Below are 515,437 nucleotides of genomic sequence, written 5' to 3'. Positions count from 1 at the left end.
AAGGTTAGGGGTTAATTTTGTCGTTTGGGTTTGGTGTGGTTACCTGTCAATCAGTTTGATTTGTGATGACAAAATTTGTGATTACTAAATTGCTGGTCTAGACATTCGGTGATGTCCCTTCCTCCCTGATACTGCAGTCATAGACCTGTGGTGACATATGGTACTTGTGGCTCTGCAGGTCGATACATCTAGAATAAGAAAACCCAAGAATGGTCGACTGACTAGAAAAGTGCATTTTAAATTGGATGTTCAAAATATCCCAAGCCTTATCTATACCAACTGTGACAATTTAATTTCCAGTACAGCCATGTTTTGCCTGTGATACAAAGTACTACTGAAATGGAGCTGTTAAAAGCGAGGATAAAAAAGTCAGGTGGCTTTGACTGGAATAAGAGGTTTAAGAAAGGGAGTGAAGATCAGAACAACGACTCCAGAAGTGGTTTATACATCTTCACAATGCCCCAAGCCATGATACAGCATTGTTATTTAGTTGTTGAGCTCACATTTCATTTCAGTCCGCAAGTCTTTACAGTTTTGCTTCTACTGTTTCACCAAGTTGTCAGTATAAACAAATGTAGGTTAAGAGTGGACATTAATTGTGTTTAAAATTATTATTTATTATTAGGGGTGGGGGTTGATTTTTTTCAATCCTATTTTTGTAAAAATTAATCTATATGTATGGATTGTTGTATGATTAGAACAGAATCAATAAAATTATTAAAAAAAAATTCTGATTGGAATAAGTTCTGTGGGTCTCAGCTGTTATCTTAAAATAAGCTCTACAACAAGTACATGGGGGCACTTAAGGGTAGAGTTCAAGAAAATGTTTTAAAGTTTCTTTTCACACTAAGAACCATAGACACATGGAATAAATAAGCAATGTGGAAAACAATAAGACTTTAGGTACCCTCATAATTTGATTTATTTTATTTAGGACAAATTAAGTGAAACAGATTGACAAGCTTTGCTAAACCGAATAGCCTGTCCTCCTCAAAATTGTTCCAGTGTTATTAAAAAGGAAAAAAAGTCTCTTTACTTTGTTGAGAGTTGCCACTTTAATTTTCCCCATGATGTAATAGGAAAAGACTGGAGATCATCTGGAACTGTTTCATAGATCATAGGAAAAGTGTTGACTTCAGTGTGTTAACAAGTAAAGAAGATGCAAGAATGGTTGACTGACTAAAAAAGTGCATTAGATGACTCAGGCACCACCGCGAATGGCAGCCTTTCCAGCACCTCCATGTACGACTTTATTTTTCTACCTTTTTCTCTGTTTTACTGATCACTCTTATCACTTTCTTTATGTGGACTTGTTCCCTGGACACTTTTTACTACTTGGACATGGATTATTACACGCAGAGACTCGTCCGTTCAAGTTGTCAACTTCAAGTGCTGAGAACAAATGCCCATGCTGGTGTGGTTCCCTATTTAACTGACGAGGTAAGAAGGTCGTATCGTGGCAGCAGAGCCAGAGCTAAGCTAAAAGCCAAGCGACTAGCGAGAAAGTGGCGATACAAGCCTTCGGTGCCTTCTGTGATTCTGGGAAATGTGAACTCACTACCAAATAAGATCGACGAACTGGCTGCGCCGGAGAAAAATGTCAGGACCTACAGAGAATGCAGTTTGTTGTGTTTTTGTGAAACGTGGCTAACAACTAACATCCCAGGTGCTTGTGCTAATTGCTGGAGACGTTAACCATGTTATGCTGGACAAAACATTACCTGCCTTCTCCCAGTATGTGGATTGTAACACCCGGGGAAATAGGTCTATTGACCTACTGTATGCAAATATTAAAGAAACTGTGGCATGCGGCCGGGTACCACCCAGGAGGACCAGAGGAGGGCTTGCGCCTCCTCCAGACCACAAGGGGGTAACCGCCCTGGCTGCTTTGGGGACCATGGGTAGAGAGCATTGAAGCTCAGCCCTGTAGAGGTATGTGGTCACCACCGGGGGCCGCCCCAATGCCTGGAGAGCCCTGGACCTCAGCACTTCTGCCACACCTGGAAGTGCTGGTGGGAAGAGGAGCAGGGACACCCAGAGTGCTTCCGGGGATGCAGCCGGCATTTCCGCCACACTGGGGCATGTCGGTGGAAGATTGCCAGGAAACACCTGGAGCACGTCCGGGTGATGATAAAAGGGGCCGCCTCCTCTCATACAATGGCTAGAGTCAGGTGGAAGACGGATGAGGTCGCTGGAGGAGGCAAGGAGGTGGCCTGAAGAGTGAGAAGGCGTTGTTGAGGGCCTGGACTTTTGAGACGGGTAAGCCCACCGTCGGCTGACTTTCTGTCCTTGCTTGTGGCCCTGCGCGAACTGGAGGAGTGCCTTCAGTCCACAGTCCTTACGCTCTGTGCCCGCGGTGGTCTCGTATCGTTCTACAGGGATGCAGACGGGACGGAGTCTCTTTTTATGTCATAAGGAGACTCAGACAGTCCTGGCATTCCAGAGTAAAGAGAGGAATCGAGGGGAGAATGCTGGTTTCTCCGATAGGAAGGGATGATGTGATGCTGGGTGGTCACGTCCAGAGAAGGGCCGACCTCTGCGGAGGCAGAGGGAAACCCCACAGCTGGCTGAGGTAACGGGGGCGTGTGCGGTCCCGTCCGATGTCCCAACATGTGGGGCACGGAGGTCTCGAAAGGGGGGCCAAGATGTCAAACCCCGGGGTGCCAGTCAGAGGGGGGAGCATTGCCCACGTACAAAACGAGGATTCGCCGATTGGCGGCGTAAGGGCAACTTCTCCACCCCTTGTTCTGATTTATATTTTGCAGGACCGGGCCCTAGAGTGGAGTATGTCGGCTTCCCGCCGTGGAAGACCTGCCCTCGTGGGACGGACCACTGGCCCCTAGGAGTCTCAGCTTGTGGTGGGGTACTGCGGCATGTGGCTGGGGGTGGTACCCAGCTAGGACACCCAGGAGGACCAGAGAAGGGCTTGTGTCTCTTCAAGACCATGAGCGGGCAACCGCCCTGGCTGCTTTGGGGACCACGGGTAGAGAGCATTGAAGCTCATGCCTGGAGAGCCCTGGACCGCAGCACTTCTGCCACACCTGGAAGTACTGGGGGGAAGAGGAGCAGGGACACCCAGAGTGCTTCCGGGGATGCAGCCGGCACTTGTGCCACACTGGGGCGTGTCGGTGGAAGATTGCCAGGAAATACCTGGAGCACGTCCAGGTGATTATAAAAGGGTCCGCCTCCCTTCATACAATGGCTAGAGTCTGAAGGAAGACGGATGAGGTCTCTGGAGCAGGCAAGGAGGCGGCCTGAAGAGTAAGAAGGCATTGTTGAGGGCCTGGACTTTTGAGGGTGATTGGAGCTGCGGCTCTGGGGTGTGTGTGCGTGACCATTGTGTATATAGTGTAAATAAACGTGTGGTGGTGCAATCAAAGATGTCTACCTGTCTGTGTCTGGGCTGTTCACCACAAAGCGTACAGTGCCAACCCACTGCCTGCGCTTGGGAAAGCAAATCATAACCTGGTTCTGCTTCAGCCTCACTACAAACCAAGAGTGAGGGAGCTACCTACAACCACAAGCTCATTCAGGAAGTGGTCCCCTGAGGCAGAGCAGTCTCTGAGAGACTGCTTTGGAACTACGGACTGGGATATCCTGCAGGGGTCATATAGTGAGAACATTGAGGAGGTTGTTGACTGCACTACTGACTACATCAACCTCTGTATGGACATTATAGTTCCAGTAGGAACAGTATGCTGCTATGCTAACAACAAGCCATGGATTACAAGTGACATCAATGGCCTTTTGAACCAGAAGAAAAGGGTTTTTAAAGGCGGTTTAAAGGCATAGCATGAAGGAAGTGTGGGATGGGATGAAGATCATCACTGGGGTGCCACCATCAAGAGAGACGTGGATAAAGCAAACCAAATGAACAGCTTCTTTAACAGGTTTGACCAACCTAACCCATTCTCACCTCGGAGTACTGCACCCTCCACCAATCCTTCTGATACCAGCATAGGAGAGACATCCCCACCCACAATTACAGCAGCCCAGGTGAGCAGAGAGCTGCAAGCAAAGCAGTGGGTCCAGATGGAGTATCGCCACGACTGCTAAAGGCCTGTGCACTGGAGCTGGGGAGTCCTGTACAGTGCATCTTCAACCTGAGCCTGGAACAGGGGAGAGTCCCGAGGCTTTGGAAAACATCTTGCATCACCCCAGTACCAAAGGTATCACATCCTAGTGAGCTGAATGACTTCCGGCCTGTCGTTCTGACATCACATGTGATGAAGACCATGGAGTGGCTGCTGATTCACCACCTGAGGACACAGGTCCGCCACACCCTCGATCCTCTGCAGTTCGCATACTAGGAGAAGGTGGGAGCGGAGGATGCCGTCATCTGTATGCTACACCGATCCCTATCCCACTTGGACAGAGGCAGTGGTGCTGTAAGAATTATGTTTCTGGATTTCTCTAGCGCCTTCAACACCATCCAACCTCTGCTCCTTATATCGCGCTTCGACTTTCGCGGCTTCACTCTATCGGCGATTTTAAATGTAAGCACATCTAAATATATATCATGGATTTTTCGCTGGTTCGCCGCTTTCTGTGGACAATGGGTCTTTTAATTTAGGTTACATGCTTTCTCAGTTTGATTGCCCAGTTGATTTCATACAAGGGATGCTATTGGCGGATGTCTTAGAAGCTACCCAATCAGAGCATGTATTACATATTAACTAAAACTCCTCAATGATATAAGATATGCTTCCCGCGCCTTGCTTGTTTGCTTCTCTCTATCTTTCTCACTCTCTCTGCCTGACGGAGGGGGTGTGAGCAGAGGGGCTGTTTGCACAGAGGACACGGAGGCTCCTCTACAAAATGCGGTGCTTCTGTATATTTAAAAGCATGTATTGAATTTTTAATTGTTTGCTTTTCTTTGCGAGCGCTCTCTCTGACATTCTCTGCTCCTGACGGCGCTCTTTTGAAGATAAGATATGTTTGCATTCTTTTAATTGTGAGAAAGAACTGTCATCTCTGTCTTGTCATGGAGCACAGTTTAAACATTTGGCTAAAGGGTTTTATTTCATGTCTAGAGGGCTCTAATAATGTTAACAGGGTGGGAGAGTTTATAAGGGCTTAAAATATATAAAAATAACCATACAAACATATGGTTTCTACTTCACGGATTTTCACCTATCGCGGGGTTCTGGAACGCAACCCCCGCGATCAAGGAGGGATTACTGTAGTTTCATACCTGGTGGTATGGATCGTGGACTGTCTTACAGACAGACCTCAATATGTGCATCTTGGGAACTGCAGGTCTGACATTGTGGTCAGCAACACAGGAGCGCCGCAGGGGACTGTACTTCCTCCGGTCCTGTTCAGCCTATATACATCGAACTTCCAATACAACTCAGAGTCCTGCCACGTACAAAAGTTCGCTGACGACACTGCTATCGTGGGCTGCATCAGGAGTGGACAGGAGGAGGTGTATAGGAACCTAATCAAGGACTTTGTTAAATGGTGCAACTCAAACCACTTACACCTGAACACCAGAAAAAACAAGGAGCTGGTGGTGGATTTTAGGAGACCCAGATCCCTCCAGGACCCTGTGATTATCGGTGGAGACTGTGAGCAGAGGCTACAGACCTATAAATACCTGGGAGTGCAGCTGGATGATAAATTGGACTGGACTGCCAATACTGATGCTCTGTGCAAGAGAGGACAGAGCCGACTATACTTCCTTAGAAGACTGGCGTCCTTCAACATCTGCAATAAGATGCTGCAGATATTCTATCAGACGGTTGTGGCGAGTGACCTCTTCTATGTGGTGGTGTGCTGGGGAGGCAGCATAAAGAAGAAAGATGTCTCACGCCTGGACAAACTGGTGAGGAAGGCAGGCTCTATTGTAGGCATGGAGCTGGACAGTTTAACATCCATGGCAGAACGAATCCACTGCATCCACTGAACAGTATTATCTCCAGACAGAGGAGCAGTTTCAGCGACAGACTGCTGTCACTGTCCTGCTCCACTGACAGACTGAGGAGATCGTTCCTCCCCCACACTATGCGACTCTTCAATTCCCCATGGGGGGGTAAAGGTTAACATTATACAAAGTTACTGTCTGTTATACCTGCATTTTTATCACTCTCTAATGTTTTTTTTATCAGTATGCTGGTGCTGGAGTATGTGAATTTCCCCTTGGGATTAATAAAGTATCTATCTATCTATTTTACATGGGGTGATCAAAATTCCTGAAGCCTTACCTATATGAGGTATAACAATCTAATTCTTGGAATGGCTGTTTAGTGCTACTGAAACTTTGGAGCTGTTAAAAGCTGCATATGGTGAGGATGCTATGGAAAAAGTCAAGTGGTTCTAAGTGCCACCAGAGGTTCAAGAAGGGGAGAGAAGATGTGAGTAACAGCACCAGAAGTGGTTTACCTATTGTGAAAATGTCCCAAGTCATGATGTGTTCTGTGTTCGCCACTTCCTTGCTAAGAAATCAGTTACCAAATTGGATCATCCACCCTATTCACCTGACTTGTGAACAGTCCCTTGTGATTTCTGGATCTTCCCAAAAATAAAATTACCAAGAAAGGATGAAGATTTCTAGACATTTGACATTCAATGTAACGAGGCAAAGGAACTTGGAGGTATTTCAGAAACAGAGTTCCGTGTATGTTTATAACAATGCCAGTGTTGTGTAATTAAATGCATACCTGCGGAAGGAGATTACTTTGAAGGTTGCAGTAGTTGCTAGTGCACAGATATGCAAATTCTTTTTTTAATTTTATGAATTTTATTGTAATCATTCCATACAAATAGAGCAATTTTTACAAAAAATAGGACTGAAAACAAATCGAACCCCACCCCTGAGAAAGAGAGCATTGCCAACGGAGTAATACTTAAAGCTTGTAAGCATACCTAAATTGATGAGTTTAATAGGGTAATAGAGATGAATGTAGAAGAAAAAGAAATGCAGAGAGAATTACTCCTTCTTATTCTAAAATATTATTGATTAGATCCTGTGAGGTTTTAAAAAAGTTCTGTACTCCTCAACATTGGGTGCATGCACATTTATCAAAATCCATTTTACAGTTACGTGATTGTCATGGGCAACTTACTTATCTCCCTTCAGGATCAGATACTACATCTGATGCTACAAATGAGACTGTTCTATGTATGAGAATTCCCACACTTCTAGTTTTATTTGTAAAGCTAGAATGAAATATTTGGCCAGTCCAGTCTTTTTGCAGCTGGAACTGATCCTTGCTTAGTAAGTGGGTCTCCTGTAAAAATACAATTTTAGCATTTAAGCCTGTTAGGTGAGAGAATACTTTCTTTCTCTTTAATTCGTGATTCAGGCCTTTAACATTCCAGCTCACAAAATTAACTGTCCTATCACGGAGACATTGATTCTGAATTTTTGATGTCATTTTATAGTCTTAACTATAAGTTAGACAGCTTTAACCTTAATTTCCAATTTCCCCACAAGTTATTGCCATGCAGCCTATTGTTACATTGGCAATTATAAGAATTAAAAGGATAGAATTAAATATAGCCTGCACTCTTTCTCTCTCCCCTTACCCCCCACCCCCCATTTTGCCTCTCCATGTGAGGCTGGACCCCACTTCACAAAGTCCCAGTCCTCTGACATACCTAGAGACAGAGCACGTCCAAACCAAAACAAGCCCCCCCGCAGCGACATTTGAGGATTAAAAAATAGAGATATCTATTGCTGATTAAGTCTAAATACTACTGTATATGCCTAAAATATAATCACTAACAGACTATAAGCTTAAAATATAATCTTCAGCAATCTTAAAGTATTAAGATAATAAAATAATAAACCCAGGGAATGGTGTTAAAAAGTGGTCCAGGATAAGCATAGTAAATCCTAATGCAATAATAACAATAACAATAAACCAATGGTGTGATGTTAAACAGTCTCCTTTAGAGTAGTAAAAAAAAACCCTACTTTCTTTCACACACACGTCTATAACTGTAATTAAAACATAAACAAAAAACGTCTGAGTAGAGAAAAGGATGTATAATTATAATACCCGTATCATTACAAGTGGATCAGACAGATATCATCTTGCCATGCCATGACAGGATGCGACTCACTATTGTGTTTCAAAAAAGTGTCGGGATCAGCTTCCTTAATTCCTTTTCTGCTTCCTCTTTGCTGGACAAGACGTAGTATTGGCCTTGAACATCCACTTTCAGTTTGGCAGGATACAAGAGGCTGTATTTGATATTGGCTTTCCTTAACCGCTGTTTAATGTTGTAGAAGGTTGCACATTTAGCAGCTGTTGAGGGTGAGAAGTCAGGGAAAATGCAAATGTGGTTATTTTCAAATATAATCTCTAGCTTGTGTCTGAGAAGTGCCATCACATCAAGCTTGCATAGTAATCTCTCGAAGCAGACAATAAAAGACCTAGGTTTAAAGGTATTTGATCCACATATGCAATAAGCTGCTGCTATCTCGGTATCTGATTTAAAGTCCTCTCCAATTATTTTTGAGAATAGTTCATATTATTCCTTCTGCATCCATCATCCAGAGCTGCAAGTCTGTCTCCGAGTTTTTTACCTTTGGAATTCGCAGCTGTAGCTTTTCCATCAGCATTAGATGCCAATTGTTCCGCAGTTTCAATTTGAGCCGTGAATGCCTGCTTAATGTCATCCAGCTGATCTGCAAGTTTTCTCAGTTTAGACATGTTTTCTTGAATGTGTTCCTCAATTTTCCCCAGCATACCTTTAAAGGTCGCATCAAAACAATTATATAGACGCATTTCCAGGTCTTTATTATCCTGTCACAGCTCCAGCCACAGCTTCTCGTTTGTCTTAAGCAAGTCACTTCTTTCTTTCTTCATATTTCTATGAATATCTATCTTAAGCTCACTTATGGCCGTGGCCGTGGCCAGTGTTGTGATCATTTCCTTCTGTTCGGATAGATCGTTTCGGCTTTCGTGCTCAACAGGTGAAGTGGCAACCCCGGTTATAGCTGATGCTTCAGGCTCTCAAGGAGTAGATGAAAGCATGGACTGCAAGGCCATTTCTAGTTTCAAGTGATCTTCTGGAACTGGCGAGCTATCGTGACCTGCATCACTTGCACCTTCACTCTCATTTTCGCTCTGGACTGGAGATGATGCAGTGGAGTGGGGTCCTGGGAAGTCTGTGCAATCGCCTGCCTGTTCCAGGTCAGTCTCTGAGAGGCCGTACCTCGCACTTAGGCTTGACGTCTGTCTAGACTTGGATGTAGCTTTAAGTTTCCTTTCCGGTTCTTTCTGACCCCCTTTCTTGTTAATCATGTTTATATACTGTAGTGAAAACTCCTTGGGTTGGGTAAATACAGGATACCTCAATATAATAAGAAATAAGTGAAAAAATAAAGCCACTGCTAACGGAGCTCTGCTTCAGACGTCAATCTCCCGTAATGGACGAGACCAACTCCCGCAAACATTTTTTTCTGCAGGTTAATTCCATTAATTAAATTGTCACAGTTCATACATCTTACTTATACACCTCCTCTCTAGGCATTGTCATCATGTCCCATTGTTTTTCTTGTCAGTGTTATATCGTTGATGTTGTGTTTTTGTTTGGAGACTTTCTAATAGGTACTGTTTTTTATTGGTTAGTTTTTAGTATTTTCTGCAAATTTTTGTAGTTAGTAATTTTTAAATTATATTCCTTTTCTTTATTCCATTTCTTTCTTTAATTTCATGTTCATTGGGTTTAGGTTTGGGGTTAGAGTGGGATTGAACTTTAGTGTTCAGATAGTTAATTTAAACTTTTGTTCAAAAAATGGATTAATTGAAATATTATGCTGTGCAAAAATTGTAGTATATACAAGTATTTTTTCTTCTACTAAGAGTATATGATTCTATATGAAATGTGAGACAAGGCCTCTTTAAATGTTAACATCCAGAGATAAAAAAGACAGAGCTGAAGGTCAAATACAAAAAGCTTTTCTATCACCAAAATCCATAATATTCTGGTTAAAGTTAGAAGGATAGGGAAAGAGGGTAGCTGTTCTGTTCAAGCCAGGGTCTCAACGCTGGCTTATTTTTAAATGTCCTTTTTATGTTCTTTAATTTTTGGTCTATTGGTTATTATCATCAATGTTAATGTTATTATTTATGTTTATTATTTGTATAGTTATTCATTTTTATTGAATTCTATGTATTAATGCTTGTTTTGCCATGTCCCTTGTATTTTGTGGGTAGTTCCCCAAGAGAAAGGGCTACCTATCAGACTCTGTTGATGGACTGCTCCCAGCCCTGTGGGAATTGCAGTCACTGTGCTGTACATTTCCTTTTTTTGCTTATTCTTTGTATTTACTGGCTTTTTGACTCTTTGCTTCTGATTTTGGGTTTTGCTCTTTGAAATTTTTGTTTATAAACTCCACTTTTATAAACTTTTTTTTTTGTTGTCTTACTGTGCTGGACCAGGGGGTTGATGGTGATGCCGTCTCAATTGGGACATTTTGAATATATTTTGGGACATTTTAAAGTATTGTTTTGAACTTTAAGAGTTAAAGCGCATTTTATTCAGATGTTGACCAAAGCCAGCCACTGAGTGGAAGCTACAGTACATCCAACAGAATTATTTCAACTGGAATGGCACATACTTGAGGACACAAGTGGAAATTAAGGAGGAGGACTGTAGCCAGAAAGTACTTCTTTACATAAAGAGTTGTGGAAATTTGGAATAAACTATTGAGTCATGTAGTTGAAGCAGAAACCTTGACAATCTCTAAGAAGAATCGGAATGAGATATCGGGGTAGCGTAGTTATTTGCTAAACAAATGAGCATGATGGAATGAATGGTCTACCCTTGCTTGTCAAGTTTCTTATGTTCTTTACATTCTAACACTAAAGAGATATTCAGCCTGTTTTCTGCTGCAGGTAGCAAAAAATAATCGGTACTTCCAGAGGGTGTCATTGTTGTACTTGCTGACTTAATTAAATAAGTCTTAAATCAGCTCTCCCTAAATTTCAGCAGGAGATGAGAGAACTTGTGTTGTTCTGATGTGATGAAAAATGAATTTCGGTGATTTTAGCACAATGCTGCAACATAGCAAAATATGATAAAAGTGAATAGCTGTAACAACCAACAGCTTTATGAATGTAAACATGTAACAAGACATCATCTTTCAAGGCAATATCTTTATCTTAGTTAATTTAATAATAAAGAAAAGAGAAATTAATAAAAGAGAATAATTTAAATTGAGTGTTAGTAGCAAAATATGCACAGCATATTATCGTCATATGGTGAACAACAGGGTTTGTTTTTTATTTTTTGGCTACAACTACTAGTCTGTGGACTGTCACTGACTTTGGGGTGCTCTGTGACAGGATACTACTTTGTCACTTGTGCTTAAAACACAGTGAGGGAGAGGTGGGGGACAGGCACCATTTGGCCAGAAGCCTCATTTTCATAAAGGATGATTTATGGATCCTCCACTAAGGTGGGTGATATAGCCAAAACTACTTAACATGAGAAAATACAATTTTGTAAATTAGTAATAATTATTTCAATATACATTAAATAATGGTGTATGTACTCTACAATAGAAAGATGAATTTCTAATTAGAATGCAATGTAAGAAAATGAACAGAGAATCGGGACAATCGATCATGGCCTGTATTTTATTTAAAAAATGGAAACGAATACACAATATGAAAAAAATAAATTGAATGAAAAAGTGTTATGATATTCACTCACTTGCATTTTTATTCTTAACAGTATTTTACCTAACACTCTCAGTAAATAGTGAAAGCAGTGAGATCTATAAAATGCCATTATTAAAATATACTACACCATATGTATTATATAAAAATATCTTAAAATAAAGTTTTCATTACTCTCATTTTCAAAGTGGCTAATCTTGTTAAAAAGGTAGAATGTGAATTTGTCATGCCAGAAAGCTGAGAAGATCAACAGAGTGATTCAAGCACCATTTATTCCATGTACATACTGTTAACTACATTGTCAATAGATAACATATGTGCTTTTGAAGCTGGGTCAGTCCCTTACAGAACTTATATAGTTATAGAAAATATGAGTGAAGAGCACTTGTCTTAGTTTACAGTACATGTAGAAACCAATGATATCAAACTTGGTGGTTAGTCTTTAGCAAGGAAGAGGCACAGACTGCACAGAGATAAGAGGAAGCAAATCTTGCAGATAGATTTTAACAATAATTTAAAAGTTAAAAGTAAAACCATTATGCATACATTTCCCTGACTACCAGCTTTTCCATATGGTAACCCATATCAGGTGCAACCCATAAACGTACATTTATCCCACAATTAGCATGATTGTCCATTACCTGATACACTATAGCACTTAACCTTCACTTCTTTTATATTGCTAGCTAGTGTCACGCACGAGTGCTTGGGGAACAGCTGGTTGACCCGGTTTGCTTCGTAAAACGCTCCGCAGGGGGACAACGGCAGTGTACTAATCTTTCTTTCTTTACTTCCTTAGAAAGGCCGAGATGTCGCAGCCGTAAAGAACGCCTGGGCGGCTATAGAAAGCGCACACTTCCGGGTCTATTTCTTTCCTCTGCTGACCCGTGATGATATCATGCTCCCAGAATCCACCACAACTGTCCTAGTATTCCTCACCTTAATATCCGGTCCACCACCATAAAATCTCCGTCCTCCCTCCCGTCAATGTCTTTTGAGTTTTGTGAAGAAAACAATTAATGATTTTGCTTTACAGTACGGGGCTAAAACCACCAAACCTTGATTATTGTCGTGTCTTTATTACACTAGTTAGTCAATGCGACTACATGCAGTACACTGTAGTAGCCTTTCACTTGTTTGGCTTTTGGTTTTCACTAGAATTTTTTTCAGCCAGCTGTCGGTGCACGTACACTGAAGTAGAGATGTGCCTTCTCAACATGAGGCATAGAAGATTAAGGAATAATATTTGAGATTAAGGCAACTCAAGTATTATTTCCCATTTAATGCATATGTGATAAACTTTGTTTTAAACTACAGCGTGTTGTTTTGGGTGAACTGTGCCAACACTTTAGCCAAGGAGAAAGAAGACAGCAGGGAATGCTGGAATCAGTAACTTGATTTGACAGAAGTCAGCATTGCCAAAGGTATGTTTAAAAAGTGGTGATAATGTTGATAAACCTCTCAAAATTAAAACTTTAGCTACATTAAAATAAAAGCAAAATCTGAGAATAATTACCAATAGTTTTTGACAAGTGATTTTCAAGTTTTAGTATGCAATAAACTGCAAGTAAACTACATAAGTTGCACACTTCTATAAATAAACAAACTAAGCTTGACATTCACAATAAACACAAAACATCCATCCATTTTCCTAACCAACTTAACCTGGAAAGGGTAGTGGGGCAGCTGCAGTCTACCCCAGCAGTCATTGGGTGCCAGACAGAAACAACACCTGGAGATGGTGGGCATGATTTAAGCACATTTTTATTGGTTTTTATAGATTTTTATTTGTCAGGATATTTGACCATATTATAACTGTTTCTGAAAAGGCATTTTACTGAATTTAAGCAGCACTTGATATACATTTAGATGAATTTATCCCAGCTGATATCCCATGGATCATGCATAACTTGCCTCAGTGCTTCACACAGTAAGAAGCAATTTTGGTGCTGCAGATGAGACTTTAAGTGGGTGGGACAAAATCTTTACATCAAATGTGGAAGTTGGTTAAAAAACAATCCTATACAACCCTCTAAACTCAAAACAATGGCCCATTGCACAATTATTGTTCTTGAGTAGTTTACAATATTCAATAATGCCATTATTGTATTATCACCCAGTTCTCACAGATAGTGTAGTTAGGTAAAGGATTTTTATAGTAACCATTATAATCTTTTTTTTCACTTTTTTAATTGATGGTTTTCAGCTCACATTCTGATTTTGGTTGTTGGTTTTCAATCTCTTTTTTGGCTGAGACCTACATTTTTTGACAACACTTTTGTTCATTCCTTTTGATTATCTCCCAGGTTTCACTTTTTTGTCTTTTTTTGGACTCTCCTGTTTTTGCCATCTTCCATTCATAGTAACAATCTGCTATTTTCTGTGCCATCAGGCAAGTGATATTCTTGCATGCAATGCCTTACCAGCCGACTTGTCAACAGTTTTTACCACCAGGCTATTATATTATTAACTAGCAAAATACCCGCGCTTCGCAGCGGCGAAGTACTGCCTTAAAATTTTTATTAAGAAGAAAATTAAACCTTTTTAAACTGAGGGAAAATATACCAATAATTATTTGTTAAGGATCTCTTTGTATGCCACATTGTCAGTTCGGCCCTCCGGTTGTAATATGACCAAGCTGTGCACTGAGCTTACTCTTGAGCATGCAACGTACAGTTGGCCATGTGAACAGTAATCTTGTTTCAAATCTCACAGCTTGGATTGCTGCTGTCATAATCGGTTTCAGTTTCATGGTTTATTTCAATTACGACAGTATTTGTAGGACTTGTGTTGAAGAGACATTCAGCATCTGTCAAGTGTTGTAAGTATACAACCGGTTTCATCGATAACTTCACATCCAGCTTTTGAGAGTTTAAACATTCATAAACATCAAAGTGTCCACTACTGAAATTGTCACCTGTGAATCTAAGATGTTTAAGAGGCATTGGCGGTTGTCGAAAGGTGTAAAATATTTGGCCATTTTGGTACACTTGAAAGCGACAACCGAACAATTCAGCCCCAGCCATCAACTCACATGCAGAACCATAGGTGAAGGGCTTAAGCATTTCACTCTTATAGTGCTCCTGTGTAGTATAATTATCTCCTGTACCATCATCAGTCCACACCTTGAACCTGTCCCAGTCATTCAATACATAAGACCCAATTTTCCTCCGGATATCAAGAGTGAGCCTGATATGGCCGTGCAATATGTAACAAAGAGAATGGAAATGGATCGATAGTCATCATCTCGATTGTAATAAACGAACAATAAAACAGCGGAGAAGCCATGGATTAAACAAAAAGGCTGTAGTTATCAGTAGGGAGATGTGAATCCCGTGGCGAAGCAAGGAAGGGAATGAAGAGACTGGAGCGACGGACGGCCTTATATAGGCAGGCAGCCAACAACGTGGGAGGCGTTGGGATGGGGACCCAACGCCGCCTCACACGGTGACCGAGCTGCAGGCTATGGACGTATATATGTACGTAAATAGGATTCAGTTAGCGTTGGGAACCCGTGTACCAAATTTCTTGAAGATGGGCCCATAAGTAACAAAGACTGTTGAAAAGTTCAATATGGCGGCCGACAGTGGCATCATACCACCGAAATAAGTACGTACATTGGTTTTGGTTAGTGCAGGGAAGCCGCCTACCAAATTTTGAGAAGATGGGGCCATAAATAAGAAAGTTCAACATGGCGGACGTTGTTGACCGTTATGACCATTACGCGTAGAATTTCGAAATGAAACCTGCTTAACTTTTGTAAGTAAGCTGTAAGGAATGAGCCTGCCAAATTTCAGCCTTCTACCTATACGGGAAGTTGGAGAATTAGTGATGTTGGAAAATTCAATATGGAGGCCGACAGTGGTGTCATTCCAACGAAATAAGTACGGACATCGGTTTCCGTTAAAAGTTCAATATGGCGGCCGACAGTGGCATCATACCACCGAAATAAGTACCAAATTTCAGCCTTCTACCTACACGGGAAGTTAGAGAATTAGTGACGTTGGAAAGTTCAATATGGCGGCTGACAGTGGCGTCATATCACCGAAATAAGTATGTACATTGGTTTTGATTAGCTCAGGGAAGCTGCCTACCAAATTTCGAGAAGATGGGGCCATAAATAAGAAAGTTCAATATGGCGGACGTTGTTGACCGTTATGACCATTACGCGTAGAATTTCGAAATGAAACCTGCTTAACTTTTGTAAGTAAGCTGTAAGGAATGAGCCTGCCAAATTTCAGCCTTCTACCTATACGGGAAGTTGGAGAATTAGTGATGTTGGAAAATTCAATATGGAGGCCGACAGTGGTGTCATACCAACGAAATAAGTACGGACATCGGTTTCCGTTAAAAGTTCAATATGGCGGCCGACAGTGGCATCATACCACCGAAATAAGTACCAAATTTCAGCCTTCTACCTACACGGGAAGTTGGAGAATTAGTGACGTTGGAAAGTTCAATATGGCGGCTGACAGTGGCGTCATACCACCGAAATAAGTATGTACATTTGTTTCGGTTAGCTCAGGGAAGCCGCCTACCAAATTTCGTAAAGATGGGGTCATGAATAAGAAAGTTCAATATGGCGGACGTTGTTGATCGTTATGACCGTTACGCGTAAAATTTCGAAATGAAACCTGCTTAACTTTTGTAAGTAGGCTGTAAGGAATGGGCCTGCCAAATTTCAGCTTTCTACCTACATGGGAAGCTGGAGAATTAGTGACATTTGGAAAATTCAATATGGCGGCCGACAGTGGCGTCATACCAGCGAAATAAGTACGTACATCGGTTTTGGTTAGCACAGGGAAGCCACCTACCAAATTTCATGAAGATGGGGTCAGCCTTCTATCTACACGGGAAGTTTGAAAATTGGTGACGTTGGAAAGTTCAATATGGCGGCCGACAGTGGCGTCATACCATCGAAATAAGTAAGTACATCGGTTTCGGTTAGCGCAGGGAAGCCGCCTACCAAATTTTGTGAAGATGGGGCCATAAATAAGAAAGTTCAACATGGCAGACGTTGTCGACCGTTATGACCGTTACGTGTAGAATTTCGAAATGAAACCTGTTTAGCTTTTGTAAGTAAGCTGTAAGGAATAAGTCTGCCAAATTTCAGCTTTCTACCTACATGGGAATTTGGAGAATTAGTGATCAGTCAGTCAGTCAGTGAGGGCTTTGCCTTTTATTATTATAGATTATTTATTACTATAATATAATAAAAGCATACATTTGATTTGAGTCTGTAACACCTGGTGTAAATTTTGGCTACTTGTAAACGTTAGCGCTTGTTTTTTTGTTCACTTTTATTCTCACAGTGATGTTCACGTGGTACAATGAACTTGCCTCTTCCTCTCTGAGTTGATGGCATTTATCTCCATTCTTTTCACAAGAGCAGTGCTGTGGCTGATGCTTGCTCAGAACTGTTTGTTGTACTGGCAATCAAAGATACAATTTCCTGTGACCACTATCAGACTAGACAAAGGCAGGACCGTAACAATAGACAGCTTCTTCACAGCGCTTTCGCTGACTAATAGTCTGCTGTACTCTGCTTGGCACTATAAAGTAAAATGGGACTTCCACCTGCAGCTAAAGTCACTTCAGTATGCAAGCAATTTGCCACGCTGCTATTTAGATCTGGCAGTGCCATGTTAATCAGAAATTTTTATCTACATATATTATTTGTCTCCCTTTCAGTGCTAAAATCCTTGGCAACTCAATGGCACAAGTTTTAATGTCAGTATTTTTATTTTCATTTTTACTTGTCTTTTGTTTGTCACACGTCCATTAATCTTAAAAATGCCTATTTATAAGGTTTTTATTATCCATTTAATTTAGCTTCATTTGCAAATGTTATTAACTTATTAGTTACAGTTTTATATAAATGATGTATGTAGATTAAAAGCAGTGAAAGCATTTGCAGAGATAATTGTGTGGCACAACTTTGACCTAAAATAACTTGAAATAGTTTATTACACTGTGCCATAATATGCTATTGTGTATAAGTAATCCAATTCAATACCAATCTGCACACTCTTCAATGCCTAGTTTGATTAACAGCCTGTAATGATCTATGGTATCAAAAGTTTCTTGAAAATGACAGTAAATAGTATGTCGTGCTCTACTGCTATCAAATATTTTATTTGTTATTCATAAAACTGTGGCATATTATATCTATCTTCAAACCCAAGTTTATTGTCTGCTAACAAATGCTTACTGTGTGACAACTTTCTGTCTTGTGTTTTGTAGTTGTCTACAATTATTTTCCAGGGGGATACAAGTTATACCTGACCTTCATTTACCAGGATCAATGTACTGTATTCCTTATTTCAGGTGCATTTTCATCAAATGCCAAATACCTATTGTTAAACTGTGAAACAGATCCTCAGTAGAAGTTATTAAAACAGTAGCAGGCTTCCACATGTGGTGAAAACCCATTGTCAGAGCAGTGGCTTTGGTTGAGTTTCGGCCACACCATGTCACTATAAAGGCTGCTTGCAGCTGTACCAGGTAAGTTGAAATGAACTTTTATGGCAAGCCGAATTAATATTTACAGATATCTCAAAATGAATTTCAGACATTTTAAAATGTAATTTACTTTTTAAGATATCTGAAACTCGCTTTGAGATATCTTAAAATAATTTCCTTCACATCTTAAGATATCTGCAAAACATGTGACTCGTGTGTGTGATGCGTGCACGCCTGTGTGTGTGTGTGTGTGTGTGTGTGTGTGTGTGTGTGTGTGTGTGTGTGTGTGTGTGTGTGTGTGTGTGTGTGTGTGTGTGTGTGTGTGTGTGTGTGTGTGTGTGTGTGACTCGCGCGTGCCTGTGTGTGTGTCTGTCTCTCTATCTGCACAGGGAATGCACAGGAAGAGACTGAACACGTGCTGTGTGGCCCCGTGCATGAGCACTTCTCCAGAAGACACACACACATGGACACCGCACGCCTGTGTCTTAAGATATCTGCAAAACATTTTGAAATATCTCAAATGCATTTCAAGTTATCAAAAATACATTTTCAAATATCTCAAAATAATTGTGTCTGCATTTCAAGATATCTCAAATGAATTTTCAGATATCTTAAATTGACCTTTCGTACATTTTAAGATATCTTAAATCCATTTTAAGATATCTCAAAATCATTTCCAGTAAAATTGCCTATTATTTCAATGGAACTTCTTGTTTATTATAAGATATCTTAAAATGTATTTGAGATATCTTGAAATGAGCAGGAAGTGATGTTGAGATATCTGAAAATGTATTTGAGATATCTGAAAATGGAAAGGAAGCTGTTTTGAGATTTCTAGAAATGTAAGTCTCTGCATATGCATATAGTGAATAAACAAGTAGTCAGTATTTAGAGTGTTATGGTGAAAACCACTTTATAGCAGCATTATTTGCACATTATAATGATTATTTCAGTATTTCAGTATGTGAAGATGCAGCTCCCTTCACAACAGTTTAGTTTTATATGTGCCCTCACCAGCTTTCTGTGAGGCAGTATAGTTTGTCCTGGTGGTATCATGCTGATTATAATTAACTGTGGCCTGTTAGTCCTCAGTATTAGAAATAAAGATCAGAGAAATGGCATGTACCTGCACCCTTTCAGGTTTACATGAAGTGGTGTAGGACAGTGTCAGCGACAAAAGGATGATGCATTTTCTGAAAGATTGTGCACAGCATTGTGTCCATCTCTTTTCAAAGGGTCCATGGAGGGTTGTATTAACTGCCACCTGTCCATTTCTTTTGGAGTTGCTTACTTGCCGTTGTGGTTTGCATGCAGCAAGATGTGAAAGTGCAGGAATGTTTTAAAAACTACATTTTTTGCAGCTTTGTTGCCAGCTGGGCATAAGAAGCAAGGCACAGGAGTCAAGAGGTGTGCATGAACACAAATCAGCATCATCTCATGAACTGGTGAGCACACATGCATGGTTAACTCACTTGTTTAAAGGGGCACGGTACATGTGACAGGAATGGGTGAGCAGGTCACTTGTCAGCTGATGGCGGGAGAAGCCTATAAAAGCCTGGCGGGTATGTAGACAGGGAAAAGAGAAAAGAGCCAAGTGAATTGGAGATCATCTGTGGTTGTTTATAGATGTAAGCTGGTTTTTGCTGGATGAGATGGGCTGGAATTCTGTTGTGACAGAAAGATTAGCGAACCTCTGAGCTTTAGTGAGAAGGGTGGCAAAATGCAACTCAAAGCTGAATTAAAAGAAAGTTCATTGAGACTGAATGTGCTTGGAGGTGAAGTGCCCAGAAGGGAAGAAAATTTAGGTGTGTGCAATTTTCACAATTTTATTTTTTGAGTTTGTTTAATAGGACTAGGTATTAAAATCCCTGACGATTCAGCATGGCATTTGCGTTGAATGGGGTTGGAGATGCTTTCTTTATTGGAATTACATTGATGATGACCATTTTTCCTATCCAATTCCACCCTCATAGGGTGTTTTGGCCTTTACCACAAAATTTTTATTGTTCATTTTTATAGCACATTTTAACTATTATTATTAATAGGTATTATCATTATTTAAGTAACATTTTTGTAAAAAATTTTTCAAACTGTTTTTATTTATCTATTTTTTTTTAAACGGCACCTCTGTGTCCACCTCTCTTACTGTTCCATTGGCCTTGGTCATTCTATCAAGAACCTGGGGTCTGCAAGATTTACTGGTTAAGGACCTGACACAAAGACACTAAGTTATTGGCAAACTGCCACAATAGTGTTATATCCATCATAGGCCATTGCAGTCTTGGGCTGCCCCAAGTTTAGCTTGAGAATTTAATACAGAATTTACTTCTCCATCAAATGCTTAAAATTAAAAAAACATGTATGTTAAAAAAATATGAACTAAAATAAGAACCAACATCTCCATAACCAAGAACTAACAATAGTACAAAAATGCTGTTTCTAGATAAATTGAATATAGCATTACGAAAGCTACTTCCACCACCACACCATGAGCCTAGTCAGGTCTTGTTTTTAAATACATGACATTGTTAAACAGATTACTATTACAAACACATATCTATATATATATATAATTCACTAAGGCAAGACGACCATGGAAAGCACGCCGGAAGGGGCGTGGATTCACTAAGCCGACAAGTGAGACACCTATGGCGCACGCAGGAAGGTGCCACGCCCACCAACTCCAAGACCATTGGATATGATGACAACTCGCAGAGCCACGCCCACCAACTCAGACGCGACGACACAGAAAAAATGGCGTCATTTATATTCGTCTGTCGAGGCAACATGCAGCTCCGACCCACGCTGACTGTTCATAGAGGCATGTTTTTCGCGGAGGTGAATCGCCATATGCAGCGTGTAAAACGGTTTGCGAGGGGTATCCCATGGGATCCTTAAAACATTCCTTTACAACTGAGGTTAGAACACAATGAAGTAAGCAGTCTTTAAAAAACAAGTTTTCGGTTATGACGCACGACCGCGTGACCATAGAAAACTGTTTTACACGCTACATACAGCAATTCGCATCCGCGACAAACATGCGTCTTCTTAGATGCTCCTGCACTGTACACACCCCCCTCGCTACTACCGTGGTCGGGTGTCTTGGTGGATTATATATAGAAAGGCAGCCAAAACCGCACAGAGCAATAAAAAGTCTACGTGAGTCACAGGTGCATCTGAACTGTACAAAGATGACAACGACTCGAGTGACGAATTGAGGAAGCAGTCTTTAGAAACCAATAAGCCCTGTGCCTCTGTTTCATTACCGTCTCACCTGCTTCACCAATGCAGGCCCCGCAACAGGGCAGCCAACCGGGTAACCAAAGTCTTTGGGTTCAGGGGGGAGTATAGTTACAAAGCTGAAACTTAAAGGAATTGACGGAAGGGCACCACCAGGTGTGAAGCCTTTCGCTTCATTTGACTCAACACAGGAAACCTCACCCAGCCCGGACACGGAGAGGATTGACAGATTGATAGCTCTTTCTTGATTCTGTGGGTGGTGGTGCATGGCAGTTCTTAGTTGGTGGAGCGATTTGGCTGGTTATTTCCGGAAAAGAACGAGACTCCCACCTGCCAAATAGTTACACAACCCAACAGCGGTCGGCGTCCAAATTCTTAGAGGGACAAGTGGCTTTCAGCCACGTGAGATTGAGCATTAACAGGTCTGTGATGCACTTATATGTCCGGTACTGCACGCGCGCTACACTGAATGGATCAACGTGTGTCTACCCGGCGTGGGTAAGCCGTTGAACCCCATTCGTGATTCGTGGCTTGCAATTGTTCCCCACGAACGAGAAATTCCCAGTACGTGCGGGTCATATGCTCGAAATGATTATGTCCCTTTTGACATAATCCCTTTTGATTATGACCCTTTGTAAACCACCCCCCCCCTCGTGTGACTTTGTGGATTATATATAAAAAAGCAGCCAAAACCGCAAAGAACAATGAAAAATCAACGTGGAAACCGACTGAGGCGGTGTTTGGAAAATTAACAGTCAACGTGACTTACAGGTGCGTGTGGACTGTACACAGACGAAAGCGACTCAGGTAGGGACTTGGGGACGGGCACATAAGCAGGCAGTGCGTACTGAACGAGCGCCATTCAACCCCGTCTTTCGCTTTGGAAAGAGAAGGCGCGACTGCGCTCCTCCGGTTTTCAGTCACGGACAATTGTATGTTGGTTCGTAGCGTGCATTGTTGCAATGTTACTTTTCTTGGTGGTTTATTAAATTACGGATTTTTCAAATGTTTATTTTTTCCTCTGTGCTTAAAAATCATTTAAAAAGCGGCCTGATTATGCGGCGTATTTTACTAATTAATGTAATTACATTCTATTATCACAGTTATTTATGGAAATTAGTCATTGTTACAGAAATATTGAATAAAAAAGTAATGCAGTAAATAAACAAAAATCAAAAAAATCTGTCAAAACAGTTAAGTTCCCAAATGCATATGAATATTACATCATGTGAATATTTTATAACTTGTTACAGTTTGCAATAGTGCTGTGAATCAGCTAGTTAATAAAAGACTCATTAGTTGCAAACTACAGTTTTGTTCGCTTCCTGAACTTAATTGCTTAATTTTTTAATTGTATCATTCTGTTGCGATTCATCCATTTTGTAGTTTGCACTTTTGCTGCACCCACAGTCCTGTTCCTTTGCATTGTTCAAGTTCTTTGGCTTCTTGGTAGTCTATGACATTATTAAAATCTACTATATCGTGGCAATGGAAGGATTTAACATCTCCAGATGCTCTGCTGCATTACATGGAACACTAAACATTTAATTATGATTTCATTAATATTTTGTGTTATAATGGGTCCACAGCTTCCGTCAAAGGGCCACTTTTAAATAATCACCACGCTCGTGGCTTAGCGAGGGGGCGTGGTAGTGTGGCTGAAGCGGTTCTCGGAGTGATTCGCGGTGTGCGTGTTTCTCACCTAAGTGCACAGGTGAGAGACTGTCCACATCCGTGATTGTTCCTGGGGACGCTGATTTGCCACAGCTGCCATGCCCTCTTAATATATAGAAGCGCGAGCCGGCTAAGAAGAGGAAAAAAAAAAAGAAAGAACGGACGGGAGGTTGTAGGAGGAAAAGCAGGAAGTAGTGAGGAGAGAGAGAAAGTTGGTGCGAGAGAACAAACGAGCGAGAGCAGGCTCGCGGCAGCTGAACAGGGAGCTTGGGTGTTAGGCCGACACCCAAGGAGTAGCAGTAGTGGTCACTACCGCAGAGTTTACTTTGAAGGGCGGGAGTGATCGGAAGGCGGGGATGACTCTCCGCGGAAGGCAGCGGGAGTCGGGACTTGGGACGTGGTGTACCCAGCGTGAGAGCCTTGGTCGTTGGTGAATCCCAAGTCACTGTTCAGTGGTGAATACCGGAGACAGGGATCGGAAAGGTGACTGAACAGTTAGGAGCAGAGAGAAGGCAAGCTGCAGGTAGAGCGACTCCCCTATTGAGAAGCCCAGACAGGGGAAGCAGGGGAGTCACTGGTAAAAAGGCACCGGACTTGTTATTTTTAAAAGAATGCTTCCTGTGCTATTTTAACCTTGTTGTTTTTAAGAAGACTTTTTCTAATTGATTTAACCTCCACATGTCACATCTGCTTTTATGGATTATTTATTTATTGACTGTTTTAAAGGCACTGCACTTTAATTTGACTATTGTTTTTTTGTTAATTGTTTTAATAAAAACACTTGACACTTTTGCACCATCCCCATGCTTTGTTGTTGCCTCACTGCTAAGCTCATCGGTAGCATTACCGACGGTGACGGGCTCAAGGTCTCCCGGACAGCAGATGGGAGCATGTAGCAAACCCGCATCGTCACATGTTTACTTTTAAACGTTTTATGCATTACTTAGTACTCTTTTGCTAATGAGAGTATTCTATTGAAATGTGGGTGTTGGGTTTATTTACCACCACTAACTGATGGTGGCTGGTGTATGTGTCATGCTATTGGGACTAAAGTGAGGCTTAATTTGAATATTGTTGCTGGTAGTAATTGTTTGTATTAGCTGCATGTACAACCCTACTAGTATAAAGGAAACAAATAAAATTGTTTTTCTTGATAATTGACTGTTTCTATTTGTCATAATGGTTTGAGGAGCAAGACACAGTGATATCTAATTGGACAACTCAAGCAAAAAAGCATAATATTCAAGAGAGAGAGACAAGAAGAAAAGATCGCCAAGGCAAAAAGAAGGCTGGATATGAAGCAGCAGGCTGTAGAACAAAAAAGTGTGACACTCTGCTTCATTTAGTTTCAGCTAGCAGCCCTCCCCAGTGAATGGAATTCTGAAGAAGTGGAAGTACTTCTTACTTTGGCACTGGATGATCATCCTTGCGGAGTGCTGGTAGAGCACAGTCCTGTAGAATGTGGAAACCTTGACCACTTCATCTCTACTCTACAGCAGGACTTCAGGTGCTGCTCCTCCAGTGAAGAGATACGAGATAGGCTAGCAACTCATAGATGCACGGACGGAGAGACCATTAGGGCATTCCAAGCAGATATTTGGTATTATGCCTGCTTAGGCTACTCATCTTATCCTGTCTCAGCCCAAGAAGAAGTGCTTTCCTGCATACCTTGTTGCCTAACCACCTTCAAGTATTTCTCTATGCACCATGCTCTCTCATTGAGACCGTCTCTGGAGCTGAGCTGGAGAAAGACATTTGGCAAACAAGTGCTAGAAAGCCAGTTCACAGCTTTCCAGTTGACATTACATTGCAGTGCAAGAAGTGTGTAGTCAAGGAAGTATCTGACACACCAGATGCCTCTGTTCAAACTGCAGCACCCAAATGAGATAAAGACTGCATATGCATAACAGATGCTGCTGCTATGTGTCTGCTGGAACATGACAGAGATGAGTGCTGTAATATCAGGAAATCTCCAACAGATGGTGTAATGGGAGAACACCATCTCTGTCAGATAGTCCACTCACTATACACTTGGTACGGTGTTTCAGAGACATGCTTGGGCTTTATCTTTCTTGCTACCTGGAAGGTAAAAAAGCAATGCATTTATGAATACAGATTGGCATTTCTCTGTGCACCCTGTGTGATGATTCACACAGAATTCATTCAGCCTGGTGGATCAAGGCCAACAAATGTCAGCATGTGCACACACCAAACCATTGATGACAATTAGAGGGAAGGGACTCATTGCTTTATGCTGCCAGTGGATTAGAGTAGAGCAGAAGGTTTGGCTTGCTGTCATTCAAGATTATTGGATTGTGACAGATAGGGGGCGGTGTCTTCCCCTTGAACCCTCAGACCAGACAGCAGACACCAGATAAAAGTCCAAACAATTAATTTATTTGTACAATATAGTGCACAAAGCATCTTCACCTCCACTATACTCACAACAAACACAATAATCACAACAATAATTTCTCCACACCTTCCAACAGCTCAGTTACCCTTCCTCCCAGCTCAGCTCACTGCTGGGATCTCCCACAGTCCTTTTAAGGTCTTTGACCTGGAATTGTTTCTTTCTCTCTGTCCATGTGACTTTGCAACACTTCTGGGTTTTTCTTCAACCCGGAAGTACATCATTTCTTCTGTCCCTGTGACTGGGACATACTTCCGGGCTGTAGGGAAAATATACCTTGAGCCTCCCTGCGGCGTCCTCTGGCCATGGATTCCCAGCTGGAATTCGGGGCACCTCCATACTACAGGGAGGGCTCCATTTGGCGGCCTGGGGGTATTGGCCGGGATAAACTGCAAGCCATATACCACAGTTCTTCCCCCTCAGCGAAGCCCAGTGGGGTGAAGCGTCAGTCCCGCGAGGGTCGTCTTCCTTCAGGAGGAGCCTCTGGCTGTGGCCAGTCCTTGGCTTTGTCCTATAAAATAATCCTGGGATTATTAAGCATCTTGGAAATTCTGGCTCCGCCCCTATATCCTCTGAGGAGGGTTCCACAGCCGCACCTGAGCTCTCAGCTCCCTTCTCTACTTTATCAGGAGACCCCCATTTCTCTTTTGGGATCTCCTTTTTAATCTGGGACTTATCAACAGTCTCATTCTCTCTATGTGTATGAAAGAGCCCCTTTACTGTTTGTACCCCTTTTGATTTACAACTGACTGGTGTCGGTGTCTTTAGGATCGCATCGTTTCAGAAGACAGCACAATTCAGCTGCTCCGGTTCGACTGATCCTTCCACTGGGCACTCAGTCATTGTTCCTGACTCTTTTGTAGGGCTCGCAGCTACCTGGCACCCGCTATTTATTAATCGTGGCCCATATCGCTCTGCATCCCTCTATTATGTACGGTACCGGTAACACTTACCTATACCACCGAATAAATTAATACAGGAGGCTCTCGAACAAACCGCTGCAGGTACTCATTCACCGTTTTTAAAGGCGCTTCGGCCGCTGCTCCTAGCTCCTCCACGATCTTCTTAATTGTCGTCGCAATCTGTAAAAAATCATGTACTGGCTGGAGTAGCTTTTCCAGCTCCTGCATGTCCATTATATTAGTTAAATCGGCCGGAGGTGGGCTCAAGCCATCATCTGCCTTATCCCCCGGCCGGGAGCCAATGAGCACGTCCGCTTCAGGCACATGCTCGTTTGGGTTTCGCAAAGGCTCGTCTCCCCCTTCCCCTTCGGAAAGACCAAGTCCGTCTGATCTTGGATGAAGCCATATGCAGCAGGACGCGGACCTTCTTCTTCCCACAATCCTTCGGGGTAGATCACGTGTCCCTTGACGGCACCCGACATGCCTAAGTCCTTCTGGCTCTTCTGCTCGAGCGAGAGCGCACCATCACCTTCGGGATTTTCTCCTGCCTCCTGCAGAGCCTCTGGATGAACTTCTCTGAGGTATGAGCACAGGACAAAATGTGTTATTTTAAAGATTTTTTCAATTACAACCCCGGCACATACCTCATTGTAGTCGTCCTCATCTGGTAGCCTCTCCCAACCCATGTAGCCCCTCCGTAGCTCCTCCTGAGCGTCGGCATTGACGAGTGCGGGACATCCACTTGGGCTGCCGCTCTGCTAGGTCTTCTTCTTCCCCATGACGGACTTGGTAATCATGGGTTTCTGTGATTTTTTTCTCTGCGTGTCATGATGTTGTCTTCTTGGGGTTTTTGTTCACAGAAAATTTTTCCAGGTCCTTTGCCAAACCGACGGCCAAAGAATCCTGCCGGCTACGCCACTGTGACAGATAGGGGGCGCTGTTGTCCCCTTGAACCCTCAGACCAGACGCCAGACACCAGATAAAAGTCCAAACAATTAATTTATTTGTACAATATAGTGTACAAAGCACCTTCACCTGCACTATACTCTCAATAAACACAATAATCACAACAATAATTCCTCCACACCTCCCAGCAGCTCAGTTACCCTTCCTCCCAACTCGGGTCACTGCTCAGTTCTCCCACAGTCCTTTTAAAGTCCTTGACCCGGAAGTGTTTTACTCTCTCCGTCCATGTGACTTTGCAACACTTCCGGGGCGGATGAAAACTCCTTTTTCTTCAACCCGGAAGTACATCATTTCTTCTGTCCCCGTGACTGGGACGTACTTCCGGGCTGTAGGGAAAATATTCCTTGAGCCTCCCTGCAGCATCCTCTGGCGGCCCCCATGGTATCCAGCAGGGCTGTGAATAAAGTCTCCATTGTCCATGATTGCCTGCAGGAATTTGGGGTACCTCCATGCTGCAGGGAGGGCTCCATGTGGCGGCCTGGGGGTATTTGCCGGGATAAACTGCCGGCCGTATACCACAGCATGCTAGAATTGAACTTTCTTATTGTAAGCCATCAAACACAAGTGCCAACCCAGTCCAGACCACCTTTTTATTAAGAACCAGCCCCCCTCTCATAGCTTCTACCCAGCCATTGTAGAACTCTGTAGTCACGACATAGCTGGACTAGAGCTTGGCCAACAGCAAGTAGTTGATGAGCTTCTCCATGAATTTGCTAGTACCTTTACTGCAGAGAACAAATAATGTGGCCACACCGACCTGGTTCAGCAAATGATTGACATAGGTTATGCGGCACCAGTCATGCTTTGCCCTCATCACCTTCCCATTGCCAAAGGTGAAGCTGCAGCAAAGAAACTACATGAAATTGTTAATGCTGGCATTGTTGAACCATCTGTCTGTCCTTGGGCAGCACCAGCTGTATTAGCCCAGCAAAAAGACAATAGTTGGCACTTTTGTGTAGACTATCGGCAAGAAAAGATTCCTATCCAATTCCATGCATTGACTAAGCACTTGACCACATAGCCGCTTTGTGGTGGTTCTGCTTACTGGACCTGAGAAGTGGGTACCGACAAGTGGAACTGGCACCAGAGTCTAGACTGAAGACAGAGTTATCCTTGGTTGAGGGTCTGTGGCATTTCAAAATAATGCCATTGTGCTTGTATAATTCTCCTCCACTTTTAAGCACTTAATGGAAAGTATCCAAGCTGCCATTCCTCGAAGCAAGTGCATTGTTTAACTGGATAATCTACTTATCCTTTGGCACTCTTTCAAGGAACCTGAGAGTGGTATTCCTGGCCATCTGAAAACCTGGCTTGCAGCTACACCCACCAATGAAATGAGAAGCTTTCTGGGTCATGTCTAATGCTATTTGCTTTTTGTTTCAGACTGTGCTACCATTACGGCACCCCTGTACTGTTTTTCCTAAAAGACCAGCCCATCCAGTAGGACAATGAATCTGCCACTGTCTTTGAGGCTTTGAAACAAGCTCTTGTAAGTGCTCTAGTCCTGGGTTACCCAGATCAAAACCAGCCCTTCATTATGAACACTGATGCTAGCAATGTTGGAATCAGCTTAGTATTGTCCCAGGCTGGCACTCAGGGTGAGTGTGTTATAGCTTACTATAGCCAGGTGTTATCTGCATCTGAGCGCAACTACTGTGTAATGAGAAGGGAACTCCCGGAATTAGTCAGTGCACTAAAAAAATTCCATCTATATTTGTATGGCACAAGGTTTCTATTGTGCACTGACCATTCTCCTTCAACCAGGCTTCTGAGCTTTAAGGAGCCAAATGGCTTGATGTCCAGGTGGTTTGAGAGGCTCTAAGGGTTTAATTTTCAAGATCTGGGAGCCAGCATGCCAGTGCTGATGCACTATCATACTTCCCTTTTGAAGCAAATGACTGAACCACCTCCAGCCTTTGCTTCCTATCTCTATCCTAATGAAGGAGCCACACTGTTAGATCTGGGCCCAGCTGAGGTAAGCCAAACACAATTTTTAGATCCAGTCCTTCCAAAGGTTCGACAGTGAGTTGAGTCTGGTAGCACCCCAGTTCATGGAGAACTGGTCCCAAAGCAAAGGCCTACTGGTCTCAGCTCAACATCCATGCATTTCACAACAACCTATACTGCAAATGATTGGAGTCTTCCCAGGGAGCAAGGCTCTTGTAGTTCATTGTCCCTCCTGCACTCCAGAAGACAGCACTCCAGTCCATGGCCTGGTGGGGGCTGCACACTGGAATTTTGAAGACCTTGCAATGATTATTTTATTGAGCTGGCTGCTGAAAGAAGGTAGAGTTGTATGTGGGGACTTGCACCACCTGTACTGCTTACAAGGGGTTTATAGATTGCTCCTATGTGATGGCACCCATGGAGAGGATTGTTGTAGATATTCTTGGTCGTTTCCCATGCAGAGAGGATGGTAACCACTTTGTGCTTGTTTCCATGCACTTCAGCATTTGGCTGGAGGGTTTTTCTGTCTTGGACAGACTGTCTGGGGTATATATAGGATCAGGATGCTTGGAAAGAACAAATTAATGGTGCTTTATCAGGACCACATGGCACACTTCAGAAAATAGCACCAGAAAACGCAGACTTCCGTCAGTCCTTTTGGCAACTCCAGAGTCTCAAATACTGAGCCTTCCAGTAGACCATAGTCCCTAAGACATCTTCTGTGTTAGCAGCAGGATTTTTTTGGTGGACTTCAGGGGTGACAAGGACACCTGATCTATTTGTTGGGGCGTTATGTAGCGACAAAAGTATTTGACATTTCAGGAAGGTCTAGGCTTTTAAGTTCTAGTTTCTTTGATGTTCAGTTTTAAACAGTTTGTTGTGTTGTTTTGTAATTTTTGGTAATAAGAATGTTTGTACTGAAATTTTGGGTTTTGTGTAGTACCACTAACTTGTGCTGTCTGGTATCAGGACTAAATAGAAAGGCCTAATTTGAATATTGAAGCTGGCAGTAATTGTTTGCATTAGATGCATGTACAACGCTATCAGTATAAAGGAAACATGTAAAAGCATATTTCTTGATAATTGAGTGTGTCTGTTTATCATAATACTATTTTATGCATACTAATACATCACTCATTACATGTTTTATATAGCCTGAATATTCCATGTAGCTGGAAATTAGCATGTTACTTGGCTTGTCATATGTATTTGTGTAAAACACACATTAAGGGCATTGACTGCCTTCTGAGTTTTTAAATAAAATTCACTGTTACAGTTGTACTTAGTAATCCATAACCATTATCTAATTGCTAAAATACTAAAGAATATACATATCTCTCTGCAATAAATCATACTGATTCTCACTGTAATGTACTGAAATTAAAAGGGAAAATCAAACAAAAGTTATCAAAGAAGAGCGGTTTACAGAATTACATTTCTGAGAACAGATCAATACAAGACTTGAGAAATACAATGGCCCAGTTCCAGGCCAATGTTTTAATATTTGAAAGTTTGTCTGTAAGAATTCAGAAACAACATTTTATATATTTCGATTCAAAGTAAGCTTCCTTGTAGAAAATGTAAGTTTTTCCAGTTAACCATTAGTTCCATTAGATGGCAGGCTTCTACTTTTAATATTGCAATGCATATTGACATAAGCTTGAGATAATAGTGAGTCTACAACAAATCAATTTGGTATTTTTTAGTTTTGTATCTAAGAGTTAAATGTATCTTAAATGTAACCACAGTTTAAAAATATTGTTTTTAATTAAAATGTGTAAAGCATTCTTTTTTTGCAGCCACATAAAAGATACTTGCTTTCATTTAAGTATTTTGAATGTACAAATTAAGCATTGAATATTTTCAAATGTATTAAAATGTTGTACTAGATAGAGAAACCCCAATTTCCTAAATAAAATCAAGTTTTGATAAGCCAAGTCAAAAGTAAGTGTTCCATTAGATTTGACAACTGGTTGCACCATTGTTAGTTCCATAAATTGCAATCAGACACTCCCTGCAGTTGTTGATAATTTTGAAAACTTCTTGACAAAGCGTCCACTGCCGTAAAGCATTTTTCTAGAAGACATTCAATATCATTAATTTGGGATTTAGGTATTTGCTTTATTTTGTCATTACATAACTTTGAATTACTTTTTGTTCATTGGTTCAAATGTACTGTTTGGTATTCCTCAGTATACAATTGTCTGGTTTTAATGTAATGTGGCAAGAAGTCTAAATCCTCATATGGCAAAGCATTCACAAATCATGACAATACCACATACTTCCTAAATAGTTAGTTTGAACTACTTACTGTAAATTGCAGCATTTCATTTTAATCAAAAATGATTCATGCAGCCCAAGAAAGTCCACCTGCTGAGTGATCTGTCAATATAGTTTCTGAATTTGTGAAGATCATTTATCAGTATTTTGCAACTCAACCAATGCCTTATTACTCTCCCATGTTTCCCATTTTGCAACAGCTACTCTAAGAAAGACTTACTATTGCCTGAAAAATTCTCCGTTTTTGGACATCGCCTCTGACTTTGGTTTGATGTGTCCCCTGAGCTTTAGAATTAGTTTTGTAACTACCGAATCAGAATCAACAGCACTTCTAAAATACTTTATCTCCTGATGCCTATAGAATATGTGTGGTACAAAACGTTTATGAGACATTTTAGTTTTCAGACTGATTGAGCTTGACACGGTTACTTTTTATTCCACAAAGGTACTTTACTTGTTGAATCACTTTCAACACAACATATTAAACAAACTAGCAAAGTCAAATGTCCTTGTTAACTGAAACCCTATGCTGCTCACTAGCAGTTAAATGACAGACTGACCAAATCAAATAGGTAGTTCCAGGAGATGCAATATAATACTAGAACAGAGTTTCATTAATACATGTATGTTATGTGACCTACTGTATGTATAATAGTCTCTCCCTTAGTGAATTTCCACCATGATTGCCTGCAGTATATAATTTTGTTACTGTAATTTTATTTTGCTTATAAAACACATAGAAATACTTTGCCTGGCTGTAATCAAATAGGTGTCCGAGAGCACCAGAAAAAGTGAGTGAGATTCAAGGTTATTATATAGTATGTAACGAAAACTAAAATCAAAACTGAAACTATTATTAAAAAAACATTTTCGTAAACTGAAATGAAAAACTAAAACTAAATGAAACTATTAAAGTAGCTTGAAAGACTAACTGAAATAAAATAATAATTTACTATAATAATTTTAGTTTTGTTTTTGAATGAATATTCTTGCTGTTAGATTTTAACCCTTATAACTTTTAAACTATAAAACTGAAAGTCATCCACCACGAGCATCCCGCATATATTCATCTAGTGAACGGTGGCTGGTGAAGAGGGGCGGCTGTTTACACAGCATTTGCGGTGACAGAGCAAGCTGAATACATGGGTAAAGCGTGTGGAATAGACAGTGATTTACGTACCACCTTTCTTTGCACTTGTATATCAAGATGTAATTCAAACGCCTGAAACTGGAATGTGGTGGTCAACAAAAACTTCACCGTATGGACAGAAAAATCACAATTGAGTAAGGTTTCAGTTTATTTCTCAGGCGCCTGCTTTTTGTTGACAGCAATGCACCTGCCACTTTGCATACAAAGTATAGAGAAAGTATAATCATGAAAAAAATTCGACCTCGATATTTTGATGATTCTTGACGTTTTAGTCAAGTCTAAAAATACCATTTTTTGGAATTATGTCTGTGTGTAACCATGATAACTCAAAAACGCAGCTAGATACATGGATGAATTTTGGCATGTGGTCGTTACACCAAAATTGTAGATATCTATTAACTTTCGAGCCAAATCCATCAACCGGAAGTGGTACTTTATCTGAACACATACTCAATGTTTTGTTTTTTTTTTTATTCATGCAGCTGCAGAGTCCAATTTAATCAACTTTACTTTTATAATAATTGATCAATATATTATTAATTTGATTTGATTTTTTGTTGATGGTTCTTTAATTTACATAGTATAATCATTGTCTAGTGGTTTACTCCTCAAATATCCATCCCCATATCTGAATACACGAGAAAGTCGAGGGGAGACCACTCATGATTTTTGAAAATAAAACGGCACTGATCGAGAGACTGACTAGGTCATAATACAAGATCAGCATATTGTTGCTAACCAATCACTTTTGCTTTAAAAATGTCATTTAACAATGAAGAGATGCAAACCTTGTAAAATTCCTGAGCTGGCAATGTCTCTACTGAACTACAGGTAGGTAAGAAAAGAGTCTGCCAATGATGAAAAGCTAAACATACTAATGTGTTTTTATATTTATGCTATATTTATTCATGTATCTTTTTTAGCTAATATTCAACATTATTAATAGCAGATATTGTGAAAAGAATCAAATAGCAGAATTATGTTTTAAAATATTTGTCCCCATTTTTTCAATGTTTCTCTCTCTCTCTCAAAATAGATGGTGGAAATATCATATTCTTTTTGTTCTTAACATCAGCCATATCATACATATTGCATACCAGGGATTTTTCCTGCTTTGCACCCAAACCTGCTTGGGTTGGCTCCAGGTTCCTGTGATCCTGCTCTGGATAAACAGGTTTAGATTATGTATATATTGCTCTTAATCTCAGATGCTGTCTCTGTCGTTTTATGCCTGTCCATACTCTTATTACCTGCTCTTGCTCTGCTTATTATGGGTTTACTGTTTTTATGGTGGGCTATTCAAGTCTCACTGCCCCTAACCTTGACACTACATGCTTTTTTTTCTTTGTTTCCCTCAATATAGCTAGGTGGGGCCTGCAAACTGATTCAAGCCTAAGAGCCTTGTCCTAAGCCCCGGTGATTTTCATGGTCACACCTGTCACAACACAGTAGATTCTGTTTTCTGATTTTTGATCTTCTCAGATGTGCATGGTGGCAAAATTCTGTCAATAAATTGTTTGTGCCTGAGATAAAATCAGAAATCGAAATGGCTGGTAGAAAATAACAAAGCCCAGTATTTGAGATTTTTGAATGCAATATTAAAGACATTCATTATAAACACATTGTCGTTGAAACGGGATATGTTGTGTGCTGTAGACATTTAGAGTAAAAAACCCTCACACATTAAAATTCACCTAAATTTCATTACAAATTGGCCCATTCTGGGCAATAAAAGGAAAAGAAAAAAGTGCCAAAAGTCAGAGCAGATTTGTTCAGCACAAATGGCATAGAAAATATTTTAAAAATTATAAAATAGTGTGAAATTGTTCATATTCAGTATCTGGTTTTGATTATGCTTGTTTTTATCAGACAAAAACAAAAACAAATAGTAAACTGTGTCATGTAGTGTAGTAAGCCACTAACATTAAACTCCTATTATATCCAAACTTGTTAAGTGCACAGTTCTGTCTCATTGTGACACAAAAACTAAACTCCATAGTAGCTCTTTAACCATACTATAATTACTAAAACTGAAACTAGTATATATAAAAATAAAATAGAAATGTCTTTGTAAAATGAAAAGTAAACTAAAACTAAAAATGCACGATGAAGGAAAACTAAAACTAAACTGAATTTCCAAGTAAGGTGAGAAAAAATATAGAAATGAAAACTAATATAAAAAGGCAAAACTATAATAACCTTGGTGAGATTATGAGGATTTGCTAGGTCGATTTCACTGCTTCCTGAAGCCAGAAGATGTCAGCAGAGGAGACCCATATGTTATAGGTGGGACCTTGCTGCCAATACAGTCCAAAATCATCTTTGCCCATCACAAAGCCCCAAATTACTTTAAGTACTCTTCTCTGTTTAATCAAGAAAGTGCCTTCAGGATTCCATGGACTTACTTACATAGGACACTGAGAACTCTTGCAGCATGTTCTTGACCTCATAAGTTATACCAGGAATGGCTTCACTAATTAAACCTGACAACTCATTTTATGTTGTTTTCCAAAGTTAAATCTTTCCTCCTGGGCTGATGAAAAGAACAGGCAAAAAAAAAAAATTATGAAAAATATTAAAAAGGCACTGCACAAACCCCAAGTGGCAAGTAAACTCAACTTTTTAGGCTAACATCCTTCAGACTGAATAAAACATGTGTAATATAAAAGGGTGTCTTATTAACCAAATAAAAACATGGTGAAGGGGTAAACACAAGAAGGTAAAAAGTAGCAAATAAATAGAGAAAAACAGTAATCCTACCTGCCCCATCTAACATAGGTTTGGACCCCCTGTCTAACTGGCAGGTTTCCTATTGCACTTTCCCAACTAATAAACAAGTGAAACCCTCCTGTATCACCACTTTCCTACATTTCTATGGCCTTTTTTCTTCCTACATTTGAAACGTTTGTCTTCACTCACCATTCATCTGAAAGTTTGAAGACCATATAGCTGGAAGGGGCTTTTAAGTCCCAACCAAAAACTACTTCCAGGAAACACCTAAGAACAACTTCTGGGGTCAAGAATGTCTCAGAAAATGTTTGAGATCATCACACAAGTATTCTTCTAGTAACCCAAGGTGTTCTTACAAACCTAGATACTAAAATCCTCCTGAACTGTTCAGTCTGACCAAAGTCCACTTGTCTATTATACAGCACCTCTTATTAGCTGAAGGAAGTCTCAACACATTTTCTGTCATTGGCTACATGCCAAGTAATTAGCTTTCCTGTTGTTGGTCTTGTTTCACTGGTAATAGCCTTATCACTAGTGTGCAGCTTACTGGCACATCTTTTGCTCCAACCTACCAGTTGAACTGGGGTTGCAGCCTCAGCTCTGGTCCACTGTAAAACACTGTATATGGAGAGAGAAAACATGAGTGACTTCTTCCTGATCACAGGAGTAAATACTAGCCATCTGCAACTTCCCAACTTCCACATAGCGAGCACCAGTGACATGAACCCCAGTCACCTAGTTGCATGACAGCAGCGCTATCACTGTACTCCCTGCCACCCTTGAAGTAAATGCCATTTATCCATTTTATTACATTGTTGCAGGCAGCCAGTTGTGATAGCATTGAGCATGCAGAACAACTTTGGCATATTTAGTGTGTAACTAGAGAAAATGAGCAGGAATACTGGACAGGCAGTGACTAAACTGGGATTTGACCCCAGGTCCTTGTAGTTGTGATGTAGCATTACTAATTACTACTGTATATTACCATGTTGCTGGCAAGTGAATTAAACATCTTTAAAAAAATAATAAGGAGTTGCTGGAGCAGCACCACTGTGCTCTGCTTAGTGATTACTATCCTTATCCTCAATGCTACTCCATCACTTCCTATACTCTAGTTGCTTTTGCTTTCTGCCTGTCAGCTCTCTTCTTTCCAACCACAAGCTTATCTTCTTTTGGCAGAAGGCTTCTATTTAAACTTCCAGATCCTAGAAATCCAACAGCCACAAGTGTAGACTGTAATTTTAATCCTTGGTTTCTGGTTCTCTGCATTCTGCACTCTGTGTGTTTCTGCAGTGAGGACTGGTTTACAGTGGTTCAATTGGTGACCTCTAAATGCATTACTGTGCACACGCTTTGCTTGACAAATTTTCATGGAAGAAGATCAATACTGAAATGGCAGCTTCAGTATTTTCTTTAAAGGGCCTTGTCCACATAATTTTTTAGGTCTTTGTATAAGCTGATAACAGTTTTAATAACCACAGGCAGTTGTTTAAGATAACAGTTAAAATAATTCTCTATTAGATTAACTTTTAGGAGAGCAATACTAATGAATCAGGTTTGCATATAACTAGGCATTGTTTGCCCAGCTAGGTTGATGACATATTCTCCTATTTTTGATCATTTTTGTCACACTTTTCCCTGCTCGCAACATATTTTAATTTATGTATCCCAATTGGTGAGATCCCTTGAATTGATGTCAAAACAACCCAAACTTTTAGTTTGTTAGTGCAATGCAGACAAAATGCCTCTGAAATCCAAAAAGGATTCACCCAGAATTAAACTTGGACCTCAGACCAGTCCTGATTTACAGGATGCTGTAGAACACCAGCTGCAAAGGCCATGGTGCAATTTGACCTGTATTCCAGGAATGCTGGGAGAAGAGAACTTTCTGCATCCAGCCACCCATCCATTTAAGATTTAAGCTTATCAATTTAAGAGCTTTGAATATTACTTACTTTTGCAGAAAATATTAATATTGAGTTAACATCATTATAATTTACAGTACATTGCATGTGCACTTTTAATATATGCAAGGTGGTAGTAGCAGTGATTTACACGCTCAGATAGTCACATACTGACTGTAACTGCTGTGTCACAGTCAGGAAGGTGCCCATGCAACATAACATTAACAATTCAGGGATGCAGAGCCTATCCAGCAGTGAATTATTTAACCAGTATTGTTATATTCTCCATGTTTGCAGTACTCATGATAGTGTTATTTTAAATTATTTCCAGTATTGTTAAAAATATATTTTCTTTGAATTGTCTCCTTTCACTGTCTTGTATATTTATATTGTGTTCTCCTAGGTGATCATACAGGTTACCATTGCATACATGGAGTTTGACATGAGGCAATGTTGTCACTTAACACTAGAATCCCTGAAGCCTACGAAAAAACTTGTAATCCCGGGCCACCTTCAATTCCTTCACACCTCTCAGCTGTCAGCATCTTTTGTTTTGCAAATGTGTCGATCAACACAAACAGCAAGCATCCTGCTGTCCCAAATTCACAGAGCTCAACTCGGGCAAAAAGTTCTCCCAGCTCAAGTCTGTTTATGTGAGGTGCCTTGATTTGTATAGTCAAATAATAAATTGTTATTAGGAACCCTTGCATTTTATGTTTGTTCTGTGCCTACAATGATCTGGGTAAATGTAGGATGACAGGAAATGCGAGGCAAGACATGATGAACACAAACTTTTTTCATGTCATAGTAATAATGACACAATTTTGACAGGAAGCATATAATCTGTCAAGACTGAAGTCCAAATATCAAATAAATACTTTCAAGAAAGGTACAAGTATAACAAAACACGTGTGCTATTCTTCAAGAATATAACTGAAGAAAAAAAAAATCGGTTTAGGGCAGTGGTTCTCAACCTGTGGGGCTGGCCCCCCAGGGGGGCGCGAAGTAACAAAAAGGGGGGCGTGAAGATGTGAAAAAAAGAAAACAAAAATCAAAATTATGAACAAAACATCTGTTGAAACCAAAACAAATTAACTTAATCTACATTCTGATACTAGAACAATAAATATAGAGTTACATAAATGTCAATAAAAGTCAAGTAAGTATAATAAAATATGCATCTACATTTCAAAAAAATGTTAGGAGGAGCGCGATTAAAACTGTTATGAAAACTCAGGTTGCAAATACTTAAAGGTTGAGAAACACTGGTTTAGGGTAAGACACTGATGTGACAGTTTGGGTGGTGCAGTGGTAAGAACTGCTGACTCATAATCAAGAGGTTGTGGGTTCAATTCCAGGCTATTTCCAGAATTACCGTTTTGAGTAGTGAACTGCTCTTATTATTACTGTTATAGAATAAAAACATATTTCATTTGATTTGATTCTGTAACAGCCAATGTAAATTTATGGTACTTGTAAAGGTTAGCATTTTTTTTTTTATTCAGTCTTTTTCTCTCACTCACATTCACGCTCCCCCGATCTGACACTGCTGTTTACAGATAAAGACATGCTATAACAGAGGTGAACTTGGTTAGTTAGGCGCCACTGTGAGTGACAGCCTTTCCAGCAGCTACGTGTATGACTTTATCTTCTTTATCTTTCTACCTTTTTCTGTATCTTTCTGATCACTCCTACCACTTTCTTTTATGTGGACTCGTTTCCTGGACACTTTTTACTACTTGGACATGGATTTTTACATGCCGAGACTTGTCTATTCAAGTAAATGTAAATTTCCCCTTGTGGATTAATAAAGTATCTATCTATGTAACTCAGATGAGGGTTCTATATTGGAGAAAGAGAACAGAAGCCCTCCCCTCAAGAAACGTACAGTCGCATATAAGAACAATGCAGCTGCACTAGGCGTAAAGGCAAAAGATGGCACTGTTTGGATGCAGCAATAGGTTAGGCGTCTTCTTGCCAGTCAATATGCCACATGCATGTCCTTCAACGAAAGAGCAAAGCTTACGGAGCTCACCAAGGTATCGTGCAAAGTTCCATATGTGATTATGTTTTGTGATGGTCTTTATATGAAAACATTTATATGTTACTTATATAAAAAACCACATCAAATGTTATTCACTTATATTTATTTGCTTATCTTCCTACAGCATAGTCATAGTAGACTGAAGAGCTTCCTGTGTTTGATCGACATAGGCATACTGACAAAGTGCATGTGCAATGCTACTCCTTATTCAGGAAGAGATCCCAGTTGTCCCATGGGAGAAAGTCTTTCCCAGACTAAGGTCATAAAGCTTATGGAGCTGTTTCTGCACGAAGGCAGAATCGTAACAACAGTCGCGTAAAGTGCGATAGGAGCTTCCATCTGCAGGTAAAGTCATTTGCGTACTGAAATAGCATTGCACATGTACCTTGTCAGCATTCCCGTGTCGATCAAACACAGGAACTTATGACTTTACGCTGAAGGAAGATAAGTAAATAAATCAAGGTAAATAACATTTTTTTATATAAAGACCATTACAAAACATAATCACAAACAGAACTTTGCTTCGCTGACAAAGTACATGAGCAATCGTCAAAGGACAGGCATTATATGTCAAAATTGTGTCATTAGTACAATAGCATGAAAAACGTTTCTGTTTTAGGTATGTATTCAACATTTCTTGCCTCGCATTTCCTGTCTTCCTACTGTTCATTTACATAAAATTGTTGTAGACATGGAAGACAAATGAAATGCATGTGTTCCAAATAACAATATATTATTTACCCTATACAAGTTCAGGCACCTCACACTGAGATAAACAGACTTGAGCTGGGAGAACTTTTCGCCTGAGTTGAGCTGTGGCAGTGGGTGGATGGGATAGCAGGCTGCTTGCTGCTTGTGCTGATCGACAAATTTACAAAACAAAAGATGTTGATGGAGAGGTGCGAAGGAATTTAAGGTGGGCCGGGATTACAAGTTTTTTCATAGGCTCCAGGGTTTCTAGTGTTAACTGACACCATCTTAAAAGGAAGAGAGTCAGATTTCAATATCAGTGTCATGTCTTGTTTACTTCTGACACTCCAGACAACGTTTTACCAAATATGAAGTCACAAATGCAGCACCTTTCACTGCAAGCTCCATGTAATCAAAGAAACTAAAAATACAACACAATGAGCAGTATTTGTAGAATTACAATGGACAACTGGTTTTCCCAGTATAAAAGTGTTGTATGAGCTGCATGTACCTCTTGATAATTTGTGATCAAAACTATGTCAATCCAACTCTGAAGGGACTTCTTTGATCCTTCTCATCAAGTATCACTAAAAAGAGGAAACTAACTAATAAATGTTACATCATAGGTGAATATGGTTGCATCAGCACATAGTGCAGGAGAGCTACAGCACATAAGGCTTTACTTATTTATGGGAACAGTAGACAACAACTCAATGTTTTTAAACATGGAAGTCTTCAATGGCATTTTAATCAGTCAATTGGTTCCTTAGCTCATTTGTATAAGATCATTTCATGCAAAGCTATGCAGACTCTGGATGCTTTTTTATATAAGAACTGTTATTTTGTATGCTGCACAGATTACCAGCTCATACTGTGTTTCCCTAGCAAACCAAGTAAAGCTTTGTCTCTCTTGTTGTTTCAGAAGAATGGATAAAGAATTTTAAAAAGCTACCAAAGCAGGTTTTATTTCTAGGTGTTACGTACTCTTTGTTTAAGTGCTTGTGTTTGACAAAAACAAGTATATACATAAAATGACATTTTACATAAGAAAATTGACCTCTGTTAGAAAAAAAAAAACATTTTTTTGTGTATCGTAGGTAGGCTTTGCTGATTTGACTGTGTTGGATGCTATTCACCAAAGAATCCCCTCAGTTGGAATGAAGAGCCACAGATAACAGATGCCCTAAACTGTCCACGAATATAAACGCTGCTTCTGCTGAACAGTTTAGTGCACAATACATGAAATAGCTAAGACATGGCTAGGTTTATTTTTACTGAACAGTGACAAAAAGTTTAAAAAGACTGCCATGGCCAAAAAAGAAAAACAGAATTAGCCATTTCTCAACCCTTAAATGAGTGCAAACAGTTTCCTCAGTAGCAAAAGACTTTCATTTGGGAACTTGTGGGAACTGGTTGACATGCCATGACTAAAAGACTAATATCACCCCTCCCCCTATTTCCCTCATGTTCACACACAACCACTCCTAAGAATGACCACATCTCTCTCAATTTGAAATAGGTTGATGAGATGCTTGCCGCTGGGTGGAAATTGGAGCTTTGCATAAAAGAATGCTGTGCATTTGAAGCAACGGGCTCATTTGGATGGAAGCCAAAATCTGGGCAGTATCTGCAGTGCACTAACAAATGTCCTGGTATGTGTGCTAGCAGCTGGGGGCGTCTGGAGAAGAGAAGACCCAGACACAGAGCTTCAGTGCATTAAAATGCCTGACTTAGCACAAGAATGAGAGAAGAAGGGCAGACGCGCATCCTAAGGCCTAGGAGCGATTAAGGATGGCTGAAGGTAAATGGGTCCTTAAGGGACCATGACAGGTAGGGTTAAAGGCAGGCTGTTTGACAAGTAGCCGGAGCAAAAATATTAAATGTCCCTGCATTTTGAAGGCTTTCAGTTGATTATTTAACTGAACCCATTGCTTTTGCTAATTAGCCTATCATTAGGGAGGTGGCAAGGTATTGCGGTGTGTTAGCACTGCTTCTACACAGATCATAGATGGGAATCATGCTGTCTTTGTGTGAGGTTTGCGTGTTCTGAATGCCATTCCCACTGGGTTTTTTCCACATCCCCAAATACGTGCAATTTAGGTTACTTGACCAGTCTAAATTGGATGTGAGTGGATGTGTGCTGGATTTGGCCCTGTGAGGAACTGGTTCAAAGTTCAAAGCTGTCTCCTGCATTACAACCAGTGTTGCCATTTTTGGCTCTGGCCACTTGCAACCCTAAACTTTAATGAAATATTTTGTCAATATTATGTTATGTAATCCTTTCCACATTTAAAAAGGAAATGCAGTTAGTTGCTGAGATTTTTTTTTTGTCTAATTCAGCTTGAGGCTTATGGAAGACAGCCAGCATCTCCCTATATTCAAAGAACATGTGGCTGGTCCATCTGGTCCTACTTCATGAGAGGACAAATGGCTTTCGGCAGAATGCTACTTACTTAGACAACAAAGAATTTTATGGCATTGACTTTTTTTCCTAGAACTGTTTGGTGATGCTTAACATTTTCAGGTCAATTGAAAGCATCGCCTTTTCAAATTAATTACATCCAGTGCAGCATTGAGGGGTTATCTATGGCCTACCCTGCCAGCTTTGGATGGAAGGCAGGCACTTATCTTTAATGGGGCATTAGTCCATCACAACACCCCCTTCTCGCACATACACACTTACATGCAGAGATGGGTAGAGTAGGCAAAAATTGTACTCAGGTAAGAGTAGCGTTATTTCAAAATAATATTACTCAAGTAGAGGTAAAAAGTAGTTATCCAAAAAAATTACTCAAATAAGAGTAAAAAGGTATTTGGTAAAAAGACTATCATAATAAATAATTTATTTTATAGAAATGTTGTAATAATGACAGACAAAAATATAAAATAATGTGCAAATTCTGCTATTTACAAATATATAAAAAATGAGTAAAATAAATAACATCTTTACAAAATAAAGATGCACAAATAACACAAAATTCCAAATCTCAGTTTTTCACAACAAAGCTTTTGAAGCCAATACCTACAGTAGGTAACATGTATGTTTGAACAGTGCAAGCCACTTACAGTGACAAGATATATTGTACACTGACAGTATAATACTGCATATTCACTTGCCCTCCAAATAGCACAGCTGATAGAAAATAACATTAGAACAAGGCAGCTTGTGCACGTACAAAAAGTCTCACTTTACCATGACTGTCTGTGATTGTCTGTGACTGTCTGTGTCGGTGCATGTTTGATTAAAACGTGCTTGTTCTTCAATCAGTGAAGTGATGGTTAAGCTTCAGCAGGAGTTGGCTCTCATTTTTCATGTATTCTTTCTTTCCCTGTCCGCTCTGTTTGTGTGGTCATGTGACTGCATGGCTACTTCCAATTGGTGAAACGGAGTCTTGTGATTATTGTTGCTACTTCTGATTGGTGAAACGGAGTCTTGTGATTATTGTTGCTACATCTGATTGGTGAAACAGAGTCTTGTGATTATTGTTGCTAAGTCTGATTGGTGAAACAGTCATGCAGTAGATCCACTGGTGGCTTCTCTCTGGCAAGAATATAGCATATCTAATGGAAAAAAAGTAATGATTCACAAATTTACTCAAGTAAAAGTAAAAAGTAGGGTGTAGTAAAACTACTCTTAGAAGTACAATTTTTTTTAAAAAAGTTACTCAAGTAAATGTAACGGAGTAAATGTAAACTCGTTACTACCCACCTCTGCTTACATGGGACCAATTTAGAATTGCCAATGAATCTAACACACATGCCTTTGGAATGTGGGTGGAAAACTGCAGCGCCTAGTTTCTGAAATCCACTACTTTTCTAAGCAGCTTTTCCTAGACAGATTCCCAATGTTGTCCTATTTACAGCTATGCGTCTGAATTGTTATTTTACTACTTATGTTATTACATTCATGTGATTCATTTTAGTCTCATGAGTGTCTTTGGGAAAGGGTTTTTAAAAATGAATCATAGGTAAGTAAAGACTTATCCATAAAGTGATTGGACGGCACACATCCATCGAAACATCCATTTTTTAGATCCTGCCTTATCCAGTATAATGTGGGAGCCAAACCTATACCTGCAGCATCAAGTGCAAAACACATCCACAAATATTGACATTCAAAAACACTGTGCCAGTCAGTCTAGGGCTGACTAATACATACTGGGCATACCCTAGCCGTAAAGCCACACCATACTGTAATTCTGGCAACACTTTAGCAAGATCTTAACAAACATTTCTTTATTTTCTTCATAACACTTACAAAGCAGCAGTAAAGTGTTTCTTCATCTCTGCAATGTGACCAACTAACAAGACTTCACTTTGGAGTGGCCTGAGGTGACTTAACTGATACATATTTTTCTTGATATTACATATTTAATATAAGACCTGTGAATTTTTCATATTAACAAGTCATTTTACCATCATGACAATATACCACACTGCACAGAGATGAATAACCTATCTACTGATGTGTTTTTAGCATTATATAGACCAAAGGAAGCCTTTGTTAAATGAAGCCTTTGTTAAGGTCTTGATACATATGAATAAATGAGCAATAGATGCATTTTTTGCAGGTCCTAAACTAAAGTGTTACCATTGTTTTCACATTCATTCTCAACATTTATGAGTAACTTTCTTTAAAAATGTGCTCATCCCCTGTGTTAAACGATTCATTGCACGGATGAGTAACTGTTTCTTTAAAAATTTCCTCCTCCCCTTTGTTAAACAATTCATTGCATACCCTCTTCCGATCCTGTGTCCCCTGCTATACACCAAAGTAAATAGTTTTTTTTTTTTTTTTTTTAATTATTTCTTTCATAGTGCTTCTTGAAGCAGGGCTATTCATACTAAACTTAGGTTATCAAAGTCTAAGCAGTGTTCATCAAGTGGCCACTAACTTGTTCAAATCTGTGATTTGAAATAACGTTTATCAGATTTAGAACCTCACTTCAGAGCACAAATACTTCATGTATTTTAAAAGCAGAATATCTGTCCTTCTTATACTTAGAACATTAAAGTACAATTATCCATTGGTGTCTTGAGCTACCACTGGCACATTTTTTTAATGTTTTGTTATGAAAGTAACATCACCTTCCTGTTCTCTGCTGCGGATGTGATTTGGCACATTGATGTGGTGAACTTACCTTCTTATCACCCTGTAAATCAAAACGCTTTCCATTTTTAGCTGCTCATACTTGCATTTAAATGGTTTTGAGCAGGGTGACAGCCTCTGTGTACACATTTGAGAAAAGAGCTGCAAATAAAGTCTGAAGCATCAAAATAAGGCTTTCAGAATGAAAAAACAAATTTTAGTTTATTATTTTTGTTCACCTTGAATATGACAAAATAGATGTGAAACTACTTTGGCCTATCCGTTACTATAAGCAGGTAACCAGGTAGCAATTAAAAGCGCTAAATATTTAAATGGTAATCCAGTAAGATATTTATCATGATTTTAGATGACCAAGTAATTGAGTAAGATATTTAAAATGTGAATTAGATAAGCACAGTGACCCTAGACCTGGCCCTATTGGGTTGCATCTCTATACTATGATCATTTTCTTAATCATAGTGTTACATTAAACTTCAAGTTTACTCGACTTATTGTTTACTTGTTTCTGTACTTCCTGTGCCAGGAGAAGCCCAAATTCACCATATTAAACACAGATTTGCTTTACTTTTTACTTAATTTTACTTTTTATTGTATCCCCTTTTATTCTGTTATAGAAGAAGGAGCAAAATTTAGTTCCTACACAACATTTCTGCAAAATAAAGAAAGAACAACAGGGGCCGAAACAAAGGACAAATACTGTGCAAGATCCACACCTAACATAGTAACACAAACATTACAAGTCATAATAATTAATTACATGATAGTGATAATACAACAGTTGGTGATAATTCTGTGTACTTCTCAGAATTCAGTAATCTAGCTGCCGGTGGGTAAAAGCTATTCCTGAGTCTGGAAGTTTTTGTTCAGACACACCACTTGTTGTATATATTCTGGACAATTCACCAGGCTAATATAGTGGAGCACTTTTAAAAACTGCTGAAAACACATTACTTTAACATGGCTTTCTCATAGCTTCATCTTAGTTAAATCCTGAAGCTCTGTATATTCAATTAATTATCATTATTATTCATGGTGGCTCCAAAATCCATACTAACCCCTACTTTCTCTTCTGTTCTTTTTCCGGTTTTCTGGGGTGGCGACCTGTGCCACCACCACCTGATCAAAGTACTGTGATGTCCCTACATTGATGGATTAAAGGCCAGAAGTCCATATGACTGTCATCATCAAGTTCTTCCATGAGAACCCTAAATATCATGAGGATTGATTGAGGTTATTTATGTTAGGTAGAATGCCTACAGGGGGCTGGGCGGTCTCGTGGCCTGGAACCCCAGCAGATTTTATTTTTTCTCCAGCTGGTTGGAGTTTTTTTTTTTTGTTTGTTTTTTCTGTCCTCCCTGGCCATTGGACCTTACTTTTATTCTATGTTAATTAGTTCTCCCTAATTTTAATCATTTATTTTGTCTTTTTTCTCTTTCTTCATCATATAAAGCACTTTGAGCTACATTGTTTGTATGAAAATGTGCTATATAAATAAATGTTGTTGTTGTTGGACAGTGAGCAGTGAAATGTTGATGATGGACTGAGTTCTCTTCAGCCACACACTGCTCAACTACCCGGTCAGAGACAGTACAGTTCCCATACCAGATGGTAATGCAGCATGTCAGGATGCTGTCAGCACCATAGGTATAGAACAGGGGTGGGCAAAGTCATTGCTGGAGGGCCGCAGTGGCTGCAGGTTTTTGTTCCAACCCAGTTGCTTAATAAGAAGCACTTACTGCTCAAGTAACACTTCTGCTTCACTTTAGTGATTTTGAGCCCTTATTGCTTAATTTTGTCTTAAACAGCTATTTTAATTGCTGCTTATTATCAATAACATGCAAATGACAAGAGAGAGCAGCATTTCTCCATTTAGCTTATTTACATTTACACCTGTGTGTATTTATCTGCACTATTGGGTTTAATTAAATACTTGGAAGAAAAATGAAGAGAAAAAAGTGAAAGATTGAGTATTACTCATCCATTTTAGCCTTCAAATCATTTGGATAATTTCCTTACAAAGGGGAAGAACATCTATGATATGAGAATGGCCTGATATGGCAGAGTTAAAGCACTAACAAGCCATGAAATTAAATTATTTGCAAGGATTGTTTTCTAATTAATCAGCTAGGTTGGAGCAAAAACCTTCAGCCTCTGTGGCCCTTCAGGACTGACTTTGCCCACCCCTGGTATAGAAAGTGATAATAATGGAATGTTGTTGTTGATGTATTGTGGGTTTAAGAGAGAGCTTCAGAAATGTGAACACTCAGAAACTTGAAGGATATGTTTGGTAATTTTTAAGTCAAAGTTATTTGTTGACAACCATGGGGTTATGGTACAGATGTTGTAAAGTTCTATTCTTCAAAGTGTAACAATATATTGTTTTCTTTATTATTTCACTGAAGTTAAGGTTGAAAGCATATCAGTATGGGTAAAATACAGTACAGGCCAAACGTTTGGACACACCTCCTCATTCAGTGTGTTTTTTTTATTTTCATGACCATTTACATTGGTAGATTCTCACTGAAGGCATCAGAACTATGAATGAACACATGTGGAGTTATGTACTTAACAAAAAAAGGTGAAATAACTGAAAACCTATTTTATATTCTAGTTTCTTCAAAATAGCCACCCTTTGCTCTGATTACTGCTTTGCACACTCTTGGCATTCTCTCGATGAGCTTCAACAGGTAGTCACCTGAAATGGTTTTCACTTCACAGGTGTGCCTTATCAGGGTTATTTAGTGGAATTTCTTGCTTTATCCATGGGGTTGGGACCAGCAGTTGTGTTGTGCAGAAGTCAGGTTAGTTGGACGATCATTTATTTTCCAACAGGACAATGACCCCAAACACACCTCCAGGCTGTGTAAGGGCTATTTGACCAAGAAGGAGAGTGATGGAGTGCTGTAAATGGTCATGAAAATAAAGAAAACACATTGAATGAGGAGGTGTGTCCAAACTTTTGGCCTGTACTGTGTGTGTCAAAACAAATTGTTAATTTATCCCATTTAAATCTTTCTTAAATGTGAAATTGGATTTCAGGTTTCTCAAAAATCTCCCCATTAAGACTCAGTTAATGTACATAAAATACATCATTTTTAGACATACTATTGCCTAAATTTTGTTTTAGATATTGCTTAATGAGGTGAACCCTTACTACATTATTAAACAACACAGGGGCCAGAGCTGATCCTGGCAGCATGGGGTTCAAGGTAAAAACCAACCCTGGACAGGGTGCCATCAGAGGATCTAAACAGATATTTGCCCATACTCACACAGGGCTAATTTGAAATTGTCAATTAACATATATAGGCACCTTCCAACCCGAGGAACTTTTTTCAGGAACCAGGGAGTTATTCGAAACTCAAACGTGTTTGTAGCCTTCCCACCACAGGAACTCAGGCCATTTGCAGTGTAGTTTCTGGTACTTTTTTTAGCTCCTACTCCTGGGTATGTACTTTTTCATTCAACCAGGAACTGTTGTGGGTGCAGCTTGGACAACGAATTGTGCTGATTGGTTGAGAACAAGCACTGGCACCATCTTACAAATCTATTAGTAGTTTGGACTTTGGAGAGTTATCGGTGAAGATTAAGCACTGCCGTTTGTGCAGAATCTCTCTTCATGGCTGCCTCTGTGGTGCGTCACACCATGCACTGCATCAAAGCAGTGATCACCCCAATAAAGTTGAAATCATTTTGAAGCAATAAGGTGGAAGAGTACCTGTGTACTCTCGATTGTGCCACACTTTGCACCCTATTAGTCCTTATAGCTGTTTTCCTGGGTATGCCAAGTCATACTCTGCATCTTAGAGTATGCTGTGAACTCACAGACATGCCTTATTTCACATTACGTGATTCTTCTTTCTACGTCCCATATTTTGCATAAAGGTTACAGTTCCTGTTATGCAGTGGGAACACAACACACGAAAGTGGCCAGAGATTACAAGTGGTTCAGGGCCTTCATTGCACAGGAGCTCACTGGTTTCTAAAAACAAAGTTCCTGTGGTGGGAAAATGCCTTATGTCTTTAGGCATGTGGGAGGAATACTAGCTTACTAGAAAAAAAGCCCATTCAGACACAGGAAGAAAGTGTAAATACAGTATAGACACTGACCACACATGGTATTCCAACCAAGGATGCTAGATCTGTGAGGCAGCAGAGCTAATCCCTGCACCCTGCTGTATTTATAGAAATATAATTAATTTAAAATGTCATTCCCTGACTCTTATCATTTTCCCTCCTAAATTAAAATAGACACAACATTTTAAATTGACAAAGTTGCTGACTGTCAGAACCCATAAATCTGAAATGTTGTGTTAATAAAATAAGCAGCTTCTTTAAAAATAGACAAAAGACTGAGCTTAACAGGCTGGTAATCATACTTTCTGTCAAAATTACACATGGCAGATATGAAAAGTGGACATTAAGCAAATAATCTGAAATTCTACAGTTGGCCTTAAGGATGTTTGCATAGACAAGCTAAACACATTTATGTGGATCTGGCCTAGCTAATGATTGCTTTGTTGCACTGAAACAGATTTTTCCTGAAAAACTGAAAGAAGGCCAGATGAGGGATACATACAGAGTCTTTATTGTCATCAGGACACCACAAGGTCTAAAAGTGATATGCCTTGGGATGAAATACTGCATACAAGTTTAAAGGAGGAAAGTTACAGAAACGTCAGTATTCTGTTTGATGCAATTGTTATAGTAGGCTGTTAGGTTGATTAGTGACTTTTAATGACCATGGGTGTTTGCTTGAGCGTACCCAGTAATTTACCAGTGAAGGGATGGGTGTAGCCTGATACAATTATAAGTTACCATCAGGTGGTTGTTTTTTGATTTTGCTCTTTTGCAATAGAGTTTTCCTTGTACTCGCCTCCCTTTGTTCCCACAGTCAGATTTTTTTTGTATTGTATTATGAAGAGAAGTATACAACATTTTTCAATTTTCAAGACTTTTCAGGTAACCTACCCGGGATGAGGATCTAGTCACATACTGTACAATGTATCAGGCTAAGCAACATTAAAAAGTCTGAAAGAACTTTTTCTTGCAATTACTTTGTGAAAAAAAAAACACAGAGGTTTTGATTAACCCTGAATAAAGAATATGCAGAATTTATGAGGATCTATGTATATTTTGCCACATAAAATCACATCATTATAGACAACCCACAATATCTCAGTTTCTGCCCCATGAATTCTTCATGAATAGGTACCCCTTGACCAAAACAATAGTATTAAGTGGGTGAGGTAAATGGTTGGATGGACAGATTGATGGATGGTTATTTTTGTGTCTTGTGATGGACTGTTGTACCCATCAGGGATTGATTTCTGACTCACACTGATGCTGCTTGTATAAATTTTGTCGTCCTAAAACCTTATCATTAGATCAAGCCTATTCAGATTCAGCCTTATTTGGATGCCATGCAAAGGACAGACATACCATTCAGGGCTGATTCTTGATTCATGCCAGCATAGATTCTGTCTCTCTGCAACACTAAAATTGAATTAATAAGGTCTAGTAAATAAAGGAATGTGTAATTATTTAGATGCATTACAATCTGCAGAGATCCTATTCATGGTTAGTTTCTGCTAGGCATCTAATGATATCTGGGTAGGGTCTGGCTCTGCATAACAATGATTTTAAACGATTAATAATTATTTTGATGCCCTATGATGGACTGGTGCACCATCCAAGATTGGTTCCTCATTGAAGATTGATATTTTAAAGACAGCCAACCTGCACCTCAAATGTTGATGAAAGAAGCTTAGTAAATGAATGAAAGAATGTTTACTTAGATAGCTAGCAATGGTTAATTTGCTTTCTTTTTTGTTACAAGGACTACTAGTCAAATGTGGACCTTGCCTTAACACCTTCTATGTAAAATTAGATTTAGAAAGCTACTTCAACTTGCTGCTGGACTGGACCTCAGCTTCTTGTGATCTTGAAAATGGGTTATACCGGTTGAGTGAATGGATGGGTAATTATTTATGCATTGTGATGTTCAATTCAACTAAGCTAATGTTATGTCCTCACAATAGTAATTGTCATACGAATGGTTACATAAATTAATAAATGTATTTTAAGCTTTTTGTTTATTCATCTAAGTGCTATAAAATTATTAAATTATTATTTATTTGTGACATAAATGTGTGTACACTACTCCTTCTAAATTATTAATGCAATGATTCATTATCTGACCAATCTAGTCTAGAAATAAAAATAAAAAGCTATTTAACTTTCTTTGTTCTTAGCTTTATATTTTCTTTCTACACACTGAAAAAAACCCTTATAAAGCATTGGGCCACATTCTCATGTGTCTATTAAGTTAAAATAAAAGAGAAAACAACTCTAGTGTCACTTGAGGAATTTGAGCAGCTAATTGAATGGCATGTTCCAGGCGAAGTCAGCGATCATCTGGACACTGCGCAGGCATTCGTCAGTGGTTAGGAAACAAAGAGACTATTGTTTAAACATGCATCTCAGAATGTTCATTGCATGATGTGATTCATTAGTGCTGCTAATTGTGGACATTTTTCCCCCCACTCTCTGACCCCACTCCTTCCCCCATCAACCCCTGTATGTTTCTTGTGTTCTCTGTCAAGACAATATTAAGTTACATATGGAAGCACTGGATTTTTAGAAACCATCAAGTTGGAAATGTACATGTGCTCAGCCTTATTGTAGCCACTAGAAGCTGTAAACTGCTATACTTATCAGTGTTAAAGCAGACGTTCTTTTGGCTTGTTTTTTTGCCTACATCCATCATTTCCTGTAAAATGATATCAGTTTAAACAAAGCAAAGAAAAAAAGTAGAAAAAATAATGTGGTTCTTTTTACTTCCCCTGGTTTCCTTTCTCCAGGGCCATAGAGCATGATGACTAATGAATAAAGCACAAAAGCCATCTGACACTGAGAAATGCAGTAAAGATTGCATTTCAAGAGGTTTCTGCTCTGTATTATATAGCAGCTGAGGTTATGGTGTTCTAAAAATGTGAACAAATGGCTTTCAATTGAATTCAGGGATAATTAAGACTCATTTTGAAGGCCATCATAAATAACTTTTTGTTTATACAAGTATTTTTCTTTTGTAATTCAAACTGCAAACTGTATACTTTGAAGAATGATTAACCCTGTCTGGGCTTTCCTCACTTTGGACAGTTGATGTCTCCATAAAGGATGGAAATTATAGATCTTTTAGAAGTGAGCATACTTTTTGCATTTTCTAAAGACCACAGCTGGTTGCATCCAACTAACTCCAGTGAAAAAAAGGATTAGGTTTAGAGACATTTTGTCCATTGGGCCAAATGTTAATGTGATGGGTTGCCAGATTGAAAAGAGTGGACAGGATCAGGTGTCAGTAGTGCCATGAAATACAGGTTGAGAAAGAGAACTACACACATCAGTAGTGATAACTCCTGTTTTACATAGTGTACATGGCTGATGGGCACTGGGTATGTACACTTCTGGGGCAGCAGTGAAGGAGATAATTTGACTTGGGTGGAAGTTGTCAAAGCTCCTTTAGTAATTCCAGCAATTTCTGGATATGACTTACCTTATACCTAAAGCAGTAGAAGTGTCTGGAAGATATGTCACAAGCAAAGTACTGTATATTTCCATTCTCACAGAAGACAGTACAAGATTCCAGGCTGAGAGAACTGGGGCCATGCTGTCCTTTGCAGCATTAGCAGTGGAATAAGAAGCACCCCCACATTCAAAGGTGGCAGCACAGGAGTCACAAATGGCATATGTAGCACCCAGCTGAGTAAAATAGAAAGAGCATTACTGTATACTCTTTAAGGGTAGACTTATGATTTCTGTTGCAGAGGTCTCAGTGGCTGACAGTGGTAATGTAGTTTGTTGACTGCAATATTTTTTAGACACAACTCCTTATTATGCAAATGACTTCTAATGATGTTTGGAAGTAGGTCTTTGGAAGGATTCAAAGGCCATTCCTTGTCACTGAGATACAGAGTCAAAATTTTGGAACTGAGTTAAGGCAAAAGGTCACTACTAGAAAGAAAGTGAGGCCACTTTGGCGCCAGAAGTTAGGAAAATAGACAGATATGGCAAATACCATGTAGTCTTGGTAAGTGGGGCTGAATGGTTTCATTTTGCCTGTATTTTTTCCAATATTGTTTGTTCTGCTTTTGTCCATCCCTCCACACCTTTCTTGGTAATTTAAATAAAGCATACATTTTAATAGCCTTGGTGATTTGTGGAACTTACTGTCATGAAAGTGGGTTTTAGTGTTCTAAAGTACAGTCTGTTTCATTTTTAAACTGTTTGCATTTTTTTAGTTATGTATATTTTTTCTCATTACTCTAGTGATACCCTTTTGTGTTCTGTTTTTGGTTGTATTGTGACAATTTTGGTCTCTGCAATATTGTTTTCTGTTGCTATGCATCCCTTCAACTGAGTTACTATTGCAGGTCACATGACACGGAGATCGCCTGATGAACTGTGCCATTGTGCCCTACTTATATAAGATGGTGGCGCATAGCTTCTGACATCCAAACTTAGAGATCCACAATAAAATCAAATTATTTTGTTTAGAAATAAAAACAAATTAATTTTAGAACCTACATAATGTATTACTGGCTTTTGGTTCTGGTGTTTTTTTTCCTGGTTTAGGTGATTGTTGCAGTCTTACTGTCTTGTGAACCTGACCCCTCCCTGTATTATTATTTTATGCTGTCGTCTTTGCTACTTAAATTCCCTGCTCATTTTTCTGTCTTTCAGTTTTCTTATATATACTGTACAGGCTTGCAAGGAGTTCATAACAGTTATTCCAGGATGGAGTTTTCATCAAGTGATGCTCCACTGTTACAATGTACAGTTACTGGGCCATAAATTTAAAAGGCAAAGGGTGTTTAGGAGCTGCAGAAGTTCAGTTTATTTCTGGTATTTATTATGATTTCCTTTTATCAGAACAAGGACATGGGTGTCATGTCTCAGCCAGGAATCCTTCCCGGACTTATTTTCAAATCCATGTTTTAAATCCATTGTTAATTATTGATTATTTGATTTATGTTGATTATGTTGATGTTACTTTTGTTGATTATGTTAATTATTCTTTGTTTTTGATTTTGTTTATGTATGTAAGCTGCTTGTTTTATGTTCCATGTGTTTTGTGGGTGTTCTCCCAAGAGGCATGGCCACCTGCCAGTCTCCCTATAAATCTGGAGGGTCTCCCATAGTTCCTGCTGGTTCATTTCAAACATGCCTTGAAGTGATTAGCTTACTTGTATTTATTTGATTTATTAGATTTCTAGGTTTTCAACCTTCTGCTCTGCGTTTTGACAATTCTTTGAATATCTGTATTGCGACTTCTTTGCTTTGGATTGCCTTTGGTATTACAGGCAACTCCTTTTTTACCTTTTGTGATTCTATGGAATTTCATTCTTGTTACAAGCAGTTTTGTGAAAAATAATGTCAGTCACTATGTCATTTTCTAACCCGCTTATTCCTGAACAAGGTTGTCGGGGGTCTACTGGAGCCTATCCCAGATAGCATAGTGCGCAAGGCAAGAACAAACCCAGTCCATCGCAGGGCAAACACACACACACACACTCCAACCACACACTAGGGCTAATTTAGGATCGCCAGTTCACCTATCCTACATGTCTTTGGACTGTGGGAGGAAAAAGGGGCAACCAGAGGAAACCCACGCAGACACAGGGAGGACATGCAAGCTCGACAGCAGCACGACTTTGTCTTTTTTGGGGAATGAATTCATCCATAGGTAGGGTTAGTAAAAAGACCCGACCCCAACCCCCAGTACCTCCTTACATTCTGTCCCTGTAGGCATGCGTTGATGTGTGCTTTTCTAGTAATATGTATAACAAACAACAGTAAACTTTGGAACTACTCCAGACTCTGTTTTGCTGCTTCTCTTTCTGTAGTTCCCTTCAATTCTAATAATAATAATCTCACTACTTTTATGTTCTTCATACAACAACATAGCTTCTGTATGTCTGACTCTTATCTGTCTTTTATTATACTCCAGTTCCTCCTCGCTGTTTTCCATTTGGTAGAGCTTTCCTAGGTAAACATTCTCTACACATCTAGCTCTGTAGTTTACTAAGGGTAATCATATCTGACATGCAACTCATTTGCTTTAGGTCAGGGGTGGGCAATGTCGGTCCTGGAGAGCTGCAGTAGCTACAGATTTTTGTTCCAACCTAATTGCTTAATTAGAAACCAATCCTTGCCAGTCTCAGACCTCAGGTTCTTTATATAGTAGATTTTTTTCCTTTCCAAGGATATCGTCCAAATGATTTGAAGTCTAAAATGGATAATTTTCAGTCTGTCACATTTTTCTATTAAGTTTTTGTTAAATCAAACAGTGGATGATGAACGCACACAGATGTAAATGGAAATACTCTAGATGGAGAAATGCTGGCTGCTTTGTCATTTACTGTACATCTTATTGCTAATAAGGAGCCATCAAAACACTGAATACAGCCGTGTAAGATTGAAATAAGCAATTACGGGTGGGGGACATTAACAAACAAGACCACTAAAACGAAGCATCAAAATGTCACTTAAGCAATAAGTACTTCATCAGCAATAATTGATTGAGAAACCAGGTTGGAACAAAAATCTGCAGCCACTGCAGCTCTCCAGGACTGACATTCCGTTCCCCCACTCTAGGTATAAAAAGAAAAATTTCCATGGGGTCTTAGATCTTGTCATGAACATCACTAGTGCTTCCTGCACTATCCCTTCAACTGAAGTTACAAGAAGACCAGATTTTGATTATGAGCTCATAATTAAAATGATAATCCTCTACGGAAAACTTTTTAAAATTATGTTAATGGTAAAAATAGTCATGTATTCCCTGCCTATCAGGAAAGCCACAGCACATTACCTTTTTCCATATCTTCGTGTCCTCTGCATCTCGCTCTGCATCACCACATCCATAAACATCCTCTTTGGCCTTCCTCTTTTCCTGTTGCCTGGCATCTCCATCCCTAGCTAGCACCCTTTTCTCAATATACCCAGCATCTCTCCTCTACACACGTCCGAACCAATGCAAGCTCACCTCCCTAACTTTGTCTCAAAACCATTCAACCTGAGCTGACCCTGTAATGTACTTGTTCCTAATCCTGTCCATTCTTGTCACACCCAATGCAAATCTTAACATCTTTAACTCTGCTACCTCCATCTCTGTCTCCTGTCTTTTTGTCAGTGCTTCCATCTCCATCCCATACAACATAGCTGGTCTCACTATTGTCTTGTTGACCTTCCCTTTCTCTCTTGTTCACACTTTTCTCTACCCACTCTACCCTGCATGTACACTCTTTTTCACCTCTCTTCGACACTCCTCATTACTCTGTACTGTTGATTCCAAGTATTTAAACTCATCCACCTTCGCCAACTCCTCTGACCTCTCTCTCATTTACACATATATTCTGTCTTGGTCCTACTGACCTTCATTCCTGTCCTATCTAGAGCATATCTCCATCCTTCCAGGGTCTCCTCAACCTCCTTCTCCCTACTCTTATTATAGAACACAATGTCATCTGGAAACATCATAGTCCATGGGGACTCCAGTCTAATCTCCCTTGTCAACCTGTCCATTACCATTGCAAATAAGAAAGGGCTCAGAGCAGATCTCTGATGTAATCCCTCCTCCACATTGAATGCATTTGTTACTCCTACCTCAGACCTCATCACTGTCTTGTACATATCCTGTACCACCCTTACATACCCTTACATACATTCTGCCACTCCTAACTTCTTCATACAATAACACAACTTTTCTCTAGGCACCCTATCATATGCTTTCTCTAGGTCCACAAAGACACAATAAATCTCCTTTTGACCTTCTCTGTACTACTCCATCAACACCCTCAGAGTAAACATCGCATCAGTAGTGCTCTTTCTCGACCTAAAACCATGCTGCTGCTCATTAATCCTTACCTCCCTTCTTCACCAGCTTCAACTACTCTTTCCTTTATTTAATGCTGTGGCTGATCAATTTTATCTCTCTGTATTTACTACTGTTATGCACGTCACCCTTATTTTTAAAAATCAATACTTGTACACTTCTTCTCCACTCCAAAGGGATCCTGTCACTTTCCCAGATTGCATCAAAATTCTGGTTAAAAACCGCCATCTCTCCTAAATACCTCCATGCTTTCACGGGTATGTCATCTGGACAAACAGCCTTACCATTCTTCATCCTCTTCATAGCTGTCCTTACTTCCTTTTTGATAATCTGTTGCATTTCCTGGTTCACTTTATCCACATCATCCAACCTTCTCTCTCTGTCATTCTCTTCATTCATCAACCTCTCAAAGTACTATTTCCATCTGTTCAATGCACTCCCGTCACTTGTATGTTTCCATTATTATCCTTTATCACCTTAACCTGCTGCGCATCTTTCCCAAATTGGTCCTTCTGTCTAGCTAATCAATACAGGTTCTTTTCTTCCTCCTTAGTGTCGACCTTCTCATACAACTCATCAAATGCCTTATCTTTACCCTTCGCCACCTCTCGCTTCACCTTACACCTTATCTCCTTGTACTCCTGTCTACTTTCTTCATCTCTCGACTATCCCATTTCTTCTTCTCCAACCTATTCCTCTGGATAATCTCCTGTACTTCCTCATTCCACCACCAGGCTTCTTTGTCCTCCCTATTCTGTCCAGATATTACACCAAGTACCCTTTTAGCTATCTGTCTTACCACTTCTGCTGTAGATGCCCAGCTATCTGGCACCTCTACACTGCCAACCACTGGCTGTCTTACTTCCACCTTGAACTCCACCTTACAGTCTTCCTTTTTCAATTTCCACCATTTGATCTTTGACTCTGTCCTTATTCTCCTCCTCTTTTTGATATCCAACATCATCCTACAGACCACCATCCTATGCTGCTTAACTGCGCTTTCCCCTGCCAACACTTTGTAGTCTCCAATCTCCTTCAAACCGATTCTCCTGCATAGGATATAATCCATCTGTGTGCATCTTCCTCCACTCTTGTACATCACCCTGTGTTCCTCCCTTTTCTTAAAATATGTATTCACCACAGCCATTCTTTTCACAAAAGCCACTACCATGTGACCTTCTGCATTTCTCTCCTTGACACCATACCTACCCATCATCTCCTCATTCCCTCTGAGTACTTCACCAACACATACATTGAAATCTGTTCCAATCACTACTCTCTCTCTACTACTTCATTCAACTTACTATAGAAATATTCTTTCTCATCCATCACCCAACTTGAGGGGAATATGCTCTAATAACATTCATCATCACACCTTCAACTTTCAGCTTTAATCAACACTCAGTCTGACACACTTAACATACTGTTCCTTCAGGATAATCCCTACCCCGTTTCTCCTCCCATCCACACCATGGTAGAACAATTTGAACCCACCTCTGATACACCTGCCTTACTCCCCTTCCGCTTCCATCTGGTCTCTTGCACACACAATATATCAACCTTCCTTCTCTCCTCATATCAGCTAACTCTCTCCTGTTTTCCAGTCATACTGCCAACATATAAAGTTCCTACCCTCACGTCCACTCTCTTAACCTTCCTCTTCTCCTCCTGCCTCCAGACACACCTTTTTCGTCTTCTTCTCTTTTGGCCAACAGCAGACCAATTTCCCCCAGCACTCTGTTGGTTAACAGTACTAGTGGCAGCTGTTGTTAATCAGGAGCTTGACTAATCCAGTATGGAAATTTGTATTGTTGTCCGTATATTGATTTGGCAAAATTTTACACCGGATGCCCTTACTGACGTAACCCTCCCCATTTATCCGGGCTTGGAACCAGCATACCAGTGCATCCCTGTGGCTGGGCTGGAAAGCCCCCACCTATTTTCCCAAAAATATCAAAACACTTTTAAGCATCTTTCACGTGTACACACCAAAAGGTCATCTTCCAGGTTTTCTTAAAGTAAGTAATACCACTCCAGGCTGATGGGGGCACTGTTGTTAACAGTCTTCTCTCATTCTTCTGTAATAGCCTCGAGAAACCACTCCTTGAGGTCACCAAGATGTAGGCAGCTAAAGGTTCTCAGCATATAAATGGAGACTGGATGGTGTCTCATTTTGATGTTGACCTGGCTTCTGTGCTAATCCAAGCCAGAAATTACACCCCTGTAAAAATATCCAATTGAAAGGACTTATCTTTGATATGAAACACACATTGAGTGCTTGAATTTCATTATTTTTTTGCTTTTGTTGAGATTAAATGTTTTTTTTTCCCAGTTGGCACCACAAGCAGCCTTCTTTTGTCCTGCATCATCATATTGCCCCACTACACAATAAAATGTCCATTAATCTTTGCTTTCTCCTTGATATAAAGCAGTTTATTCATCAATTATCAAATTAGGAAACTGTTTAATAAGAATATTTCTACGAATTGCCTGTGTTGAAATGTGATAGGGAACCTGAACAAAGGCTCACCTCTCAGCACAATGGACTAATTTTACAGCAAAATAATGTTTATGGTAAAAAAAAAAAAGAAAGAAATTGCTGTGCATTTCCAGTTTTTATTTTTTGCTTCCTTTTTGGAGAATTTTTCCAGATCGCATAGATACTTATAAATGCAACCACTTAAGAAGAGTGTCGTGCCGAAGAGAACAAAGACCAAGACTAGCAGGAGGCAGCTCAGGTGCACAGACACTAACAGCATGATTTTCAGAATTGTTTTCAGATGAGTATTGGATAAAAGGTACCTTATAGCAGCAAGAAAAAGTCAAGATACCAAATTTGTGGCATTTAAAAAAAGGGCAATTGTTGCAAAAAATCAGATAAATCAAACCTGTCAAAGCTAAGATAAAAGGATTGACTATATTAGATTTATTATCATATACTATATTGAACCCAGCCATAGGGGATGCACAAGCCAGTGTGTTTCTTCGTGCCATTCCCAAGCCCGGATAAATGGGAAGGGTTATGTCAGTAAAGGCATCCGGTGTATAATTTCAGCAAATCAATATGCGGACAACAATACAAATTTCCATACCAGATTGGTCGAGCCCCGGGTTAACAACAATCAGTACTGTTAGCCAACAGGGTGCTGGCGGAAATTGGGCTACTGTTGGCCGAAGAAGGAGAAGAAGAGGGGGGGAGACGTTTCCGGAGGCAGGAGGAGAGGAGGAAGGTAAAGAGAGTGGAACTAAGGGTAGGAACTTTGAATGTTGGCGGTGTGACTGGTAAGGGGAAAGAGTTAGCAGATATGATGGAGAAAAGGAAGGTTGATATATTGTGCATGCAAGAGACTAAATGGAAGGGGAGTAAGGGAACAAAGGATACGAGGAGGTGATGAGTAGGTATGGTGTCAAGGAGAGTAATGAAAAAGGTCAGATGATAGTGGATTTTGCCAAAACAATGGACATGGCTGTGGTGAATACGTATTTTAAGAAGAGGGAGGAACATAGGGTGACCTACAAGAGTGGAAGAAGATGCATACAGGTGGATTACATCCTATGCAGAAGAGTCAATCTGAAGGAGATTGAAGACTGCAAAGTGGTGTCTAGGGAAAGTGTAGTTAAGCAGCATAGGATGGTGGTCTGTAGGATGACATTGGAGATCAAGAAGTGGAAGAGAGTGAGGGCAGAGCCAAGGATCAAATGTTGGAAGTTGAAAAAGGAAGACTGTAAGGTTGAGTTTAGGTAGGAGGAGAGACAGGCACTGGGTGGCAGTGAAGAGTTACCAGACAGTTGAGCAACTAGATGTAGTAAGGATGACAGCAAGAAGGCTGCTTGGCGTGACGTCTGGACAGAGAAAGGAGGAAAAGGAAACCTGGTGGTTGAAAGGGGAAGTACAGGAGAGTATACAGAAGAAGAGTATGGTGAAGAAGAAGTGGAATAGTCAGAGAGATGCAGAAAGTAGACAAGAGTACAAAGAGATAAGACGCAAGGTGAAGCAAGAGGTGGTGAAGGCTAAAGAAAAGGCATATGATGAGTTGTATGAGAGGTTGGACACTAAGGAGGGAAAAAAAAGACCTGTGCCGAGTGGCTAGACAGAGGGACCGCGCTGGAAAAGATGTGTGCAGCAGGTTAGGGTGATAAAGGATAAAGATAGAATCGTACTTACAAGCTAGGAGAGTGTGTTGAGCAGATGGAAAGAGTACTTTGAGAGGCTGATGAATGAAGAGAATGAGAGAGGAGAAGGTTGGATGATGTGGAGATAGTGAATCAGGAAGTGCAACGGATTACCAAGGAGGAAGTAAGGACAGCTATGAAGAGGATAGAAAATGGAAAGGCAGTTGGTGCAGATGACATACCTGTGGAAGCATGGAAGTGTTATAGGGAGATGGCAGTGGCATTTTTAACCAGATTGTTTAATGGAATCTGGGAAAGTGAGAGGATGCCTGAAGAGTGGTGGAGAAATGTATTGGTGCCGATATTTAAGAATAAGGGGGATGTTCAGGAGTGTAGTAACTACAGGGGGATAAAATTGATGAGCCACAGCATGAAATTATGGGAAAGAGTAGTGGAAGGTAGATTAAGAAGTGAGGTGATGATTAGTGAGCAGCAGTATGGTTTCCTGCCAAGAAAGAGCACCACAAATACGATGTTCGCTCTGAGGATGTTGATGGATAAGAATAGAGAAGGCCAGAAGGAGTTGTATTGTGTCTTTGTGGGCCTGGAGAAAGCATATGACAGGTTGCCCCAAGAGGAGCTGTGGTATTGTTTGAGGAAGTTGGGAGTGGCAGAGAAGTATGTAAGAGTTGTACAGGATATGTACAAGGGAAGTGTGACAGTGGTGAGGTCTGTGGTAGGAGTGACAGATGCATTCAAGCTGGAGGTGGGATTACATCAGGGATTGGCTCTAAGCCCTTTCTTATTTGCAATGGTGATGCACAGGTTGGCAGACGAGATTAGACAGGAGTCCCTGTGGACTATGATGTTTGCTGATGACATTGTGATCTGTAGCGATAGTAGGGAGCAGATTAAAGAGACCCTGGAGAGGTTGAGATATGCTCTGGAGAGTAGAGGAATGAAGGTCAGTAGGAACAAGACAGAATACATGTGTGTAGATGAGAAGGAGGTCAGTGGAATGGTGAGGATGCAGGGAGTAGAGTTGATGAAGGCGGATGAGTTTAAATACTTGGGATCAACAATACAGAGCAATGGGAATTGTGGAAGAGAAGTGAAGAAGAGAGTGGAATGGGTGGAAAATGTGTCAGGAGTAATTTGTGACAGACAGGTATCATCAAGAGTGAAAGGGACGGTCTACAGGACAGTAGTGAAACCAGCTATGTTTATATGGGTTGGAGACGGTGGCACTGACCAGAAAGCAGGAGACAGAGCTGGAGGTGGCAGAATTAAAGATGCTAAAATTTGCACTGGGTGTGACGAGAATGGACAGGATTAGAAATGAATACATTAGAGGATCAGCTCAAGTTGGACGGTTGCATTGAGGCAAGGTTGTATTGGTTTGGTCATGTGCAGAGGAGTGATGCTGAGTATATTGGGAAGAGGATGTTAAGGATAGAGCTGCCAGGGAAGAGGAAAAGAGGAAGGCCTAAGAGGAGGTTTGTGGATATGGTGAGAGAGGACATGCTGGTGATGGTTGTAATAGAAAAAGATGATCCACTGTGGCAACTCCTAACAGGAGCAGCCAGAAGAAGAAGATCACATACTACTGTATATTGAAATTTAAAGTGCAATTAGCTCTCATGTTAATGAAAATCTTTCACATCAATATATAATTACATTTGATGTGTTTTAACAATTGTTCACTTTTTCTTTTAAAGGGAACATTGCAGAACCTATACAATTGTTATGATTAGAACACTGAGCAATAGGAAAAAGACTATTAACCCTTTAAACCAGCAGTACTTAACCTTGCCCTACTCAGGAACTACATTGACAAAAATATATTTTTTGCAAAAGTCGCAATCCAAAAACGCCCCTTTCCTCCCTGAAACCATTATGGATTTGAGAATAAGGATAATATACTGTATGATTTTAAGGGATGGAAAGCACAATGTAATAACTGTAATTTATTATCACTGCAACCACAAATTTCAACATTACTGGCAGTGTTTCACATTATCATTATTAAATGATGCTGTTATGGACTTTGTGATCTGTGTCTACAAATTCAGGTATGGGGACAAACTGTAAAGCTCTGTCTTTGGATAGCGACAATCTGTTTAGATTGAGTTTTCTCATTGAAAGAAATTAATGCAAACTAAGTACCTTGTTGTACTTACTGGAAGCTCGATATAAAGGTACACAGCAATGTTCAGCTGTAGAGCTATCTTTGTGCTGAAACGTAAACTTCTTTTTCTCTGACATTCTTACCACTAAACAAAAACCACAACTTAAGTATGGACAAATAAAGTGACTAATGTGCACAAATGAGAATGAAATAAATTTTTGTTTTTTAAAATTATTTTTTAAAGTTTTTTTTTTCTTAAGTAAGACTTAAAAAAGCCATAACTGGTCTTTGAGAGCCACAGGTTGAGTACCACTGCTTTAAAGGTTTAACACTTGTATAAATTTATTTTTAATATTCATTTATTGAGACTAATATCAATTAAGCATGCAGGTGCCAAGGAAAATGTAAAAAATAAGCAAAAATTAAGCTACTATTTAACAGAATAAAATGTAAACTAAGATATTCATTTACAGTAAAGAAATTAGCAAAACCCAAAAAAGAAGAAAGCAAAAAAAAAAAAACTAGTAAAACTAATGTACCTTAACAAAGTCAATTTGAATCCATATTCATTGGAAAGAAGCTACCAAAAGCTAACTCCAAAGGAGGGAAAGGACCTCCACAAGCCAAGAAGTCTAAATTGAAACAATAATAACAAATCTGAAGTGGAACTTAACAATGGGCAAAGCTATTGCTGAAGTTTCGTACAAATGTGACACAGAACAACAGACATTGAGAGAAGATTGATCAATGCTCCAATGCTAAGATGAGGCCAGCAAAACTCTTAAATAGGGCAGCCTCAAGCGACTGCTCTAACAATTAGCTTACCTGAGCAATTGGGTGGATCTAAAAAGCCAACTATAGGAAAGGAGGAGGACAGGGAATTAACATAACATCAGTTATCTAATGAAAGGAAACTTGAAGGAATCACTTAGCAAAAAGAAATTCATTAACACAATAAAAAAAGGACAACATACTTTGCAAAGAAAAAGAAAACAAATCGAAAACTAAACTAAAGCCAGGGACTGAACCCCAGCAACAACTGAAAAATAATAACAGCCTTTGAGGTTTTAGTGATGTTTTTATGTGCCAATGTACTGGCACTGTCCAGCTTCTTCCCATTTTTCATGCATCTCTTTAAGAATAAACGAGACAATGTACTCTATGAATGTATTTTGAGTTTTGTAGTAAAGTAAGGTAGGTAGGTAGTAAATATTTTTGAAGGTATATTTTTGCTGTCGCAGCACTGCTATTTTATGTATAGGGTGGTCCAGATCTAATTATGCAATTTTCATTACGCTATAACTTATTAAGTGTATTACATAGAAAAACAACCAAGAAATCCCAGACCACCGAGAAGTGTGCGAACTGACAAAACGAACAATTATCTTCGCGCCGAACTGGAATCCTCACCACATAAATCAAAGTCATCCAGACGATCTGGATCTGCACAATTAGATCTGGACCACCCTGTATAGGAGAGCTTGTTGTTGTTATCGATGACCCATGGATGCTATCGTGTGCCAACGATATGTTGGATGGTGCAACATGTGATGTCATTGCCACAATATTATAAAAATAAGCATTGCAGATTTCCTGTGTCAAAGATTCTAGATATTATGTAAAATCTATGCCAGTGTCATTTAGTGAATTCTTTTGACAAGCATTGTTGGTTTACATATTGGAATCTGGAATGGCGATTAATGATTTCCTAGCAATGACCTCTGTAAGTATTTGGCAATAATTTTTTTTCACTCTCCATTTCTTGGTCAGTTTTTACTTTATCCCTGCCATTTTTTCAACTCTGGCAGAAGAGTAGGCTTCTATAGTAGATCTATTACTATTGTGTCTGGTATTGTCAGGGCCTCATTCCTTGCTCCATGATTCATACATTATTTATTTTTCCCTCGGTCATTTTTTTTATTAAATATTGTCAATTCTGAGCTGTGCCTAAGTGGGGCAGAGCTCCATTTAAAGTTATTGTCCTCAGGTCCTGCAGTCATTAGGACCTCAGTCATTTGAGAGAAATAAAAAGTCACTTGTTTTGCTGCAAACTGTGTTCACAGCCTCAATTATAAGAGCTAATTTCTTGGCACCATTAGTATTGTAGTAGCTTGGATTGCTTCAGATTTAGCTTATTTTTCTTTGGCTTGGAATTAGGTCTTAGGATGAGGATAAATAGTGATAGTTTGCTCCCCTCTTGCAGATTTTTGTTTCCTTAGTTATTTAGCTTTTCGCTTGTAGTTACATATAAGGCCTGGTTTGTTAAGAGCTCCTCTGGGCAGAGGTTTGGTTCCTATTGCCTTCTTGTCTTAGATCATTCTTGATAATTTGCTGTTGCCTGTTTATTATCTTTTTTCTGCTCTTCTGTTCTCTACTAATTATTAAAATCTTTGTGACAAGAGTGACAAACTAACTTAACATGTACGTCTTTGTCTTGGTACCTGGAGTACACAAAATAAAATTCAGGCAGACACAGGGGGACCTCCACACTGCTTTTGACTAGGCATTAGATTTGAACAAAGGACGCTATTATATCTGTGAGGCAGAAGCACTAGCCTCTGTGCCTCCAAGCTGTCAATACACAGGGCTTATGATGGAGATAATTTCTATTAATAAAAGAAGTCTGCCAGCAGGACAAATAGACTAACCTTGTCAGAAAGGTAAATAATGAAAATAGTTACCATTGATTTTAAATTCTAATGTATTTTAGATGATTGGAGATACTCATTGGTATTTAAAAAATGTTTCCTATTTTTGATTAGCAAGGAAAGATTTTTTTTTTTAATTCATTCAACATATTTATTTTTTATATTGAAACAAAACTTGGTAGTGATTCAACCCAAAGAGAAGTGAATTGGGTGGTGCTAACTGTCTCTTTCCATAGTTTTTGAATCAAATTTCTACCTTTATATCCTGGATAGTGCTGACAAGTACTACAATACAATGCTTCTGAAAATAAGGAGAACCCATTTACTGGGCCACAACCATTACTATACATTATCAAGCTATTAGTTCATCCCCGTCACCTATAATGTAATGGATATTTTTGGTAATTTATTATGTGCCAGTCTATGGAAAACTATGATAACTGTGACTGACAACATTATAAGGTATATATTGTCCTTAATAGTCAGATGTTTTTCCTTTTTTTTTTAAATTAGATGTCAATTAATCAGCTTTTCTGCTTTATTAACAGTAGAATCCCTGAAGCCTTCGAAAAAAGTCGCAATGCCGGCCACCTTAAATTCCTTCGCACCTCTTAATCAGCGTCTTTGTTTTGCAAATGCAAAAATGCCATTGAAGACTTCCATGTTTAAAAACATTGAGCTGTTGTCTACTGTTCCCTTAAATAAGTAAGGCCTTTTGTGCTGTAGCTCTTCTGCATCATGCGCTGAGCAACCATATTCATCAATGATATAACAATTATTAGTTAGTTTCCTCTTTTCAGTAATATTTGAGAAGAAGGATCAAAGAAGTCCCTCCAGAGTTGGATTGACACAAACTAGTTTTGATCACAAATCATCAAGGTGGTACAGAGAGGTACATGCATCTCATGCAACACTTTTATACTGGGAAAACCAGTTGTCAATTGTAATTCTACAAACACTGCTCATTGTGTTATATTTTTGGTTTCTTTGGTTACATGGAGCTTGCAGTGAAAGGTGCTGCATTTGTGACTTCATATTTGGTAAAAAGCTGTCTGGAGTGATAGAGGTAAACAAGATATGACACTGATATTGAAATCTGACTCTCTTGTTTTTAGGTGTTGGTTAACACTAGAAACCCTGAAGCCTATGAAAAAACGTGATAATCCTGGGCCACCTTAAATTCCTTTGCACCTCTCCATTAGCGTGATTTGTTTTGCAAATGTGTCGATCAGCACAAGCAGTAAGCAGCCTGCTATCCCAAATCCCCCACCGACGCAGCTGAAGTTCTCTCAGCTCAAGTCTCTTTATCTGGGTATGATGTATGTTTTTTGTAGGCTTCAAGGATTCTAGTGTTAAGAAATATAATCCTGCGATTCTTCTGATGTATGATATACAAGGGATGTTCAAAATGTTTCCTCACTTTTATATTTTTGTTGGAAATGGTGAAGGCGGAAGGAGTAATAATTGGTCATTAGAAGGTTGGTAGGACTCAGGGAAAATTACATCGCAAACAAAGGTGACAATTTAGAAAAGTGCTCATAATTTGTTTAATGAATAGAGTTTAAAAAAAAGTGTGGAAACTTTATGAACGTCCCTCCTAGAAAGACTCAATCTAGGAATACAATTAACTTAAGAGTAGTTCCAGTTACAATTGGGATGTGGTCTCCAGGCTTAATTTCATGAATTGCTTTGATGACTGGTAGAAGATACATTATAAATCAACCTTTATTCATGCTTGTATTTACAAAGACCACCTTGTACCTTATGTCTTTCGACAAAAAAATCTTTTAAATTTTCCTCAATCAAATTACCTCTCATAAGTCATGTCTTGTATTTTCTGGTACCTTTATCTTTGCTTTGCTTTAACAAATTGCTCTTCTTCTAAGGTCATTTCCGATGACCCTTGATTTCTTGAGGGGTCATGAGGAAGAGAACTTGAAATAAAAAGGTCTCTTTGTGGCTTCCAGTCCCATTATTATTGTCCTCATCAACCAATGTGCAGTAGGCAGTATTACAGTTATTGTCATCATTTGAGATAATTATTTTATTCAAGTACTTGATTAAATTTCAGTGAACTCATCCTGACTTTCAACAATGTAATTATCTTGTGCCATTTTTTTTAGAAAAAGTGCCTACTTTTTAGGCCATGTTAAAAAAAATTGATAGGCTGGAGCTTGCTCACTGATAGCACTATCTCAGTACAATAGAACATTTGCTCAGTTATAAATTGGCCCACATGTCCATTTACAATATTTAGAAGAAAGGTGTTGTAACAGTGCAACTCATACTGACTAACCAATCAATGTTTCTCGTTTGATGTATTTCTTGCACTAAATGTGTTTCAGAAATTAAATCCTCATGTATAACTGTGGAAACAAGGGAAATGAAAGTTGCACATACAATGGTGTGTGTTGTGACCTTTGTCTAGTAAACAATAGGATCATGAGTGGCAGTCACTTGCTTATTTCATTTACATAAAAAATGTTTATTTACATTGTCATTATTAGCTGGCTAGAAATGGGATTACAGGCAGGAAAAGGCGGTGCAAAATAGGGGTCAGCCTCACCAAGCACCAAAGCCCTGGAAGAGATGGAGGGAGGGCATAGAGGAATCGCAGAGGAGCAAAATATCTCCTCGCTGACAGAGGTCAGCACACGTTCCTGACTCAAGTATGGGACTGTACCTCCATTTTATGTGGTCCGGAAAGAGGTCAGTTGTTTCCTTCCAGCCTATTACCTGGCAAGACACAGTCCCAGAGAGTAGGGGATAAGGACATGTATCATGGCTTAGACACTTCTGAAGTGGCCTGGTGCTTAAATGACTGTAGAAGTGTCTGGGTACAGTTGTTTTTAAGAGCCTAAGGAACTGTGGATTAGAGGCTACAAATATTTGGGCAGGAATGATGGGGTTGTGTAAAGGTCCCCTGGCTAGAAGCTCACTATGGACAGAATCAGAAGATGAGTGTAGACAAACATTCAGCTGATGGGAGAAAGACAGCTCACATTAATAACAGAGACCAGAGGTGAAAGAGGGAGAACCTGAGACATTACTTAATATAGACCAGTGGCCAGTCCACCCTAACAAGGAAGATGGGCTAAAGACCTTAAATTCATCCATCCATTCATCCACCCTCTTCCGCTTATCAGGGGTTGGGTCGTGGGGGCAGCAGTTTAAGCAGGGAGTCCCAGACTGCCCTCTCCCCGGCCACTTCTTCCAGTTCTTCCAGGAGAATCCCAAGGCGTTCCCAGGCCAGCCGGGAGACATAGTCCCTCCAGCATGTCCTGTGTCTTCCCCAGGGCCTCCTCCCGGTTTGACGTGCCCGGGACACCTCACCAGGGAGGCGTCCAGGAGGCATCCTGATCAGATGCCCGAGCCACCTCATCTTACTCCTCTCGATATGGAGGAGTAGCGGCTCTACTCTGAGTTCCTCCCGGATGAATGAGCTTCTCACCCTATCTTTAAGGGAAAACCCAGACACCCTGCGGAGGAAACTCATTTCAGCCGCTTGTCCGGTGGACGAGAGGGTGGCCTCCCTCCGCCTTTGGGTGGGGGGAAGGGTCCTGACTGTTGTTTGTGCGTATGCGCCGAACAGCAGTTTGGAGTACCCACCCTTTTTGGAGTCTCTGGAGGGGGTGCTAGAGGGCGTACCTTCTGGGGACTCCCTCGTACTGCTGGGAGACTACAATGCTCACGTGGGCAATGACAGTGAGACCTGGAAGGGTGTGATTGGGAGGAATGGCCCCCCCAATCTGAACCCACGCGGTGTTTTGTTATTGGACTTCTGTGCTTGTCACAGATTGTCCATAACGAACATCATGTTCAAGCATAGGGGTGTTCATATGTGCACTTGGCACCAGGACACCCTAGGCCTCAGTTCGATGATCAAGTTTGTGGTCGTGTTGTCGGACTTGGGCCATATGCCTTGGACAGTCGGGTGAAGAGAGGGGCGGAGCTGTCAACTGATCACCACCTGGTGGTGAGTTGGCTTTGATGGTGGGGGAAGATGCCGGTCAGGCATGGTAGGCCCAAACGTGTTGTGAGGGTCTGCTGGGAACGACTGGCAGAGTCCCCTGTCAGAAGTAGCTTCAACTCCCACCTTCGGCAGAACTTCGAACACATCCCGAGGGAGGTGGGGGACATTGAGTCCGATTGGGCCATGTTCCGTGACTCTATTGTTGAGGCGGCTGACCGGAGCTGTGGCCGTAAGGTGGTCGGTGCCTGTTGTGGTGGTAAAAAGACCTTAAATTAAATGGTTAATTTTTACTTAGCACTTTCCCTTTTTATTTTAATTATTTTGTTAATAAACAAATTTGTTTTTATACTTGGCTTACTTAGCCACATGTTTAGTAAATTAGTCTGTTGTGATTGTGTCCCCATATTTACAACATGTAAATACAGAATATAGTTGCACTCCCGCGTGTTTATAAAATGAGGTGACTCCAGCTCAGACCAAATTATATGAATATAATGGGGAAAGAAGGTTGCAAAAGTGTTGCAGTACGGGAGACTAAAGACAGAAGTGCTGCATAAGGTTCAACCTGTAATGTCCATACTGGAAAAGGAAAGTTCTTTTCCATACAAGAGAGAACAGTTAGGGCATGGTGACCCAGTGATGTACTGCAGGACATGTCTCAAAATGGAACGGGAGTCCACTTAAAGGAAGCATGAAATCATCTCTCAGCCCTTTGTGTCCTGACATTCAATTTGTGTGGGATTCAATTTGAATTTTGACTGAAATCATTTTTATGGACCCACCCATCTATGTCAGAACCCCCACCCCCTTCAAAAAAACAATATCACTCACACCTTTTAGCTGAAAAATTCCACTTTGTTTCTTAATTTCAAGCACTAATTTATTCTAGATCAGCACCGTAAATGTATACACACTCTCCATTTTAGTGCTAATAAAGGGTCACAGATTTTCAGGCATTAAAGTGTCATGTATTATACAAAGTGAAAGACACATGACATACCATTAAAATATCTAAGGGAATATTAAAGTAGGTTATCTTCATTTGAACCTTTTTATGTTATTACATAGTTCAATGCCTTAACCACTATGCAACACAGCCTACCAAAAACCTTAGCCTATGGTAAAAACCCTGCAAATACAGTATACAGAATAGTACTTATATACATAATACTTCTGATATATTTGATTAACGCATGCCATTATAACTGAGGCCTACTGTCTTATGAAACACAACTTATATCTATCTATCTATCTATCTATCTATCTATCTATCTATCTATCTATCTATCTATCTATCTATCTATTTATTTAAGCATTACAACATCAATAGCAGATCAATAAAAAAGGGATATGTTAATACAAATAATTAATCATCCAAAAATGTTACTGAAAGCTTTGGAATAGTTGAAAGATCTCAAGCTTATGAGAGGTAAATAGTGGAGGCAGCACTTGATTTTCAGTTCTGTAGCTTAGAAGTCATCAGGGTCACAGAGATAATTTGAAAGAAGCAACTAAGGGTTGCCACATTACCCTACATAAAGGAATTTGATTGTATATGGCCAAGATTGCTACTTTTTAATTTTATTAACAAGCTGTCTAGAGCAGTATGCTATGTTGTGAATAAATCTTGATCATACTCAAGAAATACAAAAGGTGAAGGGGAACAGTGTTGTGTATGGTGATAACAAGAAAAATCAAGGTCCATTACTTTTCCCATGAATTATTATATCCCCTTCTATGTCTTGGTTCAGTTATTTTATTATAATTTGACCAAAAACCATTAACTATCATCCCCCTGTTATTTTTGATGTAAAAAACAGGACATAATGGGAGAGGACCAAAAATCAAAGTTTAAACATAAGCAGGGGTCAGGAAGATCAGAAAGGACAAAATGGCCAAAACCTAAAGTGTAAGCAAAACTTTAGGCAAATAATATGTAGCAATGTTTCTGAATATTCATTCTCTTACCCCTCACTAACTCTATTGATCTGTTTTGTTTCAGAAAAAGAATCAAATGCTTAGATACCAAATGCAGAGCCACTGTCTTACATAGACTGACTCAATATGCCAAATGACTGAAAAATGGATACAGCAACCAATATATCAATGGTCATGCAGTAGTAGTCTCAGAATGGTGGTGCCCACAATAAAATAACTATCCAAAATGGCATTATAGGGACATCAATGGCGCAGTGGTAGTGCTGCTGCCTTGCAGTTAGGAGACCCGGGTTCGCTTCCCGGGTCCTCCCTGCGTGGAGTTTGCATGTTCTCCCCGTGTCTGCATGGGTTTCCTCCCACGGTCCAAAGACATGCAGGTTAGGTGGATTGACGATTCTAAATTGGTGTTTGTGTGTGTCCTGCAGTGGGTTGGCACCCTGACTGGTTCCTGCCCTGTGTTAGCTGGGATTGGCTCCAGCAGACCCCGTGACCCTGTGTTCAGATTCAGTGAGTTGGAAGATGGATGGATGGATAATTAACCATATTTCTAATGCCATAACAATGGATTCAAGCTTCCTAACTGATCAACAGGCTAGACAGCCTCTTACAAGGAGCGAAACCTGAGATGTTCACAATATCTCTGCCTTTCATTGCTGTGGTTGCTGTTTCCTTGAGTTTAATGGCAGAAGGTACTCTGATTCATAAAGTCACAATAGATATTTTAAGTGGATTAAACTGAAGAAGGGCATTTACCCTTTTATGTACAACAACACCTGGAGCTTTTGTTGGACAAGAGTGATTTGGGGTCAGGAAGCAGTTCCATCTAAGAGCATTTTTGGGAAGTGAAATATAATTTTAGCAGGAGCAGTAATTGGGAACAATGGTAACTGGAGCTCTTGAGGATGTTTTGGTCATAGAATGATCTTTGTAGCATGTTTTATGTATATAACAAAAACCTTGTGGCTTGGTTGACGGGTTAAGATGGGAGAAGGGATAAAAATAAATATCTTATATATAATAAAGATAGTTGTGTCTGTTAATACAGTATAAAGATCAATTAAAAATGGTGTTTGACAATTATTCTTTGAATATGATCAAGTATATTTTATTAGCATATACTGCTTCTGTCATTCTAGAAGGGGCCATAAACAATCAAATGGTGCTCGCTGTACACTCTGAAACTACACAAACAAGAGTCTGCACATGTCAGAGTAAACTGTAGGCAATATAATACTGCTCATTTACCTCACTAAAGATTAAATAACCAAAACTATAAATGCCTGTCCTCAACAGCTAATTGTGAGTTTTTTAATACTATGTTTAAAATGTGTTATTTTTTTTTCCTTCAGATTTTTTATTGAACAGCAGACAAGAGAACAGGAAATATATCATTACCTCAAGAAAATAATATATTGGGATAAAATTAACTATTTCCAGTTTATTTTTTTGTTACAAGCATACCTTAGAAACCCTGAAAACACATTTTCTTAAACTGAAACCTTTGTTAGTTCAAAGGCTTGTTGTTCAAGTTTGGACCCTTTGCTCCATTATAAAAAGCAAGAGCTGACTAGGTATTACTTTATCCTACACACAGTATAGAGAAAGTATAGGAATAATGAAAAAATTAAATCTCGAGATTTTAATGAATCTTGACGTTTTAGACCTTCCCGCGTCCAAAAATACCATTGTTAAAATCCTGTCTGTCTGCGTGTAAACATGATAACTCGAAAACGCTTTGACTTAGGTTAATGAGATTTTGTACACCTGCTTTATAGCAAAAATAAGGAATCCTGTCAACTTTTGGGCCACTTCCGACAACCAGAAGTGGTACTTTAATTGAATAATTTTGTATAGATATTTATAATGATAGAAAGGAAACAGATATGAAATTTGAGAAAAATTACTCAACTGGAAGTAGTATTTGGGCAGCACGGTGGCGCAGTGGGTAGTGCTGCTGCCTCGCAGTAAGGACACCTGAGTTCGCTTCCTGGTTCCTCGCTGCGTGGAGTTTGCATGTTCTCCCCGTGTCTGCGAGGGTTTCCTCCCACAGTCCAAGGACATGCAGGTTAGGTGCATTGGCGATCCTAAATTGTCCCTAGTGTGTGCTTGATGTGTGGGTGGGTAGGTGTGTGTGCGCCCTGCCTGGGTTTGTTTCCGGCCTTGCACCCTGTGTTGGCTGGGATTGGCTCCAGCAGACCCCCGTGACCCTGTAGTTAGGATATAGCGGGTTGGATAATGGATGGATGGATAAATGATTGTGTATCAATATTATCAATTAGTTATGATGAGAAACAAAGAGAAATATTGTGCAACTGGGAGTGGTTCTGGTGACCTTTTCCTCTATGTCAGTATACGAGAAAATGGAGGGGAGCACACTCCCGATTTTTTTTTTTAATTTACAAAAAATGGTATACTTTAGAATGCAGTTTCATGTGGGAAATTAATATATACCATGATTGTGAAGAATTACATCCTTTAACATTCACAGTCATTATTATATTGTTTATAACAATGGCTCCTGTTTCTAGTCACGTATAACGTCGTCACTATGTGTCATTGCACACACATGATAAAAAGATGGCCATGTCTGTACTTTGATGTATAAGTTTTGGGTAAAAATTGAAAAAAACTTTTTGTGATGTTGATAGGCTTATTTAGGGAAAGGATAACAGGCTAGGATGATAGCTTTGTATTTTTGATTATAAATTTTGGTTTAATGATCGGTTCACTTGTGCTTATTTTGACTATTGTCTGTTTTAGATAATTTATTTGTTTTTTCCCATATCATCTCTCTAAAACAGCCCTTTACAGCTCCATTTGATGGACTAACTTGTACGTGTAATAAGTGACACATATTTTCAGTGTTGTCTGAAACTTGATCATTTTGTGTCAGTAGGTTTGAGAGAGTAAAGACAAATATCATTGGGGTATAAAATAAACATCAGTGCCTTTAAGTGGTAAAAACCTAACTTCATCCCACTTTTACTCACTCAACCTAGAGGTCCTGTGTGTAGGGGGGTTACAACAAAAGAATTCTTTAACTTTATACTGTTGTGATACACTGTTCACTTTATTTCAGTTCACATGGTCTTTAGAACTTTATCTCGCAGTTTACTCTAGTGGTGCACTAATGCTGATTCCATCTTCTGTTTCAGAGATATGCTTCCCTACCAAGCTGCTTTCTTTTTACTTCCTGGCCATATGATCACAGGTTTCCAGGAATCCCCCTCCACCCGCTCTGATGATCACTCACTCAAAAAGGTTGAGAAACACTGAAATAAGTGATAGGAGAAACCGTGCACATTATAAAGTATATCCAGTTCAAAGAAGGCATTATTGATTACAATACAGTGCATCCAGAAAGTATTCACAGCGCATCACTTTTTCCACATTTTGTTATGTTACAGCCTTATTCCAAAATGGATTAAATTCATTTTTTTCCTCAGAATTCTACACACAACACCCCATAATGACAATGTGAAAAAAGTTTACTTGAGGTTTTTGCAAATTTATTAAAAATTAAAAACCTGAGAAAGCACATGTACATAAGTATTCACAGCCTTTGCTCAATACTTTGTCGATGCACCTTTGGCAGCAATTCCAGCCTCAGGTCTTTTTGAATATGATGCCACAAGCTTGGCACACCTATCCTTGGCCAGTTTCGCCCATTCCTCTTTGCAGCATCTCTCAAGCTCCGTCAGGTTGAATGGGAAGCGTCGGTGCACCGCCATTTTAAGATCTCTCCAGAGATGTTCAATCTGATTCAAGTCTGGGCTCTGGCTGGGCCACTCAAGGACGTTCACAGAGTTGTCCTGAAGCCACTCCTTTGATATTTTGCCTGTGTGCTTTGCTTAAGGTCGTTGTCCTGCTGAAAGATGAACCTTCGCCCCAGTCTGAGGTCAAGAGCGCTCTGGAGCAGGTTTTCATCCAGGATGTCTCTGTACATTGCTAAAGTCATCTTTCCCTTATCCTGACTAGTCTCCCAGTTCCTGCCACTGAAAAACATCCCCACAGCATGATGCTGCCACCACCATGCTTCACTGTAGGGATGGTATTGGTCTGGTGATGAGCGGTGCCTGGTTTCCTCCAAACGTGACGCCTGACATTCACGCCAAAGAGTTCAATCTTTGACTCAGCAGATCAGAGAATTTTGTTTCTCATGGTCTGAGATTCCTTCAGGTGCCTTTTGGCAAACTCCAGGCGGGCTGCCATGTGCCTTTTACTAAGGAGTGGCTTCCATCTGGCCACTCTACCGTACAGACCTGATAGGTGGATTGCTGCAGAGATGGTTGTCCTTCTGGCAGGTTCTCCTCTCTCCAGAGAGGACCTCTGGTGCTCTGACAGAGTGACCATCGGGTTCTTGGTCACCTCCATGATTAAGGCCCTTCTCCCCGATCGCTCAGTTTAGATGGCCGGCCAGCTCTAGGAAGAGTCCTGGTGGTTTCGAACTTCTTCCACTTATGGATGATGGAGGCCACTGTGTTCATTGGGACCTTCAAAGCAGCAGAAATTTTTCTGTAACCTTCCCCAGATGTGTGCCTTGAGACAATCCTGTCTCGGAGGTCTACAGACAATTCCTTTGACTTCATGCTTGGTTTGTGCTCTGACATGAACTGTCAACTGTGGGACCTTATATAGACAGGTGTGTGCCTTTCCAAATCATGTCCAATCAACTGAATTTTCCACAGGTGGACTCCAATTAAGCTGCAGAAACATCTCAAGGATGATCAGGGAAAACAGGATGCACCTGAGCTCAATTTTGAGCTTCATGGCAAAGGCTGTGAATACTTATGTACATGTGCTTTCTCAATTTTTTTATTTTTAATAAATTTGCGAAAACCTCAAGTAAACTTTTTTCACGTTGTCATTATGGGATGTTGTGTGTAGAATTCTGAGGAAAAAAATGAATTTAATCCATTTTGGAATAAGGCTGTAATATAACAAAATGTAGAAAAAGTGATGCACTGTGAATACTTTACGGATGCACTGTATGTTACACAGCTATTTATTCTTCTTATATTTTTAATTGTTCATTTAAATGATTTTACTCTAAGAGCAATCTGTTAATTTCTTCACTTTATCCAGCTTTCCAGGTCAAGTGAAATCAAAGTTCTTTACAGAGCACTGGCTCAGTGCAAGTTTACTGCTAAAATACAATTTAAAAAAATAGCAAATTGTATAATGTTCAGTAAAACACAGCAATTTCAAATTATGTAAGAAAAAGATATGTCTATTATTACTATAGTTAACAGCTTGCAATGGAAGAAAAATTAGACTGAAGACAGCATCATTTCTGGAGATAATAATCCTTTGTGTGGTTCATATTCAGTTTCAAACAAGGTCAAGTCAAAGTCATTCATAGTTACAATTCTGGAGACCTAAACCAACTGGCTGCCCACCCCCTCCTGAGCATTATACAGAATTATAGAAATTTGTGCTGGGTGGTGTAATAAGAAGACTTTCTTTTCATCCATGGATCTAAAGTGTATTACCAATGCCCATGAGAAACCAGTTGTCTGTACAATGGTGGCATTAAGTGGGACAATGGGATACAGAGATGATAAACATAATGTAGAAGGGACAGTAAGCATTCATAATAATTGTCAGGCTTATATTTTTCTGCAAATGACTAAGAAATAAACATATAATAAAAACATCAAATCTCAGTGTATGCCAGAGTAAAGTAATGAGTCTTCAGTCTGGATTTAAAATCTGAGATCAAAGAAGCATCTCTTACAGTATGTAAGCAGGCAGAACATTATGTTATGGAGCCCAGTAGCTAATGACTTGACCTCCCATTGTTGTTTTATTTATCCATGGAATCTTTAGCAGACCGGTGTCTTGAGATTGCAATGGGTGCTCCAATTTATGTAAAGGTACTATATATGTGTAGCAAACGTATGTGTGTGTGCTCCATTGATCAGAGTTGTGATTGATTTCTTCTAGCTGAATGTTATTTGTATCAGCTGCTGCAAAAAATTATTTCAGCAATTTATTTTGTGATCCCAATGTCTGTTTTCAGGTTTGTTTTCCACACTCTCCATTACTTTAAATAGATGCAGATCAGAGAAGCCAATTCTGCCATTTTTACAGCTTTTAGATATTTTCCTACTTTCCCTTCATATCTTGTTACTCAGTAGTAATCTTCCTGTTATTCCTGTCTGCCTATTGGGTAGTTACACAAGCTATCTGTGGAACTGCATTATCAGAATACTTCATGAGTAAGTTCTACTTAGTCCCTACTTAAGTGAATCTGACGTGTTTTAACTTGGGGCTCTGGGGGTGGGGGGTAGTATTCTTAAAAATGCAGACCACCAAGAAACAGAACAGGTGAAAATACACAGTAATACCGCACTTAGCAAAGTAGATGTGTTCCAGAACTTTAGCTCATTATAAGAAACTTCATTATTAGAGGTATATGTAACATAGAAGGAATAAGGATATTTATTATTTTGACCTGACAGGGGGAAATAGCCATTTACTTCCTCAGCTGCCATCCAGTAATACTGCTGCTTCCATGATCTTCCATGGCACCTTCCATGTAACTTCAGTGGTTCTCATCTGCTCATAAACTGACAACATATTCACACCACAAGCTACATCTCACACTGCTGACCTGGATTCAGGGACAATGCTGTCTGACTCACATTCCATGACTCCATTATTCAATCCTTGTCAGGATCTTTAAGGAGACCATCTGGTGGCTATGCACCCAATAGAATGGATTTTAGCAGCGACAAAGCACTGCCCAGCTTCTTAAAAGTACTGTAAGTGCTCTCTAAGGCACAATAACATGGAAAGAACACTCAGGTCAGGAGCTTCAACTACAACATGTCATTTGGCATAGATTTTGTTGAATTTATGCAATTCAAACAGCTGAAATTTAAAGACTTGTACTCAGGACTTTGAAACATGCATGTACTTAAAGGGTTGTTCTGTGGGGAAGTAGAATAAAACCATTGAAATACAGGCAAAGGCAGACTTTAAAAATCTGCTTTGTGAAACCCTCTGCTTTTTTGGTTTTATAGCTGTCAGGGATTAAATAATTTTGTTATTCCTATTTTTGATGTCACCACCTGCAATATTTTGGGTAGCTATTGTGGCAGATTGCCGGGGTCATTACCTGGCTGGGATGCCTGGAGGGACCAGAAAGAGACTTCTGGGTCACAAGAGGGCAACCGCCCTGGATAAAAAGAGGACCACGGGAAAGGGACAAAAAGAGTTTAACCCGTTGGGACCCGGGGCCACCACCAGGGGGCGCCGTAAGCTTCATCAGACCGGAAGAATTGTAACTTCTGCCACACCAGGCAAGATGGCGGATGAACCTGCCAGGGACGCCCGGTGTGCTTCCGGGGCAAAGGGCAGCACTTCCGCCACACCAGGAAGTGCTGCCGGAAGATTGTTTCCAGCCACCTGGAATGCATCCGGGTGGGAATAAAAGGCGCTGCCTCCTAATAGTCGAGGAGCTACAGTCGGGAGAGGGAGCAGGACGAAGCTCCCGGGAGGAGATTGGCACCCAAGGACATTGAGAGAAGCCCGAAAACAGGAGGGATTAGTGTAGAGTACACTGTGTGTGATTTGGACTGTGTTTATTTATGTTTAATAAATGTGTGACTTTTATAAAGATGTGGTTTCCGACTGGTGGTGTCCAGGCAAGTCTCACACTATTATTACGCAATATTAGAGCCCTGTTTTGACCCTGATGCTGCTGGAATAGCTTCTGGCCCCTGCAACAGTGAATTTGGTTAAGTGGGTTAGGTAAAGTTAGGCTATATATATATATATAAATTAAAGCTGTCAAATGATTAAAATTTTTAATTGTGATCAATTGCAAAGTGTCATTGGAATAATCTCAGTTAATCACTTGTGTAACCAAGGTAGTTCAGCAATGTTCAGTAGTAACTTGTGAATGACACGGCTGTACAACTTCTTAGCTGCTCAAACTACAAAGACTTGTGCCTTTCATATAAATCCTTGATAGGTGATAATGTATAAGAATTGTCAGAGCTCTCTGAATGACGTCTCTCAGCCCTGTATCTTCAATCGTTTTCAGAGGTGTGCACTCTGATGCAACTCATTTTGCGATAAATAGCAGAAGTTAATGCTTTAGATTGTGTGCCATTCATGGACATAAGTTAAGTTGTACATTCATGGATTGTAGTTTCCTGCAGATTTTGCTGCCTAATATTAGACTTTTTAACATGCATGTTTTGCTCTTAACAGATAAGCCAAGGATGTTGTACTTCTATTATATTTAAAAGTTGCCTGCACTAAGTTTATAAGTACTGACAATGTTGTCCTTAGAACTGCCAATCTGTTTCAAATCAAAAGCAAATATCATTAATTTCACCTTTCTCAGCCATCATTAATGGGATAGCTTAGATTAAAGATTCCCAAACTCTAAATTCTGTAATGCTGCAAAGTAGATCTTGGTCTTGGATCTCGGTTACTGCTAATATTTCTCACATTGCATGGTTTTGTATGATAGTAGAACCAGATCAGGGGTTTTCGGCCTTTTTTTTCCTGACATACCACCTCCAGAAATTGAAACATTTTGATGTATCACAACTTTTATTCAGCCTTAAATTGTTAAATACTGACATTTTAATTCCCACCCTCCTCCATAATATTGCTATTTAGGGATTTTAATGAGTGAATATAGTTTTTGTGTGGTTGTGTATGTGTTTTAATTTTTTATATACACAAAATGCTTTTTAAATGATTTTTTTTAATGTAAAAAGAGTAGCATGGCTTGATAAAGAAAAAAATTAGGAAGCCTGAAATTTCTACATTTTCCATCCATCCATTTTCCAGCCTGCGATATCCTAATACAGGGTCACGGGGGGTCTGCTGAAGCCAATCCCATCCAGCACAAGGCGCAAGGCAGGAACAAACCCCGGGCAGGGCGTCAGCCCACCGCAGGACACACACACACACACACACACACACCAAGCACAAACTAGGGACAATTTCAGATCGCCAATGCACCTAACCTGCATGTCTTTGGACTGTGAGAGGAAACCCACGCAGACACAGGGAGAACATGCAAACTCCAAGCAGGGAGGACCCGGGAAGAGAATCCAGGTGTCCTTACTGTGAGGCAGCAGCACCACCATGCTGCCCTATTTCCACATTTTCATTTAACAAAAATGTAAAGTTACACATGAAACCAGATCAAGAGAATTAGAAAAATAACTCAAGTTACATATGACTTCAGGTCTAAAAAGATGAAAATACCTCAATCGGTTGTGAAGGTTTAGTGTCTTTATGTTTTATAGGCTCATTATTGTTTCAGTTTTGATAATGTTAAGCACAGTTCTGCTTCTAACTTCTGTCTATTCCTGCATTTATTTTTTAAAGACAGGATGAAGGTTACCAAACATTGGGAACTCTCTATGAAACAATAGCTTTCTGATATTTATTAGTATTAGAAAACACTGAAATGTAATGTTAGCTATGTGTAATTTATTATTGATAATTGATAAAATGAGTCTTTGTTTTTCCTTGTATATTCTTCAACTTTAGTCTGCCAATTTCTAAAACTGTCTTAAAATTATGGTACAAAAAACAAGGTCACCAAACCTAAACATCTTTTAATGCGGAGCAGACCTTTGGGAGAGACAGACATCATGTGTAAACTTGCTTCTATGGATGGAGTCGGTGAGAAGGAGAGCACTCACCTATTAAGATGCTCACTTTCCCAGAAATCCATTGAGCTCAGAATGTGGTCCTTGAGTTCCATCCTGGCATGATTCATCTCAAAGAGGTGTTGGAAGTGACAGGGAGCTGTTTCTTCCGAGCTAATGAGAGCATTTAGTACTTTGATTTGGCATGAGTGATGGATGCAGAAGAGAGGAACAAGGGAGGAAGAGACAGGAGGGGAGTATCACAACAGGAATAATGATAGACTTAGTGATGAAACTGAGGTGCAGCTGAGCATGGAATCTCTAGTATGGCCGTGGTCCTTTGAACTTCCATTTTTTATTCTTTTTTTCCTATGTGTTCCACTTGACAGTTGTTGGTTTAATGCATAGGTTGAGAACCACTGCTCTTATCTGTAACTATATTGATATATGACTGCTTTTACGTAGCAACTGAAGAAAATGTTCAGTTACCTATATGCTAACTTAAAAACCATGCAATGAAAAGACAATTTTTGAAATTTGAATTCATTTTTTTATAATGTTAACCTCACGGAGGCTAGAAGCAAAGTTTGAAATCCATTGTCTTAGATAGAAAGGGGTGTTAAAAATTACATGAACTAAATGTGATTAAGGAAAAATGTGTTGAACTTTTGAAATGAATCACATCATTAATGCTTTAACTTTGACATCCTTTCTTCTTGTCAAGTAGGTGAACCAGGCTCTGCCTCAGTCACTGACGTCCAAAGTTCGATCCCTGCAAAAGGAACCAAAGGTGCGTACATCTGATGAGCTCTGATTAGGGCAAAACACGTGTCATGTATTGTTTGACTGTCAGTGCCCCCTTGCGGCACCCATGTACCTCAGCAGGGCTGTGCTACAACTCCTGGAATTCCCTGAATGGGTGCCAATACAGTGGGCTGCTGCCATCTAGCACCTGGGTGGAATAAACATACTCCAGGAACATTCCTTCACTGTTCTTCTGACATGGGCAGGGAAGGAATAAAGGCCATGTCTGGTCAGGTCTCCTGTCCATTTAATCAGGACCTCTCATCCGGGTAAGGGATCTTCTGGACTCCTGGTCAGGCTGCTCATCCATTTTGTGTGCCCCCTACTATATATATATAGTATATATATATGTATATATATATATATATGTATATATATATATATATATATATATATATATATATATATATATATATATATATATATATATATATATATATATATATATATATATAGTATATATATATATATATAGTATATATATATATATATATATACTGTATATAATATAATATAATATATACACTAGGGGGTTGTGCCCCTGCTTGCTTCGCTTGCCAGCCACTTTGCACCTCTGCCGCTCACGTTTTGAAGAGGGAGGCTGAACACACCCCAAGGAGACGCGGTCACTTCTCCAAAACCCCCTCTTAAATGGTGGTACAATGGGAAACTGCCATGCTGCGTGATTTGCATCTCATGCAGCACTTCAAACATTTAAAAGCTTGTACAGCAGCTGTCCTACGCTTTGTGTTTTATTTCCGGCCCCAGGCATGGTTAAATCTTTTGGCACAAAGTCAGAGATGAGATGTGAGTTCTTTTTAGTTTATAATTAAAAAATGGAATAAGAGTCTGGAAATCTAACAACATTGCATTAAAGTTCGACAAATTCTGAAAAGAATGATACCAAACATATATATGTAGGTTTTAAAATAAGGCCGATGTAAAGCATTACAAAAGATGGGACATTAAAAATGTCATCATTGCACTTATGTTGCACTTTTAGACTTAGGATTTTATTTATATAGAGTAGATATATATATACACACACAGTATATATATATATTGTTATGCTAACACGCTACAAGCATGTGTTGGAATCACAAGACGAAAAATAGGGGACAGATTTGAGTGAGACACACATACTAACCTTTTCTCCTGTTCTAGCCTTAGAATGTAGGAGGGGATCTTAGAGGAGCAGTGACATTGCTTTCATACCTACCTTGGAGTATCACCACTTCTGGTCACAATGGCGTTTAATAAACACAACACCCAGAAGTCACCATTCCTTTACAGACCCACCTCTGCTGGAGCTGCATTAGCCTGCAGCATCAACAAACCCTTAAAGAGAATGGAATGGACAGTCCTGTTTTTCTTGTTTTTCTTTGATTTCATTTGAAATAGCATCCATGCTATTAAACAGGGTGCCTGATGAGTTCCCAACTCTTTATGTTTGTTTCATTTTGTCTATCTATCTATCTATCTATCTATCTATCTATCTATCTATCTATCTATCTATCTATCTATCTATCTATCTCGTACCACTTCAATTAACAATACTCCTTCAACTCCATGACGTTTGTGGGTTTACAAAACTTATCTTTTTATGCCCAAACTCAACATCTCATGGGTTTTAGGGTCTGGATGTTGCTTAGGCCATTGCAAACTTTTACCACACTGATGTAATTTTGTGTCTCAGATTAATAATTTATTGCACAACTAAGCCGTCTTTCAGCACAAGCTCATGGGTGGATGGCCCGACATTTTCCTGACAGTCCTTGTACAGGGCTGAATTCATAGCTTATCTCTTGTAGTTCTATTGTATCATCAAAAATGATACTACTTTGATGCACGATTTCTACATTACATGTTGTCTTAGCCTTGTTTGTGATTTACTGGAAAATGTTACTGCAGTGGCGTAGCTCGAATTTGTGCCGCTCTGCTTCAATTTGCTCCCCTCCAACATATCTGAATATGTTAAACTATTTAAATAGAAAATTAAAATGACGTATAGAGAAAAATTAAGATACATTTTGCATAGATTTGTTCATATATAAAGAAACAGCAATAATTTTTTATATACATTTATAAGCATCAACTAGACAAGAATATAGTGTAGACGCACTGATAAGCCGTGTTCTAATTATTAGTTTAATATAATTACGCTACGAAAACCAGAACCAAAGTAATGCCGCCCCCAAAAATGTGCGGACCGCCCCCTCCGCCCCCCCCTAGCTACGCCACTGTGTTACAGCTTGCTGTTAAAGAGATTTTGTTGTATGGCCTTTCTTAGCCTAAGAAGTTTGAGAAGAACTGTCATCCTAAAGATCGTCAGATGGGCTCTGGGCTTTGCCCCGGCTTTTCCTTTATCATGCCAGTATTCAGTTGTTCCCTCCAGTCCTCGCCTTTTGCTTAGCGATGATAATCAGGCTACTGTTATGTGATGAACTGGGGAAAGAGAAATAAAGAAGGAGGTTGGGTCTGAATCTGTCTGCTCCAGAATTGTGAATTTGATATTAGGAAAGCCTTAAAAATGAGGACTTTCTGCAGTTTAGTGTTTTTGATGTGCTTGTGTTTTGGATAATTTATCTTTGCTTTTCCTACTGTTTTGTGCTCTTGACTTTTGCTTCTCTTTTTGACCATTTCTTTGATATTTAGAGTTCAATAAATATTTTTATTTCATACATGTAGCTTCCTTGTCTATTTTCTCATCCAAGTGTCCACCCCAAACTGAGGCTTTCATTGTTGTCGCTTAACAGGGCAGTGCATCGTGCTGCAGCCCCACAGCCTGGCATCTTCTTCACAGGTGCTGGTATTGAGGGACTTTGCCAAGTGCATGTTATGGGATAGCACAGGCTTGACAGACATATGGCAGTGGTTCTCTAAGCCCCTTGAACTGTTGTAGTAGCAATTTTCATTCTCCTAGACACGATTAACCTTTTCTTGAGTATTTTTGTTTGTTAACAGAATGATGCGCTATAAATCTTGAGTGCTGACAACTGCATGCTGAGAGTAAGAGCCAATGTAACATAACATGGGAGCCGTTAAAATTAGAAAAGACTATTAACCAATGTATTTAAACCACTAACGCTGAGACAGGAAATAGTTTTTTCAGACCTGAAGTCTGCACTCCAATTACTTTCTCTTCAAATAAGTAAGTGCAACACAAGTCTTTAATGTTATTTTTATTGCAATGTTTCCACCATGAAAGACTACAACCCAGGAAAAGGTCTGATCATATGTTTGGTGTGAATTACACAGCATTGCAAAAAATAAGATAGGGCAAATATGTTTTCACTGCGCAAATCAGCAAATAGTTTAAACATTTGTATTATAGTTTACGATGTACCGATCCAGGACAGTCTCCCGTCTTGTGTGCTGTGCTGCTCAGATATCTAAATATTAACTGTCCACCAGCTAAGAGCCATTGAATATGAGATCAGATGGGGATGAGAGGTTATGCTGACACTTTAAAGTGCACTTCAACATTGCAGCAGTAGGCAAAAACAGAAACAGGATTTATATAGAAAGGCTACATAAAAGTAACTTGACTGATTCCAGGACCATGGGACATGAAATACATGGAAAGATGGAAGGATTTACTGTAAATTGTGTCTTAAAAAAATCAAGACATGTTTTGATCCTGTTTTTTCCAAACCTGTCTTGGCAGACAAATGTGTAAGACAGGAACTAATCATGGATGGGATTCAGGTCAATTTAGACTTGTTAGTTAACCCGAAGTAAAATGACAAGAAGAAACCTGTGTTTATGTGAGGGGAACGTGCAAACACCTGACAGACAAAAGGTTTTTCAGTGAACAGGTAGGGGCACTGATGGAAGTTTCAAAAAATGTTAGGCAATGTTGTGTTCCATATGGCTCCAGTTAGTTTCCAGTGTATTTAGATAGATAGATAGATAGATAGATACTTTATTAATCCCAAGGGGAAATTCACATAATCCAGCAGCAGTATACTGATACAAAAAACAATATTAAATTAAAGAGTAATAAAAATGCATGTAAAAGCAGACAATAACTTTGAGTAATGTTCGCATTTACTCCACCGGATGGAACTGAAGAGTCACATAGTGTGGGGGAGGAATGATCTCCTCAGTCTGTCAGTGGAGCAAGACAGTAACAAAAGTCTATCACTGAAGCTACTCCTCTGTCTGGAGATGACACTGTTCAGTGGATGCGGTGGATTATTCATGATTGACAGGAGTTTGCTTAATGCCCGTCGCTCTGCCACAGATGTTAAACTATCCAACTTTATTCCTACAATAGAGCCTGCCTTCCTCACCAGTTTGTTCAGGCGTGAGGCGTCCTTCATCTTTATGCTGCCTCCCCAGCACACCACCGTGTAGAAGAGGGCACTCGCCACAACCGTCTGGTAGAACATCTGCAGCATCTTATTGCAGATGTTGAAGGATGCCAGTCTTCTAAGAAAGTATCGTCGGCTCTGACCTTTCTTACACAGAGCTTCAGTATTGGCAGTCCAGTCCAATTTGTCATCTAGCTGCACTCACAGATATTTATAGGTCTGCACCCTCTGCACACAATCACCTCTGATGATCACGGGGTCCATGAGGGGACTTTGAAGTACTATGTTGAAAGTATGACTATCTTGATTTCTTTGGAGTGTTTAAGTAGGGTGTATCACAATGGTTAGCACTGTTGTGCTCAATTATCCAGTTTGCTGAGTCTGACCTCCACATCCGGTTGCTGTCTCAGTGGAGTTTGCCTGTTCTTCCTGTGCTTGTATGGGTTTCCTCACTCATCCCCTGAGATGTATTTGTCAAGTTGATTTTTGATTCTAAATTGGATCTGTGTGGATGTATTCATGAGTGGACTTTGCAGTGGGCTGGCACCCGCTCCACAGCTGTGCACTAGCTCCAGATTTGCTCAAACCCCACCACCATCCTGAATTGATTGAAGCTAGTTTGAGAATATTCTGTGAAGATGGAAACTGCCAAGGTGGAAAAGTCTCTTCAAGTTCAAACCTTTTTTTTCTTTTTTTATGTATTCTTATCCAGAGACAAGGACAGATTAAGACCCCCACAGGCCCCAGGGTGACTTAGCTCCTTAACAGAGAGTTGCTTATACTTTTAACAGTGCAGCGCGTGAACATCGAGTCATTTAATGCAGCATGATATTTCTCACTCTCAATTTGCTGTGGGACTCGATCGCTTAATTGTGCTGGGAGGGGGCAACCCCTTTGGTCATTGAAGATACTTGATTGTTTCATCGAGTTGGGAGGGAGGGCCTTCCTTCCATGCTACTGCCTCACCCAAACAAAATGCCCTGAGCACATTTCTCTTCTTTTGGCTCGACTGCACCAGCTTCCCATCCAACACTGAATCTACTTCAGAACTCTTTTGCCAGCTTGTCAAGATGTTTATTCCAACACTGCACAAACTTTGTCCACTTCACCAACACAATACAAACATATTAGGAATTTGAGATCTGCCATTGGCCTTCTGACAGTTCCAACACACCACTGTTTAGATCTCCACAAGCAGTCGTTTCATATTGTGGCTCCTTCTCTCTGAAATACTCCACCAACTGTATTTATGAGGCTCTGTCAGTCTTGATGATCAGCTCCAGGTTGAAGATCTCCAGGCTTTTTACTGTGAGTTTTGGTCGTCCCTGAAACAGCAGCATCAGCACAATGTTGCATGCTATTCTTATTTAGCTTGCTGGCCCTAATATATATATATTTTTATAAATTGTATTTAAATACAAATAATAATAATATATTTTATTTATATAGCGCCTTTCCCATGCTCAAGGCACTTACAAAATATAAGAAAGAACGGCAGGGTATACAGTATATAGCATAGTACAAACCAGATAAATAAATAAAGAAGATTAAGACAGTAGAAAAACCTAACAGACAACATAATTCATGGTCTAACACACACATACTGGTTACGTGAGCATCTTGACAGAGAGGTAAACTGAGAGAAGGGTAATAGAGTCAAGTAGAACTAAAAGCCTTCCTGAACAGATGACTTTTGAGTTGTTTTTTAAAAGAATTCATGGTGTCAGCTGACCTGATTCATTTCAGTAGGTCATTCCAGAGTCTGGGCGCTATACAGCTGAAGGCCCTGTCACCAAAGAGTGGAGATTAGTGTGGGGCACAACAAGACTGCCAGAATCAGAGGACCTTAGTGAGCGGGCAGGCACATTGTGATGGAGGAGGTCACTATAGTTTGGCGCAAGGTCGTTTAAGGCTTTGTAGGTTATTAGTAGGATTTTATATTTGATTCTGTAAGACACAGGGAGCCAATGAAGGCGAAGCAGGATGGGTGTGATGTGCTAACTGTTGCTGGTTCGAGTAAGGACTCTTACAGCTGAGTTTTGAATCAACTGGAGCAGTGATATAAGATTAGAAGGGGCACCTGCCAGCAGCGAGTTACAATAATCGATGCGGGATGTGATAAAAGCATGGACAAGTTTCTCAGCGTTAGATAACGAGAGGAAGGAGCAAACACGAGATATGTTACGGAGGTGAAAGTATGAAAGTTTCTTAATGTGATTTTTGTGGACGGAATAAGGGAGGAATCAAAAATGATAATAAGATTCTTAGCAGTAAAGGCAGGTCTGATGAGATCACCACCAAGACTGACTGGGAAGGAGCTCATTTTAATTAAGTTGTACTTTAGTCCCAATTTGCAGGAGTTTAAATTGAAAGAGTTCTGCTCCATCCAGGTTTTAATTTCACTGAGGCAAGTTGTAAGCTGACAAAGCTCTGATGAAGTTCCACTTTTAACATTGAAACAGAGCAGAGTATCTTCTGTATAAAAATGATAACCTAGTCCAAAGCTATGAATAATATGGCCAAGGGGAAGCATATAAATACAGACGAGAATAGCCGATGACAGAGCCCTGAGGAACTCCTTAAGTGACTGGAGCTGAGATGGATCTGCTGTTGCCAAGACTAACAAACTCTTGCCTATATGTCAGATACAACCTGAACCACTGGAGGGCAGTGCCAGAGATACACAGCATGTTCTCCATTCTAGACAGTAGAATGCCATGGCTGACAGTGTCAAAGGCTTCACTGAGGTCTAACAGAATGAATATGTATTGAGTCTGTCTTTACTTATGTTTTGCTGGCCTGGTTTGGAAATCCTAATGTCAGCAACAAAACCAGATTAAGTCAAATTGTAAAATGAAACAGTAAAAGAACAAGATTTCAACATGTAAATATCACAGACCTGTTTAATAAGCAAGTATTACAGAAAGCAGACAGGACTCACCCACCACATTCTCAATTTCAAATTCAGGTCTCGGGTTCCAAGGATAAAAAGCAACTTAGCTGCTATTAATCTACTAATGACTTTAAATTTAAACAAACATCTACAGGTTTAAATCATAGGAAGAGCAGTTACAATTTGCATCAATGATTTGGAAAGTGTAAATGTGGTTTTAATTTTTATGTGAATTATATTTGATCTAATGTGTCACGATGAGCTCTTACTGCTATATTGTTTTTATTTGTACAAAGTTTAGTTTTGATGGCTGTGTTCTTTGTGATGCATTTTCAGTATTTTGTCATCCGTCTTGTAAGCCTGCTTTATTCTGAGCATGGTTTGTGGGAAAGCAGGAATCAAGTTAGTTTCTGGGTAGCATAGTCGAGTTTGGCACAGTGGTTAGTGGTGCTACCTTCAAACTCCAAATCTGTTGGTTGGAATCACGACCTGAGAACTATATGTGCAGAGTTTGCATGTTCTCCCTGTGTATCTGTAGGTCTGACTCCCTTTTCCCAAAGACTGCATGTTAGATGATTCTCAGTTGGTCTGGCAGGAGTGAATGAGTGTGACAGATAGAAAATACACTGACAATTAGTTTGTACAGTTGAGGTTGTACTGTAAACATAAAATCACTGCAGCCGTGCAAAACAAAGATTCAACCAGTCTCATCTTTGGAAGTGCTTTCTCATGTTTAATAATAATAATAATCATAATAATAATAAACAGAGGAGCTTCCTCAGATGAGACTGAGTAGTGTTCAGAGGTTAACTTTGAGATAAATTTAGATTCGCATTTCCTGATTCTGAAACGGCAAAACTGAAAACTTCGTATGAAGATACGTGCTGTGCCTTGTTCTTAAGCGAAACTCAAAGTATTATAGTTTTTTTTTTATTTTTTTCTTTCAGACTATTATGTGCAGACCAAACCCGCTAGGAAGCGCTCATTCGCATAACTCCAAATGTCACACGCCTTCCTCACACTGTGGAGGGGCGGGGCCAGAGAGCCACTCCGGTGTCAGTGTCCTGAGAGTTTGAACAGACTGCTTGCCTGGCAGAGTGCGCGCGTTGAAACAGAATTACAGAGAGAGAGAGAGAGAGAAGAGAGGAGACAGAGACAGAGAGAGAGTGAGAAAGACGGTGAGAGAGAGAGAGAGAGAGAGAGAGAGACAACTGCCCACAGAGAACTGCCCACGATACCAATAGGCGAACCTAACGCTGCAAAGCACCCGCCGTCCGGCCAGCACGAGACGCACAACGGGAAACATCGGGGCTGATTGTGACAATGGCCGTGGAGGAAGAGGGGCTGCGAGTTTTTCAAAGCGTCAAAATCAAAATAGGTAAGTGACGGACAGAAGAGAAACAGCTGGAGACAAATACGTGCGTTCGTCTTTAAACATCAGCAGTCATTTAGCATGCTGTAAGTGACTCTTACGCGATGTCTGATGTGGTTCGCGTGTGGGAATGTAGCGGAAAATCCAGAAGCATTTTTTTTTTCTCTTTTCGGTTTCTGCAGCGCTGTCAGAAGTTTTGCAAGGGCAGACTCGCCTTATAACACAGCGGGTGCAAATGGGATATGCATTTTATATATCTTTTAAAAAATCTGATATTGCTGCACCTCGGGCAAGAGAGACGGGCTACAGTTATGAGGGCTTTCTAAAGAGATATTGACGTAAAGATGGATGAAATGTTATTTTGTAGACAGATTACTGACATTTTGACGCCGGGCAGATCATCACCGAGATGTTGCGTACGGTTTTAAGTTTGAAAAACGAGGGATTGTTTCCTCTTGGAGAGTCTGTTCTAAAGTTCTAGCGGTGTTCAATGGAAGAGAACTTGTTCGACAAACATACCATATTCGATTGACCTATTTTTTCAACACTATCTATCTATCTATCTATCTATCTATCTATCTATCTATCTATCTATCTATCTATCTATCTATCTATCTATCTATCTAGTAAAATAGTGGCAGACGCTGTCACTGTCGGTTCTCCTGTAGCGCTGAATGAGTCATTGTGGTTTGCAATCCCTTGTTTGCTTTCGGAAAACTAATGACAAGAGACAGTTTCTGTAAATTATACAGCAAACAAATAAACAAACGTGTAAGCAAATACATAAAACAAATAGATAACAGCCAACGTTGAAGCTGTGTTAGCTTCAAGAACCTAAATGGTTGACCAGTATAGCGAAGGGTTAGGGTTAGCTGATGGGAACCATGTGTTGTGCTCTCTTTTTGTAACCCAACACCAGGGCCGCATGGAACATTTTACTGGCCTAGCGATCTGTTTGAAAGTAAGATGTAAACAACAATAATGAACGGAATAAAAATGGAAATTGGAGTAAGACTTGGTACATCACAATGCTGAACGGGAATTTAACGATCTGTGTGCTGGGAAGGCAGTTACTGCGGAAACTTTGGGGGATCAGCTGTGTAACTTTGTAGATCTATCTATCTATCTATCTATCTATCTATCTATCTATCTATCTATCTATCTATCTATCTATCTATCTATCTGTCATGTCTTTTAGATTTATCTGTCAAGCTTGCTTACCCTTTGTATTTACTGTAACAGTTTTCTGAGTATTCACCTGTTAAAGGTCAATAGGACCTCTTCTTCTACTGCTTTTCTGCATTTTCTGTTGTATTGCCATATTTACATTCACTCCCCATTTTGGCTCTCTGTATATAGTAGTCCCTTTCAAATCTGCTATATCTGCTTTAACCCGCATGTCTACCTTTTTGAGGTGGGCTTTCAGTTGCATTGTCAATTTTTTTTTTATTTTGTTATATAGTGCCTTTCACAGACAACTCATCCTATTCTCTGCACATGCAGAAAGCCTGTTTTTTTCTGTACAGACTTGCATTTAGGTGAGCTCTGTTTATGGTTATCAGATTGCACATGCTGTTTTTATCTAGCATCCTTCACTAAATCCTTTTCTTGCTTTATGCATTTACTTTGCAGCTGATTTTTGTGTACCATTGTCTAGCTTCTTTTGGTTGTTTTATAAGTTAATCTGTACATCTTCTGATGCACTGGGACACAACATCTGCAATGTGGTTATTGATAGTTTCAGGTCTCGTCCAGTTTCGTTTGTTTTAATTATATAGTACCTTTCAGAAGGAATCTCTCCATATTGTCTATCCTGCCTTGCCTTGAAGACACACATTTATACTTCTGAAGTATTTGTAGTAGATTTTTTCAGCTTTTGACCCCCTCTTTGTTTATACAGAATATTGCAAGTGAAGCCCTCTCAAAATGTTTGTAGCTGAGCTTTTGGTGATATTAGATTCTTTTTGATTTTGAAGCTCTTCTTTGTCTTATTTTATGGGCTGTTCGCTTGAGCACACTTTATTTCTGAGGGCCTCCTTTATATCTCCAAAGTCCCCTTCAGAAAACTATAATTCACTTTCTTGCTGTGATGCATAGATTAACGTTCTTCTGAACAACTTAGATGGCTAACAAGTAATGCAGAAGTAATGGAACAGCTGGCTAAACTTGAGTGTGTGTGTGCGCGACTGTAGGCTAAGCTGGGCTGACCTGACATTCTGTTCTTAACTCTTATCTTGTGCTCATTTTTGTTAATACAGACTCCAGCTGGTTAGGAGAATGCAAACATTAAAAGGGATGGATGGATTAAAGATATGCATGAAGGGTGAAAGTAAATCCATTACCTCTTCTTATTTGGTTTGTCAACACAGAGATAGCTGGTGCTTATTCTGGTAGCACTGGGCACGAGACAGGATGTCAGTCTATTGCAGGCCACATTGAAACTGATAAATTTAGTGTATCTTAATGCACATGTCTTTGAGATGTAGAGAAGCCATTTTACAAAATAAGTCCATTTAAGAGGGTAACCAATGGAGGACAATGCATTAAGAATTTAAGAAAATGCACCTTACATCATCACAAGACTAAGTCACTGAGGAAACAGAGTACACAAATAAGTCATATTAGATACGATTAGTGAAATTATCTAAGAGTTCACGCTTGAAGATCAATGGTGGAAAATGTATCACAGAAGCAAGTAATGATGCCCTGTAGGCTTGCTGTGTGTAGTCTGTGGGTTGATGCAGAGGTGCACAGTTGAGGGCTTCAGCAGAATTAGGATTCTGCTTGCCTTCTTTAGTGTTATGACTCACTTGTGGTTGCATTTGTTTTATTTCTCAGGACAGGGTGGAGGTTGTTTTGGTTTTTGTATAAAGGGAAATCAAAAACTCACCCCACCGTAAAATTAGAAAAAAAGAGACAAGAATAAAGGTGAGTGGCAAATTTGTGGTGAGATGGCACTGGTGGCATTTTGTCACATGTGCCATGTAACACTGGAATCAACCAGCCTTGCTCATTTCAAGGCTTCTGCAGCTATTACAAGGAGATATTGACCACATAATAGGAAGTTTCAAGATGGCCAGTGCTGCTTTTTGTATTGGTATTCACATTTTCACATTCATTTGCTTGTATCTGAAGTAAGGTTTTGTACTGTTGCACACTGCAAGTGCAGCAGAGTTTCTTAAAGTGTTAAAACAGTGGAAATCAAATTCATTTCAGAGGTTTTGAATTTCTTGTGTGCCTCTTAATAATGAAAGAGAGAGACATAAAATGGATATCCAAATAAACTGTTCTGTCATGGGTGCTTCACAGCTGCAGTGAAATTCTAGGATGGCCACTTCATGTGTGGAGTTAGTTCATTCTCTGTGTGTCAGCTCAGGTTTTCCTCCTATCAACCTATAAATTTTAGTTGAATTGGAAACTCTAAATTGTATGCATACGATTGTGTCCAGTGACAGATAGAGTGGGTTCTGATGATGGAGGTTTTACTTCTGTATGTAATATTTTATGCTGTCACTTGCTTTCTTGGAACCTGTTGATGTTATTCACAGGTTCCCCTGACTGTTTGCTTTAGGTATTGGTTCTGATCAATTCTGAGTATTATATGTTCTTGTAGATGAAAAGCCCAAATGTTTGCTTGGCTAAGTCGGCTGCTATTCAGTCTTTGTGTGGAGTATTTAACTCACCTTCTTGTCTTGTGGGACCAACATATGGCGAGGGTGTCAACTGTATGAAACATACCTTAGTACATTTGGATTTCACTGAGAAAGTTGAAATTTATTGAGCTTGTCATGAGAAAAGCACTCTCAGTCAGAAAGTCTCCTTTAGCGCGTCTTCTTCCCTTCCCAGTCTGAGCTGAGGACTCTAGCCTTACAAAATGGACTCTTTTGCATCGGTGATTTATCAAATCAGCAGTACAAAAAAGGCAAGTTTCGAGGAGTTGAGTGGAACAAGGCTCAGGTTAAATGAGTCCTTCTCAAAAGTTCAACTGAATAATGGGATTTATTATTCTTGTCGAAGTCAAGGCTATATATACACTGTGCCTATAAGCAAGGCGTGTTCTTAGTCACCCTCCAATCCTGCAGATGTCACTAAACATCAAAGACAGTGATAAGTGATAAACTGTGCAGCTCACTGAAGTAACCAACTGATCACTAAAATGTAATGCTTTATTTAATCAAGCAACCACAGTAACTCTCTGTATCCTTCTTCTTGTTCTTCTTCCCACCACTGTCTCTTGGTTTTATTCCGAATACTTAGTATAATTTTGTACTTGTACTGGTGGTTTTTGATGTGGAGGATTCTGATCCTTTCATTAATTGCCTGAAATTCATAATGGCTTAGATTTTGTTTTTAGTTTTGACACATCTTCAATGTATTAGGTCCTCATTTGCCACCATTTTGAAATCTTGTTTATGGGTCTGCTTTCATGCATCTCTAGGGGTGTGGCTTAATTAACATGATAGGATAAAAGGACGGCTAGGAATTAACTTCCTTATCCGATCTGCAGATACCAAAATTGTCAAAAAGCTTTGTGCAAACTCAACTTGCATGTTACTTTTGGTTTTGACATCTTGCTTGTTCTCTTTACCTTGGATTTTGTCCCTCATTTTGGCTTTGATTTCCTTTTGCTCTTGAACCCTTTTTTGATTTTCTACAAGCATTTTCCAGTTTTGCCCAAAAAGCTTATGTGCCAGTTTGCTGAGAGAATGTATCCTCTTTCTTTACCTATCCTCCATATCCTCCTCCCTCACCTCTACCAGATATCCAGCCCCAGCATTCCCATCCTCAGATGTCTGTCTATGACAGACCATCTCCATCCTTTCTCACTCATCTCTCCCTCTTTTTTCATAACCACATGTCCGTAACATCTCAGTTCAGTTTCTCTAATTTTTTTACTGGTCTTTATCACTCCTAACGTCCTCATTCCTCAGTGTCTTCATCAGCAAGATACCAAAAGTACACCTCAGCATTGTCATTTGTGTTCTTTTAAGTCTGTCTTCCTTGTTTTTCATTTTTCCCCTTGTCATACCTTTTTTTTAAGGAGCAAAAACATCACAAATTACATTACTTGGGAATTCAGTCACCCACTTTCCTTTGAGTGATCACAATGAGTGAGTTTACATGTACACACAAAGCCAGAATAAGGTGAGTAATCTACACTGTGTGCACAATTATTAGGCAAGTTGTATTTTTGAGGATTAATTTTAATATGGAACAAACACAGTGCTATCAGTCAATCCAAAATGTTAATAAACCTGAAACCTGAATGTTTCACAACGGAAATGTGAGTGTGAACATCATCAGGGGAATACATATGTGCGCACAATTATTAGGCAACTATTAGTGTGCAGATTTATTAAGCAACTAAAGGAAAAATGAAAATTTTCCCATCTCACTTGTTTATTTTCATCTGTTATAGTGAGAATAATAAACAAACACCTCAAAATTTACAAATAAACATCTCTGACATTTCAAAAAAAATCAATCAATCAATCAATGACCAATATAGCCACCCTTCTTTCCAATAACAGTCATAAGCCTTTCCATTCATGGAGTCTGTCAGTTTCTTGATCTGTTGACGATCAGCTTTTTGTGGAGCAGTGACTACAGCCTCCCAGACACTCTTCAGAGAGGTGTATTGTTTTTCTCCCCCGTAAATCTAGCGTTTAAGAAGTGCCCACAAGTTCTCGATAGGGTTTAGGTCAGATGAGGAAGGGGCCATGTCATTATTCCTTCATCTTTAAGGCCTTTACTGGCTGGCCACGCAGTGGAGAACTTCGATGCAAGTGATGGAGCATTGGCCTGCATAAAAATCATGGTCTTTTTCCTGTATCACTGTTTGAAGAAAGTGTCTTCGAAAAACTGGCAGTAGGTTTGGGAGTTGATTTTGAGTTCATCTTCAATGCAAAAGGTCCAACTAGCTCATCTTTAAAAATACCAGCTCATACCAGTACCCCACCTCCACGTTGGAGTGGAGCTCTGTGCCCATTACTGATCCACAGGTCCATCCATCTGGTCCATCAAGAGTCACTCTCATCTCATCGGTCCATAAAACCTTTGAAAAAAATCTGTCTTCAGATATTTCTTGGCCCAGTTTTGACGTTTCAACTTATGTTTCTTGTTCAGTGGTGGTTGGGTTTCAGCCCTCCTTACCTTGGCCATGTCTTTGAGCACTGAACACCTTGTACTTCTGGGCACTCCAGGTAGGTTGCAGCTCTGGAATATGAAAGTACTGGAGGATAATGGGTTCCTGGTAGCTTCACGTTTGATTCTTCTCAAATCTTTGGCAGCTAATTTGCGTCTTTTGTTCTCAACACGTTTCTTGCGACCCTGTTGACTATTTGCAACAAAATGTTTGATGGTTCTGTGATCACACACCAATATCTTAGCAATTCCAAAAGTGCTGCATCCCTCTGAAAGACTTTTTACAATTTTTGACTTCAGAGTCAGTTAAATCTCTTTTTTGGCCCATTTTGCCTGAGGAAAACTAGCTGCCTAATAATTCTGCACACCTTGATATAGGGTGTTGATCTCCTTAGGCCACACCCTCCCTCATTACACAAATACACATCACCTGACGTGCTTAAATCCAATAAGCATTCAAGTTAATACAGCTTGGAGTTGGAATATACGCATAAAAATGATGATATGGTCAAAATACTCACTTGCCTAATAATTGTGCACACAGTGTAGTTAAGACAGAAACCTTTTTTTTCTTAAAATGCCCCATTTACATTTGCATGCCCACTTAGGAAGTCCTCCTTTGGCAAAACACTCTGTTGTCATAAAACATCATCAATGGCCTCTGCGAATCCAAAAAGAAGCATGCAACCTGTTTATCCCGAGACTGTACTCCTGGACTTAGCAGTGTCTGTTGTAAAATTAAACAACCAAAAGCAGAAAAACAGTTGGGGCACCAGGAGTTGACCCCAATATATTGTAAAGGATTAATCATTTTCACAAGTAATAAATTGAAACATGAGCATTTTTATATACGTGAGTCCATCTAGAGAACCTCCTCCATGATGCAGGTGAAGGATTATAATTAGTGATGGGTCGTTCTTGAACGATCCGTTCATTTTGAATGAATCTTTAATGTGACTCGGGAAGAACGAGTCGTCTTGTGGGAGTGACTATAGGAGTGAACTTCCTATAGTTTCTGTATTGGAATTGATTTACCTGTTTCGAGTCTTCGGGTTTTTCCAGTCTTTCGTTCATCACGTGACAGCCCCATAAGCTTAACCTAGTATGCAGTCTGAGCCGGAAACAGAATTGATTAGTTCATCTCGAGTCTTCGGGTTTGAGTCGTTCGTTCATCACGTGACAGCCCCATAAGCTTAATCTATGCAGTCTGAGCGGAAAGAGAATTGAACGAAATGACTCGAAAAATGATTCGTTCATTTTGCTGAACGAGACTCAAAGGTCCGAGTCGGTAAAATGATCCGAATTTCCCATCGCTAATTGTAATTGTTTGGGGTAGGAAGAGGTGGGTCTGAGAGGTGAAACCAGAAGTGACCTCAAAGGTCCTCGACATTTTCAGCTTATAGTTGGGGATAAATAAGGGCAAGATGTGAATACCAGCACCCCCTCTCGACTTGGAGTGGAACTAACATGCCCACACAATCCCTTCAAATGCCTCCTACTTATATGTGTGTGACAACTTTCAGCTCATCAATATAAATTTAGCAGTTTCTGAAATGTTAAGGCAGATTATTTCAACCAGGAGAAGGAATAATGAGATTGCCCTAGCATGTGTCTCGGACATTTGTTTTTGTGGACTCTTCCACCCTTTTTCAACCTGTGGATGATGGATGTGTGTGTGAAGCAAAGGCATTCACAGGTTAACAGAATGAAACAGGCATGCACAGACTACAGAATCTTCAACTGCAACCCAGTTAAGGATTTACATGGCCACATAACTGGGTTACTTGTTGAGAAATCTATGTGTATCAACCTGGTTTCTCACAGACCAAAATCCTGATTTCTGTAACCATAATAAGGTTATACTGTACATGGCATTTTTGAAACTGGGTTTCTGTGAATAAAGTGCATGTAAATACACTCAATGTCCCCTACTTTGATTCTCTGGTTAGTTTTCATAGCTGCCCGCATGTAAAGAGCCCTCTGCACACTTTCCTGTAGTCACTTCACTGTTGTGAGGTTTTGCAGGTTGAGCAGCCAAGGTACAAGTTGGCATGAATAATACAGCAGCTGTTTGCTGGTCCGACTTACAAGGGTTGCCTTTCGCTCAGGATCCTCATTCATATCCCAATTTGGGCCCTGCAGTGTAAACCTCAGTACACCAACGTCAGTATTTGGCACCAGTTTTTGTATCTGGTTAAATTAGTCACCCACTGTGGTGTCTATTTCGAGACACTGGTGCTGGCTTCCATGTTGCAACCAGATTTCTTTTTTGCCTCTTTCTAATATTAGGCCGTGGTTTCCATGTCTGGTTAAAATTTGCTTTTTCTGCATTGGTTGTCAGGTCCACGTTGCACTGCTTCCTCCAATAAATTCAGTCAACTTTATATACTGGCTGCTGGCACCATGATTAACACTGCTGCTTCACCCCTTCAAGCTGAGTACACTTGTAGTGTGTGTGCAGCTTGTATGTATCTCCGCAGAGAAGAATGTTTCAGTATTTCAGCACACTTTAGACAGACCTGGTGGGAGATGCGTGCCCTGTTATGGACTGGCATCCCATCTAGTCCTGATTCTTCACTTGTACCCAGCTGCAAAAGTGAGTCCCAGAAATGGATGGAGAGATGTGTGTTTGGCCTTTGCATTTAATTTGGTGTTCTGCTTATGTTAGGCAGCAGTGGGGTTGACATGGCTGGGTGCACATGGTTTTTGGTTCTGTATTCCATTTAACATTATATGTAGTATTTGGCTCTTCTAAGAAGACTTATAATTAGTTGCTTATCTTCACCCATCCAGGCATTCTCAAATTCTTTTTATCCCAGAAGCATGCAGATATCTGCCCTGAACAGCAAACCAGGTTATCACAGAGTAGCCTTTTCTTCAGTTTCTAGTTATGTGACCAGTACAAGGTCGCTGGGAGGTGGGCATGTGTAGAGATCTTGTGCCTCACTAATATAAAGCTTTGATTTTTGTATCCGGTTTCTACTCCTCACTGCGTTTTTTTTTAAACACTCCTCAGTTCACACGGTCTTCCAACTGCAGCTTTTGGCCCAGTCACCCAGGCCTGCGTGGGCTGACTGATCTTCTGTCATCATTATCTTTGTCTTGTTTCAACTGTTTGTGTTTGTGGTCCCTCCTCTTTCTCAGTTTTTCTGCCTTCTCTCATCACCATTTGAGACATTTGGTAAAAGCCAGGTGCCCGAATGGGGAGTCCATTAAAAAAGAAGGGACCTACAAAATGCAATGCTTTCTTGTTGATCGTTTGTCTCCTTCAAGCCATCGATGTCTGATAACTCACATGTGCATTAGCGTCACTCTTGCTTGCTAGTCGTGGGTCAAAATAGGCTTCAGTGGTTTCAGGGGTGCAGAAAGTAGCCTTATTGTTCCCTGGAGGGTGGCCCATGATGTTCATTTTTATTGGTTAGTGCAAAGGTGAAGGCCACGCAGGATCCTCCTTCAGAGAAATCTTTGAAATTGGAGTCCTACCACATCCCCGTAGACTTGGAGAAAATCAGAAAGGGGAAATTTAAGAGCTTTTTAGTACACATGAAAGGATCAAATTCTGTTTGCTCTTCTTGTAGAAGTGAGAGCTGGCTTTTGGCGGGCATGAGTGTGTCAGCTGTTCATTGCATTTCACCGGTGAGTCTTCCATGCGTTTGTTTGCCTTTGGCTTTTCCGCAGCTGTCAGATTTTCTTGTTTTTTTCTTGGTTTGAACTCTGGGTCTGTACCTCCAGAAGAGTCTCCACTTGGCAGATGTTATATGTCTATAGGAAGAGGCTGCGGGTCCTGAGAGTTTCCCTTATCAAAAGAATAAAGAAATGCTGTATTGAGGTCTGACTGCAGTGGGTGAAGCATAAACACAGTGTCGGCATTAATTAGCAAAGACTGAGAGGGGACAACCTTATAGACATGTGCAAAAACACAGGATGTCTGTAGGTCACAATTTGTGATCCTCTGAAAAGTTGGAAGTCACAGTGTTTAACATTTAAGAAATGACCATGGTGTTCTCAAATGACGGCATGGTCGACTCACTTGAGTTACCTGCTACTCTTTCCTTTTTAATCCCTGCCTTCCTCCCTCTGTTTCTCAAAATGTGCCTGTGGCATTTGGCATAGTCTCAGTTTCCTTCCTTCTTCTCAAGTGTCTTGTGCCAGAGGAAGGATTACTGGGGGATGACGTTTCAGGGCCTTCTAAGACTTGCTGCCTGTTCTGTTTGGGATTCCTCTGGGGCGAGACGGAGAGGGTTAGCTGTCGGCAACATCCTGCCGTGATTCACTGACTCGGCGGAAAACAGCGCAGGCCCACGCTAACCAACAGTGCTTGAAAGTTCATTTTCATTCACAGGCCTGTAGATCTGCCATGTCCCGCCTGGCATAACTGATATTTTTTAAAGAGTTTCTTGACTAGGTGGAAAGTGCTAGAGGTCAGCATTTAGAAAACAGGTTTTCTGTGACACATCATAAAAACATGTGAGGTACTTTATTTAATGAAGCTGACCTTATGTGTGTGAATGAACTCTCCTGTGCCTTGTACCCATTATTTCCAATATAGTCTCCATGAGCCCAAATTAAAGCATGCAGTCACAATAATAGAATGGAGCCTTAAATTCTTAAATTTAATCTTACATTCATTTTCTGATTCCACTTTCTTCATTAAATGATCATAGGAAGGTGAAGAAGGTATAGCCTTGGAACTTACCTTCAGTATAATGCCAGTCCTTTGCCGGGCACACATACGTGCACAAACACATGCCAGGACCATTTAGAGCTGTATGTGTTTGAAATGTGGGAGGAAACTGGACCATCAAGAAAAATTCACTGAGAGAAGGGGAGAACACATAGAATCCACCAGGCCCATAGAGCTCTGAGGCAGCAACACAAAACACTGTGCTTTTCATTTTTAATCACTTATGATAAATGAGATGTGACAGAACAGGTGCTAAACTCTGCCATTTATGGTATGAAAATCATTTAAACATTTACATGAAAACAAATGGTGAAAGAATCTACGAAAGGCAAGTAGAACATATTAAAGAGTTTTGAACATATAAATCAGGGGTTCTTAAAATTTTTAACACTAGAATTACCAGAGCCTACAAGAAAGCTCATAAATCCAGCCCACCTTAAATCCATTCTCACCTCTCCATCAGTGTCTTTTGTCCTGTAAATGTGTCGATTAACAGCAAGCAGCCTGGTATCCCATCCCCCCACCCACTGCTGCAGTTCATTTCGCAAAGAAGTTTCTCAGTGCTCAGTGTTTATCTTCGAATGAAGTGTTGGAGCTTTATAGGGTAAAATAGTACATCCTCATTTGGAATACTACATTTCATGTGTATTCTGTGTTAGAAACAATCTATGTAAAACGTAGTTAAGACAGAAACGTTTTTCATGTTTTAGTAATAATTGAAAAAATGTAGACATGAAATGTATAATTTGTAAAGCCTGAAATACAAATATGAAATAAACACTTTCAGAAAAGGTACAAGTGTAACAAAACAAGTGCACTTTTATTCAAGAATTTAACTGAAGAAAAAAGAAAGCAGATTATGGTAGGCGGTTGATGCGACAGCTTGCTTGGGGCAATGTTAATAACTGCTGACTCCCAATCAAGAGCTTCTGGGTTTGATGCTGGCAGCTTCTCAAGTTTACCGTTTTGAGTAGAGAGCTGCTATTATTGTTAATATTATACAATAAAAACATACATTTGATTTACATCTGTAACAACCCCTGTAAATTTATAGTGCTTGTCAAAGTCAGCATTTTTTTATTCAGTTTTATTCTCTGTCGCATTCACGCTTGTCCCGATCTGACACTGATGTTTTCAAATAAAGATGCGCTATAACTGAGGTGAACTCAGATCGGAGAAAACAGAAGCCCTCCCCGCAAGAAACGTCCATTCACATATAAGAACAACACAGCTGCACCAGGCGTAAAGGCGAAAGTCCGGCATCATACTGCCAATCACCTGTCCTTCAACAGCACGGCTTACAGAGCTCACCAATGCTACACCGTCCAGATTTAAACACAAGCATGGTGTATGTGCCCAAAAAAAGTCTAACTGCATTCTTGTGCCATTGCTCGCACACTAAAGTGTCAGCAGGTATTTTTTGTGACATTAAATGTGGAATTTGTGAGCATGCCCTTGTCGATCAAACAGAGGAAGCTCTGCAGTCTACTTGTGACTTTACACTGTAGGAAAATAAGTAAATAAATCAAGATAAGTAACATTCGATCTGGCTTTTATATAAGTAACATATAAATGCTTCTTATTTAAAGACCATCACAAAACATAATCACAAACATGAGTTTGCACGAAACGTTGGCGAGCTCTCTAAGCCATGCTGTTTCTTTAAAGGACAGGTGATTGGCAGGATGATGCCGGACTTCATCCTGCATTCAAACAGTGCCATCTTTTGCTTTTACGCCTGGTGCAGCTGCGTTGTTCTTATATGTGAGTGGACGTATCTTGCGGGGAGGGCTTCTGTTCTCTTTCTTTGATCTGAGTTCACCTCTGTTATAGCGCGTCTTTATTTGAAAACAGCTATGTAGTAAATAACATTCAATCTGGCTTTTATGTAAGTAACATAGTGAAAAGATTCCAAATTGCAAGCTTTCGAGGCAACTCAGGCCCCTACTTCAGGCAAGATGTAAGTAACATATAAATGTTAAAAGTCTGACAGCATTCTCGAACCAATGCTTGCAAACTGAAGTGTCTGTGTGCACTTTTCGTGGCATTACACGTGTTTTTTGAGCATGCCCGTGTCGCTCTAACATAGGAGCTTTGCAGTGTACTTGTGACTTTCTTGTTTTCTTCGGTTATAGTCTTGAATAAAAGTGCACTTGAATTGTTATATTTGTACATCAACATTTATATGTTACTTACATAAAAGCCAGATTGAATGTTATTTATTTGGATTTATTTACTTACTTCCTACAGAGTGCAGAGCTATAGCTTGTCTTTATGTGAAAACAGCAGTGTCAGATGGGTAGGGGGGGGTAGGGTAGGGTAGGGGATCGTGAACGTGACTGAGAGAATGAAACTGAATATTAAAAAAAAAAACAAAGCTAACCTTTACAAGTATCTTACATTTACACCGGCCATTACAGAATGAAATCAAATGAATGTTTTTATTCTAAAATAGTAAGAGTAAAAGCAGCTCACTTCTCAAAGAGGTCATAGTAAATGCGTGTCAATGTCGCACCCTAACACGTGTTGTTTTTCTGCAGTTATATTTTTGAATAAAAGCGCACTTGTTTTGTTATATTTGTACCTTTTGTGAAAGTGTTTCTTTGATATTTGGACTTCAGGCTTCATACATTATAAACTTCATGTCAACATTTTGTCAATTATTACTAAAACATGAAAATCATTTCTTTTTTAACGATGTGTTTACATAGATCGTTGTAGACATGGAACACACATGAAATGCAAGTGTTCCAAATAATAATATAGTATTTATAAAAGGTGTCATTTTGCTTGACTTCTTACTGTGTACAACTCCAAGCAACTGACACGCAGGTAATGTGATAGCAGACTGCTTGCTGCTTATCAACACATTTAAAGGACAAAAGACGCTGACGGAGAGGTGAGAAGTGATTTGAGGTGGGACGGATCTCCAAATTTTTTCGTAGGCTCTGGTAATTCTAGTGTTAATCTGAGGGCTCAAATAAAAAAATTAGGAGTAGCCCAGAAGGGTAAAATGTATTGTAGTCATTGTTGAAATGGAGAGTGTATAAGCGCATGCCTGGGATGACTGTTTCAGTTTTTAACTGTTTATAAGATCAGTGGTGCCATCCATTTCATCAGACAACAGGAACATTATATGAAGAACAATTTATAGGGATAGACAGGTGGACATAGCCAGTGATTTCTGGACTGTGGAGGAAACAGAATGGAACATAACTCTACAGCCCTTCAACCTCCTTAAACTCAGTTGAATGGTCGTGGCAGTGCATACAAACATGCCATATATGATTTCAGATACTCTACATATGTATATAGCTAATTATAATGGTGACATTATGATATGATGGGATTCTGTCCGAAGGCGAGAAGAGGACCAAAAGAAGAAACATTTGTCAAACCAGGAACAACTCTAAATCATAAATCGTAAACAAGAAATCTAAGTCAGAGAGAGAAACAGTGGAATTGAAAATCAGAGAGTAGAGAAAGAATGTGCATTTCATTTGATAGAAATTTTATCCCATTCGTGGATACTGAATTAAGCTTTGTGCTGGATTTGAAGGGCTGCACAGACGACGTAAGACACTGTGTCATGCTACCTAACTTCCATGGCAATCGGGAACCACGTTTGATAACAAAATAATATCACAACTCGGTGAATAATTGTTATATTCAGGAAACATAACTGCAAAGATCCCACACAGAAGAGGAAAAGTAGCCAAAATTCCAATATAGTCTGTTGTCCTAGAAAATATGTAGTGTAAGAGAGAAAAAAAATTCTCAAAGTGCACACCTCATGACTGATGGCGATAAAATGATTGTTTAAAATGTATTTATGTAAGACTAGCTGTCCTCTGCGGCTCCGCCCGTGTAGTAGTAAAACAGGACAAACTTTTAAAATATAGCTGCCAATGAACAGGTACCCTCTAAAAGACACGTAGCTGTGATCTCTCTCTCAAAAATGTCAAACGTTACTCTTTAACAATCTCTAGATGATAATGTCTGCTGAACAAACAGGTATAATAATAATACATTTTATTTATTTGTATGCCTTTCTAAACACTCAAGGACACCGAACAATAGACAAAACACAGATTATAAACAAAAGTAAAATACAAAAGTTAAAATCAGACAGAGCAACTGCAATCAAAGAGAAAAAGCAGTCTTAAACAAATGAGTCTTAAGTTTAGATTTGAAAGTGAAAATTATTCAATATTTCTAAGCTCAGGTGGTAGTGAGTTCCAAAGCTGGGGAGCAGAGCAACTCAATGCTCTGCTTTCCATTGTGGTAAGACGGACGATGGGGACAGTCAAGTGGATGGAGGAAGAGGATCTAAGGGTACGGGAGGGAATGGCAACATGGACGAGGTCGGACAGATATGGAGGGGCAAGTTTGTGGATAGCCTCAAAAGTGATATGGTGAATAGAGGGGGTTCTAGTAATGATGCGGGCAGCTGAATTCTGGACCAATTGAAGCTTATAAAGAGATTTGCAAGAAAGACCAAAGAAAAGGGAATTGCAATAATCCAGATGAGAAGTGACAAGGCTATGAACAAGGATAGCAGTAGTGTGGGGAGTGAGGGAGGGGCGAATACGATTAATGTTACGCAAGTGGAAATATGCAGACCGGGAGATGATATTGATGTGGGACTGAAAGGATAAAGTACTGTCAAGGATGACATCTAGACTCTTAACCTGTGGGGAAGGGGAGACAGAGGAATTATCAATAACAAATCAAAAGTGATCAGTTTTCGATAATGTTGATTTTGTACCAATGGGGAGAACATCTGTTTTGTCACAATTTAATTAAAGAAAATTTGAAGAAAACCAGGATTTGATTTCTGCTATACAATCAATAAGTGACGAGGGTGGAAAGGAAGCAGTAGGTCTGCTAGTGAGATAGAGCTGGGTGTCATCAGCATAACAGTAGAAACTAATGTTATATTTACGAAAGATATTGCCAAGGGGAAGGAAGTAAATAATGAAAAGGAGGGGCCCCGGACAGAGCCCTGGGGCACACCTGAAGTAACAGCGGTGGGTTGGGATGTGAAAGTTTTAAGCTGAACAAACTGAATGTGGCCTGAGAGGTAGGATCTGAACCAATCTAGTGGAGTGTGGGTAATGCCAATCGAAGATAATCTATTGAGAAGAGTAGTGTGACAAATAGTGTCAAAGGCTGCACTCAGATCAAGAAGGATAAGAATAGTACCGTATTTACTCGTGTACCACGCAGCCTCGTGTAAGACGCGCACCCTAATTTTTACAAAGAAAATCACAAAAAAAGTTTTGCCCCATGTACATCATGCGTTGTGATTGTATAGGAAACGTTTAGAGAGAGATCGCTGTTGGGCAAGAGCGCGACCAAGAGAGAACACGAGTGCAAGAGCAAGTGAGCGAGAGAGAGAGCGTGAGTGGGTGAGCAAGCGAGTGAGAGAGGGAGCGTGAGTGGGCAAGTGAGAGAGCGCGAGTGTGCGAATGAGAGAGAGAGCGAGCGAGCCCAAGCAGAAGAAGTAAACATTACAGAATTACATTTCTGCGTGTATGACGCGCACCTGATTTTCTGATGCTAATTTTCGGGAAAAAATGTGCGCGTGGTACGTGCGTAAATACGGTAATTAAACCAGAATCAGCTGCCATAAGGAGGTCATTAGTAATTTTTATAAGTGCCGTTTCTGTACTGTGGAGGGAACGAAAACCAGACTGGATCTGTTCATACAGATTATTTTGAGATAAATGAGAATTAAGTTGAATAGCCACTATTTTTTCAAGAATTTTGGGAATGAAGGGTAGATTAGAAATAGGACGGAAATTACTGAAATTAGTCGGATCGGCACCAGGTTTTTTCAGTATTGGGGCTATTGCAGCAGTTTTAAAAGATGAATGAACAGTACCAGTAGTGAGAGAAGAGTGGATTATAGCAGAGATAAGGGGGACTAGAGAGGGGAGGCAGGCTTTGACCAGAACTGTAGGGAGTGGGTCCAGTTGACAGATGGATGGCTTAGACTTGCAGACGAGATCTGAGATTTCTGAGAAGGTAGGAAGCTGACAAGAGAAAAATAAGTGAGTTGGTGGGTGAAATTCAAATGAAGTACCTGAGAAATCCGTACAGAGAGACTGATGAATCTTCTGGATTTTTTCATCAAAAAAGGACATTAGGGAATTGCAAAATTCAGTTTAGCAAAGGTGAGAAGGTAAAGAATCCGGGGGTTGTGTGATATTGTTAAGTAGCGTAGTATCACTAGCTAAGCTGAGGCAAGGTATGCTCCAACATGTCGTGAGAGGTACAGGGACTTGAACAGAGGCTGGCGTGTGAGTGAGCCTGGCTCCCAACCCCTGACGTCCTGCATTCCCCTGCCTCGGCATGCAGCCTGTCTCTCTGATTCGCCCAAATAAATCGGTGCTGCAACTGAACTGTGATACTTAGCTTGATAAAGAAGTCGCAAAATCAACCAGAATGTTGAAGCAAATCATAGAAAAAAACCCAATCTAAATCCGTTAAGTAGTTCTCTCGTGAAAAGCGGACAGACAGACATACAGACAGACAGACATTGGTTTTTATATATATAGAGATGACTTGACAATAGAGAGTTAGACAGCAAAACTTCACTGATTTCCAATAAAAAAAATTGTCAAAGTGGCAGTGACAAACTGTTCAAAGTAATACTTGTGCATGGTTCAGTTCATATTTTAATATTTTTTAATTTTAGAAATTAATTAATTGATACCTTCCACAGACATTTAATCAAAAAACAAAGTATTGGTAAGCTTTGCATAGATAATCTGGTTGAATGTGATTTTCTATCCACATTTTGCTTTATAAAAAGGCTAAAACTGATAGGTTCTGAGCTGAAGGAGATACCATTTCAAAAGACACCATGTTGGACTCACTTTTCAAATTTTGCATCTAGAATTAAATGTCAGTGATTGATTTTTAATTCATAAATAATTCAAACCCCTCCCTGTGCAGGGTAAAAGAAGAGATGGTGAATAGAAATAGCTTACAGTCAATCACAATGGATTTGACAATTTATAAAAAAAAATAATATGAAAAGACCTGAAAAGCAGGGGCCATTTGTGACTTCAAATGTCAAAAAACATAATCTTAAAATTCATTGTAAACTTAACTACAACCAATAAAGAGAACAGGAGTTCTGTGGCTGTACCTCCTAGAGTAGTACAAGTTTTAAAGTAAACGTGCAGTAGCAATCAAATGATTTGAACAGACTGATAGGAAAGAAGTTAGGAAATCAACCCTGCGTGAAGTAGTTTTAGTAGCACAGAGTTTAGTGCTTTAGCCTCTCTGCTATGTTAGGATTGGAGCTTCATTTTGATTTTTTGTGTGTTTCCCTGAAGCTGAAATACTAATCTTGATGTAATTTTGAGGGCTTTTAATACACAAGGAATCAAATCCTGCAATTAGTATTTTGTGTAGAGCTTTGGTTTAATATTTTTTTACCATCTTTTCTGATGCAGTTTTCTATTTGAAATGGTGTTGCTATTTTGTGGGATTTGCATTGTCCATTTACATGGGGAATTCCCATGAAGCACCAATACCGCACTGCTTGTAGTGTCATCGATGAGTATGTAATAAAGATCACCCTCAAATAGTTACTAGTCTCCGAAATTGGCCCAAACTTAGCATACTACTTACTTTGAACCTTTATCACTGGTATTTTGAAACAAAGCCCTGCTTATAAAGTTCGATTTGGCTTTGAAATATCGTTCTTTTTGACTTTTGGTTTTGACCCTTGCCTTGCCCTTTGACTCCGTTCATTTTCCTGATCCTCACTCTTTAATTGTTTGAACTGACTACCCTTTTCATAGTCAGTGCACTATTAGATTCTGACTTTAAATCTTGGCCTGTTCATTGTTCCACTGGGGTTTATAAAATGGCCCACATAAGTTTTCTAAATATACTATAATAACCCGAGGTATTGCAGAGGAAGGAGTGACACACAGACAGAAGCATCTATTAAATGACCGTTTATTGTTTCTTAAGAAAGGACCCTACTCAACATTCGCTGTTAAGACTCCAGAAATGCCGCCCTTTCTTTTTAAGGGGGGGATCGCTGTCCTTACGAACCTTCATGTGACATTAGCTGTCTTCTTTCCTTTGCTGGGTCCCCTTCTGTTGCTCATGGCTCCATGCTCCCCCCAGCAGAATTTCATCTGCCTGTGGAGTTTCTCCTGCCTGTTCTCACACAGGTCGATTTGCTGCGACATTGTGGATATCATTAGACTCTCCTGTGTAACAACCCTGCCTAGATTAAAAACTCAAGAGTGGATTCTGCCATCTCCACTTTCTTCTCTTCTTCTAAAGCTTTTCCCATTTTCATGTATGGTTGCTATATCTGACCTGCCTCCTCTCTTCTCATCTGTTGTACACTTTGTCACCTGACACCCATTTTTTCTGTTAGTTCCCCCTTCACTCACTCCATTTACATTTTCTTTAGCGTTCCTCTTCTCCTCCATCCCAACACCACCAAATCCCTGGTTGTTCTCCCCACATTGCTTACCTCTCTTTTTATGACATGTCCACACTACTTTAAGCTTCTTTCCTGTATTCTCTTTGAGATTTCCACAACTACAACTGTACCTTTGATTCCCTCATTCCTGATCTTATCAAGTTTTGCCACTTCAAACATCCAACTTAACATCCTCATTTCTGTAGCTTCCAGTTTCTTTCCATGCACTTTTTTAATTGCCCAGGTTTCTGCTCCATACTGCAATGATAGTCTGACCACTGGTTTATACAGTTTACCCTTCACTCTTGCAATGATTAATTTTTCCAATTTTCACAACCAGATTGCATTCCATGGTTTATTTCTAGATCTTGATCTGCATTCTCTGTTATTGTTGATCTGAGATATTTAAACTCTCTCCCATCTCTAATTTCTAAAAGCCTCTAATTTTGTGATTCACAACACTCATCAATGTGTTTTGTAATAAGAAGTATCTAAACATCCATGTATTTAATACAGATAAGCAAACTTCATCTTTACCATTATTCTGTAATAAACTGTAAAAAGCCAATCACTGATACATGGAAATGTTATGACAGAAGGTTAAAACATGGTCAAAGATGAAACCTCAAGTTCATGGAGGGAAGTCAGGCCAACTGAAATGTAAGGCTTTTGAGCTGAACATTTTAAATATTGTCTTGCTGTTTGCGGAATCTTCACTCACTAAGTGGGAACTCGATAAAGAATAAAAGTGCTTACATATTTCTATAATTGGAACGTTAACGTTAGGGACTTCCCTAGAATGCCATAGTGAGTCAGTGGTGGGGATCGAACTTGTGGTTTGCATACCATGCCATAGGCACCAGATATTGTGGAAGCTTAGCAGATTATACTGTGCAACTCAATCATATGACAAGTTATTTATTTAAGGTTTATTGAACCGTAAATTATGTGATGATAGTAAGTCTTATAATTACAAACAGTCAACACATAATTAATATAGAATCTGTTCATAGTGAACATCATCTAAGGGTTTTTCTAAGAGTTTTATTTCCTTATTTCTGCTTCCAGAACACTAGCAGGTTAAGTGATTCACTTAGGGTCACACAGTGAGTCTTTGGGGAGACTGAAATAACTACTCTGAGTGTCCACAGCCCAGCATGTTGGCCACTACGACACATGTGAAGCCCATGTCTATGGGTGCAAAGTAGGCTACTGAAATTAAGTTAATTGTTGGGAGATTATTGACAAAATCATGCTAACCTAAACATGTTCTTTGAAGAGAAAAAATTATATTACATTATAACCATGAAGTAAGTCTAGGTATCATGTACAGAAGTCAGTTGGTTGGTGCAAAGAGAATTGTCTGCAGCTTGACATGAGCAAAACCAAGGAACTGGTTATTGACTTATGCCTCACCAAAAAGCCTTCATGTCCAGTCAAGGAGTGGATGTAGAAGTGGTCCACTCCTACAAGTACTTGGGGGTCCACATTAATGACAGGTTGGACTGGTCTCAGAACACATAAGAAGGAACTATATAAGAAAGGGCAAAGCAAGCTCTTATTCCTTAGGAGACTGCATTCCTTTAATGTGGGAAATCCCACATGTGGCATCCTTCACATCTTAATTCCATGTTGGCTAGTGTGATTTTCTATGCTGAGGTGTGTTGGGCTGGTAACATCACTTCAAGAGAGGCCCATCGAGTAATCAAGTTAATTTAAACGGCAAGCTCGGTTATGGGACACACTCTGGACCCCCTTGAGGTCAGACCGAAGGAAGGAATTAAAGCAAAACTGAGTGCCATTATGAATAATGCTGCACATCTTCTCTCTAACACACTAACACTGAGTAGTACAAAGATACATCACTTCGAATCCTTTATACCAACAGCAATACATCCACATAATGCATTACTGTGACTGTGACTGCCAAGGCAGAGGTTTTCTTTCTTTATAGTCATTCTGGTGTGTGTTCAGACCATAGTTCATGTGTAGATATATATTTATTTACCTATCTATTGATGTTTTAAGCTGTAAAAGACAAATTTCTTCCTGGGGACAAATAAAGATCTATCTATCTATCTATCTATCATATAGTGCCTTTCATATCTGTCTATCTATCTATCTATCTATCTATCTATCTATCTATCTATCTATCTATCTATCTATCATAATATGCCTTTCATATCTATCTATCTATCTATCTATCTATCTATCTATCTATCTATCTATCTATCTATCTATCTATCTATCATATAGTGCCTTTCATATCTATCTATCTATCTATCTATCTATCTATCTATCTATCTATCTATCATATAGTGCCTTCTATCTATCTATCTATCTATCTATCTATCTATCTATCTATCTATCTATCTATCTATCTATCTATCTATCTATCTATGACATGTTACCTCAAATTAACACCACCACTCACTTTAAAGTATACACAGTCCAGTTTCAATATTTAGTGACTTGAATATTTTTGTGCTAAAGTGACTTATTCCCACACCACAAGCTCTGAATTTGACATATTACCACCACCTCCACAGTGATCAATGATTTAAAACAGAAACTTAAAATCTTTCAACCATAGACAACAGTGAAATATTAAAAAATAAAAAATAAATAAAATAAAATATATTAAAAAAAAACACACAGAGCACCACCAAGGTGATGGTCAAGAGGAGATGGTCTTATGAGAAATTCAGGAGGTGGTCTACAAATTCCACTAAGGATGATTATCAGTGGCCTAGGAAATGAAACAGCTCTGCATTTTCTTTGGTTTTGTTTTTACTTAAATAAAAGTATTAAACACGAGGCTTCCTCTGTGAAGCAATTGTTTTAGGGAAGCTGAATACAGTTTGCTGTTTCCATGAGTCAAAATGTGAAAGGAAAAATTGTATAAGACTTGCAGTGGAATCGGGCTTATCTGATGGAAGTATCCCCAAAATGAGAATGTTTCTGTTTCACGTTGGAATCCCATACTTTATTATCTGGTCAAAGTGTGCAGATGCCCTGATGTTGGTATAGATTTATCAGCCGGCCTTTATTTTAAGAGGAATTGTACAATTTAAAGGTGGTAATTAAGCAGCTTTCCAGAATGGAGAATTTGTATATACTTACAGTGCTCACTGTTACACATTGAGGGAGAAGTGGGATTTGGGGTCTACTACCAGTCCATCAAATGAAGTAGAGGCATGAATGTCATGATGGTGTGGGCATTCAGTGCTATTTAATTACAAGACTAAGCTAAATTACTAGTTTTTTTTTTAGTTTTTTTTTTTTTTTATGAGCAGCCGCTTTATACTTCCCAGCTGCCAAAGCAATGAAAGAAGCTATGTCAGATTTTTTACTGCTCATTCACATCAAAGGCCACATTTTCTTGATGTTCACATTGTCCAACTTCACAACAATTAAATCAAAATAAAAAATCAAGCACATGTGATAATACAGGTTTTGGTGAACCCAAACACCTTCCTCTCAAAGTGGATACTTTTAAGGTAACTATGAGCAGCACACCCACTGGATGAGGGGGTGATGTGTTAATTGGGGAACTTGAATACGTTTCTTGAGTAGGCACAGATGAGGGGGATACCGTGGGAGAAGCAGGCCGTTTGGATATGGGTGTACAAAAGGGATTTGAATTATTTTCAGGGTTTAGTCATAATAATGTTGTGTCTGTAAGGAGGCAGTGGATGGGAATCAGCGGGTGATTCCACTTCATGTTATTTGCATGTTATGATCAAGTAAAAAAAAAATCACTGGTCTGTTTTTGTTATTTTTTTTTCTTTTTTTTTGAAATGCACAAAAGAAAACAAAAAACAGCATGCTGGAGAATAATCAAACAAAAAAAGTTGGTTTCAATGTGGTGATTTTGTTGATTTGATATGGTACATAAAAAGATAAAGACTGCATGGTATGATGGTTTAGTTGTTAGGCATGGTCCTTCACAGTTACAGTGTTGTCGGTTCAAATCTTGGCTCAGGCAGTTCCTATGTTATACCCAGTAGGCATAAAACTTCAGAGGATGACTGGAAGACAAGGATGTACTCAAAAGACTATAGCAAGGATGTGGAGCAGGTGAACAAATATCAGTAACCTAAGCCAAGAATTGAGAGACAAAATCAAAGTCAGGAGTGCAGAGAATTCAAAAGTCAGAGAAAGTTTTGAATGGTTTTGGAATCTGTGACGCACAGTGACGCATATCTCTGGATGATCTTTTATCCCATTGCATTGTGATTGAGAGGCCATGGCCTCTAAGGACACACTCATTCTGGGATGGTCCCATCAGCGAGAATCAAAAATAGCGCCTTCACAATGGTAGTGATATAACAGCCCAAATCACAAATCAAAATTAAAGCTATAACTATATTTCAGAAACAAATGAACCCAATGGCTACCTTAGGGCATAGATTCATAAACTTTGCGTCACTACAGTAGAACTCATGGGAAGGGGTCATGTGTGGTTTGCAGAGTGTCTTGCAGTGGGTTGCTGCAAGCAGATTAAGCAAATGCCTTTGCTCCGCTATGATGATGATCAGTTAGCAATTCTTCAAGGGATGATGATCAGTGGCGATTCTTGGTCTCAAAGACAGAAAAAAGGCAAAATTGTGTTGTGGAAAAAAAAGCCCCTGTCTTAGCATATAAAATCTCCCAACAGACGCAGGTGCCTGACACTATGTGACATTTGTACGTTCATCCCATGTTGGTTTTCCTCTGGGTAATCTTTTTTCATTTGAAATTCAAACGATGTGCTAGGAAGATCAACTGGTGATTTGAAATTTGAGAGTTTGTGTGAAAATGTGGACTGCAGTAGACTTGCATCCCATCCACCCTTCCAGAATTCGTTCCTGTCTTGCACAAGATGCACGTATGACAAGCTCTTGTGATCACTGCATGAGAATATAATGAATGAATGGACAGATAAGGACTGTCTGCTACCTGTGTGATGAAGCCAGTCACTGATGAGAAACGTGAGTATACGTGTAGACAGGTGAATAATTGCATGAAATGTCCCGAAAGTGTTGGGGTACCAATGGGGTCAACCCATCTCAAATCATATAACTCAACATCAGTGAATTACAATAAAGCAGCCTTACTGACTTTGTGGAAAGGTTTGGCTCTTGAGAGCAGGTCAGTCATAGGAAGCTCAGTCCTTTCGCAAAGTCCGGATCCAAATAAGATGGCGATGTTATAGCTCTACATTTAGAAGGGATGGGATATTTTCCTGCTGCAGAAGAGAAAAAAGACAAGGCTGTTAGCAACAGCGCCCCCTCTCGTGCCAACAAGTTATTGCGTACCTGTAATGATCTGGGAAGGTGTTCCTCATATGTGACAATGTGTAAAACAAGTAATGTGACAAGACTGAGGATCTTGGTTTGGCTGTTTTCATCGATAAGATGAAGTGCTGCACACAGGGACTTTGAAATAAGCTGCATTTTTTTTTTTTGATTTTGCTGCAAGCCTCAGCAATTTCATTAGTTCCAGGGAAAATGCCCAAAACCAGATGACACATTTCTCAGGAGAACTTTAAAGTGGTCCACCCAAGTAAAGAGCAGTCTCACAGTCTGCTTATGCTTCTTCCTAATCATTGGCTACTTTTAAAAATAGGTTCGCTTAGAAATCCAGTTCAGGCTATCTTAACAGGACATCTATTTTCACTTTTGCTAGCAACTTGCCAGAATAACATCTACCATGTTTTGCACTCTTCCTCTCCCTCAGCTATGCACATCCAGGTTTCAGTTGCCTGTGGTTCAGGAAATGGGATGAAAGAGGCAGTAAATCCTGGATGGTCAAGGGGAACAGGATCCTTAGTGTTACTCTCTTTTTCTCTCTGAGTGTACACAGGCGGTGCAGACTGCACATGTTTTATGTGGGCCCCAGCAGGACATTAAAGACATATGTCTCCCGCATTAATTCGACTCCTTGCCTATAAATGGGAGGTAGTATTGTGGAGTTTTCATATCTGTTTGAGTTTCTCTCTGCACTACTTCTTCAAAGCCTGTAAGCCTGGCCTGATGTGGCTCTATGGCACTGTAATGTATGCTGCTTATTGCCTCCCACCTGTCCCGATAATGGGATAAGTGAGTGCTGCTATGACAAATGACCTCCACAGCTCTGAACTGGATACAGAAGGTTAATAATGTGCAGAGAAGGGCAAAGGTTGGGTAATATTTGGAATCCTTTTCTTTTGACAGAGTCCATAGAATCCCAGAATCCTTTGGCTTCTAACTAAAACAGATACAAAATTGTAAGACTTTCACAGGTGACAGTGTACCTTGCCTGAATCCATTTTGACAGCACCAGTTGCTCAGCTCATTTTGCTTTCTTTTGTGGCTTTGTTTTGTACTGTTAGGAAAACCACAGCAGTCTTTGAATCAGAATTTAGTTTGCTAAGCTTGTTTTCGCTGAATTACGGAAAGCTTTGATACAACCCTCGAAGGAGTACCTTCAGAGAAAGCTGCAGCCCACGTGGGATTTGTGGCTTTCAACATTCATGCCAATTTCTAATTTTGAGGTGGCAATTAGCCCAGTCTGGAGGGTGGGGGTGTTAGCTGATCCCCTGAAACCTTGTTTTGATTAACTGTGACATGATGCAGTTGGCTTCCCATGTTCAGCTCTTCAATTCCCCATTGTAAAGATTCTTCTTCATGTCTAAATGTTGGTGGTTCTTATTGGAGCTTCAGTGGGACAGTGTGTCATTGAACATTTGACTTCCTTCTCAAATGTGTCCCTTTCAGGTTATGTTGTGAGGGTGAGGGATGACTCTAGGCAAGACCAAAAGTAATTGGGGTGCCAACCCGGTAAAGGAAATAAATGGAATTTCAAACAGGAGGGAGCGTTCAGTGGTACAGTAAGGATTGGCAGGTTGCAGTTGTGTGGATAGCCCCGAGGCGTTCATGTGACCTTCCTTATGACTTGTCAGGTCTGAACTGAGACACCACTTACTAGGAGCGCCCCTTCTTTACACTGGCTGGACCGGAAGGGGTGGGGGCTTCATTGTCCTCATGGAGCTGCTAGTGACAGCACCCCTCTCGTGCTGAGGTGGTACCACATACTTTAAGTGAACCCAGAAGGCGATCCTCTGATGCACATGCATGAAAACCTGATTTGTATTATTCTTATTTTTGCTCATTCTTCAATGCTGCCCCCTTTATAATTAGTGTTTTAAAAATTTAGGGCCAGTGGTTAAGCACCTATTAAAGGATCAGTCGAGATGACATTGTCTTAGTTAAGGTGGCACTGGTTTTACAAAGAGGCTAAGGAGTTTGGTGAGCGGAAGGGTTAAACATTCAAGTTTTATTTTGTATAGTGCCTTTCATGAAGTCTGCACTCAGATCTCACAGAGATGCTTGCACAAACGTGTAAAGCTGGGGTGATGGCAGACTATGTGACTTGACCTTTTAGAGGCCGTGTCACATCACCACCCCCACCATGTACCCTTGTTTTTATGTGTTTAGCACAATTCATTAAGTATGCTCACAAGAGTTTCTCCTTGAAAGGCAAATTAGCAGTTGAAGCACTCGTTTTATTGTTCACATATCAAGAGGGTGAAAAATTGCAAATGCAAGCTGATAAATCGAAGTTCAAGTTCACTGGACTCAAGCTACTTAATGTGCCATCTGAATGTAGAACTTCAGAATTAAATACATGCTGGGGTTATCTGCAAATGATCCAGAACTGTGCTTTATTAAGAAGGCAGTTTCAAAGTGAACTACTCCTTTGCCAAATTCCTTTAATTGTCTACTGATGAAATGTCTGCTTTTTGTCTCATTTCCAACGCCTTCATTACTTCAGTCATTGTGAGTGTCAGCTGGTTACACAATCGGCTTCATGATGCACTCTGGCTAAACTCAGAGGCGTGTCTGTGTTAATTTGGGATTGTCATTTCACAGGATCATCCAGACAAAGTCATCTATAAATCAGTTGTTACAGAAATCCATCACTCAGTCAGTCATTTCATTAATAGTCAATCTAATGGCATCATCTGTTACATTTGTTTTGAATCATTCTGAATTATTTTTACTGTGTTTAGTTTTCTAGAAATCTTTTGGTTTATTGCTTGCATTCTTTGTTGTCACTTGTTGATGTGCTCATTATGTGGTCATGTGTCATACCATCTTACTTGTGAGTGAGGTAACTTCTTGTTGATTCTTTACACAAAGACAAAAAATTAAAAAGACTCTCAAAGTCAAATATATTAAAGCAAATCATTCAGTCAGACCAGCTCTTGCCAGCAAACCTCTGCTATGCTTGAACAGAAATTACTAGTGACACTTTGTTATTTTTTTATTTAAAGCTACTTCAACAAGTTGGTCAAAGGGTCTTAATGGCAGCTAGTCACTCGGCCAGCTAACTGATCCATCACTTATCCAGTCAGTCAGCCAACAAATAAATCAAATGAACAGTCAGCAAGCTACCTCATCAGTAAGCCTGACATTTAAGTGATCTATTGGAATGCTGGTCACTCAATCCTTAGTCCTTCAAGAATAAGAATAGTCAGTCAGTAAATAATTGTTTTAATATATTTTATTATATTAGGCAATTAATCAATCGCCAGTCTACTAGTCTGCTAATAGATCAGTAGATCAATTAATCAATAACCATTGAGTCTATAAATACAGTCAATCAGTCTGCAAATCAGTAGGGCACTCAGTCAGTCAATATATAAATAAAGTAATCAATTAATCAAAACTTGTCTGCCAGTTAGCTAGTTAGTCTCTCAACAAGCTGGTTGGTCATTCAGTAATTAAGGCAGCTAGCCACTCATCCAACTAGTTAATCTGTCATTTAAGTCAGGCACTAGAGTTACTATCAATAAGTCAACTAATGAGTGAGTCAGACAGCCAGAAAATCACTCAGATGACTAGTCAGTCAGTAGGTTAGTTACCTAGTAAGTCAGTCAGAGATCATTCAGTCAATAAATAAATAACTATTAATTAATAGACTCTTAGTCAGTATATATAGGGTACATTTTGTTGATCAATTACTAGTCAGTCAGAAAACTGCTTTATCAATAAGTCACTCAATCAAACAGTAGTCAGTTTGTTATTTAGTCAATCTGTCGGCAAGCTGTTCACTTTGTTACTCAGTATAGTAAACAATTCATCAATTGGTTAATTGTTCAGACAATATCGATTATCAATTAATCGATAATCAGCCAGTCAGTCAGTGAGACAATAAATAAGTGTTTTGCCAGCAGGCACGAGATTTAAGGAGACGTCAGGAAGACAATGAAAAAAACAATAGTCAACATTTGAAATATCAAAATGGGGGTCAGAACCAGTAGAAAAACTCTCAGTAACTAAAGCCAAGATTCGTGAGACAAAATCGACATAAGAAGGAGTACAGAGCATTCAAAAACCAGAGAAACAAAACAAAGAAACATTTTCAAAAAGAGTTTGAAGGTTTTAGGAATTAATTTAGTCAGATAGGGAAGCATATCAATGGATGAGCTTTTATCCCGCCATGTTGTAATTAACAGGCCACACTATCTAAGGACATAAAGGGTATTAAAATTCCCACAAAAGAAGGAAATTATATTCAAAATACTAGTCTGTGACAAGAAATCAGTCTTTCAATTAATCAGTCACTCATGTATTCAGAAAATAAATTGGTCAGTCAGACAATTAGACAACTAGTTAGTTAGTTGCTAGATTAGTTATAAGTCATTTAATCAGTGACCTGTTGGTCAGTAAACAGCTAGTTACTCCATCAGTCAACAAGATAGTTTCTTTAGTCCTGCTAGTCAGGTAGTCAATCAATGCATTAGTGTGTCGCCAGCCAATCAATGACTACATTAAATGTAGAGGCTGCCACTGTTTGTATAGTTTAAACATGCGGTTACGAAGGTACCATGGTTTAGTTCCATATTTTAAAGACTGCATGCTATATTAATTGGTAAGTTGGTCTGATACAGTAAGTGCCAGTGAGTGTTCTGTGACTAGTTTCTGACATTAGCCTGTACCCCCAGGCTGCCAGGCAGAGCCCTCCCTTCAGCATGGAGGTGCCCCGCATGCCAGCAGGGAATTATGGACAATGGAGTTTTCATCCACAGCCCTGCTGGATACCACAGGAGCCGCTAGAAGCCACTACAGGGAGGAGCAACAAGTGTTTTGCCTACAACCCGGAAGTGCGTCCTAGTCACCTGGACAGAGGAAATGACGTGCTTCCGGGTTGAAGAAAAGGAGTTTTTATCTGACCAGGAAGTGTTGCCAGTCACTTTGACAGAGAGAGCGAAACACTTCCGGGTCAAGGTCTATAAAGGACTCTGGGAAATCCCAGACAAACGAGCTGAGCTGGGTGGCAGGGTGGCAACGCGTCTGGGAGAGTGGAGGTTTATTGATTATTGAGAATTGTATTGTTTATTGTTTTATATGAGTATTGTGGAGTGGAGGGTGCTTGTGCACTGTAGTATTGTCCGAATAAATAATAATTGGACTTTTACCTGGTGTCTGCCGTCTGATCAACGGGGTAATAATGTTTTAAAAATTGCTAAAACCTGCCACAGTCATAAATCTTTTGTAATTATCATTATTACTTCACAAGGTCTCATATATATTCTGACGTTTGGCGGGCCTGTTAAGGTTTGTTTAGATTGACATCACTCTATGTGGTTAAAGCATTGTCTTCCCATAACCACATTTTGCTTTCTTAAGTTTACTGATGACTGACTAACAGCAATTGCAAACTGCACCCTTGGTGAAATAAGCACAACTGGGACTCTCTGTAGGTAAAACAAGCTCACTTAGAAATGGGGAAACATATCCTGCTACACTGCTGATTGCTTAGGTGACCCATTTGTGAGTCAACAATGGCAGCACTTGATCCAGTGGCAACAATGTGGGTCACTATTCAGTGGTTGAGAAACACTGGTTAAGGTGACCTACTTGTGAACCACTCTGTAACCCACAGAGCCTCAGTTTTGCAATGACCTGTACATCATCAGGCCAAAGGGAGCCAATACGTCAGAGCATGAGTGCATTGTGATGAACTAGATCGTTTCTTGAATTGTGCCAGATACTGCTGAGATATTCAGGGATTAAGTGGGCTTGACAATGGATGATTGGACATTTGCAGTGTGTTTACTGCTACATATGGAAGCAATAATTTGTTTAATTTGTATTTGATACTTTATTTGCTTTTTGATTGTGTTTGTGATGACACTTGCTCTATCAGTGACTGTATAGACGATAAACTGTGGTTATTTAGCCTTCGCTGCTTTCAAAGCCTCTAAGGTTAATGTGCCCATTTTCTCAAAAAGCCAATTTGCTTTGATTTTTTACTCACACTTTCTAGTTTTCCTGCTGCCTGGTTTCACATTCATTCAAAATGTGGTGTTACATTTAGCCAAGAAGTGTTTTTTTCTGATGTCCATAGTGAAATGTTCTCTATACAATGGAGCTTGCTTTCTTGATATGTTTCACAGTAGTAAGAGTGGCATTACGCTCTCCAGTGTGCTGAACGTTCACCGTTGGAGTTCCAGCTTCCTGTGGAATCATACCCACTCACAGCGATAAAGGGCTGTAGCCTGCTGATAAAGTTCTGTCTAAATAGAGACCATGCTGAGTTATTTTTAGGGTATTCATTTTTTTTTTTTTTTTTAAACTTTCTCATCACCCTGTGTGCAAATAAAAGGTGGGGTCCTGGCAAAACTCCTGCCGTGTCCCGGGTTTGTTTTACTTTCTTTGCTTGCTTATGAAAATGAATCAGCTAGCTAAATGGAAGCGTCACTGTTAGTTCTGGGCTTTGCCATTGTTGAAACTCACAGTACGTTTTGCATTGCCTCATGGGAGGAAACAAGAAGGCATGTTCCCAAAAACAGGAAAAAGAAAAAAATAGCTACACATCATAATACTTTGGTTTGGGTCATCTGTGAGAACGATAAAGCACACTTCTTTTGATAGGAGCACTTAACGCTTCCCAGAAGATAGTCGACTTGTCATTTAACATAGATATAGATGTATTTATAATTATTCAGTAATGCTTCACTTTACTTTTTTTTTTGTATTCTTACATCCGATCTCCATAATGCCTAATAAGGAAATCAGCATGGCTGCATTTTAGGTACGTAACATAGGTTGTTATAAAATGAGATGCACATAGAAATAAACTAATTTGAGTGTCTTAATTTACTATGTATTAAATTTCATGCAACTGGTGTGGTTATGACAATAAATAAAATCAATGAATAAATAAGTGATTAATTATAAGTGCATCCTTCTGATTTCAAAGACACTTCGGTCACGGCAGCTGAAGCCCATCCTTGAATGGAATTCATAATGCAAACTGGACTCCTTTTGTCATGTCATGAATGTTACTTTTAGTGTGCATATTCGACTAATTTTGTCAGTATTAATCGTGCATTTTTTGTTTTCAAACTTTACCATTCTGTTTGTGATGTCATCACTGCCCAATTTTATTTTTCTTCTGATGGGCAATGCCATTTTGAAACTTCATTTTATTGCCCTGGCTAAATTGTTTACAGCAATGGTGTTGTTGTGAGCCATATGAGTGTTGTTACATGTGACGTCATTACATTGATGTTGTTCAAGATGGTGGAGTGGTTATTTAGACATCCGAGCTTTGGATTAAAGCTCTAAGAACAAATTCTGTTCAGAGGTTAGTTAGTGAAACATAACTAGACAGGTTTAGGCCTTCTTGCTTTGTTTTTATTTTTACTTGTTTAGGATTTGTATTTTTGATGATAATTTTCTTTCTTGTGTATCCTCATATTTTGAATGTAGCCATCCTCTGACTTTGGGATTGTTTGCTGCTTGAGAATCTCTGGTTCCTCTTACTCAAACTTTCAAACCTGGATATATATTTTTCATCAATGTGTTCAAAATAACTTGCTTCTGAATCACTGAGTCACACTACTGTGTCCAGCACCTATCCATTTGCAAACAGACACCAGTTATGGCAGAATGACAACATAACCTTCCTTATGTCCATGATTGGGATATATGCTCTGAAGTCCAGAATGGGTTACTTGTTCTCTTATATTGTTACTAGCCATCCCCTGTGGCTTCGCCCCCGTATTGAAACAAGACAGTGAGGAGGGCCCCGCCCAGCCCTCTACTCCTGACGTCACTCTTCCCCCACCCCTCAACCCATAGCCTCTGTTTCGGATTAGCGCGAAAATATAATTCCAGCAAGAGAACTATGATTCTTAGCGCAATGAGAGAAGTTGCAAAATCAACCGGAATGTTCAAGCAAATTATAGAAAAAAAAAATCTAAATCCGTGGAGTACTTCACTTGTTTGCTAACGAAGTGGAGTTAAGGTTACGCCCTGAGGTGGACGTGTGAGTGAGGAGGGCCCCTCCCCCTTTCCCACAGCTCGATGAGTCTCTCTCGGATTCACACTAATAAATCGGTAACACAAGCGAACTATGATACTTAGCGTGATGAGAAAGTTGCAAAATCAACGGAATGTTCAAGCAAATTATAGAAAAAAAAACATCTAAATCCATTAAGTAGTTCTCTCGTGAAAAGCAGACAGACATACAAACAGGTCTAAAAAACTATAAGAAATTTCTTGCTTGGGCCACGAAATTTTTAAAACCGTTTCTTAGCGAGCACCTATGGGCCAAGGGTAACCTACATTCCAAATTTCAAGTTCCAAGTCCCCATGGTTCGGGAGATTTCGTGATGAGTGAGTCAGTGGTATTTGGCTTTTATATATATATAGATTTGTGTCATACACATTTTTATCTTTTATTAAAAGTATAATAAGAATATTAAGAGAACTAGAGTGAGGTGGAGGTAAGATAAGGGTAGAAACAGGAAGAGATGTCCAGACAGGGCTGGAGTCCAAACAGCTTGGTGGCCCTTTCATCATACAGTATATTCCAGTCTCTTTGGGAACCTATAGTTTTTCCTCATACTGTCTTTCAATATTTTTAATAATTATATATCACTCAGTAATTTTAAACTATTTTTAAAAAGGAGAAGAGAGTGGCATCATGGGCAACCTTGCTCTGTGGGATGATTGCATATTCTACTATTGCATAAATGGCATTCTTGTAGGGTATGTTTGTCACACACAGTCCAAAGTAACCCCGTTAGGTTGATGTATTCTGCATGGATGAGTGCCACAGAAATTCATGAACAATAGAGTGCTCCATTGTCAAACACACAATAACATATGACTGTTTTATTGCATAAAGGTAGAGTTTACTGTGACATAAACAAGAGACTTTAAGCTACCATATCTGTCTTCATGTGTTTGTCACTGTCTCATCTCTGAAGAACATCTCTGAGACTTCACATTTTGATATTCAGTCTTTCACTACAGCAAGGCAGTGACTTTTGTTTGACTCATAAATGACTGCCTCGTGAATTCTAGTGATGGCTATTCAGCGAAAAATTAAAGAGTCACCTGCAAATGTGCAGTGCTATTCTAGTTTTACATTTTTTTTTTATTTTTCATTAAATTTTAATTTATAGTTTTTCTAGTTTTAACTTTTTGTTCTTTTTTTAAGTTTTTTTTTTTACTTTTAGTAATTTTCTAAATCTATTTTTTTTATTTTTTTGCCATTTTTCAATTTAATTTTTCAGTCTTATTTGGTTTTTATTAATGTGAGTTTTTCAGCAGTTAACTTTTAGCCTTTCTTACATTTTATTAGTTTTGTGTTACTCGCACACATTCAAATTATGGCAAGTATAAAAGTACAGTTCTCTTTATAGTTGACAAATTGTATGTCTTTCATGCTGCACATTTTTTCATGATAATGGCTTCCAAAATAATAAAAAAAATGCAAGAATCAAATTGGTAGTGTGCTGTGATCTCATTTGTAGCTTTAGTCTGCAATTAATTTAAGCAAATAGGTATTTAATTTTAAAAACTTTTATTTTTATTTTTGGGGTTCCCTCTGCAAGCAGTAATTTTATATTTATTTTTGATATTTCCTGATGTTGCCTGAATGTTATCTACTTATTTCCAAACTTTGAAAGTGTATTTTTATAGGGAAATCTTACTTTGGTTATTTTTTTAAATGATGTTGAAGTCAATATGTGAATTAATAACAGCAGTAAACAGAAGTGTACATTAAAGTTTTTTCCATGCATACTGTACAGTATACAGTAATGGGGCAGCACTGTGGTGCAGTGGGTAGCGCTGCTACCTTGCAGTAAGGAGACCTGGGTTCGCTTCCCAGGTCCTCCCTGCATGGAGTTTGCATGTTCTCCCCGTGTGTGCATGGGGTTTTTCCCCCACAGTCCAAACACATGCAGGTTAGGTGTATTGGCGATCCTAAATTGTCCTTAATATGTTCTTGCTGTGTGTGTGTGTGTGTGTGTCCTGTGGTGGGTTATCGCCCTGCCCGGGATTTGTGCCTGCCTTGCACCCTGTGTTGGCTGGGATTGGCTCCAGCAGACCCCTGTGATCCTGTAGTTAGAATATAGCGGGTTGAAAAATGTCTGACTGACCATTTAGTGCATTTCTACAAGTATATTATTTGCATCAGAAACTAAACATGTCTGATCATTCATTTAATAAGCACATGGGGAGAACATGCACACTCCATACAGACACTGAGCAGGCTAGCTACATCTGAACTCGTGGCACTGTGTGACTCCACACCACCCACATTAACACATCAGTACTAATAACCTGATTAAAAGTAAATGTCTACATATAGCGTTGGCTCAGTTGATAACACGGATTGTGTGCTACACATCTGCTTAATCTGTCACTGCAGTGATGCTATCAGCAAGCAAGTAGTATCTTTCCAAAATGAAGCAGGTAATTTTTCACCCCAGTAAACCTCTACAGCTCCCCACAGTACTCTGATCCACATACTAACATATACAGGGATATTTTCTTCTATCAGTTTACAAAGATTTGATAGCTAGATATTACTATGCAATATAATACATCTTATCATTTCAGAACATCAAAATTAGACTTCAAAACTTTACACTACTTTTTGCAAGTAGCAAAGCTAATGAGTAAGTACTTCTCATAATTTGTTTTCATAAACAGAAGATGCAGGTCATAGATGGCAGTTGCTGAAATTCCTACCTGCTTTGGAGTAGATATTAAAAAAATATATGCAGTAGATAACAACAAGATAATTTTTTTTTCAATTTCTAAATTCTGACTGAATTTGAAACCATGGTGGATAATTAAGTTTGACAGATCCTCTGTGGCTCTAATTTTCAAACCACATATCTGTATCTTCCAAAGGAACATGTGGTATGTTGTAAGCTCCTTGTCCTTGAAGTTTGGTGAAAGTTGACATTCGCTGACAACTACCTGGACATCTGTGACTGATGGTCAGTTTTGGCCACTTCATAGAATAATCACTGACAAGTGATGAAGCTTTGGTATTCTTTTTCGGTTCTAGAAGGGAAAGCTGATTGACAGCTGAAAATGACCAATGAAATTCACAGAATATGGCTGCTGATGTCAAAATTCCAAAGGCAGCAGCAAGGGGTTCTTGCATATGCACATCAATAAATATTCTTCTACCAGTAACGGCGCACTGCACGCTAACATGCAGTGAATACACTTAACTTGAGCATTCATAGTTTTCATTCTCTTTCTCTGTCTCTGTTTAGCATTCGTTTGCTCAGAGGTTGAAGCGCTTGCTGCTTCCTGAGCAGCTCTTCTTTTCTCCACCCTAGTGACCCGCTGCTTCTCTTCTTTTGTCGGCATCTTTTCGTGTTAAAACTGATTAAGTTAGTGTTTGTGTTGCAATTACTTAGTACGTTTTCTTTAATTTTTCACTTAAGCTGGCACTTAAGTCTTCAATCTACCTTAAGAATGATTAGCGAAGGTGGTAGGGAATGAGAACGGCACCCATACGCATACTCTGCACGGCCTCCCTGCTACGCATTGCTGAGAGTTGATTCTACAATAAAATAAAATAAAAATAAAAAGAGTAATAAAAATACTAGACATCACGTAGTATATGTGTACCAAATTTCAAGTCAATAGGTGAAACGGTTTGCGAGCTACAGGTGATTTAAAATTCTGGACAGACAAACAAACAGCCACGGTAGCGTATTATATAAGAAGATAAGATAATATTACAATGACATGGTTTTAAACACACTGGCAACTGCATGCTCAAATGTACATTATGCACAACAACTAGTTTGGTAAGAATAAAATTAAAATTACAAAAACTAGTTTTGTTTTCATTTAGTGTTACTTTTCAGACATTTCTTCATTTTTATTTTAGTTTTAGTTAACAATGATTATTTTGTTGCTAACAAGTTTCATTTTAGATTTTAGTAACGAGAGAATCATTGCTAATGTGGCACTAGATAATTTTATGTAAATCTTGTGCCTAGTTATTTGGAGGACACTGAGGGTTTAAGAGTTCAAAAACGTACATAGTATGATTTTTTGCTCATTATAAACAGCAGGCCACATCAATTATAAGTACTTACTTAATAGTTCTATTTGTGCTATTGATGAACTACACACAGGTTTTCAGGTATCAACAAACTTTAAATTGACTATCAAACTTTCTGTAAAATTCATGAATGGCTCATTGGTGGGTCCACATCATCATTTCAAAGTGATGTAACTTTAGGCATAATAAAAAATTCACAATTATTTAATTATGGGATGGACTTAAAGGAATATTTTTGGGTGGTGAGCACCTTTCAAAATATGCTAACTGCCTGGTGGCAAGTAGAAAGACAACACAGCTACATGCAACCTAGTTCTAATTTCAGGTGGATGCCATTGATTGAGTATTGGTTTATCAGTCATTCAAGCACAGTTCCAAAAGTCTTAATTGCAAAAAAAAATTCAAAGTATAATATTCACCATCATTTATCATGTACTATAAAACAGTAGATTGAACTAAAATAAGTGTTAGTATAAAAATCTGCTTTGTCCCAATTTCACAATAAGAGCTGTAAGTGCCAGAGGTAGCAAGTTAAGCTTGAGTTAGTTTTAAATGTATTCAGCACTCTTTCAATCCACTTGTGGTCTCAAGATGGTGTCTAGCACTGTGAGTGTTCCCACTTGCATTTGCTCGTCTCTCCACAATCTCCTTCCCAAACTTTGAAAAGGCCGCAGATGCCCACTTTGCTGTTTATGATTGCTTTCAGAAATGAGTTATGCAAATAGTCATATGATTTGTTGATTAAAAACAGATTTTCTGAGACGGCTTCCAATGCAAATTCCCAGAAGCTCATAGTCAGAATGTCATCACAAAGCCTCTGCTGCTGCTCCGAACGGCTTTATCAGGCCACTAAGTATGCACCGACTCATGCTTCACTTATGTGATGTCGGTTTACAGAACAGTGTCCACTTGATATTTGTTTGGCTAAGCCTTACATTCAGGTTAGGGCCACCTATAATTTGGAGAAGTTCTTCTAGGTAGCAGTTACAGTCCAGCCCATAGGAAAATTTAACTTCTCAAAGGCTGGTCTTTGATGGCTCTTGAAACTTAAAAGAGATTCTCATTTGTGTCTTTATTTCAGAATCAACTTTTTCACAGATATTTTTCTTAGAATTTCTTAGGATAATAGTTTGTGTGATGGCTTTCTAGTCTAGCCAATTGGTTACATCTCTTTTATTTTGTTAATTGGAGCACAGGCAGATGAAGTGACTTCCGCGTGGTCACGCAGTGGTGGCATTTGAACCCACAACCTCAAGGTTTGAAGTTCAAGTCTTAACCTCTACAACACAATACCTGCCTTTTCTTCCAGAATGAGTATAATCTAACTATAGCACAGCAATATAAATTAGAGCACCTAATAGAATTAATTAGAAGCAAGGACTACTGTACAATTTTGTAATCATAGTAAAGTGTTTTATTGCTACCATCCAAACATTTCACCATGTATTACTGAAGACATAATGCAAATACAAAAAAAATGCAAAAAGAAATGTCAAGACATGACTTGGAAGATCTGAGCCCATTGTATGAATTTGCTGAATAGGAGACACTTGTGAGAATATTTTTAGGAAAAGAATCTGAGAAGTGTGAGACAAAAGACAATGTCTCCATTTTATTTCTTTCAGATATTGTTGTTGTCGAGGAGAAACAAAAAAGATATTAAGGAGATCGATCTCTTTTTTGATCTTTTATTCTCTATGGGAGTAGAACATTTAAGAGCGATGCACTCTTTATTTCTGACTCAAAGCTAAAAGGCATCTTTTTATTTGCTATTACAATGAGCCTACAAGCAGGGCAATGCAGTGGCTTCCACTTCTCAAAGAGCTTGGACTGAAGTTGATTATGTGAATGCCTTCTGTGTGAGGCGAACATGTTATCCTCTGGGTTTTGTGCCCACAGGGTCTTGTGGAGACTCCAGGTCTTTCTCATTAGAAATATATAAACGAAAGATCTGTGTGTGTATAGAGCAGTCTGCACTGCTCACACTCAATCACAGCCACTAGATGGCGCCTGCATGCACATTAACTCTTTGAGGGCTGAATATTTTTTCCAAAAAACATAGTTTTCTGAAAAGCAATGGCTTCACACAGAAATATGTAACATAACACAATATAAAACATCGTTTTTGCATGCTGTGGCTGCCAGTTTGCCATGAATGTGCGGCAGGCTTGCTGCCAGGCTGTCTTCACGTGGCTGGGGCAGCAGCAGCTGACACTGTCGCGGTGCATTGCAATCTGGATTCTACCTCTTATCATTGTTAGGTGGCAGTCCTCCCAGGCGAACAGTGCCATAGAAGTTTTAGCTACTTGAACCTGTGATGGTACCACAAATAGTATGAGACCAATCAACTGAAGCCAGAAACTCACATTCAAAATCGGAGCCCAGCAAGTCATAGTCCAGTGCAGAGAGAATAGGCAAAATGTCGTAGCCGGAATATTCTGCTTTATGCATCCGCTTTGACCTCTCGCCAAGGGTCAGGGCCATTTTTGCCGATGTTTGTGCCTTGCTACTCATGGCAGTGCAGGAAATCTCAGTGAAATCCAATGAAGCTAACTTTCCTTCTACCAAAGAGACTCCAAATAAAACATAACAGTTGGTTTTGTCACAGTTTACAGTTGATTACCATCGTCAATTCCTCCTTTTGATAAAAGTCAACATCAGCCCTGAAAGAGTTAAAAAAAAATTTGCCACTTGCATGCGCCTCACTTCTCACCATGAAAGAGCTGTGTGCCGTGCAACAACAATGACTAATGCTAATGACACAGATGAAAAGACACAACATTGAAATGAAGCAATCGCCGCGGCTCAACGAACAACGTGCAAGTAAAACACCTTAGCAATAGAGGGCAAGGCTTGAAGTTTTCACTAAAAACATTGTGTATCTTAAGGTATTAAAATTAAAGCCAGTGATACAGCTTTTATATGGTACTAGGGGTTCGCCCCCTGCTCGCTTCGCTTGCCACCCCCCCGGCCTGTGCTACATGGCAGCCACTTCATGTCTCTGCCACTCATGTTGTGAAAAAGAGGGGGGCTGAATGCAACCCAAGGAGATGTGGTTGCTCCTCCGAAACCCCCTTCTAAACGGTGATACAATGGGAAACGAATACAGTTTTTTTTTACCTCTTCTTTGCTTGATCAGCTGCTGGCTTGCTGCTGCTGCCGTCCCACGTGATCTGCATCTTGTGCGGCGCTTTGAACATTTAAAAGCCTGTACAGCAGCTGTCCTACTCTTTGTCTTTTATTTCCAGCCCCTGGCGGGGTTAAGTCTCCTGGCACAAAGTCTCATCTCGTGGGACGTGAGTTCTTGGTATTTTTAAGTTTATAATTTAAAAACAGAATAAGAATCTGAAAATCTAACATCACATTAAAGTTCGATAAATTCTGAAAAAAATGATGCCAAACATATACTGTATATATAGATTTTAAAAATTAGCCTGATTTAAAGCATGACATAATAACATCACATAAAATCGTTGCACTTTTAAGCTTAGGATTTTTAATATATTGTGTAGATTGCCAGTGTCTTCTTATGAAAGCCAGTGGGGCAGCAAGCACAGGTGGGTACACTTCCACTGCCCTGAGTAATTCTTAAGAGCTAGCTGACACCTCTCCAATTTCACGAATATAGTAAAACTGCTAGGGAGTCTTCGGGCTGTTTTTTGTCTTGAAGACCACACACAGCTAGTATTCCATAAATGTAATGTCAGATTGACTGGAGATTGAAAATCTCCGCTTTTGTGCCTGCATATGAACCAACGTTCCCTTCTTGGTGGTTTCGATTGTGGCTGGTATCACTTATGGTGTGGACGTAAATTAAATTAAGTGAGGGAAGTTAATTGCATCACAAAGATCTTTTTTGTAAAATCTGATGATGACCCTCGAATGCATGTAAACAAATAAGATAGTAAGCGCCTCACATGTTGTAACGTTTCCTTTGAAAAATGTGTAATAGTTAATAAGCAGTGTGACATAGTAACTGAAGAACGGGACTCCAAAGGATAAGGTTGTTGGATTGGTTTTGAGTAAATTACTCAGCCATCCTATGCTTCAAATATACAGCATAAATACAAAGAATGGAAGTATACCACTGTACTTGTAAACTAGAGTTCATCATAGAAAGGGTGATGTTTCAAAAGCTGTTTATTTGTAACAATGTTTTCTGACACTGTCATACTATACATTTGGACAATGCTGGAGGTTTGGGAGTTCACAATAATACTATTTAATGAGCAGGTCACATGTATAACATTACCATGAATGTACAGCATATAATTAGAGTATGCTAAGGAAATACTTCTACTTTCAGTAAGGATGCATTAAAAATGTAATTATTAGGAATAAATAGAATGTCTTAAGCAGGGAGCAATCAAAGGCAATGCCCCAGACAAGGAGTGTTATTTTGATATCAGTTCCTATTTTTAAAGTTTGCAGTTGTTTACATGCAATATAACATTTTTTTTTTTTACAAAATACTGCCATGTTGTCTTGAGTTGCTCAAGGGAAACTTTTGGTTTAGAACCCACTGTCTTGCCTACATTAAAAGTACTGGAGGATGCTATGACTGGGCTACATATTATTTGCTTGTTACTGTTCTTGGCAGTTTTATTCCACTGTCAAAAGAGCTGCCAGGGGTGGGATGGTCATAGGTTGTATTTTTTTTTTTGCATTTGAAAGATCCTAGCAACTTCTGCTGTAATTTTGGCATGTGCATTGATGTTTATGTAAAGCAGATCTTAAAGGACAAATAATTAAAGCTTCATGTTTCGTTTCCCTGTTACAGTAGATGATTGGTAACCAGCAGTGAAAACAAGAATGCAGATTACTCTAATGATCAGATACTATAAAAAGCATTGAGAATGCTTGCAGTGGAGCGAAAGAGGAAGATAAAAAAATAATTTTGCTTTATCATTCTAATGTGAGCTTATGAAAATTGTACAGCCAGGTACAGCCTTGCTTTTGTCTTTCAGTCTCAGACAGCTCAAGTGATCCCCATTTGTCAGCTCTTTCACAAGCCTAAAAAGTGTGAAGCACCTCAGATATCGGAGAGCTCTGTGTGTGTGTGTGTATATGTAGTGACATTTATTAAAGTTAGCACGGGGGGAACCCCGTCATGTGTCCGGTGTTTCATTTACTCCAGCAGTGGATTACTTCATGTTTTTTTGTGTTCTCCCACTGTAGTGTGCTGCCTTTGCTCCTTTCAGTAGTTCTCCAAGTTGCTTTCTAGCTTCCTACTCCTTTTTTCTTCTGGCTTGGCTTGGCATGTGGCCAGATACTTTACAAAAACATACTTCCTTCTGCTACTCATTCAAGCATGAGGCCGGCAGCTAAAAAGAAATTCAAAGTGGAAAACAATATGCAAATCTGGTCAAAGAACTGTGCTAGAAAAAAAAAACCAAAAAAAAAACAAAACAGCACAATGCAAAGACAAAAGTTGTCTGTTTACGTTTGAGGAGATGCTGACCTAACCAAAACTGATCCTGTCAGTTGAGTTAAGATGGCTCTCACTGAACGTATCCTGGATTAGACTGGACAAAAACTGCAAAGCGAAGTGTGTAGCTGTGAGGTGCAATTATGGGATTAGAGCTGTGCGCTGCAATCTGCCATTCAGCACAATTTTAACAGTATGCTAAGAAACTGAAACATATAATATTTTCCAAGATGTTTGCTGCCAGCTTACAGGAATCACTCAAGTTGTAGTCATAAACACTGTAAAAGTAGATGGTTTATTTTGCAACCTGTGTTTAATTTTTACCAATATAGTCCGTGTGCTTATAATGCAGTGAGGAGTTGTCCTGCCATGAGTCTGCCAGGGCTGCGACTCTAAACCTGCCGGCTCAATGTCCTAGCATAAAAATTAGGGGTTGTGACCAAAACTATTGAAAAAGGAAAGTTTGGGGAGTCAGTTAGGTATAAAAAATAATCATTCTTTACATTTATATAGTGCTTTTCTCACTACTCGAAGCACTCTCCATGCAGGGAGGACCCGGGAAGCAAACCCACAATCTCCTACCACTACCACTGTGCCACTTGCGCATAGCAGGGTAAGATGAATGTTAAAAAAAGAAATAATGGCAAACTGGCCGCGACTTCTCAGTACACAGAATCATTCTTTCTGCTTCTATCTATCTTGATCTCTCTTTTGGTAGGAATTCTATCCCATCTGCCTTCTGGGCCATCATCTTGTTAAGGGAAGAGGAATGATTTTTTTTTGTACACATGAAGGGAGGAGCCAAAGTTGGGGTCAAACCTCTGGTTAGGTTTCTAAGGAGTGGGTCTTCATCCTCACAGGGGAGAGAACAGACACCTCCAGTGTAAGATTCCACCCCTTTCTTTGGTTCCTTTTCTGTAATCCCCAGGGACTCAAAACTGGTTCCTCCATTCTGTTACTGTCGTTATTACTTGTAGGTTTTTCTCTTAATTTACATACTTGTATCAAACAGTAGAGCATGCCTGGCAGAGGGTCATTTTTTATGTTTAACAGTTATTCAAAGTATTATTAACAATGGCCATCCATTTTCAATGATGTCTTTCGGGGTATTGATTGTACTACATACCTTTCAGAGAAACGAAAGGCACACAATTGTCAGTGCCAGTTCATGTGTGTTCATCCTGATATGGCTGGAGGACATTCTCTTTGAATTTCTTTATTCGTTTTATAGCTTCACTTTCCAAAACTTCAATACAAGTGAGGTTAACTATTTTTACGGTTAGAATTTCTTAATAAAGCAGAGTTTGCGGTTAAGCGTAAGATCGATTTTTATCTCAAGGAACATTGAACAAAATGCATTCACTTAAAACATTGGTACATTGTGGCCATTACAGATTCATATTTGTGGGTATACACACACCTTCACTGTGTAGCAGTCCGGTGCCACTAAGATTCACACCGTCAAAGAGACGTTGATGTATTTATTTTTTTTGGTGGAGATTCCAGGGACACACCCTGCCTTGGCCTGACCCACACACACTCACAAGCAGAGACAAAAAAAGCGACTGGTAATAAAACAGAAATTAAGGAATATATTAAACAATAATAAATGTAAACAACAATCCCTCCTCAGTTCCCCTTTATGGCGATGTACAATAAATACAAATTCGACAATAACAAACCACTAACAAAAATCACACACTATGAAGTCCGTGAAAACGACAACTGATGAAATGAAGTGATGGCAGATAGTCCAGTGATCAGCACGCTATATATGAATGTAAAGGTCAGGCCTACTGGTGTTTCCTGATGAGATGATGGCGAATGAATGGGATTAGGAGCGCTTCTTACTTCTCAAGATGACAGCAAATCTTCAGACAGTTGTCATGCAGCAGGAAGAGACCAGACAGTCCATACACTCAAAACAGGAGACGATCCAGGACAAAACAAGAATCGACAGGTATTAAAACGGAAGGCAGACAGACGAAACACAAATGACTTCTCCCTTTTTGGTAACACTAGCCCCCTTTTAAATGTCACGCCAGCCTCCTTGTATCCAACAGCCCCTGCACCCTCAGCAGATGACCAATCAGAGCCACTGCAGGGACTGCTGGGAGTTGAAGTTTCAAGCACTGCTACAACTGTACTTGATACATGTAATGATAGAACTATTACAGCATTGTCACTGTCTTAATATACCTAAACGCAGCACACAAGATCTTGGATAATTAAGTGATATTGTTCTTTTCCTTTTTTTTATTATTATCTATTTTACTTGTTAATAAGTAACACAAAGGGGTTGTTAAATCACTCAAGATTGTAAAAACAGATAATGCACAAGTGAAAGAACAAAGAGGTATATGACATTAATAAAATTGTAATACAAAACAAATAATATGCATTTGTCTAACTAAACACATAGATTCATAATAAATAATAACAGAGAGGATTAATAGTCAGCTTGTGCAGCCTTATCACAAGTACAAATGTTAGCACGGTTTCCCTGAGAGTGATCCTTTGCTCCATGTGTCTCAGTTTTTTTCAGTCTCAAAATGTCTGGCTGAGGATACTTTGATAACACAAGCTAGGCTTAACTTCTGGAAAGACCTCATAGTGACATTAGTAGTTTGGTTATAGCACTTGGCTACTTCACCTTTACTGTTACCTGTAGGATTCCCTAAGAGCCTAACAGGACTTGCTTTTCCCACTGAAAGGACATTTCTCATAGAAGAACCCCATATCCCATGTCAGGTTATCACAGGCTGTTTTGTTCTCTTGCATATCACATGCATGAATAGGAGACTGTGTTAACTGGTGACTTTTTGCTTTTCATTCTGGCAAGTGGAGTGATTCTTCTTGGACATACAGTATGCCATTCTAGTTAGATGCAGGCATTCCCATATTGACAATGCCTTAGATTTTTGTTATTGGGTACTGATATAATACTACCGTATACCCAGTCTGTTTTTGCTAAGTAGCCTATGTATGTACTGCATGTTTGGCATCTGTAGCTTATGAACATATTAAATTGTAAAATCCTTCTAGGCTGGGAGCATGCACTGATAATGCATTGCTGCACCCACCACATGACTAGGTTAACACTAACATTTCTTTCCCTAATAATTATTTCCTTCTCTGGTTTCTCTCTCACTGTCACTCAAAACAGTGTTAGAGTTAAACTTATTTCCTGGGAAGAAAAATAGACACAAAAGAGTTAGCTGGTATATTTTATCATACACATGGAAGGAAGGGTTAATATTGCTCAGAGTTTTTGGGTCCTGACATGTTCAGTAACTGAAGAAAACTAAATGTTGAGTTACTGATCTTTGAGGGAGAACTATTCCTTGAAGTTGTTTTTGGTTTGATTACTTCTTTCAAGGAACTATAGTTCTATCTAAGCCTTCTTCAGTGGTCCTGATTTTGGTTTGGTCCCTGATTCAGTTGCCAAAACTATTGTATGTTCAAGTTTATTGTCATTTGTACATAGAACGATTAAATTCTTACTAGTATTGACCTTCAAATAAGTGACAGTAAAGCAATACCAGCAACATAAAAAAATAGCAGCAGAATATAATACACTGAATGCAATATACTTACAACAACATGTATTTGACCATATGAGTAGCAGTTATGGAACTGTGGGTAAAAATTTGTGCTGTGAGTGCAAATGGTCCTGTACTTTTCTGAAGTGAGGAGGAACAAAAGTGACTGTGCAGGGTTACTGAGGTCTTTAATAACACAGTTTGACTTTCAAATGCAGCGTGTGTTATAGATGTCATGGGCAGAGGGAAGCTGTATGCCAGTATTATTCTGTGCTGCTTTTGCCACCCTCTGTAGTGCGTTATGATCTTGAGTTGAGTAGGTGTTGTACCAGGGTGCTATGTAGCCAGTGATTATGGAGTCCGTACTGTACCTGAAGAAGTTTGTCTGCATAAATGGAGACACACAGGCATTCCACAGATGTTTAAGGAAGCAACGTTGTTTGTGATCCTTCTTAAATATAGGCAAGATTTATTGTGTTCATTAATGATGGTCACTCTAAGATATATAATGCAAATGACCCATTACAAAAAATATGGACTCAACAGGGCTGGTTGCTCCTGCTCCATATTTTAGATTTCTGTGTTTCTGCTATAAATAAAAACTTACAACCATCTTACTCCCATTTCTTGCCCCAACCTATTCTTTACATTTCTGTTGAGCCTTACTGGGCCTACCAAATGGTGGCTGACCCAACAGTTGCAGACATAAGGGTATGGAGAGAAAAAGAGAGGGGTTGGGAGCATGCACACACAGTTCACCACACGGTGAACCACCCAGAGTGAGATCCGAGTGTAGCCATGCAACATGGGAAATTCAAATATCACATGCCTCCATGTGCACACCAACTAATGTGTGGCAACTTCAAATATTTTTTAAATAAATAAGCAAGACCTGATAAAAGTTAAGTTGGATTTGATCATCTGTGTTGTCGCAGAAGCCAATAATCTGTAGTAATCTCAGTCCTCAAACTGCAGAAAGGCCATTTTCCATTGACAATGTATTCCCATCTCTGTCACATAGGCCTTTGCCATTATAGTAATCATAATGTGAGGACTAAAGTTGTAACTGAGTTTCAATCTGCTTTAAATATGTAATAAGACTATAATAAGTTGGAATCCCAGGTAATATCCACTCAGCAGTGCTCCTTCATGTCTGACACAGTATATAAAATGGTATCTAACAAGAAATTCTTTGATTCATGCCTCTTTTACATAAGTAGGTTTGAAATAAAAACAACAATTGTAGCATATCACACTGAGTTTACCACAAAGGCTTACATTAAACAAAAAAGAAGCAAGTTTCCATTTTTAAAGTTTTTCACATGTTTGTGATATAAAAGACAAATGGTTGGGTAAGCAAAACTGGAAATAGCAGGTGGTGCTGAAGCAATTAAGGACATGTTTTATAGTATGTATTTTTTACTTGAGCAGGTTGGATATATGGAATGAACATATTCCTGTGCCGTGGGCTATACTCAAGAGGAACAAACTAGATCTGGTTAGATTTTGTTCACTGATGTAACTTTGATATGAGAACAAAAGAACAGGAATGTTCACAAGTTACAAAGACAGTTCTTGTAGCTAGGAATGTGCAGAATTAAACATGTACAGTATAATGTTCTTTGTGGAGGGTGAAATACTAAGCCAAAAGTTTTAGGATGAAAATGCATTTTGAGTCTCACAGTGAGAAGCTACTTAGTTTCCAGAAAGAGAAGGCATCAATTAACATGCCTCTTCATTTACAGATGAATTTTTGGCTGTTGAGAAGAAAAACAACCGACAGGACAAAGTTAATGGATCCACTCGGATGGCAGATAATCCCTAAACTTCTAATATTGATTTGTTCCATTAGGAAGTCCTGGTATCTCCACAAAGACACCCTTCAGCTATTCTCTGGCTGTTCCTTTTTAGTGTGGGTGTTGAATTCTGCAAAACTCTAGGAAAGCCTGGTGGTTTTCTGTGTGGTCGTTTACTGCAGAACACAAAAAATGAAGTAGTTTGGTGGTGTTAAAAGGAGCACCTGTTCACATTTTTATACAGTGGACGAAGTAAACAGCCAAATCTATCTATCTATCTATCTATCTATCTATCTATCTATCTATCTATCTATCTATCTATCTATCTATCTATCTGTCTGTCTGTCTGTCTGTCTGTGTATCTATCTTTCTATCCATCCATCCTAAGGATAGTGCAGAGGGCACTCATTGGGAGAGATGAATGGTCATAGAGGCAATGTTCAGATGTGAAACAGCATGTGAGGAATTATGCCCACATGTAGATGTATTCCTAGATTTATTGTATCTCAAGCTTACACAATCAGTCCAAAGTACAGTTAGTTTGTGTTTAATACATATTTTAAATACGTTTTTTTGACTATCACCATGTACTATTTAGCTTATTTTGATTCAACCTATGCAGGGTGAGCATAAGCATTTAACACAGAATTGTTAAGTAACCTAGATAATTACTTTTTAACCTTTGTGTTTGTGAGTGAGTGCATATGTATGTCGAAGAGAGCGACACTATGTAATGGAGGTTGAATTTCAGCATGTGATTGTGGGAATTATGCCTGTTACTGTGGCTTTGACATGGAATGGGTGGCAAACAGCAGTATGCATCGCAGAAACATGTAACATCTGGATTAAAAAGACCCTAGCGAGATAATGCTCCTTATGGCAAGAGAAACAGGAGAAATTCTGTGCTTCTATATACAGGGACAGCCTCCAAGCTGAGGCATGACCTGTGCTTCATGGTGACGTCAGCTGAGCTCTTGGCACAGCAATGCTTGGCCATTCCACTTGACCTCTTTACATTTCAAATCCTGCCAACTACACCAAATATTTTGTCGTGGTGTGGGTTGCACACACCACAATCTGTCCCAGTCTGCACATTTGCACTGTAGTAACTATGAATGCCAATAGGAGAAATTTCTGTGCTTCCACATGCTAGAACAGCCTCTTTACTTGGCTCACACTGTTGAGCTCAGCACAAACAGGCCATGGCTTAACATAGTAAAACAGGACAATCCTACTGTTCTTTCAATGGAATAAAATACATGATTCATTCATGCTTTTACGAGTGTGATGAGCGGCTGTGAAATGTGATCAATTTAACATCTGCTATCACATGTTTGAATGTGGAAGTTAGAAATAATAGCTTGTAAGAAAGGCACTATATAGCGCCCAACCTGACACAGATTGGACACGGGAGGCACGTGTAAAATAAATAAACTATTTATTTTTCTTCATCTGTGGGCTACATCTTCCCTGTACCCATAGACACAACACAGTCCCAAGTATTAAGCACACAAGTACAAGCACAACGCTCTGGCACCACTACTTCTCCCAGGCAACCTTTTCCTCCTCCACCCGACTCTGGCTGCTGAGTGGTGGTTGTTCGTTCCTTTTATAGTTCACCCGGAAGTGCTCCAGGTGTTTGACCACTGAGTTCCGGCTGCACTTCCGGGTGTGGTGCATATGCTGCCCACATGGGCCCAGGAGTCCCAAAAACGGCACCCCCTGGTGGTGCCTGTGGAACCCAACAGGGCTGCACCCAACTCCAATTCCCAGGGAGCCCTGTGGGAAACCGAGGCACTCCGCCACCACAGGGAAATCGGCTATCTAGCGTCCAGGGGGAGGTATTGCAGTGTCCAGGGCTGCTCCCCCTGAATATAGTTTGTAGGGGCGTCCCGGCTGGACATGGACACCAGCCGCCTGCCACAAACTATATTATTTAATTTTTACTGCAGCCCTACACATAGCGTTTATAAAGGAATGAAGGCTTGGTATTGATCCTTTGAACATAATTGACATGGCTACAGTTGTGCATCCAAACTGTCCATCAATTTTGCAACTGGCTTTACCATCTCTGGGATACTAAGGGAAATTTCTTATCCCAGTTGCACTAAGCTCAAACCTAAATCCAAAGCTGGATGGGCACCTCACTCGCACACATCCATACTTAGTCATAAGGGGCAAAATTAGACTCATCTAAATGATAATCGACTTAGTATGTCCTTGGGATGTTTGAAGAAAACTCTACAAGGTAAATTACAAATTGTGGCAGGTTTTGAAACTTCAACTAAATAAATGTTATTTTAGAATGAGCATATGGAACAACTCACTTTGCCTTCACTGTAGATTATCTGTAGGCACAGACATAAACTCTATACAAACAGAATTAGTTTTAGATCAGGAGGTGATATAAAGTAATTTTTACCAGAGGACCTCAGTAATTTTAGTCACATCCCAATTGCTCATGTTAGTAACTTTTCATAGACTGTGTGTTCACATCGCAGTAAAATAACCAGATAACTGCATGTTAAACTAGTCTCGCATGAATTGACATTTAAACTCCTTCATTTGACCAATTTAAACGGGAGTAATGTTGCAGAGGACCTTCGGTAATAATTACTATATCGAGTGCCTGAAGTGGGGAAAAGGATCTGTCAGTGACCTCCTTCTTATGCATGCTGAATAGCTGGGGGTGTTATATTCCATCAGAGGTCCATCAGCTTGCTGATATACACAATTTATATAAAAACTGGGTGCTTGTGGGGCTGTCCCCCTTGGAGGTGCAAATTGACATATTCTTCTTATAAATAAGGATTGCAGTCTGAACTGACATTATGCATACAGTACATTGACTAAAGGGACCAGTAAAATGTTGATACAAAGCATTGCCAGTAAATCACTGACTTTACACCTCCTGGTCTATAAACTAATCCCACGTGAACAGAGTTGATGTCTATGCCTATAGCTACTCGAAAGTGAAGATGAAGTATGATGCTCCATATGTTCATTCTAAAAAAAAAATTTATTTAGTTGGAGTTTCAAAACATACACATTTTTCAGCTGAAAATGCTTTGAAGCACAAGGCAAATCTAATGATAGAACATCTGAGGTATTAACGGAAAGCAAATCTAATGATAGAACATCTGAGGTATTAACGGAAACACATAATTGCAGTGACAAGCACTTGACAGGCCGACTAAAACAGAACACTTCATTGCTGAAAGTGAATCAGCAAACGCTAAATGTGTGATGTTCAAACAGTGTATATTTGAGTGGTATGGGAGTGAATGAGATGCGGCCTCCACTTACGAGTAATTAAAGCAGCTAAGGTCAGTCATGGTAAATGTACACATTAAGAATAGAAACATCCTGGATAATCTTGGTATTCACTAATTCATGTGGACCTGATATTATCATTTTTTGAATTTGTATTTTTTCATATTGCTTTTAATCACTGTTTATTTTTAAGTTAAGGCTCTGATTGGGGCTCTTGAGAGACTGAGTGAGGAGTCTCAGTGTCTGGGCTTGTGAGTGTCCTGGATAAAATCCAAGATGCAGGCCTTTAATGACCTCTTGGGCACAGCCATCAGCAGCTAGTCTGTCTGCAGAGAGAGACTCAACCTTGTCGAGAGATTTACTTAACCTAGGCAGTGACATTTAAGTCTCTGGTGACTCGTCCTAGGAAGTCAGTAAGGGTCATGAGATTGCTGGAAAGGGGTGTGTGGCTCTCATAATATCTTTGCAAAAGGATAAGAGTCCAAGTCTTTAGAGTCCTGGTGCTTCCTGCTTTTCTATATTGTTGCGAGATATGAATGCTATTTAGTGACCAGGGATGAAGACTGGACTCCTTTCGTACTGTGTCTTCTCTGAGAATCCTTGGGTACCCTTGGTCTGACTTTGTGTCAAATGAGCAGTTGCTCATGGAGTCCTGAATGAGGCACATTACCTGCATTGTGAGGGAGCATCAGTTATGTCACTATGGGCATGTGGTACGATTCCCCGAAGGTGATCCAGCTCGCAGAATCTTCATTGTTAAGGACCCAAGTGGCTGGACCAGGCCAAGAGAACGCCCACGTAACACCCGGCTATGGCAGATAGATGGTCATTTGCAGGTGGGTTGGATTGGACCACTTGTCTGTATGGGCGTTTTCCAAGCAGGATCCTGAGCTGTTTCATCATGTGGTGGGTATGGCAATGCGCTGTACCAGTACATGCTCCCCAACCTGACCTGAACCTGATATAATATGTCACTGAATAAATGTAGCGTGTGCACATGGTAAAATCTGTAAATAAGCTAGTGCATGATGGCCACATCATTCTCTATAACCCCTATATTGAAATACCACCCCAAGCATTTCAAATCCTCAAGCCAATTGTTGTTGTACTTGTGGAAATCTCCCAATGCTGAAATTCCAAACATGATGTACATATAAAATTCCATCATTTCTGCTGTTTCACATTGCATTGTTTCAGGGGTGTCTCTATACTGACAGGATAGTCAGTTAGAGCCACCTATGTTTGCATAGATCCACACTGGAAATGAATTTCTGGCTGTGCCCCTAAACTGACCCACAACAGAAAAACTTAAAAGATGGCTGTGTCACTTGGTTGTGTTAGGCTTCTCTGTTGCTAAATCTTACTTTGCAGTTTCATAATTCTCAGCTTTTTGTGGTTTCTGCAATCGGAGAGGAGGAGTGGGCACACTCAAGTGGATGTGAGCTGGCACATTGTGCAAACCTTTTTAAAGTAATCCGTCCACTGTGGGATAAAGTGGTGCAATTCCTGCTGCTACATAAGTGATGAAAGCTGCTATCATTCTTCAGCTTGATTAAACAAGACAATAAAGGGGACATGGCAGAGGGTGCAAGTTGAAGTCTTGTCCAGTGACATAATGTATGTGTTATAGCAGAATTACTGTTCAGTTAGCTGTGGCCTGAGTCGGGTTTGAATAGCTGTAACCTTTTGGAACGATCTGAGCAGCTGAGTGACAAAAGCACACGGGACACTATAAGACCTCCAGTTCTTGGTGATGTTCCCATTCTGCTGGTGTATTTAGACACAGCTGAGACTTGGCCAGATTTGGAGTGAACGTCTTCTGAGAGCTACAGCTTGAAGGACACAGTCCTAGAGTTGAGCTATTCTGTTAGTTTTGCAACCAATTAGTTAACTAAATATACTACAGCTTGCTGGACTGGGTACTACATATCTAGCCCGTGAAAATGGTCACTCATTTTTTTATACAGTATGTGGAAACGCAGCAGTATTTTTTGCTTTTTCTTTTCTTTTTTTTAGTGTTCCAGTAAGCACAATTGTTTACTCTAAAATGACCTCCGATGCAATGCTACCCTTTCAAGATTGATTCCTGCCTTGGAATCAGTGCTGCCAGGATAGGTTCTGATATCCTTTGACCTAAAATTGGAAAATGTCAGTTTGAGAATGTTATGCTCTGTACAGGACAACAACATGGTAACATGGCCAAGCCAGACAGGTTCAGAGAATACAGTCGCATGCAGATATATTTTCACAGTTAAATTAGGTGACTTACTCAGGGTCACTGGTAGTGATTGCACTGGTTAACTTGTGACTTATAGCCCAGCTCCTCAACTACTGAGCCAACTTGCTTGCCAAATGAATGGATTATCACATCCCTTTGAAAACATCATTCTTTTATGAGTAAAATTAACTTATCAGGATTTAAGTGTTTGAACAAAAGTGCAAATAAAAGCCAAAAAAAACACAAGTCACCAACCAGATTCTCCCCTCAGACCTGTGCCTCTTGCCTGCTTTGTGTCTGTTTAAGCTGGACCTGGCTGTCCATTTCTAGGCAGTCTACAAAGCTGGATTGAAACAAAGCAAATCACTGATTAAGAGAAATAAATAGACCAAGTAGATGACCTTAGTGTGATATGATCCATTCTTCTTCCAAAAAGAAGAAAATGAGCTTTACTAGCTGCCATCAAACTTTACTGTTTGTCCTATGGATGCTATACATTGAATGCTGTATAGAAGTAGTGTCCAGTGTAACTGGACTAGAGGGGCTAATTGTCTTCTTGAATCCTAATTTAAACAAAGATATTGAGTGTAAACATAGATAATCTTACTCATGAATATTATGTCATTAAGGCCCAGAGTTCACTGTAGTCCTTATTGGCATTTGTCCTTTTAGGTCTCCCCCCATGTCTTTGTGCTCTGTATTATAAAAGAGACATAGCAGCACTTGGGGGGGGGAAGTCCAGATCATAGTGAGTATACTCATCCTCGGTCTGAGAAGTATTAGCTATGAGGAAAGATTAAAGGAGATGATCCTCTTCGTCTTAAGCGAATGGAGATGAAGAAGTGGCATGATCAAAGTGTTTAGTGCATTGGATCCAGGCTGTTACTTTAAAATAAATTATGCCACATGAACACAGGGACATGGCTGGAAACTTGTAAAGGACAGATTTCGCACAAATGTTTTTCTTCATTCAAAGAACCATAGACAAATGGAATAAATTACCAAATAGTGTGGTGAGAATAGGACTTCAGGGGCCTTCAGATCTTGACTTGATGTTATTTTAGACAATCTACATGAATAGGATTGATGAACTGGCTGGACTGAATGGCCTGTTCTTGTCACAATTGTACTAATGTTGTAATGTATTTTAGTGTACACCCGTATCCCTGACATGTGCATTTTGGGTACATTGGTGAATAAACAAGTGTGATGGTGTCATCCACTGTCACCTCCTGTGTAGCAGCTAATATTGCCAGGCTAGGCTCCCATAGTTGGCCCAGAAAATGGTTGGGTGGTTAGTTTGGATCACACTTTACCTGCATTTCACTGCAGAATCAGGTGCTTTAGTATGGGACATACTAACACTAAACCTTGAACTGCATTAACTGCATTGATTACCCGTTTTAGATATCCACCATGTTAAGCTACACATCGAGGACTACTCCATATATTTTGCCACTCAAAATCTCCATCTTACCGTTTTTAAAAACTAAACCTTCATTGGCAATATTTTTGTCCTAAATGTTTTTGGAAGCCCCATGTCTTCCCTGCTTCACTCTGTTCTTTAATGAGGGATGATCAAAACATTTTGAGTTTAAATCTGAATGTTACAGTGCTGTTTTTGTAAATGACTGGAGATTATCTGTTACGTACTAAAATTTGCAGTTTAACTGTTGTGAGGTTTATATTTTTGATGTTTTCAGAACCATGTCTGAATTGACATTGAAAACTGCAAACTCAAGTATCATGCTATCTATCATTGAATTTCAAATACGTAGGAATGATACACCTTTGGGGATTCATTCTCTTCTCAAAATGTATTAAGACCAGACCCCTTTACTAGTGACAGAGGTGGGCTGCCAAAGGCAATCGAGGTACACTGTCTCTAAAGTGATCCAGAGTCTGACAGGCTTTAAACACTGATACTGACATGGAGCAAAGTGTAATGGAGAATCAGAATGATCATGATAGCAGACACTACACATAGGGATTAGGTTTGAATTAGTTGAATCCATTCTTCGTGAACATATATATGAGCAAGTCCTGTTCATGTTGGGTGTTCACTACTGTTGACTACTGAAATGAAGCATCACTGTGTCCAGAGCACCAAGAAGAGTCTTGTACTGATGAATCTGAACTGGGAGAAATTTAGGAAGTGTTGAAATTGTTCTGCCAAAGAGATATTCATAGTGGATAAACTTACATGAGTCAGAGCCAAAGAAAAATCAAACAAACCAAAATACGAAAGCCAAAACATCAAGTCAGCAATAGAAAATTGGATGTATATGCATGACAAAAATGATTTATTTAACACGGAAAACCTGTGTGAACTTTATAGCAAGTGAATCAGTGTTCATGAAGATTATGCTGAAAAGTAAAACTTGTTTGGTTTCACTGGTTTTGCTTTTAATAGAGCAGGCTGATAACTTTTTGATCACCCCCATCTATTCACACCTTCACCTTGGTTTACTCTCGTCTCTAAAACTTGAATGCCAGTTTTCCCAATAATTTAAAGAAAGTAAATCAAGAACGGCTAAGAGAATTTGGTCATGTTCAGTTTGAAGGCCCTGCATGAGGTAGATGAGCCTGTTGGAAAAGGAGAACCAATTTTAATGTGGGTCTTCAAATTGTTGAAGTGAAAACGGCCTGGCTTCTGCCCTCAGAGTGGAACATCACTTTTTTTCTATTTCTTCCGGTGTTAGTCCTTTAAACCACAGGTTTTTTGTTTAATTAAACTCAGACAGAAAGTAATATAAATGTTCAATTTCTGTTAACAACTTTAAATAAGTTCTTGGCTATACTTTCAAAGTGCCCAGTGAGTCTGGCTGCTGACGACTGGTGCTGCAGAGAAGAAATATGGAGGTACTGTATATAAAAGTATTACAGTGGGATGCAAAAGTTTGGGCAACCTTGTTAATAGTCATTATTTTCCTGTATAAATGGTTGGTTTTCACTTAAAAATGTCAGTTAAATATATCATATAGGAGACACACACAGTGATATTTGAGAAGTGAAATGAAGTTTGTAAATCCAATAAACTTCATTTCACTTCTCAAATATCAGTATGTGTCTCCTATATGATATATTTAACTGACATTTTTTATCGTAACAACCAACCATTTGCCCAAAAATTGCATCCCACTGTACATTATGGGAGCCTGTAAATGGTCTTGCCTGTCATTTAGGGGTTTTCTTTGCCTTTGTGGCCAGAGCTGCCATGATAGGACTGCACCCCCACCTCCATGACCTTAAAATTGATTAAGTAGGTCTTAAAAATAAACAGATAGATGGATTTGAATGTTAAAAAATAGACAGTCTTGTGAGTATAAGAAATGATTAGATTGATTTTGAAAGGAATGTTTAACACTTGATTACTGCTTCCGATCATTACATTTTTATCAGAGCCGCCTCACAGACGACTGCAGTGCAATCAGGAGACCTTGGCAAAAGCTTTGAACACATGGGCTACACAGCAGAGATGAGATGGTAGAGAGGTGAGGTGTTACTGAATCTATTATTTTCTTAGCAGATACAAATTAAGTGGCAAGACCAGACTGTAAATATAGTCAGAACACTAGTGAAAAAATGAAGGCATCTGTTGCTGTGGTACTTAATATTAATAAACAGTAGTAGTGTATATTTCTTTTTTAATAGTACATTTTAAAATTTTTATGGATAATTGCTCATACTAGTGAGGTTACAATCTTTATTTAAGATGACCTGCTCCTTTGGGATATGAGAACAAGGTCAAGCTGATACAGGGAAAACATGCCAACTGGGCCGGCATTTGAACCCTGGACTCTGGAGCATTGAGGCAGTAGATATTCATACTGCTACCTACAAATTACCAATCCAGGCATCCATTCACGTTCTGTGTATGCTTTTTCCAATTCAGCCTAACTTGGGTTTTTGATACAAGGCAGGAACCCACCCTGAGTGGTCCCTTTTCAATTTTCATACCCATCAGGTGAACCGGAAGTGGGATTTCAACCTGCAGCCATGTGCAGCAGTTTCTTTAAAAAGGGTGTCTCCAGTTTTATGAATGGTAGGGCTGCAACTAATGATTATTTTGGTAGTCAACAAATCGTTCACTTTATTTTTCAATTAGTCACGATTAATTCATGCCTGACTATTCTGATGCCTCCTGACCTGTGGTTGCACATCCTGTTCTGAGCTCCAGTGCATGTCTTACCTCATCTGCTCACGTCTGTCAACCTGTGAATGTCACCCTGATGTCTCTGCATTAACATGATTAAAATTAATAATAATCAAATTAAAATAACAACCAGTCAAACATATGAATTTGAAAATAATCAGATGTTTTTATATCAGTGTGACCATCACAATAAAAAAGAAATACATTAAACAATACAAACTAAAGTACACATAGTCTTTAAACAAAAAAAGTGCATTTAACTTAACCAAAAAATACATCATTAAAACTGAAACATTTTTCATATTTTAGTAATAAATGACAAAATGTAGACATAAACTATATAATGTGTAAAGCCTGAAGTGCAGAGATCAGATAAACACTTTCACAAAAGGATCAAGGACGATACAATAGCTTCCATGGTGCAGCGGTAGGAATTGCTGACTTATAATCAAGAGTCCCCCAGTTCGATCCTGACTGCCTCGTATATTTACCGATTTGAGTAGTGAGTTGCTCTTATTGTTAATATTATACAATAAACACATACATTTGATTTGTGTCTGCAACGGCCACTGTAAATGTATAGTACTTGTAAAAGTTACCGTTTTTTTTCACTTTTATTCTCTCGGTCACGATCACAATACATACTACTGCCCCCCAGGGATCTGATGCTGTTAGTTTTTATCTGAAACTGGGAATAACTGTAGATGTGAGTTGTGTTTTGAGACAATCGAACTGGAAATTCTCTGGTCTGGATGGATAAAAGCTAACACACAAATGCTGGCGAATCTGCCTTATTCGTATCTCATTGTCACTTGATTTTTTTTCATTTAATTTTATTGAGTGTTCCTGCTTAAACTGAATTAGTATGCGCCTTATGGCCCGTGATGTCAAAGCAGCACTAAAATAGGTATATATGATATTTGGAATTATTCATTTTATGACCTTATAGCACATTTTGGAAAACATTGTGGCATGGATGCAACATTATTCATACATGTATTCATTTGCGTACCTTCTTGCGGTTGTAATCAGTGACCGCTTTTTCCCCAACCCAATCTTGCCCAGTCTGCATAGGACTCCAGGACATGCAGAGGAAAGAATGAGCCATGAACGCTCTTCTTTTCTCAGTGGACCCCGTACATGCCTTGCACAGTACATGTGCTTTGATCGCTGCAAAGCAACCGGCCACCTGTGTGCTCCTGCTAACACTGAATAAGCTCATGCCTTCTGATGTAAGTGCGCAGCACCGGGAAAAAAAAAAGAAACAGACAAATATATGTGACATTTTGAAGAAATCATTGTATGACATGAATAGTACCAATCAGTCCACCGGTTATCCAAGATTGGGTCGTGGGGGCAACAGCCTAAGCAGGGAAGCCCAGACCTCCCTCTCCCCGGCCACCTCCCTCCAGTGTGTCCTGGGTCTTCTTCCAGTGGGACATTCCCGGAACACCACCCAGGAATGCGGAGGAACAGTGACTCTACTCCGAGTCTTTCCCGGATAACTGAACTTCTCACCCTATCTCTAAGGGAAAGTCCAGCCACTCTGCGGAGAAAACTCATTTTGTCCACTTGTATCCGCGATCTTGCTCTTTCGGTCACAACCCAAAGCTCGTGGCCATAGGTGTGGGTCGGAATGTAGATCGACTGGTAAATCGACAGCCTCGCCTAGTAGCTGCTTCAACTAGGCTCATATACAGAAACTTATGAATGAAGAATCAGGATGCTTGACTTTAGTAGACAGATATGTCTTTTTTGGTGTAGCATTGAAGATCTTTTTTTTCTTATCCGCTACACCAATCAGTGGAAAGATCGGTGGACTTATGGGTAAAACTTGTGAATGGCTAGTATCTAGAGTGGGGCAATGTGGTAAAAAGGCCGCATTGTGGACAAACTACTAATACGTTTGAAATTTTGAGCAGCACTTCTGTTTCATTCACATGGGAGAAATGAAGAGTCCAAATGGATGTTTAAAAAAATAATATGACAGAGAAACGACTGTACCTTTTAAGGGACATGTCGGCTCAGGAATTTGTTCAAAGTGTCACTCTCCTCCTAGCTGCTATGTTCCCTGGGATGACACTGCTTTGATACGAACATTAGTCACTGGAATAACAGTGAATTGTGCCCCTGAGCCAAACGGAGATCTCTTTTAGCACGATGGTAGAGGTTGTGACTTACATAGAGGACTAATAGACATGAGTGGGAGTGTTGCTGTGAACAAATTCCTCAGCAAAGACAAATACATAAAGAATAATTTGATGAAAGTTAATGTCAATGTAGAGAACACTGGATAAAACAGGTTTCCTGAAGTTAACCAAACTCAATTGTAGTAATTCTTCAAAAAGAGTCTAAAATATACTGTCATGATTATTTTTAGATTTTTCATGTGATTTAGTCTTTAACTGTTGTGGGACTATTCCTTTGAACTGATCGAAAGTTCAGATGTCATTTGAGGGTTCCACTGTTTTTTATAATTTTAGCGTGCTGATTTCAGTTTGACATTACCTCACGTGATGTTGAGAAATAGGCAGATTGTCCTAAAAAGGTCAGGAGACAACAACACGGAATGTACAAGAAAAAAGTTATTGTTTGTAGCAGAAGTCATTAACAACCAAAATGAAAACAAAAAAGCAATGTGTGAGGTCCCAGCCAGAAGTCTTGAGAATGAGATTGCCATTAGAATCGTGAAGTAAGGAATTATTCAAATACTTGGATGTTGACTGAACAGCACCACCATGTTTTAACATAGGGCTGTCATAACTGCACATGCCACACTGATGCAGGACATGCTTTTAGCTGCTGTAAATAAAATCCCACAAAATGGTTGTGCCCTTACAAATTCCAAATGGTGTTGCAAAAATGAAAATAATTCACAATACACAATATACAAGCCATAAATTATGTGACAGAGAAATTACTGAGGTAACGTAAAATTAATGAAGAACTATGACTGACAACTTGGCATTGCTGCTGTAATAAGTATAGCAACATCTATAAGAAAAATGGCAGCATAATGACTACAGTAAAAATGAACAACTTTGAAAACAATAATAATTATTTCAAAAAGGTAACAGAAAATGAAAAAGCAGAGTATTTAACGAGATCCTAAAAGCTTCACTATGGCAGTTGTACCCTTTAATAAATTGCTTTTCTCTCTGTGCTTTCATGCCAGCTTATCTGACTTGATTTGCCATCTGTTCTGTCTGTCCATTATTATCATCCACATCATCTTTTCACAAAATAACCTGGAGGTTTAAAAGCTTTGTGCCTTCAAGCAGTCTGCACACATTGGAGTGGAGGTGCTGATTGATGTTAGGCCCAGCTTAGCCTTTCAACAAGGCGTATGCATGGCATACTTGAATATTGCTTTATCCTTCTCCATAAGAGCTCCACTGGGGTTTTACTGTTTTACAAAACCAACAGATTCCATGTTCTCCAGTTTGTCATGATGTATGGAATTCTGTGTGAGTCATCCCACCCTGGGGAGAGTCTGCGCATCGGTGATAGCATTTAATAGTAAAGCATTTGAGGGGGATTTGGATTTATCTCTGAGGTGTTTCCAGGTGGCTAAATAATGGATTTGATACTATATGCCAAAAAAAGAAAAAATAATGTATCTAAGTGTCTGGCAGAGTTCCAGAGTCAACAAAAGTTTGACAAAGTTGTACTCTATTAGCTGTTCAAGCAGGAGACCTGCACTCAACAGCTATAAGAAGGCACCCAGGTGGATGCCAAAGTGAAATAAACAGCTCAGCGTAGCTCATTAATTTCTATTCACTTTGTGTTTCCAAAATAACTCTGAGGCCAGATATCAGGGCCCCTAAGGTGGTGCTTTCAACCGGACTACTAAATAAGGTGTTCCATGGTATGAAGAAAATGTTTCTATCATTTGCGTGAAATTTAATTTTAAGCAGCTTCCTGCTGACAGCCTTTCACATTCACTTCATCACTTCTCCATTTTCTATACGGTTCCAATCTCCCTCACAATCCGCAGTTCTGGAATTATCTAGCAGCATTTTGTGGTTCGATTATTTCAACAGTATTATTGTGTCTTGACTTTTGATTCATTTGGTGGGAAATGCATGAGTAGAATTCAGAGTTAGACAGAACAGGTCACCCTATTATCATCAACATTGTTTGGGATCTCCTGAATGTATACATATTTCCAGACTAGCATGTCCTGGATCTTCTCCCAGTGAGCTGTGACTGGGACTCTATCCCCCATGGGAGGCACCAAGAGTGCATCATTTCTTCATCCCTAAACCACCTCAGCTGATTTCTCTTGATCAGAAGCATTGGAACAACTCTGAGGAAATCTCATATTGTTACCAATGGGTAATAAGTTCAAATCTACCAAGAAAACTCTTTTCAACTCTGGATTTGCAGTCAGTATTCAGAACACAGAACCAGAAGTGAGGATATGAATGTACATTGACCGGTAGAAGCATTATGCAAGAACGCCACAGTCTAGCACAATGCCCACAACACCGCTGCAGCTACACAGATTTATTGGTCAGTTTCACTATCATCTCATTTGTAAATAAGACCCTAATTACTATAAAACCTCCTCCTGGGGTGCCCCCCCCCTCCTTACTTGAACATCACAAACCACTCTTTTCTGGGAGATGACAATGGCCTCAGATTTGGAGGTGCTAATTCTCACTCAGTCTACCTCACATTTAGATGTGAACTGTACTAGTAAATGCTGGAGATCATGTCCTGAGGAGGCTGAAAAGACATTATTTTCTTTTTATAATTTTATTCTGGATAAAGCATCACAAGTGTGTTAAATATGTTAAGGAAATTGTGTCTTAACTGTGACTTAATAAAAGAATGGTGCTATAAAATTAAGTGTCCCTTTAGCCTTTTTAGTCACTTCTGTTCACTGCAGTGAGAGGGCAGTGAAAATCACACTGGGACTCTCAAACATTTTACTTATTTTCGATATTTGGCACATTAGTGTGGTAACTACCACCAAAGTCCTCACCGTTTTGAAAATATGTCTATCCAAAATGACCACATGAGAATTTGGGAAGTTAATTTGAATGTGATAGAGCTGTTTCCTGTGTGACAGACAATAGCTGATGCCCATATTTATTTTTGGAAGCGGTGTTTGGTTAGCTATCATTATTATGCAAAAGTCCTTGGTTCCGGCATGTTGGATATTCATTGGCATGGCAGGCTTGTGATTTGTTACTCATACCCTTAGGGGCCGGTAATGTAAGTTGAAGAGAGAGTGAGTTTACTGAATTACTGTATATTTAATGTGATGAATAAAACATTTTCCTTTTATTAACCATAACTATACTGTACCTGTACCAGCAGTAGTTGCACAGTTTTCTGTCCTCTTTTTATTATGGCCGAGTAAAAAACAGGATTACAGCACACGAGATTGCCAACATGATTATAATCATACCAAGGGAAGACGTTCATACTGCATAATCACATCAGAATATTTATACATTGGCATAAGCAAAAACTTATTAAGACTTTTGGGCTTTAAGAAAAATAACAATAAGTTTGTCAGAAAATACCACAGACAGGTAGAAAGGCCAACCATAAATGATTCTGCATTCTACATCAATCACTGTGCAACTCACTTCATGTGAAACACTCCTCTTTAAATATTTTTATTAGTAAAGAACAATAAATTAACAGAACAGTGTGAAAAATGTATTGATTTAAAAGGTGTAAGATATAGATCTTTAGTAGTAGTGATGAGCGAAATTTTAAATTCACAATAAAACTTTGCAACTAGTGAAATTTGTACCATTGACTCAGTCCCTGTCTGGAAGTGTTTTCCTTCATTCATTCTGTTTGAGTTTGTCTGTCATTTAGAGTTCAAATAAAGTACCCATGTGAAAAAAATAAATGAATAAAGTAATTTTCTGTTATGTGTAGACATTTTGGCTGAACTGTGTGTGTTCCGGTTGGCCTGATATTACGATGCCCACTTTGCCAGTTATGATGACAGTCTTGGTTATCTCAATTCTAAGCATTCATTGGAGAAAAAATCATGCTTGGTATATCCCTCCACTTTGTTTGGAGCTTGTATATCCACAGTCTTATTTGCTGGAATCAAGAAACAGGAAATGGCAACTGAAAAGAAATGTGGGAGACAGGTTTTCCAGATATTATGTTTAATAGTGGATAACTCACAGAAATGTGCATAGTGTGGTGTGGTTTAGTGTGTCTTAATCAGTGACTGTAGTGGATACACATAAGGGCTAGGGCCCTGTATGAGCAGGAGCTTTTAGCTCTTCAAACCTCTAACAAAGAGTGGGATGGGGGATGGCGGTATGTCACCTTAATGTTTAAAGCAGCGTGATACAATATACGTTGATCGAGAGGCAGGGTTGGAGTCCTCCTTGGAGTTTCGAATGGCATTATACACTGACATTCATTTCAGGGGTATGTTTGAGTATGTGTAATGAGAGCGATGCTATCGAAAACACTGCTGGTACACAACTTCTAAAAATTCAGAAGCATCAGTACCCCCTACTGGTGTGTACCAGCCCACGTTAAGCCCTAGTATTAGTGCAGAAAATATGCAGCATGTCACAGTTTCACCCAATTTACTCCTTCATGGTGCTGTGAACAAGTCCCATATAATATATTTGATTTTACTGGTGTGCTGCAAATTATGTGTATTATGCAGCTGCAGAAAAAATGTAAAAAACACAGAAAAACACCTTTATCATGTTTGTAAAATCACACAGTAGATGAATTTTTGTGTCCATCACACACAAATGTATGTGAAACAAATTTTGGGTGTTTTGCTCATCTTACTATGAATGTTACACAGATGATCTTTAAAAGAAATTCTGTGGTGTGTATTATGAAACAAAACAGGCATAATAGCTTTGATGTGCGCTTAGCATCAGCAAGTGGCTCCATTGACAAATTAAACACAAGAGGGAGAGTGGACAACACTACGTAGATACCTTCTTAATAAGAAAGGGCTGAATTTGTGAGCAGTATTGTGGGTAAAGTACGACATGTGATCTCTCAAACTCTGCACCAAAACCCATCCTTACCAAAACCTGCCAAAGGAATGCCTAGTCATGTGCTCACCTTTAGATATTGAATAGGTGAAGTAGTCTGCACACTTTGGGCCTGTGAATATATAATGCCGTATATAAGTATAAGTTGGCGAGGCCAACATTTTTCTTTCAGTTGTTTTTTTGTTGTTGTTTAGAGTGGTTAGCATACAAAAAATAACGGAATAACTTTTTTCTGATTTGTTGAGGGAGAAAGAGTGGGAAGTGTGGTGTAATAAGCAGCCTAAGTTGTGCAAGCATTCAATAATCCCATATGCTCTGATAAAGTGCTATCAATCAAAACTCCTACTTTCCACCATACAGTATGTAGTCAAGAGGCAACCTAAGACTGTCCACACAACAACAAAAATCATCTCACCTCTCTCAACACAGCATCCTCATAAGAACTGATCTTATTTTGCCACTCTAGGCCACATGCCAGTTGACAACTACTAAGTATATGAAGAACTACCCAAAAGGCACTGGGCCAATTTATAACTATTTACAACATTAATGGCTTCAGCTTGAGAGAAACGTCCAGTCTCAGCTGGTCACATTTCTGACAGTTTCCTGTTCTCATGTTCTAGGTTCAGAAAATCATTTTCCTTGTAGACCTCAGTCAGCCCTAGCAGCGACTCAGTCATTGTCCTCTTATGCTTCCTCTATTAAGGCTATACTGAGACTTCATCCCTGCATTTGTTCTCCTTTATTTCTGTGAATTTTGCCCTTATTTAATATGCATGAATGTAGTTTGCTTATTCGTTTCTTTATTATTTTATAATCATTTGTTCATTATCTTTGTTAATTGTTTTTCATTTTTTTCTTTAACTACTTATTATTTGGGGGGTGGGGGGGGTGCAGCCTCCTAATGATGCATGTGTGCTGTTGTTTGGGCCACCACGTAAATGCTTTTTAAGAGTCCCATCTTAAATGAGTTCTTTCTTCCTTGTCTTACCTCCCCTTCCCTGAGTTGCCCTTTTTGTTAATTAATCTTTGCTTTTTTTAGAGGTTTGCTTTGGGAAAAGTTTGTTTTTAAAATAATGTTTTTTTTTGTTTTCCCCATTCTGGTATTTACTAATTGACACATAACAAAATATTGGTAAAGTAAATGTGTCCTGCCAGGACTGAAAACGGCAGACCACAATGAGAAAGAAGTAAGGCCATTGTATACAGTAACTGTAGCTAGCATAAACTTGTAGTGGTCAAAAGCTAGGAAGACAACATGTAACCAAAATTACTGAAACATTCACCAAAAGGCAAACTTCATGCAAAGTTATAATTCCTTAATAATCGCAACATTTTTTATCATAAATCTAAAAGCTTGGATCCTGTTTATAGCACACCACCATTGTAAATAACGTTGGGTCGATGATAATCCAGGCTTTGACTTCCGGCCATCATGTGATAGCTATGGGAGAATGTTACTAGAAACAACATGGCCACAGCCGCTTGAAAATAATCACATCACCAAAATGAAAACAAAAATACAAAATACTTGCAAAAATGAATCATATATCTTTCAAAACCTCAGAATCCTAACAAAATGTGTGCTTGTCTTCATAGTTTCCGCTTTATATACAGTAGTAGTGAAATTCAAGGAACGTTTTGATTTCTCAGAGCTTAAGTTTGCTGTTGCTGCATTGTACTAATTTCTAGTTTGTCAACTGATTTGTAAGAGCCAAATTCTTAAAGGTAATGTTAAAGGTAAATTTACCTGAGTTTTTGTTTAGTTTTAACTTGAATGGAAGATTCAGTTCCACCCACTATAAGTTAAAGCTAATTGAATGTTCTTAATGTTAGCTTTGTGTGACAATAGTATAGAATTGAAGTTAGACAGCAAGAAAGAGCCATGAACAGATAAGTTAAAGGCATATAGTTTAATGACAGTATGTGTGGTGAATGAGATAAAAACATTAAGAAATATTACTTAAATGCATACGCCTCAAGCTGAGTACCATAGATGTTTTTTTTTTTTTTTCATGTATTATCAACTTTTTTCCTTATTTTATGTGAAGTGTTTGCTTTGAGTTTAACTAAAATCTTTCAAACGAAACACTTGGACTACAGAGTTTTGTCTTGTAAAACGAGTCATTCTGTATTGCTGATGTGCCTTTCTGGTAACTGCATTTAAAGTATTTTGAACTACTTGGAAACCTTTGACCAACAGTTACATAATTATTAAACTCTTTGTTTATTGGTTTAGTTAAGAACTTTTATCTTGGTGTTAAGAGTTTTTAGAAGTTCAAGGTGTTCTACTTTTCTGTAAAATTCTAACATCCTGTCGTTTCTTCTGTTGCCTTTGTGTCCTGGTGTCTCTTGTTGCCGTCTCACAGCTAGTGTTTCTTTAAGAATCATTTCAAATACCTACATAATCTGATGGCAGTTCAGTTAATTTTACTACTCATTGTTAGTCTTCCGTATATGCTGACTTTTAAAAAGTCACACCAGTATCTGATTGTGAACATACTGAATTATGTCTAATGTAGTGTGTATGATAAGTATGCTAACAGCATATTATAAATAATAAAGCTTAGCTGAAACTCTCCCTTCATTACCATTTTAAATCAAAGATAGGAATTAGGTCTCTATTGTAGATCTACTTGGGTGTCGTGCTTATTGATTAATACAATATCATTTTACATTTTCTATTATGAAAAGATTTATATATTGCTATATAATCAAGTTATACATTCTACTTTTTAAAGATTGCAGGTAAGAAGAGAATGGAGAATCTAGTTCTGTATAAAAGCTCAATGTTAGCATAGTAGACATTTTCAAATGACTGTGACTTCTGCATGAGAAAAATGGGGGCATCCCAGCCTTTTCTACCAAGACAGAAACTCCACCAACATTCTATAGGGTGCATAGTTGGAATGTGTCTTGTGCCCATATTTCCGTTATGATGAACTTTATAACAGATTGAAAATGCTCTGCTTTAGGTTGTGTAGTAGTATTATGACGTATTTGTTCTGTACTGGTACCTTTATTTGAGTGCCCCCATATGTTTAGATTAAGATTATTCTTACATGCATACATAGCTTGCTATGCGTTTAAATGTACACCTAAATTATGTCATAATATAGGAGAATGCCTTGTGCCATTGACAGTGAAAATGATAACTTCCCTAATGTATTTCAACATCTAAGTCATCTTCATTCTCAGTGTTGACAGTGTGCCCTAATCTGTGCAGGAAGGCCATTTAAATTTAATGTGGTTTAAATGTATTTTAACATTGCAGGGTTATTAAATCACTTGCTATTGCATTATAGCAGTAATGTGTGCCTCATTAATTAAACTAAACCGAACATATAGGACTAAAACAAATTAATAATTTCATTTTCAGAAGACCGTGAACAAAGTGCAGGCACATTATTGGTTCTCTAATGTTTTCTTTTATTTCCTCTTTAAAATTCTAACCCAGTTATGGGGTTTAAAACTGTCTCTTTCAAATTTAGCAGTTGATACGTTCCTAAAATCATAAAAGTAATTCCTGTTGCTTTCTGTTGTTGGTTGCATTTTTATATTCAACCCTGTAAAGTAAAAAACCCGTAGTGTTGCTTTTGTCCATTTACTAAATCAGGGCCAAGGTGATGTCCTTGGTTTACTGTTGAATTTTATTAAACATTTAACATGACGCTGTGTTTGTTGAGTTGCAGACAGAAGAATGTCATCTGTTTGGTGTGCCAGTGTCAGTCTCACAGCTTTTTGCCATGTAGTCAACTAGAGAAGTCTTTTATTCGTAGAGACCCATTAGTGAGTAGGTGAAAGTAAATTAGGTGAACTTGTATATTTGGGGAACTCACAGAGTTTTGATTGGTGGGCAACATGCCATCTTCAAACAATGCAGCCTTGTAATTGTGTTCACTGCTGTGCACTAAAAAATAAAGTTAACGAAAAAATGTAGGCAGGCTGACCCAATGAATACTATTTGGATTGTCAGAATATTTTATTTTGAACTTGAGTGAAGTATGGTAACTTACTAACATAGATCTAGACTGGCAAAGACGATACAGACGAAAACATGCTGTCGGCTTCCCAAAGATTTTGGAATATAATAAAGTCCTAAAATATCAGAAGGACAATCTATGAGTCCAGTGGACATCTTTTTTAAAGGATAGCAGAGTGCGAGTGACAAAGGACTGGAAGGAGAGTGGAGTTATCACAGATCTTCCAGGTCAGCAGCTTTGAAGATGTAGAGAAAGCAAAAAGATACCCTGGCACCTTTTTCCATCCTCTCCTCCTGTTACCTTTATTTACTCCCAGTAAGCACATGTAAAGGAAACATGCCCGTGACAAAATATTAATTTTCTACCAACCTTACTCAAATTTACCTGAATTACCAAATCCATTTGAGCTCTCCAGGTTAAATCAGGTGTGTTCCTCAGCTAGCACCCTGTATAAACTTTGTTCCCACATCATAAACGTGTGCTAGTTAGGCTTACTGCCTTTTCTAAATTGACCTTTTAGTTTGGTGCCTTCTGATGAACTGTTGTCCTCTCCTCCCCTGTTCTCCGGTCTACCAGTATAGGCTTTGGCCTCTCAAGGCTATGTATTGAAAAACATGGTTAAGAAAAGAGATGGATGGCTGGATTTATGTTACTTAAAAGTATAAAGCTGCTAGTTAAATGTGCATGTGAGTCTTTAGATACCATTGTCATTCTCTTTTTTTTTTTTTTTTGAAAAAGTTAAAGCTTTTTTTTGAGGAAGTATTATGGGGCAATCTGTATTACATAAACATGTCCAATTAAACCTGGTACAAAAATTGACATATAAGTCGCCGTTGTCATCTTACTAGCCATCTTATTGCAAAATAATCTTATTGCAAACATTAATTTCCTAGTATAAATTATGACATATAACACTGAAATATCCTCCTATCTAAAACAAAGAATAATATGTTAAAGACAAGATAAAATGCCAGCTTCTGTGAAGGGGGCTGTTCATGAGCGCAATGGGGGGAAATATCCACAATATTTAATTAATTTGGAAAGCTGAACATGAATAGATAGTCTAAGTAGGAAGCAAGCGATCTCAAATGGCCACTGATATACAGGTGACAGGAACAGGGTGCTTCTGCAATTCTGCACATATTCTGCATTTAGCTTTTCAGAGTGAAATGGATTTCTTTACCTCCCTTTGAACCAGTGTTTCTCAAGTAGTGGTGGGTCGCAGGCTGTCTCTGGTGTGTCGTGAGTTGCTATTGTTTATAATGGTGGTGGGTTGTGCAGTGTGGTGCAGCATGCCGCTGCTCCAACATTTCTACTTAATCCTGCTCTCCATCCTCCTGTTCATGCTTGATCCCCCCTCACTGCTCCAGTAATCGTGTTTGATCCTCCTCCCCACTCTCCTGACCATGCTTGAGTCACTTTGGAAAAAAATGGGTTGCTACACAAAAAATGACAAAGAATGCTGTTTTGAGCCAGTATTGAGCAGATCAGTATTAGCAGAATAATATTTTAATGAAGAATGCTAGTCCTGTGGCCCTTCTTATATAAAACAGGGCTTTAGGGGATACTGTATATTCCTGGCTGTTTTTTTGTTATGGAGCCCAATTCCCATACATGTAATAAGACATTGAGACCCTAATCACATGTGTGTTTTAATATGGCCCTAAGCTGACATAGGGTCTGCTGGGTTCAGATGCAAACTTCCCATGCTATATATAGAGACAGCGATAGACAGGACCAAATTTAAGTGTAGCCCTGAAACTCTGAAGTTGCTTAACATATACTTATGTGGAAGCTTGTTAAGCTCAGAGCCTTCTCTCCATGTCAATAGAAGCAGTGCAGTAAGAAACAACAGCAGATGCCAGCTGTGGCTAACCTGCCGCGTAAAATACGTCATCAATTTCCTTTGGAGTTGGCAGAGAGTCTCTTCATTTTCACAGTTTGATGATTTGACATGTAAAGTCATGTTAACAGTAGAGATGGGTCTGGGCAGCTGCTGCACCTGTGAGTATGAATTCTGTCTTAACTCGCAGGCGCATTTGACCTTGGAAGTCTTTCCGTTATCAGTTTCGAGACCCCAAAGTGGATTATAATTAAGATTAGCGTAGATTGGCAGAATTTAAAAAAATATGGACTGACTATAGATATCGAATGAGGTAAGTAGCTACTGTATATGGCCTTAAAGAAACACGGCTGTTTCAAAACTGAAATGAAAATGGGAATGTGAGGGGTTTTTAAAAAAAGTACAACTAGAAGAAGGTGAGGGCCAGATGAATAGGTCTGAAATGCTCATGAGGGATTAGGTTTTGCTAGTCTTCCCAAATAGCAGCTGCCATCATTTAAATAAACATCCAGCTAATGGTAGGTCTGTGATCAGAAATAGACAGGTAGTAGTGACACATGCGAATATGACTTGTGCAGAGTAATAGACAAACCGTGATATTTTATCAGACACATGGATATCACAGTTGTACCAAGAGGCATACCAGGATGTACTACTCATCATACCTTGTCACGTTGCAAGATATGGCAGCCAGTATTATAGGTAACTCTTGCCAGCACAAATGAAGAAGGTGTTGTTGTAATTGTTAAAGGAACACTGGAGGACTGAAAAAAAATGTGTGGTTTGATGAATGACAATGACTTCTAATTCAGGAACAGCAGAAAATGGTGAAAACCCCATGAATCCATGAATCTATCTTGCTGGGTGCTGACAGTACATGCTGTTGGTAATGAGTTACTGGATTGTTCTCTGTGGCTTCCACATTCTAATTGAGTACCTTTAACTTTTTCAAGGCAGGTGTCAACAAAAGTCAACATAAAAGACAGAAGGTTGAATGTCAAGGATTTTATTTTATTTGATAGATAGCAGCAAAGGCTGCAAGATAAATTTAACCCTGCACACTTTTGGCTTTAATTTTCATTACCGTCATTCTCATCAATGTAGTACTCTGCAGACAGTGTTTGGTGTACTTGGTGATGACTTGAATGCTGCACTATCAAATAAGGATTTCGAGCTGGAAGAAGAAAGTGATAATAAGAGTGCTGCTGCAATGTTGCCAAGCGTGAATGAAAGCAAAATGTCTATCGACTATCCACAGCTTGATCACTAGGAGCCCCTTGATCATCAGATTTCAGATAACCATTTGTGGTCCTGGTAAATCCTGCTGACTATGGGCCAGCTGATAATTTAATTTTTTTTCTTCTGGAGAGTATTTTTGAACTATTGAGAAATGTAGTCAAAAGGCAAGTTCAACGAGTTCAATATTCCGAGCACCAAACTGTAAGAGGAGAAACAGAAATCAAAAGTCAAAAAGGAGAGCTTAAAGTCATTTTCAATGTCATTACCAGCAAATTTCGGATTTTGAACTGCAAGGTAGAGATGTGGCCTAATTGACAACAGTTTATCCCATCGCCTCTATGATGTTATGGGCCACGCACATCTGGGTAGTTACCCAGGTAACTCATAATAAATGGTAAGTAAGTAAACAAAATGGTGACAAAACAATAAATATAAAATCACAAAAAAAATGTTACAGAAAGTCAAAACCAAAAAAAACAAATTAACAGGTCAATTTTCTAATAGACAAAATCCCAATAAGGCTACAAAACTGCATGGAGAGGTTGATATAAATTAATATGAAACACTACTATAGGAAGAGAAACACAAATATGGAAAATATATTCAATTCTTTCTGATTTGCCCAACTATATAATTTTTTCCAGTTCCGTGAACAAAAAGTTAAAGTCATACTGTGTAGTCTGTAGCAACAGAAAAAAAAATAGCATCACTAATGAATTACCAATACATGCATCAGTTTGTATTGTATATACTCTTTGAAATGATTGTGCATAGACTTATCATGCATATCTGGTACTTGTAGTTTACTGACAATGTTGAGTGAGTTTTCCTAATCTGATTTAGATTTCAGCCTTATCAAAAACAAATTTAGCCTCAAACAAGCTACACTAAGATTAAACACAATTTTAAGAGCAGAGTTTCACCTCAAGATTAGCTTCAGCAGCTGCAGGACATGTTGGAGATGATGTGGGCTACCATCCCTAGGGTGCACCTTTGCTATCTCATTAATTCCGTTTTTCTGAAAATTCACATTGTCCTAAGTGCAAAGGAGAAACTGATTGGTTATTGATATGATATGCTTTCTTTTTAAAATTGTTTTCCTCAATATTTTGAGCCTTTTTCAAAAAACTTTGTTTTCTCTGAATTGTTAAAAGCATTTCTGAATTTCTGATTTCAACCACTTTTTAAAGTAGTTGAAAATAAATCACATGATTTCCGACTCCATTTTGTTTTCCCGTGAGCACTTCAATTTTGGTTACCATGGTGCTGCTACATGAGACGCCTGGAAATGTGCAGTGTGTGACATCACCAACATGATGTGCTGCGTACTTCCTGGTTATCCAAGATTGTGAATTCCTCAAAAAAACTTTGTGAGTCTGTCATCTTTCTGGTAAAAGGTTATTGTGCTATCTCATTTTGACTATAATCTTGCTTGCACGACTTAGTTATTTGGTGTATTTAACAAGTTGCTTTTCAGTTTTGGTATGTTATTATAACGTTTTCTGGTCCTAATGCAAATCAAAAACTGCCTTCTAGGCAATGCAGTTATTAGGCAGGTATACTGAAATGCACGGCATGAAAACATCATGCCTACAGTAATCGAATAATCCAGAATAAGCTTTCCCAGTCAGATGTGTGAGATAAGAAAATAAATCGTACTGTTATTACACTGCCTGGCACACCATTGATCATGCCCATTTTTCTACCCATTGCTAGGCAACAGTAAAACAAATTTTTGGGCACTACCAAAGCCTGTTTTTAGTTCTCTATAGAATTTAAATGGATTCAGTGCATACTATAAATTAATCAGTCATATATTTTGTTACACATGTGTCTTTTCTTCTTATGTTTTGGACCTGTGAATATCTTGCAAATTTTGTTTTGTTTTAGGCCTCTTTTTCCAGTTTTTTTTTTTCAATAATTAGTGACTACGACTAGTTTTTACTTTTTTACAAATAGGTCACTGACCTGTTTTTGCCTCATCACACATCTCCATTTTCCTGACTTCTAACTTACATGATTACCTTCAAACCTAACAGTTCTCATTGTTTGCCTAGTAAGTCCACACCATTACTAAGACCTAATGGCAGATGCCTTGTGAGAGAATGTTGAAGTAATAGTTGCAGCAGTACTGGTTGTAGTAGTTAGTTGTAGTAGTACTATATCATCATAAATACAAGCTACTGAGAAATTCCTTCCTTACTGATCCAGGTCTAGATGGCTAATGTGGCTTGTGTTCTTTAGAAACATGGCAACAGTCTTCTCATTTTGTACTGCACTGCTTACTGTATTTGAACGTCTCTATATGTTACACTTATCTTCTGTATGTACATTGTTTGCTGTGCTAAATGTTACATATATATTTTTTAGTCATACAACATGCCTTGTGACATGGTCGCTCATTGTGACAATTACAACTTCCCTAATATACTGTAAATGAACATCTAAGTCACCTCCATTCTATGTGCCTTCCAGTCTGTCCTATTCATTGCAGCAAGTTAACCCAGCTTGTCATTTTCCCGCCTATGGTATGCTTAAGTATGGACTGCTTTTATATTTTATAGCTTGAAACCATCTTATCTGAGTATCAAACATAAAATGTCACTGCAACTGAGGATTAGTAAAAATAAACAACAGGAAAACAGTAAAGCAGGAAGCCTGACCTTTGATCCATGACATCTGTTTCCATCCCACACAAAAGAGTCTTCTTGCTCTTAAATGTAGGCATGAGAAAAATGGGGGAAGGGACTGGGGTGGTGTTTGATGTCCTGAAGCTTGGAAGATGTCCACAGTGTTGATCTGTTAACCTTCCTTGAGAACATAGATAATTCTTACTTGTTTCTTTAAAAAAAATCCCTTAATACATGTAGGTTATTTTTTTTTGCCAAGACACAATGCCAGGAGATGTAGAGATACAAGGTTACATATCTAGCTCTGTGCGACTGATGGTGTGACTATCTCTTCTTCAAATAGGTGATTCCGCCTAATAATAATCCATGTTTGTCACATACTAAAATGTCATAGGAGGAACATTATCTCATCACATGGGCAAGTTCATGGAGATAAAAACACCGAGCTGTCCAAGGAAGTGTTCTGAATAGGTTACTACACCTTGTCTTCTCATATCGTCAATTCCAGGCAACATGAGTGCTTCTAAACCTTGAAGTGTTACTTTCCATTTTCAGCACAGCTGTCCGTAACCCATTATTAGAATGGAAAGAGAGAATATAATTTGCACCTGTGAAGTGGGCTTACAGATGACTTCATCACACATTTGGGGTCCTGCCAGTTATTATTAGTTGCCCAAAATTCTATCTTAGGGAAACATAGTTGTCATTTCTGGAGGTCCAAAGCAGTCTGGACAACAGTAGTTTCTCATTAAAAGACATGGGTAGTGTCATGACTAGGGAATCCATTCCCGGACGGGTTTATCCATTCCCAGGAATTCGGGAATCCCGCATTTCATTCCCTGGAATCCCGGGCTCCTGGGGATGACACAGTGCACGGGCATCTCACATGTGAACGGTTTTAGAACGACCAACACTTATTTTTAATAAAACTACTGCAATATGTTGACACAAATAAAAGACAAACCATATCTACAAGCAGTTCATGCTGTCATATAAGTACATGTATCTTTAGTTGCGGTAATAAGAGTGTAGCAAGCACAACGTACTCACAGGTGGCGCAGTGTTAGTGCTGTTGCTTTGCGGTAAGGAGACTGTGGAAGATTGTGGGTTTGCTTTCTGGTTCCTCCCTATGTGGATAGCGCTTTGAGTACTGAGAAAAGCTCTACATAAATGTAATAAATTATTATTATTAACGTGTCAAGGGTGCGGTCGTCCAGGCAAGAGCGCACCTTCGTGCAGAAGTACGCCAGCCGCTAAGAAAGCACGCTATGCCTCCACTGAAGCAGGCGGCACAATCATCAGATACTGATACACTTGTTCTAAATCAGTGTTTCCCAAACTCGGTCCTGGGGAACCCCTGTGACTGCATGTTTTTGTTTCAGCCAGCTTCTGTTTTTAATTTTACTCCTATGCTAATTGAGTGATGTGTTTATTTCCCAGGTTCTGTGTTTTGGGAACAATATAGAAATTAGAAAACTAAGTTTGCTAAAGAAAAAAATATTAAAATGTACCAAGCAGTTATATAGGATTAATGTATTTTTTTTCTTTTTAACAGTATTTTCATCCTACTTTTCAAGGTGTTCTAATTGTTTAATTAATCCATTGTTTACAAATTAGTGAGTCTGATGCTAAAGTAGTTGCAGCCTTTGATTCTTCAGTGTTGTTTGCCAGGGTGTCCGCTCTGCCCATTTTTAATTGTCACTAATAAGATACAACGAAAGTGGAAAAACTGCATAGAGAAAAGGCAAAGTATAATGAAATCAACAAAAGAGAGTTAAGCATTTAAATCTATAGCAAAAGCAGAAATATTTCTAAATGTCTTATAAATGTAAAAATCATGCACTACCAGCTAATTAAATGAGCTCAGTGTTATCAGGTGTTGTCACTGATTAGGAATCTGGTTGGAACAAAAACCTGCAGCCACAGTGGGTTCCCCAGGACCGAGTTTGAGAAACACTGTTCTAAACAACGCCTGCGCTTGCCGTTGCTGTGAAACACCGCCATTTCAGCTGTTACTGATGCATCCAGTTTCTTGTCATCATTCTGTCATGGCAAGTTTCTTGGCACAGATGATGCGGATGCAACAGACTGACGCATTGCAATTTCAAGTTGCTGTTCAAAGCTGTTGTCTGATGAAGTGCAAGATGCAGCAATGGCGCCACCTTAATTATTTTCAACTATAACTCTGTTATTTCTTGATCGATTTTTACACTTTTACACGCTATATATGCGAGCTTGGCCGTTCCCGTTTTCCCGGGAATTACAGCAGTTTCATTCCCGGGAATGCGGGAATGAAAAATGTCCCAAGGATTCCCTAGTCATGACCTATAGTCGTTTTGGAACACTTTGGGGGGTTTACAATGTTTTGTAATCTCTCAGATCATTGTATTGTTTCCGTTTTGTCTATGTTAGTTTTGCAGAGTCAAACATATACTGTATACTGTATATTATACATCTGGAGACAGCTGGTTTACAATTAGATGGTTCACTTAGTATGATATTTCAAAACTAATCCAATGCCTTGGAAGGGCAGAAATCAAAATATGATTGACGATTTAAACAAAAAGAGCAATGGTATAGTGCTCATGTCAACGTCATCCAACCAGTAACAAGCCTGTGATTATGATGAATTAACTGTCTATGGCTGAAAAGTCTCTCAAAAAACACCTGTTAAACATATAAATGTATGTGTTGGTTGTGAAGAGAACACATTACCTCTATCAAATATAAACATAACTTATTGCAAGGAAAAACACATTATGTTAGACCATCCTTTGACATTTTAGGACATCACTGAACTAGTAGTAAACATGAATAGTGCACTGCTGCTGGCTGTGTTTGCTCTCTGTCATTTACTGTACAGTCATGAAAATACAGTTGGAGTTAATACGAAGTTGAAAGAATTGTCAGCTGTGTTCTCAAAAAGACCAACTCTAGAATGGATGTGTCAGTTAAATGGTGTGCCACTGCACCCAGTAGAAAGGAGATGGAAAGATAACAAAGGCGAACTTCTGTAGTCAATACACTTGGAAAAAGTCTATGTGCCTATCGACACTAATACTACTCCAGCAGAACTACACAGCACAGGTGAGGCTGCATGGCGTCTAACATCTGACTGCACATCTAATTAAATTGGCTAAGTAAGCTAACATTACTGTCTAATTGTTAATGCAAAACATGCCATTCCAGAACAGAGCCTTAAGATTTTAAAATAGAATGTTTATAGGCTATAATATGGTAGAATCAAATTGAGCATTATTCCTAAGACATCCATTTTGAAATGTTACTATCAATGTTGCCTTTACAAATTCAATACATTTTGCTAGCCTGAGAGATGCTGCTTCACTCATTTTTTTACTTATACTCTGATTGTGGATACTTTTCTGGCACTGTGACTGTTATTTTGAATTTGCTAACTATTCTCTTATCAGACGCCACCTTATTTATGAGTAGTGGGTAGTGTTAAAGAAAAAGTGTAAGCTTAAGACTAGCAAGATGAGGACTGGTAACTGGAATATAAGACAAGTATTGCTATTCACTGATGATGTACAATACTGCTAATAACAGACCAGACAGATAAGCTGCAAGTCTCTATGACCGACTGGATGGAAGAACCTAACATGAATGGTAATTGAGGTGATTGTAAAGTCATGACAATCAGCAGAGATGGAGAGCTAACAAATAACAATCCACAAAGGCACTGATAAAGTAGCTCCAGCTGAAATTCTTTTAGCTTAAGGGTGAATCACATTCTTGAGGACATCAGTAAAAATCAAGGGGAAGTATACTGAAGCCAGAGAGCACTTCTTTACAAAACAAGTTGTGGGACTGTGGAACAAACTAATATATCTACAGTACTACTAAGTATATGGATGAGATATTAGGACAGTTTAGCTACTAGCTAAGCAAACAGGCTTGATGGACTGAATGGTCTCTTCTCGTTTGTCAAATTTCTTATGTTTCTTTTGTAACTAAGAGTGGTGTGTAATGGAATAGAGCTGGAGCAAGCGCCCCCTCATGGATACCTGGCAACACTAATGACAAGTGACATGAAGATAGAGAACTGAGCAAAAGGATTAAGAAGGCTAACCACATTTGTTAACAAATGAATAACATGGTACTAGGTTGGCGGGAGGTCGACTAAGAAACTAAAAACTGATTGATTGTACATGCCTGTTTATGCAGCGTGTCTGCTACCATGTAGCAAAAGCTTGAGTTTAGTCCAAGTGGCAAAAAATAAACAATCAATACTTTCAGTCAGTAAGACTAAGAAGGACTGCATAACAAATCTGGGATGAAGTTGAACTGAAATCGTCATTGGAGAATGTTGAAGAACAACAACTGATGTTGTTTGGCCATGTAAATAGAACAGATTATGACAGGGATAGTGGAATGGAGAAGAACCTACACAAACAAAATTGAAGAGCTAGGGAGGAAAAGGGAGATGAAGAAGATAGTACTAGTTCAGTAAAATTGCAGGAGGTAGTATGAAAAGCAGACCCCAATACCATGAATAGTATAATGGGAAGAACAAAGAAGAAGTATTAATTGTACTCCCTAATTACTTGAAAGCTTACTTGAAAACGTTTTTTGGTTTTTTCATGTTATGAAAGTACACACAATAGATTGACCCCCATGTGTGTTACAGTTAATATAAAGAAGTTAAACTAGCAGTGATTCATGCGCAGTGCGTTCTTGTTGATTATAGAGAGAAAGTAAACAACAGGTGGTAGTCATCACTATCCGCAGAGCAAAAAAGTAAATGTTTACAGTAAGAAAGTGACAGCGAGCTTAAAAGATTAGACTGAGGGACAGTCCAAGGAAGCATGATTAGTGGCGCTGGTGGAGGGGTGTTTACGGGGATCATAGATGCATCAAATCCCAAGATACTTGTAAAGTGTAAAGAGTGGATGCATTGCAGCTCCATTATGAAGCATATAGGAATATTCTAAGATATATTATTCAATATTTTTAGGGTGTGGAGGTCAATTGACTTTAGTTTCACATTAACTCTGTGGAGGATTTAGAAATAAACAAATTAATGAAAAAATATTCCACATAGCTCATCAATTTCTTTTGACCTAACATGCCCGAAAAATGTCAAGTTAAACGATCCACTGTTTGTTTGTAGTGTATATGGAGGTGCATTATAGCTTTGCTTAATTGGGGTAATGTGCTTATGGTATAATGTCGTGTGCTCTTCATTGTTCTACCATACCGTTCTCAAACTGGTTGATTTCAATTAAGGCTTCCATTTTGCCCAACTGCCAGTAAGGGATACATCCGTGAAAATAGCTACTAGATCTTGATTGAGCCCACTCACACCCAATCAGAGCCATTCTAGAATAGCCAGTTCACTAAACCTGCACTCCTGTGGCATGTTAAGAAGAAGAAGACACACTAATACATGGAGAAGGGGCAAAATCCAGCGACTGAACCCAGGATGCCTCAGCTGTGAGATAGCCGTGCTAACGTAAAACCCTGAATTGTCCTTATCTAGCACTTTTTATGATGCTCAGGCTCCATGTCTTCAGGCTCTTTGCCACGTTACCTTTTACTATACCACCGTTTACTTTACTCTCTTCCACTTTCTTTATGTCTTCTGTAGTGCTAAACAAGGAATTGAATTGGTGTCTTGCATACAGTAGTCGATTCACTAAAATGAGTGCATTTTATTAATACGTTACAACCAATTTTTAAAACAGATTCATTAAGGTCTTTTGTCTGAATAGATTCTTCATGTATGTAAGATGTTGATGGTGGTGGTGGCGATGATGTTTGTGTCCACACTTTTTTTATTTTATTTCCTTTTATGTAAGACACCAAGCATTACAATTAAATAGTTCATAGACTCAGAGACAAACATGTTAAAAATTGTTGATTTGATTGCTTTCATTTTAACACTCCCCCTCCAAGTGAACTTTTTATTCTTATTTCAAGTCATCACATCCCCAGTACATCATGCAGCTGTGTCACAATGTGTTGATCTTTTCAGAATTAATTTACAGTAAATGAATTACTGTAACCAAAGATGTGCCCTGTGTCAGTGTGTAAGTGCCAAGGCTGCTTATTCTGGTCATATTCCCCAATCATTGACTTGAACCAGGGTGCATCAATATGTAGGGTTAAGCAGTATTCCTGTACTAGAAAAGTACCAAAAAAAGACACATTTTAAAGTGGTATGGTATCAGCATTTCAGGAGTTTTGGTACTGGAAATAAATGTCAGCTTTCCTACCAATCCTCCCTATACCCTTGACATTTCTGCAGTTGTGGAAAAATGTCCATTTCATAGACTTTACTTCAGAGCTTCATGGGAGACCCACCAACCCTTAACACGATCGGGACCAATCCAATTGCATAGACGCTATTATGACTTTATTGGGGACCTATTGCTTTGATGGGGTCTGGACTTCACAGCTATCTACAGGGAAGAAGTGCATAAAGCAGTGCAAGGCAAGCAATTTTGTTCTTCACCAGGGAGGCTGGCGTAAGACGGGAGTTTGGTGTTATCCATTATTTGCATCAGTTACCCTTTTGATTCTGGTACTGAGGTCTGAAAGCTGATATTGATGCCAAAGTCAAAATTTTGGTATCCATCCTGCACTATCAAGATGTGTTTAATTAAGCAGGATGGCTCACTGGTCTTTTAATAGTGGCTTTTAATATTTCTTTTTCAGAGCAGGCAACATCACATGCTAAGAAGCATACCACTAATCAAAGAGATTGCACTGGGACATTTTTCCTACCATGATGTTACTTTCTATTAAATATTCCATAATGTATCAGGTATTCTGTTAATTCCATCCATCCATTATCCAGTTTGTGGTCACAGAGTGCAAAGCCTATTCCAGCAGCATCAGGTGTATGGCAAGGTGCAACACTCAGAGCATAAGGCAAGATCCAACAGTAGACAGTACATAGCTATTAAAGATATGGGCTTTACCAATAATAACAACACTTTGTGAAGTTCCACATATGCAGTATATATCCTGCTGCTATAGTAATCCAATTTTTGTGTGTTCTCACTAGTATAGATTTTTTTTATGGTACAATGCTTTTTGGGGTTTGTAGAGTTTAGGACAGCAATCATAAAGTGAGCAGCAGAGTGTAATTACAGCTTGAAATACCTATGAGCTCAGTCACCAAATGCCCAGTTACATTATGGTTAAGATTAGGGCTACGGGAGGGCATATTGTGGCTGATGTTGTGTGCATGACATGATGTTTTAGGCGTTATGTGACCAACGCCATACATATTGCTGCTGCAGTTAAACTTGTGTCCTAGATCAGACCATCGTGACAGTCAGGAAAATGGAACTAGTTCAGATCAAACTTTTTTTACTCAAGTAAATAAATGAACTCACCCAACCTAGTGCAGCTTTTGATGAAATAGAGTGGTGTAACCAGCCTTACTCTTTGTCAGAGGTTATCTTCAAGAAGTAAAAGAAAAGAGAAACAAATTGTGTAAGGCATCAAGCAGGTATCTGTCAGTTCTTTGCATGCAAATGTGTTTCCACATGGGCTGAAAAAACATTAACAAAAGAGATTTTAAGAAACAACCACCAGAGTATAGCATTATTATACAAAACCCATTCACCTGAAGAAATGGAGACTTTGTCATTTATATACAATGTTATCATTTTAAAAATATATTACAATTTTAAAAGAATTAGTTCTTATATAACTAATTGATTGGAAGATATAATTACAAAATATGATGATACATATTGTAAGAGGGGCATAGCCAACACTACTGCCCTTGTGCCTCAGAGTCCCAGGTTCAGATCATTACCTAGTCACCGTCTACATGGATTTTTGATATTCTCCTGATTTCTGCATTAGCTTTCTCCACACATCCCATAAGCAGAGGTTTTAGGCTAATTGGTGACTGTAAATTGGCGTTGTGTGAGTGAATGTGCAAGTGAGCCCTGTCCAGAGTCGGTGCCTAATTTATGCCCAAAGCGTCTGGGATATGCAAGTGCCCCCCCACGAAAATGAGCTGGATAAGCAAGTTAGAAAGTGAGTGCATTGACGAGTGGACATGCTGTAAGGCATTCTACACATAAACAGCAAAATAAACAGAATGTTAAACTGTGTGGACAAGATTGCCCATTGGGGCATCAAAAGAGTCTGTATTTGAATGCAAGAATGGGTATTAGGATTGGACCAAAACCACCCCCCTCCCCCAGGCGGGCATCATAGTTGTAATGGGAATTCTTTAAGGACTACTGACCCAGCTTCCATGTGGCATACAGGAGACAACCATCTGGCCATGCCCACTGGTGTAGTGACGTGCCTCAGGGTCTCACAGTGAATGGCTAATGGGATCTCAAGTGGCAGCTTTGTGCTTCCAGATGATGAATGATTTCATTCTCGTGCAGGGCCCTGCTTTGTTTACTATTTAGCGTTCATTTTTTTTAATTGTTATGTTGTAGTAGCTTAAGAGGTTTACTCTGACCCTGTCAGTGACGTTGACTGTCTATGTAATAATTTTACAGTTATGGTGTGAATGGCAGTGGATATTGGATTTGAGGCGAACAAGATATAGCTGTTGTATGTCTGACTGAGTTGCAATTCATTTATTATAAGATAATTTTTAAAACCAATAACAATGTATAAATATCTTACTTTTAATAGTACAGCGATAACTGTCGTTAGTAAAAAAAGAGGATGAACTGTGTAATATCACAAAATGTAGTTCAGCTCAATGCACATAACATACTTAGAAGAAGAGGTTTTTGAAAGTTTTTAAGGTTTAAAAAGACGAATACTTAAAGTTAGACAGTGGTATTACATGAAAAATACATTATACAGTATATGTAGTTACTTTACAAATGAAAAAAAATTGAAAAAACTTGGTGTCCAAAAACCAGAAGCACCAGAAGTAGTACAGTGCATAACTCATGCAGTGCATATAAAGCCTAAACTAACGAAAAAAGCAGGAGGCACAAGCACTTAAGAAGACTGCAGACCCCAAGAGGCAGCCTGATGAACTTCAGAATAAGAGAGTCAGTCGCACAATCCTTTAGATATGAACAGATAAGGAATGCCAACATAAATAGATAGATAGACAGATAGATAGATCTTTATTGTCATTGTTACTTTTACAAAGGAACAACAAAATTGAAGGTGCAGTCGACTCAGTGTGAGGCATAAGAGTTAAAAAGACAAGAAGAGAGAAAATAGTAACAAACCGAATAGTAATAAAAATATTTTACAAAATATACAAATTGCACTTGTTGACTTAAGGTCTATATTGCACATTGGGAGAATGATATTGAGCAGTTTTATTCTGGGTTCAGGGTCATAATTCCCTGGGAATGAACAGATTATAAATCATGTATGGGAGTCAGCGTACAGGCGCCAAATGGACGAAAAAAATCTAGCAGTCCAGCTATTAATGTAAACAGGAATGTAACCAAATTAAACAATAGTTTGTTTTTAATTATATTTAATGTGAACAAGTGTGATGCTGAAACTTTGTGACTGTTTAGTAGGAGTATGCACATCCTTTACCAAGAGAGTTGACTCAATGCTAATCGTTCTACCAGAAGCTGGCATCAATCTGATTACCCAGCCAAGACTTTGGGAACAGGAGAGGATGTTACTAGGCCATTGCTGCTCTGTGCTCTTGGGTGCCACTGTCTTCAATGGCTGCTGCTCTAAACTCTTCTGTCAGGTATACTTAATCATGTAGATGCTTTGCAGGATGATATCAACCTGATGTAACATCTTGTGGCTGTTCTGTTAACTGATAAGATATCTGTGCTCTTGAGAAACCAGCAGCAACGATAACGTAATTTTGAGTGTATGCATCATAATATTGTATTTTGAATGTTTAAGTAACACCGACTCCTGCCTGCCTTTGCTTTCTGTGCACAATATATGCACTAGAGAGTGTCAAGAGCAGTGTGGGCTTGGGCAATGGCAACTTTGACAGATTTGGCCAAAAGGTGTGCATGTGTGTATCTCAAAAGGGGAAACTTCTCTCCACTAGTAATAGGTAGAGTGACCTGTGTTAAAGTTAAATGATCACAAAATGGAATTAAAAAGAACACATACTATCATTAATTATGACACACACCAGCTCAGTTCAAACAAAGATTTCATGTCAGTCCCCAAGTTTGCATCCTTTGATGAAGCCATTATAGAAAGCAGTGGATTTGTATTGCTGATTTTTCTCTTTTGTTGAAATCGCTGTATAATGTTTTATCTTTTGTAATATCCCAGCTGGACTATAATTATTTATATTTATAAACTTTTTAAAAACCTATCAAGTTTTTTTTTATGTGCATTGTTGTGAACTGCATTTTGTGATTACAATACATTTACTTCTTTTTGTAATGGTGTAAAGTTGTTCTTTGTTACAAAATTACTTTTGGTAGAGGCTGCAATGCAACATAACTTGAAAAATAACAAAAATCAAAGTAGCATATGCATAACATAAAAAAAAAAACAATCTCAAACCTACAAGATGTCCAAGACTGGATAGGACACCAGACTCACAGAGACCAGGCCTTAGCCTTACAATCACTTTTTTAGAATGAGGGAGGAAATCATGCAAGGACACGGAGAGAATGTGCAAATCCCACATGAACAGTGACCCAAACAGAGTTGATTTCAGGTCCTCATCACAGTGTAAGGCTCAGATGGTGCTTATTCATTTGTTACAGGTGTCCCCTTGTTGAAGTCCCTTGGGCTGCTCCTGATGTGCTGATTGACCTCCATGTGCTGTGCTGGAAATTTAAGAGCAGCTGTGTGCTACTTCTAAAACAACAGGTGGCCACTGCAGACGGATGTGGAAGTGACTTTTTATTTTTGTGCAGCTTCAGTAAGCTCACATTGTGTTGTTGACGAACCACTAATTAATTGGAAATTACAGAATATCTGCATAAATTGACCTTATCAAATTTGCATAGTGTTCCATGGTACTTCTCGTTTAATTTTCTCTCTCCAAGCATTGGTTTATCTAATGGGGTCCTGCTCTCTTTCAGATTCTTACATGCATTCCCTTTGGTGAAAGTAGGTATCTGTTTGAGTTTAGAGGTTGCTTGCTCATCTCTACAATGCAACGTTTGCTCCAGATCATGTGTTACTGCAAGCAAGATTTATAGATTAGGGAAGCCCGTTGGCGTCTCATCCTGCTTTCAGGCTACAGGCATTGCATTAATACACCCTGTAAGTGCAATTGGCACAGTGAGGGAAATGATAAACATGAATGCGGCTTTATTATGCTTGAAATGAAAAGAGCAAACAGCAGTTCATGGGACAAAGAAATGCTTTCATGTGAATGGATGCCTTGGCCTTACAGTTTAACAGGACATTGTCATCTCGGAATGAAGTGAAGTTGTGTGTTCCTCTGACATCTGGTTCCTGCTTAAGTTCTCTATGAACAGTGTTCTGTTGGACCCGCCGGAAGGGTCTAGGAGCAGCTCAGTAGCATCGACTGTGAGGCCTTTCTTCAGCTTCCTTTTGTGTTTTTCCCTCTCATTCAGTACTTCCTTTTTTGCCAAAATGCTCCTTATCTGAATAGGCCAGAATCTGCTCCAGCTTGCTATAGGTCAGCTTTTTGGTTTATAAATGCTGGTGGAGCCCACCATGCTTATAGGGCAGCTAACATTTTCTGCAGCTCTCTTTTTATCTCCCTGTCACCCTTTGGCTGTTTTACTTACAGACATACAGTTTTCCATCGACTAAATCCTTGCAGTGAGAGATTCCCTCCTTAAAAAACACAGATGAATAAGGCGCATCATGCAAGTGTCCACAAGAACACTAGGAGAACTGGGAGAAACTACAGCAGGGAGTCAAATTGGCTTATGAGCATTTACCTGATCACAATGTTAATAGTATCTTCAATTCAATTTCAGTCATCCTCCTTTCAATCATATATTTTATCCCCAGCACCTTTGCAAGTCATATTCTGACATCCATCCATCTATTTCTTAATCCACTGTAGGGACAAGGGGGCTGGAGCCCATCCTGGCAGCTCTGGGGCAGGATCTTTCCCTGATGTAGGACCATTCCTTTGCTGAGCACTTTTATTTGTACACCCATTCTCATTCATATTTAGACAGCTTGTCTCATCTCATTTTCCAGGTGAGGGTCATGGTGGCAGCAGCACAAGCAGGTCAACCCAGACTTCCTTGTACCCAACTACAGATTCCAACTCTACCTGGTCGATCTGTATCCCTGTCCTCACCTGTGGTCATCATTTACATGTAATGACTGATAGAATAAGATCATTATAAGTAGCAGAAACAAGGTTTCTTCACAGGGTCTGCGGGCTGAGATTCTGTGATAGGGTGAGAAGCTCAGCGATCCAGGAGAGCCTCAGAATAGAGTCACTGCTCCTCCAGATCAAGAGTAGCCAGTTGAGGTTGTTTAGGCATGTCATAAAGATACCCTGTGAATGCTGCTCCAGGCACATCTCATTGTGCAGAGACTATGTGGCAGAGTTAGGACATGCTGGTGGGATTACAGTATATATCTCATCTGGCTTGGGAACACTTGGGAATTCAGACAACATAATAATCAGCAAAATAAAACTGCGAAAGCATAGTTATTACAGACTGCCCTCTCTTTTGGACTGGCCAGTTTTGATATGTAAAATTTTTTTCTCGAAACCAAATCTGCCTCTCCTCTCTGGACCTGCATGGTGGCCATTTTAATGGACTACTTAGGGGTTCACAAAGACCTGTGTTATCTGCGTACTAACATCACTTAGATGCCCCATTTGAAATTCAGTTAATGGTTGAGAGATGCACTACACTGCTTTATAAAGAGTTCAATTTAAGCATGAGACATTGTACTATGATAGTTAATGAGGTAAAAATAACACTAATAAAACAAAAATTGTTTGACTTGCATGAGGCAGGAAAGAACAAATAGGAAACATGATATAGGATCCCTGGGGGAAACCTCAATCATTCTTCATAAAAAACTTATTTTTTAGATTTATAGGAAAATCAGAAAATTGAAAATAAATAACCCATATTCACATTGACTATCTCAGACGTGAGTGCCCAGTTTCCCACAATGCCTTCATATGTTAAGCAGTCACTGTCTCTAAATTAACAGTTTCTGTCTTTGTGACCTTAGGTCTCTCTATGCTCTTATATGTGACTAGTTTTACGCCCCTGGGAACAATTATGTTGCCAACTGCCCCAAACCCTACTGCCACCAACCACCTCACTATAATGTCAGGAAGCTGACAAGATCTTTAAAGGGTAAACCAGAAGAGAGACACGAAAGAGAAAAGGGTCAAAACTGGAAGATCAAACAGTATTGAAACAATGAAGCCAAATCAAAAGATGAAAATTGAGGTCAAAAGGACAAAACAAAAGTCAGGAACTCGAGATCAATTCAGAAAGCAAGAAACATTGGCAAAAGGGTTAGCAAAAGTTTTTTTTTAAATGCAGCACAGATAAAGACACAGTGAAATGAGTGGCAATTAAACCCACTGCTGCAGTTACCAATAGGTAATGAACCTGACATACACACCCAGAACGAAGGGAAAAGTTATCCTGACAACTGGAACACTCAATGCACATAAGATGGCCGGTAGAAGAAATAAAATTCAAAAGTATAACATTAACCAACTAAACCTAACCCTTACCCTAACCCCCAAGCATCAAATATCAAAGCAACCAGAAAGACAATTAGAATTGGGCTCATATACAACATATACAACATCAGAACCATGAAAACATTCACACCTACTTATAATGCACCGCCTGGAATCACTACAATTTAGTAATGTGGAAACAACTCAACATTGACTGGAATATGAAGGAAGACTTAATGAAAGAATATCGATAAAAAAAAACTAAACATAATGTTTCCCAGTGGGCTAAATAGCACATTTGGTGGGAGACCAGTGAATGGTCAGTGCATTCAAGGGCTGAGCAAAAGAATAAATGGGAATCATAGAAATAGAAATTTCTCCCCCTAACCTAATGCCTAAATAGCAAACCAACATGAAAAGGCAGACTCTGGACCTATAATAATAGTAATAATAATGAATTTTATTTATATATACTGTAGCTCCCACACTTTTGTAAAATGCCCTCTACTGGATTACTTTTTCTATGTTCTACATTCAAGAATGAATCTTATGAAATGTACAGTGTGATATCACCAGTTCTTCTCATACGATGAACTTGTATGACTATGATCTGGGGGGGGCGCTGTGAAAATGTGTGACGGGTGCCTTCTCAAAACATCTTGCCAACACAGATTAGCAGGGTTGGTTTCATCCATAAAATGTTTAGAGGTGCCTGTACTGCTCAGCTTGTGGTGATTCTCCATGATAGGCCCTTTAAATGTTGGTTTCACATTATGCTCTGTTAAAAAAACAAAAAAGTTGACTGTCATTAACAAGGCCAATAACAAGACAAAATCTTAATCAGAGACACTTCTGAAACTTGCAGCACACAGAAGTCCAAAGAGCCATGAAATGTTACTTCAGCCTTGATTTTCACTCCCCCCACCAGAGGGCTTGGCAAAAGAAGTGTAGAAGTGAAAACTGGGTCAAGGCACCCTGTTTTGGAAATTCTCTTGGGATTCCAGGTACAAAAAAAAAAACAGATGTCTTCTCCCTCAACTGAAGTATAGATTGTTAGGGGCAGTTGACATTTGGACTCAGTGTGATAGAACTCGCTGGACAGATCCTTTTGTCATTCATTTTATTGTAATAAAGGGTCACAGACAGGCAGAGCCTTTCCCAGAAAATATGGAAGCAAAACTGAGAGGATACACCTAGACCCCAGGACAGATCCTGTGAGCCAGCCAGCCAGCATCAGAGTGCCTTCGCCTATTAAACAAAGCAGCCAAGATGACTCTGTGTAATAAGAAGGACCTGGCAGTGATGTCAGTACAGTATTGGTGTGTTTTATTGATAATGCATGGCAAGGAGATCATTGAGGTTCAGGATAAGGAAATAAGGACACTTTGGATGGATATTGTGGTCTATGAAGAAATCAGATTATTATTCCGTAATTTATGTCTATATGAAAATGATCTGATGTTCTGTATTGAGTATATACACCCATAGAATACATTGTTAAAAAAGACAGTATTATCGGCTACTGTGCTGAACATGCTTAGCTCATCAGTTTTCTGCTCCAGTTTGACACAGTTCTGTTGTGGTTTTGAAGAGCTTGCATTTGGGACTGGACAGAGTTCAACAGTGTAAAGCCATATGCTTTACACAGAGTAAAGAGACCCCCCCATTTCTGCCATTTTTTTTCCTGCCGTCCTTATATTCTGTCGTGTAGTCTCTAATTATTTGCCATATTTGCAAATTTGGCAGCCCACAAAAACTGAGGGATAGATGACTTCAAGGATCATCTCAAACAGTAAGCTTTCCAACTTAAACTACAAGAATCAGACTGAAGAGTTGCCCAAAGCTGCTTATACTTTACAGTGAAACGAGTCTGTATGCTTCTTTCTACTGATTTTTGTGCATTATATGTTGTGACCATGTTATTATAAGATTGAGATTGGCAAGTAAACTGAGATTGAGGCTCAATGAAGAGGAGCAGGAGAAAGGCCAAAGGTGGCACCAGCAGGTAGGTAAGTGAGGAATCGTTTTGATTTTGTGAACACGGTGAACGTGGTCCCAAGAGAATGTGGCCGTTCCTCTGAAACCCCCTCTTAAACAGTGAAACAATGGGAAACAAACACAGCTTTTCATCCCTTCTTTGCGGATCAGCTGCTAGCCTGCTGCTTGCTGCCGTGCCACGTGTTCTGCATCTCGCGCGCGGCTTCAAACATTTAAAAGACCGCATCGTGGCTATCCTGGTGTCTAACTGCCTTGTCTGTCTTCCCCCAGACATCCTTTGCTTTATTCTTTCTGCTTTATTATTCTGTATTCAAATAAAGTTTCTGTCTCTTGAAAACCCCGAATGAACCGGTGCAACTTTGTGACCCAAGCATGACAATTTGTATAGACTGGCCAGGTTTGTTACTCATTTACTGACTGTTCATTTTTGTTAAGTGCATTCAGCCGCCTGTTAACATTTGAAGTCTAGTTTCTTTGTATTTTCCTGGATAAATTCTCATCTTGGTACAGTCCCTACCCTTTAGCCTTTAATCTGTCTTGATTCAAATCAGTATTGTGGCAACTCAAGGTAGGAATCAATCCTGTAAGAGTTGTCACTTTATTGCAGGCCTTTGGTCCTTTTCTCTAGTGCTACACACCATATCACATTAGATGGCTTTTCCAACAATTTTCAGTCACAGCCTTCATTTTCACAAGTTTAGCGAGTCGAAGACAGTCCATAGTATGCTACCGTGAAGCTGCTCACCTAATGTGACAAACCAGTGGCCCACTCCAACTAGTCCACAGGTTTGATTTTCCATTCAGTCATAAGGATGTGCTGTGTGTGCGCAAGAGATGACAACCAATGAACGCTCATCTGGAAGTACAGTGCACTTAATGTAGTGACAGGGAATGTGGAACACAGGGTTTTGGACCTCACAAAAAGAACAGGAACTCATCTGTCTGATATCTCGTGTTTTACATGCCACAAAAGAATGGAAAAATAAAATGAGGTCTGAGATCATGTCTGAACTTGCTGTACCTGCTAACCCTTTGTACAACCGCGGCTCAGTCAGACAGCACATTATTGGCTGTCACGAAAAGGGGTGGGCTCGACTGTGCTAGGCAGGCAGTCACCACGTGTAACACACCCATTGATTTTCAGTCACGTGGTCCAGCAACAAGACCAGCAACTGCAGTTGAGAAGTCTGACATACCCAACAACTAGAAGTCTCATAATATGACCTCGACTTTAGCGACAGTGCTGTTTTACTAAACCGGCAGAGTGAAAAGATTCAGCTAGAAATATCTTTTGCAAAAGAAATGTTTAGCACATCTTTGGTTTTGGAGATGCATTATATTTGTTTCTCAGGAGCAGCAGAGTTTATAAAGGCATTTCTTTTCCCCCGTCACATGTAAAGAAATCTGTGATTATTGAATTTTTACTTTACTTACAAATGATTTCTATCATATTTTTTGCTTCCCTACTTTCCTCATTGTACAGCCCTTGTGATTTCAGACTTTGATTCTTCAGTGTAGAATTAGAACAGGAAGCCTTAAGAAATGTTGCCCAAACGACACACAGAATGAATCTTTTGGGAGCAGCTCAAAGCTGAGGCTGTGCCAGGATGTCTGTTACTATGTTTCTGCTCTAAGGTGTGAGCCTTTTCAATTTCCATGTGACTCTCTTTTGTCACCTTTTTTATAGACTAAGACCACCACTTATTTAGATGGATTTATTTATTTTTCAGTCTGTTCTAGACTTAACTCATCACTGATTCTTACTAGTTGTAAAGAAGGTAGCAGCCAAAATTGGGTTTAGAATCGACTTTATTTTATATTTTGCAAAACACTTTGGCCATCCTTTGGCCACACTTTGTGTTTTGTTTAACAGCTGGGCATGTAGTTGGCTCTTTTTTGCTTTAGAAAAACATTGAGCTCCTATAGGTTGTTGTTTTTTCCCATTGAAATGCCCCTTAGATTAGTAGGAGTTGCAGCATGAGTGGAGGCTTGATTAGTAACTGTGCATTTAAGAATATATTGTAGTCCCTATACCTACTGGATTACCAACACCCAAGAAAAATCTTATTGTTACAGATTAAATTGTATTTTACTCCTAGCACATGTACAAAATGACCAAATTAATTTATGCCCAATTGTTATTAACCAATTTTCCAACTGTCACTTATACATATAGCAATGGTTGCAAATTAGGAGTCAATCCTGAATGTTAATACCAGCCATCATCGGGTGCATACACACCCACATCATTCAAAATTTTATGTATAAGATCATTTGTAATAAGCATTGAAAAATGTTCAGCCAATGCTTAGAAATGTGAATCCCCCCCATCCATCTATTTTTGCACAGACGGTTGCAGGGAGTCAGAACCCATCTTAGCAAGTGCAACACAGGAAGGGTCCAGTCCATCACAGAACACATCCACCCATTCGATCAAATTAGTGTTTCCAGTAAGCCTAACCTGAATATCTTTGAGTACCTGGAGAAAAGGCACAAGGGTGCAAATTCAACCCTGACTGTAACCAAACTGGAGAAGGATCCCAGATCTGTAGAGCAGTGAGGCTGCACCACCAGCCACTGTTTGTAATGCAGGACTTGCAGACTGCCACCCGATCTTTTAATTTGCTCCTCTTAACTCTTCAGCTGAAAGATCATCCTGTGAGGAGAACACTGCACAGATATAGATACTGTAGATAAAATGACACTAGATAACCAGATTTTTTTTTTTACTTGCTGTCAAAGTGTGTGATTTAATTTTAATTTCTCGATACGCTCATTTCATAACTCTGGCAGATCATTTTCTATCAAGTCAAGGTTGTCATCCTTCATTTTGAAAATGGCAGTGATTTCATTCTACATTCTGTTTGTTCTTAAAATGTTCTTTCTGTATTTTAACCCTATTATTGCCACTTCAAAGGGAACTTGAATATTTATAACTATAATATAATAAAGCATGCTGTAAATTTATATATGCTGTTGTATATTCCACATGACTTCTATCGAGCCCATTCATTCATGTAACCCCGGCAGGGCTGACCTACTTTGTGCTGCATTTCTCCCCCTTCACGTCTAAATCTCCCTTTTTTTGTAGTGTGCATAAGTAGAAACCTGAGGGGTAACCAAAGGGCATTTAATGGGTTCAATCGCTGCCACCACCATCAACGATGCAGACCCAAATGCACACTTTCATCCCAAAGACTCACTTCATTTCTTCCATAAATGTGGAATGTTTTGGAGTGACATACAATGAGAATAATCTGTTGGCATTATCATGTGAAGTTTCTCATCCTAAAGTTTAAAAGATGCACTTTGCATTAAGACTCTGTTGTCCATGAACTGTCTGCGTTGATGGGTGCATTGTAATTGTATTTCATTTTAATTTACTAATTAAATCAGTTTTGTTTAACCTTTTACTTTGATAATACTTTATAATAATAAGTAAATGCAATACTTATTTTATTGAATCAAAATAACTGCATTATTATTATCCCAGCAGCACTGGGTGTTAGGCACAAAGCACACATATCAGTAAGCGGCTCCACCGCCGGACTCAATCGCATAACCAAGCAAAAGAGTGTACTGCATGAAGTTTGGTTACAGAAACATATTCATAAAGTGTCAGTTTAGTTGCCATCCAGCAATTTGCTATAGGTATGTTGAAAGTGTGTGATTGGGTGGCACAGCAGCCAGTGTCCATACTGGAAATCATTGATGGCACAGGTCCAGATTGTAAAAGGGGCTGATGTAATTTACTTCACAGCACATAAAAACACAAAAAAATGATCACAGACTTTATGCTTGTTTTCAGATTCATTGTGGCCAATAATGACATCTAACTCTTTTTTATGCAGCACTAGCAGGAGCACCCGGTCTTGCCCGGGAATCTAACAGAATATAGAAATAGAACAAAGAGTTTTCTGATTCACATTTTATTGTAATAGGTAATATCAGTGCTCATTCCAGAGCCTTTGGATACACTATATTTTTTGGCAGCACCACCAGGAACAACAGGAAATGAGATGAAGTAAAAGTCTACCAAACGCTAAATGAGATAAAGTAAATAATAGCAACAGCGCCGGGAACAACAGTAAAAAGCAACAGTAAATAAGATAAAGTAAAAGTCTACTAAACACTAAAGTACAAAAACGAAGTAGAAAGTAACAGTACACTGCAACACCACCGGGAACACCGGCACACCGCGTCTACTAAACACTAAGAAACACTAAATAGAAACACTAAAGGAAAAAATACTATTCAGTAAGTACTGCGTCTAGTAAACAGTAAATCAGTAAAGGAAAGAGGACTAAACACTAAGGAAAAAGAACGGCAAGACCGCGTCAGCTGCGGTGCTCAGCTCGGAGCGAAATGAAGTGAATGAAATGAGGTGAATGGGAGGGGAGATGATCACGTGACTCCACCACCCGCCTTAACTCTCCATCTCTCCACAAACACAGTCTCTCGGGTGCCAACTCTCCTTTATATAAATCAGTAAAGGAGAGAGGACTAAGCACTAAGGAAAAAGATCGGTAAGACAGCGTCAGCTGTGGAGCGAAATGAAGGGAATGGGAGAGGAGATGATCACGTGACTCCCCCACCTGCCTTAACTCTCAATCCCTCCACAAACATACAACCACAGTCTTTCGGATCCCAACTCTCCTTTATATAAATCAGTAAAGGAGAGAGGACTAAACAGTAAGGAAAAAGAACGGCAAGATCGCGTCAGCTGCGGAGCTCAGTGGAGCTCAGCTCGGAGCGAAATGAAGTGAATGAAATGATGTGAATGGGAGGGGAGATGATCACGTGACTCCCCCAACTGCCTTAACTCTCCATCCCTCCACAAACACACAAACACAGTCTCTCGGATCCCAACTCTCCTTTATATGTATAGATAATGTAGTTGGAATGTTTTGCCAAACTAGAAACCCAAAAGTGTACTTCCACATAAAAAAAAGAAGAAGCCGTAACCAGGTTGCTCACCTCATCCCAGTTTTGTATACTTTTGTAAACACACTCAGTGACAGTCAAATGCTGATTATTCAAACCACCCATTGTTTGACGAACCCTTCATGTTTCCCTGTATATAGATAAGTCCATTAAAGTGACAATAAGAAGTACTGCAGTGCCCTCAGCATTAAGAAGGCTAATTGGGACTTAGAGTGTACCACACCATTTGTAAAAGACTATGTACTGATGAAGCCTAGCCTGATGTTCAGGCTACACAAATACATAACAATGCTCGAGAAAGTCCAAAATAGAGTGACTAGGTTCATTCCAGAACTGCAAGCTACTGTATGAAGGTGGATTGAGGAAGCTGAACCATTTCAGTTGAAGAAAATGGGAATTTAAAAGATGACATGATCAAAATGTTCAAAATTAGCACAGTGGATTCTGGCTATTTCTTTAAATTCAAGTTCAACAAGATGGAACTTTGTTAAGGTTAATTCCATACAAACATTAGAATGTTTTTCTTTACACAAAGAACTAAAGCCACATGGAATAAATTATTAAGTAATGTGATGGATAGTAGGGCTTTAAGGAATTCAAAACAAAATGTTATTTTGCAGAAAATAGGTGACTGACCTGTTCTCATTAAAATTGGTCTAATGACCCAAACTCCAACTCCTAAACACGCCATTCCCTTCCATCAGAAGTATAGGACCAGGATGAAGTGCCATTCCATGATCGGAGCCAACCCTGCACATGATGGCAGTTCACCCCAGGGTACAGCCATGTACCTCTCGAATACCAGTACTGTGCACGACTAAGCAGACATCTAATCAACTGTGGTGTACCAGTCAGGAGTGTGGACATTATATAAAATAAGGACTGACAAAAAACCTCTAGACAAGTTAACCCTCCATTATGACACTCTGAAGTGAAGGATAATATACCAAGGAGTTCAGTCAGAAAAGTCACACAAAGGCAGGAATAAAGTTTAAAAGGAATGTTGAAGCACATACTCGCACAGAAGTCAGGCGTCTTTTAGTGGAATAGAGATCAACAATTGATAGGATTCTGTCTTAAAAATTTTTAATCTGCCTGGATAGGGGGGCCCACATGTGTCAGTGATGACAGTGTGAAGCTCACACAGCAGGCAGCCCTTGCAGCAGTTCAGCACAGAAAGCAAGAACTGGGAGTGAACACCCTCAAATTGACCTGAGTTCATACTGGTGCATAGTTTTGAAATGAGATCATTTAATTTAGCTTGTATATTATGTTTCACATAACACAAACAAGTTAAAAGTGTTCATTTTCATGAGAGTTAATTTATAAGTAGTAATGATTTTGCATGAGGTTTTTTTTGTAGTCACTTTCAATAAGTAGAGTACTTTATACAGTGAATTCAGAAAGTAATTAGACTACTTCATTTTATGCACATTTCATTGTGATGTAGATTTACAATTATTATAGATGGTGTGGAAAGTGACCTGGACACAGACAGGCGGACACTGATGGTTCAAACACCCCCATACATTTATTATACATAATTATATATAGTGCAGCACACAACCCCCAAAACTCCCCCAAAGTCCAGGCCTCACACTCAATGCCTCTTTCTCTTCAGGCCGCCTCCACTCCTCTCCTCCAAGACCTCGTCCTTCTTCCATCCGACTCAAGCCCCAAACGGAGGGAGGCAGCCCCTTTTATAATCACCCGGATATGCTCCAGGTGCCTCCCGATACTCTTCCACCGGCACTCCCCAGTGTGGCAGAAGTGCCGGCTGCGCACCCGGAAGCAGTCTTCCCTCCCAGCACTTCTGGGTGTGGAGGAAGTGCTGAGGTCCAGGCCTCCATAGGAATTGGGGCGCCCCATGGCAGTGACCACGGGCCCCTACAGGGTTGAGCTTCAAAGTTCTGTACCCGTGGTCCCCAAAGCCACCAGGGCGGTCACCCCCACGTGGTCTGGAGGAGGCAAAAGCCCTCCTCTGGTCCTCCCGGGTGTCCTGGCCAGGTCGACCCCCCCAGCCACCTGTGATAATGGATACATTTGCCATTTTTGCCCATCAATTTACACTCAATAACTCATAATGACAAGGAGAAACCATGTGTTCAGAATTTATTAAAAATACTAAAGTTCAACCTCTCATTCAAATAAGTATTTAGGCTCTTTGCTGTGGTACTACAAATGACATTTAAATGTCATGAAAGCCATGCGCCTATCCTTGTTGAAATGGATACAAGGCAGGAATTGACCCTCCATAGGCGTGAAGGTGCACTTCTCCACAATCATATGCTTGTGATGTAGGAGGAAGGCCAGAGTAACTAGCAAAAACCCACAAATACATGAGGAGAAGATAACACTTTACACAAGGAGTTACCCGGGACTTTGGAGTTAAAACAGAACTTCAGTTTAAGCCTGTCATGAAAAGAGAGTGCACAGTCCAAAGGAACACCGCAATTGTTTTGGCATGCAATTTGTAGTGGATATGAGATAGAAAGTCAGTAGCTGCTAGTCACTTCAAGAGTTAAATTCCAAATTATACCTATTTTCATTTAGAAAACAATAAACTGCTGTGCCTGTGTTCATTTTTAATCCACTTTACGTTATAGACAATTTATTGTAAACACATGTATAATCCATTAGACCAGATGATTTAGTCTGAACACAAGTCACAAAAACATTATGGCTCTTGTATGTGCCTCTTGTAAATAAGACCATTAATGACCATAAAAATCCTTACTCATTACTCTGCACTGATAAGACTCCATGACCTTTGATAAATTAGCTTTTTAAGATTGGACTTGGAGTGAAGTAATGGTGGTGTGCTCGGGGCTGGTAATCAGTGTCTTGTGCAGCGACTCTCAACTTTACATTTGAATCGTCATGTCATCCCCCGACTTTTGCACGTCTAATCATGTCATCATAGTTGTGTATTTTTTATGATTCTTCAACTGTATGTACATTAACAGTGGGCTTTCTTTTTTCCTTAATGGAGTCTTTTACCTACGCACAATATGTTTATACAAACAAAGAAGAGTTGTTTACACTAACAGATGTGTTCATTTTTGTGTTTTAATTGAAAACATCGAGTCACATTCACCTTGAGAGTTCACGATGCACTCGGTGTGCGGGGTCCTTACAAGATACACGCCACCTGTTGCCCTTTTAGTTTCTTCATATCTTATAATAAAGTAGGTAGAAGCTGACAGAAGTGAACCAACACCAGAAGTGCCCTTAATCTTTTAACATCTGACCTTTCTAATGTTTTAAGCAGTTTAACATAATAAGATGGTCTACTGGCAGCAAAGGAGTTAAGAGCTGCCTCTGTGCTTTGTGTGGGGATTGCACATTCTTCCTATACTGTATCTTTTGTTTTCTCTGAATAAATTGCTTTTTCTAACAAAGATGTAAGTGTTAGGTAGATGTAAATAAAGTAAAATATTTAAAGTATGAAGAACCTGATTTGATTGGTCTAGATTCAAATAAGGTGCCGTAAATACCTCTTTTCTCTCTGTTTTTTACTACATTCTTGTTTGTCATGGTGCAAGAGAGTGGTGACATCTTGTAAAATGAGAAATGAGAATTTCACTGTACAGAGTAGACATGACTTTACAATGATTACTAATACTACTGAAAATATTGGGATTATTGTTACCCCATGCGTATTAACTGAGTAGGCTCAAAATGTTATGGAATAATCTGGCTGTAGCCATGCAAGGAATATGCACGTCATATATGCAGCATTGGAAACCAATAAAGACAATGGAAATTTTAATGAACAATCTCCCTCCTCCTGACACAATGTTAAGGAAGTGCATAGCATGACTAGTTTCGATGGCCCTCGTCAAGAATGGCGTCAAAGCTGTTGATGATAGATATTGATGTTAGTTTGACAGGCGTAGTGATCTCCTAGAGTTGTGAAATAACGAGAGTTGGGGATGAAAGCCATTTCATTCTGCTAACACTATAGTATCATGATTTCGAAGATTAACTTCACTCCCATTTTATTTTTACTTTTCGGTGCTATTATTTTGTTTATCAGTTGCTGTAGTAACTTAGTCACGTGATAAGATGCTACATGTGATGGATCTTTTTTACAGGAATAATTCAAGCCAGTGCAAAGTAAGCACCGACCTCAGTTTGTAAGAAAAATTTAAAGAATTGCATTATTGCAGTTGTTTCATCTTTTTTAACTTTTGTGGCTCTTTACTTTGTGTTCTACTTTGGACTACGATTTTTGCCTTTCTTTTCAGTTTTGGTTGCAGAGCATTTTAAATTAATGGTAATGGTTTACATCTTGCCTGAAGAAGGGGCCTGAGTTGCCTCAAAAGCTTGCATATTGTAATCTTTTTAATTAGCCAATAAAAGGTGTCACTTTGCTTGGCTTTTCTCTAAATTAATGGTAACAACTCCAGACAGTTTCCTGGCTACTCTTTTGTCTCATCCATTCAGTCCACCATTTTTGTCCTCCCGACGATCCTTTTTAGGGCAACACCTGATTTTATCCATAATACTGTAGTTGGTTATGAGCGATATTATTATTGGTTTGACAAAAGTATCATTCTCTAAATTTTACTTAACTTTATGAAGAAACAGTAGCTGGTTATGAGTGATATTGATTTTGGTTAAAAAAATATTATTCTTCTAATGTTATGAAAATACAGTCCTATGTTCGACAAGTTGCTTCTTTTTCCAGTCAGTTTCCAAGTCAAGTGAATTTTTTTAGTGTTAGGAAGGAATCAAAAAGACATCCAATACAAAAACAAAACCACCTACATAGTACAAAATACACTTTATGAAGGGGTTAAAGTTTCTGCCAAACAATGTAATTTATTTTCAACCTACAGTGGGTGAGGTTTCTTCTGTGATAGGTCTACAATACAAACCTATTATTCTTGGAAATGAAACTTTCTAATACTCTTTAATTTCACTTTCTAATCTCTAATGTGATAATAAGCAACAGTAAATGCAGCCAAATGTCCAAACAAAAAACGCTGAACTCAAATTCATCTTGACACATACAGAATCAACAAAATGTTTTCTCCGACATGGCGGAAACAATTTATTCGCAAAACATACTTCATATGTGCAAGATGATTTACAGGAATGTCTCGACCTGTTTGCCATCATGTTCAACACATGTACCATATGTGGCACAAAAATTGTATATAAGTGTATACATTGCAGTACCATTAATTTTAACTCACCCTGTAATTCCCAGTGTAAAAAAAGGTTAAAATACATATAGACACTGTGCTCCATCTTGGGTTTCTGGAGTGCTTGAGCCTCAGTGGTCATCTGTCATAATGTCCAATTTTGTATCTAGAGGTACCAATGCCCTGTCAACCTGTAATGTAAAAAACAAAAGATTCACTAAATAGATGTAACCTTTGACTTGTGAGGCCATCCATCCATCCATTTTCCAACCCGCTGAATCCATCACACTTGAAAATTATTATAACCTTAAGTAAATAAGAATAATGTAACATTCTTGAGCCTGCATATAGTACAGTAATTCAGGGTTGAGGAAGGCCAGGGCTTGTCCTGGTTGAAAACATCTGCACAGGGCACCAGCCCTTCACGCAGCTCAATTATGCATTTGCACACCTACAGAGGGCCACTTTGGAACCACAATTACACCTAGCCTGCATGTCTTTGGGGATGTGAGAGGAAAACAGATACACATATGGACACTAGCAGCTTTGCACAGGATTTGAACCCAAAATGGTAGATCCATGAAGCAGCAGCATTACTGTACCTACTACTGCACTGTACCACCCAAACTCAAGAAAATGTCTATTTTATATACACACACATATATATATATATATTTGTGGAAGATAGAGGTTGTCACAGAGCCCCAAACTTTTGATGCAACTGAAATGAACACATTCATGGGTTTAAATGTAATGATTTTATTTTGCTCAAGTACATTTACACAGCACTGTATACACAGGGACAGCGAATCTTTCTTCTTTCTTTTCTTCCTCTTGACTCCTCTTACTCCACACAAGCCTTGTCCTTCGCCTCTTTACTCTGAGTCCCCAAGGTGAGCCGGAGGGCTCCTTTTAAGCCAGACCCTGGAAGCACATCCGGTATTTGGGCAAAGTCCAGAGGAGGTATTTCTGGGAAGTGTCAGAAGTGTCAAAAAGTTTGGATGGTCAATCCCTAGAGACCCTACCAGCAGCACCCATGACATTTTCCACGGAAAAATAATTCCCAGCCTGCCATGTGGTCTGGAAAACGAAAGCAGCGAGACGTGGATGCTGCCCTCTAGTGTGTCTGGAGAGTATATACTCTGACCAGGCTAACTTCCCTGGTCCTTCCATTATTCTGGCTTCCCTTCCTGGCAAGGGATTAACTTCCAACTGGGTCAGGATGCCAGCCCATCACTGTCTTTCCACTCCAACCTCTCTTCCTGGCAAAGGGCCACTTTTCTTCCTGGAAAGCATGCCAGACAATCCCATATTACATTATTTATATATGTGTGTGTGTGTGTGTGTGTGTGTTTGTATGTGTACTGACGACTAGTTAAAAAACAAATCAGTTAACTACATTTTTGTTAATATTTTCAGCCTTTCTCCATTAAAGTAGTGTTAGGCTCAATTAGTTTGCACTCTGGCTGGTTGCACTGCTTGTGTTTTTCCTCTGAATGTTTTCTCCCACACTGTACAAGCTGGTTTCAACTTCCAGTAACAGATAACAGGAAATGGTTGATGTTGTCATATTCTGGAGTTTGGATTGGAAAGCACAAACAGAAATAATTGAAGACATTTCAGCAAACTGATGTCATATGCTTTTTAAAGCTCTGCACTATAAAAAAAATATCAAGGCTCATTCTGAGATTAAAAGCCAAAATTCTTGCTGGCTAGGAAATTGTAAAAAAAGAAGAACTGGAAACATATTCCTGGGTTTTGTTTTGAGTGAAAACAATGGCAGGGTGGGGAGAGCTGATATGAAAATGAAGCCACCTGGCTGGTTGTTTAATTCAGTTCATTTTTTTAAATTATTACAGTACCCTTGGATTAGACTGAGTAATGCCTTCAAATTTAAGACTTCTCTCTTTCTTTGTTTGCTCTGTGATCTGTTCTGAATAATACATAGTATTGTATATCTTACTGACATGTAGTGCAGTCATTGTAATGCAGTTCATAAAATGCATAAAACACATAATAAAAAAATAAGTTGTGCCTGTAGTCGTAGTATTGTTGAATGTACAGTACAGTTAAGGTCTTACTTACATGTTGAACCAACGTGCAATATGTTACCACACTCTGGCACCAAGATAAACAACAATGTATTAAAATAATATAACTTTATTTTTTTGTTTGTTTTATTTAATTTTATTGATATTATTTGTAGAAAACAATATTCCATACAATCATGTCAAGCTTAACAAACCACTCGAGAGAAAGCGAGGAGAGATTACAACATGAGCATATCTTTGAAAAAAAAAAAGACAAAAGAGATTGTCCTTTTCCCCAAACAGAACTTTATTTAATAAGAAACACAAATTAGCTTACCTGATTCACTGTTCTACTTACTCATGTTTCCTCTTGTTCAATCAAAAATGAAGGTAATATATGCTGTATTTTCAGCAAAACTGTAAAACATGAGGTGAATAATTAAAAGAAAAAAAATTCAGTCATCCTTCAGGTACTATAAAATATTGGAGACTTTGAAACAAGGGTGCAGTTACAGGCCTCTGTTTAAAATGTGACAGTGATTAAAATCTGGAATTGCACAAATTGCTTTAACACAAACTGAGAAACAAAGTCACATGGGTCCTTTTAAAAGTGTTAGTCAATACTGGTTCAAGTATTTATTGTGTAATTTATATGAAACAAATAATTAAAAATTGCTGAACGTACAGTACAATACATGTTTTACACGGTTGACAGTGCCAAGGTGTATTTTGCAGTTAATACAGTATAGTGCTGCTTGGTGCAGTCTTTCCAAACTCAAACTGGCATCACAAAAGCTTGGGCCTCTACTCTGCAAAATATTAAAAATAAATGTAGTGTGTTTATTTAATTTTTTTTAAAAATAGATAGATAGATAGATAGATAGATAGATAGATAGATAGATAGATAGATAGATAGATAGATAGATAGATAGATAGATTTTGCACGTGTCAGGACTCTGTATTGGAAGTCTGATGTATATAGGCTGAACAGGACCAGAGAAACTACAGTCCCCTGCTGCGCTCCTGTGTTGCTGACCACAATGTCAGACCTGCAGTTCCCAAGATGCACATACTGAGTTCTGTCTGTAAGATAGTCCACAATCCATGCCACCAGGTGTGAATCTACATCTCTGTTAGCTTGTCTCTAAGGAGCAGAGGCTGGATGGTGTTGAAGGTGCTAGAGAAGTCCAGAAACATAATTCTTACAGCAACACTGCCTCTGTCCAAGTGGGAGAGGGATCGGTGTAGCATATAGATGATGGCATCCTCCGCTCCCACCTTCTCCTGGTATGCAAACTGCAGAGGGTCGAGGGCGTGGCAGACCTGTGGCCTCAGGTGGTGAAGCAGCAGCCGCTCCATGGTCTTCATCACATGTGATGTCTGAGCAACAAGCCAGAAGTCATTCAGCTCACCAGGGCGTGATGCCTTTGGGACTGGGGTGATGCAAGATGTTTTCCAAAGCCTTGGGACTCTCCCCTGTTCCAGGCTCAGGTTGAAGATGCGCTGTAGAGGATTCCACAGCTCCAGTGCATAGGCCTTCAGCAATCATGGCAATACTTCATCTGGACCAACTGCTTTGCTGGCACAAAGTCTCCTCAGCTCTCTGATTCCCTGGGCTGCTGTAATTGTGGGTTGGGAGAAACTCTCTCCTATGCTGGTATCAGCAGAAGGATGGGTGGAGGGTGCAGTACTCCGAGGTGAGAGTGGGTTAGGGTGGTCAAACCTGTTAAAGAAGTTGTTCATCTGGTTTGCTCTCTCCACATCTCTCTCATGGTGGCACCCACTTCGAGCTGCAGCCAGTGATGATCTTCATCCCATTCCACACTTCCTTCATGCTATTATTCTGCAACTTCTGCTCCAGCTTTCTCCTGCACTGCTCTTTCACCGCCCTGAGGTGGACTTGGAGTTCCTTCTGCATGCGCTTGAGCTCATGCTGATCACCGCCTTTAAAAGGCCTTATTTTCTAGTTCAAAAGGCCCTTGATGTCATTTGTAATCCATGGCTTGGTGTTAGCATAGCAGCGTACTGTTCTTACTGGAACTATAATGTCCATACAGAAGTTGATGTAGTCAGTAGTGTAGTCAACAACCTCCTCAATGTTCTCATTATGTGACCCCTTCAGGATATCCCAGTCCATAGTTTCAAAGCAGTCTATCAGAGACAAATGTCATCTTTTTAACCTATTCTTAGTGATATGTTGGAAAATTATTTTCAAAATATCGTATGATTTAATAGACTGGTAGTCAATGTGACTGTGTACATAAATTATTTTGCTAATTGTATAGATTTTCTGCTGTATCATTATTTGAATAACACAGATCTTGATAATATAATTTACTAAGATATTCTGACAATTTACTGCCTGTTGTCACTGTTATACTATGCATATGTTACAGTAAATAAAAGACAGTAGTGAATGAACAGAAAATAAATCTTATTACTTTCATTATTTTGCTGGCCAGCTTTAATATTTAGCACCTTTATTAGGTTTCTAATGGCTGGAACACATTTTTAACTTAAATGTACTTCACAAAAAGAGTGACATTGAGACAGTATGCAGTGCCATAAGGATATTAAGCCAAGGGGTTGATATGATAAGCAGTAGTACTGATTGTTGTATTAGTAGTGTCACACGTACAGAGTGAGGATACATATTAAAAACAATTGAAAATATTCAATATTACTTTAAAATTAATTACATTTGAGTAGATTCTTTTACTTATAATCAATACTCTCTGTATGTACATTTCAATATACTGTACTTGAGCAGTTTGGTCACAATTACAGTAATTGATGCACACACTTTCTTTGTTTTTTTTTAAATTCACATCTTTATTCAGTTTTGAAGTGTATGTTTATAAAACTGGGGTGCGATGGCACATTCAAATCTGTCAGCATGAATGCTTTTCTATATCTGTGTGGGCTTTACTCCGGATATTTTCCATGCATATCCTGTGGATGTGTAGATTGTCTTTTGGCATCTCCAAACTGGCTATGTTAGTGTGCCCTGCAATAGACTGGCATCCCACACAATGTTAGCTCCTGCCTTTCATGTGAAGCAATTCAGAATCAGGATGCCTGCGAAGCTGAAATGGGTTAAGCATATTCTATGCTGTTTGGATGGAACTCTATAAAAGAAGAAATGTATCTGTTGTGACGGATGGCCAGGGCCCCGTGAACCCCCTGCCACAACACACTCCCAGGTACTAAGCACAACGCAAATCTCAACCCTTCTTCTGGCACCACCACTCCTCCCAGGCAACCTCGTTCTCTTTCATGCGATTCTGGCCGCTGAGTGGTGGTCGCTGGCTCCCTTTTATTGGGTACCTGGAAGTACTCCAGGTGGTTGATTGCTGACATCCGGCGAAACCAGTGCTCAAAAGGGGCCAGCTGCTCCTGTTGCAGCACCACAGAGCTGCACAGAACCCCTCAGAGCTGCACAGAACATGAAGCCCTAGGGGAGTCCGATTCACAGCTATAACCCAGGGAGGCTGCCATCTAGCGTCCAGGGGGAGATAGTGGGCTTTCCACCCTTGTCTCCGTAGCAGATGTGGTGAAGGGGTGTTCTGACCAGGCATGGGCCCCGGCCATCCGTCACACTGTTTTATTCGTTTATTTTAATTTTTTTGATATTTTGTTATTTTATTTAATTATTAACTTAAAAAATGAATAACTGGATGTTTCATGTACATTGTGATGGAACCAGGGCATCAGCAAGCCCCTAACCCCAACACGAACACACCAACGTTCAAATAATGGATTGTTTATTACAAAATACCTCCAAAAGTAACAAAAACACTAATCACAGGATTTCTTTCTTCACAATCACCACAAAATTCCTGTCCTCTCACCACCTCACTGCCCTCCTCCAGTCGAGTGTTGCCTTCCTTCCTCCCAGCTCCGACTCACCTGGATAAAGGAGTGTGGTCCCTTTTATTGAGGACACGGGAGTACTTCCAGTGCCAGTGCCACTGCCCGATGGAAGTACTTCCAGGTCAGACAGAATTCCCATGAATTGGGGAAGGCATCTCCCTGCACTGCTTCCTTGACCCCAGGTAGGGCTGTGCTCCTAGCAACTCCTGGCATTCCCTGCTGGTTCTCGAATGGATGCTGATATGTAGGGCTGCTGCCATTTAACGCCTGGGGGGTTTAAACATCCACCAGAGACAGGCCTTCTCTGTCCTATTCTTTTCTCATTGCCAGGGAAGGTATTAAGCCCATGTCTGGTCGGGACACCTGTCCATTCATTTGATGCTTCCCGCACAGTGAAGGAACCATCAGTTCTGTTGGGTATGTCCATCCATTAGGGCCATCTAGTCTAGGTGTGACCTCCTTCCTCTTTTGACCAGGAGGCGTTTACATTCCCTCAGGGCATCCCATCCAGGTAAGGAATCTTCCTGGTTTCTGCCCGGGATGCATATCCATCCCATGTGCCACATACATCAGCAAACCCTCGCAATCTGCAAATTCCTTTCCTGAGGATTCACTTACTCACTGTTATAAAAGTGTAACCTTTTTCATTATACCCGCGGCCTAATCACACCAATTCTTAGATAAGATTCTTGCTGCGCATCATGGAATGGGGTGGAGCTGAACATCAGGGTTTTGTATTCTCAGACATTTGAAGCAGAAAATAAATTCAGGTAGGCCTATCATGTATGATCAACACATGAGACTGAGCAATAACAGGTTTGTGATGCCCTTAGATATTTAGTTTTTGGGTGCTGCATGAACGCCACTCTAAATTAATCAATGTGTGTCTGCCTGGCGCTGACAGGCATTGGGAAGCCATCAAATCCCATTTGTGATGGGGACCAGGGAGTATAATTGTTTCTCATGAGTGAGGAATTCCGAGTAAGTGCAGGTCATAAGGTTGCACTGATTATGCCCGGTGCTGCACTGTATTACACCATTTAGTGAGGTCCTCAGATCAGCCCTTCTGTGGTCGCTTGTGGCCTCTGGTGGAGCACCTAAAAGACAATAAAGGAAGTAAAAGTCGTATCAAGGCCTGTGCAGGTGAAACAGCAGCTGGTCCTGCCCCTGAACCAGTCTCCTGCCAGGGTCTAACCCCATTTTTCCCATGGGTTAAACCCCACAGGTATTTTTTTCAGGGTCTCCCATGGATAAAAAGAATTGACTGCATTTAATGTTATGTTTAATATTCATTTGATTACCGGTAATCAGCCATCTTATTTTGTTGGAAATGAACATTACATATTTCAGAAAAATATACCTTAAGGTGTATTTTTGACTCAGTATTAGGTACTTAAATCTGTCAGTCAAGAATGTACTTAAAACTACATTAAGTGAAGAATATTTTTGAAATGTTGTAGAAAGTAAACATATGACTTACTGATCATAGAGTCTTTAATTCAGTCTTTGAGTCTGCCATCTTTTAGTATCTTAATGTGATGTAACTCAGTGTGGTATGATAAAAAGCAATTATCCCTTCATCCAAACCTCCATTTATTTTTTTAACATGTTTATTCTTGTTTCAATTGCATCAGGCATGAGAATTCTTTATTGAGCATTTTTTATCCAAGGCAATTCCAAAATCTACAAAATGAACCATATAAAGACTAATGGAGGTCATCCATTTAACTAAGAATGCAGGATTAGAAGAAGCAGCAAAGAGTTAACATGCACACTTCAGACATATTTGAACGCAGACTTCTGGAGTAATGAGGCAGCAATTCTATCCACTGCACCAGGATGCCACTCTAGAAGAAACTCTGTGAAAATCATTTTTGTACTTGATTTCAAAGTATTGACATAATACTAATGAAGTTGACTTTGAGTAGCAAAGGAAAATGTCTGTACTAGGTATGAAGTTACAGGCTCAGTTCCCACCCTACTGTTGACCCTGTGCTTGGCACTTAAACTCACGTAGTTGTGGCGGTACTCATAGATAGATCACTGAACAGGCCTGTCAGGTCCAGGCCCAGGGGTCAGCAGGTCCCTCATGAAAATTAAACCAAAATAAGTCTCGGTAGCTAAACTCTGGTGTAGTGGTAAGGATTTTGGATCCTCTCTGTAAGGTCAGTTTTTGGGTAACATTGCCATTTCAAGGTCTTTAAGGGCTTATACTCCGTTTAAATTTGTATTGGGTTGTTGATTTAGGATATTAAACCTATTAACCTTATTAAAGAGATAATGCTGATGGCAATAACATTATTGTTTGTGTTGTGATATGGAGTTCCAAACTTGTTCAAAGGGCCTGTTTGGCCTTCCAGCCAGAATCTTCACTGACCTTTCTGGAATAGGCTCACCTAAACTCAGCCAGGCCCCAAATACTACCTGCTGGCGTCAGTCAGAGCAGGCTCTAGAAACAGAGAGCCAGGAAAACAGCTATAATGCTTTTAAAATAAAGCGAAAGTCCCACAAGAGCAAGGATAACCGTCAGTCCTCGGCTTATGTATTAACAAAGCAAATGAAAACTCTTTATAAATAAATGATTTATTTACAAAAAACAGAAACACACAAAGGTAAACCTAAAGCAAACCATTCCCAGTATGTTAACCACAAATCAAAATCCATTAAACAGTACAAAATTGACAATCCACCACAGAAAACACTATTCTCAGTAATATTCTACACAAATAAAATGCTTCACTGCTGAAAGAGAACCTGGCAGCCGTGACATCGCATTGGCCCTGCCTCCTATGGAACAGTGAACATAAGCACATTTAAAGTGACTGTACAAAATAATAAAAATAACAGAAAATACATTCCTTTAAAATAAAACATGTAATTATTTAAAAAGTAACAAAATACATGCACATACATTAATACATAACAGTGTGTAGCTCTATAGAATGACTCAGGTACTCATCACGCTGAATGTAGCACTGGAAGTTTAGAGCACATCAAAAAGCGAGCACCATTCGTTTGGATTCTCCAAGATCATTTTCAGTGTGAGCGAGCAAGTGATTCTAACCGTCATGACTGTGTCATTTCCTAATTTGTGGTATTGCAGGGCATTTTATTATAGGGTATTTCTGAATTTGTGTTTTGTTAGCGAATGCAAAGTGCGTAAAGGCTCTTGTGTTTTTTCCCCAACAGTGTGGCACTTTAATCCCAATGTAAATTATGGTTGTGTAAATGATGCAGTATGTTCTATCTACTCTAGTATAATTATGTTTTTAGATTGTGCTTGATGGCCTATACTGTATATACAAACAAGCATCAGCGTTTGATTGAGTAACACACTTTTATGTGACACGTCTTTAGGCAGGGATTGGAGGAGGGGGACTTAATGTCTTGTAAGGGCCCATGGACTTTTCACCACTCTCTTGCAGGACACACTCCCTTGTTCTAAGTTTATTTATAGTCACCAGTGAACCTAACCTGCTCTTCTAATTTGACAGATAATTACAGTGCCAAGAGACAATTCATTTTAACACAGAGAGTACATGTCATGGTGGACATTCGTTCCGATGACATAAGGGCTGTGAGGCGACTAGTTAGTATAACACTGTGCCACCCCAGCATTTCATAATGCATTGCCAAATGGGCAGACAGGGCCCTGCTGATTATATGTCCAACAGAAATAGAACCGAGCCTTGTTTTGAAGTGAACCATATTTCCCATCTATTATGATTATTCTTGCTAATATTTTATTGAGATGATCTTGTGGACCCTTTCAGGAAGATGAGATCAACATAATTATGCTCTGTTTGGCAGCATAAAGAGCAAACAGCACTACAGCTCTTCAGTAAAATGATGGCTGATTTTGTTTGCTGCTCTGGGGGCTGACAGGCGTTCCTTTCTTCTTTAGACAGTTCAGCTGCTCCGCAATTGGATGCAGCTATAAGACTTTTCTGTTAGTGTTGGCCAAAGTGTCTTCGACACGCTCCAGATTTCCCCACAATGATCAAGCATTCCTATTGAGCTGCCTGACACCGCATCAAAGACAACACTTGTTTCTAACGGAACTTCTCATTCATATGCTGCTGCTGTGCCGGGGAGCGATGAAGCTGCCTTTGTTACTCTTCTCTGCCGGGCATCCTGTGCCGCCTGTCAGTTGAAAAGCTGAAAGGGTAACTTGCAGGTGGGTTTTACTGGTCTGCGTTTTGGGCTTATAAATGCGTTTGAAGTATTCAGACACTGCATAGTTGTATAATACAAGTGTGTTATAACTTCAAAGTCATCCTTGATTAAAAAATACATTTATTTTTGGCAGTAGAACTCTCACTGTCCTGACTTTAGGGACAGTCTGTTTATCGTCCATCTGTCTAGCTTTGTGGGGTGCAATTACTATGCTGTGATTGCATGCCATTTTGGAGAAGCAGTCTATTATTGGGCAGCAGACAGAGTAATGATGAGATTTAATTGTAAAAATCATTTTCCCTGCATAAGATAGCTACATCAGCTCTAAAACCGCTCTTTTTAAAAAAAGGATCCAGCCCATCATGCTCCTGAACCCTTAGCCTAGAAGTAAAACTCGCAGGACAAGGAACAGCGTTGGCGTCTTTAATATATCAAATTAGGCAACTACATGTTATAATTCTGGAGATTTGAAAATCACCGATTACACTTGTGTGGTTATTGTGCATTTTTTATATTTGTTTCAATAATGTTATTATTTTTCATTGCTGCTTCAGTAGCCAAGTCACCTGTCTGTGTTTCAATTTGAAAAAATAAACAAAGAAATGTAACCAATTGTATCTTAGATGTTGTAAGTCAACTTGGATAAAGGTGTCAGCCAAATAAGTAAATGGAAATGACATGTATCAGTATACTGCTGCTGGATTATGTGAATTTCCCCTTGGGATTAATAAAGTATCTATCTATCTATCTATCTATCTATCTATCTATCTATCTATCTATCTATCTCTCTCTCTCTCTCTCTCTCTCTCTCTCTCTCTCTATCTATCTATCTATCTATCTATCTATCTATCTATCACCATGCTGCCATTTTGTGTTTCAGTCCTGATCATGGCATCACCATTTTATGTGTTTTTGCATGGCTGTACAAATATTATTGTTGATGACAGTGGCCATTGCTATCATGTATCTTCCGGGCACAATATCATTGCTTTGATACTATTCAAGATGGTTGCATGCTAGTCCAGGTTTGTGAATACTCATATTCATTAATACCCATTAAGTATATTATATGTTATATTTACATTCCTATTATTGTTGTTACTGTATGTTCATATGCATATTCATTGCATAGTCATTGTTCAAGTGTCCTATCTTCAATTTAAAAGTGCCATTCAGTGTGAAGGGACTCCCTGTTTGTTGACCACTTTTATTTTCCAGAGGCATTTATTTAACAACATTTTAGCAAAAAAAAATACATGCATTTTACACGTTATGTACATACAACTTGATGACTTGACATGTGGATTTTGCGACTCGAGAGATTTTTTCATGGACGTTTTTGATATTGTGTGCTTTTATCCAGCACTGTTCACTATTGTGTCCCATAACTGTGTTATGGCCGTTCTCCACAAGTCTATGAGATGAACAATTTTTCTTTGCCATTACTACAAGCTATATGGTGTAAATAACATAACAAAAAATAATTTTACACAGAGTATTCCTTTAATACTCTGTTTTTGGTTCACACATCTTATCTATGTTATTTTATTTTTGAAAAGTCCAATGTGTATCAACTTGATTATTCATGTCCTATGGAATAAAGATATCAGACAGCAGTTTTTTGTTTTTTTTTGCAGGGGTCTCACACTGCTTAAAAAACGGATCCGTTATTTCAAGCCCAATTTTGAGCCCACAAAACACAAAAATCTCAAAACCAGCAGCGAAGGATAAAAATCAGAAGCATTAGAGAAAATAACACTTAGCTGTTCTATCTTGAATTAGGCAGGGCAAAACTGTATGAGAAGGACATGGAGATAGAGAAGAGATCAAAATAAAGTAGCAAAGAGACTGAACTGATCAGCCATTGAATCGCAAATGTTACGTGTCTTCAAATCAAAGTTTTAAAAACAAAGTTCAGTTTCAACAACCAGAAAACACCAAACCAAATGAATTGCATGTAATGTTCTTTGAATCCAGTCTCAGAGGAAACAGAATCATACAGGACAGCATAAATGGTGTTGCGTTAATAACATCAGAGGTCGCGCATGCCCAATGGATCAAGGGATACATCATTATAGTATCCTTGTGGCTCTAAAGTAGCAGCACAAATATATGAACAAAATATAGCATTAAAGAATTCCAAATATTTGAAATGGAAGCTCCTAAAAATATAATTATATCAGAAATGAATTCTCTGAGAAAAAAATTAAAAACAGAAAAGATGCAAAATATCATCACAAAAGAAATTGTCAAGAAATTGACAACCATGATATTTCCTTGACTTGACATCAGCAGATCATCATCAGCATCTGGGGTCTTACCTGTATAATTCAACAAGCAATTTACAGTAGCTGTTAAAAATCGTGGCAACTGTTAAGTAAACAAAAAATTAAAAATCTAAATGTGGACCAACTTCCATTCTAACAGATCATGCTCATCCCTTGGCATCTGCCATATCTAACACTGATACTGCTGGGATATGTTCATTCACAAAGTACTGGATTAGGCGGGTTTGGCAGTCTTTATATTGTGATTTGCATCTTTTTAGTTAGTCATTTAGCTAAATTCAAATATCTTAAGTAAGTTTGACTGATCCTGACAAACTGTTCCAAATGCCACATTATATAGTTACATACATTCATATATTATTTCTTTATATTTAAGTGATGGTATGAACCCTGACCCACAGAATTTCCCCTTTGTTGTTTCATTCTTTTTAAGGATCTTCCATACTTATGCTTCCTATATTTTTCAGTAGTTAGTTGGACTCCCTGCCTGCCAGCTTGGGCGAGTGGGCCAGGGTTTCTCCAAGCAATATACTAGGACAGCTCTGGTATCCATCTGATGCCAGTACCAGTTATCTAAAAAATAAATTAAGCTACATTTTTTAATTATTAATATTTTCTTTTCCAATTTGATAGGTGAAGCGAAAAACCTCCCTCCATACCCTGGGCCCAACAAGATGCGAGATTGTTACTGCACGGTGAACCTGGACCAGGAAGAGGTGTTCAGGACCAAAATTATTGAAAAGTCTTTATGGTAAGTTGTGTCTTTTTTGGGCAGGATTTGAGTGCTTTGTTTCTTTTCATGACTTTTCTCTTTTTTTTTTTTGAGGCAGCAGCCGTAGTTGTACCTCTATGCTTCTGACTCTTTGGCCACTGCAGTTGCTGCAGATCATTTCTTCTTGTGTGAGCCTTACTTTTTTTTATAAATGGCAAAGAATGTCTTTGAAGTTGGTGGGTTTTCTTGTTTATATATTGATGGAGAAACAGCTGCCGGCCTGGAATGGCGCAGTTTCTTTAATTAGGTGCAGCCTTATTCTAGGATCAAGCACTGCTAATGACTGCTGTAATTTTTTTGTGAGAGTTAATTCAACCTCTATTTCTGCCTTGTACCATATACATTACTACCAGAAGGGATCCTACTCCATTGGGCTGTTGAGCAAGGCCCTTAACCTGAAAATTGCTGTGGGGCGCTATACAATGGCTGACCTTGTGCTTTGACCCCCAAAGGTCACGCAAAAATGTAAATTCCCCTTGGGGATTAACAAAGTATATCAACTCAAAATAAAAAAAAAACTTTTTTATGGATGTAATAATGCCATCTATCCATCTTTCATCCCACTGCAGGGTCCCAGCAGCCCTGAATGAGGTGCCAGTCCCATTCACTGCCATTAAACTGCCATAAAAGCCCTCACATTGGCAAGGATAGCACTTAAACCTGTCACTATGCCATCAGACTGAACTTTTATTAAACAAATATATATATTAACTTACTAAAGTCATTATACAAAGTTATTGTCTGTTATACCTGCATTTGTATCACTCTTTAATTAATATTGTTTTTATCAGTATGCTGCTGCTGGAGTATGTGAACTTCCCCCTAGGATTAATAAAGTATCTATCTATCTATCTATCTATCTATCTATCTATCTATCTATCTATCTATCTATCTATCTATCTATCTATCTATCTATCTATCTATCTATCTATCTATCTATCTATCTATCTAAAGAACCTCATGAAGAGTGATCAGACAATATAAAGAGTTTAATTCTCAAAAACACCAGCAAACTACAGTTCAGCTAGTTATGCCAATCTAAGGAGATCATATGCATTCCTTAATAATTCAGCCATCAATTTTTCCATTAAAGGTACCCTATCCTGGCATCAAGTGAAAAGCACAAGCTAGTTTTTTGACCAAATGCTATCGCAGAGCACACCAATTCACTTTGGGACAATTTAAAGATGGCATTTAACCCAATTTGTCTTGGATAATAAATTGTCTGATGAAAATCAATGTGGAAAACAAGGAAAACTGGAAATCTCCACTTGGACAGAGATCAGGCCAGGACTGTAAGAGAGACCTTATGGTTTTACATGGGTCTCACCCCTTGGGTTTATTTTATAGTTAGTTTACTTTCCATTCTCTAAATTGTTTACCTTTTGTCATTTCACTGTTAATTGCTTTATCCTGTTTACCACCTTCCATTTTTATCATTTCTTAGTTTAGTTATTTTTCCTCCATGTTTTTGGTAATTATGTAATTATACTTAATGACAGTGGAGTGGTGAAACCCTGTACTGATTAGGTAAAAGGACTTAGGTGCTGTAATCAGTTTAGTTGCTCTAATGACTGCACAGGATGGTAGTGGTATTAGGTAAGATGCAATCAGGAAACGTAACATATTAGTAATAATAAGGCTGCATGATCCTGGGAAAAACTGTGATGAACAATAAATTTAATGATGATACGATAATGATAAGTAACGTGATAAATCAGAGATTAAGGTAGTGCATTGTGCAGTATCTCCAGTACCAGATGCCAATACAGACAATACATTTTATTAAAACTCAAAAATTACAGTCAATATGGCAAAAATCTAAAAATATTTTGTACAAAAAGAAATACATGCTGCAAAATATTTACAAAAAATATGTTGCAAATTATTTGGTGCCTATAATGCTACATTTTAAATAAATAAAACTATCAAATCAGATTGTGGCAAAATTTAACAATCTAGGCCTTGGGGTGTAATTGTCCACAACATCACTCAACAGGCAGCAGTGCACTTCTGGAAAAGGGGAGAGAGGAAAAAAAATGTACCTGATTATTGTCTTTGTTTTACCTTAGCTCAGGAATTCAGTTTGTTAGCAACTCTGGTCTGTATTTTCCAAATACACTTGAAATATTTACCAATTGACTACATAGCACTCACGTTAAACCGCCGTAAAATTGTCTGCCAAATGCAGTAAATATAAGCAGTGTAAGGCATAACAGAAGACCAAACATTTTAGCTCCATATCACCCTGTTACTAGCCACTTAAATTTCTTAAATAAAATAAACCCTTACCAGCGGCAAGAAGCAGTCGGTGTCTGAAACACTGAAGTCTGGGCCAGCCATTTACTTTGGTAGCTTTGAACATATTGTTCGCTTTGTCAGTGGTAAAAAACACTAGCACATCTTCACATAAACATCAGCTAGCCAACATCTCATGGCTCATCCCATAGCTATATTTTCTCCATTGTGTTTTTGGTGAAGAAGGATGTCTGTAAACATGCAGTTTTAATTTCAAAGTTACAGTCGATGAAGCAAATTGTCAGGTTAATGTAGAGCTTTGTTGTCCTGCTTGACCCAAGATCGGCATTCATGCGAAAAGTTGCATGTCTTTCAGCTGTTTGCACCACTACTCATACATCTCCAGAATGGCAAATTGGGAAAAATACAAGCGATGGAATGTGGAATCATTTATCAAGTTTGTTAATAAGGAATACACAATTTTTTTTTGGACAGTATTTATCGGCACCATCAGTCTTTATACAGGTAGTAGATAATGGTCTGCATTATTTCTTTTTGAAGTTGGCACCCGGGCGTGTATAGTGACGCGCATTTGAAACCTTTGGAAATCGATAGCTGCTTTAGACATGGTTCAGATTTTGTCTTCAGCCTGGCCATGCTGCTTGCACATTTTTCTGAACAGCATTCTTTATACTGCTTTTTATGACTTTGTTTCAAATGGTGGAACAGGTTTGTTGTGTTTCCTCTTAAAGAAGCCACCTTCACTCAACATGATTTAGAAAATACCTCAGTTTGTAAATGGTCTTCCCATTTATGGACAAAGTACTGCCATACGACAGATTTGCTAACTCGTTTGGGGATGAAATTTGCTTTTAACTCAGAATTTTCAGTCTCATGTATATCCATGCTGTCACTGCCTTTGGCAATAAATGAGTTGATGGACACTGAGCTACTGTTGTGCCTCTTATGCTTATGATGTAGTTGCTGTGTTGGCAGTGTGAGAGAGTCTCCACTAACAGCCTTTTATTTTGTAGTTTAGTTACTTGCCTAATTTAATTGCAGCTTAAGTTTTTCACAGCTATATTTTTGATGCAGCGATAGGTTTACCACAGTAATGATTTACCACAATAACTATAAAAATGCAATAAATCATTCAGCATTAAGTAATAACGAGCCAAGGTTGATACCGGGAGGGTGAGAATCAGATAAACAATGGTCAGGACATGAAACAAAATTTTAAATCGAGAGATATAGTGAGAGAGCCATGAGCCAGAATGTTTGATGAAGCCTAAGCCAAGTCGCAAGAAGTGAATCAAAGTTGAAGAACAGAGAGATCTTTAGCAACGATGACATTAGAATTTTAAGTTTTGAAACAGTTAAAGGAGTGCGTAATGCGGATCTTTTTACCGTCATGGTAATAACGTCAAGCGTCACACACTCTGGGACATCTTGCTTAGCAACACCCTGGCAACCCTAACTTTACAGATAGCAAACAATGGTGGCACCTATACTAAAAACATAATAAGAATTCATAATTACATCTTCAAAAGTGTTCTGAATCAAAAAACAGATCAGACGGTAAAATGCCTTGACTTCAAAGTCCTCCAAAATACGATCTTCATTCTTTTTAGAGGCCACAGAAAAGATTGTGAAGAATAAATAAATAAATGTAAAAAACAAAGTCCAGATTTTCATGGCAGTTGCAGTACCTGAGAGATGTAAATCCCTTAGGCAATCACTGCTACATTACTTTCTTGCTGTGTTCTCCTGCTTCCCTTTTGCTCTTTTCCTTTAGGTATGTTTAGTGGCCTTTTGGTAATTTGATGTTGGCCTTTCATTGTTCTTGAATTTTTGCCTCGTTATTTTTGGATTAAGAATTTTGGTTTACAGATTTAATCTTGTAATCCTTAAATTAGTTTCAAGTTTTTATTTTTGAATTTGTTATATTTGATTTTATATTGAGTAGTTTTTTGAGTTTTCCTAATTATTCTGTAAATTAAGATTTACATCAGCTTTACTTGGGTTTTTTTCATTTCCCTCCCCATTTTGTTAAAATTCTAACAAAATGCCATTGCCTTACAACAAACACAAACTTTTAATCAATTAAAATAATTCCATTATAAAATCCCAAGTCAGGCCAAAATTCCAAAAGCCAAATGAAAACATAAACAAATTACTCAAAGAGTTGATCTGGAGATAACAAAATCTCAATCCCTTAAAGCGAAGAAAGGTTTTTTAGTGAGAAGAATTAAGGAGCAGGACCACAAACAAAAAGAAGGCTAATGCCACTGCAACTGCCATTAGTCAGCACAGCTGCTTATTTATTTCTTCAGATCACTGCAGCACTGGAGAATAATTTACAGTTAGAGACTTCATGACTTAAACACCAAAAACATAAATGAGTATACGGGATCAAAGATATTTAAACATACAAACCAGAATAAAAACAAGGGTTTGAGGGAAAAAACAACAAAGCAACAAAATTGAAAACAAGTCTTAACACAAGGTACGTAGAGTAGTGAAACCTCTTTGCCAACTAAAGTTTACATTTTCAGTTGGAATGAAAATACTAGACACAGCTATACAATGTATAGAGGAAGGGAAACAAGAGCAAGCCATTATAGATGGTTCTCAATGGATGCCTTGGCATACAATGGGTCTGAGGAGTGCTCATTTCATGTCATTATGATTTAGTGTTATAACAGGGTTTTGAGGTTAATACCAAACACTTTTAACTCTCTCTTCAGAAGAAGACCATTTAGAGGATGCGTGATCTAGATATAAATCATAGAACTGTTAACCACAAGGTTGCTATTTCAATCAGCACTAAAGACTGACCATTTGACACTTGAGAATGTGGCACTCATTGGAAGTATTGAAAAAACTGAACCATACATTTGTGATGAAACTGTCAGTAGTCATGAACCGAGATGAGTCAGGGCAAATGAGGATGTAGCAAGGGGTAGTTTAAAAAAAAAGTGACAAGTACTTTTATTAAAATAAAAAAAGAAACAGTGTTCAAATAAATAGTGCACTACATCATACTCTTCATTAAATAAATAAATAATCCATAAAATCCATGAGAATATGGAGGTTAAAATCAATCCATAAATATGCTATAAATAATCCATAAAACATAGGTTAAAATCAGTACAGTTCCTTTTAAAAAAACGTGAGTCCAATACTTCCTTCCAAAAGCCGATGTCTCCCTGGCTTACCCTCTACGGATCCCTCAGCATGTGGAGACGTCCTGTCGACAGATGCAATCAACCATTGGGTCCCCTTTGCCAGGCCTTAGGCATCCCTAGGATGCCATATCGAGCCACTCATCACCATTTCCAGTCTTTCAGTGCACGTGGGGGACACCACATAACGGGCTGCTCCTACTCTCCTTCATTGATCAATTGGAACACTCCTCTGCAGTCGCAGGCTCCTCACCCTGAGGCTCGTCCCAAACCTCCTGTCTTTCGCTCCTCTGCACTGGCTCTCTTCTCTCGCTCCTTCCTTTCAGTCTTGCTTTTTTTTGTTTCAGTTCAACCTCCATTCTCTCCTTGCTGTTCTCCTTTCTTTCCTTTCTCTTTTTCCTTTCTGTTTTCTATCCCCCTCTACCATGCAGGCTCCTCTTATATTAGTTTGATTGGGCGCAGATGTGACCCTCTACCCACAGGTCTTAGAATCTCAGAGCACACATAGCTGCTCACTTCACCACCCCACTGCTCTCCAGCTTATTTGATAGCACAAACGTATTAGGCCCTACTAAGTATTATTAAGACAGGCTGATCATATATAAATTGCAAATGTCCCAATAAAATACAGGTAAACTTTGTCTCTTTGCCTTGAACATTGTTTATTTTGATGAGGCTGAGACAAGCCTTTTTGTGAAACTGTTGCTATATCCAGTATACAGTATATACTACTTTACAGTTTTGTTCATTTTTATTTCGTAGTCCACCTTTATATCAGTCTGTCATTCACTGACTGCAATAATGATAAATTTCCATTAAAAAAAAAGTTACAGCTGAGAGTCAAATGTAAATGTTTACTTAGAGATAATTATACTACCACAGGCAGCATATGTGTATTGAGTCAAAACAAGGTTTGGTGTTGTGGAATTTTATTGCTATATTACTATATGCACATTTCTTTAAAGTGGACTTTTATTTAAGGTCATTGTCTAATTGTATCTGAGAATCACTGATAGGACAAAAGATTGCATGACTTCTTCTAGTCACCCGTGGTGCTACTTAAATAAAGGACTACTCAGATTCATGTTTCTGTTAGGTACTGTTGAATCATGTAAATCCATTACAGTGACAGTGTTTTAAAATGAGCTGGATTTTAATAAAAAAACTACTCAGTGACATCTTTGTCCTCCATCATGGTATGTCCCAGAACAAGTCTGTTAACTTAAATTCAAACTGCAGGCAGCGTTTGGCACAGTTCAAAACATCCCTTATGCTTTCCTTCTCTGCAGTTATTCTTTGTGTTTAAATGCCATTTATAATTTATGCATGTGGCTGCTTTTTTGAATGCATTCAATAACAGCAAAATCTAGGCTCGCCTTAACTGACTGCACCCTAATAAGTGGTTACTCACTTAGTCTAATCTTTTTATACTTGTGTCCCCTCCACCATCTCTTGCCATTCAGCGGGGAACTCCACAAGCCCTTCTCCCATCTGTGCTTCTTTTCATTTGAAAATGTTTTATTCTCGTTCCATTTCATTGTTTACGCTAAGAGGTGGGATAAGTCACATGACTGGGATTGTTGCTTCAGTTATGTTACCGGTTGTGACAATATAAAATGGTGGCAATCACATTGCACATTATTTCCTGGTAAAAAACACTCCTTGAACTTGCTAGCACAGTTAGCTTCAGTTCCTAGTAGGCCTTAGCATAATGGTTCATTTCTCAGATTTTGATTTCCTTTTTGATTTCAATTATCATTTTGCTCTTAAGTTTTCATTGTTTTGTCATTTGTTTTTTTTTTGGCTTTGACTTGATTTCAAAGCTAGGTCTGGTTCCATCTGACTTCAATTTTTTTTGCTTCACAAAACCATTTTTTCTAATAATAATTTCGCTGACACCACTTTGTCATAACAACATGGACTTGTGTAGGATAAGACAGCTACAAAGAAAATGCTTAACTTCTCCCAAAATGTTCTTTGAGCAACTTTTGATTTTCTTTGATATGAACAGTCCAACAACTCATAAATCAAATAATGATTTGTCACTTGGGTTCGGACCTTTTAAGTCTTTTCTCCAAGTAATGCCCCTCCAGGTATCCAGGTCAAATCAGATTCCGTGTTAAATTTATTATTCTTGTATTAGAAATTAATTTGGCAATGTGCATTGCACTTGAATAACAGAAAAAAATCAGACCAGAGGAAATTACAGTTTACATTATACAGCTAAAACTTTTCCATCTCGCTCACAAGGTCTGACGTCTTACCAATAAAGACCAAGTTTCAGTTTGCTCCGATTGTACTGCTTTATATAGGAACACATTGCTTCTCCTTGCAAATGATGGGCACACGCGGCAGCTCTACACATTTTCTGACTGAGCCAACCTCCTTCTGGGTCAGCCAACCTCCATACCAGTGAGCACAAATAATGAAGAATTTCAGCCCAACCTTTTCCAGTGGCCAAAGTAGAGATATTAATAGAAAGAAAATAAGATTGTAAGGAAAGAATACATTTCTGTTTGCTTTTAATGACAGGTTACACACTAACATAACAACACATGAAAGAAACCCAAGGAACAATGCAATGTCTTATAATATATTTGTAGTGACGTTTAGGTCATTCCAGGCAATAGAATAAAATGCTGGAGTGCTATTTTGCTTCATGAATGCCAGGGATTATTGTATAATGGAGAACTGAGGAGCATGAACAAAATGTTAAAGGGAGTTTGATGCATAGAGAGGAGGAGAATTGGTGTTGTAACAAAATGGATATACTTGAAAAAATAGTAGACAAGTGAGAATCACTTACTAACTGCTTGAGAAGCTGGCATTATTTTGCAGAAACTGGCTTTATTTCACTAGATACTGTCCCCTTATTTTTAACTGCAGTTAGTCCCTTACATAAGTTGGCTACTGTGATATTACACACCATGTCTAGCAAAAGGCACACACACCAGAGAATAACACAGCATTACATTAACAACATTTAAGCCAATGTCATAATCAGAAAATATTGCAAAATGTAAAATAAAATGACAACAAAAAACATTATGCGTTACATCTAAATCCTGACTTAATGGAGTTTTCAGCAATTGTTTATGTTCTCATTTAATACTAAGGTTTGTCTGACAGTTTAACAGCCATTTTATAGGTTCATGCAGGTTGGCTGGCTGCCCCACAAATTTGGGGGTGTTGGAACAGATGTTTTTACAGATGGATGCTCTTCCTGATTCCAGGAATGCTTTAATTACCTTTTATAACACACAAGAGGCATGGCAACCTCATTTTAACCCTGGATCACAGGGGTTACTAATAGTTAGGTATGCATGTAAGTTGAGCATGTGTGTGTCTACTGTATAAAGCAATTGGGCTCACAGACCACAAGGGGTTCACCTTTTTCTATTTGACTGCCATCCTTAAAAACAACTTGCCAAAAGTAATCTTGTAAGAAATAAAAACACCCTGTACCTGGTCAGCTTTAGATTGGATGCATTGTTGTATTTGATGGACCTGTTTTCAGACATCTATGTAATTTTCATTGAATTTCATTTTGTAGGATAAATAAGCACTATGCTGTATAAATGTACTGCATATCTATCTGTATCTATTGAGAATGGTAAATTTGCTATATAAATAAAATTATTATTATTCATCCAATCTATTCCAAATATTTAGTCTTTTCAGAATATGGCTGACCTAGGACCCTCAGGACTTAAAACACACACACACACTTATATAGTAAAATATATATTGTAAAATAAACGCAAGAACAGAGTGATAGGTTTGGGGATCCACCCTGTATACTGTAGAGTGTAGGTAAGGAAATAAGGTCTTACAGAGTGGAGTCCAAATCAGAACTGAGAACAGCAAAAATGGAGGTCATATATAAAGTCGGCAGAAGGGACATCATGAGCAAATGGAATTCTCGGGGCCAGAAGTGACATCAAGAGGAGGAGGGATCTTAAGGACCAGATTCGAAGTGATATTGAGGTTGTTGTCTGAGGACTGTAACTGACTACTTTTATGCTGAGGATTTGTTGGTTGTTCTGCAGAAAGAGAAGAGAAAGAGTTAGAGGGCAGTGCTAACCCCTAGTCCTGTGGGTAAATGCACTTATTTGAGCCTGTAAGCTGTCTCCCAATTGCACATGTGTGACTATATATATTATTGCATGATATTTTCATATTTGTTTTGTTTTTAAGTTATTTTTCTTGTTTCATTGTGTATATGTAATTATTTTATAGCTTGCTGAGTTGATAAGTACAAGAGTGCTTATAAATAAGAATAAGTAAAATGAACAGAAAGTGCTAAGTATTCTGGAGCTAGTCAGCCCCTCTGCCACATGGACTTTAGCATTTCCTCTTGTTTAGATACCTCCAGAGACTCAATGTCCATTTTGGAATTTTGCAATTTCCAGTTTTCTCTGGGAAATTATTTTTCAATGGATCACTTGCTTGGACAGAAATTTGCAGTTGTGCAACTCATTTGTCTTATTTGTCTGGCTGCAAAAAACAACTGGCATATACTTCTGAATTAGATGTACCATGTTCTTTGCATGCCTATCCATATCTACAAGTAAACATTTAATTCAATTTTAGGAGGCCAGTATATTTCTCAGAAGAATTAGTTGCTATGCCAGCATCATCCCTGGACGAGGTGATGGGCATTCACAGGAAACACAGATGCAGATTGTTCTAATAAAATGTACACACCAAAACAGCCCAAATTAAATTCCATTTTTTATTATTTTTTCTATTCTTATCCAGGTTAACGCATGCTCCACTCTTGTACAATGCTGTGTTTTTTTTTTACGCTTTTAATTAGGGATTCTCACAGGGGATATTGAAGTAGGCAATCTGCATCTTGCTGTGGTAATAGAAAAAAAGGAAAAGTGATGTTTCCAATTATACCTTTCAATTGGCACGAGCTAAAGGCACATACAATATAGTGAATAATGAGGAAGCTTAAGTGGCCGCACCACCCTTTAAGGAAAACATCTGTAAAAGGCTCAAAAGAGGTAGCAGATACAGAGAAGAGTCATCAAGAGAGAGCTGCTGCCACATGCAGTCTGAAAATGGGAAGTCTTTTTGTTCAAACCTGGGTGCAAGTAAAAGTATTAGAAGTAAGTTATTGGCCAGGGGGGCTTATTTTTGTAAGCAGACTATGGTATGCATTAAGTGGACGCTGTGAGCTATCAAGAGGCAGCCTTGTTAACTATAAAAATGATACAATTGTCTCATACTTCCTAGTTGTTTGTGTCTCATAGTAGTAGTAGTTACAGTAATACTGTTATTTGTGCAGAGTGCTGTGAAAATCTTAAAAGAATCAGCAACGTCTGCTCCAAACGATATGATTTAATATGGCTGCTATATTGTTTTTTTATTGTAGCAGGTTAGCTGTTGTAATAGGAATGTACAAGCTGGTGTGTGCAATTTGCTGTTACCCATACAGCTCTTCTTAATATAGGGCAAGGGCATAAATTAATAATTGTTTGTATACTTATTTGAATTTTATTGAACTCTTGAAACACATGTGCTGCTTATCCACATGCCAACGTAGACTATTTATTGATCAAAGGACTATACTTGAAGGGCTTGCTAATTAGTTTTCTGATGTTTTCTTAAACAGACTAAGCATTATAGTAGCTGGAAGGGTGTATGTATGTTTTCCGTATTAGACATATGAGGACACATTTTTTTTGTTACTTACAAGGGGACTGCAGTATATATTTTTAATTTCTTCCATTGATATACAGATAAACAATGCAGAAACAGAAGAACATTGGAAATTTCAAATGCAAACATCAAAGAGTTTCTGCAGATGGATATGTCACTCTTGATGAAGAAATGCTTTATTATTTTGCACATGTGTAGAGTGACAGGTTAATCCCACCCCACCACCATTTTTTTGTTTTGCGATTATAAGGTTTTGATCTGCGGAACAATTTTGGCCTATCATAAAGGTGGGATTACATCAGGGATCAGCTCTGAGCCCTTTCATATTTGCAGTGATGATGGACAAGTTGACAAAAGAGATTAGACAAGAGTCCCCGCAGACTGTGATGTTTGCAGATTACATTATGAGTAAGAGGAAGAGTAGGGAGCTGGTCAAGGAGGTGGAGATATGCTCTAGAGAGGAGAGGAATGAAGGCCAGTATCAACAAGACATACATGTGTGTGAATGAGAGGGAGTTTAGAGGAATGGTGAGGATGCAGGGAGTAGAGTTTGGCAAAGGTGGGTGAGTTTAAATACTTGGGATCAACTGTATAGAGCAATGGGGATTGTGGAAGAGAGGTGAAAAAGAGAGTGCAGGCAGGGTGGAGAAGAGTGTCAGGAGTCATTTGTGTCAGACAGGTATCAGCAAGAGTGAAAGGGAAGGTATATGGGACGGTAATGAGACCAGCTATGTTATATGGGTTGGAGACGGTGGCACTGACCAAAAAACAGGAGACAGAGCTTGAGGCAGAGTTAAAGATGCTAAGATTTGCATTGTATGTGCTGAGGATGGACAGAATTAGAAATTATTACATTAGAGGGTCAGCTAAGGTTGGACAGTTTGGAGACAAAAGTCAGAGAGATGAGATTGCGTTGGTTTGGACATGTGCTGGGTATATTGGGAGAATGATGTTAAGGATTGAGCTGCCGGGTAACAGGAAAAGAGGAAGGCCTACAAGAAGGTTTATGGATGTGGTGAGAGGGGACATGAAGGTAATGGGTGTGACAGAACAAGGTGCAGAGGACAGGAAGATATGAAAAATGATGATCGGCTATGGAGACCCCTAACAGGAGCATCTGAAAGAAGAAGATTTTTGATTTTTAACAAACAAAACATATTGTTTTATTTTTTATTGTTTCTTTGATGACGATATCCCCAAAGCATTTCATATTTTATTCATGGTAACAGTATTTTGCAGGGGATGTAGCTTGTGATATAATTTCCACTGCAGCTATTTAAGATGGCAGTGCAGAGACACCAGCATCTAGGGTTCTGGATATAACCTGTAAAATCTTGCAAATCTTACTAGTTGTGTATAAAAAGTGATTTAAATCCTTCAGTATATTTTATAACTGTTTCTATGACTGTGACTGTCTTTTTTATAAGAACATATGCATTATTTAGGTGTTTTTTAGCCCAAGTAATCCAAATATGGTGTTCATTTTTCTATAGAAGAGGGTGCATAAGTAGTGGAGTCAACCTTCATGCCATTGCTTTTAATGAAGCAACAAGTGCCACACACCCAAACATTTCACTGGGTAAGATATCAGTGGAATTATACTGATGCAAACGGCGGCACCCATAACAAAATCAGGACTGTAATTGAGTATCCCTGCTAAAGAATGTATCCACTAAAAGTTGAAATATTTTTCCATTTTGGCATGACGACATTTTTGTTTTTGTTATGGGTGCCACCATTTGCATCAGTATGTTATGTCATCAAAAGCAATGGTATGAAGGATGACCCCTCTACTTGTGCAATGTCTGAGATTTGGATAAAACTAAATTACTTTGAATGTGTTATTCGTAGTTCATCTGAATTCTCCTTCTGACTAACAACTTTGAATTTGATTTGTGTTTTGGGCTGGGCAAAGGTTTTTGGATAGACTTACGGCTGTTAATTTGGCACATCATTTTGAATATGTCTCATTCTCCTAGTCTTATCTCTTTAAAACCTTACCGTCTCTTTGATTCGGTCAGAGACGGTACAGTAACTTTGATTTTAGGTTACATATTGGATTTTAACGTTTGGTGTTTCTACCTTTTCAGCCTGTTATTTTGATTATTTTTTCGTGTTGTTCTTCTGTGCCTCCATTTCCTGGTCTAATAATAATTACAGGCGAGACCTTGGGATGAGCTTTTCTACCTGCTTCAACTTTTTTGCCTGGATTATTCATAGTAAAACAAAGTTAAAATGTTGAAACATGTGTATATAAAAAAATACAGTCATGCACCAAATTACGTCTCCATTTGGGACTGTCCATTTGTCCAGTCAGAAAGTGTACAGTCTCAGTGGCTACATGCGGGTACGTGTAAAGCAGTGTTTCCCAAGCACTGGATTACACCACCAGTTGGTCACTGGTTACAATAGATAGTTTGCAAGTGAGTCACAGTGGATCACCCAAGCCAATGTTTCTCAAGCACTGGGTTGCGACCCGGGTTGCTGCCAATGGGTTCTTGGTTGGTGTTATTGGTTCACAAGACCATAAAGATTGAAGATGAAGATAAACACTAGTGTAAGTAAGGCAATGTGGGCCAGATACATAAATGGAGCAGTGCTGATCAAAAGAAACATTAAAGGGCCCTCCAAGAGTTGGAAAATATGTGAGACCCTATGAAATAATAATAATAATGAATTACTGCATTAGGTTTTAGCAATTTCTAGAATATTATTACCCTATTGTTTTTCCTATAGACCTCGGCCATAAGTACCAAACCCTCAACTTGGTTGTCCATAAATTAGTGCGTGACTGTATAGTAAAAGACGGTTATCTCAACATTTAATTAATCAATCTTCCATCAATCAATGTTTGAACCCTTTCTTTGAATTGCCTTGCAAACAAAGAGTGTATGACAATAGCTGGCAAGCCAGTGAAGTGAATAATGTACCAGGAGATTCACTGTTAATAATTTGGTGTGGAGGTCAAACCAGAAAGATAAACGGTTGGGCACCTAAGCCAAATCATTAACAAAAAAACTGAAACCAAAAAATAAAAAGTCTATCAGTTTGGATTTCTTTTGAACACAAATCCATACTCAAGATGGTTTGTTTTATTGACAATCTTGGGCACTGAATTCCAGGCAATGGGTCAACTAAATCAAATGACTTATTAGCATTTAGATCATGAAAGAAGGACTGGTATGAACAATAACTACAATGAAAATAAAATGACACAAAACAAGGTTCAGACAGTGAATTGCCCTGCTTGGTTTATATAGCCACTAAAATGGTATGCTGTGATACAACTAACTGTTCAGAGCTTAGTCACTCCTTGGGTACAAACCAATGCCAATTTGGGTGGGGACTTTTAAGAACCCCGAAAAAGAGAGGTGTGGGGACAACAAGGGTCCATTATATTATCAATGGCCTTAAACCACCACTTTTAATAGACAGAAGACCTGGAGTTCGTCTGGCCCTTTAAGTCGGACATGGGAGCCAAACCTGCAGAAATACCCAGAGCCTTAGCTAATTGGCCCTAGGAGTTTCCTAGGTCTCTTCTGTTGTTTTTCCCACATATAGAATTCAGAAAAATGCCAGTTTAATTGTGTAGGGAAAAGAGGTGAATTCCGTGGTCATCAATTTAAGGAACATTGTTTAACATATTAGGTTAGTAATGATCACATATTACAAACTTAACGAGAATAAGAGTCAAAATGAAAGCATTCTAAAAAGTCAATAACTCCCATTTGTTCAAAATGTTTTCTATTTGCTTGTATCCTAAACCTTTTTTTCTTATGTAACATGCACTCAAGTCTTTCTAATTTGGTCATACTATGAAATATTTTAATAATTTAATAATTTGTTTCGGAAGGGAGGTAACTTCACTATTTCAATGTCCAATTTATAGATACAATGGTACCACAGTATACGTCCTTAATCCGTTCCAGATCCTTGGAATTATACCAAACAGGATGTATATTAAATAAATTTTTTACATAAGAAATAAAGGGAAAATGATTAATCCGTTCCCAAGAAAAAAAAATCCTATTGTTATTGGCATATTATACATTGATGGGGTTGTATGAAATAATTTAAACACTGCTTAATACTACAATACATAAATACAAAAGCAATTAGATGAAATAAATGAAAATTTAACCTCACTTTACTTTTTAATAACGTCTTTGTTTATCACAATCGTAGATACCGTCATTCTTGACATACAGTATGCAGTAGCCAAGTCCCAGATACACATAGCACCTTCATACATTTCAACAATCAATTCAAATTTATGCAAAAAAACACAAAATCACGTGAAAATTCAGAGAGAGTTATAGCGCGGGCTGTTCACTGAATGCTAGCAACTGGCATACTGACGCTTGTGGGCAGTCGTGGCTTTGTCTCGAGAGAGGTAAACATGGGTAGCGCGCGGTGTTCTAGCACGCGAGTCATATTCCAAACAAAGGTCGTATACCAAGCAAAATTTTTCGCGTCCAAACAGGATGTAAAACAAGTTGGACTTATTCCAAAGTGGACGTATACCAAGGTACAACTGTATTTGCTTGTAGTGAAAGTCAAGCAAAATGAAGAAGGTGCCTGAGTTGCCTTGAAAGCTTGCATATTGTAATCTTTTTAGTTAGCCAATAAAAGGTGTCATTTTGCTTGACTTCTCACTACATTCATAATGGCTAACACGGTACAACACCCTAGTAGTATAGATATTTGCTTAAACAGCAGCATAACCGACAAGCAGGGCCAGCTCTTGCTTTTTTTGCTGCCCTAGGTGAAGATAAAAATGTCCAATCCATGTGTTCTTGTACATATACAGTATCACGTGGAAGAGCTTTGGGGTTGGGGTAGAGTATGGTAGACATAGATGAAATCCAAGAGCCCAGAGGTAGCTAGGAGGGGTGTCCACCTAGGATTGTCAAGTGCAGAGTAAAAATATTTATTTAATTGAAAGTGAGTGGAGAGTGTTCTCCCTGGCTGATTATTAGTATAGCAGAGTTTGTGCGGATTAACAAATTACTGCCACCCTAGGCAACAGCTTAGTTTGCCTATTTCATAGAACCAACTCTCCCAAGAAGCCTCAGGATATACCCTTGTTTCACAGACTTACAGTATATGTTTCATTTTTCACATCTGTTACATTAGCAATAATTTCAGTAAGTCTTAAGTAAAACAATTGTGATGCACAGTGTACATTAAACCAATAACTACATGGTTTTGCTCCCCATACGATAATGGAATTTCAGGAGTAAAGATAGCCTTAGACTTGGAGAAGTATAGCTTTGACTTTTCCCTCCACTTACACATGATATTAACCTCATAATTTAGTGGTAAATTCTAGGAATAACCTGTATGAGTATTAGGAGCTAACAGTTCAGTTATTAGTTGTTCTTAGTTGTAAGACAGAGGTCAGTAAATGTTTCTCCCCGAGGGCTCTAGCGGACCTCATTTACTAAATAATGAATGTTATTTTCACTCGAAAATACATATATTACTTATATAACTGTATACCTTTGGGAAACAAAGAAAGCAGCAAATAAAGTTAGCTTTTTGCTACAATTCACTTTCTGATAAGTTACTTCTAAACTTACTGTGCTTAGTTTGAAAATGTCTCTTCAAATTGAACTCCCTAAAAACAGCAAGACTTTCATGGCATATTAGGCACACTGATTTGCTTTCAACATTTGTAAAACAAGAAAGTAATACTTGTACATCCATTCCTTGTTAAAAACACAGCATTCATGTTCAATTTTACGTTTTTTCACAGTAGCACTCATTGCTAGGGATAACAAAATTTGAAGTATAATATAGCGCTCGGACGATGACAGCAGAATTAAACTGAGCAACTGAAGCACACTCATGAGAATACGTGAGCTTACATAGCAACCGGTCTTGTGACTACGTACGATCGAAATATCTATTTAAGCGTACAGTTACACGTCGTACAAAGTCCATCCATCCATCCGTTATCCAACCCGCTATATCCTAACTACACGAGTTACGGGGCTCTGTTAGAGCCAATCCCAGCCAACACAGGGCACAAGGCAGGAAACAAACCCCGGGCAGTGCGCCAGCCTACCGCAGGGCACACACACACCCATACACCAAGAACACACTAGGGACAATTTAGAATCGCCAATGCACCTAACCTGCATGTCTTTTGACTGTGGGAGGAAACTTGCATGAAGTCCACTTCTGTAAACACAAGCTTATGCTTGTACACATGTAACATTATAAATGAGCTTACTCATTTGTTCACGTGTTCCAAAACATGCACAGATTATGTATTGAATTTGTGACTTTTATTAACAAAATCACAAAGGTTTCAAATTTATGTGCAGACAAATTGATGTTGCAGGCCACATGTGTCCTGGTGGTCATAGTTTTCCCACCCTTATAGTAAGACTTACTTTATGCATAGCCAGTGTTTTGTTTTTTTATCAATTGGTGTACTGAATTATTTTGTGTCAATGTTGACCATATACCTTTTTCTTTTTGACCCACATACTTGAGTTTGCCTCTACTGGATAGTGATGACACATTGTATGTTGGTAGGACATGCAAGTAAAAATTTCACTGTACTCTGTACATTTGTACAACACTGATTGTTGGACTCCATGTGCACAATAGTCCAACTATTTAGTGATTAACAACAAAGTCATAGCAAAAGACCCAATGTGGAATGGGTTGAACCTGCAGAAGTATCAACATATACTGTAGACTTGCTCTTTTCTTTAGCTTTCATCATATTCCTCTTCACTATTATTTTTTTTTTATTACCTAGCCCAATAGCAAAAAAGGAGAAGAAATCAGCATAAGGAATACAAAGAATTCATACAGTTCTTCTTGAGACGGGTAAAAAGTGGTATACTGTATATGAAAGGCTGCCATACTTTGCATACATCTTTAGGGGAAATTTTAATTTAATAGTATACCATGCCAAATTCCTAAGTCAATGCTCAATATAAAATATGATTCCAATAAATATTCCAAATTTGTCAGTGCACTCTAATGTGGCAACAGCCACTGTATTAGACTGGGCATTTAATGATATGAGGGTTTCAGCTTACAGAACCCTAAACAGGCTAATAGCGGGTGAAGAAAAGAGTGTCCAACAAAATGTGAGTCCAGTATATAAATGACCAGAGGCTAGAGTACACTTTACAACATTAGAACAATCTAGATGAGAACAGGTCATTCAGCCCAACAAAGCTCACCAGTCCTATCTACTTAACTTCCTAAAGATAATGTCAAGTCGTGTTTTAAAGGTCCCTAAAGTTCTACTGTCTTCCACACTAATTGTTAATTTACTCCATGTATTTATGGTTCTCTGTGTGAAGCAAAACGTATTAATGTTTGTGTGAAACAACAAGTTTCCAACTGTGTCCCCGTGTTCTTGATGAACTCATTTTAAAATACAAGTCTCGATCCACAGTACTAATTCCCTTCATAATTTTAAACAGTTCAATCATGTCACCTCTTAATCTTTTTTGCTTAAACTGAAAAGGCTCACCTCTTTTAATCTTTCTTCATAATTCATCCCCTGCAGCCCTGGAATCAGCCTAGTTGCTCTTCACTTGACGTTTCCTAGCCCTGCTATGTCCTTTCTGTAACTTGAAGACCAAAACTGTACACAGTACTCTAGGTGAGGTCTAATCAGTGTCTTATAAAGCTGCTCTTTTAAATGCTCTTACCATCCAGAGATGAATACAATATACACTTTCTCAGAATGAGAATGTACGATCTTGCTCTTGGTGTTATTGTAAAACATCTACAGATGTCATCATGCCAGGCGCAGTACAGATTAGACCTTTCTTATTTTTCCATAGGGCTAAATTATGGCTCTATATCAGATGTGGATGTAGGTAAATTATTAAACTGATCTCCATTGAAAGGAGTGAAATGTCTAATATACAGGTAGTAGAAATGTTTCTGTTGCAGGCTATAGTAAGAAGAAAAATATATTTGGGTTTAAATCTCTAAAAGTCATGATATTGTGAGTACCATGGAAATTCCAAAAGTAAATGAAGAAGCATTTAATGAAGGAGAACTGTGAGTGACAATAAGAATATTGAGTGAAAATGCCACCTGAAATAATATGAAATTATCTGATTAGTTTTCTCTAGTTATTACAGTTTTTGGTAGAAGTGCACTTGGCAAAGCATCAAGAGGGGAAGTGAATCTGGACTGATTTTCCTCAATAAGGCATTATGGTATATAATAGTATGAAGCAAACCCAAAATCTGAGGGCAAGCTGCCCACTACTGCAACTGAAACTCTGGCATCTCCAGTGCTTCCTCAGTTGTACATGTGTTTCAAATTTCAAATCCAAATCAGTGATGATATCTGTCACTCTGATGCCTTAAAGGAGGATTTGGTTATCTCCGGTATATAGAAAAATATTGAAAGAGAAACAGGAACTTTGGAAAAGAGACCAAATGGAAAGATTCTGTTTAGTGGAATTCAGAGTATCAGTTGAACAACTTTAAGAGATTAGTCTTCTTAATCTCAGCTCTTACCCCATGTGATTTGTCTCTGATGGCATCTATTCTAAACCTAACCATGTCACCATGTATTAAATAACAGGCCATAGTGTTTTAGTATATAGTAGATTTTAACACCATAAATTTAAAGTGTGTCTGATTATACAATGACATTTTATTATAGTGAATGTGTTTTATGTGACACACTGTGGTGTCACTTTTCTTTTTAGGTTTCATTTTTCCCCAATTTCTTTCTCTTCATTTTCTTGTAAAAAGACTCCTCTGACAGTATGAGACGTTTGAGGGTTAAGATAAAAATCTTCATTTTTCACATGACTGAAACAGCTAAATCCCCAGGGCTGTTTTTGTTGTTGTTTTCAAACTGATTGTGGCTTTACTTTATTTCAATATTACCGTGAGGATTATTTTTGGAACAAAGGAAGCTTTGACGCATAAGTATAATGAGATACTCTAGATGAGATACCTTATTAGCATTAGGAGCAATAAATTTATGAATTCAGGCAAACAGGAAAGAAAGACAAAAAAGGCATTATGATTAGTATATATGTCCTAGCCAGCCTTCATATTCAAGGGGATTCGGCCCCAACATTTACATATTTTGAATAAGCCTCTCATGCCGAAAAAATTCTCCTCACTGGTGAGATGTCCTCTTAACTAGTCAGCTGGGCATGTCTTGTATCAGTTCTAATGGTGGTAGCAATGGTGTAGGGCCTTTTTATCGTTTGCAAGTAGCCATTGCTAAAAGCCAGGACCAGTGTGACAAACAAACAACTTAATGCTGGGTGCAGTTTTGTGTCAGTCACATCTGGTATAACTGGTGGTTATCAGGAATTACATTTACATTTACTTATTTGGCTGACTCCATTATCCAGTGTGACTTACAACATTTATGATACAAGTGGATACATTTCTTTTGGTTTTCCAATTAGAGCACAGGCAGGTCAAGTGACTTGCTCATGAAATCTCAGCATTTTTGTTTTATTTCAGTTTTTCTTTGTTTTGAGTTGTGCATTTATGGTGTCATCAGGTGTTGCTATCTGAAATCTAATCTTGTCTTATGTGTGTGTGTGTGTGTCATCACAGGGGAGTCTGCATGCTCACTAATAGCCTACTTTTTTTTAAAAAAAGGAAAGACTAATTGGCAAGAGAAAATTAATTCTTTCAGAAAATGTATTTACTGTATAGTTCATCTATGTCTTTTACTGTTGTTTGCTGTAATGCTTGGTGTAAAAAACGTCAAGCTAAAGGCTGAAAACAGTCCTTTGAAAGGACTAGAAAGATATAACAAAAGCATATCAGGTGCAGATGGAACATAGTGGTATCAGTTACCAAACTACATGAAGAACAATTGTCATATCACACACTGTAAACCAAAAACATAAGTAGAGAAAGCAAAGCAAAAAGGTTCTAGCACTATTAAAATCCTAATTAAGTGAAATGCAAAATAATTTTTGTAGCATAGAAATAAAAGCTTGGGTACCAAATGTAAGTCTCTGTCATTTTAAATAGTGACTAGCAACAGGCATCATTGATAACAACAACATTGTTGTGGCTATTTTAAAATAATACTAGAATGGTGGTACATAACAACACACTCCCAACTAGTCTACAAATTGCCCTGACAAAATCAAAGAGGTTTGGTTTTGTCTTTAGTCATAGAGGATTGCAATGTGTGCCTTGAGCTGACAACTAATAAATGCTCATCTGAAGCTACAATGCATAGAGGGCACCAATGAGGAATATGGAACATGGAGGCTTTTAGACCTCACAAACAGAAAAGAAGCTCATCTGTCTGATGTCCCGTGTTTTACATATCATGGCAGAATGAAGAAAATAAATAAAAAAAGGCCCATGATTGTAGCCGTACTTGCTGTACTTGTTAACCCTTCGTACAACGCGGGCTCCATCAGGCAGCATGTTATTGTTTGTCACAAAAAGGAGCAAGCACAACTGCACTGGAAGGTCAACAGCCTGCCAGTAAATGTAACATGACCAGTGATTTTCAGTCATGTACACTGACATGGTCGACCGACGAGATCAGCAACTACAGTCTTTAAGTCTGACATACGCAACAACTAGAAGTTGCAAAATGTGATATTAGGTTAATGCAATAAATACTGTGATATATGGCCGGCAGTTCATCCCGGCCAATACCCCCATGTTGCTAGATGGAGTCCTCCCTGCAGCATGGAGGTGCCCCGAATTCGAGCAGGGCATCATGGACCTTGGAGTTTTACTTCACAGCCCTGCCAGATACCATGGGGACTGCCAGGGGATGCTGCAGGGAAGAACAGGGAGTTGTATTTTCCATATAGCCCGGAAGTACTCCTTAGTCACGGGGACGGAAGAAACAAAGTACTTCCGGGCTGAAGAAAAGAAGGAGTTTTCATCTGACCCGGAAGTGCTGTAAAATCACATGGACTGAGGGATAGAAGCACTTCTGGGTCAAGAAATATAAAAGGACTCTGGGAAACCCCAGCAGGCTGAGCCAAGTTGGGAGGAAGGGTGACGGAGCTGCTGGGAGTGGAGGATTGTGGTTATTGAGTGTATTATTGTGATTATTGATTATTATTGAGAGTATTGTGGAGGTGGAGGTGCTTTGTACACATTATTGAAATAATAAATTCATTGTTGGGACTTTTTACCTGGTGTCTGAATGTGTTGTCTGAGGGTTCAGGGCTCGACAGCGCCCCCTATCTGTCACAATACCAAGAGCCCTGTAATGTCTGCCAGCTGCCAGGAATACAGGTAAAAAATCTGTTGTACTGGGTTTTATAATTGTCAGGGATGCCAGGGGCAACGACCTGGCCGGGACGCCTTGAGGGACCGGAAGAGGGTCAATGCCCACCTTGGATCACGTGGGGGCTGCCTTCCTGGTTGCTTGGCCACGGGTAGAGGGCTTGGAAGCCCAACCTTGTAGGGACCCATGGTCACCGCCAGGGGGCGCCCCAATGCCTTGGGGACCCTGGACCTCAGTGCTTCCGCCACACCAGGAAGTGCTGGGGGGAAGAAGAGAAGGGACACACGGAGAGCTTCCATGAAAACAGCTGGCATTTCCGCCACACTGGGGCGTGTCCAGGGAGGAAGCCGGGAAACACCTGGAGCTCATCCGGGATGAGATAAAAGGGGCGGTCTCCCTTCATTTGAGGCTGGAGTCGGGTGGAGGCAGGACAAGGCGAGAGAGAGAGAGAGAGAGAGAGAGAGAGAGAGAGAGAGAGTGGAGGCGGCCCGAAGAAAGGCATTGTGTGGCCAGGACTGTGTCGGGGTTTGTTTGTGTGCACTTGAGCTTATTGTAAATATTGTAAATAAACGTGTGGTGGTGGATTACAACATGTCTGCCTGTCTGTGTCCGGGCTGCGTTCACAAATATTACAACTAAATTTGTCATTTTGTGTTTTTTTTACCCACCTTTTGACTATATTGAAATTAGGTTTTTTTCTTATATTTTAAATAGTTTCTTTTGTCTCTTATTGCTTTTAGAAATTATTTCATTTTTTTGTGTTTTTGAGATAAGAGTACATTGGACCATCTGTCATATTTGATTACACTACTTATTCAATTACACATATTAGTTAAGGCAGGCTGCCACAGATGGAGAGTATTTTAACGAGCCCACAGTCTACAGCATCATAAGGTGTTGTAGTAGGCTAATTTTAACATAATATAAAACAAGCAATAAAAATACAAAAACATAAAATGTGGCTTCAGGACAAGAATTAATCCTGGTTGGTTTTACCTGGCCATTACAAATAATGCATAGGTATTTTTATTAACCAATTTACCTAACTTGCACATCTTTTAAATGTAGGGGGAAACTGAAAATCCCCCAGAAAATCCGACATATAGACAGATAGACAGTGGTCAGGTCAGTGATTGTTCACAGTTTTGAAGCTGCGAGTTGGCAATGCTAACTACTGCTCCACTCTGCAATTTTTTTTTCATACTGGCAGTTGCTATTCATTTCAAAAGAGATGGGAGGATCACTTCAGTTCATGGACAATTACCTTGAGGATAATCCGCTGTTTACAGACTTTTGTTTTGTAAATTCCACCCTCATCTGCAGTCAAGAGGTTCAGATGTGGGCGTGATGTGTGGCTCACCCATATGTAAGTGGTGTACATGTGGACAAATGCACATTCTTACGCAGCGTTACGAAAATGCTTATATCCATATAAAGATGTGGTGAGAATTAGCTGGCAGATCAAATAAAATTGTAACTAATGGAACAAACTGTGCAAATGTATCTACTTGTAATTGTAGGGACCAGGGAGATGAAACAAAGCAGTGTATGGTACAAGTCACATTAGCCTAGAAAAGAAATCTAAACTGGAGTTTGTGTTGTATAATTGCTAAGCTGAACTTATTAGTGCACCAACTGACTGTTTGGTAGCTAACCCTCCCCATGATCTGCACCCTAGGCGAATGCCTTATTCACCTTAATGGTGGCGCCAATCCTGCATACAGTAATTGTGAGGTGACTTTTTGTTAGAAGGAGAGATGCTGGAGCGCACAAACATCCTTGCCTATTCTCAGAAGCACCAGCTTTGGCCTAGAATTTAGAACCAGTTCAACCTGACCTAAGGTGTTGTCCAATTACGGGTCTTTGATGTGATCTGTGGGTTGGTTCTCCTTTTAAATACTGAAAGACATGCAATTAGATTGCTGGGGTACCAGAATACAGTGCAAATCATCCATTCACCCATTATTAAGCTTCCTTTTTTCAAAGACTATTATTGCATCAGAGTGCTGTCCTTGTAATTTAGTAACAAACCTACCAATTAATCTCACTTTTTTTCTCTCTTGTTCCTTAATTTAGTCCTTTCTATGGAGAAGACTTCTACTGTGAAATTCCAAGGACTTTTCGACATCTCTCTTTTTACATTTTTGATCGAGATGTTTTTCGAAGGGATAGCATTATTGGTAAGTTATACTAAGCATTACGATTTCAAAAAGTTAAATTAACTCAGATTTTTTATCTGCACTCTGCAGACTGAATCCAGTTTTGCTTATTAATTGTATACTGTTTTGTTTATATTTGATATGATTGCAAAGTAAACAAATATGTAATTACACATTTGGGACATTACGGTAAAATTATAAAATGGTAGAACAGCACATAGTATTGGCACCTCATAGGATTTGGGTGCTGGTTCAGTTGTAAGCTATGGTGCCTGTGCCTATGTCTGCACAGTTTTCTCATGTTTCCCTGTGACTATATATACTGTATATATATATATATATATATATATATATATATATATATATATATATATATATATATATATATATATATATATATATACACACACACACCCATTGTATATTTGGGTGATCTTACAATGTTTCATGGAGACAAGATGTCCACTATCTCATGATGTCAAAAGGATCTAGCACTGCAAAATGTCACAGGATGTGGTCACATGTGCTTGGTGTTCACTGTCTGTCACTATAAAAGTAGACCTCCAATTGTAAAACTAGCAAGTCTTCTATTATAAAAGCCCACCTCTGTAACAAGGGTTTTTAACTCCTTTTTCCGTTATTTTTCACATTATTTAACCTTTTTGGACATATTTTTGTTTTTAATTTGTTTTTTAAAGTGTTTTTTTTCAGCATTATGTTTGCATAATGTACAGTCAGTCAAGCAGTATTCTCAAGCATTCAGAATTTCTGCTTAGATTTCATCTATCGCTGTAGCTTTCCCACCACCACAATAACTTCATCCTCTGAATAGATTGTGTATTCATTGTGCTTCCTTGAACATGTGTTCTCCTACTCAACAATATTCCTATTCAAGATCAAAGTTTCCCAACTCTTACAGGGAACATCCTGGGCAATGTACTATTCTCCATGGCCTCACTGAACTTCTCCTACACACAGGCTTTAGTTTCATCTGCTGCCTTTTTCCCTTGTCATATCATGAGACCCTCCTACCAACTGCAAAGCCTACTTCTTTAACTTGATAGTAACTCTCACTGTTGGTATCTATCAAACAGATGTCACAAGTGGAAGTTCTTTCCAGTAGCTTCCACTTTTAATATCTTTGTTATGGCCCATTCAGACTCCATATTGCTAACTTCCTCTTCCCCATTGCATACTTGATCTTATCCCATTAAGAACTACCATGATACCCTTACTGCACAAATAGACAATTCACTGACCATCTCAGTCTGCACACCACCTAGTGGTGATAAGTTGTCAACTCAGCATCATTCTTTATCCAAATGTCCAGAAAATTCAGATTGCATGACTCGATTACAAAGTCAATCACTGACCTTAGACCTAAAGTACTCTGGTAGCAAGTAAGCTTATGAGGACCTATGTGCCTGAATGTGGTGTTTTTATGAACAATTCATAACTAGCAATTACAGTTCACCAATCAGATTCAAGCCAGGTTGGCCATTTATCCAAGTCAGTGCTGAAGTCACTTTAAAGGACTGTTGAGTCAGTGTGTAGTAAGGGTGAGTGCACTAAACAGATATTAGATATGCAGTATTTAAGCAAACTGCAGTCAAGTCCTTTCTCCTCAGACCCAGTTTATGACTTGACCTGTTCAATGTCCAATTGTAAACCACTCAGCCAGAGCCCCAGCCATCTGGGGTCTCCCCCATGTGGTTACTCTGAGACCACCCGATATCCAAGCCTCATTTCCGAGCGGGTGTTTTGTGTGGAGGTGAGTGCTCATTTCCATCTGGTAAAAGAATGCTCTGTGTTCCAGGAGCAAGCTTTCAATATCTAAGTCAGCTATGGCAAGTGTGTTCCACATAGTCCTTTCACCCATAAGACCTCACACCTACTCCCATCCTCTGCTTTCATGATGATAACCAAAATGATGGCTTTATGTTGCTTCATACACAGGGCTACATTGGTCATCCAGTTCCTAGATCTTTGTGATGGACTGTACAAAAGATCTGGCTCTAGGACCGGGCCTTAGAGGTCCTTTCCTTAGACCAATACCTACTGTATCTGTAGCCATATCAGAAGGTGACAATTCCTAACAACATTCTAATGAACAATGGGGTGCACTAGCTCCTCCATCAATTAGTAACTGTCTCCTGATGTGACATATTATTGGCTAAAAAATTAAACAATTCAAGAAAATAATTCAACTGTCACTTGTTACTTTTAATACTCCATTTATCTGTGGATCAAAAGCCACCAATGCATGAGCAGTGCATGAAGCTGTAGGAATACAATTCAGTCAGCAGTAGTCTTAGTATTTTATTTTGTTTTTATTTTTAAAGATGTGTCTATGTGTGTAGGCCCTCCACCTGATGATGATACATGCCTATTTACTAAACAGGTATTATCACTTTCAGTAAACAGCTGATGCTGTGATTATTTTGGTTTTGCGTTTCACACAGTGGCAAATGAGTTTCCTCCGTGTTTGGTGTAAACTGACAGCCTCAACTTGCACATGTGATAAAGTGTCAGGAAAGGAGTCTTTGCAGAGATCTTCTGTTCTGTGTATTTCAAAAAACAAAACAAAACAGAAAATTACAATAATGTTGGGCAAGGGTCAACACTGTTGGGATGAAGCTGCACCTGATAATGCTAGGAGAGTCTTTGGCTCCCTGGCCTGAATAAGCATACTCTGAGGATTAATGAGTAAATTAATAAATATTCAATTTATATTTGTAATGTTGCCAAGCAGTGCTGAGTTGATCTCAGTAAACTTGCAGCATATGGAAATTTTCATGTGATGCAAATGCCTTATGTATGAAATGTAAAAGCGGAGTTCAGACAAAGGCTAAGTTGACTATCAGTTAATCATCACATAAATTTTTTATTTTATTTTCAAAAAGCAGGACATTAAAATCGCATGGTACTCAATCAAACAAATATTATTAACATAACAGATACAACCATTTACTTCAAAACCAACAGCGAGAAAACAAAGGTAAAATAGAGATACAAAAGAAAAAAAACATAACAAGATTCAATCCCCACCCAAGAGAAAGAGAAAAAGAAGAGACACATACAAAACAATTTATGTTTTTAACTCTATTAGAACAATTAATAGTATAAGAATCAATTCCAGACCCAGCTTGCTTATTCTAAAATAATATTAATGAATTCTTGCCATGTTTAATAAAAGTTTAAGTGATCTGAATTGTCTAAGAAAATTAGGTTTTTTTCTAATTTGAGATAATATAGAACATTGCTTACCTACCGAGTTATAAAACGTCAGTTGGGTGTTCCTCCAGTTAAGTGAGGTCTGTGTGCTAGTAGTATAGTCCAGGAGTACACCAAATATTGCTGCTAATAGATTAAGAGTGATTGTGACAGAAAGGCTGTTTGAGATGTATGAGAAATTTTTGTCCAAAGTGATGTTAATTTGATGGTAGAACATGATAGAGGCACTTGCAGGTTGGCTCTTGCCCTGGGTGCAATTTAGACAAAATTAAATGAGATAAATTTGATTGATGACAGTAATTGAAAGGCCCCTTTCTCTCCTAGGGTCATGCCTAACCAGCTGATCAAAAAACTCTATGCACTAGGACTTGCTCCGTCCATATGCAACTGGTTACCAGATTTTCTCACCAACCGGACCCAGTCTGTCAGGATGGGCAAACACACATCCTTCACCCTTATCCTGAGCACTGGTGTGCCGCAAGGATGTGTACTAAGTCCCCTTCTCTATGCACTCTTCACCCATGACTGTCAACCCATCCACCAATCAAACATTATTGTTACATTTGCAGATGATATGACTGTTGTTGGGCTTGTAACAGACAACAATGAAGCTGCATATAGGGAAGAGGTTCAGAATCTGACAGCATAGTGTAACACCAAGAACCTGGTTTAACAACAACAACAACAACATTTATTTATATAGAACATTTTCATACAAAAAGTAGCTCAAAGTGCTTTACATAATGAAGAATAGAAAAATAAAAGAGACAGTAATAAAATAAAATAAGTCAACATTAATTAACATAGAATAAGAGTAAGGTCCAATGGCCAGGGTTGACAGAAAAAACAAAAAAAAAACTCCAGACGGCTTAAATTCCAAAAAGACAAAAGAAGTTATTTTGGACTTTAGGACCACTAAAAAGACCAATCACAGTCCAATAACAACAATGCAGATGCTGTGGAGAGAAAGGTTAATTATTAAGGTTTTGAGAATAATTACTTCAGTAAATAAGGGCTGTTACTAAGATCAACAAAAACATGGGGATCATTGTTAGAAATATGTTAAATTTAAATTCCACATTAAATTAGAAAGTCGTTTTTCACATAGAGAACCATGAACGTGTAATAAATGACTAAGTAATGTGGTAGGGATTACCACTTTACGGACCTCCAAAACTTAACTTGATATGATAGATAGATAGATAGATAGATAGATAGATAGATAGATAGATAGATAGATAGATAGATAGATAGATAGATAGATAGATAGATAGATAGATAGACAGAACTTTATTCATCCCAAGGGGGAAATTTGGCATTTTAAAGAAGTTGTTTAAATAAATAAATACACACACACACATATATATATATATATATATATATATATATATATATATATATATATATATATATATATATATATATATATACTGTAATATACTGTACACATACACCATGATGACTAAAAAGGAAGAAAAATTTTAAAAAGAAAACTTCTTACTTGGCCATCACAGTCACAGTGAGACATTGTATAGACGTGTTGCTGTTGGTATAATACCTTAGAGAAGTTAAATGGTAAGAAATGGGCTGAATGTTCTGTTCTCATCAACATTTTTCTAATGTTCTAATATTTGGCTGAATGTTCTAATATTTGGCTGAATGTAAAAGAAGAAGGGAGCCCAGCTCTCATGTAAAAGTTCTCAAACCAGCTAAGAACAAAGAGTTTCCAGTTTAACTAAAGCTCCTTGTCTTACTGAACCACATACATTCAGAACCTTTTTAATTTTTTTTACTTTTCTTATGTTGTACAGAGATTTTCTCAAGTTAGATAGAGAATATCTCTGCTATCATAGGGTCCATGCAATTCAGCTAATCTTTCCAAAAAAAAAAACAACCTCAACTTCATTGCTTGATGGGGAAACCTGTTGAGTTAGTTATAGAGATATTGTACACTGATGAAAAAAAAAGAAACATGAGACTATTGTGGACTGAAATTTCAACCTTCATTGCTGAAATATTAATAAACAAATGAAAAGAATACAAAAACAAAAAGTACACTGACAAAAACCAACCTGAAAACAATAACCACTATGAACAGCAGTTATCTATCAGTCTCTCTGTATCTTGTATGAGCGCCTACTATTGCAGCCACTACCACTGACACCCCTGGCACATTGAGCCAATGAGACCCTGGATCTGCTGTTCTTGCAGAAGGACTTGGACTAGCCTCCCACAAATCATACACTCTCTCCACTGGAGGATTATGCTTCTCAACAATAGGCTAGGTTCCCTGTCACACAGAGTCCTGGGAAAATATTTACAGTCTTGGTCTTTGGACACACAACCTCTCTCTCTGTTTCTGCCGAGAGTGTTGCCAGAAGGAGTACTTTCAAAGGCACACTATCTGTTTTGTCTGTAGGTTAATTTTATTTTTTTATCGATTTTAGATAAACTTATTATTAGTTTATATATATAGTTTTCTTGGACATACATTTTATTTGTGGATTTGTTCTTTCCATCCTTTTGCAGACGGAGGTTCTCTGTGTTAAGATTGCTTTTTGTAATCAGGGACATGTTCCCATTGGAATATGGTCTGAATATGCAAGCCTCAACTAATGCCATATGAAACACAATTTTATTTTAGGGCAAGACATAGCAGAAATTTCAGAACAGCATAAAATAAAGCCAAGACTATCAATCTCAAAGAATAAAATTAAATTATTACGTTAAGGACTTATGGTATTAATTCTTTGCTTTCTCTACTATGATTTTTCCCCCTGACTAAAGAGAATTTTCCAGTAGATCATTGCACATTGCCTAGAGCAGGGGATTTCAAACTCAGTCCTGGGGACCCACTATGGCTGCAGGTTTTTGTTATATCCAGATTCATAATCAGTGACAACAACTGATCAAATTTAATTAGCTGGTATCTTTTGTCTTCTCCTATGCTACATTCAAAAAAGCAGAGCAGCATGATTTTTACATTTTTACATATATTTACAAATACTTCTGCTTTTGCTACAGATTTACATCTTCTTCTTCTTCTTCTTCTTCTTCTTTCAGCTGCTCCCGTTAGTTGTTGCCACAGTGGATCATCTTCTGTCATATATTTCTGTCCTCTGCATCTTATTCTGTTATTTGCTACAGATTTAAATGCTTAACTCTATTTTGTTGATTTCATTATATTTTGCCCTTCATCTGTGCAGTTTGCTCCCTTCATTGTATCTTAATAATGACAATTAAAAGCAAGCAGAGCAGACACCCAGGCAAACAACACTGAATTGTGAAAGGCTGCAACTACTTTAGCATCAGACCCACTAATTAGTAAATAATGGATTAATTAAACAATTAGAACACTTGGAAAAGTAGAATGAAAATCAAGATGAAAAATGTTTTCTAATTTCTGTATTGTTCCCAAAACACAGAATCTGGGAAATAACAATTTACGTAATTAGCCCAGGAGTCCAATTTAAAACAGTAGTTGGTTGGAACAAAAACCTGCAGCCACAGGGGGTCCCCAGGACCGAGTTAGAAAGCCCCTGGCCTAGATTATCGTTGTGATTACAGTGTTTGCACTCAGATCTCTTCAGTTCATGAAATAAAGCTAAAGAACAGAAACTATCTTACCCAAGTCTGTCCTCACTTACATGTAATGGACTCCTTGTCTTGGCAATGCAGGTTTTCTTTCACTTTAATCACTCTGGTTACCCTTTTGCCCCTGATATTTGTTTGCCACTCAGGTAAGTCTTTAAAGATGAAAACATGAAAGCTTGGCATTGTTTTTTTCTGAAAAAGCAGCAGTTAATGCCACCCTGCAGCACACATTGATGAACAGCTACTCTGTAGTTTTCTGTGTTCGTGTCATAGCCCCCTTAAGACATCCACCACAGAGCCTTCACACCATGCTCTCAGTTCTTGATTCTATAGTGGAGAGAACTCCTACCAAAATACTAGGGAGGATGTTTGAGTGTCTGTAAGGGTTAATATGAATGGCGAAAATATGATCGACTGTGGTTGACATGAGCCTCTCATGAAATAAAAACTAATGTTCACACTAGTTAAAGTCAGCTTACGTGTTTATTTATTAGAGAAATATTGCATCAGAATATTTACTGTACTGTATTCAAATCAAGATTTATTCAATGTAGTAATAGTAGTTGTGTCATATGTATAATGAAATTCTTACTGGCACATTCAACCAACAAGCAACATGTCACTCCTCTCTGTCATAATGATAAACTACGTGTTATGGAATGGAAAACACAAACTAGCTTACCTGATGAGTTAAAAACTCTAGTACTATAAAGTTAGTGTGATTTAGCATAGATATGGCCTTGTTACAGGTTGTTTACTCACAACGGGCACTGACGCTTAACTGCGACTAACATTAAATTACATTTTTAATGAAAACCTGCCTGTCCACTTGCTCAAGGCAAAGTCTCCTTGTCACTCTGTTAATAGTTACACCAGTAGTGGAAACTACCCCTTCAAAGGACGCTGAGGTTGCTAAAAAGCATCTCTGTTTCAAGAATCACTCCTCTGCCGTACCGACGGGCTCTGTTGTAAAAAGCTTCAAGTCTTCTCAAGTTGTGGACTCTTCTGCACAATATTCTCTACCGAAGACAGTAGCAGCTACATCTTCAGTCATTATCTCTTTTTTTGCTGGTTCTGGTACTTTGCTTAGTCATTAAGCACATGGATCATCTTCAAGTTTTTCTTTACACATACTTTCTTCCTTACTTCCCCTGATACAATCTAGAATTCCCAGATTTCTGTGTTCAAGTAGTAGCACCCCAGATGGTTATCTGTTATTTTCGCCAATCCATGCCCACCCTTACAATGTAGTTATTTCTCCCCAGACTTAAAGTTAATTTGTTTTCAAGTCTCACACGCAACTGCACTAAAATGAGATGCTGAATGTAGGGGTGGAGGTTAGTCAGGGAAATATCCAGAGCTGCAGACTGAGAATTCTATATGTGAGCTGATCTGGTTCTGTAGGTAGAAAACTAAATCTGAAATAACAAAGCAGTTGGAAGCATGTCGACATGACTTCTGGCAGATGTTTCATCCTGCTCAAGTTTGAAGTTCATCGCTTACAAGTCCATTATTGTGGAACGGCCTTGCAGAGCACAAATTAGGAGGCCAGAGCTGAAAAGTCTGCTTCTGCCAAGACTAAAATCTGATCTACTGCGATGGAGGCCTTAACGTGTCAACAGCGTACAGATCTGCTCATTTTAAAGTTTGGAAAATCAAAACTGCTAAAGGGCAGTTACATTGTCAAAGTGCATGATTGACAAAGATGCCACCTTCTGAAGTGCTTTCTTTGTTTCATTCCTTGAGCTGCATGCCACATTGCGCTGACATGCTAATGTTTGGTGGGCTGAGGAAGCCTGATGGATTGTGACTGGCACAAGCAAGAAAAAAAAAAAACTTGGCTGCCTCACAAGATTTTCTTCATTTCTTTTCAGCGGTTTGCAGTTTTAGCAGAAAAAGTAAACGAAAGGCGTGCATGGGCTGTTAGTATGGCAGCATTTACAATTTGCTTTCCTTTCTCAAAGATCTTGAAGTTGTACACTTTGCCGTAAGCAGGGGAAGTGATTGAAGTTTGTGAAAAGTGAATACATCTTTAATTTTACAGAAGCAAGCTTATTTGTCCTTTTGATTTTCACATTTAAAGCTTTTTTATCCTCCTGTTTAAAAATTAAGGGACACATTTGTAGTGATCTTTTATTATAGTACTGTTTTCAGAGCCTAAAAATGTATTTTACACAGCAGATAGCAGGGGGAACAACACAATTTGAAAATAAATGGAAACAGAAACAAAATTTTGCTGCCCTTCCTGGGAAAGCCTCCACAGGTTTAGATCCATGTCAAACAGAGTCGGCCATTCATTTATGCACCAGCTCAACAACAACAACAACATTTATTTATATAGCACATTTTCATACAAACAGTAGCTCAAAGTGCTTTACATATTAAAGAATAGAAAAATGAAAGACATAATTATAAAAAATAAATCAACATTAACATCGAATAAGAGTAAGGTTCAATGGCCAGGGGGGACAGAAAAACAAAAACTCCAGACGGCTGGAGAAAAAATAAAATCTGTAGGGATTCCAGACCATGAGACCACCCAGTCCCCTCTGGGCAGCTCAGAAGATCCCCCTTCTCTCTCTTTATAACTCTGGCCTCTCTTCCTCCAGCCAGTTGAGAATTGCCTAATCCACACTCCATTATTTTTGGCAGTTTGAGTCACTTCTGGCACGGTCTCAGAGTCCATGGATGACTCTGTGCTTATTCCAGCTACCCCACGGTAACTTTCTTTATGGTGGCCCCTGTTGTATTTGCACCCAGAGCTTTTCATTATCTTTCAGGTAGCTTCTCAGCTGCATATTCTTTAATACTGACAGCACAGGCCTGTGTATCTCTTAAAAGGACCTTTTGTTCTCTGGTATGCTAGAGACTTCATGGCCCCCAAAATATCCACATTGTATTTCATTTCCTGGTGTTGCCTCTCTTTCTTAACAACATTGAAACTGTAATTATTTTGATTGGAATAGCTTGAAGTTGACAGAATTTTATGCACCAATTGCATTTAATACAATGATACAACCAAAGACAAGAAATCAAATAGCTTTACTCAAAAGCCCTAGATACATTTAGTGCAAAGACAGAGACATGGCCTGCATAAGACAAAAGATAAGAAAACAGTACAAAAATTGAAGTGTAATGTGACCACGTTGACAGACCATCCCCATACTAGGGTTGCACTAGGACAGAATTCACATAACTTCGTTCGAAAGCTTTGTATAGCACATTCACTAGAGAGGCCTCATCTGGACTTATACGCTCAGTTTTCATCTCATTCTACCTATAAAGTCAGTAGCATCAAAGAATTCCTGAATAAAATGATTTTCTTACTAATGACTATGAGTTGTGTAAAAAAGGTGAAGAAGCCATAATTTCTTTAACATTAGTAAATGAAGACAAAAACAAGACGTGATAAAAAGGGTTGTCGTATTGATGGATGAAGATGTCAGATGCTGTTTTTCTTAAGAGAATGATTGGTCTATTTCTACATTTCATATAAAATATTTGAATTTTTTTTACACATTTGTTTTCTTTGTTTGCCTCCTCCTAGTCAGGAGTCCCCCTAGTAACTGAGATTTAGAACCAATATTAGAATCAACATTAGAAATAATAGGGAGAGGGCAAAATTAGGAAAGTACCTAACAATACACTACTAATCAAGGACCTAATAAGGAGTAGAAACACACCCTTTGTCTCTGAGGGCAACTTAATTTCTTCAAGAATGCTGTCATACTAGTCCTGAACTCTGTGTATGAGGATACTACACCGTTCTTTAAGAAGGAAAGCTTCTCATTATTTCAGGAATGAAGGAAGTGGAAATTTGCTTTGCCCTCTGCACTTCAGAACTTCCAATGAAGGTTTTTGAATTCATCCTGCTATTCCCAAAGCCAGTCTTAAATTAGTTTAGTATTCTTTTCCTTGAATAGGGTAGCATCATGAAGGAACAGTGTATGCATCATATTGCTCAGATGTTATACAGTATATCCAGGCAGATCAATTACTGACAACAGAGATTGTGAGTTGAAGTCACCCTTTTGCTTTCTCCTAACATAAATCTGTCCAGATATTGGAAATAGGGTGAGAGATGACTCATCAAAACCTATCACCTTTATCATTGCTCAGTTGCCCGGGTTTTATGCTCCATATACCAGGTTATGTGTTGTAGTGTGTTTGGCCTTGGACAGAGGTAGTATCTGAATGGTAGCACTTCCATAAACTGCAGCGCCCTCTGCTTCGTGAACTTCCCCACATACATTTTTTGGAGTCAGAAAGGAGCTGATTCAGTTCAGTGATTATTCTGAGGTTGTACTTTTGTGGTGTTTACCAATTATCCTGTAAAGTGTGTGTCTCTCCCTTCAATCTGTGTCTGCTGTTTCTATTTGCAGGTGGTATTTTTCTATTTTTGGAGTATGCTGTCATTATTTAAAAAAGAAAGTGCAATTCACACATCAATTGTTTGGCCTTTTTGGAACCTTCATGTTGCTGTGAAATCACCCCTCTCAATAAGCTAGTTGTCAGCCCTCTCTTGTACTGTACTTGTAATTGGCAACCAAACTAATTTGACTCAACTTTGCAGCTACTTTTGTAATTGGGAATTACTTTTCTAAAAATTAGACTCCTTTTTTATCTGGTCTTTCCGTTATTTTGTCCACCCCCTATTGAAGTAATCCCTTGAGAGGGGGACCACTGCATATCAGGGCACTCTCACCTATACACTATAACCATGAGAAGGCATTTAGCAAACCAAGAGATAAAACCATTGAAGATATTTTTGATTAAGGATATGGTGTGTACTTATTATAAATAGCTATTGTAATAATACCCATTTTTATATGCATGTTTTCATGCATTTTAGGATTTTGACCAATGAGGATTCAAGTTTTGATGTTTATTGTACACTTAGAATTATGGTTACAAAGTTTAATTTCATTAGTTTCTTTATTTACATGGCACCATCTTTCAGATCACATGGCTATAATCATCGCATCAATAATGTAATGGAGATGGAACTATAAATACAATAGTGATCACAGTATGCATTAATCATCTCTGGATAGACCTGTTCTCAAACTCCTTAGTGTCAGCTTATTTTTCAAATAGGCCCTGGTGGTAAAAAATGTGTTTTACTTTCAAATTCACTTTGCCCCGACTTTTAAATTTCATTTTGTCCTTTAGTTTTTTGCTTGTCTGGTTTTGCCTAATCTTATGGTTTTGACCCTTTTTCTATATCCTTGTCTACATCTTCATTTTTGTTATCATCTTTTAGTATTTTAACATGCTCACGATAATCCTTGTGCACTCCACTGTGTTCTTAACAGTTACTAATAGTCAAATGCAAGTCCTCTTAGCATCAGTTAACAGACTAAATGTTTAATAAAAAGCATCCTCAATGGCACAAAACATACAGTATCAGTCCCCAGTTAGCAGAATGTAAATATTTTAAAATAAGTGGTCTGGAGCAGTCTGAGAGATTGATTTCTTTCTCTTACCTAGTTTTGCCTCCCCCTTTGATACTTATATACACGCCGCACTACATGTTCAAGATAGGTAATATAAATAATTTAAAAATATTTGCAGTCTCTCGCTGTATGTGTACGTTCAGTGCCTTCCCTCTGTATTTACGTGTGAACCTCTCTTCATCGATGCTCCCTCTCTTGAGTGTGTTCCTGTAAAGCCTGCCTCTCAGACTCTGTCCTTTTTTTTTTGAGACACCCTTCTCACCTCTTGTCCACTTTTATAATCCCTGTCTTTGAAGGTGACACTCTCTCTCTCTCTCTGTCTTCGTTGCATGCCTCCTATACCATTTTTCATTCTTATGTGTCTAACACTCACACTAACTCATTTGATCACGTCACCAAAGGCACACTGACCAATCAGATGGCTCACAGGGACTGGCCACATACAGACCTTCGTGATTTATTCTATAGCAGAAATTCAGTGGCTAAGACGGCCTTATGCCTTAGTTTGGATGGAAGATGACCATGTGGCTATCCCAAGAAGTGTTGGATAGACAGGTTAAGAGAAGACATGCGGTACATCAAAATCGCCCCGAGGATGCCTTTGATCGGGTCAGGTGGAGAAAGGCGAGTAAACATACGGACCCTGCACCTACACGAGCAAATGTTAGGACAAAGAAGAAAAAAGAAGAGGAGTACATAACTGGAATGGGCATTGCTCACTTTCAGACACTGACGTGGAACTTCCAGTGATGCTTGTGGGCATGTCCTGTGTGAGCTCTTCCAGTGCCTTGTGGAAAATAAAAGAATATGCATTGAGGCATCAAGAATCCTAATCCCCTTTACAGTAATTTGCCCTATTCTCCTAGGACACTGCCTTTCACCTGCTCAAAACGATGTGTGCAAAGCTTGTAGACACTTCCTAAGAAGGCTCAAAGCTGTAATTTCTGCCAAAGGGTCTTCTACAAAGTACTGAAATGAGGAACTGAATACTTACTGTATGTAAATGAGAGTTTTCAGTTTTGGTTTTAAATAAATTTGCAGAATCTTTCGTAAACCATCGTTACTTTTTATTATGTGTTCCTGAAAGTAGATTGACAAGCTAAAATAGCAAATTTATCAACTTAAAATGAATTTTATAACTCAATAAAGTGTGCAGAAAGTGAGGGGGCCTGACTGTGGATGGATGGATTTGAGGTTCACTTTATACCTTGTGAAATTCACTGTACTGCAAGAACATAATGAGCATCCAATTGTGTGGACAAAAATATGGAATAGGGAATCTACCTTTCCACCTAGGAAAATAAAATTTATTTTCTTTATTTTAGGGAAGGTAGCCATCAAGAAAGAAAACCTTCAGAGCAAACCTGGACAAGACACATGGTTTCCACTCCAGCATGTGGATGCAGACTCTGAAGTACAGGTGAGAACTATTGTACTAGAACATTAAAACATCTGAATGAAACTGGGGTCTCTTTTTTAATTTAGATTGTGTACATTATACAAGTTTATTTCTGCCTCAAATATATAAAGCTCAATGTCTGTGTGTTTGTTCTTTATACAATTCCACACCCTTGGTCTAGTCTCAACAAAATTTTGCATACATATTCTACTTTGTCAGGAAGAGATAATAATCTACTTTGGAACCTAACATTTTGACCCTCTGGGTACTTTTGCAGCAGTAGAGGGTGTTCCTTTTTACTACAGTGAGTGTTAAGGATAGTGCCTTTTTCCAGATTTTGAGCCCTGAAATTAATAAATTCAATTTGTCTTTGGGAGGGAATGCTTTGAGAAACACCATTTATAGAAGATAGATAGCTCTGCCTTAAAATGACTTACTTGGGCAACACCGGGTGCTGCTGCTAGTATCAAATAGTATTTGGCTATATGTGTGAATAAAAGCAAAACTAAGCCATTTTGTTATTATACTATATACTCACTATTTCCTGAATGTTTTTGGAAGATATGCATTGTAAACAAGTCATTTTTATAATGTGTGTACCTACAAACATGCTCTGTGTTTTCCAAGTGTACACTCAAGAAATAAAATATTAAAACTAAACCCATTTAATAAAATCAGTGCCATTACAAATTGACTTTTTAAAAATAGTTTCCTTATAGCCCTATAAATTCTGCATCACCTAATTCATTTTCTGACTGACTCACTCTTTGCCTAGATTTAATGATAGATACATATTTCCATGATACACAGAAATTTGCGCACAAGCTCTTTGTTTCAAATTCCTGTATGTTTTTTTTAGGTTGTTTCCCTAATATTTCCAGTCAAGTAAGCATAAGATTAGTCGCAGACTTCAAATGGTTAAATCTTGGTGCGATAACACACACTGGAGTATTGTATAGTGCTTACCACCCAGCCAACTAAAAGTACAATAATGATGTCCTTATTTTCATCATATTCTCAGCGTACCAAATTATGGAAGTGCCACAACCTTTTCAAACTGGATGTTGACTGAAAGCATAACTAGAGACTCTATTTAGGTTTGCTATCCATAAATATTTTATTTTGCTCTTATATATTTTGGCTCAGAGCATTGAAACAAAAGTATGATAGTAATGCATTCAAATATCTGGTAACATATATTGTGCATAGGGTGCTGCTTGAACATTTGCAGACCCCTTTTGTACATCTTTTTAATGTTAAATTCTTTATTTTTTATTAAATTTAGAAATTATTTTTATTAAAGAATAGTTTACATCCAAATGTGTTCTCCACTGTTTACAGAAACTATTGCTTGCAATCTGTAAGGTGAATAGTAAATAAACAGGAGTTGTACAAAAAGTGAAGTTTTTTTCTTGTAAGAGATGAAGTGATTTGTAAGAGGTGGTCCTTATCTGCTGCTGTCTGCTCTGTTTCTAGCCAATAAACAAACTGTCTATAGCTAGTTCTGTAGAAAAAAATGGCCTTTGGAAAACTCAGGATATTCTGTATATTCTGCTGCTAGCTTACAATCTGAAGTAACGTTGCAATCACAGTTGGTGTACAAACCCAAAAAATGAAAGTAGTCTGTTTAAAGAAAGAGTTAGCGTCAAAGCCAAAATAGCCATTTATGCGAGGGTATGTCAAAAAGTTTCCGCACTCCTGCTGAAGGATTTATTGTAATCAACTTTCAGAAAAGACAAATACATCATTTTTCGACATAATCTCTCTGCTTTTCAATACACTTTGTCCATCTGTCAACAAGCTTTCGTATTCCTTCATTAAAAATGTCTTAGTCTGAACTGTGAGCCACAAATGCACCGTTGTCTTTACCTCTTCGTCAGACATGAATCTTCGTCATCATAGGGCTTCTTTCAGGGGAACCAAACAGGTGATAACCCAATGAGGCAAGAACAAGACTATAGGGAGGAAGCTGTAATACCTCAAAATGAAGTTCTTGCAGAGTGTCAATAGTGTTGGCAGCAGTGTGCAGATGTGCATTGTCATGCAAGAACATAAAGCCCTTGGATAACACTCCTTTGCGTTTTGTCTGAAGTTTAGGCTTTAGTTCTTCAGTGAGCATCTCACTGTAATGAGCACTATTGATTGTTGAACCTTTTTCCTGATAATGTTCCAATATTGGCCCTTCAGAATCCCAAAAAACTATAAGCATCAATTTTCCAGCTGATGGTTGACTTTTGAACTTTTTCTTGGTCTGCGATTGAGGATGTTTCCATTCTATACTCTGCTGATTACTATCAGGGTCGTAGTGACGAATCCATTTCTCCTCACCAGTAATGATTCTTTTTAAGAAACTTCCTTAGAGTATTGGTCCAAATTTCGTTTGCAGATATCCAAATGCTTCTGTTTGTGCTCTTCTGTAGGTTGTTTCGGTGCCAATCTCACACAAACTTTTTGAAACCCCAAGTCTGTCTTGGATTATTGCATAGGCAGAACCTTGGCTGATTTGTAAATGATTTGCCTCATCATCTACTGTCACTCGTCACTCGTGCTGCCAACAGAAGTTTTAATATAATCGGAGTGTGGATAATTTTTGATTCACCCTTGTATAATGGTGGTAATAAAAACCTGTAACCACTATGCCGCACCAGAACCAGAGTCCTTCCAATAGCTCTGAAAAAGTATAAAATGTTTCAATAATACTGCCAGTTCTTTCCCTTATAAGCTTAGGGGTTACACCCAATAAATCTGATTCATTAAACGAAAGGCCTTCAAATTGATGAAAAGTATAATTTTGATCTACAAATGGAGAGCTTTCAATAAGCTTGATCTCAGGTCCAGAGCATTAGAATGTAATACATGTGTAGGGAGACTACATCTGAGCTTGATTAAACACTGCAAAACACTGTAGAGTCAGAACATGAAAACTGAAATATGGCTTTGATTCCTGTAACCCTGGATCATCATCTTGTTAGAGGCAACGCAATACAAATATGAATAGCAAATTAGAAAAGGTGGGGTTTGTATGTTTGTGTGCTTTTATTAAACATAAACAGATGTCACAATTTGATCCAAATATCCCAGAATCGTTGTAATTAATGTCCAAACCATTCCTTTCACCCAGTGAATTTGCATTCATTATTCTTGCTGTAATACTGGGCACATTCTGTATTTACCCTCAGGCCAGTGCACATGGAGCACAGCAGCTGCCGGCTGATCAGGCCACAGAAGTAGGGAAGAGGCACTCAGACATTTGCAGTTCTTATCAAGAGCGAGTTTTAGCACACTAACCTGAAAAAAAGTATTTCTGAAAAGTATTGGGTGTTCTGAATTTAACATTTTGAGGTAGTTTTGCCTCTAAATGTGTTTTTTTTTTGCAATTTTGTTTTATTTTTGACCTTGTTAATAATTTTTATCATTTTTTTTTTGTGTCATTGCAAAACTAGTTTTTCTTATGATTGTTGCCTTCTTCTAGTGCTTGACCATATTGTCATTAGCACACCACATGATCGTTACAATGTTAAGAGTGCTATCTATTGCATCATAACTTTGGATCGAAGACAGTTCAGAATGAACCTTTGCAATCAGTTTAGGTAAAGGAAGGGCATAAGGCAAGACATTTAGATCTTTGGCAGTGATTTTTAGATAACAGTTTGGTTTACATAGAGTGGTATAATTTTGTCTTTTTTGGTGTTTGTCCTCAGCCTGACTACTCTCTTCTATACATTATCCAACTCGTTATATCCTAACTACAGGGTTACGGGGGTCTGCTGGAGCCAATCCCAGCCAACACAGGGCATAAGGAAGGAAACAAACCCTGGGCAGGGCGCCAGCCCACCTTAGGACTACTCTCTTGTTTCTCCCATTAAAATTATTCTTCATTTCCTTGTCCATTTTTCTACTTTTTTTCCAGCTGTTCCACTTTACAACAATTACAGTTATTAGCAGCTATGGCTAAGAAAAAAAAAAGTGCTATGCCATTCCTGTAACATAATAAGTATTAGGCTTTGTCCCATGTGCAAATGAGGAAACTGTGAACATGCAATGGTACAATTATTAACTACCTATAAAAAGAAACTGAAAAGTAGTCCAACCAGTCAAGAAAACAACCTGAAGGCTATTGAAGAATTAATAGTAAATGTGAAGCAGTAATTTAATCAGTAATTGAGTTATTACATAATGTTTCTCTGTTTTAAGGTAAATGATTTAGAAAATTTGCCAATGCTTTTTCAGTAGGAAATTGTCAAATTTCAGAAATGTACACAAAGTGCACATGATATTATAACAAAAACTGTTTGCTGAAGAACATTGTCAGCAATATTGCAAGTTGCATCATGTGGACAGAGACACAGACTGACATACATGATGATGAAAGCACTTAAAATGTAGTGTCAATCAGGCTGTGATGTATTTGTCTCTGCCAGACAAGATGAACATGTTCTAGTGCAGATCTTCAAAACCATAGAAATGCTGATAGATCTTTATAAGGACCCCACTTTGGTGTCATCAGCAGTACTGTGAGTGTGTTTCAAGTTTCTGGTAACTACTGTTTGCCGCATCTTCAGTGTGATGAGTGCTTTGCTGTCACTGAAGTGAATTAGCAGCATTGGCTATCCTTGGTACACTGGCTGCAAAAACATATATGTCCCTGACCATTCTGAGATACAGAAAAAAAACAATTCTAGGGGTAAACGATTTAGAAAAAAAGTAGCTGCCAGTTGTTTACAAGGCGACCTCACTTTTTGCTTGGGTCTCCCTCCCAGTTCCGTCCAGCCAATACCCCTTACATAATGCAGGATTAATGAAAGAATTCAATAAAATAAATCTGATCAAGGGGGAGACGTCTTCAAATTAAATTCTTCCAATTATTTCTGTCAGTCTCCATGTCAGTGAAATTTCTCTGTAGGACTATAAAGTTTCTTGACAACTTCGGCAGCTATATGGCACCTAGCTTAGAGTATGCAAGAATCCTCGCACCAACCTGGAGCTGCTCCAACAGAAGAGACTAACTGCCCATACTGTAAGCAACAACGAAAAAACAACTCATTGAGCTCATAATAGAGAATAGATTTGTGACGATAAGAGAAATAAGGCCTTCTAGGGTGTGATGTGTCACTGTTTATGCTCACCTGGAGCAGAGTTCTATGGACAGGAGTTATTCAGACCTCTAAAGTACTATCAAAATATTGTGGTTGATACTGGGATTTTGTAAAGAGGCACACCAAGGGAATGCAGATTTGATTGATGTACAGTAACTTCCTGTTCATATACGGTATTTGTTGCATCACAGTATTGAGATGCTTATTACTTTTTGTACGTCCCTGAAAGTTCTAGTCTCCTTTTTTGTTTGTATTGTGTAACTCGTAGACAAACAATTTTGGTCAACTCATTCTTTTGTGTGTCAATTCTAAATCTGACAAATCTGGCTACAAGATTAAATTTTCTTTTGTCTTGGCATTATTTCAATATAAAAAGTTAAACTGGTTTCTAAAATATAATGCACATTTACATCAGAATAAAATGCAGCTATTTTTTGGTGGTCACCTTGTGCCTTTGGCTGCATATGTACATATACTGTAACTGGTGACCTACGTATTCTTCTCTTCTGTTGCGTTCTCTACTCAGGACTCATAAAGGAATTAGTCCGGTTTCTAACAGGCAAAGCCATCTTTCCTTAAATCTCATGTAGGATTGCATTCCTTTATGGCGTGTTGTGCTTTTCAGATGTCAGCTCATCATTTCAAGACACCATTTATGGGGCCTCTGATGATTAGGATCAGCACCTTCAGTCCACTATTATTAATTCAAGAAGTATCAACTGTAACAAAGCTTTTTTTTGCTAAAAGTACAGTAATGCAAAGGGTGATGTAAACTATTTCACTGACTATGTGTTAAAAAATCATAATATGGGGACTACTCATTTAATTAGACCTTTTGAATTTGGCTAAATGTTGTACTTTAGTTAATACTGAAAAGATCTTTTTTATTGATATGGTTTTCTGCTCTGTTTGGCAGGGTAAGGTACACTTGGAGCTTCGGTTAAGTGAAGTTATTACAGACAACGGTAACATATGCCATAAACTTGCAGCACGGTGAGTAAGAGCCTTTGCCTCAAACTTTCCATCACAGTGCTGGCTCCATGCTTGAGAGCCAGAGCCACAGCCACCAAATACTTGTGACTGATGCAATGAAGTGACAGCCTTTTTACCTTGCCAGGAATAAATAATGACTCTGACTAATCAAAATAAAGATCTGAGGAGTACATGAAGTACACTAGAAATTCAAGCAGTTTTTAACATTCATGTAGTGGTTCTGTAAAAAAGTGAAGAAAAAAGATGTACTTGTATTTTATTTTTTATGAAATTATGTGTGTATATGAAATTCTTGGCTATCTGCAGAAAACCCAAGGAAAAACATTTTTCACTAAAGGATCACCCTCATGGCCCAGAGGCCCACAAAAATCTAACCTCATTGTGAAAGTTTGCTTAATTGTGATAAGAAACCAGAGAACACTGATATTTTGCATATACAGTAATATTTTGGAAAGGGCAGCCTTAGTGCCTGTCTATGACAGTTGCAAAATTGCACAGATGGTAGCACGTTTAACTACAAATCATAGCATTGTCGTTCAAGCCCTGCTTGTACTGTATGTTTATCTTGATCTTAGTTATGTTTCATGTACTACTAAATATCAAGTCAAGTCAAGTTGGGGAGCATGCACTGGTATAGTGTGTTGCCGCACCCACTACACGACGAAACAGCTTGGGATCCCAGTTGGCAACCCCCAGGCAGACACACGGTCCAGTCCCACCCTCCAAAAATGACTTTCTATCTGCTGCAGCCAAGTGTAACGTGGGCGACCCCTTGGCCTGGTCCAGCCACTCGGGTCCCCAATAATGAAGATACTACAAGCTGGATCACCCTCGGGGAATCACGCCACATGGCCATAGTGCCATAACTGACGCTCCCTCACAATGCAGGTAATGTGCCTGATTCGGGACTCCATGAGCAACCGCTCATTCGACACAAAGTCAAACCAATGGTACCCAAGGATTTTCCGGAGAGACACAGTACCAAAGAAGTCCAGTCTCAGGCCACTAGATAGCGTCCATGTCTCGCAATCATATAGCAAGACAGGAAGCACCAGGACTTTAAAAATCTGGAAAGACTCTAGTAAATATACAGAAGAATAATTATCAACACTATGTGATATGAAAAATCAAACATTATTTATTACTATAATATTGTATCTTATACTAGAACAAAATATTAAACTACATTATTCTGAAAAATTATGATATTCAAACCATTTTTTTCTTTACTTTTATCTATTTTTTATACATCAAGAGGTTCATTTATTTTCTATTATGTTATTGTGTGTAAGCATAATAACATCTTTGGATTTATTTTCATTTTCATATATTTTACATATTCTGTAATTTAAGCTGATTACATTTCTAATGTTCCTTAAAACATCACATTCATGCCTATCTCTCTGTCATGTTCTTTATGAGTTCACATGTCTGACTCGCACCTTCACATCTACTTAGGTAGAAGTTTACATTATCGCTCCAGTTCATAAGTAGTATTCTGTACATTTCTCAGGTTCCTATATAAGCTTTCATAATAACTGCTTATTCCATGACCAAAATGAAATCATATATTTATATATTTCTCTCATACACCTGCTACTGTCACCAACAGTTACACATTCCAGAGACCCTGATCAGGACAGGCAGGTTATGAAAATAGACGAATGCTTTAAAATTTGTTAAGCAAAAGAGGAAAAATACTATTGCACCAGAGCTGCAGGTAGAAATGAAAAGATAAGGTGTTGAGGAGAATTGTTGAGGAAAGCATTTGCCATCCTCTAAAACTTTCATCTTTCCTGTGGATGTAAACTGCTCAAAAAAATTAAAGGACCACTTTGAAAACACATCAGATCTCAATGGGAAAAAGAAATCCTCCTGGATATCTATACTGATATAGACTGGGTAATGTGTTAGGAACGAAAGGATGCCACATCGTTTGATGGAAATGAAAATGATCAACCGACAGAGCCCTGAATTCAAAGACGCCTCAAAAATCAGAATGAAAAAAATATGTGGCAGGCTAGTCCATTTTGCCAAACTTTAATTGCAGCAACTCAAAATTGTACGCAGCACTTTGTATGGCCCCTGTGTTCTTGTATACATGCCTGACAACATCGGTGCATGCTTCTAATGAGATGACAGATGGTGTTGTGGGGGATCTCCTCCCAGATCTGGACCAGGGCATCACTGAGCTCCTAGACAGTCTGAGGTGCAACCTGGTGGCATTGGATGGACCAAAACATAATGTCCCAGAGGTGTTCTATTGGATTTAGGTCAGGAAAGTGTGGTGGCCAGTCAATGGTATCAATTCCTTCATCCTCCAGGAACTGCCTGCATACTCTCACCACATGAGGCCAGGAATTGTCGTGCACCAGGAGCCACTGTACCAGCATAGGGTCTGACAATGGGTCCAAGGATTTCATCTTGATACCTAATGGCAGCCAAGGTGCCTTTGTCAAGCCTGTAGCGGTCTGTGTGACCCTCCATGGATATGCCTCCCCAGACAATCATTAAACCCACCACCAAACCGCTCATGCTGAATGATGTTACAGGCAGCATAATGTTCTCCATGGCTTCTCCAGACCCTTTCACTTCTGTCACGTGCTCAGGGTGAACCTGCTCTCATCTGTAAAAAGCACAGGGCACCAGTGGTGCATCTGCCAATTCTGGTATTCTATGGTGAATGCCAATCGAGCTGCATGCTGCTGGGCATTGAGCTCAGGGCCCATTAGAGGACATGGGGCCCTTGGGTCACCCTCATGAAGTCTTTCTGGTTGTTTGGTCAGAGACATTCACACCAGTGGCCTGCTGGAGGTCATTTTGTAGGGCTCTGGCAGTGCTCATCCTGTTCCTCCTTGCCCAAAGGAGCAGATACTGGTCCTGCTGATGGGTTATGGACCTTCTATGGCCCTCTCCAGCTCTCCTAGTGTAACTGCTTGTCTCCTAGAATCTCCTCCATGCCCTTGAGACTGTGCAGGGAGACACAGCAACCCTTCTGGCAATGACACGTATTGATGTGCCATCCTGGAGAAGTTGGACTACCTGTGCAACCTCTGTAGGGTCCAGGTATCGCCTCATGCTACCAGTAGTGACACTGACTGTAGCCAAATGCAAAACTAGTGAAAAACAGTCAGAAATCAGGAGGGATAATGTCAGTGGCCTCCACCTGTTAAACCATTCCTGTTTTGGGGGTCATCTCATTGTTGCCCCTCTAGTGCATCTGTTGTTAATTTCATTAACACCACAGCAGCTGAAACTGATTAACAACCCCCTCTGCTACTTAACTGACCAGATTAGTATCCCATAAGTTTCATTGACTTTATGCTATACTCTGATTAAAAAGTGTTCCTTTAATTCTTTTGAGCAGAATATGTTTGAGCAATAGTTCCTTACACAGATTGAATTTTCTTCAACGGTCTCACTAGCATTTGTTGATCCACAACATTTTCTTACTTGAATCTGGGCTAACTTTGTTGTCTTTTCCCACACCACATTAGATTGCTAAAAGAATGTTCATAAAGCCTAGGAAGCCATTTTATTTGTATTATTGTAACTGGAGAGGAGCTTCTTGAGCCAGGGTGAATAAACAGCCATTAAATAGTAATATATTCTGCATGAATAAATAGTGCATGGAAAGTAGGGACCCCAAGGGTACTCATGTGAGAAGGAGTACATGAAGGACTGACACAAAGCAAAATAATTCCATCAGACTGGTGAACTGCTGCAAGGGGTACCTACTGGGAACATATCAGCTTATAGTGGAGACCGTGGAAACCATCAAGGGTGCCTGACCCTTTAATTAGAAATGAGGTCTCAGGAATACAATCAGGAGACTTGGAAGTTTCTATGGGTATACCTGACCACAGAAGTGTTTAAGGGATTACTTTATAAGTAACGCTGCCCAGTGGCTTCTTGAACTTGAAATTGTGTGATGAATGGGGAGTAAAGAAAGTGTTGTGGTGAGAATGTGGAGAGAGTAGCGGATGAGCAGGAGTATTCTTGATGCTTGTTACCTAGATAGTGTTTTGATGGTGGGAAAGTGTGCACGCCTTTGCATCTGATACACCGCAACCTGAAACTTATGTAGGAAGGCCCAGTAAGGCAGCTAACATTTGGCTTAGTTTCTGCTTATTTGATACTTCTGTGAGCTGCAGGTTCAAATGAAACGATAAGGTGTTAGAGAGAATTGTTAAAGTAAGCATTTGCCAACCTCTAAAACTTTCATCCTTTCCTACAGATGTATGTTTGAGCAATAGTTCCTTACAAAAATTACATTTTTCTGAAGTAGTCTCACTAGCTTTTTTTGATCCACAGCATTTTCATACTTGAAACTGGAATCTGTGATCATTTGTGCTTCATGTAGTTTTGAATAGTAAACAATCATTTTTGCTAAATATTTTGATTGTACACTCTGTTCCAGGTTAGGATTGTAAACAGAGATGTGTCTCATTACTATGTATTTTATATACTGTATATAAAAAACATATACAGGATGTGTTGACTGCTATGGGAAGTGCCTAGCAAACTAACACAAACTTCTCAAATTCTGTGTTCATTCCACATTGTTTATTTTTCCAGAAAATGATAAAGCAATACCAAAAAGGCACCTGCTTTTGTATCTTTTGTGTCCCAAGTTAACAACGAGGAGCACATTTCTTGTATAATAAAAATGGAAAAAAAAATTTATGGCAAAATAAGTACAACCTTTCTCAGTTAGGAGAGTACCGACTATCAGTTCATCACAGGGTAGGGGCCCTAGAGTAGTCTCTCAGACAGAGTTGGATCTTGTTGGCCAAAGTCATTGGTGAACTAACTGTCCTTGTTTCTGGTTCCTGGTTTTTAGTTTCCAGAAAATTACTGGAAGAGGCAGGCCTCTCTATTATTTTCTAGCCCTACTGAATGGGTTCTTGCAGTGGACCTCCAATGTCATGCCATCTCTTTTGCACTTTCTGTCCCCTCCTGAAAAAGTTGCTGTGGAACAAACTTTGCCTGGTGGAGCTAGCTCAAAAGTACACCTCAAACTTGCCATACTCATTTATTTTATATATTCATCTCTCTGGATTTATTTTTGCTGTTATGGGTTGTCGTTTTAAGCTTGCTTCTACTTTAAGTACTTGTCCATTTTATTTAAACTAGAGTTTTAAATTTTATTTCTGCGCCTGTGTTTATTCACTCTCTGGCTAATTTTAGAAACACTTGAAGAGTGACATCAAGCTGTCAACTGAACCCGGAACTTTTGTGAGCCTCAAAAATAGGCAGTCACAAGTTTTGTGTTTCACTGGGGAAAATGAACTAGATTAGGATTTGTTCCATACTTGGAAAAGGTCAAAGACTGCAAAGAGCAGCTGCTGCTTAAAATTGAGTGACTTTTGCCCCACTTGAGTTGGCTAACCTGGTCACAGCAGCAGTGAAACAATTCAAGTAGAGAACTGGTGAACCTGGTGGAGAAGTAAGAAGTAAAGCTAACTCTGGCACAGACCACATTATTTGTTTATTTTTTCATTATTCTTTCCTTTTCTTTGTTGCCTCTTTTGATGGTAAAAAAGAGGTTTCCTTTTATCACCATGATACCTGCAATGGGTCTTACAGATTGTCAGAATCACAATTGCCTTGCAAAAGGTTTTGTGGGTTTGCAAATAGACCACACTGACTGACAAGTCACTGCAATATTTTTTTCCACCTTAACTGGGTCAGTTGGCAGTTGCTGTCCCACCCTAGAGCAGGGAGGGGCTGCTGTTTCATGTAGTAAATATCAGGCATCGTTAAGGTTTTGTTTTTGCAGAGGAATAAACAGACAGTTGTTTAAATCAAACTGATTTAAGTTTTCATTGTTTTCGAAGGATTATAATTATTTTCAGTTTCACACACATTTAATCCAGTATAAGGATGCATGGGGGTGCCAGAGAGTATGCCAGCAGCAGTGGATCCAAGTTGGGGCACCACTCCTATGCACATGCCCACATTTAGTCATGCTGGGTCAGTTTTTAGGTTAATGGGGTCATTACTGTCATGATTACTACACAGGATATAAAACAATGTGGACAGGACCTTATAATTAAGATTCTCTGACAATGAATGAAAATCAGTCTTTCTTAATAGATGCCAGACATCTGATTCTACTTATTACAGATGCCTGGTTCCCTTAGCTACATATGTCCTAAAGTTGTATGCCAATATATTATTATTTCTACCTGTTTATCAAGCATTATCAAGTTAACTCTAACAACATTAACAGTGAGAAAACCACTGACTTCTGTGGCACTCTAAAATGGTAACTTTCATTACACTACTAGCTTATCATGTCATTTTATTCATTCCACTTAAGACATTTGCAGTTTATACATTTTCAGGGACATGGAAGTAAAATCCACACAAACACAAAGGTTATAATGAAAACATCACACAGACGTGAACTGGACACAGTATTCAGTCATAGGATGATGTATCCAAGAGACAACAGTGCCAACCACATAACCATTTTTATTACTGTTATATTGAAATAAAAAGTATACCACTATTATGATTATAATTATTATTATTATTCTTACAGTCAAACGCAGCGTATGTGAGCTGGACACATTTATTACAGAGTACAGCAGCCACAGGTAGATGATGCAACCCTGTCTGTGCCCCTCTAAAGTGAGTTCAGCCATTCTGTATTCAGAGCTGTAAACAACAAGTTGAAAATTGCTCTGGGCCAATTCTGAAGTGACAGTGCCAATTAGGAAACAATATTGATCTGACGCATGGGTGAAGGCAGAGCAGATCACAACAGAGTTTTTTGCTTGGGGCTGGCAGTATTCAAATGTCTGGGCTTCAAATTAACTGTAAAGTGCATAAATTAAGGATATTGCCAGAGTACTGTCTATTGCAGATTTTCAATTCATTGACAAAGAAATCTGCAATGAACACTCTGAAATAGAGTCAGTTAGAGCCCCACTAGAGCAAGGTGGTCATTTGTCTGTACTGCTGTTTGCATGTTTTGCATGTCTTTCCTTAAAATTCTCTTTCCACCTCCTCCTGGGTTGTCAGGCCATGATTTTTTGTAATCCTCATCATTTTATAGGCCTGTGGTTGTTGTCAAGGCTGAGGTCGCAGGATACACATTCACATACACACAATCATTCACTCACACTTAGTCATATAAGCCCAATTTAAAGCTGTCAATGAAACTAATGTACATAGGCCTACCACAGGAAGTAACCCTGGACTGGATGTGTGGCCATCCTAAAAAAATCCTGTTAACATTATTGATCCAATTTAGAGTTAGAAATCAGCCTGTTGAGCACAGCTTAGTAGAAATGGTAGGAAAACATCCTGGTGTTTATGAACAGTTTCATAAAAAAGGTGTGGGCAGGTAACTCTGCCTTGCATCAAGTGATCTTCAGCAAGGCTGCCCATTGTGACTTGGTCAAGCTACTGAATGAAGAACTGTCTAGGACAGCCAAATAATGTGAGTCTTGGCGTGTTGCACCATCAGGAGAGCATCATGAAGCTGATATCTCCCTTCCTGCACTTGTCTTCCGGGGTTGTACACTGGCTGAGGAGACTTGTCTAACTTTTTGTCAGTGTTAGCCTCAACTATTGCTTCTCTTGAGGAAGCCTCATTAAATTTGCAGCTACTACAGCAGGGCAGTACCTTGCAGCCTCCTCCAAGTAGACCAAATGTTGACACCTTTTGCCCAGTACCCAACAGGTAGCTTGTAAAACTTTTGTTTGGACAACCTTAGAGTATTGCTTTCCTTTGAAATGGGTCCTCCAGTAACTTGCACCTGCTTGATTCCGTTTAGAGACCATGCATATGCATTAGAGCCAGATGATCCTAATGCCACTAAAAAAGCACTCTGTTTTCTGCACCATTTTGTTACAAGGGCAGTCTGAGAGACCAGGAACTGAAGTTTCATCATCAGCAACATTTAAGCATGAACTCTGTAGCTACACACCACTGCTTACACAATAGTCATTACTTAACCTCAATGCTGCCCAGAACAATCAGGCAGTGGAATAACTTGACAAACTGGTTACCTGCCGCAAGGCCATCACTCCATCCTAGCACACTTCAACTGTCATACTTGCCATGCTGTGCAGAAATACCATCCATCCATAGTACCTGTAGTAGTTATTCCTATTTCCTATAAAACAAAAAACAAACAAAAAAAAACATAAAACCCTTTCAGACTTGAGGAGGAAATGCAAACAGTGATTAAACCACTAGGCAGCTATGTAAACCACTGCACCACAATGCCACATATTTTATGGTATCAGAATTTTTAATTCCTAAAATATTGCAATGAATTTATAACTGAGCATCACTGATCCCCAGACAGAGCAGCAGAGTCACACAGAGGTTATACTACCTGGCAGTTCCAAGAACTTTGGTTTATTTCCTACCTGTGTGGAATCTACTGTACATATCTTTCTAAACAGCGTAAATGCATATACATTAACATTTGCCTCTAAATTTGACCATTAAGAGTGAATATATTGTGCCCTACACTAGCATGGTATCTTGTTAAGTATTGTTTCTTGCCTTATATCTCTGCAGTTTAGGTTCAAGTGCAACTTTGAATTGGGCCTGTATGAGGAAGGGCGCCATGTCAAGAACAGACAATGTTGATTCCTCGGTTAATGTTGGGGTATTATACGAGGTGAAACACAAAAATAAAAATATTTATTGATGAATTACAGCATTTTAAACGTTGTCATCTTCTATATACTCCCCCTCCCAATCTCTACATTGCTCCATACGTATCTTCCATTGATTGAAACAGTGGTGGAAGTCTTCTTGCTTGAGGCTTTTCAACAGGCTTGCCGTTTTTTTCTTCACTTCATTCATTGAAGAAAAATGTGTTCCCTTCAGGTCACTTTTGATTTTCAGGAACAAGTAAAAATCACAGGAGGCAAATTCAGGCGAATAGGGAGGATGATCGAGGACACTAATGTTTTTGTCAGTCAAAAACTGCTTTACCGAAAAAGAGAAAATTCACAAGAAATTTGATGTTGAGTTACTGTTCGATTTTTTTCACCCGACATTATAGCAGCAACTTGTGTAGTGACTGTTGTGCAAATACTGACTGGGCTATTCACAGGATATACCTAGCCAGACAGCAGTTTGAGAGGGCGTGTAGGAGGGGATATAGTTCTATGATTCACGTCTGGCCGACCTCCAGACGGTTTTCCAGGAAAGCTCCAAGCCCAGTCCGGTTATTTTTGTGTCTCACCACGTATTAGGAAAAGCTGTCCTGGAAAACAAATAATATATTGGGGGGGGGGGCATTATATTTTTATGTGGCTAATTCCTTTTAACCATTAATAAATTGAATAGGGGCACTTAGTTTACTTCTGTGGGTTGTCATCTTGGGCCTTATCTGTTGCAAAATGAGCTGCAATGGACAACTTGTTCAAATGAGAATAGCTACTGGTGTAACACTGGCACAAAAGATTAAATGCAAATCTGGGATATTCAGAGAGAATATGGATAATTGCAGCAGGCTCATAAAACCACATTTGTTAAGTGATGGCTATGGCAGTCTTTTTAATATTTAAAGCTCATAAAATGCTCTTTTGCCAGCTTTATTTTTAGTACCCCTGAGAAAGTTGATTCGCAGTTTTTTTTAATCTATCCCATGTCATCGTCTCAAAATCATAGCTATCCTGGTTTCGCTTTTCTGAAGATGAATTTGTGCAATTATGGGGCATTGATGCCAATTATATACAAAAAGACAACAAAATCAAATAAATGACAGAAGAAGGTAGATTTGCTCATAAGTGCCAGGTTTCTAAACTACCCCCTTGTGAGAAGTAGCATAAGCATGGGATGATGGCATCAATAATAAAGTTCAAACTTTATTCTTCTGTCAGTGCTACGAGCCAGTTAATCCAACAGTTTTCACTCCTGGAATTGGGTACATGGAGGGAACCAACCCTGGACAGGGATCCCAGAAATCAAAGGACACACTTACACACACACCCAACCGCACTCACTCACTCCGAGCTGCCAATTTACAGTTACTGATTTACTTCACAGCCATGTCTTTGGATTGAAGGAGCCCCCTAATTATTGTTATTTTTTTAGTTCTTCTAAGCCAGTCTTTGTTCAGAATCTCTGGTGATTATAAGAGTAAAGTAGAAAAGACACAATCTTATCAGGAGCCCAGATGGCAGTCAGCACATTTTGTTTGCAGGTGCTTAATTCAAATTGCTGCGGAAGGATGAGAGATAGAAGAAAAAATAAAAATGAAACAGGTGTTCTTGTAAGTAGTGGGGAGAGGTTCAAATCTGCTATACCCCTTATACTTTAATCTTTTACTGTCGGTGAAACAAAAGAGCACAACAATAAAATGACACCCACTGAGCTTTGTTTTGCGCTCTCCTCCTACATCCTGCCTTAAGCCACTTCTGAGTTCATTTTCACAGATTCTTTTTTTTAAGATGGGGTAGAAAAGTAGTTAGCACTGCTGTTTTTGTTTTGCAGCGGATGGCGACCTATCCAGGTTTGGTGTCTGCTTTGCATCCAAAGGGGCGGCAGATCTCTTATAGCCCTAAACTGATAGCAGTAGAGTGCTGTATCATGTTAGCCATAGATTGATACAGGAGAAAGTAGGGTGAAATTACACCTTTTATTGGCTAACTAAATAAATTATTTTTATTAGACAATCTATTTAGTTAGCCAATAAAAGGTGTCATTTCATCCCACTTAGCCCTAAAATGAATAAAGCAGGAGAGGGGTAGACTTTTGTGTGATGATGAAAATGTCAAACACAATGTCAAGTCTTAGAAGCACAAAAACCACAAAGCACTTTCCTATTACAAATGCTGCCAACTTCCTTTTAACATGCACATTTCACCTCCCCATTTCAAGCACTGTTTTGCCTCTCTTTTTGAAGCTCTGTCTGTCTGCCCTTTACCTGTACTGCCCACCTTGCCATTTGAATCACTACCCACTATTCCATTACAAATCTTGGCTACTTTCTTTTGGCATGCACTGTCCACCAAATAATGCCTCCAATTTACAGCATTGTTTTAGAAAAGGCATCCACCTCCCCTGTATACACACTGACCATTTTCTTCTAACAAGTACTGTCCAACTCCATTTCTTCCCCAATTTAGCTAAGAATATACTGAACTCTGCATTATCGATCCATCCATTATCCAACTCGCTATATCCTAACTACAGGTTCACGGGGTCAACACGGGCTCAAGGCAGGAAACAAACTCCGGGCAGGACGCCAGCCCACCGCAGGAACGCACACACACACACACCCAGCACACACTAGGGACAATTTAAAATCACCAATGCACCTAACCTGCATGTCTTTGGACTGTGGGAGGAAACTGGAGTACCCGGAGGAAACCCACACAGACACGGGGAGAACATGCAAACTCCATGCAGGGAGGACCCGGGAAGCAAACCTGGGTCTCCTAACTGCAAGGCAGCAGTGCTACCCACTGCACCGCCATACCACCCCACTCTGCATTATGTTTTTATTATTAAATCACCACTTTTGTGGCTGCATCAGGCTGTTGGAAGGTTTGAGTTGCTTCATGGACAGTCTGGCTACCCGGTGTTTCTTTTCCTATAATGTCTACAATGACAGAATGTTGTTTCCCATAGATGACCTGCAGGTGATCAGAAGCTTTCCATTCATCTTTTGCTGAATATTTTTATACCATCCCCAGTTCTTTTAGGTGACGCTCCTGTTCATCCTTGATGAACAGTCTCTGACTGCTCAGTGTAATAAATTTGGCTATGTTTGATAATTTGTTTGCTTAAACTGCAAGAAACTGTGGTATAAAAAAAATTGCCACTTTATTTATTTATGAAAAGCAACGATAATTTATTTCTTGTATACCCCAAAATCACATAAGGAATGCCTCAATGGGCTTTAACAGGCCCTGTTTTTGACAACCCCCCCACTAAACTTGACTCTCTAAGAAGACAAAAAAAACTTGTAGCTCAATAATCTTGAAAATTACATTTACTCAAGTATTATTGCCAACATTTTATGCTACATAAGAAAGAAAGAAAGAAAGAAAGAAAGAAAGAAAGAAAGAAAGAAAGAAAGAAAGAAAGAAAGAAAGAAAGAAAGAACAAGTTTAACCAAGGTAGGCCACAACAACAATTAGCAGGAAACAAAGGCAAGTGAAGGATGGCAGGCTGAGATCAAGGCAGGGTGGAGATGTGTTAACTCATGTACTGGCAGGCCTTTTTGAGCTTCCTGCTGGCCACCACATCCTATTATCCCTGTCCTAATTTTATCCCTAATTTATCCTATTATCAAAGGAGCGCTTTGTGAATGAATCAAAAGGAGAAAGCGTCCTATTCAGCTTGCTTGCCAGTCATGATACTGATGTGTCAGGGCTGCTCTTTAGATCATCTGGGTCATGCCAGCAGCTTTTGACTACTAGCAGATGAGAAAACACTGAGTCGGGGTGAACAGCAACGCATAACAGTAATGTAAATTGACAGCTTGTTGTTTTTCCGTAGCTGACTTGCAGAATATTAGAAGCTATCCATTCATCTGTAGCTGCATTTTTTTAAAACATCTCCACTCTTTCTAGGTGATACTTCTGTAGATCCTAACACCCTTTGAGTCACATAGTGAGATGCGTATGAACGCATAAATGTTATACCATCACATATCTTGATTGTAGGAAGAGCTTCTTTGCTACTGAGCACACTAACCTGCTCTTTGTTTCATTGTAGAAAGAACTTTTATTTTCTTTTACAAGAATTCTCATCTCACATTGACCTTGCAAAATCCCAGCTTTCTTCAAGTATCAAGTTGTAGACACATCCTGTTTAAGTGAGGGCTGGTAATGGTAAGGATCAGAGGGGAGAAGGAGAGGATTACTGGCCAAAATGAATTTTAGAGTGGACCTACCTCATAAGCAAAATATCAATACTGATAGTGGAAATATTTAATTTTTTGAACATATGTGACAATTCAATCATAATTTAGATGTGTGCTTGTTCAAATAATTTTGAAGAAAAACACATAAAACATTCATCCATCCAATATGGCATCCTAGTCAGCAGAGACTGTACTTTGGTTCAGGTCTAACATTGGATGGGACCCACATATACTCCAATCAGCCAAAAAATTAAAACCACTGACAGGTCAAGTGAATAACATTGATTATCTCAATACAATGGCACCAGTTAAGGTGGTGGGATACAGTATATTAGGCAGGAAGTGAACTGCCAGTTCTTAAAGGTGATATGTTGGAAGCAGAACAAAATGGGCAAATGTAAAGATCTCAGCAACTTTGACAAAGGCTACACAACTGTGTGATGGCTAGATGACTGGGTCAGAGCATCTCGAAAACAGCAGGTCTTGTGGGCTGTTCCCAGTATGCAGTGGTTAGTACCTATGAAAAGTAATCCAAAGAAGGGCAGCTGGTCAAGTGGTAGCAGGGTCATGGGTTTCCAAGGCTTGTTGATGTGCATGGGGAGTGAAGTGTAGCGCATCTGTTCTGATCACACAGAATAGCAACTGTAACACAAACTGCTGAAAAACCTAATGGTCTGCTGAATCATGTTTTCTTTTAGATAATGATCAGGAAAATGCACCCTACAACACTGCAAAAGTTGTTCATTAATGGTTTGAGGAACATGACAAAGAGTTGAAGATGTAGACTTGGCTTCCAAATTCCCCAGATCTCAATCCAATCGAGCATCTGTGGGATGTGCTGAAAAAACAAATTTGATCCATAGAAAATCCACCTTTCAACTTGCAGGATTTAGATGATCAACTGCTAACATCTTGGTCCCAGATACTACAGGATACCTTTAGAGGTCTTGTGGTGTTCATGCCTTGACAAGTCAAAGCAGTTTTGGTAGCACAGTGGGGCTCTACACAATATTAGGCAAGTGATTTTAATGTTGTGAGTGATTAGTGTATACTGTATATAGCAGGGCGCACTGAAACTGGAACGATTTAACTTCATTAATAGAATTAACGATGTCGCCTTGGGGATGTAGGATAACATAAATACTCAGAAAAAAATTTTAAACATGATGTGTCAATCAGATTCACAGATTCTTCCTGAACATCATAAAGACAGACTTGTAAGATGATATGTTCCCCTACATTTCCCACTCCAGCTTCCTCACCTGAGGAGGAGAGACTCTTTTTAAACTTAGACCTTGGAGTACTTCGGGCAATTCAGTGTTTGCTAAGAAGCAGTTCTGGGTCATTCAGAGCTCTAAAGCAACATGGACGCCTCCCCAAAGTAGCTCCTTCCAGTGACTCCAAAGGGTCTCAGTAAGCTAAAGTGAATTAACTAGGTTACATTTGCTTTTCTATAATTCTTTTTCTAAGAGAAAATCCTAGCTAAGGACCTGATGTGGCTCACAGTTTACAAGAATGCAAGTTCTGTTGCACACAATCTGCAGCTTGTAAAGACAGCCTTACTATTTAAAGTAAAAGAGCAGTTGCAGCCACAACACATCCTGTAATGCAGCCATATTGTCAGAGTGCACCTGCAGTGAACGGTTAACAAAATATCTTGCTCCCTTCAAATCTTATACTGTTGCAAATTTTTCGAGAGCAATTACACCATCTAATCAACAAAGAAGTTCTCACATATTTCAGTCTGTAGTCTGTTGTCTCACCTGAAAATGCAAAGTAGCCTTGTCTGTCACAAGATGATATTAGCCTGGTTGGTCACAGTCTGCCATGCAACACATACTTGCCACTAATGAATAAACATGATAATACTTAACATATAAAATAATTAAATTAAAGTAGGACAATAATGTGGCAACATTTTTATTTTTACTTGTTATTAATTTTATTTCATGTTATGATGTAGTTTTCTGCGGTGGGCTGGCGCCATGCCTGGGGTTTGTTTCCTGCCTTGCACCCTGTGTTGGCTGGATTGGCTCCAGCAGACCCCCATGACCCTGTAGCTAGGATATAGCGGGTTGGATAATGGATGGATGTAGTTTTTTTTTTATAATTGCTGATTTTAATCATGTTTTATTACACTTTTGGGGTTGTTGTTTTATTTTATTGTTACAGTATGTCAATGATGTCAATGTGTAATTTTTCTTCCTTAAGGTGTATCACAACAGTGACATCATAGTCTGTGCATTTTGGCCACTGACCCTTGGTGTATTTGTGAAGCACTATTTTGTGTGCCTGTTTTGCTGTGGTGTTACATGGTGGCTAAGTACCTCGTGCATGTTCCACATAACCCATGACATCATGGCAGCCGTAATATATAAGATAGCTACATCATATGTTGACTAGAGAGTCATAACTGGCTTAGCAAGCGCATGTGTGTGCCTTGTCTTGAACCGACTTCTATTCCTGGGTGGTCTCTTCATGCACCCAATTCTGCTAATATAAAATGTGACATCTAAATAAGTGGATATAAATATGAATGAATGATTAAAATAGTTTGTTGCTATCGTATTTCATTACAGTCCTCCCAAAGGTGCAACTTGAACTTGTTTATGGTCATTACTTATTTCACACTGCTGATTTCAGTGCTTCAGTGTCAGTAAATATTCTGTAATTTAATACTAGAAAACTGATCAGCTTTCAATGAAATTTATAGTATTTTAGGAAACAGCTGTTATAATTCCAAACTATAACATCATGCATCTTAATTTAACTTAACCCCTACAGAATGTTTTTGGAGTCTTTCCGGTTCCATAGCATATACCCCATAAACAAAACCTACCCACCAATCCATTAATCTATTTTTTGAACACATATTTTATTATTACTGGGTCACATGTGCCAAGATTATGATTACTTCTGTCACCTTAGAAGAGCCAAGACATTCATTAAGACAAGATTAAAGCAGAACCCGATTTAAAGATGCTGCATGCATTTTTAGGCCCGCTTGGTCTGTTATTCCAGTAGGATTGTCAACAACAATCTATAGATAGGATGCCTGTCCATCACAAAATAAAAATAATGCACACTCCCCCACTCATTCAAGTTTTCAGTCGACCTAAGATGAACATCTTTGGGGTGTGAAAGGAAAACACACAGACATGGGAAGACTGTGCAAGCTCCACATCATAATATTTTAAGATTGTTAATTGTTTGCATTAGAAAATAAAAGTTGAAAAAAGGGAAGTTGCTACAGTCTAAACATAGTATAATTATTGTAACTTCTCATGTTGAATATATTGGCATTTATAAAGAACAAAAACATATCAAACAAGTGGTAGCCAGAAGAACAAAACTGTGGTGACAAAGAATGCTTTTGTTTCATTCCATCCCATTCTTTAACTCATGTAACTCTTTAAATCAATAATTGTAGTTTAGAGGAAGTGGCCTTTTTAACTGTAATCTAACCCCATACTACATGTTTATTTACATAACAGAAAGCTCTTAAAGGATTAGTCCTGCTGAGAGGTATATTTAATAGGCGCTGGTTTTATTATTAACCATACGCTGGGTGCACCCAGACCATACAGTCAAGAATAAGCTGCCCTAAAACCAATGGCGGAAGCAAAAATTTGAGTAGCTTGTTTGTTCTCTTAAACTGCTTGCAGATAAAGTGACTTGTTCTCAAGGACGTGGGCCGTCACTGATTCATTTGCTTATTAAGCCATAAAAATCTTTTGTCCTTATTTCTTTGATTATTTCAGCTGTATAAAAGCACCTAGACTCAGACACACCTTGCTTTTTATGCCTGCAATCAAATAATTGGCAATTTACCTTGTAAGAGTGTGGATTTCTGAATAAAGTATGAAGCACATATGACCATTCAGGTCTCAAGTAATAACTAATTTACTAGCACAGGTTGAAAAATGAAATTTGAAATGCGTAAAATAGATCTTGATAGCAGACAGGCAAATCACCACTGCAATCCTTCATTCAGACCGTTCAGGGAGCACTAGAAACATATGATGGCACTTCTTCATATATGCCATGGTTACTCAAAGTCATTAAACAGGCTGAAACATTAATAACATGCAGGCATTACTAATCAGATGCAATTCAATTTCTTTTTAAACTAAGAGGTTGTGTAAATGACAGAGATTTTGAAAAACTATGTGAAAGAGAGTCGTCAAACATCACAAGGTTCTTAACACAAAATAGACACATAACAACAAAAACAAAACGGAACATCTAACTTAAGATCAGCAAAATCTAAAATAAAACCTCATTTTGTTTGAAAAATTAGTTTTCTCTTGCCCATAAGCCTTTCCTTTATTTAGAAAAATGTGCATGTGTCTCGCTTCTAAATATGACCAAAACCACATCATCAGACCCTGTGACAACACATAAACACACATACATGCGCATATATAGAAAATGGCTCCTTGCAATAAGTAACATAATAGCAAGCAACAAATGAAGTATCCAAAAACAGTAAAAATGATGAAAAAAAAATTTGAGTAAACAGAACTCTAAGGCTAAACGGTGAGTAAGCATGGTTTCCATAAATCCCAAACTAATAAGTATTGATCTACAAACACTCTTAAACAAGCAGAAAATCACTAACATATTCTGTAGAACACACAGGAAGTCCAAGAAAACAAATGTGGAGGAAAATGTTGTAGGAGGAAATAGTACAATTTTCAGGGTCATTACACATTAGTATGCAGTAAAGAGTCAGTACGCAGAAATTGCTGCTTTTTAAGGTTTTAAAAATACCTGTGTTCTTGCTAACAATACTTTCATGTGTGTGTTTTATTGCACATCTTTGTTTTAGAAATATTTATATTTTTGTTGCTTATTTTTAACTGTGTCATGCAGCAATTTTAGAATTTCAATAGGTATTTAGTTGGGAACTGAGATCCATTTCATGATTGCTAGAGACCCCCTCCATGAAGGCTCCATGATTTGCATCACAATGACTTGACTATAGAGTCCAGTGTAGCACCAGGTTGTCCGAGGTTATGGATTTGAACTGTCAACGAGTGTTGGTTTGGTGCTTTCCAAGTCTTAATTCAATTCTCATTCTTAGTGCTTTGGCTGCAGCTAAAACATCGTTCTTTTGTTTAGGAAACAAGACTCTTATTATCTTAATATCTCCTGGCAATCCTTGTTTAACAATGATAACAGTTAATCCTTAAACTGCTGCAACTGGCTATAGTCAGTTCCCAATGCAATTTGCCAGCATGCCAGAGCCGAGTATATTTGGCAACTTACATTCGTTGAATGCCGTAACCAGCTACAGTCGGTTTCCAGTGCAATTTGTCAGCACACTGGAGCCAACTATCTTCGGTGATATACATTCGTTGAATGCTACAACGAGCTATAGTCAGTTCCAAGTGCAAGTTTGCCAGCACGCCAGAGCCAAGTATATTCGGCTATGTACATTCGTTGAACGCCACAATCGGCTATAGTCGGTTCCCAGTGCAATTTGCCAGCACACCGGAGCTGATCAGTCAGTACCATACATTCGTTGAGCAAATAGCTCATGACCACTGCTGCCCCCTAGCAAATCAGCATCATTGTCACTGAGATTCAGCCGCTGCACTAGACTACCCTGCAAGCATGAGCGTTTGCTTCTGTGTGCTTGTGTGCTGCCAGTTTAAGCGCAGTTGGCTCTGATTTACTGAATTTCAACAATGGCATCAGTGGCACCTTGTACATATAATAATAGATTGATGCAGTAGTTTTTTTTTTTTTTATATAGTTTTAACAGTTCATTGGCAATATGTAAAATGATCTGTGTTGCAGTAATTGTGATGCTGTCTGCATGAAAAAAAAAGTGTTCCGTTAAAATTTCACATTTTCTTGGTGAATTGTGTTGTTTCCTTAAAAAGTGCAGCAAAAAAGTATTTGGTGTCTGGGGGTGCATTAACCCCCCAAGTATGTGGCGGTGTAAGGTTTAAGCCTTCTGGTTTTTGATAACAAAGAACAGTCTGTTTAGAGAAATGCCTAAAAACCATGTACAGTACATCTCCTGGTCTATTGCTAATAACACGTAGCAGTTTCTCAAATTTTTTCAGTAGGCAACTTGAAGAGTGTTCCTGGAAAATAAAAGGCAGACAGAGAGCACCTGTGCTGTGGTCCAGTCGAGCTTGTGTCTGGCATAACATTGCTAACATTTCAACATGTTATTAACAAAACACCAGAATGAAAAACACAAAACGAAGTATGAGGAAAACCAGTAACTTTTTCCCTGATCTTCTGTTTTCTTTTTTGTTTATCGTTCATGTACTGAGTTGCTTATGAAGGTCTCTCCATTGACTCAAGTACTGTACCAAAAGAGCAATAAAAAATCAAAACAACAAAATAAGAATAACACATCACAAAGAAAAAATATCTGAAACAAACTGCTAATGCATTCTTGATAATCACAGTACCTTTTAATGTGATTTTTGGACATTTTCTTGAGTAATACACATAATATGGCAATTGCTTAAATATTAAATATTAAAACTCCACAATCCTTGTCAGCTTGTCAGATTCATTTTTAATATTAAATTGTACTTCTGTAGTGTAATACACAACTTTCAATCACTAAATTATTTTATGTTTTTGTATATATTTTGGTATCACCTTTAAAGTAAAACAGGGTAATGGCAGGACTTGTATTAAGATACCCAAAGAAAGGCAAATGATATGTGAATTTGTACACAGGCACTTACAGAAACATATACTGTATGTAGAAATTTGACAAATGAGAGGAGACCATTCAGTCCGTCAAACTTGTTTGTATGGCTGATTCATCACTAAGTTGAAAGAATTCTGCTGGATTTACTTTATCAGTGCATTTGAGGATTTTGAAGATGTGGATTAGATTTTCACACATTCTACTCTGCTTGAGACTAAACAGGTTGAATTCTCTGAGTCTTTCAGAGTAGGACACGTCCTTAAGTCAAGGGATGCACTTGGTTACTCTCCACTAAACAGCTGCTATGTCTTTCTTGTAACTGTGGTGACCAGGGGCCTCATATATAAATGGTGCGTATGTACAAAAATGTTGCGTACTGCTGTTTCCACTCTCAAATCGCAATGTATAAAACCTAAACTTGGCGTAAAGCCACGCACATTTTCACACCAGCTAAATGCTTGCTGTATGCAAGTTCTCTGCTCGATTTCGCAAACTGGCAGCACCCAGCGTCAAAGCAGTGCTTTTGTTCTAGTGTGTTTTCCCTTTCTTTTTTAGATCCACATCCCTGACGCAGCTTTATCAAATACAGTGAAATTAACCGCATATTGTTTATTAGTTTAAGAAATCTGATTGTAATTAAGCAGTAACAGTATAATGGTCCACGGAATGGCCAAACTATTCCAAATACCATAGCTGCTTTAGCGTTGTTACTCTCACTGCACCTCTTCTTCTTTCAGCTACTCCCATTAGGGGCTGCCACAGCGGATCATCTTTTTCCATATTACTCTCACTTCACAACTCAGAGTATTTATATCACTGTATCTAAGTGTGGAATCACAGTTCAACAGCAGCTGATCGGAAAGAGAATTATCGGTATACAGCATCAAGCACACGCTGCCTCAGCCATGCTGTCTATTGAACTGCTCCCATACGGCAAATGCTTCAGAGCCCTTCCTGTAGGGACATTGCGGTTCAAAATCAGTTTCATCCCAAGAATTATAAACACAATCAATCAGTCCATCAAGTGCTCCTTGTAGAACTGTTTGTACTTATAAGAACAATTACATCATTGTAACTTTGCGATACAGTTATAATATTGCACAACCTGAGCCACTTTAGAAAGCGCATATTAACTTATGATAACGATATCATTTTAAGATGAAATGCAGCAAAATATGTTTATTATATTATACAGATAAAATGTTAACATTAATTAAATAATCTTTATAGTTAATAACTAAACATGTGAGGAGGACACAGTGTCGCAGCGCTAGCGAGGAGCTGGCATCCATTCAGGGATTGTTCCTGCCTCACGCCATATTCCTGCTGGGGCTGGCGTGACCCTGGAAGGATAGATGGATAGAATAATTAAACATGTACTACGAAGATATTTCAATGTTCCTTAAAAGTTTGGAAGAATCGGCCTTCTAAGCCTACAGATGGCTTGACTTCTATTACAGAGCTAATTGTGTGGCGATTAGTTACTTGGAGAAAGAAAAGGAAGGACAGGAAAAAGACTGTACTGCTGCAATAAATTATTTCATTAAATGTCATGCATGGCGCAGCAAGCATCTTGTGGGAGGCAGGAACAATTTCTGGACGAGATGCCAGCTCGTCACTATTACTGCACCATCGTGTTCCCATGTTTGATAACATGCTTTAATTCCTATCATCATAAAAATGATAACAAGTATACATCTCAGTATTTAAATTATTCAGAGAGCTCTAACATCACGAATGTAATGGATTCTGCGTCCTTTTGGAGGAAGAGAAAGCCCATTTAAGAATCACATAGTGATTCACACACATAGAGCACATAGAAGAATAAACACAATACAAAGCATTTAACGTGCTACTTTAGTTACGATGGTATTTGAGAAACTAGTAAATTAAAGATTCTAAGATGAAGTTTATGATGTTCTACTTTAATGACAAAATAAACTACGTGATGAAAGTGGAAATTTCGAGATTAAAGTTATGTGCTTTTTTCCCCACTGTGTTCCTATTCTTTTTTCTTTTCTCTGTACCCTAATAAGCTTCCATATGACTCTCAGATGGTGGGCTACGATTCGTCTTTTCACTACAACTTTGATATCTGACAACTTCTATTTTATTTCGGGCACTGTGCGACTTAATATATTATATGACATAATCTGTTTTTCCTTGCCTCCACTTGGTATTCACTGAAATTCTTCTATTTTCCCCGTGATTTTGCCATTGTCTTTAAGCTTAAGGGCTATTTATATTGATTTGCATATTCAAAGAGGTGTAATTCTGAGAGGAGTTTGTGAGTGGCAGCAGGCGCTTGCATGTGCGTTAATTTTCATACTGACCAGGATTTATGTAGTGGAAGAACGTGGAAGTTGGCGTTCGCACAGATTTATGCATCTGGATTTTTTTGTGCATACAAACATTTCTGCTTTTGTCCGTACACCGTGTTTTAGTGTGAAATCTATGCATGGCGTTATGCATGAGGCCCCAGAACTGCACACAATGCACCAGATGTGGTCTCACTAGTGCATTATATTTTAATTACAATGACCACTGTTGGGTCATATGTGAGGATTTGAAATTTCTGTGTATCTTACTGGGTATAATAACCTAAATTAAAATAGACAGATAAACTGGATTTACAGAGAATTGAGTTAAAATGTGGAATGAACCAATGTCAACATCTTATTTACATCTTGAACTGACATCTTAAATACAAAGTCTGATAGTTTAGTAAACTATCAAAGTTCCTAGAAATCAGGATTACAGATCAATTTACAGCTATTTAGTGATTGACGGTTTCTGACAACATCTATCTACAAATCTGCGTACTTTGCTACAATGCTGCTTAAGTTATTTTATTTGTAATCATCCATCCATTCACACAACACCCTCAATCCAATCCCAAGATCATGGCAACTGATAGAACCAAACATGTTGACCAAATTCATGCATTATTTGACTCCTCCACCTTTCCATCAATCCATTCTGTAAGTATGTGGCTCAATTCAGCCTCCACATTTCCATTTTTTTTTTTTTTTATAATCAGTAGTCAGCATTGAGAGCAAATCCATTTAGCTATCCTAGAATCAGCTGCCTTATATTCTTTGTGGCAACTGCAATTTCAGGTTAATCAATTTATTATATTTTACATTATTCTGTCAATTTTTGCAGATTTGATTGCTGGTTATTGCTTGTATATAATGCGTGATTCCTATTTTTATTAATTGCTTGTAATTTTTTCCCCTTAGGGTTTTAGAATGCCAAGGATTGCCAATAGTCAATGGACAATGCGATCCATATGCCACCGTGACACTCTTGGGACCCTCCAGGTAAAGCGATAAAAGTGTGATCACTATGCTTTTTCATTCCAGCTGTATTGTTTTATTGTATTTCTTTAATATGTTGAAATCTGAAGTTAAACGCACTGTAACGTGCCATGATATTTCTATTCTTATCTAGTCACTTAGCTAAAATACTAGAACAGATGAGAACTGGCCATTCAGCCCAACAAAGCTTAGGAATTCTATCCCTCTAATTTTTCCTAAACAAATTGCTACACTTACTGCCCTGAGTGTTTGATTGAAAGGTGCGAGGATTTATTTTAACTAGTCATGAACTGATGACTGACATGAGTGTACTGGATTGATCAGCATGGTGGTGAAGTGGTGACTGCTGTTGCCTTTACATTTTGCCTGAGGTTTTCCTCTTGGTATTATGGTTTCCTCCCACATCCTCAGAGATGTGGAGGTTAGGTTAGCTTGGTCCTGTGTGCAGCTGGGCACATCAGTGGGCTGATGGCCCATCCAGGGTTAATTCCTTCTTTGCCCTGAAATAGATTAAGTAGGTTTAAGAATGCATGTATATATGGACAACATAAACAATCTGTAAGTCTGACTAAGTGGTGTTTTGCAGTTAAAATGTAAATGTGGAACTATTACTAAGCAGACATTACTAGATTTAAAAGACTATAAAAAACAGAGTTGTAATTAAGCATGGTATAATTCTGCTTTACAGCACAGACTGTAGTTTGTAACATTTGTGGTGAGGTACACAGAGACTAGGTTGTTATTATGTAAAGAATTAAGGATGCTCAATACACACTCTCCATACCAATCTACTGATCCTTGAAAAAAAGACTCATCTAAAACGCTCTTCACTACACAGCTAGCTCCTGAACTCTTGGCACCACCTAAGGACACTGATACAGACATGCTGTTCTGTGCCTTATGTGATGCCTTTTTGACAGCTCTGCTTTTAATTTAAGGGTAGGTAGATTCTCTTTCTAGGAGGATGGAGTGCCTGCATAGGATGTTCATCTTTTGCACTTGTGTTATTGCCCCCTGGTGGTCCTTAGTTAGACAAGTCTGGGGCTTTTCCCCCGTATTGCTAACTTGCTTATAAATATTCCTAATACTCCAAAAGGACAATAACCTCTCCTTCACTGTACCCTCACTTAAGTTGTACATGATAGATGTCATTAAAAAAAAAATCAAAATCTGAATATGGTGAAAAAGTATGATATGACTGTTGTAACCTCTTTTTAAAAGATAAGACCAAACAACTTCTTTGTGGCACTTCTATAGAGCTGAATTTACTTAAAATGTTGTTTATTTCTGGGTTTTTTTCTTTTTTTTATTCTTGTCATTAGGTCTGATGTAAAGAAGACAAAAATAAAAAAGAAAACCAACAACCCCCAGTTTGATGAAGTATTTTATTTTGAGGTTTGAGCATTTCTCTTTTTAGTACTATTTATTTTTCTGGATTGGCATGTGTTCCTGTAAACATAAACTAAGTATCATATTGCAGTTTGAATTGCGTGGGAGTTGCAAGAAAACCTAAATAAAATTGTACACTAAATCATTTATGAAATGAAGTGAAGGAGGGCATTATTTAAAAATTTGCACTGTAGATCCTTATAGCCGTCAATCAAGCTGTCTATTATGAAATCCTCCTAATTCAAATGAGTATCACACGGGGTCAGAGCTCAAGGCATGATCCCACCCTGAATGGACCTTTAGGTAATTGCAGAGCAGACCCAAAAATACTTACACTAGATGATAAAGGTCCAATATAAATTTGCCATAAAATCTAAAACACATGTCTGTGGAATGTCCATCCATCCATCAATTTTCTAACCTGCTGAATCCGAACACAGGGTCAGGGGGGTCTGCTGGAGCCAATCCCAGCCAACACAGGGCACAAGGCAGGAACCAATCACGGGCAGGGTGCCAACCCACCGCTCTGTGGAATGTAGGGGAGAAAATCCACATAGGTGCTAACTGTACCATACAATACAGATGTATAAAGTATATACACACATATACACACAGTATATTATATGTATGCACAATATATATATATGCCCTGAAACCAATGTGCTAATAGACTATAGTGCTCAACTCAAGGCAAGACTCTGTTTGCATGGCAGTCAAGGCAGGTAAGGAAGTCCTTACTCCTCCTTATAGCATGCACACACACATATAGTATATATGTATATATGTAAATCCATCCATCCATAATCCAACCCGGTATATCCTAACTACAGGGTCACGGGGGTCTGCTGGAGCCAATCCCAGCCAACACAAGGTGCAAGGCAGGAAACAAACCCCGGGCAGGATGCCAGCCCACCGCAGGGCACACACACCCACACACCAAGCACACACCAGGGACAATTTTTGGGATCGCCAATGCACCTAACCTGCATGTCTTTGGACTGTGGGAGGAAACCGGAGCACTAGATACATATTATTATCACTCATAGAGTATGTTTATTTACCATGATGCCATTTTGATTTTAGCATAATTGCCACCATCTTGTGGACTCATCACCATGACACACTGAGTGGTTGCTAGTAGTGATGCTCCAGTCAAGATCTGCTAATTTGAACCCCAAATATCTCGATTGGTAATCAGTATATTAGCCAAAATGTCAAATTATTTTTTCAGAACCTGCTTTTCTAAGCTTTATGGTAATGTAGTTGTAGCACTCCTTTACATGAGGTATTATGGTAGTTACGGAATTGCATGTATCATTTTGCTGCAGAACTGCCTGTAAAGAGAGAGTTGGATAGGAAGACGTTAAGAGACAGTGAAGGCAGGAATGTTAGCTTTTACATTAAAGAAAGTGGAGTAATCTGAAATCTGAAAAGCCATCCTGTGTATGAGGAGGAGCAGCAGAGTATAAGAAAAGAGAAGTGAGTGTTCAGTAAAAGTAGTTCAGACCTTTTTTGTTTTGTCCTGTAATTTAAACAGACACTTCTTGTCTGAGTATGGACAGTAAGCAAGCGTGTGTTCAGTTTAGCAGCTCATATTTGTATTTGCCTACAAAAGCCTACAAAATTTATTTTTGTTAAAAAACGAACAAGTAATACCTGTGGTCAGCAGTTTAAGTACAAAAATAACACTTTAATATAGAACATAAACATGGCTAGATATGCAGGAGCTTAGTGCAGAAGAAAAAGTGATTAAGGAAACAAATCAATACCTGAAGTATAGTAACATGAACTCTGTGAATGGAATCAGCAGTAAATAAAACCCGACTGGAGCATCTCTAGTTGTAGAGGCATGATTTGATGTAATTGCCGCAGCTCTTTAAAAGCCACTGTGATGTGCTATTAAGTATTGCTGTTTAAAATATCTAGTTGTTCTAAAAGTTTAACAGTTAACAATTTTGGCAAAAATATACAACACTGAGTTCACTTAGCAATTTGGTTTTACTATTAATTTCTGAATCATGATCTTATACCAGAATACAATCATTTTTTATTATGAATTCATCTACCAGTTTGTCTTTTTTCTGACTTTCTGATCTCCCAGTATTGACTTTCGTTATGGCTAAAGTTCATTTTCCATCTCTCAATGTTCTTTTCTTGAAACAATCTGCCAATTACAGAGTTATACATATGAAAAGGCTATATTATATCCTTTCCTGTATGAAAATAACCTTTAAAGTTGTTTTCCCTTTGCTAATATAAGCAGATGCAGACCTTCACTAACTCTATTATCCACCTTAATAAAAGGACAAGTGTCTGTATATGTGTGTCCATCCAGTTAGTATATCTCTATTATATGCTATTTGGTACAGTATCCTTAACAGAATTGCTAATGTTTGTGATGCACCATCTGTTGAAATGCAAATGAGAAATGCAATGCATTTTATTACAACATGAATTACAGAATACTGTACATTTCAATAGATGGTGTACTGTAAAAGTCATCTCTCAATATGTCCAACATTGAGCAACTGTGGTATGGACATGAATAATCTTTTTCACCTTTATTAAATGATAGATGTCTGTGTATCTGTGTGACCTTCCAGTTGCTAGGGTTAGGAAGAAAAATTTAATGATAGGCAAAACATGTAGAAGAAGAGTATAAAAATAAAAAAATTAATAAAAATGCCAAATAAGGGTCTAAAAAGAGGAGAAATTGTGTAATATGGCCTATTATGTTGTCTGATGTTAAATATATACTGTATATACAATGCTGTTGTAGAAATTAGCTGAACATTTTAATGACGCAGGTATTCGGTTACAAAGAAAGAGAATGAAAAAGGAAATGGAAGGAACTTGCATCAAGGAGTTCAGGGCAAAGTTAACTGGTTGAACAGGTTCATAAGTATATTTGAGAAGGCAAATAGTTCAAAACTTGTTTAAAGGTAATAAATAAATGAATTATTTGAGAAATATTTTTTATTCCAAATCCAACTCTCTGAATCGAAATAAGAATAGATAGTTCAGAGTCTAACACAGAATCCTGAGATGCACAGTGGCAGCCAACCCTGGAAACTGCATCAATCTATTATAAAAATATAAACTTACAGGTAATATAAAATACAATGGACATTAATGAGCTGTCCACAAGTAAGTACTGAAACAGAAACTAGTGTTACATAATTCATTGAAGTGTGCTGGTCCAGTAAATAAATGAGTGAATCATAAAACTGCCTGAAGTACACTGGATATGCGAAATATTATGAGTTTCTAGCTATCTGGAATGAAAATAAATGAAGGTATTTGAGAAATAATTTATCAATGAAATGGAGTCAAAAGGTTGATTATAAAATTAAAAAGTCATTAGGGGTATATTGTACTTAATGTTGATAAATGGTGATTTGAAAACTGGCTACACAATATTTCATTGGTATGTACGCCTCATTTAGACTTGCAAGCTGCAGTGTGCCATTGCTGCCAAGCTCAGTGCTTTCCTGAACCGCAAGAATTAGGGTCAGAAATGGTATGGATGGCTGTGCACTGTAATGAAGCAGTGAGCATGGAGTATGTGTTTATATGATTTTCACAGACCAAAGGATAATATTATAAGGCAAAGATAACAGAACTCAATGTACAGTAAAAAGGGAATAAAAATAAAATGCCCAACATATCATACAACTGACTGACTCTATTTTACCCATCATGTGCATGGTCATCTTGCCCACATATATTTACACAATAATTTCTGCACACCTCCCTTTAAATAAATCCCCATGCTCCTCCACACACTTGCCTTTCTTTGTCCTCACCAGCTCAACTGTTGCCAATCACTCACCTCCAGACTCCATGATCACCAACCCTGGAGCTAGTAATAGCTTTAAATCCTTGAGGTTGACTACTTTTAGGTATACCGTGGCAGTCACCTCCAGGTTCTGGATTTTGTTTAGAAGCCCACACCATCTTAGATATGGACACATGGAGCCTGGAAAGGTTGCTGACTCCCAACAGGGGAGTGGAACGCCAACATACAGTACTACCCTCAAGTGATTTGGAGGTTTCCTGATATTTTAATGGCAGTTCCCACTGACTCCAATTAACTAGTTCAGGAGGAGATTAGGCCCTACATTGTCTGGTAGAGCCCCTTGGTTATATAAATAGGATCGCTACCTGCATTCATTTCACATACAATACCATTCGTCATTTAGATTAATAAACTTTAGTAACTGCAACTTTTGTCATTTATATTTGGGCACCAGCAGTTAAAACCTCAAATGTTTGTTTTAGATAATACCTTCCTGTAATTATAATAATTTCAGGGTACTTTACAAGTGCAAAATCAGAGTACAGTCTATTTCATATACATTTTTACACAGGCAGAGTAAGTGGCATACTTAGGGTTGCATAGTGAATTGAGCCAATAATGTTGTGGTTAACGGAGTACACCACCTGCCAGAGCAGCAGCTTTACATACCGAGTGTTATAACATGCACTCTGGAACCTTTGAGGAGAAAGACTAACTGCCAATTTGATGCAAATCACTAAAACTGAAATTTATGAGAATGTCTCACAGTTGCCGTATTGTTTAAAAACAGCTCAGGTTTGTTTTAAATACTATAAAACAAAGTACCCTGTATATCCAAACCATAAAAACCTAACAGAGACCCACATAGCATTATATACTATTAAATGACCAAGGAGATAACTGAAAGCATGTTGATCTTCTGTAACTCAGAAAATCTTTTCAAGATAAGCACAGTCTTACCTCTTAGATGGATTAGACACATTCCTTAATGGAATCCAATTTACTTTAATTTAATTTATTATCAACAGGTATTATGAGGTAAAATATAATGTCTTTAAATTAAACACAAGTTTGAGTTTTGTGCTCTGCTCGAGTAAGTTGAGGAGGTCAAGGACCTTGGCATCTTGGTCACAAGTGTAGGAATAGGTGATCATGAGACAGACCAATGAGTCGGTGCAGCATCAACAGTTTTGCAGACGATGCATGGACTATAGTGGTGAAGCTGGAACAGAGTCCTTGGGTGAAGGTTTTATCCTATCATTTAGCCTGAATCCCCATTCTCACCTACTGTATGGTTATGAGCTATGGCTAATAACCAAATAAATCAGACTACTATTGACCAAAATGTGCCTGTATACAGTAGCTGGGCTCACTTTCTGTGAAAGTGGGATGAGCTCTGGACTTGGAGGAGAATCACCATTTTGTAGTTTGGATGCCAGTCCACAGGAAGGAGCAGAATCAGGTCATGCTAGTGTAACGATCTGGGTCCATGTTTTATTTTCATTACTTTATTTTTTCTCCATTTCAACTTTTCTTTTCCCAGTTAGGGGTTTTAAATTCATATCTGCACTTCATTATCATGTTTAAGCAATACAGTATTTACGTATGTGAATTTTGGTTCACGCCTTTTCCTGATACCATGTTGTTTTTTCTGGGTGCTGCCATATTGTGGTTGCTAGAGCATCACTATGGAAACAACTGGAAGTGTGCAGTGCATGATGTCACTTACGTGACAATGTAAAATCAGCTCCGTCCATTAGCTGTTTTTTTTATTTTTTTGGATTTTCTGGTTTAATTTCTGTCAATCACATCACTTTGGTTTGTAACTTTGAGTTTTTTTGGTTATGATTTCTGTAAAAAGGAGAGGATTTTAGGGTGCCAAATTTTGGCTTGATTCATATACCATTTCAAACTTCTGGAGGTTGTATTTATCTCTTCTACTTATGTCTATTTTTCCACACACATAACAATAGTAGGGGCTGTATTTCTCAGCCACCCTGGCCATATCGGGAAGTTGCAAAAGAGGACATGTTTTGAAGCGCGTCTAAGTGCCTTGAGCATGGAAAACGCGCTATATAAATAAAATGTATCATTATTATTATTTATTATTATTACTATTAAGGGCTCCATATGAGGCTTAGAAACAAAATTACCCTGGCCCCAAACTGAAAAAGCAGATATCACGTCCTGCATGAGGCAAAATGTGTCAAGACTGAATTCTTTACAGGCACGAAGGGAGGAACCATTAAAGACGCTGGCATAATTGACATTAATAAATGTATTTGTATTTAAGGATTTTATTAACATGAAAATTAAAAATCAAGAACAGAAACAAAACAACATAGGTATTAAAACAAGGTATAACTAATAGACAAGCCTAAAAGACAAGAGAACCAAGTCCAGTAATAAAATTAAAACCAAAAAGAAGCCAAGGTCCGTACAGTAAAGATTAACAGGAAAGAGCACTTACAAGAGCAAAATCCAAAGTTATAATCCGAAGAGCTAAAGGATTGCTGAGCAACAAAGGTGAAAACACTAAAGCCTTAGTGCTAGTGTTGAGGGTTTGTCAGGCTTACTGTATATACTCCTTGAGGTCATTCCACAGATGCAGTGTCATGGGGTTCTACCCCCTAGGGCTCAACATAAAGTGGACAAAGGATTAATAAGTGCATAATTACCATAATATAATAATAAAAAACACAACAATATTCACTATGAAAAAATAAATTACAAACAGAATTTACAAAATAATATATAAAACCAAAAAAGAAAGGAAATGTGGGCCTGGGATAAAACCCTAGCTATTATAACATGGAGAGAGGTAATGGGGGATAGAGAGGCCTAGTGAAGTCAGCTCAGCGTTTTGTTCCTGTTATTCTCTTGATTAGCTGAGTGAAAATAATAGTAATGAAAATGATAATTAGCTGAATTTAATCAGAAACCCTTGAAACTGTTTTTTGTGTAAAAAGTGTTGACTTTTTCATGTTACTTTCAGGTGGCATGTCATAGTGTATACTGCAGGTGTCTTTTAAATTGTGCCAACGGTCACAACTGTTGTTTTGTTCTTGGGTTGGTAATCTCATTTATATGTATATTCCATCTTTAATTATCTTAAAACAATATCTTTTTTATGTCTGCAGAAAACACTTGGAACGTAGTATGTATTCCATTAGGTATATTTTAAGTAATTTATGTACAATGCAGTCTTATCTATCTCCGTGTTATATTATATCCTTCCCAGAACATATCATCATCATAAGGTGCTTTGCAAATGAAACAAGAATGCATTTCAAAGTGACATAGTGCAGACATGTCTCTCATGGCAAAGGGAGAAGATGGTAACCACAATGGCAGCTGAAGAACAAGCTGCTCTTTTTTGTGTGCTAAGCACTTAGCAGCACTACCCGTTTCTGTATGATGACTTGGGAAAGAGCAATTTATTATGTTTGGTATGATTGAGTCAAGCTGCTTTATTATACCTGTGATCTTTGTTGCAGACCACAAAAATTTGGCAAAGAGGGTTGGGGCAACAAGCATGTGACACAGTTTAATATAAAAAGAAAATAATAAGGAGAGTGCGGCTGCACAACAAAAAAGTTGACCAGCAATGGCACACTGAAAATATCTGTCAGGAGTAAGATTGAATTCACAGGAGGGGCTGTATCGTATTTGAAGTTCTCGTCAGAGTGAGAAACCAGCGTCCAGAAGACCAGAAGAAGTTGGGTCTGCTCTGGGTACCATGGATGGGGTTAGTCGACCTCCTTGGACATAGTATCTAATAAATAAACTGAAGTGATAATGCAAGGGAGTAGATTGCCTGTATGAGACTGTAATAAGGAAGAATTAGGATTAGGGTTGTTTTGTCTTAGTAGAGTTCTATATTACTCTAGTTTCCCCTTTTGTATTTTTAATGTGTAGCATTTGTCAGAATGCCTCAATTCTCATAGACTTACCACTGTTGATAAGATATTGTACTTTATAATTTTTCCCACCTTCCCTTCTACATGTATAACTTCAGGCAATTAAGTAGAGTAAAAAGACAAGCAGGAGTTAAGTTACAGCTTTAAATAATGTATTATTGGTAATATTCATAAAATAACAATAAGTAAAGTACATTTGAATATTGGCAACCATACAACCTGATAAATGCTGATGTGCAATTTCAGGCGCACACATATTTGTTAGTTACTTAAAATGTCTCTAACTAAGTCATCATTTTAATCAGCTTTCTTCAGAACAGGCTGCATGCCTGTTTCAATATGGCTGCCGAGTTGTTACAAAATATTTATCAACCTATTCACAACATTTCACACCACAGCAAGGGTACAAATAATTCTACTAGAGAATCAATTAACAGGAATAGCCAATTAAAAAGGTAATTGAGAGTGAGAGGGGGACAGAGAGAAGGTGGCATTTAAAGTGTGATATGAAGATAACCACTAATAAAGCATAAGGTTGACACAATAGTCATGGGAAGAGTTAGGATCCCAGCTAGGAAATCTCTGTTTATTTGTAGTGTTATTATGGATTTGAAATAGAATATAAAGAACAACACCTGGAGTAAATGGCAAAGGATACACCAAGATGTGTTTCTTAGGGCTGCTCCCCTATAAATGATGATGACATCTTGTTGCCATTTTCCTTAATGATGGACAGAGTAGAAAGTGTGGAGTATGGAAGGACCGGACATGATTCGTCTTCAGGATAGACTAGTAACAATAACAGGCAATCTATGGTATGGGAATTAACAGCTTTGTATATAAAAATCAGAGTTTCAGATATTCTGTGATATCTCACAGGTAAATTGTATAACTGACCCACAGAGGTAGGAGCACATGCATATTCCATTATGAGGCTTTTTAGATAGATACTGTTCAGTGGATGCAGTGGATTCTCCATGATTGACAGGAGCCTGCTCAGCACCCGTCACTCTGCCACGGATGTCAAACTGTCCATCTCCGTGCCTACAATAGAGCCAGCCTTCTTCACCAGTTTGTCCAGGCATGAGGCGTCCCTCTTCTTTATGCTGCCTCCCCAGCACACCCCCGCATAGAAGAGGGCACTCGCCACAACCATCTGATAGAACATCTGCAGCATCTTATTGCAGATGTTGAAGGATGCCAGCCATCTAAGGAAGTATAGTCGGCTCTGCCCTCTTTTGCACAGAGCATCAGTATTGGCAGTCCAGTCGAATTTATCATCCAGCTGCACTCCCAGGTATTTATAGGTCTTCACCCTCTGCACACAGTCACCTCTGATGATCCTAGTCCTCCTAAAATCCACCACCAGCTCCTTGGTTTTCTTGGTGTTCAGGTGTAGGTGGTTTGAGTTGCACCATTTAACAAAGTCCTTGATACTCCTCCTCCTGCCCACTCCTGATATAGCCCACGATAGCAGTGTCGTCAGCGAACTTTTGCATGTGGCAGGACTCCAAGTTGTATTGGAAGTCCAATGTATATAGGCTGAACAGGACCGGAGAAAGTACAGTCCCCTGCTGCACTCTTGTGGTGCTGACCACAATGTCAGACCTGCAGTTCCTGAGATGCATATACTGAGGTCTGTCTGTAAGACAGTCCACGATCCATGCCACCAGGTATGAATCTACACCCATCCCTGTCAGCTTGACCCTAAGGAGCCGAGGTTGGATGGTGTTGAAGGATGTAGTATGTACTGTATGTAGTAGTAGGATGGTATGGTCAGTTGCATGGAAGGCAGCAGTGAGATAAGGTGAAAACCATTAAGAACAATTTCTTTATAGGGATGATTTAGTACAAGATGCCAGAATACACAGATGTCAAGAAAGCATGAGAGAGAAAACAATTAAGAGACACACCACTGCCCAAGTTGTTTTCAGAGTTTAATTTAATTCCAGAGGCACTGTTAATTTTAATAAAGTGGAATTACAATATGAATTTGTAGGATAGTGTCACTCAAAGGCTATATAAGAATGCTGCTTGTTTAGATCTTGTTTTGAATGGGCTAAAAATTCTATTAATTTTGTAAGTTAAAAAAAACAATGACTTCCCTAATAGCTTTTCACAGTTCTTGAGATTAGTGCTTGGGTGGAGTTCGCACTTCCCACAAGTTTCCGGTGAAAATAATTAACATTTTTAACAATATACCACCCACTTCTATAAAATGCAAGATAAGTTTCTTTGCCATATTGCCTAATTCACATACTTTCTCATGAAATGCCAACAGTGAAATCTCCCTTGAGATTTATGCTGAGCAGATCATGCGATAAATATGGTAGAAGCACCTGTGGGAAATGAAATGATAAATTGTGCTACACTTTAAGTGTCCTTTTATTTGTACTTACTCGATAATTACTTGTTTGATTACATAGTCAATAAGTATTACTACTATTGTATATTGTGCAACTTAGATGCTGGTATAGTTAAATGCAAAACCAAGTATGGAATAAGGATAAGAAATATGTGTCTGTGTATTGTTATTCATGTTACCCTGTAAATACATGGTAGTAATGCCAAATTGTTAGGCAGGCAATTACTGAATAAATACAATGTAGATACGTACAATGTAAGTACACTATAGTAAGAGACATTAAGTATTTGTATCATTAACAGAGTCACACTTTGTATACAGGCAGGTAATAACTGATTAATTATAGTCATCAGTACATTGTAATAAGAGACATTTAATTTACAGTACCAAAAAGTGTGATAAATAGGCATTGCTGGTTTTAGCAACCTGACACACTATCTTCTGAGAAATTAATATATTTTTATATGTAAATGTGTTATGAGTGATCTTTCAAGAATGCACTATAGACTACTATATATCACAACAGAATTGTGGCAATAAAGACTTAATTATTAAAAGTGAAATTATAATTTCAAAAGACATTATCAGTAAAGACTTGCATCGGTTCTGTATAGGATCTTCTCACCTTATTGATCATAGGCTTGTGAACCACAATGGTAAATATATTAGCATATTCATATTGTGGTTTGGAGGGCTTTGTGAAACCTGTTATTGCACAACTGTCTCCTAGACAGAATGGTGTATTTCCATGGCATTACACATAGAACGATGTTTTGTCCTGTGCTACATGTCTGTCTGAAATAATATTGATATCATTAGAATAAGCATAAATGTTATATTATATATTCTGGACTGTAGTTTGCAATAGTTTCATTACTCTTATAGACCCAGTGCTTCAGTCATTTTCTTAATAAAGGAATAGCTTATGTAGGACCCAACAAACGTAAAGACAATGTAAGTTTAATAATCTTGTTAAGTTTAATAGCTTTAAGTTTTCTAAAGGTATTTTCCTAAAAAGAACTCATGAAACCACTACTTGGAGCAATATTGTGCTCTCTTTTGTTTAGTTGGACAGTTCAGTTAATGTAATTGAAGCTCTTCATCCAATCATAATGAAGTAAATGGTTAGTAGGCCACTTATGTACTTTCTTCTGTTTAGCGTAGAGGAAAAAGAAAAGTTGAAAGGAGGTAACAAATAATAGATGATTCAAAGACATGAAAAGATTGTGTTAGTGGTGAAGAAACCCTATGAGAGAAAATGTATTTTGTCTGTTTGATGAAATGTGAGGAGAGGCCATTAAGGGTTACTTCATTTAGTTTGATCTTATGAATTGGATATGAGTGGGGAAATGTCAGCTTTGCAAGCCATCGGGGGCTGCAACAATGGTAAATAGCTTGCTTGTTGCTGTTGCTAACTAAAAGCCAAATGTACCTCAGAAAAACTTGAAATCATTGGGGAGAAAGTATGGGGACATCAGATTCATTACACAAAACCACATTTGATTTTGGGTGTTTCAAACCTGCTGAGAATTTGGCTTTAAGTCCTACTGTCCAGCACATTACATGGAAATATATTCCATTTCTTATTGTCATGTCTGTTAGCCTGGCACGAAATTGCTCTGAAACTAAAAAACTATTTTGATAATTCAAATGTGCTAACAGTCCAAAAGCACAGTTGTTGGAAGGCAACACTAGTAAGAAATACCTAATTTATTGCAATGAAATATTCTGTATTAAAAAATGTATCATTCTCATTATAAATGATCTTATGTCTTTTCTTACAGATTACCAGACCATTAAGTTACACCAGACGATCCCATTTTGACGTTGAAGAAGAAGATGTGGATAAAATGGCCTTAAGGTAGACTCTTAATGATAAATAGACCAAATTAATTTTCTGTCATTCAGCTTGATATTAAAGCTTGGTGAAATAATTGTCCTTTCTTCACCTTTTCCATCCATCCATCCATCCATTTTCTAACCCGCTAAATCCGAATACAACAAATTATAATTAAAATAATGTCAGCGGTTCTACGGTTCTTAATTTACAGAAACACTTTCTAAAGTTTGTGTGAAATTTACCCTCAACCACTTTCTATCTTTGTCCTCTTATTCTTGTTGAAGGTCTTCCTTCAAAGGATCCACCACAGTAATTTCCTTCATAATTTTAAAACTTTATATTATGTCACCTCTTTTGCTTAAACTACATAGGTTCAGCTCCTTCATTCTTTCTTCATAGCTCATATCCCACAATCCCTGAATCTTCCTAGTTGCTCTTCTCTGAATTTTCTCTATGCTGCGATGCATTTGTTGAAATATAGAGACCAAAACTGCATGCATATTGTACTCCAGGTGAGGTCTTACTAATGCATTACTTGTATATAGCTTGAGCAAAATTTCCCTTGACTTGTACTGTACATAGTGTTTTGTAATCTAAAATTATATTCGCTGCAGTGTGCTGTCTGGATGTTAACAGTAACAATTACAATTCAATAGTGCTTTAACAATTAATAGTGATTACGGGAACAAAATTACACTGTGCCTTCTTTAAACAATGCAGTTTGCTAAAGTAAGCAATGGGAAAGCTTTCATAAATACCAGACAAAACAAAGGCTGGGTATCAAGTACAGTATATAAGTAGGTAGGGTGTTAATACCCCTCTGTAACTAAACACATCTCTTTCTCATTGAGTGCCAATTAAATGTAGAAGAATTGGAAGTTTGAACAGCCAGAATGTTATGCTACTCATATGGCAGCCTGACACAAATTTCAATTGAGGGGAGTGTACAGAAATGACAACAACTGGGAAAGATTAAAAGATTTTCTTGTACTCCTTTTTTTTCTATTTCTCTTTTTTCAGGCTTGGCCCAAATACAACAAAAAACATGTTTAGTTACCTCAAGCATTATGCATATTGTTTTTTCATAGCAGTATTCATCTTGTTTCTAATGACAAAAAATCCATTAATCCAGCAGAAGCTTACAGTAAATGGGATCTTATTTTCTTTATCATAAAGTGAAAGGCCGTGGTTAATGCAGCAGAGTGGCTGATGGCACTGCCACCACACCATACTAGGCCCAAAGCCTTAAATTAGATTGGGAGTCCAATACTGTACATGGAGCTTGCATATTTTCTCTGTTTTTGGTGAATCCTAACAATACTTTCAGAGACATGCTTCTGGGTCATTAAATGACGCTAAATTGCCCCTGCATTGTTAGCACCACTGATATAAGCTCCAGGAAACTAAGCTTGAATCCTGGCCTAGCTGCTGCTTGCGTGGAGTTTGCATGTTTTCACCGTGTTCATCTTCCTACCACATCCAAAAGATGCTTGTGTATATGCAAGGTTGGTGGCCTATTGCAAATGTGCATGTGTGCATAAGTGTGTGTGCTATACTGGACTAGGGCTTAGTCTAGGATTAATAGATGCCATGTACTCAGAGCAGCTAGGAGAAGGTCCATCTGTATGACCATGAACTGAAACAAGTGGCTACAGAAAATGAATGGAAGAATAAATTAAAAAATATGTAATTGCTTGAATTCCAGCTGCTTTATGAAACCTCTTTTTTAACTATACTTTTAAAGTCAAGACGTAAATATGTTGGTTGGATATAATTCAAGCACTTTCTGCTTATTTACAGAAAGTTAATAGTTAGCTTTTGGTTTTGGTTGTATAATGATGTGCTGTCTAGTGGCCTTAGAATCATTACAGTCCTTCATACAGTATATTTATGATTAATTTTTTTACCTCCCTTGAGTATTTCATGACACACACAGTGCCAGTTCCTTGATATGAGTAGAGCAGTACTTGAGTATTACCAGAATACGTCAATGTACAGATGAACCACTTAACGGCAATAGTGTTACCCGTTTGTTAACAAGCTTTTTCATCAGGTTAGTTTTTCTAAAATGTAATTTGACAGAGCATTAAGGTTTGGTTTTTAATTAGTCATTATAAACCTTTCTTTATTGAGAAATGGTAAAAAATCACATACTGTACATTAAATGTGAAAGAGTCCAAAATAGTGAATTTCCTATAAAAGAAAGATCAATGGGTGCCTCTACAACATCACATTTTCATTGTAATGTGTACATATGACCTTGTCATTACTATTACTACTTACTAGTACTTACTTTTATTTGTTGAAATGTGGGTCAATATACTGTTTAGCAGTTTGAATTAAAAGTGTATATATCTAGAAGTAAAGTAATAAAACATTGTAGAATTATATAGCTGTATATTACATTGCAGCAGCCATTTAGGGTAAAGAATTTAGACTACTATGTGTAAGGAGTCTGGATTATTCATCACACAATAATAAAGACCGAGATTGTAAGGTCAAGCCCATTTTTCTTTACTTTTCTCCTCTAGCTAGTCTATAATTGAATTAAGTCAGTGGAATGAATGGATTTCTTATAATAGAGATTTTTTTTTCAGAATTGATCTATGGAATGGAAGTAACTTGAAGTTTGGAGATGAATTCCTTGGAGAAGTTAAAATTTCCTTGAAGGTGCTTGGCCAGTCTGGTGTCCACGATGCTTGGTAAATAAATAAAATAATGTAATCTCCCTCTATTTATTTTAATTCTGTGCATTCAAATTGACATTTGTGCTTGAACTGACAAAATAAGCTTTGCCCCACACTTGACCATTTACCATTTGGTTTTCATTTGTGCAACAGAAAGTATGCATACAGTATGTACAAATTTATAATGTTTACTAATGGACTTTTAAAGTTTCAGTGTGCCTGCATTGTTATATGTGCACAGTGTAAGAAACCTACAGTATATACAGCACACATAATGGCTTCTTTATTAGGCACACCTGTCCTTTTCACATAGCCCACAGTGTATTTAAAGTTGGTTGACACGTACTGATATGTTTTGCATTTGTGTGCAATTCAATGAGAAAATGGGCAAAACTGAAAATTTAGGGAGTCTTAAAAATGATATGGTACTGAAGACATTATGCACTAATATAAAAGTATTAAGAACATCAACTATGCTGATGCTGTTAGCCATGATACCGCCACATATTTATCTGCTCAAAAATCATCCAGCCAGGAAGTTTTCCTAATGTCAGAAACTGATTACTATTGAAAAAGGTTGCACAAAGCTGGCATGACTTCTGTAAAGCAAGAGGTTTACAGTCAGTCAGCTAGTAACTATATACTGTAGAACTGTAATATTTTGTCACAGATAGTATAAGGTTGCTGACAACCCAACTGAGTCGCTACTGACAGTGAAAAACAAGACATTGAAATAGCAGCTGCATAAAGAATCCAAACTCTGGAGGACTGGAAAAGATCACCTGCGCTGATGAATCCTAGCTCCTGGCAATTCAGGCAAAGAGTGTTATAATAATTGATTTACGTGGATTTTATGTTGTAGTAGTATTTTTTTAATAGAGAAGCTGTTTATTGGGGTATCTAAATATTTGTGTTTATTTTGATAAAGTTTATTTTTTATTTTGTTTGTAAGTTTCTTTTGTTTACACAACACGGTAGACATGCCTTGGGACCATGATCGTTTCTTTTGTGACGTCAATAATGAAATATATATTGTGATGGCTCTGTTATACTCTATTCCTCATTTGGATAAAACAAGTCTTTAGCATAATCAGTTGGATAAAACAAATCTTTAGCATAGTTACCTTCTGGTGGTGGTTGTATAATGATGTGCTGTCTAGTGGCCTTAGGATCATTACAGTCCTTCCTACAGTGTATTTATGGTTATTCTTTTATCTCCCTTTAGTATTTCATTACATACATTGAGTTCCTTGATGTGAGTAGAGTGTACTTGAGTATTACCAGAATATGTCGATATATAGGTGAACCACCTAATGGCAATAGTGTACCTGTTTGTTAATGAGCTTTTTCATCAGGTTAGTGCTCCATGTCACGTGGCTAAGAAACATTTGGAATTGCTCCTGTCATATAATACAGTGGCCCTCTAGAAACAAGTGCCCGTATTTGTCAAGTGCCTCAGAGTTACTCCTTAGGAACTGCACTTAAAGTCTAAGTTAAAAATTTGTCCTACTCCAGACTAAGTCATGAGAAGAAGTTATGAAGCATCCTACAGCTATTTCATGTAGTAAGAGTTCAGATTTGAGAAAGAATGATGTCACGATTTTAAGGCACTCCAAGCCACAAAATGGCATTCATGATGACATTTTGTGCTTTTGTGATACTAATGCTAAGGCTTCATTACAAAGATAATAATAATAATAATAATAATAATAATAATAATAATAATAATAATAAAGTAATGAAAATGTCAAAATACTAGGAGAAGAGGAAGAATAAGAAGGAAAACATAGTAAGGTAGGATATTGCTCTAAGACGCATGCAAGTGTTGCCACTTCTCACCAGCAATAAAAATAATACTGTAAGGAGCTCTGAGGTGGAAAAGCTGAGACACTCGCCAAATGGGATTAAAGCCCAATAACGTACGCATTTATGTAACAATGAACTATTCACAGCTATACTTTCGGAAGAATCATCTTCTTGCTGTTATAGCCATGGAAAATGCCTTATAAAGTAACAGTTACCGAACAGTCGTGGCTATACTAGCATAGATTATGAAGTTGCGTTGTCTCTTCCATTGTTCCCGGTCCTCTTCCTGAGTCATTTACTGTGACTCCCTCTGTGATCCCTCATTATTTTCTGAGAGGCTTTATTTATCCAGTGCCTCAGGGTCTCTGCCTGCCTTTTTGTACCATCCTGGGCCTGTAAAGTGTAACATGAATGTTCCAGGTGTTTGTGGAATGCAGAGCTCAGCATAACTTTGTGACATTTTGCTGTCAATCACCCATCTGCCCCTGCTTATTTTCAGGGTAATGTGCTGGCTACTACAATACAGTTGCATCCACTACCACCTGTGTGTTGATATTGTGATATCACTTGCGATTCACATATCCATGCTCATCTAAACTGGGAGCAATTATCACTATGTGTGTGCCAATTTGCATCAGTGCAGTTTGCTTTAACATTACCAACACATGGAATGGTGAGGAAATGTATAAATCTGTGCACTACCTCACACATTGTAAGGACATTCAAAGTGTGGTGCAAAACTCAAGGAATGATTGGTTGTGACATTCACCAATCATCGGTATTGCAAATCCGCATTTTCCCCTTGATCAAAAAATGTAACGTTACCAACATTTACATCATGGCTGATAATGCATGGTTTCTCCACATTGATGGAGTGATCACATAAGGTATAAGATTTATTACAAATATAATTCTATCTGTGTCAAAGCAATACATTTTTATGAGTTGTTGTGCAGCATACCAAAAGAATTTCGTCTTTCAAGAGATGAACGTGCTGATCTCTGCCTAAAACTCCATCTTTTGGCAGCTCAAAGTGAGTTTGGACAGCTAATGTGCTCTCTTAATTTGTAAGGAAGTTAGGAGTAATTTCCTAAATTAGTAAAATGGATAGAATGGTTTTACTTCTACTTATAAGAGTAGAACTAAATTTGTGTCACTGTGATATTCTTAAGACAGCTAGGACCATTTTAATATTCTGAGACACTCGATAAATACAGGCCCATGTCTCAGTTCAATTGAAGATCTGCAAATGTGAGATTAAGACTGACAAACAAACAACTTTAAGAATAAAATTGTACATAATAATAGATTTTGTTTTAAAAAAATCACTTCATTGTAGTAATTTAATTGCAGCTACACTGCCCGTTACTATATCTGAGACAATTCCTCCGTGACATGCAATGTCATAGAACTGTCAGTTATTTAAACCAATACTATGTAGCAAGTGGTGTCCAAATTTTGTGCAAATAAAGGAATGAATGTGTGAGGGAATTCAATTCAGTTTATTTTTGTGTAGCATTGAGTAGCATTCTCCACTGAGTGCAGACTCAGAACAGTGTAAAAAAATTACAGGTAATAAAGAATTCTAACTTATGAAACTGGTAAAAATTCTATTCATGAACAATTTAAAGAAAATTAAATTTGTGCTTTAAGCAGTGGATGTTTTTTGTCAGTATGTTTTATTTTCATTTTGAAGTAGTTCATATCAGACTTTGACCTCAAAGCACTAAAAGTGCTCTTTGGCTGCTCTATAAATATTTTGCAAACTAGTCTCATAAATTAGATTATGTTGGACTCTCAAGTATCTTTATATCGGAAAAAGATGTTCAGTACAGCAGAATATGTTAAGTATAAGAGCTTGATGTCTCCAAATGGAATTAGATATAGAAAAAATGGTGAATGAATCACTTGCACCTTTTAATCTTCATTTATTGTGGTATCTGGTATATTATTAGGCTTTTGACATCTGAATGTTTAATATAGCTTCTATAATACCTATTCTTTAAATAGAATTTCTATTTAACTGAACATTATAAGACCCTTGATGACTCCCTCTGCTTCATCAACTACCAATTACCAAAGATGGTGAAGTGGTTTGAAGGAGAGGAGCAAAATAAATGAGTTGAATAGAAGAGGCAGGAACAGCAGCACTATAGCTGATAGAAACAATGAGGGGTTGACTTTCTATACTGAGCACTTTTCTTAAAGGCATATTAGAAAATCCTCAACTTCACATTTTTAAATGGAATCGTCTAGAAGAGAACATAAAGTAATAAATTAAAAAAAGACAGATAAAAGAAAAGTGTGTATACTTTCAGAGACTAACTAAATAGGTTCCATTGATCTTACAGTATATTCTGAGTGAGGTGACTGCTCTAATTTCTCAGTGACAGACTTTAAAAAGTAACATTTTCTTTTGTGCTATTTTTTACTTATTTTGGAACATTAAGAAAACTGGAGAGCCAAATTATGAAAGCCCTCCAGAGATTTAAAGACAACTAACACAATTATTAATTATATTTATTATACAAAAATAAATTGACTATTAACTAAACTGTTACGAATTCCCACACTTACGTAAATGTTTCTTTTCCCTTATAATTTTTTTTTTCCTTATTATTTTTTATATTTTTTTCTGATACCTCATTGCAGTTTGCTGATTCTAGTTTTACGTTCATTTTGTGATTTCATTTTCATCAGTTTATTTTAGTTTTATTGTAACCATCTTGGTTTTGTTAGATACCACTATTTTTTGTTCATGTTGCTAAGTTATGTTTTTTGGTTTCTACCGTCACATCTTTCAGAAATCGTGGTGTTTAACATCATCAGCACAACATTGTTCAAGCTGATGTTGAGCTTCAGTTTTTGTCCAAAATTGTAGATATCAAAGTAAAACTTTTCACATGTTTTTGAATTATTGATTCTTCTTTTTGCTGATTTTCTTGCTTGGATTCTGAGTCTTTGAGTTTTGGTTACATATTGGGTTCAGTCAAATGATTCATTAGTTTATCTGGCAGTGAACCCATTAGTCTTTGGTTTTTGATTTGTTTTTTTGTCCTTCTCTCCTTGCCATATTGGCCTGCCATTTTCCAAATCGCAGCTACTGTAGATTGCTTTATAAATTAATAAACAGCTAGTGATATTACAAAGAATGTAACCTGAATTCAGATAAAATAACAGAATAAATCTCTTTATTAACAGAGAAGAAACAAAAAAAAAAAAAAAATCTAGAGCCAGGTACTGACACAATCATGCAATGTGTCATTTGTTTCTTGTTTTTAAGGTCACTATCATTTTTTTGTTGCAACTCTACATGTTGTTAGCAGGGTGTATGTAACATTGGGTACAAATATTTCTGTATTGAACACTAAAAAGATAAATACAGGAAATACAAAGCATTAAATAGAATAAAAGACAATATTCAAATTCAATACTAAAAGTAAAGCCTGAACAATATCATCATTTGTGATATAACACACACACACACATAAATTATCCTGAGCATCTGGATGAAGAGGGGAACTGAAAGAGGGATAGAATGTCAGATTAAGTTCAAAGCCTTCCTGAACACATGAGTTTTAAGTTGTCTTTTAAAGGAATGAATTGAGTCAACTGATCTCATTAATTTATCAAGATTAATTAATTAATTAATTTAATCTTTAATTAATCAAGAGGTCATTCCAAAGTTTGGGCTGATGGCCCTCTTACCCATAAACAAGACTGCCAGAATCAGAGGACCTAAATTAACTGGAGCTGTGACATAAAATTAGAAGCAGCACCTGCCAGTAGGGAGTTATAATAATCGATGCAGGAAGTGATAAAAACATGAACAAGCATCTCAGCATTAGAAAAGGAGAGGAATTAGCGAACATGGGATATGTTATGGAGGTGAAAGTAACAAAGTTTCTTAATGTGGTTTATGTGGATGGAATAAGAAAGGGAGGAATCAAAGATGGCACCAAGATTTCATGCATTAGAAGAAGGTCTGATGAGATCACCATCAAGAGTGACTAAAAAGTAGCTAATTTTCTTAAGATGTACTTTAGTGTCAATTTGCAGGAGTTCAGTTTTGTTGCACTTTAAGTTTAGAGTTCTGCTCCATCCAGGTTTTAATTTCACTGAGGCAAGTTCTGAGTTGAGAAAGCTCTGATGAAGTCTCACTTTTAACATTGAAATAGAGTTGAGTATCATCTGCATAAAAATGATAACCCAGTCCAAGCTAAGGATGATATGACCTAGTGGAAGCATATACTGTAGATACAGAAGAGTAGAGGGCCAAGGACAGAGCTCAGAGGAACCCCTTGTGTGACTGGTGCTGAGCTTGATCTGCTGTTGCCAAGACTAACAAAATTTGCCTGTCAGTCAGATAGGGCTTAAACCACTGGAGGACAGTGCCAGAGATACCCAGCATGTTCTCCATTCTGGACAGTAGAATGTCATGTCTGACAGTGTCAAATGCTGCACTGACATCTACCAGAATGAGTAGGTTGGTTTGTCCAGAGTCTGCTGAAATACACAAATATTTATTTACCCGATGCAGAGCAGTTTCACAGTTGTGCTGTGCCCTGAAACCAAATTGAATGGGTTCCATGAATTTCTTGGAGGTTAAGCAATTGGTGAGTTGGGAGGCTACAACATGCTCAAGAACTTTTGACAGAAAAGGTAAGTGAGAAATAAGCCAAAAATTGTTAAGACTGTCAGCATCAAGACCAGACTTTTTAACACTGATGTTACAGAAGTGATTTTTTTTTTTTTTTTTTTTTTTTTTTTATTAATTTTATTACAATCAATACATAGCAATCAAGTTTTACAAAAAAAAAATTATGCTAAGAACAGATCGATCCCCACCCTTGAGAGAGAGAGCAAGCCAAACGGTGTAAAATTTAAGGCTTTTAAAAATACCTAAATCAACAAATTCTCTGTGCTTTATAAACATTTCAAAATATTACTGATTAGATCCTGCCATGTTTTGAAAAAGTCTGCACAGATCCTCTAACTGAGTATTTGATTTTTTCCAATTTTAAATAATATAACACATCAGTTTCCCACTGACTTAAAAGAGGAGAGTTTGGGTTCTTCCAGTTTATCAGAATAAGTCTGCGTGCCAACAGTGTAGTGAATGCAATCACAATTTGTTTGTCTTTCTCCACTTTAAGACCCTCTGGAAGAACCCCAAACACAGCTGTTAATGGGTTAGGAGGGATTGTGAGTCCAAGACTGTCTGAGAGGTAATTAAAAATTTTTGTCCAGAATAATGTTAATTTGGTGCAGGCCCAGAACATGTGACCTAGTGAGGCTGGGGCTTTTGCAGCGTTCACAGGTTGGATCATGTCCTGGAAACATTTTGGAGAGTTTTAGTCGAGACAGATGTGCTCGATATATAATTTTGAGTTGTATAATTGTATGCTTTGCGCATATGGAGCTTGAGTGAATTCTCTGCATTGCTACTTTCCACTCCTTTTCTGATATATTAATTGAGAGGTCATTTTCCCAGTGTCCTCTTGGATCTTTGAAAGGAAGGGATTGTAAAAGGATTTTATATATTGTAGAGATGGAGTCTAACTCCTTGAAATTGAGCAATAATTTTTCCAGCGTGGATGAGGGTGCAAGATGAGTAAAATCTGGAAGGTTCTGTTTAACAAAGTTCCTGATTTGAAGATAGTGAAAGAAATTTGTAGCTGGAATGTTAAATTTGGAATGTAATTGTTCATAGGATGCAAAGGCGTTGTCTATATAAAGATCTCTAAGCAAGTTAATTCCAAATTTTTCCAGATATTAAAACTGCATATGTTTGTGAGGGTTGAAAGAGGTGGTTCTTTTGCAGGGTGCCACAGAAAGAAGCTTCTCCGTCTTAAAATGCTTTCTACATTGGTTCCAGATTCTAAGTGAGTGGAGCACAATTGGGTTATTAGTGTATTGCCGATAGCGTGTGTTTATTGGAGCACAAAGCAAGGAATACAAAGAAGTACTGCAGGATTTTACTTCTATTGCGGTCCATGCCTGTGTATGTTCTTCTATTTGTGTCCAGGTTCTTATCGACTGTATATTTGCCCCCAGTAATAAAACTGGAAGTTAGGTAGAGCCATGCCGCCTTCTGCCTTTTGTCTTTGTAGGGTCGCTCTTTTGATGCGTGGATGTTTAGAATTCCAAATAAATGAGGTTATTGTTGAATCTAATTGCTTAAAAAACGATTTATTAATGTATATTGGTATGTTTTGAAATAAAAAAAGGAGCTTAGGAAGAATATTCATCTTAACAGTGTTAATTCTTCCAGCTAGTGTGAGATGAAGGGTTGACCATCTATGCAAGTCTTGTTTAATTTTTTCCATGCAGACGACGAAATTTTGTTGATAAAGAGCTTTATGTTTACTTGTGATGTTTACCCGAGGTATTTAAACTGTTCTGCAATGATAAAAGGAAGGGTGTCTAATCTAATATTATATGCTTGCGAATTCACTGAAAGAGTACACTTTTATTCAGATTAATTCTGAGACCAGAGAGCTTTTGAAATTCTGTGAGTGCTGCTAAGACTGCAGGCACAGAATTTTCTGGATCCGATATATACAGTACCATGTCATCTGCATATAATGAGATTTTCTGTTCCAGTCCTTCTCTGCTAATCCCCTTTATCTGATCAGTATTTCGACAATGTATTGCCAGTGGTTCAATGGCAATTGCAAACAGCAGTGGTGACAAAGGGCATCCTTGTCTTGTGCCACGTTCTAGTTTAAAGTAGTCTGAGCAAATGTTATTGATGCAAACTGAAGCTTCTGGGTTAGTATACAGTAATTTAATCCATGCACAAATGTTGGGCCAAACCCAAACTTCTCCAAAATAGTAAAAGGTATTTCCATTCAATCATGTCGAATGCTTTTCTGCATCCAATGATAATAATATTTCTGGGGTGTTTGATTTAGTTGGTGAGTATATTACATTAAACAGGCGTCGAAGATTTGAAGATAAGTGTCGGCCCCTAATAAATCCAGTTTGGTCTTGTGATATTACTGAGGGAGCACTTTCTCCATCGTTCTAGCTATGATTTTAGAGAGTATTTTAACGTCGTTATTCAGAAGTGAAATTGGTCTGTATGATGCACATTGTAATAAGTCCTTATTTTGTTTTGGAAGACAGTGATTAGTGCTTGGCGAAAGGTTTGTGGAAGAGATTGGTTATCTCTGGCTTCTGTAAATGTTGCTAATAGGAGGGGAGCTAGCTGAGCGGAGAATTTCTTGTAAAACTCTGCAGGGTAGCCATCAGGGCCTGCTGCTTTTCCACCTTGGAGTGACTTTATAGCATCCAGTAATTCTGATAATGACAGAGGTTTATCGAGCTCCTCCACACTAATAGCGTCAATTTGTGGTATCTGTAATTTATCCAGAAATGCATTAGATTGTATATTGTCTTCTTTAAACTCAGTAGTATATAGGGATTTATAGTAGTCTCTAAAAGTGTACATTATATTTTTGTGTTCGATGATTTTATCTCCGTTAGTGTTAGTAATTACGAGATTGCGTTGCTACATCTTGCTTGTGAATTTGTTGCTAAAAGCTTATTAGCTTTCTCTCCATGTTCATAATAATGATGTCTGGATTTGTAAATTAGTTGTTCGGTTTCTTTAGTTGTCAAGAGGTTTAATTCTGAATGTAGAGCCTGCCTCCTCTTATGTAGAGTCTCGCTTGGTAGTCTGGCATGTTCTTCATCTATTTTAGTAATTTCGCTTTTTATCTCTGCTACTTTCTTAGCGGATTTATTTCTGTGGGAAAGATATGAGATAATCTGTCCTCTTAAGAAGGCCTTAAGAGTTTCCCAGAGTATTCCTGCAGAGATCTCAGGGGATGTATTTGTCTCTAGAAAGAATTCGATTTGTTTGGATATAAATTCAGTACAATTCTCGTCAGCTAATAGAAGCGGATTGAGGCGCCATCTGCGGGGTGAGTGTATGGGGCTTAGTAATTTCAGCTCCAAGATCATCGGAGCATGGTCTGAAATAACAATAGCATCGTATTTACAAGATTTAATCTTAGGCAAGAAGTTATTATCTATAAAGAAGTAATCAATCCTTGAGTAGCAATGATGTACTGGTGAGTAGAAAGAATATGTTCTTGAATTTGGGTTTAAAACCTCCAGGGATCTGATAAGTTGTGATCAGTTATAAACTTTGTAATTATCTTTGCGGTGTTAGTTGCGTTCCCCTGTGGAGGAAGTCTTATCTAAAAGTGGATTTAGAACACAATTAAAGTCCCCAGCCATTATAAGTTTATGAGTGTTCAGATTGGGAATGGATGCAAATAAATTTTGTATAAATTCCTTATCATCAACATTAGGTGCATAAACATTTATCAAAATCATTTTACAGTTAGATAAGTCTCCCATGACCATCACATATCTCCCTTCAGGATCCAATACTACATCTGATGCTACAAATGGTACTGTTCTATGTATGAGAATTCCCACCCCTCTAGTTTTCTTTGTAAAACTAGAATGGAACATTTGGCCAGTCCAGTCTTTTGCAGCGGAACTGATCCTTACTTAGTAAGTGGGTTTCCTGTAAAAATACTATTTTAGCATTTAGACCTGTTAGGTGAGAAAGTACTTTCTTTCTCTTTAATTCGTGATTCAGGCCTTTAACATTCCAGCTTACGAAGTTAACTGTCCCATCATGGAGACACTGATTCTGAGTTTTTGGTGTCATATTATAGTCTTAACTGGAAGTGAAATAGTTTAGGTCTTAATTTCCTATTCCCCCAAGAGTTGTTGCCATGCAGCTTATTATTACGTTGATAGTTATAATTATAAAGATTGAGATGATAGATTAGATATAGATCAAGCCTGCTCTCTTTCTCTTCCCCTTAACCCCCACCCTCCCTTTTTGCCTCCCCAGGTGAGGCTAAAACCCACTTCATGCAGTCCCAGTCCTCTGACATACCCAGAGACAGAGCACGTCCAAAGCACATCAAGCCCCCATGCAGTGGCTTTAAGGTTAAAAGATAGAGATATCTGTTACCAATATAGTCTTTAAAAGAGGAAAAAAAAAAAAAAAAAGAATTTTGCACTTAATATATATACATATATATATATACACACATATATACATATATATATATATATATACATACATACATATACATATAATCTTCATCAATTTTAGTGCATTAAGATGATATCCCCAGATAATAAACCCAGGTGATGGTGTTAAAGATGTGTCCAAAACAAGCATAACAAGTCTTAATGCAGTAATAGCAATAACAGCAAACCAAGGGTATGATATTGAACAGTCTCATTTAGGGTACACATGAAATAATTAGAAAAGAAAAAAAAAAGAGGAGGAAAACGTAATTAAGCACAATAAAACATAAACATTTAGCCCTAGTAATACTAAGTAATGATAAGTAATAAGTAAGTAATAATAATATAAGAATATGAGAATATATGCTGATAAAAACCCGTATTTTAAAACAAATAGATCAGACAGTAGATTATTAATCCTAGCTTTATCATTTACCGCCATGACTCACAATTATGTATCAGAATAGTCCGGGATCAGCTTTCTTAACTCATTTTCTGCCTCCTCCTTGCTAGCGAAAACATAGAAATGACCCTGCCATTCCACTTTCAGTTTTGCGGATACAGGAGGCCGTATTTGACATTGGCTTGCCGTAGCAGCTGTTTAATATTATAGAAGGCGGCGTTTATAGCTGTTGCTGGAGAGAAGTCAGGGAAGACGCGAATGTGGCAATCTTCATATATAATATCTTCCCCTTTTTTTTTCCTGAGGAGTTCCATCACCTCTAACTTAAATGATAATCGTTCAAAACGAACTATAAAAGATCTTGGTCGGGGTCTGACGGTGTTTGATCAGCGTCGCGTAAGCCGCTGCTATCTCAGATTCTGCTTTAAAGTCGCCCCGATTATTTTAGAAAAAGTTCAGTTCGAATTTCACGGGTTTAAACTTTCTCGATTCTCCGGCAGGCCTTCAATTCTGACATTATACCTTCTATTCCCATCTTCTAAAGCAGCCAGTCTGTCTCCAAGTTTTTCTCCGAGTTTTTACATTCGAACTGACATTTACTGCTCTTTCCTCGGCACTGGCAGCTAGATGTTCGGCTATTTCGATCCGATTCGTGAATGTCTCACTAAGATGCTCCAATCGATCAGCAAGCGTGCTCAGTTTAACTGAGTTTTTCTCAATGCGCTCTTCGATTTTACCCAGCACCTGTCGAAGTTCAAGTTGTACCTCTTGGCGCAGCCTTTCATTTGCCTGTTGGATTTCCTGTTTTAATTCCTGTTTCAGTCTCTCAAGTGCCTTTGCCGTTGCTTTCTCATTAGCCTTCTCGCTTTTCTTTATATCTTGCCTGAGCTCAGCGAGCAACACTTTCAGTTCAGATAGCTGAAATGTGCCTTCTTGTGCCGTAGATGAAGCAGCAGACTCTGCTGAAGCCGGTGTCCCGCTGCTCCAGTCCCGCGTAATTGCGTAACTGAAGCCGCGGACCTCCCGGCCTTTTCCAGTTTCAGGTAATCCTCTCCAATCGGCGAGCTATCCACATCTGCACTCACGATCGCACCTTCGCTCCCCTTTTCGCTCTCAGCCGGCGACGATGTAGCGGACCGTGGTCCCGAGGAGTCTGTACTTTCGCCCATCTGATCCAGGTCTGTCTCTGAGAGGCCGTATCTCGAACTAGGGCTTGCTGATCGCAGCTTGGATGTAGCTTTCGTCTTCGATTCTTTCGGACCCCCCTTCTTGTTGGCCATGTTTATATGTGTTTACATATACTGTAGCGGTCCCTCTCGGGTTGAATAAATACAGGATATCTCTGAATAATAAGCAAATAATATGAAAAATAGCACCACTGCTAGCGGAGCTCCACTTCAGACGTCCATCTCTTGCATCGGACGAGACCAACTCCACAGAAGTGATTTTAAAAGTGGCTGGCACAAAGCCAGTGTCAAGGGATGTATTTATTACTGTTGTAACAGTTGGGATTATGACATGAAGGCATGATTTAAGAAGTGTGGTGGGGATGTGGGTCCAGTATGTAAAGAGTCAGCCTCATCTTACAAAGCAGGTCATTAACAAATGCAGATGTGACTTATGAGAATTTAGAAAAGGAGGTAGATGGAGTGGGAAGACAAGGAAAGATATAAACAGATGATGGATCTATGTTGAATTATTTAGATCTTTAATTTTATTACAGAAAAAATGGAGAAATTTTTCACAGACTTCAGTAGAGGAGGTAATTGGGCCAGATGCAGGCTAAAGTAGTTTATTAACTACAGAGGACAAAACCCTTGGGTTATCATGGTCACTTTCTATTATTCTGCCATAATACATGTTCTTGGCTGCAATTAGTGCATCCCTGTAAGCCTTTTGATGGTCAGAGAAAGCCTGGATATGCACGGAGAGGCCAGTCTTACATGACATTCTCTCAAGGCATTGGCCAGCTATCTTCATAGACCGTAATTCTGAATTGTGCCATGGAGATGAACACTTAAAAGAAACCTCCTTATGTTTTAAAGGAGCTGTTTTATCTAGTGGCGAATGAAGGGCTGAGTTATAGTATTCAAGAAGACTATCTAGTGTTGATTGAATAGGGGAGAACAGAAAAAGATCACAAATGGATCCAACAAGGATAGAGGGATAGATATTTTTAAGGTTTCTGAAAGAAATTTGATGTTTACAGGTAAGAGGAGGGATAGGTGATGAGACAGTGAAAAGTACTGCTTTATTGTCGGAGAGTCCCAAATGACTAGTATAAGTGTTGTCAACAGATAAGCCAGATGTACAGATCAGGTCCAATATATGACCACCAGAGCGGGTAGGAAAATCTGGTGAAAATTAATTTGAACAAAGTGTGATTTTCCCAGTGAACTCTCTAGCACACGGCATTAGATTGGACACCTTCCCTTTTATCATTGCAGATCCGTTTAAATACCTAGGGGTCAACATCACAAGTAAAATAAAGCTCTTTTTCAATATAATGTTGCTGTTTGCATGAACAAAATTAAACAAGACATCCATTGATGGTCTACCGTCTATCTTACTTTAGCAGGGAGAATTAACATTGTCAAGATGAATATCCTTCCTATGCTTCGTTTTCTATTTCAAAGCATCCCCATATACATTAACAAATCTTTTTTTAAGAAATTAGATTCAATAATAACCTCATTTATTTAGAATTTGAAAAACCCATGCATTCGAAAGGCGACCCTACAACGACCTAAGTCAGAAGGTGGTATGGCTCTACCTAATTTTCAATTTTATTACTTGGTGGCAAACATACAAGGTATAAAAATCCAGACATGGACACAAATAAATGAACACACACTAGCTTGGTCTGCAATAGAAATGAAATCCTGTAGTACTTCTTTAAATTCCTTGCCTTGTACACCAGTAAATACAAGGTATCGTCAATATAGTAACAACCCAATTGTCCTTCATTCACTCAGAATATGGAACCAATGTAAGAAGCACTTTAAGATATAGACTATTTTATCTATGGCTCCACTACATGATAACCACTTTTTTACACCCTCGCGAACTTACACAGTTTTTAATGTTTGGAAAATGAATGGGATTAAATCACTCAGAGATTTGTACATAAATAATGTATTTTCATCCTATGAACAATTACACTCCAAATTTAGTCTCCCATCAACACAATTTTTCTACTATCTCCAAATTAGAAACTTTGCTAAATGAAATCTGCCCAATTTTTCTCACCTCCCACCTATTTCTATTACAGAAGAAATATTGATCAGTCTTGGGGACTCAGACAGTATTTCTATAATAAGTAAAAATAGCTTAAAGTCCCTTCCTTTTAACACTAGAATTACTAGAGCCTACGAAAAAACTCGTAGATCCATCCCATCTTAAAACGCTTCGCACCTCTCTGTCAGCGTCTTTTGTCCTTTAAATGTGTTGATAAGCAGCAAACAGCAGGCAGCCTGCTATCACATCCCCCACCCCGCACAGTTTTCTCAGCTCAAGTTTACCTGCGTGTCAGTTGCTTAGAGTTGTATAGAGTGAGAAGTCAAGCAAATTCAAATTCCATTCAAAAATATAACTGCAGAAAAACAACCCGTGTTAGGATGCGACATTGACACGCAGTTGCTACTACAGCTTTGGTGGCGCAACAGTATCAACTCTTGACTGGTAATCAAAGCTTCATGGGTTTGATCCCGGAGGAGTCCGTTTTGAGAAGTGAGCTGCTCGTATTCTTACTATTTTAGAATAAAAAAATACATTTGATTCCAGTCTGTAACAGCCGGCGTAATTTATGATACTTGTAAAGGTTAGCTTTGTTTTCTTTTTTATTCATTTTTATTCTCTCAGCTGCGTTCACGATCCCAACCTAGCCCGTAATCCACCCATCCCCCCGTCAAAACCCAGCGCATTTGACTTTGCTGTTTTCACATAGACGCGCTGTAACAAAGGGCTATAATCGAGCTCCACCTTCACTGGGCCACATGTTTTGGGCCTGCACCAAATTATCATCATTCTGGACAAAGTTTTTTAAATGCCTATCAGACAGCCTTGGTGTCACAATCCCTCCTAATCCATTAACAGCTGTATTTGGTGCACTCCCAGATGGGCTTAAAGTGGAGAAGGACAAACAAACTGTGATTGCCTTTACTTCACTATTAGCATGTAGACTTATCCTGCTCAAGTGGAACAATCCTAGCCCACCTCTTTTATGTAAGTAGGTAACTGATGTTATATACTATTTGAAATTAGAAAAAATCTAATTCTCACTTAGAGGATCTGTTCAAACTTTATTTAAACCTGGAAGGACCTAATCAATAATATTTTAGAATAAGCATTTATAGTGTGAGAAAAAGACTCTTTTCTCTCTTTACTACTCTCAATTGTTTTACTCTGGCTGTTGGCTTTCCTCTTTCTCATGGGTGGGGGTTGATTTGAATTTAGTTGTTATTAAGTTTTGACTTGATTGTATGGAATGTTATATGTTTTTAATAAATTTAAACTTTTAAAGCTGTATGTACATTGGAAAATCAACATGTTGCGCCAAGTCAAAACAGTCCAGTAAGGACAGGAATTCATTCCTCAGTTTTCATGTAGGAGTGTCAGTATGGATGTTCAAGTCACCAAGAAGAATGACTCTCTGGGAAAGTGAATTTAAGTGGGTTAAAAGTTCAGACAGAACTTTTAACCCACTGTTGCAATACAGTGGTGCAGTGGTTGGTGCTACTGTTCAGATCTTGATTTATTCATTATCTCTATGGAGTCTGCCTGTGTTCATTTTAAGTTTTTCATGATATTTTGATTTCCTTTAACATTGCAGATATATGCAGGCCTTGTTAATGGGCCTTGTGGATCTTGTGGATGTGTGGATGAGTGTGCCTGTCGAAGGATAATTCTTTTTTTGCTACAGAGATGGATTCCTTCTTTCAGTTACCTGGTATATGATTAATCCGGTTCAGAAAATTAAAGAATATATTAGAAAACTAGGTTCCAAAAGACCTGTTTCTAAAAATATTTGTAAAGTATGATTTTTTTGTTTTAGTCTTAGTCGAGTTTGCACATTCTTCCTATGTCTTTACTAGTTTTTCTCCCAATTCCCAAAGATGTGGCAATTTTAAATTGGCCCCTTGCAAGTGAACAGGGTCTGTGATGGACTGGTACCCCCATCCAGAATTGATTTCTACTTAATGCCTGATGCTACTAGGGCAGATTCTGCCCAACCATTATCCTGGATTAGATTAGGGAGGGTGAATAATGTTACACTTTGTTTTATTAGTCTTACCTAACAACCAGGAGCCAAATTTCAAAAGTTGAACCCATCTTTCATTCCCAAAGAATGACAGATTGACACCATAATAATATTATAATTATATTCAGTTTTGATGTTTCCATATAGTGATCTAAATGACGTATGGACTATGAAAGGCATTATATAAACAACACTGTTTAATCAATAAAGCCTTAAGTACTTAGAGTAACTCCAGTATCTACTGCTATATGAAAGGTATCATTTGTCTTTAAAGGGAATGATATGCTGAAAGAGGACCACCAAAGAATATTAGTTGGCTCAAGAAAAGCAATGAGCCTTGACACCACATCACAATATACAAGCACCCAGTACAAGTACCCAGCTGTGTAACTCCTCAGAATCAGAATATGGGTGAAAGCTAGTGAGGCAGGTTGACAGGAAAGACACAAGGCAGCCTTGAACAGAGAACAACAACATTTCGAAATATACTCAAGCACATCCACACACTAGGTCATTTTAGAGCTGGCAGTTAATATTAACACACATGCTTTGGAGGAATACCAGAGTACACAGAAGAACATCCACTTAGTAATGGAGTTCCACAATGAGACAACAGTATTGATCACCACTCTACAATCCAAAATCTGACAATAAGTATGTTTTAGTCACCCAGATGTCCTATCTGTCTGACTAGGATTTACTTTTTTGTATGCAGTATTGTTAGCACTGCATGCCGTCCTCCAAATGTTAATATGCCCCACTAAAAAGCTTTTGATCTTCTGTTTCACAGGTACTTCTTACAGCCCAGGGACAATGGGAGCAAGTCAATCAAGCCAGATGACCTTGGATCTCTGAGGTTGAATATCGTGTACACAGAAGATCATGTTTTTCCAACGGAGTATTACCAACCTCTCAGAGATTTACTACTGAAATCTGCAGATGTTGAGGTGGGGTTTCCTGTTTACCTGGCATTTAGATTTGGTTCTGACATCCTCTAAAGGTAGCATGTTATAAACCATGAGCACTGAGGTTATCTGTAAAAATAAGCTCTGGGGTTAACCTCACTTTGGGTGTGACTTCCGAGATGTACACATAACTGAAATTTACCCAAAAATAGAGAATTGATAAACTGAAAGTTTTATGTTGCAACAGTTGCTATACACTGCATAAACATTCTTTGATGAAGGACACATTAAAAGCTGGAGAACTAAAATATAAAAGGCAACACCAACACCAGTACAATTACTAGTTTTGAAATAAAAATATCACACATTTTGGTTCAGTTGCTTTTTGTTGTATGTTGAGGTTTTGAGCTGTTGTACTAAGTGAAATTAAATAGTGTCCACACTAAGGCTTCTGATGTACTGGATGCTGAGCTGGCATGGTAGTCAGCCTTTCAAATGCAAACAGTTCTAAAACTATGTTATAGAATAATTCATTAATAATGGTTGAAAAATAACTTTGACCAGTTCTGTTTAATGAATCCCAGGCTTAAGTCCATCCATCCATTGTGGGGAGACAACGTCTGTCCCAGAGTCACTGAATGCAAAATGGGGAATCAACTTTGCACAGGGTGCTAGTCCTTCTCCAAGCACACCAAGTCTATACAGAAGTCACATACAGAAGGTGCCTCTATAGTGGCAACAAACTGCATTCTGTGGGTCAAGGCACTGGCCTTGAAGTTTGTCAGCTAGGTTCATAAGCAGTAAGAGATGTTAATATACTCCATTCAGGTAGTCTTCACCAAGACATTCATAGCCATTCATAACCTAAAAAGTCAATCAAAAGCGTTCGGAGAGTATGCCGGTTTGCAATACAAGTGGCAGATTCTTGCAATTAAAACATTTGTAGATTAAGCAATTTTCTCATGGATTTTGGTCATCTGCTAGACCAGATTACTTACAAAGATTGGATTTTTTTAACTGATTATTATATTCTGTCACATAGTGAATATAAAATTAATATTGCTTAGCTAGCACACCTTTTCAGCCATTTCAGATCAAATCATCAATGTTAAAAAAAGTAATGTATATAATTTTGATTCACTGGTTCCTTCATCCCTGTGACCATGCCCCTCCCCCCACACACCCATTTGGATTAAACCAGTTTGAAAAATATATGCATGGACAGCTGGATGATTCACTCAATGACTTTTAATCAGTTAGGAAAGTGGAATTCATCCATCCATCAATTTTCTGAGCATGTTTTTTTTTTCATTATAGGACTGCAGGGTGTCAGAGTATATACCATACGAGACACCAGTCCTTTGCAGAGTACATATTCATTCGTGCCTGACCTATTTAGAGTGACCATGTAGCATTAATTTTTGTCATGTTGTTATTATAATTCAAGAAAGAGTAACATTGACTGCTTGCACATAGAGCAGCACGGATGGAATTAATGGCAGTGATTGGGTAGAAAGGTTGAGGGGCTTAATTTAAAGGTTTACTCAAATTCAAAAAAAGAAAAAAAGCATGTGCTGTTCAGGCACTGACAGATGGACTGCATAAAGTTAGGGAGTAGACAGAGGTCAAAATCAGGAAGACAGTGAATTGAACAAAACTGCAGAGCACAGACAAGAACATAGAAGAAGAGGAAGTTCTGAAGTCAAAAATGCCTAACATTAGGGCATACTAGATAAATAATCTACCTAACACTAAAAATTTAATTGTCAGAAATATCTACTGAGGGATACCCAACACGCCGTACACTGACATATTTATACCGGAAATACCAATGACTGACCCAAGTTCCACAAGAACAATAGCAAGAACATAATAACGTGCCCTAAATGTAAATTAAAAAATAAAGATGGCAACAACCATGTTTTTCAGTCATTCCTTCTGCCTGAAGGTCTGTTCATGCTAAGCAAAGACAGAAGCTTAAGAAATGCCCATCTTAGCCATGGTTTGGAGGGCAATATTGCCTTAGGATGACCCTACTCTCACTTTCAGACTTTTTTTTTTACATAAACATAAACAGAGTGTCCCAACTCCCCACTATAGCCCTTGTATGTTTACTCTTAACAGCCTAGTTATTGTCAAGGTTGACTTATACTGTAGCTATATATTTCCCCGTTTTGTATCTGTCTTCTTTTATATATTAGGCAATAAGATGGAGTACCAAAACAAGTATGAGAGAGGTTTTGAACATTTATTCATACATTATAATTTAATATTTTTAAATATGCCCAAAAATAAGGAAATGAACGTGAAAACATACTATCAATACAACCTGGATATGTAGCAGTTTATTTTGGTATGAGTCTAAATATCCATTATGCTGAAACTAGCAAGTGGCCAGGTGTTTTTTTTATCTTAATAAGATGATTGGTCTCTGGATGAATGAAATGGCAGAGACACTGGGCTCATTTGTTAGCCTAAGTTTGTACTGGTATGGTGCTTCCTTAATGCACCCCTTGCACCAGTGCAAGTTATATTTTATTAACCACTGACTCTGCTTTTTCACTTTAGCCTCCCAAACAAACTTGTTTTTTAACAGGTTTTTCCTAAGTCTTAACTATACTAATTCTGACCTGGTGTGGTATGTAAAAGAACTGGTTTCTAAAAGTAATATTTTTAAGTACTTATTTTCAAATTACACCGTCTTCATAACACCCCTTGGTTAGTTATAACTGCGATTATATTAAGGTTGCCTAACAAACCTCTCTATGAATGGGGCAGTGGTAACGGTCTTGCTGTTACTCTTTGTTTTAATAAGAAGCTTGCTCTTCATTTATATAGTTTTTCAAATACATCAAAGATGAGGAAAGCATGGAAAGTCTGCCTAAAGCTTCTGGACTATTGGCAGATGTTTAAAGATGAAAATCCATAGGGAAAAACAGAAATATCAAAGCCCAACCCAGTAAAACTACTAACACCTAATTAATCACTGAAATGAGCAATTAATTTATAATTTATTAACATAAATTAACTCAAAAAACAACAAAGGAAAAGAAAAATAACAGCTCTAGTAAATAATGAACTGATAAAAATATAAAAACTATCCCAAAATCATCTCAAAAATCAACAATGTGAAAAACAAAAAGAAACTAAAAACTGAGAAAGAACGGAAAAGTATTACATTATAATAAAGGCAGAATCCCTAAAAACCTGGAAAATATGGAGAGAGACACATATGGTGAAGACAAAAAAATCAGATCAAACCAGAAGATTCAGAGCTGAAATGCCAAAACCAAAGCTGTAAACTTGATGACCAAGAAGCAAATGAATAATTCTAAACTCATAAACGTGATAAACAAGACTAAAAATGAGACTAGAAGGAGAGCAAAACCTCAGTGAAGCTTGACATTTGCAAAGGTTAATAATTTAAAAATAATATTTGATGTAGAAATGACTGTATATGACAAATAACAAACCCAAATGGCATCCTCACCCACCTCTCCCACCTTTGTCCAAAGTCCTGTGCCATACCACTGGGACAGAATCAATTGCAGCTAATTATTTTTAAAACCTGTTAATGTTGTTATTTCTGGTTCAACCATGAGGAGTCAGGGGTTTAATTAGATGAAGGGATAAATACTTTTTTGTGTAATAATGACAGGTTTGCCCTGTAAAAGCCCTTATATGAAGAAAGAGGCTAACAGCGTTTATATGCCAGACCATGCTAAGAAGTGAGTCAGGCTGTTGTTAAATCCATTCTAACTGTCCAGAATGTTTTAAGGATTAGTTTAAAAACCAAAGTATTAGAAGACAAATGACATTTGGAGCTGGTAAGAACTTCACAGTACATCCAGGTCTATTTCTGACAGCTCATACCACTGTGCCACAATGTTGCACAGACAATGAATTTCATTAAACATAAAAAGTGTTTTTAATAGAAGCCCTTAACCCTGTACTTTTTTGTTGGACTGTGACTTTATGCCCTTCTCAGAGATGCCTATGGTCAGTTTTCTTCTTAAACAGTCAAGAAACTGCAGCCGGCCTAGGGAATTAAAATAATTCCAACAGTATCCTCAACCCAGTTAGTGGATGCAACACCACCTTTTTCTTAGCAATATCATATCAGACTCTCAAGAGTTGACACATACACAGATTCAGAGAGCACCATACCCAGGAGCTCAACTCTAGCTGTGTGCAGATACAATATCTTGCTAATGCAGCATCATTTATTTTTGGCCATGGATTTGTGTGGCTCACTTGACATCACCTGTGTCCATCAATCCTGAAGGTTCTTTACAAGCAAGGTGACTTGATTCAAAAGTTTCAAGTGCTTGATACGCCTGGACTGCCACCCACCAAATGTCCATCTTACCACAATTAATTGTTTCCTTTCACTTCTGCATGCTGAATTTATGAGTGTAGGCAAAAGCAATGATACTGTAGGAAGAGGCATTAATGCCTGTCTTTCTTTGTTATTTATATAAGCAAAATCATTGACAATAATAAATGATTACAGACATTAATAAATGATTACAATACAAATAAAACCCACAGTATTTGTAGTTCACTTTTTTATGATGAACATTAACTTGAACTTGTTTTACTTAAGTGTTATGTCTGGAAAACAACAAAATGCCACTTTGTTTTAATATAGGCTGCACCATGTTCTGGTCTAGTTGCCCCAAGGGGATGGCTGGTTACAAAGTTGCCAGAAGTCATACCATATGATGTCAGCAATACAATTGTTAAAGTTGACACAGTGCTGTAGCATTTCATTCATTTCAAGATTGGGGATGCTCTCTCTGATTTCTCTCTGAGTTCTGTTAATGAATAAGCTCTGAAATTTACTCATTTTGTCTAAGACACATGATTGTTTGCTCTTTTCAGTAACAACCCCTACTTTGATTTTGACTGTTTTACATCTCCTGCTCTACTATGCTCACTTATTTTCTGCCCAGAATTCACCTTGTAGTCGTAAAGCTTCATCCTACTATGCATAACATAATGGTGCAGGTCACAACTGTTGCTCAGCAAACCAAAAGTTAAGCAGAGGTTGTGTCTATCAAACAAACATAAGGTGACATCTCTAAGGCGCTAGCTCAGTATATAACACTCAGTACAACAGAAGATAATAAAACAAAATTGAACAATACACATGTATAGAATCATGACTGACTCTTCAATGGCTTAGTCTACCAGTGCAAGCAGGAAACACAGTTATGAGAATAAACCTGTTAATACACTATCAGATTAATATGTAGCTACTAATACACTTCACAAGAGCAAAAGTAAAACTGCACCAATGCTGAATTGTGATATTGTTAGTTTAAAACACAAAAGCACACACACACATATATGTTTTTTTAAAAGTTTGTGTTGAAGGGACAAACCTAGCTGGATTTCAGTAGCCTGGTCACTATAGGTCCTTTGTGGTGTCAGATCTGGCAAAGCCAGTGGGCCTGTAATCCACAGAGTCCTCTGATGTTTTTTGAGACCATTGAGCAATGATTCAGTGACTCAGGGAAAATATGAAGCCATCTCAGAATGCCTTCCTGCAGCACTAGATCCCCTCGAACCCTTCTTTGACTAGTCAGGAGCTGCCTGTTCTATATTTACGCATTATGCATTCTTCTAGTATGGGCAAATTTCTTTCTATCTATCTATCTATCTATCTATCTATCTATCTATCTATCTATCTATCTATCTAATTCTGCTTTCCTACAGTACTAATTACTAATTTGTGATTTCCTTTTTTTACTCCTCTGGTATTACTTCCTGTCATGTGCAAATATGGGTACAACTTTGTCCCTTGAAATCCCTTGCCAAAGAGGCAAACCCTTCAAATATAGATATAAATACCAATTTATATATATCTTAAAGCAAGTTATCTTTAAGGTCAGCCTCAACCTGGCAGGATTTCCCAAACATTAAAGCTTGCACTGATGCCGAGCTCAGCAGTCTAGGCCCCCAGCTGTTATCATCTTACTTCCTCATATTACAACTGGTACTGCCCATATTTCCTTTGTGGCTAAATGCCCAGATTATCCAACTGAAAATAAATTGTATCTCACATTTTGAAATTACCTTCTTATTTCTGAATACCTGCTTGCTTTGTGAGTTAGTACCAGGGCCCCCTCAGGCAGATAGGGCTCTCCACTGCTTCTAACACACTTTGGTCTAGACTTTAAAAATGTAAGACCTCCATTCAAATTCTGACACTCGGGTAACATTTCTAAGCAAAGGGGCTACAAGCCACTAGTTTCTCCTGATATCAACAACTATTAGTCTCTAATAGTAGTCTCTAAAGTATTAGTGTGGCAACCTTTATTTTATATAGCTACTTTCATGCTGTTCACTATTCAAAACAGTATACCAGTACTCACAAACATAAATATGTTTATAGGTAGACCAGCTTGCTGTGTGATAAGGAGGGATTTGAACGTGCAACCTTATGTTCACCAGCTCAGTTCCCTGAGCACTTTAATCCCTTGGTCTTCATATTTTCTGTTATAATTCAGTCGAGTTGATCTTTTATCATTAGCTGCAGATGTTCTTGTTTGGTAAACTGTACCAGATGTATCTCCAGGATTTCTCTCTCCTGTTGGAGAAAAGCATCCCCGTTGCGCAATGCTGATACCAACATGCTTCTGGGTGGGTAACAATCATATGATAAAGCCCTATGTCATGCTCACACCAAACATGTAACTTAGCATGGAGACCAAAAATGTCAACTTTGATACCCGATGCTAACACAGACAAAACATGCAGATGCCACACACACATTATTTGGAGCCAACTGTTATCCTGCAGTGCTAACCACTGTAGCACTAAAGGACAGCTCAGAGTAAACTGAATTGTAGTTTGAATCAGGCAAGTGTTGGTACGGTAGATGAAAATGCAGAATTATCTTTAGAAAGGAAATCTTGGGCATAATTGTTAATAACATAAACTACAGAACAAACACAGCAAAAACAATAATTTTGTGCCAAACACATGCGGTGTATTTCTAGCAAAACTGTTATATTTTTTGGGATTCATGATCAATTGACTGTATGCTACACAAAAAGTAAAGAAATATTCTCTCATTTCAAAAGAATTAAAGCATTTTTTGTTTGGAACATCTGGTATTAATTCATTTCTTCCTCAACTACTATTTATAAAAAAGTTTGCCTGATCAATTAACCACTGCTTGTCTTGCAGTTACTTCTGCAACTCCTCACTCAAGGAAGGATTTGATCAGTGATCACCATAATTCCTTTGCATTTCATACAGACTGTTAATGACCTCCTTGACTAATGCCCTTCTCACCCTTACTCTTTTTATGGTGGATAAAAGCTTTCAATTTACCATCACAATACTGTGAATCCTCTCCCCACCTATGTGACAAAACAAATGTATGAGTGGTGGTAGTATTAGCATTAATATTGCCATGTGAACAAAGTACAGTGAAATGCTTACTTCAATGTCTAATCAGCATTTATTACAAAAGGGTCAAAATCTTGAAAGATTCACATATTTTAAGTATCCCTGAACACTTTTAACTGCTATCAATGTGATGTTCATCTACAGTGCATTTGGAAAGTATTCACAGCGCATCAGTGTTTCCACATTTTGTTATGTTACAGCCTTATTCCAAAATGGATTAAATTCATTTTTTTCCTCAGAATTCTACACACAACAACCCATAATGACAACGTGAAAAATGTTTACTTGAGGTTTTTGCAAATTTATTAAAAATAAAAAAACTGAGAAAGCACATGTACATAAGTATTCACAGCCTTTGCCATGAAGCTCAAAACTAAGCTCAGGTGCATCCTGTTTCCCCTGATCATCCTTGAGATGTTTCTGCAGCTTAATTGGAGTCCACCTGTGGTAAATTCAGTTGATTGGACATGATTTGGAAAGGCACACACCTGTCTATACTGTATAAGGTCCCACAGTTGACAGTTCATGTCAGAACACAAACCAAGCATGAAGTCAAAGGAATTGTCTATAGACCTCAGAGACAGGATTGTCTCGAATCACAAGTCTGGGGAAGGTTACAGAAAAATTTCTGCTGCTTTGAAGGTCCCAATGAGCACAGTGGCTTCCATCATCCATAAGAGGAAGAAGTTCAAAACCACCAGGACTCTTCCTAGAGCTGGCCGGCCATCTAAACTGAGTGATCGGGGGAGAAGGGCCTTAGTCAGGGAGGTGACCAAGAACCCGATGGTCACTGTGTCAGAGCACCAGAGGTCCTCTCTGGAGAGAGGAGAACCTGCCAGAAGGACAACCATCTCTGCAGCAATCCACCTATCAGGTCTGTATGGTAGAGTGGCCAGATGGAAGCCACTCCTTAGTAAAAGGCACATGGCAGCCCACCTGGAGTTTGCCAAAAGGCACCTGAACGACTCTCAGACCATGAGAAACAAAATTCTATGGTCTGATGAGACAAAGATTGAACTCTTTGGCGTGAATGCCAGGCGTCACGTTTGGAGGAAACCAGGCACCGCTCATCACCAGGCCAATACCATCCCTACAGTGAAGCATGGTGGTGGCAGCATCATGCTGTGGGGATGTTTTTCAGCGGCAGGAACTGGGAGACTAGTTAGGATAAAGGGAAAGATGACTACAGTACAGCAATGTACAGAGACATCCTGGATGAAAACCTGCTCCAGAGCGCTCTTGACCTCAGACTGGGGCGACGGTTCATCTTTCAGCAGGACAATGACCTTAAACACACAGCCAAGATATCAAAGGAGTGGCTTCAGGACAACTCTGTGAATGTCCTTGAGTGGCCCAGCCAGAGCTCAGGCTTGAATCTGATTGAACATCTCTGGAGAGATCTTAAAATGGCTGTGCACCGACGCTTCCCATCCAACCTGATGGAGCTTGAGAGGTGCTGCAAAGAGGAATGGGCGAAACTGGCCAAGGATAGGTGTGCCAAGCTTGTGGCATCATATTCAAAAAGACTTGAGGCTGTAATTGCTGCCAAAGGTGCATTGACAAAGTATTGAGCAAAGGCTGTGAATACTTATGTACATGTGATTTCTCATTTTTTTTATTTTTAATAAATTTGCAAAAACCTCAAGTAAACCTTTTTCACGTTGTCATTATGGGGTGTTGTGTGTAGAATTCTGAGGAAAAAAATGAATTTAATCCATTTTGGAATAAGGCTGTATCATAACAAAATGTGGAAAAAGTGATGTGCTGTGAATACTTTCCGGATGCACTGTATATAGCACTTTTTACAGTCCTGATTGCAACAGTCCTATTGATTTTGAAGAAATGGCAACTTCCTGCTCCATTTTTTGTGGAGTTTAAAATGGTTTCTTTTTCAAAACGAGAATCTGTAGCCGCATTAACACAATCCAATAGATTTTAAAGAAATGGCAACATTCTGTTTTAAAGACCATGATCTGCATTTTTAATTAAAGTAATCCTGGAACTTTCTTTTTCAAAAAAGGATCAAATAAAAGCAATACAAAATGAAAGAAAAAAACAATACAATTCACCTGAAGTGCCATCTGGCTGTATGTCACTAATACACCAATTTATCATGCTGCCCAGAACAATAAAGTGGTGGAACAACTGCACTTCAGTTTGTTAAAACTACAGTAAACTACCTGAATCTTTGACAAATTTATAGGTATGTATACAGGCGCACCTCCATCATACTTTTTCCTATACCTGTGGTAGTTCTTTACAAATTTTTACAATACTGTGAGATAGTGAATAATGTAGAATTAATAACACATTTGTCACATTTGTGGCCTATTAGCTTTGTAAAAGTGCCCCAAAGCTAGTGTTTCCTCTTTCCTTCCTAACTTTTTATGAGTAAAGCCCAGGCAGAAATCAATAAATATTTCAAAAGATCTTCTGCCATTGACACAAATGTATGCAGATTGTATGGACGAAGTGGTGGCTCTGAGGCTAGGGATCTACGCCGGCAATGGGAACGTTGGCGGTTTGAATCCCGTAAACGCCAGAAGTGATTCCACTCCGTTGGGTCCTTGAGCAAAGCCCTTAACATGCAACTGTTTTGTCCTGGGTATGCGTTTAATCTGCACCCAGCTCGACAAGCAGGTCCTCCGACTTACAGGAAAAACTTGGGGGTTAGTGGCAGGATTGGCACTCCAGCCGCTGTAAAAAATAATTGTCACCTACTACACTTGATCTCAGTCCAGGTGGTTTGCTGTTTGGTGGGTGCAGCAACATGCTATCAGCACATGCTCTCAACATCCACTCCCATTGAGTCCACATGTGAAACTTCAAAGTGTTGGAATCCAGAAAGTAAGGATGAATGCTGCTTATCTTTAGGGATAATTTGAAACTGTGAAAGTGTTATTTTAGGAAATCACTAAAAACATGTGTTCACTTTCCATCCACAGCCTGTTTCAGCATCTGCTGCTCATGTGCTGGGTGAGATTTGCAGAGAAAAACAGGAAGCTGCTGTACCCCTTGTTCGGCTTTTTCTTCATTGTGGAAAGATTGTACCTTTCCTCAGTGCCATCGCAAATGCAGAAGTGAATCGGACCCTGTGAGTATTCTGTTTAGTTCTTTGATGAATAGCTTTGTCTAAATGACCATTGAATAAAGTTTCTTTGGAAAGAGAGTGTGCCACGCTATAATATTTCTGTCGTATTTGATTTAGTAAGTGACTTATGCCATATGCAACTGCTTAAAAGAAAACAGCACAATTTTGGAAGGCCATAGAATTTTAATGGGATATAATTATAGCACTTTCCCTGCCAAATCTTTCCAGTTCAGTCATATACAAACCTTTGAAGTTAGTGATGGCTGAAGCTGGTGATTCTTAAAAGCTGAAATCAAAAGTCCAAGTAATGAGTGCTTATATTTCCTGTTACACAAATGTTGTGTTCAGACTTAAATTATAGAGTAATATGTACCTAGAGATTAGCTGAAGTATCCTGAACAAAAAAAATTTTTGAATTGTTTAATTAACTTGTAAAGATGCTAGTTTCCCTTCAAACCTTGGTAACCTACAGTATGTCAGTTGTTTCATTGTGTTATTTATAGTATTTGCACTTGAATTCAGACCTTGGCTGAAATTCTATAGCCTTATATTTTATATAGTGTGTGGACTGGGACCCGGACACAGGCAGACGGACAACATAATTCCACCACACACCGTTTATTATACAATAATATTTACAATTTTAACGTGCACTCACACACCCCAGTACCTCCAACACCAATTCCCCCAATGTCCAGGCCACACTCTTCCAGTGCCTTTCTCCTGGCCGCCTCTAGTCCTCCCTCCAGCTACGTCCTCTTCCACCCGACTTCTGCCGATGACTGGAGGGAGGCGGCCCCTTAAGTAGGAACCCGGATGGGCTCCAGCTGCTTCCCGGCACTCCCCTTTGGACACACCCCTGTGTGGCGGAAGTGCCGGCTGTGCACCCGGAAGCCGTCCGGGTGTCTCCTGTCTTCTTCCCCCCCAGCACTTCCTGGTGTGGCGGAAGCGCTGGGCTCCAGGGTTCCTCAGGCACCGGGGCGCCACCTGGCAGTGGCCATGGGTCCCTACAGGGCTGGGCTTCCAAGCCCTGTACCCGAGGCCCCCAACATAACCAGGACGGACGCCCCCTCGCGGTCTGGAGGAGGCACAAGTGCCATTTTACATTTAACTTTCTCTCATGGTGTTTTGCATATGCAGAACTACAGTACATATTTTTTTGTTATTCATCAATCCATTTTCTGACTCTGTTCAGTTTGTGAAGAGCCACTGTCTTAGCAGCACTGGGCACAAGATATGACTTGCTCTGGATGGGGTCTGTTTTAACTTCCAAGAAAGTTCTCAAATTTTTATCCAGTTGCATTTTACATTCCTCCACAAACCAACTCCAATAATTCACTGAATGATCTATACATTACTAATACAAAATGCAGATGATTACATATTGAGAAATTGCAGTATTTATTTCTGTTGGACACTTCATCATTAGCATGTTATGTCTCAAAAGGGGTGCTAATAATCTGGATCACTCCTACAGCTCAATAAAAGACACAATCTTGAACAGTCTGATCACCCATAAGTACTTCTCTTGCCAGCTGCTAAACTAAACAGGCACCAAAAAAACTGCAGAACTGCTTTGACTGAGGAAATTAGGGAATAGGTAGACACTCCTCATCACATGTAGATGAGTATACAAACATTGTAAGGGGTTCAAAAATGTGTAGACAAATGTATGCCTACAAAAACAATTAGCACCTTAACTAATAAGAAACCATGGATTAAAGGTGTCATCTGGAATTTACTGAAGGCATCAGCGAAGCATTTTGGGAACATTCAAGAAAGAAAATCAATTAAAGTAACTAACCATCAGTGCAGTAATAAACTGAAGGCTGAGTATAGCAGTAGTAATGATGCATGCAAAATTTCAAGGTTTAGAGATGCTTATGGATTACAAAGTAAACTAAAATTCCAATATCATCAACCTTTTTTCTCTCCCCCTGTGTAATTAATGAATTTTATACTCATTTTGATCATAATAAACAGTGCATTATTCAATTGTCTGCAGTCCCACATGATTCATCCTGTTCCATTTTTGTGAGTAGTGTAAGAAGCATTTTTGATGAGTTAATGTCTGCAAAACAAGCAGGAATTTCAGGACACAATTTAAAAACTTTTGGTGACCAATAAGCTGACATCTTCAGGGTCATCTTTAATATTTTGCTGAGAAAATCTATCATCCTCAGCTGCTTAAAAAGGACGTTAGTTATCCCTGTGCCTAAGAAAACAAAAGTTAACTGTCAGAATGACTGCAGATCAGTGGCATTCACTCCAATCATGATGAAGTGATTTAAGAGACTTGTCATGGGACATCTGTTATTAAACAGAATATTCTACATAGCATGCACCATTTACAGTTTGTAAATTGTTGCAACCAGTCTACAGTTGATGCCATTTCTCTTACACTTCATACCAACTTGACAAATCTGGATAACAGAAAACTGCTGTGGCAGAGTCCTGTTTGTAGACTACAGTTCAGCATTTAAAACATTTATACCAGCAAAGCAGACTACCAATCTCTTAAACTTGTGACTTAGCATCACTCTGTGAAATAGGATTTTGGACTTCAGCATTTACAGGTTGGAGTCATCACATCTTCCACGCAAGCATCAACACAGACACTGCACAGGTATATATGCTGATCTTCATTCTGTACTCCTTTTCATCTGAGTGGGCGGCCAAACAGATTGCCAGTTCTATCATTAATTTTGCTAGTAACAATACTATCATAGGTCTGATCATCAACAATGATGAAATAGCTTACAGAGGTGGGGACAGGATGACAATCTCACTCTTAAATTCAGAAAAACTAAGGAGTTGGTCATAGACTCCAGGATGTAGAATATAGACCACAGCACATTTCAGCTATTGTCAAGTAAGTTCACAAATACCTTTACTTCCTCAGAGTTTTCAGGAAACCACAGCTTTCTCCATTTGTTCTCAATAACTTCTGCACATACACAATAGAGTCCTTCCTCATTGACTTTTTAGATTCTTGGTACAGCACCTGCTTGGCTCAACAATGTAAAGCACTGCAGAGGGTGGTCAAGATGGCACAGAATATTACCAGGACCCAGCTGCTATCTGAACTGAACATATACAACACATGTACCAAACATATACAGCTTATCTCAGCCAATTAAATCTCCTTTTTGTCAGAAGGTATAAGAACCTTAGCACCCACACCACTATATTCAGAGACAAATTCTATCCACATATCATAAGGTTACCGAAGAGCCTGTCATCATAATAATTACCTTACAAATTAATTTATGTTTATATTGAATATATAATACAGTATGTTATTCTCTATGAAGGGGCGGCACGGTGGCGCAGTGGTAGCGCTGCTGCCTCGCAGTTAGGAGACCCGGGTTCGTTTCCCGGGTCCTCCCTGCGTGGAGTTTGCATGTTCTCCCCGTGTCTGCATGGGTTAACCTCTGGGCGCTCCGGTTTCCTCCCACAATCCAAACACATGCAGGTTAGGTAGATTGGCGATTCTAAATTGGCCCTAGTGTGTGCTTGGTGTGTGGGTGTGTTTGTGTGTGTCATGCAGTGGGTTGGCACCCTGCCCAGGATTGGTTCCTGCCTTGTGCCCTGTGTTAGCTGGGATTGGCTCCAGCAGACCCCCGTGACCCTGTATTCGGATTCAGCGGGTTGGAAAATGGATGGATGGATTCTCTCTGAATGCTTCTGTATCTATGTGTGTGTTTGGTTTCTTTCATTGATATTGTATTCATGCTATTATTCTGAGTGGACTTGTAACTTGTAAGAATTTGCATCGCACAAATGACAATAAAGTTGAACGTGAACTTCAGCTATATTTTTATAAATTGAATTAATAGCAAGAAGTGGACCTTTAAAGCCCAGTGTCTAAATTACTAGGCCATGCCCTTCTCAGGCTTTCTTTGCTCATTTTGTAAAGTTCCTTAGTAACGGCCAAAGGCTTTGCAATTCCCCTGTTCAGTACTGGTATCCCCATGTCTCGGCAGTACCTTTCTTGCATCTTTCGTGGTTGAAATAGGCTTCATTTTCCCTTCCCTTCAATTAAACAGATTTTGAAAGACTGTATACTGCAGAGTCAGTAGCAAAGTGGTTAGAACTGTTACCTCTGAATTCCAGAATCATTAGTAGAGTTTGCATGCACCTGTTGTGGTGTTATGCATTTTTCTCTGTGGACTTTGATTTTCGTCCCGCTTGCAAAAGGTGTGCAAGACAGGAAATCATATCTTGACTTCATATACTGTGTGTTTGTTAGTGTACTCTGGAATGGACTGTCATCCCCATCTTCTTGCCTTGTTCCTGATGCTGCTGGGAAACTCCAGCAGCTCAGCACCTTATTAGTCATGTGAAGAAAGACAAAGAGATTTCCACGTTTAAATCCAAATATATTTTTTAGCTTTACGTTGTGTATCCCTTCATCCCACAATTTTTAATGACTGCTTATCCAAGTCAAGAGCCAGAGTCTACTATATTAAAAGCTGCAAATACAAGTTTAAAAGCTACCATGAAGGACAAGTCTGCGTTCATCACAAAACAGAAAAATACAAATGCCAACACTTACATCATTTATAATGGTTGGTTGTCCTACTTGTATTTAATCAAAGACATATAGATGACAAGCAGTAGGATGTCAGCCTATGGATGGATAGTTTCAAGTCTAAACCTTATTTATTATAGTTCACGCCCAATCACTGAATTATATTCACATTAAACATACATTTGGAATATTTAACAAAAAAGGTGAAGCCCACTAGTACAGTGGTTAGTGCTGATGTCTGATAGCTTTGTATTCCTGGGTTCAAATTCCTGACCACCTGTATGGATTTTAGTTTTGTCACCCTGTGCCGTTTTTCTCAGGGTGTTCCAGTTTTCCTCAAACATCATAAGGGTGTGTGTGTTTTGTTTATTAGTGTCTCTAAATTGGCCTGGTATAAGTGACTATAAGAGTGTTTGTGTCAGTGTATTTGTGTTAATAAAAATAATAATAATAATAATACATTTTTTTTATTTGTAGGCACCTTTCTAAACACTCAAGGACACCAAACAATAGACAAAACACAGATTATAAACAAAAGTAAAATACAAAAGTTAAAATCAGACAGAGCAATTGTAATCAAAGAGAAAAAGCAGTCCTAAACAAATTAGTTTTAAGTTTAGATTTGAAAAGTGAAAATGATTCAATATTTCTAAGCTCAGGTGGTAGTGAGTTCCAAAGATAGGGAGCAGAGCAACTCAATGCTCAGCTCCCCATAGTGGTAAGACGGACAAAGTGGACAGTCAAGTGGATGGAAGAAGAGGATCTAAGGGTATGGGAGGGAATGGCAACATGGAGGAGGTCAGACAGATATGGAGGGGCAAGGTTGTGGATAGCCTTAAAAGTTAGTAGGAGAATTTTGAATTGAATTCGGAACTGAACTGGAAGCCAATGAAGCTGCTGCAAAACAGTAGTGATATGGTGAATAGAGGGGGTTCTAGTAATGATGCGGCAGCTAATTTCTGGACCAGCTGAAGCTTATAAACAGATTTGCGAGAAAGACCAAAGAAAAGGGAATTGCAATAATCCAGACGAGAAGTGACAAGGCTATGAACAAGGATAGTAGTGTGGGGAGTGAGGGAGGGGCGAATACAATTAATGTGTTGCAATCAGTCTTGGTTAGATTTCAACCTTGTACCCAGTGTTGCCAAGGTAAGCATCTTATGATTTTAGACTGGACAAACAGGTTCAAAATCGATGGATAAATAATGAACAAATCCTTTATAAAACTGTTGTCCCGTTTAAACTTGGTCTCTGCTTTATAGCTGACTAGCCATCCCCCACAGCTTCGCCCGCAAAGTAGTGAAACAGGACAGCGAGGAGGGCCCTGCCCAGCCCACACTCTTGATGTCATGCTTCCCCCTGCCCTCAGCCCACTGCGTCTCTCTCGGATTAGCGAAAAAATATCAGTACTGCAAGCAAACTATGATATTTAGCACACTGAGAAAGGTCGCACAATCAACTGGAATGTTCAAGCAAATTATAGAAAAAACCCTGATCTAAATCCATTAAGCAGTTCTCTTGTGAAAAGTGGACAGACAGAGAGACAGACAGACATTGGATTTTATATATAGAGAGATGATGAAAGGATAGGCCAGTCTGAATTGGATTAAGCAGGTTCAAAATGGATGGACAAGCAACAAAATAAAACTGAATTAATTGGTTGTCTGTTTGTTTACAAATATAGTTATTCCAGTTTAAGGTTTTGGGATGCCGGAACCTATTAAAGCATACAGTATATAGCATTGTACAAACCAGATAAATAAATAAAGAAGATTAAGACAGTAAATAAAAAAAAAGCCTAACAGACAACATAATTCATGGTCTAGTACACACACACAGGTTATATGAGCATCTTGACATAGAGGTAAACTGAAAGATGGGTAATAGAGTCAAGTAGAGCTAAAAGCCTTCCTGAACAGATGAGTTTTGAGTTGTTTTTTAGAAGAATTCATGGAGTCAGCTGACATGATTAATTTCGGTAGGTCTGGGCGCTATACAGCTGAAGGCCCTGTCACCCATGGAGTGTAGATTAGTGTGGGGCACAACAAGATTGCCCCACACTAGAACAACAACAAGAACATAGTAGCAAGTATTACTTCCTCATAGCTCCAGTAGCCTGAATTCAAATCTCAGATTTGTCACTGTCTGACTGGAGGTCGCTTGCTCTCTCCTTTCCTGTGTGGGTTCTTTAAATTACTTCTGCATCCCAAAAATATACATTTGAAGTTAATTGGTGTTTTTGTGTGTGTGCTCTGAAATAGATATGCATGGATATCACATCAGGTGATGGTTCCTGCCTTGCACTAGATGCTATCAAGGCTGGCAGTTGCTCATTATGACCCTGGATTGAAATTAACAGGTTTAGAAAATTGAAATGATGTATAGAAGCTGCTTTAATGATTCCATATGTGCCTTTCTATTCCGGACATTTGAATTGTTGTCAGTACATTTGATTATGCACATTTCACGTTTCTTTCTTTATTTATTTTTTTGCCCTAATTTTATCTTTTATCTTGCCACACATTGTAGAAGTAGGTTTGTGGCTTTATTGCGGATAACATTATCTAATATTCTAAGTAATTTCCAGAATTGACAGAGTTGATCTTTTTAGACTTTTCACCTGCTTTTCTTGTTTATTGATTGTGCCTTTGCACATTATTTTTGCCTTCTTTGGACACATTAAATTTGTGTCTACTAGTGAATGAAGCAAGTACTTGTGAACTCTACTCAGGGCTTCCATTTATAAGTTTCCTGTTAGTTTCTTTTCCTATCACATTCAGCCTAGATTAAAAGTAACTGAATATTGAGATAGCTTAGTTGATAGCTTATATTACAAGTTTGATTGACTAAGTGGTCTCCTCTCATTTGTTAAACACGTTGAGTTTTTTTTTCACAGATCTTTCATATTTCAAGTCACAATTTAATTAAGTCAAATTTACAGCATGTTTGAATGTTATTAATTATCTGGAAGTGGTCATTTTGGAACCGGAAACATGAAACCATGGCAGATTTAAAGGAGCCTTCTTTTCTATGTTTTAATATAAAGCTAGGAAGCGGACAAAAACTCTAGCCAACACAAAATCAGATACCTGAACCACCTCATCTGACTCCTCTTGATGCAGAGGAGCAGCGGCTCTACTCTGAGCCCCTCCCGGATGATTGAGCTTCTCACCCTATCTTTAAGGGAAAGACCAGACACCCTGCAGAGGAAACTCATTTCAGCTGCTTGTATTCGCGATCTCGTTCTTTCAGTCACTATCCATAGCTCATGACCATAGGTGAGGGTAGGAACGTAGATCGACTGGTAAATTGAAAGCTTTGCCTTACGGCTCAGCTCTTTTTTCACCACGACAGACAAATGCAGAGCCCGCATCACTGCGGATGCCACACCGATCCGCCTGTTGATCTAACGGTCCATTCTTCCCTCACTCATGAACAAGACCCCGAGATACTTGAACTCCTCCACTTGGGGCAGGATCTCTCCCCCAAACCTGAGAGGGCACTCCACCCTTTTCCGGCTGAGGGCCATGGTCTCGGATTTGGAGGTGCTGATTCTCATCCCAGCCGCTTCACACTCAGCTGCAAACCTTTTCAGAGAGAGCTGAAGATCACGGCCTGATGAAGTAAACCGGACAACATCATCTGCAAAATGCAGTGACCCAATCCTGAGTCCAACAGGCAACAGAAGCTCTGCCAGATAATAAAAAGTAGGCAGAAAAATTTTGGCAACCAGGTGCAGGACTGGGAAACATGAATGATCATAACCCAGCCACTGGAAACAATATACAGTGGTGTGAAAAACTGTTTGCCCCTTCCTGATTTGTTATTCTTTTGCATGTTTGTCACACAAAATGTTTCTGATCATCAAACACATTTAACCATTAGTCAAATATAACACAAGTAAACACAAAATGCAGTTTTAAATGATGGTTTTATTATTTAGGGAGAAAAAAATCCAAACCTACATGGCCCTGTGTGAAAAAGTAATTGCCCCCTGAACCTAATAACTGGTTGGGCCACCCTTAGCAGCAATAACTGCAATCAAGCGTTTACGATAACTTGCAATGAGTCTTTTACAGCGCTCTGGAGGAATTTTGGCCCACTCATCTTTGCAGAATTGTTGTAATTCAGCTTTATTTGAGGGTTTTCTAGCATGAACCGCCTTTTTAAGGTCATGCCATAGCATCTCAATTGGATTCAGGTCAGGACTTTGACTAGGCCACTCCAAAGTCTTCATTTTGTTTTTCTTCAGCCATTCAGAGGTGGATTTGCTGGTGTGTTTTGGGTCATTGTCCTGTTGCAGCACCCAAGATCGCTTCAGCTTGAGTTGACGAACAGATGGCCGGACATTCTCCTTCAGGATTTTTTGGTAGACAGTAGAATTCATGGTTCCATCTATCACAGCAAGCCTTCCAGGTCCTGAAGCAGCAAAACAACCCCAGACCATCACACTACCACCACCATATTTTACTGTTGGTATGATGTTCTTTTCTGAAATGCTGTGTTCCTTTTCGCCAGATGTAGCGGGACATTTGCCTTCCAAAAGTTCAACTTTTGTCTCATCAGTCCACAAGGTATTTTCCCAAAAGTCTTGGCAATCATTGAGATGTTTCTTAGCAAAATTGAGACGAGCCCTAATGTTCTTTTTGCTTAACAGTGGTTTGCGTCTTGGAAATCTGCCATGCAGGCCGTTTTTGCCCAGTCTCCTTCTTATGGTGGAGTCGTGAACACTGACCTTAATTGAGGCAAGTGAGGCCTGCAGTTCTTTAGACGTTGTCCTGGGGTCTTTTGTGACCTCTCGGATGAGTCGTCTCTGCGCTCTTGGGGTAATTTTGGTCGGCCGGCCACTCCTGGGAAGGTTCACCACTGTTCCATGTTTTTGCCATTTGTGGATAATGGCTCTCACTGTGGTTCACTGGAGTCCCAAAGCTTTAGAAATGGCTTTATAACCTTTACCAGACTGATAGATCTCAATTACTTCTGTTCTCATTTGTTCCTGAATTTCTTTGGATCTTGGCATGATGTCTAACTTTTGAGGTGCTTTTTGTCACTTCTCTGTGTGTCCGGCAGCTCCTATTTAAGTGCTTTCTTGATTGAAACAGGTGTGGCAGTAATCAGGCCTGGGGGTGGCTACGGAAATTGAACTCAGGTGTGATACACCACAGTTAGGTTATTTTTGAACAAGGGGGCAATTACTTTTCACACAGGGCCATGTAGGTTTGGATTTTTTCTCCCTAAATAATAAAAACCATCATTTAAAAACTGCATTTTGTGTTTACTTGTGTTATATTTGACTAATGGTTAAATGTGTTTGATGATCAGAAACATTTTGTGTGACAAACATGCAAAAGAATAAGAAATCAGGAAGGGGGCAAATAGTTTTTCACACCACTGTAGTATCGTCCATGAGTAAAAGCAAAGTACTAAAAGGCTATATAAATAGTCATCACAAATAATCCCAACTTTAAAGTACATTACAAAATATATGTTAACATAGACTCAACAAACTAAAAAACCCCAAATCATAACAACAGGCGATTAAATCACTCTCAGGTAATTCATTCCTGATGAATGTAAATCCTGTGGGCTATAACCTAGTGAATACCTTCTCATTATCAATGAATGTAACTACAGAATTATCAATGAAACTAAAACAGGCTAACAATAATGGCAAGTAATTAACAAAAAATAACAACTGACAAAACTACAGCCAAAAAAAAAACATTAGGAAAAAAAGAAAAAACAAAACAAAGACTAACAACAAAACTAAAATTGGGAAGGCTAATGAGTTCACTATGGCATACTGTTTTCTTTCCAATGTTTTGACACAGCTGATAAGTCGGGCAGAAACCTTGTTTGTATTTCAGTTGAAGAATATGTTTTAAATAACAGTATACATTCATTGAAACAGCTAGTTGGAGCTGTTGTTGTCTCTGAGGCTAAGGATCTGTGCTGGTATCCGGAAGGTTGTCAGTTCAAATCCCTATTACTGCCAACACAGATCCTATTTAGCTGGGCCCTTGAGCAAGACCCTTAAGCTGCAATTGCACTAGGGGTGCTGTACAATGGCTGACTCTGTACTTTGACCCCAAGGAGTATGTGAGAACTAACAAATTTCTAATACCATAAATTGTATAAGGTGAACAAAAGTACAAATATATGCTGAAATCACTATGACTTCAGTTATCCAAGGATTAAATAGCACATTTGTTGCCATTTTTTCTTTGCAACAGCATTGTACCTCTTCCTGAAAATTATTCTTTGTAAGTTGTATGGTCTTTTGGCTTTAAGATGCTATAGCTATTGACTAGCTTATGGTTATACAATTTTGCTTTAGTTTTTCAGTTAGTTTTTTTCATATTCTTTGTAGAATTCTGAATTATTGTATCTTGAAGATTTGTTTTTTATTCTCTGTATTGTAAAATTACTTCAAATTACTTCATTGTTTGAACTGAAGTAAAAAATCCTTATATGGCTTTATTACCCAAGCAGCTTTCTTCATGAATTTGACTCTTCCTACTCCTTCTTCTTAGTGAAACTAAGCATTATCTGTTTTCTCAACCTTGTTAACTGCTATGCATCAACTTTCATGATCATGTGAAAAAAGGTAAAAGTTAAAACAAATTAAAATAATGTACTGGAATTCATTAAAAGTAGCAGAAGAGCATTCACACTCAGAATAATTCTAGTAAGGTCCAACAGTGACAAATATGGTGCATTTATTGATTAAACATATAATGAAGGTATAATCGCTGGGAGGCCACTAAACATCAAGGATAACAAAGACAACATAAAATAAAGCCTAGCTGGCCTTAATTGTTCAGGATTGTTTGGAGACATATCTTGCTTTAAAATACCCTGAAGCATCCATCCTTCTCATCTCTAACCTTTCTCTCTTTGTCTGTCTCTGTTCTACCTCTCTTCCGACACTAAGCTTTTACCCAGCCCACCTATACATTCTACAATCTAATATCCACTAGAAAGGACAAGACTAACCCTGGAATCACTTCTGAGATCATGGACTGCCTTTTAAAATGATATTACCATCAGATTAAAGTACCCTCTTTCGGACACTGGTGTTTTGCACCCTTTAGCCTTGACAAGACTTTAAAGAGGAAGGATTCCACGGCATCTGCTAATCTACTGTATATACTGTATGCTTAGGTTTGTAGGATACCACCTATGACATGTAGAAAAACAATGTGGCCAGTTGCTGGCTGGCCTTCAGCAGTTGTATTTGCATTCTGATATGTCCTTCTGACATGCCCTAGCGTCCTTGATGAATTCACCACCAGGGAAAATGTTTTACTTACAGGTCACCCAGCTGTCTCTTATTTACCCAGACATTCTAAAGTTCTGTCTAATTGCCAGTGTGAGATTCTTTACTTCTGTCTGTTGGCTTGTAGACTCATTCACTATCTAGTGTAGGCTAGTGACAAAATCTGCCACAGTCACGACTTGCTGTCCAGACAGAACTCCATGTGTTATCATTTTTTTTTAATTCATGTGGCTCAAGCTCAGCTAGCTATTAATTATAAAGTGGGCCTGAAACTAAAGGGAACTGTTTTCCTGTGCACATTCAGGCCATTAGCTTAATAGCGCTTGGCTATTTATTCAAGCTCCTATATAAATGCTGCTTATGGTTTTTACTGTGCACAGCTATGGATGGTTGGTCAGCACAGTGACTGAAGGTCAGATAAGACATTTTCCATTGTGTAAGACATTGTGTTTCTGTTGATCAGTATTTCATGCCTGATGAACTTCTGTGATTGCCACAATACATATTGTAATTATGCATAGTTCATGGATTTCTCACAGGACAGGTTCAACAAGGTTCAGCTGTCATCCAACATAAAATAACTTTTATATTCATAAATAAAAGAGTCACAGTGGCTACAAAGAAACTTTTATTTTTTCTTTTTTCTTTTCAGAGATCCAAACACCATTTTTCGAGGAAATTCACTAACATCCAAGTGCATTGATGAGACAATGAAACTGGCGGGGATGCATTATTTACAAGTTACATTAAAGCCTATCATAGATGAGGTGAGTGCAACTTGTAAGGCACTTTTGTAGACAGGGCAAGGCTTATAATTTTATCATCAGTTCTTTATAGCTGACCTGCTGAATACAAACAGGAACTTCTCTAAACTCCCACAGGCCTGAGTATGCATTTCTTGTTTATCTTTTGTGTGCTTTTCATTTTCTTGACTACCTCAATTCATTTCAAAAAAGCATCTCGTTCAGGAAATGACAAGTGGATGATCTTAAGGCAAGACGCCAGCTTCAGAAATTCATCTTGTTTGTTGTATACTTTTTAGAAAATCCATTGCAATACTTAAATGTGCTGCATATGGAAAGCTGTTTAGTTGCAAGACTAATCTATCTATCTATCTATCTATCTATCTATCTATCTATCTATCTATCTATCTATGCTGCCAAAAATTAAAGACTGGGCTGCAGGATGTGCATGCCATAATCGGGCTAATTAAGGAAGAAGACCTTTATCCTTTTAAAGGTTATAAGCATTAAATTTGAAGTGCATGAGTAATTGCATTTGGCCAAGAGTGTGTTTGGCAAAAAAGCTGAGGGCAAATAGGCCACAAGAGCTGAAGGCAAGTGTGTTAGATCACTGCCACAAAATGCTCTCAACGCTGCAGTCTTTCTGATTTACTGAAATTCTTTTTTACAATATAGTCTTATTTAAATCAATTTAGCAAAGGCCTGTATCAGTGTGTTGTGGGATTCTTTCTTTATTGCAATATTAAATTATTCTTTATTAATCATTTTAAGATCATACTTGTCAATAAAGCATTATCGATCCTTTTTATTCATATATTTTTTAATTAATTTGTGTTAATACCCCCCCATTTAGGAATGGTTCTTGACTTACAAGCGGTGCTTCCAAAATAAACAGGTTTGTGATTGTTATGATGAGACTGTTGTGTAGAAATCACGTAGTATGGTAAGGTGCTGGTTAAAACTTCTTCTTCACAGCTGCTGAGTTCAAATCCTGGCTTGGTCACTACCCGGGTGAGGCTTACGTATCCTTTCTGTGTCTATGTCAATTTTGCCTCCAGGTACTCTGGGTTTCCTTTCATATTCAAAATATGGACATATTGGTTTAGTTGGCCTATTGTGAATATGTGCATTTATCTTGCAGTGGTCTGCCATCCAATCTAGGGTTTGCCCACATTTTGTGCCAAATGGCACTGGAATAAACCTATAAGCTCAACCTTTTCATAACACAGTTTTAATACAGATTCTTTGCAAGCTTTTTCGCACAAGCAGTGTAAATGCTAAATAATTACTGGTCGGATTGTGCAAACCCCACTGAACATGCTTCACCTTTTTAGCAAAATTGCGTAAGTATTTAGGAACTTCACTGAACTCAGTGAAATGCATTGAATTTGATGTACAAGGAGAAAATTAATTAGTTTTGAGTGGATTATAATGGTGCAATGATCTTTTCACTGTCTCTGAGGTCTAGGGAAGCGTTTGCCAACTATGCTGGGCTGATTATTGTGGCCAAATAGTCAGCCGAGTTGTGAGAGAACCATGCAAATTACTGTGCCACCATGCCATGGATTAAACATCAGAACAGCAAAATGTCTTGCAGACAGTGGCAACAGGAGCAGGAAGCATGAATTCACCAAGACTTGGCCACATCCATTGCATTTACTCTCCTCTCACAAACTGAAATGTAGAGGTTTTTTTTTTCCCTGACTCACTTGCTCACTCGCTGCTAGTGCTACTAAATAAAGCACAACACTAAGGCACGTGGATACTTCACTCCTTCCTGTTTGTATCAGCTTTACAGCACTCTAGATAATAAATACTATTAAAGGTGTAGGCTCATGTAATACAAACAGGTCCCATATAAGTCCATATAAGACATTACCTTTAAGACACAACTATTTTTCCACATTTCCAGTGTCCTACTGTGCACATATTTTGTGTTTAAATGTATTCACAAGTTTTCTGCAAAAACACTCCTCATTAAATCTATACCGGAGAAAGAATTGTATCCGCTATAGCTTTTGATCTGGTATACTACCCACTTCTAAGATCAGTGTTATATACTCAGGGGGTTGTCCTATCCAATATTGGCTTCTACAGCTCTGTGGTGTCCCACTGGCCTCTCAAAGCATCACAGGGTGCTGTGGAGAAAAGTGAATTTTCAGGAAAATATATGGCGTACAGGGTAAAGGACACACCCAGCAAATTCACTGCAAAAAACAGTTTAATGAATTTTGCTGATCAATACTAGTTACTATTATAAGTGAACTCATTAAGTAATAGTAAAGATTTAGCAACATGTCCATGGCATTGGTGAGACTGGTGGCAACAGGTATGAGTAACAATAACAACATCTATTTAAATAGTACAATATAGCTCAAAGTGCTTTACAAGATGACAAAAGAATGTTACAAGCAGAGAAAAAGCTAAGATTAGGCAATACACACTTAAGAATAAATAACAACAAAACAAGGTAAGGTCAGTTGGCCAGGAGGACAGAAAAAAACAAAACAAACAGGCTGCAGAAGATAAAAACAAAACCTACAGGGGTTTCAAGGCCAAAATGTCTCCCCAACCCGCACAGGGCATTCTACCTAACATAAATATTCCTAAATCAAACCTCTTACTTTTCATGCATCACTTGATAGATTTGAAGAGGTTGGTCTCGTGAACAGCTGAGACCCCCACCTACATTCCAGGTGGCTGCATGGTGCCTTGGTCAGGTGGTGGTGGTGCAGATTGCCAGCGCCAGCACAGAAGAACCAGAAAGAAACAGCAGAGAATAGTGGGAATTAGTACAAATAGTAGATCCCTGAAGAATATGATAATTCTATGCCCGTATACAGGTAGTTTATTAGGAATACAGCTGAAAAGTTGTTACAAAAAAGCCAAATTAAAATAATAAGTTTTAGCAAGATTTAAATAAAATGTTTCCTCATTCTATGCTAATCTTGTACATTAATTTTTGATTACCTTCTCAACATTTCCTCAGATTAATTCATTTTGAATAAAATTTACCAATTAATTCATACCAATTACATTACATTTCAATCTAACAAGAAAATTTAAACTTGCTCAAAGTGGCAATCTGTCCAATTCAGTTTTTATCACCACCAGAGTTCAACATGCCATCTCCATTTATAGAACCCTATCAGGAACCCACATCATCCACCTTCATAGGCAGTAGATTTAGTAAAATGAGTACATGGATGGATAATGTAAAACAGCAGGGGGTATATATTGGAGAAAGAGCATACAAGACCCCTGCCTCCTGTCAGCTAAACAACAGTTCTTAACCCTTATATACTTCACCAAATTTAAAATGTCTGTGAAAGGATTTTTTGGAAGATGTCAATTAACATTCAAATACCCTTTAGGGCACGGGTGTCAAACTCCATGCCTGGAGGGCCGCAGTGGGTGCAAGTTTTCTTTCTAACCCTTTTCCTAATCAGTGTTCAGTTTTCACTGCTAATTAACTACTTTTCCCTCTATTTTAATAGCCCTGTTTTTAAGGATGAAGTCTTCTGAATTGATTATTTTTTTTCATTCAATGACAGCCAAACAGAAATGAGACATGAAACGAGCCAACAGATGACCAGCTAAATTGAGGCTTCAAACTCCAACCAGTTCCTTAATGAGAAGCTGATTCTTGCTGTTAATTAAACCTGTTATTCAATTCCATGGCATGTTGCTGCTCTCTTTTTGCCACAGAAGACATTTCCAAAACTGTTGATATTCTGTTTTTTTCTAAGAACTCCTAAAATGTTTTGGTAACCTGAGGGATCAACCTTACTGAGACCTTTATCTTTATTTTCAGATTTTGTTTGATGGGTACGGGTGAGCTGGTCATGTCCTGCTTGTTTTATGTCTCATTACTGTCCGGCTGCTAATTAAGGAAAAAATAACTAAGGGGCCTGCCTGAGTCAAGCTAATTAAAGCTAAGGCTAAATAAGTTAATTAAAAACTGATCACAAATTAAGAAGATGGTTAAAATGAAAACCTGCAGCCACTGCGGCCCTCCAGGACTGGAGTTCGACACCCCTGCTTTAGGGTATACAAAAACAACATAACGCTATTTCTTAGAACAGGAGAGACTGTACTACTCAGTGTTCAAGATTTTGTGACCACTGCCAGACTGATGTAACTATTTTAACAATATTTTCTTTTGAATTTAGATTTGTGATGACCATAAACCTTGTGAGATAGACCCAGTAAAATTGAAAGAATCTGAAAACTTCGATACTAACAAGGTATGTGCCACCTAGCAACTGATATTGAATGAAGTATTGTGTTTTAATGGGCTTACCCTTAGCTATTCTGTTTTACCAAGGCAGTTTCAAAGAATATAGCAATTGGAAAGTAAAAGCCTCTACACAAAGTCAATAGAATACAGAAGAAAACAAATTACAAACACAATCTTTTCTCTAAATAATACATTTTAGTTATAGGATGTGCATGACTACCTATCATTCCCATGTTCAACTTTCTTTCCCTACCACCGTTATTCTGTTACTCTAAGTCTCCCTCCTTCTTATCTCCATCATGCCATTGCTTGACAACTGCTGTTACTCTTCAGACTCCCATAGAAAATTTGTCTTTGTTTTAATTTCTGTTATATTTAAATAAGCTCATTGTAATTTCTGGACTCTTTACTTTTTTTAACTGCATGTTCTTTGACTACTGAAACTGTGTTTGTTATGTGAACTTCTTACTTGCATGTCTGACCAATAAGCAACACATTGTCACTATCCAGTTCCATGTTTAGCACAAATGTTGACCAATTCTACTTGATTTTTTAAAACTTTTTGCTTTACACCTGATCATGTCTTCTATATTCATTTCTGTCTATTAGGTAGAAATTACCTCATGGTAGCGTTACATTTCAACATAGTTTAGTATCTGCTGCTCACTATTTTTTGATTTCTTTTTGTCGCTGTGTAACTAAAACTCCAAAAGTGAGGCCTGAATTTAGAGAGCATCCTCACCACAATCTTTACAATAGCAAACTGTGTGTTGTCAATAATGTTCACTTCATTTGGGACTCTGTGAACCTTATGAAACCACATTGACTTAATTTAGGGAAAATGCAATATTAGTGATACAATGCTTTTTACCCCATTATTAAGCTTTTAATGAAAACATAATGATGCCAGTAAGATTAAAGTGATTGTGAGTGTCTCATAGCTGCCACATAGATTCACTTTTCTGAATTAGTGACTACCAGTGTAAGCTTATTCATTCTTTGCTAATATGGATTTTCTCTAGGCAGTTCATTCCATCCTACACTCCAGACATATAAAACTATACTTATGTATGTGACTGTGGTTAGTAATTGACTAGCTCCCCATCGAGATTTGGTTCATTATGCCTTGTGCTCATTGCTGCTTTGATTGCCTTTATCCTCCAGTCATTCCCATGTACTGGATGACAAGCATTCAGAAAGAAGATGTGTGAACTTGCGAATTTGTTATAGCACTCTGGGTCTGTATTTAGTTTAAAATTAATTTTAATCACATGTATGCATATTTTCAGCAAGGATTTGGTATATTTTGTAGGGCCTGATTATTTTTGTTTCATCCATTCTAGGAAAACTTGAGGCAATATGTTGATCGAATTTTCACTGTAATCACTAAATCTGGAGTTAGTTGTCCAACTGTGATGTGTGACATTTTTTTCTCATTGAGAGAATCAGCTGCCAAACGCTTTCAAGGTACATGAGGACCATCAACTTCATCTTTTTATAATGAGTTTGGAAAAATAGTAGGCCATTGGAAAGGTAGGCAAATGTATTTGTGGTCTAGGCTGCCATCTGCTGGTCAAAGAGTTAAACAGGAATGTTTTCTTAGTACAGTACATGTACTGAAAATTGCATCTGCTCATTCATTTTCTTTTCCAATATTATTTGACTTGAATGATTTAGGATATCATGATGAATTCATAAAATACACACACACACTAAAAAGAAAAATACAAAATACTATACAAGCATTTACTGTATATATTCTTTGAAAATAGTTTGGAATTACCAAGAAATTGCTTTTTACAGAAATTGCTACTTTTTTCAAGATACATTTAAGTTGATTTAAAAATACAGTCAAGACATTAGTATTGATGATAATAGCTATTTCTACCTTCATTGTCCTAAAGGTAAACTCTATTAGCTCATCCTTAATTTGTTATGTTTAAATGCTATGTAATGTTTGTACTGTAATCGCTTTAGCACCATTAAAATCTGTTATTCTGTTCAATAAAGCAAACATATTGGTTTTCCTTGGGTTGTACTGATAGCTGAAAATGGGGTTTATAGTCATATGTAAACCAGTAATGGTGCACTGCACTATAATGTGCAGTTAATATACTTGATTTGAGCATTCATAGTTTTCATACTCTTTCTCTGTATGTTTAGCATTCGTTTGCTCAGAGGTTGATGTGCTTGCTACTTCCTGAGCAGCTCTTCTTTTCTCCACCCTAACAGCCCTCTTCTTCTCTTCTTTTGTTGGCATCTTTTCACGTTAAAACTGATTGTCAGTATTTGTGTTGCAATTACTTAGTACATTATCTTTAAACTGATATTTTATACTGTTTGAAATTGGAAAAAATCAAATTCTCACTTAGAGGATCTGTGCAGAACGTTTTCAAAACCTGGCAGGATGTAATCAATAACATTTTAAATTAAGCTCTTAAAGAACTGAGGAAGCAGATTCTCCCCATTTCCTTTTCTTCTCTATTTATCTTTATCCACTTATTAAACTCATCGATTTACTTATTTTTACCAGCTTTAAGATTTACTCTGTTGGCCATGCTCTCTTTCTCAGGGGTGGGGGTTGATTTGTTTTCAATCCTACTTTTGTAAAATTTTGTATGGAATGATTACAATAAAATCAATGAAATTATAAAAAAAATATTTTAAAAAAGTCAGTGTTCATGTTACAATTACTTACAACGTTTTCTTTAATTTTTCACGTAAGCTGGCACTTAAGTCTTCAATCTGCCACAAGAATGATTTAAGATATGAAGAAGTAGGGGAAGTGACGGCGCAGGTGATAGGAATGAGAATGGCGCCTGTACGCATGCGCTGCATGGCTGCCCTGCTGGCCGCTGCCAAGAGTTGATTCTACAATAAAATAAAATAACCTTAGAGGCCAATCGTCACCCCGAAAGTGGATAGTAGTTATCATGTAGTATATGTGTACCAAATTTCAGGTCAACAGGTCAAACGGTTTGCAAGCTACAGGTGATTTAAAATCCTGGACAGACAAACGAACAGCCACGGTAGCGTATTATATAAGACAATAATAAATTAAAAGTCATTCATTTCCAGCAGTAATAGCCATTTTCAACACTAGTAATACCTTGGCTGTATTTTTAAATCAATTTAATGGTATCTTTATAAAAAAGGTATATGTTTCTATCAAACATGAACATTTCTGGGTGAACACTAGTGTATCTTATACATTTTCAAAGCTTGTTGGTGCAGAAATGTTTTTCACAGGCACACTAGTTACAGTATATTGGTGCTACCTGCAGTAGGCTGATTTGCCAAACTACTCTGTTCTTCACTGTAACTTTGAATTGTGCTGAGTGTTTACTGGGAACCTAAACCAAAAGGCGACCGGTTCTGGTAATGTTGTTTTTTTATTTTTAATAAAGTAACCTTTTTTATTGCTTAAACTGCCATGCAACACAAATATTGCAGAGGAGATTGTATTGAAGCAACACATATACAAAAAGTAATGGCTGTGTTAGACTGGATACCTATATTGGGGTGGCTTGTTTGGGATGGTATGAAGCTTTTTTTTTTTACGGTTGTGTAAATTTCTTTCAGTTGATCAAGATGTGCGGTACACTGCTGTTAGCAGTTTCATCTTTCTGAGATTTTTTGCTCCAGCTATCCTGTCACCAAACCTTTTCCATCTACGTCCTCACCACCCAGTAAGCATTACTTTTTATTTTCCAGTTAAATTTTTACCACAGTAATTTGGAACTGTATTATGGCCTATATGCCAAAAACATACACATTCGGCTAATTAAAGACCTATAAATTGACTGGGTATGAGCAATTGTGGTTGTGTGCTCTGTGATTGACCGGCACACAGTTAAGTGTTTGTTTCTTCCCTAGGACATGCTGCAACACAATCCTATAACTTGATTACTTTAACAAAGACAATAGTTGGATGCATGCTCATTTTGTCTTATGTCTATATGCTGTGCTGCCTACTACAACATTTTAGGGGGCTTTCTTTTCAAATAAGTGAGAAACTTGTCATGGTCTTCAGGAAAAAGGCATATTCAGTACTTCATGTAACCATCCCCTCCACTCTTTCTCACGTGCAAAAATCACTTCTCTATTTAAATTGTGCTTCTTAACATTCGAAACAGATTCACATTCCTCATCTGGGCAAAGATAAGTTCAGAATAGGTGGTCAGCAGATATATAATCTCTCTATATTTTTATTACAATTATAAAGAGTTTGGATTTAAGAAATATTAAGGATGAAATGTTCAAGACACACATAAACATTTAATTGTCCTATTAGTAAATGCTAAGTGTGGTAAAAGATAAGCAGAAGACAGAAAAAGGTTTGGGGAAACTACCCCGTATGCAGAAAAATAAGCAAAATAAAAGAAACACATCTTTACTGAAGCAGGGTTCAAAATTGAACTGACTAAGAGGTTGATTCTGTGCTATAAATATGGAGGAGAAGAGGAAGCGGTTGAGTCAGGGCGGCCAGAACAAGAACTGATGTGGCAGTAAGATGGATTCTGGGTACTGGAAATGACGTCACCAAGAGTTGCTGGAAGTGACATCAATGGTGGGTGGACCGGTTGTGATGTCATTGAGAAGCAGGGTCTTCAGCTAAAATGCAGAGGAACAAGAGGAAAGAGGATTAGGTGCGAATGCCAAGCCCCGATGTGGCCGACGAATAACACTTTTTGAGCCTGTAAACAGCTGTCCTCCATGTGCACGTGTGTGACATAGGACATTAGCATTCCCATTTGCAAAGAAAGTGTTAAAAAATTACACATACTGTATGATAACAAACTTTTACATTCTCTAAAAATACAAATGTTTCTGTAAGGACAGAACAGTGATAACCGTGTTTATTTCTTCTGCCTCACATCTCAGTCCCTATTTTTTATACAATGTATTCCTTTTCATAATGTCCACTCATCCTCCGTGTTTTATAAAATAAATACAGCAATCTCACAACCTACTAGGGTATATCAAATTGCAGTGTAGGACCTACCATTCACTTGATGAGATTCAGAATCCTGTTACGTCCTGTGCATATATAAAGAGATTTTGTAAAAAAAAAGTGAACCATAATAACACACTTTTCTTTATCTATAGAGAATATACCTTCCAGGACAAGCAGTGTGTCATTGAGATGTTGTGGATCACATCACGAAACTGCTAATATAGTCACATGTATTGGCAGAGAAACAGAAACTGCTGAAAAGTAACGTTTAGAGTATTCTAGACTTCATCTATACTATATAACAGCATTTCAAGGCTAAATATTTCACATGTCTTATATGTTGTGCTACTCAGAGTTGCAGTGCTTTTTGCATTGCACCCCTCCCCCACCATAACCTATCGTCTATGGTGGAGGAATGAAAGCTTTAGATTCGTCAAAAATTTCAATCTCTGGTTTTCAATGGATCTCTATGTTTTAGGGTCCCTTGATTCTGAAAAAAATGATGATGAGTGTGTATCTGTCTGTGAACTAAAATGGCTGGACGGAAAAATACCAAACTCAAAAATTAAGCCTGTTATGAGATGACGATGTGCAAGAGAAAGGGGCACTCTAGAGGAACCCTCAAATACCATAATTCTGCAATTAATTATGAATTCTTTTCGTCAATTGCTATTGCTTCTGTTATAATTGCAGTATTAAAGCGCATATCACAATCTTTTATCTGTGTTAACATTCTCACATATGACTACCTAATAGAACTAGAAGGAGGTCCTAGACAGCCACCGAGATCATACTACTGTGTTATTAGTGCTCTGTAAACAATGTATATGTAACACATCAATAATGATAACAACAATGGAAAGGGATGCCAACCACTAACTACAAAGATGATTTTTTTTTCATCAACACTACACAGCAGTGTTCCTGAAGGTGTTATTGACTGATGATCCATAATTTACAAAGTAGACTTTTAAGAATATATTTTCTTATCTAGAGATTCTGGTCCATTTGTATTCCCTTTGAGGTGTATGTTTCACTTGAATTTTTTGGTTATTTTTGTTGTTTGGATATGGATGTGGAAAACAGCCAATCTAAACATACTTTGCTTAATAAAATAAGCCTATTTGAACCTGGGACTTGTGTGTGGTCTAGTTTTGCACAATAATTATAATTGAAAAGTAACAACACACTGCACAATAACGTGCAATGAGTACACTTGACTTGAGCATTCATAGTTTTCATACACTTTCTCTGTACGTTTAGCATTAGTTTGCTCAGAGGTTGATGCGCTTGCTGCTTCCTGAACAGCTCTTTTTTTTCTCCACCCTAGTGGCCCGCTTCTTGTCTTTTTTCGTTGGCATCTTTTCACGTTAAAACTGATTAAATCAGTGTTTGTGTTGCAATTGCTTAGTACATTTACTTTAAGGCACTTAAGTCTTCAATCTGCCTCAAGAATAATTTAAGATATGAAGAGGTAGGGGAAGTGACGGCAAAGTTGGTAGGGATGAGAACAGCTCTCGTATGCATACACCGCACAGCCGCCCTGCTGGCTCTTGCCAAGAGTTGATTCTACAATAAAATAAAATAAAAACAGGAATAACCTTGGAGGTCAATCATTACACGACCTTCGATGAAATACTTTATTGTAGCAATACTGTCTCTTTCAAACGTATTAACCTCCAATTCCTGTCCTTACTTTTCTTTCTCCAAATACTCAATCGCCACACAATCAGCTCTGTAATTGACGTTAAGCCATCTGTAAGCTTAGCATGCCAATTCTTCAAAACATTTAAGGAACATTGAAATATCTTCGTAGCGTGTGTTTAATTATTCTATCCATCTATCCTTCCAGTGTTCCAGCAAGAATACAGCGCAAGGCAGGAACAATCCGTGAACCTCGCTAGTGCTGTGGCACCGTGTCCTCACATGTTTAATTATTAACAATATAGATTATTTAAATTAAGTTAAAAGTTTTATCTGTATAATGTAATAAACATATTTTTCTGCATTTCATCTTAAAAATGATATTGTCATCATATGTAAATATGCGCATTATAAAGTGGCTCAGGTTGTGCAATATTATAACTGTATCGCAAGTTTACAGTGAGGTCATTGTACTTATAAGTACAAATAGTTCTACAAGGAGCACTTGATGGACTGATTGAGTGCATTTATAGTTCTTGGGATGAAACTGTTTCTATACCGCAAGGTCAGTACAGGAAAAGCTCTGAAGCATTTGCCGTATGACAGCAGTTCAATAGACAGCATGGCTTAGGCAGCGTGTGTTAGATGCTGTATACTGATAATTCTCTTTCTGAACCACTGCTGTACAGCTGTAATTCCCCACTCAGATACAGTGATATAAATACTCTGAGTGGTGCAATGAGAGTAATATGGAAAAAGACGGGAGCAGCTGAAAGAAGAAGAAGAAGAAGGTGCAATGAGAGTAACAACGCTAAAGCAGCTATTGTATTTAGAATAGTTTGACCATTCTGTGGACTGTTTATATTGTTACAGGTTAATTACAATCAGATGCATTAAACTAATAAACAATATGCGGTTAATTTCAGTGTATTTATAAAGCCGCGTCAGGGATGTGGATCTAAAAACGAAAGGGTAACCACACAGGAACAGCAGCACTGCTTTGACGCTGGGTGCCGCCAGTCTGCAAAACCAAGCGCAAAACTTGCGTACGCCAGGGTATGAGCTACCGTGGAAATGTGCGTGGCTTTACACCAAGTTTAGGTTTTATACACCACAATTTGAGCATGGAAACCTTACGCAACATTTTTGTGCATATGCACCGTTTATACATGAGGCCCCAGGTCAGGTAGCAGAACACATCACCATGTCATCCTGGAATACACAGCATGCAGCAATAATTGAGTGGAAAGTTATCAAGAAGACCTGCAGGAATTTTTTCACAGTCACTGTTTTGTTTGTGTTGTATTCACCCCCTTCTTTTTGACAGCCGCTGCATGCCCAACCTACCTGGAAATGGGTTTCTCTTTGAACTGCCTTTCCCAAAGTTTCTTCCATTTTTTCCCTACTAGGGTTTTTTGGAAGTTTTTCCTTGTCTTCTTAGAGAGTCTAGGCTGGGGTGCAGTCAAGAGGCAGGGCCTGTTAAAGCCCATTGTGTCCCTTTATTTGTGATTTTGAGCTATACAAAAATAAAATGTATTGTATTGTATTGTATTTAAAGATTGAATATGTTTTAAAGGTGTAACTCAGTTGTATTATAGTCAGGTATTGTTTCATTTTATTTATTGATTGATTTATTTTGCAGGATCCACAAACCTCTCGCACCTTAACACTCATCTCCAAGACAATCCAGACACTTGGAAGTTTGTCAAAGTCAAAATCTGTAAGTAAATTGGTGAGGATAAAAATATTATAGAGTTCACCTAGTCAGTTAATCTTTTTTTATTGATCATGAAGTAGGTGAAAGGCAGGGAGCACGTGGGTAGTGCTGCTGCCTCACAGTTAGGAGACCCGGGTTCACTTCCCAGGTCCTCCCTGCTTGGAGTTTGCATGTTCTCCCCGTGTCTGTGTGGGTTTCCTCCGGGTACTCCGGTTTCCTCCCACTGTCCAAAGGCATGCAGGTTAGGTGCATTGGCGATTCTAAATAGTCCCTAGTGTGTGCTTGGTGTGTGGGTGTGTGTGCGTACCCTGCGGTGGGCTGGCACCCTGCCCGGGGTTTGTTTCCTGCGTTGCACCCTGTGTTGCTTGGGATTGGCTCCAGCAGACCCCCTGAGACCCTGTGGTTAGGATATAGTGGGTTGGATAATGGTTGGATGGATAGATGAAAGGCAGTGTTAACAAGTCCTTTGTCCTCCTCTCTAACAACTTTCATCAACATTTTATCTTAACTGAGTTTTATTCTGCAATCTCTCAGACAGAGCAATTCAACATTAATACTGTATAAATGGTTGCACTCACAGGGATGTAACACCTCCTCACAGCAGTTACTCTATGCTGCACCTTGCCATATTGTTTCATAGCTTCGCCAAGTCACTACAGTCAAGTAAATTCTCTTTTTCATAGCCCTTGCACTTCCAAAAACAACAGTCAGATTGTAAGCTGCTTTCCTGTGAAAATTCAGTACAGTGGATTGCATGGAGTTACATTTTTCCTCAATAGTTATTTAATCTCATTCTCAAACCTACTTTCTATAATATAAACTGCTCAAATAAATTAAGGGCACATTTAAATCACACATTGGATCTCAAAAATTACACATGGGATCTCAATGAACGAAATATTCAAGTTGAAAATTTTTACTGAATAATACTGTGTAATTTGTTAAGAACTAAATGATGTAACATCAGTCAATAGAAACCAAAATCAGAAACCCATTGAGGGATGGATTCAACATCACAATGAAAATCAAAGTCAAAAACTGAAATCACAGGCTGATCTAACTTGGATAAATTTCATCATGGCAACAGTAATGCGACTTAGTATTGTATATGGCCCCCACGTGCATGTATGCGCTTCAGACAATGTTTGGGATGCTCCTGATGTGACTGTGGATGGTGTCTTGGGCGATCTCCTCCCGAACATGGATCCAGGCATCAGTGAACGCCAAGACAGTCTGTGACACTACTTGGTGGCAATGGATGACGTCCCAGAGGTTCTCAATTGGATTCAGGTCTGGGGAACGTTCAGGCCAGTCAATGGCATCAATGCCTTTGTCATCCAGGAACTGCCTACGCACTCTGGCCACATGAGGGTGGGAATTGTCCTGCACCATTAGGAACCTAGGGACTACTAAACTAGCGTAAAGTGGTCTGACAATGGTCTGAGGATTTAATCATGGTACCTAACAGCAGCCAGGGTACAGTAGCCTAGCATGTGGAGGTATACCTCCCCTGACCATCACTGACCCACCGCCAAACCGGTCATGCTGCATGATGTTGTAGGCTGCATAATGGTCACCACAGCATCTCCAGACTCTTTCATGTCTGTCACATGTGCCCAGTGTGAACCTACTCTTATCTGTGAATAGAACAGGGCGCCAATGTCAAAATTGCCAATTGTATATTCTCTGACGAATGCCAATTGAGCTGCATGATGATAGGCTTTAACCACGGGTGCCACTAGAGGACATTGGGCCCTCATGGAGTCTGTTTCTGTCAGTTTCTTCAGAAACATGCACACCAGTAACCACCTGGAGGTCATTTTGTAGGGGTCTGGCAGTGCTCCTCCTGTTCTTCCTTGCACAAAGGAGCAGATACCAGTCCTGATGCTGGGTTGATACCCTTCTCCCACCCTGTCCAGCCCTCCTTGTATAATGGCCTATGTTCTGGTATCTCCTCTATTCTCTTGAAACTGTGATGGTAGATACAGCAAACCTTCTTGTGCCTATCTGTATGGATGTCCATCCTGGAGGAGCTGGACTACCTGTGCAACCTGAATCGGCTACAAGTAACGCCTCATGTTATCAATAGTGACAAGGACATTAACAAAATGCAAAACTAAAAAAGAATCAGTCAGGAAGGATAAGGAAAGAGCATTTGTCTGTGTCCACCAACTGCCACACCATTCCCTTTTTGGGGAGTGCCTTACTGTTGCTTCTCCAGTGCACCTGTTGTCACATTCATTTGCACCAAAGCAGGTGACGTTGATTCACAATTGTGTTTGCTTCCTAACTGGACAGGTTGATATCCCTAAAGCTTAATTGACTTGGTGTTAGATTGTGATGATTAAGTGTGCCCTTATTTTTTTTACCCAGTAAACGTTTATTGCAGGAATATCTTTCAAAAGTTGTTACCAAAGGCTAGTACAAAAATTTCAAGATAAAGAAACACACTCCCTGTCTCAGAAGAACAGAATCATAGCTTCTGAAAACAAAATAATCCACAAAATGGCAACACCCAAAATAAATAATAACCCATAATAAATAATAACAGCACTGGGGTAAGATGTTAAATAATATTAACATTTTTAAATACATTTCAAATATATTTCTAAAGAATATAGACAAATTATACATATATCAAGACCACCAAAAGGGAGCAATGTTGACCAAAAGAGACACAGGAGAAGAACAGAAAAAAATAAAAATTTCAGGTCATAACTCTTTTCTTTTGAAATACTGACCAGATATTTAGGTTTTCAAAAAATCATCAGTGACTTTTTTAAAAGCAAAAAAACATGACAACAGTATTCAACTGAGTCAGTTGACAATACAAAATGTAAAAGTACAAACAAAAGGAAGAAAATTAAAATAGTAAATAAAATGAGGGATTCTTGCTTTGTCTTTTTGATCAAAAAAGCTGATCATCTACAGTCATGACATATCCAAAATATATTCATTCCAACTGATTGATCATAGATGGAATTTTGATTCATGTACTGAGGGTCAAATAAAATGATGCATTTGTAGTAAGTGTCCTTTAATAATTTTAAAATACCTCTCTGTCCAATAGCATGGTATATCTGTTTATCACTTTGTGTATCAGTTGTTCTATGAAAAGTCCAATTTTTTATACTGTATTACTCATCCGGGATGCTCTTCTCCTTCTTCTTGCACATTTCCCTTCAATGACATATTGTATTATCTTGTACAATGTAGTTTTCATGTCTTTTTGTGTGTCCAACATATTATAGTTTTCTTCTTATTCAATTTATGTAACACCTCGTCATTAGAACACCTAAATGGTCCCAAATATTTACTTCTTTGGGAATCTCAATATTGAAGTAGCACCCCTGGATAAATTTGTAATGTGTTACATGAGCACAATTTGATTTTTCTGTTTTCTTTTTCAGGCTAGTTTTAAGGAGTCTTTCATGGCTTCTTTCTATGACAACTTCAATGAGCAGAAGTATGCAGATGCTGTGAAAAATGTGAGTGTGGGTACCAAGTGCTGATGTTTTAACATTTTTGCCTTTTAGGACTCTTGTGTCAAAAGGAAACTGGAATATGAATAAAGACCACTGCTTTGACAGATTCTTAAATTATCCTGTGCAGCTTTGACCACAGTCACTCTTGCATGCAAGGTATCTGATTAAAATATAGCAATGGATATTCAAGCAGTATGGTCCAGAGACAGCAGAGCTTAACTGCCTCACTCCCAGTGTGATCCCATGCAAGTTCCTTCCAGTTTTTGTAATATTATATTATTACTTACATCATTATTATATATTGTACTTACAAGTCATTTTGGATATAACAATCAGCAAACATTAAATACTAAATGTTTTGAAATATTCAGCGCTGTTTGTAAATGTTGATTGTAAATTAGTTATTGATTGATACATTGCAGCAGTTGTTGAGAATTAAATTTGCTTTTCAATCAGCTGATGATATCAAATGTTACTAGTATGTTTTGCACTCATGCTTACATTTTTTCCCCTGAATATTTTGCATCAAACAGTTCTTGGACTTAATTTCATCATCTGGAAGAAGGGATCACAAAAGCATTGAAACTCCCATAATGCTCAAGGAAGGGTGAGTCATTCATTCCTCCATTTTCTGTTTGCTGTCATGCCAGCTGGCTGCAGCTTGCAGGACTACAAGTGACCCACAAACACAAATGGACTAGTGTCAGCCATATGTTCAGATTTCACAGATGCAGAGAATGTTCATCACAAGTAGACTGCATTTAGCTGGTGAAAAAACAGCTGTTATTTTTGAATTTCTGTGCAGCTCAGGCTTCAGTGGCATTTAGCTAATTCACTCCAGCTCCAGTGTTCACAATGAACTATATCCTTTAGTTAGCCTGTTTTTTTTAAATCAAAAATGTATGCATTCTTTACAAGAGGATATTAATCATCCCCAAGTGATGTATCTTTGATAGCAATCAATAAATTTAAAAGAAGTAAAACAGTTAACCCCTTATACACTAATGATTTTCTGGCATTATTGCACCTAAATGCCATACCTAAAAATAAATGCTGTAAATGGCTGAAGAGAAGTGAGTACAACACTTCAGATTTTAAAAGAAAGTATTTATATGACTAAAAACCTTTGTTTATACCAATATCAACTAAAGGCACAACGCTCCTGAACTGGAATAAGTGTGTTTATTAATGGATGAGTGGATATTCTCAAATAGATTATTATTATTATTATCACTTTTGCAGCGTTTTTTTAAGCAAAGCAGCTTACAGAAACAAATCATTATAGATAAAGTTTGAGTGATTAGAAAATGTAATGCTATAGTTAGTCTCAAGAATAGATGAAAAGAGGAGCAAAGCAGAACGAAGGTTGATTGGGAAGTATACTTGCAAATATCCAGGAAAAGAAATAGAGGGGTGGAAAGTCAAGACATCCTAAGATATTTTGTAAAAGCTATGAAACATCACCTATTTTTAGAAGAGACAGTCAGGAGACTGGCTGAAGCAAAAATAAGACTTCTTCTGGGTATGCTTGGAGAGACCAGAGGTGTTGAGTAACAGATTCATGTAGACAAGAAAATAATTTTGAAATTCATCCTAGCCACAACCAGAAGAAATTGTAATGCTGAGCAATAGGATGTACCAATCAGCCAGCTGCATTCTGGATACACTGCCTTATTATATGTACATGTGTTAAAATTAAAACATAATCTAACACTACCAAAATCAGTTCAATAAGTATAAATTCAGTAACCACAGCAATCTCATAGCAACAATACATTAAATGATATATAACACAATAAATGTGGGAGTGCTCCCCACTATTCAAATGTGAATTTTAACAAAGGGTTACCTTGTCTCTATATTTTAATATATATGAAATCTGCATTTATTGTTATTTTTTTCTTTTCCATCTCAGACATGAGACACATTCGAGTCATATGAATAGTCTGCCCTGACCACCAAAATCTGAAAATATGTCTTATGTCTTGATGAAATGGTGTTTTATCCACTGTTGCCCAAATATTTAGATTTAAATGGACTTCTGTTGATTTCTCATATTTGAATGTTAAAAATATGTATACCTAACACATTGGAGGCATGTATGCCAATTTGGAAATAACTGTTCAATACTATTTTACAACATCCATCCCACTATATCCTAACTACAGGGTCACGGGGGTTTGCTGGAGCCAATCCCAGCCATCATAGGGCACAAGGCAGGGAATAAATCCCAGGCAGGGTGCCAGCCCACCGCAGGGCACACACACACCCCAAGCACACACTAGGGACAATTTAGGATCCAAATGTCTTTGGACTGTGGGAGGAAACCGGAGTACCCAGAGGAAACCCCTGCAGACACGGGGAGAACATGCAGACTCCACGCAGGGAGGACCCGGGAAGCGAACCCGGGTCTCCTAACTGTGAGGCAGCAGCACTACCCACAGCGCCACCTTGCCACCCATTTTACAACATTGTATGTGTAATTTATTAACATAACCTGTTAGGTGTTAGACTACCTCTCAACAGATCTTACTCATGTTGCTAAATCCCTAAAAAATGCAGAATATAAATCTTTTACTGTATTTAGGAGTGTTAGCTCCATAAATAGGCAAGCTTCAATGTTGGGAAATGCACTGTCTGTGAGCCACAATGATGGCAAAACAGCAACAAAAAAACACAACACAAATAATAGTTTTATCCTTAACTCAACATTACCATCCACTTAAGGCTGTGCTAGGAAAACCCTGATGGAAGTCAACAGAGATGAGCACAACTGCAGCTGTTAGGACACATTCTCCCTCTCTTTCTATTTTCTGAGATACTCTCAGTGTGTTGGCCATTATCTTCTCTCAGTTTTTCCAAAACATGAAGTTTGGAGGGTGGAAAGCTACAAAGGGCTGCAATTCAAAAGCCCCAGGTTTCACCAGATTACTGATTGTGGTGCTCCAGTTTTTATAGGGTTGTGGTGGCACATTTTATAAATTTAGGATAATATAGTTTTCGTATAATAAATTAATCAGTTTAGAAACTTTGTTCTTTTTACTTAAAATGTCATGAAACAAATAACTTTCTCAGCATTTCACCTGGGAAAGCCTAAGAAATAGTTTCTCACAGGCTGATATAACATAATAATGAAAACAAAAAGAATTTATAATAAATTTATAATATATATATTGTGGATGCTAGGGGTCACTGTTGCCCCGTTGAACCCACCAGACAGACGTCCCAGACACACTTGTAAAAGCACAAAGAAGATTCTTTTATTATTATCTTCAATAATAGTGCCCAAAGCACCGCGCACTCCTCAATTAACAATTCTCCAATCAATAATCAATAAACACAATCCTCCACTCCAGCAGCTCCATCCTCTACCACCCAACCCCGGCTCCATCTGCTGGTGTTTCCCACAGTCTTTTTAAAGTCTCTGACCCGGAAGTATTCCCTCTCCGGGTCAAACGCCTTTTTCAGTTGTCCCGGAAGTACTGCAGGTTTCCGTCCTCCTGACTCCTAAGTACTTCCGGGTTAACGTCACCATAATATCCCCCTGGTTCTTGGTGAGCTCCCCCTGGCGGCACCCACGGCACCCAACAGGGCTGAAGAACCGGACTCCATGTCCCCTGCTGCCCTGTGGGAGTCCGGAAGAACCATTTCCATCCAGGGGAGCTGCCATCTAGCATCCCGGGGGATGTATTGTCCTGAAAAGGCCGCTGTCTTCATTTGAGGGACGTCCCGACCGGACTGAAATACCGGCCGTCCATCAAAATATATATAGCTGTGTTACTTTCAGGCAGCATGGTGGCGCAGTGGGTAACGCTGCTGCCTCGCAGTTAGGAGACGGGTTCGCTTCCTGAGTCCTCCCTGCATGGAGTTTGCATGTTCTCCCTGTCTCTGTGTGGGTTTCCTCCAGGTGCTCCAGTTTCCTCCCACAGTCCAAAGACATGCAGGATAGGTGCATTGGCGATCCTAAATTGTCCCTAGTGTGTGTTTGGTGTGTGTGTGTGTGTGTGCCCTGCAGTGGGTTGGCGCCCTGCCCAGGGTTTGTTCCTGCCTTGCGCCCTGGGATTGGCTTCAGCAGACCCCGTGTGTTAGGATATAGTGGGTTGGATAATGACTGACTGACTTTCATAAGACAACAAAGCTCAGTTGTAGTCCTGTCATTTAATCTGATGTATCAAAGTACTATTTAATGAACTACTTTAAAGTATTGTTCTGTGTACAACATTTGCAGGTTTGTTAACAAGTGCTAATGTTATGGACAAGCAGTACAGTGCTGTGATTTAGGTATATAAACCTAGGGCTTTAAACCCTGAAGTTGTGGGCTAAAATCCTCTTACTGACACTGGGTGACCATGAGCATGTCACTTTACCTGCCTGTACTCAAACTGGAAAAACAAAATAAAGGCAGCCAATTGTATCTCACATATTGTAATTCACCTTGGATAAAGGCATCAGTCAAATAATAACATTATTATGTGACAGGAACTGCTTACTCTTGAACATGCTATCCTGTATATGCTCAATGCAATCCATGAGTAAAACATTCCTGTGTTAGATCAATTCCTTGTAAGTTGTCTTTTGTTGTTAGTCATTGCATAACACAATTTTACAGGAAAGTATCTTCATTTGAATTTAAATGGTTAATCTGTAGAAATAATGTCAAATCTGAGTATATATCATTATCATTATTAGATGTTTACAATTTCATTTGTTTATATCATTCACTCAAGTAGTTCCCCTTTAAATTCTGCTGATGTGATGCAAAGCAGTGCCTGAAGGGGAAACATCTAAGTGCCGATACTTATATAAAAGTACTGATGTATTAACCTGAAGGGCGAGGAGAAGGGAGCAGCAGCTTCAATTATCACAACATATTTTCTGCGGCTTCCCCGTTATAAAGTCAAGAACCATGATCTAATACCGATAATGGGGTATTGCATGAATTAAGCTGCGGGATCGAAGGACTGTGCCCAAAAGTCCCCTTTGGAGTTACCAGCTCCATGTCTGGAAGACGGCTGTAGATGGAGTGGAATAAATAACCACGATAAGAGTCAGTATGCTAGAAAACACTGGTGGTATACATCAAACAGTGCTGGCAATCTAAAGCAAAAATTGAGAAGTACTAGGCCACTTTGAAGGACCGATGCAAAAGTATCTCCATTCAAAATAAATAGATGCACATATAAATATAAATGATTTTGGAATTTGACTAGCTGTTTCATTGATTTCAAACATATATTACAAAGTAGTACCTTGTGGTGACAACCATTAAGTTTAAACTGGCACCATTGGATTTGCAGGTATCAGGGTCTTAGCCCCCTCTGTGATTGTCACGCATGGTCTTACGTTATATAAAATGGAAAGTGGAAAGGGAAGGTTCAATTTTGGCTCACATACATGTTCATATGATGGTTTAACATTGATCAGTGGCTATATTGTATATGATGGAGAAAATAATCAGTGGCATATTGCTATTGTCATGTTTATAATCAAGACAAAGATCGGGGGCTGAGCTCCTAGATCAGGGGCTTAATTCTCTGAAGTCCCTGTGCACCTCTCAATGCTACTCCTTTGCTCCTGGCTGGTCTTGGTATTAGAGGACACCACTTTCACCTCTGCTTCAATCTTACTCCCTTTTTGTTTTGAGCAAAGCAACATTAACAGCCACGGTGTGTGGCACTGCCACTTATAGATTGCCTGCTAACTTTTGACCTTCACATCTTCCTTGAGCTTCGACAAACTTTTTCCTTCCTTTTTATATTGGATGTAGATGCCAAATATGTTCAAATCTCTATTTCCTGTCCAGGAAATCGCATCTTCTTCAATTGTTCATCCAACCTATTGACTAGGGCTTTTGCTGCATCCTTCGTTTGCATAAGGCACATTTCTCAGCACAGCATAGAACATGTAATTTCATAATGTTAATAAATATCGACAAATAAAAAATTTATTGATAAACAAAAAATAATGTGTCAGTTGTTTTTTCTATAACATTACCACATTTAAATCAAATATTCAAGGTGTTTTTGAGATTTTGGGGTATTTAGTTTATCTATTGTGCGAGGTTACCCCTAAATATTGATATATCAAAATGTCCTTTCTTAGCAGATACTTAGTGCCCTAGATGTACCATCCTAGCATATTTCAGATAAATGGAAAGTAATGTTTTTGATGATGAGTGAATGAGTGAGTAAACAAGTGTATCTTATTTCTAAATTACAGAAATACTAATAAGGATAAAAGGCTCTTGAACATCAATAATGTAGCTGGTTTTACTTTTATCCCAAACAATATAATCTAGTGAAGCATAGTGGTTAAGAATCTCATTTGATACATTACTACCATTTTCCATACAAATACATTTTTCCATTATGAATTCAAATGAAAACACACATTCTAGACATAAAAACGTATGGTTGAGAGACTAAAAATAGCAGAGCCATACATGGAGCATTGAAAATGAATACTACAAATTTAACTAACTGAAATCCACTTTTCTGTATAACTTACAGTATGAGTACTGCAGTTATGAGTAAACTATAGGAATAGGATACTGTAGATCAAGAAAATGACTTCAGGAGTAAATGTCTCAGCATTGGCACTAATTTAAGGGGATTCTTTGCTACACTGCAGTGGCATAGCTCGAGTTCATGCCGCACGGGACAGGATGGTGCTTCAATTTGCCGCCCTCCAACATATCTTAATATGTTAAACTATTTAAATAGAATATTAAAATGTTGTATAGAGAAAAATTAAGATACATTTTGCATAGATTTATTCATATATAGAGAAATAGCAATCATTTTTCACATATAATTATTTATAAGCATCAACTAGACAAGAATATAGTATAAATGCACTGATAAGCCATGTTCTAATTATCAGTTTAATATAATTATGCTGTGAAAACCAGAACCAGTGTAGTGTACAAGTGATAGGTGGGGGTGTTTTCTGCGCAGAGCAAGAACACATTCGGATTGATAACAAAATTAAATTATAAATTGTAAATTAGTTGTTTATCTTCCCAGAAATTATTATTGTTGTAATGTTTGTTTATTTTTGTTATTGCCTCATAAATTTCAACTGATGTGTCTGATGCTGTCACAGAAGGACAGTCTGAACATTATTTCTGAAGCATTTGCGGATAAAAATCACAGAATTTTACTTTTTTCATTCATGAGTGATATTTTTCTGAACCCTGCTGCTTAAACACAAATTGTACTGAGTCTTTTGACCAATAATGCCACCCCCAAATATGGGCCGCCCGGACAGACCGCCCCTAGCTACACCTGGTTATATTTCTTATTTATCTTGTTAGGTTACTGTTTTATCTCTGTATTTTCCCTCACAGATTCATGATAAAGAGAGCTCAAGGAAGAAAAAGATTTGGCATGAAAAACTTTAAGAGGAGATGGTTCCGTCTTACAAATCATGAGTTCACCTACCATAGAAGTAAAGGTAACATGAAAGGTTTGTTTAATTTGTAAGCCTCTAACATGCATGGGCCAATACTTACTATATTGCTTTTGCCAAGAAAGTCATCCCAGATCTCACTGTATTCCTGCTCTTTGTTATTTAAAGTGTCATCTGCAGATGTTCTTCTTAAGCAGTGTAAGACATTTTTCGAGTTTTCTAAGTCCAAAAATTTTCTTTCGCGGCGCACCTGAGGGACTGCCCATAAATAAAGTCGTGACGAGAATAAACTACGTATGAATTTTTCTAGATAAAGCTTAATTAAAATTACCGTAAATAAAAAGCGAGTGATAATCGTTGAGAATTAAAATTACAAGGAAGTATCGAATGCTTGCGTCACAACAAAATGTTTTTCACCACAAAGAACTGGAAAAGGTCACTGAGTTTACAAAGTTTACTGTGTTGATCAGCAGTGTCAGAGCGAAAATAAGGTTAATTTTTCCATAGTAATACTCAGACGATTAAGTGGTGAGAGCTGCAGCTACAGAGGTACTCTCTCGTCTTCAAGAGCCTAAATGTAGTGTTTGTATTTTCTCGTTCTATATTTGCTCCGCCTTCTTCTATCCGTACAGTGAGCGAGATCTTCTAACAATGAGACCTTTAAGTCTCACGAGATGTGTTTTTGACACCGCTGGTGTTGATATTATGATGAATGGTGAACAGCGAAAATTTTAACTTGCATTCAAAATAAATACATTCGTTTATTCAACAATCTGATTAACCGTTATCTGTTTTTCCAACATAAAATATGTTTTTTAAACTTTATCTTTTTAATCAACCAAAAGTTCAAAAACACTAGCAATTTTAAATATTTTACAAAAGTTTTTGCGGCGCCCCTAGAAAATTCCACGGCGCACCAGTATACTAGTTGCTTGCTGTTATACTGTACCTTCACACCAGGGAATGTCAAGATATATTCTTCATAAGTTAACTGACAACTGGCTGTAATTTGTACAAGTAAGTGAGTGCCCTGCAATGGATTACATTCACATCCAGGGTTTGTTCCTTCCTTGTGTGTGCTGTTTCCAGAATGGACTAGCTTCACATAGCCCCGAAGGGGACATGTGAATTAGGAAATGGGTGGCTGAATATTCTTTTTGTGGACATGCAGTCTACTGTGTAAGGCACTGGACTTCAGACTGCAAAGCTGCTGGGGAAGTCCTCCTCATTGAATCACCATATGACCCTAAACAACACATTCAAGATGACTGTGTTGTAATTGTATTGTGTATTAGCCTTTTCTTCTTGTAAAGCACCTTGAGATTGTTTGATGTAGAAAAAACACTATATAAAAATTAATAGTGTTAAAATATATATTCATTTTAATTATTATGATGCTACATCATTTCTTTGCTTTGGTGCAGGAGTATGTTGAGCCATGGACATGAAAATGTGTTGCATACAGTAACAGAAGCCTACAGAAATCTTTAGAACAAATGGAAAAAATACCTGCGTTATGCATTATTCAGTTAGAAATAAAAAGATCAATTAAAGCTTAATAATTAACTTTCTAAAGTCTTCTGTTTTTACAATGTATTTTTAGTATATACAGACACAGTCTCCATTTAAAACAGCTTGAACAAGCATTACAGGCCACATGTGTAAAAATAGATTTTTAATATAACTCTCTCTAGCTTATTATTAACTCACCAAAATTTATTTTTAACGACATTGCATAGCAATCTATAATTTAGTGCACATTTTTATTCCTCGTCTTTCCCTTCTATTTTGAATAAATCATCTTTTTGACTAATTTTAACAGCAAGGATTAAAGAAGTGAGTCTGGCTTGACTGAAATGCTTAGTGATGCTTTGATTTACAATGCTAACTCTCACACCTCTGCATCAGGTGCTGTGTTTTTCCTAGTATGCTGTACTTCTCTGTTAGTAAAATGAAAATGAAAACCTTAATAGAAAACATTCTTTTGCAGTTTGTGAAAAGAGCAAAGAGAAGCTAAGAGAGGCACTTCTATACCCTTTAATATGCTGCCATACTGCATGGAGAGTTTTCATTTTTCCCTGGTGTTACTGCTGCACTTTTGATTTTTTGTGGGTTGCTAGTCTCAGAATGATGAAGTGAGAAAACGGGAATGTTAGTCTAGACTACATTTTGGTATTAAATTAAGCAAACTTTGGAAAGTGTTACATTACATAAACAGGAAGCATTGACAGACCACTGTACCACATCTTGGAAAACTGGTGAACAGGACAGACTAGTGGTAGGTTTTTTGCATAACATTAATTTTTTTGTCAGACACTTTAATCCAAAACATTTAAAGTCTCTTAAATAAACATTATCAGAAAAAAACAAATAATTAAGATAAAAATTGCTTAGCACCACATTGAATGTTATGTAAAAGCCCACCACAAGTGGAATGTGGAAAATTACTCTTAAGTGTGAAGATAGGGAAATTCTTACAGGAGAAGGACAACCTTTTATTTTAGTACTAGGCTGACCCGTCTTTTAAGGCGACCGACTTTTAAGTTGACCACTTCTTAAGGCAATTCAATATGTAGATCAATTTGATATTTTATACAAACTCATTAATTTGGTTATATTGCATTTGAGCGGTATTACTTTAATACTCGTAGTTTCTGTTATTTTGTGATGAAATTTAAACTTTTTTTCTATATTGAGGTCGCCCTTTTGAACCCCCCCGATATTTACTACGTGGTGAGGCATTTGTACTTCTTCAACATTAATTATTTCCAGAGACATAATTTTGTCTATTTTTCCAGCTCATCACACACAAAAGCAAGGGAACAATGTGAGCACCAAAACTCTGCTCACATCATGTCGCTTCGTACCGCAAGCTGCAAGTAGTAAGTCTGTGATAAGCGGAATACCGCTACGCTTTCCACGCACGGGACGGAAGGACAATCCCGACTGCTTTTATATAGTAAGAAAGAAGAAGAAGATATCGCACAGTCTGGAGTAATAAATCATCTTTTACCTGGAAAAACGAAACTACAAATCCCGTCGTGCATTGCAAAATGTTCGGGCGTGTGTGAAACTCCGCGCCTGCGTAGCACTCACGGGACGGAAGGACACCCGACCGCTTTTATATAGAAGGATTGTATCCTTACATTAGCCAGTTTGATTTAATGGCTTAGGAACTTTACACTAAACAATATTAGTGCAGTAATAATAAAATTTGCACTGTTTATTTGTACTTATAAACTGGCTTAGGATGGTGTCTTTTATTGAGGGTACTGTTTGTTTCTATGTGATACTGTACAATGACCTGGACCTGATCTGTTTTTTTTTTCAAAATGATACTTTTTAAAGCTCACTGACGTACCATTACTATAATCACTTTTTAACTACATGCCAAAAAATAAACTATTTATAACTTCTAGAAAAATATTTTTTACAAGCACAACTTTATTATGCAAGAGGTGGAAGGGAAACAGAGCTTTTGAATATTGGTTGTCTCCTGATATTTTATTAAAACAGAGAATGCGATTTAATTTTTAAATAAATTATGAGAAGTAATCTTGCTGACACATGATTTGTAAGAATTATTTCCATAAACAGAATGTTCAGCTATTTGTAATATTTGTCAAATTGGATTTAACCTTTTTAAAATACATATTCTTGTAGAAGCAACAGATATAATAATGATTAATACTGACCTAGCAAGTGTTAAAATTAGTCCATATACCGAAGTAGTAGTTTGTGCCGATCACATCAGAGTGATGTGGATCCATCCTAACTTGTTAGAATAAGCATTTTGATCTGGAGCACGAGTAGTCTTGTGGAGCTAGACATGATTCTTAAATGATAACACACATCTGGAGACAATTCAATGACAAGTATATCATAAATAGTGGTGAAATCTGCTGATTCAAAGGCTCCACCCACAAAGTTTCTTCCTGCTCCTAATTTCCTCTAATCCATACACTTTAAACGCTTGAGGTAGCAGTGTCCCATTTCAACTCATTAATTAGACAGACACATAAAATAACTATAGAAAGATTTATCCATGCATTTTTCAACCCGGCTGAAACCTAACTACAGGGTCACAGGGGTCTGCTGGAGCCAATCCCAGCCAACACAGGGCGCAAGGCACTATAGAAAGATGGTGAGTGTAAATGAAAGTGAACAAAAGATGACACTGAAAGAAAACAGAAAACTAAAATTACTGTCTCTCATCCATAGTTTTTTATGTCTAGAATGTGTGTTTTGACCCTAAATTCAGGATCTCAGTAGCACAAGGTAACTGAAGCTTAATGAGTACATTGTAATAAGGGTGGTGACAGAAAAGGCACACACACACACACACACATACATCCAGACCACTGCAAGTACTTTGCCCCATTCGTTTGAGAAGTGCTTCTGTTTGCTATAATATCTGTCATTTTGACTATTGCATCACCATATGGCATAATAACAGCAAACAGAATTTAGATAAATATTGTGGTCTATGAATATAGTATGTGTTAAAACACTGCACCTATATTGCAGCATGGCTTATTTCCATTAGTCAGTAATATTAACATACTTTTGTTATTTGCTTAGACTTGCAGTCAGAAAGTGGATATGCTGGAGTGGTTTTAGTGTCATTAGGCGCATTTACTGATTCATGTGTTTTGAGTACTGAAATCTGCATCTCATTTGGGTCATCATCAACTGTCTTAACAGCAGTCCTTTTCACCTTCTTTTGATGGGAGTGACACACCATTTATTTCGCAATTCATATTTTCATGAATGTAGCTGTGAATTATTTTAACCTTACATCAACTGTGACTTTATTGTGTGTTAACAACAGAGAGCACACACAGCACCTGCAACAACATATCATTTACTTTTACCATTAATCCATTGAAGTTTTCGAACAAAAATGTATAACCTGATTTTCCAGAAAGTTTTTTCCCTTGCAATAGGTTATGTTTATTTTTAACACATGCAACACACATTAGTATGTTTAATAGGGGTCTTTTTAGGAGACTATTCAGCTGTAAAGAGTTTATTGTAATCAGAAGCTTACTCTCTGTTGTACCAGGTTAACAAAAGCATGGTTGCTCTTTTCAGTTCAAAATAACTGTCCCTGCTTTGAGTAGTATGACACTCAATTCTTACGCACTTTTAAGCACAATTCATTCATGGTTGTCTCCAAGCATGTGTATTCATCTGGGTCTGCAACACTAGGGCATAGGTGTTCTCATTTGAAACCTATATGGATCAAATGCCATTGGTATTATGTGATTTGAATTCAAATTTGTAGTGTCATTGCAACTAATATAAACAAATATCTTAAAATCTGTAACAAAGAATACAGTTTTAATTTCATTTACTACCTCTTCATTGTCAAAGGTTTTCTAAAAATTCTTCCTCACTCAAAAAGCAATGCTATGTCAATACTATTCCTTTTTCTTCTAACTAGCTTTCTTGAGCTTGTAGCTTTTACTGTTGCTATTGAAAGTAGAGCCGGACTAGTGTCATTTTAAGAATTCTCAAATATGTATGACCAATTTATTTTTTTGATGCTTTACACATACCAGTTTGGAAAACTACTACCTAGGAAAAATGGAAAAAGCATTGCATAGAAGATCATGTTTCATTAAGCCCAATGTTTTTGTGGAAGGAACAAATAAATGAAAAATACAAAGCAAAGGCACACAATTTAAAGCATATTAATTGAATGTCAGTAGTATATTGTTTAAAGTTTCATGATGTACATTATGTATATTCAGTGTTTATCTCCACAATATGATTTGGTAATACAGTGATCCCTCGCTATATCGCGCTTCGACTTTCGTGGCTTCACTGCATCGCGGATTTTAAATGTAAGCATATCTAAATATATATCACGGATTTTTCGCTGGTTCGCGGATTTCTGCGGACAATGGGCCTTTTAATTTATGGTACATGCTTCCTCAGTTTGTTTGCCCAGTTGATTTCATACAAGGGACGCTATTGGCGGATGGCTTAGAAGCTACCCAATCGGAGCATGTATTACATATTAACTAAAACTCCTCAATCATATACGATATGCTTTCCGCGCGGTGCTTGATTGTTTGCTTTTCTATGTCTCTCTCACTCTCTCTGCCTGACGGAGGGGGTGTGAGCAGAGGGGCTGTTTGCACAGAGGCTGTTTGCCTAGAGGATACGGACGCTCCTGTAAAAAATTCTGCTTTATCGCGGTGCTTCGGCATACTTAAAAGCACAAAAGCACATATTGAGTTTTTGATTGTTTGCTTTTCTTAGCGAGCGCTCTCTCTCTCTCTCTCTGAAATTCTCTGCTGCTGACGCGTGCACTCCTTTGAAGAGAAGATATATTTGCATTCTTTTAATTGTGAGAAAGAACTGTCATCTCTGTCTTGTCATGGAGCACAGTTTCAACTTTTGACTAAAGGGTGTTATTTCATGTCTAGAGGGCTCTAATAATGTTAACAGTGTGGGAGAGTTTATAAGGGCTTAAAATATATAAAAATAACCATACAAACATATGGTTTCTACTTCGTGGATTTTCATCTATCGTGGGGGGTTCTGGAACGCAACCCCCACGATCGAGGAGGGATTACTGTATTTAAAATTAAGACATTGATGTGAGGAAAATGTAACTGGTAAATGTTTTCATTGTGTTGCAGGTGACAGTCCACTGTGTAGCATCCCCATTGAAAATATCCTTGCTGTTGAAAAATTAGAGGAGGAGTCTTTCCGAATGAAAAATGTAAGGACCCTAATATTTTCCAAGTACCTTACTAGCACAAGTGCCATGTCTTCATACAGATCAGTGCAAGTTTTAAATGAACTTGATCAAAAATGTGTTCACTGTCATCTAGGCATCAAGATACATAGCAATACTCTATTAGAAGCTCTTTAAATATAGTACCATTTTTTTGTTTGTGTTATATTTTACAGTAATTTAAATGTTAAATTTTAAAATTAGTTTTACTATTGTCATTCAGCTATAGTTCTGCTTATGGACAGTAATTCAATCAAAGCATATTATATAGGCTCAGTCTGAGGTAAATGAGTGGAACAACCTAATTATAACTTGCAACTGATTATACCATGGACCAGCTCTGTAGAAATAGAAAATAATGTTTCAACTCAACTCAAATATGTGCATTTTGACATATAAAGCTATATCAAAAGTTATAAGAGGAAAGAATTTAAATTCCTGTCTGTTCTTGCAGATGTTCCAGGTCATTCAACCAGAAAGAGCCTTGTACATTCAGGCCAATAACTGTGTGGAGGCCCGGGACTGGATTGACATCCTCACCAAGGTCAGCCAGTGCAACAAAAAGCGCCTATCTACATACCATCCATCTGCATACCTCAATGGACACTGGCTTTGTTGTCGAGCTTCTTCAGAGATTGCTCAAGGATGTACACCATGTACAGGGTAAGACTACATACAGAGTAGATAAATTATTATTTACTGTATTTATGCAACCCACTTTGTAGAGACCTCACCTAATGACAGAAGAGTTCTTTGACAGAAAAATTGCAAGTTGAAAATTAACACAGTTTAGAGCAGTTGATTGTTATTGTGTGTTATTTCTATTAGTCATTTATCAAGTATGATGGTTTTACCAAAGGGTTTTTTTCATTCCAGAGGTTTACCGGCAAACATCCAGCTTGATATTGATGGAGACAGAGAAACTGAACGCATCTATTCATTATTCAATACCTACATTAGCAAACTGGAAAAAATGATGGGTAAGCTCACCTCAACTTTGAAGAAACTCTTCCACATATAGATTTTGAAAGTTTAAGGTACTGGAGAAGACACAAATAAAATATGTCAGTAGATATTTAGTTAACTGTCCAGCATGCAATAGTGGAGTTCTACCACTTGAGAGAAATTCAGCTCATTGCCATGCCTCCCAGAAACAACTTTGAACACACTTTCTATATGCTCTTTGTCCTTAGCTGAACCTACAACTTTGTGCTCACTTGAAGCTGTGCGTAATGACAGCCTTCTGACTTTGAAGAGTCTTTTAAGTCTAGCTTTCTTTTTTTATGCCTGTTTCAGTATTCTAACGTCTTTGCTTTTGACTGACAAAACATCTTTACTTCTGTTTTCTCATTTCATATTAAAATTTTTTGTCCATTTTTAACTGTACTTCCCTTCTCCTTTGTAACTTTTTCCTGAGTGGTTTTACTGAAATTAACAGGCTTCTAGTGTTTTGTAATGTTAATAACCAGGTTTCATTTTGTACTGAGTGATTTATTATTAAGTCTTGAGACACAGACACACACCCCTACTGACATTATGCTCAAAGTGATCAAATCACATTCAGGGATGCCTAAAACATGTAAATCCATTTAGAAAGTTAAAATGTAAGTGTGTATGTACTGTATACCTACAGTATTTGTGAAGAAAATAAAAATTAAACAGAGTTCTACACAAGTTCTAGGACTCTATGGAACAGATGAAGAACTTAATCTGCAAAACCTCATTAGCAAGGGAGGCTATTCTTGATCTCACGGCGTTGTAATAGCACTAGTCAATGCAACATGTTCTTATGTGTTGTTTTTGTTCTTTATAGTACTTGTAAAGAAAAAGAAATGTGTGTTTTAGCAAACTTAACTTGTTTTTAATGGTTATTAAAAACATTAGGAAAGGTCTTTAGTTGCACTTCAATAAAAGTAACAGGTTTAAATGAGAAAGAAATTAAGTTTTTTTGTTTGGTTTTCGATAACCATATTATATGTACATTTTAGAATGACAGAAGATGATACTGTATTTCTGGTATTTTAGCTGGTACAGGAATAAAAAACAGCAGATTTTTACTGATAATCTGCCATACATAAATTAGCAACATAGTCCACTTCAGACACATCTGTTCTTTTTTAACAAAGCTTCTTTGAACTGTTTTTGAAACTGTAGGCAGGCAGTGAGGCACAGTGGTTAAGCTTTAGACTTCAAACCATGAGGTTGTGGGTTCAGATCCTACTACTGTCACTGAGAAAGTTACTTCACCCACTTGTGCTCCAATTGGAAAAACAAATAAAAATGTAGCCAATTATATCTCAGATGTTTTAAGGTGCTTTGAACAAAAGTGTCAGCCAAATAAATTTAAGTGAAGCCCCCTCTAGTAGCTGTAAAGACTTAATTTAAAAAGCATTAGTTTTTTCTATTGCTGTTTGCAGCATAGTCATATACAGATTGACGCTGCATTCACTGTGTTGCCCAGTCGACACGATATGTCAGTGCATCTGCCATATTGCGAGTGGCAAAAGTGCCATTTAAACTAATACAGGTGGACGTGAAAACCGGGTTTTATGATGAAAAAACAATAACGTTTAAAACAGTATCATTTACATACAACTGATATTGGTGAACCATTTAAATGCAATTATTTATATTCATTTATACACTAATAATGGTAATTATTAAATAATAAATTATTATTAAATAATTCCTCCCATATAAGTAACATTTCTCGGACTGCCTTCTTCCATCTCTGAAACATTTCTAGACTTCGTCCTGTTCTTACGCAACACACTACTGAAGTATTGGTTAATGCCCTAGTCACCTCACATATAGATTATTGTAATGCTATTCTATCTGGCATCCCGCAAAAACGTATCCATTGCTTACAAATTCTGCTGCCAGGATAATAACCTGTTCTAAATCCACTGAACATATTACACCTATTCTCTCTCAACTTCACTGGCTCCCTGTTCACTACTGAATACAATACAAAATACTGCTCTTAAAATTTAAAGCTCTTCACAATCTTGCTCCCCCCTACCTCACTGATCTCCTACAGACTTACACTCCCTCTCGCTCACACAGATCCTGTAATTTGAGAGTATTCAGTCTGGTAATATGGTGCAGCCTTAGTTTGTGGAAGACGGACACAACTAGACATGAGCATAAAATGATGGTTTTCAATTTCAAACTGTGTTTCCTCAATGTGCTCTTTGAGAAAAAACACATAACCTGAACCAATCTCAGCGTGAACAAACTGATTAATCAAAGATACACTGACAGCTTGCCCTAATGTTGACTGTCAGATAACACACTCAGCTACTTTGACCACCTTGACTGTACCCTCAGAAGGAATCATCAACCCTCCTTTGTTTTTTTAATGTGAGCAAGTGGTAGCTTTGATTATATGATACCGGTACAGCATCTTTTACCAAACACACATCACAGGACTGCTTTCTCAAAATTCCATCAAAGGGCTACCTCCCACTGCTTCCTCAGGTGGATTTCTTCGGGAAACCTTCAGAGTTTGAGAAATGTTAAGAGCTAACAACAATCTACATAGTTAGTGACTAAATACATTTAGCCAAAACGTTGTTTGGAGCCTCACTTGAGCACATGAATGCATAGCTTTGCTAGCTTAGCCTGGCGTAGCTAAAGTTAAGATTATAAAACAGGATTTTCTAATGGCCAAATATAACCAAAACAATTGTTCAGCCATACCCAAGAAATGTAATACTCCAGGATCTGGTTTGGAATGTACAGTGGTTTGCACAGTCCCAAGTAGCACATGCATGAGGCATCTTTATCCATTACTTCACTCCACAGCAGTGCCACTCACAATATGGCGGCGAAGTTGACATACGATGCTGCTGGTCATGCGGTGTCTAGTAATTCTGTCTATGGTTTACAGTATGTTGATATTATCAATCCTGGTTCTTTAAAAATTGGGTGTCATGGGATACCTTGAGATTGAAATAAGATTGGACTAGATTTCTATGAGTCTAGTGACTGATTGAAACACAATATAAATTGTTTTACACATACTCAGCAGCTTTTAGTATGTTTCCAAAGTAACAAAGAATATGCATATTTCAAAGATCTAGGGTTATATGCTTGCATTTTGAGACAGCAAAACTTTGCTAGATGCTGTTTTCCAGGCTAAAAAGAAACCAGAACACCCAGCCCATCCTTGTTTACTTTACTTACTCTATTGAATATTAGGGCAATTTTGGTTGTTTATATAGACTTTATTTATCCTTCAAATCTGAAAAAATAATCTTAACTATAAAACGTATGGGTGCATTTGTTGTGTGGATTTTCCCAGACTATTTGTCCTCAATATTATCCTCATGAAAGACCAAATAAATACTATATGTTTTCTTCACACTTTGAAAGGACAAAATTTTGTCCCCAACATGTGGGATGCTTTACTATGTTGTGCTCAAGGAATATAAATAGACTCTCATCATGTAAATTCACATTCCCCTTTCAGTGCTGAAGGGCTGTACACATATGAAATTAAGGAGGTCCCTCATAAATCCATTGGTTATATTCTCATTCTTATTAAAATGCTGACCAATTATTGCATGCGAAGACTATTGCTGTGCCAAGTGCTTCAAAGTTAGCATTATGCCAGCAATTATATATACTGGATCCATCCATCCATTCACTGAACTGATTAATCTGCTTAATCCACGTCGGGCTAAAGAGCTCTCATCAGGGCCATTTGGCACAATCCAGATGGGATGTTAGTGTGTCAAAAGGCATACAACCTGACTGGGCCAGTTTTGAGTCATCACTTAACTAAGTATGCATCTCCTCTGGATGAAGTGAGAAAACCAGAGCACCAGATAAAATCTACACAAATACTAGGAGACTGAATAAACTGCTCTCCATTATCAGGCCAGGATTTGAAATCAGTCTTGTGGAGCTGTGGGACTGCAGGGCTAAACTCGGTGTTGTCATGCCACTCAATAAGGATTGCACTAAAGAACAAAAAATATGTTTAAAGAACCTGACAGTGACATGTGCAAGGCAAGTACCCCCACCAAACCCCCCGGATTACAAATGCATAAGAAACCCTTGCACCAATAATAAAAATATGTTTCACTTTACACTTTAAAGAAAAAAAAACACAGCATTCTTGTCCACAAATATAAAAATATTGCAACTGACAATGATTCTTTGGTTTGTGAGATTAAATAAGTTATGCTACGTTGTGTCATGATCTGGTGTTTATTTTTAATTTTTTATAGATTCCCCTTTCCCTCTAAAAATACTTGAAACTTCCTTAAGGGGATTTTAAAGGTCAAAGAATCTGGCTGTCACATTGTTTTTTGATTTAGATGCAGTTTTAATGATGATAAAATTTAATGACATTCTACCACAGTAGTGTCATCATTTTTTTCTGTGGGCACCATCATTTTGTGACTTGTGTTTGCTTGCATGCCAGGAGGTTGCTAGGTAGGATGTAGGGTATGTGCAGTGTATAACGTCATTACCACAACTGCATAAAGGTCAGCATCATAAACTTTGCAATTGTGCATGTTTGGGGATAGTACTTAACTATATTGTGTGTTTCTGTTGATCTCTGTTTTGTATTTTTGTATTTTATTGATTTTATTTGAAGAAAACATTCCATACACACAAGGCAAACTTAACAAACCAGAATTCAACCAAAGCCTGAGAGAAAGAGAGGAGAGCCAACAGCATGAACATATCTTTAAAAACAACAAAGAAAGAGAATGTCCTTTTCCAAGATATAATTGCTTATTCTATTTTTTATTTTTTTTTACTTATTTTAATTAGAAACAGATAACATTCCATGCAGTCAAGTCAAATTTAAAAAATCAAAGCAAAATTCGACCCCCATCCAAGAAAAAGAGAGAGGAGCCAACAACTGAAGCTACTTTATAAAAGGAGTAAGAAAAAAAAGGGTATCCTTTTCCCCAAAATGGAAGCTTATTCTAAAATGTTATTGATTAGATCCTGCCATGTTGAAGTGAAAATTAGATTTTTCCAATTTCAAGTAGTATAGACACCAGTTACCCACTGACTTAAGAGTGGTGGGGTGGGAGTCTTCCAGTTGAGCAAGAGTGTAATAAAGGAAATTACAGTTTGTTTGTCCTCCACCACTTTAAGGCTGTCTGGGAGTAAACCAAACAGAGCTATAATAAGTTAGGAGTGATTGTGACACCAAGGCTATCTGACAGGCACAGAAAGATTTTTGCCCAAAATGTTGCTAATTTGGTGCACACCCAGAACAAGTGGCCCAGTGAGGATGGAGCTAGATTGCAGTGTTCACATGTTGAATCTTTCCCTGGAAACATTTTGGACAATTTTAAACAAGCTAAATGCACTTGATAGAAGATTTTAAGTTGAACGACTGAATACTTAGCACATATTGAGCTCAAGTGCATTCAGTGCATGGCTGCCATTCACTTCTTTTCTGAAATACTGAGTGATAGATCCTTTCCCAATGTACTCTGAGGTCTTTATGAATTGTAGAGATACTATCTGAGTATTCAAGACTGATCAATAATTCTTCTGGAATATAATCAGTTCGATTGGAGATGAATTCTGTACAGTTCTCATCATCTAATGACAGGGGATTAAGATGCCACCTATGAGATAAGTGTGTAGGGCATAGTGATTTAAGTTCCATGATCAGAATATCGTGACTAGAAATAAAAATATCGTCATACTTGCAAGGTGGGGGGAGGGTGACACTGTATAGGCATGCACTATATTACATATATGTGATCCAGTGTATTATTCCCTCTAGCTGTGAAATCAACACACTGATAAAATTTGGGGAGCACAGTTTTAAGGCAGACGTAATTAAAACTGCTACTGTGATAAACACGATGCGTGGATGAATATTTTGCAGACAGTTTGATCCACATATGCTTTTAGCTGCTGGGATCTCGGTATCTAATTTGAAGTCCTCTCCAATTATTTTAGAGAATAGTTTAGCTATGAATTTTACTGGATTTTGACTCTTATGGTTTTTAGCGAGACCTTCGATTCTGATATTGTCTCTTCTAGATCTGTCTTTCAGCACAGCTAGTTTATCACTGAACATTTTGCATTCGGATTCTACAGCAATGGCTTTTTTGTTGATGGCAGAAATCAACTGTTCATCATCTTCAATGTAAGCCATAAACATTTGCTTAACTTCTTCAGGATGAATATCAAGTACTCTTAATTTTATTCTCAGTTTTACTCATGTTTTCCTGTATTTTTCATCAATTCTTGCTAGTCTTTTATATCCTGAAGCAGCTTGTCTATTCTGTTGTCAGTTTTGTCATTTCTCTTGTGTACATCCTTCTTTGCATGCTTTATATCCTTCTTTATGTCACTGTTTATATCATTTATATTCCTCCTAAATGTGGTAATCATTACTGCATTAATCGTCTCTAGACAGTTCAATTCCATTTTTTCTGCACTCCAAAGGCAGAGTTAGTTTTGATGCTGTTGACTCACTGGGGGTAGTGGTACTAGTTGACAATTGGGTTAGAGAGGCCATGTTCATTTCTGATAACCTACCTAAGATCGGTGAATTCTTATTGCCTGCCTCACTCACAGTTTTGCTCCTTCATTTGTTCTCAGCTGGAGACGATGCTGCAGTGTGATGTCCTTAGTCTCCTTTAGTCTCCTGCTCATGCTTTTAATATGTGTACTTGTAATTAATCCCTCTCAGGTTAACTAAACACAGGATACCTCAGAATTATAGTAAAAAAAGCTAAATAACACCACTGCCAGTTGAATTCTGTCTTAGAATTCCAATTCTCACAATGGCTGAGACTGTTTTTGAACTCTTTTATGCCCCACAACTAAGATTTATGCCTTAAGTTTTTGACTTATTCACTATTTTGGTTTGTGACACTCTCGCAACATATCTCTACTTAAGATTCTCGACTTATATCCTGAGGTAGTTATTATTTACAATCTATCTTCTGATTACATTTCTATACAAAATAACGTCTGCCCTGTGCAGTCTGTACACTTTGGTTTGTGTTCAAATAAGAATCATGAAATATAGATAAAAGGTTTGTGTTGTGTATCTTTAATTTAATTATCTGAAATAGATTCATTTTGTTTCTGTAAATGCATAAATGAAATTAAATGAACTTTTATTAAAATAATAATCAGAAAACTACTTTATACTGCTTGTAAACTTGTCCTAATTGTTGCCTGTTTTGTACAAGACTCCCATAACATGTTTTGCTTCTTTTTCTTTTATACAGAGGCTTGTGGGAGCAAATCAGTGTATGATGGTCCAGAACAAGAAGAGTACTCTAGCTTTGTTATTGATGATCCTCAGGAAACATACAAAACACTAAAGCTGATTGCAGAAAGAGTGCACATTCTAGAGCAGGAGCATGCCCAATACAAGAGAGACAAGTTTAAGAAAACCAAGTATGGAAGCCAGTAAGTATCGACAGGTCGCAAGACCAATGCTGTAGTCAAGCAAATTTTAGAGATTGTTTTAAATGTACAAAAAAATGTCTAGGTCATCAATGTCTTCTCTTATTTTCAATTATGTCCACACTGTGTGTCTGAGAATGTTGTTTGCTGAATGCATATGTAATGACTATTATTATAGGGGAGAGAAATGTTTAAACAGAATAGAGGATCACTCAGGCGCTAAAACCCTTGGTGTAACAGATACAAAGAAGAACACATCCAAATGGAGTTCTATCACTGGTTGCATATATTCGCACAATGTCCCAGAATCAGTCTTGAATTTCTAATGATGAAGCCATAGAAATTGTGTTGGGACACTTGAAGCTACTGCTTCGTTTTAATACATCAACATAACTCATAAAGTATTGACACTTATGTATATCCACTTCAAGCACTGCTTTGCATTTACATTCACATCTGGGGACTTTACCTGGGGACTACATAGAGCTGATGAAAAACATGAAAAGAAACACTGGACTTGAGTGAATGGCGTAAGCAAATGAAACTCGCAAAACATATAACAATATTAATAAAATGTTTTCAAATTTCACATTATTCTTATTGATTATCCATTTCAGCTCAAAACAATACATTTTTCTGTAAAATTGTATTTTGCAGTGACCACCAATAAAAGCCAAGTCACTAGGAAAAGCAGAACCTGATCTAATGCAGGAATGTTTTGCTCATGTACAAATTTATATAGCATGTTTAAGAATAAGCAGCTCCAGTGACCTAATAATATTATTATTATTATTTCTTATTATTTGAATAATGCCTTTATCCAAAGCAACCTACAACATTTGAAATACAATTTGTTATATTTCTTTTTCAATTGAAGTATAGGCAAGTAAAGAGACTTACTCATAATCACACAGTATCGATAGCATGAATTAACCTCACAACCTCAGGATTTGAAGTTCTAGGTGCAAACCCTTAAGCAGTACACCACACTGCCCTCATTAATGTTATCTCCTGGTAAAGAAACTACAAATATTGTATACAATAAAATACTTTGTTAGTTACAAAGTACTTCTGATACATCTGATTAACCGATGGCACTATAACTGTGGCATATTGCATTATGAAAATTCCTGTGCGAAGCTGTAACACAGCTAGTTTTAGATAGATAGATAGATAGATAATCTTGTATAGTGTTAACGTTTACCACCCCAGGTGGTATCAAAGAGTCGCATACAGTAGTGTGAGGGAGGAACGATCTGCTCAGTCTGTCAGTGAAGCAGGACAGTGATAGCAGTCTGTCGCTGAAGCTGCTCCTCTGTCTGGAGTTGATACTGTTCAGTAGATGCAGTGGATTCTCCATGATTGACAGGAGCTTACTCAGCACCCGTCGCTCTGCCACAGATGTTAAACTGTCCAGCTCCGTTACTACAATAGAGCCTGCCTTCCTCACCAGTTTGTCCAGGCGTAAGGCATCCCTGTTCTTTATGCTGCCTCCTCAGCACACCACCGCATAGAAGAGGATGCTCGCCACAACCATCTGATAGAACATCTGCAGCATCTTATTGCTGATGTTGAAGGACGCCAGCCTTCTAAGGAAGTATAGTCGGCTCTGTCCTCTCTTGCACAGAGCATCAGTATTGGCAGTCCAGTCCAGTTTATCATCCAGCTGCACTCCCAGGTATTTATAGGTCTGTACCCTCTGCACACAGTCACCTCTGATGATCACATGGTCTGGGATGGGCCTGGGCCTCCTAAAATCCACCACCAGCTCCTTGGTTTTGCTGGTGTTCAGGTGTAGGTGGTTTGAGTCGCACCATTTAACAAAGTCCTTGATCTATACCTAATCTATCCTATCAATCTTTATAATTATAACTATCAACATAATAATAAGCTGCATGGCAACAACTCTTGGGGAAATAGGAAATTAAGACCTAAACTATTTCACTTCCAGTTAAGACTATAAAATGACATCAAAAACTCAGAATCAGTGTCTCCATGATGGGACAGTTAACTTCGTAAGCTGGAATGTTAAAGGCCTGAATCACGAATTAAAGAGAAAGAAAGTACTTTCTCACCTAACAGGTCTAAATGCTAAAATAGTATTTTTACAGAAAACCCACTTACTAAGCAAGGATCAGTTCCGCTGCAAAAGACTGGACTGGCCAAATGTTCCATTCTAGTTTTACAAAGAAAACTAGAGGGGTGGGAATTCTCATACATAGAACAGTACCATTTGTAGCATCAGATGTAGTATTGGATCCTGAAGGGAGATATGTAATGGTCATGGGAGACTTATCTAACTGTAAAATGATTTTGATAAATGTTTATGCACCTAATGTTGATGATAAGGAATTTATACAAAATTTATTTGCATCCATTCCCAATCTGAACACTCATAAACTTATAATGGCTGAGGACTTTAATTGTGTTCTAAATCCACTTTTAGATAAGACTTCCTCTACAGGGGGAACGGCAACTAACACCGCAAAGATAATTACAAAGTTTATAACTGATCACAACTTATCAGATCCCTGGAGGTTTTTAAACCCAAATTCAAGAACATATTCTTTCTACTCACCAGTACATCATTGCTACTCAAGGATTGATTACTTCTTTATAGATAATAACTTCTTGCCTAAGATTAAATCTTGTAAATACGATGCTATTGTTATTTCGGACCATGCACCTATGATCTTGGAGCTGAAATTACTAAGCCCCATACACTCACCCCAAGATGGCGCTCAACCCGCTTGTACTGAATTTATATCCAAACAAATCAAATTCTTTCTAGAGACAAATACATCCCCTGAGATCTCTGCAGGAATACTCTGGGAAACTCTTAAGGCCTTCTTAAGAGGACAGATTATCTCATATCTTTCCCACAGAAATAAATCCGAAGCGAAGAAAGTAGCAGAGATAAAAAGCGAAATTACTAAAATAGATGAAGAACATGCCAGACTACCAAGCGAGACTCTACATAGAGGAGGCAGGCTCTACATTCAGAATTAAACCTCTTGACAACTAAAGAAACTGAACAACTAATTTACAAATCCAGACATCATTATTATGAACATGGAGAGAAAGCTAATAAGCTTTTAGCTCAACAAATTCACAAGCAAGAAGTGCAACGCAATCTCGTAATTACTAACACTAACGGAGATAAAATCATCAACACAAAAATATAATGTACACTTTTAGAGACTACTATAAATCCCTATATACTACTGAGTTTAAAGAAGACAATATACAATCTAATGCATTTCTGGATACATTACAGATACCACAAATTGACGCTTTTAGTGTGGAGGAACTTGATAAACCTCTGTCATTATCAGAATTACTAGATGCTATAAAGTCACTCCAAGGTGGAAAAGCAGCAGGCCCTGATGGCTACCCTGCAGAGTTTTACAAGAAATTCTCCGCTCAGCTAGCTCCCTCCTATTAGCAACATTTACAGAAGCCAGAGATAACCAATCTCTTCCACAAACCTTTCGCCAAGCACTAATCACTGTCTTTCCAAAACAAAATAAGGACTTATTACAATGTGCATCATACAGACCAATTTCACTTCTGAATAACGACGTTAAAATACTCTCTAAAATCATAGCTAGAAGGATGGAGAAAGTGCTCCCTCGTAATATCACAAGACCAAACTGGATTTATTAGGGGCCGACACTTATCTTCAAATCTTCGACGCCTGTTTAATGTAATATACTCACCAACTAAATCAAACACCCCAGAAATATTATTATCATTGGATGCAGAAAAGCATTCGACATGATTGAATGGAAATACCTTTTACTATTTTGGAGAAGTTTGGGTTTGGCCCGAACATTTGTGCATGGATTAAATTACTGTATACTAACCCAGAAGCTTCAGTTTGCATCAATAACATTTGCTCAGACTACTTTAAACTAGAACGTGGCACAAGACAAGGATGCCCTTGTCACCTGCTGTTTGCATTGCCATTGAACCACTGGCAATACATTGTCGAAATACTGATCAGATAAAGGGGATTAGCAGAGAAGGACTGGAACAGAAAATCTCATTATATGCAGATGACATGGTACTGTATATATCGGACCCAGAAAATTCTGTGCCTGCAGTCTTAGCAGCACTCACAGAATTTCAAAAGATCTCTGGTCTCAGAATTAATCTGAATAAAAGTGTACTCTTTCCAGTGAATTCTCAAGCATATAATATTAGATTAGACACCCTACCTTTTATCATTGCAGAACAGTTTAAATACCTGGGGTAAACATCACAAGTAAACATAAAGCTCTTTATCAACAAAATTTCGCGTCTGCATGGAAAAAATTAAACAAGACTTGCATAGATGGTCAACCCTTCATCTCACACTAGCTGGAAGAATTAACACTGTTAAGATGAATATTCTTCCTAAGCTCCTTTTTATTTCAAAACATACCAATATACATTAATAAATCATTCTTTAAGCAATTAGATTCAACAATAACCTCATTTATTTGGAATTCAAAACATCCACGCATCAAAAGAGCGACCCTACAAAGACAAAAGGCAGAAGGCGGCATGGCTCTACCTAACTTCCAGTTTTATTACTGGGCGCAAATATACAGGCGATAAGAACCTGGACACAAATAGAAGAACATACACAGGCATGGACCGCAATAGAAGTAAAATCCTGCAGTACTTCTTTGTATTCCTTGCTCTGTGCTCCAATAAACACACGCTATCGGCAATACACTAATAACCCAATTGTGCTCCACTCACTTAGAATCTGGAACCAATGTAGAAAGCATTTTAAGACGGAGAAGCTTCTTCTGTGGCACCCTGCAAGAGAACCACCTCTTTCAACCTTCACAAACATATGCAGTTTTAATATCTGGAAAAATTTGGAATTAACTTGCTTAGAGATCTTTATATAGACAACGCCTTTGCATCCTATGAACAATTACATTCCAAAATTTAACATTCCAGCTACACATTTCTTTCACTATCTTCAAATCAGGAACTTTGTTAAACAGAACCTTCCAGATTTTCCTCATCTTGCACCCTCATCCACGCTGGAAAAATATTGCTCAATTTCAAGGAGTTAGACTCCATCTCTACAATATATAAAATCATTTTACAATCCCTTCCTTTCAAAGATCCAAGAGGACACTGGGAAAAGATCTCTCAATTAATATATCAGAAAAGGAGTGGAAAGTAGGAATGCAGAGAATTCATTCGAGCTCCATATGCGCAAAGCATACAATTATACAACTCAAAATTATATATCACATCTGTTCTCGACTAAAACTCTCCAAAATGTTTCCAGGGCATGATCCAACCAGCAAACGTTGCAACCAAGCCCCAGCCTCACTGGGTCACATGTTCTGGGCCTGCACCAAATTAACATTATTCTGGACAAAAATTTTTAATTACCTCTCAGACAGCCTTGGACTCACAATCCCTCCTAACCCATTAACAGCTGTGTTTGGGGTTCTTCCAGAGGGCTTAAAGTGGAGAAAGACAAACAAATTGTGATTGCATTCACTACACTGTTGGCACGCAGACTTATTCTGATAAACTGGAAGAACCCAAACTCTCCTCTTTAAGTCAGTGGGAAACTGATGTGTTATATTATTTGAAATTGGAAAAATCAAATACTCAGTTAGAGGATCTGTACAGACTTTTTCAAAACATGGCAGGATCTAATCAGTAATATTTTAAAATAAGTTTATAAAGCACAGAGAATTTATTAATTTAGGTATGTTTACAAGCCTTAAATTTTACACGTTTGGCTTGCTCTCTCTCTCAGGGTGGGGATCGATCTGTTCTTAACTAATTCTTTTTTTGTAAAAACTTGATTGCTTTGTATGGATTGTAATAAAATTAATAAAACAAAAACAAAAAAAAAAAAAAAACAAAGTCCTTGATTCTCCTCCTCCTGCCCACTCCTGATGCAGCCCACGATAGCAGTGTCATCAGTGAACTTTTGCACATGGCAGGACTCCGAGTTGTATTGGAAGTCCAATGTATATAGGCTGAACAGGACCGGGGAAAGCATAGTCCCCAGCGGCGCTCCTGTGCTACTAACCACAATGTCAGACCTGCATTTCTTGAGACACGCATACTGTGGTTTGTCTGTAAGATAGTCCACGATCCATGCCACCAGGTGTGAATCTATTGTCATCTCTGTCAGGTTGTCCCTAAGGAGCAGAGGTTGGATGTTGTTGAAGGCGCTAGAGAAGTCCAGAAACATAATTCTTACTGCACCACTGCCTCTGTCCAAGTGGGAGAGGGATCGGTGTAGCATATAGATGATGCCGTCCTCCACTCCCGCCTTCTCCTGGTATGCAAACTGCAGAGGGTCGAGGGCGTGGCGGACCTGTTGGCTTGGCAGACCTGTTGCCTCAAGTGGTGAAGCAGCAGCCACTCCATGGTCTTCATCACATGTGACGTCAGAGTGACAGGCCGGAAGTCATTCAGCTCACCAGGACATGATACCTTTGGGACTGGGGTGATGCAAGATGTTTTCCAAAGCCTCAGGACTCTCCCCTGTTCCAGGCTCAGGTTGAAGATGCGCTGTAGAGGACTCCTCAGCTCCAGTGCACAGGCTTTCAGCAATCGTGGCGATACTCCTTCTGGACCCACGGCTTAGCTGGCACGAAGTCTCCTCAGCTCTCTGCTTATCTGGGCTGCTGTAATTGTTAGTGGAGGGAAACTCTCTTCTATGCTGGTATCTGCAGAAGGATGGGTGGAGGATGTAGTACTCTGAGGTGAGAGTGGGTTAGGGTGGTCAAACCTGTTAAAGAAGTTGTTCATCAGGTTTGCTCTCTCCACGTCTCTCTCGATGGTGGCACCAGCTTCGACCTGCAGCCAGTGACAATCTTCATCCCATCCCACACTTCCTTCATGCTGTTATTCTGCAACTTCTGCTCCAGCTTTCTCCTGTACTGCTCCTTCATCACCCTGAGCTGGACTCAGAGTTCCTTCTGCACACACTTGAGCTCATGCTGATCACTGCCTTTAAAAGCCCTTTTTTCTGGTTCAAAAAGCCCTTGATGTCACTTGTAATTCATGGCTCGTTGTTAGCATAGCAGAATACTGTTCTTACTGGAACTACAATGTCCATGCAGAAGTTGATGTAGTCAGTAGTGCAGTCAACAACCTCCTCAATCTTCTCACTATGTGACCCCTGCAGGATATCCCAGTCCGTAGTTCCAAACCAGTCTCTCAGAGCTCTTCCTCAGGGGACCACTTCCTGAATGAGCGTGTGGTTGTAGGTAGCTCCCTCATTCTTGGTTTATAGTGAGGCTGAAGCAGAACCATGATCTGCTATGATCTGCTTTCCCAAGCGCAGGCAGCGGGGTGGCACTGTATGCGTCCTTAACATTTGCTAGAGTTATGTGCTGCAGTTCTAGCAGTGGAACTAGCTGAGCTCATCTCCTCAGAGACTGACATCCACCTAGACGCTACTATTTTCTACACAGACAGCAAAGTAGTACTGAGATATATTTATAATCAAACTAGGAGCTTTTATGTCTATATTACTAATCGAGTCCTGCAAGTACGAAGATACTCTCATCCAGAACAATGGCAATACATACCTATGGATCAAAACCCGGCAGATATTGCTATGAGGTTTGTCACTCCAGCCCACATTCTAGACACCAGCTGGCTACCTAGGCCAAAATCCTTATAGCACCCTTCTCAAGGAACTTTCAAAGGGAAGATCTTTCAACTTGTAAATCCTTCATTGGATACAGAAATCCGCCCTCAGGTTCTTACTCTGGATACAACTGTGATACAGTAAGTGTACAACTTGGGTCTCAGCGTTTTTCCAAATTCTCTAGCTGGAGATCACTAACTTGTGCCATTGCTCGACTTATTCATATTGCCCGGCTCTTTCACAAGACTCCTGAAGCCATGCCCAACAGCTGCAGAGGCTGGCACTACTGTGATCCAGTATACTCAGGTGAGGATCTCTCACAATTTCAGAGGATCATAATACGTTCAGTTCAAGAGGAAGTGTATGTTCAAGAGAATACCAGTTTACAAAGAAAGGAGAAGCTTCCCAGGGGCAGTCCTCTTAATAGACCCTATCATTGATGCAGATGGCCTCATTAGAGCTGGAGGCCGACTCATTGCAGCAGAGCTTCCATATTTTGAAAAAAGACCCCTCATCATTCCAGGGAAACACCATGTAGCAAACATTTTGGTCAGGCATTACCATGAAAAAATTCAGCGTCAAGGTCAGCTATTTACAGAAGGTGCCATACGTACTGCTGGACTCTGGATAGTTGGTGGTAAGAGGCGTGTGAGCAGCTTCATTCATGGATGTGTTACGTTCTGCAAGCTTCATGGGTCACCTCAGATACAAAAGATGTCCAACCTTCCAGCAGATCGTCTTTCCATAGAACTTCCATTTACAAATGTTGGCCTGGATGTTTTTGGTCCATGGACTGTGTCTTCGCGTCGCATAAGAGATGGACTTGCTCAAAGTAAAAATGGGCTGTGATATTTACCTGCTTAAGTGTGAGAGCTGTACATATTAAGGTTACTGAAACTCTTGACACTTCAAGTTTTATCAATGCTCTCAGATGTTTTCTTGCAATCAGAGGTCCAGTGAAACTTATCCGTTCTGATTGCAGAACTAATTTCATCAGTGCTTGTAAAGAGTTGAAGATTTCTAGTAACATTGACAATCACACTGTTGATAAGTTCCTTCAGGATGAGGGCTGTGTTTGGAAATTTAATCCTCCCCATGACTCTCACGTGGGAGGCTCTTGGGAAAGGATGATTGGGATAGCAAAAAAGATCTTAAATTCTATGTTCCACCAACTTGGTCCTTCAAAGTTGACGCATGAAGTACTTACCACCTTACTGTCAGAAGCAGACACTAATATCAACTCTAGACCTCTTGTTTCAGTATCTACTGATCCAACTGACCCTATGATTTTTACACCAGCAACTCTTCTCACCCAGAAAGTAAATCCTCTTTCTGTCCCTGCTGGTGATTTTGGGTTCAAGGACCTGCACAGACATCAGTGGTGCCAAGTACAGCACCTGGCTCAAACTTTTTGGGACAGATGGAAAAAACAATACCTCTGTTTACTCATTTAACCATGTGGGAAGTGCCAGTCCCCTCAACCAGATATTGAGTCTGGAAGTGTCGTGCTCCTTAAAGATGATCATCTCAAAAGAAATGAATAGCTCCTGGGAATGGTCACACAAGTTTTTCCCAGCGAAGATGGTAAAGTGTGTAAGGCAGAGATTAAAGTCTTTAGGAAGGAGGGGACAAAGTTTTCTATTCAGCCTGTCACTGAGACTATCCTCCTCCCTGCTCCTTCTGAAAGACCATTATAAATATCTTATTATTACAGACTGTTCGGTAGTGGCGTTTAATCACGCCAGACGGGGAGTGTTCTGTTAAAACTTTTTAAAACTGTTCATTGTATTAAGATTTGCAGTTTAGCTCTATCTAGTGGGTACAGCTGATATTTTCCCTCCCTTCCCTTGCTTCCTGTCATGTGAGGTATTTAGGAGGTTAGTTTAAGAAACCGGAAAGCTGCTGTTATGTGCATGGAAACACACTAGTCACAATCCTCTGTCATCTGTACTTATCTTCATGCTTGTGATAGCATCATCTGTATGTATTATTGTATTTTAATGTTATCCTTCCCTATATATAATCAAAGTAACTCCTATAGTAGTTTATTAATAATATGTATATAATGTCATAGTAATATATATTTGGAGGATATGTTTGTTGTTAATATAAAGCCACATAGCGCTTTGTATCTTTTTTCTCTGTTTTATAGTTTCACCCTTTTAACACTAGAATTACCAGAGCATACAAAAAAATCGTAGATCCGTCCCACCTTAAATCGCTTCGCAGTTCTCCGTCAGCGTCTTTTGTCCTGTAAACGTGTGGATAAACAGCAAGCAGCCTGCTATCACATCCCCCACCGGCGCACAGTTTTCTTAGCTCAAGTCTGTTTACCTGCGTGTCAGCTGCTTAGAGTTGTATAGAGTGAGAAGTCAAGCAAAATCACACCTTTTATAAATACTATATTGTTATTTGGAACACTTGCATTTTATGTGTGTTCCCAGTCTACAACGATCTATGTAAACACATCGTTAAAATAGAAACGTGTTTTAGTAATAATTGACAAAATGTAGACATGAAGTAATGCCTTGTTCTGTTATATTTATACCTTTTGTGAAAGTGTTTATTTGATATTTGGACTTCAGACTTCACACCTTATACACATGTCTTAAATGTAAGAAGGATAGTCCATGGGTGTTTGTGGGAACTGTTAAAATTTGCATCTGATGATTGTATATAGCGCAGAACTGACCTGTCTGTACTATTCTGTCCTCTGTATCTCCTGGAGTTGAAAAGAGATACTAACATGCAGCAACATGTGGACACTGGCCAAGATCGGAAAAAAACAAAACAAAAAACAAACGTAGTCATGTCATGACTACAACTGCATGAAGGTATGCAAATAAATATAATGTTGCATTAGTGCAACAACCTTTTCCAAAATGTACAATACAGGTCATAAAATGAATTATTCCAAATTTCATATATATCTAAGTCTCTCTTTTTTTGTCAGAGCGGCTTTGACATCATGGATCAGAAGGCGTATACTAATTCAGTGTGAGCAGGAATACTCAAGAATAAAACTGAATAAAACAATTCACGTCCACAGTCATTCTCAGTCACACACAACACTCACACCCACGTCCACAGTTTTCCCAGTCTGACACGGTTTTCAAATAAAGAGGGGGTATAACAAAACAAATTTGTACCTACCACGTCTTTATCTGAAAAAGGCGCCGCATTGTGGAAGCTTGAACGTGAGTGAGAGAATAAAACTGAAAAAAAAAATCGACAAGTACTATAAATTTACAGACGCAAATCAAATGTATGTTTTTATTGTATGATATAAACAATAAGAGTAGCTCACTACTTAAAATGGTAAATTTGGGAAGAAGCTGATATTGAATAAAAGAGCACTTGTTTTGTTATATTTGTACCTTTTGTGAAATTGTTTCTTTGATATTTGGACTTCAGGATTCACACATTATAAACTTCATGTCTACATTTTGTCAATTCTTACTAAAACATGAAAAACGTTTCTTTTTTAACAATGTGTTTACATAATGTCGTTGTAGACTGGGAACACACATGAAATGCATGTGTTCCAGATAACAATATAGTATTCATAAAAGGTGTGATTTAGCTTGACTTCTCACTCTATACAACTCCAAGCAACTGACACGCAGGTAAACAGACTTGAGCTGAGAAAACTGTGTGCCGGTGGGGGATGTAATAGCAGACTGCTTGCTGTTTTCTGCTTATCCACACACAAGTTTTTTCGTAGGCGCTGGTAATTCTAGTGTTAATTCCAATAAACCTGTGGATAATCAAACACCTGTCTATAGAGTTTTGGATAAGGAAAGGTGTTTATCTGCCTGTCAAAGCAAAGTATATTTTATATATACAGATTAACCTTTTCTTTCTTTTAGACATTAATTTTTTCCAGTAATCACCCCCTTCGCTTCTCCTAACAAAATGAAAAATTGGGATGTTTGGAATTGGATAAAAAATGTCTAAGGCCTTAGATTACCCTGGGAAATGAAAATGAAAAGTATTTATTTAAAAAAAAAAAAGAAAGAAAAGTTGAAACTGCAACTAATATAATTAGCGTCTTACAAACTGTACAACAGTAAACTCTTTGCCATTCATCATATTATCTCTCCTACCATTCAATAATAATGATACATTTTATTTATATAGCACCTTTCTTGTTCGCAAGGAAAACTTTAGTAAATACAGGGTGTCATGAATTTCCCTGTTGTTTTCATTTCTTTTGCTGCTGTTTGGAATATCATTACTGATTCGACAATGATGGCTCCGCTGTCACACCTCTCTCACAGTACAGGTTGTCAAAAATGAATGTACCAAAAGATCTGAATAACTTATTCTTTCAATGATGACGACAACTTTGATCTGAATACATGTAATAGTCTTTCGAATTTTAATTCAGTTCATTTTTGAGGCTGAATAATTCTTTGTCTCTATTTTTAGAAAATCGTTTACAAGAATCTGAATGTAACCTTAGATTAATAGACGATAGCTGACATGTATAAGTTTATTATTGAATTGAGATTAACTAAAAAAAAAGTTAGGTAGTACAGTGATAACTGTTTGTAATTCAATCCTTGGTCTAGTCATGAGTTTGCATGTTGTCCCTTTTTCTATTTGGGTTTTCACTCTGTGTTCCAGATTCCTCCAACAACTGAATGATGTTTAAGTTAAGATGCTTATTAATTCCAAATGTACTTTGTATGTGTGAGTGTATGCATACAGTAAGTGTGGCTTCCACTTTCCAGGCAATGCAGCCAAACAGACGCAGATGTGGAAAACACATTAATGAATGAATGAGAAATGTTAGTTTTAATGTAATATAATTTTCCAATTTAGTGTCCGGTTTGAACCATACCCCAGCAACGCTAGGTGTGAGGCAGGAAACCGCCCTGAAGAAGGTTCCAGTCCAGGACTGACTCACGCACACAGTCATACTCTCAGTGGAGTCAGTTTAGAGTCACCATTTAGCCTAACCTACATGCCTTTGAGAATGTGGATGATCCACACAGATTTGGGTAGAACATGCATACTCCACACCTAGGCACAGAATAGAATCCCAGGATGCTTAATAAATGATGCAGCTGCGCTTACCACTGCACTGCCATATTGCCACACAGTATAATTTAAAATAAATAGAATATTCTCACATTCTTCCTCCATCTGTGTGGATTTTCTTCTGGGTACTTTACTTTCCTCCTGCATTCACAAAGGCATGCAGGTTGGGTTAATTAGGGATTCCAGATTGTCAATATGCATTATGGGTATGTGCACGAATGGGCACTGCAATGGATCTTCTACTTCGTTTCCAGGGCTGCCATGACCCTGAATTGGATTAAGTGGGTTTGAGAAGGTAAAGTTAGAAATCATCTGAACCCTAAACTTTACATACTTATTTTTTCTTTCTACTGTCAGTATCTCTAGTGTTGTCAGAAATTTATTTTACATAAGAAAAACAAAACAATGTTATTCACTTTTGAGAATATTTATGTTAGTGGGCTTTACATGAATATAAACACAGTGTTATTTATTCTCCAGTTACATGCGTATTGCCAATATAAAATTGTTCATCTAGCCAAAAGACAGACCTAATTGGGAAAAAATCCAGAAAGCAGGAATTCATGTAAGCAACATTCATTTATATTTATATTTTTATTTAATTTCTTTTCAGAGAACACCCTATCGGAGACAAGAGTTTCCAGAATTATATTCAACAGCAATCAGAGACGTTAACATATTCAATCTGAATGGGAGAAACGGATATGCTGTTTTGATTTTAAAGATGGCCGAAAGAAATCTACCTAAAATGTTATGATTGATGTAGCATGATGTACAGCTCTGAAGAAAAAAATGTGTCACGCATACCCAGTTTGTACGACTAAACGTTTATTTTCACAAACTGTAAAAGTAGTTGCTATGCACTTTAATCATCTGGAAGCTTCACAGGTGATATAACTCTGCCTTTTGGCAATGTCAAATGATATTTTCACGTTTTGTGTGTCTCTTTTGTTTGTATTGTACCTGAGTCAGTTTATATGATCAGTTAAATGATTGCCATAAGCTGACAAATACATATATATATAAAGAACTCCAGAGTAAGATTCAGGGACCAAGGCCATCTTAACCCTTTCCTTGTATATGGAGTTAGAAATGCATTTTTGGTGGGTAAAGTGTCAATTCTTTCATGGTGTTACAAAAAGAGAAAAAAATACCAGCTCTTCATTTTCTTTTTTTTGTTTTTGTTTTCTTTAAAGGTACAAAGTCAAAATGTAACAAACTTCTGACAGTGTAATTACTTTGTGGGAGGGAAATGGTTTGAGGCAGGTTGCTTCTGTGTTCTAACTGGTAAAAAATGTACATTTTTGTGTATTGTTTTGTGATATAGAAAGTGGACTCTGCATACATCCCAAATACCTTGTACAATATGTTTGCAGATCATATCCTAGCCTTTTGTTGCAGCAGGGCATGTTGATACAAATAATGGATATATTTTTACAGACATTAACTTGTAACACCACTCTGTTGACTAATGACCATGTTCTGGTTCATCTCTTTTATATCGGTTGTAATTTCTCCAAAGTACATAAACATAATCCCTTAATTAAATCTCCTACTTTTACTATTGTTTCAAAACTTAAGGTAGAAGCATAAACTCAACACAAAGCACTGCATATTTTTAGCCTGCCATAAAGTGAAAGTGCTCACTCTAAAAAGCACTATTTAAAAATAAACGTTTATTTGGAAAACAGTTTTGACACCAAAGTTTCCCATAAAGTGATCAAAATTCAACAGGTTTACGACAATTTAATGATGCTTTGCTAATGTGTTTCTTCCTCAGATGTTCCACAGTAGGAAATATTGCTCCATATTTTATTTTGTATGGTACTGTACATATACAGAAGAAAAAAGTTTTTATTTTATATTCCCTGGCACCTGTTCCATTTATTAATAAAATTATGCACTTTTTATTGCATATTCATCCATCCATCAATTTACTGAACCTATCTCTGCATTTATCAATATTCTTAACCCACTTAATCCAATTTTTGGTCAACAAGAGTTTGACCCATCCCAGTATATTGAGCACAAAGCACGGACCAGCTTCATATAAGATGCAAAACCATTGCAAGGAACACTCATTTATGTACCCACTCTCCCTTCCACTGAGCCATTTTTATTCATTCACTGATCCGTTTACTGAACTATTTTATCCAATTTTAGGTTTGCACTGGGCCAGACATATGTCCAGTAGAATCAGGCAAAAGTGATGAAACAGCCTCGGATGGAGCACCAGCCTATCACAGGAAACAATTTTGTGCTGACTCACTCATAATCAGTAAATTTAGAGTCACCAGTCAAGCTAACCTGTATGTCTTTAGTTTGAGGAAGACAAAATGGAATGCACAGGGAGAAACACTCACAGACATGTGAAGGCTGTGCAAATTCCACACAGGCAGGGATAAAGCCGGGGCAGAAACCGCCGACTCTGGAGCAGTGTGGTAGCAGTGCTAACCCCTGCACACCCCATATTCTATATTTATCAATATAGATTATTTAATTGCTAGTACTAGTCCATTAATTTATTCCACTTATGATCTTGATCCCAGAGCCTGTCTTGCCAGCAGCGGTCACAAAGCAGACTACTAAAAGCTGTACTGTACATAATTAAATCATAGATTGCATATTCACATTCACACAGAAACACTGGTAAAATGGTGCCTTTAGTGCAGGTGAAGACGTGTTTGAGCTGCTGGAAAAGCCAGATTCCATTGGCGGAAACTAGCATTGGGAAGAACATACAAACACTTCACAAAAAGGAACACCAAGCAACATTTTGGCCTTAGACCACAGGGTACTAACCACTGACCTACTCAATCATTCATTTTCTGAACTTTTTATTAGGGAGAGAACTGGGTACAAGGTGGAAGTAAACTAACTCAAAAACAGATATCCCTATGCTCAGTCATACAGGACTAATTTACAGTATATAGACTGGACCAAGAATCAACCGATGAGACCACAGTGCTAATCACTGTGCCAGGGCATCACCTATGTTCTATTTATTTTTATTTCTGGCTGTATTCAGGTCAGGTTGCAGAGGCTTTGTGTTGTACAGACAGTAGGGGACACAAGTGTTGTGTATCCCACAGTAGTATTCTTAGCTACACCTGCACCTTTATCAGTAATTACTTATTGCCACCTGATTTGATTTTTGGTGGCACAGTGGTAGCGCTGCTGCCTCACAGTAAGGAGACCTGGGTTCACTTCCCAGGTCCTCCTTGCGTGGAGTTTGTATGTTCTCCCTGTGCCTGCGTGGGTTTCCTCCGGGTGCTCCGGTTTCCTCCCATAGTCCAAAGACATGCAGGTTAGGTGCATTGGCAATCCTAAATTGTCCCTTGGTGTGTGTGTGTGCCCTGCGGTGGGCTAGCACCCTGCCCGGGATTTGTTTCCTGCCTTGCACCCTGTGTTGGCTGGGATTGGCTCCAGCAGACCCCTGTGATCCTGTAGTTAGGATATAGCGGGTTGGATGATGGATGGATGATTTGATTTTTTTTCCCTGCTCTGGTTTGTGTGCTTCTCATATTTTTTTCCTCATGTGTTTTATATTCTACTTTGATCTATTATTTTTCCCTTATTCTATGCTTACACCTCATTACTATAATTGAGAACCCTAATTATAGTATTAATATAGGTACACAGTACCAAGGGGAATGAAGACTCAATATGAGGTTGTGTCCAAAGCAGGGTAAATTCATACTTACAGTATGGTCACTTATTCTTTACATGTGCCAGTTAACCTAATAGCAGGAGGGCAGAAGCTGTGTCAGATATTATTAATAAATAGCATTTCAAAAAATGATAAAAAGAATGTTGTAAAAGTCATGATTTTTTGTAAGTTCTTCCAAGTGTAACCTTGTAACAGTGTAAAGTGGCACAAGTTGAAAGACAAAAGTATGTTTGTTCATTGTAAAAATGTTTGCTGCATTATTTAATTTTGCAAGCAGGGTGAAGTGACTGTCAATTTTATTTCTTTCATTTAGTCAGGAGCACTGTAAGTAACAGCAGGTCTATAGTAAGTGAAGCAAAATGAATAGAATGTGTCACCCATCTTTAAATGTTCCACTTCCATTAGTCAGGAGGATTAAAAACAAGAATGCTAAGCTGGAACTGCATATATAAACTCAAGCAATGGTACATAGTACCTCAAATAACCACCCTTTCATCTTTTCAGATGCATGTGCATTATTTCATTCGTCGTAGATTCTAAAGAGTATCTGTATTTTGAAAAGTAAACGTGCCATGAACGTATTGGAAATGTTGTGTAACATAATCATGACCTCTCCTTAAATGCAAATATTTTGATAAAGGTCCTGCTTTTGTAATTTTAGCCAGAAGTATTAAACATTGGTAGTAATAATGTAAAAAGTTGTGAAAAATAAATATTTTTGTCTGTAAAAAGATGACAAATGCATTAATAGTACTTGCATTTCTTGATGTGTTTTATTACAGTATCTTAAATAAACTTGCCAACTGTATCTTGTACTAGAATTTTGTTACATACTGCAGCCACCTCAGAATAAATCTTGATCGCTGCCTTTCTGGTATAAAGCTTTTTTTTCCTTTTTCACTATCATATGATTGGGTCTTTTGAAAGACTGAATCGTGTTTGAATACTAATCTTCACTCAGTTGTATTTTTACCTGCCAATTAAAAGAAAAAGATATTTAACATTTCTCAGAAGTGTCTCATTGGTTATTTTTTATGTAAAGGAACATGGATTCTAAAGGATCAAGGGGGTCTGAAATACATTACTTGAAGTAGAATCCTTGACAACTTTTAAAAAATATCAAGAACAACTTAGCTATTAGTTAACAAACTTGATGAATCGAATGGTTTACTTTCATTTGTGAAACGTCTTATATCTGAATGAATTAACTAACCCAAGCATTACCTATTGAAGCTGCAGGATGCTTTTTAAAATATTTAATTCAACTGAGATCTTAACTGTGTTGGTTAATTCACATTAATTGAAGCACATGTTCTCCTCTATATCAGTAGGGCACTGCATTTCTAGTATGTCACCTTGTGGCCCAAATTAGCCCCTATTATGTGGTGTTAGCATCATAATCACCAAATCTTCTTGGTAGGGCATCATGTTGGCTTCATACCAATCATAATCAGTTTTGCTAGTGTGGTAGGAAGCTGATTTCACAAGTAACAAATTATAGTCTTGTAATGTTGCTCTATCAAAACATTTGTGGTTATATACAGAACACATCTTTATCACTTTGACTTTTTTTTAAGAATGAGATTTTCTGTATAAATTGGAATAGTGGTCTGGTAACTACATACAGTATAGAGTATATATTTCAATAATCCAAATAGATTCTTATTAAATGTGTCAAACATAATTGTATTTTAAGAAACATAAATACAGTTTTTTGATTTCTAATTTACTTGATAGAAATTAAAGTATACATGTCTTACATCTAGGGTTATGAAACTGGCACTGTCAGCAATCCTTTGTTTTTAAATAGGTTTCAGCTAAAACTCTGAAATTATGCCTATAGTGGGCACACTGTGCATATCATCATGTTGTTTTACACTTTCACAGATCAGTTCAGTCTCAGTTCAACGGTAAATCAGAAAATTAAGACCTAAACACAGCAAAATCAAAAGACCATGTTTTGTTTGGAACAACATAAATCTTGTGTATTTTCCAGTAGTGTCATGTTTAGCATGTCCAGCATTGCATCCTTGTGTATACAAATCCATGGTATTAGTGGCAACTGTTAGTGTCATAGATTGCTGTTATTGATACCCTGTATCCACTATAAGTATTCTGGTGCCATTCTCTCTAATATACAAGTTCTTCATGTATGCCATGCCAGGTTATTAAAATGAACTTAATTATTAATAAAATATATTGCTGATTAACATGCATATTCAAAATACATATAATAAATATAAATAAAAATAAATATATATTAGTGTCTATTGTGATATATGGCCGGCAGTCCATCCTGGCCAATACCCCCAAGCCGCCAGATGGAGTCCTCCCTGCGACGTGGAGATGCCCTGAATTCCAGCAGGGCATCATGGTATGTGGAGTTTAAATGCACAGCCCTGCTGGATAACGTCAGTGCTGCCAGGGGACGCTGCAGGGAAGCCCAGAGACTTATATTTTCAATACAGTACATTGTTTCTTCTGTCCCTGTGACGTACTTCCGGGTTGAAGAAAAGGAGTTTTCACCTAACCCAGAAGTGCTGGATAATCACATGGACTGAGGGATCAGAACCACTTCCAGGTCAAGGACTATAAAGGGCTGTGGGAGATCCCAGATGGGCGAGCTGAGTTGGGAGAAAGGGAACAACGCGTCTGGGAGTGGATGATTATTGTGCATTGTGGAGTGGAGGGTGCTTTGTGCACATTATTGTATGAATAAAGTCAAGAATTGGACTTTTATCTGGTGTCTGGCATCTGATCTGAGGATTCAAGGGGACGACAGCGCCCCCTGTCACACTATATATAATATATTTATATATTAGTGACCACAAAGGGAGCGTAGGCGTGCCACAGACACCGTACACAACTAACAAAGGCAATTCCTAGGTTCAAATAAAGTTATTTTATTTGTAACAGAATTTCAATTGGCTTCTTTTAATCAGCACAACACAATCCAGTCCTTCACTTTTCTCCCCTCCCACTCCTCCTTGTCAAGACCTGTCCACCTCCTCCAAACTCTCACTCTCTGGGTGAGTCATACTGGGAGTACATCATTTCATGCTGGTGCCACAGCATTACACTCTGGAAGCACTTCCAGATCAAGCAGAGCAGGAATAAAGTAGAGGAGTCCTCTTACTATAGCACTCATCTGTTCCCAAGGAGCAATCTTTTCACACATCCTGGCCAGAATGTCCATCTATCTATTTGCTGTATCCAGCAATGTCTCTTTCTGGCTGGTAATAGAATTATTAAAAATATTTGTTATCTCTTGCTCTACTTGTTTCTTTCCTCTATATTCGTGTGTGTGAACTTCTCTTAACCGATGCTCCCTCTCTCAAGCACATTCCTGAAAAGCCTGCTTCTCTGTCATTTTTTTTTTTCTTAACTCCTGTCCAGTTATATACTTACCGACATTGAAGGCAACTCTCTTCGCATGCCTCATACACCTCTATTCCTCCTAATGGATCTCATACTAGCAGTTTTTCTTTCGTTGAGTTACCAAAGCCAAATTGACCAATTAGAATGCGTAGAGGGACTGGACACACAGACATTAGTGTTATATAGTATATATGTGTGTGTGTGTATATATAAATATATGTGTGTGTGTGTGTGTGTGTGTGTACTCGGACGCATACATCAATTCTTTTATTTATTTTATTTTTTTCTTGTTTTTTCAGTATGAGTGTATACATCAGGAAACAACCAAGAACAAACATAATAATAGCATAATACAGGGGCTAAACCATTAGTTAATTTTCAAACATATTTACACATATCATTGTGGTGGACAGATGGAGGATTACCTAGAAGTAGTAACTGAAAGCTTGGTATCAACCATGGATGAGATGCCAGTTCATTGAAGAGTACATGCTTCCACCAATAGATGAATGAAATACCTCCCTGGACTAGTCATACTTCATTAATAAGCTGTACAAACTTTAACAGGTTAAGTGTATACAATAGTTTCATGATGGATAAGCTAGGTAAGGCAGATGCTTTTAAAGACACTAACCTGTAGGGGTCTGGCTCAATAAATGTACAGAAGAGAAAGCAACGTCCAGCACTAACATCTTGTTAATGTGCCTGCAATATGCACAGAGGGTGATTGGAGTGTGTGAGTGATCAGGGCTACTTAAAAATTGGGTTGCACCTATACTGCTACTGTATATTTATAGGTATGTTCAGAATTACACAGCTCCTTTTGGCACACAAGGGTCTTTAACTTGTGCAAGGATACAGGTTGTAAGGAAGTGGTCCTGGAAACTGTGCAAAGTATGTACACTGCATAAGATCTCTGTTTTCTTAGAATAATAGGATGCAAGAGCTATTCACTACCTAGTTGGCAGTTATGGTATGCCGCCCCTAGAAGAACATCTGCCCTTTACCATGCTGTCCTATAAGCAGATGGGGAGTGGTCCATGGGGTGTAATTCACCTTACATACTGTTTGATCCTGCTTACAGAAAATACTTAAACCTATGAAGATTCCTCCATAAGATTCCTATTTAGGAGCTCCAGTAACATACAGTAATACACCAATATGAAAATCAAGCAGCAACAGCAAATCTTTACCTGCTGCCACTTCTCTGCATATAGCATGGGGGATAAATAAAGTATGACTGAGCAATCTGCTTTGCAAAAAGGACCTCACTCCTAAGTGATAAAGTGCTTAGATGGATTTACAGTATATAAGATACGGGAGGCTCATGGTGACATAGATTATTGATTCGGCATCCAGACACAACATTGCATAGCATGTGCTCTAACATTATTTTACAATCTAACCCAAATTTTTAAGATTACTCTTTTTCTTACATGTAACCACAACATTAAATACTTAAATGTGAAACTGTTTGTGGTTGATTTCCCATCAGTTAGAGTTCCAACTGGTAAAGTTTTAGGAAATATCAGATCAGAACTTTTGCCATGCTTATGATGTAATTACTGTGACAGAATGCTAAAAATGGATAATATTTACTTAACAATTTCTCCTTAAAGTTAATATACTGATATGACCATGGTACAAGGGGTGTAGTGTATACTGTATGTGCTAATTTATCCATGTCTGTCATATTATACTAGCAAAACTTTTAAGACCAGTTATAAGCTAGGAGCTGTGTGTACTGTGTACTGTTCCTAAATCCTTCCATACATGCAAGATTTCTCAGGAATTAATGATTACAATACCAGTCCTAATAATGTGTGAAAAAAGCTGTGGAATACCCACTTTAGGCATGCAAACATCATAACATCTGCTGTACATTCAAGACATGCTTAAGTTTAAAACCAGTACATCCTGATAGTCTTCAGTTATTTATTAGGATGCATAGCCTGAAATCTGGACTGTCCCTGTTACTGGGAAGTCTGGGCACCCTACAAAATTGTAATGACAGTGAAATACTGAATCATTACAATCTGCAGATAATGAAACTTTGAGGTTAATTTAGTGTAAGGTAAATAGTGAGTCACATGGTACTTTATTCATATCTTCCTAACCATTTGTATTTCTTGCTTACATTCTTTTCAGTTCCTCCTACACACAGAGTCTTCTGTTTTTTCAATAAATTGTATTGTGGATCTGTTTGATATCACTAGCAGCTGTTAGAGGAGGAAAGAAGAAAATATACAAAATATACAAGTTGGTGTAGCCACTGTCAAGGTAAAATTGAAACTAAACTAATTTGTAGATGAAGTCACACCGAATGTTTCTCCATTTTAATATAGATGATTTTGAAAATTCACCAATACTTTTCAATGGGAGAGTTTAAAATTGTAATGCTGTATATAGCATGATCTGTTCAAGATATCTGAACAGAAATTGAACTGTCTCAATAAATTCCTTGAAGAATTAGCGTGCCACATTTCAACAAAATCAATTCAGGGGGGTTCCAATATTTCATGTGGATAGACAATGCGATCGCAATATAGGTGAATGCACCTAGGAATGAGTCCCCATGTAGACTTCTCTCTTCATCATTAAAGATATTTAACATCTGTTACACTGTTAGAGAAGGGTGTCCCCCTTGAGATGGCAGATGCACTCGGTTGCTATTCTATGAACAATTTACAGCATTAATTTGCTTTTTTCTTGAGTGGTGACCAGAACAGGACACAGTACACCAAATATACTCTCACTAGCACAGCATACAGTCTGACAATAATATCAGTTGATTTATATTTTACAGTTTTTTACAATTCAATCTAAAATTTTATTTCTCATTTCTGAACATTGCCTGGTAAATTAGAATATTTTGTCACTGCAAACCAGTAAATCCTTTCTGCGATTGCTTCCTGTAGTTAATTTTTTTCCCCATTTTAATTACATAATCAATGAGCTTTTTGCCTGCATATTGCACTTTGCACGTCTTCACCTTTAACTGCATTTATATTCCAAGTGTTTCCCAGTATTACATATTGACCATACCTTTATCAGATCAATCAGAAACTATTTCATTAATATAAGAATTACAAACAATTTAATTACTAATCTTGATGCATTTTACTGATGGCTTTGCCCCTGTGGACTGCTTGAATTTTATGTGTTTTTAACATAAAACACAATCAGCTTACCTAAAGTACTCCTTAATCCTGTTGTCATAGCATTTGATCAATTAAACATTTTAAATCAATAAATATGAGTTAAATTTATGTACTCTATAGTCTTCAAAAGGGGTCATGTATCTTGATTACTTCCTGACCTTCTTGGGCTTGCTCACTAACCTGGAATATCCAGTAGATCTGCTGGGTTGTATTTTTTCTGATGTATTTCTGGTCCATCTTTTAATTTATTTCTGACTATAATTTCAGTACTAATGCATTTGATATAGGTAAAGTTAGGATTTTTTTTTATCATAACATCGCTTGGACAACTCAGCAGCTTTGACATCCTGCTAAAAACTAAGGGCTTGTCTATACATCCTCTGTGAAGCCTGCACACAGACCACAATGCAAAGCATGCGCATTGTCGGCAACCAAAACACATTCACACTGACACGTTGATAGTCTTGCTGTCAATAGGTGAAGGTTTTTCATCAATGTTGCATACCTAACCATATCACAACAGAGGAAGTGAGCCTGGTAATGGAAGAAGAGTTGTGCCAATTACTTCTGGATTTAAGTGGAAAAATGGGCGAAAGCAGATGAGCAAAAACAGTAAATAAAAGGCGAGTTAAATATTATCATGAGTGAGTGGGCTACATGATAAACAAATGCACTTCAGATATTTTTGCAGGTCTATCTTGCACTTCGATGTCCTGTTGTATCATACTCAGACCTTCATTCATTATTTTGGCTCCAATGTAACCAGCCTCTAATCCAATTTTAACCATTTTGGATACACAGCACTGTGTCTGTATCGCTGCATAGAATTACGTACACAGCATGTGGTAAAAACCCAGCATGCACCAGCAACACTCAGCCCCTTGTGTTTGTGTCTTATGTCATTTTCACCATGCAGCCCTTGTCCAGCATAGACATATCAAGTACAAACCAGCCTTTGGCAAAATCATCTCATCACCCTCTGCGTTCACTGTTAGGAGTCATACTTCACAGTAACCTATACTTTGAAATCTCAGTGACAGTAAATTTTTAATTTTATCTTCTACAAAACATTGCCATAGACTGATTTTTCTTGTCTAGGTTTGATGCTGATGTATTCTAGCAAGCTTTTACCAATTTTCCTCTGGGCTACTCAAAGTTTTTAAAGAAATTCCAGTATGGCAGTTTCGAATGCTGCTGGCACCTTTTTGACCCAAAACAAGCACACTGGCTATATTACCCTGAATATGGGGTGTCTGTTCTGGATTACTCTCAGAAATGCAATTGTCTTCAAACTGTTGCAAAAATCCAGAATACCTGTCTACGGTGTTCACATTATATAAAACTGTTAGACATTTGACATCTACAGTATTTACAAGCAGCTCATGGTTCATTATGTTTGCACCTTCCTACCTATCTTGTATCTACTACCTAAACGTATGCTACAAGGTCTGTACGCGAGGCTTCATCTGGACTGAAAACCAACCTCTTCCCACTCTTTCTTTTCAATTGCTTTTCTGCCGGTATGATTTTCAATGGTGTCCACTATCAGTTATTTTTTATACTATACTGATTTGGTCAGGGAGCGAGCGCTCCATACATCCATCCACGTAACAATCCATGTTTATGGCCACGAAGAGCAATTATGCCAGCAGCACTAAGCACAAGACAGCAGCAGGTCCATTCACGCACGCACGTACACAAACTCCACCCTTATTTTATCTTGTACTGCTGCTTATTTGTAATCTACTTTATAATTATGTACTGGACTTGACCTTGCCTTGTAAAGCTTCTTTTGATATTTCTGAGTAAATTCAGTCTGCCTTAATTTCTAAGCTCGTTCTGGTACCTGTTAAACCATGAACTTTTTGCTTTTACTTTATTTTACTGGTCATTTAGTGTTCCTGAAACATCATTTTAGTCTTGTTTGCATGGCAATGTATGATACCACATACAGTACAATTAAAATGAACTCAAACACTTTTGGACAGAACACCTAGGGTTACATTACTTAAAACTGACTGGAATGAACAGCCTGAACTGCCTACCTTTTTTCTAGTCCACCCGTGGGGCTTCGTTTTGAGTCGCCGTTTGGCGTTTCTTACATCTCTTTACATTCAGGGATAGATGCGCGTGCGTGTGTTCTCGTGCTCGTGAAACGCATTTGGAATTCGCGCTTAGCGACTGAAGGCGGCGCGTGTGCGCGCATCGTGCTCCCTGTGTTGTTTTCTCCTCCAGTCCTTTCCCGGAAAGCTTTAGCTCCGCGTGATTGACTGCAGTATTGTGCTACACAGCGCTGCCTCAGCTGAGTTTCCGAAATATTCTTTGGTACTGCCTCTTTCCCAGCCTCTTCAAAACATCCCTCGGAGAAACTGAAAAAGCAAAGGAAAAAGTCGACAGAGCCAGTTTTTTAGCGCAGGATTATAGGTCTGAGTCGAGAGCCACGCTTGCTCGTCAAACTTTAGCGTCTCTTTAATATGTGGAGAAAACCCATCTTGTCCGCAATTTGGGGCTGTTTGGGCTTGTTCGTCATTTTTGCCGATGCAGAGCAATGTAAGTAAAATAAAGAATGTGCAAGTTTCGTTTTCTGTTTCCTTTTTACTTGTGCTAATTAATACAGGCTTCGTGCTGTGTTGATGAGAGATGCATCTTTCGCTCGCGGAGTTCCGAAGAACGTTTTGGCAAGGTTGCAGTGATTTGAAAATAAAGGCAGTGTGATCGGCGAAAGTCTTTTATTAAAGTAGTGCTGCTGTGTGCGAGGTAGTTATGTTCTGGGAGCTTGTTATTCTTCCTACGTTTTCTGTTTAAAAGAGAATTATTACAGTTAAAGCAGGGCAAGGTGGTTAGAGGCTTGTGAGATAAGGACAGAAGTGTGGAAGTACTGTATATCCGCAATACGCGCCGTTGATATGTTTGCAGTGGACTGTGTTTATTACTGCACCCTACTTATCTGAAAAGCACGAAAGGAATTTTTAGTGATCACTAAATGGGTGTTTTTGTGTCAAGAATTAAGGTAAAGCCTGTTCAAAATAATACTGTCTGAATTTTATTTAGATTTATTTGTGTTGAAAACCTTTGCAATAATGCCCAGTGTGTATTATGTGACACTAGTTGAGGCTGTATTATTCAAAAGAGAAACATGGACTATTACGTCATGAATGAGCTTTGAAGTTTTTTTTTTTTATCTCAATAAGCTTCTGCCTAGTAAAGTTTTTTGAGAAGGGTCTAGCTGTAGACTCCTCTGTGGCTGCTCCAGCCGCTAGAGTTTCCACCAGTTTTTTTCATTACTCACTTTACTTTGAAGAAATTGCTTTAAATTATGGAAAACCAAATTAACATTTACAGATTTGTCGAAATGCATTTGAGATGTCTTGAAATAAATTCTAAATGTGAAAATTAATTTAAAAATGCCTCAGCGCATGTTACTATATCTTAATATGATCATTGTCATATGTGAAATGTAATTTATTATATCTTCAAATACATTTGTGTGCATATTGAGATCTCAAGTAAATCAAAGGATAAGCTCAGAATTTTTAATTAAATTTCCACATGACATTTTTCCTAGACAGAAGTGTATTTTATAAGGTTAAAAAACCCTAGCCAGCTGTTCCGTTTTATAGTGGGTACCAGAGTTCCATAGTGGAAAAAAGACATAAAACTTACTGGTACATCCAACTTTGAAGTAGCAGAGGTTTCTGTTTAAGAAAACATGCGTTATCTGTTTTTGAGGTATGCTTATAACAACAGAAATAAATTGTAAAAATGTTTTTTTATCAAATTCTTGGTAGCATTTTCTTTATGTAATGATCTGCTTCTTGCTTGTTGTGGCTGGACTTATGAAAAAACACCAGTACCCTCATCCTGACACTGCCCTTAGCCAATTGTGGTCCTTCAGCAGCTATGTTCTGCTATAGCTTGTAACAACAGACAGATGTGTGTAGAATCATATGATTAATATGAGTTTCATTGTTCATTGTTGATTTATTTACATAACAATAAATCGAAATTGAACTGCTTACACTGTATTGTATTATTAATAAAACCCAAAGATTTTTCAAAAAGCCAAGCTATATACGTGCTGCACCTTCTGTGATGTGGTGTGCGCTTGCACAAGGGGAAAAAACATCTCAAAAAATTTATAAAGGCAGTTTGAGGGAACAGCACTGCATCGACCCCTGTGAACTTGAACCCGGACACAGGCAGACAGACATCATTGGTTCCACCACACACTTGTTTATTTACAATATTTACAACGTGCACAAACTCCAGTGCCTCTTGCACCGATTCCCCCAACTGTCCAGGCCTCACAAGTCCAATGCCTTTCTCCTAGCCACCTTCCGTCCTCTTCCACCCGACTCTCGCCGCTCACTGGAGGGAGGCGGCCCCTTATATGGGATGGGCTCCAGCTACTTCCCGGCAATTAGTCATAGCCACACCCCAGTGTGGCGGAAGTACCGGCTGCGCACCCGGAAGCCGTCCGGGTGTCCCCTGTCGTCTTCCCCCCAGCACTTCCTGGTGTGGCGGAATTGCTGGGCTCCAGGGATATTCAGGCATTGGGGCGCCGCCTGGCGGTGGCCACGGGTCTCTACAGGGCTGGGCTTCCAAGTCTTTTACCCGAGGCCCGCTACATAACCAGGACGGACGCCCCCTCACGGTCTGGAGGAGGCACAAGCCCTCCTCCGGTCCTCCTGGGTGTCCCGGCCGGACTCCAGTCCCCGGCCGGGGACCACACCCCATTATGAAGAAGAGCTAAGGATCAGGGTTGCAGCCAGGACCTGGGTTCATCCTTGCCCAGAACAGCTGTACCATATTGTCCATTTGTCAATATAAGAACCAGATGCTCCATTGATCCTCACAACTTGATTCTCTCTGGCTGAGGAATTGGAAATGGCAGCTGAACAACCAAGGGCAACATTTTTGAGTGAGGAAACTCATTGACATTAATTGATACCAATCAGTCTGTTAATGTATGATGAAAATGTTCAAACTCCATGTAGAACTTGGTGTTGTGGTACACGAATGATAGGTCTGTGCTACCACTCTGCCTATGCTAAAACATCTGTTCTAAACTTCAACCTGGTTTAAATTTAGGTGAATATGTGTTGCTGAAGTGTTCTTAGTGTTCAAGTGTTTGTGCACTTGTTCTGCGATAGACTGGCTCCCTATCATAGGATTGTTGCTGCCTTTTGCCCAATGCTTGCTGGGATAGTCCCTAGCTGCCCTGCAACCCAGCCCTGGATAAGCAGGTTAGGAAGATGAATGGTGAAGTAAAGCACAGAGCCAGTCTCCTTTTAAAGTGGCTGAATCTCACAGCAATGTTTTTCTTTTTTTCTTTTTAAATGACATGGATACAAGGTTTTATGGTATATGTGTAATCTTAAAGGAATACTGCATCACAAAAATTACATGGTTTTATATACTGCTTGACCCATGTAGTTTGTAGTGTTTGCCAAGAAAAATGTTTAGTCACATATTTTTGTGGATTGAGTGTGTCTCTTTTGAATTGAAAATCCGCCTCTGCACCTCATTCATTTGTCAAGAAGTTAAGAAATTCAATTCAAAAGCATTGAATTATGGGAATGAGTTTTTCCTGATCATCTTGTAATGATATGTTTTGCATAAATGGATAGTATATAAATGGATAACATGAGGATTATGCAGCACAATTAATGTGAGAATTTTGTTACTTTTTGTCACATTGTTTGCGATTGTCCAGCATTGGTCACTATTGGGTCCTATTAAGTCCAAATCTTTAGAATGTTCTTTCTTCATGAAAACATGAGATAGGGGTGTGTTCACACTGCCACTCAATTATGATTTGTTTCAGTCTTACGTGTCACAGATCCATCGTTTTTAAGAGGAGCGTGAACAGCCAAAAACACAAATACACATTTTCCATATAAGAATTAGTTTGAATGTTGTAATTGAATTTGTTTGAAAATGTACATTTTCCTAGGCAATTTTACATCTGTTTTAGGCCGTCTTTTTTATATGTCTGCATTGAAAAGATAAGAGTATAGTACCATCTTAGCATGCCAATGAAAAAAAAATTAAGTGACAGATCTAATAAGCATATTGTGTGACATTCGCCAGCCATTGTTGCCCAGTTTCTAAATCATTTCTGATGGAAATGGTGCATCTCATGTTGTATTTTTTGAGAGTCTTGTGGAAAGATGTTAACATAAGTAATTGAATGGCCATCGTTGACAACCGCTCCACATTGTGCCCCCACTAGTCTTGACTCCTCCCTTGTATCCACAGGTTTCAAAGTACAGATACAGCAGTGATAAACATGCTGAAACTTTTTTTGTTTTCTTTTTTACCATCATGAAATGACTAATTTGTCATGCACTAAAAATATTAAGCAGCCAGCATGCAGTTGGTGTTCATAGTAGTCTATTATGGCACCTCTCTCTGAAAATTATTTTTTTATTAAGTTTAAGTTTGCAGGACATGTTTAGCATGGATATTGGTACAAACTCATCGGGTTTACATCACTTGCAAAATTAATTTGACCAGTAATACAAATACGACATGAGCTAAAAATCAGAATTGAGTCACTTCTAGCTACAGTTCTGATCTTAGCCTTGAATACATCATTTTATATCTCAAATTCATTTTTTTGATATCTTAAAATGGGTTTCTTCTTCATTCAAATGTAATATTATAATATTTTCATATATCTAAAATAATATTAAATATATCTAAAATGCATTTCAAGATACCATAAAGTAACTTCCTGGGTATTTTGGGATGTATCAAAAGCATTCAAGATATTAAAATTTGCAGGAAGTCATATTAAAGAGTAGGTAGTTATGCAGGAAGTGAATTCGAGATCTCAAAATGTCTTAACATATCTTAAAATCTATAAAGTAAATTATTTTAAGATCTCCTGAATTGAGTTTCAGATATCTGAAAAACTGAAATATTTTGAGATATCTGAAAATCACTTTGCAATGTCTTAGTATCAATTTGGCTTTCCAAAAAATATGTTTTGTTCTGGTTACTTTTCTACCCGACTTTCAGCTTATTATACTAGTTGTTAAAATATGTGCAGTACATATACACCATACAGTATATAGGACACAATGATTAATGCTTTTGGTTTGGTCTGGTCACTGTCTATGCATGTTTGTCATGTGTGTGGGCTTTTCTCTGTTTTCTTCTTTTATCATCCTTCAAGAATATCATACAGGCTGGGAAAATAAGGGACTCTTAAGAGTGACAATGTGCTGATGCACCCTGTCTGCCTGCGTATCTATATTTGGGTTAAGCAGGTTTAATACTGGGTAGACAGATACTGATGTCAGCTAATACTTTGGTGAAGAGGTACTTTTGTTTACACTAATTAGCAATATCTTATTTTAATTCCTATATTGCATATAAATTTGATAAATTAGATATTACAGGATAAGATCTTATGCACATAAATGTAAATATCCTGGCACTTGTAAGAGTTGGGCTAAGGCTATGAGAGAGTTGACATTGCTCCCACAAAAGCACAACACTTAGAAGCTATCCCATCCACAGAGTGAGGAGAGTCTCCCTTTATTTCTCAGCAAAATGAGAGAGCTTCATTGTAACTGGAACGTCTTCAGTTAATTTTTCACTTATGACTTCCGCCAATAATTCACTAGTTACGTGTATCATGCATACAAGTAACACTGCAAAGAAAATGAGAACATTTTGTTCAGAGGTGCCTAAAACTTGTAACTCCATCTAAAAACTGAAGTAGAAATTTTTATCAATTTATAAGTTCTTCTTCTAATGAACATAACACTCCCAAAACCTACTTAATTTAATTAACCTGTTACACCCTGAGGACATTTTGCAGCAATTCCTGGTTGAGGGGAGAACATCAAAATAAATCATTCTTATTCAAAAAATAAAGAAAGAGCAATCAAGACCCTTCGATTGATGTATATCACTTGGGTATTCCTGGTATGGAGTAATTACTATGATATTAAAAAAAATTTTTGGTTATGGATTATAATGTACCACATGTATGATTTCTTAGTAGATTAAAAGTCAACTATACATGCTGTAAAAATGTGATTTCTATGAGTGTATATTAGCCATTCATTGCTTTAAAATGAGGTATTGTTTGTGCCGGTATATGGTGTAGTTTGCCGGTATGATGCGGTTAAAGATTTTTTAAAACATCTTGTCAGCCCGGTACTGGTCCGCTTAGGGTAATTCACAGTCTCAGAGGGCTGAGCCATCCTGGCAGTACTGGCCCAGTTTATTGCAGGCCCGCTTACCTAATTTTTCGCTCCATATGACGCACTTTTTTTCCCCAAAAGAAGGGTGATGTGTATTACCTGACAAAAGTCAACATCCAGGGGTTGAGGGCGACAATCAGCTGTTAATGGCGACAAAACTCGTTATGTTACAGTCATTCCCTCTCTACTTGGAGGAATGTTAGACTCATTGACTCAGCATCTAATCCTTGCATGTGTGTGAGTTACGAAATGTAACCAAATGTAAGCAAAGGCAAGATGGCATCGACATCTCACAAGGGAGCAAAGTGAATGTAGAAAACAAAATACTCAGAAGACGATGTTTTGTACATTATCACTGAGTCGGACTCTGATTTTTCAGAATCTGGTTTTGTTGAGAGTGATCAGGAGGTCAAGCAAGAGAGTGAGGAACTGGCATCAGCAGATCGGACACCAGCCGATGCTGCCCCAGCTGAGTGCATTCGCGCAGCAAATGCACCTACGGCAAGGTTCGTGTGGGAGGAATATTCAGACATTGATCCGTGAGAGCCAAACTGGCTACCAGACTTCACAAGACAGTATGGCTTGCTGTTGGACTCGACAGATTACCAGCTGCTGGACTACTCAGGCTGTTCTTTTCTGAGGCTGCCTTTCAGCTAATGTCAGACGAGACAAACAGGTATGCAGAGCAATTTTTTGAATCATAGGCTGCATTTGCACCGCATTCTTGTTTTTCAAAGTGGAAACCCACAACAAAAGACACTTTGTGGCATTACAAATAGAGATGGGACTAAACTGGTGATATAACTTTAGGGAGCATTGGTCCATACGTGCTTTGTCCCCTGCTGGCTTTGGACGAGTTATGCTGCATGATAGGTATGTGCTCCTGCAAAGTGATTGTGAGCAACTGAGCTTCATAAATTCTGACACTAGTGATGAGGAGTTCTTGGGGTTTCCCCAAGTGATGAAGGTTCTTAATACCGTTGCTGATTTTACATGGTTGAAATATTATTCTGCTGTATTTTGTTTTATATATTAGTACACCATTTGGTTCAGAATATTTTTTTCTTGTTTTACTCCTCTAAACCTAAGTGCGTCTAATGGTCAGGTGCGTCTTAAGGAGCGAAAAATACGGTATGCATACACCCACACAGGGAACAATTTATAATTGCCAATTAACCAAACATGAGCATCCCACACAGGATAACCAACACAAAGAAATGGTGAAAATGCAGATTGTGGAGACCTCATGTATAAAACTTCCTATGCTTGGAATTATGCAGAAGCCATTTTTTACACAAAAAGTCAGGATTTATAAAACCTGAACTTGGTGTGGAGATTTACTAAAAGTTATGGATAGCTTCATCCACCCATAAGTCCCACACAATTCTTTTTGATGTTTGGCATTGTAGCAGCTCCAGGCAGCAGAAAAATTAAGTTTACAGAAAATCTTGTTTTATGCATATTTCAATGATGCCTCAGTCACATTCTGATGTTTGTCCATCTGTTTTCTAAATCTGATTGTTCTAAATCTGTAACAGAACAGGGATAATGTGATTTCTGCATTTTTTTTCTGTAATGTACAGTGGTGTGAAAAACTATTTGCCCCCTTCCTGATTTCTTAATCAGGCCTGGGGGTGGCTACGGAAATTGAACTCAGGTGTGATACACCACAGTCAGGTTATTTTTTAACAAGGGGGCAATTACTTTTTCACACAGGGCCATGTAGGTTTGTAATTTTTTCTCCCTAAATAATAAAAACCATCATTTAAAAACTGCATTTTGTGTTTACTTGTGTTATATTTGACTAATGGTTAAATGTGTTTGAAGATCAGAAACATTTTGTGTGACAAACATGCAAAAGAATAAGAAATCAGGAAGGGGACAAATAGTTTTTCACACCACTGTAGTCTCCAATTCAGCACACAAATTGAAGAGGACAGCTCTAGATGTCTAAATCAACTTATAAGTCAGTCACAAAAAAGGACACAAATACCATTAATACCAGCTTATCACAAGGTAAACACATTTGCATGTGTGCAAAAATTAGGGGATGATTTAGCATCACCACTTCAACTAACCGTCATGTCTTTGAACTGTGGAAGATTACCGGAGTAAACACATGTGTACTTGCATGCAAACTCCACTTAAAGAGCATGTATGGTGTGACCTCCCATTACATTAACTGTGGCCTTACAAACTGAGGAGAAATACCCTTTATTTGAGATTTATTTTAGTAACATATTGCATCTGTTCGGGTGGGGGTGCGGGTCCCCCTGGCCACGCCTTGAACTCCAAAAAATATTCGTAATACCTCAAGTTCAGATTTTCTGCAGTTTTGTTTTCTGTGTTTTCCAATGGTTTGAAAATAAAGATGTCACTCAGGACCTTGGCCGAATTTCCAAAGTGATTAGGTCATGGATATTCAAAAAAGGGCGTTTTTTTACGGCATACAAGGTTATTAGCAGAAGATGATGGGATTGGTAAAAGTGTGTGCATCCATGGCAGTCACAAAGCTGATTTGATATTTATAAAGGAACTTGTGGTACGTGGAATATGCGTGGTTGTATAAAAAAGAATTTTTTTTTGTGTGTGTACACCATTTTTTATCTTTCCATGCTAATCTAAATTTTAATATGGAATCTAAGTAAGGGTTTCTACATGTGGCTTCAGGACCCGGGATCCATGAGGTGGCAGTGATGCCCACTGTACCACATTCTCCTTAGGGCAAGTAAAAGTAAGAAATAAAGGTGTGTGATTTGATAGTAGCTAGAAGAAATCTATAACAAGGTCAAATCCTCCTACCAATGCTGTCAGATAGAACCCAGAATAAGCAGTAATGATTGACTAACCAATCCTGGTAAATTTCATTTAGCAAGTGTTAGAGGTACATTAAAGTGAAACTACATGTAATCTTCTTTCATAGACCTGAATACCAAACCAAATTGTGAGTTCAGTGATGGTATACCCTATTAATTAAGACTGGTGCACGGACAAAAGAGGAAATGTTTGTACAGTACGCACAAAAAAAAAAACAGATGCATAAATCTGTGCGTTCTTCAACTTCCACGTTCTTCCGCTCCATAAGTCCCGGTCAGTGTGAAAAGTAACGCACATGCACACGCCTGCTGCCACTTCCAAACTCCTCTTTGAATATGCAAATCAATATAAATAGCCTCTTAAGCTCAGCATTCTATGAAAAGTCAATGGCAAAAGCACAGGGGAAAATAGAAGAATTTCCGCAAATACCAATTGGAGGCAAGGAAAAACATACTATTTGTTGGTTTAAACAATCGAGTGACAGAGTGTCAGAGAAACTTGAAAGCTCAAGTTCACAAAGTCGCACAGTGCCTGAAATAAAAAAGAAGTTGTCAGATATCAAAGTCTCTGTGAAAAGGCAAGTCATGGCCCACCGTCTGAGTGTCATATGAAAACTTATTAGGGTACAGACAAAAAGAGAAAAAAATAGGGACACAGTGGGGGAAAAAGCTCAAAATGTTAACTTTAATCTCAATTTCCAATTTAATCACACAGTTTATTTTGTCATTAAAGGAAGAACATCATAAACTTCATCTTTAAATTGTTTAATTTACTAGTTTATCAAATCCCATTGTAACTAAAGTAGCACGTTAAATGCTTTGTTTTGTATGTGTTCTTCTATGTTCTCAATGTGTGTGAATCACTACGTGCTTCTTAACACTAGAATTACCAGAGCCTACGAAAAAACTCGCAATTCCGTCCCACCTTAAACTGCTTCTTAAATCCCTTCACACCTCTCCGCCAGCGTCCTTTGTTCTCTAAATGTGCTGATAAAGAGAAGCTAGGAGCAGCCGGCTATTCCATCCCCCACCAATTTAGAACGTGCACGAACTTCTCTCAGCTCATGCCTTGATTGAGTATCTGGGAGTGAAGTGGAGTTTTAGACTGGAAATAATAGATCTTTGTTTGGAACACACGCATTTCATGTCTGTTCTGTTTCTACAGTAATCTGTGTCAACACATTGTTAAAACAGAAAGGTTTTTTTTTATATTCTAGTAGTAGATGACAAAATGTAGGCATAAACTATATAATGTATGAAGCCTGAAGTCCAAATAGCAAAGAAACATTTTCACAAGAATTAACACAATTGCACTTTTATTCAAACATATAACTGCAGAAACAAAAAGCCGCCTTAACATGCGACATTGACACCAGTTTAATGTAATTGACTCTGTAGTTCAATAGACTCAGCCCCCGCTTGGGAATCAAGGGGTCACGGGTTCGATCCTGCGCCCCTCCATTTTGAGAAGTAAACTGCTCTTATTCTTACTGTTTTAGAATAAAAGCATACATTTGATTTCATTCTGTAACAGCCGGTGCAATTTATGATCCTTGTAAAGGTTAGCTTTTTTTTTTTATTATTCACTTTTCATTCTCTCAGTCGCGTTCAGAATCAATCCATACAACCCCATCTGACACGGCTGTTTTCACTAAAGACGCGCTATAGCTCTGCAGTGTACCACGATGCATATTAACATTACCCCCCTGGTTCTGACACACAAACGCTGGCGAAGCTGCCTTCTTCGTATCTCACCGTCACTTGCTTTTCTTTTTATTCAGTTTTATTGAGTGTTCCTGCCAGTCCCCGCATGTTGCTGTATGCTTTTTCTTTTGTACTCCAGGACATGCAGAGGAAAGAATGGTAAAGACCAGTAACTTCGGCGCTATATGCAATCATCAGACACTCCCCATCTGCCCGTGTCGTTCAAACACAGGAACATATGTTGGTGTAAAGTATAACAAAAGTGCACTTTTATTCAAGTGCACTTTTTCCATCGCCTTTTCCTGTAAGAAGCAGTGTACACACTTCTCTCTATGCTGTGGTTTCTATTACACACCTGAAAGAAAGAGACAATATATGTGAAAATATAATCGCACTAATGCAATATTATTTGAAAACGAACAGCGTCAGATCGGGTGTGAATTTATGCAGGAACTGGAAATTCTCTGATGCGGGACCTTCCCCCAGGGAAGAAAGTACAGTGTCAGGTGCTCATTCAGTGTAATAGAAACCATAGCACAGAGAGGTGTGTACACGGCAACAAGTACACGTGTCGTAAATGTAGGAAGGACGGTCCTTGGGTGTGTGGAACTGTTAATATTTGAATGTGATGATTTTATATAGCACGGAATGAAAATCAGCACTTCTTAGCATTGCACCATGCAAGCTGTCGTATCAATCGCCTACTGTAACTTGCTTTCTTTTTTCTTCGGTTATACAGGTAGTTTTGAATAAAAGTGCACTTGTTTTGTTTGCGAAATGAAGTGTCTGCGGCACTTTTCGTGGCATTACACGTGTATTGTTTGAGCAGTATAAAAAGTATTGAAAAGTATAACAAAACAACGGGCAGATGGGGAGTGTCTGATGATTGCATATAGCGCCGAACTTACTGCTCTTTACTATTCTCTCCTCTGCGTGCCCTGGAGTACAAAAGAAACAGAATACAGACGCTATAGCTCTGCGTTGTACCACGATGCATACTAACGCCCCACCCGGTTCTGACACACAGACACTGGCTAAGCTGCCTTCTTCGTATCTCACCGTCACTTGATTTTCTTTTTATTCAGTTTTATTGAGTGTTCCTGCCAGTCCCGCATGTTGCTGTATGCTGGATATGTTCATATGTATTGTCTCTTTCTTTCAGGTGTGTAATAGAAACCACAGCATAGAGAGAAGTGTGTACACTGCTTCTTACAGGAAAAGGCGATGGAAAAAGTGCACTTGAATAAAAGTGCACTTTTGTTATACTTTTACACCAACATATGTTCCTGTGTTTGAACGACACGGGCAGATGGGGAGTGTCTGATGATTGCATATAGCGCCGGTTACTGGTCTTTACCATTCTTTCCTCTGCATGTCCTGGAGTAAAGAAAAAGCAAGTGACGGTGAGATACGAAGAAGGCAGCTTCGCCAGCGTTTGTGTGTCAGAACCGGGGGGGTTAGTATGCATCGTGGTACACTGCAGAGCTATAGCGCGTCTTTAGTGAAAACAGCCGTGTCAGATGGGGTTGTATGGATTGATTCTGAATGCGACTGAGAGAATGAAAAGTGAATAATAAAAAAAAAAGTTTACTTCTCAAAACGGAAGGGCGCAGGATCGAACCCGTGACCCCTTGATTCCCAAGCAGGGACTTAGTCTATTGAACTACGGAGTCAATTACATTAAACTGGTGTCAATGTCGCATGTTAAGGCGGCTTTTTGTTTCTGCAGTTATATGTTTGAATAAAAGTGCAATTGTGTTATTCTTGTGAAAATGTTTCTTTGCTATTTGGACTTCAGGCTTCATACATTATATAGTTTATGCCTACATTTTGTCATCTACTACTAGAATATAAAAAAAAAAAAACGTTTCTGTTTTAACAATGTGTTGACACAGATTACTGTAGAAATGGAACAGACATGAAATGCGTGTGTTCCAAACAACGATTTATTATTTCCAGTCTAAAACTCCACTTCACTCCCAGATACTCAATCAAGGCATGAGCTGAGAGAAGTTCGTGCACGTTCTAAATTGGTGGGGGGATGGAATAGCCGGCTGCTCCTAGCTTCTCTTTATCAGCACATTTAGAGAACAAAGGATGCTGGCGGAGAGGTGTGAAGGGATTTAAGAAGCAGTTTAAGGTGGGACGGAATTGCGAGTTTTTTCGTAGGCTCTGGTAATTCTAGTGTTAAATGGGCTTTTTCTTCCTCCGATAGGACACAGAATTCGTTATATTCGTGATGTTACAGTACATCCATCCATAGTCCAACAACCCGCTATATCCTTACACAGACTCATGGGAGTCTGCTGGAGCCAATCCCAGCCAGCAAAAGGCAGGAACAAATCCCTGGGCAGTTTGCCAGCCCACAGTAGATATTACAGTTCTCTGAATAATTAAAATACTGAGATGTATACTTGATATCATTTTCATGATGATAGGAGTTAAAGCATGTTATTAAACATGGGAACACGGTGGCGTAGTGATTTATACCGTTTCTACATGAGGCCCCAGGTGTTTCAGAATTATCAGGTGTAAATGGCAAGTGGGAAGTTAAAAACAAAGAGGCTGAAAATGATAGAAGTGTGTTGTTGAACAAAGGAACTGACAAGAATCAAGAAAGTATGGTACTAGAATACTGGGGCAGAATTTTCAGTTGAGAAAAAAAGAAGATGCTACTGTATATGGAGTAGCAGAAGACAAAGGCAGAGCACGACAGGGTGAAAGAAGCAAAGTATAATGCTAGAAAGCAGTTGATGTAGCACAAGAAGTTAAAAAATAGGAGTTTGCAAGTAAGCTACAGAATAAGAAAGGAAAAAAATGTGTTCCGGATTGCAAAGACAAAAGGCAGACAGGATGCAGTAGGTGTGTATTGCTTGAGAAATGTTAATGGTAATATTGTGATTGGTAGTAATGGGATTAAGAATGCCTGAAAGGAGTACAGTACATGGAGGAGGATGAAAGTGCTAATACATGTTTTCTGAGAAAATATAAAGGCTGAAAGAGATTAAAATAGGTAAAGCAGTGGGCCAAATTGGAGTGGTGTGAGAAATGCTGAAGGCAGCAGATGGTCCTTGAGTTAAATGGTTGACAGATCTGCGAAATATTATTGTAAGGAGAATTCCTAAAGTCTGTGACGTTTGTGAAGGAAATGGAGATGCATTGCTCTGTGGATCATCTCAAAGGAGCTTTTGGAGGAGGTAAAAAGGTAATGTTACAAAAAAAAATCAGGGATCAGGTAAGTCAGTGAAACAGTTTTGTTTCAGATTAAGGAAAGCTGCATCATACATTTAAAATCTGGAGAAGGTGTTTTGACTGGGTGTGATAAGAGATGGTGGTGGGCATTGGAGGAGGTGGAGGGAATGAGACCAAGAGAAAAGCCAAAGAAGACATCATTTGAGGTAGTGCTAGATGATGTGAAGAGAAAACTTCTTGCCCTGAAGGATGCTCTGCAGTTGAGAAAAAATGTTTTGGGGGTAACTGGCTAACATAGAAAATAGCCTCTTGCTCAGTAAGTACTGCTGAATAGGTTGCATAATTTAAATTTCTCTTTATTTCCTTTTACACTTCTAATCTTATGCCTCATTGTCACAGTTACTTGCAACTTTCCTATTACTGTTTAAAGTGAAAATTAAAACTGAAATGGTCATTATAGGAGTCTTGATAGAACAGTTCACTTCATTCAACTAAAAATAGATTTCTTACATTGAAAAGTGCCTCTGCCAACATTCTGTTTGTTGTTATTGCTTACTAATGAACTGCTGTTTGTCTTTTATGCTTTCTAGTTTTGCCAAAGAATAGCGCTACACAGTTTCTAAGGAGACGACGAGCAAATTCTTTATTTGAAGAAAGCAAGCAGGGAAATTTGGAAAGAGAGTGCATTGAGGAGCTGTGCAACAGAGAAGAAGCAAGGGAAATATTTGAAAATGTTCCAGAAACAGTAAGCATCTTTCAAGATTATTAATCTTTATCATGTGAAACTAAACAAATTATACTGGCAGAAATTCTTTTAATACCATCAGGATTTTAGTTTATGTAGCAACTTTCATAGCAAGCAACATATCATGAAGCTTTATAAAACACAAACAAATGATTCTTAAATAGATCCACAAATTATTTTATTTGTTTTATTTTAAAAAATGAAAATGATAATTCTGGCATACTTGCTATAGAATTTTGCACTTAATATTACTTTACCCTCAAAACAACTTTTGTTTACTTCTCCTCATTCACCGTTTACAAATGAAATATTCAGTATTGATTTACTTAATCATCAAAACGTGGAAATTATAGATACTGTAGATAGATTATCTGATAATTCACTTACAATAAATTATTTTGCCAACTGCATATATTTATACCTTTCCCAATGGCTAATTTTATTTAATTAGCATCAGGACATTTCCTCATTGTCCGTTTACATAACCATTAGTTTAACTAACAAAGGCATTTTTAGCAGTGGGAAATTTTCCTTAAAAGTGACTTAGCTTATATTCTGATGTGGCTTCATCTAATTATGACCTTTTTGGAGCATAATGAAGCTGGAGAGTATACCATGATTACCAAAGAAATTAATTATATTATAATATGTGAGATTAGTAAGTCAACTGCGTAGTATTTATTCCTTTGTCTTAAATTAAATTTTTATCTATCCCTTTTAAATGTTTCAAATCATGAGTACAGTTATTCTCCAGTGCTGTAGAAGGCATTTCTAAGCAACAAATTCCATATGAGATTGTTCTTTACTTATAAATTGAATATCATATTCATATCATAATGGCCCCAAATAATCTTAATAATTATGGTAGCCCTGAAGCTTGTATCAGGAACTGTTATAGTTACACCTTGAGATGACATCTTGCCAGGTCTCCCTATCATTTTAGTTGGAAATCTCAGTATGTTGTAATTTAGTTCCAGCAAATAACAATACTGTACTTTTGTTTTTCTGCTAGTTTTGTCTTGACAAGCAGAGGCAGCACACTGAAACCACAGTGTAGTTAAAATTCCAGTCTAGTTCTACATCATCTTCCAGCAGACTTCACAGCTAAGCTCAAATGGTTTCTATTTTTCTTTTTTTAAGTGTTGGTTTAACATTGGTAATAAATATATATATAAATATATATATATATATATATATATATTTTTTTTTCTTTTCAAAAAGGCAAACAATAAACGATTAATTTTATTTAAATAAATAAATAAAAGGTTGATTAGCTATGTGTTTTTTTTTCTTTGGGTATGCCAGTCAGCTATAATGTCTTCTTATAATGCCACTGGAGAGTAGAGATGTATTACATGTTGGTTGAACATTCAAGTGAGAATTTCAGTTATATTTATACACATCACAATACAGCTAGCACTACATCAGAAGAATATTCTTAATTCTTCCAAGATAACATTAGGTCAAGTTTTGAAGGTCCTTAAAGTTCTACTTACCACAATCCTTGGCAACTGATGCCACGTGTCTATAGTTCTCTGTGTAAGAAAACCTTTGTAGTGTTTGTCTGAAATTTACCCTAACGTTTCCAACTGTGTCCCCGTATTCTTGCTGAACTCATTTTAAGGTAACAGTTTCGATCCTCCGTACAAATTCCCATCATCATCATCATAATAATAAGCACTTCAATCATGTACTCTGTTACCGGTAATAACCTTTTACTTAAACTGAAAAGGTTCACCTCTTTCCTCATAATTCATCCCCTGTAGCCCTGGAATCAGACTAGTCACATTTTTTTTCTTTTAATACTTTAATACATTTACTTATATTAAATTTCATCTGCCTGAAATCTACCGAAGCCTTCTAGTTTGCCTGTCAATCCACATAGCTTGGTATCATTTGCAGACTTAACCAGCTTATTATTATATTCCTATCCCAATCATTTCCATTTTTGTAGGTGTGTACAGTATATATATAAAACTTGTGCTGTAGAAAGCCTAGAAACTATAATAATCGTCAGAAAAAAAACTGAAATGTAGAGATGTCAGGTAATTGAAAGAAACTACTCTGAGCATCTCTCTCCTAGGAGGATTCATTTTGCCAATGTGATCGCATCGCTTGTGCATTAGCGGCGGGAGAAAATGTAAAAGGGATACTGTGTTGCCGATGTTAGTGGCTAAGCGACTTTGTCTTTCTTCTGAGGTTTCATTTTGCTGACATGCTGGCCCTGCTTGTGTTATTAATGGCTAAGCAAGTTTTCTGTTTCCTTGGAGGTGGAGCCATAACCCCGATTCCCTCTCTCACTTCTGGGCCAGACAGACTCACTTCCATGCGTAGACATTTATACAGTATATAAGTTTTGATAAGGTTCTGCATACCATTACCCTCTGCTTCCTGTGTCTGACCCAATTTTGCATCCATCTACTCGCCACACCTTTAACACCCCCTTCCTTTAATTTGATGCCGAACCTGTCGTGTAGGGCTGCAACTAATGATTATTTTGGTAGTCGACTAATCGTTCAATTTTTTTTTCGATTAGTCACGATTATTTCATGCCTGACTATTTTGATGCCTGCAATCTGTGGTTGCACATCCTGTTCTGGGCTCCAGTGCATGTCTTACCTCATCTGCTCACGTCTGTCCACCCGTGAATGTCACCCTGATGTCTCTGCATTAACACGATTAAAATTAATAATGATCAAATTAAAATAACAACCAGTGAAACATATGAATTTGAAAATAATCTGATGTTTTATATTAGTGTGACCATCACAATAAAAAAGAAATACATTTAAACAATACAAACTAAAGTTCACATAGTCTTTAAACAAAAAAACTTAACCAGCTTGTTATTTAAATTCCTATCCAAATCATTTATATACAGTGGAACCTCGGTTCACGACCATAATTCGTTTCAAAACTCTGGTCGTAAACCGAGTTGGTCGTGAACTGAAGCAATTTCCCCCATAGGATTGTATGTAAATACAATTAATCCGTTCTGTATGTAAATATTTTTTTAAAGATTAAGCACAAATATAGTTAATTACACCATACAATGCACAGTGTAATAGTAAACTAATGTAAAAACATTGAATAACACTGACACAAAACACCCAGGCTCCCTTCTCAGCTGCACGAGCAGGCTCTCTCTCTCTCTCAGCAGCACGCACCCTCCCCCTCTCTCTCAGCAGCAGGCAGGCACGCACGTGCAGGCAGGCAGGCATGTCTGACCGAGAACAATGCAACACGTGCGGAAGTCATCGGCACGCACAAACCGAAAGGGAAACTAGCTTGTTCATACACCGAGTGTGTGGTCGTGAACCGAGGCAAAAGTTTGGCTAACTTTTTAGTCATGAACCAGCTCTTCAGTAAAACTTCTATTCTTTCCATGTGTGGCACAATCTTTTCCTTAATAACTCCTTACATTAATTTACATGTGATTCATGTTAAGCTTATTGGCCTAGAGTTGCCTGGATCTACCCGATTGCCCTTTTTATATAATAGTATATTTGCCATTTTTAGGTCCTTTGAAATTTTCCCTGTACACAGTGACTTCCTAAAAATATGCGTCATGAACTTATAAATGTACTCACTAACCTGGGTAAGAACTCAAGGATTAATATCAGGTTCTGGTGATTCATTCCAGCCTATTTAATCTAAGCAGTATTTCTCACTTTACAAATTCCAAATCACTCAGTACGTTCTTAGTACTCCCCGTTACCACTGCAAAGTCAAAACTACAGACCGCATGAAGGAGCGCAGCTTTCACTTACGGCAACACCTGTTAGAATTTGCTCGATCTCATCTGAACTCAGAAGTTAAACACGAACTGGCTCGGCCAGTATACATGGATGGGAGAAGGCCTGGGAACCCCAACTGCTCTAAGCTTTTTTTCTATTACAAGCGAAGTCAATCTGGGCTTCAGTGTATGGCTGGGAAACGCATCTTAATCGTTTCCATTGGAAGTGCCCCTCAATAGCTTCAGTAATTGACCCGCAAGAAGTAGCGCGGCTCTCGCTTACTGCCATACCAGTGTAAAAGCACCCGATCTCGTCTGATCTCGGAAGTTAAACACGCATGCGCTCAGCCAGTACTTCGATGGGAGTCTGCCTGGGAACCCCGAGTGCTGTAAGCTTTTTTTCATTACTGTTGCACTCATCCTGACCATCAGTGTATGGCTTGGAACTGCATCTTTATGCTTTCCATTGCAAGTGGGCTCCCCCGATCTTCAATATTTAAAAAGCATGAAGGAGCGCAGCTTTCGCTTACAGCAACACCTGTTAGAATTCGCTCAATCTCATCTGAGCTTGGAAGTTAAACACGCACTGGCTCGGCCAGTATACGTGGATGGGAGAAGGCCTGGGAACCCCGACTCCTGTAAGCTTTTTTTCTATTACAAGCGAAGTCAACCTGGGCTTCAATGCATGGCTGGGAAACACATCTTAATCGTTTCCATTGGAAGCGCCCCTCAATAGCTTCAGTAATTGACCCGCAAGAAGTAGCGGGGCTCTCGCTTACTGTCATACCAGTGTGAAAGCACCCGATCTCGGAAGTTAAACGCGCATGTGCTCGGCCAGTACTTTGATGGGAGTCCGCCTGGGAACCCCGAGTGCTGTAAGCTTTTTTCCATTACTGATGCACTCATCCTGACAATCAGTGTATGGCTTGGAACGGCATCTTTATCCTTTCTACTGGAAGCGCAACCCGATCTTTACGGTAAAAGAAAGGTTACGCCATAAATATAGCACTTCTCTTAAGGGGGTTATATAAAGGACAAGAAATACATTTATTATAGTGAATAATAAAATAACAGCGTCAGCTTTTAAGCATAAGCTCAGAAGGATATGAGAGTCTGACACATGCCAGGTGCACATTAGACCAGGGTTCAAATTTAACTCTTACAATCATACTGTGTGTTCTCCTTTCCCCACATCATATTGAGGCTGGCTGTGAACTTTTGTTTTACATTTATCTGAAAACATTACTTTTATGACTTTGTGAGTATCCAAGTACCAAGTTTCCATAAATTACCCAGTAATGGAGTAATTATGCTATCAAAAAAATTCTCTTCATTAACAAAAACAGGTCAACTTCAAAAGACAAAAAAGGAGTTGCCAAGAGTGGCAATCTTGGGCATGGAAAATGCACTATATAAATAGAATGTATTATTATTTTCCTCAGTAAATACATTCCCATAAGACAGATACTCAAGAATAGTGGAAAAGCAGGCGATATATCTGTAAACATGAACATAGATATTATAAAAGGAACACTCACCGCTAAAGCATGATCATAGAAAACGGCACACAGTGAGCCGCTAGAGGCTCTGGGAAAATTTAGGCAGTTACTGACAGGTGGCGCAACCTCTTGGAAACCACCCACAAAACACAAGTAAAAGAAAATGCATGAACACAAAGAAACTAAATGGTTAACAATTGTAACAAATAATAGCATCAAAAACAGACATAAAGGACATGGAACGGAGGTTTAAATACCATTCAGGTAGGGAACCCAGGTTCATTCTTATATAAGTTTATATACTGTTTTTTTCCTAACAAACAATTGGAGCACCTACAGTTTTCAGATTAGCTTAAGATCTTTATTTTTACACATATTTAAAAAAGTAAGTGATTATATGTGATATTTCTTCTTTGATTGTTGTTTAGTCATCTTGAGGAGAGAGACAGGAATTCACATTTGAGTATTGACATGCAATAATAGGACAGGTAAATGTGATCCAAGTGTGTACTGGAGGAGAGAGATAGCAATTCAATTCATACCTGGACAAAGGCATTGATTATGGTGATAATAGGATGTCTTTTGTGTTTAAAAAAAAAAAAATGATGCAGTTTAAGAAAAGTGAAAGAAGAGCATGACACACTTTAATAAAATAATTGAAGATTTAAAAACACAATGGCAATTGTTGTTGGCTATAGTGGTTCTAGTGTTAATTTGTTCCATAAAGATATGAAGACTAAAGAATAGCATCAAAGAAAACATAAATATCATAGGAGGAGCATTGTTTTGGGTGAATTTTAGATTCAGTACTTCCGACAAATTTACTAAAGTTTTTGCTGAGGAAAAGCCTGTATGTGCAAAACAATATATTGTATCTTATCGACAGTGTTTATCTATGTGTTATCTAGCTCCCTTTGGGAAAATCCATGTGGCATTTAAATTATGAATTTACAGATCAGTGTAATTTTAAATTATAGTGTGAGTTTTATACTTAAAATACATAAAAGAATAATAGACAAAATACATAAGAATGACACAAAAACAGAAAACATATTCTCATACTGCCACTCACAGGGCTTCATGGTTTTGCCCTGTAAGAAATCATTAGGTCTAGATGAGAACAGGTTATTCAGCCCAACAAAGCTCACCAGTCCAATCCACTTCATTTTTCCAAAACAGCATCAAATCTAGTTTTGAAGGTCCCTAAAGTTCCACTGTCAACTACACAACTTGGCAACTTATTCCATGTATCTGTGGTTCTCTGAATGAAGAAAAAACTCCTAATGTTTTGGTGAAACTTACCCATAACAAGTTTCCAACTGTTTCTCTGTGTTCTTGCTGAGCTCATTTTAAAGTAACAGTCTCGATCCACTGCACTAATTCCCCACACAACTTTGAACACTTCAATCATTTTTTCATTTTTATTACTATTTAATTTAATATTGTTTCTTTGTATCAGTATACTGCTGCTGGATTATGTGAATTTCCCCTTGGGATTATCTATCTATCTATCTATCTATCTATCTATCTATCTATCTATCTATCTATCTATCTATCTATCTATCTATCTATCTATCTATCTATCTATCTATCTATCTATCTATCTATCTATCTATCTATCTATCTAGCCTCTTCTTAATCTCCTTTTGCTTAAACTGAAAAGGCTTAATCTTTTCTCATAACACATCCACTGTAGTCCAGGAATCATCCTAGTCACTCTTCTGTGGACTTTTTCTTGCACTTCTTTGTGTTGTTTTGTTGCCTGTAGACCAAAACTGCATACGGTTCTCCAGATGATGTCTAATCAGTTTGTTTTAAAGTTTGAGGATAGCCTCCTTTGACTTGTACTCAACAAACATTTTGCTATATAACCTAACATTCTCTTAGCCTTATTTATTGCTTCTGGACACTGTCTGGAAGTTGATAGTGATGAGTCAACTATGACTCCAAAATCATTCTCATAAGGTGTGCTTTTAATATTCAGACCCCCCATTATGTATTCAACCCAAACATTTTACTTCTTATGTTTAATACTTTACATTTATTTACATTAAATATCATCTGCCACAAATCTGCTTACGCCTATATGCTGTCCAAGTGCCTATTTAATGATTCAACAGATTCTTGTTTGTTTGTCAATCCACCTAGCTTGCATTTAACTTAACCAAAAATGGCCACTGGTATGTCTTAAAGTCCAAAAGTTTCAATAAAGCTTCAATTCAAATAAAATTAAACAATAATTTACAGTTTGTAAAAGATTCAGTTCATATATTTCTGATTGCGGTGCAGGAACGTGAGCATTTTGACATGCTCTGGTGTGAGGCTGGCTCTCTTCTTTGAGACAATGTTCCCAGCTGCTGAGAAGAGACGCTTAGAGGGAGTAGAGGTAGCAGGAATACACAAGAATGATTTTGCCAATAAGACAAGAGTGGTATACTTTGCCTTATTTGCCTTCCACCAAGACAGAGGACTTTCTGTCTTCGAGATGGGCTGCTCTCCAAAGAACATCAACACCTGGCATGGGATAACAAATAAAAATTAGACAGTTGGCTTTATCTGAAATGTTTAATATTGACATGTTTAATATGCACTATTCTTATTTTAAGAAATAAATCTTACTTCATTTGTGATCAGTTGTTCGTGAGCATTTTCTTCAGTCTTCTCAATGTCGCTCTCTGTTGACTCACATCCAAGCAGTGAATCAAGAGCTAGTAGAGATCTGTTTGAAGTTCTCTATGCTGAAGTTGAAGCCCCCTCATCATCTGGTTCTGTTGCTTCTTCGTGCCCCATGGTAAGCTGGGTGTTTTGAGTAATACTCCCTTCCATGGACTGGAGGGCCTGAGCCTATAGTTTGTTCTGAACACTGAACCTCTTCTGGTTTCAGGAATTTCGACTTTCGAAAACATGGGTCTAGTGCAGTTGTAATGATCAGTTTGTTTGGATCATCATCTTTTAAGGTGACCTCTCTTGACCAACGTGCAGTGATCTCCTCTGAAGCAGCTGCCTGGAAGGCCTACACAGCAGCTGTATCATAAGCAGTGTGGGTGGATTTCAGACGCCCTTTGACCAGTGGAGGCAGAGCAGAGACAGTCACATAGCTTTCCCCACTCAAGTAGACTGTAGCACATTCAAAGTCCTGGAGAGCTTTAGCCAGCTCCTCTAAAATAATCCACTGATCAGCTTTGATGTCTAGGTGTTGTTTCCCACTTTGTGTTACTGTTGGATCAGACAGAGTTGCAGTCAGTGGCCATCTTTGGTCCAGGATGCAAGTTATCATATAATAAGGGCTGTTCCACCTGGTAGGGAAATCTTGGACAAGTTTGTACTCCTGGGCCCCTATCTGTTTCTGCTTGGTCTTCAGCTTGCTTGAGTTCAGTTCACTTCGTTTAAAGTGCTCTACAAGACACCTTGCTGCTCCAAGTGCTTTACTGATCTGAGTGTGTTTCAGTGCATTTATGATCACCAACTGCAAAGTGTGGCCTGCACAGCGGACGGACATCCACTCATGTTTTTCCTGCACCATGTTAGCAGCCAGGACAACATTGGAGCCATTGTCATGAACTGCCGCCACAATTTTGCTTGGAGGGAACTTTTCCACAACCTGCTCAATCCATGCGGCAATGTTTGTCCCAGTGTGTTGTTCTTCTAATGGCATGGTCGTGAGGCTGAGGCTAATGAGCTTCCAATCATCACTTATAAAGTAGCAAGTGATACCAAGATAAGCCTCTGTGGCAACACTGGTCCAGGCCTCAGCTGTTAGGACAATCTGGTTCTTGGCTGATTTAAGAACAGTTTTCATCTGTGTAATAGCAGATTCATACTTTCCCTCAATGAGTTCTGGAGGGTAAGGTGTAGCCTGGATGAAATGTGTTGCTCATCTGCTTGAAGCCCTGATTTTCAACCATAGATATAGTCACATGTCATTGACAATCATGTTCAGGATGCTTTCTGTAAACAATTCAGCCATTTGAGCACTGCAAGAGCCTCTCTTTTGGGTAAACATGTCTACACGCCTTTTCATAGTACCACTGAAACATAAAGAGCAACAGAGAAAGGTGTTTTAATCATCACACTCTTAAGGAAAAGTGTTGTAGTTTATCACATCATGTACTATATTATGCCAAAATAAAAAAAAATTAATAGACTAAAAAATTTAACAAGCTAATTACTGATATGCTGCAAAACACAAGTTACCTAATGTTAGTTAGAGATGGTTTACTATTCATATGAACTCAAATATTATATGAAAAAAGAAGAAGAAAAAAACTAGGATGGCTCAGCTACTCCTATTCACTCGTTTACTATAGCACCAAACACGTTAGCAAATATAGCTGAAATTATATTCACTAAACCCTTAAACCGCCAGAACCGGCTAGAGTCGGTTTCCAGTGCAATTTGGAAGCATGCCGAAGCCGAGTATATGCGTCGACATACATTCGGTGACGTACATTCATTGAACTTCGCAACCAGCTATATTTGCTTCACAGAGTAATTTGCCAGCACACTGGGGCTGATTTGTCAGTGCTGTATATTCATTGAGCAGCCAGCTCACGACCACTGCCTGCCCAGGCAGAACTGCAGCCCCACTGTCTATGGGATTCAGCCGCTGTACTAGATGAGCCTGCAATCATCAGTGTTTAACTCTGTGTGTTTGCATGCAGCCAGTTCCAGGGCAGTTGGCTCGGTGATTTACTGAATCAATGGCATTAGTTGCACCTTGAACATATAATACTAGATTGTTGCAGTAGTTTTTTTAATAGTTTTTACAGTTCATTTGCAGTGTGTAAAATGATCAGTGTTGCAGTAATTGTGATGTTCTTTGCATGAAAAAAATACGTGTTCAATTAAAATTCCACATATTCTTTGTGAATTGTGACATTTACTTTAAAAAGTGCAGCTAAAAGTATTTGACGTCCAGGGATGCATTAACCCCAAAGTATGTGGCAGTTTAAGGATTAACTATCATTGTCGAAACCTTGATATACACATTATAGTACAAACATCAACGTTAACACATGACACTAACTTTACTCGCTAAAACTTACCTCTCAAGATGGCGGAATCACAGCTCCAGGATGCTTGTGTTTCAGATGTTCATGCATTGCGGTGGTGCTGCTGTGAAAAGAAAGCTCTGCTTTGCATAATCTGTATTCAACTTTTTTTTCTTTTCTGGTGAAGTGCTCCCACACTTTAGAAAGTTTCTGTCTGTTTTTTTTCCATGTCCTTCCCCCTTCTCTATCCAACTGGCCATTAGAACCACATTTATTTTCCTCTACGTTCTTCTTCTCCTCAGACATTCTTCTTTGTTGGTAGGACTATGTGCAGTCTTGACAAACAATAACAAACGATACTGCCTCCAGATGTTCATGTAGTGCATTGCAGTTACAAAAACCAATGTTGTTCTTTGTGAATCGAGCCCTGTTTTGAAGGTTCTGTTTATGACACGTCGACGATCTTTTGTAGTCGACGTCATCGATTACATCGACTAATCGTTGCAGCCCTACTCATGTGGCACTTTTTCAAATGCAAGATAAACAATGTCATATGTACCACTATGATCTGATTCTTTTGTTGCTTCCTTATTGAATTCTAGCATGTTAGTAAAACGTGACCTCACTCTTCTAAACTCATGCTGACTGTTCTGAGTTTTTTTTTTAAAGAGGGCAGTCTATGCTACATTAACATGGGTAGCACTACCATTGCCCCAAATCAAGGACCATACCAAGATTTGTGGAGTTCTGCAGAATGTTTAATTCTACGGTGTATGCAGACTCATGTGATTGTTAGAATTGTTGGAAACCAGTTAGGGAAAGATCTGATCATTTTTGTAAAGAAAATTCAGAAAATTAATAGATGGATTTCCTTTTTAACATACAGACTTCAGTAACCCTGATTCAAATAACATTATTGTTAGCATAGTAGAAACCTATCTGCTTAAACCAGGCCATTAATAGAACAAATGCATAGTTATAAATATCTAGGCACCTTAATAGTAAATTTGGAATTCATGAGAATGTGACAGTATTGTTTTATTAAGCTACTGCAAAAGTATGGATATGACTGTTTGCACTCATTTGCTTCTGTCCCATTTTGAATAAACTATAAGCTTCCTTTTAAATTTTACTATGTTTACATTATGAGCACTGTTAACTGGATTATTTAAAGTAGTGGCTCAAAAATATTTTTAGTTCAAGAATATTATTTTACTTGAGTGTTGATGAAGAATCACTCTTGCAAGATTTCAAGCTAGACTGGCTACTACAAATTTTTTCCTTGCTTGATTTTCTTAAGCATTAAAAAGTGATAATCTGAATTTACCATTTTTCACCATAATTATTTAGATATGTTCAAGTAAATGTAAATTGAAGCAAGATATTAAACAGTTGTAGGTCTACTGTTACATATATACTATAATGCAAAATTGAACTAGAAATGTCTGAGTTTGAGAAGGGGCTATATAGTTTCAGAAAATGTGAATGATTAACATTAAAGTGCAGCTCAAAAGAATAAAAGATTCATAGTCTTAAATAATAAAGAAGTGTTGTGCTTCAGATCACCCATATGTAGGGTTTATGCCATACTTTGGAGATATGTAATATTTTGGGTGCAATACTGTAGCAGTTTTGTAAAGGTTCTACCGTTACTAACTGCCCAATCCAGGAACTGTAAGATTTTAAAGAATTTTGCCAAATTAAATATAAATATTCTGGGGGAAAATAAAAAGAGTATAAACTGGCTTAAAATATAAAAAATAGCGAATTGCAGTTGTGTGCATAAAGTACTTAATAGGGAGATTGGTTTTTATTTTTAGATTAGATTATTTAGATAAAACTTTATTAATACCATGGGGAAATTCAAATGCATACAGCAGCAGAAATATAATAAAGCAAGAGTATACTCTAACAGGTCAGATAATACAGTCATCAATCAATCAAATAAGTAAATAAATAAATAGAAATAAACTTAAGTACATCGAGGGAAGCATTGCCTGACAGAAAATGTTTATCTAAAAGGTTTGTTCTTTTTATATTATTACTTAACAATCTGGTCTCCAAGTAAGGCAGATTGTAGGTGATAAAATTCATTTTGTCAATTGTGACAATACCTGGAGATTTTAGTGTAGATGTAAACCTTCTTTGCGGAGAACATCCATATCCAGAGATGAGATGACGATTTCTGAAATAAGAGCACAGATCTGTACCAGTCTTATTTTTAAAATGTACCCAAGGAATAATTGAAGGTGGATGGATGGCTCTACAGTTACATATTGCTGGTTCTGTATACATATTTACTTCCACAATGTCCTATGAATTTTTCATACAGTTTTGTCATACTGTATTTAACAAAAAAAAAGACTAATAACTAGGCAGAAAAAATGCTGTCACAATCTAAAGTCTGTCTGTTTTGAGACACAGCATCATAAACCCTGTTCAGATAATATAGTAGTTCCTTTAACTCATTTAATTTGGAAACCATACTTGTTAGAGGGTGGTGGAGAATCTGTAAGTGTATGTTTTTGAAGTACTAAAATGGTATGTATCCTTCTTTTCTTACAGGAATACTTTTATCCACGATATGTTGGTAAGTATTTACAAGCAGCTCTGATAATGATTTTAGTGAATTTTATATTAGTCTTTTTATTTATTTATTTTTTTGTTAAAATTGGTCTTTGATCCACAAGATTCTACATTAATAAAATTACTATGAAGATGTTTGTTTATAATTTTGCTGGTATGAAAATATAACTATTGAAATGATAGTTTAGAAAAGGAAAGATATAAAGAGTAGTTTATATGTGAGATGAATTTAAAAGTTCATGAAAAACCAAATGTCTAGTGATAATAAATCTGGTTGGATTTTTGGCAATGTGAATATACAGTATGCAGTATTGAGGAGCACATACTATGATTTTTTTCATGGCTGATTCATACCTCTGATTTATTTGACAAAAAATAAGCAAATTCAGAACCCACTTGCTGATTTAAAGATGCTACACTGTCTGCATACCATGTGATCCAGATTATAATAATTGCAGTTAAAATGACCATTTTCCAAAACACCTATGTCAATGTCACATGCAATCGTTTATTATTTAAATCTGCTTTTTCAAAAGCAAGCCTGAGGTGCTCTGTTTTACTTAATTTAACTCCTGCTGTGGTTGAAAGCAACTGTTCTCATTGTAAGATGTCCCTAATTGAGCACTAACTAAAGATATTTGGGAAAAGTCATATTATAGGCTATTGAAAGGATTCATGTTGCACTGTCATAAGCACTTTACAAAATCAGTACAATCGTCAGATTGGCAACCCAATCTGTAACCTACTACTGTTATAAACAATAGCAACTAACAACCCACTGTTGGTAGTATGTAACATACTTTTGGTGGTTGGTGGTTTAGAAACACAGCTTTAAAGCATTAGTATTTGCATACCCAACAATAAAGTTTACAATTAATACATCATTTTTTTCAGTACAAGTAAAGGGAACATTTTATCACCAAAAAGTTTCTCTATATTGTTAAAAAAAAATTAATAAACCTTATTAATTTCTTAATGAATATTTTTTTATATTAAAAGAACTGTAAAACAGTGCTAACAAAGACTAAAATAAAATACTTTGTAAGTCTTCTAGTTCCCGTTTTTGAAAAACAATGTAGAGCTGCGTTATGTCATTGTCACACAGGACATAACATGTACACTTATTCATTCTGAGATCAACTTTTCGCCAATTACTGCTCATATTCAGGATGGTGCTTATTTTAGTAAAGTAGAATTCATATCAGTATGGATACAAACAATGAAATATTTTGCAGACTTGAAATATTCAGTTGTCCTTTTACTCATGGCCATATGCCTTGTATGAACTTGCCCATGAATTACACTCTTCTGGTAAACATGATTCAGCATTTAATCCTTTGTCATGAAAGAAAAAGCTTGGCTAAAATAATTCAATTGTTTTTAAAGGAAAGAGTGTAATGATCTACATTCTTTTTCTCTGTTTATCTAATGTTGGTCTTTAGAAAGACAGTAGCTTTGACTTTTTTACGCTGCTATAATCAAGCATTGGTCTTATCTGTTTATTTTGCAATTGTTTATTTGGAATCAATTTGATGTTTTGTAATTGGTCTATTTTTAATTGTTAAGTGAGGAAGTATTGTGCACCACGTGTCTACAACATTAGACTTAAGCTACATACAAATCATATCTCAGGTTTTTACAGATGGTCACTTAGTAGTTCTGCTAAGTAAAAAATGTAAAACTTGATCCTGTTAGAGTGTAGAAAAATTTACTCTATTTTTACTTATTGTATTTACAGTTACATTTTATTTTCAGCAATGCAAAACACAGGTAATGTATATGTATGTAACATATTTTGATGGATAGAGAATGGAAGGCCATTAAACTGATCTTATACTTTTAGAGATCTGTTTTTTAATATGATGCATTTATAGATCTGTATCTTGTAATTTGTTTGTACCTGCCTTCTATTTTCATGTAGTAGTATATTTTTAAAATAACAGCATTTCACATGATTCTACTTTGTGTTTTGTCATCCTGCAAGAATAAATGATGTTTTTTGTAAGTTTATTAATATTTTGTAAAACTGACTATGGAACAGTGGTTAGCTCTTTGGCATAAGGGCTTCAGCTTCCTGGGTTAGAATCTTGCCCCCAGTCACTCATGTTTTAGAATGTGCATGTTCTCCTTGTCTCTAGGCAGATTATTCTGATGGAACTTTGATTTTCCTTCTGTATTCCAAAGTCATGAATGTTAGATTAAATGGCAACTCCAAATTCTAAGTGTAAATGGGTCCTGTGGCAAATTGCTCTCCGTCCAAGGATAGCATCTGCTTTACACTTGATGCTGCCAGAATAAGCACCCGTTGCTGTGGCATTAAATTTAAGTGGAGTTGAATTTTTGGGGAGTTTTAACTAGCCATATATATGCAGTTTTTTTTTATTTCATTGTCTATTGTCTGTGCTGGGTGTTTTTAGAACATTTTCAAGCACATTAAAGAATCCAAATCAGTGGAGTATGCTTTTGGTTCACTTTTCTCCTTTTAGACAAAATAGAGTGCATCAAAGCAAATACTGCAAATACTAAACATAAATTAAAAGATGTCCGCAACATTTTTCAAAGTTCATTTATTTATCAGTTCTTCATTACTGTTAGATTTACATTGGTTATTAGTTCATGAGAAGGACAGCAGTGCAGCACTGGATAAACAGCCTAAATTCTGTGAACTATAGAATTTAGCTGTAAGATGGACAAGTATTTACATTGTGTTTGTAAAATAAAGCATTGCAATTTGTTTTTAAAAGTTTATGGCATTAAACTTTAATTAATCATTGATGTGTGAATTGACCATTTATCTATAAGTTGTTGCTTAGTCCTCACTCCTGTTGAATTACTGGTGGCCTGTAATATGTTATTTTTTCGCCTTAAGTCTAAAAATTCCTTCTATCCATGTGTAATCTATACAATGACTATTCAGCCTTTTATTCATGGGGCTGAATTAGACATTTCATTTGTTCATTGTCTTTATTTCTCTTTTATTTTATATAATGTGGTTCTTTTGCAATTTTTAATCAAATATATAAAATCCAGTGCAACTCAAATTAAAGGTAGGATAATAGGTAAAATAGCATATGTGTCAAAATACATTTAAATTTTTCTCTGTTGAAAGTGTTATAGCCAAGCTTTTTGCTCTGTAACACTGACTGAGTTATTGCTGTGTCATTAAGTTATTTTCTGCAGACCAGCACAAAGCATCATTGTAATTGTTTCTTTAGAGGAGTGAGATGATGTATCTCTGTAATTAAGTTTCCTCTGCCACATAATTCTAGACTTTTTATGACACAGGATTGACTAGGTAAATGTTAACTTTAGAACTGAAGATAATGCAAACCTATTAAGTTATTTAGTCTTCTTCCTAATGATAAAATATTGAAATAGCACCTTTTGGGTTTTTTGTTTTACTTTTTTTGGTTGCTGCTTGTTAAGTATGTTAAGTTCGTTAATGTTTGAATATGTTTTTGTTTTTGCTGTAAACACACAGTTCTGGTTCAAAGTTTCCAATTACCATCCTAGTCTGCCTAAAACTTGGCTTACTGTATACTTTTTATTGATAATGAGGTAAAATATAGGATTACTGCAGCCGTAGACTAAACGCCTGTTGTCATGAAATAACTGATATTCTGACAAGTTGCAAATACTGGCAAAGAATAGGTCAAGAATGGGAATTAGATTAAAATGATGTTAACTGGTAATGAAAGAGATATAGTAGAAAAAATGAAAAATTATAAGACCCAAATAACAGGAACATATGCAACACACTAGACAAAGAATAATAAATTATATATCTGTAGATTTTTTTGGATCTCCAATAAGATACATTTTATGAGGATTTAAAGCAGCCTTTACAGACAATGCAGTTTAACTAATCAGATGCTATTTGGAAAATCTTGGTTCAGTCAAAAAACAATTCACAATATATAAGGGGAGCAGAGATAAGTACCAAATGTAGATTATTAGTAACTGATATGAATTAAACTAGAATCATTAAAAGGAACCAACAAATGACAGGAATATCTAAAGAGACTCAAGAAAAATGAGAAGTAACAGAAGAAAATGAAAAAGTAGCAAAGAAAATTGGACCTTAAATTGGAAATATTATTACAAATAGATACAGACATCTGTAGGATAAAAATAGTAAGACATAACCTTGATCATGAGAGCTAAAAGGTGGAATGAAGACGTTAAGAGCAGGGTGATAGAAAAAGGAAGCATTGAGAAAATATACAAGAACAAACTAAATATGCAAGAAAAAAAACAGGAAGACAAAATAGTATGTACACAAATATGAGAAGAGGCTAAAGAGTTTATGCAAGCAGTAAACATAAAATGTTAGGAAGAATTTAAGGAAACAATTGAGAAAAATTATATAAGAAATTGAAAATATTTCTGGAATATGGTCAAAATGTTAGAAAGAAATAAAATATAAGATATAACAATGCAAAAGGAGAGTTGCTGACAGAAGTAGACAGGATACGTAAATCATGGCGAGCACACTATGAAAAACATTTAAAGAAGAAATAATGAGGAAGGAAGAATAATACAAACCTTCTGGTGAATGAAGATGAAGTGGAAGAGCATGGAGGAATAATGGAAGAACAAATGATGACTCCCCTAATAAAAACAAGAAACTTGAAAGCATTTAGGGAAGATGGGATAACAGCTTAAATGTTAGCATGGAAGAACAACTTCAAATGGGTGTGGAAAGTCTTCCTGCCTGCATGGAACATAGAGGGAATACCAGGGGAATGATACTGAAACATTATTGTACCAATATATAAAAAGAGGGAAGCTGTTATAATTACAGAGAAAGTGTTTGTCATAAGTTTTATTAAAAGTGCAGTATATTTCAAAGAAGAAGAATAGTAAGAAGACTCAGAACAGCAGAAGAGAATAAAGAAGAGCAATCAGCATACATCCTAGGAAGACAAGCACAGGATCGCATTTTCAACAGAACAACAATAACTGAGCAGTGATTAGATAAAATGAAAAAGTATATTTGTTGTGTATTAAATTAAAAGCAACATTTGATGCAGTACCATAAAGATATATATATAGAAAGTATTGGATGCAATTGATGTGCCTGGAAAATTAGATTAAAAATACGTAGGAGTGCAATGATTAAATGAAAAAATATCAGAATAGTGGACCAAGGAAATCAATATTACACAGAGAGCCCAAGTCCACTATTATTTGTGGTATAAATCTCTCGATTATAAAAAAATACTGGAGCGTAACACAAGGGCTTTGAGACATGATCATCACGTTAAGATCATGGAAGACATTTAAAAGAAACCGTGAGATGAAAGAGATTGGCCACAGAGTGTCCCATGGAGACCTTAAACATGAGACTTTGTGCCAAGAGATTGACCCAGGACCATCTAGCGATGACATAGAACATGAGATTCTTGCAAGACACGCCCTACTTACAATCATTATCAAGTAAGCCAAGAGGCAGCAAAATATTCAGTCATCTAAAGGATTTGAGCACACACAGATTCAGGGCTCTCAGTGCATATAAAGCGTATAAGGACAGTAAGATATAAATGAAACGTCGATGAATAAGCGAAGAAGAAAGCAGCGTGGAGAAAAGGTACTCAAACGTTGGAGAGAAAAAAGAAAAAGAATAATCTAGGTGAAAATTTAGAAAATAAGGAAAGTAATTATCAGCCCGGAACAAGTGGAATTGGAAAAAAAGGCACGTCCAATCTGGATCAGAATTAAAAGACAGAGTAAAAGACAAAGTAGAACTTTTTTTTTTTTATTATTTTTATTAATTTTATTACAATCCATACAAAGCAATCAAGATTTTACAAAAAGAAAAATTGAGTTAAGAACAGATCGATCCCCACCCCTGAGAGATAGAGCAAGCCAAATAATGTTAAATTTAAGGCTTGTAAACATACCTAATTTAAAAAAATTCTCTGTGCTTTATGAACTTATTTTAAAATATTACTGATTAGATCCTGCCATGTTTTAAAAAAGGTCTGTACAGATCCTCTAACTGAGTATTTGATTTTTTCCAATTTTAAATAATATAACACATCGGTTTCCCAATGACTTAAAAGAGAAGAGTTTGGATTCTTCCAGTTTATCAGAATGAGTCTGCGTGCCAACAGTGTAGTGAATGCAATCACAGTTTGTTTGTCTTTCTCCACTTTAAACCCCTCTGGAAGAACCCCAAACACAGCTGTTAATGGGTTAAGAGGGATTGTGAGTCCAAGGCTGTCTGACAGGTAATTAAAAATTTTTGTCCAGAATAATGTTAATTTGGTGCAGGCCCAGAACATGTGACCTGTTGAGGCTGGGACTTGGTTGCAACGTTCGCAGGTTGGATCATGTCCTGGAAACATTTTGGAGAGTTTTAGTCGAGACAGATGTGCTCGATATAATTTGAGTTGTATAATTGTATGCTTTGCGCATATGGAGCTTGAGTGAATTCTCTGCATTGCTACTTTCCACTCCTTTTCTGATATATTAATTGAGAGATCTTTTTCCCAGTGTACTCTTGGATCTTTGAAAGGGAGGGATTGTAAAAGGATTTTATATATTGTAGAGATGGAGTCTAACTCCTTGAAATTGAGCAATAATTTTTCCAGCATGGTTGAGGGTGCAAGATGAGGAAAATCTGGAAGGTTCTGTTTAACAAAGTTCCTGATTTGAAGATAGTGAAAGAAATGTGTAGCTGGAATGTTAAATTTGGAATGTAATTTTTCATAGGATGCAAAGACGTTGTCTATATAAAGATCTCTAAGCAAGATAATTCCAAATTTTTTCCAGATATTAAAAACTGCATATGTTTGTGAAGGTTGAAAGAGGTGGTTCTCTTGCAGAGGTGCCACAGATAGAAGCTTCTCCGTCTTAAAATGCTTTCTACATTGGTTCCAGATTCTAAGTGAGTGGAGCACGATTGGGTTATTAGTGTATTGCCGATAACGTGTGTTTATTGGAGCACAGAGCAAGGAATACAAAGAAGTACTACAAGATTTTACTTCTATTGCGGTCCAAGCCTGTGTATGTTCTTCTATTTGTGTCCAGGTTCTTATCGCCTGTATATTTGCTGCCCAGTAATAAAACTGGAAGTTAGGTAGAGCCATGCCACCTTCTGCCTTTTGTCTTAGTAGAACTTTATAAAGACATTCACATACGTTGGCGCTAAACACGTGCAGAGCAGGTTACAGATTATGAAAGCAGTGGAATTCGAAGGGCTCAAAAAAAAAAGTTGGTGCGATACACACGTGGAGAAAGTTAAAGGATATGAAAGTAGGAAAATTAGAAAGTATAAAAAAAAGAAAGTAAAGATCGCAGTACCGCAAACAAACTCATTTAACACTAGAATTACCAGAGCCTATGAAAAACCTTGTAGATCCGTACCATCTTAACCGTCTTTTGTCCTGTAAATGTGTCAATAATCAGCAAGCAACCTTCTATCACATCCCCCACCCCCATAAATACTATATTGTTATTTGGAACACATGCATTTCATGTGTGTTCTGTGTCTACAACAATCTGTGTAAACACATCATTAAAACAGAAATGCTTTTCATGTTTTAGTAATAATTGACAAAATAACGCTATAGTATTTATAAAATGTGTCATTTTGCTTGACTTCTCACTCTATACAACTCCAAGCAACTGACACGCAGGTAAACAGACTTGAACTGAGAAAACTGTGCACCGGTGGGGGATGTGATAGCAGGCTGCTTGCAGCTTATTGACACATTTACAGGACAAAAGACACTGATGGAGAGGTGCAAAGAGATTTAAGGTGGGACGGATCTACGAGTTTTTTCATAGGCTCTGGTAATTCTAAAGTTAACTATGCACCTGTCTAACTTTGGTTTTGCACAATAATCACTGCACTATTGCACCTTAACACTTAATTCTACTTTATTCACTTAACTTTACTTTTTACAGTTTTTGATAAGCAGATCAGGATGCATTTCACTGCGTGTTGTCCTGTACAACTATGTATGTCACAAATAAAGAATCTTGAGAATTTCAAAAACTGAGTTTAGCGCATATGCTTGGCTATTTATTCCAGGTTTTGTGAAGAGCTTCCTAGTTTTGCTCATGAATGCACTTCCTGTAATTGCCAGATACCTCTAACTCAAAAAAAAATAATGCACTTTAACTAATGAGATATAAGTTGAATATGGTAATGTGAAATATTCTTTGTTTGTAAAATTTTTCTTTTGTGTTTGAGAATGTAGCAGAAAAGTAAATATAATCTACCCTGTCAGTTTGAAAACAATAAGGTATCATGTTTGTATCCCAGTCTGACTGCTGCCCTCATGGACTTAACGCCTTCTTTTCTCTTCATTTTGTGTCATTTGTATTTATTTGTTTGTTTGTTTTATTTTTCTATTCCAAAAGCTAAAAATTGGTTTTCTTTCCACTTTCTGAAGCAGACCAAATCAAAATATTTTTTTTTCTCTCCTATAAACTAAAAAACCTTCATCAAAAGTAGAGCCTGTTAAACATGAATATTTAAATTAAACATCCCTTTTGCAACCGTTTTCCCCTCCAGGTTGTCTTGGTTTACATAGGACAATTACATCAGATAGTTACTCAACCCAGAGTTCCATTTCTGATGCTCTGAGGACATGCATTACAGGTAAGTTAGTTTTCAATTCCAGTTTTTCCTGTGATGATGTTTTACATTTGTTAACATAGATGTGATTTAAAGTGAACAATGCTATTTTAAATATACATTTAAAAAGATCATCATTTCACATTTATTTCACAAGTAATTATTTATTGTACCTTTGTATTGCTTTTCTTCTTGTTTGTGCAGTAATCGCAGATCAGTGTTCTCCACTTCCATGCAACAGAGAGGGATATGAAAAGTGCATTGATGGAAAGGGGAGTTTTGTTTGTGTCTGCAAAGATGGCTGGCAGGGGAATACTTGTGACACAGGTTTGCAGGGTTTTAATGTTTATTTCATCTCATTCTCCATCCTTTTTGATATTTGCAGTTAACATAATATGGATGTATTTGGGGATGGGTAAAAAAAACACATACAGTGCATCCGGAAAGTATTCACAGCGCATCACTTTTTCCACATTTTGTTATGTTACTGCCTTATTCCAAAATGGATTAAATTCATTTTTTCCCTCAGAATTCTACACACAACACCCCATAATGACAACGGGAAAAAAGTTGACTTGAGGTTTTTGCAAATTTATTAAAAGTAAAAAAACTGAGAAAGCACACGCACATAAGTATTCACAGCCTTTGCTCAATACTTTGTTAATGCACCTTTGGCAGCAATTCCAGCCTCAAGTCTTTTTGAATATGATGCCACAAGCTTGGCACACCTATCCTTGGCCAGTTTCGCCCATTCCTCTTTGCAGCACCTCTCAAGCTCCATCAGGTTGGATGGGAAGAGTCGGTGCACAGCCATTTTAAGATCTCTCCAGAGATATTCAATCGGATTCAAGTCTGGGCTCTGGCTGGGCCACTCAAGGACATTCACAGAGTTGTCCTGAAGCCACTCCTTTGATATCTTGGCTGTGTGCTTAGGGTCGTTGTCCTGCTGAAAGATGAACCGTTGCCCCAGTCTGAGGTCAAGAGCGCTCTGGAGCAGGTTTTCATCCAGGATGTCTCTGTACATTACTGCAGTCATCTTTCCCTTTATCCTGACTAGTCTCCCAGTTCCTGCCGCTAAAAAACATCCCCACAGCATGATGCTGCCACCACCATGCTTCACTGTAGGGATGGTATTGGCCTGGTGATGAGCGGTGCCTGGTTTCCTCCAAACGTGACGCCTGGCATTCACACCAAAGTGTTCAATCTTTGTCTCATCAGACCAGAGAATTTTGTTTCTCATGGTCTGAGAGTCCTTCAGGTGCCTTTTGGCAAACTCCAGGCGGGCTGCCATGTGCCTTTTACTAAGGAGTGTCTTCCATCTGGCCACTCTACCACACAGCCCTGATTGGTGGATTGCTGCAGAGATGGTTGTCCTTCTGGAAGGTTCTCCTCTCTCCACAGAGGACCTCTGGAGCTCTGACAGAGTGACCATCGGGTTCTTGGTCACCTCCCTGACTAAGACCCTTCTCCCCCGATCGCTCAGTTTAGATGGCAGGCAAGCTCTAGGAAGAGTCCTGGTGGTTTCAAACTTCTTCCATTTACGGATGATGGAGGCCACTGTTTTCATTGGGACCTTCTATAGACAGGTGTGTGCCTTTCCAAATCATGTCCAATTAACTGAATTTACCACAGGTGAACTCCAGTTAATATGCAGGAACATCTCAAGTATGATCAGGGGAAACAGGATGCACCTGAGCTTAGTTTTGAGCTTCATGGCAAAGGCTGTGAATACTTATGTACATGTGCTTTCTCAATTTTTTTATTTTTAATAAATTTGTAGAAACCTCAAGTAAACTTTTTTCACGTTGTCATTATGGGGTGTTGTGTGTAGAATTCTGAGGAAAAAAAATGAATTTGATCAATTTTGGAATAAGGCTGTAACATAACAAAATGTGGAAAAAGTGATGCGCTGTGAATACTTTCCAAATGCACTGTAACTTGTAAATTCTATACAGGCATCAACTAGGCTTGGGTTTCATAAACAGGATACCATATTCATGAAGCAGCAGTGCCCTGTACCAGTGTACCTCCAGTAAAAACATATATCTTTTAGGGATACTATACTAGTGTTTAATGTACTATTTTGTTACAGAATTTAAGATAATTACAGGCTTATGCATCCCATATTTACCGAAAAACACCCATGCTAATACTCTTTATAGTATTTATTATGTTAATACATAATGTACTGTATGTATTCATATCACTGTTGTTTAGTAAAAAGGTTCTTATACTCATAGCCCTGATTCTGTTGTTACTTCTGAACTTTAACTACTTGTTTTATTTTAATTTTAATAAAAAGTTCCTGTTAAGATTCTCAAAAAGAGTATGTTAATGCTAATTTTTAAGCCCATTTTCCACACAGAAACAAACATAATCATTTAAGGAATATTTACTGTATACTATAAAGTCTTGCATATATAAATTTAATATCACACTTGACAATGACACTGTGTTGGCTTTTTATTGGTACTGGATGTAGAGTGCTCAATAATTGAGTTACAATAACATAAAAAAAACTATGTCTTTTTTTTAACTGATACTGTTTTCCCAGGGTGAGATACTGCAAGTTTTTTTTTCTTTTGTTTGTCTGATAAGTAAAGTTCCCATTATTTTTTTTCTTCTTTAATTATTTTTTTTACATGGAGGATGCACTTAAATGCCCTTTCATCTGTCACATTCCTTTTTATCCGTTTTGTCACAATCTGATGTTATATGACTGGAGGGTTCAGTGTCTTTTTCCTTTTTACCCTCTAAGGCTGGGCTGGGGGCCTCGCATATCCTGTTTGACGCATTTCTGGTCCTTCAACAAAAGAGAGCAAAACAGGCTTAGTGCATGTAGATGTTTCATCCCTGTGACAATACATATTAAATCATAGTCATGTAGTTTATTTGTAGCATCACTACCACGTTTGAGTTGCTAAACAAGACCTGAGTAAGCATGAAGGTAGAAAGAAATAGTCACTCTCTATGCAAAGTAGAAAGAAAATGACAAATCTTAAAAAAAATGATGTGTATACATTCCTGAATCAGAAAACCGAATATTTAGGAACAATTTGTATGAAGAATATTTACAACACAGACTGGTACCTTGACTGGCATTCATTCCCACTTTGCATCAAATGCTTTCGTGTGACCTTGAACTGCATAAAACAGATACACCACATTAATAAGAAATGCTTTGTAAGAAAGCCGATACATTCCAAATAAAAATCTAAGACCCACATCCTATCAATCTACTATGTTAGTAGTTTAACTAGTTAATGATGCAAACAACAACAAAAGTTACAAACATAACAGAGTAATTATTCGACAAACCAGATTTTAAAAGCACACTGCAAAAACAGCATTCTTTATGAGAATATCCTCCTTTATCTTGGTACACAAGAATTCAGCATTATTGATGTAAAATATTTGGATTCCTAATGTAATGTTGATATTAAGCAGTATTTGTCAGTTACTGGGGAGAAAAATTAAGGGGATAAATGTACTTACACATAGTAGTATAAATTCGGTAGTCCATAATAATATCATTCTTTATAAAACCAATGATAACATCCCTCCAAAGATTATAGCCCCCTCCACAATTTTTTGGTACAGTGGAAAAATACTCATGTCTACCACAAATTTAATTCAAGCCCTGAATTACGTTTTGAAATTTATGAATGCCAATACTAGTTTACTGAAATGGTAGTTGGGTAACTACTTAATAGTACAAAACTATTTTAAAGTAGCTGTTACTGTTAGTATTTATATATTTTTATTGCATTACAGAAAAAAGACACACTATTGTTCACTTAAATAGTAGAGGTATTATTAGGTTTCACAATGTGCATAAACAGACAGTGAAAAGTTGTTTTAAACATATTATAGATGTGCTGGAAGAAAAAGAATAAATACCAGTGTATGATGGTGGAAATATACCATTATATAATACACAGTTTAACGAAGCCTGCAAAAAGTCAAAGTGAACTATATTGGTCATATAGAATGCCATAAAACTAAAATTGATTAAACAATCAGCAATCGGGCCACCTGGACTATTACCTTACAAATAAAACAAAGCCTCTATAAACTAAGACTGATCACAGTCTTGTCAGACTTAATGTTTAGAACTAAAAAACCTGTTGGACTCGTCTCACTGCAAAAAATGAAATCTAAGCAAGTGAAAAGTACTTATATCATGATGTTAAATCTTTTTTTTTTTCTTATTGTAAGAATTATTGACTCATCAAAAAACTTGTATTTACAATTATTTAGCATGTTTTGAGAAATCTTGTCAAGTAAATTTTGCTTATCCCATTGGCAGATTTTTTTGCTAAATAAAAGCATAACAACTCTCATTTAAAGTTTTTTTTGTCTAGTTTTTGCAAATGCTTTTTTTGCAGTGCTCAAACTAACTCTTGTGTTGAAATACAGTATTTGCATCTCTTAAATGATTGTTACGTAGGGATTTAAACTCTGTATCTTTATAGATATGAACCTTGTATCTTTTATATCATTCTTTTAGAATTTTAGAAACTGGTTACTAAGAATATTATTTGGAATTTATGACACTGGCATAATAAGGATTAGAAGGGACATCATCATGGGAAAAACACTGATGTATTATAAACATGACAGTTTATTTAAGGTAAAGCTGTACACATGGCATGTTATAAAACAGCTATATTAAAGTACGGGTAAATTTCTGTAATAATACAACCACATATAAGTAGAGAATTTCCCAGCAAAAAAGTTAGAAAAGCAATTTTTGGATCAGTAAAATAAAGAAGAAAATTCTGTTTGAAAAGAAAACAAAATAGTTGGAGCTGGAAAATCCAAACCAAACCTTTATGTACTAACACTGGCAAGCGACAGACCACAACTAAAATCTCTTTGCCTCTTCACTTTCATCCACTGGTTCTTTATATTGCAGTCCCGGTAGTTAGCTTCGTTATCTTGATCACAGAAAATATGCACTTTTTTCATACTTCTGTCTTTCTATGAATCCTTATGTTGTTCTTCCTACATTATTAGCATGGTGTCTAAACATTTTCCTAAGTGTGTTTCTGCTTACTCTCTATTGTAGTTAAAGAAAATTAAAAAAACCACTGTTGCTTTGGCAAAGTAAAACTAAATACAGTACAGCCTGAGGTGAAGTATTTCATCTAACTTGCATGGCTAATTAGAGATCAAAAAATAAAACAGTAACTTAAAAAAGATGCAAGTGGTTAATGTATGTCTTCTGTGTCATACAGTAAAACCATTTTTCGTCTATATAAATTCCAGACACTGCCTTTTTTACCTGATATATATTTTTGAGATACCTATACATAGTACAGCTGTTTATATATATTATTTTTACAATCAGCGCACGGTCAATTGAATGACTTTCTTAGAGTTCCTCAGTAGTTCATATGTAGGAACAGAACTGGAAACCATCAGGTGTAGAGTTAACTTATCCATGACACAATATGCTGTTCCTGCCTTGAATTAGGTAATGATTGACTCCAATAACCTTACTGAATGACTGAAAATGTTTACCTTTAGGAATTTTTTGTCTCCCTGATTTATTCTGTGGGGTTTCACCAAATTGTTTAAGCTCCTACACACCCATAGTCATACATTAGGTTCAATTATAATCCATGGGGTTAACTTTCAGAATATAATAAAAAGATTTAAGGTAATTATTTAGATACATTTGATTTATCCCTTCTCTTGCAATACAAGCTCAATTTACAACAAAAAAATTAAATAACAGTATTTTGATGTTTATCAATATTATAATAATCGCAGATCTTCACTAACAGTAATCATCTGTTGAGTCACAGCTACTTATATTTGAGTCAGGTTTAAAATAAATCTGCTCCAAAGATAATCAAAGTAAAAATGCATTGACTTTGAATGAGAGTGTAAATTTAAATAAACAAGTCACAGATTGAACAGTTTGCATGGACTGAAAATAACAACTTTCATTAGAAAAGTCTTCATAAGATGTGCTGAAATTATAATTTCAGAGTAAAAGATAAAAATGTTAATATGAATTGTTTTGGTTTTTTTTGTTAGAACATTCACTTACTTGACAAATAATCTGGTAAAAATAATTATACTTAATGTTACTCTCAGTGACTATATATATAATTTTAATAATAAGCTAGGTAATTTAAGAGGTATTTTTCAGATTTAGTAACACTATATAACACTATATCAGATCATGTCCTACGTGATTTTTAAACTAATGGCAAAATGGGACAGTCTATATCCATTTTTGAAAGAGAAACCTATTACAGTAATTGTTCTTTAAAAACAGTTCCAGCTAAGTTTTTGAAAAACATGTTTACAGTGGTTGTACCATCAATATTGGACATAAACAATAGATGACCATTAAATGGCATTCTTCCTGATTTACTTCATAGTAGCCATTGTTTAACCGCTATTCTTTATTTAATCTCAGATCTGAATATTCTAAGAAATTGTACATCTGTTTCCCAATTGCCTATCTTTTAATTGTTTTGGAGTTGTAATTGGACAGCTAAATTCTGATTTATAAAAGCTATAATCTATTTTTTGTCATAGTATAGAAAAAACACATTAACTATTGTATTCAATTATATTTTAATTCAACATACTATAGGAAATTATTGGTCTGGTATTACCACAGCTTTACTATGGCCTCCCCTGATTCAGGATGTGACCACAGTAGGAGTATATAGATTACTCATGGTCCAGTTAGTGTTGGGAGGAGAGTTGGGTCGAAACAGCAGCTTGTGGAAGCATGAGGCCAAGAATCCATCAACAGAGTGAAATAATTGTCCAGAAAAGCTCTGCTTCGTTGTATTTTTCAGATGGCCAGTTAGTCAGTTTGGGCTTGTTTATCCATCATTTGTGTATTTTATTCAATCAAAGAATGATATATCCTTATTTTTGTCTTTCTTTCTTGGTGGAGTTGTGGCTGCTGTGAGAAGCATGCAATTAAGTCAAAAGTATACACACGAGCAATATAGCATTCTTGCATTTTGCTTTGTAGTTTGTGCTTTTGTGTTGTATTCCTGAGGTGACAAAGACAAATCTCCTGTAGCTCTTTCATGGGAATTACTTGTGTTCTGTTTTTTGTATTATATTTACCCTGTATTTTGAAACCCATTGCACACCCAATCTACCTGAAAAGGTATCTGTCTCTGAATTGCCTTTCTCAAGATTTCTTACATTTTTTTTCTTTACCTTTCATGTTTTTTTTTCTTGTCGTCTTAGGGAGTCAAGGCTGGAGGGCTGTAAAAAAAAGGGCCCTGTTAAAGCCCATTGTAGCACTTTGTGTGTGATTTTGTACTGTACAAGAAGTAAATTGTTGTTGTTGAACAGTAGTTATAACCATTGTGTTCCAAAAAAACATGCAAGGTATTCTGCCATAAGATTGAGAAATGGCAAGCCATATTGACAAGATGTAAAGGACCATACAGGGTCAAAATCAAAAAGACAGTCAGACCAAAATTTATGCCATAAATGTGAGGAGAAGCAGTAAGTCAAAACACTAAATTGGAACTGAGGATTTAATAAGCAGGTAGTTTTTTGAAAAATTAATCCATGATCCAGAATGCAAAAAGAAACACAGTGCTGATTTAAACAACATTACATAGATGACATCACTCTGGTCACTTTTCGGGACCTCACTCTCTGGAAATGGATCTTTGCATCATAGCAGCTGTGACCACATAAAACAAACACAAAACACATGACAGAGAGAATAATAGTTAAAGCGAAATGAAAATACTCAAAAATCAAATATTTGGTGTTTAAAACCTCAGTAAAAATTTGTTTGAAACTTTCCTTTAGCATATTGTAACATAAGGCATAATACACTAGATTAGAAAGAAACATGTAATCTCCCTCCCCTTCCAACATCGAAGAACTATACAGTATGACAAAAGGTCCAGTGTGATCCTTTATATTTATTAAAATGACAGAAAGGCTCCAACAAAGACCTTGGAAACTAGTTTACAATAGCAATAATGAATTCTTGCCAGGTTCTAAGAAATTCTTTAGTTTTTCTCAAAGTAAAAGAATGTATTTATTTATTTCTTTTCCAACTTAAGATCCTGTAATATAAGACACCACTTTATCTTTGATTTATGTGAGGCATATTAGGATTCTTACAATTAAGCAAAATAAGTCTTCATGCAAACAATGTAGTATAGGATAACACAGTAGATTTTATGTTAGACAATCCAATCCAGGATGTTACTCTAGCTGTATTACTTTTAAAATGTTGGGAATGTTTTTAGATCAAGTTGGAGATATGAAAAACTTTAACTCAAGATGGTTTAAGTGCTACTGCTAAAATATATGACCAAGTTAGGCGAGCATCTGTTTACAATTCAGGCCTTGACTTGAATACATTTTAGACAGTTTCAAATAAGATATATGTGCCTAATAAACAATTTTACATGAATTATATTGTACTTGCACAAACTGAAGGAGAATATGTTTTCTGAATAGCGAAATTCTTTCTTATCTTTACATTTTATACTTCTAGTTTCACGTATAGTTACTATATGCAAGAGCCTATTTTAGCTACAACTTTTTCCAGAGAGATTGGCCTATAGGATATAGCCTATTCATATTCAAACAGCTCTTTGTTTTCCATTGGAAAAACCATAACAAACATCTCAAATTGTGCTTTGGTAAAGTTTAGCATTGTTTGGCTTCCGCAAGCATTCTCAGCATTACTGGTTCTAATTTAATAAAACTCTTCTGATAACACATCTTGGCCTGAGGCTTTCCCAACTCCATAGTGAGTTCATTGCAGTTTTCAAAGGTTTGTTCGTCTCATTGACACAGATTGTGACCAAGTGTAGCAATTACAGTAATCCCTCCTCGATCGCAGGGGTTGCATTCCAGACCCCCCCGAGATAGGTGAAAATCCGTGAAGTAGAAACCATATGTTTGTATGATTATTTTTATATATTTTAAGCCCTTCTAAACTCTCCCACACTGTTTATAAATATTCCCCGCACATTTATACAGCATAAACCCTTTGTATTCTCTTAGATATTAGGTAAGATTCATTGAAATTATGTATGTAAACACACTATTTATATACAGTAAAACCTAAATATTATTTTAAAGATATTGAGCGTCCCCGATATCACATATGTTACAGACATTATGATAGACAGGCCACCAGCAATAAATACGCACAATGCAAGAAAAATTGTATACAGTAAATGTGTGTACAGTGACACTAAACGTATGTACTAAGTACTGTAAGTAGAAAATTAATTATGGTTGCTCACCAACAATGACACGACGACTTGTCCGATAACGATGAGTTTAGTTTAGTTTGACTGCACAACAAAGGAGAGCGTTACAGCTCTTCTAAAGGAGCCTCTTCAGGCAACTGTGTAGCACCGCCGTTGTTCTTCTTCTGGCAGTCTTCAATCCAAATCCCTAAAGCAGATTCCATCCAGACTACTGCCTTATTACATCCACTTACAACTCATTTTGCACTATGGTTAAAAGGACACTGCAGACATAGATCTTCTATTCCTTTCCTACTTTTTAAATAAAAAGAATCGTAGCCTCATTGATGCCTTAATGGTGTCCTACAGCAGTGTAGCTTTTCCTTTCCTTCAACATATCCAAAACGTTTACCTTTTTGGCAATCGTTAACATATTCCGTTGGCGCTTGGGCACGGCACCTGAAGCAGTAGCAGGAGCAGATCGTTTTGGAGCCATAATGAAGGGCTTGACTATGCACAAAGATAAACACAAAAGAGCACAAAAGTTAACTCTTTACACAGCGAAACACGTTGATGCTGAATGAGCGAGCCAAGACTTCCTGGTTAACGCCGCGGAATCGAATTCTGCACTCCGTCGCTGAGCCATTCAGCACACAGGAACTTAACTGCGTGCTCTGATTGGTTAGCTTCTTAGCCATCCGGCAATAGTGTCCCTTGTATGAAATCAACTGGGAAAACCACCTGAGGAAGCATGTACAGGAAGTAAAAAGACCCATTGTCCGCAGAACCCACGAAGCAGTGAAAAATCAGCGTTATATATTTAGATATGCTTACATATAAAATCCATGATAGAGTGAAGCCGCGAAAGTCGAAGCGTCATATAGCGAGGGATTACTGTATATGTTATCAAAAATAGTTAAGTTGAGCTTTTTCTTTATACTGGAGTATGTTAAAAGTAGTCCTTAAAGAATTTGTTTTTCTTTATGTTTATGCCTGGTTTTAGTTCCATTTTTTTTTTTTTTTTGCATTTGCTATGTAAAAATCTGACAGTTTTTCTAATAGTCAAAAACTTCTGTTTACAGTAACCATTTTTTTGGGAAAGTGTATCAGTGAGCGATCTTCTATATTTCTGATTGACTTAAATATCTTGAAGTTCAACCCCTCTGGTCTGTACTTTATTTTCAGTGAAACATATGAGATGATTCATCTCCTTATAATTTTTTCCTGCAGATGTATGCCAAATTTGTTTCTAACATAGCTCAATTTGTAATGTGGAGCCGACCCGGACACAGACAGGCGGACATGTTGTTTGTCACCACCACACGTATTTTATTTACAAATTATTTACAATAAATGGTCGCTAAGACCCAGTCCAAAGTAGTGCACAAACCCCAACACACAGTCCTGGCCACAATATGCCTTTCTTCGGGCCGCCTCCACACTCTCTCTCGTGCCTCGTCCGTCTTCCACGCGACTCCAGCCCTGAATGAAAGGAGACGGCCCCTTTTATATCCTCCCGGATGAGCTCCAGGTGATTCCCGACACTCCTTCTCTCCGGGCGCCCTTTTAATTCTTCCCCCCAGTACTTCCTGGTGTGGCGGAAGTGCTGAGGTAACAGGTCCCCAAGGCATTGGGGCACCTCCTGGCGGTGACCACGAGCCCCTGCAGGGTGGGGCTTCCATGCCCTCAATTCGTGGCCCCCAAAGCAACCAGGAAGGCGGCCCCCACGTGATCCAGGGTGGGCGCAGTCCCACATCCGGTCCCTCATGCTGTCCCGGCCGGGTCGTTGCCCCTGGCATCCCTGACAGTAATTAAATAAATATTGCAAATCATTCATTAGCAGTAACTGATTAAGTTGCCATAGGCTTGTAGGAGGACAAAATGATTTCATCCTTAGAATAAGACATGAGTATCATATTTATAACACTCAAACAGAGCTAATTAGCTTTTATTACTAAACAGAAGTCATCAATCTACAAAAATGTCAATACCCACAAAAAAGGGGATCTATGTATACTTTACATTCATATCTACACTACATTTCTAACAGAAAGAACAACATAGTAAACTAGAAATTTACAAACAAGAAAAAGAAAAAGCAATAATTAAGTTTTGTCTTAGAAATTCTATTAGAAATTACTTGAAAAGGAAAATAAATGAAAATTGTGTATTATATACTTCAGATCAAATAAGCAGTTTAAAACACACATAGTACTTTTGCGACGTACCTGCTGATTTCATCTGGAATATAAAGTAGACAATGCCATCTAGCTGGATCACAGAGCCTAATCTTTCCTGGTCAGTTATATTCCTGAGAAATGGAAAACACAGCAGTTCCTGATGTCTCTCTACAAAGCCAGTCATTGTTTATTGTCCAGTTTGATATCCTGTGCCCGAAAGTTAGTCAGAACAGTGCTTAGCATAAGAGGTCAGTAGCTATGATATTTTGTCATCGCCTGGATAACTCACCTTCATCCTTGTTTCTTAGCATACTTAGCATACAGTATCTGGTCATTCCTATCTGAGTTATGCTAGATGTGTTTGTTAAGGTAACTTGAAATAGCAGCTTTGTATTTAACAGGTTTTAAGTCTAATTTCAATACTGTATATAGTGTTTGAAAAGGTTTGGCAATCATAAATAATAACTAGGGAAATGTATTACCTAAACACAAAAGCAGCAATTATATACAAAAACACACATGTCTACAAGAACCAACATACAACATGCTGCCACTCTGGCACAATGATTTTGTTTTAAAGAACTGTAAAAATCAAGTACTGAGGTCTTACCTGAGTTTTGAGCTTTGTTTTTTTTTCTTTTGTGCACTAATATCATGTTAATATTAGGTTAATTATCTGATAAACATAATGTCTTTCTATTGTATACTTTTATATTTTTAGAAATTAAGATGTTTCCTACTGTATATCATCATCATTGATGTTTTATTTAAAATTCAGGTGGTGTGTTTTGCTTTCATTTTCTTTGTTAAAAATTGGGTTAGAGTTATGTCATTGGATAAACATTTTGCGTTCAACATAAAGACCACTGTGCTCTGCTATACATCCATCCATCCAAAACATTGCCTAGTTCATTTCACAGTTTTAGGAATGTCAGAGCTGACTAACAGATTCAGCTGATAGTCACAAATTAGCCAGGTTTGCATGTCTTTGGGACATGAGACCAAATGATTAGATTAAGAAGTTAATTTTTATTTCTGCTCATTGTTTAACCTTTTTTTACAGATATAGATGAATGTGAAATCCCAGAATCAGGTGGTGCTTGCAGTCAACGGTGCTATAATTACCCTGGAAGTTTCCGCTGTCTTTGTGATGATGGCTTTTATTTGTCCGCAGATAAGATGAACTGCCAAGGTACGTGAAGTATTGTAATTAAGGCTCTTTAAAGCACTTTAGTTGTCTGCAGTGTCTGTCTGATTTTCTGATAGCAATGGAGAATTCCAGAGCAGCTGTCATCTCTCTTGAAAAAGTGTTGTCTTCATTTTTTGCAAGGTACCAGTTGTTTTAAATGGCTAGAATAGGGTTATCTTTGGAAGCTTCAACTTGTAATTAAAATATTTCTAATGTGCCAATATGAAGTAGCACATTAACTGAAATGTTGGAATCATATCATTTAAACACCTATAGCAAAATGTAAGTTTTAATTTTTTGCTAGATTTATAAGAAAGCACTTCAACTTGGAAGTAATTAGGTTTTTCAGTACATATTTTCTTTCAAGCAATAAGAATATTTTCATTAACTGCCTATAAAAGTTAGATCAATAATTATAACGTTAGAAAATATTTGACATGAACGAGTCTTTCATCGTAAACAAAACATGCCAGTCCTTTCCACCTAATTCCTGCAAAACAACGCCAGACCAAGTTTTAATTGTCCCTAAACCCGTATTGTCTACCACACTACTTGGTAACTTGCTCTGTGTATCTGTTGTTCACTGTATCAAGAATAACCTCCTAATGTTAGTGCAAAATTTAACCTTAACAAGTTTCCTACCGTCATGTTTTTGTTGAACTCATTTTAAAGTAACAGCCTGGCTCTCCTACACTACTTTCTTTTATAATTTTAAAAACTTCAATCGTGTCACCTCCATTTTGCTTAAACTGAAAAGGTTCAGCTCCATTAATCTTCCCTTTTAACTCATAAGTTGCAGTCGTAGAATCAGCATTGTCGCTCTTCTCTGGACTTTTTGTAGTGCTGCTGTTTTCTTTCTTGCCTAGAGACTAAAACTCCAAGCAGTACTCCAGGTGAGGCCTCACTAGTTCATTATAATGTTAAACACAAACCCTTAAACATAACCTTTGGCACATTATCTACTCATCATGCGATTTAAACTGACATTCTGTTAGCCTTCTTAATAGCATCTGAACACTGTCTGGAAGTTGACAGTGATAAGTCCACTACAGCTTCTCAGTCCTTCTCATAAAAGCAGTATTTTCAAGTATTAGACCTCTCATTGTGTATCCTCTTTAATAAAACCCTGTGTGCATTCAAGTATCCGTGTGTGTGTGTCTTCTGTTGAAGTGCGCATGCGCGGGGCTTCACGTGTTCAGTCTCTCCCTATGCATTCCCTGTGCAGAGAGAGAAAGAGACACACAAACACACATATGAGAGAGAGACACACACACAGGCGCGCACGTGCGTGCATTGTTGCAATGTTACTTTTCTTGGTTGTTTATTAAATGACAGATTTTTCAAATGTTAATTTTTTTCCCTATGCTTAAAACTAATTTTAAGTGTTTTTAGCGAGCGGTTTGTAGCGCTATAGCGCGAACTCTTGCAGTGTTAGTTTTCTCTGTTGTTCAAGGTTTTCTCAGTGTTGTTCAATGTTTTTACATTTAGTTTACTATTATGCTGTGCATTCTATGGTATAATTAACTATATTTGTGCTTAAAAACTTAAAAAAAATATATATTTACATACAATTTGTATGGTCTGGAATGGATTAATTGTATTTAAATACAATCCTATGGGGGAAATTACACATACAAGGTCCCTTGCAATTTAATATAGACTGTTCCTACTAATGTTTATGCACTACTGTTCTAGCGCCCGTTATTGTAATGAGCTTAATGTCTACTTTTGATATAACATTTTTACATCCAAGATGTAATACCGTACATATATCTACATTAAACTTTGTGCCACAAATCCTCCCAACCATTTATGCTATCCAAGTTCCTCTGTAATGACTCAATGGATTCTAGATTATCTGCCAATCCATCTACCTTGGTGTTATCTTCTAACTTCACCAGCTTGTTGTTTATAGCCCTATCAAGATCAATTTTATTTATTTATTTATTTTGAATTTTTAACCCATCTACATAATTCACCATGAACTCCGACACCCTTCACTTTGAAGCCCACACTCTGATTTGGAACCTTATCAGATGTTTCCTGAAAATTTACATAAATTATTTCATATGCACCATTCTAATCATATTTTGTTGCTTCATCAAAGAAATTAGATTCCAGCATGTTAGTAAAATGCAACCTCCCCCATCTGAACTCTGACTTGCCTAAAACTCCTGTTCTTGCCATATACTGCTCAATATTCTCCTTAATAATTCCTTCCATTAATTTACCTGTTATGCACATTAAGCTTACTGGCCTAGTAAAGTTAATTAAATCTGTCTGAGCATCTTTCTTATATAACATGAAAATATTTGTTGTCAATCCTTAGGAGTTCAACCAGTGCACAGTGACTTCAGAATAATTGAACACTCGAAGATAAATGTTATCTGGCCATGGTGATTTGTTATATTTCAACTTATTTAATTTAAGCAGTACTTCTCCCTCTTCAATTTTCCAAATCAGATATGGAAATAATTTATTAGACCTGATTGTAGGAAAATATTTTACTTCAGATACTTTATGGTCTTTGTTTTGTTCCTTTTCCTTTTGCTGTGTTCACTTAAGGAATTAAATCCTGTTATTTATTTTGTAACTTTAAATTTTTTAAATATACCAATTCATATTGTTGACAGTGAAATAAAACTGCTTTTGAGATCATTGCAATAATGCAGTATGAAGTACTGTTTGATGGAGAAAAGATATTCAAGCTAGTAACCATCCGGGAATACAGGCTACAGTCTGTCTTACTTTTCTGAAATGGCATCAGAGAGGCAGGACTCACTCCCAGCAGAGCTTCTGATAGTTTTTATTTTAATATCACTTTGATCTTTTTTCCCTTTTCAGTTTATGTGAATGACTCTTTCCCTCTTTTTTCCCTTGGCTGATGAATGAGAGAATTGTCTTAAATGAGATCATGTTAATTTTCATATTTCATGATGGGTACTGTTGCCTTACAAATCTAGCCTTCTAGGTTCACTTACCATACCCAGATGTTATTGGTGTGGAGTTTGCATGGTCTCCCCATGTCTGTAAGGGTTTACCTCCCGGCTCAGCAGGGATGTTTTTGTTAGGTCAGTTAGATCACTAAATTAGTGTAAATGTGACTGTAAGAGTGATTGAACCCTAAAATTCATAGGTGTCCTGTTCAGGGATGCTTTCTGCCTTGCATCCTTGTGCCAAGAAGTGTTATAGTCCTTCATGAACCTGAATTGGAGTAATAAGGTTTGAGAATGGATGTTTGGAATTCCAAATAAATGACATTATAATTGAGTTATATTTGTTAATGAACAATTTGTTAATGTATATGAGGATGCTCAGAAATAATAATAAAAAAAAAAGCTTGGAAAGAATGTTCATTTTGACGATATTTTTTCTCCCTGCTAATGTGAGATGGAGGGTAAACCATCTGTCCACAACCTCATTTATTTGAAATTCGAAACATCCATACCTCCAAAGGGTGACTTTACAAAGACCTAAAGTCAGCACTGTATACTAATAATCTAGTTGTCCATCAGTCACTCAGAATATGGAATCATTGCAGGAATCACTTTAAAGCAGAGAAGCTTTTATCTTTATTCCCTACAGATTTTATTTTTTCTCCAGCCGTCTGGAGTTTTTTTGTTTTTTCTGTCCCCCCTGGCCATTGAACCTTACTCTTATTCGATGTTAATTAATGTTGATTTATTTTGTTTTCTTATTGTGTCTTTTATTTTTCTATTCTTTATTATGTAAAGCACTTTGAGCTACTGTTTGTATGAAAATGGGCTATATAAATAAATGTTGTTGTTGTTGTTGTTATCTGTTGCACCTCTACATGATGATCGCCTTTCTGTCCTCTCAAACCTACACAGTATTTAATGATTATAAAACGTCCGGGATTAAAACACTTAGAGAATTGCATATAGATAACTTCTTTGCATCTTATGAACAAATATGCTTTAAATTTAACATCCCATCAACACAATTTTTCCACTACTTTCAAATCAGAAACTTTGATGAATGGAACCTGCCTAATTTTCCTCACCTCCAACCCATTTCTTGGATGTTACTTAGCTTTAATAGTCTTACCTCAGAATAATTTACTTAGAAGGTGTATTCCTTTTCAGTGTTAGTGACATAAATCAATGTAATCTTTTTGTTGCTAACACCAATATTAGAATGAATAACACACTTCTGCTGTTTGAACTTATATGAGTTTGAAACAAAACAAAAAAGAGGCAACTTAAAAGAGGCAATTTCTGGTATTCAGAAAGACAGTTGTTAAATTCTTGAATATAAGCAAATTCAGGACATACTTAAATACAATCACACCAATGCTTATGCTAAGTTCATATTATCCATTTTTTTTGTTTTTGGTTTCACTTTCCACATCAATGGGGCATGGCATTTATGATAAATTGTTATAAGCAGTAATAACTAGTAGAATATAATTTACTTTTGGTGTACTGTTTTGATAATACTTTGCAAAGCTTGTCTAAATAAAAAAACAAAAGATTGTATTTATCAATGGTAAGAAGTTCCTTATATTTCTGCTTAATCAGTAGACTATGGTTCGTAGTAAAGTGATTTGTACTGGTTTAAACCACTGTTTTTAAATAAACAACATTTAAACTAATGTTTAAATAAAGAAATTGGCTGGAACTCTATCATGTCCAAACTCCTCCCAACATTGGTGATGTACCCTTCTATAGACTTCCCCTAAATCATAGTACTGTAGATTTGCTGTTTATTGTAAATGTCTTTAATATAACTCCTCTGAAAGAGTCTGCTATGTTTAAACAAACAACACTGTTTTGTTTTTGGTTCGCTTATTAAGTGTTTTAATGTGCATTGACAATTGCCTGTTTACATTGACTACAAGAAATTCAAACCCTTAAAGCTTTCCTTTTGTTTTTCATAGATTTAAATGAATGTGGAATGTATCCCACCATTTGTGGGCAGGCTGTGTGTGTCAACACAGCTGGAGGGTATGACTGCACTTGTCTTCACGGCTTTAAATATAACTTAACATTGAAAACTTGTGATGGTAAGTGACTGTTTTAAGATATCTTTGTGGTAGATGGACTTACTTATTTTCTCTTTGAAGATAGAATATTTTTGAATAGTTAATGTAAGAGCCATCTTAAAAGAATGTTTGTGATAACCAAAACTGTAATCAAATTGATCTTGGATCTATTTAGTAAATTGGTAGCATAAATTAGTAAATTGAAGCATAAATTAACATGAGATGGAGATTTTCTGTCATTGACACATAGGCATAAAATCCTCAAAATCATAGAAATTTTACTTCTTTGTTAAATACTCTTTTACCCAGTTTTAACTACTATTATGTTTCCAATGTTGGCAATTGAAAGCAATATAGAATCAGACTGTTTTGAATTTTTTTAAAGAAAAACAATAATCCATCTTTACTATATATTTGTGATGACTGATTTTGGCAATAACATGATTGAAATGCAGAAAATAAAAGCTAATAATGGTTATTTTGATCAACTAATGTATAGTGTTCCTAAAATGTGAAAAGTTTGTCTTTTACCTCCAGAAAGTAATCTGTTTCCTAAAAATTAACAAAAAGCAAGCAGAACGGCAACTTATTGACATACTGTATATTTTGCAATTTGTTATATCAATATACTTTTATTTCATATATGGTCATATGAGTTTTAGGTCAAATTTAGTCTGTCAAATCCTTTTAACTAGGAGTGATTATGTATACATTATGTGGGCTTTTGTTTGTTGCTCAGCTTAAAAGTTTGTTGCATTGCATAAAAGATTATTTACAATATTTGTATTGTTTGTTTAATGAATTGAATTACTGACATTTAAACTAGTATTATTTTATTTAACATGATAATATATTTATATTGCTGAGAATTTTAACAAGTCTATGCGTCAGCCCATAACCTGTCCAACGTGGTCAGTCACTGACATACATCTATTTCTGGATTATTTTGAATCAGCAATTAATGTAACATGAATGTCTCTGAGATACAGAAGTTTACTGGAATAGGCAGAGAAAAATATATGTAGCTACTTGGAGAATATGCATAGCATCCTAGTGACAGTGACTGGACCCAATATTGTAAAGCTCTCTCTATGAAATCTGTGCAAGGAGTGAGCTCAATAAATTAATAAGTTGACTTGTTTTTGTTTTTTAATTTAAGTAGATTTTGTGACACTAATTTAATTAAGACCATGCCATGTGTGATATACTATGTCATTGGGGGACACTGGACATAAACATTCTATGGATATAATTGGACCATTTTAACACTAGAAGCATCATGGCTAATGCAAATATGTGTTGTGTTTATAAAGTTTGAATTATTTCTTTTTTTATCTATTGAATTTATTAAAAACAAATAACATTCTATACAAACCAGTCAAACTTGGAAAAAAACTAAATTCAGTTCAGCCCCCACCCATGAGAAAGAGAAGAAGGCCAACATCCAGAGTAGAAAAGAGAGAGAATCCTTTCCCCCAATATAAATACTTATTCTAAAACATTATTAATTAGATCCTGCTGGGTTTTAAAAATGTTTTGAACAGATCCTCTAAGTGCGAATTTGATTTTTTCAATTCCAAATAGTATGTAACGTCAGTTACACACTGACTTAAAAGAGGTGGGATAGGATTCTTCCAGTTGAGCAAGATAAGTCCTTGTGCTAATAGTGAAGTAAAGACAATTACAGTTTGTTTGTCCTTCTCCACTGTAAGCCCATCTGGGAGTGCCCCAAACACAGCTGTTAATGGATTAGGAGTGATTATAACACCAATACTGTCTGAAAGGCATTTAAAAATTTTGGTCTAGAACAATGTTAATTTGGTGCATGCCCAAAACATGTAACACAATGAGGCTGGAGCTCAATTGCGACATTTGCAATCTTGCCCTGGAAGCATTTTGGACAATTTTAACACTAGAATTACCAAAGTCTACGAGAAAACTTGTTAACCTTGCCCACCTTAAATCCCTTCGCACTTCTCCATCAGAGTCTTTTGTCTTATAAATGTGCCGATCAAGACAAGCAGCAAGCAGCCTACCATTCCATCCCCCCACCGCTGCAGAATGGGCAGAAAGTTCTCCCAGTTCAAGCCTTGGACTGGACAGGAGTCAGGTACCTAGAGTTGTATAGAGAAATAATAATAAAATGCATTTCATGTGTGTTCCATTTCTACAACAATCTATGTAAACGCATCGTTAAAACAAATGTTTTTTATATTTTAGTAATATATGACAAAATGTAGACATAAACTGTATAATGTATGAAGCCTGAAGTCCAAAGATTAAATAAACACTTTCACAAAAGGTACAAGTATAATACAACAGCTTCTGTGGCGCAGTAGTAAGAACTCCTGACTTGTAATCAAGAGTTCCACGGTTTGATCCTGACTGACTCTCAAATTTACCGTTTTGAGTATTGAGCTGTTCTTATTGTTAATATTATACAATAAAAACATACATTTGATTTGCGTCTGTAACAGCCGGTGTAAATTTATAGTACTTGTAAAAGTCTTTTTTTTTCACTTTTATCCTCTCAGTCACGATCACAACACAAACCCGAACCCAGATTTGACGCTGTTAGTTTTTATTTGAAACTACAAGCAGCAGCACTACTTTTGGCTTGTGTCACAGCTTCTCTTTAGGTATCTTTAATTCCCTAAAGAATGGCATAGTTGCAGGTGGGAAGATGTAGATGCAGTAAAACAAAATAAGACTATACAAAGTGCTACTATTTTGTATGTGGGAGCTACCAAAGAAAGATCTGGCGAGAATTTGTTCGGACTGCAATAAAATGAAATATCACTGCTGTTATACAAATATTTATATATTTATATTGTATATTCACAGTAATATGTTAGTATCGTTGTAAAATTTGTAAAGTAGTTTCACAAAAAATTGTTTGTGCTTCATTTGTTATTTTATGTGCCCAGCTGAATAAAGTGTTGTTTTACTTTTCATAAATGCTAAAGAAGCTTTTTGCAGAGATATTTTAAGTGAAAATATATGTAAACAAGACCCTGTATGCCAAGAAATTATTTATTTTTACATTTACTCAAGCTGTTTTAGGTTAAGGCAGTAGGGATGGACTATCAGCATGCTAATCTCATGGGCCATTAGTGAGAGCATAAGGATTCAGCCTCCAGTTTGCATAACCATGGCTGCTATAGTAAACTTTCTGTATGACTTCAACAACATATTGGTCTACCGTTTCAATTTTACCTTGACAGCGGGTACACTAGCTTGCATATTTTCTTGTTTTTCACCTTCAACAGCCACTACTAACAGCAAACAGATCCTCAGTACTAGGAGTGTGTGATATATATCATCTATGATAGTATCTTAATTGTTGTTTTAACAATGTACAATCTGAAATTATTGAGTATGTCACTCACTTTGCAAATAACAATCATAAACACACCTTGAGAGTCCATGCATTCAGTCTCTCATGTAACCTAACAGGACAAACTACTATTCGTGCGTGCGTAAAGCAAGCGCCTAGATGTACACGGTCAGCACACCACAAGTTAAGCTAGAGTAACTGTCTAAAAATGAGTGAGCAAACAATGCCAGGGGATTAAACAGCCTTGCAGTCTTCATCATTAAGTTAATTACAAAACGTGGATCATCCTCATTAGTGCTGATGTGATTTGGCTTTGAAAAGACTGATGTTACTCAAAAGTCAGCAATCCGTTCTAACAAATTCCATTGGGGAAAATTATATAATTCTTTCAAACAGATTATTTTTATTTCTGTAAGAAACATATGCCCCATCGACACATGTCAAATTTAAGGACTGAAGTTGCCAAAATCTTGCCACTGCTCAATCGCTGGAGCTATCACCTTAAGTGAATCACAGTATTTGACTAATTGAAAGATTGTTTTTATATTGCGTATTGATCCATGTGAGTAACAAAAAGTTAGGCTCATATTGGCAGCCGGTTGACATAAGGAATGCTGGAATAAGAACAGGAGCTCCACTTGAAAGTAAACAAAAAACAACATTACAAGTTCATTGCAAAGTAGTATTTCAGTCAGATTGTCAGTGGTAATCTAGATGCATCAGTTTTTCCATTATAACATGATGTGTTAATTTAATCATATGCTTCTGTCCAGATATTGATGAATGTGCCGAGAATGTCTGTGAGGGAACCTGTGTCAACACTCCTGGAAGTTATTCATGCTACTGTAATGGGAGCAAAGGCCTAAGGCTTGCAAATGACTTAAAATCATGTGAGGTATGATATACTCTTAATGATAAATGACAAATTGATATTTATTTGCCAAACATGTCTTGTCATAAAGAATTATAGTTAAGTATTTTAAAGTTTACTCTCATCAAAAAATATTGAAATCCACAAAACTTTAAATTGCATCTTTAGAACCTTATTTTTTGTCTATCCATTACACTTCCCCTTTGATTTCATTGTATGTTACATTTTTATGTATTAAGGTTATTATTTAAGGAGAATGACAGATATCCATTAACACACATTGTTCCTTCATTAGAATATTTTTGTTTATTTTCCTCTGCTAGGCTATTCCTATTTGTGTCCCTCTAAAAAGCATGAAAAGTTATGAGATGCTATATCTGGGAGAGCAATTTGTGGGTTTGCCAGTGGTTTATCTACGGTTTAGGTTACCTGAAACAAGCAAGTGAGTGCTTTTTATTTTTATGGTAAACAAAATGTGTTTTGAGCATTGTGTGCAGCTTTCCTAATAAAAAACAAATTAACAGGTTGAGAGGACATTTGTGAAGAAACTTTCTAATGTTAAGCGATTTCTTGTTCTTGTTTAAAAACTTTTAGTATTTGCATTTTAATGTTTGCATTTTAACCCTGTAATTTCAAGTTTACATTCTGAAATGTTTTGATGTTTCTTTTTTTTCATTACAATCAAAGTTTAACAGCAACAAATCATTACATACAGAAAACCAATAGTTTGATTGAGGAGTATTATATTGTAATTATGAAATTAATATTTACTGAAGCCAATCACTGCAAATAGAACATATATAAATTTCACATTTGTCAGTCATATTTTAACACAGATATTTTGCCAATCAAGCACAAGGCAGTGACCAGTACTGGGTGTCTGGCTCTTTTTTGTCATTTTATTAATATTACTGCACTTGATTGTGGAAGGGCAAGATCTGTGATTAGATTATAAACCAGTAGGTGTTTAAAATAGTTCCTGTGTAGTACTTGAGAATTATATAAGCTTTAAAAGGCACTGTATCTTTGTTGTGACATGTGTTAGTTCTTTACTGGTGGTGTTAGCTCCATTTTGCTTTTGACATTCAAGTTTGGCTTTTTTTTGGCTATTGAACTTTTATCATTATTATTACAGTTTTGAATATTTCACTTTGATTTCTGGGCTTTTTAATTTTGTTTTGTGGAGTTCTTTAGTTCTTTTTCTTTTTTTTATACTTTGGAATTTTTGAATGTTGAATTTTTTTTTGTTTTGAATTATGTACTTTTTGAATTATTAATTAAATTAAATAAGGGTTTCACTAGTATGGCATTATGATGATTACCTCTGCTTTTTGTTTAGGCTATTAATACAACAAGAAAAAAGCTAAGGGATTTAGTAAATGACAAGAACTTGTTTAACTAACAAAACTTTCACATGCCATTGTGCTGCCAATTTATGTACCCTCCTCAGCAGACGCAGCAGTCACAACAGACACAGTATATTCTGTAATAAGCAAACTGACTACTGACCATCCTAGTGCTTTCACCACAATTTCAGGAGACTTTAACAATGTTTCACTTTACTTACCCCTCACAAATTTTAATTAGTTCATGGCTATACAACAAAGGAAAACACGACCGTGAACTTCTTATATGCTTATGTTAAAAAGGCATGCAACTCTGTTGCTCTGTCACCTTTAAGCAGTCAAGTCAAGTTGGGGAGCATGCATTGGTACAGTGCGTTGCCGCACCCACTACACGACAAAACAATTTGGGATCTCGGTTTGAATCCTCCCCCAGGAAGATGCACAGTCCAGTCCCACCCTCCAGAAATTACCCGCTTACCTGCCGCAGCCAGGTGTTATGTGAGTGACCACTTGGCCTGGTCCAGCCACTCTGGTCCCCAACAATGAGGATCTTACGAGCCGGATCAACCTCGGGAGAACGCACCACATGGCCGTAGTACTGACGCTCCCTCACAATACAGGTAATGTGCCTCATTTGGGACTACATGAGCAACTGTTCATTCAACACAAAGTCAAACCAACGGTACCCAAGGATTTTCCGGAGAGACACGGTACCAAAGGAGTCCAGTCTTCATCTCAGGTCACTGGATAGTGTCCATGTTTCGCAACCATATATCAAGATAGGAAACACCAGGACTCTAAAGACTTGGGCCTTCGTCCTTTTGCATAGATATCGGGAGCGCCACACACCCTTTTCCAGCGACCTCATGACCCCCACCATGCTCTCCCAATCCGTCTACTGACTTCATAGGAAGAGTCACCAAAGACATGAATGTCACTGCCAACCTCTCAACAAGGTCGACACTCTCTCCGCAAACAGACACGCTGCTGATGGCTGTGCCCAAGAGGTCATTAAAGGCCTGGATCTTGGTTTTTATCCAGGACACTCGCAAGCCCAGACACTCAGACTCCTCACTCAGTCTCTTGAGCGCTACAATCAGAACCTCCATTGACTCCGCAAAGATCACAGCATCGTCAGCAAAGTCAAGATCTGTGAATCTTTCTTCACCAACAGATGTCCCACAGCCGCTGGACCCCACGACCTTGCCCAACACCCAGTCCATACAAGCATTAAACAGAGTAGGAGCAAGAACACACCCCTGATGAACCCCAGAATCAACTGGGAAAAATGCAGAGGTCCTGCCCCCACTCTGCACAGCACTCACAGTACCAGTGTACAGGCTGGCCATGATATCCAGCAACCTTGAGGGGATCCCGCGAACCCTCAGGATGTCCCACAGGTCAGCTCGATCAACTGAGTCGAACGCTTTGCGAAAATCGACAAAGGCTGCAAAGAAACTCTGCTGATATTCGTGTTTGCTCTCCATGAGAACCCTCAGTGCCAGGATGCGGTCGATGGTAGACTTCTTAGGTGTAAAACCAGACTGTTCCGGTCGCTGGTAGGTGAGCAAGTGATCAAGGATCCTATTGAGGACGATCCTAGCAAGGACCTTACCCGGCACAGAGAGCAGTGTTATCCCCCTGTAGTTGCTGCAATCCAGGCGATCACCCTTACCTTTCCAGATACGGACGATAAGTCCCGTTTTTCAGTAAGTTGGGATGATGCCAGTCTCCCAAATGGAAGCAAAGATTGCTTGCAATGCCAGGAGGACAACCTTACCACCATCCTGGAGAAGTTCACCCCGGATGCCACAGATCCCTTTAGCCTTTCCCCACCTCAGCTGGTTCACCACCTGTGCAGTCTCAGTGAGATTGGGTGGTTCACAGCTAATCGGAGAATCAGCCTCAAGAACCATCGACCCAGAGATATCCAACGTCCTACCTGGAGGATCAGCTTTGAATAACTGCTCAAGGTAGCCAGTCCAGCGGGTCACAATTGCAGTGTTATCCTTAAGGACCGTCCCATCAGCCACCCTGACTGCAACTCTCCGAGGAACAGATTCAGATGTGCGTAATGCTTCAGTTCCTCTGTAAGCAGGACGTGGGTCGCTAGACCACAGATGGTGTGTCACTTGCTCACAGATTCCTCTAACAAACGCCTCTTTATCTGCCCTCAGAGCCCTCACAGCCATCCTTCTCAGTTCCCTGTACAGACCAGAGTTGCCATTGAGCCATGCGCTATGACTCCTCTCGATGATATCCAGGGTGCCCTGCGAGATGAAATACCTTCTTCTGGGAACACCAGTAACACCAGCACAGCCCTCAGCAACCTTCAGGGTCTTGTCACGGAAGGTCTCCCACATCACATTAGGATCAACAGTCGTACCCAAATCTGAAAGTTCCTCACACAAACTGTGTGCAAATTCATTAGAAACAACCTGGTCTTGGAGTCTGGCCAAGTCCAGGCTGATTTTCCTAGTAGGTGGTGACCTACTGGACCTAAGATGGATCCTAAGAGTAGCAACAACAAGTCTGTGATTAGAATTCACAAACTGGGCACTTCTGTAGACCCAGCAGTTTTGCAAGAGCCTCCAGCATCTGCCCACGAGGACGTGATCGATCTCCTTTAATGCACCACCAGTATTGGAGTACCAAGTCCAACGATGCAGTTCAGGGCGCTGGAACCAGGATCCAACAATTCGCAGCCCCTGACCTTTTGTAAAGTCAAGGAACATGGAGCCACTTTCACCACGGTCACCAGACCCATGGGGACCGAGACAATCCTCATAGCCAGCCCTGTCAGTGCCAGTGGTTGCATTGAAGTCACCCATGACCAGAGGAGTGTCACCTTGTGGGCACCCATCAACCACCGAGCGAAGCTGCAAATAAAATGTCTCCCTCACCGAGACATCACTGAGCAAGGTCAGAGCATACACTGAGACAACAGACAAGGCACCCAGAGAGTGCCGTAATCTGAGTCCCATAATACGCTCATTGCAAGGAGTGACATCGGACACCATCGGAAGAAGCCAATCCGCTACAGCAACAGCTACTCCCTGAGTATGACAGCCATCAGACCAACCAGAAAAATAAAGGGTGTATCCACCTACAGAGATCTGGTAAGTCCACGGACTGCGCACCTCTGAGAGCGCCAAATGCATCTCCTTCGACAGCAGAGGAAGATGATCATCTTGCCGGAGAGACAAGACGATTCATGCGCCCACCGGTATGGGCCGCCTCAAATTGGGACCCAAGTACTGCCGTGCAGCGGGGGGATGCCTCAGCACTACACCAGTTCCAATCCCCAACAGACCCGACCCTGTTGGCTCTCCCAACGGTTTCGACTCTTCCAGGGATGGGTCTCAGATCTGACTATAATTTGGTACAGTTCATAACTGCATATGCACCCATTATTAAACTACTACCAGCCATCATCAGGATCATACAGGAATAGGCCATGGAGGCTCTGAAGAACGCATTTGAGAACACTGACTGGATCAAGCTTTGTGAGTCACACAGTGAAAACATTGAGAGTCTTATCCACCATATCACAGATCTTATCAAGTTTTGTGTGGATAACTCGGTTCCCAAAAACACAGTGTTCTATTTTCCCAACAACAAACCATTGATGACACACAAAAAACTGAGCGTCTCTAGGTCTGGAGATAATGATGAAATCAAGGGGGTGGTGCAGTTAAAACTTAGGAAACAGCTCCGTGAGGGGAAAGCTTTCTACAGAGACAAATCAGCACAAATTACAGCAGAACAATGTGAAGGAAGTGTGGAACAAGATGAAGACTATGACTAGCTACAAACAGACTGTAAAACATGTGGAGGATGGGAAAAAGAACAGAGCTAATGGACTGAAACAGCTCAACAGGCTTGATTAGTTATTGTCAGTTCCTACTTCCCCCAGTTCTGCTAACGTCTGTGTGCAGGCTGAGAAGGTTCCGTAATCCCAACTGCTATATGCACCCTGTGTGACTTTCCCCTACAATGACATCACACCTGTGGTCTCCAGTCCCATTCTACTTCTTTGACTATCCATCTCTGCTGATCAAGTGAGGAGAGATCTGCAAGAACGAGACTGCAGGGCAAGATAGATTCCGTCCCAGGGTGCATGTTCCAGCCATCTTTGTGGGGTTCTTCAGTTTGTAGAAGGTTCCCTAGCTGTGGAAAACATGTAGTCTCAGTGACAATTAAATGGCATTTCAATGATCCCACGGACTTTAGACCTATTGCTCTTACTTCATACATCATGAGAGGCTGGTCCTGAAACAGTTCCAATCTTGGTGTCAGAACATCTGGATCCTCTGTAGTTTTTCTGTCAGACACAGAATGATGTAGAGGAAGCTTTGATCTTTATATTCCACAGAGTCTACTCCCACCTGGACAAAGCCGGCACCACAATCAGGATAATGTTCCTTGGTTTTTCAAGTGCCTTTAACACCATTCTGCCTCATCAACTAGGGAAAAAACTCAGTGCTTTGCATCTTGATACCCCTGCAATCTTCTGGATCATGGTTTACCTGACCAACAGACAGCAGTTTGTGAGGCTCAGGGTCTGTGTGTCAGAAATGTTTATGTGTAATACTGGAGTGCCTCAGGGAACTGTCTTGGCTCCCTTCCTGTTTATCCTCTACACAACAGTCTTCCAGCACAATACCAGTACTTGCCATTTATGATAAATCTTCAAATGACTCCTCCATCATAGGCTGCATTAATGGAATGAGTCGAGTACAGGATTGTTATGGAGTACTTTGTCTTATGTTGCAGGGAGAAACACCACAACTCAACATCAGCAAGAACTATTGGTGGACTTACAGTGTGCTTAGGAGCCTCAGAGACCAGTCAACATCCATGGGGAGGACATGGAAGTGGTGCAGAGCTACAAAAACCTGGGGGTTCATATAAACAGCAAACTGGACTTGTCTGACAACACAGCGGTGCTGTACAAGAAGGGTCAGAGCAAATTGTGCTTCATAAGGAGATTCTGTACTTTAGATGTATGCAGCAAGTTACTGGAAATGTTCTATCAGTGAGTAGTAGCCAGTGTACTGTTATATGCTCCGTCTCCTGAGGAAGCAGCATGAGCTCAAAAGATGCAAATGCCTGAACAAAATTTTCAGGAAAGATTGCTCCATCACAGGTCTAACCCTGGACACACTGGAAGCTGTTGTGAAAAAGAGGATGGTTGCAAAGGTGGATGCCATTATGGAAGATCCCCTCCATCCTCTCCAGGAGGAGCAGTCTGTGAGTACTTTTAGTTCATTGATCCAAGCAGTTCAATATTTGTGAAAACAATAAATCTAATGTGTAAAATAGTTAAACATCCTCACTTTTTTAAATCAATGCATTATATATATCATAGAAACAATTGACTACATTTAAGCACAAAATGAAGTGCGTCGATCTATAGACCTTGCCACACACTCCCAAAGCTGCAGCACATCCCTTATGTGTAGTCATGATCAGATGTAGAAGCTTGCAGGTGGCACCAAAATTCATATTGGAGCTTCACCATGCCAGTTTGTTTCGGACAATGCCAGTCCTTCATCAGAACTCTTAAGACACTTCAGAATCCTGTTTTGCATAGCTACATATAATCAACATCAGTGCAGTACTAATATGTTACAATATGTAATTTCATACTGTGTATTGGTGCAATAAAAGTAATACAAAATGACAACGTAAAACTGTTTTATACTTAGCAGCTCAACTGAATCTTAATTGATGGTAGTATACTATTAGAGCACTTGTAGCCACTGGCTCATTACACAACAGTGTGCTAAGAAGGGTCTCTTAGGACCTTTTTAATTTCAAAGAGCTACATGAATATGATGTTGCTGCAATAATGGCAGTGAGCAATAGGAAACATGGTTTAGGTACAGTCCAGGGGAAGTACATTTTGTAAGGGCGCAAGACATTTCCATAAAAAGATTTGAGTGACAAGGGTGAGGGATAGTGGTTTCATGCCAGAGACAGAGATGTGAAAATAGTGAGCAAAGTAAAAGAGCAGGCAAGACGCAAACAGATTTGTTTTATTTTGGAGATATTCAGTGGGCAGTGGCAGCACACCATTTATATCATACCATTCAGAAAGAAAATAAAACCATTAGGCACGTGTGGACTTAGCCAGAGAAACTCGATTGTTACAGTATCAAGTCAGTCCACGCAATCTGTTAACTTTTTTTCTCTTTTACAGGTAAAATATTTTAATCAAAGTGGCCCAAATTTTTTTAATTACACCTCATTGTTTTTGAGTTACTGTATGTGTCCAACAGGCAGCCACGTAAGAGAGAGATTAACTGTGGGACACTCTGTGTTGGATGACAAAGCTGTTTAAAAAGGAAAATCAGAATTATGACAGTTTTTTCAGTTTTGCTTTAATTAGAAAGTTTTGGCATTGAACAACATTCAGGGACCTTAGATTTAAGAGTGAAAATGAAAGAATCAGATGTAAACAATACTTTATGGGCACAGGAGAAGAGTCTGTAAATTCTGCGTTTTGTACATTTGTAGATCAAAGTGCAGAATAATGGAATTTAAAAATAAACACTACTTTGTGAAGGGGTCTGTAACTTTTACAAATGAAGGTAACAAGCTAACCATTCAAAATTATGAAACAGCTAATTGTGGAAGTGCAGTGCAAAAACAAAAAAGCAAAGCATGTACCACGATGGTAAGGATCTACGCTGATATCCCGAAGGTTGCCGGTTCGAATCCCTATCACTGCCAAAAGAGATCCTACTCTGTTGGGCCCTTGAGCAAGACCCTTAACCTTCAATTGCTCCAGGGGCGCTGTACAATGGCTGACTCTGCACTCTGACCCCAAGTGGTATGTGAAAAACCAAGTAATTTCCTTCGGGATTAATAAAGTATAATCAAATAAAAAAAATAACAGTTAAGCTTAAGCCTGGCATTCTTATGTTAGAATTATATTATATTAAGTGAACTCTTTACTACATTATGAAAAAGTTTTGAGAAGATCCTCTTGGTGGAAAAAAAATATATTTTTTTTCAGTTTTAGATAATATAGTAAATCACTTTAACACTTATTTCTAGGTGGTAAATTGAGATTCTTACAGTTGAACAAAATCATTTTATGTGCTAGTAGTGTGATAGTAGAATATTAAAACCTGTTTGTCATAGAGCACTTTTAATTCCATCTGGTAGTACTTCACATACTTAATACATTAAGTGTGATCTTAAATCAAAGGCAATCCAAGGGATATGGAATTTATTTTGCCTAATACGATTAATGTGTAGGGCATGCCCTAGCATTGCAGGCATTTAATGACAACTGTCACAAACTAGACCTTGCCCTGAGTACATTTTAGAGAATTTTATATGTTGGACGGATAACACATGCATTTATACCATCAAGATATAACAGGAGAGCTGCAAACTATGATTTTTAAAAACTTTTGGTGTGTAAAATGTATACTATAAAATAGATTTTTACTCTTTGAAAAAACAATAATTGATGTCTTATAACCTATGTAGCATTAGTAAATGTAAATTAGACGATAGCTTTTTATGAAATTCCCCTGGATAGCCATCTGGACCTGTGGTTTTCCTACTTTGTAAGAAATGTATGGCATCTTAAATCTCAAAAACCCTCAATGGTTTATCCATCTCCTCAGTGCATTGTACATCAAACTCTGGCAGTTTTGCTTTATTTAAAAAGTCTTTGGCATGAGCCTCAATTTTATTACACTCAAGTGTGTAGAAAGTCTTAAAGTATACTGTATTTTAAATTTATTTTTTAATTCTTTATGCTTGTTAACTTTAGTTCAAACCAACTTTCCCTCCTAGGTGTGTACATGCATGCCCAGCCTTTTAAGTTTCAGTGCACAGTGAAACAAGTTAATAATTCAAATGATTACTGAAAGTTTACCAAGGTGGGATGGCACAATGTACCTTCTTGCAAAAATCAATTATTAAAACTTGGGACATCTGGAAAGCCTGTTTGCTGATCCTATAAAATTGGCATTAAAGTAACTCCATTAGTTTGTCATGTACATATACATACTACTCAAAAAATGTATTCTTGTACAGTTTGGTAAATTTTTTGCTTAGAAATACGTCTATTAAAATTCAGATACTCATTGAACTTAAGTATATATTAGAATATATCTGAACATGGGTTGAATGTTCTGGGAGTTGTATATATATGTGTGTGTGTGTGTGTATATATACAGTAATCCCTCCTCGATCGCGAGGGTTGCATTCCAGAACCCTCTGCGATAGGAGAAAATCCGCGAAGTAGAAACCATATCTTTGTATGGTTATTTTCATATATTTTAAGCCCTTAGAAACTCTCCCACACTGTTTATAAATATTCTCCTAACAGTTATACAGTAAACCCTCGTTTATCGCGGTTAATCCACTCCAGACAGATAAATGAATTTCCACGAAGTAGGATTCTTTATTTATAAATCTAATATTTTCACAGTTAGAGCCTAGAAAACCTGTTTACGACCTTCTAAATAAGTTTTTTAACATTATTAGAGCCCTCTAGACATGGAATAACACCCTTTAGTCAAAGGTTTAAACTGTGTGTGATGAACACATCAAGGGCAGTCATTAATCATCATTCTTTTTTATAGCAATTCTAAAAAAATAAAATGTAGCCAATGAACCATTGATTAGGTGTGCAGGGTGAGACTGACTTGATACTTTGAAGCAGGAGGCACCAGTGGAGCATTACAAGCTGGAGCAGGTGCTCAACAAATAACATACATGATTAGATTAAACCCAGTTTCTTTTTTTCCCACTTTATATTTACATCAAATATATAACAGAGTGACCATAATATTTATTTTTCAATTTGTGATATTAATCGAACTTTGCCTTATTTTTTTAGGCATTGTGTATCAAGTCAGCAGCCACCCAAGATGCAAAAATGTTTGTAAAAGAATGTGTTGGCTGAGATAACTAAACCACACATTGTAAAAATTGAAAATGATCTGTAAAATTGTGATTTTAAAATCATTGCAATAACAAAAGGAAAGCAAGAAGTATGGAAGTTATTTTCCATTGTCTTTAATGACAAAGGAAATCAGGTTTTACTTGCTGCAGTGGATTTTTTAAAGTTCATACATAAAGCAACAGTAAATCAGGGATCTGAGATTTAAGAATGAACTGGGATGGAATCAGAACATGAACCTTAGGTCCTTGAACAGAGAGAGTGGCAGAATCCACTATAAAGAGATGTATTTGATAATTAGAAGCCTGTCTGCTTTATTAAGGGTAATATTATCTAACTATTCCAAAATATGAAGAGGCATAGGCAAAATAGCCCCAGGAAGTGATTTGTGTAAAAGGGATCCATGTGAAATAAGTCAAAGCAAAAATCAATAAGTACTATAATAGGTCACCCTAATTTAAAGAATAAATGCCTTGTATTTAATTTGAGCTCAATTCATTGAGTGTAGTTTTGGACAAATGTATGCCACCATCAAGTTGGCAGTATTTTTAATAATTGCAACATTCTTTTAATAGAATATAATAGAATATTTCATTGTTTTACTAGTAATGGTATGCAAAGTGATTTGAAATTAGTATAGCGAGAAATTCGTGTTACTGACAAGTATACAAACCAAAATACAACCTGGTGTTCAAGGCATGTTAAATAATGTGTTCCTTGCTGAATTATGATATTGGGTCTTTAACACCTCCTCAGACTACATTAATGGTAAGCCTAATATTTTGGTTTTGTGATGTATTGAACAGAAATATTTATTTATGAGCAGAGATTTATGGAGAAGTCTGAATATTTAATTTTTTTTTTCTATAAACTGTGATTGGACTTTACATAAGTGACCCTGCTGTTAAAGAAAAATAATAAAGTATGGATGAAGAATTTTTTGCATTCTTTGCATAAATGATATTTCAGCAGCCATGGTGTTTGGGCATACGGTAGATTAAAAAGATAGGGGAAGTGTTAGAGGAAGCAGGCACAAGCAGAGAGTATTATAAGGTTGCCAAATAATGAGAAGCAGTCTAGGGTGTTTGCAAGTAAGATGAGATTTTGTTCCTTGTTTTAATATTGTTCGGTTTAAAAGCCATAGAAAACAATATAGAGGGATTAGTTTAAAGAAACTGTAAGAAATACGTAGCAAATTCCTAGTTTGAAAATAAACTTGTTAGCTTAGTGTTTTCATCTAAATAGTTTAAACAAATCAATTGTGTTTACTTTTTGTTGGACATTCTTCTGTAAATCAACCTTACATTGCAGGTTTTCTGCAGAGTTTGACATCAGAACCTATGATCCAGAAGGTATTATACTGTATGCTGAATCACCTCGCAACATTTCATGGTTCATGTTGGGCCTTCGAGATGGCAAGATTGAGATCCAGTATAAGAACGGTCATTCAACTAAGATCACCAGTGGTGGAAAAGCTATTAATGATGGCCAGTGGCATATGGTAAATACAAAAAGTTGGTTAAAATTTTTACTCTTTTTAAACAAGTAGTCTAAGTATTAAAATTTGTGTCAAATTGTCAGTCAGACAAAATCTTGAACGGATACTTGTAACGGCCCGACTCCTTACCCAGCCAACAGCCACATAACCAGGACCTGTGGCCTGGATAAATTGCTGAGAAGAACCTACCTATACCAAGCCATACTTCTGACAAATAATATTTTCCCTCCTCGCCAATCGACGGTTTAAAGACTAGCAAACAAAAGCTGATATGTAAAATAAGTGTGGAAATATATTAAATAAAACACAATGACAAATACAATAACACAAATCCCCGACGTAAAAATATATCTATATATATATATATATATATATATATATATATATATATCCCTCCACCAAACCAGCAAAGTGAAAACACCACATATACAATAACAAAATCTCCCTTGCCCCTGCAAATGTATAACAAACACAAATAATATCAATAGATGATTACTGAATGTCAATGACGTGAAATTGAGTCCGGGTAAATCACTGTCCAGAATAATGCCCCCGTGACCCTGTAGTTAGGATGTAGCGGGTTGGATAATGGATGGATGGATAATCAAAAATGGATGTGTTTGCGTCTCCCAAATAAAACAGAACAATCTCACTGTGCTTCCTCGGCAAATGGTAGATAATAATGTCCATGTCTGGCGATGGTTGGGCTGTCGTGATTCTGGCGGAATGAGAAGCAAACTGGAACAAGGTGTGATGTAAATAATGGCAGAAAAATGATGATCGGTTGTCAGTAGTTGAAATCTCCGTCTCTCTCTCCTTTCTCCCTCTTCTTTCCCTCCTGATCGTTTAAATAATGACGAGCCAGATGTAACTGGCAAAACTCCGGTACTGATGTGTCCAGGGGTCGCTGCCTCCCCGCAACATCCTTCCCCGTTTCTCATTACGGGGATGACATTTAAACAGCCACATACTAGTTTAGACAGGGTGCTATGACGAGACGCGACTGGGTGCAAACACTATACACAACAATACCTATGTGGCCCCGCTATATAAGCTTGGACAAGGGAGGTCCAAAGTACCGCTTGATATTGGCCATGTGTATGATGTTTGTCCTGGTGTCGGCACCGCTGCCCCTTTGGATGAGAAAGTTGACCGGACCTTTGTTTAATTACTAATGCTGGATCTAACCACTTAGGCACAAGCTTGGCAGAGAACCGCTTGCTGACATTAGGAAGGTGGTGGGCTATAGTCCAGACCAAGTCGCCCAGCTTAAAGTGCACTTTCTTCCGCCAGGCATTATATAACTGGGCGTGTCTGGACGTCGATTCCACCAACCTCTGTTGGATTCTACGCTGAAATTCTTCCAATTTTAAAATGCTGTTGTTAAAGGTGATTTGTGAACTAGGGGCTGCGGGTAACAGTCGGTTTGAACGGGCCCTTCAGCTGTCTGCCCAGTGCCACCAAAGCAGGCGTTTCACCTGTGGCTTTGTGCAACGCGGTGTTCAGGGCAAACCGGAGCTAGGGGAGCCATTTATCCCAGTCCTGATGGCGTTCACCCACGTAGGATGCAATCATACACATTTTACCTAAATTAAGGTTCTTCAGAGAGGGCACCACTTATGTAACGGCCAACCCCTTACACTGACAACGCAACTGTTGTCTAAGCACACAGCACTCTTGCCACAGCTGGCTGATCTTCACTTTCTGTCGGTTTGGCCCCCCTGACCATTAGACAAACGCTGTTCCTTCATTCCATATCTCTCAGTGGCAGTACTGACAATCATGGAGCACATTATCTGCAACCTACAGTCAACAGCTCCTCTGGCTGTAGTTTCAAGGCTATCCATAAACTTGTATCGGTAACCATATGTCTGTCCTAATGGGATGCTCATCCCTGGGGCTATGTTTCCCTTAGGCTTTCAGTATCGTGTCTGTGGGTGCTCCCTTGTAGAAACTTCAGTTTGGGGGGGCTAACCATTCCCGCCCCATTTACTATCTCTGCTCTGCAGTTGTCTGCTGTCTTTCCAGCTGTCGTTACTCTCTTCATGGTAATCATCTGGCCTGTTCCCAGAAGTCTCTGGCTCTGCCAGACTGAACTGATTTCACACACACCTTAGAGTCCAACCTAGACACATCATCAGTGATGTAATCTTTACAAAATTACTTTTATCTAACTACTGTATATAAACAGTGTAACCAGTGTTTTTCTTAAGTGTAAGATAAAAATGATATACTGTACTTTATATAATATATAATTATATACTGAAAAAGTCTTGTATTTACATAATGTTTTTTTCTCAGTTTCAACATTTTTGTACATATTTTCAGATTACTGTTGAAGAAATGGAGACTAGCATCAGTGTGAAAGTTGCCAAAGAAGCAATCATGAACATTAATTGCCCAGAATCCCTTTTTACTCCCCAGCAAGGAATTTTGGAAACAAAAGTGTATATTGCAGGTTTACCCCGCAAGGGAGACCATTTAATCACACCAGTAAGTATGCAGCATATATTTCTTAGTAAGGTATTTAACCTAAATACAGTTCTTATACTTTTTGTTCTTTTTTTGCTATAATGAACGTTAACTTGAAAGTAAAGAATCTGTCTTGTTGATTTTGTTAAATTTACTACAGTCTCAGTAATGTAAACTAAAATTAACTAACTACTTAGCATTTATTACATCTTTTTTTTCTTTGCTACCTTTGTGTATGTACATTTGTCTAGCAAATAGGTTAAGTCTAAAAGCTTCAAAAATAAAAACCATCAGCTTCAGAATTTTGTCTCTTTGACTGGAGAGCTAGAGTGCACTGGTATTGGATAAATGAATGACAGTTGAGAAATTTCAGAATCCAGTACAGCTTTTTAATTTCAAGAGTGCAGAGCAACAGAAGTAATGAAGCTCTTACTCTTCTGAAAATGGTTATGTATGAAGTTGATTGGATTCCCAAAAGGACATTCACTTTTGGTGTTTAAGTAATTCTGGAGATGTGCCGGATTCATACTGCTATTGGTAAGCATGTCTCTGCAAAAAGTTATAACAGTTGTAGATGATATGTTTTTGTGAATGTAAATCTGAAAAGTTCATAATTGTCTTTGAAACTGATGCGGTTTTGGCTGTATTTTTGATTTATTTATCTCCCCTTGTTCGTGCTGCTAAATAATGTGCTACCAGTGTGTTTCAAACAAACAGCAGAAGATGGTCCCACTTTTTATTGTACTGGTATCTTTTCTTCTTTTCTGTGTGGATAGAAAATAAGTTGTTACTGGACTGCTTTTTAGTACTGCGTTTTATTCTGTTATTTAATAACCAGTGGCGTCTCAGTGTTGAGGGCAGGTGGGAAACTGTTCTCCTATCCACCAGCACTGGTGTGCCAAATTAAATAAGTTGCAAAATTGCTTCACAAATGTAACATTGTCAGAATATATATGGCAAACTCAACTCAATTGCAATAATGCAATATTTAGTACAATCCTCATTCTCTTTGTTAAACATCCGTAGACTCAGAGTGCCTCAATTTATGTAAAAGAGTGATGGGTAGTCTATTTCCTGGCATCTAGGAGCTGTGTTTAACATTAGAGCAATAACAAATGATTTTTGTCTGGGCTTCTTATGCACATTACAGGCAGTGCATAGTGTTCCTGGCTCCATGTTCTATTTGATCATGCTGCATTATGCATTTAAGAAAATCTCATTATTGTGAAGACCTGTGTTTTTAAAATTCATAATCTTCCAAGTATGTTTATGTGTGTTTTTCAAGCAGCAGTGCCTGAATCTGAACAACTTTCTGCTTCACAAACACATTGCAAAAAAAAAGTAAAAATATTAATACTAATCCTGGCTGCATTGGAGGCAAGAAATAAATCTAGAAGATATCCAATTTAAAAAGACAGTGTAATGTTACAACTGGAGGTTATTTTGTTTTCATTTGTTAATTTGTTTAATTATTTATACATTAATTTGTTCATTTGGTTATTTTGGAAATATTTTGCTATGTTCATTATATCTACTGTGCAGAAGACAATGAGTTTTGTAATGTACCCTGTGGTGCTGTAAACAAGTTAGACTTTATGACTTTATGAGTGAAATATACAGAATTATAGACGTGAAGCATTTTTATAAGTATAAAGTCAATTGACATACTGTGCCGTGTCTCTTCAGTTTAAAAAAAGTAAACTTTCAAAGAAAGTGAAAAAAACAAAAATAATGTAATACAAACGCAAAGTTTAAATTTAAAAATGGCACAACTATTGCCATTATGTTAAAAAGCAATGTACAAAATTACAAAGAAACACCTACTACTGAAAGTTTATCCCATCTACTGTCAACATTGTCTACTACACGTAGAATAACAAACATACCAGGTAAAGTCAGTTGCTTAGTGCAAGATATGTGGCCCACTAACAATAACGGAAGTGTGGCTTCCATCTGCAAAAAAAAAAAAGCATTACAGTTAATGTTCCCATATTTTTTCCCACAATTAATGTTATTTAGGATGCTATTGTTCAGACAAGAGCTTTTTTGTATTAATAAGCACAAGTCTTTTAAGCCAGAGGTGATGGTGTTCTGATTTGTGCATCATATCTGAAGTTTTTTTTTCCTTTGGCCTATTTAAAATAACTAGCCAACCCGCGGCGTAGCATACACCGCATAATCAGGCTGCTGTTTAAACGATTTTTAAGCACAGAGGAAAAAATAAACATTTGAAAAATCCGTAATTTAATAAACAAAAAAAAAAAGTAACATTGCAACAATGCACGCTACGAACCAACATACAATTGTCCGTGACTGAAAACTGGAGGAGCGCCATCGCGCTTTCTCCTTCCAAAGCGAAGGACGGGGTTGAACTGCGCTCGTTCAGTACTCACTGCCCGCTTATGTGCCCGCCCCTAACTCCCTACCTGAGTCGCTTTCGTCTGTGTACAGTCCACACGCACCTGTGAGTCACGTTGACTGTTAATTTTCCAAACACTGCCTCAGTCAGTTTCCACGTTGATTTTTCATTGTTCTTTGCGGTTCCGGCTCCTTTTTTATATATAATCCACCAAGTCACCCGACCATGCGGGGGGATGGTTTACAAAGGGTAGGGACGTAATCAGTGCGAGCGTATGACCCGCACGTACTGGGAATTTCGTTAGTGGGAACAATTGCAAGCCACGGTCTCCATCATGAATGGGGTTCAGCGGCTTACGCACGGCTCCCCGCGCCGGGTAGACACACGTTGATCCATTCAGTGTAGCGCGCGTGCAGTACCGGACATACAAGTGCATCACAGACCTGTTAATGCTCAATCTCACGTGGCTGAAAGCCACTTGTCCGTCTAAGAATTTGGACGCCGACCACTGTTGGGTCGTGTAACTATTTGGCAGGTGGGAGACTCGTTCGTTTTCGGAAATAACCAGTCAAATCGCTCCACCAACTAAGAACTGCCATGCACCACCACCCACAGAATCGAGAAAGAACTATCAGTCTGTCAATCCTCTCCGTTTCCGGGCCGGGTGAGGTTTCCTGTGTTGAGTCAAATGAAGCGAAAGGCTTCACACCTGGTGGTGCCCTTCCGTCAATTCCTTTAAGTTTCAGCTTTGTAACCATACTCTTCCCTGAACCCAAAGACTTTGATTACCCGGTTGGCTGCCCTGTTGCGGGGCCTGCATTGGTGAAGCAGGTGAGACGGTAATGAAACAGAGGCACAGGGCTTATTGGTTTTTAAAGACTGCTTCCTTCATTGGGTTTTAACCAATGCACAGAACGAACTAACACACAATCGTCCGTGTGGCGTGGAGGGTGGAATGGGAGGAGAGGAGAAGGACATCCACTCCGCTCCCTCCGTCATGCTAGTCTGCTGATTTCTCGTTCAGCATGCACTGCTTGCTCATATGCCCACCTTCAACTTGTCACTCGAGTCGTTGTCGTCTTTGTACAGTCCAGATGCACCTGTGACTCACGTAGACTTTTCGTTGTTTTGTGCGGTTTTGGCTGCCTTTCTATATATAATCCACCAAGACACCCGACCACGGTAGTAGTGAGGTGGGAGAGGGGTGTGTACAAAGTGCAGAAGCATCTAAGAAGACGCATGTTTGTCACGGATGCGAATTGCTGTATGTAGCGTGTAAAACAGTTTGCCAGGGTGCATGCGGTCGTGCGTCGTAACCGAAAACTCGTTTTTTAAAGACTGCTTACTTCATTGTGTTTTAACCTCAGTTGTAAAAGAATATTTTAAGGATCCCATGGGATACCCCTCGCAAACCGTTTTCCACGCTGCATATAGCGATTCACCTCCGCGAGAAACATGCCTCTATTAACAGTCAGCGTGGGTCGGAGCTGCATGTTGCCTCTACGACAGACGAATATAAATGAGGCCATTTTTTCTGTGTCGTCGCATCTGAGTTGGTGGCCGTGGCTCTGCGAGTTGTCGTCGTATCCAATGGTCTTGGAGTTGGTGGGCGTGCCTCCTTCCTGCATGCGCCATAGGTGTCTAACTTGTCGGCGGCTTAGTGAATCCACGCCCCCTCCGGCGTGCTTTCCATGGTCGTCTTGCCTTAGTGAATTATATATATATAGATTTTGCAATCGATTCAAATCTGACAGAAGTATGGAAAGATACCCCGAATGTACAAAATTAATAAAACAATTTTGTCAACTAGACATGCGTGTTGCTGAGCTGTTTCACATTATTTCAGTACAGCTCATGGTTCCAAGAAAAAAAGAGTACACAAAACATCATAGCTCTTTGCTTCAACGCAGTTATCACTGCCAGATCTGTATACAAAAACAACTGCCCCAAAGAACAAACAAAGAGACAAACCTAGTGAGAACACAATGCAGAGGGTTTGAGTGCAACAGAATCATCTACAAGGTCATCTTGTCTTCAGTGTAAAAATGACCGCTCTTTCCCATTTAGCTTGAATGTTAAATTTGGCAGGATGATACTTTTATTTTTATATATATATATACTCGTGTGTGTGTATATATATATATATATATATATATACAGTAATCCCTCATCGATCACGGGGGTTGCGTTCCAGAACCCCCGCGATAGATGAAAATCTGCTAAGTAGAAACCATATGTTTGTGTAGTTATTTTTATATATTTTAAGCCCTTATAAACTCTCCCACACTGTTAACATTATTAGAGCCCTCTAGACATGAAATAACACCCTTTAGTCAAAAGTTTAAACTGTCCTCCATGACAAGACAGAGATGAAAGTTCTTTCTCACAATTAAAAGAATGCAAATAGATCTTCTCTTCAGGAGCAGAGAATTTCAGAGGGAGAGAGAGAGAGAGCAAAGGAAAAGCAAACAACCAAAAAATCAATACTTGTGCTTTTAAGTTTGCCGCGGCATTTTTTAGAGGAGCGTTAGTATCTTCTAAGCAAACAGCCTCTGTGCAAACAGCCCCTCTGCTCACATCTCCTCCGTCAAGCGCAGAGAACGTCAGAGAGAGAGCGAGATTAAAGCAACAAACAAAAAATCAATACGTGTGCTTTTGTGCTTTTAAATATGCCGAGCACCGCAATAAAGCGGCATTTTTTTAGAGGAGCGTCAGTATCTTTTAAGCAAACAGCCTCTGTGCAAGCAGCCCCTCCGTCAGGCGAGAGAATGTCAGAGAGGTGAGAGAGAGGCAGAGACAAACAAACAATCAAGCTCAGCGGGATGCATATCTTATAGCATTGAGGAGCTTTAGTTAATATGTAATACATGCTCTGATTGGGTAGCTTCTAAGCCATCCGCCAATAGCGTCCCTTGTATGAAATCAACAGGGCAAACAAACTGAGGAAGCGTGTAACATAAATTAAAAGACCCATTGTCTGCAGAAATCCGCGAACCAGCGAAAAATCGATATATATATATTTAGATGTGCTTACATTTAAAATCCGCGATAGAGTGAAACCGCGAAAGTAGAAGCGCGATATAGCGAGGATTACTGTATATATATATATATAAATATATATATATATATATATATATATATATATATACTAGCAGAATACCTGCGCTTCGCGTGGAGAAGTAGTGTGTTAAAAAAAAAGAAAAGGAATTATTTTAAAAATAATGTAAGATGATTGTTAATGTAATTGTTTTGTCATTGATATGAGTGTTGTTGTCATATCTATCTATATCTATATATATATATATATACATATATATATAGAGCAAAATACCCGTGTTTGGCAGCGGAGAAGTAAAAAGAAAAGGAAACATTTTAATAATAACGTAACATGATTGACAATGTAATTGTTTTGTCATTGTCATGAGTGTTGCTGGCATATATATATATATATATACACACACATATATAAACATATATATACACATGTATATACACACATACATATATATATACATATAAATATATATACATATATACACATATACATACTGTATTTACATATATGCTGTATATACACATATATATACAAATCTATATATATATCTACATATATATATTAGGGGTGGGACTCAATTAAAAAAATTAATCCAATTAATTAGGGGCTGTGTAATAATTAATCTTGATTAATCGTATGTAATCACACACGTAAATTTGCCCCAAAACGCAAATGTTTTTTTTAATTTAAAAGGGTTTTAGTGGCGACAGAATCAAATAATAGACATGGACATGAATATTGTAAACTCAAGCTCTTTTAATTTCTGAAAAAAAAATGCTTTTAAACTGCATTTGAATTTAAAACAGAAACAAAAATATCATCCCTGGTTAAAATTGGGCAGACTTAAAAATAAAGTGGTAGTTTAAGTACTTTAAGTACATTTTCAGAATGGTATTGTCTTTAAATAATAATAACCAAAATTTCAACATAAAGTGCAGTTTTTCTTTTTAAAAAAATAAGTCAGAAACATAAAAGGTAATTTGACCAACTTAATCTTTAAACTCTGAGTAACCTTAGCCAAAATTATTTTGTACATTAGGCTAAAACAGTGTGATCATTGAACATTTTGTAATTAGATGTAATTAGAATTACTAACGGTCACGGAAGTCCAATGATCCCCAGTAAGAGCCACAAAGTCCGCTTTCTGTAATGCATCTAATTTTGCTTGCTTTTCAGTGTGCACAAAACCATGCTTTTATCAAAGCTTCGCTCGGGTAGTTTTTTAAAATGAAATTTTCCTCCGATCAGTCGTAGAAACGCGCTTCATTCCGACTCTAACATTTTTGTAGCTGTGATGTGTGCATTAGTGTAATCGATGTACCAGGAAATCATGCATTGACAAAAGTTCCCCTTTGCTTGCAATTGAAAGTGTGATTAAATGCGTTATTTTTTGTTATGGAGTACATGCATCGAAGCTTCTCAGCTGTGCTTGTGCTAAGAAAAGGAAAGATTTTAAAAATAACGTAACATGATTCTGCGTTAACCGCATATTTTTTCATACGTCCCAAACCAAGGAAATGCGAGGTTAAAATGAACCGGGAAGCGCGCGTACATACTCAGTATATCCCCTCTCGGGAATCAAACCTCGGATGTCGGCGCTAGAGGTGAAGCCTCTACAATTGAGCCACGGCGTGTGGCTTGTCTATTTGAGAGTATGTAGATCGGGTATATATATATATATATATATATATATATATATATATATATATATATATATATATATATATATTCGCAGCGGAGAAGTAGTGTGTTAAAGAAGTTATGAAAAGAAAAGGGAACATTTTAAAAATAACATAACAGTGATTGAGTGTTGCTGTCATCAAGGATTTGATTATCATTATTTGTTTCAATCAGGGTCGTATTTGTACGATGTGTTGTGTTCAAGTTACATTCCGTGTTTGTCAATCGTTGTAAAGATAAGAGGTTTCATTCATCGATTCGTTTCTTACTGCATCAATAAACAGCTCGTCTTCCTCTTTATCTGAGATGTGACACACTGCATGCACGGGTTTTTTTTTTTTTACACTTTCTTCCTTTAGCGGGACATTCACTTTTTCCACCGTGTGCTTTGTTTCCGCAGTAGCTGCACTGATGAATATGCTTGTATGTATCAGGCGCTTCATATTTTTGCTGCCTTCTCAATTGTGTAATTCGGTTTTTGTTCAGCACTCTTTGGAACTGTTGCTTTTTGTCTGTGCACTGCATCAGTTCACGTGAGCCGCTTGGTGTTCTTGCATCGAAGGTTCCCAGCTGTGCTGGTGCCATTTTGTGTGATGTCCACGGCTGTATGTAATGTCAGCTAAGACCCGGCACTTAAAAGTTTCTCTTGCAGTTTCGCTGAGTTTGTGCCAAACACCACCCTGACCATCTCATCTTCCTCTACATTAGCACAGTCCTTCACCCGTGAATATTTAGCGGCAGTGTTTCTATTGGATTGCCGCTGACGGACGGCCTTATATGGGTAGGCACTAAATTACAAACACCAGCGGCAGCCTGTCTATGAACTTAATTTAAACTTTAGGTTTCCACCGTGCTTTGTTTCCGAAGTAGCAGCACTCATGAATATGGTTGTATATGTCATTCGCTCGGTTCTTATTGTTTCGCTGCCTTCACAATTATATAATGCATGTTTTCTTCAGCGCTTTTTTGAGCTCTTCCTGGTTTTCTACGTATTGCGTTGACAGTCAGGTCACGTGATTATGTGGGAGGCGTGATGATGTCACATGAAACTCCGCCCCCCCACGGCCATCCAGCTTAACTCCATTACAGTATATGGAGAAAAATAGCTTCCAGTTATGACCATTACATGTAGAATTTCAAAATGAAACCTGCCCAACTTTTGTAAGTAAGCTGTAAGGAATGAGCCTGCCAAATCTCAGCCTTCTACCTACACGGGAACTTGGAGAATTAGTGATGAGTCAGTCAGTCAGTGAGGGCTTTGCCTTTTATTAGTATAGATATATCTATATATATATACTGTATATATATATATATATATATATATATATATATATATATATATATATATATATATATATATATATATATCTCTATACTAATAAAAGGCAAAGCCCTCACTCACTCACTCACCTCTAATTCTCCCAACTTCCCGTTTAGGTAGAAGGCTGACCCCATCTTCACGAAATTTGGTAGGTGGCTTCCCTGCGCTTACTAAAACTGATGTACGTACTTATTTCGGTGGTATGACACCACTGTCGGCCGCCATATTGAAGTTTCCAACGTCACTAATTCTCCAACTTCCCGTGTAGTTAGAAGGCTGAAATTTGGCAGGCTCATTCCTTACAGCTTACTTACAAAAGTTAAGCATAACGGTCATAACGGTTGACAACGTTTGCCATGTTGAACTTTCTTATTAATGGCCCCATCTTCATGAAATTTGGTAGGTGGCTTCCCTGCGCTTACTAAAACTGATGTACGTACTTTTTCAGTGGTATGGCGCCACTGTCAGCCGCCATATTGAACTTTCCAACGTCACTAATTCTCCAACTTCCCGTGTAGGTAGAAGGCTGAAATTTGGTACTTATTTCGGTGGTATGATGCCACTGTCGGTCGCCATATTGAACCTTTCAATGGTTTTTGTTACTTATGGGCCCATCTTCAAGAAATTTGGTATGCGGGTTCCCAACGCTAACTGAATCCTACTTACGTACATATATACAGTGGTGTGAAAAACTATTTGCCCCCTTCCTGATTTCTTATTCTTTTGCATGTTTGTCACACAAAATGTTTCTGATCATCAAACACATTTAACCATTAGTCAAATATAACACAAGTAAACACAAAATGCAGTTTTTAAATGATGGTTTTATTATTTAGGGAGAAAAAATCCAAACCTACATGGCCCTGTGTGAAAAAGTAATTGCCCCTTGTTAAAAATAACCTAACTGTGGTGTATCACACCTGAGTTCAATTTCCGTAGCCACCCCAGGCCTGATTACTGCCACACCTGTTTCAATCAAGAAATCACTTAAATAGGAGCTGCCTGATACAGAGAAGTAGACCAAAAGCACCTCAAAAGCTAGACATCATGCCAAGATCCAAAGAAATTCAGGAACAAATGAGAACAGAAGTAATTGAGATCTATCAGTCTGGTAAAGGTTATAAAGCCATTTCTAAAGCTTTGGGACTCCAGCGAACCACAGTGAGAGCCATTATCTACAAATGGCAAAAACATGGAACAGTGGTGAACCTTCCCAGGAGTGGCGGCCAACCAAAATTACCCCAAGGCGCAGAGACGACTCACCAGAGAGGTCACAAAAGACCCAAGGACAACGTCTAAAGAACTGCAGGCCTCACTTGCCTCAATTAAGGTCAGTGTTCACGACTCAACCATAAGAAAGAGACTGGGCAAAAACGGCCTGCATGGCAGATTTCCAAGAAGCAAACCACTGTTAAGCAAAAGAACATTAGGGCTCGTCTCAATTTTGCTAAGACACATCTCAATGATTGCCAAGACTTTTGGGAAAATACCTTATGGACTGATGAGACAAAAGTTGAACTTTTTGGAAGGCAAATGTCCCGTTACATCTGGCGTAAAAGGAACACAGCATTTCAGGAAAAGAACATCATACCAACAGTAAAGTATGGTGGTGGTAGTGTGATGGTCTGGGGTTGTTTTGCTGCTTCAGGACCTGGAAGGCTTGCTGTGATAGATGGAACCATGAATTCTACTGTCTACCAAAAAATCCTGAAGGAGAATGTCCGGCCATCTGTTTGTCAACTCAAGCTGAAGCGATCTTGGGTGCTGCAACAGGACAATGACCCAAAACACACCAGCAAATCCACCTCTGAATGGCTGAAGAAAAACAAAATGAAGACTTTGAAGTGGCCTAGTCAAAGTCCTGACCTGAATCCAATTGAGATGCTATGGCATGACCTTAAAAAGGTGGTTCATGCTAGAAAACCCTCAAATAAAGCTGAATTACAACAATTCTGCAAAGATGAGTGGGCCAAAATTCCTCCAGAGCGATGTAAAAGACTCATTGCAAGTTATCGCAAACACTTGATTGCAGTTATTGCTGCTAAGGGTGGCCCAACCAGTTGTTAGGTTCAGGGGGCAATTACTTTTTCACACAGGGCCATGTAGGTTTGGATTTTTTCTCCTAAATAATAAAACCATCATTTAAAACTGCATTTTGTGTTTACTTGTGTTATATTTGACTAATGGTTAAATGTGTTTGATGATCAGAAACATTTTGTGTGACAAACATGCAAAAGAATAAGAAATCAGGAAGGGGGCAAATAGTTTTTCACACCACTGTATGTCCATAGCCTGCAGCTCGGTCACCGTGTGAGGTGGCGTTGGGTCCCCCATCCCAACGCCTCTCGCGTTGTTGACTGCCTGCCTATATAAGGCCATCCGTCGCTCCAGTCTCTACATTCCCTTCCTTGCTTTGCCACGGGATTCATGTCTCACTGCTGATAACTACAGCCTTTTTATTTAATCCACGGCTTCTCCGCTGTTTTATTGTTCATTTATTACGATTATAGTTATTGTAATTATTCTACACAGGAGCACTAGAAGAGTGAAATGCTTAAGCCCTTCACCTATGCATCTGCATGTGAGTTGATGGCTGCCAGTAAATTTGTCAGTTGTCGCTTTCAAGTGTACCGAAATGGCCAAATATTTTACACCTTTCGACACCCGCCAATGCCTCTTAAACATCTTAGATTGACAGGTGACGACTTCAGTAGTGGACAGTTTGATGTTTATGAATGTTTAAACTCTCAAAAGCTGGATGTGAATTTATCGATGAAACCGGTTGTATACTTACAACGCTTGACAAATGGCGAATGTCTCTTCAACACAAGTCCTACAAATACTGTCATAATTGAAACAAACCATGAAACTCAAACCGATTATGACAGCAGCAATCCAAGCTGTGAGATTTGAAACAAGATTACTGTTCACATGGCCAACTGTACGTTGCATGCTCAAGACTAAGCTCAGCGCACAGCTGGGTCATATTACAACCGGAGGGCCGAACTCACAATGTGGTATACAAAGAGATCCTTAACAAATAATTATTGGTATATTTTCCCTCAGTTTAAAAAGGTTTAATTTTCTTCTTAATAAAATTTTTAGGCAGTACTTCGCCGCTGCGAAGCGCGGGTATTTTGCTAGTATATATATAAAAATCACCCCGACAATAGTAAAATTAAATATCCCATCATCTAAAAAATGCCTTGACAGATTTGACTGAAATTTGGTGATGTTATAGAAGCACTAAAATTATCTGACACATTTTTTCTTATTTGTCGATATTTATTAATTTTATGCAATGTGCATGCTGTGTGCAGAATTGATTGACGGGCCATGTGACCACCACTAACCAATAGGGTAGACAGATGACTGAAGATGGGGTGGTGTCCTGGACAGGAAAAGAGAGATGTGATCATTGTTGTGAAATGGAAAGAGAAAGTTTAGCGAAGGAAAATGCAGGCTCAGTGGTTAGCAAGCCCTGTTTTTTGCTTTTGACTACTATTAATCTTAGATGCATATTGGCTCCTATCTTGGTTATCCATTTTGTTCTACCTACTGGCAGGAAGTGTCAAGTGGCACAAAGCATTCTCACATGATGAGTGTTGGGGACATTATTATTAAAGGCTTTTGAACACCAATATATCAAAGAAACAGGGTGGGGATGGGATTTTGACCCGTGTAGTTTCAGGATTCACTTGTGCATTACCAAAGGGTGCAATGTACAATAACAACGCAGAGGCTTTTCCAAACTGCTGTGTGGGAGTGAGTGTTGCGATCAGTTCAAAAGTGCAGTGACCACCAATGAAAGACAATAACAATAAAGAATTGTTATTATTATAATTAAAGACCGGAGCAAATAAAAGGTGGAATTGGACAGAGTCAGATGTGAACATGGTAGGCTGACTAAGTGGTACCATATAAGACAAGGTGTTTGTTAATGAACTCAGAATTAGGCAGTTGTAGGTGTCAGACTCTTAGCATAAAACAAGACATGGCCCTCCATTGCTTTACAGTAGGTGATGGTATTTGCATTGTATAGTGATGAACAAATTACTGCCATATTGAATTAATAAACAAGGTCATTGCTAGTGAATAACATGAAAGAATGAGGACCGTACACATCAAAAGTTATACCTACCTTATATGGCAGGAGTTGGATATCTACCCACATCCCATCCAATTTCCCAATGCATATGGCTGGATATGCAGTTTACCAACCAGAATAACAGTGTTTGGCATGGAACATCTGTACTTGCTGAAAAGTATAATAAGAAGATTGTTAAATCCTGCTGAATCCCAAGGTTTCTAACATCTCTAGTGTTGGGTAGTCTTTTGGCCTTTGAACCCTTACAGGTTTATTTTTTCCAACATTCCATCGGCTGGAGTTTTTGTTTTCCTCTCTTCCTTGGCTATCTGACAATGGATAGTATTGAAATCTGTGTGTTATTTAAGCTATAGGGACTCCCCCATTTATACATCTTATTTGTATGGTGTGTGTGTATGTATTGTGAACCACAAGGGAGCCCCAAACCTCAGACACAACCACACAGACTCAAATCCCATTTAAAAAGATGGTTTATTTTCACAATATCTTCCACAAAGGTTCCAGTAGTGTAATAAACACAAATGTCTTCACATTGTCTCTTTTCTCCTCTACACTTCCCAGGGAAGCAACAAGGTTGTTCCAGAGGACTACAGTATCCTTGCAGGTATCTGGACAGATACAATTGCCCGGGGAAGCTGCCTGCGATTGTGTCAGGGAAGCCTCAAGTCCTGCTGGGTTGCCTTTCCCTGTAATTTTCCATTATACAGTATGGTCCTCCCGACTGGGTATTGTTCCTGGGTCCAACCCAGCTGGGACACCGGTGTACCCACTCTCACACTAGGATCTTCTGCCTGTCTTCTGGTTGAGACAGGATGAGTTGCAACATGTTTCTTGTGGTAGCATAGGGCTGGCCTCCCATCCAGTTAAGGAACCATGCTCCATTCTGGCTAGAGCACCCACCCATGTGCGTCATCCATCTCAATATTTATGTGTTTTCCTTGTTATTCCTTTATTTCTTAAATATTTTGTGCTATTTATTTTTTGTTGTTAAGCACTCTGACTTACAATTTTTGTACAGATCTGTGATAAATTAATAAATGTTGCAGTGTTATTTTTGTGAGCATGAGTATTAGCTTTGCAATGTTGATAATGTATGAAAAATATAAAACCTAATCCCATTGAAATATTTTTTCACATTAATTACTAAAATATATTATTAAAACTTGAGTGTATATTTGCTGATGGCAAATACAGTATATGACACCTAACATACATTTCCTTAATATTCTTTTTACATTCATTTGCATGAAATTTATCATTGATAGTTTGCTTTTTTGGATTTGCAGCATACCTCTAGATTTTTTTCCTAGGAAGATTAATCATTTTGTATTTTCAAAGCTGTATTTAGCCCTATCTCCTTGAATAGAAAAAATGGTGTTACGAATTAGCCACTGTAAGAATCTTTTATGTTTTAGTAGATTCTATAATGATAGAATATTTACAATCAGCGTTATTAATTCCAGATTAACCCCCGTATGGATGGCTGTATTCGTGCCTGGAATCTAATGAATCAGGGACCATCGGGAGTGAAAGAAGTAATTAAGGAAAAGGAAAGCAAGCACTGCTTTGTGGAAGTAGAAAGAGGTTCCTATTTTCCTGGCTCTGGGATAGCTCAATTTCAGATAAATTACAGTAAGTTGATTAAAGCTATGGACATATTTGGTACTACATCATGTCACAATTTGTTTAGCAGCTTTGAATGTAGAAGTTCAACCTAGGTTACATATTAACCCTAAGGCTTTATTTTTTGTGTGACAGAATTCCATTGTAATTTTAGCATTCTACATAGAGGCTCTAAATATTTATTCCCACTTGATCAACAACTTATGGTATGATTTGTTTACCAGATCTACTTGTAGAAAACATCACTCAGTATTTATATCATCAAATAATTTATACTTTATAAATGAGGAGCAGTCATCGTCATTTCTTTTTTCTCATCTTGTGGAAATGTTTTATTTAACATTACACATTAATATATTGGTTAATTTCTCAGGCATGGGGTCTGCGCACCATCTGTGACTTTTCTTTGTTGTCCAGTTACATTGTTTTTCTTCCCATATGCCAAACACATTCAGGTTAGGTTATTTGGTCAATTTTAACTGGGTTCTGTGTATCTGTGATTGTAAGAGTGTGGGTGAATATTTCACAGGTTAATGGGATATGTTCATATAATAATAAAAACATGCAAGTAAACAAACAGTGCTTTCTGTGTAAACAAGAAACATTTTCATTTTTATATGTTGACAGCTAAATTTCTGTTTTGCTCTCTTTAATCTGTTTAAATTTGGAAGTTGGTAATGGAATTTAATAGTTATTAAATATGCTGAAACATGACAAAAATGCTTGGTAAAGATTGCTATGTAAATTGTTTTCTTGCAGAGCATTATGAAATAAGATTTAATACCCCATAAATTTACTGGAGCAAATTGTGTTTAGAAACACAGATGGATGGATAAAAAAATCTTGATGCAGCATTGTGGAAACTATTCATAATTGCTACAACAATATTGATTAGGTACACAAAAACAAAAGAGGTGAAGCTGTTCACAACCTCAGAAGCAGTGGGCAGGTGGCAAGAAACAATCTGGCATAGGGCAAGCTCACTTTACTCACCTTAAACATGTAAAAGCTCTCTTTAGTGCAGTGAAAACGGAAACACATGTTCATTGCAAATACTGTATAACATTCTGAAACATGATTAATCCAGTTCTGGATCATAAAGAGGTGGTGTCTATCTGGGCTTAAATATGGACAGTGCACCAGTTAATCGCAGAGCCCACTAACAAACTCACACACTCTTAAATGGGCAACTTAGAGTCAGTACTTCACTTAACAGGCATGTCCATCTTGATCTTTCTGTAAAAGTCCAAATATTTCAGGTTAATATATAGAATGGCAGAGACTTTTTGGGAGGTCACAGAGGAGAAAACTGATTTTGCCTATGTCAAAACCTTAGAATTTGATCAGTCGTTAAGATCAAAGGGGTTCATAAGATTCACGTCTAAAGCAAAGCTAAAGCTTATGCGAGGAATGTCTAAAGTGGTAGATTGGTAAAAAGCAAAAAATGACATTGTTCTTCACTAACAAAGTTCAACATTTCAACTGTGCATGCCTCTTATAAAATTTTTCTGCCATTATATCATGAGTCAATTGGCACTTGCCTAGAAACAACATTGTAATTAGTAGACATACAAAACCAAAAGCCAGTCTTCAAGTCTATGACACTGTTAGTCAACCAAATACTGCATTTCTGAACCAAAATGATGGGAATTCATCTTCTGAATTGTGTACTGTACTTTCTCACTCTATCTACCATGGTTGAAAAGAACAAGCCTTCTTGGACAGTTTGTTTTAAAAGAGCAAAAAAGATTTGGAAAGCCTTTCTTTAAGAAGTTAGCAGAAAAATCACTAAGTCATTGTAAAGAATGATACACCAAATATAGGGATCAATCATCAAAGTACAGGGAGCTACATGATATTCAGTTTTGGAAAAACAAAGATAAATTAAAAAACAATCTGAACCAAAATTGTTTTATTGCTTTAAAACAAGTCTCTCTGCTTTATTTTAATTATATTTGGAGGCTGTTTGATACAAGGGTGTTGACTTTTATAGTATGAATGTCATGAAGTAACACGTCACATAGTGAACACATTACATGCCATGCTATGCAAAGAAACCTAACATCACAAAGCTCCAAAATGTTTGTACATATGAAAAACAAACATTCATTTGGCAGTAAGTTAAAATCACCAAATTAACCCTAAAAGTATGAATACATGTTAAAATACTAATGTGTTTTGGGCAATAAACAAATCTTCTTCTTCATTCGACTGCTCCCGTTAGGGGTCACCATAGCAGATCATCTTTTTCCATATCTCTCTCTCCTCTGCATCTTGTTCTGTTACACCCATCACCTGCATGTCCTCTCTCACCACATCCATAAACTTTCTCTTAGGCCTTCCTCGTTTTTCTCTTGCCTGGCAATTCTATCCTTACCATCCTTCTCCCAATATACTCAGCATCTCTCCTCTGCACTTGTCCAAACCAACACTATCTCACCTCTCTGACTTTGTCTCCCAACAGTCCAACTTGAACTGACCCTCTAATGTACTCATTTCTAATCCTATCCATCCTTGTCACATCCAATGCAAATCTTAGCATCTTTAACTCTGTCACCTCCAGCTCTGTCTCCTGCTTTCTGGTCAGTACCACCGTCTCCAACCCATATAACATAGCTGGTCTCACTACCATCCTGTAGAGCTTCCCTTTCACTCTTGCTGATATTCATCTGTCACAAATCACTCCTGACACTCTTCTCCACCCATTCCACCCTGCCTGCACTCTCTTTTTCACCTCTCTTCCACAATCCTCATTACTCTGTACTGTTGATCCCAAGTATTTAAACTCATCCACCTTCGCCAGCTCTACTCCATGCATCCTCACCATTCCACTGACCTCCATTTACACACATGTATGCTGTCTTGTTCCTACTGACATTAATTCCTCTCCACTCTAGAGCATATCTCCTGCACCTCAACCTGCTCCCTACTATCGCTACAGATCACAATGTCATCAGCAAACATCATAGTCCACGGGGACTCCTGTCTAATCTCGTCTGTCAACCTGTCCATCATCATTGCAAATAAGAAAGGGCTCAGAGCCGATCCCTGATGTAATCCCACCTCCACCTTGAATGCATCTGTCACTCCTACTGCAGACCTCTCCATGGTCACACTTCCCTCGTACTTATCCTGTACAACTCTTACATACATCTCTGCCATTCCCGACTTCCTCATACAATACCACAACTCCTCTTGAGGCACCCTGTCATATGCTTTCTCCAGGTCCACAAAGACGCAATGCAACTCCTTCTGGCCTTCTCTATACTTCTCCATCAACACCCGCGGAGCAAACATTGCATCTGTGGTGCTCTTTCTTGGCATGAAACCATACTGTTGCTCACTAATCATCACCTCCCTTCTTGACCTAGCTTCCACTACTCTTTCCCATAACTTCATGCTGTGACTCATCAGTTTTATCCCCGTGTAGTTACTGCAGTCCTGCACATCCCCCTTATTCTTAAATATCCGTACCAGTACACTTCTTCTCCACTCCTCAGGCATCCTCTCACTTTCCAAGATTCCATTAAACAATCTGCTTAAAAACTCCACTGCCCCCTCTCCTAAACACTTCAATGCTCCCACAAGTATGTCATCTGGACCAACAGCTTTTCCATTCTTCATCCTCTTCATAGCTGTCCTTACTTCCTCCTTGCTAATCCATTGCACTTCCTGATTCACTGTCTCCACATCATCCAACCTCTTCTCTCTCTCGTTCTCTTCATTCATCAGCCTTTCAAAGTACTCTTTCCATCTGGTCAACACACACTCCTCGCTTGTGAGTACATTTCCATCTTTATCCTTTATTTCCCTAACCTGCTGCACATCTTTTCCAGCTCTGTCCCTCTGTCTAGCCAATTGGTACAGATCCTTTTCTCCCTCCTTAATGTCCAACCTCTCATACAACTCATCATACACCTCCTCTTTTTTATTTATTTATTAATTTTATTGTAATCATTCCATACAAATCAATCAATTTTTACAAAAATTAGAAATGAGAACAAGTCGACCCCCACCCCTGAGAGAGAGAGAGAGCATGGCCAATGGGGTAAAACTTAAGGCTTGTAAACATACCTAAATTGATGAGTTTGATAAGCAATAGAGATGAATGGAGAAGAAAAAGAAATGTGGAAATAATTGCTTTCTTGGTGCATTAAGAGCTTATTCTAAAATATTATTGATTAGATCCTGCCATGTTTTGAAAAAAAAAATTGTACAGATCCTCTAACTGAGTATTTGTTTTTTTCCAATTTCAGATAGTATAAAACATCAGTTTCCCACTGACTTAAAAGAGGAGAGTTAGGATTCTTCCAGTTTAGCAAAATAAGTCTGCGTGTCAAAAGTGTAGTGAATGCAATCACAGTTTGTTTGTCCTTCTCCACTTTAAACCCATCTGGAAGAACCCCAAACACAGCTGTTAGTGGGTTTGTAGGGATTGTGACACCAAGGCTGTCTGACATGCATTTAAAGATTTTGGTCCAGAATGATGTTAATTTGGTGCAGGCCCAAAACGTGACCCAGTGAGGCTGGGACTTGATTGCAGTGTTCACAGGTTGAATCCTACCCTGGAAACATTTTGGAGAGTTTTAGGCAAGACAGATGTGCTCGATATATAATTTTGAGTTAAATAATTGTATGCTTTGTGCATATGGAGCTCGAGTGAATTCTCTGCATTGCTATTTTCCACTCCTTTTCTGATATATTGATTAAGAGATCTTTTTCCCAGTGTCATCTTGTATCTTTGAAAGGGAGGGACTGTAAAATATTTTTATATATTGCAGAGATGGTGTCTAAGTCCTTGAAATTGAGCAATATGTTTTCCAGCATGGACGAGGGTGCAAGATGAGGAAAATCAGGAAGGTTCTGTTTAACAAATTTCCTAATTTGAAGATAGTGAAAGAAATGTGTAGCTGAAATGTTAAATTTGGAATGTAATTGTTCATAGGATGCAAAGATGTTGTCTATATAAAGATCTCTAAGCAAGTTAATCCCACATTTTTTCCAGATATTAAAAAGGTTGAAAGAGGTGGTTCTCTTGCAGAGGTGCCACAGATAAAAGCTTCTCCTTCTTAAAATGCTTTCTACATTGGTTCCATATTCTGAGTGAGTGAAGCACAAACATTTATTGGGGCACAAAGCAGGGAATATAAAGAAGTACTGCAGGATTTTACTTCTATTGCGGACCCGGTCTGTGTATGTTCATCTATTTGTGTCCAGGTTTTATAGCTTGTATGTTTGCTGCCCAGTAATAAAACTGAAAGTTAGGTAGAACCATGCCACCTTCTGCCTTTGGTCTTTGTAGGGTCGCTCTTTGGATACGTGGATGTTTTGAGTTCCAAATAAATTAGGTTATTGTTAAATCTAATTGCTTAAAAAATGATTTATTGATGTTTATTGGAATGTTTTGAAATAAAAAAAGAAGCTTAGGAAGAATATTCATCTTAACAATGTTAATTCTTCCAGCTAGAGTGAGATGAAGGGTTGACCATCTATGCAACTCTTGCTTAATTTTTTCTATTCAGATGGCAAAACTTTGTTTATAAAGAGCTTTATGTTTACTTGTGATGTTTACCCCTAGGTATTTAAACTGTTCTGCAATGGTAAAAGGTAGGGTGTCTAATCTAATATTATATGCTTGAGAATTCACTGGAAGGAGTATACTTTTATTCAGATTAATTCTGAGACCAGAGATCTTTTGAAATTCTGTGCTGTTAAGACTGCAGGCACAGAGAATTTTGTGGGTCTGATATATACAGTATCGTCTGCATATAGAGAAATTTTCTGTTCCAGTCCTTCTCTGATAATCCCCTTTATCTGATCAGCATTTCGACAGTGAATCGCCAGTGGTTCAATGGCGATTGTAAATAGCAGCGGTGACAAGGGGCATCCCTGTCTGGTACCTTGTTCTAGCTTAAAGTAGTCTGAACTAATGTTGTTGATACAAACTGAAGCTTCTGGATTGGTACCTGTCATACAACTCATCATACACCTTTTCTTTAGCCTTCGCCACCTCTCTCTTCACCTTGCACCTTATCTTCTTGTACTCTTGTCTACTTTCTGCATCTCTCTGATTATCCCACTTCTTCTTTGCCATCCACTTCCTCTGTATACTCTCATGTACTTCCCCATTCCACAGCCAGGTTTCCTTATCCTCCTTCCTCTGTCCAGATGTCAAGCCAAGCACCCTTCTTGCTATCACCCTTACTACATCTGTTGTAGTTTCCTAAATGTCTGGTAATTCTTCATTACCACCCAGTGCCTGTCTCACCTTCTCCCTAAACTCAACCTTGCAGTCTTCCTTTTTCAAATTCCACCATTTGATCCTTAGCTCTGCCGTCACTCTCTTCCTCTTCTTGATCTCCAACATCATCCTACAGACCACCATCCTGTGCTGCTTAACTACACTTTCCCCTGCCACCTGTTTGCAGTCTTCAATCTCCTTCAGATTGACTCTTCAGCATAGGATGTAATCTACCTGTGTGCATCTTCCTCCACTCTTGTACATCGCCCTATGTTTCTCCCTCTTCTTAAAATACGTATTCACTACAGCCATGTCCATCCTTTTGGCAAAATCCACTATCCTCTGACCTTCTTCATTTCTCTCCTTGACACCATACCTACACATCTCCTCGTCTCCTCCATGTCCATTGATATCCGTTCCAATCACCACTTTTTGTCCCTTGGGTACACTGTTCATCACTTCATCCAACTCACTCCAAAAATCTTCTTTCTCATCCGTTGCGCACCCAACTTGAGGTGCATATGCACCAACAACATTCATCATCACACCTCCAATTTCCAGCTTCATAATCATTACTCTGTCTGACACTGTTTTCACCTCCAAAACACTCTTGACATACTGTTCCTTCAGAATAACCCCTACTCCATTTCTCCTCCTATCCACACCATGAAAGAACAATTTGAATCCACCTCCAATCCACCTGGCTTTACTCCCCTTCCATTTAGTCTCTTGCACACCCAATATATCAACCTTCCTTCTCTCCATCATATCTGCTAACCCTCTCCCCTTACCAGTCATACTGCCAACATTCAAAGTTGCTACCCTCAGTTCCACTCTCTTTACCTTCCTCCTCTCCTCCTGCCTCCAGACATGTCTTCCACCTCTTCTTCTCCTTCTTCAGCCAACAGTAGCCCAATTTCCGCCAGCACCCTGTTGACTAACGTTGTTGTTAACCCGGGAGTCGACCGTTCCGGTATGGAAATTTGTATTGTTGTCTGCATATAGATTTGGCAAAATTTTACACCGGATGCCCTTCCTGACGTAACCCTCCCCATTTATCCAGGCTTGGGACTGGCACAAAGCAACACACTGGTTTATGCATCCCCTGTGGCTGGGTTATTTAGGCAATAAATACATAAAAATGGAATTAATAATGCGTTGATGAAGCCATCAGTTATATTAAGAAAATTTATACAGTATGTACAGAATACTGGAAAAATGAAATGTGGCCTTGTATCATTTATTGTATGACATTACCAAATAACAGAAATTAAAACACAAAGGTAAGTAAAAAACTGATTGAAATACTATACACTTACACTTTCACAAAACTAATATTCACCATTGGTATAATTATGTGAAGATGAAAGTTGTTGGTGCAAGTGGGCTGGGGCCACAGGTTATTTGTTTTACACATACACATAATTTAGCGAGTTGCATTCTCTGACAAGTAACAGCCACTCTCATCATTATTTCATAGGTGCACCACTTCATCCAGCAGGCTTGCTTTCATATTGTTTGGGACATCCAAATAACTAACTTACCTTATTGGAACAGGTCTCATGATATACTCAAAACACTGCTGGGAGCAGCAAGCTGCACTTATGCAGCACTGATGAGCCATGGATACATGAACGAGTGTTTGAGACATCGATACATCTTTCATTAATGTTCATTCAGAAATGGGGTACATTTCAGCAAGGATATATTATACTGCAATGGATCTTACAACAGCAGTTCTTTAGTATGGTGGAGAGAGAAAGCAGCTAAATTCCCCTTTGTTTTTCTGGTCAAATGAGACACCTGTCCCAGCTACATCTGTACCCTGTGAAGGGGGTGCTATAGGGCATATTGCAGAGACATGTCAGCTTCGTGTCCATATTCATATTTTTCTTTAAAGGAAATATAAAATTGTAAGTTCTTCATAGATTTAGTCAGGGCCTACAGCTAATGTTCCACTAAGGCATATTCGTACAGGAAATTAAAGGGCAACCATTGTTGGAGCAATGTTTAATGTTAACTTAGAAAACAAAAAAAATATTTTAATGGTTTTGCACATGAGTGGCTTCATATTACATTTTAATAGGTATCTAAATTGTTGTGCAATTTTTATTCCCAAGTATGTAACTTGCTGTGAAAATAGTTAATGAGAACTAATCTAATGTTAGGGCTGTTTTGCATGGTATTAATGTGCTTGTGAGTGTAAGGCCTACAACACAAGTGCCCTGTATACTGTGAACTTCATTCCTGCTTTGTGTCTGATCATAGCAGGACAGACTGTGGCTCTCTGTAACCCTGCAATGTATTAAGCAGTTCCAGAAAGTGATTTGTTTGAATTAATAATAATAGTAATAATAATAATAAATTTTATTTATATATTGCCCTTTCTATGCTCTAAGTGCTTCACAGAGTCTCAGAAAGAAATAGCAGGTATATGTAACATTAGATACAAATGTTTCCTGAAAACAACACTAAATCAGATAGATACAGGATACATAAATCATTAAGCAGAATAAAAGACAGTAAACCAGAGTAAAATACTAAATTCAATACTAAAAGAAAAGCCTAGCAGATAATGCACAAATTATACTGAGCATCTAGAGGAAGACTGAAAGATAGGGCAGAATGTCAGGTTAAGTTAAACACCTTCCTGAACAGATGATTTTTAAGTTGTTTTTTACAGGAATGAATTCAGTCAGATAATTTAATTAATTTTGGAAGGTAATTTCAATGTTTGGGCACTATACAGCTAAATGGCCTGTCACCCATAGAGTGCAGGTTAGTGTGAGGCACAACAAGATTGCCAGAATCAGAGGACCTTAGTCAGCGAACAGGAGCATAGTGATGGAGAAGCTCACTGATGTAGTTCACTTTGAAGATTAATAATAGAGTTTTATATTCAGCCCTGTAAGACACAGGGAGCCAATGGAGGCAAAGCAGGATAGGTGTTATGTGCTCTTTGTTGCCAGTTCATGTTAGGACTCTTGCAGAGAGATTTGAATCAACTGGAGCTGTGATATAAAATTAGAAGCAGCACATGCCAACAGGGAGTTACAATAATTTACTTTTTTAACTTCCAGTTTAAAAGTTCAAAATGTTGTTCTCCCAAATCCAGTCACCAAGAGGAATGCATTTTATCAGGCAAATGTTGTCAGTAGCTTTGCAAGTTTTAATTTCCCAAGCTGTGACTGAAAGTGTTTAATTCTAGTGCTTAATTTTTACAGATGCAATACTGATGCCTAAAGTACAAGTGCCACTAGTTAATGACTGCCTCAAAGATTTCCAAGTTGAAATACACCTCATACTAAGAGCTAGATTATTCCAAGTACTCCATTAATGCATGAAAACTTTCAGTCTTGCCATGTTTGGCATCTTTGTAATAACCCTGTACTGCATATAGAAAAAGATGAAATACCTGGGCATGGTAAAGGAATCCTCCATACCCTTGTGTGAGCCTAATAAAAATACTATAGAGACACCAATAGTGACCTTGACTCAGAAGAGACTTTCTTCCAGTACATCTATTCTTTGTTTTTCTTGTAAGGTTGATTTGAATACTTGAAATAATTAATTGTAAGTTCCCTGACTGTACCCAAAAAAAGGCTAGATAAAAGACATTGTGTAAATGAATGGTTAAATCAGTTATAATATGGTTATTAATGCAAACCAAACTAAACGGTAAAATGTGTGATGCTCTTTTATACATAAGTAATATAATTTGTGAATTTTGCTTTTATTAGCAGATAACAGTGATGATGCTAAAAATCAGTCACTGAGTTTAAACCTAAATATCCGTACATCCACAACTACTGGAGTCTTGTTTGCTTTAGTCCAGGAGGATACAGTACCACTTTCAGTGGCGATTGTAGACCCTAGATCAGCAAATGAACAGGTAATCTCTATATTTTGTTTTATTTATGGTTGACATACTGTTTTATCTTAATTTATAGAATTCTGAGTTTAATATTTACTTTGATTTCCATCATAACCAAAAAATGTTTTAATCATACCAATTTTTTGTCTGTTTTACTTTTCTACAATTGTTAACAGTTATTTATTAGTAATGTCTGTTATGCTATTTTTTCTTAAGGATTCAGAGAATTGTACTTGGGTAATTGTTGTGCAGCAATTGTAAGCACGTTGTCTTAGAGCAGGATAATTTGTGTGTGGTACAGATTAAGGGTACAAAAAACCCACAAATCTTTGTAAATTGACCTATTTCTGGGGAAAGAAAAAGGAATTCAAGAAAAAACAATATCACATTTGTAAAAGACAGTAACTTGGACAACAAACTAAGGAAAACACAAAAAAATGCTAAGAACATCAAGTTAATATATTCATTGAAACTGGTGTGTCAACAAGGCATGTGGCATGTGTTGGTTCAGAAAATGTACTACTGTCAGCCTCAAATATAAAATGCTATGCACTGCATTTCTGTCCACCCTGGCCATTGGACCTTACTCCTTTTCTATGTTAACTATGTTGTCTTATTTTAATTTCTTATTTTATCTTTTATTTTTCTTTTCTTCATTATGTAAAGCACTTTGAGCTACTTTTTATATGAAAATGTGCTATATAAATAAATGTTGTTGTTGTAACAGTTATGATGGGATTCCAGAAATGTAAATTGTGTAATGGAAAAAGATGTATTCTTCATTTTCTATATTTTTGCTGCTTTAACAGTTGTGTGCTTAATTCCTGTTAAATTTGGAAAGATAATCTGCAGGCAAAAGTGTAGTTTGTTCAGAACAAATGGTTAAAAAAATATAAGAATTTTGTAAAATTGTTCATATTCAGAATCTAGTATTGGTTTTACTTGTTTATAGTTTGGACATACCTATACATAGTAAGTAAACTACCATTAAACAAGTATTTCCCAACCAATTAAGCCGACAGTTCTGTCTGATTGTGAAACACAACTTAACTCCATAATAACTATGTAACCATACAATAATTACTAAAACTGAAACTAATATATACTGTATATAAATAAAAATGCTATTTGTGAAAAAAAGATGTGAAACAATAAATAAAAACTATCATAAAATGGCAAAACTGTAATAAACTTAAACCTCAACCATAACACTAGAAGGATCCAAAGAAAGCAAAAGGCAAACAGAGGGAAGTAATAATGCTGCCGCAAAATTGATTACACATCTGAATGACTATCCTATGTGTAATATGAAGTCAAACCAGCTAAGAAAATTCTACTGAAATTTTATTTTGTATTAATCATAAAATTTTTAATCAAGAACTAATGCAAAAAAAGAAAAAATGATAAAAGTATGTTTTTATCTTGTTTTTAATATGTTCTGTGATGCTTGCTTGATGTACTTTTATTGGTAAAATATTACAAATTTATATTCCATAAAAACAAAAGTTGCCTTTCCAGTCCTTTTTACACTTTATTCTAAGTATATTAAAAAGGCTGGAATTTGAAGAACAAAGAGTGTGTCAGGGCATATAAAGACAAGCATTCTGAAATCTATGAAGACATAAGATTAACAGCTTTATGTATATAGTATAGTTAAACTAGAATTGCACTGGATTGTGTTTCAGTTTTTTTAAATGAAAATCAGCTGGTATGAATCAGATCAGTTCTTCAGTGCATGCCCGCTCTTTGTGTCATGTGATCTGTTCAAACATAACCAGTAAGGAGTGAGGCAGTTTTATTTGGTTTACTAAGTAATGATTGCTCTATAAACTGGTAGATACTTCTTAAAGGGAAACAACCATGATTGTCTCTGTCTTATAAAGTAATTTTTCATGTAGAGACCTAAAAAAAAATCAAGGCATGAAACAATGCAGCTGTTTTTGTATAAATTACCAGACAAGAGCAGATTGGCCTCTTCACTGAGGAAAGAGCTCAGACATCCTGGAATCAGTATGGCAGTTAGGGAGCTGACTGGCTATGCACAGCTTAGTCCATAAAAGCAGTCTAAAAAAGCACATGTATGGATGGCACTGCTGTATAAATTATATAACATCAATACAGTGTATATGTTTATAAATTACTTTAGTGTTAAAAAAGAAATTGACAAAAATAATAAAAACACACAAATGTAATAGTCATAGCTCAGTCTTTTAGAGGGCTAGGTTCCAAGTCCTCCCACGAACTCCATGAATATTGGACAACCCACTACTACTAATTTTAAACACAAATACTGCTCCATAAAACTGATTGTAACAAATGTAGAAGCAAAAATGTAACATACGTCCTGTAATTTACGACCTACACTGCATGTCGGCTTCATTAATATATATTTTTTTAATTCTTGAAATGAGAAGTTACTTTTGCATGCACTCAATGCCATAACACTTGGCTCACTGTCAAAGTTATCTCAACATTAGGTGTGTCATGATGTGTAAACTAGTTGCACTTTAGTATCAAACTTTCAGATTCTTTTCAGGTTAGTGACAGTTTTCTGTTGGCCTCCAGTATCTTCTTATGATCCAATGGCATGCTATTTAAGACTGGTAGTGATATCTTAATGTTGAGGAGCATATGCAGAGGAAAACCTCAACTGAACTGCTCAATCCATTTAAGCATTTTAGACATACTGTACATGAAATTCTTTATCTGTTTATCTTGTTGAATATTGTTTAATATTGTTTTATGTCATTTTTGGAGTTATTATTATAGTTTATTGCATTATTGTTTGTTTTAATTGTTATTTTCCTGGTGACATCATGTCACCAGTTTGTTTAATTTTTTTTTTTTTTAATGAACCAGTTGATTATATTCCATCTTTATATTACCTACTGCATGATGTAATCAAGGAGGCATTATAAAAACTGATGTTTAAAATTTGGATTAAAAAGGAATGAATTCATAATAATCAGGAACTCTAGCACTTTCAGAAACAAGGAATTGTTGAATTCAGTTTGGTAATTATTTTGTTTAGAATTTTGTTTTTGACTTTTTAGTTAATATTTTGGTGGTACGACCTTCCTGATTTTACACCAAGACCACTCTTTTATATCATCTCCAAACTACTAATTTTGTTCCTCTGTTGCGCAACTGAAATTCAACTCCTTTTAGACCTATCTTTTTTTTTTCCCAAAGTCAACAGCTTATTTTAGAATATGGTAAATCTCATGTAAAGACATACAGTATATTAAAACATGTATTCTTTCTGCTGTGTAGTAGATAAATACACTGGAACCTCGGTTCACGACCATAATTCGTTCCAGAACTTTGGTCGTAAACCGAGTTGGTCGTGAACCGAAGCAGTTTCCCATTCCGTTCCAGACCGTACAAACTGTATGTAAATATGTAAAAATATGTAAAGATTAAGCATAAATATAGTTAATTACACCATAGAATGCACAGTGTAATAGTAAACTAATGTAAAAACATTGAATAACACTGACACAAAACACCCAGGCTCTCTGCTCAGCTACACGAGCTGGCTCGCTCGCGCTCTCTCTCTGTAGCACACACACCAACAATGCCCCTCCCTCCCTCCCTCCCTCCCTCAGCTACAGGAGCAGCCTGGCTCACGCGCTCTCTCTCTCTCTCTCTCTCTCTCTGTAGCATGAGCACGAGCACACACACACACACACCCCTATCCCCCTCATCCCTTCCCTGTCAGCTGCGCGCTCTCTCTCTGCGCTTGCTCGCTCGTGCTCTCTAATCTCTCTGTAGCAGGTGCTCGCGCAGCATTTTTTTTTTTAAAATGAGTTTTAAGCACAGCAGAAAAAAAGGAACATCGACCAAATCCGAAGTACATTTAAAAACCAACTCACAAGCAACCAAAAGAGTAAGATTGCAGGAGATCACGCTACAGTATTAAACTTAAAGCCTGATTGCTGTAAACAGTTTTTATAAAATGAGTTTTAAGCACAGCGGAAAAATAGGAACATTTGAAAAAAGAGAAAGGTAACATTGCACCTAATCGCGCTATGAAAAACTCCATCTGCAAACACTTTCATGAGTTTTAAGCACAAGGAAATAAAGCAAACATTTGCAACAAATCCCTTTATGAACTGAAAAATTAACTTTTGAAAAATCCGTAATACAAAAACCACCAAGAAAACTAACCTTGCATGAGTCGAGTTCTGGCATGAAATGTTTTCCTTGAGGTGTTTTCTCTCTTGTGATTTCTTGGGTTTCTGGTACTTTTAGCTGTTTAGCTGGTGGGAGTGAAAGCCTCATGCAGCCATTCCAAAAACAAAGTTCTTGTGACCCAACCCTTCATGTTTGCTGGCAGTCTGGCTTTGTTTACATTGTGCTGCTTGAAAGCAGGAGGGTTCTCAGATTGGTAAATGAGTAAACTGGTAAACAGTTTTACAACCTCTTGTAATTTCTTTCTTTACTTCGATTTCAATTTTCTTCAAAATTTTCTTCAAACCACTCTTCACTTGCTTAGAAGCCAATGGAAGAAAAACAATGAACAGAGCTCTTGCAGCAGCTCGCTTGCTTTCTCTCTCTCTTTCTTTCTCTCTCAGGCTGCCTATTGTGGGGAAATGGTGCGCTAGCACGTACAGCCTGCAGATAGGCAGGCAAACAGTGCAGCAATCTCCTCCTCCCCCTCCCCAGCAGGCACGTGCTTGCTCTTGCTCTCTCTCTCTCTCTCTCAGCTCAGGCAGGCAAGGGAAACTGGCTTGTTCGTATACCGAGTGTGTGGTTGTGAACCGAGGCAAAAGTTTGGTGAGCTTTTTGGTCGTGAACCGAGTTGTACGTGAACCGGGACATTCGTGAACCGAGGTTCCACTGTATATAGGTTTTGGCTACTTTATCTGGTATTGGTTACTTCCACTAACCCAATAAATAGTGTCAATGGCCTTCTTGGAGATGATTTGTCAAGTAACTACTGTAGATTGTCTAGTTCATAGAACTGCACTCTTTCTGCTGTACCTTACTGAATAGAATTTAATGTGACATCTGTCAGAAATTATGCCAAACAGTAGACTTTTCTGGATAGGCCCCAGCTTGGAGTGTATTATCATCACAGAATTACATAGGTTAGCCTAACAAAATATTTAAATATATTAAGCGACCTTCATCTAGTCTTTCACACAGATTGTAATTATGTGTGAAAGTTTATGTGACATACTTGCTGCTTCTTGTACTTTTCTTTCTCTCACAGTCTCCATGAAATTCACTTGTGTGCCTACACTAGGGAATGGTACCCCTCCCACTCACTCTCATCCCTTTCATATTCCTACAGGCAGTGACATGCACACACAATTTGGTGAATAATGGCTGAAAAGGAGAGAAGTGACATTTTACAGAACAGTATTTGTTGCATTTTAATCCTGTGTGCCCAGTTTTATTTCTCTTTTTAATTTTAATGGAAACTTGGCCATTATAGTAGTCACTAACTTTTCTAAAAATGTATGTTCATGATTGCTGACTCTATTAGATTAACAAAAAAGAAGCATCTTGACAAGAAAAAAGAGCAAATATCTTAAAAACAGGAGTTCAAATTATAGCCCATGGAATCAAATATTTATTTTCCTTCATGAATTGACTATTCTTGGTCAAGTAATAAGTTGGCTCCAAAGTGAGAGTATGAGTAGTGTTGTTCTTAAATGTTAATAGACCTCATTGTCATGTAAACTAGCTCAGTTTGCTATAAACACTTAATTTCTGTTACCCCATGTTAAGGTAACCGCAAACACTAGTATTCTCATCCTCAAAGATGAGCACACTTGCAGAGGTTAAGAAACAGTCTTGTCAAAAAGAAATCATCTCACTGGTGCCATATTCTAGATCCAACAGATTGATGCTGACTTGTCCCCAGTGTGCTATTCAGCCCAGAAGGCATATTGCAAAATGGCAATGACTCAAATACTTAAAATGTGTTAGGAAATATACAAGTCTCATCAAAAACTAGCAGCCATTGGCCTTTGTTTAGTTCAGTTCACTGTCAGGCTCAGATTTTTGCCTTACAATAGGGAGGACGCAGCACCTTTTATGGCCCGTTTTTGCACCCTGGTAGAGGTGTGTGCCTGATGCTGCCACACAATAAAGGAATGTATAATGTTATTAATACAGCAAAGATTAAAATGAAACATACATTTCACTTATGCACAATTCTATAATATGACTGATATTTTACTGTTTTTGAATTAAAATAAAGACATCTTGTGTTCCCTGTTTTTCATATTTACTACCTTCTTTTTCAGTGTAAAAGTGTCACTATGCTGCAGTCTCTTCAATGTGAAAAGAGCACCTCTCATAAACTCACAAGATCCTTGTAACATGCATTTTATTCGAAAGCTGTAGATTCCTAAAGTTATTAATAAAGGCTATGCTTTTCATCACTATAGTTAGTTTCTCAAGCTTATTTATTGGCGATACTTTTCTATATACCCTTGGGCACCTCGTTGAACCTGTACTCATGGAAAACAGTATTGCAGTTGATTATGTCAGCTTCTTACAGCATCTTTTATAGTCTGTTGCGGTTTTCAGGATCTCCTCACTATTAAAGATTTATCAAACAACTGTTTTTCATAGCACACAGGATTTTCTGTCTTTCAGCTGAACTGCATCCCCCAGTAAAAATGCTGAAAGTACTTTTAGTTAGCAGCTATAGCAGAGGCATTGGTGCCATTCATGCAGGCATAAGGCAAAAGGGATCCAGAGTTCAGACCCCATCATCAGCAGAACCAGTGTATAGTCTGAAAACTCTGAAGAACAGAGTAAGAAGCCATCATAATCCAGGGCGGTTGTTGGTCCAGCCTGCCTTGACTGATGGCAACAGCCAGATATAAAGTTAGTGCAGTATTTAGAAAAAAAGCCTTTAGCTTTTGGGTTGCAGGGGTGTTCTCCATGTATCTTAACCTGCTTGCAGATATTCCAAAAAAACTATCTCTCAAAGTTCTGACTGGTCTAAGATCAACTTGGCCTACACTTTCAACAGACACTGATTAGCCTATTAGTCACAGGTTCCCCATTGTCTCAGCTTCCAGTTTCTGTAGTGCACAGACCTTGGTCCACTTTGGTTTATATATTTTTCTGTACTCTCATATCTGGTGAAGGAAACTGAATATCAGTGAACATTGGTTCTATTACTGCCAGTATTTGGTACAGCTGAAGTTGTCCCAAAACATTGTCTTACCCACAGTAACAGTCATTTTGCCTTCAATGTTTGTCTATATCTTTAGCACACTGTCTCCAGTAAATATGTGGCTCGTTAGTTAGTTTTTTTTTTGTTTTTGTTATATTAAAATGTCATATATGCACCATAATGCTAATGCTTTCTCAAAGGTTTAGGCTGTACATACTGCTGTCTTTCACCCCCTCCTACTGTTGCTTCTAACTACTGTCCCTTCAGCACCCTTCCTGGAAAGACGGACTTCCTCACTGAGATAAGAGGTCCTGTTGTTGTGTAGTGCGCCTCAATGAGTACATGCTAAAAGCACTTACAGAATGCAACATCTTATTAACTTTTAATTTACACACATAAACACATAGTTAAGTAGGAAAACGGAGGTCAGTCTCATGGGTTAAATATACATGAACAGATTTTTTCATGGTGGGGTTGCTCATTAGTAATTCTGGACTTCATTGCATGTTTCCATGTTACTTGGGCTTACATGTTGCTGCTCAGGGATCAGAGAACTAGGATGTAATGTATCTGTTCAAGCTGTCTTTCACTCTATTGCCACATCTAAACATGGGTTTTCAAGTCTTTGAGGAATGAAATCACAATACAAACCTTTGTTTTATTTATAGTACAGCTTATAAACCCTTCTTTACTGTTGCCTAAATAATAACAAGAAAATTCCACTACTTGCCTTCTTGCTTTGAGGTTTGAATAAATATGTTAAACATTTTAATGAACCACTTAACATAATTTTCAAATACAGTAGTAAGACATTGTACAGTATATAATGTCACAGTGTGTAATTTCAACAGGATAATGTGTTATAAAATACTTATACAGTATAACAAGTGTTGAATTAGCAATCAAGTTTTGTATTTTGCTGTTGCATACAGTAAACATAACTCTGCGACATAGTTTTCTGTGAGTGTCTGCCTTTTTGCTTAGTGTTTAATGTTATTTTACAGCAAAACTTGTCATTATGTGATCTGATTTGTTTTGCTGCTTTTGCTCTGCACGTTTAATTTTCTTATGCTGTGAATCTTGTAATAATCTTCTTCTTTCGGCTGCTCCCATTAGGGGTCGCCACAGCAGATCATCTTCTTCCATATCTTTCTGTCCTCTGCATCTTGTTCTGTTACATCCATCACCTGTATGTCCTCTCTCACCACATCCATAAATCTTCATTTAGGCCTTCCTCTTTTGCTCTTCCCAGGCAGTTCTATCCTTAGCATCCTTCTCTCAATATACCCAGCATCTCTTCTCAGCACATGTTCAAACCAACGCAATCTCACCTCTCTGATTTTGTCTCCCAACCATCCAACCTCTAATGTACTCATTTCTAATCATGTTCATCCTCATCACGGCCAAAGCAAATTTTAGCATCTTTAACTCTGCCACCTCCAGTTCTGTCTCCTGCTTTCTGGTCAGTGCCATCGTCTCCAACCCATATAACATAGCTGGTCTCACTACTGTCCTGTAGACCTTCCTTTTCACTCTTGCTGATATCCGTCTGTCACAAATTACTCCTGACACTCTCCTCCACCCATTCCACCCTGCCTGCACTCTCTTTTTCACCTCTCGTTCACAACCCCCATTACTCTGTACTGTTGATCCCAAGTATTTAAACTCATCCACCTTCGCCAACTCTACTCCCTGCATCCTCACCATTCCACTAACCTCCCTCTCATTTACACACATGTATTCTGTCTTGTTCCTACTGACCTTCATTTCTCTCCACTCTAGAGCATATCTTCACCTCTCCAGGGTCTCCTCCACCTGCTCCCTACTATCGCTACAGATCACAGTGTCATCAGCAAACATCATAGTCCACGGGGACTCCTGTCTAATCTCGTCTGTCAACCTGTCCATCACCATTGCAAATAAGAAAGGGCTCAGTGCCGATCCCTGATGTAATCCCACCTTTTATATATATATATATATATATATATATATATATATATATATATATATATATATATATATTTATTATTTATTATATCTCTCCTTTGGGGTGCGAGCAGCTGTTGCTGCTGTTCCATCGATATATATATATAACTTTTGAGAATGCAATGTATAGTTTTGTCCAGGAGGAAAGCAATGTTGCCTCAAATCAATGGCAACCTTTTGTAGGGTGTGCCCCTGAGACTTATTAATTGTCATTGCGAAGCAGAGCCTTACTGGAAATTTGAGGCATTTCAATTGAAATGGGAGATCAGATGGTATAACGGTGATGCCAGGAATACATTCAGAGTGTGGCGCTTTGCTTTTTTTTGTGTAGCTGCCTTCACACAGCTTCTTCGCTGCTTTATAAACAAACGCCATATAAGGCCATCGTTTCTCCTTGCTTCGCGGTTCTGTACTGTTTTATTGTTCATTTATTACGATTCTTATAGTTATTGTGTAGCTATTCGAGACTTACTTTACTGTTCAGGTACCCATTTCCTTTATTTAATCCACGGCTTGTACGTTATTTTTTACTCGTTTATTACGATTATATAGATATTTATTGATTCCCTTCTTTAGCTGACTGCCTGCTCATATAAGACGCTCCGCTGGTTTTTTGTGAAACAGCCTTTACACAGCTTCTCCGCTCTTTTATAAAAGAACGACATCACCTTGTCAATTGTGTAATGCATTTTTTGAACAGGTTTGATGCATGGAAGTGATCACTCGTACTGCGTTCAGTAAGTTCACGTGAGCTGCTGTCTTGTGTGATGTTGCGATGTCCACGGCTTAATTTAATGTTAGCTAAGACCCGGCACTTAAAAGTTTCTGGCTGCTCTCCGGTTGTAATATGACGAAGCTGCGCGAGCTCACTCTTGAGAATGCAACATATAGTTGTCCAGGAAAAAAGCAGTCTTGCCTGAAATCAATGGCATCGTTTTGTAGGGTCTGTGCCTGAGACTTATTACTTGTCATCGTGCAGCAGAGCCTTACTGGAAGTTGGAGGCATCTGAATTGAAATGGGAGATCAGAGGGTATAAAGGGGACGCGAGGAATACATTGAGTGTGGAGAAATTCTAGAGACAGCGTGTATATTAACTTGTGGATTTTTCTGTGAGTATTTGGTGGCAGCGTGACGAAGTTGCTTCCGGAAGACTGCGTTAGCTGCGGAGCGCAGCTCAGAACGAAATGAGGTGAATGGGAGGAAGCTGTAAGGAATGAGCCTGCCAGATTTCAGCCTTCTACCTACATGGGAAGTTGGAGAATTAGTGATGAGTGAGTCAGTCAGTCAGTGAGTGAGTGAGGGCTTTGCCTTTTATTAGTATAGATGAACAAAAGATACCTACTCAGCTATTTGCTAACCCTACCCTGCTACTGTATCTGAGTAACCAAAGTTGACCTCAATGACAGGTGCAAAGCAGCCTACAGAGGAGTTTATTTTGTGTAAAAAAATGCACAAAAAGTTATTTTATCTAAAGTATTTATCAAATAAATAAATTACATTTTTATTTCATTGTGTGACCCTTTTTGCATGCTTGCTTCTATATGAATAACCACTTTCTGCACCCTTTTTGTGCTGCTTTAGAAAATCACAAAGTTAGAGAAAATCAGTATCTAGCCATCACTATTTAAAGGGTTATAAAGAAAAAAACATGATTGATTTCAGAGCATATGGTAAGTGAAAATGAAGGTTTATGCTGAGAAAAATGTTTTTCAAATATTTTAATATCTTAATTGGTTCAGGAGACATTTTACTTCTTGCAAAGATTTCTAAATGCTAAATATGGTGATGTCTGCCTTCTTTGAAGGTGGCTGGTGGGAAGCACAGTAGGGGGAATAAATGGAAAAAATGTATTTTTAACCATCAGTCAACCATATAAATGATTGGGGAAAGTTTCAAAGTTAAAAAAAAAACTATACAGCAAAATATTTTTTTCTAAATTGGGTGATTTTTAATGGAATGTTCCTTCAGATAACCTTATTATGTTATATACAGTGCATTTCAATACTTAACACTAATCCAAGATTCTTTCTTTCCCTGTGTGGAGTTTGCATGTTCTCTCTGTGTCTGCGTGGGTTTCTCCGGGTGCTCCGGTTTCCTCCTATAGTCCAATGACGAGCAGGTTGGCGATTCTAAATTGTCCCTAGTGTGTGCTTGGTGTGTGTGCGCACCCTGTGGTTGGCTGGCGCCCTACCCGGGGTTTGTTTCCTGCCTTGCGCCCTGTGTTGGCTGAGATTGGCTCCAGCAGACCACCATGACCCTGTATTCGGATTCAGCGGGTTGAATAATGGATGGATAGATTACTAATACCATTTCTGTTTTTAATTACAACATATTTTGTTTGCTTTCTATTGAAAATGGTTAACTATTTCATGTTTTCTTTTACTTATTCTTTTATTAGGAAATTGTGGTGTTCATTGAAAATGTGAAAGTGGCATCCTTGCAGTCTAAGAGACTTTGTTACCCAGGAAACCTGAGTATGCAACTTATTACATGGAGCGACAAGATCCTAATTACAGCAAATTCCATTTGGAATGTTACCTATATAGACATACTTGAAATGGAAAAGCAAATGTCTGTTTTGGACAAAGCAATAAAAGGATTGGTTGATACTTATGTTGGTGGTATTCCAGGTACGGGTTGTTTTCATGTAAAACATTAATACTTAATTAAAAAATTATTCCTGCCACATTAATGTGTATTTTAGCTACAGATGCAGTCTTGAAAAAATGTTTTAAAATTATGCTTATGTCTTTATGTTTTAATATTTAATACCACTCACTGGTTCTAAACTAAGTTTAAGGTGTGTGCGGTATTAGAATTTTAGATTATGTAAAGTACAAGCCCTTGGAACAACACAGGTTAAAAGTAGTTATAATACCTGTCTTTGTTTGGACATTGTCATTTCATGTTTTGGAGGTAATTCTTGTCCTGAAGTTTTTCAAGACCCCTAAAAATGAAAAGACTAGTAAAATCATCGTGGTCTGTGCTCCACTTGAAACTTTATTAATCATTAGCAACAAATGTTGATAATCTGAACAAGGGATTGTTTCTTAGTATTAACCCTTTAGTTCTGGGGTGATTCTTTGAAAAGGGAAGACATAATTTTTTTTTTGCTGACATGTACAGAGAATTTTTTTTATCTTTTCTATTTAACTGTGGTACATTCTTTGCCTAGGCACAGATTAATGTTTGGTGGATAATTGGTACATACATTTCTACACTGAGGTTATTAAGTTTTGATTTTTCTTTCTGACTATTTTAGGAGATGCCCATATCAGGTGCCTCTCTATCTACCAAGACTAAGAGGGGTGTCACCTTATCTTAATAGTGAAGTTATCATTTAGAAAGGTCTACTGAATTGCTGTTATAGGTTCCAGTCTGCATATAGCTTATGCATACTACAAGGCCCCTAGTACATGTTACTGAATATCATCCTGGCTGTAGTTGAAGAAAGAGGGCAGCTAGTGTTGATTATAAACACAGCTTTTGCTCAAAAAACAAACAGAAAGAGAGAAAAAGATGCTACAGTGGGCTGGGCAGTAGTGCCACAAAATGTTTAATGTTATTATGTCTCTCAGTCTTTCAGTGTGGCTTCAAAACATTACCTCATTCAACATAAACTGTCTATAAGCAGCAAGTTGTTGCTGTAGTTGACAGTTAGAAAATAGCTGTCAGTTCTTGACTATCAAGAAACATTTACAGGAGGAATGGATATAACACTTCTGTTTTACAAAAAGTTTGTACCCATTAAGTTAGTAATGAGAAGGGTTATGGTCAGCAGTAAAAAAAAAATCTGGAAATATATTTATACTGTAGTGGGCTGGCGCCCTGCCCGGGGTTTGTTTCCTGCCTTGCTCCCTGTATTGGCTTGGCTCCAGCAGACCCCTGTGACCCTGTAAGGATATAGCGGGTTGGATAATGGATTGATGGATGGATATATATGTATATACATATACAGTATATATATATATATACTGTATATATAATATGTATGTACAGTATATATACAGTATAAGTATGTATGTGTGTGTATATATATATATATATATATATGTATATGTGTGTGTGTGTATGTATGTGTGCATATACCTGTGTGTATATATATATATGTATGTGTATATATATATATATATATATATATGTATATATATATATATATATATATATATATATATATATATAAAGATAAATCAGAAGACAACATAAAGGTTTGGGGTTTCCGGCCCCGTATACTGAAAATTGATCCACAATACTTTATAAACCCAGTGCATGACAACCAAAAGATGGTGTCAGCGGACATTTATGGAGGTGGGGCCGGAAGTGGAGGAATGCTGGGAAGGAGCCGTTGTGGAAGATGGGAATGATGACGTCATGAGCAGTGGACGGAGGAAGGGCGGAAGTAGCGTAGTGCGGGAAGCTGTAGGAGGGAGGCTCATGGCGGCGGTGCGTCTTTTCTTCTGTAAAAAAAAAAAGGAGAAAGGTTAGTACCCCGCCACTCCCTGCTGGCGTATGTCTTCACGAATGTATTAAGGTCCTTCCGCGGCCCCCTACTCGCACATGCGTGACACGACCAAGCCTAGACCCCCCCCCTTCGTCTAGAACCGTCAGGTCGGGCGGACCTAACCGAGAGGTCGTGAATACGAGAGAGGGCATCGACATTGGCCTGAAGGTTGCCACGACGATAAGTGACGGCGAACTTGTATGGTTGCAAATCCAGAAACCACCTGGTGACTCAGGGATTCGACTCTTTGTGTAGTGACATCCACTGAAGAGCAGCGTGATCAGTCACCAGAGTGAACTTGCGACCCAACAGGTAGTAACGTAGGTGTGTCACCGCCCACTTAATGGCCAAGGCTTCCCTCTCCACTGCCGCGTACCTGGTCTCCCGGTCCAACAGTTTTCCAGCTTAGGTTCATCACGGGGTGGTCGACGCCATCGATACTTTGGCTCAACACGGCACCTGGGCCTGTGTCCGAAGCATCGGTCTGGAGAATAAAGAGAAGACCAAAATCCGGGGTTCTTAACACAGGTGCAGATGTTAGGGCCTTTTTTAAGTCAGCGAATGCATGTTCCACCTTGTCGTTCCATACCACATACAAAGGAGCGCCTTTTTTTGTTTAATTGGTCAAGGGTGCTGCCCTTTCAGAGAAACGGGGTACGAACCGGTGGTATTTACCCCGCTAACCCCAAGAAAGCCTGCACCTGTCTCTTGGTATTCGGACGGGGCCATTCCAGGATGTCTTTTATTTTGGAGCATTGTGGCCTCACCTGTCCACGCCCCACTAGGTAGCCTAAATACTTGGCCTCCTTTAGACCAAAGAAGCACTTACGGGGGTTTATGCGGAGGCCGGCTTTTGCTAGTGTCGTGAGGACAGCGGAGACCTGCAATAGATGCTCCTTCCAGGTGCCGGAATAGATGACTACATCATCCAGGTAGGCGGCACTATAGGACTGGTGAGGCTTTAGCACTCTATCCACCAGATGCTGAAAGGTCGCTGGGGCCCCGTGCAGCCCAAATGGAAGGACCTTGTATTGCCAATGTCCACTAGGGGTACTGAAGGCGGTTTTTTCTTTGGCAGATGCCGTTAAGGGAATTTGCCAATACCCTTTCGTCATGTCGAGGGTAGTCAGATATCGAGCTGTACCCAGGCATTCAAGAAGGTCAAGAAGGGCATCGAACTTGGAGACCTGGTTTAGATGTCTGAAGTCATTACAGAATCTCCAGGAGCCGTCAGGCTTGGAGACGAGGACAATAGGACTGGACCAGGGACTATGGCTCTCTTCCACAATATCCATGTCCAACATCCGTTGAACCTCCAGTTCCACTTCAGTGCGTTTTGCTTCCGGGAGTTTATAGGGCCTCTCCCGGACGACAACTCGGCACCGTGACTATATCGTGCTCAATCAGCGAAGTTCGGCCTGGTGACTCGCTCACTACTTCGGGAAAGGCCAGGATCGCATGGGTTAATTTCTGCCGTTGTTGGGGTGTCAGCTCATCACCGAGGTTAAAGGCAGACGTGCACATGAATAGGGAGAGGGATCTACGAGAGTCGGAAGACTCTTCCCTGTCTTCCAACGTTTTAATAAATTCACATGGTAGATCCTCTCGCTCGGCCGATGATTTGGTTGTTTAACCAAATAATCGACGAGTACCTTTCTTTCCTTAACCTCGTAGGGCCCCTGCCAATGAGCTAGTAGTTTAGAATGGGAGGTAGGAATGAGTACCATCATTCGATCAACCGGGTGGAACTCCCGGAGGACTGAGTTACGATTGTAACACCAGGCTTGCGCTGCCTGCGTACGAGTCACATGTTCTTTTAGGAGTGGCCTGATTTTATCGAGCCTGTCATGCAGTTGCGCCACATACTGTAAAATATTGGTGGAGGGCAGGGACTCGGCCTCCCAACCTTCTTTGAGTATATCCAAAAGTCCTCGGGCTGCCGTCCATATAACAACTCAAAAGGGGAGAAACCCGTAGAGGCCTGGGGTACCTCCCAGTAAGCAAAAAGCACGAGTGGGAGGAGCTGGTCCCAGTTCCTACCGTCCGCGTTGACTACCTTGCTTAGCATCTGTTTAAGAGTCTGGTTTAAACGTCCTACCAGCCCGTCTGTTTGCGGGTGATAGACAGACGTCTTCAGGTGCTTTATACGGAGCAATCTGGCAACCTCCCTGAACTTATCCAAGGTAAAGGGCGTACCTTGGTCCGTAAGGACTTTTCTGGGTATGCCCACTCTAGAAAATAGGTTGACTAACTCCCGTACAATGTTCTTTGTGTTAGCGGAGCGCAGAGGAACCGCCTCTGGGTATCGGGTTGCGTAATCAACCATGACCAATATATATTTATGGCCACAATTTGAGGGCTCCAGGGGTCCCACTAGATCCACCCCAATTCTGTCAAAGGGGACATCGATTAGCGGGATGGGAACGAGAGGAGCGCGGTCCCTCCTAGGAATTTGGCGAATCTGACACTCCGGACAGGACTGGCAGAAACGCCGGACCTCCTCGTTGATCCCGGGCCAGTAGAAATGGAGCTTTATTCTCTCCAGGGTTTTTTCAGCCCCGAGGTGGGCGCCTAAGAGGTGAGCATGAGCTAGTTCACATGTCTCCCGCCGGAAGGTACGCGGAACTAACAGCAACTTCCGCACCTCACCCTCGTGGGTCGCAACACGATACAACAGATCATTTTCCATTACAAAAAAGGGCTCGCGTGATATGGATTCGTCAGCCTGTGAGCTGCCGGGGACAACAATAGCATTCCGGGCAAACCGCAGGGAATCATCGTTCCACTGTTCTCTGTTGAATGACGCAGGCGTGGATCGAAACTGGTGATCCAGGCTATTCAACGGGTCTTGTGAGCTAGTGACAGGAAGAGTTCCCTGGCTCGTGCCCTCCCCGGCGGATACTTCCGGGTCAGGGTCGGTCGCCGGAGAAGCGACCCCCGTGTGTCTGTGCCATTAAGTTCTTCCTGAGAGTACGGCGTGGGGACCGCGGGAGGGGAGCCTCGCCCCCTCATAACCAGACCCAACGAGGCCCCGGGAGCGGTGTGTGCTTTACAGCAGTTTCTGTCCGACAAGTCCTGTCCCAAAATCACCGGATAGGGGGGTTCAGGCAACCCAGCGACCGCCAAGCGAGTCAACTCCCCCTTCCAGGCGATGTAACAGTTTGCGGAATGATAGGACCTGGTCTCCCCATGTACACAAGTGACTTGCTGATGTTGGCTTAGCCATTGTCGCGGTAAAACATAACGGCGAGCGACAATGGTTATGTTGCTGCCGGAGTCAAACAATGCCACCACCGAGTGACCATTTATTAACATCACTCCCGTATTAGGACTTGCCAAGGGATGTGACGGGGCACAGTACCTCTCTGTGGTAGCCCAAGTGCAGTCCATTGGCTCTGTGTTCAGTGGACAGGTTGGTAGTAGATGGCCTACCTCACCGCACTTGTAACAGCGTTGGGAGGCCGGCTTTTCTTTGGGTTTCGGCGGCGCTTCCACAGCACGTCGAGTGGGCTCGGGGTCGGAGACACGTCCCTGTCGGTTCCCGCGAGCTTGCCTTTCCGACCCCCCGGCTCGGAGGACTGCGAGCTGACGTTCCAGGACTTCCAGGAGACCCTGCATGTCCTTATAAGGATGGCGCCGGACCTGCTGGGCGAGGAAACTGGGCATTGCATTGACCAGACCCTCACAGTCCACTTGTTCCACCACCTTCCGGGCTTGGGGACCCTCGGGCCGCAGCCAAATCCCCATTTTGCCCCAGAAGTCGAAGGCCTGCGCTCGGGCCGGCTTGTCAGGGTCAAACTGCCAGTTCCTCCACTCACTCGCCTGCTGGCCTGGCGTGATACCGTAGCGTGCCAGGATCTCCGTTTTCAGGAGGTCATAATCCGCGGCCTCCTCCTCGGGGAGGTCGTAATAAGCCCGCTGCGCGGGTCCCTTCAGGTAGGGTGCCAATATGGACGCCCACTCGGACCACTGCCACTGGTTCCGGGTGGCAGTCCGTTCAAAGATGCCCAAGTAAGACTCAACGTCGTCCACTTCCGATAAGGGCACCAGAGGGGGAGGTGTCGGTCGAGGTGGATCGTGTCTTACCTTCTGTGCAGCAGCCAACCTGGACTTCGTCTCTTCTAGCTCCCGGTTGGTCGTGGCTTGTGCTAGCTGCAGGGACTGGATCTGCGCATTCATCCCTTGCAGCACGGTGTTCAGGTCCTGTCCTTCACTCATATTTTCGGACTGTCTATCCTGCCGGCTACACCACTGTAAAAGATAAATCAGAAGACAACATAAAGGTTTGGGATTTCCGGCCCCGTATACTGAAAATTGATCCACAATACATTATAAACAGGTCAATGTACATGAATAAGTATATTCCCGGTGCATGACAACCAAAAGATGGCAGACAATTATGGAGGAGGGGCCGGAAGTGGAGGAATGCTGGGAAGGAGCCGTGGTGGAAGATGGGAATGATGACGTCATGAGCAGTGGACGGAGGAAGGGCGGAAGTAGCGTAGTGCGGGAAGCTGTAGGAGGAAGGCTCATGGCGGTGCGTCTTTTCTTCTGTAAAAAACAAAAGGAGAAAGGTTAGTACCCCGCCACTCCCTACTGGCGTATGTCTTCGCGAATGTATTAAGGTCCGTCAACGGCCCCCTACTCGTGCGTGCGTGACTATAGTCATGTTTGGACAAGCAACACACATTAGGAAGACTAATTATTTCATTAAAATTAAATATTTTTCAGTTTTAGAACAAATACAGCAAAAGTGCTTTTAAAATAATGGAAATCACATATAACTATAAAAAATACTGAAGTGTGAATGGTAGTATGGGTGTTGGAGAATGTGCGTTTAACATCCCATCCATGGCCAGCCTCACTGAGGTGCTATAGTGGAAAAGTGGGTCAGAAAATATTGATTGGTAGATAAAATAATATATTTCATTACATGAAATGTTTCCTGATTTGTTAGTGTTTAGAATACTGATGAAAATGCACTTTACAGTATGTGTCAGTTTACATGTAATGTGTCAAGATTTCCAAAATACAAAAGTATAAATATACAAATATACAATTTGTCCATCAAGTTGTTCCATATTTTTTTTTCAGCTATTGCATATTGTTATTTATTTATGTATATATTACGTATGTGATTTGAAGTTTTAATTCTGTACTCATTTTACTTTATTCTGGTCTTCTATTTTTAAGCTCATGTTCCTCTCTCAGCGACTCCAGTTTCTGCATATTATCATGGATGCATTGATGTAGAAGTCAATGGCAAGCTACTAGATTTTGACGATGCTATCAGTAAACACAATGACATCAAGTCTCATTCATGTCCTCCGGTGATTTGAAGCCACCATTAGTTTGATGACTGATTTATGTGTTTGATTTTAAAAGATATTCTACTGATCAATATTTCATGTGCCAGCCTTCAATGAAGTGTACCATATTATTGCCGTGTATTCCTTAACACTGCTGTGTGTAAAATGTAAATGGTCATAAGTCAGATTTACTCCTTTTGTTGTTATTTTAATTATTTTATTTTTGTATGTGTTAAATCACAGCATCGCATTCTGAAACCAATTAGCTTAGATATTGGTATGACATCTTCCTAGCATTACATTAAAATTCAGTTTTTAGTCTAGAATCGGTTCATCATCATTTATTGCTCCTCATATTTTCATTATGTCTGTCTAAAAATAATGTGACAATATAGGGGAAAATTGTGCATTTTAAACATAGTGAAAAAATATAAATATTAAAGCAGTTATGTTTCCTTGTATTTACTGTTTCATTTCTGCACAGTAGGGCTGCTGATTTACAAAAATACTATCAAATTGTTTGTAGGCAGTGACCCTAATAGACTTGAATACTACATCTATTAGTATTTTTATTTTTTTTTTGTAAAATGTAATTTCTTATGATATTTTATTAAATGAGACATTTATAATTTGTTATATTCACAAATGTATTCTGAAGACTTAATACCATAAAGCTTCTTAATTGTCCACTTTCTTATTTTTTCTTTAGCTTAATACACCTCTGTATTTTCCATAGTATAATTTAAGACACTTTTTAATGAGACAATTAGATGTTAATATTTTTTCTTGGGTTAAGTATTGTTTTTGTTGCCAAAAATGGTGTTGTCTGAATACATTACAAAGGACTTTATATAAAATGTCTGTAAGCAATGGAAATCAAGCAGTTAATTTTTTAAATGTTTATTTTTAGAATGTATGTTTTGTTATATATCAGGTAACAATGTGAATGTTTTTTTTTATAATAAAAATTAATACTCAGTGACTTTTTCATTGATAGATCTTAATTTTTCCTTGCCCATACATTTTTTTAACCTACAAGGCACATCAAGCAAAGCCATTCAGCCTCAGAAATATTAATCAGACACCTATCAAGTTTAAATGACAAATATAGCAGTTTGGTCCTAAACCCAATGTTCTGTTGTGTGTAATTACTGGCCAAAACGACTTGCCACTGCACAAGAGAAGTAAGCTGTTGTGTCAAGCTCTCCAGAGGTATGTACAGTATATATCCCTTGTGTTGCAGGAGAAGCCCTATTTCTAAGTAATTCTGAAACTGAATGCTTTTTATTGTGAAGTACTGTACATCTGAACTCCCTGTAAATATTGCAGTACATTGGAGTATAATGTGTCCTTGAATAATAAAAGGAATCAACAGACAAAGAAACATGCTAAAATTAGGTTATTTTCATCTTAAGTGTTGTGATGACTATTGGCACGTGGTTTCCGGGTTTCTGAAAATTTGATCTTTAGTCTGCATGAAAAAGTCCTTTTAAACATTCCAACTAGAGTGGTTTTGGATACTTCCGAATAATTTGTAGTTTAATACATAATAAATTCAATTGTAATCATTTTTTGAGTGATCATTACAATTATGCAGTATTTGCTGCTTGATAAAATAAAAAGTAATTATGAAGTTTTGTTAAATTTGCAGCAAATGATAGTGAATCCATAATTCTAAGTTTTTTAAATAATCTGTAAATAAAACCTTTAGTTTAAATTGTTGATCTCGCATTGAAAGAAGTTCAAACAAAAGTGTCATTTGACATCATACTATATCTTTAAGCCTTCAAACTATTATTGTGTATTTGATTGACTGCTGTGCTTTCAACCCCTCATTCTATTTTAGATGTTACAATGTCTTTGTTATTCATCAATTCTCAATTTTGTGTTTTCTTCCTTACCCCATTATTCATAGTAGAAGTAACTTGTGTCCTATGCATTTGTGAGCCACAATTAGAGAACAGGACAGCAGGAGATTTGATTTGGAGTGTTTCTAAGATGTCATGTAGTTTTTCCCTCTCTAATTTAAAATACAGCAAAAAAATAAAAAATACCAATTACTGCTTAATCGAATTCGGTAAAGTTTGCAGTGCAACTTCATGTAATAAAGTCTGTTCTCAATCTAATTTTTCATTTTCCTTAATTTTGCTGAACCTTAGACCTCAGTTCGCTGCCAGGAATGAGCAATATCACACCATGAAAAATTACATGCATGCATTCAGGTTATGAAAAGGAAGTGTGGACAACATGTCCAACTATCATCACAACAAAGGTCATGACATTGTACTGAACACAAAAAATACAAGTCATTGGTACATGTTGTTGAGCAAGCTACAACACAAAATTGAGAGGACTGGACTATCTATTTTTAGTAATGTTTTTCAATATTGGCAAGTCAGTGATTAATGTATGATATTCTTCTAGGTAAGAGAGAACCTTTTTTGGAGAGGGTCATAATTATCTACCTTGGCTTATGCTCTCCTGTATGCCTCAAGTAGAATGAATTTTCACCTGGTTACCTGAAGAAATGCATCCAATTAAAACAGCAGTAAAATGTATGATATACCATATTAGATACATACCTCAGGGCATGTTACAAAAGTCATGAATAAGGATTAGAAAGCTTTATGACAAGGATGTCTTCATCAGAGTAAACACTGAAATATTAATGAAAGTAGATAAACAATAGTAGTGTATGCATTACCTTGACTTTTTCAATATAAAAAACGTACAGTATCTAAAATATTTAAAACAAAACAGTATATAAACTCTTAATAAATATTCTGCATATGTGGATTGCCAGAGCAACAAGAAGAATGGGTGAAATCAATAAAGTTAGCAGAGTCTGCTGTTATATACAGTGTGAATACAATGCTGGATTCTGCAGCACAACCAAGGATGAACCAATTAAGATATATTTGCCCAAAAAGAGGTTACAGTGCACTCGCCTCCGAAATATGAGGGAAAAAACATGGCCGTCTTAACAGCATTATAGGCCCCTGGGCAAAGCAGTGCACTGGGGCCCCTACCTACACAACCACTCAGCAAGTCCCAACATACAGTACATAGATTAGTATGGGGCCCCTGGGCAATTGCCCAGTGTGCCCATGTGTTAAGACAGCCCTGCATTTCAGTCTTTGTCATATGTTCTGTGTTGATAACTTTTGAAACAATGCTTGTATTGTATGAAGATTAATCTTTACCAGCTTTTGGAGATATAAAAGTATGTAAATTATGTTTAATAGAAAAGTACACAATTTGAGCAACTATCTCTATCACAGCACCTGTCAAACTTGTGACTGGCAATGTAAGACTACTTTTAAATGGGTTCCAAAAAATCATAGGACAAGCATAATCTGTGAGCAAATGCAAAATACAAAAACAAAATTAGGAACACAACCAAATTTGGAAAATGAAAGAAACAAAACGGCCATCTAAAGTTATGCACTGTTGCAAACAAAGGTGGCCCTGCTAATTTAGTATGTGCATTTGAACAATCCCTAGCAGCAGAAAGCATATACAGTATAACCCTGATTTAATGTTCGCATATTTATCGTTTTCCCACATTTAACATTTTTTGGATGGTTTTGTTGGACCCAAAGAAAAGCCCTCTTCTGATCAAGTACAAGTGTTTGAAGTTCATATTATGGCTACAAGTGACTTTGTTCAGATTTTTGCCTTGTGTCTTTTTTTCTTTTTTTTTGACTGTTGAATTTAATTTTGTGAGTGATATGATTCTAATATACAGTAGACATGTCTTAAATGTATCCTGCATGTGTAAGATGAATAAAAACAACTGTAAGAGCCAATCTTAAAACATTGATATTAATGTTAAATTCACTTAAGTGTCTACCTATTTGAATAGAATATCTGTTTCACTAGTTACTTAGATTATGGTATAATCTTTTACCCCCTGTAAGTTAGTATGTAATAGAACTTTCTTAGCTATCCCTGTGTTAATTAAGCCAGCTAGGAAATAGTCTCACAGCTTGGACTGTTAGATTAGCCTTCTATTGTTTTTTAAGCGCTGATTGGCAGTTTTATTGAGCACATTTGTCTACTTGTGAGATGCTCCAACATTTTCACTTGAAACATCCTGATATGATTAAGGTGAAATATGACATAGGTATGCTAGCCGGTGTCTTATCCACTTTGTCCTATAGCTGATTTAAATTAGCCTCAGCAGAAATAGGTTTTTGCCCCTCAACTGTTGTGTAATTTATTGTATTTATTGTATCATTTTGAACAAAGTAGATAGATAGATAGATACTTTATTAATCCCAAGGGGAAATTCACAAGTAATCAACTGCAGAAAACAATTACATTTAGAATCACGTGAGAATGCCTTAACTGAAACCAATTCATGACCACAAATATAACATGGCCTCATATAAATGGTAAGGAACAGTAATTAGCAAATAGTAAAATTTCTATAGTTTTCCAGAGCTTTTCAAGAACATGCAAAAAAATAAAAAACATGAAATAAGAGACAATTAGCCTGGTTCTCCCTGTTTCATGGCATTAGTGGAAAAGCAGCAATTCTTAGTAAATTTGTTGGGTTCACTTTTGTCTGTGTACAGTAATATTCATTGTGAGTATTTTTCAACACTAGTATGTTTATTTTGCTTTGCATGAGGTTTAGGTCATTTTAAATATTCTAACATACTATCAATATGTATTGTTTGATTACCTGATTGATTGAAAAGTCCACCTAGAAGAATCAAAGAAACTTGCTGTCACGATTTGTGCACCAAACCCCCCATCCATGTGACAGCGTGTGCTGAGCTCAATTGAAAGAATAATCCAGCAGTACAAAGAGCTTAGAGTGAATTATATATGAGACAAAAATAACTGCTGTCGGGGGGGAAATGATGTGAAGCACAGTAACTAGGTCAGTTTGGTGGCAGACATATTTTAGCAGTTAGTAGATGCTCTTAAAACCCCAGAGGGGAAACGGCATTTGTTTACTGTAGGAAGACTGAGACATTTGCTGAGGTGGATTGCTTCATGTTGACTCTTATATTCCTCTAGCCTTTATTATGATGCTGTATGTTTGGTAATTGGCAGAAATTCAGCAGTGTTTAATATTAAAAATAAAGAAGTATGTGAGTCTCCTAGTAAGCAAGGCCATCTCTTCATATCACTTGGAACATGGTTACATTTATGGGACAGGTACTGCATATGAGGATTTTATATTATCTTCTTGTCTTTGTGTACTTCTTATGGGGGACTACACTTCTTCGGACAACAACATACTGTTGGTTTAAAAGCAGTACTAAAGCAGATGCAGTGGAATGTATGTGCCCATGTTTGTGTGTGATCTGTTGTCTGTTAGGGTCCTATTAAGAACAAATCCCTGCCTGACAGCAGTTGTAGATAGGTTTATCAAAATTATTGTTTTTGGTTAATAAATACAGTAAAATCTGTAGAAGCAACTGATTATTTCATTTTTATGTATGCAGTTTCTTCCAGATTCGCACCCCAAGAGATGGTGTCTTGAGTTACTGACAACTAAATCCTGTCCCAATCTAAATTCTTCAGTCTATCAGTAAAATTGGCAATGGACTCCAGGGGTCGTTACTGCCTTGTACCTGAAGCTGTAAGATTGGACTCCAGCTCCATCACCACACTGAAGGGAAATAAACAGGGTCAGGTAATTGAAGGATGGGAGACCAGTTTACTATGGAATCAAGCACAGATGTCAGACTTGCGTTGTCATGGGTCCCAAAATTTCATGGCGTCACTCATGCAGTCACAACAAATGTCCATATCCTTAATTTTACTGTGCAGACTGTGAAAGAGACTTGTCTCAGGAATAAAAATTTCATCATAGACCAAAAAGTGATGCTGAAGAAGACAATCCCAAGTCAAAGTATTTGTAACTGTCGTCGAAGCACCACTGTCAAAGTTATTCTGGTTGTCACGCATGCTCTGAACTTCTTCTGGAATATCTCGCTAACTAAAAGCAACTCTCTACCATACACCAGCTAAGAACTGAGTTCCATCTGGTGGGTGCTACATTTGCAATTTGTCGTTTTACTAGTTCATCTAACTTGTGGGTGCGTTTTGTTGCTTTATTAAAAAAAAATATATAAGACCTGAAAAACATTTTATCCTCTTGTATAAGATCTCATCTGGAGAACGGTGTGGGGTTTTGGTATGTATATTTCAAAGCTCATGAAAGTCGAGAGGAGAATGTAGAGGATAATTCTAGTTTTGCGAGGTATGAGCTCTGAGGACTGTTTTTGAGGAGTTGACCCTTTTTTCATTTAGTAAGTGAAGATTAAGAGGTTACATGATCATAGCATTAAAAGTTATGATGGAAATTAGAACACTGGGCTCCAGGTTTTATTTAAAATTAATTCTTCAACAAGAACACTGGGACATAAAAAAAAAAAACTTTGTAAGTGTTGATTTTGCTCAAACGTTTGAATAAGTTACCAAGTAGTGTTGGCAGACAATAGTATTTTGGAGACCTTTAAGACTTAGCTTGGTGTTGTTTTTGTTTACAAGATTTAGGGGAATAGGATTGATTTGCTTTGTTGGGCTGAATTTGCCCCTTCTCGTCATAATGAATGTTAATTAATGAGAGGGCATGAGATTCAGCTTGTGAGTATAGTAGGATGTGAATAGGTCATCTCGGACCTTTTCCTTTATTTTAGTCTGTGTAGTGTTAAGCTATTCCCATTACAGAAGCCACATTACATGACTGAAAGACACTTTCCCTTAGAGGAGTCTTACAGAGCTCCAAATACAGTATTTCTCTAACATACCCAAAACATATTTTTATTTCCCACTGTTTATCAGTCAGTGCTCACATCAAACTACGAAAATGTTTCTTCCCCTCATTGTTTACTACTGAGTGCAACAGAGGGCCATACAGGTATCACCAATCAACTCATTGACATCAAATGCAACAAATAGTGTATAGTTGATGTTTAAACATCATTGTGATTTACTTCAAGAAGTGTGTAATAGTAGGCTGTTGTACCATGTTAGCCATTATTGATGCAATGAGAAGTCAAGCAAAATGACACTGTGACGATGCAAGTCCACTCCAGGCTCCCTTTTCACTTCTAGGAGCTTCTCAAACCCAACTCCATCAGTAATGTAACCGGATGAACTGGCAGATGGGGACAAATCAAACCGAGCAAGGGGACAAACAAAAACAAAACAGTGTCCAAAGTGCAGTGCATCAAAGTTCCATAAATAAATAAATAATCTATAAAAACAACAAGGGGAGCTTAAAATCCCAAATAAATCCATTTATAACAAGGTTGAAAAAAAGTTCCTTTTTAAACACCTGGGGCCTCATGTATAAATGTTGCGTACGCACAGAAATGTTGCGTAAGAACTTTTCCACGTTCAAATCGCGATGTATAAAACCTACACTTGGCGTAAAGCCACGCACTTTTCCACGGTACCTCATGCCTTGTCGTACGCAAGTTGTCCGCTCGGTTTTGCAGACTGGCGGCACCCAGCGTCAAAGCAGTGCTACTGTTCCTGTGTGGTTACTCATTATTTTCATGACGCGGCTTTATAAATACACTGAAACTAACCGCATATTGTTTATTAGTGTAACGCATCTGATTGTAATTAACTCTTATCAATATAATGGTCCAGGGAACAGCCATAGTATTCCAAATACCATAACTGATTTAGCGTTGTTACTCTCACTGCACCTTCCTCTTCTTATTTTTCTTCTTCTTCTTTCAGCTGCTCCCGTTAGGAGTTGCCACACCGGATCATCTTTTTCCATATTACTCTCACTGCACGACTCAGAGTATTTATATCACTGTATCTGAGTGTGAATCACAGCAGCAGCTGATCGGAAAGAGAATTATCGGTATACAGCTTCAAGGACACGCTGTCTCAGCCACTGCAAAATGTTTTAAAGCCTTTCCTGTACAGACCTCGCGGTTCAGAAACAGTTTAATCCCAAGAACTTTAAATGTACTCAATCAATTGCTCCTTGTAGAACTGTTTGTACTTATAAGTACAATCACCCCACTGTAAACTTGCACTATAGTTATAATTATAATGTATTTACATATGATGACGATATCATTTTTAAGGTGGAATGCAGCAAAATATATTTGTTAAATTATACAGATAAAACTTTAACTTCGTTTAAATAATCTATATTCTTCACTGGGAGTGTCGTTAAGGATAGAATAATTAAACATGTACTACGAAGATATTTCAATGTTCTTTAAACATTTTGAAGAATCGGCGCTAAGCTTACAGGTGGCTCAACTTCTATTACAGAGCTGATTGTGTGGCGATCAGTTACTTGGGGAAAGAAAAGCACTGACTGCAGTGACGGCCACGCCAATATATATTGAATATTAAACAGAAAGAGAAAATAACAACATAGCTAAAAAGGCAGTGACATATTTCGGCAAACGTTAAATGCTTGTGTCATGAGCACGAGGCGGCTATGTAGTGTCTGCAACGGACGTAGCCTTCCACCGTGCATAAGCTGTCTTACTGACATTGACGGATGAAGGAGCCACCGATTCTTTCTCTGCCCAGTGCCACCACAAGCCTAGAGCCGCCCCTGTACTGCTGCAATAAATTATTTAATCGAAGTGAAACACATGTTTAATAACGTGCTTAATCCTATCATCATGAAAATTACATCACGTATACATCTCAGTATTTTAGTTATTCAGAGAGCTGTAATATCACGAATGTAATGGACTCTGTGTCCAGTTGGAGGAAGAGAGCAGGTTTAAGAAGCAAGTAGTGATTCACACACACAGGCACATAGAAGACCAAATACAAAACAAAGCATTTAACGTGCTACTTTAATTACGATGTGATTTGAGAAACTGGTTAATTAAACAATTTTAAGATGAAGTTTATAATGTTCTACTTTAATGACAAAATAAACTACGTGATTAAAGTGGAAATGTCGAGATTGAAGTTGACATTTCGTGCTTTTTCCCCACCGTGTGCCTTTTTTCTCTGTACCCTAATAAGCTTTCATATGACAGTGACATCAGACAGTGGGCTTACAACTCAGCTTCTCACGGCGACTTTGATATGTGATATCTTTTTTATTTCCGGCACTGTGCGATTTTGTGAATGTGAGCTTTCAAATTTCTCCAACACGCTATGTCACTCGATCAACTTCCTTTTGTTGATTATACCACGGTTTATTTGAACAAATAGTATGTTTTTCCTTTGCCTCCACTTGTTATTCACTGAAATTCTTATATTTTCCCCCATGCTTTTACCATTGTCTTTTCACAGAAGGCTGAGCTTAAGGGCGATTTATATTGATTTGCATATTCAAAGAGGCGTAATTCTGGGAGGAGTTGGGGCGTTACATAATGCGCGTGCACGAGCGTTAGTTTTCACGCTGATCGGGATTTATGTAGCGGAAGAACGTGGAAGTTGGAGTACGCACAGATTCCTGCATCTGGATTTTTCTGTGCGTAAGCACATTTCGGCTTTTGTGCTTACGCCATGTTATAGTGTGAGTTCTACGCACGGCTTTATACATGAGGCCCCTGGTGCCTTCTTCATTTAACTCCACTGCA

General features: G+C 38.2%; 2 protein-coding genes, 1 long non-coding RNA gene and 2 pseudogenes across 6 annotated transcripts; 4 read left to right on the top strand and 1 right to left on the bottom strand.

Moving 5' to 3' along the window:
- Positions 1 to 90,538: 90,538 nt before the first annotated feature.
- On the top strand, positions 90,539 to 380,563 carry rasa3 (RAS p21 protein activator 3). Of its 3 annotated transcripts, none has more exons than XM_039744665.1 (24): positions 90,539 to 90,864; positions 203,289 to 203,406; positions 227,832 to 227,935; positions 241,524 to 241,618; positions 247,610 to 247,686; positions 270,468 to 270,548; positions 271,868 to 271,940; positions 283,803 to 283,879; positions 286,456 to 286,560; positions 303,871 to 304,027; positions 314,353 to 314,501; positions 326,964 to 327,078; positions 331,227 to 331,301; positions 332,638 to 332,761; positions 334,877 to 334,983; positions 339,538 to 339,615; positions 343,023 to 343,100; positions 343,631 to 343,704; positions 350,446 to 350,564; positions 357,161 to 357,243; positions 357,713 to 357,921; positions 358,135 to 358,238; positions 365,490 to 365,673; positions 378,963 to 380,563. In XM_039744665.1, the coding sequence occupies exons 1-24, from the start codon at positions 90,810 to 90,812 to the stop codon at positions 379,036 to 379,038; spliced, it is 2,517 nt and encodes an 838-aa protein (XP_039600599.1). In that variant the 5' UTR covers positions 90,539 to 90,809; the 3' UTR covers positions 379,039 to 380,563. The 3 variants fall into 3 exon arrangements, with proteins under 3 accessions (XP_039600599.1, XP_039600600.1, XP_039600601.1); XM_039744666.1 differs by having other exon boundaries at positions 90,540 to 90,864; positions 350,446 to 350,552; XM_039744667.1 differs by lacking the exon at positions 90,539 to 90,864 and adding an exon at positions 200,293 to 200,368.
- Positions 380,564 to 390,761: 10,198 nt separating this feature from the next.
- pros1 (protein S) lies at positions 390,762 to 506,871 on the top strand. Of its 2 annotated transcripts, none has more exons than XM_039744669.1 (15): positions 390,762 to 391,108; positions 405,083 to 405,237; positions 418,029 to 418,053; positions 426,577 to 426,663; positions 426,844 to 426,966; positions 439,101 to 439,229; positions 444,127 to 444,252; positions 448,342 to 448,463; positions 448,763 to 448,881; positions 460,029 to 460,218; positions 462,544 to 462,708; positions 476,674 to 476,842; positions 486,818 to 486,966; positions 498,478 to 498,709; positions 505,774 to 506,871. In XM_039744669.1, the coding sequence occupies exons 1-15, from the start codon at positions 391,033 to 391,035 to the stop codon at positions 505,917 to 505,919; spliced, it is 2,013 nt and encodes a 670-aa protein (XP_039600603.1). In that variant the 5' UTR covers positions 390,762 to 391,032; the 3' UTR covers positions 505,920 to 506,871. The 2 variants fall into 2 exon arrangements, with proteins under 2 accessions (XP_039600603.1, XP_039600602.1); XM_039744668.1 differs by having other exon boundaries at positions 390,765 to 391,108; positions 486,815 to 486,966.
- On the top strand, positions 409,251 to 409,369 carry LOC120524711 (annotated as a pseudogene).
- LOC120524739 lies at positions 409,747 to 409,855 on the top strand (annotated as a pseudogene).
- On the bottom strand, positions 500,294 to 505,021 carry LOC120523392. The gene is made up of 3 exons (XR_005632613.1): positions 504,930 to 505,021; positions 504,667 to 504,831; positions 500,294 to 500,536 (listed from the first exon to the last, which is right to left on the bottom strand). It is a non-coding gene; the product is annotated as an uncharacterized LOC120523392 (long non-coding RNA).
- Positions 506,872 to 515,437: the final 8,566 nt, after the last annotated feature.

Source organism: Polypterus senegalus, chromosome 2 (genome assembly GCF_016835505.1).
Source record: "Polypterus senegalus isolate Bchr_013 chromosome 2, ASM1683550v1, whole genome shotgun sequence".
In the NCBI taxonomy this organism is placed as follows: Eukaryota; Metazoa; Chordata; class Cladistia; order Polypteriformes; family Polypteridae; genus Polypterus; species Polypterus senegalus.
The sequence above is the reverse complement of the archived record's forward strand: the minus strand, read 5'-3'. Positions and strand labels throughout refer to the sequence as shown.

What these genes read in the sequence shown, in the direction of transcription:
- pros1 (XM_039744668.1), top strand. Translation starts at nt 391,033, where the DNA reads ATGTGGAGAAAACCCATCTTGTCCGCAATTTGGGGCTGTTTGGGCTTG. An exon ending in TCTGAGGACATGCATTACAG is followed by an intron (nt 426,664 to 426,843) that starts GTAAGTTAGTTT and finishes TTGTTTGTGCAG; the next exon opens with TAATCGCAGATCAGTGTTCT. An exon ending in CTAGATCAGCAAATGAACAG is followed by an intron (nt 486,967 to 498,477) that starts GTAATCTCTATA and finishes TTCTTTTATTAG; the next exon opens with GAAATTGTGGTGTTCATTGA.
- rasa3 (XM_039744665.1), top strand. Translation starts at nt 90,810, where the DNA reads ATGGCCGTGGAGGAAGAGGGGCTGCGAGTTTTTCAAAGCGTCAAAATC. An exon ending in GCAGAAGTGAATCGGACCCT is followed by an intron (nt 314,502 to 326,963) that starts GTGAGTATTCTG and finishes TTTTCTTTTCAG; the next exon opens with AGATCCAAACACCATTTTTC. An exon ending in ATGCAGATGCTGTGAAAAAT is followed by an intron (nt 343,101 to 343,630) that starts GTGAGTGTGGGT and finishes TGCATCAAACAG; the next exon opens with TTCTTGGACTTAATTTCATC.